The following is a 576,716-nucleotide window of genomic DNA, read 5'->3' as shown; positions in this document are numbered from 1 at the left end:
TATGGCTCATACCCACACTGGGCGATTGGCCAAGAATTGCGTGCTGAAATCATTACCTATTCTTTTGAAGAGCTATTTATTCGATAAGAAAAAAAAATAAGAGAGAGAGATAAGGAAACATAGAAAAACAAACAAATTGCAAGACAAAAATCAAAAAGTTATTTGTTTTGTTGACTGAATGTAACCGCAAACGGCAACAAATACGTCCCTGTGGCTGACCTCTATAACTGACGCACTGATAGTATGATTTCTGATGATAACATTAACCCTAATTTAGCAAGCGGAAGTTCTAGATGTCTTTTTCTTAACAATTTGTATCGTCGACATACCAAAAAATAATGATCTAGTGATTCTGTTTCTTGGCAGTATTGACACAGAGGCGATAGCGTCAGACCAGTCCTGTGTAAATATAGGTTTAATGGAGGGACACGGCAGCGTAATCTCGTGATCGCTACTTCTGATTGTCTTGATGGACACCACTGGATTTTCCACGGAAATTTGAGGTGCTGATATACTGTCCATGTTGTTATTGATTCACTGACATCTCTATGAATTGAATATTTTCTATATCTTATTGCTGTTATGTGCGCCACCAAAGGAAGAACAGGCATTATAGGTCCACTCAGGGATGCTCGCGCTAATGTGTCTGCCATTTCATATTAATGTAAGCCACAATGGCCAGGTACCCATAATACTTTTAGAGAATTCAACTGTGTAGGAACTGTTAGAAACGTCTTTAGAGGTGGCGAATTGGATGAAGCTGTAAGCAAAGTACAGACCGAAAGGGATCCTGTTATAATAACCGCACTTATTGAGTTCGACGGGAGTCTCCGAAGCGCTAAAATCACTGCTAGAAGTTCGGCTTCAAAAACGGGTGTGAAATCTGGCAGTCTCAAGAAGAATGACCAGCCAAGAGGAAGCGAGAAAATGCCTACGCCCGCATTTTCGTTGCTCACTGAAGCGTCTGTAGCTATTATGTTATTTGTTTGCACGTGGGCAAGGTAATCTTGCAACAGATTATTTTAAAAAGTGGCTGATTGAAACTTAGAGTTTGGGGGGAAAATGTCATCAAAATCTATCTTAATATTCTGATGTGATTCGGTTGACGTAATTACCTCTCGAATGTTCACATTCAGGCTGTCTGATTGTTTTTGTGGAGTGTGAAAATGCGGCCAATGAGCAAGGAAGAAGGAATTTGGATCATTAATAAAGGCGTATTCAGATCGTCTAAGCGGCAAGCTGTAAAATTTCAGAAATGTTTGAATTGTTAAGATGCGAAATCTGCAGGGTAATGTTGGTAGGCGCGCTTCTTGATAGATAACATTAATAGCCACAAACCTGGGGAGCCCCAGACACAGGCGTAGGGCCTCACGCTCCAAAAGAACCAGAGGCCTTATTTTATAAGCAGGGCCGCCTGAGAACAAGACACCCAAATTCCAATATGGGGCGCATATATATTTTATAAATCATCAACAGTGAATCTCTACGTAGTCCATATTGTCGGTTACTCATTCTGCGCAGAATACCTAAAGCCTTACCCGCTACACTTTCTATGTGTGGACTCCAGTTGAGTTTTCTATTATATGTGATTCCCAAGTATTTTATAGACTCAACCTGTGGAATGGGTTCTTGCTTATAAGTTATAGAAATTGAAACCGGATCCATGACCGAGAACACTAAAATGGCGCTTTTGCTTACATTTAATGACATACAAATTGTCTGAAGCCATACTTCTAGCATACTCATGTATCTTTGTAATTTTTGGTATAAAGCGTTAATGTAAGCGTCGGCCGCAAAAAATGCAATCTCATCTACATACACGTGCACGTGCACGTCCTGACAAGTGGGAATGGAGCTCATTAATATAGTACATAATATTGGGGATAGGACTGCTCCTTGGGGAACTCCGCGAGTTTGTCTGAATTTAGACGAAGAACATCCGTCCTTGAAGCAATAAAATTCTCTTGATCGCAAAAATTCTGCCAACCACGCGGTAATATAATTGGAGAAATTACGACGCTGCAGAATATCCAGTAAAATTGAATGTTCGACGCTGTCATAAGCTTTAGCTATATCTAATTTCATCAAAGCAGAATATTCTCTCCTTTTCCGGGCAAGTTGGATGCGGCTCTCTAAATCAGCATGGGCACACCATATCGAGCAATTAGCTCTGAAGCCTATTTGATTTGGACTTAATATGAAATTATCCGTCACCCAGATAGTAATTCGGCAATGTAATACCCTTTCTATGAGTTTGACTATACTAGAAGTAAGAGAAATGGGTCTGATGTTTTCTACGTTATAACCTAGTCCTTGTTTTTTAGGTATCGGGATTACTTTAGCTACTTTCCAATCGTAAGGTATCCAGGCTTTGTGTAAGGAATAGCTTATAACGTTCAGAAGGTCTCCATGAGATAGATCAAATAAAATTTTTATCATGTCAACGGTAATTCCATCAGGAGCAGGGGCCGACAAAGGTAAGTTTCAAATCACTTGAGCTAATTCAGACAATGTAACTTCAGTAAACAATTATGATGGGGCTAATTTTTGCAAATTATACGACATCAATGACGTGAATCTACTCTCCGAGCCTTTAGCAAGGAGTTCAAGAGATTTTCTCATTTAATCGGGAGACAGACTGACATAATCAATATTAGTTGGCGATGGCAGAATTTTCCGATATCTCGTATATCTAAACAACGATTTTTTGTTTTCTGATTTAGAAAGGAAATCATAGTGTTTCCTATCATAATCTTCTTTAGCTTTAGCAACTGTACATTTAGATGCATCAGCATGAAACCGCACAAAGTTTCATAGCCTTGGTGTCTTCATGCTATTCAGAATGAGAAGCCAAGTGTACCTTAAGATCTGATTCACTTTTCCCACCGTAACACGACCTCCGGCAGAAAAAGCACCGTCCCGGTGCTTCAGACGGGGCCGTCGGTAAGGGCATAGTAGGGCTTAAGCCGAGAGTCGTGTACGACGTCAGGTGTTGTGGAAGCCGGTGGCATGGCGGGGATCTCGGGGATTATCTCGTAAGTGACATTCGTCACTTGACGAAGAGCACGGTAAGGGCCTTTGTAGCACGGAAGAAGTTTCTCAGAGAGCCCCACTCGGTGGCAAGGGGACCAAAGTAGTACGAGAGAGCCTGGTGAAAAATACGTGTCACAATGGCGGCGATTGTAAACGTACCGTTGAGATCCCTGCGATGCCAACAGACGAGTACGGGCAAGCTGGCGGGCATGGTCAGCGTGAGCGATGGCGTCGCAGGCATACTCGGTCCTCGAATCCTGTATCAAAGGGAGTGAAGCGTCCAAGGGTAATACGGGGTCACGATCGAATAGCAAGTGAAAGGGGGAATGCCCAGCAGTATCGTGGCGTGATGAACTATGGGCGAACGTGACATAAGGGAGCGCCACATCCCAGTCCTTGTGGTCGGGTGAAACGTATTTCGATAGAATGTAAGTATAGTCCGATTAAGTCGCTCAGTAAGGCCGTTGGTCTGGCGGTGATAGGACGTAGCCAGTTTGTGCTTGGTAGAACATGAGCGTAGGATATCGGTGATGACTTGGGAGAGGAAAGTGCGGCGGCCGCGGTCAGTAAGGAGCTGTCGCGGGGCGCCATGTATTAAAATGATATCCCGGAGTAGGAAATCTGCGACATCGGTTGCGCAGCTCGTGGGAAGTGCCCGAGTGATGGCATAGCGCGTCGCGTAATCAGTAGCCACAGCGATCCACCTGTTGCCGGAGCTGAACTCGGGGAAAGGGCCAAGGAGATCCAAACCCACGCGAAAGAACGGCTGAGGTGGAATGTCGATCGGCTGTAAGTACACGGCGGGGAGCGTTGCTGGCTTTTTGCGATGTTGACAGGGCTTGCAAGCAGCTACATAGCGCCGTATACGGAAAGCGGCGGCGCACGCGGTCGTAAGTGCCAGCAAACCCAAGGTGTCCGCCAGTTAGGGTGTCATGGAGCTCCTGAAGCACGGTTAAGTGGAGGTGTTGAGGAACGACAAGGAGAAGGGGAGGACCGTCTGGATGAAAACTGCGTCGGCACAATATCCCTTCGTTGAGAACGAATCACCGTAATGATGGATCAGTAAGAGCAGATTCAATTCGGCCAATGAGGGTCCTCAAAGTAGCGTCATGGCGTTGCTCGTTTGCCATGTCCAAAAGCTGGGAAATGGAAAGAACACTTGCGGAAGCGTCCGTGTCGGCATTGGCGGGCGTGTGTACAGGGTAACGGGACAAGCAGTCGCCGTCCTTGTGTGCGCGACCAGGCCTGTACACCACCGAATGGGAATACTCTTGTAGCCGCAAAGCCCATCGTCCAAGCCTCCCTGTGGGATCTTTTAAGGACGAAAGCCAACAGAGAGCGTGGTGGTCCGTTACAATGGAAAAGAGCCTGCCGTATAAATAGGGGCGGAGTTTCGCCACTGCCCACACAACGGCCAAACATTCGCGCTCGGTAATAGAGTAGTTCCGCTCCGCAGGTGACAAAAGACGGCTAGCGTACGCGATGACACGTTCATGGTAGCGTTGAACTTGGGCCAAGACTGCACCGATTCCGTGGCCACTGGCATCGGTGCGCACCTCTGTAGGTGCTGACGTAGCGAAGTGTCCTAGAATCGCTGGGGTGGTGAGCATGGTGGTAAGGCGTGAAAAGACGGTGGGCTCAGAGGATCCCCATGAAAACGGCACACTTTTTTTCAGCAGATCTCTGAGAGGGAATGCTATATGGTGGCAAAATTTTTACAAAGCACCGGAAGTAAGAGCAGAGGCCCACAAAACTTCGGACATATTTTGCGGATCGTGGAACAGGGAGCTCTTTCACTGCGCGAATTTTCTCGGGGTCCGGTCGGATGCCAGTCGCATTGACGACATGTCCAAGAACAGTAATCTCACGATGGCTGAAGTTACATTTATTGGAGTTGAGCTGTAGACCTGCCTTGCGAAAAACAGCAAGTACAACTGAAAGGCGCTCAATGTGTGTGCTGAATGAGGGCGAGAACACAATGACATCATCTAGTTAGCAGAGACAAGTCGACCACTTGAATCCTTGGAGTAATGAGTCCATCATACGCTCAAAGGTAGCCGGAGCGTTGCATCGCTCAAAAGGCATAACTTTGAAGACTATCAGGCGTTATAAAGGCGGTCTTTTCACGATCTAGATCATCGACAGCGATTTGCCAATATCCGGACCGTAGGTCGATGGACGAAAAATACTGTGCCCCGTATAGGCAATCGAAGTCGTCATCGATACGAGGTAGTGGGTAGACGTCCTTCTTCGTGATGCGGTTGAGGTAGCGGTAATCAACGCAAAATCTTCATGAGCCGTCCTTCTTTTTGACAAGCACGACAGGAGACGCCCAGGGACTCGACGATGGTTCAATGATGTCTTTCGCTAGCATCTTGTCTACTTCCGTTTTGATGACGTGCCACTCCGAAGCTGAAACTCGGTAGAGTCGCCGATGGATGGGTGGATTATCGCCTGCATGTATACGATCTTTGACAAGTGACGTCTGGCCTAAGGGTCGGTTGTTCAGGTCGAATATATCCTTGTAGGAAAGCAATAGACTGCAGAGCTGTTCAAACTCCGCAGGAGTGAGATTCGGGGCGATCATTTTCCTAATGTCGTTGTCAGTACATTTGGCAGACCAAAAAGGCTCATAGGAAGCGTCGACGGCAAAAGCCATGGCAAAAGTCTCAACGCAACTAACTTCTAAAGCAGTGATTGTAGCCAGGGTGATATCTTTAGGCAGAATTTGCTTAACGAGCCGGAAATTCACCACAGGGAGGTACGTGCGATTGTCTGTGACCCTCAGTATTGTATGCGGGATAGTAACGCTGTGCGTAAGAACGATAGCAGTTATGGGAGCGGAGATGTAATCCCCTTCGGGAACTGGCGTAGAAGGCGACATATCGATGTATGTCAAGACCTACGATGGAACGTGAACAAAATCAGTCGATCTTAGGCGAATTTAGTGTGGTGTTGGAGGAACGTCCAGTAGAGGTAGGTCGAGGCGCACAGTACTTGAAGAACTTGGTTTCATACCCTGCACATCCTTCAAAATGTCACGGGTATAAAACTATTTACACGGTGTATTTACAAAGCGTATATACACAGCTGTTGTTGTTGTTGTCGTCCTGAGTGGCCGTGGCACATACCCACAGTGGGGGATTGGCCGTGAATCGGGTGATTCAATTAGGTGCATAAAAATAATAATAATAACAAGGGAGTCAACAATTTAAGCGTGGGAGTTTAAAAGTAAACGTTTTGTGTTTGGAGAAAAAAAAGGAAATAATCAGAAGAAAACCGAGTATAAAATAATAATAATAATAATAATAATAATAATAATAATAATAATAATAGATAATAAGGAGGAGGAGGAGGAGGAGGAGGAGGAGGAGGAGGAGGAGGAGGAGGAGGAGGAGGAGGTAAACTTTATTGCTCTAGAAAAAGTAATTCAGCGGTCGGGCCGGATGTCTTCATCCTCTATTGGTTGATGACGATCTCCGGCCTGCATGGTTGGCGCCCCTATTCCGTGGTGTGGCGCAATACCCACACTTTATCACATCACATGGGAGTGCAATACGAATAAGGCATTCCACAAAATAGAAAATCCGAGTGCGGAGCAGTGGGAGAGCATGCTCTCCAGCCGGCGACCCTAGCCTCCAACGGAGGCTGGTGGTCATGCCCGACGAGCAGCCACGCTCAGTGGTGCCCTGGAAAAGAAGGCCGAGAATCCCGAGAGGCTCTTGCCGTTTCGTCTTCTTCACCGTCGACGACCTTGTTCTCTTTTCCCACCGTAACAATATCATCCGACGTGAAATAGAAGCCGCATTTCCTGTCACGACCCCAACCCATGGCGCCGACAATTGCCAGGCGACCGTCTCATTGATCCAGTCCGTCGTGCGCCAGGAGTTGGCCAACGTTGGCTTGACCAAAGTCTGCTCAATTAATCGGCCTGACTACACTCCGTCCAGTCCCACTGACTATACTGTCATACGCAACCGCAGCCTGAATGCTCCTACGCGGTATCGCAACCCGGCCGAATGGCGCACTCCAGACGACAGGCCTATATGCGTCACTTGTGGCCGCATCGGCCGTATTTCACGTCACTGCCGCTTTTCGTGGAATTCGACCCCCTAGCCATACCACCCATCCCATTCAAATTCATATAGGGGCAAATTCCGCCCCTATTTGTACGGCCGGCAATTCACAGGCTCTGCGTCGCGGGCCATTCGAACAGCTCGTATTCGATATTAGATGCCAACTCCATACATCACATGAGAAAGGACATCACGTGACGTTTCAGTGGCTTCCAAGTCACTGTGGCGTCATAGGAAACGAAGACGCCGATAATGCCGCTTGGGCAGCTCTTGAAGACGCACAGGAAGAGGCCATACCACTTTCACGGTCCGACGCAGCCAGGAGTCTTCGAGTGCTTGCACAGGAGATCACGCTCTCTCTATGGTGCACACCAAGCAGCCAGACCAACCGGAGCAATCGTCAATACGACCTGCCCTCTTTGATGCATCTTTGTATGCCAACTGGACTCCGCCAAAGAGAGGCTACTCTACTTTATCGCTTACGGCTAGGGGTGGCCTTCACGAAATCTTACTCATTTCGCATTGGAATGGCCGACAACGCTCTCTGCAATGCCTGTCTTTGCGAGGAGACGCTAGAACACATTCTGTGCGACTGTCCTGAATATAATGTTCAGAGACAGTCCCTGGCGTCCGTTCTAGTGCACCTTGACAATAGACCATTGTCAATTGCAACTATTTTCACATATCGCCGACGGAAGACATCGCAGCTGAAGGCGACGAAGGAACTACTTCGGTTTTTGAAAGAGACGGGCTTGGACAAGCGGCTGTGACAGTGATGTCACGTACCGCGCAAGAGTGACGGACTGTAACTGACGATGTGTGTGCTGTGTTATGTGCTCTCTCTCTCTCCTCCCCATCTTTCATCCCCCATCCCGCTCCCATGTGTAGGGTAGCAAACCGGTAAAGCTAAACTGGTTAACCTCCCTGCCTTTCCTTCTCCCCTTCTTTCTTTCTTCCTTCCTTCCTTCCTTCACAGTCATCACTGATCACCACGCTCCGTGTTGACTTTCGTCCCTGAAAGATCCTTCAGGGTGCCTTGGCCGCTGGGCTCTGCGCTTTTAAGAATACAATTATTCAGTTGTATATAATACAAGCCGGTTACATCAAGATGCGGACTGCTCGTCGCGCCATCCTGTCGACCCACCTGACGTTTCTGCGACCGGCCATCCCTGTCACCGTTCTCTCTCTGGCTGCTTTTCGCGATATTGGAGCCGAACACCACGTCGGGACGCCTCCTTACAAGACCTTATTCAACGACTCACTTCAACAACGCCCGGGTTCTTCCCTTCGCATGTTCGAACTCTAAGATGCTATATTGTACCGCTCTAACATGCGTGTCACGGACTTATGACCGCGTTCGTCGGCGCTTCTTTTGGCCTGGTCTATACCGTGACGTCTGCCGTTACGTCGCTGCGTGTGACCTTTGTCAACGACGCAAAAAGCTGACGACACTCCCTACTGGCCGCCTTCAACCACTTGACGTACCATCCGAACCATTCTTCCGTGCAGGTGTTGATCTTTTAGGCCCTTTTCCTACGTCTGATTCGGGAAACAAGTGGATGGATGTAACAACAGACTACGCCACCCGATATGCAATCACACGGGCTCTTCCGACAAGCTGTGCGACCGATGTCGCTGACTTCCTACTGGAGAACGTCATCTTTCACGACGGCGCCCCTCGACAGCTCCTCACCGACCGAGGCCGCTACTTTCTTACTAAAGTTGTCAATGACATTCTACACTCGTGCGCGACTAAACACAAACTTGCTACTGCTTATCATCCACAAACGAACGGTCTAGCCGAGCGTCTTAACCGAACCCTTACTGACATGCTGTCCATGTATATCTCCGCTGACCATCGCGGCTGGGACGTTGCGTTGCTGTTCGTTACTTTCGCCTATAATTCGTCTCGCCATGACACCGCAGGCTTCTTTCTCTCCATTCTTCCTCTTGTTTGGCCGCGACCCTGCGCTACCTTTCGACACCGTTCTGCCTGCTAGTCTGAATTTCACATCTGAGTACGCCCATGAAGCCATATTCAAAGCACAAGAAGCGCGCCATGTTGCCCTACGTCGACTTGTGGAGTCGCAGGACAATCAGCGGCGCTTATACGACGTCCGCCATCGTGACGTCCACAACGGGCGCCCTGGTTCTCCTTTGGTCACCGTCGCGACGCGTTGGCCTCTCGGAGAAGTTACTTTCACGCTACTCTGGCCTTTACCGTGTCTTGCGTCGAGTAACTGACGTCACGTACGAAATCGCCCCTCTTCTGCCAACCATGGCTCAGCATCGCTCCGACGCGCTCCACGTCGCGCGTCTTAAGAGGAAGCTTTAGCTCGGGTGCTCCTATCTAAATACATGTAAAAGCATAATTCGTTTTTCTCGGCAACCACTGCACCAAATTTGACGAGGTTTGTTGCATTTAAAAGAAAAACTTAAGAACTAGTGACTGTTGGTTTTCAATTTTCAACACAGAGCGCCAATTCTTATTTAGAAAATCGAAAATTTTCAGAAAACGAAACTATCAGATTTAGAACTCTAGTTCAGCGATGAAAAATGATATTGCAATTTTGTGAATTGCATCTCATAATACATCTAAGGCGGACAAAATTGATATGTCACACATGAATCTAAAAAAAATTATTAATATGGAAATACAGCTTTTGCAGAACCCTTCACTCTATGAACAGTTTACACCCTTTGGCTTGCCCCTTCTGCCACACAAAAATAATCGTCATCTGCCTTGATGCGTTTCTTTATCGCTGCAAGCCCGGAACTTTCCAGCGACGAACGGCACGCGCGTTATCATAAGGGGCACTCCAAAGGGTGTATACTGTTCTATGCTGATAATGATGCGTGCCGTTCGTTACTGGAAAGTTCTGGGCTCGCAGCGATAAAGAAAGGAAACGCATCAAGGCAGATGACGATTATTTTGTGTGGCAGAAGGGGCAAGCCAAAGGGTGTAAACTGTTCTTAGAGTGTTGTACACAACGTAACGAATTCACGTAAGATATAAATTGACATATCAAATTTGTCCGCTTTCAATGATCTAATTGATGCCGTTTACGGAACCGCGATATCTGTTCTTGATGCAGAGTTATTAATTTGTAAACATTGTATTTCTATTTTCTTTCGAACTTTCGAATGTTTGAAATTTTTGAAAAGAAAGTCACGGCGACCATTCGGCTAATACAGAGAGTCTCCATCAACAGAAGGGGCATTAAAGAAAGAAACGTCGTACGGCTCGTTCAGGCCTTCGCGATCAGCCACGTCGCGTACGTGGCGGCGTTCGTCCACTGGAACAAGGCTGAGAAAGACAAGATCGACGCGCTCATTAGAAAAGCGTACAGAACAGCACTGGGTCTCCCCCAATACACAAGAAACGAAAAGTTACTACAACTCGGGGTACATAACACGCTGGAGGAAATCGCGGAAGCACAGAGGATAGCGCAACTCGAAAGACTCTCCGGAACCAAGGCGGGCAGAGAAATCATGGAAAAGATCGGCATAAACTACCATGGAATGAACGGCCCCAAGACGCGGATTCACCCAGACGTCCGAGCCGCAACTAACACGGAAAATATCCCGAAGAACATGCACCCCGTGCACAATGTCGAGAGAAGAAAATGCCGCACGAAAACGATTCTCAAAAACCACGGCGCGCGGGAGGGGGTGCTCTTCGTAGATGCCGCGCAGTACCCCAGAAACCGGGACGACAATGGTGGTGTCGCCGTTGACAAAGGTAACTCCCTCTTCGCATGGCGGTCGTGTGCACGAAAGGAAAGACCGTGACTGCGGGCTCCGCAAGGACCAGATCGTCGGAGGCAGCGAAAGAAACGGCAATCGCATTGGCTGTAATCAACGGTCGGCAACAATACAGAACAGTAATCAGCGACTCCTAGACGGCTATTAGGAATTTCACAAAGGGCTGGGTCTCCACCGAGGCAGCCAAAATCCTGAACCGCAGAGCAGAAGACTTTAAGAACGGCAAAATTACAACCAAATACCTCAAATGGATCCCGGCACATATGGGAGAAGTTACCACGAATGCCCCTCCCAACCTCAGCGAGAAGGCCCACCGAGTAGCGCGAAAAACTAACCCACCGCGGCACGCACAGTGACGGCCCAACACCCCGCAACCCTCTGGGAAGGACTGCGGCGGAGGCGATGGAGAAGACGGAGGAGGCGAGGACGACGAAGAAGCGATAAATGACGACGGGGACAGACTGGTCACGTACCACGATATACTGACGCACTACACGAAACAAAGAGAAGCATACCCACAACCCCACAAACAACTCGACAGGTCTCAAGAAACAGATTGGAGAATATTGCAAACCAGAACGTTCCGAAACTCAATACACTCAAATAGAATAAACTCAACACAATATCCAGACGCGAGCTGCGAGCTCTGCAAACACGAACACGCAGACATGGCACACATCTTATGGAAGTGCACACAGATCAGATCAGTGTATGTAGAGGACAAGATAGAACCGGACCTTCTCGAGGAGCGATGGCTAAGCGCTCTGACTAGCTCGGAACTACACGACCAATTATGGGCTATCCAGCGGGCCCGGGCAGCGGTGGAAAGGCTATGCCTCACCTCACATAATGCCCGGGTGGCCTGAGCCCGGGCTGGCAACCTCGCAGGTCCTTTTCCCATTACACTTTTTTCCGTCTGTCCATCCGTCCGTTTCTGCGTTTTACATGTATTTGAATAGGCCGCGTCAGAGTTGGCCCGACCTAAAGCTTCCTCTTAAGTTGTATCACTCGCCAGCCTCCAAACCAGCACCGAGCCGGTGCTTCAGCCGCTGGGGGTCATGTGACACGCTGACGAAGAAGTTTTAAGCTTGGTCGGCAGAAGACGACGCTCTGGACATGGCGCGCTGTCTGCCATCTCGTCAGCTGCTACAATTATTGTAAATATCCTGCAAAAGATGATCGGGCCCCAACGAGGAAAAATCAAAACTTTCCGCCTATGTCTGCGCGTATTTGTTTTACTTCGCACCGCAGCAAGAAGTTGTACTTCCGTTTCGTCTGCTTGTTCCTACTGTCAGGATTGGGGCTCAATCCCATCGCTCGTAACCCGTTGTCAAGATTGGAGTCCGGCATGAATTCGAAGGTAGGCCAATGCCGTCGTCCAACTTATCCACGCTGAGGACGTTGATGAAGGGAAGGACTGCTTCTCATCGAGAACGAGGAATATGGGTTTATTTACAGTATTTACATGCAGTTCATCAGTCTAGCATGAGTGCGGGAGAAAGTACGTCAGTCTAACACGACTGCTTGAGATAGTGTCTCAGTCTAACGTGACTGCTTAAGAAAGCGTGTCGAGCATCCACACAACAGCGGTTTATAAACACTCGGTCCCCCCTTGATTCCAAGGGGACGGAAACGTTCGTCCAGCCATTGTAAACACGCCGCCTCTCTCCGGGACGGCTTACGCACACACACACACACACACACACACACACACACACACACACACACACACACACAGGTTCACGGTCCGGTCCGGAACCGACGTCACACGGACTTCGTAGAACTCAGAGCTGACCCTCGCGGCGCGGCCGGGTAGCCATTGTCCTGCGTCTTGGTCGGCGCGTGGCAAGGGGTCCCCGACGACGTTCCCGCGGCAACTCCCCCGCTCGCGGCCGACCCGCTTGGCGGTGTCGTGTTGCGACATAAAGCCTGCTTCGTCGAACTCATTCAGTCACAACGGCGACGAGGCTAGAGCGTAACGGTGGCGTTCCTTGAAAGTTGACGCCGCCGTCGTCGCAACTGGCTGGCAACACTTGCACCTCAGCTGAGCCGTTCTTAACACTACGTCGTGCAGTCGCGCGCACTGACACCGAAACTATGGCATTTCCTACCGTGTTCCAGTGCGTGATCATGCTCTGTGATCCGCTTGTGCTCAGCGTTCGTGTAGCACTTACTCATACCGCTAGTCAGGTGTCCTCGTTCACAGCGCGCACGTTATGCACGAGAACGTGACTCGTGAACATGACCAACCTGACGTTGTGCACGAGTCACGTTGCTGGGTTGCCGCCTTGTCGGTCAACCTGCAACAGCTTGTGGGGGGCGGAGAACACGACTTTCATGCCGCAACGCTCAGCCACATTTTTCAGATTGTGTGATAGCGTGCGAATGTAGGGTATCACAGCTACCTTCTGCGTATACGTGGTGCGCGAGCTTAACACGTTTGCGGCTTTGTGCGCATCCTTCCGAGAAGGACCTCTAGATCTGCGACCGAAATGAGGAGGTGCTGAAGATTGCAAGTCATTGTCTGACTTGCAAGGACTGCTCGCCCGACCACGAAAACACTTCCGTTATTAAGTAGAGAGAGAGAGAGAGAGAGAGAGAGAGAAACATTTATTTGGACCATCGGGGTCATTGTTCTTGAGGTTGAGTGGGTGGTGTCCTCATTACAGGACTCCACTGGGCATGGCTGCTCAACGTACTTGCTGGACGAGAGCTTGTTGTCCCGCCAGGGTATCGCCGGTCAGCTGTACCTCCCACCGTTCAAATGACGTGCTAGGCGTCTTTAAGTGTTGAGGTTTGCCCCCGCACCCCCACGAGATGCGAAAGAGTGTAGGGCGTGTGTCGCCGCACCAGGGGCAGATGGCGCGATATGTATGTGGGTACATTTTGCTGTATCTGTATAAGCTCTCCGGTTTATTCCTTTGCGCGCGCTTTAGATTGCACTGCAATCGCTGGCTTCCCTCGCGTGCCATCACTCGCACATATAGCATAGGACGCGCGGGGACGGTGTTATCGCCCTTGGACTTTATGCGGTACATCACGGCGACAGCGACGGAAAAAAATGCGCCTGGAGTGTCCATATAATTGCTATCGAAATAAAATGAAAAAATATTGTTTCAGCCAGGTGAAATAAGTTTTCTTTACAGCTCTAGTTCTTCGCATACATCAATCACAACGCACGTGCCGATGCCGATTTACGCGATAAATAAACGAAGAAGCACCGGTTTTCTCGAAAAAAAAAAGAAAAAACCGGTAAGCCTATTGGCCGCTGACGGTCATGATTTAGTGGTATGCCCTTGAAACGGGGCAGTCACATATAGTCACTTAGCCTGCCTTACTTAATCAGGTATGCTACAAATTTTGTATCTAGTATTTTTGTATACATTTTCCCCCTTCTAAATCTACCTTGTACAGCTAGCTACGGCTGCAAGATATCCAACCATATCAATTTCTTCCCTGCTTTCTTTTCCCCCAATGCTTTAAATGTATCTTGCTTGCGTGTTACCTACGGTTCTCACTGGGTGAATCACTTCGCATTCTAATAGGATGTGCTGAGTGGTCTCCAGATTTTCGCTGCAGCATACACATGCCCGGAAGGCAAACGGTGTTTAAAGGGCCCCTCAACAGGCCCTATTGCAAATTTTGGTTATACGCTGGAAGTTGTTACGCGTCCTCTAAGGAGCGTCCTACCGCAAAATATTTTCAAATCGGCTCATTAATAGCAGCGTTGGAAATATTTCAGTGCCGCGTACCCATGATTTCAGCAGGCGGGCTCCACCCGCCAAGCAAGACGCTCTCGCCATTCGCTCCGTCTAGCCCACGGTGGAAATTCTTGCACCGTGGTCTAGCCTACGCAAGCGAAATTCCTTCCCTGCGTTCTCCCATACCGGACCTCGAGGATCGCGTAACGCATACGTCACAGGCCCCGCCTTCATTTGTTTGTTTGCTTTTTTTTCGGCGCGCGAGCTGTTTGTTGTCTCGTTCGCGCAGCGCACGATTTTGCGTGCTGTGCACAAGGAAACATGACTAGCGGTATAATTCAGTGCTACACGAATACTGCGGCAGAACAAGCGGATCGCAGAGCGTGATCACGCGCTGGAACACGGTAGAAAATGGCGTAGTTTCGGTGCCTGCACACGTGACCGCACGACCACGGGAACAAGCAGACGAAGTGTAAGTACATCTCTCTTGGTTCGGTGCGAAGTAAAACAAAAGACGCGAAGTTATTCCGTTTGTGTCTTATTTCTCTAAACTTCAAGCAACAGATCGCAGATATAACGTCTTGAATAATTCTCCAAGTAAGGTGTCACCACGAGCGACGTCACACTGCGGACACGATTACGTAGGCGCAGGAGCCCGACTACGTCACTGTCCCTCTCCGGGGGGATTCGCCATGAGTGAAGAGGGAAACGGCGTTCGGATTGAAATTTCAGGCCTTTCCGCTGCGCCTAGCGATGCAATACTTTGCAGACACGATTGTTGTCGCGCAATGTATGTTCTGCGCTTGTCAGCTCAATATGGCCAGACCTGGTGAGGGGCCCTTCAAGGGATTTACCTTTTGCGAAAAGCTTACTCATGTTTTCACAACCGCAAGTGAAATCCGTGTCTTGGAGAGTAAAGAGCGAAAACTCCACTGGGGCACAATTTATTTTTGCAATGATATTGCTGTTGCCAACTTTGCCTGCTTCAAAAACTTCTCCGTGTAGGTTTGCTCAAAGCAAGTACCACCCTGGTGCCCCTTGATTATCAGCAGACTTTCGAGTGTTTTCTCACACACAGATGAGCGAAACTCCGAGTTTTGTTCACAGTGCTGAATATCCTCTCCAATTCAGCATTGCTGTGGGGAATGGAGAGAATACCCAGCATAACCATTAAAATTATGTGGAACCTATGTGATCCGTCGACACTTCAAACGCTTCCTAATTGCGACCACTGTACATCGCACCTTGGTTCATTCAACATCTCGGCTGGAACCTTATATGCTTGCAAGTTGGCAAACTCGACTCCAAGTGCGTACATTGCTTCTTTTGATTCACCACTCTGCTGGGGCAGGATAGCAGGGAACTCCATGCCAAAATTATGTACCCTGTTGAATGAAGCAGCTTCCGGAGCTTGTACATGAGCAACTTCAGCCATCTTGAGATTGAAGTCTTCTAGCGGGAATTTGCGGTGAATGTAATCACATGCTGGCGTTAAGTACAGACGTACAGCAGAGAACTGCTCTCTCTCAATGCAGCTCCGTGTCTCAACCACAGAGTAGGTTGTGCTGCCAATGACTATGTCTTCATCACCTTTCTGGTTCTCTGCAACTCCATAGTCAACTTCCAGCAATGAATGACCTGCCTTGACAACACCTAGGCGCACAAATATAGTCAATAGATCCTCGAAAAGGCAGTTCAAGAGGCCCCTCAGTACTTGAATCTGAGGAGCCTGTGCCTGAAAAAGGCAGTTTGCTTTCTCAAAAAGAACTATAACATATTGGAGAAAAAGACAGCATGCCCTGCTTAGCTCCGATGACAAAAAATAAAACAGGTGCTCTTCACAGGTCACGTGGCTAGCTACCCCAGAATCTTTGGTATGAAGTTTGTTTTTTAGCTTGAGGTCCAGAATGAGCTCCTTTCCTCTTTAGCAAGAGTTCATCGCCGTCGGTGGTTTCCCCTACCCCCCCCCCCCCCCCGAGGCCTGCAGCAGTTTTGTGAAGATGTGTAAAAGACTGGGGTGAGTGCATGGTTCTTGGGGGTTTGTGAGGAAGTCTTCAGAATTTAGTATGACTCCAAAAACAAGATCTGCTTGTTGCACTGCTTTGTTTCAGATTAAAAAAAAAGCTGAGTAGTGGTTTCCACTGGTTGAGCAGCCTCTTCAAACACTTTCCCGACAACAGCCAACGTATCAGCGAATGCTTCAACATCTTTCCGACATCGGCGTCATGCACTTATTGGAACTCTAAGTCTATCTTTCCATTTCGAGATTTTCTCTAGGTAAAAAAATATGTCAACCCAAGCCTCATCAACCTTTACAGAAAGATATAAAGCTCCTTTTTGGGCGGCCAAGTTGATGAGATGGCACGGGCAACCAACCCCTATCAAACCTAGTTGAGCCTCTCTCAATACAGTAGAAACGCTGTTCTTCGTGCCGATCATGACATTGGCATTGTCCAAGCACATAGCCAACAGGTTTACAAGAGGCAAATTCAGAGACTTCATCTCGTCCAGAACCAGATTTGCAATCTTGCGACCCGTCACTTTCCCTTGGATTGTCCAGAGGCAAAGAAGGCGACTTTCAACTCTACTCGTTTCCTTAACGAAATATGTCGCAACGATAGGGTAAAGCTGCATATCCCTATTGTTACTGCCATCCACAGCGACTGAAAATACTCAGTTTTAGGGCATCCAGCAAAGGAGTCTCCATTCTGGCGGCCCTTTCCCGAACAATTGACGTCGTCTTTGTTCATTCACAGGCATAGCATTTCGCTTCTTCGCACTTGGGGAACATCTTCCGGAAAAGCGGTCCGGCGTGATCGCTGACACTCAGCAGAATGTTGTGTTCAATTAAAGACACCGTGAAGAGGCATTCTGCATGAATCACACCAAGGTCGGTGTCGCTGCGTACAAAACTTGCTAGGCTTGGCTGGCTGTCCGCAGCTTGCACGTATCCCCGATGCTCTTTAAGCTATGAGGACCTTGATGTCAGACTTGCCGCCATGTGAGATGTTCACATCACAGGCACACGTGGTGCAGAATCCGAACTTCCCCCCCCCTTTCTTCGACGGCACGAAGCACGAAAATTCTGCCACGATTGATTTCAAAAACACTTGGAAGTACTGTCAGGGCTTCGAGCCTGCCATTGCGTTGCGAAGCTGCTACCGGCCGGAGCTGCACTGCGTCTGACGCGGCAGCTAGTCACAGAAAAGGCAAAGCCAACACTGCAGTGACTGAAGTCCAAACCCACGTGCCCACATGAACAAAGGCAACAGCATGGCAACAGGTTTGCAGAGGTGCTATCGGCATGATCGAGCTTTGGATATGGATTCATGAACTACATAGCAGACGACAGAAGTCGTAACAACCTTGCAGGTGCTGATGATGATACCACACATACGTATTGCCCTCTCATGGCGGTGCAAGGTACCAGGGTGTAGTTTTACTACATTTTCCTTTTTTTTTCGCAAATAAAACGTTTTTCATAAAATTTCAAGCAAGATTCATAAAATTGTAAGACTGCTCGAAATTTGTACATTTTGCGGAAAATTCGTAAGAGTTGGCAGGTATGCTCACGTCACCTTTTCAGTATCCCACCCTCTCCCCCTGTATGGGAACTATTATTCACTTGTTTCATAACTGTAGGTTCTACCCATTTCCCGTCTCCTCTTTCCCCCTCCTCTCTGCAGCACTATGTCCCCTCTGAACTTGCATGTTAGCAGAAAGTGCCATGTCCTGCATCCTCTGCTCCACTATATTCTGCAAGGTCACAGAAGTCTGCTAGGAATAGATTCCAAGCATACACTGGCTCACTTTATAAAATTCTTCAACATCCCTCAAGATGCTTATGTACTTATCTGCCATTAAAGTTGCCAGGCGTAGCCACTTGCAGACAGACTATGCATAAATGTGTGTAGGCGCTTATCTGACCACAGTGGATAAATGTCTTCAAAACCCTAAATGCCACCTTCTTAGCCAGAAATCAGAACTTGTGACCGCAGCATCCCCACACAGCAATGTCTGCATTGATTGCAAGCTTGTTGGGCCGAGAACCTCTACATAGAGCGCTTTCTCCTTAACCAAAGCTCCACAGTTGGTTATACAACAGCCTCATTGATACAATCCCACTGCGTACGATTTCCCAGTGCCAATGTTAAGAACACAAATAACCGAAAACAGTCATGCTTATTTTTTACCAGTTCATACGTTTCCGGAAAACACCATCTTTTGGCACCAACGTTCAATACATCAAACTGCGATCGTATACATTTTCCAGCCACTAAATCTTATGTAAACAAGAAAAGGCACAATGAGCGCACCATTGAATACTCTCCTGCCGTCTCTCACGAAAACACTGGCATGCACGCAGTTTCCCATTCTGGTAATTATGGGGTTTTACATGCCAAAACCACGATCTGATTATAAGGCACGCCGTAGTGGGGGACTCCGGATTAATTTTGACCACCTGGATTTCTTTAACATGCACCTACACCTAAGTACACAGGTGTTTTGCATTTTGCCCCCACCGAAATGTGGCCGCCATGGCCGGGATTTCATCCCGCAACCTCATGCTTAGCAGCGCAACATTAAAGCCACTAAGCAACCACAGCAGGTCCATTCTGGTACAAGCAAATATCCTGGGTAGTCGCAAACCACATTTACAGCTATCACCACCAACACTTTTAGAATAAGCATCTTCACTTGTCTGTTTCACAGAGTGTGGGGCGTACTACGGTTGGAAGCATACAGAACACCATAATCCAAATGAGCCACTGTTCACTACTGCAGGTGGCACAAAGTGGGCATCATGTTTCACTTTGGCAGCATTGTATTCCAGTGTCGTCTAGCAACTAGATTTCCTTTTGTTTCCCTGTCACTGTTGAAACAATACCACTCATAAAAAGCTACGAAATATGAAAACGACTGTCTCGCAGATCGCTCGGGCCCATGTAGCCGACGTCGTTTTATGTCTCAATGATTCGCACAAAGTGGGCAAGTCAATACTTGACTGCCAAAATGCCCTGGTCAAAGCTGCTGCTGGCCCAGGACGAATTCAAAGAATGCAAACGTAGCTTGCTGAAGCCACAAAAATGACTGCGTGTCTTATGCTGGAAAGGTCTGCGCAAAATTTTGCATTACACAGACGTGAACTACAGTTGTCAAATTTTGTAGTGACTATGGATCATACGTTCTCCCAGTTATTACATTTGTTCTCTTATTTCTCCAATACGTATGAACGAGGTTCTGATGTATTTTGGATGAAACTAGCCTAATGTACCTTATGAAGCAGTAAACGCAAACCCTGCTGATACTACCAGCAAATTGGAGCACTGTGCTAGCGCCCACGGAACTTGCACAACAGCTTCCAGAAAATATACTGAAGTGTACACTACAATTACCAACGTAATAAACTCATCTGCAGCAACAATACACATGATCACCATGGTGCACTTCAAAATTTTTTTTAATTTTTAATATCAAACGTTATGTACAGCATAAACATCATACATTAATTAATATAGACAACACAGCAAGAGCCTCGTAATGTATACATAACTACACAATAAACTTATTCCTTCTGACAGGTCAACGGCACATCCCTGGATTACTTGCTGTTTGAACGGTTTCTTAAAAACTGCTTGCTATGCCACTGCACCTGGCGCCATGAGGGAACAAAAGCAAACAAGAGGTGTGCGGGCAAAGCACTCCCTCCAAATATACCTACATTTCTAAGTGAAAAGGAGGGCAAATGAAATACTGCAAGGCATACTGTCTGACAATGCGCAGACTAACACCTTGACTGAGGAATGAGGCTTATAAAAGCATTGTGTATATAGCCACGGGCCAGCCAAGGGCCTTACAATGCTTCAGCAGTGGCCATAAACGAAAATTCCCGTAAGATGAGTAGACAATGTCAACCACGACAAGTATGCACTTGTACAAAAAAAAAAGCCAACAGGCGAGGCTGAAACAGAGCTATCTACAAGCAACAGAGAAGCTGCCATTTTTTCCCCAAGAACAGGCAGGTCCAAATTAGACAAACACTCACTTGTCCATTACTGCACAAGTGGTTACAATGACAACCTTGGAACAAAAATGGCAGCCACATCCAGGGGATGCTCATTCAATTCACCCAGCTGATTTTACGTACAAAGCACTGGCAGCTCCACAAAAGTCAGTGGTGCAGTGGCTGAAAGTCCACGCCCATTGGTTACGGAGAGAGAAGCTAGAGCATAGCGCTCAAGAAGACGTGAATGCATCGGCTGTCTTTTCAGCAACACAGTGTGCAGCAAAGTGAGCACAGCATTAACTACTGTGAAGCCCTCTGCTAACTGCTGATCCCTTTTGAATGGCCTGCTTTGAGACAAATGTCATTGATTGAAGACAATGTTTGCTGACCTCTGCACATAACACTTGTCCCTTCCGTAGTGGCTTTCAAAGCCATACATTTCACAAACATATAATGTGCCTACAGAAGAACAGTACTTCTTAAAAGTTTTCTGCAGTGGTAATGTCAAAAACGTGACCAGGGAAAACTGCACAGCTGGTTTGACCAGGCATTTTTTTTTTTTTTGCACTTACACAATTCAGGTTCAAAGAACAATCTTTGAAGCACATTGAAAAACAAAAATTGCAGCGTATAGCTATGGCCTTCAAGTCTCCATTATGTTTGTTCCCAGGTTTAAAAAGAACTATAATGCTCCTAAAGCAAGAGGAGACTAGGGCCAGAGAACGAAGAAAAAAAAACTGCCATGTCCATGTGTGTCCTCGTGAAACGAGCTATAGAAAATAAAGTGAACAAGAAAACCCATTCCCACTGTCCTTGCCCCTATTCTCCTCATTTACAGTGAAGCATCCTCTATGTGCCCCACCCTAGTAAAGCCTGCCCCACAAAAGGCCGCCGCCTCAAGCGTCTGGACGACTATGACAAATGCACACACACACTCAACTTCACGAGCTTGGCTAACACCTGCATGCTCATGAAGGAAAAGAAAGGGCATGCCAAGAGTGACATCAAAAGATCCAGCACACACTTTCACAGTTCAACCAGGCATGCTATGCTGACAGTGGTGCTCCCCTACATCACTTCTGAACCACTCAGCGAGACATCCATACACAAGCATACATACAAATTAAAAAGAAAAAGGACCCACAACAAACCAGGGAGCATTCATCTATAAAATGTGTCACACTTTGCAGCTTGCCCCTGCCTGAAAAGAGCAGGCCATCTCTTCCCTCCACAGTGTCACAATGGAACTGATCATGGTCAAAAAAGGAAAAACAGAGCTGCACGCCTCAAGCAATAAGTTGGGTGTGTGTGCCTGCGTACATTTCATCGTCCACGCTCGCAGATGTGTGCCAGTGCAGCAACTCCCTCCAGTTAGTATATATACCTATACACCCCGTCTGTATACATATATGTATATATATATATATACTGCGTATGTACAGATAGAGAAAAAAAAAACGTAATTGGAGGGGGCTACAAAAGGGGGCGCCTCTGTTTTCCATCCTCGACGTCATCACAGTCGGCGGCAGCAGCGGCGCCTCCCTCCTCGGCCACAGAACAGTGCTCAGGGGCAGCAAGGTCTGCTCGTGGCGGTGGGTGGGGCCTGGGCAATATGGCGGGGCTCGGAAAGGGTCCTGGTCGGAGGGGCATCACTTGCAGCAGCCACCCGATTGCTGCGGGTGCTCGCTAAGGTCCACACCTCGACGACCCTGGCCACTGGCCCCACCACCAACAGCCGAAGTGCCTTGCTCCGTCTTGGGAAGCTTCTTGGCTGCAAGGAAAGGCGGCAGATATAATTCAGTGTGACTGCAAAGCACTGAAGGCACTTTTTCTCCAACTGGTTGCTATCAAGGCTGCACCAGACGTAACATAATGTCTGACAAGGTGACAGGTACCATGAATGCCAGGCTAATCACTGATGTTACACTGTAACTACGCGACACTACAGCATATTTCCATTAATCCGACTGCAGTTAATTCAATCCACATCGAAGGTCCTGGGCAGCCCTCATGTATTTCTATGGCCCTTTATTTCGATCCTAAAATTCACCTTCGCTGGATAATTCAAACTTGGCTGGTTGTCACACATGCAGCCCAACCCATATCATGACTGCAGCAGCAACATCCATCTTGGCAGCGAAAAAAAAGAGTTGACAATGCTCATTTTTGGCCTGCTAAAGGAATATTTTCAAGCAGTAAAAGCAGCTCACAATGTCCTATTGCGGTAATTACCTAATTCTAATGAGTGGCTTTTGTTTTTAAATAAGATTGGGCTGTAAATTGCCAGTGCAGTGCAACCAGACACAGAACCACAACCACCTTCACAGCATTCATACATTTTATCAAGACACATACATATTGCAGCAACGCGCACTTTAAGAGTGCAGTGAAGCTGCCAATGTGCAACAAATAGGTAAATTTTCTGTTAATAAAAACGAGTGCACATTAAATTTCTGCTTTGTTTATGACCTTCACCTTAACTTCATTAGTTTTCTACTTTAACACACAGAACATCAGCGCACGTTTGATTTGTGGGTTGTGTTAGACTCTGGCAAACACTGCCAAATGAATCAATAGTGTGTTAACATTTCCTATGCATCTTGCTTTGTTTGAACTGCCAGATGATTCAATCAATTTCATTGTTCCCAACAGTGTTGAATTAACAGAAGTCAACTAGTACAACTGGAGATAACACGTTCTGAGGAGTACACTTGAGGTTGCATATAGCATGACAGATGGAAACAAGCCTCAACCCCTTTTTCTGAAGAAAATGTCTTGCCCGGAGCTTGTATGCACTGCACACTTGTGAGAATTAAGTTCTCAGGCAGGCTTCATGTAAGAAAAACTATTACAGTGATAGCTTAATCTCACCAGATTAAAAAAAAAAAAAGATTAATGGTGCGGTTCAACATTCTGCAACTGCGCAGAGGGTTTGGGTACACTATTGTGGTGTGTTCAAATTCTGACCAGCTGGAATTCAACAAAATTTTGAACTGCTTAAAAAGCCTAGCTTATGAACAGTCCGCGGATAGTATACGTTGCTGTGAACATTTAGCCAAGTTTTGCAGTCTTGCCCAGTGCATGGAGCTTGCAAATAGAATGCTAAGTCACCTTTCTATCAAATGCTCTCTTTAACAGAAGCCTGCTCCTCGCTCTTTTCTGAACACTTTAAAATATAGCAGATTCCCATATGCAGCTGCTATTGGCCAATGGCTGACACCAATCAAGAACTATGTTTGATCAGTGCACTTTGTACTGTTACTATAATTTATTGACAAAGTTTAATAAACAAAATGAAGTAAGCGAAAATTTGCTTTCGAATTTTGATAATTATGTACTTCCGGAAGAAGCTGGCTCACACTCACGCTCGGCCACCCATATAGAAATTATACTTTGGCCACCCTGCTTATCAGTGTCATAGCTGTCAGGTCTCGCTTATTTCAACTTAGTCAGGTACAACTTTCGAAAAAAGGGGAGGCTCTGCCCAGATGAGCGAAGTAGGACAGCTGATTGCCTCTGCGACTAAAATGGTCCTGCTCAAAAAACAGTGCTTCGAAAACGCGCAATTCTTGGTATAAATAAAGACTTGTATTTCGATTACTGGTTTGGAAGAGCTCTCAAGATTGCTATGCTACAGCACATGTCAGATTGCGAGAGAAAAATAACCCTGTGCCTTCTACAATGCGGCACGTAATCTGCATTTTAGCTTCATTGCAAGGGACAGAAGTAGAGAGCAGCTCTGCATGGCTTTTGCGCTGGGTTACATGTAAACGGCAAATTTACTACTCGTTTTCTGGGATTAAAATGAATAAGCTGTTATTTAAGTACTTAAAAAAGAAAACAGATTGATCAAAGCAGGAAAGAAAATACTTCATTGTTTTAAATAGAAGATTTTTTGTTGTTGTTGTTGTCGCAAACTTATTTTCAAAATGTGATAGGTCTTATTTTTCGTTCCTTTTCACATTTTTTTTTTTTTTTCTTTTTTGCAAGCCTTCAGTCTCGCCAGTTCGCATAGCATCAGCGATGCTCGCTGCAATCTTTCTTCAGCACAAATGGTAGATCGTAAGCTTGCAATAATATTTCTGGCATGATAGACCACCACAAAGAGTTTGCGAATTCACTCTGACCACGCACAAGACTGACACGATTTTGCCCAGTGCGTGGGTGGCCATTTCCATCAGCAGGGTCACTGGCCGTCCGGCTCGTGATGCCAGTCTAGAGTGCGCACCCATTGGTGGAGGCTCATGTGCATCCACCTTGTAGGAGTAAGCACCCCCCCCTTTTTTTTTCTGAATTTGTACCCAACCATAGTTTTGAATGCTCAACCAGCCTCAAAGCACACAAACCTTAAGGTGAGACCACATGCACGCTTGCCAGCGCACACCCCCCTATTCGCAGCTCCTGGTTAGACACCTTGGTAGACTATAGATAGAACTTCAAAACACGCTAGTTGGATGTGGCTACTACCCATCACTCAAGCTGGTGAAGGACAAAGCCAGTCCGCACCACATACTATCGTCGGACTGAAGCATGTGAGCGTAAGCATGCACTCAAACACTGTCATGCATGAAGCAGACGCTGCACATACACACTGCAATTGCATGTAGCTGTGGTCTGCTATGTAGCGTAGACACCGCGGTGACCACACAGTGCCATGACAAGTCCACTGGCTGAGTGCATTGCAGCTCACCGAGGACAGCCGCATTTGGCTTAAGTTTGTGACATGTCATAGGCGCCACACAATTGGTAGTGACATCTACATTAACATTCAAAATCAAATTTGAAATACACGCCACAGCGACATTCAGTAGGCAAAGCACTGTGGGCACGCCCCACTCCGCCATAGCATTCACAGTGCAAGGCATTGAAAAAAGAGTGGAGGTACCGTGAAAGGCGTGTTTGATTGCCAATAACTGCTTCTGAACGTATAGCACTTTTTACGGCAAAGTATTCCCGAAATGTATTTCTCCACTCCGATAAGAAGTGGGTCAGGGCTCCTTTAAGGCAATAATGTAGACAGAGGAGCCTCTATGCAAAATTTTAAGTTCTGAAATTTGAGCAAGGGTCGCAATAAGCTTGCAAAAACAGTTGTTTATGAAACTCAAACCAAAAAATAATATACACCGCCATTACTGCTCACTGGAAGTGACGCATGACCTAAAGCATGGCTCCTAGGTATGAATTTTGGCCCCTTGGGGGCCACACTGCTATGTAATGTGCATATCACGGCCAATGCAGGGTGATGCGACAAGCCCTGCGTTATTTTTTTCCGAGTGGCACATTTCCTTTCGCACCCTTGTTTCTACAGTGATCACACAATTTCCAAGGGCCAAATGAAAGATTTTCATGTTCACTTGTGCGAGTACGTTGGCAGCTTGCACATCGGGTAAGCAATGGATGCTTCACTGTGTACTAGCGTTGAGAGGAATGCGTAACGAGCTTCGTATTTAGATTCAAACATGATGGTGACACACACACCTTGAAGGTGTGCTAGTCGGGAAGCAGATAACCTGTTCCTGTCAGACGGTGCTTAGACCAGCTCACCACGTGTCTGGAGCCGTGTCACTCAGAGACCACTCAGAGAAAGCTGCTGTCTTCAGCAAGCTGCAGTGCATGCTCAGCAAGTGCACTCGTCACAGCACCCTGTAGTGGCCATGGTATCTACGCTACGCAGCATACACAGCTACACACAACTGTGCGTAATGTTTGCTATGTGCACAACAGGGCTGGAGTGCACATTCGTGCTCCAGTCTATGTGGACCAGCTTTGTCCTGAACCAGCTTGATTGAAGGATAGTAACCACATCTAAATTGCTCATATTGAAGCGCTGTCAATAGCTCGATGCAATGTCTGCCAAGGCGTCTAGCCAAAAGCGATCAGGAGTGAGCAAGCATATGTGTGGTCTGACCTTAAGTTCTGCACGGTACGAGGCTAGTTGAGTGTTCAGAACTAACTTAAATTAGCGAGACCCGACAGCTACGACACTGATAAGCAGTGTGGCCAAATTTTCATTCCTACACAGGTGGGCATGGCCTAGTGTTAGCAGATGACAGTCGGCAATAGTCCTATAGTCTTACTTCCACAAGTATGCAAGTCCTATCGAAATGTGAAACTCAAATTTTCACTTCAGCCTGTGTATTAAAACTGCGTCAATAAATGTACACAATAACAGCAGGAAAAAGCGTGCTAATTCAAACACCCTTGATTCATGTTAGCTATTAGCCAATAGCCGCCGCATATGGGAATCTGCTGTATGATGAAATTTTGCAGCCCAAAAAGAGTGAGAAATAGGCTTGTGCTGAAAAGAGCGACGAAAAGGCGACTACGCATTCCACTTGCAGGCATAACACTCCACACACAACTGCAAAATTTGGCCGAGATGTTCACGGCAGCATATCTTATCTGCAGACTGTGGTGACCTTTTTCACCAAGGCCGAGGGGCGGTCCAGGGCACTTTTAAGCAGTGATGTGGCTTTCGAAATCATCTTCCTTTGATGCAAGAGTTGAACAGGTCATTGAGCGAAAAAGTCTGCATCTGTCTGTAGCAGCAAAACAGCAGGTAAATTGCCATTGGCTGCAAAGCCAAGTCATAAGCACTCCTCAACAGGGTTCCTAATGGCTACGACGCCATGGCATGAACGCGCTTGACGAAGCAAAGCGAGTGAAAGGGAGCATATGGTGCCCCGGTAGCGAGCCATGTGTTGCGCAATGAGGGCACCACCACAACAGCACGTCACCCTCATTTTTGGAAGCCTGTGTTAACCACGCATTCCCTGTCTGCACAAGCTCTTGCCTGCATTGTAACTGCACCTCGACAAGGCCACATCAAAATGCATCAAGCGTCTCAACACATTCGCTTGCACACAAGCAGTTCATAACTCTAAGGACCACTCAGCGACATTCAACAGGACATTAGTGCTTTTGCATTCACAACTCGTAAGAAGTGCTTATGTATCCTCGAATTTTTCTTTCGAGATTTTGATGAACACTTATTGGCAATGTTTCTGTGAGGTCACCATAAACATTTCAAAATTATACAGTTAAACGTCGGTATAATGAACTTCAATACTGCAACGAAATTCTTAATATAACGGTATTTAACTTTTTATAACTTCTTGTCCATAGAACACCATGTATTTAGAACCTCAATATCAGAAAGTGTGTTTCTACAAGATTTCAATGCAACGAAATTTCACTACTACTGCGAAGGAATATCAAGGCAATAAAAAGAAACTTCTCTGGTCACAGATAACTAATGGTTAAATTACAAGGGACTGTTTGCACATGCATCTCTAATCACATACTGCAAGACCAAGAGTGACCGCTGAAACTGAGCAGTGCAATGTTCCGTATCATGTCCAAGTGCAATAAGAACTGAGCTGCAAGCTTTAGGCGCAGGTGAAAAACATGTCAAGGATGGTAGCTTGATGAGCGCAGTCTTTCCATGCAAGCAAGGGAAAATGGGGGAGGGGAGCAAGCTCACAGTAATGCAACCAAGGTGGGGGGCGGGTCGGCAAGCCTATCCTTTTTCTAGCACGGCCGGGGCCTGTGTATGGCTGTCAGTGCAGCAGAGCTCGCAGCTCGCATACCCCGCTTTAGACGTAATCTGCCGTGTGTGCACAGAGTGTGGCATGCTGACATGGCATGGCATCACGTGGCTGTCTTTGCACATGTCTGGTGAAGGGCATGTTACCATGTTGCAGTCCAAATGTTGCATAATATCCCACAAAACTCGTGTACAGCGGGTCTGAGAATTGTATTTGCATACTGCTGAGTTCACAGCTGTTTTTAGTGTAGAAGGGAGGCTTACATCTCACCATCACTCGCATAATGTCTGCCACATTAAACTATTATTTTTTTCTGTAAGAATAGCCAAGTGACTGAACGAAGGCTTTCAGTGGCATTTTGCTTTTTTTTTTTTTTTTTTTTTTTGCTGCACATCAGAAAAGCACCGGTAAATGGGAAGCAATGCAGCTTAAACATGCATGTCTTTGTAAGTCAACACTTATTCAGAGGTTCCCCTGTTGTTTTGTGGTCTAGTGTTTGCACCAGCTACCATATATTCAAAATATTGTATTGCAAAACATTTTCACCTTTGAACTTCAGGAGGGCCTATGGAATGCAGCGAAAGGTTTGTTGATCGAATATTGTAAGCACAGCCGAATGTGACATTTCCCTTTTTTTTAAGCAAAAATTTGTGCCTTTTATTTTTCTTCTCCCCTTCACACCAGACTTGACACTTGGGGTGCCAGCAAATTTAAACAAAAAAAAGCAAGGATGTCCCGACCTGCACTGTAGCTTAAGACCGTGACCAAGAAAAATTTGTTCACATACATCACACACCGAAGTCAGGTTTTCCGACTTCGGTGTGCGACGTGCTTGGTGGTAGTAGTAGTAGTAGTAGAAACATTTCGAAGGGAAAGAAGTAGTTGTTGAAGACTTGGGCGGCGGATGGAGAACTCATTGCAGAGCCCCTGTGGCCTGTGCTGCTGCCCTTGCCTGCTGTACCAGGCTGCGCTGGGTTGTCAGGTCCGAGCTGGACAGAGAGGCCTCCCACTGCTCTTTCGTTTGAAGTGTTCGTAAGTGTATGGGTTTATCCCCCGTGCACCCCAATGTAACATGGAAGGTGGTGGGGTGACCGTCGCACCATGGGCAGGTAGGTCTGTAGCGTTCTGGTGCTTGGTGGTGGAGGCCAAGGTGCCAATGTGCGAAATGCTTAGCCGAGGATTCAGAGAGTCTGCACACAATGTACGTAAATGTCAAGTTCAACGTGCCGGTGTGCGAAATCCTTAGCCGTGGGCCCAGAGTACTCGCGATATGTTTTTGGTAGCAAATTCCTAAGCACCAATGCTCAAAAGGCTGTCCAAGGATTCCATGCACGACATCTGTGTCGCCAATGCTCAGAACTTAGGCGTTCATCTGAGACATCCAGAAATGGAGTGATCGGCTGCACTTCTGCTATGCTTGTGTGGTGGCCATTTCAGCACTCACCAGACCATGGAAGATGTTGAGATGATCAAGAGCTCACAAGGTGCAAAGAGCAGATGACGCCCCTATGGAGCAAGCGCCGGACCAATGGCGAAGCGGGCTGGCATTACATGGCAGGCACAGCCAAACAGAGACTTCAAAATGATCTTCAATCATTTGCTTTTTGTGCACCTATTTCAGTGAGGAGCAGAAAGCTGAAGCGGCAAAATCGAAGACAGACAAATGCGCCTTCTGACAAGACAAAGATGGCAGTGCTCAGTTGCACTGTTCCAGAGATAATGTGGCTTGAAAAACACTTTTTTCACGATTTCCACAAAATCTCTGCCACCTTGGCTGATAACACAAATTTTTTTAGCACTTCTGTGTCGTGCTTAGTACACGAAAAGTTAATTGAACTGGAAATGCTAGTTTCAAGGTTTTCTTTTGCCATTTTTCGCAATGTGACAGCCCCCCCCCCCCTTAAATCAAGTCTATATGTGTCGCAGGACCGCTTCCAAAGCAAAAGACCCCACATCATGCTACATAGACTACAAAAGCCCGAAAACAACGACCAGCAACTGCCACCGAGTGCATACAGTGCAGGCCACTAATAACGATATCAAGAACGAAAAATTCTATTGTGATTATTGCTATATCTGGAGTGTTGTAAAAACGAAAAAAAAAAAGAAAGAAAAGAAAGGGAAAAAGGACTACCAAACATACCTTTGTAGCTCTGAAACCAAAATTGCCACTTGCACTAGGCAGCTAAAAATAAAATGTTTATATGTAACTCTAAATAGCATGCCGAGCATAAGGCGCACTGAAATAGTCATAAAGCAGCATTTGCTTTCGCGGGAATTTCAGGTTCACAACAGTGGTGTGCATCACGTCCAGCTGCTGCGCAAACACTGGCAGCAATAATTTAGCACAATGCGTTGGCGGGCTAGTTGGTGCGAATCCATGAATACTTTGTTTAGCGCAAAAAGACAGACACAAGAAAGACGACAGGACAAGGCGCTTGTCCTGTCGTCTTGCTTGTGTCTGTCTTTTTGCGCTAAACAAAGTATTCACAGCAATAATTTAGTTTGCATTTTGGCAGCAGTTGTGGAAGTGGCAACATGCACTGACCAACGTTCTTTGCATCTACAGGCAAGTGTCTTCTTCCCCTCCCTGTGATCAACATCTGGTTATTGGCTTCCACGTGTGTCCCTGCCTTCCCCAGGTGCACAGATCAAGAATCCGCGGTGCTGTTGAAACCAGCGCTGCACTTGTGCTGGCACAACAGCAATGGCACCTTATTCTGGCAGTGGTAGTGGTCATAGCAACATGCACTGACCAACATTCTTTGCATCTGCAGGTTAGTAATACGCTTTTGTATAGTCATTTGCTGCAGCTGCTGCCAGATATTGTTGCCGAACTTGTGTATTAACTTGCACCGCCAAGCTTGCGTTGTATTGCTGGGTCTGACTGGTGAACAATGTCTACAAATGCGGAGCTTGCAAAAAGAAATGAGAGAATTGAATCCAAGCTTGGAAACAAACTACACTCACAAAGGAAAGCTTTAAACTCGAGCAATACTTGAGATTGAAAAATGTCAAGCTTAAGGGCATTCCTTGCACACAAGGAGAGACTGTGCAACAGTCGTACGAACTATTAGCAACAAAATTGGTTGCCCAGTAACAGCCACCGACCTTACTGTTTATCGGGTTCCTACTAAACATGAAAGCACGAGAAGCAAGACTGCCTGGATAATAGCAGCCTTGCAACAACAAAAGAGAACCCTGTCTGAACATCTAGCACTTGAAAATAAAGCTCTCTTTTCCAAAGCCTTGTGTCCTAAGAAAATGAGAAACTGGAGATTTCTGTGGATAGACAACTGTCAAATCAAGGCTCCGAAAACAACCGAAAGCCACATCTTTCACATCGTAACTGAATCCGACCTTTCATTGAGAACTAAACTACTTTTGCACCATGCCTGTCACCTAGGCAAATCTCAAAATTGCATCATATCTCACAACTACCCAATTAAGCAGTAGTCTTTCAAATCATCAGCAATCCGTCTTGCATTCGAATGCACGCAGTCTGCACAAGCACTTTGATGAATTTTCTAATCTTTCTACATTCACCTTCCAATTTCCAGTCATCGGAGTATCTGAAACTTGGTTGAGTGACCACGATAAACACCTTTCCTGTTTTTCTAATATTGTTGTTGAATAGTCCAATCGTCTGTTCAGCAACCATGGTGGCGCAGCACTACGTATTCCGATATTGCACACAACAAAGGAACAATCTTGCACTTAACGTAATTGTGAAGATGTTTGGGTTGAACTTATAAATGGCTTCCTTAACATAGATAAAAATCTAATTGGTTGCATATATTGTTCACCCTCTTCATCAGCAATGAATTTCTGTGCTGCTCTCTAATGTAATGGGAATGGTAGCAAATGAAAACAAAAATGGAGTAATTATAGGCAACATCAACATTAATCTTGCTGGCAGTAAGCCTACTAAGGCTTTACATTATTCTGATTAACAGCTTTAGTTATGGATGTTTAAGATACCAACACAATGTGCTAACCACCCCATAGGTGCATTAATTGACCATGCACGATCAAATTTGGCATATCCACCAAATGCAGATGTTCTATTGAACAAGATAACTGATCACTATCTTATAATTTTAAACTTTCATTATACTCATAGCTCCGAAAAAAATGTACATTATGTACATGTTTATACCAGACAAACAATCATTCCTTGAAGCCGTGTTGAATCTTGAATGGAACCCCATCTTTTCTACGAATGATCCAGAAGGACCATTTTCACTGGTTATGTCTATGCTTAAGTCCTGTTTCGATCATCATTCCCATCAAATTCCACACAAAAAGAAATTCGCATCAGCTCAGAATCCATGGATAACGAATGAGCTCCTAGCTTTTAATGTGCAAAAAGGATATATTTCACAAAAAAACAAGCAACAACTACGGTATTTAGACGATTGTAAGTCGACTCGAATGTAAGTCGATCCCCCCCATATCGCATGTGACAGGGAAAAAAAAAAAAAGCATACCCGCAGGCGCATTCCATAACGAAAATTTATTAGTAGCTGGCATGGTCAGTGGACTACTACTACTCACTAGTGCTGCCAGTTATTGGTGCTACGGTCCCGAAGCACGTCGCCGTCCAGCGGAATTCCGTATTTGCATACATACACAAGTCGATGCCGAAAGCACCCAACCACACAGAGCCGCCCGGGAGGCTCTTCTGACATGTCCAGTTGGCGTAAGTGCGTGGTCTTCTGCCGCCAGCCACTCGTACTCACGGCGGAGCAGCTCCTTAAAAGGCAAAGATCCAGGCTTGTCTCACGACCAAGTCGCATGTCACTGGCAGGGACCGATCAACCATTTTGGCGATGTACGCTGCAAGCTTGGCCTTCAGCTCCAGAAAGCGTCCCGACTTCGGCCTTCGGAAACCTCTTTGCTTGACGTCACAGGTGAAAATTTTGCTTCTCTGCCGTCGCCACACTCGCACCACCCATTAAGAAACATGAAACTTGCGGCCCGCTGCGCAGTTATTTGTTCAGCGTAAAGGATGGCAGCCCTTTTCAACGCCACTGTGAACGAGCGCCGAATGTTTTAGTGGACTCTGAGCACTCATGATGACTGGGGAAGCACGGAAGTAGCATGTGGCTGGCAGTCAAATCGAACGCATGAAACTGAAGAGCTACAGGGAACGAGAAACACGCGAGCCGCAAGCAGTTAAAGCCCCTTAAACTTCGTAAAGTAGCAACACTCTCCTCCTCTGCCTTCACTCCCTCGTTTCTCCTCTCTTTCACGCTCCCTCCTCGACCGTGCTCCACCTACACTGCTCAAGCATAGCAACGGCGCCAACATGCGCTCCTCGCCACTCCGTAGACACTTCTCGAGCAAAAATGTTGCTGATGCACAGTGCGAGGGCCCACGTGATGCTATTAGGCCAATAGTGTCACAGCGACGGCCTCGGCCAGAGTGGTGAGGAGGAAGCAGCATTCTTCAAAGCATGGCGCTGCTTTACGAAGTTCAAGGGGCTTTACGAGCAGTGTATGCTCTTCCATGAACTATCGACACTTCCCGCAAGTGCCGCCGTTCTGGGGGTGCTGCCGCAAATGGAACAGCGGCACTTCCATGAACTATCGACATCCCCCCCCATGAGCGCTGTGTGCTCTGTAAAACTCAAAAATGTTGAAAAAACCCTTCCGAAAAGTGAACAAACGCGCGAGACAGCAGAAAGCTACGGGTGGGGCCGTACAGCAAACATAAAATTGGAACTACATTGTAGCTCCCCTAATATCTTATCGGTCCATTTTTTTAGTGATGCCAGGTTTTGGTTTCGATTGTAAGTCGAACCCCCCCCCCAACTTCAGATTTTCAAATTTTAAAAAAGAGGTAGACTTACAATCGTGTAAACAGGGCACTTAACAAGAACACAGCCATTTGGTACGAAAAGTTTTCTAACCAGCTTTCTGCCACATTGGAAAAAAATAACATGGTACAAAAGGAAAATTTTAGAATGCCGTAAAAAAGAAATGGGGAATTGTGAACTCCTTAAATATGACAATCACAGAACTAACAGAAATTGCTCATCAGTGCAATGTTTTCACAACTGCCAAAGAAATAGCTTATGCGTTTGCCGATTTCTTCTTTAGCAGTGAACAACTGACACCTATGCATGGCAAAGCCACACCCCACCGTCTGCAACAGTCTCTTTATTTCAAACTGTATCCCAGGAAGTTCTAAACCTTACAAACAAGGTGAGAATACCAGCGTTGGGATTGATAAATTACCCCTTTCTCATATAAAATTAGTTTCACCCTTAATAGCTGATACCTTGCAGACATAATCAACATCATGTTTAAATTGAGCAGTTTCGCACAGGAACTTAAACAAGGCAGAATTACCCCAATATATTTAAGAAAGGTGACCGCTCTAATCTCCAATAATCACCCCGACTGTGTACTACCTTGTTTTAGCAAGGAAATTGAAAAACTTATCAAATAATGCTTAACTAATTACATTACAAAATTTAACATTCTCTCACAATTCCAATATGGCTTTTGCCCAGGCTACTTGACTGAACTTGCTCTTGTTGCACTAGCTGATCAACTAAAACTCACTATCGATGAGGGTAATTATGCAGCTTCTTTATTTGTGGATTTAATGAAAGCATTTGTGAAAATGCATCATTGTATCTTATTTCATAAGCTTGAATCATTAGGAATTACCAGCCCAGCACTCCTGTTACTACAAAATTGCTTAACAGATGAATGCAGGTAGCAACTATTTCAGGCATTCATTCTTAAACCATGTTCACTAATATTGGCATACCCTAGGTTCCATATAGGGTCAACTTTTATCTTTATTATACGTCAATGATCTGCCTAACTGCCTTTCTTGAAAATGTATAAAACATCTGTAAAGCTCATGGCACACAACACACTAGCCCATACAAAACTAGATTATGTAAGTGCAATATGTGAGCCTTTCCAATTAAACCTAATTAAAACACACGAAGCAGTCCAGAACCAAGCTGCTATACTCATCTTGAGTGATTGTTCTTACAGCTCTAGCATCACAGCACTAATATCACAACTTGATCTACCTGCCCTGGCTCATTGCTGCAGAAATTCTCGACTAAATCTTCATCACAAGTTCTTCCACTGTTTTTCGGTTAAAAATGAACTGATTGTTCCCGCAAAACTCATCCAACACTCATCATTCACGCAGCACCCATCCAAATGCCATCGTCCCTCCGCATGCCCGCAACGCACCAGTTCATCATTTTTTACTCGTACTGCGTGTGACTGAGATGAACCCTGCAGAATTCAAATCTGCCATCGAAGAAATCACACATGATGTTAACCCATGGGACAATGCGTGTGTACTGCTACGCATCGTTGCTGCTTTACTTATCAAGCCTTATATTCACGAACTGACTTGTATTCATCTGACCTAAATTCACCAATTTTTACTGTAATTATGTTTTATCCCCTGTACCCAACTATCATGCAATGTCGCTTACGGGGCCCTTGGAGCATAATGGTGATATAAAAGTAATTCCCCTAAAGTATGTAAGCACCGTTGTATGCGATGACTTGTCATACATTGTAAACCTTATGTTGTCGACAGGTGTTTTTCCAGACAAATTAAAATTGGCTCAAGTGGTTCCAATATACAAAAGTCGTGACATAAATAAGCTGTCTAATTACCGACCTATTTCGGTATTACCTGTTCTATCAGAAACTTTTGAAAGTTATTAATTCTAGGATAGCCAATTTTCTGCATAAATACAATGTCATTGCCGATTCACCGTATCAGTTTATAAATAATAGGTCCACGGAAAAAGCACTGTTAGTTGTTAAAGACAAAATAATAGATAATATTGAATGTAAAAAATATACGCTCGGCCTATTTTTAGATTTTCGCAAGGCCCTTTGAATGCGTACATCATGGTACTCTCCTTAGCTTTGTGACTACAGGGTTCGCGGTATTGCGCTGAACCTGTTAAAAAGTTATGAGTAATAGGTCCCAATACGTACGGTACGAACAAATAACATCTCAGATACACAGACAATAATGTATGGTGTCCTGCAGAGATCAATACGAAGGCCTTTATTATTCATTACATATATCAATGACCTAGCCGATATATATAATTCTCCAGATCTGGTAATGTATGCTGATGACAAATCTTTCTTTTTGAAACTTCATTTTGGGTTACACGCAAATAAGCTTAGTTTAAATATAAATAAAACAATATATTCTTTTTAAGCCGTTCAACATCGTGGAACATTATTCTATACAGATTTATTATGATAATACAAAAATCAGTCAGGTTTCTTCTAAAAAATTTCTCGGCGTGTGGTTTAATGAAAATCTTAGCCTGTACATATCTGAAAACTTGCTTCTGAACAAAACAAAGTTGCTGGTCTGCTTTTTAGGATTTGTAAACTTTTGCCTGTTTGGTTAAAGGTGTCAATCTATAATGAACTGTTTTTCTCAAAACTGTCATATTGCAATCTTGTATGGGGTATGACTACATCTTCAAATTACCATAAACTACTACTGCTACAAAAAAGCCTTGCGCACTATTGAGGACTCTTACGGTGCACCACAAAAATTACGTACACAACCCTTGTTTGTTGAACAGCACATACTACAAGCTGACCAAATGTATTATCTACGGCTGTTGCAATACATTCATCGAAACCATTTGTACTCTGTTACTGACAGTACTATAAATTACAACCTTCGTGAGGTAAAACTACGATTTACGCGAACGCGCACGAATTATGGTAGACAAAAGCTAAATTTTTCAAGTACCCACAGCCCTCAACAAATTTCCCTTTGCTGATTATTTCTTTTTATCAGAAAATGTGTTCAAGGAAAAGACGAAACGACGTTTGATTGAAGGTGAAATTCATATGTAAAAAAATTTAATCTACCATTTGTTTATACATATGTTTGTATCTGTTGCAGACAAGTACTAGTCGCATTTTTTCGTGTCTTAATTCACCAGCCATGTATGCATTGTGTTTGTACGTGTATGACAGTGCTTGCATATTACCTTGCATGTTTTTTTTTCTTCCCCTAATTAAGTTTCACTGTGCACATTGCTTGTTTTGACATATTTGTCGCACCTTCTATGTACATCTTTTTGGCCTTTATATTATTACTGCCAACTGTATGGGTACCGGGGCCTAGTCAGACCTTACCGCCTTTTGTCCCGGTCCCCTCTTTTCCTTGAAAAGAAGAATACACTTCACTAATAAATATATGCAGATGATACTACTATTATTAATTAGTCTTACAACTCTAATATCTAACCTTAATGGCAATTTATACAGCCTGCTAAGACTGGTGCCACACCAACCGGCTACAGATAAACAAGTCGAAAGCAAAATTTCTTGTATTCACTTCCCACCAACAAAGACTTCACTCCATTCCTCCTATATTTCTTGGTACCAGTCCTATCCCTGTAATTTTTCCTGTAGTTATCTTGGTGCAGAAGTAGACGGAAACCTTAAATTTATTGAACAAATATTTAAAGTAGAACATAAGATTGCCTACAGGAACAGGGTGCTTCTAAAAACAAAATATATTTCATAATCAAATATTACTATCCATATACTTTTCATTTATTCATTCCCACATTAACTACTGTTTTGCTTGTTGGGGAAACACTTTTGTAACCCATTTAAACTAATTGCAAATCCTATAGAATCAGGCTATTAGGATCGGACAAGAACCGGCGGTATGGCCAATAACTACATTTACCCCTTAAACCCACAACGCCGCATATCTTTTACAAACTAAGCACATTCTTTCGTCATAAAACTCAAACATAACCTCGGCCGACAAATCAATTGCACTTGCGATAGCTTGATACCACAATCTTTGCTAATAAATACTAATATCACCAGGTTTACAATAAATTCGAAGTTTATTTTACCCAAAATAATACTAATTATGGCAAGCAGAGCATCCATTTTTTCGTTGTCGCATTCTGTAACACACTACCAGTAGATATGAAAACACTTAAAAATCACAAATTCAAGAATATATTCTGTCCAATACTGATGCCTAGTTCATACTCAGCTATTCTTTCAGTGTGCCTTCATATTATTTTCATTGTCAAACCACTAGATGCAGTTTGATGTCCTTGTCATTCATATGTATTTGAGTTTGCTAATTATGCTTTGTATGTCATGTCATATTTTACACACACACACACACACTGTTAATTTATTAATTTTCAATGAGATTATCCTACAGTGCTTTCTTTGTTTGACTCTTATTTATGTACATCTGTCTAATTATGCTAGTCATACTAAGACCTGCAATTCTTCCTTCTTAACGAATTGTTGAAACTGCTGCAATCTGTGCTTTATTTTGTAAAAGAGGTCCCATTGCAGTCTGACTTCTGGTCCTCCTGTATAATAACATCTTGTAATCTTTCTAATCACAATAAAACCGATTCTGATCAAACCAGTGAGTGACTCAATCGGAGTCTGTGTCAAAGACAGGCCACTGTCAATCTCGTCGTCACTGCCACTGCTTTCATCGCCTCTGTCACAGCGCCACTGTGTCGTGACAATCACTTCGTCGGATATTCGCAGAATGAGGCAGCACTATCTGCACTCAGAAACTCCTCCAATGAAGCACCACTTCTTTCATTGTCAGTAGTGAAGTGCTCCCAGAAATAAGTAATGTCAGTGGCTTCCACCATGTTGGTTTCGCTATCATGGAGAGTTTCGCTCTGGTGCACAGAGCCTGGCTTTTCCATTGATTGTCATGGCCCCTGGATGTAGCTATCATGATCACAGCGCTTCTGTGCAAGCCATACTTCTTTGAGTCTAGCAAAACTTGCAGTGTCGTCTCAAGCAACACAGCTTTGCGCTTTGTCCGCACCATCTTATACACTTTGGCACCATCTTTGTGGCTGCTTCCACAGCGCACTTCCTCACTCAGTGAGAGAGTATTGAAGGGCGGGCTTAGGTGGACACTGCTTCGCTTTTATTATTATTATTATTATTATTATTATTATTATTATTATTATTATTCACTTCTCTGGACGCGTGGAACACGATCGCAGGCAACACAGATGCCAAGCAGCTGGCACCATCCTGTGGCACGCTGTGCCAACTCGCGATGCTCTCCATGGCTTTTGCAGTCGGTGAGCAGGTTGGACAAGCTGCGCGGTAATGGCGGCAGATACAACCTCATGCAGGTAAACTTTTCGCCCCGTCTAAGCATCTTGTTTGAAGGGAACTTAGTAATCCAAACGTAACGATTATTCTGCATGGGAAACGCCATCAAGAAGGAAACATTCTTATTGTTGCATCCTATACGCAGTGAATAAAATATTGTTATACAGTTGAACTCACTTAACAATATTCAAGTGCCACGAAAATTCCATTGTTATAACCGATAATTGTTATAACTGGGTTATATGAAACAATAAAAACAGGGGGATGGCAAAGCTGATGCGAGAAAACTAAAATGGTGGGGAGACTGGTGCCCTTCCCCACCACTTTCCTCCATCCGGCTGCCGATTGTATTTGCTTGTTTAACTGCTTTCTGCGCACCCCAACCACGTGTAACAAGTCACGGCAGTCGGCGTTAAATAATGGCAATGCTATAAAAACTGCAAAGAGGGGTCATGGGTGGCAAGTGATTTGCGAGTGATTTCACCGGCAACGTCGTGCATTGCCAATGATCAGCGGGCGGATCAGCCATCTTCCATTTCGACTGAGAGTCGAACAAAGCTGAGAAACTACACCACCAGGAACGATTTCGAAGTAACCCAAGACGAATGCGAGTAATTAAGCTGTTTGCAGAAATGCACTGAATGAGGAGCCAGCGAGCAACATGCAAGTGCGCAGCTGGCGCAGTCCATTCGTGTTTCGGAGGGTGGCATGGTGTAGAGGTATGGGCACAGCCCATTTGTGTTCAGAGGGGCGGAAGGATGACAGGCATGCAGAGAAGGCTGGAAAACGAGTGCGCAGCAGCTCTTGGAGCAGTGAGCCATCAGGCAGCAGCTCGAATTTCTCGCTTTCTTTTTTTCCTTTTCGAAGATTTCACATCAAAATATTACTACAGCATTGTACATCATTTCTGACCCTTCAAAGGTCACTATCATATGTGTACAGCAGCAATTGAACACTTAAAGAAAAACATGCCTTTTAGGAACAAAGCACCACCTAATCACTCTGGTGCTGCTGCAACCTCTCGCGAGTCCTACAAATATTACTGCGCTGCCACTCTCCAGCTGTTGCTAGAACTGACTTTCCACTTATTTCTAAAGTGGCTGCTACATATGGCATAAAAGAAATTCCACTTCACCTAGTTCACTGTCGCCTGCCCACACCCATGCTTGTGCAATTTAGATGCAGCATTGTCACGGATGTTATTTCGAGTTACAGGTATCATGAAAACATTTAACTCTGAAAGTGTTACTGCGAGATGCTCACCCACATGGTTCTCCCGGAGGCTTGCGATTACTATGGTTACAGACAGGCACAAGCAAAGCAACAATACTGCCATGAGTATTTTTGGGAGGCGCAGAGAGAACTCAATTAGCAATAGAGTTATTAATTCTCACTTTTTCTGAAAGGTGTACATGCAACCAGCAAGTTAGCTTATGGCACCTGCGTTGTATGCCTCCTGTTTGCTGTGTGTGCATATGCTGGAGTTGTATTTTCAAACGAATCACATCCTTTTACATTATCCTTGCCGTTTGCCATTGGTGTGCTGCAGCTGAAAGGACGCTGCATCCCCATTTCTTGCTCGGATTGCTCCTCAGTGTGACACATAATAGAAAACGAAATGGGACGTTAAAATTTTAACTATGGGGTTTTATCTACCAAACCATGATAGAATATAATGAGGAATGCCGCCTGTGGGGGGGGGGGGCTCTATAATTAATTTTAACCATCTGAGGTTCTTTAACGTGCACCTAAATCTAAGAACACAAGTGTTATTGGATTTCGTCCCCATGAAAAATGCGGACACTGTGGCCGGGATTGAACCCACAGCCTAAAGTTCAGCTGCGTAACACTGGGCTGCCACGACAGGTGAATGGAATGTTACAAAATATGGACCGTGGTTGCATCAAACTCACTTCAAACATGACAATAATGGCCTGAATTTTACTATGTATGTGCAAGAATATACTATATTTTTGCGTGTATAACCCACACCAAAAATTCGCATTAAGTCAATCATTCCCCTCTTTACAGGTCACCACTTTGAGTTTAATAGTTAGCAAATTATGCACACAGCACCGGCGATATCCTACATCGCCCGGTCTTATGGCACTGCCTCAGTCTGCATGAAGCACTTTGAGATATGCCGGTGGGCCAAATCACCATAGAGATTTTTAGCTCGGTTGCGTTTGCCCCCTCGCCGTTGCCCATGCGTGGCTTGCCCCTTCCACGCTGTCATCCTCTGTCGCATGAATGGGAAAAGTTATCTGACTCGCGGCACATATCACGTGGCAGATTCTTTCGCGATACCGTCCAGTGTGTGAATCAAGCTCTACCAGCAACACCGAAGAATGGGGGAACAGAGCTGCTGGCAGAGGATACGACATGAACGAGTCATGCTTCCGAAAATGGACTGTTTTCGCACAAAAAATTTCGGCATTATTTGCAGTTATTTCCGCAGATTATATGCGCAGATTTTTTTTTCTTTCTTTTCCTGGCTGTTGTAACTGGGGGTGCGGGTTATGCGTGGCAGCAGATTATAAGCGCAAAAATATGGTACACTGGTTAATCCAGATATATTAAAAATAAGCTCTGTAATACTGCATTTACTCGCATAATGATCGCACTTTTTTGTAAAAAAAATTGTTGATAATTCAGGGGTGCGATCATTATGCAGCTTAAATTTTCCGCGAAAAGAAACCTTTTCATCCCCCATTTGCTGCGGGTTGACAACAGGTCAATAAACAGGCGGCTGCTGCTGTAACAGTGCGGGACAGCAAGAAAAGAAATGGCGGCCAGCAGAGGAAGCCGAACGCGGCAAACGCAACTTTTTTTCTTCTCGCGAGTACATTGCGTGCATTGAAACAGTATCTCCCGTATCAGTAATGAACAATATCGTTATCGTTAATATCTGCAAGTTTACGGCAACAACGCAGCCATGTTCACTTTGAGGGGACAGATAGGCGCGCTTAGCTTCCAGTGACATAGCAAGCAGTGACATGGCAGGCATGCTGCGAAAACTGTAGCATTTGTCTTCACTACTATCCTAATGCAGCACATTTATCTTAGCTGTGTTACAAGCGTCTGCGTATGAATAGGCTACACTTCTAACGCATCAATGTAAACGTGGCTACTATTGTTGCTGCTCGCGATTTGTTGCGTGCCCACAAGTGCAGATGAGAGGAAACGGAAGGCACCTTTTTCATTCTTGAATACAAGCATTATAACCAAGGCAAGCTTGGTTGTAGCTTTATTTTTTTTTTTTTTTCATGGAAGCGCGGAAAGTGGTGGAAGGAAAGAAATGGGGCATCTGCTCAAGAATCTGTTTGGTGCATGCAGACCACTTGGTATGTCTCGAGTCGGTTGTGTAGCATTTGACCACATTCGGCAGATGGTAAGCGCGATCATCATTAGCTAGACTTTGCACACGACATATCACTGCGGCAAGTTCGGGGTGCGATCATTAAGCAAGAAAGAAAAAAAAAATCGAATTTTGGCGATAAAATTCAGGGGTGCGATCATTAAGCGAGTGCAATCATTATGCAAGTAAATATGGACTGCATACAAACAAAAACATTTTTGCAGCTTTAATATCACCTAAACAATTATTTACTAGCTTCTTTACAAATAAGTCCCGAAGAAATTAATAGAATTGGACCCTGCGAGGATGCATTCGTTGAAGATTTGGGATTCAAAGGGTTAAAGGGATGCAAACATGGTGAGGCAGCCTAAACTATCTTCTAAATGTGTTTACTGCTTTTAAACCGGATAATTCACTTAATCAAATTATCAATCTTATCAGAATGTGTACGACTACACGCCCTCTTGTTCAATTAAAGAGACACTAAAGGCAAATATTAAGTCAAGCTGAAGTGATAGATTAGTGCTTGAGAATCTCTAAGGCTTCAATATCGCAAACAGAGCCTTAATAATCGAGAGATTGATGTATATGCAGGAGATTATTAGACTCCCCCGGGACATTCAAGTACTTGCCCGATGACAAAAGCACTCCTCAGTTAAATTCTGTCACTAGTACTCAACCACTCGTTACACAAAACATCCATGTATTGTATTACGAGACGAAATAGAATGCTACTTGTGCAGTTCTATTTCACGTTCAGAAAAAAGTACTCATTGAAATAACCCTGACAACGACGCGGGCAGTCGAAGGGTTGCATTCTCGCTCGATTCCGCGCCACCCACGCTCTAGCGTTTCAGTAGCTATCGCGTAGTGCTGCACTGGTTTTGCTGGCTTGCAAAACTTGCGCGAATTGCTAGTAGCGAAGAATTCAACTTCCATGTGATGATGCGGGATGCCCGAAAAACCTATGCCACTTGACCAGAAAGCAGTTGCAGCGGCGGGTCCGCTGCTCTGTCTTGGCTCGGTACCGCCGTCTGTCAGTAAACAAAGTCTTTCTTGGCACAAAACAAGCATTGAGAGGTTTCTGGTATGGTATTTAAACAGTCTGCGTGGACTTCGTATTTCCCTTTAGTGTACCTTTAAGCATGAACAAAAGCCCTTAACATGAACCACACATCCTAATAAAAGAAAGCCAATACACACCAATGGCCAAGAAGATATCGTTGACGTTCATTGCTGTCTTGGCTGACGTCTCCATGAAAAGAAGCCCATTCTCTTCAGAGTAAGCCTGTGCCTCCTACACAAATTCAAAGAAAAAAAAATGTAAGGGGTGAACAACAAAACCAAGCGAGTACCAAACGATTCACAAATATTTATGAATGATTCGCTAAACACATTTTGTCCCTACAAACATTGAATAAATACTTTTATGTGAAGTCATTGTACTATTGTATTCCAACATGTTCTTAATTATAACATGCATGTTACAGGGGTGGAAGCCGGCTAATTAAAGATTCAACACTCTCCAATTATGAGGAGCACCATAGCAGGAGCTTCCGATTATTTTTGACCACCTGAGCTTTTTAATGTACACCTAAATCTAAGTACATCACCCGCTCTTCACTCTGCCGTCAAAATGCGGCGGCCACGGATGGGATCAAACCTGCAACCTCCAGCTCAGCAGTGCAACAGCAGAGGATGTAGAAGCAGGCTAAAGTGTTATGCAGCAGCTCTAGGAAGTAGTAAAATCACTATTTTGGAGCAGAGGAACTTTATTTTGCAGCAGCTTGGCAACACACTCAACATGAATCAAATACTTGAAGAATAAGACATCATATGAAGCCAGCAAACAAGGATAACGACAGCATAGGGGAAATTACATGTACTTATTAATGAATTAAACAAACAATAAATTAATAGAAAAGAAAGTGGACAAAAAAAACTAGCCACTAGCGGGGCACGAACCCACATCTTCGCATTACATGTGCAATGCTCTTAAATTGAGCTACCGCAGCGCCGTTTTCCCATTCACTTTCTTGGGTATTTTTGCTTACTAGAACTAAACCTGGGAGTATTAGCCAGAGCCACACCTCACGGCCTTGACGGCAGATGTGGAATACCCTTTTTTTGTCGCATGTGTCACATGTATGTAATCATGGGTGAAGGCAACTGGTTAATCTGGCAGCAATGAAGCCTTCAAGTAGCATGTCTAGGTGTATTAACCAGTTGCCTTCACCCATAAAGATCGCATGTGAAACATGTGACAAAAAAGGGCGTTCCACATCCACCGTCAAGACCGTGAGGTATGGCGCTGGCTAACATGGCCAGTAGTATCGTCACACAGAAGTGACGAAACTAACTTTTTATTGAGCAAACTTGTGCCCACAAAAGCAAGTTACACTCAAAGCACAGCCATAGCGGTGAACACTGTCAGCGATTGTGGAAATCTGATCTGCAGGTCCAGCACGTCGGCTTTTATACATGAGTCATTGAAGGTTCCAGAGTAATCGCAGGTGCCCACATGTCTTCCCGAGAGTACTACTACTCAATTGATGTTGCTCGTACAATCTGATTACACAAGCTTCGGTGACAAGACAATGGATAGAACCATCGATAACATTCAAGGAACTTCCGATACATGCAGGTGCATCCTGCACTGAGAGATAGCGTTTTATATTCGTTAGCTGGTGAAAAGTGGTCACTCGAAAAGATAAACAAGCACATGTATCAGTACTGTAATTATCAGTGAATTTTTTCTTTCTTCAGGTAGATTTCCTCCACTTTCGCTACAGAGCACGATAAGGTGGTCTCGGGGTGTCTACCAAGTTGACATTTCCAAACTCCCCGACTTTTTCAAGTTTTCCCTGAGTGTCTTTGCAAAATTCGCTTGTGACACAGAACGTCGAGATGGGCTTACACTCATGTTAACCCTTTGAGGGTCAATGACTTAAATATATGATGCCGCGAACAAGTCCAAAAATGGTCGATGCCGTATATTTACGGTGCTGTCCGTACGTTTAAAAACTGCGCCAATTTCCTATTTTTTTCTTTTCTATATCATGTGCTGCCACTATGTGGGAACATAGGGATTTTTTTCGCGCGCCTCCCTCTCTCGGTTTTCGTTGCATGGTTTGTTTTAGTGCTAGTGTGCTACCGCGCGTGTATATAGTACTACCGCTCGCGCATTGGCGTGCGCGCACGGGCGGCGCTTTGGGTTTTGTTGGCTATCTCGTTACTAATCGCTCAAAGGGCTACTGCTTGTTTCTCGCTCGTTTAGCGTTCACAAGGGTGCGCATAGGAAGGATGCTGCCGCGCATACGTTTCCGCTGCTATTTTTTTTTTTTTTAACACTCGTGAGAACTATTTGCATCTGGTTGGCAATAAGATGAAGATCAGCGGAAGTTTGTCACGCGAGCTTTCGCGCATCCGCAACCGTATGTGTGGTCTGGGCTATAAGAATGAGGCTAACGGTGATGACGACGTAGAGTGAGCTCAGCATGTTCATATAAAATAAACGCTGTTATTTTGTAAACATTGTCTCCACTTTTTTTGTTCAGCCTACATTCGAGGTAAGTTTTATTTTTTCTGGCTTCGGACATTCGGGGGTCTGCTTAGAATACGAGCCGGCCTAGATTCGAGTAAATACAGTAGTCTTGTTGATGGACATGGCCATGCGGACAAGCAGAGAGCAACCAGACTTGAAGATCAATCTATTGATGGCCATAATTTTTGTGGTGCTTGGTCCGAAGTAAGTGTGCCTTCAGTGTGGAACTGCGTTAGGACCACACGCTTTGTCCAAGGCAGCAGAAGTGATGCTTAACTTTGGCCCACAGTCGACTAGGATTCTTCAGGACTCGAAAGAGTTCCTACATGTGGACGACGCATTAGACAAAGTTGTAACAGAAGAGGCGATCGTCGCAAATGTGCTTGCATCGGATAGCATCGATGACAGTGACGACGGCCGCAATGACACGGTAGGGCAAGCTGCCTCAAACGTCCTTGAAGGAGGCCCTCCAAATGATTCAGTCCCTCTGGGGCTTTGTTTTCGCAAGGGGCCTTCTGCTGCACAACGTGGGGCACCTGGAAGCCTTGGAGAAGGCTGTCAGCAAGCTTCAAGTATAGTAAGCAAGGCTGACAGACATGAGGTTCTCATGAAAGCCAGAGGGGCGATTCCATGAGAGTAACCGAAAACTTTATTCCCAAAAAGCATTCACAGCAACACAAAAAATTTGAAAGTGGCAGCGCGAGCGTTGTCCTATTACCACCATATTTTCCAATTTTATGGCAAAATTAAATGCAAACTAAAACCATCGTGTCGACTTTCCTGCTCATTTTAATATGCTTCACAGCAAACTAGTTCCATGTGTTTTTTATGCTGTCCACAAACTAAAAAGAATGTTAAGTTCAAAACTTTGCCCAAATCAGAAAAATTTTGTAACTGACTCGTCTTGGCGCATTTTTCGTTGCACGCAGAAACTTGAAGTATAAAATGCACTATATTATCTTTGCAACATTTACGCAAAACATTACCTTCCCACATAAGACAAAAAAGAAAAAGAAAGTTAAATAAAAAAGTTAAAAAACTCATTCTGAAGAAATAAAATTTTGGAAGCTAGTCTGCTTAGCCTGGGCAAAATGTGGGTGCGATAATGCTTCATTTGCTTTATTCAGAAGCTATAATGGGCCAATGTGGCCCATGTTGAGTGTGCTGGCTTCAGTACCTTTGCTGCCTCTTCTCCCGAGTCAACACAATCGGCAGCCAGATTGAGGAAGGTGGTGGGAAGAGGCACCGGCCTCACCGCCATCAAAGTTTTCTCACACAAGCTCTGCCACCCCAATATTTTGCTTATAAATATTATCAGATATAATATTGGGATTTTCGTGGCACTTGAATATTTTTATAAGTGGGTTTGACTAACTGTGTAATACACAGTGCAAAATCACTGAAGACTTTAAAAAATGCATGCAGAGCAATACCTCAAGCTCCACGGCCCTTTTTGAAGCCAAGTCAGCTTTGTTTCCAGCAAGTGCGATGACAATGCTGGGGCTGGCCTGACGCTGCAGTTCCTTGACCCAAGTCTTGGCTCGGCCAAAAGTGTCCTGATTGGTGATGTCGTAGACAACTATGGCTGCCTGTGCACCCCGGTAGTACATAGGTGCCAGGCTGTGATAGCGTTCCTGGCCTGCTGTGTCCCAGATCTCAAACTTCACCGTTGTGTCATCCAGACACACTGTTTGCGTCAGGAATGCCGCTGCATGAACACAACAGTCACCACAAGCATGCCCTACACACCTAGTCAGCACTGGCTGCCTGTGCAATAAGATTACTGTAAAAAATATGGGCCTCAAACATGCACCTAGCATTCACCAGCCATGCATATATATATCAAATGCATTAGGTAGTTGAGAATGCAGCTTCAGATTACCATATAATTTACCATCCCCTTTATATCTCTCTAGGTGTTTTACTATAATCCCTACGCCATCCATCTATTAGTACATGTTTCCAGGCAGCATCCATTCTGAGATGTGTGCAGTCCAAGACATCTTAGCTGCTGGCCATAGAAACTGACTGCAACCTTTCCAATTGCATTAAAGTCCTCAGTGGTCAGCCATTCTGCCAATAGTTAAGTCAGTCCAGCAGGCACAGGACACTGTTAGCAACATTAGAAAGTGAATTATGGACCTTGCCAAGTCGCTAAAGGGGGCAGAGTCAGCTGTCAGGCCTTCCGTGCATGAGGTTATTGGGTGCTAGCCCTAGGTGATGGCTTTCTATATTCCCACATGGCCTGTATAGAACAAATGTGGCGAGCTGCAAACTTCAAATACCACCATCACACCCATAACAGCTGCCAAGTTCTGAAGATTTATATGCACTAGACTACTGCCAGCCTTTCCTGCCTCTTTCCTGTCTTCTCTTATGTTTCTTGTGTGCGTTTTTTGCTGGTTTTTTCTTAATACTGCCATGCATCGCTGAGAGGGACAGTTTGTACGCAATAGGGAAACTCACTGAGGGCTGCTATTCCGACAGAAATGTTCAATATCAACACAAGTTGATCCAAGCATGCAGTTTGTCTATGAATATGAACTCATCTAAGTGCTGAGGGTGAAGCTACTTTTACCCAGCAGCTTTTAAAATGTACGCTGAAACAATGTCTACAAAATTTGGCATAAATATCTTTTTACTGAAACATCCTTGCTTTTCTGGAAGCCACTGTGTTCTCAAACACTTTGCACACCCAGTAGTGGAACTTACCACAGGCTACTGTACTGTTTTCAAGGGCAGACCACTTGTTAAAGGGGGCCCTCCAACACTTTAAGGCTGTCATTGTTGCTCTAGATCTATTCTCAGCATGTCAAGAAAGAGCGAAATTATATATATATATATATATATATATATATATATATATATATATATATATATATATATATATATATATATATATATATATATATATATATATATATATATACACTGTATTTACTCGCATAATGATCACACTTTTCTGTAAAAAAAAAAATGTACGCAAATTCAGGGGTGCGATCATTACGCGGGTTAAATTTCCTGCGAAAATATTTTTTTCATTCTGTGTTTGCTGCGGATGACACAGGTCACAAGCACGCGGCTGCCGCTGTAACAGTGCAGGACACCAGAACAAATATGGCAGCTGGCGGAGCAAGCCGAACGAGACTTTTGTTCTCGTGAGTACATTACGCGCATTGAAACAGTTTCTTCAGTATCAGTAATGAATAATATATCGTTAATATCGGCAAGTTTGCGACAATACTGCAGCCATGTCCACTTTAAGGGGACAGAAACAGATGGGAGCGCATAGCTGCCAGTGACAAACACATGGCGGGCATGCTGCGGAAACTGCGGTATTTGTCTTCAATACGGCATGTTTCCGCTAAGGGTGGGCGAATATCATAGCTGTGTTGCACGCGTCAGCGTATGAATAGGGTACACTTCCAAAGTATTAATGTAAACATGGCCACTATAGTTGCCACTTGCGATTTGCTGCATGCTCACGAGTGCAGACAAAAAGAATCGAAAGACTCCTTTTTTGTTGTTGTTGGGCAAAACCATCATGAAGCCTACAAGTAATAAAGCCAAGGCAAATTTGGTTGTAGCTTTTTTTTTCCATGGGAGTGTGGAAAGTGATGAAAGGAATGAAATTGGGCATCTGCTTAGGAATGTTTGGTGCGTGCAGACCGCTTGGTATGTCTTCAAGTGTCGTTCGCGTAGCATTTGACAGCATTCGCCAGATGGTAAGTGCGATCATCATTAGCTAGAATTGGCACACAATATATCACTGCGACAAGTTCGGGGTGCAATCATTACACTGGAAAGAAAAAAATTGAATTTTGACGACAAAATTCAGCGGTGGGATTATTATGAGAGTAAATACGGTGTGTGTGTGTGCGCGTGTGTGTGCGTGTGTGTGCGCGCGCGTGTGTGTGTGTGCACATGTGTGCGTGTGTGTGTGTGTGTGCGTGTGAGTGTGTGCGTGTGAGTATGTGTGAAAACGCACACAAACCTAAGTTACAGATCCCGAAAAGTAAAAAATACAAACAAGAGTTACCCTCAACTCAAACTTTTGTGGCTATGGATGCCACGTTTCACCCTTATGACAAATAACTGCAGCACCCCCAATAACAGCAGCAGTGCAATGGTATTATATAGCTCAAGTCAGCAGGCCATGGTTACCAAAACTGCTCAGTTTATTGATGGTGTCATTTTTATCATTACATCACCTTCCACTAGAAAAGTTGCTGTGTCATGCTTGGTGCGTCGATGGCATGCTGTAGATAGACATTAAATCCTTTGCACGAAGTGCATAAAATTGTTGCGTTATGATGATGCTATAGGCACCATCTAGGATCTTTGGGTACATTTCAGAAACCCTTCACGGTTTAGAGGTCATAGCAATAAGCGGAAAAGGGAGGTGCTGAACACTCATGAGGTCAACATAAGCCAAAAACAACAATGTAATGTAGAGTGCCCGCTGCTAAAAGGGTGGAATAAGCAGCAGTGTGTGTGTTCACTTGTGAGCCAAGCAAGTGCTTCAAATTTGCCAGACATATCCCAGCTCTCAGCTGCTGCTGTTGTGCAGATTTCGTGAAATTGTAAACAGTACCTAGACTAATTTTCAACCTGCACAGCCCTCTTAATAAGGTGTTCTGAAGCAGCAGTTGCAAAAAAAAGATGTGAGGAAAAGACAACCTGGGCACATGGTGCTACAATGACACCCAAAATCAGGCAATAAAGGTTTCTGCGACTTGCACTAATCTGTGACTGGTCTTACTAAATAACTTCCAAAAGCAGCACCACTTTTGGGATCAATATATCAAACCTGTTGTAAACCCTTAAAGGATCTTGGCAACCTCGGCTCATCATGAGCGATTGTCATTTTCTGGCTGATGACAAAGCCACCTCAACTATATGATAGTAGGCATTCTGGCATAATTTTGCGCTCGCACTCCCACAACCTTTATTCTGAGCGTAGCGGTTCCATACTTCTGCTAAATGCACATAAGCTCACTTAAGAACCGTAATGTTACAAAGACACAAACCAATAAATGCGCAAGACATTTTACATTGAAATCATCTCAAGTCTATTTAAATGGCTGACAGATGCATAAATTTGTGCCACTGTACTTCAATGCCACAACAAAACTGTCAAAGAACCAATTGACAGTGCTGTTGCAGTTGAAGACTAACATTCCATGACCATCACATATGGCCAGAGATGCTCACCTCCAATGGTGGACTCCTGGTATTCATGGAACTGGCCTTTGACAAAACGCAGCACCAGGCTTGACTTTCCAACTGCCGACTCACCTAAAAGCACCAGTTTAAACTGGCAAATCTTGCCCTGCGGAGCCCCATTGGGCCTCTGTGCCGCTGCCCCGCGTCCTGCCATCGGAGCCTGCAAACGCGAGTACACAGATTAGCATGCACTGAAGTTGTTGCTAAACACGAATTTAAAGAATCTGTAGCTCATGTTAAAATTCCTAATGCATTCTTGAACTATGGAGAGCAAACCACAGCAGAAGTCACTATAAATCCCACATGGAGTTGCATCCTATGACAGAGCTTGAAGCAAAAGCTACCTAAAATGTGTGAATTCTCTAGAGTAAGGCTTGCTTAGTGTCGACTCTTGCTTGATGTACAAACGCCAATCGGTTGCATACATTGCCACTTAAAAATCCCAAGCCAGCACTTGCCAATAAAACTTTAGAAAATAGGTACACCTGACTGCCCCTGCTCTCAACTATCAAAGCAGAGAGAAAGATTCATTGAACATGAAGACGAAATAAAAGTAAGCTTGCCGACGACAGCATCATTCTGTAGCTCTGGAATAAATCCAGAATATCAGACAGCAAGAGTGGAATGAAAAAAGAAGAGGTGAGGATGACAAGACTGTCTAGCTGTGCAGTATAATCTGCAAAACCCACAGTTCTAATGTTCATTGCAAGATATTGAAGTTTACGTCGACATATTATGCAAAAGTTGTGGGAAACAAGATTGGCTGCTCCGAATTTTTTGGAAGCTTACTTTCAAAGCATTTTATAAGTTCTGTAACAGTTGCAACTTTCAAGTATTAATTCTGTGCATTCATCAAAACTAGCTCAGACTTCCTCTGCTGGTGTTTCTCAGTGAATATGTCCATGAAAAGCAGCAAGCGGCACTGTGCAATTTGAGTTTGGCAGAAAAAGTCCAAGTGCAAGTATGCCATTTTAGTATGGCTGGGTTTTATTACTGTTGCCTAAGAATATGCGAGTCTCAAGTAATTAGCATTCTACTCAAGTACTTTTCAAAGTGGAGTAACAACGCTTTTGGCCTGATACTCCTTAACACACATTTTTTTCTAAGTAACCTGTACATACCTGACCCTCTCATGCCAGAGCTCGTACCTAAAGGCACATGCACCCTAGCAGAAAAACACGCACAGTGTGCCGCTGCAGGCAATACAGCTGCGGCAGAGTGGCCACACAAACTGGCGGCAAGCCGCTGCAGCAGTCACACGACAGCATGAAAATCCCGCCTCCTCTTTTACTCCACATGTAGCTGCGAGATGTCGCATGCTTTTTCCTTCATCTGCTGACAGATCTGTGCTGTGTTTTCATTCTTCATCCTTTGTTCTCAACGCAAGTTATGTCTTATGAAGATGATGCCACTGCCACTAATAATAATCATGTTGATGCGCTCACTTCTGTCGCAGCATTGCCACGTTCAAAATACAAAGAGAATGAGGTAAAGGATGTTGCCTCCATGTCGTCATATTCAGGGTCCGTCTTGTCATACAGAATTGGATATGGCGCACTGTCTCCAAAAACCTTTATATCAGGACGTCTCGATTTTGACTCAAGAGTAAAAAATACCTTCAAACCATGACAATCAAAACAAGTGCAAATGAGACCAAATGAAGCAAACCAAAACAAGAGCTAGCGTGAACTGGCGCAAGCAGACAATAATACGAAACGAACACTCCAGCTGACACTACACATACGAAAATGAATCGAACGGTCGGGCGGGTCCGCATGAAACCAGTTCCCGCCTCCCCCGCACATCACTGAAGGGTCCGCTCTCATTGGTCTCCAGCGTTCACAGCTGGCATGCCACTGCGAAAAGCCGTGAGAAATCGGTCCAGGACAGATCTGTCCTGCAGCACAAAAAAGCTGCCGTGTGGCAGCCTTCACGGCACGCGTCTTGCCACCTGCAATGCACGTCTTACCGCGCACATTTTTCTGCTAGTGTGCATACACTCATTAAGTCCACTGCACGAAAGACAAGCATTCTACTGAAAAGGTGCTCCAAGCTTGTAATGTCGCCCGCAAATTGACATAGCTAGCTGCTGCGGTGCATCTTACAGGATCAATTTTGGAAAGTGACATGCACAGCTCGTAAAATCCACACAAATTGCTAGAGATAGCTGTGAAAACACTACATATCTGTTGTGGCACTAGAGCCTAGCTTATCCTTCTCGAAGGCTCCACAACAAAGATCATGGAAGTGCATACTGCTTGGATGTGATGCACCACTCACTAGATGTCAACAATGCTACATGCAAGATGGCTGAACTAGAAAATTTTATGGAACACCAGATCTGAGAAAAAGCTGAATATCCACGCAGCCTTACAACACAGGCTAGTATTCACATTTACAGCCTCTACTAGTATATGTGAGCATTGTGATGTTTTATCAACTACTGTTACAAGCTGCTTGGAAATTGAATGTTTTCTGATATCCCATACTCCATAAACTTTTGTGGTTGACTGTACTCTTATAGCCAGACCTTGTCATTTCTGTTACCACCTCTACGTTAGCTACAGCTTTTAGGTAACAAGTTTTAGAATAAGTCAAGGCACAATAGTACCAATGCAAGAAGAGGTGACTTGTTAAGACTTGCAGTTTGTTAAGAGTCTGTGCAGACCTGAGGGTCTTATTTTTAATTGCAATAGCCACTCCCAGATCACATACAGGTCTTAGCATATTGCCTCCCTCCATTTGATCAATCAGGCTGTCCCCCCCCCCCCCCATCACAAAATGGCACTAAAAAGAAACATCCTAATCTCTACGTGAAGTTCCCACCACTGTATTTTGGGTTGTGAGGCAGTTATGCTAAGATGGCAATAGCGTGACTATGTTATGCAGCCCGATGGAAGTGTGGGAATTCAATGTGCCACTTTGCCTGTGCTTCAAGGATGGCTAGGATCCGGTGTTGCAAGCTCTGGACACTAGGCGAGACAGTGAAAAAACATTTCTTTGAATGTGCAGCCGGATTCCTTGCGTGACAATTTATAAATTTGAAACTTACCAGAGAAAATGCCAGTGAATGAGCAGTCTACACATAAATATATGGTACCTGCACATTCTAAATGACAATTGCATGATGAAATGCTCGAGTAAACATTTATTTAAGGAAGTGTAGGTTCCTCTCTGCTATGGACATTAGATCTTCATTTGTTTTTGTGTTCTCTGCAACACATTTTTGTCGTCTACAAATTCCACATTTGCATTTTTATCTATACTATGCCCCCCATGTAACTTTGCCTCCCACCATTCACATTACTTTGAGCAAATGAATGAAAAAGCGGCTCAATATGTCGATTATTTGATTGTGGTGGACAAGAAAAACCATGGCAGCAGCTTGTACAATGATGTGAATGAGGTTCTCGGTGCCTTTAAAAAGCATTCTAGGGGTTTAAATTTCATGCACAAGCTGCCCACGAATAACCAAATACAGTTTCTGGATCTGAAGCTGCAATTCACTGAGAAGTGCGCTCGCTGGAAGTATAATCCAAGAAGCAAGAAAGGTTTGCTCCCGTAGGAAAGCACACATTCCAAGCTCATCAAACGGAGTGTTGTGCTGATCACTTGCTCTTCAGCCTTCGAAATATCTTGCCCACAACAGGTGAAGGAAAGCTTCAGGCCACAAACTGAACGGCTGATGGAAGCAGGATACCCTCAACAATTAGTGACAAGTGAGAGCCTGCTGCGGAAACACAAGGAACACAACACCAAAGGAAAAGACAAGGAGAAGAAGCCGGTACAGGTAATACCATACCTACAAAAAATTTCGCAGAACCTCAAAAAGAATGCAAGTAGACGTGGAGAGAATGCAAGAGTTTTTGGCCCCTCTCAAGTAGGGACAAACATGTTCTATGATGAACAAAGAAAAGAAGGTGCAGTGTACAAAAACACATGTGAATATCTTTGCAAATTGTGTGTTGGGGGTTGTGCACCGGATCCCTTTGTCCTGCGGAGATTTGCACATAGAACAAATGGGATGTTGCATAATGATAGGACACACGAGCACAGCTTCACGGTACATATCAAGACAGGTGACCATCTTGACTTCCACTGCAGGAGCTGTAGGTGCGTGCCACAGTTTGGAACGACAGCTGTCGCGACAAGAGCCTGGGATAAGACAATTCGAAATCATCGAAGCCTTCTTTAAAAGTAGAGTGGTGACAAATGCGCAAGCACAGCATCGGTCTCACTAACTGGCAGGAGATAACTTACTTTCATGGCCCCCTTTGATCTGATCACACTCAAGGTTTTGCTGTGAACACGCCTTAGTGCTTAAATTTTGTTTTCTTTTGAATCATGTTTTTTGTAGAATTTTAGTCTCTGGTATAAGAAAAATTATGCTTTTTGTAACCACACCTGGGTCATGTATCACAGGTGCCGCATTTTCCCATTTCAGCATTTTTGTTTCATGTTGCAAGCAATGTTTTATCAGTGTTGCAAACGTGTGTTGCTTGTACCAAATGACGTTTATGTGCACTTATGAAAACAAGATATGCGTCAATGAAGAAACATTTTTGGAGAAACTCTGGGCTCTCTCCAGGTGGCACAACTGTATCATGCCTTCATATTGGCTGGCTAGTTCTCCCAAAAATAAACAGTTGGTAGCCTGCAATGTTTTCTATCGTGTCTCTCCTTTCTGCACCTAACGGTGATTGTTTCAGCATGAACAACTAGCTTGCAAAAAAGTACTTCTTGCTCGACAACGTTATGTTTGCCAACTACAGTACACATCATAGCTGGTCTGGAGTGCACTATCATCTATAGCCCAGACAACAATGCTGATTATATTAAAGCCAACCTGACATACCAGCAACAGGACAGAAGAAGGAACCAATACATGTGATTAACTGCAATGCAATGCTAGGCTGCAATTTTGCACCGATGCCTTTTCCAATGCTATTCCATTTTATGCTTGGACAGTAATCAGGGCAACACTCTGCCTGCTTTATCAATGGGATCAGCCTGCAATGAATGGTGAATGAGAGAAGTGGCATATAACCTAGTGGAATGCCTTACCAAAAAATCGCAGCCCTGCTGAGCACTAGAAAAGCACGCATGCAACTGCAGTGCATGAAACTCATACAGTGCATGCCACTTTTGTTATTGGAGCTACAAAGTAATAAAAAAGCCTGCAGTATTATGCACTACCATGCAGAATTACAATGCAATATCTGCAATCAATACCCACACCACCACAAAAGTTAAATTGAGATCAATAACCTCACTGTAAAGCAACTGTCATGCTAACGCTTGTTTGGTCAAGCCCACCTACTTTCCTAAATTGTGGACCCTCAAGCTATATATGGTACTTAAAACTGATTAATGCCGAGGCATAGGCTTTTCTCTCTCTTCAGTAAAGGACCACCAAACATGGCAAAGGTTCTGTTTTGAGCTATGGAAGGGTGCTTCCTTATGAGCAATACCTTAATTCATGTTAAATTTTCTGAGCGAAGCACACTCATACACACATACGCATGTGCATGCAGACACACACACACAAGGTCAGAAAAGCATAACTCGGTAGTACGAGCATAGCCAACCTAAAACATGTGACGCACCGAGCGATAACAGAAATGTGGAATGTACTTTTGTTTCCCCAGACAGCTGCTCTAGGGCTGCGGATCAATGAGCCTCCCACAACAAGCAGCAACTGACAGCAACTCAATCTGCGCACAGGTGCAGCCAGAAGTTGCACACACAAGGCAATCGGGCATATTCATGAGCTGCTTCCAATAACCAAGAAAGTCAAACCAATATGTATTTGAGAATGTAGTGTGATTTGCTATACAGCTACAAGCAAGAGAAAAGCCGACATACTCGCACGGCCCACAAAACAATAGCTATTTCCTCGATGTGGCATGTACATCAGACATAAGCCAACACAAAGCCTAGACTGTAAAGTGCCAGAATGTGTTTGCAGAGATAGGTAATGCTTCCTTGCATTGAACTGTCGTAATTGTACCAGTGAGCAGCTTAACATTTTAAATGAAATGGCAAAAAGCAATACTCGTCTGGGATAATCAATTACTACACAGACACTGAATTTTCACATATTGCAGAGGATTAACTGCAGCAATAGTAATGCCAGGCCATGTATTCATGGCAAGCATGCATTATTAATCTGAACAATTGCCTGTTGAACAACATTCTGCATCTGCACACCTGTTTATTTAGAATATGTGAAATCTGTTACATGGTGTGAGGCTAACATTAAAAGATACTTCCTGCATAAAAAAAAACTATTAGACAATATTTCCAACTGTGTATGATATCTTGCACACAGAAGTAATTTACAGGAAGTATGAACTCATAAGTGATGTTTTCTCTACAAAGCAGATGTGAGAACATGAAAGGCGACAGAAGATTGAATGAGCACAAACCTGTCTGCTGAAGGAAAATGTGTATTAACTACAACATTTTTGTAGCAAGCCAAGAGAAGAGCAAAGCAAGAGATGAGCAGTGTCATTGCGAAAGGGTCTTAGCAAACTTGCCATGTGTTTGTCAAGAGTCAGACTGAAGGTGTGACTCACTCCCGTGACCAACATATAAACACTTGGCAGTACACAGTAAGCTCAGCCCCTGCAACTGGCAATATAGATTCCTAGTGGGATATTGCTAGCTCCAGTGGAAACCCCTTGTTCAACAAGTCAGACTGGACAGCAACTGACGAGCACTTGTAACACGTAAAGGGACAAACAGCCAAGCTGAATACTACGACAAACAATGAACATATGCATACCTGGACAAATGCTAAGCACTCTTCATTCCTTAACTTATTGTTTCTGGACTAAACCTAACATTTCCAGCAGAACTACATACCACAATGTTATTCTGCAATGATCGATGGGGTCCCAAACCAACACAGGCTGCGATAGATGCCGTAATGGAGTTTTGACTACTTACTTTTGGTTATTCTACCCCCATCAAAATGCAGCCGCCATAATCAAGAACTTAGCCCATAACCTTGCACTGCTCAGCTGCAAAATGTCGGCCACTGAAGTGGGTCTCATTTTCAATTAACATTTTTTCTACCATAACAGCAGCCTTTAAGATTGCTGCCCAAAGTAATAAACGAGAAGAAAGGGGGTTAACCAAGAGGCCCGATATATTAGTTTTATAAGGTTTTATATTAGGTTTATAAGGTTGTGGGATCGTTCCCCACCTCCAGCAAGTTGTTTTTGCATCCACTTTCATTTCCATTAATTTATCATTTCTTTATTTCATTTATTAAGCCCAAGTAATTTCCCCTATGTTGTCCTTGGTGTCAGTGTTTGTTGGCTTCTTATGCCCTAAAGTAAACGATTCATTGAAATACTTCAAATATTTTGTAAACAAGTGTTATTTGCTTTCATGCCTTTGTTCCAACCAATATATCCAAGAGGCACAAATATGCAGCAGCTACGCTGGGTTTTCAATTGGAAAGTGAGAATGTAAAAGTGGAAACAAGCGTGGAAACTTCGCAGTACCACCAACCGCATAGGCAACTTGCTTAAGAGTCACTACAATATTTTCAACATACGATTTTTCAAACATTTTGATGAAAGACTAAAAAGTGATTAAGACTTTTCCTCTCTGCACAACTGCAATATTTGCATAATGAAAACTAACCATGCACATTCCTGAAGGTGCATAAAGTTGACTGCCAAGAAAGTATGCAGCAGTAGTCAGATTTCCATGAAAATCAGTGCACTATATGAAGTTAACAGTTAACAATGTTACTATAGCCCACGAATTTTGAAAGTAAGCTCTTTATCAAAAAATAAAGCCAGGCCCAGCCACAAAAACAAAAGGAGGTTGGTAACAATAGCTTGTAGACAGTGCCAGGTAACACAGGACAGTTAAAGTGGATACATCATGGCTGTCCGCAGTCATCCGCTCCTTGTGGCGTCTGCACTCTAACCTTTTCAATCCTACATGTTTCTTCTGAGGTTTTACGTTCTGAGGTAACACAATTTGATTATGAGGCACATTGTAGTGGGGGACTCTGCATTAATTTTGACCACGAGATCTTTAACATGCCCCCAATGCACGGGATCCTGGCATTTTTGCATTCTGCCTATCAAAATATGGCCGCCATGGCCAGGATTCGATCCCATGACCTTATGCTTAGTAGCACAACACCATAGCCACTAAGCCACCGCGGCAGGTCAATCCTATGTGTACTATGTGCAAGTCACGTCACACTGAACCAAATGGTCCGATATTTTTTGTTGCTCCCAGTTGCAGCAAAAAACACATTGCCATGTATAAAGTGCTTGACAACTTCGTTGTCAACAGCTTTGTGCAAACAATGGCAGCACCATGTGTGAAACTGTTTTTCAGTCAAGGAAGAGAGGTGTGACAAGTGAAGGAAGACTAAATGCCGCAAGGCGTTGCTAGGATGCAGAATGAAAAACGACTTGGACTTTCCAGTTCAGCCAATCTGGACACCTCTGGACCTAAAGAAATGTGTGAAAATGAACATAACTGCTGTTTGAGAAAAGAGAGAAGAACATAAGGAACAACAGTGTTTTATTATGATCAAGTAAGAACCTAAAAGGTAATGAAGGCAAGGAAAACTGCAAATTCAACCTTTGTCCCATTATTTTGGCAGTATTTCTTTTATTCTCTTACTTGCGTTTTCCTTGGAGTTATCAGTTCGCTTTATTTTACATTCATAATGGCTATTAATATAGCTCAGCGTTGTACTGCATTTTCCAACCCTTTCTTTCATTCTGAAGAGCACACAAAGGTACAATATATAGATCTGTGCTGGCCCGTTCGTGCATATACGTTCAGGAAGCTCCCCTGTTTCGGAGGTTAGCAGTACAAAACAGATGCCCAACAGCGTCGAAATGCTGGGATCCTTTTAGCAAACACTGCTGTTTACTCCCTTTGCTACGAGCATTTAAAAACGCATACGTACAATGGAGCTAATAAGATGGACTGCCCAACTGCTCGGAAGGCTAGGAACGCAGAGCGAGAGGCAGGTATCAGCCAAGCACCAATCCTGTTCAGACATTCAAATTGGCACCGATATGATATCCCAAAACATATGAAACGAAACGTCGGGAACATTGCTGCGGGATACATCTGCAATATCAGGCGAAATTTACAACTTGTGCGTGAACGCCCCTTTGAGAAAGCGTGTAACTTGTCCGCAAGACGCCCCTTGAACGCAGCCCGCCGGCCGTGAATCACAACCTTGCCGAGAGACAGGGGACGTCGACACTCCTGTCTTTATTTTTATTTTTCGTTTGCAAGGTCTTGACACAGCGGACACTGCTGCATTTACACGATATCTACGCGCACCCGATAGCAACAAGCGATGTAAAAGGACTACCGCCAAGTTAGGTATCGTAAACGGTGATCAATAGCGCGAGTACTTTGATCCGAGCCTGACGAGTGCGAAGCCTGACGTGCCGACCTCGCTAAAGGCGCAAGGCTAGCTCGGAACAGACCTGTGACGCAGCTTCGCTCAACGATTCAGAGCACGCAACTCCAACGGGGTCCCCACCTGACTACTAAATCGCTGCCGGCTGGTCGCAACGAAGACTTCTTTCCTCGGAACGCTCTGATTCACGTCAACACGCGCACAACTACGCCAGGGGACGGCATCGCCATTGTGAGAAAACAACGAAAACAAAGTGAAAACCAAAAAATTGATCTCACGCTTGTGCAAAGGGAACCCTTCGGTCGAAGTTCACTGGTCCTGTTCAGGGCCGGGCGCCGACTAGTTGGTTGCTTGAGGCGAGTGGGCGTATTTTGCAGCTTGTCAGGAACGACGCGGCGCTCGCAGGGCGCTCTGGTGAGCAATGGCGAGCCCGGACACACCGAGCACCGCGACCAGCCGTCAGTCAACGCGGATCCGCGGATAGCGACGAGATAAATAAACTGTCACCGTCGACGTCGGGAAAGGCTAGGCCTATTCGCGCTTAGGCCTAGAGCAATCTCGTTTACACGTACTAGAGCCCACTTCGCCGCTGGCTCTCTCGACGATGCCGTTTTTCCTATCCTCTCCCTTCCCAGCTTTTAAGAAAAACAGCAGCACGAAAGCACGCACTCCCTCACAGCGCGCACGGGTTAAGAGCGACGGGAAAGCACACAAAACTCACCTAATTGAAAACTTGAATGTACTCCGGAGAGTCCGAAATACGGGCTAAAAACAAAAATACGAAAAAATTTCACAGGGAGTCGACGGGTCTTCCTTTACACCACCCTCGAAAAATGCAGCCGAGTCACACAACGTCCTTGTAACCTTCCGCTGGGGCTTGGATGAAAGGAGCCAGCAAGTTCGAAGGCAATACTGGCGCTCGCTCTCGATGCCGCAAAGTCAGCTAAACTTCCATTCGGTCCGAAAACATTGCGGACTTTCGCCGAATATCTTTAGCGCAGCCCTGTTGCGGGAAAGCAACGGACTATGTTTCCTGTTATCTTTCCTTCCTCTGGCGACGAACAATCTCTGACGTCACAAGTTTCTTTCTCGGTGTTGCCTACACAATTAATTTATGCCGCTAAAACGGCTCTTCAGTAATGCAATGCTCACAACAGTCCTCAAAAATTTTGTCTAAAAATTAATAAATTAGACCACATTACAAAAATATAAGGTGAATTAAGGTACGCCAGCTTGATATCTTAAGGGGTTAACGAATCAAATGCACGCGCAGCGATTGCTCATGCACACTACGGCGCCACGCAACAGCGGAGTGAGCGAGCATTTGTCCAGACAAACCCTTGCCTAAAATAAAGATTGAATTTCATTATCTATTGCCATCAAATGCCAAACTCCTGCCCATTACATATTTAAATGGCATGCTACAGGATCATTTAACGCAATTAGGAATAGATCATGTGATCGCGACTTACGCATCAATGAGTGAGGAGAAAGCGGGCGTGGGTATTTTCTTCAACTTATCATGTGCATTACACCTTTCGGATTTCACGTCCATATTTCTGGTTGAACTATAAGCCTTTATCTTAGTTTTTCGAAAACTTCCTTCAAATTTCATCTTCAACTCCATCTTCAGACACTACTATACACTCTTAAGCAATATTACACCCTTTTGCCACACAACGATAACAGTCATCTGCAGTCTTGTCCGCATTTCCTTTCTTTAACGCGGTGGGCCCGTTACTTTCCAGTAACCAACGGCATGCGCGTAATCAGCATGACATAGCATTCCCGACAGGAAAGTAGCGGGCGCGGCGTTTTCAAGAAAGAAAACGCAAGCAAGGCAGATGACGATAATTCTTGTGTGGCAGAGATACACCCCCAAGGGTGTAAACGTTTTTTACACTCTTATAAACTTTTACACCTTTTGGGGCGTATCTTGTCCCACAACAATAATCATGTCTTGCCCGCGTTTCCTTTCTTTAACGCTGCGAGCCCGGTACTTCCCAGTCACGAACGGCATGCGCGTTATCAGTGTGACGCAGCATTCTCGACAGGAAAGTAGCGAGCGCCGCTTTCAAGAAAGGAGACGCAAGCAAGGCAGATGACGATTATTGTTGTGGGGCAAATATACACCCCAAAGGGTGCAACCGTTTTAAGAGTGTAGTCAATACATTTAAATCATTAATCCCCCCAAACTTTCACCTGGTGCAGTTGATACGGGTTCAAGGCCAACGTGGTATATTCTTAAATGAAATGGCAGACACACTTGCGCGGATGTCTCTTGAAGGACCAGCTACACTCTTAAAACGCTTGCACCTTTTGGAGTGTGTATTTGTCCCACAACAATAATCGTCATCTGCCTTGCTGGCGTTTCCTTTCTTGAAAACTCGGCTCTGGCTACTTTCCTGTCGAGAATGCTGCGTCACACTGATAACGCGCATGCCGTTCGTGACTGGGAAGTACCGGGCTCGCAGCATTAAAGAAAGGAAACGCGGGCAAGCCAGATGGCGATTATTGTTGTGGGACAAGATACGCCCCAAAGGGTGTAAATTTTTCTAAGAGTGTATGTATGTTATGCCTACTTCAGCTTATGTCACTACAGCTAGGTTAAGAAAATTTTATCTTTTCCAAGATTCTACAGAACTGAAAATTCATATGTCGGAATTTAATCATTTGTCCTTTTCATGGGACAATAAATGGTGTCCCATGCATAAATTAGAAATCTCCATAACAAAATTACAATGTAGCATCCCACCATTAAATTGTTACTTATACAGCAGGTCTGGTCTGGCACCGTCCCCTCTGTGTCCTACCTGCCAGGAACCCAAAAATATTGAACACTTTCTACCAGCATGCTGTCGATTCAGAATCCAGAGGAAAAAAGCCAGAATTTTCATTCTGTAAATTGGGTATTTCTTTAACTGCTCAAAATATCCTCTTCTTTGGGGCTTCATTGGGCTTTAACCACAGGAACATCTGCGTGGCCATTTGTGACTATCTCTGTGACACAAGGAGGCTATCATATTAATTCTCGAAATCATTGAATAATTGGATAGATTATTAAACTGCTGATTCGGTCTCCGAAATTATTCTAACACCACCCAAGAAAGAATGAAAGGTTTGCTGTTTATAATTACAAATATTTGTATTTCTATCTCTGCCATGCAAACCTATTTCTTAATATGAACATTATACTTCACCCTGATTTACTTTTCCATCTTGGTTTTTCTCTCTCCCCTTCCGTTTAACCTAAACCTCCGGCTTCTTGGCCAATCCCCTACAGTGGGCAAGCGCCACAAGTGAGGAGCAAGCAAGCAAGCGATGATTCGGAGCAGACGCTTTTTGACAAATTGAAACAGCCTGTTAGGCACACTGTGATCCGGCATTTACTTTGCCCATATCTAAACTTTCCACATCTAAAGTAAGTCGTACTCTGTTGTGCGCTTTCAACATCATACAACTCGTTAAAGGTTTTGATTGCAGAAGGCAACTCATTACTTAAATTATGTGACCAAACGCGATAATGTTCAAGCCATAGTCACACGCTGCTTACATTATAGTAAGAGAAACCACCTGAGAGATGTACTTTGATGCTTTAATATTGCAAATGTAAGCACGCTATGCATCCCATCGCTTTATAGTGGATCTGAGGCAGCAATCTGAGGAGCAAGCAAGCAAGCGATGATTCAAAGCAGATGCTTTTTGACAAATTGGAACAGCCTGTTAGACACGCTGTGATCCGGCATTTACTTTGCCCATATCTAAACTTTGCGCATCTAAAGTAAGTCGTACTCTGTTGTGCGCTTTCAACATCATACAACTCGTTAAAGGTTTTGATTGCAGAAGGCAACCCATTACTTAAATTATGTGACCAAATGCGATAATGTTCAAGCCATAGTCACACGCTGCTTACATTTTAGTAAGAGAAACCACCTGAGAGATGTACTTTGATGCTTTAATATTGCAAATGTAAGCACGCTATGCATGCCATCACTTTATAGCGGACCTGAGGCAGCAAAAAACTCTGTCTGTGGCCAGTGCATATTGAATCCAGCGCACAGATTTGCAGCGCACGTATGTAGCTAGAAGGAGTAGTCAGAGAAACTGAAACAGGGATTCAAAGTAGCAAATAAAGTACTAGCAGTTTATTTATGACACAAGTATGAAGTGGTCGTCAATATTGCAAAAGACATACACAGTTATTCAATCAACAAATCTCTGCCGCTAAATAAGTCTCTGAAGCACATTTTGGGTGAGCACAGCGAGCATCAACTTGCAGAATAATGAGGTGGCGACTTTACCCAATACATTATGACCAGCTGACATAATTGCATTGCTGGCGTACAGCAATATAATGTGCAGTACCCTATTCCAGCACATATATATTAACCCCACAAAGCCCAAACACCCATTACACATGAAGGAAAATAACAATAACTTGATCGCCTTTAATTTTGCAGTACCTTTGTACAATTGTACCAAACAATAACGTGTCTGGTACACTGAGTAAGGATATTTAGTTGAATAATTAACTTATTAGTAATAGGTTTGCTAAGCTATCCATAACTGAAGCTTCACTCCAGTGCATCAGAAAAGCTACATGTGTCAAAAAATGATACGTTAGGCTTTGTGAGGTCAAGTGCAGCCTAACCACACTGTAATGAAAGATGACATACATAATGCTATCATTCAAAAACTCTTCTACTTCTGTACAATAACAATAAGCATTATTAGATTTCGGGTTCCTGTAACAAAAACATGACTAGTTAATGTATTTCGGGTACAGTACTAGCAGGACTAAATTCACAGCCCGACTTGTAAAATATTGCTTGTAAATAAACACTTAATTTTTACTAGGTTCCCGTAGAAAAATCATTTTGTAATATGGCTGGATGAGCACTGTTTATTATAAATTAAGTACGCAAAATATCAGCCCCAAATAAAATTATTCACAAGTGTACAAAAGTCAACTTCAAGCATGGTTTGTGACAACTTTGGCATAGACTTAGGCAAAGAAGAATGTTCTTATATGAAATGACAAGTACAAAACTCATTCCACTAGTTTCAAAGTAGCACCTGCTGCTACAGCAACAAATAAATGAACGACCAAGTTAAAGGGCAACAAGGTGACTGCTTTGGTGACTAGATAACTGCTATAAGTGGCAAAGTAATGTTTGCTGCTGTTATGCATTAAAGTTATTTAAATCCGTGCTGAATATGCAAGCTGCAGGAAAATTACATATGGTTATGCCACTCTCACAGATGCTGGTTGGCAATTTGCACTGCTCAGGAAACATTAGGCATGACATAAAGATAAAGAGAATGTAGTCGACGCTTGCAACAACAAAAAAAAGAAACTAGCGCATAAAATAATTGGGTAAACAAAAACAACAAATGACTAACAATTTACATTATCTCTCTTTTAAGCTTTGTGGCAAATCTGTAAATCAGTTATCTGGACGTAGAATAGCAGTGACAGGCAAACAGTAAATATGATAGTGTGCTTTAGTATTGTACATGCTGCAACAGATGCCTTTTTCCTCTGCATAAATAGAGCCCATGCTGCCACTATTTGGGTCATATTCAAGAATGGGCACTCCTTCGAATTTTTTCTCTTGCACATGAACTAGCACCCTGTGATAATCCCTCGCTGTAGCCATGCACATTCCCAGACTACACAATCATGCAAAATGAAAGTAACACAGATAATAAATGTGCTGCTGCACAGTTCTCTCTTGAATGCTTCCACATGGAATAAGCCAATTGGCACACATTGAAAGTGACTTGCCTGAAAGTGTTTCAGTAGTCAACAGCATGTCTCAAGAATAGACAATTGTCATTATGTGTTGAAAAAGTGTGAAGCGTACACAGCAAATCCAACCTTGAATGCAAATCTGGAGACCAAGCAAACACGAGCTGTACTCCGAGGCTCACAGTGTAGATGCCTCATGTATGAATTCTCACATGCACACTAACTGAAGAAGATGCACTGTGAAGTTGATCCCAGAAATGACTTACTGGACTGTTCCTTTTTCACTTTATATGTCCACGCTAAAAATTAGTCCTACATAAGGTGAAGATGTAAAGCTGTTAATAAGGACATGTAAACCATTTAAACATACACATACACAGAAGATTCACACATGATATATTTAGTTATGTGCACCGATTTCCCATGAACTTAAACTTGGTTTCGCAGAATGACACACGAATTTCAAGCCTAGTTACTCTTATGTAATATTCTATACAGCACTGCTCAAAGCATGTCCTACGTCAACCTCAGTCTTTTGGCACATGTAAAAAGAACTGGAAAACACACACCGATACTCACATTCATCACCACAGCAGAGCATAATTATGTACATAAAATCTTATTAGAATTGCAAAACAGCTCTGAAATCGCAGAATGCTTCACTAAACAAGTAATTCAGATAAAATATTTGCTGACTTAAACATTTAACAGAAACCTCCATCCAACTGTGATCATTTTCCATGATCATGACAGACCAGAACTACAGGATTATGGTATGTATGAGCTACAAACGGCAATTTCCGTAATGTCAAAAGAGCACATGCACCTGCAACACCAACCAAAATACACATTGGCATTCACTGCATGTTCCCTTCCCCAGTGCAAGGTTTAGCAACACACCACAGCACATGCCTTTACACTCTGCACCTCCAATGCAAGAAGCCCCTCTTCCTTGCACTGCCATGTGGTGGTACAATGGGCTGTATTTTTATTCTAAGAACTTTAAAATAACCTGCCACTGTCTACTGGCATTTCACAGCCAGGTTGCATTTTTGGGCTTTACCACACAATTAAGCACTTGGCATTGTTTCCCTGGTTTATCAGAATATTTAGTTCTCCAGAGGCAGCCAAACCAGAGCACACCTCAACAGCAGCTAATCTCGTAGATGCTGAGGTGGACATGTAGCAATGGTTTTCCACTTTTTCCAGATCATCCAGTCAATCAAAAGACATCTATACATTGTAGCTCCACGCTACATTCTGGTGGATGAGAAATTTTGCTTTCATCAAAGACATTTGCTGTATACTGAACAACATGTACCAAAGCATACAATCTTGTAGCAAAATTTGAGCAAATACAAAGCAGCAGGAAGTGTGACACCTTTTAAACTTGTTCACATAGAAAGGCAGGTCCTATAAGCATGCAAGAAATGCTGGACTACTACTGCTACTACAGGCCACTCGTTAATAAAAACTGCAATTAGACAGAGAGATTATATTTTGCCTGTGTTAGTTTTTTGTAAACACAATACAGCCCAATACAAAAAATGCCTGCGTCCTTGACTGCTGCTATGCAGGAATGCTCAATGTGATCTGCCAGCGACTCACAGCATAAGCTACACCAGTCCTTAAGGTGACTATATCTTTCTTTGTTTTCTTTAATGAGCACATTATAGCAAGGGTTTACTGTTTTCTTTTTTTTCTATCTAGGACAAGGGCCAGTGGAGAGAGCTAAGGTAAATAGCAGTTGCTTCTTTGCAAATGAACACTGTGAAGCGATCAAGGGACAAAGCAAGCAAACAATGCAAGTGCTGTTTGATTTGTGCAGCCTGTCTCAAGAGATATTCAATTACCAATCCACTCAAATGACCGTTTTGATTTAGTAGTTGGCACTGCAGAGAAACAAGCAGTACAGACTTGTACCAGACATACAAGACAGCTTGCTGCACTGAAGTCACCAGCTTGACCACAGAATCAATTGATAAGAACAATCTGGCAAGAATGACTCTTTTCATTTATGTAGTTTACACAAGCATGAACTAGCAATGCCAGCCCAAATGTTACTGAAGTATAGCTGGTGCCACAGTGGTTGAGTAAACACAGCGCTGCCATAGAGCACTCTTATGTGCAGAGCATGCTTTACATAGAAGACCAATATATGGGATCATCACACAATGCTGAACTCTGCCTGTGAGTCTCAAAAGACTAGGATAGGAAACTGAAAGGCACCACACTGATGACAACCACTTACAGCACAAAATATAAACAGGTGATGCAGTAAACAAAAATATACCAATAAACATTAAAGAGCTCTAATGGTAATGATAACATTCAAAAAGAAAGCTCTGTGCATGACAACAAAAAGCTTAAAATCAAGTTCTGCAGTTAGGAAACATACATTTCATCATGTACCAACATTGTTTATATACACCATTATCTCTCAATTCCTTCATGCACAAGCTCATCTCTGTAATGACAACTGCCATCCTAAGTGATAAACCTCTCTTCTTCATTGCTGGCAGCAAAATAACCATGCAGCTGTGTCCCACCAGAAGCACTCACACTGGCCTTCCCTAATATTCATCAGAGTGCTATTAGATATAAAAATTAACATACCTGTACATATTTCCACATTTTTCACCAATGTCAGCAGGTGAATTAGCCAAAATTTAGCAAGGTATTAGTCACCTGGGTTTACGCTGGAATATTTAGCAGCATGTTGCGCTCTTTATTCGCTTCCTGTTGAAATATAATCGCTAAACCCAAGGGACTTCATGATTCTCTGAACTAAAGTACTGCAAACCACAATCATGAGCTTCCTACTTCTGATACATTCAAATAGTTACATATGCTTTTGGGAAGAACCTCACAGTACTTGCGGAAAACGAGAGAACTGTAGTGCCACAGTAAGAATTCCTGGGAACGCCTGCAGAACACCAAGAGGCTTCCCTGCAATTTAAAGGAACACTAAAGAGAACCAACAAAATCAGTTTAGACAGTCAAAATATTCTTTCACAACTCTATTTTCATTAAATTTGTGGTAAAAGGTTGATTACTAGAACATAAAATGTAGGCCAAACTTCCACTTTTTAATTTTCATGATGGAACTTCAGTGTCGGTGCACCAGTGTGATGTCATGGATTTCAAAGCATTTTCTCGTATTTTGGTCACTGTGGAGAAGTAAAGGTTCTCGAAACTTGTCAATTTCAGTCCTTGGTTTCTTTACAAATAGTTGACTGGACCCAAGTAGATGCCATCGGAATTCATGATGTTACAGTGAGCTGGCGCCCGAACTTCGATGTGGCATCACCAGTAGTCTCGTTTTTGCATCTTTTCCGACTTACCATGCGTTCTCTCGTGATAATAGTGGCCTTTTTTGCTATAGTTGGAGTTATTTACTAATATAGCTGAACTTTCATTTAATGTGCAAGCATTCTAAGCCTACATCCCCTAGAAATCTGTCCGTCCATTTGTCCAAAACACGTGACATGATGCACTCCATAGGTATACATCGGGTACTATGGAATATACAGGAGAATGCGTTACGACTACTATGTGTGACTACAGAGACTTATGATTATGGCTATATATAGTGAGTAATGAAGAAGTATTAAGAGTAACTGAGGTTAATAAAAGGTTAATAAGATTGATTACTATGAAATTAAGCCTAAATAAGACTCCTTAAAACTAATGAACCATAAGAAAACATAATGAAGATTAATTATGATGAAATGATTTAAGTGCAATGAAAATTTAGGGTAATTAAGAATAGTGAGGGTAATTAAAATAATGTAGGTTACAATTAGCCTAACCAAGAGTAATTAAGGTTAATTTATGTAAACCTAAGCAAGATGAAAGAATAATATTTAATAATGATTAACCCTAATTAAGATTAATTATGATTGTATTACTTAGGACCAATCAACATTAATAAGAGTAATTCAGATTAGTACATATTACATTACTTAACCCCAATTCAGATTAATTAATATTACATGTTTATCCAATAAGATTAACTCTGACTAATTAGGTTTGCTAATTAGGTAATTGTAACCGGCAATTGGCAATCCTTGCAGCACATTGCATCATTCTCGACACAGTGAACCATGGTGTGCATAACTCGGCCACTCGCTCATTTATTCATTGCGAGAGTGCAAGATGAGGGACTGGAAATAAGGCTTACACACTATCTGACAAGTCCCAGTTGTCCACAATTGAGGTTAAATTATTTAAGCCTAATCAATATTAATTAGAAGTACCTAGGATTCAGTAAGGCATTTTGATTGAGTAACGTTAAATTTATTAAAGATAATCATGTTTAATTGGGGTAAATAAGATTACTTAAGCCTAATTATTATTAACTACAATATCATTAATTAAACCCAATCAATATTAACAAGGGCAATAATAAGAGACTTATGCATGCAAGATGAGCGACTGGAAAGAATGCTTACACACTATCTGACAAGTCCTACTAGAAAGTTTCTACAGCAACTTATCCTCTTTAGCATCCATTTAAACAATCATCTAATCTGAATGCAGCATCAGCAGACGCATGCTTTTTGCAGTTGCAGTGCCATCCATTTGACAAGCAGGGCACATGCAAGACATTCCTGGTTAGCAAGCACACCGCCAGGTGACCTTTACTGTGCTAACCTTCACTACTGCCCTAATCCCCCCCCCTCCCCCAACCCCTGCATTTGGTTCACAAACCTGCGAATCTCACAGGAAGCATGTGCAGAGCAATGCACTCCTTGCTAGCAGAGTGAAGGAAGAGTGCCCCACATTGCATGTTCCCTGATGGTGTAGACACAACATCTCAATCTGCACTGTGGTATGGTGCACAAGATGAGCCCCCCAGAAAACTTTTAGCACTTGTCAGTGCCCAAAGCAGGTTTTACCTAATCGCTTGCACAAAACAGTTAGAATGCTCAGCTTGAAATTGCATGGTTAATTATTTGAACCAGGGTCGGAAACCTTTAAACAAGAAACCAGAGCCAAAATCAAATTTCAATGAACAAACCAGACAGACACACGAATGAGAAAACATGATTGGCTCATTTCCTAGCTCATAAGTGTAGTTCACAGTAAAAGAGTTCTCAAAAGCCAGAGTTGAGAATGCAAGTAGCCAAGGGAGTAACATTAGTGCTGCTCAAGGTGCAAGGTATTTCACAGAAAAGTCATAAGAGCTGGGGACATGACACCTTCATCACGCATGCAAGAATACACTCAACAAAACAAAAATTAGTCACTGACCAAGTCAAAAGCATTAGACATTTTGGAACCCGTACGGGTTCCTTGTTCCCAATGCCACGGACAAGGCATTGTGGTAAGTTTATATGCGCATCACATGACGTAAAAAGCGAAGATAAACTTGGGGCAGGGCACTGTCAGTCCTGTTGATAGTGTTTTTTGTCACTTATATATGCACAGATTTAAGCAGTCTCCCAGCCTCATGGTCACATTCTTTTTTTTTCCTGATGATTGAAGCATTCTCCCATTTTCTCCTGTGATTACTCTTATGCAAGTGTTCCGCCAGTGCATTCGACACGTAACAATTTTTCTAGACATCGTGTTTATGTTCTTTCAATCACGTTGCGAAATTCCCAGTTTCACCAATGTAGGAGAAGGCGCAGTCATTGCAAGGTATTCTGTATACCACTCCCAGGAATTTGTCATTTGTTATGCGGTCTTTCACGCAAACGACTTCGTTCCATAGCTTGTTTCCTGGGACCTGCGCAACTCGCAAGTTATACTTTAAAAAGACACGTGCACAAGTGCAATCATACGATAATATGGGACAATACTTCAATCATCGGGAAAGAATGTGCCACGAGGCTGCTGCTCAAATCTTTGCCTATAAAGCAACAGAAAACACTATCAACAGGACCAACGCTACTTTGCCCCAAGTTTATCTTCACTCTCTACGTCACGTGATATGCATATAAACTGACCATGATAACTTGTTCATGAATTGCGCACAAGGAAACCGTACGGGCTCCAAAACATCAAATACTTTTAATTGGTCAGTGACCGTAATTTTTGTTTTGTTAAACATGTCACCTGACCAGATGAGGTTTCGTCGAATTCTTAAATAAGAATGCACTCACTTTCCAATATATCAAGTTCAAAGAGAAATCGTGACACAGTTTGACACATAAGAAATAAATGAACAAAAATGTGCTTGTTAAGTTTTTATGTGAAGCATTCATGCATGCATAATGAGGCACACACATCTTGGGGCAATATTCAAAGATCATTTCGTATTGATCACTTTCGAAGATCGTATTACTTTCAAGAAATTTTGCAAGACTTGGCACCAGAGGCATATGCGTATATGGCCAACAGCATTTCTGCCGCTATGCCAAGCTCGCTGTCTTTGCACGGTGCCAAGAATGCTACCAGCCGTATACTTCGATGCGTCCATCAATCTTGCAAAAGTTGAATTATCATCAAAAGTGCCTACCCAAGAATACCACCTCTGATGGACAGCAGCTTGCCAACTGCCAAAACCCATATTTGTATGGTACCAACTGAACCAACCCACATCAACATGCTGCTGGCTAGTGGAACTGATCTCGATACAGTATTAATTAGCACAGCATGCACACTTTCCTGTTACCTCATGAGAAGTGTGCACCAGCATGAGCACTTATTCTTATGTTGCCAACATGTTGGCATCGCCTTAACACTGACTATCAAACACAAACTGCTCAAGACACACTGGTTGCTGATCAATATGCTCCTGCGAAGTTCTGTTGTATTCAAACTCCGTGTGTATATTGCATACTTTTGCTGCCTTCATATAGCTAAGGGAAAAACCAACTGAAGGGCACACACCAATGCAGCTATGGAACCGTATTTCATAACAATCTATTACGTTTTTCTTTCTTTCATCATTTGTCACAATGAGTGGCTGATTCTAATGATGATGATGACGGCACGGAAGCATCTCCGCCAATGACAAATGGTAGCAAGAACGCAAAACAAAATAGATGTTATACAATGAAGCCCCCGACCTCATATTAACGTTACCTCCTCAAGGTGTAAAAAGTAAATTGCTCAGCTTGATGGTTGGGTGGGACCCATGAAATGAGTAACGATAAAGCCTTTAGGCCTTTAAGAACCATTTCGAGTTTTCCTGTGCAATGCGCCCTTTGCACAAGGCCACCTCTGCAGGTTTCTTCCCCTCACAAGTTGTTTATGCTTACAACATGACCCCATTTTTTATAAGTTTGAGCATACAAACTCACCACAAAAGTTGATTGGTATGCACACACACAAAGCAAGGAGTGCTCCTCTACCTACATAGAACACTTGCAATGCAATCCACACACCAGTGCTCAAGTTTCAAGGCTGCCTAGGCGCAGCCACCAGACAATCAATAAAGTGAAAAGGTTTCTGAACATCCCTCAGTGAACGAAGAGCTATGGAAACAATGTTCTACCATATTAAATACTTTAGGCAATGTCAGTTTGAAGTGGGTAAACAATGATGCCGACTATACTAGAGTTCGATAGTGATCATTTCTGCATATTCAAGTCTGATAAAGATGTGCTTGACTAAACTTACTTCATGAGTGCAATTTGTGGCACCTTGCAACGAATGCTGAATGTAGCAATGTGACTGAAAACATTAAACTATGAATTGGTGACAAGTTAGAGCCTCGTAAAAATTTCTCCAATAAATATCTCTATCGACACAGCTGCAAAACTTCAAGGCAGCATCTGGCAACACATCAGACTCAACAAAGGAAAGACACATGCTTCATTTGTTTCCCTCTTAAAATAAGAGTTCACAGTTCTTTCATGCCTACTTTTATTTTCTGGTGAAAAAACTAAGAGTTTGGCATGCCATCCAATGCCTGTTTGGCATGCCATCCAATGCCTGTTTGGCACTGTTTGGCAATGTTAGGCATGCCAGCCGTGACACAGAATAGCACCATTCAGTGGATTCTAACTGTCAGTAAGAGAGTCTTATTTCAATCAGCCCCAAACAGTACAAACCTTAAAACCAAAACTGCTTCAAGTGCACTAAATGCAAAGATTTCAATTCAACTGTTTATAGTGACCACACATATGCACAACATCTCTCAACTTTTAGCCTTCCGAGTTCTGAGAATTTTTGGCATTCTCACCCACTGTGAGCTGGAGGTTCTAAAGCGAATAGCTTTCTTTGGCTACCGTGCGGCATGGTTAGGCACCAGTGGTCAGACATCTTGCTGGAGGAAAGGGCAGCACATGGGCATGTGAGTTCGGAGGGGAAGAGAGCACTTGCTGATTGGTTCTTGCTGGGCTCACCTAATGACATGCACCAGCACCTCCATCAAAACTGATGTCAATCTCCAAAAAGTGGGTACTGGCATCACACATACAAAAAGAAAGAAAGGTGCCAGAGAATTTTTGCTTAACCAACTTCTGTATACACTTCGTCATGAACAATAAAGGGGGGTTCACGATCAAGGATCATCTCAGGAAAGAATTGTTGCACAGCTTACTCAGGCACAACAAGGGGGTGTATAAGGATGCCCAAACAGGTTGTCGCAGCTAATGCGAGGAAGACAGAGCGAGTTGTGGCCTTCGGGCTGAGCCTGAGGCAAGGGGCACTACAGGGCTTCCCTCCGCCCCTAGAGCAGAAGCCAGAGGAGCCGCCCAGTGTACGTGCCTAGATGTGACCGCCAGGAGTGATGAAGGAATCGAAGCCAGGTTGAGTGGAGGGATTGCGGGAGCAAGAGAGGCGACATAGGCCGGTTTGAACTGGTGAGCAGCCATGATGTCTACGCGACCGTTAGTGTTCAGCGTGAACGTCTTAGGCGTGCTATAGAGTACACGGAATGGTCCATCGTAGGCTGGGGTGAGGGATGCACGTGGTCGCACCGAACGAAGACATGGCTGCAGGAATCCATATCCTGGCTGACAAATAGAGACAAGTGGTGCCGGTCAACAGGAATTACAGAAGCAAGGTCACGAAACATGGTGTGCAGCTCCCGGATGTAGGTGGAAGCATCATGGGCACAAGGTGGCGACGACAGCGTGAATTCTCCAGGAAGGTGCAGGGGAACGTCATAGACAAGTTCAGCCAAAGAGCAACCTAGGTCAGCCTTCAGTGCTTCAGTGCCCAGAAGGATGAAGGGACGGTGGACGAACCAGTGTTCTCTTGGCTGATAAGTGGTGAGGGCAGCCTTCAGTTGTCGATGAAGTCGTTTCACCACGCCATTCATAGAAGGATGGTAGGCGGTCGTATGGATGTGTCGAATGCCCAGGATGTTGGCAAGTGCGGTGAATAGGGCCGACTGAAACTGGCGGCCTCGGTCGGTGGCACGGAGCAAGAAATATTTAGGAGTGGAAACTCCGCTGTTTGCGGTGACCAGTAAAGGTCACAAGCCCGCGGATATGTTTTCATGCTGGCGGCACCTGGCGGCATGGGAAGAAATTACCGCCGTTTCGGTTGCCAGGGCAACCGGTTGAGCGTGTTGCTCCCGTTCAGCCGCGCGCGCCTGACTTCTACCACGGAGTGGCCGGAGCTGCCGGAGCCGCCGAGCCGCCTGCCGGGCGCTGCTTTTTTTTTTTTTTTTCCGCTGCGGCTTCTACGACGCGCCGCATGGTACCACCACTGTATACGGTAGCGTCGGTGCATGCAACAATTGTGACTTTATCTGGTCGCCCGCGCTCGCTCGCGCTGACGGGAGTTTCACCTCCTATATGTCTTACTCCGTGGTCGGTGGTGACGACAGAAGGGCATCCGAAATGTGACACCCAGCCGCTCATGAAAGCTGTAGCAACTGTCTCTGCCATAACGTCTGTAATGGGAAATGCCTCCGGCCATCAGGTGAAGCAGTCCATACATGTGAGCAAGTAAGAGGCCCCACGTGATGGCAGGAGAGGGCCGACAATGTCAAGGTGGACGTGGGAAAACCTTGCGTCTGGAGGCTTAAATTGGGAATTAGACGGGACGGTATGGAGGTGAACTTTGACACGCTGGCATTGAAGGCAGGTTCGCGCCCTGCGACGGACGTCTGAATTGATGCTAGGCCAAAGGAAGCGAGTTGTGACTAGCTTCTGGGTCGCACGAATTCTAGGGTAGCTCATGCTGTGCAGTTGATCAAAAATTGCACAGACGAAAATCCAAAGGCCCGAAGAGTCGAGGAACACCAGTGGATGTCTCAAACGTTATCAATGAGGAAGAAAACGGAAGCAGGCACTCAGTGAAGGAGAGGGATGTGAAATAGGAATGAAGGCGATGCAGCTCAGGGTCATTGTGCTGGGTAGCTGCTAGCTACTCCATGTCTACCGGTGGTTCGTCCGCCAAGGCATCGATGCGGGAAAGTGCACCAGCAGCAGATTTCCGGCCCATGCACATGACGGAGATCCACTGTGAACTCGGAGATAAAGTACAGTTGGCAGATCTACCGTGCAGTATAATTGCTGTGATTCCGGTGGAAGGCAAACGTCAGGGGCTTATAGTCTGTGATGACGTGAAAGTTCCGGCCCTCCAAAAAGTGGCGAAAATGCTTAATGACGAGGTACACCGCAAGGAGTCCTCCACCGAATGTGCTGTATTTAGCTTCAGCTGGCTTCAGTTTTTGCAAGAAAAAACCAAGAGGCTGCCAACCAGATGTGTTGCTCGAGAACTGTACCGACTGCCACGCTCGATGCATCGGTGATGAGGCAAATTGGGGCATCAGGAACGGGGTGTATGAACATGATGGCGTCTGCCACCTCCTTCTTGGCAGTAGCGAAGGCAGATGTAGCTTCCTCAGTCCACTCAAGTGGCACAGCCGGATCTTTTTTGATAGCCAGTAGGTCAGTCAGAGGCTTCAGGAAATTGGCATACTTCAGAAGAAAGTGGTGATGAAAGTTCAGTAATCCCAGGAATTCCCCGAGTCTTTTTTGTGAAGTTGGGGGTGAAAAGTGTTCAATTGCCTTCACTTTGCTGGCGAGAGGCCGGATACCTTGTGGAATGACAAGGTGGCCTAAGAACTCAATGGTAGCGACGCCAAAGAGGCACTTGTGTGGATTACTGACGAGACTGTAATCATCAAGTCATTAGAAAAGGGTGTGCAGGTGAGATGTTGGGACTGTTGGGCCAAAATGGTTGCAGTTTGGTGTGTTGGAACGCGGCCACTGCAGCACAGCCAGGTCGGGTGACCTCCTGGGCATCGTCACCGGCAGAAAGAGCAGTGGAGCTGGAAGGATCCATGCCAGAGGTTGGAGCTGCATGTTCTTTACTGGGTCGCCAAACCTGTCGGAGATAATGCAAAGAAGACCCAGCTTCAGCAGCGTTGTGTTTTGAACTGCCCTTTTCATTTTTTTATATCGCACTGCACATGCTGCACGACCGGGACCTGACTTACTCCTCCTTGACGGGCGCTGCATGTGGAGCAAGTTGTGGCCTGCGACCCAGGCCTGAGGCAAGGGGCGCTACAAGGTAACTTGAGCATGGTATTCATTGGGTAACAGATGCAGTTGCCAAAAGCAGTGAAAAATTTTTGTGATGTGGCACAGATTCAATGTTTGCTAAGAACCATAACTGAATTTAAATCCTTGCATTTAGTGTGCTTCTAGCTTTGGATTTAAAGAACATTACAGTAAAACCTTGTTAATACGTAGTTCGCAGGGAACGTGGTTCAGGTACACACTAAGCTATCTACCAATTAACTGATAATGGCAGATAAGCGGCTATAGACTTACTGGTCAAAGAAACAGGTTAATTCTCACTTACACACACACACGCAGACAAGTTTTATTTGTGAGCAGACAGCAAAAATCTGTGATTTTCACTTGCCGCTATGGCGGCCTTGCAGCAACAGCGGCATTCTTGAACTCAGCAAAGCCACACGCCAGTTTTTCAATCAGGCCCCACTTTGCAAATGCCCTCATGATGGTCAATGCAGTGGCCATGTTGGATACAGAAGGGCCCTAATCTATGTCGTCATCTATGAAGACAACATCGAAGCACTAGAAACTATAGGAGCGGGAAATATGTCATGGCTACCATGTTTTGATGTCACTATCGGTGGCAACTGCAGTCCAGGAAAGGTCCATGTGGTACAATTTTGCTATCTATGGTCTGCGTGCACGATATTTCACCGATTCCACAATTGTATGGGCCGAAAAATTAAGTAAATACTACGCATTAACCGTATGGTATGCATTAAGTGACTACGGTGGTCAGCCAATACACTAGCTTCAATGGCAACAAGGCAGGGGATTCATCACGACTATACTTAAACTGGAATTACTTATTAAGTGGGTACATATTAACGAGGTTTTACTTCACTATTCGTGATCATCAACTGAACCCCCACTTTTTCAGCTGTCTCTTACAGAACTACAGTAAAATACTTTACAAAGCTTGCATCACTATGCATGCATGTTAGCCCCCTCCAACCAACAGATACAGCCCTCTGAATGATGCTGCATGATGTCATGCCTACTTTGGGCAGAGTACCAAAAACTCTTGTATAACTTTTGCGAGCTGAAAAGAAGTTATCAAATGACCCTGCATATGCCTACAAAATGACATCCATGTTATGTATTGCCTGCTTGACGTCAGAACATACAAGTCCATTCAAGGGCTCAACACATCTGGATCACTCCTAATCTTGAAAACGTGCACAATGGCCTGACAACTGTGAGCTAAAATGGACAATCTAAAAATCTCGCAGCTGATCTATCCCAATGAGTAAAATGCTACTTCATGAATTTTTTTCTTTCTTTTTTCACTGTGGGATGATAAAGGCCTTAGTGGAGCAAACACTCTCGGTTTCACGTAACGAGGTCACCACAGACAACCACACTCATATGGCATCACCTACCTCACTGGAATTCAACACGGTTTCACAGCAAGATGAATGCAAACAGGTTTGACATACAGAAAGATAGGGAGTTTCAGAAAAATGGCTGTTCTGAAGATTCCTCAAGTTTTAGGTGAGCGCCTGGTGAGAGAGTTCTGAAGCCGGTAAAGCAGTGTTGTCTTGGGGATGCCAAAGCGCCTTGCAGCAGCTGTCATAGGCACACCTTCCGCGAAGACAGCACTCAATGCCCGCTGCATCTGCTCCTCTGTCCAGCCAGAGTTGCGACCACCTCTCGCAGGAAATAAGGAATGGGGAGTCCCTGCAGGAGGACCAAAGCAGTATTGAAAAGTAAACTACTATGTTCAAAGTTCAAGGTATCAAAAAGATGTAAATGCTCATCATTATTAGCCTAGTTTATTCCACTAAAGATAAAGGCTTCTCCTAATAACTCCAGATGGCCCTGCCCTACATCAACTGAACCCACCTTTGCCTGCAAATTTCTTTATTTCATCGTTCTACCTTATCCTCTGCTGACCTCGACACTACTTTACATCCCTTGGCATCAACTACTACTAATAGCCCACCAGTTCTCTGCGCTACACACATGACCTTCCCAGTTGTTCTTGTTCTTCATCTAGACTAGAATGTCATCAGAAGGCATGGCTTCAAAGAATCAGCTGGGCTTATTTTAACCCAACGCAATGGTCCTGGCTCTGTGAGGTAAGCGCGCTATTCTTTGCTCATCACTAATCTCATAATCTGTCCCTTGCTATACGCGACTTCGTTAGTATTTTCGCTCTCCTAAAGGTCGCATGTTCACGCTGCGTTTATTTGCAACGTTCGTACCCGGCTTCAGTCAAGTTGTCTTCAAACGCACATGCTTTTTGTCGACTCAATAATACATTCCATGATGTTGCCTTTGTTTGGCCTGAATGTATGCGAACAGCACCTTTTGAGTATATAGCCATGAATTACGAAGCGGTGACGGTACATAGACAAAAAGGGGCACTTACCTGCGGAAAGGCAAACTTATGGAGGCGACTTTGCTCCTTCAGAAGGAAATGAACTCGACAGTCGGCTTGGCACCAACTACTAATAGACCACCAGTTCTCTGTGCTACACACAACATGACCTTTCCGGTTGTTTTTGATATTCATCTAGACTAGAATGTCATCTACCCATGCTAGTTCTCAAAAACTTTACTGCCATCTTGCTATCTCTTAATATGGCATTTATCGTTCCACTGCCTTTTTCTGTAACTCCACTGACACTACTTTAAACACATGTGTTCTTCAGAGCTTACAATGTCAGCTTGAGAGCTTGGACACCACAAATTAAAAACAGTAGTAAAAAAAAGCTTGAGAAAGTAAAAAAATAAAACAAATCTTAGAGGAATCCAAGTTGTGCCATGAAGTTACTTACATTTTTATCATGCCAAGTGAACAAAAAGAAAAAAGAAAAATGAAATGGGATTCTATCACAGCATCAAACAATGATGGGAAAGTAAGGTTTGTCACTATCCACCCGGGTTCGTGAACAAGGGAGGACTCGAGGCACCCTCCGTTAGTCGGACGCTCCGCAGCGTGGTGGTGATGAACGATGACTGACCATGAGCGGCTGTGCTCGCTGGTGTTTATTGTGATGCAGTGACCAATGTTGCCTACCAAGCCGGGCAGGCCACTGAGCGTGGCGGGCCAACGAAGATTATGCCCGAGGGGGCGTCACATGCTTGTTACACCCCCTTACCCCCAGTTTGTTTGTAGTGTAATGAAGAAGAAGAGCACAAGGACAAGGCCAGCCAGATTGTCTGTTCCATGCCTGCAGTGCAACAAGTGGGCCAGCCGGATCACCAGTGCTTAGCACGGGTGTGAGCCATTTGGGCAACCAGCTATTCCTGCTCTGCGTCACCTGCCTTCTGGGTTACGATCAGACGCTACCATCTGAAATGGTCAATGCACCCCATTACAATTGGTGGAGGTGTGGGGTATTTAAGAACATCTACACCCTGGAACTCCGGTCTCAGACGCTGCCTCCCGTCATGCCTGACTCTCCCCAGTCGCCGCCACTTTCTGTTGCCTGCTCTGGCGCTGTCCCGCAATGCCATCCAGCGGTTTTCAGCAGTATGGATGAGCAGGACGTCAATGACTAGTTGTCTACCTACGAACGGGTGAGCTTGCACAATCTGTGGGATGATACCACCAAGTTAAATGCTGTCATCTTCTACCTTGCGGGAGTGGCTCACCTGTGGTTTAAAAATCACGAAGCAGACTTTCAGTCCTGGTCCGCGTTCAAGACCAGCTTCGCGGAAGTTTTCGGTTGCCTCGGCGTCCACAAGAAGCGCGCCGAGCAGTAGTTACAAGAGCGAGCGCAACAACACGATGAAACATCCACCTGTTATATCGAAGAGGTTCCCGACCTATGCAAACGTGTGGATGCTTTTATGCCCAAAAATGACAAATTGAAGCACATCTTGAACGGCATCGCCGAGGACATTTTCCAAATGTTGATCGTCAAGAGTCCGTGCACCGTAGCAGAGCTCATAAACTTGTGCCAAAGCTACGACGAGTGGAGGAGGCAGCGCGATTTGACCAGGCGCTCCTCAGTGGCTGACGAGGCCCTCTCTTCCATGACAGTCTTCTCTGATCACTCCCCCCTGCTCACACAAATCCAAGCTTTCGTGCAGGAGGAAGTTGCACATCAGCTTTCTCTACTACCCTTTACTGAGCTACCCCAACAGCAGCTGCTGCTGCAACAGCCTCCTACACAGCTCGCCCCTACGCTCCGGCGGGTTATTGAAGACCAAGTTGCTGAGGCTCTACCAATGCAGCATCAGCAGTACGCTGTCACCGTGCCACTTACTTCACTTACTCGTCAACCACTCGTTGCGCTACATTCACGGCCGCTACCACCCGTTCATCAGCCCGTTCATCGACCTGCTCTTGCCTTTGCTAATCCTTGGTGCATGCAAGACAACAGGCCCATATGTTATGCCTGCGGTATTCCCGGCCACGTTGCACGACTCTGCCGCCACCGCATGCTGCCCTCTGACACTTATTTTAGTCGGCAGTCGAACAGGCCACCAGCCGAGCGCCCCGTCCTTACACATCGTTCACCTACCCCGCGTCGCTGCTCGTTGTCCCCCATGCGTCGGTGCCCTTCACCTATGCAAGAGGAAAACTAAGCGCCGCAGTTCAGGAGGCAGGAACTGCGTCGCTATGGATCTGTACAAGTCTTCCATTGTCGCCTTCGTACATTGCCGACCTTACTGTTGACGGCGTCCCTACCGTTGCGCTAATTGATACTGGAGCAGCCGTGTCTGTGCTAAACGAACACCTCTCTCGCACTTTACGAAAGGTTACGGCGCCACTTTCTGGGTTTTCTCTTCGCACAGCAAGTGCCCAGCCCGTTAAGCCTTCAGCAGCATGCACAGCTAGAGTTGTTACTCAGGGCGTTCTCTATATTGTGAAGTTTGTGGTTCTGCAGTCCTGCTCTCACTATGTGATACTTGGGTGGGACTTTGTTTCGCGAAATAACGCCGTCATCAATTGTGCACGTGCTGAAGCCGAATTATCGCCTCTGTGTGACGTGCCCCTCGTTGACACCACTTCTCTTCCCGCTAAGCTAGTCCTTCGGGACGACATCACCATACTGCCGTACTCGTCTGCCGCTGTTCCCGTCTTCTGTGGCTCTGTCTCTGAAGGCGCTGTCCTCTTCGCTCCTTCGGAACTCTTCATAACCCGCAACAATGTTCCCCCCCTTTCGCCACGCTTGACGTTTCAGCCGGTTTCAGCTCCATCGTTGTCTGCAATCCGCTTCCTACAGCCCTGAAGGCTCTTTGCGGCAAAGCATTTGGCCATGTTCAGCCTCTTGATGACATGTTTATAACCGACGTGCTGGATGCTTCGTATGCAGAGCTCACTGACTTCTGTACACTTTCGACTTCTGCTCTGCCATCGCCCGACTTATCACGCCTTTCATTGCCGATGACCATACTTCCAAGCAACGCTCCCAACTTCTTCACCTGCTTGCCCAGTTCCGTTCTTTTTTCGATGTCGCTCAGCCTACACTGGGTCGCACGTCAATCGTCAGCCACCACATCGACACTGGCTCCAACGTACCATTGCGGCAGCGCCCTTACTGTGTCTCCGCCAAGGAGTGTCAGGTGATCGGTGAGCACGTGGACGACATGCTTCAGTGCGGCGTCATTCGACCTTCCAATAGCCCGTGGGCATCACCGGTGGTTCTCGTCACAAAAAAATATGGTTCCATTCAGTTCTGCGTCGATTATCGCCGTCTTAATAAGATAATGAAGAAAGATGTCTACCCTCTACCGCGCATTGACGACGCTCTGGACAGCTTGCAAGGCGCTGAATTCTTCTCTTCGTTGGATTTACGCTAGGGCTACTGGCAGGTCTCGATGTCAGCAGTTGATCACCCTAAAGCTGCATTCATTACTCCAGATAGTTTATACGAATTTAATGTGATGCCATTTGGCCTATGCAATATGCCTGCTACGTTTGAATGAATAATGGACAAAATCTTGCGTGGCCTAAAATGGAGCACGTGTTTATGCTACCTCGATGACATCGTTGTGTTCGCCCCTGATTTCCGCACACATCTTCTTCACCTTAGGCAAGTATTGACGTCCTTGACCAACGCAGGCCTGCAACTGAACCTGAATATGTGCCAGTTCGCCACGCACAAGCTCATGATTCTAGGTCATGTTGTATCACAAGACGGCATTTGCCCTGACCCATCAAAACTTCGCGCTGTGGCAGAGTTTTCTAAACCTAAGACACTCAAAGAACACCGCGCCTTCGTTGGCCTCTGTTCTTATTTCAGACGCTTTGTTCGCAATTTTGCCTCGATTATATCACCTCTGACACAACTCTTAAGTGGCGCCAACGACCTATCCTCCTGGTGTCCTGCATGCGACACTGCGTTCGTGACCTTACGCCATCTCCTGACGTCTCCGCCTGTACTGCGACACTACGACCCCACCGCCCTAACTGAAGTGCATACCAATGCCAGTGGTACCAGCCTTGGTGCTGTCCTTGCGCAGCGCAAGCCTGGATACTCCGAGTACATCATTGCTTACGCCAGTCGTACGCTGACCAAAGCAGAATGCAATTACAACGTCACAAAAAAAGAATGCGTCGTCATCATTTAGGCATTCTGGAAGTTTCGCCCTTATTTATACGGCAGGCCTTTCAATGTGGTTACTGACCACCATGCCCCTTGTTGGCTATCCTCTTTAAAAGACCCGTCTGGACGCCTTGCCCGCTGGGCTCTGCGCATTCAAGAATACAACATACACGTCATCTACTGCTCAGGTCGCAAGCACACTGACGCTCACGCTCTGTCCCGCTCTCCGCTGCCAGTCGACACATCCTCCCTCTCCACCATTGAGACGGTATCCTCGGTCGACATTGACACCTTCACATCAGAACAGCGCAAGGATCCTTGGGTGGCCTCTTTTTTTGGATCTCCTTTCTGGCTCGGCTGCATTTCCCATCTCCCACTCCCTGCATCGCCAGGCTGCCCATTTTGCTGTCTGGGATAGCCTCTTGTATCGATGCAACTGCCAACCCGATGGTCACAAGTGGCTGCTGGTTATCCCTAGGACTTTGCATTCCGACATGTGCACGTCTTTCCATACTGACCCTCAATGTGCACACGCAGGCATTTTGAAGACGTAAGAGCGCCTGCGGCAACGTTACTACTGGCAAGGAATGTTTACTTTTGCCCACAAGTTTGTCCGCTCGTGCCCGCAATGCCAACGTTGCAAATCTCCACCTCATCCGGCCCACGGTTTATTACAGCCGCTTTCGTGTCCTGCTCGTGCCTTCAAACATGTGGGAATTGACCTGTACGGTCCACTGCCACTAACACCCGCTGGCAAACGATGGATTATTGTCGCAGTTGATCACTTTACAGGCTATGCTGAAACCGCTGCTCTACCTGCAGCGGCCGCCAGTGATGTTGCATACTTTCTGTTCCATCGTTTCATTCATCGTCATGGCCCACCTTGGGAGCTGCTGAGTGATAGAGGCCGTATGTTTTTGTCGCGGGTGGTTGAAGCTCTGCTTGCTCAATGCCGCATAGTTCACTGGACCACCAAGGCGGCCATCCTCAAACTAACGGGCTTACGGAGCGTTTCAATCACACCCTTGGTTATATGCTCGCCATGTATGTTTCATCGGAGCACACAAACTGGGACATTATCCTCCCATTTGTCACGTACGCATACAACAGGGCTACACAAAGTACTACAGGATTTTCTCCATACTTTCTTCTCTAAGGTCGCGATCCTTCCCATACCATCGATACGGTTTTGCCTTATACACCAGACACGTCAGAGTGTGCTCCCGTTTCAGCCGTCGCCCGATACGCCGAAGAATGCCCTCAATTAGCCCGAAAGTTCACCTACGCCGACCAACAACGACAAAAAGCCAATCGTGATGGCGACGCTACAAATCCGAATTTCGCTCCTGGTACACTTGTCTTGTCCGTGCCTTCTACCACGCCTGGAATTTCAACAAAACTTCTCTCACAGTATGATGGACCATACCGCATCGTCGAATCCACCTCTCCAGTCTACTATGTCATAGAGCCGCTTACACCGACATCCGACAAGCGCCGCCATGGATGGGATGTTATGTTCACGGCCTGAAACAATTCTATGACCCGTTCGTCTCCACGTCGTAAGTTGCCAGGGTGGCTCCGCTTTTGCACTGGGGGTAATTGTAATGAAGAAGAAGAAGAGCACAAGGACAAGGCCAGCTAGATCGTCTATTCCATGCCTGCAGTGTAACCAGTGGGCCAGCCGGATCGACTGTGCTTAGCACGGGTTTGAGCCGTTCGGGCAACCAGCTTTTCCTGCTCTGCATCACCTGCCTTCTTGGTTACGAACAGACGCTACCATCTGAACTGGTCAATACACCCCATTACACTAGACAACAAACGTCCCTGTTCAAAGTATGAGGCTCTGCCTCCGCCCTAGCCGGGTCGACGGTGCCTGCTACCTAGGCGAGTAATGGTCTGGTGGCCTCCGCCATCGAGTACTCCGCCTGAGCACCGGTGTCGAAGGGCTGGGTGTGGCAATGCCAGGTGCTGCCTGTGCCAGCCTCGCTCCGTCCAGAGGGTCCGCATTGGTCGGCCTTGTGAGTGGTGCCAGACGTGACACCAGCCCAACAGGCGCTGCACCACTTTGGCAACGCTTTCCGCCTCCAAGGTGGGCGCTGCTCCACTGGAAGCGACTGGTGTTACCGCTAGTCCTCCTTAGGGCTGGAACTCTGATGTGGCAGCCCAGGGTGCTGGCCAGGTCCTGAGGTGATGCCTGACATGGTCGGTGTGTCTGTGTCACGTGGCCCATCTGACATGCGGACGAGCAGCGATGAGGCGCTGGCAGGAGACACCACCTGTCCGGCGGACCAGGGTGGGCCAGGACGAAAGTTCCTGGCGAAAACTGGAGCTCCCAACTTCGGCAAAGACCCGAGACGGCACCCTCGGTCAGCAGCCAGCTTCTGCTTTAGCTGCTTCAGGAGCACTGTGGATCGGAGGTCCGGATGCAAGATGTGCAAGGGTGTCTTGACCATCCGATATAGCAGGAGCTCACAGGGGGCACGGCCAGTGACATCGTGGGGCGTGGTCCGGTACTGAAACAGTATCCGGGCAATCTGTGTCCGGAAATCCCCAGTCTAGCTCTTCTTGAGCTTGTCCTCGATGGTTTGCACCACCCACTTGGCTGCACCATTTGAAGCAGGGTGGTACGGCGGAACCATCATCCGACAGATTCCATTTTTCATCAGCCAAGCCAGGTACTCTGTGCTGGCGAAAGCAGGACCATTGTCGGACACGATGATGTCCGGCAACCCTTGGGCGGCAAAGACCTATTGTAGCGCTGGAACGGTTGCGCCTGCTGATGGAGTGGTGGCAGGTAGAACCTCCGCCCACTTCGAAAAGGCATCCACTACTACCAGGAAGTAGTGACCCTTGAAGGGCTCCCCAAATTCCACATGCAGGCAGGACCAGAGTCTCTGTGGGAACAGGCATGGGGTGATTTCCACATGTCGTGAGGGCCGCTGATGCTCCTGGCAGATTTGGCAGCTCTGCACCATGTGAGCAATGTCCTGGTCCAGACCAGGCCACCAAACATGGGACCAGGCCACCAATATTGGTCTTTTCCTCGCCAGGATGACCCGCATGCAGCAGCTGGATGACCCGCATGCAGCAGCTGGATGACCTGCGTGCAGCAACTGGGTGACCCGCGTGCAGCAACTGCAGAACCCTGGACCGGAGACTTTGTGGGATCACCACCCTGGAACCCCACAGTAGGCAGCCCTGCTGCAAGCTCAGCTCAGCAGCCTTGTGGCTATAGGCCTGCTGAACCAATTTCTCCCCACGGGACGCCGCCTTGACCACCTGAGACAGGACTGGGTACCAGCTGACCGATTGAGATACCGCAGATCTGGAGAGCACCTCCGGGTACGCGTGCTCCAGCATGAACACTTCAGCAGGTTCCGGAACAGTATCAGGCACTTCTGGCAGGGGCAGGCGGTTCAGGGCATCAGCACGTCCCAGGTCCCCTTTCCCAGATGGTAAACCAGCTGGTAACTGTAACCCGCCAGCCTCAAGGCCCAGCGTACCACTCGAGGTGATGCCTGCACGGGAACTGCCTTGTCAGGCCCCAGCAGCCCCAACAGCGGCTTGTGGTCTGTGACTGCCTTGAACTTCCGGCCCCACAAATACTGGTGGAAGCGTTCAATACCAAACATGAGGGTCAAGCCTTCCTTGTCCCGGTGGTTGTCCAGCATGAAGCCGACGAGAAGCAAATGACACAGGGCGTTCCTGGCCATCCTTATCCCTGTGTGCTAGGATGGCTCCCACGCCGTACGGCGACGCATCTACGGTCACGACGAAACGCTTGGCAGGATTGAAGTGTACCAGCACTGGAGCTTTGATGATTAGCTCCTTGCTGCGCTGGAAGGCCCGATCATGCTCCTTCTTCCAGATCCATTGCTGACCACCTCGAAGCAGAAGATGGAGCTGCTGTAGATGCTCCGACAGGTTTGGCAGGAAACTCCTGTAGAAGTTGATGAGGTCGAGGTAGCTCTGAAACTCCTTCTTGTTCTGGGGCTTAGGCGCCTCAGGCGCTGCCAGTAACCAGGATGTCATTCAAGTACACCGCCATGTGCCTCATGCCCCTGAAGAGGTTATCTATCTCCCTCTGAAATATGGCTGGGGCTGAGGCCACGCCAAAGGGTAAGTGCGTGTTCTGAAAGAGCCCCAAAGTTGTCGATATTGTGACATACTTCCGGGAGGCATCCAGGAGCCCCAGCTGTTGGTAAGTATCTCTGAGGTCGAGCTTGGTAAACTTCTGTCCACCGGACAATGCTGACCAGAGATCTTCAATCCAGGGCAATGGGTACTTCTCGACGGTAGCGACGGGGTTGATGGTAACCTTGAAATCCCCACAGATCCTGACACTGCCGTCTCACTTGAGGACTGGTACAATAGGAGCGGCCCATTCAGATGTCTTGACGGGCACCAGGATGCCTTCTCGCTGTAACCGCTGCAGCTCCTGGGTGACCCCGTCCTTCAGGGCGAACGGCAGTGAGCGAGGCTTCAAAAAACCTGGCTGGGCTCCCTCAGGTACATAAATGCCAACCGTCGTGCCGGTGAATGTGCCCACCCCTGGCTGGAACAGGGACTTGAACTCAGTCAGGAGGCTGGGGTTTCACCGCATGCAGGCTGGCTTCCTGGTACTCTCGCAGACAAATGCCCAGTGCATGAATCCAGTTTCGGCCCAGCAGCGTCGGTGACAACCCCTTGGTTAAGTAAAGGGGATTGCATCCCTGTCGCCGGAGCGAACGCTGACCTGTGCCTGACCCTGGACCTGGGAGAGCTGCCCGGAGTAGCTGCGCAGCATCACGTCCGAAGCCTCGACGGACATGCCGGGGAACGTACGCTTGAATCATTTCCCGGCCATGACAGACACGCTGGTCCCTGTGTCCAGCTCTATGGAAATGGGGTGGACACGACATTACGACGGTCAGCATGTACGGTGGCACAGACGATGGTACAGGGCCTGTGTGCCACATGTCGAAAATCGGCGGGTCCTCGGCAATGACGTGGGGCCTGGCCGTGGAAGAACTTGAGCCTGCTGCCGTACAACCCCGCCGCATACCCTTGCAACGGCTACCCTGGCCGTGGGCTTGTGTGGTACCTGGGCTTGAACCAGGCTGCTGTTTGCTGTTCGTCCTCCCCCTTCGGCATAAACGTGCCAGGTGCCCAGTTTTACCACACGTGAAGCATTGTGCTTGAGAGAACTGGCACTTTGAGGGGAAATGGGCATCACCACAGCGACCGCAGGTACTGTTCTTTGTCGCCAACTTCTTGACCGCTGCTTCCGCCGACAGTGAGCTAGTCGCACGGGAAATCTCGCCGGCGTCCTTGGCGGCAGCTTCCATAGCCAGTGCTGCCTCCATGGCGTCGTCCAGCGAAGGGTCGGGAAGCTCCAGGAGTCGCGTCTGCATGGCGGGGTTGTTGATGCCACAGACGAAAAGGTCCCGGAGCAGCGAGTCTAGTTGGTTCCTGAAAATGCAGGCACTCGCTAAGCCTCATAGCGCAGCAACGAACTGCACGAGAGTCTCTCCTTCCCGGTGGCTCCGGTTGTTGAAGCGGAAACGCTACATTAATGTGGACAGTGCTGGGTTGAAATGGTAGCGCAGTATGGAAAGCAGCTCACCCAGCATCTTAACATGCGGCGTGGCTGGCTTGAGAAGGTCGAGCAGGAGACTGAAGATGCGGGTCCCATAGCTGGCCAGGAAAATGTCCCGCTGTTTGGCTTTGGGTGGGTCGCTTCCCCGGAAGAACACATGGACTTGTTCCTCATAAATTGGCCAGGCGGACCCATCTCCCTCGAACGTCTCGAGCCTTTTGTACAGCGGCATGGCGGCAGCAACAGGAGCTGGTGTTCCGCCGCTCGCGGTGGCGTGGGACGGTCCGTGGGTACTCGTCGCCAGTGTCACGATCCGCCCGGGTTCATGAACAAGGGAGAGCTCGAGACACCCTCCGTTAGACGGACGCTCAACGGCGTGGTGGTGACGAATGATGACTGACCGCGAGTGGCTGTGCTCGTTGGTGTTTATTGCAGGCGAACGAACGGTGTTTATTGCGGGCCATACTGCGGTGACCAATGTTGCCTACCAAGCCTGGCAGGCCAACGAGCCAACGAAGATTATGCCCAAGGGGGCATCACATGCTTGTTACAAGGTTTAAAGTTAACTACAGCAGTTTAGTTAACATATTCAGGAAATCCAGCATGCAAATGTGAGCCACTGACAGTACCATATTTGCAACATCATGTAACATTTTTCCTGATTGAAACTTTCGGCCTCGCCCTACAAAGCTGTTCACTAAATTGAGCAAGAAAACAGCAGGCTACAATAACCAACAAGTATGGGTGCTTCACCTGTAAAAGCATTTACTCTGAGGCTAATCATAGTTTTATATCAAAGAACCCTGTCAATATCTCCTTCACATAATCAATGAAAAAAAAAAAGAATTTATGAGCCTGCAGCCAAACAAGTAAAATTTATCAAGTTAGCATAGCTTTGTAGTGGCAGCAGCATCGGCATCACATGAGAATTACATAGACGTTCGCGTCTACACGAGGCATGAGCGGCTGGCACACTCCAGCAGAGGCTAGTGTTCTGAAAGAGATTAAAAAGAACGCTACACTAAGAGATCGAGTGTCAGCTTTTCCTCTCCCGCGAGAGCCCGAGACTTCACTAGTCTATGTGGTCGCTTGTCGCCACAGTTTGGTGACCGCAGACGTGATACTGCCATACGCTTCTGTGGTAGAGACGACCATGGACCAGACCAACGCAATGAGAGCTCAAGGCCAGAGCCCTTCCGAGACTCGGTGAGCCCTCCTGTTTGGCCATCGCTGTCTGCTCCCACAGTACTGGGACCAGCATCCCTTGGAGTGGTTTCTTGAGGCTGAATCGCAATTTCAAGTCGCTGGTATCCGTTCTCAAGCCTCAAAGTTTCATTATGCCGTTGCAGCGCTCTCGCCCGCCACCATTGACGAGGTAGCAGATTTGTTGAACTCCCCATTGTCTTCTGCCGCCTATGACGATCTCAAGGCAGCCCTGCTACGACAGCAGCTTCTGTCCGCTGAGGAACTCGGCGACTGACACACTAGTGTTTCATTCAAGTTCAGTAACGTACTAACCAGCCCAATTCAACATGCTACTACAAGCAAGTGAACATATCTGTGGAGCAGACACATGGCATTCTGCAGTTACATCACTCACTCATAACAGTTACATAGCTTCTGGTTCGGCACCAAGTACACAACCGTAAATGCCTGTTGAGAATCCATGTGGCTAACCACCACAATTTTATAAGCACATTGTGTTCACAGCTTTCTAGGTCAAGTTAAAAACTGAGGTGGGAACTCACAGTGTAGTAGCTGAGGGGGGGGGGGTCACCGAGCACATGCCCTCCCCCATCGCCCTCCAGAAAAAGATTCCTGGCTATGCCACTGGGCACTCACATAAACGCACAATCAATCCACTTGCCAGGGTCGCACCGAAAACTGCCACAGCTCTTTGTAGCCTTAAAAGGGCTCATAAATAATTATTTTTTAATTTCAAAACTTTCGCACCTTGCCCAGAACTGTTGCCAGAATTGGAGCTCTCGCCTGATGCTGCCAGTGTCGCTAGCAGTGCAGAAGCATCTTCTTCCGCTTCTGGTTTCCCAGAACCAGACTCCAGCATTTTTGCTGTAGCCAGCAAGCTCAACTGAGAAGATGCTGGGAACATCTTCTGGTGGCAATTGCTGTCGACAGCACTTGAACTAGACTGCAAGACAAGGATGGTATGTGTCACACTTCCCAGTTCTGCAAAGAAGCAATGGCTACAGTGCATTTAGTAAAGTGTACTGCACTACAAATATGCTCTCAGCCAGTGAAAACAGCATCCTATAGTTGCATTAAACAAGGACTAGGCAATGAGGAGAACACAGTACAACTTTATTAAAATAACTCCAGATGTAGTAAATCACTCACGATAGTAGACATTGGCACCAGTCTCAATTGGATTTTTATGGTTCTTAAAGCAAAAAAGCCCAATATAGTAAACTGCAATACCAGAAGTTCACTACAGCAAACATGGGCAGTCTGAGTGACCCTCTGTGTTACAAAACATCCCCTCTCACAGCAGTCACCAGGCTAAAATCTCAGTCATGCACGTAACCTACCAATGCACTATTATGTTTGCAACAAACTCTTGGCTAATCTTTGCATGAGAGAGACACACTGTCACCATCTATACTTCATAGTCACACTATTGCAGAATCATGAATGGACTGCAGAAAAGATGTAACAAGGATTAGAGAGCCTGTCTGTTGCGCTGTTCTTTGCTGATTTGGCAAAGCATTAACTGGTCCAATACAGGACTCTTCTGCACCACTGAAGTTTCCATTGAAGCACTGGTGTGGCATGACAGACCTGCATGAGCAGCTTCCTTACTACAATGTAATTGGTGCTTCTAGATTTTTGCCTTATTTTGAAGAGCTAGGAAGGGAAACAGCTGCGGATGTTAAAAGCACCTGTTTGGAGAACCAAATGTTTGGAGTAACTCCACTTACAGTAAAAATTTGGAGGATGCTTAAGCTTCGCATTTAAGAGTGGAACACGATAGCATTCAAAGATCTCCGAGTGCTCCTCTCGCTTCCCAGCAACTGCAGCTTATGTAACAGTAATGTTTCCCGGGAAATGCTGGCAGCGAAGAGGAGCTTTCCGGTAGAAACGCGGCCTCTTACGTGGGCCGCGTTGCAGGGGAGGCGAGCACCATCTGGAGGTATTGCAAGGAACCAGGCAAGCTGCTTTATAGCCTTTGAGATTTGCGCGCACTGGCATGTGCAAATCTGGGGCCCATAGCCGCTCTATGAATGGTAAAAATGCTGAAAAAGGTTTTTTTTTTCATGTAACAGAATTATGTTTTCTCGTATATTCAAATTACAGACCGATGCTATCATGTCTGTAGGTTGCGTTTTCGATTTTTCTACATATTTCACGTTGAGAAATTCAATTAGTTCAGCAACTTCCTTGCACCACATGGAAAGCCTGCCTGGTTGGGTATGCATGGTTCGAAATTCTTTTTGCCAAAGTGTCATCTGATGCAGAATGCTGGACGCTGGATGCTGACACCGGATTTTCTGTGACACAGGGCCCTCAGCGCTGTCGCTTCAAAACTGCCACCCTAGTAAAAATTTTGATCAGTCCAGGCTGGTTCACTATAATGACATTCCATTGTAGCTCTATTCATCCGAGCTCCTCAGCCTTTTCCAATGTGCCCTTCTCCAATAAATAAAACATAAATACCAAGGTATTTTGTTTTAAAATTTATAAGTTATATACAATAAACTGAAAAAGTAATTTATTCTTTAACATCATGCTAAAAGGAAATGTTCTTAGGTAAGCAGATGTCACCTACTGAGTGCGTGACTTTCAAGCGAAATCCCACAATAGACAACCATTTTGTGTAATTAACATCAAATTTGTGTACTCAAGCATGCAATCGACCTACAAGCCTATACTCTATCTCACAAGTAACTTGAAGCATTACCAAAAGTACAGGGTGTGCACCGGCAATACCCTTACACAGCACAATATAGTTCTGGATGTAGCTGTCTAACTATTGGCGGGATTAGAGCTGTAGCTTTGCTTGGTACATGATATGGTACAGCAATACATGACACATTAGGCCCTCTGCACATGTGTGTTGTATATTATGTATTACTGTGGCGGTTACCACTGGTAACTGTAATTACACAGCAACATGGCAGCACTTCAATCCAAATTTGTGCTTCAATCCTCCCACTTCAATCCAAATTAATACTTGTTACTAGCTCTCCGTACTGACAGCAAAAAATAAATGGTGAAATCAGTCATCATTAGTCTCATCTCACGCTGAGCCCCGAGCATTAGGTATGTTTTGTCATCATTATTTCAGATCAGTCTTCTTTCTTTCTTTTTTTTAAAATCTTGCCAGGCCAACAGAGGCGGCACTGAGCCGTAAAATTAATTTGATTTCAAGTTAGCAGATGGTGCCTCAGCTTATGCGCTGGTAATGCACTGACGATGCGGAATGTTCTAAAAGTCAAATTGTTCACTGTATTATCGATTTACTACTCTGCTCTAGTATAGTGCATGATGGCAGTGGGAGCAAATGCCAACTAGATGCCAAGCAGATGACACATTGCGGGTGAACAATTACAGAGGTAGTTGCCCCTTCAAGGGGCTGCAAGAAACTGCTCAGAAAGTGTATAGATGAAGTAAAGCCCCCTCTGTTGTGTTCAAATAAATGGGGCTTATGGCTACAGCACCAGAACATTTGTAGCACCAACCAATTTCTCGCATTAACGCACCACAGGAGCATGTATCGACAGGACAGCAATCGGATGCTCAGCAGACAGCACAACATGCATGAACACTCCTTGTAAGGCTTTCACCCTTCATATAGACATGTGTACTTGTTTATCTTTTTCGGGGGACTGCTTTTCACTGGATAACAAATATTAAACATTATCACTCAGCGCAGGACGCATCTGTATGTATCGGAAGTTTCTCGAATGTCATCGATGGTTCTGTCCCTTAACTGTTGTCACCAAAGCTTGTGTAATCTGATTGTATGAGCGACGCGAATTGTGTAGTGCTTTCTAGAAGACATGCGGGCACCAGCGATTACCTTGGAACCTTCGATGACTCATGTATAAATTCCAACCTGCTTGACCCGAAGACCAGACTTCGCTTATCACCGATCGCGTTCGCCACTATCGCTGTGCTCCGAGTGTAAGTTGCTTTCGTGGGCACAAGTTTGCCCAATAAAAAGTTAGTTTCATCATACACAGTTTTGTTGCTGTATTATTCACCCTCACTACTATGTGACAATATTGGCTAAGGAGTCCCACAGCTTCCACAGTGCTGCAAGGAACTACTGAGAGTATAGCTATTAAGTTCTACTCACTGCAAATTGCAATTCATTTATAGGCAATCTTAAGTCCTTTCAACTGCAAGTCAAAAAATGAATTCCTGCCTGTGCTTGTGTGACTTTCATAAAGGTGCGTACCAGGCACGCAGCCAAGATATATATTTTTTTCAGAGGGGGCCAAAGCCTCTAGTGGTCTGAACAAAACATTTTCCACAACACATTCATTCATTCATTACAAAAACATATTTGAGCACCCCACACATAGAACAAGACTCCTCTGATTGAAATTCAAGTTCATTCGTTTGCCCATATAACACCAAATTCAAGCTATGTAGGGTAGAGACTTGGGGATGTTGGTAGTTCATGTTTAAAACAATAACAGCGCAAGAGACAAACAAACAAAGAAGGACACTCATACAGCGCTGACTTCCAACAACTCTCTTGTTGTTGGAAGTCAGCACTGTGTGCGTCTCTCTTTGTTTGTCCCTGTCTCTCACGTTGTTCTAATTTTAATCAAGCTATTTGTTCGGAGTGGCACAATGTCCTGTACGCCTCATACTGAAACTATACATTTGCTATAGTCATTAACGAACGCTTCCTGCTTGCTTCCTCTTGTATGTTTGATGTGCTTGTACATATTATGACATAAATGGTGTCTAACTGATTATATATAAGCAAGTAAATTTGTGAAGGAGCATCAAACATGGATTTTGGTTAAAAATTATTTGCAGCTGTGGTTCATCTTTCTGTCAGTAGATATGCCTCTAACACACCAGACAAGTGCAAAATGTCCAATAGGTTGGCAAAATGTATATGCTAGGAGATTTAGGAGGCATAAAATTATTCAATGAGAAGACGGCGTGATGATTCTACAACGCGAAGCTGTCTCCTACCTATGTGTTATCAACATTATGACAGTAATAATAGCACTGCCTTAAATACAGTCTTTTTTTTTTAATATGTTGTTTCATCCCGGTTTCAAATATTTGCTTCACGCTGCGATTTTCATGCACCAGGGCTTCTCCATAAAAATGGAGATAACTTCGTCGATGCTAGCTCGCACACAGTGAATGGACATAAGATCCAGCCAATTAAGGCATTCTTTAGCCATCATGTTCTGCAAATATATTTTTACTCTCTTCATTGCTTTCTATTGTTGGCACTTCTTTATGGAACAATCTTCCAGTGCATGTAAAGCAACACAGAGCTTTTCTTGTTACTTAAACGTTATTGTAAAGAATTTCTTATACTCTGTATGCTAATCTGATATGCTGTTAAACTGATGTATAAATGGATTATTTCCGTTAATTCCTTGTTTTGAATGCTAACCTCATGCAATAAAACCTCGTTAAACCGTACCTGCTTAAACAGTAGCTTCATTCTAAAAGTAGCAAAGTCAAATCCCCGACTCAGCGGCCATTCAATATATTGCATTTTGCATCCGCATAAACTGTACCAGCTTACTGCATATGTATCAACTAACACATAGTGTTCCCACTTTTTGTCATGCAATCACAGTGGCACGTTGTCCCCATCGGGCAGCCCAACAGAACAAGCCTCAGAGATCAGAAGAAAGGCCTCCAAGCGCAAACACGGAGGGTGCTTGTTTCTTTGTTCTTTCGGCACCATTCCCAGGGTTGCCAGGGTTGCCAGGTGTGGCGACTTTTCTCCAAATTGGATACTTTTAGAGGCTCCTGGCAACCGAAAATTGTGGTTGGTTACTTGGCTACTTTCTGGCCATGGTAATTGCCATGGATAGTGTGCAAATTACGCTTCCCCTGACAACTCCCTCGAAGCAACAGCCCCAAATGCCAGATCTTGAAGGTTATACTTTTGTGCCTTGCAAGTTCCGGAAGCAAATCCAGGAGCTGAAAACATATCATAGCCGACATATGGCCAGTGGGCCTCTTTGAATTGTTGTCCTGGGCTGTTCAGGAATGCCTACAGTGATTAATATGCAACGCTCATTGGCTGAAATCAATGCCTCGGGCAGTCCGGGACTGTCCGGGACGGATAATTGAAGGGCCCCATAGGAGTTTCTCTACAGGCAGCATACAGTAGCACTCTCTGAGTAACAGGAATTAATCAATCTTAAAGGCTATGCTTTTTGTGCCACTCGTTAGACGAAAGCAATAGGTGGTGCCCTAATCCCACCCCCAGCAACGGTTACTACTATAGCGAATTTCAAAGACCATGCTTCTTTGCACCAGAAGTGACTGCAACAACCAAAAATGGGTCACAGTAGCCATGACATTAAGGCGGCAGTGCTATGTACGTTTCTTAAAGGCACTTGCGATTGCATACCAGGAAGAGTAGAATGCTAACTTCAACATGGATGAGTTTGCGCTGTGCTTTAAGCTTCCACCAGACAGAATGCTTGCGTTCAAAGGTGAGACACCAGTGGCAAGCATGCCAAGGACAGGATTTCAGTTGCGTTCGGAGTGAACATGTCAGGAATCGAAAAACTTCCACTTCTCGTGATTGGGAAGTCGGCCAAGTCAAGATGTTTCAAAGGCGCCCAACTCCTGTCTGGAGACGTCTACTGCAGCAATACAAAGCGTGGATGACTGCAAAACGTTTTGAGGAGCACACGCGCCTCATGGACCGCCGTTTTGCGGCAAAGAACAGAAGAGTTGCGGTTATCCTAGATAATGCGTCGGCGCACGTCGTGCTGGGTAACCTTGCAGCTGTGAAGTTTGGCATTTCTGCCTCCTAATGCCTCAACAACTTCCCTGCCCTCGGATTAAGGCGTCATTCGGGCAGCGAAACACTGTACAAAAAGAACCTGCTGCACAGAATTCTTCTCAACCTGGAGTGTGGCATAGGTGTTGCAAAGTTTTTTTTAATTAACGTTCTGGGCACAATTCACCTGCTGTAATAATGGCGGCAAGTTGAATTGACAGTGCAGAACTGTTTCAAGCATGCTGGCTTTACGGTGTGTGCGGGTGACGCGGAGGATGCTAGCGACACCATCGACCAGACTTCTGACACCATCGACCAGTCTTCCGACACCGTCGACCAGTCTTCTGACTACATCGACCAAGCTTGTGAAAGCCTGCTCGCTTAAGTGCTGGAGCAGCAAGGTGTTACAGAAGGCATTTCCTTTACCGACTTCAGAGACAAAGACAGGTTCAGACTTCTCAGGACATGTCTCAAGCCATTGTTGCCTCTGTTGTTGCCAAAGTGTCCCCAAATGACAGTGATGACACGGAAAGCGACAGCACGGGTGATTCAAGCCCAACAGTGGCAAAAGCTGCGCGTTATGTCAGCCTCATGAGATGAGGGTGTTTGCCGAGAAGAGGGGGCTGAAGGAAAAGCTGGCTCGCACCTTAAGTGAGTTTGAGGCTGCTATCATCACCGGTAGACCGCTGTGGCATCAAACGAAAATAAGACTTTTTTTGCATAAAGTGAATAAATACTGCATGTTTTTTTACCTTTCATCGCACTCTCTCCAAGTTCCTCTTTTGACAGGTAAGTGGGCAATCTCACGCTATTTCGGTTAAGCAGTACTACCGTTTAGTACATACTTTTTCCAAGCTCTGGCCAACTATGGTTTAATGAGGTTTCAATGTATGCTGTTAAACCGATACATGTGTGTGTTTCCTGCCTACAAGTTTATGCATATAATTGTTGCATGGATCCATACTAGCACAATGCTACAGATTCAGATGTTTATAAACATGTTTTTCTGTACGACTATACTTTGTCTAATAAAGTTCAGTTCAATTGAACCTTTGCCAACTATTTGAGGTGTGTGAACTTTCGGGACAAGTCTCTGTCACATTAGTAGAGTGTCCATCATGTGGCATGGAAGCTCTTCTTCTTGCATGGCCTGCTTATTTAAAATAAACAATCAGCTACTACTATACAACAGTAATACCCCATTAATTCGGGTTTCAGAAGACTGAATAATAACATTCGAATTACGAAATGTCAAATAATCGAAGGTATCAAGAAAAATATAAAGAAATGCTCACTACGTCAACAAACTTTTGCTTACTGAATGAATGAGCAAATCCTTTTACTGTGTTGCATGAGAGCAGTGCAGAAGCTGCAATTCTCGTCATATCATGACTGATTGGCTCTCGCAGCAAAGGCTTCACGACTTAATTTGCAGTGCAGCTGAGACACGTGCCTTTATCAGACAGTCTTTTCACTACCATGCACAAATCCCTATTATTCTTTCGCCAATGAGCTAGTTGCCAACAGATGGTTCATCCATCATGGTGTTGCTGTTGCTCTTCATCCTCGACTGCTTTTCACCTAGTCAAAATGAAACAAATGTTTGCTGCAACCGCTGCGGACAAAACTGCGGTCGCTATCGACATGATTGTGGAAGGTAACCTTGTGGTTCTGAACCCGCACAGCCGAAGCATACACCGAGTCAAAATAAAATTACTGTTTGCTGCAACAACTGCTGACAAAATCGTGGTCACTGTTGATGGCGACAATGCATTTTTCAAGGCACGTGGCCAACGCAGTGTTATGTGCATTGATAAATGCAAGAATAAAGGCTCTAAAGGCACTGAGCACGTGCTGGTGGGCGAGTTGGTTATACATGATTACAACGAAGGTGCCAAATAACGGCACGAATAGGCACGTGTTCCGGCGTTGCTTTCATTAATATATGATTTTCATTGACAACCATGGCGATGTGAAATCTGCCGCTTCTTTGCATGCATGCAAGTGCATATATCTTGCAGGAAAGAAATGGGTGCATCACTGCTTGTACAGTGGAACCAACTTATAACAATATTCAAGAGCCACGAAAATTACATTGTTATAACCGATAATTGTTATAACCGGGTTGCATGAAAAGAAGCAAAACAGGGGGATGGCACAGCTGTTGTGAGAAAACTATAACGGCGGGGAGGCCAGTGCCCCTCCCCACCACTTTCTTCCATCTGGCTCGACTCGTTTAATTATTTAACTCTGCTTCCTGCATGCCCCCATCCTATGTAACAAGCTGCATCTCTAGGCGTTCCAAGAATGGCACTGTTATAACTGCAAAGAGAGGTCATGTTTGGCAAGCGCTTCCGATGCAAGCGCATTCGCGACAATCGCCTCATAGATTAGATGTACTGATGTTTCTAATGTGTCGTCCGCATGCAAAAACTCTGAGTCCTGAAGAATTCTTGTCGACTGCAGACCAAAGTTCAGGCATCACCTCGTCGATGGGAGCTTCGCAGGCTTTGGATTATTCACTGCTGCCTAGGACAAAGTACGCTTTCCTAAAGCAGTTCCACACCGCAGAAGCGCACCAACGATAAACTACATGGCCATAAATAGATTGATCTTCAAGTTTTGTTGCTCCCTGCTTGTCTACGTGGCCGTGTCCATCAAAAAGATTAACTTGTTCAGAACACAGTGACGATACACCACCTTAAAAATGGCGATCACACCGGCATCCATGGTCTGCAAGCCTGCCATTGTTGTGTTTGGCAGCAGGAAATAAACTTCCACGCTTGAGAGTTTAGGCATGGAGTGGTGAGCGCTACAATTATCTAGGATGAGCGCCACCTTCCTCTTACACCGATCAATCCATTGACCCAACTCCAAGAGACACTCACAAAAACGTTATCGCATCATCCATGCCTTGCGGTTGTGACGATAACATACCAGTATCCTGGCAGCACCGGAGTAACTGACAGGATTTTTTTATTTCCCAAAGACAAATGCGGGGCTCTTGTCACTCCCGTCCATGTTGGTGCACAAAAACACAGTGAGGTACAGTTTGCTGTTTTTTCCGCCCTTACACGTGTCTCCTCTGAGTGCATGCGTCTTGGACGGCAACATCTGGAGGAAGTCCTGTTTCGTCCCCATTATATATATTCGTGTCAACATAGTTGTCGGGGATGCGGGTCAGTGTTTCCTCCATTCACTTCTGCTTCGCATCCACAACAAGCGAAGCTCTGTCGCCGGTGACATCTTTATAAACAATGCCGTGCCTCTCTTTGAAGCGCTGTGTCCAGCTGCAACATGACTGAAGGTCCACATTGTTGATGAGTAGGGCAAACTGCTCCACCTTTGTGGCCAGAATTGGCCCGATGATGGGCAAGTTCATGGCATGGGCATAGAAAACACTCATAGAGGGCCTCTTCCACCTTCTTATATGCACCTAGTCAAACGCATGTGCGCCCGTTGTCTACCAAGCAGTTTTCTTTGTCGAACTGCTCTGCCAAGCGGATGATTGTCGACACTGTCGGTTGCGATAGCCCGTACTTCTTCGTCAAGTCACGCGCTTTTTTACTGTCTTTGTAGTCCTTCACGATACTGCTCTTCATTTCCAAATCTATAGCAATGTGCTTTATTTTCACCGGCAAGGTAACGCATTGCCGGTGAATCAGGGGTGCACCAGCCATCTTCCGTCTCAGCAGCGAGTCAAACGAGGCAGAGAAACCACGTGGCCAGGAACAACTTCGACACAACCAACAAAGACAAGCATGAGTGACTTACCATATTTACTCGATTCTAACGTGCCCTCGATTGTAATGCGCACCCATTTTCCGTGACCCAAAAAAAATGAAGAGAGTGCAATACCGTGCACCTCGTGCTTTCATATAGAAATACTATTTTCTCTCATTTGGAAAAAAATGATTTATTCCCAATACACTAAAGTTGCGATGAATAAAAACACAAATGGAAGCAGCGTACCTTGGCGCCAAGATTTTCACTGCGCCGGTATGAGTCATGTGGGGCAATAAACATCCCTCGTCATCACTGTCAGACAACTCCTTATCGCTATCAACAGACCAAAGCTAGTAAAGCTAGTAACACCAAGCAATAAAGCATTCTTTGGTCTGCCACTACTCGCCGGCTATGTTCCGTCGTTTCAGTGGTGACGAGGGTGGGATGGGACCAGCTGCACGATGATAGCCAGGCCACCTGAGTTCAACGACAAAACCAGTAGCTGGAACACTCACCAGGTGCGTTTGGAGGCCTCCTTTGAGGGCCACAGCATCACAGATCCAAGGAAACAGCATGCACTTCTTGTGTCAGCACTAAGTGACAACGTGGTTCGCCTACTTCAAGGCCAGTGCCAGTCAGAATCAGTGAACCATCTGAGCTATGAGGCCGTTGTACAGCCCCTGGACAACCACTTTGATCCCCAAGTATATGAGATAACAGTGAGCTACGCTTGTTCATGTGGAACCAAGCAGAAGGCGAAAAGGTACGGAACTATATAACCAACCTGAGACGTCTTGCAAAAGATTGCAGTTTCGATAAGTTTTTGGATCGCATGTTGCGGGATCGGATTGTCTGCGGAGTCCGTGATGAACAAGCTCGACGACACATGTCGCAAAAGAAGTTGAGCTTGGCGGAGGCAGAAGCTTTTGCTCTAGCAGCGGAAACTGCAGAAACGAACGTCTGGGCAATGCAAGTGAGGAGCTTCAATGACAACGGTGCTGCCAATTTTATACAAAAGCGCAGGATCAATCCACAGAAGTCTGGACACAGGCATGGATCCATGACCGAGGCTACTCACTGCCGGAGATGTGGCTCGTACCATGATTCGGAAGTGCGCAGACACGAGAAAGTGACATGCTACAAGTGCGACAGGAAGGGACACCTGTCAAGGATGTGTTCCAGTGGTCGCGCTAACCCCTCAGGAACCTACGCTGTGAAGGAGCTAGACGGCAGTGACGAAAGTGGAGAATAAATGCTCTACGCTTTGGTGGATCACAGCTACAGTAGTAACAAGTCCGCACGGCCATTCGAAAAGGATTTCATCTGGGAAGGCTGGAAACAGCACATGCTGGTGGATACAGGGTCCACTATCAGCATAATTCCAAAGATGGTATCTGAAAACCATCGCAAATGGTCGCCGACACTGGAGAAGACTTCACTGCGCCTGACATGCTTCCTGGGGCCTCGGCCAGTCCTTGGCCAAGTGGCCATGAAAGTCGAATGCGATAACATTCAAGTGGACAGCTCGCTGGTGATAGTGGATTGCGACGGGCCTCTGTTGTGTGGCCAAAACACCATCCAAGCCTTTCGGAATGCTGGCATGGCGCTACTGGAAGAATGTGCGCCGCAGAGCGTAAATGTGGTTCACTGCAACGCAGCGATAGCGAAACAATTGGCTAAATTTCCAGAAATTTTCAAGGAGAAGTTGGGGTGTTACATGGGGCCACCCGTGAAACTAAAGGAGGCCGCTATACCACGCTTTCTCAAGGCTCGACCAGTGTCGTACGCGCTTCGGGAAAAGGTGTCTGCAGAAATCGACTGCCAAGTATAGGAGGGAGTGCTTTCACCAGTGAGAGTTTCCGAGTGAAGCGAAACAGTGATATTAGACTCTGCGGCGACTTCAACCTAACCATGAATCAGGAGACACATCTGGAACAGTACCTGTTGCCGAAAATTGAAGATATCTTCGCATCTTTGTATGGGGGGGAGTTGTTCACCACTTTGGATTTGTGGCATGCGTATAATCAACTTCCACTGGACGACGAGGCATGAGAGATGGCCATGTTAAACACACGCAAAGGGTTGTTTGCATACAACCACCTCGCGTTCAGCATTGAATCGGCTAAGGCTTTGTTCCAGCGCCGCCTCGAATCCATTCTGCAAGGAGTCCCTCACGTCAAGGTGTACTTGGATGATGACATTATAGCCAAAAAGCAGAATGATAACTCAACTCTCCGGCAAGTCCTCGAGCGGCTGCGTGACAATGGACTCAAGTTGAACCGTGACAAATGCAGGTTCTGCAAGAAGCAAGTTTCATTCTTGGGCGACAAGATCGACGCAACTGGCCTATACCCACCTGAGAATATGGAAGCCATCACCGACACACCAAGAACAAAGACGGTGAGCCAGCTAAAATCCTTTTTGGGATTGCTCACTTATTACGCCAAGTTTTTGCCTAACCTTGAAACCACGTTAGTGCCACTCTATAGGCTGCTGGCTAAAGGAGTACAATGGCAATGGAAAGCCGAACACGAGAAAGCCTTCCAGGCAGCCAAGCACGCTATGGTGGCAGCGGAACTACTCGTGCACTACGACCCTGAAAAGCCATTGTGGCTTGAATGCGATGCCTCGCCAGTTGGAGTTGGTGTAGTGCTGTCACACCAAATTGGAAACACAGACTATCCCATATCGTTCTGTTCGAGAGCACTGACACCTGCTGAGCGGAATTATTCGCAATCGGAGAAAAAAGCGTTGGCCTTGGTGTTCGGCGCTACTAAGTTTAGAGATTACTTGTTGGCAAAGCATTTTACTCTGGTGACGGATCACAAGCCACTGACAGGACTGTTCCACCCGAAGAGACCGATTCCGCACATGGCCGCAGCAAGAATTCAACGGTGGGCATCGCTACTTTCGGCTTACCATTATGACCTCGAGTGCCGCCAAGGACAGCTAAATGCTAACACAGACGCTCTCAGTCGCCTACCAACCACTGCCGTGCTTAGGTGACCGAGGAGGGTAAGAACCCATGGAATACGCGCTTTATATGCGGGGCCTAAATTCCATGACCCTTTCCGCTCAGCAATTAGCGGACCTGAGCCGATCGGACGATACGTTGCATCAGATCAGGGGGTGGATCATACACGGCTGGCGGCAGCAGTTATCGGCAGCACAGCAACACCTGATGCCATACTTTTCTCGCCGTAACGAGCGAGAAAAGTAGTGTATCGAGTAGTGCTGCCAGAGGCGGCACGACGATGCATGCTAAAGGAACTGCACGAACGTCGCCCCAGTATCAGTGCCATGAAGCGCAGAGCGCGAGTGTTTTTTTGGTATCCTGGACTAGATAGGAACATCGAAGTGTTGGTTAAAAGTTGCCCTCACTGTATACAATGTTGGCCCATGCCGGCTGCTGAAGTTCCGTCTCCATGGCCGGCGAGCAACAAACCATGGTACAGGTTGCATATGGACTTCGCGGGCCCCATCAGTGGCTGCCAAGTTTTCGTGTTGGTGGATGCCGAGACAAAGTGGGTTGAGGCCATACCTTTGAAGACTGCCACAGCGGAGACGATCATTCAAGTACTTCAAGGTATTTTCGCTCGCTTTGGCCTGCCCTACTGCTTAATATCTGATAACGGACCACAGTTTGCAAGTGCCACGATGTCCAGTTTCTTGCAGGAAAGCCAAGTGAAACACATCAGAACAGCCCCATACCATCCTCAGTCAAATGGGGTGGCGGCACGGGCTGTATGGACAGTAAAGAAAGGGCTTCGAAAAAATCCAGCAGGCACACTGCAGGAGCGACTAATCAAGTTTTTATTTTGTTACAGAACGACACCACCAGAAGGAGGAAAATTGCCCGCAGAACTGCTGTTGGGCTTCCGTCCCCGAACCAGGCTGACAGCTTCACTTACAGACAAAAAGGTGACAGAAAATGATGGTTCCGGCGAACCTGTTCTAGGAGCAGCAAAAGCACCAACACGGTAAGGCAAGTATGGTCACGCCAGTTCCAGTCTGCTCGGAAGTGGATGCCGGTGACAGTAATGTCCACGATGGGAGCACGCACGGTTACACTGGAAACACCGGAGGGACTACAGCAGTGCCATGTAGACCAACTCCAGCCACGGCTCGGTACAGGGTCGTCACCTAACAACCCGAGCGAAGTTGAGACCGGCGACGAAGCTCAGTGTAGCACCGAGCAGGCAGCAGCTCATCAAGGTACGGACGCACAGCAAGTCGGCTTTCAAGCCGAAGACCAACAGCCACCACAGTTTGACTCGCCAACAGACCACAGTTCAACTCGCCTACAGAAGCCACCAGATCATCTCACTCACTACAGCTTACAGGGAAGGGATGTAGTGTTATCAACCATGCGTGATGTAACGTTATCAAGGCCGCATGCTGATGTATAGCATAAGCAAGAAGGATTACACGTGTCACACTCTTGCTTATCATGTCCAGTCATGTGACAGTTTTCTGTTTTGTTATAAAGCTAGTAACACCAAGTAACAAAGCATTCTTTGGTCTGCCACTATTCTATTTAGTCACTATTCCACTATACTATTCACTATTCACTATACTATTCACTATTTAGTCACTATTCCACTATGCCACTATTCTATTCTATTCTATTTAGCCTCGCACGAATTGAAATTACTCGTTCGACTCAAGGAAGCGAGCTTCGTTCACATGAACTTAGCATCTGAGTAGCTGCCCGATCTTTTGCTAGTCGAGTTGAACATCGTACCACGTGGGCGATGCGCATGCATAATTCCTCTCCCTTGCACTACTTTAGTGTTTGCCGAGTGTGTTGAATGTACGCAGCGTGATTGGAGTCACCCCTGGCTTGCTGTCACCTGCACATCGTCTGCGCTGCTGCCTCGGACTACGATCGAGCCACCCCGGGCGATGGTGATGCTGTGGCCAGTTCGGCGCAGCGACTTCGGCGGCCTCCTGTATCCAGCTCACAACCCTCGGCGGCGGTCACCGACAGCTACGGCGGCTCTTGCCAGCAGGGCGCGTCGGCGCGAGCGACGCTTGCTCGTACCGACTACTGCATCGTTGTCTCCGGAGTCCTGGCCTGGGATCGTGCCGTCGAGTCTGCAAAGCTGCTGCTGTGACCGGCGGACGCCAGCCGGTGTACCCAGGAACAATGTCGGCTCACATGCTATGGACAGCATGTGGACATTTCTTCGGCGCCGCCTCTGTTGCATGTGCTACCTTGTTCGCGAAGCACGCATCGATGTTAGATCGAGTGACATGTTTCGCCGGAATATGTAGTGATTTAAGGTTGGGGGGATGTGGGGATGCGCGACTCTCGCGCGTCCCCAGATATCTTGTTTTCCCCCATCTCCTGCAATCCCGCTTCGCCGCGTGGCCTGCGTGACGCCCGCAGCGGTCGATGTGGTTGAAGCGCAGCGCGAGAGATGGCGCGAGTGTTGCGCTGCTAACGCCGCCGACAGGTGGGGTTACTCGGGCGCCGAGAGAGAAGGCGCTTCCTCTCTGGGATTCGGGATAGCAAGCGGCACGGACGTGCCGTGCAGCGCGTGCGCAGACCCATGCTTCTGCGAGACCGTCTCGCGTGGCTGCCTTGGAATGCGCCACCGTTCGCGTGACAGTACGCGCGAATGACCAGGCGCTGGGATCCAGCATGGGGCGAACATATTCGCTCGCTATCCGGTCACTGTGAGTCGGACTTCTAGGTTTGTCGAGCGCCCATCGGCATGTTTTGTGGATGGCAACTCGGCTAGCAGGCATTGATCTATGAAAGGTGCAATAAATGCCCTTGTGACTGTTTGCACTACTGTGTTGTCGTTCCTTTGTCCCAAGAGCACGGAGGAGAACCCCACAAATTAAAACCTCAATCATAATGCGCACCCGTTTACCATGACCAAAAATAAAGAAAGAGTACAATACCGCACACCTCGTGCTTTCATACAGAAATACTATTTTCTCTTGTTTAGAAAAAAACAGATTTATTCCCAATACACTAAAGTTGCAATGAATAAAAACACAAATAGAAGCGGCGTACCTTGCCGCCAAGATTTTCACTGCGCCGGTACGAGTCGTGTGGGGCAATAGACATCACTCGTCGTCGCTATCAGACAATTTCTTATCACTATCAACAGACAAAAGCATTTTATCCTCGGTGCTATCCGTGGCATTCGAAATCTTCTTAAAGGCCTTGTTGACCATGGCCGACGGGATCGTGCACCATGCATCTTTCACTCATCCAGCAGAGTCCTGCAGTGAGGCACGCTTCATTTTATTGGCAGGCGTGAATTCGTGGCAGCCACTGACAAGCCATTCGGCGTAGAGCGCCCGAATTCTATCTTTCACTGGCTTGTTCAAACAAACATCGAGCGGCTGGAGCTGCGATGTCATGCCGCCGGGTATCACGGTAAGGTAGGTGTTGCATGCAGCCAGCTCGTCCTTGATGCGCTGGTCAAGGTAGCACCTGAACGCGTTGAGCACAAGCATCCCACGCAGACCCAAACTGCCACCAGTTCTCTTCCGCCAAATGTTATCAATCCAGTCACCGACCAAGTCCATGATCATTCAACCTTTTTCATTTGCGCGCACAATCACGCTACTCGGAAACACGATTCCTTTCGGGAGCATCTTCCGTTTGAAGATAAGATACGGGGGCAGCTTGTGCCCATCCGCAGTGCAACAAAGCATTGCAGTGACTCTAGCTTTTCCGTGGCCGGAAGACAAAACGCGAACTTGCTTCGCCCCGTGGTGGCAGGCATGTCAAAGTAGAGCAGCACCTGATCGGCATTTCCTATCTATTCGAAGTGGTAGTTGTTTCTATAGCGCAACTTAAAACGTACTGCTGAAAACTGTACAATTTCTCTTCATATTCTCCGGACAATTTTTGGCATATCCCTGTCCTCCTTCAAAGAGAAAAGCCTTTTCTTTTCATAAAATTTGATAGGCAGCTCCTGCTCGCTTTGAAGTCACTCCACATTGGCCCTTTCTGTAGGGCTAACTGCATCGCCCGTACTTTGAGCAGATCGGTCGTCACAGGCCGCTGTGCCACGTATTCCGCGAGCAGTTCTTGTATTTCGGCGAAGCGGCTCTGCTTCGGTCCACAGAGGCCCTTCCTTATTGCTTTGCTGGCGAAAATATTTTCCTTCTGTTCGCACCAGTCCTGCACACAAGTTTCGGGAACTCTGAACACCCGTAATGTGGCTCGATTTCTATCCGTCTCAACGCACAGGATAACTTTCCTTTGAAATGCGGCATCATGGTGGACTCGGCGTGTCTTCGCAGTCGGCGCTTCCATGCTGATTGAACAAACGCAGAAAACGGAAAGACATGCGGTACACTAGGTTACACCAGCGCCTGGTTACGTGTACAACATGGAAGATTGCACATGGAGGAAGCTACGGCAGCTAGGCTAGAAGTGCGTACGAGGCAGCCACTTTTTGAATGCCGATGGCGATATGGTAACGCGGATTTGGAGTTGTAGTCGGTTCTAATGCACATGCAATTTTCGGACCCGTTTTATCGGAAAAAAGGTACACATTAGATTCGAGTAAATACAGTAATCTGTTGACAAAATTGTGCAGAATGAGAGGCCAGTGGGCAATCAGGGAGCCACGTTCTCAGCACAGTTGGCGTAATGCATTCGTGTTTCGGAAGGTGGCGCAGGACAGAGCAATGGGCGCAGTCCATTCGTATTTGGAGGGCTGTGAGGGCATGACAGGGTGAGAGGCACGCGAGGCTGGCATTTTGGAGGAGGCTGGAAAACAGGTTCTACTGTATGCACGGTTATTATGTACGGTGGCAGACAAAAAATATATTTTGCACTTTTGTTATTCTGAGCTAAACTGCTTACAAAGACAGTGCTGCATGATTCCAGACAACCAGCCTCAGACTGTAGCCTCTTCAACATCCACTGTCATGCTATTCACACTACACAGCCTGCCCATCGTCTACAAAACTTGCACATTCCAAGAATGTATTACAAGCAAACTACTATATGTACGCCGGCCAGTACGTCACAAAACGTGTGTGTGCAAGAGAAAGTTTAATGATAACTGAAAACGTTAACCTAGAGAAAGATTTCTTATGCTACTCCAGGTGTAATAAATGATGAGGGATGCGAGAGCAAGTGAAAACACAAGCACATGCAAAGACACACACAAAACACATTACTATGCAAATTTGAGAATATAGGCAACATTGAGCTTCATGGAATGTACGAAGCGGAAAGCGAAGCTGTGGCAGTGGCAACAATCAAAATCTTGTCCATCATTGTACAACTGATGGCAGATGTCCACATACTGTAGGACATTAGAAAAACAGCTATGGATACAAGCCTCCCTAACGCTTCCACCATCCTTCACTGCTGCAGTGCTATTTTCCTAATAGATTTGGAATACTTCACATCATCAACTGCACACAATCAGAAATAAAATTTCAGCAAAATGCAATATCTTCCATCGCATCCACGGCGCACCATAATGTACTACAGCATGCTGTGTCCTTGAGAGGAAGCTTTAGCTCGGATTCTCTTATCTAAATACATGTAAAAGGAGAATTCGTTTTTCTCGGCAACCACTGCACCAAATTTGACGGAGTTTGTTGCATATAAAAGAAAAACTTAAAATCTAGTGACTGCTAGTTTTGAATTCTTGATTTTGATTGTCAATTTTTTATTACAAATTGGCAAAAATCGAAAATTTTCAGAAAATGAAACTATCCAGTTAATAACTCTGTAACTCAGCAACGAAAAATGTTACTACAATTCTGTGGATTGCATCTAATAGTGCATCTAAAGCAGACAAAATTGATATGTTACACATGAATTTAAAAAATTTAGTAATATGGAAATACAGCTTTTACAGAACCCTTCTAAACAACGTAACAAATTCACATAAGATGTAATATGACATATCGAATTCGTCCGCCTTCAATGATCTAATGTATGCCGTTTACAGAATCGCAATATCTGTTCTTGATGGAGAGCTATGAATTTGTAAACTTCGTGTTTCTATTTCTCTCAAACTTTCAAATTTTTGAAAACTCTTGTAACGAAATTCAGGGCCTAAATCGAAATTCCGCTTCCAACAACCACTAGAATTTAACTTTCTGTCTCAAATACAACCAATTTCATTAAAATTGGTCGAAGGGTTACCTCAGAAAAATGTTTTAGCCTTTTACATGTATTTGAATAGGCCGCGTCGGAGTTAGGCCCGAGCTAAACCTTCCTCTTAAGACATCCAGCCTTTTTCATGTAAACACGATCCCTCAAAAAGAAATTTTTGTTATGCATAGCATTTGGCACTGGGTATTGTTTGGCACTATATCTATAGATCAAGCAACGTTGTCCTCTCATTAGATTAAATTTGAATATAATTTATTGCTACATACCTGATACAACAGTGCCACCATCTGCCGCGACCATTCAAACTAGGCCAAAAAGCTTTCCTTTCTCTCTCTTTCTTTCCCCCGTGCTGCCATTGCAGCAGACAACACTTATCTCTGGTTTAGTCGCGAAAGTATACACAGATCTTAGTTGGCTCACAAGATCACATTAATAAACTTTGTAATGCATGCGTACATGTGCTCCAAAGAGTCCAGAGTTTGCAAACAAACCGTCAAGTTGTTCCTAATGCTCCCTTTGTGCTTTTAATAAAGAATGCTTTACAATGCGCAGTGTAATGGGAGAAACTTTCTGATGTTGTGAATATGAGGATGTGAAAATTGCTTGATATTGTAACGGACAGTTATGGGAATCCAGATACAACTATTTATTGTGGGCGAACTTGTGCCCTGGGGGTAAATAAAAAGCACTGCCGCGTTCTAAACGGGAGATCAGGAAGGCCTTCTTCTTCTCTCTCGAGCGTCGCTTCACCTCGTCTTCTTCTTGCAGACGCCGACAACGGCCACCTGCGATGCGAGTGCGTGCGGCGAAAACACGCACCATTATTTCGTCGTCTTTTCCTTCAATACGCCGTTGTCGTCTTGAGGGGACGCACGAACCTGCGCGCATTGTTTAAATGTTTCTGCCTTGTATCATTATCCCTCCTCCAAAACGCATCATCCCGATGCGTAAAGCGACGAAATAGTTCACAAGCAGTTGTCCATACTGAAGTGGTATATGGCACAGAAAAGATGTTTGGTCGAATAAGCACTGCCTGTCATAATATGGCTTCAGTCTGACCACATGTACAGTTTCTGTGCGACGCAGGCATCGTGATGAGCTCACTTGTCCTTCTGGCATAACTTCGTAGTTCAGGGGACTGATGCGGCGAAGTACTCGGTAAGGGCCGAAATAACGGCGCAAAAGCTTTTCGGACAGGCCGCGCGTCCGCACGGGGGTCCACACCCATACTCTGTCGCCTGGTGCATACTCGACTTTCCTTCGCCGCAGGTTGTAACGGTCCGCGTCGATGCGCTGCCTTTGTTCAATGCAATGTCGCACCAGCTGACGTGCTTCTTTGGCCCTCTGTGTAAAGTCACTGATATCAGGGTTCTGTTCTGTACTGTCGCTGACAGGCAGCATTGCATCCAAGGGTGTGGTAACTGTTCGACCAAAAACAAGTTGGAATGGCGTTACTTGAGTGGTTTCTTGCAATGCGGTATTGTAGGCGAATGTCGCATAGGGTAGGATCTTGTCCCATGGACGGTGCTCTAAGTCTATGTAAACTGACAACATATCAGTCAGCGTCCTGTTCAATCGCTCGGTTAACTCATTTGTTTGAGGATGATAGGCAGCTGTTTTCCTGTGGCTGGTATGAGTCAATTTCATGATGGATTGCGTCAAATCGGCTGTGAACGAAGTTCCTCGGTCCATGATAATAATTGCAGGGGCACCGTGTCGTAATACTATCTTGGTGACAAAGAATTCAGCCGCTTCAACGGCCGTTGCACTGATTAGAGAGGACGTCTCGGCATATCGGGTTAGGTAATCGGTAGCTACTACAATCCATCGTTTCCCTGATGACGATGTCGGAAAGGGACCAAGCAAGTCCATTCCTACTTGTTCGAATGGGGCTCCTGGGGGTTCTATTGGTTGAAGGAGGCCTGCGAGTTTTAATGGAGGCGTTTTGTGTCTTTGGCAATCCCGACATGTTCGTACATAATGCTGTACTGAATGCAATAGCTTTGGCCAGTGGTACTTAGCATGAATTCAGGCGAACGTTCTGCTCACTCCGAGGTGTCCTGCTCATGGGTCATCGTGACAGGCTTCTAAGATTTCCGATCACAAAGCTGAAGGAACGACGAGTAGAAATTTCTCTGTGCTGTGCTCAAAATTTGATTTGTACAGGACACCATTTCTTATCACATACGATGACAATCCCCGGCAGAAAACTCGCGGAACATGGACGGGGTGTCCCTCGAGGTGCCCGATGAGTAGAAGCAACTCGGTGTCAGACTGCTGGTGTTTGGCCATCTCAGATGTGGTCACGGCTCCAAGAAACAGAAATTCGTCTCCATCTTTCACAGGAGCAGGTTCGACCGGAGCGCGTGATAAACAATCAGCGTCACTGTGCTTGCGACCTGACTTGTACACGACCGTTATGTCGTATTCCTGCAGCCTCAGACTCCATCTAGCAAGTCGTCCAGAAGGATCTTTCAGGTTCGCAAGCCAGCACAATGAGTGATGGTCACTGATTGCTCGGAACGGTCTACCGTATAAGTATGGTCGGAATTTTTCTATGGCCCATATTACTGCAAGGCATTCTTTTTCTGTGGCTTAATAGTTGGTTTCAGCGCTCGAAAGAGTGCGGCTAGCGTACGCAATCACTCTTTCCTCTCCGTTTTGCCATTGAACGAGGACGGCACCAAGTCCTAAATTGCTGGCGTCTGTGTGGATGTCTGTTTCCGCTTCCTCATCAAAGTGCGCAAGGACCGGGTGGTTTTGAAGTCGCCGTCGCAGCTCATTGAATGCATCTTCTTGTTCACTGTGCCATACGAAAGGCACACCTTTCGTTAATCACGTTAACAGCTCGGCAATCTTCGAAAAATTTTTGACGAAACGCCTGTAATAGGCACAAAGTCCTAGGAATCGCCTAATGGCCTTTTTGTCGGTTGGTCTAGGAAACTGTTCTACTGCTGCAGTCTTCTCAGGGTCAGGACGGATGCCTTCGGAGCTAATCCCATGGCCGAGGAAAAGGAGCTCATGGAAGCCGAAGTGACATTTTTGTGGCTTTATCGTCAGCCCTGCTGGACTAATAGCTTTGAGCACAGTCCTTAGTCGTTCCACATGCTCAGCAAAGGTGGTAGAAAAAATCCCAACATCGTCAAGATAAACCAGACAGGACTGCCACTTCAACCCGGAGAGCACAGTGTCCATCATCCACTGAAAGGTGGCAGGTGCGGAACAGAGGCCGAACGGAAGTACCTTGAATTCGTATAGTCCGTCAGGTGTCACGAATGCTGTCTTCTCACGATCCCGTTCATCCACTTCTATTTGCCAGTATCTGCTTTTGAGGTCGAGAGAGGAAAAGAATTTCACATCCAGTAGTCTATCGAGGGTGTCATCGATCCTCAGAAGTGGATAGACATCCTGCTTTGTGACGACGTTTAGCTTCCGACAATCAACGCAGAAGCGCAAGGTCTGATCTTTTTTCTTTACCAGCACCACAGGCGAAGCCCACGGGCTGGTCAATGGTTGAATTACGTCGTCTCTAAGCATTTCTTCGACTTGTTTGCTGATGATCTCTCTCTCCTTCGGTGACACTCGGTAGGGATGCTGGCAAATAGGCCTCACAGCTTCGTCGACAATGATACGGTGTCTGGCGATGGATGTTCTCTGGACTTTCGATGTCGTTGAGAAACACGAGGCGAATTCTTGTACAAGGTTCTCTATTTGCTGCTTCTGGCTCGGTGATAGTGCTGCTTCGATGTTGACGGATGCGAGTATGGAGTCTACATTGTCAGACTCCAGTAGTGCACCATCGGAAGAACTCAAATCCGTAATCTGTTCATAATCGTTAAGGCGGGCAATGACGGTTCCCTTCGCAACATGCTGAACATTTCCAAAATTAGTCAGGAAGACATTTGAACACCCGTCACGCAGCCGAACAAGGCCCCTTGCTATAAAGATCCCTTTTTCGAGTAAGAGCCCAGTATTACTGTCTGCTATTCCTTCATAGTCTCTGAATACGGTGCTTCTTACGGCGACAGCTATGCTGGATCTTGGGGGTATCGTGACGTCGTCGTCTATAATCTGAAGCGCATCAAATTGTTCTTCACACTCGAACGTAGCGATGGCGTGCTTCGTTGAGAACGACACACAGGATTCCTGCAAGTTGATAACTGCACTGTTCGCCTGCAAAAAGTCTATTCCAATAATTAAATCCCTTGAGCATTCTGATAGGACAATGAAACTGGTGACGTATGTAAAGCCGCGTATTCCGATTCTAGAAGTGCACCTGCCCACCGGGTTGATAAGGTGTCCACCGGCGGTTCGAATTGGCAGTCCTCTCCAAGGAGTCAGCACTTTTTTCAGTCTTCTGGCAAGTACTTTGCTCATAACAGAATGGTCTGTGCCTGTGTCTACTAAAGCAGTAATTTCGCAGCCGTCTATAAACACACATAAATCGGAAGCTACGTCACTCTTTTCGCAACTGCTCTCGCGTATGTCGCTATATTTCAGAATCAGCGCTGGAGGCTCCGTTCTTGCGTCGACCACGGCCTCACCTCCGCAGGTAGCCGGTATTAGTTTTCCCAACGTGGGCTTTGGGGACGTCGCCTTGGGGAACTTGAGGATGGACGCGGGCTCGGTGATCGATACCTCAGCGGCACTGTTGACCGAGGTTGGTGTTGCTGTGAAGTCTGCGGGCTTTGGCGCGTTGACAAATACTCCTGGATCTCGAAAGGGCGTTCACCGTTTCTTGGGCAAGAAGCGTTTACGGAAAACCCCCGAAGTCCCGCTCTGCGGTATTCGCACATCCTGTAGAGATGACCAGCTTCGCCGCAGTGGTAGCACAGCGGGATTCTATCAGGAGTGCGCCATATGTCAGCCTTCCGGAATCTCGCCTCCGGCGGAGACGGCAAGAACTGAGGTTCAGGTACAAGCGCAGTTGCCGCGACGAAAGTACGTCCTGGAGATCCTCCGAGTACCTCGGCGTACGATACCGTCGTCTGTACCAGTGACGACGCTTGCGGCTGTGCTGGTGGGTGCTGTTCACAGACGGCTTGTCTCACTTCTTCGCGAACCACTTCTGCTAACGAAGAGACCTCTGTGGGGCCGTTGTTATGCTGTTGCCTCTGGAGCTCTTCTCCAACCACAGACCTTATGAGTTCTCGTAAGACCTCGACGCTGTTCCCGAACATTGCTGGCATCGCATCCATAGAGGCGACGTTCATATCGCGGTTGTAGAGTCTCGCACGCTGTTGAACAGTCCTTTCCATAGTTGTCGCCTCAGAGTGGAATTCGGCGACGGCGCGTGGAGGGCTGCGAACCAAACCAGCAAAAAGCTCCTGCTTCACACCGCGCATCAGGTGCCGAAGCTTCTTGTCCTCGCTCATGCTCGGGTTGGCCCGGCGAAATAAGCGGGACATATCTTCGAAATACATTGCCACGCTTTCGTTGTTTCGCTGGCTTCTTGCTTGCAAAGCGGCTTCAGCTCTTTCCTGGCAGTCTGTGCTCGGATACGTGGCCAACAGCTCCCGTCGGAAGTCATCCCACGACCGGAGGACAGCTTCGTGGTTTTCAAACCACGTTCGCGCACAGTCTTGCAACACGAAGTAAACGTTGCGGAGCTTCCGGTTTTCTTCCCATCCATTGTAGTCAGCGACGCGCTCGAAGCCTTCCAACCAGTCCTCGGCGTCTTCGAAGGTGTTGCCGTGAAAAGGCTCGGGCGTTCGCGGCTGATCAACCACGATGCGGGTTGAGGCTGTCTGGGATGTCATTTCTGTATTGTCTGCTGCTGCTATTATAGTCTGCTCCGGCAAAAGAGGAAACTCGGGCGGCTCACCACATAGGCGACGGCTCGTGCGCTGGTGGACAGGCGTAAGCTCGTTGGGTCTGAGATGGCGTGGTTCCGGGCTGCTTTCTCCAACTCGAATTGGGTTGGAAATCATTACCCAGCACCTCGACCAGAATTGTAACAGACAGTTAAGGGAATCCAGATACAACTATTTATTGTGGGCGAACTTGTGCCCTGGGGGTAAATAAAAAGCACTGCCGCGTTCTAAACGGGAGATCAGGAAGGCCTTCTTCTTCTCTCTCGAGCGTCGCTTCACCTCGTCTTCTTCTTGCAGACGCCGACAACGGCCACCTACGATGCGAGTGCGTGCGGCGAAAACATGTGCCATTATTTCGTCGTCTTTTCCTTCAATACGCCGTTGTCGTCTTGAGGGGGCACACGAACCTGCACGCGTTGTTTAAATGTTTCTGCCTTGTATCAATATTAATGGTAAGACAGCTCTACATTATTGCAAACTATTTGAAAAGTATTCAATATTTTATTTGGTTTTCTTTTGGCACTATTCGAATCGTAGTTGAGCTAGGCTCAACAACTAGTATTCGCACATGCCTAGTGCTGTGCATGACTTGCCTGTTGTCACCTTTGTGCCAGCCGTGATGTATTCTGTTCATCACCAGTCTCTGGCTACACCCCTGTCTGACTAGTAGAAGTTACTCTCACACCATTTCAAACTATTCAGTATTATGGGCAAGAAAAAGATGAGAGTGACTTTTGGTTAGCTATCATCTTGAAATTTTCTGGTTAAAGCTCACACCAGTTGTCACTATTTTCATACTCACCTACACAAATATGCTGAAAACAGATGCAGAGTAACATAGGTAGCTTTAAAAAATAACTGCAGATTTCCTTAAATGGAAATGTGATGAACATAAGGGGAACAAAACAAAGGTGCCTAAACTGTTCAGCTTCTGAGAGTTTGTTTTAGAAGGCGTCTTCTTTACTGTTAACTGCCACCTACCTCATCACCCTTTGCCAGTGCTTGTTCTAGAAGTCGTGATGTCTCAAAGTCTTTTTCTTCTTCTGTAGTTTCGTGACATGCATGCAGCCTATGCCTCTGCTCACAGCTACCACTTAGTTCTTTGGTGGACAACAGGGTTTCCAACACGGAGCAGGAGCTGCCACCCTTGCTTGACCTGGTAGTTCTCTGCAGTGCGACTGCCTCGGAGTTGCGCTTAGGCGAAAGCTCTCCGTCACTTGAGTTTTCTTCTGCCTCATCATTGCTTGAAACCTGACTTTCTGGAAAGACAATTAAACCAAATCAAGTTTGCTGCCAGCAGGCCAACGTTTAAAGTAATATGGCTCCAGCAATTACAGCAACTCAAAACAGCACAGAAGATTACAGGCCTGTGACATAAGTGCCATCAAACTCAGCTGTTCTTTTCAAAACCTGTTTTTTAATACTTGTGCAATCAAGCTGTATACCAGAAATTATCAATGCGTTCAAAGTTCAGGTCAATTTTGCAGGTGATTCACATGAACGTACCTACAAAACTTTTGAAGTTAAACTATCCGAAACTTTAATGAAAAGCCTATGCTAGCTGTGCAAATGCTGCTTGCACATGTGGTTCATGCACTTTGGTGGACAGAAGTTCCACAAACAAGTGAAGTCAATGAACATATAATCACGTAACTAAAAAGAAATTTAAATAAATGAAATTCTGGAGTTTTATGCACCAGAAGCAAGATCTGATTACAAGGCATGCCGTAGTAGGGGCCTTTGAAAATGCTGACCCCTGGGGATGTTCAACAGGCACCCAATGCATGGTACTCAAGCGTTTTTTCATTTCACCTCAACCTAAATGCAGCCACCATGGCCGGGATTTGATCCCGCGACCTTGTGCTCAGCAGTGCAATCCCATAATTGCTAAGCCACCACAGCGGGTATGTTATGTAACGCAAAATCTTATGTAAATTAATTATTGCAATATGTTGATATAATGAATACAATGTTGATCTTTAAAGCTTGAAGCCATTGCATTTGAAGACAAGTTCATTTTGTTTGATACTTTAAGAGCTCTTCTGTATACAGATACTTGCCATGAAATTGGACACTGAGTATGCCAATTTCACATTCAGAGGCAGGATCCTGACACTAAAACAAACACTGCAATGTGATACAGCTGACTGCGCAGGAATGCAGGAGCCAGCCTTGATATTGCCGGCCAAAAGCAGTAGCACAGTTTTTATCAGCTCTGTCTGGCTTGTAGATGGGTGTGCTATGCAGGACGATAAGCATGCACTTTGGCAGTGCCTTTTCAGTTGCCACATGGTCTGTGATTTTTCAAAGTCAGTTGAAAACCAGTACTCCTTGTTCCCTTCTTTCTTAAAACTGCTCAATGTATTCAATAATGCTCGAAAAGCTTTGCCATTCTATTAGCCATGTATTCAATGCCCTGATTGCCCCTTGGTAACTGAAGAGAACACATTGGGTGTTGTTTGCTGTCATGCCCAATGCAACAAAGTTTCATATTCTGTTTCGACTAGGGGCAACAGGCAGGTGTGAGGGGCAATTGAATATACACAAGGGGGCAACAATTTACCAACAGATTCTAGCAAGAAGGAGCAATGCCATAGTTGCACAAAACAAGAAAAAGTTTACAGCCCCTGCCCCCCCCCCCCATTGCAGCCCTAATTATAAAAAAAATAGGCACAAGAACGCAGACTACTGAGCTAGTCGACTCAGTCATTTAAGATTACAGAGTACAACACAGTTAACAAGGGAAACTATTTTTTTTTTTTTCCTACTTTACCGATGTGTTTTTCTTGCATGTGTAACTTCAATGTCTAAAAGTAAGAATGTTGTTTTGTGTCTGCTGTGGTCATTGCACTCTAAAGAACGCCTCACTTTGTGTGTGCTTTGAACATTGATAGCCATACAACCATGGCACAAGAGCAACATTGCCAACAGTACAAGTCTGCTGAAATTCCTATGTATAAAAGCAACAATTCCTTGTCTTGAGACGTGTCAGAGCAAAAATTTATAGCAATCTACATGTTTACCTACCTCATAGCCTTTTCAAATAGTAAGACAACTTTATATTCAATAATTTATTTGCAGCTTCTTTTCTGAGAGATGCAAATGTGTGCAAGATGCAAGCCAGCTACTGTGTCTTACTGCAGAAACGAACAGCTTGAGCAAACTTTGCTCTTGCTATAACAAGCATAGTAATGACCTGTTACCTTGCTCTCGAGGTGCGACATGTCGAGGTCTGACTCTTTTTCTCTTGCTGCTTGGTGGCGATTTTAGTGGTCTTTTCGATGGTGATGCAACGCTTGCAGAGTCTACATTACTTGCTCGCACCTCTGAGGACGTCAAACTAAGAAACAGAAAGACACAATAAAATTTTTCCTCACAAGAATTATCGACACTCGTGGCATCAGTTCAAGGCACTGCTTTTTGTTCTTATGTCAATTCTACAGCAGCTCAAACTCATGTATGTCCAAGATTATGCACTGTCTTCATAGCACCAGCCTGATATGCTCTCTATTACCCCTGCTAAATCTCTCACTACTATTTTTGCCCCAGATATTTCTGCAGATATGTGGTGATTAAACATTCAGTGCACATCACTTTCAAACAGTCCAGGCAGATTAGAAGGCATTTATGCAAGTCACAACAAGGCTATGAAACAAAAATGCAGGTGTGTACTTCTTAAAGGAGTAGGGCTACAGACAAAAAATTTGTCTCATTTTTATTTTATTTTTTTATTGCATACCTGTGAAGATAGTAAAGCTTCAATTACTAATTAAAATGTTTGCCAAGTGTAGTGCAGTTTTTGGCGCGAAAAGAGATTATTCATATCATCGAAACTTGGATTTGGTAGTCTCACGGCACCAGACATCACTGATGCAAACAGACACACTACAACAGTGTTTATTCTTTTTTTTTTTTTTAAGCAGCTGACGGGACAAGATGAAAGAGTGGGTTCCCTTGCATCTCTAAAAGAAGCATGCAATATGGCAGCTTATGGAGAGATGGTCTCTCTTGAGTTGTTGCGATACCATGTGACTACCACCTCCGCTTATAATGACGTGAATAGTCTCCTTTTTCATGTCTGTCACCGTGCTGCAGTTGGCCCGCATTTTGAATGGGTCACATAAAAGGCGTTGTAATCAATTACTCATGGCTCTCGGGGAATTGAGGTTAATTATGAACGGCTACCTAAGAAAGCAAAAAGTGGGACACAGAATTTTCGTGTCAGTACTTTTTTAAAGAGGCCATGACACCAAATTATTGAGCTTAAATTATGCATTGCATGTTATACGGTATGTGTCCCACTGTGGGCTGACAATATTTGAGCGCTTTTGATGTGCAAGAAAATTTGTATTTGAATTTTTCCAGTTTTTAATATCCCAGTTAAACTGTACAGCAGCCTGGCAACACAAATGTGTGACAAAATGAAATCATAGCCCAGTGACAGCTCCATCAAAGTAATGGAACCAACTCTTAAAGGCCATGCTTTCGTGTACCGCAAGATCTAGAAATGACTGCAGGAGCTAGAAATATGTCATGGGCTATAATTTTGTAACGATGGCTTCTGCTCAACTCTAAGCCACTCATCATTCACCATTCCTGGCAGGCTGATCCCACTGATAATGTAGGCGGAGTATCCCTATGACCACTGACGAAAGGCAAAAATGTACAGCATCCGAAAAGGTATGGCTAACAAAAACAGTCATGGTTGCCATGCATGGATTAGTTTTCACATGTGCATCTGGGCGACCTGAGATAGCATCTGCAGGCAATCTCTCATTTGGGTTGCTTTTATCTTACAAGGGAAAGAATTGCGAGCACGATGTGCCGTCTAAAAAATCTAAGAGCTGTTGCTCACTTATCTGTTTCTCCTTATCTTCGTCAAGCTTCATAAATGCCACAGTGGGCCAACAAACCTGGGCAACTGTTCAGCCAGTTCAGGAGTGTCACTGGTCAGGTCAGTAAGGCCTTTCACTTGAAGTGCCTCCGCAGCTCTCAGCAGTGAGGAAAGCTGCTCACGTGAGACATTTACTTCGCCATGGTACATGAAATCTACAATGGCTCTCAGTTCAGAGAACTTGAAATCTTTGAGGATGACAATTGGGTGCTGGCAGTTGTTCTCTGCAAATAAGGTCTGCAAGATATAAAACATTAGAAGATATGCTACCAATTGATGGCTCAAGGCTATTGGCTTTCAAGACAAAAAAAAGGGATGGAGGATAGGAGGAGGTATGGTGTTTAGTGACAGTAACAGTTCTATCAGGAACACAAATTACAGAAAAAGAAAAGGCCCAAAAAAGAGATAAATTGAGCTTCGCTCTAGTCTAGGTGTAAAGACGGTAATTAGAAACCCTGTCGCAGTTGCTCAATAGATATGGCATTGCGCTGCTGAGCACAAGGTCACGGTTCAATCCTGGTCGCCAAGGCAGCATTTCAAAGGGAGTGGAACACAACACACCTATACCATGCATTGGGTGCACGTTAAGAACCCCAGGTGGTCACAATTAATCCAGAGTTGTACGGCATGCCTCATAATCAGATTGTGGGTTTGACAATGACAGGGTGTTTATTTGGCAATACATGAACACATGATTGTCATCGTGCTGAGGCAAAACATGACAACATGAGTCAACTGACTCGGCAGACCATTTCAGCAGGCAAAAACCCCGGAATTTTAATTTTAACGCATAAGCATTTACAATATCAGGTTGCAGTGGCCTATCCACCTAAACATACGGAACTTCATATGAATACTTCCAGTATGACGACACACTTGGTAGTTCATATTCAGTGCAACTTGCCTGATCTACATGCTCACAAAAAGAATGTGATAAGTTACTGCACAAATAACACCAACCCAATCAGGGAAATGAAAAAAATAAAACATTCTTCCTGGTTCACTTGCTCAAGGCCTATCTTTTACATTAAAAGATGTCAAACCTCAGTGACTGAAATTCTGTATCAGTGCTAAGCCTTGCAAAATATCAATGGCTGCACTATGTCACTGCAAAAACAAGAAATAACATAATCTTTACAATCTCTACAAATTCTAGCATACTACAAAATATAGATGTGTTACCAAGGGTAAAATTCAGCAATGACAGGTTACCAAGGTAAAATGTTAGCCTTGAGAGAAAAAGGGAAGGTCATCAGAGAAAAATAGAACACGGCAAACAGAAAGCAGGTAGGCTAAAGCAGAGGAACTCAGATTGCTCATCTTCTGATTTAGGTCTACTGCAGGATAAAGGCTACAATGTCAAAGGCCCAGATATCTCGATAACCTGCATTTGCGACATCTTAACTCATCGTAGTACACTTAAGTAACCCCCTGATTACTTCAGCTGCATTTCACTTATCTGTACATCCGCTATGTTACTCTAATAGACAACCAACTACCCTTAGTATACAAGAGATGACTTGCCAACTCCATTTCTCCCTCTTTATGTACACTAGAATATTGTCTACCCACACTTAATCTCTAATCCATACTACCGTTTTCTTGTTTTTTAACATTATACCTATCTGCTTCTGTTCAACTACTCATTGTGCAGTCCGTAGCTTTCTTTATAAAGTTTCTAGGTAATGCTCCAAGTTATGGCCTTTTATATTTACTGACAAATTAACATGATCATATACTTTTGTTTTCAAGGACTTCAGTAAGCTGCTGTTCACTTAGGAATGCCTGCTACATAAGCTCCAAACCTTTCTTGTTCTTCTGCAGAATTCTTTTGCATGACCCTGGTCCCCTATGACTATTTTATCTAGATAAGTAGATGCCTTCACTGCTTCAATAACCTGTTCCTCAATAGGCTATTGAACATTAGTTTTTTTACATATTAATCTTTAGACCTCCCCTTAGACCTTGAGAGTTTGGATCCTCAATGATTTGTTGTACGTCACCTCCCCTTTTGATAAAAACGGCATCATGCAAACTGCTGTTTGCCAAGATGTTCCCTGTTAATTTTTATCTCAAACCTTTTGATACGGGTGTCACATGGTGCACTCTTGATCACGATCAAGCCCGATCCTGATAGAATTTCTCAGTCGTGATTGGCTACTTAGCGCAAGCTGCACGAGGGAGCCAATCACAGTCGATAATTTCGATCCGGATCAGGCTCAATCTCGATCAAAAGTGGTCGTCTGACACTAGTATTAAATCTAGCATCTGGAATAGTTCTTGCAAGCTTGCAGCGAATAACATAGAAAACATTGTACATCCTTGCCTGAAGCACTTAAAAAAATATATTTCCCCTTTTCTTGAGAATTACAATAGCTGTGGAATGCCTGTAGAGTGCAGATATTTCAAAGATATTCACATATGCTTTTTCTACAACTTGAAGACACAATGCTTCCTCTAGCTGTTAATGTGTCTATAAAACTCAAATGCCTTTCAGTATCTGACAAAGGCAGCAGAGAGGTTGGCTATAATCCAGATTTTTAAGTAACTTGATTAATGACACGAATATGGTCTATTGTTGAATATCCTCTTCCCCAGCACAGGGTAGCCAGCAAGTACTTCCACTGGCTAACATCCCTGTCCTTCCTTCCCTTTTTTCTCTCTCTTTTGTGGCTGGCTGGTTCCCTGGCTTGATTTAAACATTCTAACAAAATTTTTTTTAAAACAAAACTAAGCGCAGCAATAGGACCAATGAAAGATAACACAACAGAGTCAATTCAATGTTGCCTTTATTCTATTGAAGGTTACCTTAGTGACAATAGGACAACAACTTAATAAGTCTGTTGATTTTCAATTCATTGTTTCGTTTCTTTTTTTTTAATAGATGTTGAGTGCTGTGTTAGCATTCTTACAAGTCTCTGGTGCCTTCTACGTAATGAGGCATTGCATATAAAGAACAAGGAGCTTTTTAAGTGTAGCATCATGGCTATCCTTCCCTCTCAAAATTTTAAACTGCATCCTTATAGAGCTGACTTTAGATGTAGATGTCACAAACGTGGTATTTTTGGTAATTCACTGGAAACTCTGTTGTGCAGTTGTCAGTGAAGTGTATGAAGGTGCATTCCTTGCTCCTATACTGATATTAGTGCTCATGTATAAATAAATCTGAAAAGCAGGACAAGTAAATTGAAACCTAAACAAAATCCTTTAGGGCATTTCAACAAAGCAGGGAATAATGCAGATGTTTTTCGAACAATTAGCAATTCCGCAAGCACCTGAAAGAAGGGGCTGCAGGCTGAAAGCACAGCCTTGTGAGCCTTGAGGCTAAATCCTTCACAGGCAAGTGTGACATCTGTGAGCGACTCGCTGAATAGTAGCTGGTCGAGGGCACTCAGAAGGTTGCTGTAGTGGCTTTTCCACTTGAGACAAAATTGTTGGGAGCCCATACTGGCACCTGACCATGGAACACAGAAGAAAAACACCGTGATCAGTTTACTTCGGGGCACCATTAGGTTTTGGTTTCAAGACCCTTAGATGCGCTGACCCCGTTTTCACGCGCGCCAATGTTTAGAATGTTCATTGAGGTAATGACACCGTGAAATATTCAAAATCATCAAAAATCATCAGGCACTGGCCGTCAGTAAATCAGAACTAGCACCCGGAGGGAGAAAAAAACCAAGAATCGCTTCCCTATGATGCGGCCGCAAGCTCTGTGTGAGGTTCTGCGTATTTGTGACAATGGTGTCAGATCTCACGGGCTTACTGTTCATACACACTTACGTTAAGACAAGAACAGCCGCTTACTTAATTATTTTCAGCACTAAAGGGGGCAACACGACGAACACATCTCTCCGTATTTTAAAACTCGCAAAATGCACAACTCGACAAGAACCACAACTGGCGGCAGCGTTAAACCCTACCAGAAATTAATTGTTGCACTGTTAATGTCAGCTTTCACACATCATGCACAATATGAGGAAAACTTCAGCGAAATGAACGGAGTAGGTCACTCACCTCGCGCGAAATAAAACTCTGTTTACAAACCAACCGGACGCTCGCTCGCTCGCTCGATTCTACCCTTCACTGTTGCTAGTACGCCGTGTTTGATGTACGACGCGAGTGCCAAGTTTAGGGAAAAGAGACGAAAAAGAAAAAGTAAGACTCAAATAAATGGACATCCGAAATATTCCCAAAATCTACGCCGTCAGAGTACATGTTGATGCAAGCCGAGTAAATAAAGTACGAATGCTCTTTGCGCAATTATTTCTTCAGCTACGGCGCATCTTGAGACATCGCACGGCGGCACGGCGCTGACAGCGTCACTAGGTTGTCTGCTTGCTATAGTAACGAAGTGCACCCGTTTCGTTTGTCATCCCTTGCAATTCGTGTTGTAGGCCCTATTAAACATACGCGTAGCGAACATGAATAGCCGGAAATTAAGCATTACAAGCGATCTGCCTGATTATGTGATCACTCACTGTTATCCTTATTCCTGGAAACTCGCGGGGTAGTGAGCGTCACCGTGAACTTCGAAACCAGCAGTGCTCTCGTAGTTGAGCATTACCTCCTAGCTGTGCTTTTAGGCTCCTTATGCGTCTGCATCTTATAAAACTGTGTGTCTTCGTGCATGTTGTGAATCTTGGAACTATCTTGTTATTGTTTTGTCTTTTACTTCCTTCGTTACAGCACTGCTATGTTCAAATCTATCTGACGTTTGTATTGATTTGCTTAATTTGCGGTGGGAGTATCATTGTGAGGCTAAAATTTACTGTTCTCATGCAGACTTGACTACACTGGGAGGCGCAGTTGACCGCTACTGGTGGAGACATGGCAAGAGTGGAAATCAGGGTGCAAGCCAATGAGGATAACCGGGCTGTGCACTTGATCCCAGTGACCTGCTGTTTAGCACGCAAAAAAGAAAGAAAAGATTTTTTTTTTTTTTTCGGAACATCCATTTGGCTCTTAGAGGTGTATATTATTTTTTTAGTGTGTGTGTCAACGTGTTTTATTGTTGGCTAATTGAGTGCATTTACCTTCGTTCAGTGCTTGTTTCTGTCTTGTTTGCAATATGTTTAAGTGGTAGGGAAAGACCCTTTTTGGTGCCTAAGAGCCCACAAGAAAGGTGTGTGTGTAGTGCATATGGAAAGGTTTCACACACAAACAAACAATGTCCAGCATTACCTTGTTAACGAAATGTGACGCCATCAAAGCTATATATAGTATACACTTCATGTCTTAATTCAGACTGTGACCTTATGTCTGTATTTTGCCATTATTTCTGCATTTGAGGCATTATATTTGCTGCAGTCTTAATGTGGTAACCTTATTAGACTGACTAGTCATTACATTTTCTCTTTACATTCTTACACAGCATACACTTTAGCAGAGCATATGTCATATGTGTGCTCTGTCAATGTCGTAGTACTCATTCAGTAGTTCACAGTTAAAAAGAAATTGTGCTACATAAATGTCATATCTGGCAACATTCTTGCACCATAGAGGCAAACAGTATGGCTGTTTATAGTGCACAGTTATCCTTTATTATTTTAGATGCAAAATTTTTGTTGTATATATATATATATATATATATATATATATATATATATATATATATATATATATATATATAGTCAACAGTGTGGCAAAAATTTGTCTGGTCAGATGACATAGTGAAGATGAAGTTGAGGTCACTTCTCGGAGCCCAATGGAAGTTCTTGAGCAAGCTAGCCGTACGTACAGGTCGTAAAACATATATACTTTTTTCATCATTGATCTATACATTGACTGCAGAATTGTTTTCATCATGTTGCATATTTACAACAGCAGGCACTAATATGTACTAAATTACATATAAAAAGAATGCTTTTTGCTTGCATATTTCAATTCTGAACTAGAGTATTATGATATAAATGAGAAGTACAAAGAAGCAGCTAATTTTCATTTGTGGATGAAATGATTGCAGGGCTGTAAATGTTTTGCTGCATAAGTACAGCCAGCAGGCATGCAACATGTCAAAAAAAGGACAGATTGTGTGAGGGCAAGGCTGGACTGTCAAAGCCTATTAAATTCTATTAAGAAAATATAAGCACATGTAAAGAAATGGCTAGGGTACCTTTTTGCACTGTTTTTTACTAATGGTTGACTATAGAACCTTGTCATATTCGTTTATTAATTCTTAAACTACAAAATTCTACACAAGTATTGCTCAAATTCATGCAGAGCTCGTTTTTATTTATAAATAAAAAGAAATCAGAAAACAGTTTTCATGGGGAATGTTGGAGGTAATACTTCTAATACTTATTTAGTGTTCAGCTCTAACCAAGCAAAGGGGTGAAAATTGCCCTTTCAACCTTAAGTTAAGATGAGCATCAGTCCAAACCAGCTACTCCACATACCTTATTCTATAGCATAAGCTCAAAGTTTCATGTTCACTTAGCCCTTCTCCTTAATCTACACCTTCAACCAAGTAATTTTGCCCATGCGGGAGATTCCACCTCCAACATTAGCTTGTTTCACAAGCTCTGACCATTGCATTATAAGAGTTTGTTGTGTTTTTACCACAGTGTGTGTGATTTTTTTACTTCTAATGTGCAATGTGATATGCCTTCAACATCAAGGTCTTATTTGGCTGGAATTACACCTGTATGCCTAATGTCTGTGTATGTCAATAGGTTCCATATAGTAAGCACTTACAGATTGAGTTGCAATTTTGCTTCCTTTAAATGATCAACTTTGGTCATCTTTCCAACACACTGACACCACCGAAAGGCCACGCTGGACACCAGTTTGAGGATCTCACTAAATCATTCAATTAGTAGTAGTGATGGACGGTGTGTACGAATGCCAGGGACGTAAACTGTGTGAGCTTATGATTCGCGCTTACTGGGAATTCCTCATTCAAGGAGAACAGTTACAAGCTGAAAGAAGTTTCATGGGTTACCCAGTCTTTTCAGACAAGGATGAAGACGCGCTGCTTCCTACAAGGTAGCACATGTGCAGCCTTGGGCATCTGAGGGCATCGCAGACGTCTTATTGCTCTGTTTCGTGCGGCTAGAATCTATTTGTCCCTCTAAGAAGGTTGTAAGGTGCTGGGAACTTCGCACCTATTTAACAGGCTAGAGTCTCATTTGTTATTGAAATTGACCAGACAAATCGCTCCGGTAACTAAGAACGGCCAGGTACCACCATCCACCGAATCAAGAAAGAACTCTCAATCTGTCAGTCTTCTGGTATAGTAAGATTCGGTCGCGTATGCTGTCAAGAGTATTGTTTGTCACTCAACAGCTTGATCGTACCATGTGTGAAGAATGGTTCAAACTAACAGCGCAGCAAAGATAAAGGTAATGGCAAGCGACACAACAGAAGTGCTTACTGCACTTGTGTTCTGTTGCTTGCCTTTGTTTTTGTTTTTGCTGCGCTGTTCGTTTTAACAATGAACCAGTACCAAGTTGCCAGTTTTTATGTCCGGTCAATGCTTGTGTTGTGTCGCTTACCTTTATCTTGGTCTTTGCTACACTGTTAGTTTTAACCGTGAACTAGTACCAACTCACCCAGTTTTTTGTCCAGTTGGCACTTGTGTCACTCGTCTTGTCTTCCTCTTCACTGCACTCATAAGTTTATCCATGAACCAGTACCAACTTGTCCAGTTTTCTCTCTTCTTCAGATAATAATTTGTGAAAACTGATATTAAGCTCTCATTGGCTCCACAGGTGGCAACAGGAAACCATCAAACTTTACTCATGGCTAAGTGAAATCTGCATGTTGCCATGTGCATAGTCTTTTAATGCATTTCATATTTGTATCGCTGCCTTGAAAGTCAGAAATAGCTCTGAATGGGTGCCTGTTATTGTATACTGTCTTTTGCTTTTGACCACCTTTACAGTGAAGTACTTTTTCTTTATTTTAATTGTATTCAACATATAAGTTGCTGTTTATAATGTTCGAACTGTTCAAAACTGTCTTGTTGGAAACCCTTTAGTAGTGCTTTAATTGGTGGCACTTAGTAACTCAGGAAGCACATTAAGACTTTGCATCTAACTCAAACCATTAGGGTAGCCCACCTACCTCATGACAAAAAAACAACCACAATCTGCCAGAGGCTTTCTGAATTATTAGCTGACATGTTTATCTACTGATAAAAAAATGCACATGTTTCATGTACGCAATGCCTACAACAATCCAATGCACAAGATTGCAGATGTGCAGCACTTCACAAATAAAATAATCCGAAAGTGTGTTGCTCAGACTTTGCAAAATGTCTGATTCAAAATTTCTCAAAATTTTACAGAGGCATGTACAGTTAACTACAAAGCACGATTGATGTGTACAAACACTACAGGTAGCTTATGTTGCTTTTTTGTGCAATCTTCAGACACCATGTGTGCCACTGTATTCCACTAATTGTTTATGACAGCAAATTGCACCCAAATCCATAAATTAGTTGTGCCCATATTTTAGCTCTCATAAACAAGTACAATGTGGACCACTTGCTTTCAGGGATTGGTTTTAATAGCCTGTAAAGCAATTCTCTGTTTTATATATGCACCATCGGAACAATAATTGGTTATGTTGCATGATGGAAAAACTGCTCATTGCTTGCTTGCTTGCTTTTATTCTTTTTTAAAGGCGAATGGAGGAAAAGGTGGGCAGCTTTTCATAATGCTGTTATCAACAACTTTTTTTTATATATATGCTGGTGATAGGGACAGTTTCCACATTATTTTGTTAACTGTAGCACTTATGCTAACTTGCTTTCACTTATGTCAAATTGCTTTCAAATTCAAGTACTTAAGTGCATTGTATATTCAAGAAGGAATGACATTTTAGATCGCTGCTAGTGTTTCAGAGAGGTATCGCAGTGCCTGTTGTGTATTTGTATTTAGCAGCTCGCTGGCTCAAGTGGAAATCTATTACTGGTACTGCTCATTGTCAAATTGCACATTCATTGGTAAACTGTAGTGGTAGTATTTAATGAGGTTCAAGTAAGAACTGCAACCTACTTATCTAGTAATGTTCCCTAACATTAAAGCAGTGAATTTTTTTTATCGCTTTGCCTGAGGCACAACCTCCTTAGACATTTTGCACAGTTTCTATTTAAAGACTCTAAGATACCTTATTTAGGTACTCTAAGGGACCTGTAGGGCATCACAGAGGGGGAGGGGGTAGGCAAACAATAATCAGTTGATCAGTAATAAGTCGTACAATGCATAACACGCTCAAGTTTACTGGAATAAATGGGGGGGGAAAGGACAAAAACTTAGTTAAGTGAAAGAACATCTTTGTAACAACTGAACAAAAGAAACTTAGCTGCATCAAAGGCAATGAATGGTCAGTCATTTAACAACAAAAATTGTTCACATATTCTATATAGCTTAGGTTTATTTTTTGCATTGTATTTTTTCCTTTTTATGCTTGACTGTCAACATTAGTGCTTCACACTCACCTCATTCAACTTAATGGCCATACTGTAGCTGGAACATGCATTTTCCACGTCAGCTCTTTACCATCTAGTGCTTTTATTTGCCTACTTTACTGAGGGATTTTGTTTCTTTCTAACCATATTCTTTTCTTTCTCTCCTTTGTGAAGTGCTGACACAATCCAACACCTCAGCGCTACAAAAGAAGCACCATGTTGGCAGAGCTGGACGACCTGTGACTGCACCATGCCCCTACTGTTTCGCCCATCTGAGTGTCAAATCCCTGTCGAGGCACAAGAAGGACATGCATGGAAGCCAGAAGAAAGTGCACAAGTGCTCAATGTGCGACGCAAAGTTGACACGGCTTGACAATCTTCGGCGGCACATGATGCTTCGCCACCGATACCAGAAAACACACTGACACCACTCAGAATATGGCTGGCAGTGACCATTCTTACCCAGTCAAGGAAACCTTAATTTCAAAATCCCTGCTTAATGGTCATTTATGCCATGCTCCTGTGCCAGTTTGAATGGAATGATAACAGTGATGCAGACATGCTGCAGTGAGAAAACAAACACTGCAGCAAGGCGACACTTTAAATGTTCCGAGCTTTACATCAAAGTACTATAATGCTTGAATTGCTTTTGTTCTGCGTTCAAGCAAAAACCTGCAGGTGCAGCTTGATATTAAACTGCCATTTTACAGCTATCCTTACCTCCCTTTATAAAAAGGGAGGGAGATAGAGTGCAAATCAGAATTTCTCCTTTTTCTTATACTGTGTCCATGAAATCATGACATTTACATGCTTAGTAGCACCACCTTTCATCAAAATGATTCTTAGGTGGTGTCATGAATACAAGAACTATGTGAAACAAATATTTCTTTTTATGCTTTCTTTATTTTCTTGTATGTTGTTGGAAGCTTGTCTAGTTTGCTTGTTTTTGATGTCAGGCAGCACCTCTTTATTACATTATGCACCATATTGTGGTCCCCGTGGTGTAGCTAGCCTGGTTTTTATGTAGTGTTAGTTTTGTCGATAACAAAAACCATTGCAAGTGCAGTGGAGTACATTTGTATATTATGATGATAATGTGCAGCCACCTTGACCAGTGGTAAGAGAGCCTATACACTTGGGGTACCATTTTGGACATTGTCAAATTTGGTAGTGGTGGCATTTTGAGCCAACCTGAGTGGTCGTAGCAGCCCTATGGGCCAGTCAGAGCTGACAAGATGGCAAATTTGACAAGGATAGCACTCTTGGTCTCATCTTGTCATTAGGGATGACAAATCTCTCTAAGCTCTGTTGTACTATTTTGCATATAGAAAAATCAGCTGAGTATTTATCTTTAGCTTGACTAAGTGGTGCTTGCAAATGGGTTTTACTGAAACCCATGGAAGCTCTTGAATTTTAAGATTTTCAACTCCGTGAAGGCCATAGATATTTTACTTGCAACATCCTATGCTTCTCAAAACAAAGTCCTTTGAATTAAAGAAAAAAAGCAAGAGCGGGACACAAGGTAGCAGTGCAGTGACTGCTTCAAGGATTTTCACTTGATCCAAATGACTCAATGACTTGCATCTGCTGAACATGCTAGCAACAACCAATGGGTGCAGCTAATATGTGGTATAATCATAACCCATTTCAGTGCTCGTAGCTCGGTGACTTCTTTACTACAGAAAGCTCATCCTTTTGAACGGAGGTTGAAAAAAATCTGAATATTTTTTTACACCACTAGATGACAGATCCATATTTCCCAAGTTTTGGAAGGTAGTGAAAGTACTTCTCATCCTCAGCCATGGCCAAGCATGCACAGAGAGAAAAAGATAATTGTGGACCATTGCATATTTAGTAAATCTCACAAGGACACTTTGTATATATTGATGTGCATTGAATTTACCAAGGTAAAGAATATGTTCAGTATGCACATAACAGAGGAGCCAAGGATTGCCCTGTCATCTACCAGGTGCTAGTGCAACATATACATGCAAGTAAAGATGAAGGGACAGCATGCAGATTAGAGACAGTCAGAAAAATGCTGCATTAGCTGGAGATCAAAAACATGAAGTAGCGTGTTGGATTGGGCAGGTTGGTATATTTCAGAACTTGACGGTAACACCGCCAAACATGGAAAACATGAAACTGGAATTAAATGGTTGCAGATGCAATGCTTAAGTTGAAGCATCTTGATGATAATGCACAATGTCGGATGGCAAAAAGTAAGAGTAAATAATTTCTGAGTGTCAGCCAGGAACTGATAGCAATAAGCATAAGAAATTTAGTTTTCACTATTTATAAAAACTGCTACCTGCAGAACCGTCTCGGGTCCTTAAAAATATCTTGCCTCAAATTTACCACATTTTTCGGCCTGTTATCTGCACAAAAATTAGAGATGTTTGAATATAATATTTGGGTTTGGGCTCAACGTGAACACTGACTTGTGATAGAGTTTCACAGCATTGCCGTCACTGCTGCAAAGCTCATGGTGCTGCACCATGATTCGGCAGAGACCATCAGTGAGAGACCTTTGACTGGACGTACAAAATTGTTTCTGGAGTTTTACTCTTTGCCGATAAATGTGTGAGGTTGTTTGTATATATTTTCGAGCATCGTTGTATGCAGTTTTTGCAAAGTTGATACGCATTTTCTTTTTTTAAAGATTGCAATGGGGGTGGTGCGTCAGGTTATACATGTGAAAATGAGGAACTTTATTTATTTCTTAGAAAACTGTGTAGGTCCTATGCATTGTATAAAGAACAGGGTAGGTACAGCACTCAGCACTGGCTGTAACAAGTTCATCGTCAATTGCCATAATGCACTGCATGTACGAAATACTTTTGACTTCTTAGCACCATATACTTCATCATACTTATATTGAAGCACCTTGTCCACTTGCCATCGAACATCACTGTTGAGTGGCTCCTTGTAAATATAAAATTAAATACCATAGCCATCATAACATTATTTTCTCTCTATAAAAAGTGAACTGTTGGAGCACAGCCATTTAACTTTAGGATTAATCTGGTCCAACAAATTAACAAATATTAAAATGCAATAACCCCTAGCGATCATGAGCATTTACCCACTTAGCAGTCATTCCGGCCATAAACTATTTTGTGCATTTGTGGAAGCCATAGAGAAAGAGTACTCGTCTGAAGAAGCACATAGTAATGATTTATTTCAGAAAAAACTTCCTTGATTCCTAAGCTTTTCAACAGCATAGTTTCCAGCCAGTATCACGTTGTGGATTATCACCACAGGAAACATCTTCTCTAGGGTCCTCATCATCACTTTATTTTTCAGTGGTCTCATTCAGGGATGTTGGCCGGTCATCTGAAGATCGAATATATTCCTCCTCCTTGGCATTAAAATAATCTTCAGATTCAATAAACTCATGCGAGTTTTCATGAAACATACGTAGAGAAAGCTGCCCATCCTCTCAGTGCTTCGCGAAAAACAATATTGTATGAATTCCTTCAAGTATGCTGCTAAACAAGTCCTGCCTCCATACATGGACAATGAAAACTGCACTTATCAATAGTTGAACGAGTTCCCCAAAAGGTGCCACAACAAATACAAAAATAAAGCGCCTGTGCATGCAAGCAATTCCACATCCAGCACTTCCCAACATCTGACTGGAAGTTATATTTTGGCATATTGGGAGGTGCCTGACGCATGACCACAAAGGGTTAAATGTTCCCACTGTAGTCAGAAGCAGACAATATAGATAAATCCACAAGTTTTACCCCATATTTCCCACAATCCATTGTTTAATGGAGCCTATATTTCTTTTAATAGACGCTTGGCGTTTTGATTTCATGTTGCAGCCATGCTGCAATGAGGTGCTTACAGGCACTGAGAGGCAGTGCTCGCTGTAGTTTTTTTCAGTCATGCCAGTGGTGAGTTTGAGAATTGAAACATACTAATAATCAGAACCGCCAAAATCACGGCGGTTCTGATGATTGTCACCCCACCTATGGGCAAAAAAGGAAAGTGCAAACCACCAAGTCCATACAACTTCCCTATACTTAACCAGGCACTGATACTCAAAAAAAGACCAGTTAGAAATGAACAGTAATCAAATAAACGCTTCTAATTATGACTTCTTCGGTTAAAACTGCTATTTCAAGCAATTTATACTTAGGTGACATGTAGCCACAATGCAGTTTGCTTTGTTACTAACAGTTCATAGTGTTCTGCAAATGACATTATTGAAGAACCTTGTCGCATACAGCTGACATTGTCTCAGCATTTGGCATTCTGTCCGAGCCCTTGGTGCAGACATTTTATTATTTATTTAAAAATACGTAACAGAGCCCAAGCGAGACAGAATAAAAGAAGCAATTCACTGCCAGGATAATTTCCTTGCCAGAAAATTGAAATACTTGTTCTGTGGTACCAGTCAATGTTGGTTAATTACTACATATTCGGTGAAGACCAGTTCTGAGCAGTACCCACAGCTATCCCTATTGAAAAAAAACTTCTCAGCTTATAAAGCAGGCATCAAGCAAAATAGGCACATGTAAAACAAGGAGCTGTATAATTGTTCAGCTTATTGTGTTCAGAGTGCCTTTTCTATGGAAGCTGAAAATTAATTTCCACACACATTAGCTTGTGCTAGAGAGAGCTCAGAGCAAAGGAGCTTAATTGTAGGGCCAGAGCCAGATAGGCGGTCAGAGTAATGCTCCTACCCGTACAGAGTGCTGAAAGTGACCCTCAAAAATGCGAAAAGCGTGAAAAGGCATCAGCATTGAAAAAAAGCGTTGCTACAAAATAGTGACCCAAGTTTCTTAACTGGCCCAGTTGCCAGTGTAGCCAGTGTTGTGTCTCCAGTGTCAATCGGTATCCTAGCAATTGTTTCCTCCTTCCAGCTCAACCTTCTGCCTCAGCTTTAAAATCTTTCCACCACACCACATAGTGTTGATAAATGTATAGCAGTACAAGGCAGCATATCAAGTTCATCTTTGCTTTGATAAGCAAGGCTTTTTGGCACGCTATTTGTCAAGATTAGAGTCATATCACTGTCCTCAGATCAGCAATAGCACTATGTGACTGCTCTACATAAGCAAAAGATAGGTGACATACAAAGTATAAAAGGACTGCTTAGCTGAAATTGGGAGTAATAATTTAATCGCGTCCTCGCGACAACACCTGATGGGCTTGCCATTGCAAAGACTGGTTATTCGAAAAACATTTTCTAATACAGCCAACGTAGTGGACACCAAACAAAAATTGACATGACTTAGAAATTTACATATGGTGAACATATCCAACATGCTCTGTGTATCTGGTGAAAGCCTGCCATTGTACAAACCACCATAACTGTGCAGTTTTGTACAATAACATTGTTTATTAAAGGGACACTAAAGGGAAAAATGATTTCTTCTGCATCAGTAAACTACCTTTCTACGACACCGAAAACACCACTCTTGCTACGATAAGAGTTTTGGTAAGCCAGAAAAATCGCAAAAATGAAAGACGGGTGGCGACGCCTCCTTGAAGTTCCCACACCTGGTCACTGTGATGTCATGGATGTTGATGGCGTCTTCTAGGGCCTACTTAGTTATATAGTGCTACAGATTGATTACATTGTGTTCTAAATGAACCAAATATTAAACATGGCAAGTTTTGGGAACCTTTACTCAGCCAATGCAGCCCAAATGCGAAAACATACTTCGGAATCCCTGACATCGCACTGACGTACCGGCACCTGAATTTCAGCACGAAATTCGAATACTGATACTTCGACCTCCATTTTCTCATCTAATAATCGAACTATTATATTGAAATTTTGACTGCCTGCAAGGTTCTCAAACAATGCTTTATTAGTCTAACCTGATTTATTATTTCGCTTTAGTGTCCCTTTAAATGGCTTATATCAGATATTTATATTCTTTGCCTACCATCAGCAGCAGCATGTTTATCAGAATAAATTACAATTATTTCTTCATTGTCTCCTCACTCCTCTGCAGCTGGGCATTGTATAGCACAGTTCAACACCAAAATGATGGCACCTGCGCTGAACACACTATAGTGCCTTTACCTTGGTCATCTTTTCCTATCTCTGTTGAGTCCACTTCCTTCCGTGTTTTCACTACATCAACGGGCTGCCCTGTGATGCACACATTTGCTACCACACAAACTATTTAACACATTTCTCGTCATGCTATCCACCTTTACTACTATTTCCTCTAAGCAACTTAGCCATTACAGTGTTGGTCATTAAGTCCAGTGCTGGTCCAGGGACTCGGCCACTGGTGATTTAATTCCTGACGCAATAGCGCAATGTTTGTTTCCCCTTTGTACTTTTCTCCATGCATCATAGATGGAAATGTTGCTTTACACATTGTTAGGCACTCTACTAGCTCAGTATTTAGGGGTTGTAAAGCTGAAACCCCTATAAAGTCAGCTGCGAACATGCCATATCTAAAATAGCCCCCAAAGTGTGCATGTCTTGAATGAACAAACAGAGCACACAAAGCAGAAGACTGAATATCATGGCTTCAATTGTCCCACTGAGCCTTTAAATTCACTTTAATTCACTTTAAATTCAAGCAAAAGCCTGCACTGTTTCTCTGCTGCCCCAGCTGCACTAAACCTTTTGGTCTTTGCTGGAGTCCAAGTAGTGATGGTCAGTGGAACACCCAACAGATTCATCCAGGACAGTTTAAAATTCTGGAGTGGAGAAAGCATCTAAGTCAGAAATGCCATCTTACTCAAGGTTTAAAGGAATACCTAGTTGGAAGAAAAAATAGAAAACACTTTCTCCTCGCTTCCTGCAGGTTTATGTTAGCAAATTCTACTGTGTGGACCTGTCTATGTGTCATAGGGTTTTGGATGACACCAAGGCATCTGAGCAAATATTATAAACAGTACCAATATTCAGTCAAAGGTAATAAACAGCAAGCTCTCATTTTTAAAGTTATACTAGAATACACACTAGAAGAGGGAAAAAATATGCCTTGTACACAGACTCCAGCCAGCACAGCCTTATACAGTGCAAGCACTGGCTTTTGCCTCTACTGTTAGGGAGCTGCACAAACTGCCACCTTTTTCAAACACCTTTTAGCTACAATTCTTTCTGATCTACAGTTGCTTTTTGGTCACATCACAGGCATGTGACATCACCAGCACTCCGCTACTAGTCACAGGAAACCACAGTATCAGCAGGGACTTGGTGCAAAGAATGTATTATGGTTGGAGTTGTAGAATCTCCGTAACACAATAAGAGAGTGCTCCTGTGAAGTGTTCTTTGGACGATGGGCTCACATCTCCCTAACGACAAATGTCTGGAAAAGTAAAGCATGTGGTGGCAAATGAACAGGTACTTAAAATTAATTTTCTGGCAAAATACTTCTTCAGAATTTTGCACCTTTGGGTTCTGTTATTATTCCTGTTCACATTAGCAAAATATCTGCATCTGTGTTCTAGAAAACCTGCAATTCTCTTTCTGGCTGGCATCACTTCAGTGGCACTTGGGGCAATTAAAATTTCTGACCTGTACTGCACGTGAGGCACAACCCTCCACATGTATGCCATCATTAGAAAGCTTGTTTCACAGCCTTTTGAACTCCCCAAAACACCTATAAACACCTGTAAGAATGTAGTGGCTAGTGTTAGTGCATAGTTGCATTGGCATTGTCAGTGCGTTGTCATTCTATCAGTGTAACACTTGCAAAAGCTATCAATTATACCTAGCCAAGGCAAAAACAAAATTCTGCAGTTTTACATTACAAACCACAACCTGATTATGAGGCACATCACAGTGGGGAGCTCTGGATAATTGTGACCACCTGCAGTGCCTTAACATGCACCCAATGTATGGTACACAAGTGCTTTTGAAATCCCACTCCCATCGGAAACCGGCCACCTGCAACCAGAACTGAACCAGTGACATCGTGCTCAGCTGCGCAACACCACAGCCGCTGAGCTACCCCGTGGGTACCTGTCTACATCTGAGTAATCAGAAATCATTGCTGGAAGTGACAAACATTTGCAAGGGTATAAGTGATCACATAGTTTTTGTTGGATGTGGTGCCAACTGCAATCTCAAATCTGCAACTTTCTCATGCGTCATTGGACCGACTTGGCAAATACATGCTTCTGTGCTATATCATCGCAAGTTAAAGATATGCCATGAAATTCACACAGCTCAAAGGTACTAGTTGGCACAAGTGCATAATCGAAGACAGTGGACTGAAATATGCTAAGTAAGCGCATGTATACTTGAAATAAAGTGGGATATTTTTGAAACTTTACTTTTTTTTTCACCAATGTCCAAAACCTAAATAAGATGGAGTTTTCACACTTTGCAAGTGTTAAACCTCGATATAACGAATTTCAATATAACAAAGTTCTCGGTATATGGAAGTATTTAACTTTTCAGCACCTCTTGTCCATAGAACGTGCATTTAGAACTTCAATATAATGAAGTGTTTGTATGCCATTTCAATATAACGAAATTTCACTGCTGCCGCACAGGAATGCCGAGACAATAAATGAAAACTACCGCGGACGCAGATAGTAAAAAGATTGAATTACAAGCTGCTGTTTGCAAACGCACCTCTCAAATTGCGCCCCGCGTGACAAGAGCGACCGCAGAAGTGGAGCCGCATGACGTTCCATATAAAGCCGAAATACGACAAGATGCTATCGCGCCCCGTGTTTAGGTGCGAATGAAAGTGTGCGAGGGTAAGAAAAGAAAGATGGTGGCTTAGCGAGTGCCACCTTCCTGCGCTAGCAAAGAGGGAGGGGATCGAGTGAACTCGCTGTAACGCGATCAAGCGCGCGCGAAGAGGCAGGCGGCTGTGGTTGCACATAGCTGTAAGCGCGGCTGAGCACATACACAGCCGCGCACCCTACTTTAGAGGTAATCTGCCGCGTACGCAAAGAGTGAGCGTACCGAGACGGCATGACGCCATGTAAGCTGTCTTATCGCACTTTTAGTATTGGATTAGTAAGATCTTGATGAGGGCTAGTTGGTTCATACTTAGAACTGAGGTGAAACAGCGCGAAAAAGACGAGGACACAAGGAAACAAATACCACAGACAAGCGCTTGTCTGTGGTATTTGTTTCCTTGTGTCCTCGTCTTTTTCGCGCTGTTTCACCTCAGTTCTTAGTATTGGAGGTTGCATAATCTCCAGTTTCGGTAAGCCACTGGAGCGAGAGGCAGACCAAGCATATGCGCTCCCCGCTGCTGGTGCTTTTCCTGATAGCGTCGTCCCAGTACGGGCGACGTACGTGCGCTATCAACCGCGGGGGTGGAGTGCACGTGAAAGCGTGGCTGGCTTTGCTTAGTTCGTACCGCCGAGACGATATCGTCCACTTACGTGGCATGAAACCATATTATTCGTCGCCAACTCCTAAATTTATCAACCTGTTTTCTCATTCAAATTGGCTTTTTTCGATTGACCGATAACGCGGAAAATTCTGCGGCCCCTTATATTACCGTGTGAGAAAAATCGATCGGCGACTGTACTTATCTACATAAAATGTCGAATTTCAATACAATGAAATTTCGGTATAACAATTAGCAAATTGCCAATTTTACCACTTCTTTATATCGAGGTTTAACTGCGTTCGCTTAATTTTAGGCTGTCTTAAGGGATCAGGACTTATTCAGGAACTGTGAACTCAGATTTCATCGCCAGCCACCACAGTGGAACACAGAAAACTTTATGCAATTTGAAGGATTGCTTTTTAAAATAATATATGGCACAGTAGTACATTTGGCCCTCGAGCCTGAGGCATAAATCTCACATGTCATATTTCTTTTTATTTTAATATAGCAGAGTTAAAATAGCATAGTGAGCAAGCATAGTTTCTAAATGCTTTTAACTTCATAAATTGGCCCTTGTGCCTATATGATCAATTTAAAAAAAAAATTGACCCAACACAAAACAAATTAACTGACAGCTAGGCTTATGTAGTGGTATAAACATACACTTAAAATTTCATTGAAATGTAACTTTTATCTCGCACCGTGTCATTTATAGAGGAGGGTTCAGTGTGGCATAACTTCCGACAAACCCCTTCACCTACCTGCAAATTTTCGGCACTAGCATGGGTACGCCATTCGCTCCCACGTATGCGAACATTTTCATGGGACAGCTTGAAGCAGACCTGCAGAAATCCTACCCTTTAAAACCCCACACCTATCTTCGTTACATTGACGACATATTTATAATATGGGAACACGGCACAAGCGCCTTAACCGACTTAATTAGCCATTTCAATCGCTTCTACCCGAGTATTAAATTTACTGCTCACCACTCTCCTAGTCAGATCAACTTCCTGGACACGACGGTCTACATAGAAAACGAAAAACTGAGAACGGCACTTTACCGGAGCCTACAGATAGCCAGCAATACTTCGACTACAACAGTCATCACCCGCGACATTGCAAGCAAGGAATTTTTGTCGGACAAGCGAAACGTATAGAAGAATCCACCACCTAAATGATCTTAAATCAACGCTAGCAGAAAGGAACTATCCCCAAGTTGCTCTCGATAGAGCTTATGATGCCACGTCAAGATTGGAGAGACAGTTAAAATTGGCGAAGAGACAGCCCACATTAGATTATGACAGACTGCCGGCCTTTATAACAAAATATTCTAATGCACTCCCAACCATAAACAACATCCTAAGCAAATACCACCCAATATTATCAAGTAACGAGCGTCTGCAAAAAGCATTCCCGGATGTACCCAGGGTTACCTATCACTGAAACAAGAACTTTAAAGACATGTTAGTGCACGCAAAAGTCAGCCAGCAGCATTCCCCCGTAATAAAAGCATGTTGTCGCCCTAGGTGCAAAACCTGCAGGCACCTTCAAAGTGAAATTAATATTAAAAGCACCGCAAATAGTTATACACATGAAGTCAAATCTAGCTTCACTTGCACAAGTTCGGATGTGATTTATATGCTTGAATGCGCCTTCTGTAAGAAACAATATATCGGTGAAACAGGACAATCAATGAACGTCAGATTAAACGGACATCGCGCGGACACAACTAAAAAGCTTCCCAAAGCCGTCGCCGAGCATTTCAACCAACCAGGTCATAACTTTGATGAACTTAAACTCTACATCTTACAGTCAAATTTCCGTTCTGAACGAGAAAGAAAATACCGAGAATCACACCTTATCCATAAGTTCAAGACATTGCAACCAATAGGCATAAAAGTTTCAAAGGGAGCTTTAGAACCTATTCGCTATGCTAAACTTCAAGCTGTAGGCAACAACACTTAGTTTAATTTCTTGGTGTATCCCCCCCCCCTTTTTTTTTCTCCCCTTTCCTTTCTTTTTTTTTTTTTTTTGTCAGCCGGCGTGTCAGACGCTCTTGACACGCCGGCTAACGCGCGTGTGTTGACAGACCGGGGTGGGGGGGGGCCCTGGCTTTGACCTTGTATACAGCGTTTCTTTACTCTCAATTCGACACGCTAACACATTTCCCCTCGTTTCTGCGTCCTCCCGCTTCACACCCTCTCCCCTTTAGAAGAACCCTACCTATATATACTGTGGCGAGGAAAGCATATGTCGCCTTGAAGAAGACAAGTCCACTTGTCGAAACATTGGCTCCTGCATTCACCTTGTTCACGTTTTGCTCATCATGCTGCTGACAAGACGCATATGTGCTATTGAAGGCACAGGAGCTTATTTTTTCCATTTCCCTGTATTAGGTCGAAGATCCATCCCTAGATAATCAATAAATTAATCTTCAATCATTAAAAAGTTATAAGCTAAGTGCTTCATTATGCAAAAAAGAGGTGAGGCGTGCAGACAGGACACAAGAGTAGAGAAGTGGACAACACGAACGCCGACTATCAGCTGAAGGGAGCACTGAGGCGAAAAAAAGAAAGAAGACACAAAACTCATCTGCACAAGCTCTGGAATGGTATCACCACATGTCAGTCGGGTACATGTGCTGGTCCACTTGAGAGATACCTGTTAAGGCACTTATATCTCTTCCTTATATAAAGTAATCAAAGGCTGACTCACGCACGCACTTACACTATTATAGACATGCCATGCCTCTACTATAAGACGTGTATCTTCATTCTTATGCCTGTACAATATCGCGCATTCAACTAACTATGGTGTGCAGTTACAATCTTGGCAATGTAGGGAAAGGCTATACAAGGCGATCCACCGATCAACAACCTTTTATGTTCCATTAGCCTCTGATTAATACACCGCCCCGTTTGCCCTACGTAGAACTGGCCACAGCTAAGGGGAATTTTATAAACCACACCCATACGACAGTCAGTAAAATTGTTGTGCTTATTGTGCTTCACTGGACAAATATCTGTTCTTTTTTTGCCTTTTACCTGCTCCTTTTTCCTCTGCACGGCAGTGCATATCTTACCTAGCTTATTGGGAGCAGTGAAAGCAACATTAACATCATATCTACTTGCAACTTTTTTAAGCCTGTGCGACACTGAATGAATATACAGAATAGCCACTACTCTTTTTTTGCTATTACTGCTTTCTGTAATCACGTCCGTCCCCCTCGAAACCGACTTCTTTAGGCGTTCAGCCACAGTGGCCACTGCTACACTAGGATAACCTGCTTCTAATAGGTGCCGTACCTGCACATTAAAACTGGAGCTCATTTTGTGCATGCAAGATGTGGTGAGAGCAGACTTAACACACGACATGGCAATTCTGTTTTTTACTACGTTGGAATGCTTGGATTGAAAGTTTAAAAACGGCTTCGAAGATCTTGGGGAGTACTGCCAACAAACGTGATTTTCTTCGAAGACCAAGGAAATGTCTAGAAACTGAATTACGTGTTGCTGAGGAAATTCCTTGGTAAACTTTAATCCTCCACCATAAAGTTTAAATTGCTCACTTACTGAGGTAGCAGCAGAATCGAATTCTTCCCTATTGCAGAAAGCAGTAATAGCAAAAAAAGAGTAGCGGCTATTCCTAACATTCATTCAGTGTCGCACAGGCTTAGAAAAGTTGCAAGTAGATATGATGTTAATGTTGCTTTCACTGCTCCCAATAAGCTAGGTAAGATATGCACTGCCGTGCAGAGGAAAAAGGAGCAGGTAAAAGGCAAAAAAAGAACAGATATTTGTCCAGTGAAGCACACGAAGAACAACAGTTTTACTGACTGCCGTATGGGTGTGGTTTATAATATTCCCCTTAGCTGTGGCCAGTTCTACGTAGGGCAAACGGGGCGGTGTATTAATCAGAGGCTAATGGAACATAAAAGGTCGTTAAACGGTGGATCGCCTTCTAATCTTTCCCTACATTGCCAAGATTGTAACTGCACGCCAAAGTTAGATGAATGCGCGATATTGTACAGGCATAAGAATGAAGATACACGTCTTATAATAGGGGCATGGCATGTCTATAATAGTGGAAGTGCGTGCGTGAGTCAGCTTTCAATTACTTTACATAAGGAAGAAATTAAGTGCCTTAGCAGTTATCTCTCAAGTGGACCAGCACATGTACCCAACTGACACGTGGTGATACCATTCCAGAGCATGTGCAGATGAGTTTTGTGTCTTCATTCTTTTTTTCGCCTCAGTGCTCCCTTCAGCTGATAGTCGGCGTTCGTGTTGTCCACTTCTCTACTCTTGTGTCCTGTCTGCACGCCTCACCTCTTTTTTGCATAATGAATCTTTACCAACTAGCTCAGCTGTCTGTCGTTCTAATGTTTCCTCACTGCCAAGACGTATAAGAGCTCGCTGTATCTAAAGAAGACCTCAGCTGTGAGTATTGCAAACTTTATCTAGTTGGTAAATTAAAAAAATTCAATTACTAGGCAAAGCATGAGAAAGAGATAGGGATGGGACGGCAGACACAAGATGAGCACTAACTTCCAATATTAAGTAAAGATAGCTGGATTATAAACATTGCAGTTTCGCCCAAAAGGCGGAGCGATTGCGATAGCTAATTAGTAGACAGGTATACTAAGTAAGGATAGTAGTTTTATTGGTCGTATAGACTTGTAAACATTCGCTTACTTACTAAATTAACAAGCATGGTGTCACGCACACACAAGCAAACATGAACACATCTCAGTCAATCATCGCATACACTCACTGTCAAAACGCTGGAGTGAGTAAGTGCGGCAGCAGCAACGAGCGAACTGACCTTCAAGCTGCCTCTTGCTGCAACGTGAACTAAGCTGCGAGAACACAGTGCACACGAAGCTATCGGCACACAGTGCGCTTTGCTCCCATTGCAGATCACCTTCAAGATAGGGCCCGTGCGGCTGCGCCATATGCAGCTTGCGGCAAAGTAGAACCCCCCTCGCCCCCACCAGGAGCCTTGCACGCAATGGAGGAAGATGGTGCACCACCTCCCTCTTTCCTCCCTTGTGCGTGCAAGGTTGAGCCACCATCGTTGGCTCACTTTTGCACGCTTTCACTCGCACATACAGCAATGGTGTGCAGCGACAATGTTATCGCATTTGGACTTTGCACGGAACATCACGGCAACAGTGCAAATGCACCTGGAGTGTCCATTTAGTTGCTGTCGCAATAATATACAGAAAAGAGAACAAGAAACAAGACAGCAGCCACCACAGTGCACATAATTGAGCTACATGTGTAACATTCAGTCCTAGAAGTCAGCGCTCATATGTCTTTCCTCCTTTCCATCTTGCTCTAGTGCTTCAAGTTATGGAATTATGTATTATGGAATGCCAAACAGCCCACTCCCAAGCCCCCTTAAAAAGTGCATGCCCGTTTTATTTACTTTAAAACGTAACTTTGTGCAATTTATTGTTGTACTAATGCTTATAACTTAACTCTTAAATGAATATCTTCAAAGTAAACTATGTCCTCATTATTTGCAAGCACAGTTGTGCAAACAAATGAGAATGACATGGCCTCATTTCAAGAACGACCATTTGAGACCCTTCCTACCCCCCCTGACTTCCCCTCCTCTTTTCACACTCACTGTAAATACGTTTTTCAAAGATAACTTGCCTGGCATTCATGACATGTCAAATGTACTGGTTCGTTGCAGTCTCTATAGTGTTACATCAGTGCTATACCACCTGCCATTATAGTGCTCCAATGGTGATTTATCGCTGCTTGCAACAGGTGATTTACTGGTACGCAACAATTGTTTGCTGTACTTCTAGTATATATGGGTATTATTCATTGTTAAAAAGGTAGTCTGAATTTTTTTTTATTGTTTCTGTTAAACACTTGAAGGACCTTAAAACTCTACAGTGCCTTTTAGAAGACTGACATAAAACATTCATTTTCAGACCAATATGCGATAACATTGTGGATGACAACTTTTCACTTTACAATTATGGATCAATGACCACTTCATGGATTTCCACAGAACTCACTTGATCAAAGAATTTGTAAATTTATGTAATTCTTATTGCACATGTGCTATTCCAGCCTCGAGTTATGGAGTCTGCAAAAAGCAAAGTGGAAATGACAGGCAACCATGTACATTGCAAAAAAAACAAAAAGCAGCAAATGGTCAGTGTGTACCTTCAACAACACATGGAGTCTGCCAGCTAATAGCACAGTAAGGAAAGGGAAGGCATTAATGGCATGTTTGGAGAAAGAAAGCATTTGACTGTATATCAGCTGGCCACTTGACAGGCTACATGTACAGCAGATTCAATGTTACGGAGCACCCAAGCATCTTCATATTCCATGCTTTGTTCTGTGTTGCCTTATCAATGGCTGGTTCACAGCTCTCAAAAAAGAATAGCAGCCAAGCATCAAATGGTTTGCTCTACATTTCTGTGGTGGCTATCAGCGACGAATGTGTTGGTGACCTTGTCAAGCGGTGACAGAGATTGGCTGTTGAGGATATAATGATGTAGAAAAGATGGACTCCACAAATGAGTGGTAAAAATTGGCATTATTAAAAGACACAAAAAAAGACATCCACAATGGCTTAAAAATCACTTTATTGCAGCAGCACATTAATGCACACTGTAGTCATTGTGCATTACTAGGATTTTAAATAATAGTGCTTGAAATTTGCAAGTAAGAAAACTGTACAGTCAGTTCAAGCATACACTGGACATAAACGCACAAGTGCAAGTTCATCTGACCTTGTAAAAGTTAGGAAAGGGGCGGGGGGGAAGTGGACTATAAAGCAATGGCTTTCACCAAGAAAAGAGGTCATTGTAGAGCCTAAAAATCTATTTTCATGCCAGATGTATACAGTCACAGACTTGAGACAGCACTGGGGTAGAGTCAATGATGATTCATTGCAGTTGCAAGTTAATAAACCAGCGCTTTCTAGAAAGTAGATGCAAATTCAAAGAAAGGAAGTTCAAGATATGGAATCTGCTGCCTTGAATGTAATCGTAAACACTTTCTTAAAATCATAAGAGATAGACAGCCCTCAAGAAACAAAAATTATGCTGAGAGAAATGAAGAGAAGTACACGCATTATAGCCAGGAACCAGTTGAAAGATGGCTTCACTGGTGTGTGTATAAACACAATGTCAAGCACGTCACCTTGATACAGTGCAAAAGCAGTGCTACTTTTCTTTGCAACACTGACAAAAATAATGAGCATTATTTCCGGAAAAAGCGTTATAAGTCACAGGCGATAAGTGTATTTCGGAGTGACATTACACAGCTTTTATGCAGCGGAATCATGCAAAAATACATGAAGTATGAAGCTGTAAGCATTATCAGTGTAACAAGCTTCTTTTTGTATAAGCAGTTTGGTTCACCGAGATCCTAACATCAGTTTCATCAAACTTAAGAAATTAATGGTGAATTAAAGACTGTTGGTCCAAATTGAAGCATACAGTGACTGTCAATGGATTTTAAAATTGAAAGACATATTGAACTGAGAATTAAAATAAAGCAGTGCTATAACAAAATTGTAAACTGCTCAGCTGAGTTACTGACAAGGAAATATGACACATAGGAAAAAGCCACAGAAAAAGAACCTGTCATACCTTTTCAGTAGGCCATACCACAGTATTTTCTGTTGATGATGATGATTTATTGGCATCCCCTTTGAAACAGGGCGGTGATAAATAGTCACCTAACCTGTTTGAGTTCCTCAGGTATGCTATACATGCTTTTCATCCTAGCATATTTAATTGTATACATCTCTTTAATGTTTTTCTCTTTTTCAAAACTTGTACCGCTACCTATGCTTCTAACAGATCCGGTCATATCAATCTCTTCCATGCTTTTTTTCCCACCAATACTCTAAATGTCTCTTGCTTATCTCAACTGCTAGTCGGCTGATGCTTCCATCCGCTTTATATACAAGCGCTTCTGGAAGGGGTATGTTACCTACGAATCTTTCTGGGTGAATTCCTTCACATTTCATTAGGATTCATTGAGTGGTCTCTGGATTTTTGCTGCAGCATACATGTGCCTCATCTAGTTGCGAATATTTGCTCCGGTATGTTTTTTCCTTAGGCAACCAGCTTGAGCCTCAACTAGCAAGGCACTTCTTTCCGTGTTATCGTACAGATTTTCCCTTCTAATTTCTTTCTTCTCATTCTTGTACTTGTAAATTCTTTGCATACAATTCACTGGTTCTGTCACTCTCACTTTCTTTCTGACAATGCCTGGTTGTTTACTTACACTTTCAATTACCCTGTACTTGGTTGCCACTTTTCTTGACCTCCTCCTTCATTCTGTGCCCATGCAGTTCAGGGGCAGATACTTGTGCACTTTAGCTGCCAACTTATTTTGATCTATGTTCCTAAGCCTTTCTTCAAAACTAATTTTGCTCCGTGCTTCTCTGACTTAAAACGAACCCAACCCATGTCAACCTGCAATGCCTCATTTGTGGTTTTGCTATGGGCTCCTAAAGCCAACAGGCCTACCGATCCAGCCCCAACAAGATATACGATTTTAAACCTTAGCGCTGGCACCATTACTCCTTTCCAGATACCACGCACCACCTCATATTTATTGTGACCGCAAACAAAGTGCTCTATGTTTCATTATTGCTGCATTTCGCTTCCCCTTTACTTTCAGATTTTCTTGATGGGCGTTTGAGTAAGTCTTTCCTTTGTATATGTTTACACTGAGATATTTATATTGCTTGACTGTTATGGGTATGACTTGCTGTTGAACTGACACCATGTAGTTACTCATCTCTTCCTTAAAGATCATAATTCCTGATTTCTCTGCGCTAAGGCCCAGATTTGTCGCTGCATTACATATTCCCAAATGTCTGTAAATCTCTTGCATTGTCCACTAGTAGCCCTATGTCGTCCGCATACATCAGTCCAGAAACCTTCTGTTGCACCATTTGTGGTGTATAATAAACGAAACCCGGATTCACTGCATTCTATGCCCTTAACATAAAGTATGAACAATCAAGACAGTTAGGATGGATAGTTGGGCGTGCTGGTTAAGCATGATCTGAAGTGAAGGCACTAAAACAACGGTGGACAAAGAAAGAACACACACACACACGAAGGCGCCCTGTGTGTGTGTTCTTTCTTCATCCACCGTCGTTTTAGCACCTTCACTTCAGATCAATGAAGACAGAGTACATCCCTGCTTCAGTCCTTGGTGAATTTCCACCACTTCATTACATTTTCGGCCTTCCCATACAATTTGTACTCGCTTGTCTCTAATCTTCCTCAACAGCTCCACAAAAGCATCATCTATGCTTGCATGCTTGAGAATATCCCATAACAATTCCCTGTCTACGTTGTCGCAGGCTCCCCTAATATCTAGAAATGCCATCCATAAAGGTCCATTCTGAGCTACTGAAATCTCTATGCACCGAGTTAATACAAACATATCCTCTAAGCGTCTGCCTAGTCTGAACCCATTCTGTAGTTCTCCCAGTACACAATTTTTTTCCTAGCCACTTCAACAGTTCTAATTTTATGGCTTGCGTTGCCATTCTATATATCACCAACATTACTGTAACTGTCCTGTACAAGCTTGTCCTATCCTTATCACCTTTGTCTTTTTGAATGAGGTTCATCTTGCTTTCGTGCCATACAACCGAATTTTTTTGGTTTTAATTGCTTGCTCAATGTCATTAGTCAGCAGTGCCTTGCTCTATGGACCAAGCTTTTTAATTAGCTGTATTGGGATCAGGTCCTGCAGTGGTGTTATTAGGGAGATTTTCTTCTGCTTTTATCCTAAATTCTGATCTCTCAGGCTTCTCTGTTGTTGCTGGATCTGTTTGGGTCTGAAACATGCTTCCTTTTGTGCCCAAGTTATCCCTAATAACGTGTCGGATGTACCGCAGTACATTGTCTTCTTCGAAGATGTTACCATTAATAAATTAAAGTATGGGGTTTTACATGCCAAAACCACTTTTCGATTATGAGGCACGCCGTAGTGGAGGGACTCCAGAAATTTCTACCAACGGGGGTTCTTTAATGTGCACCTAAATCTAAGTACACGGGTGTTTTCGCATTCCCCCCCCACCGAAATGCAGCCGCCGTGGCCGGGATTCGATCCCGCGACCTTGTGATCAGCAGCCCAACACCATAGCCACTGAGCAAACACAGCGGGTGAAGATGTTACCGTCTTCATCCCTTATAGCTGTTTGCGAATATTGAGTTAGATGTTCTTAATCTGCCCCCTTGCAGCACTTTTTGGCCTGCAGATGTTCTGTGTAAGATGCAGTAAACAATCACTGGCACTGCCATTATAGAATGGCCAACACTAAGTTGGCATGCCATGAACATTCATGCGATGCTCACGAACATAGTCCTTTCTTGTAAACTCTTTGGAGCAGACACCACATGGAAATCGCTGGCGGTTATTCGCCAAGTGGCGCTGCATATGCCGTCTCAGGCTGCTGCTGTTGTAGAACGTTCGCTGACACAGCCGGCAGCATGGAGTCTTCCTTTCAAGGTCAAATGTCGTACCACTTTCATCCAGGTTGTCTGAAAAGAATTTGCAAAGTTGTTGGCACAAAAGATGAGTGACATACCTGTGTATCTGTCTGCCAAGGATCAGCATTTCCTTTCACAGAATTCGCCTCCCAAAATAGAAAGACCTAATGCATCTCAAGGAAAGCGAACACAATCTCTCACTTATATATCTTGGTAACACTGCTTTTTAAACTGTCCAACTCTAGCACTTGCTTTGTATGATATGTGGCCACCAGTGCCCTAGAGCAGCCAACATATTGATAACCTAACATCCTAGAAATAAGGTACACCAAGTAGTGACAGCATGACTGAGTAAAGCAAAAGGACTCCTGCAGGTCTGTCACACTAGACAGCTGTATATGGATGGTCCACAAGCTTTTGTAGAACAAATTTATTGCAAACACAAACTTTCTAATGTTCCATTCCTGGCCCAACAGTAACAAATAGTTCCTAGGATTTAGGTAGCACTTCTCAATTTCTAGTATGTGAACGAACATTGTTGAGAGTGCCCAGAGGTCCACTTGGGCCATTTAAAAAGGAGCATCACTAACAAGTAGTGTTTGGCAAGAAAGCAAGCTATAGACATCTGGTGAGGTATCTGTGAGAGTTTATCCAAGTGCACATTTTCCACAATTCAGTCTAAACAAAAAACAGAAAAGAACACAGATAATAAGTTGGACTTCGCACTTTGGTCAAGTTCGAAGTTTGACTGCAAGTCCTGAGCAGCTAAAACTGAATGAAAGCAGATTCGAAGGTTACATCTTATTATCATAATGTATTACTAGTTATTACTGTTATAAAACACATTTGGGCTATTCAGCAAGCTTTTCCCTAAAATACAAGAAACAATTAAGGTGCCTGTAAACAAACGAAGGGTATATGATGACTAATGATAGCTAAAACCTTTAAAACCAAAGCTTTAGAACAACACACAGCATGATATTAGGCCAGAAACTTTATTATATAAAGTGACGACATGCTACATTAGCAATGTATAATGCCACCCACAGGTTACGCCCTATGGGGCACATAGTTTCGAACACCACCCCGAGAGAGAGATAGAAAGACAGGAGTTGCAGCTGTAATATGATTACGGAAAAAATGCTGTACAGCAAATAGCTCAGTTACAATAATAAACTCAGCTAGAAAGAAAAGCTCAAACAGTGTTTAATTTCAAATGATAGGGCAGATGTGCCTACCATCTTCTGATGGTAGGAAAATTTGACTTTCATGTTTGAGAATAATTGCTCAAGCACGAAGAAACAAGGACTTGCAGTCTTCTATTCCGCCCCTAAAGAGAAGGAGATGCGTTCACCCATGGCACTGCAACAGTTTCAGTTCCAGTTGCACCTCATAATACAATGAATACTGGAAGTAAGAGAAACTGGCTGGCTGTGTATTTAAACAAAACGCTGCACATATGGCAAATGTAGCATATTGTAACAAAAGGCAACATAACTGTGCCAAACTTACAACAGCAATAAGGTTATGCATTCAGCAGCATCAAAAATAGCTCACAAGAATTCTTACCAAGCGAAAAAAAGCAAGACTAAAGCCAAGTAAATGTTGACAAGTTAAATAAGACTGAATGTTGGACAGCATCTTTGAAAAGCACTCGTCTAAAGTCTGCAGCTTGAAAAAATGATCTGTACCTGATCTGTAATGTATGCTGCTTAAATATGACATTACGCCAATGCAGAGCAGCAGATAAAAGGAAGATCAAAGATGTTCATTCACACCGTGCTTGGTCAGCATTGCACAGAGATTTCACTTTCACACTCCATACTAACACGGTTCTTCTTTTTTGTCTATCATTAGGCAGGAATCAAAACTACTGGATGTGCTTTTGTCAAGCTTGAGAACTAGCAACAGGTTGTCATTACACTTATCCCAAAAATAAATCTTGCCTCTTCAATGGCATGGAAGTGTTTTCAAATATGTTGCAAAGTCTAATCAAAGACATGAACGAAAAGTGTATTCAAATTATGAGTTTATAGCTAGACCCTTGCAATTTTTGTCATTACCATATACCATCACATGAATAGCAGCCCTCAAGTTCACAGAGCCTTCCTTGTTCAAGTTTGCCAGTACTATCCATGACAGTGGTCTATGACCAAATGCAAGGTTTTGCCGCAACCTTGAGTTACATAACTGCTGATTCAAAAGCATGTAAGCATGAGTCCAAACTAGAGCTACACAGTGCTGTCCTGATAGGAAGATATCACATTACTAAGTACTGAGCAGGCCATGTACATTGAGGCGGTGGATTTTGGCATAGTGCTTTCTGGAGAAACTCTTCTGGCAGATGTCGCAATGATACTTTGGTGCATCATGAGGAAAATGCAGGGTCATGTGCCTCTTCATGGTAGTTGGCCTGGCGAAAACCATTAAACAAACAGGACAACGGCGCTGCGCTTCCAACAACTGTTCACCGTCTGCAATGAAATGGGACAGAGAGAAGGCTTGGTGCAGTACATAGTTATGCCGATGATAGCACTCCCTAATATGATGAAATGTTTAATTTTTAGCCAAAGCGAACAAAGTGGATCTCTTCCAGTCCCATGTGCTACAATGCCCACTTTATGACGATGACATAATCTGAGAACACATGAGAAAAAAAAGAACACTACCAAAAACATAACACAAAGGCTGCAGCCAACAAGGAACTTTCAAATGTGCAGTACTTGTTAAAAAATATGTTCAATGCTTGTAAAATATGCACAGTGTGGAAGCTAAAGATGCAGAGACCACCACAAATCAAATACTGTCCTGTGATAAAAAGGTTCCCATAATTGGCATGCCTGCATAAGTGCCTAGAGCAGTTCATTCAAGTCACCACTTCAAAGTCTCTTTCGCTGCTAGTAAATCACAGAGCAAGAAGTACATGGTCATTTTGATTCACAAACCCTGAATTCTCATACTGTATCTAGGTCACAAAGTAAGCACAACTGTTTAATATATTAAATAAATTTAACTGCATATTCAAGCACTATATGTAAGCATAATAAAACTGCCTAAAGTCAACAGAAAGAATATATATTTCCTGGCTATGCCTGTAGATCACTATTTTGCTGATGCAGAGAAAGGCTCAATTTTTTTAAGCTGTTACTACTGCTTTGATATGAGGAATCACATAAGCATTCGATAATAGTTTCCTGATTATGGAACTGCGCATAATTTTACAATAAAATATACAATATAAAAAACCTACGAATAGCACAAAACAGTCTTTTGTGACAGCAAATGGCCAATGCACATAGATGTCATTAGGTGAAGTGCACCTACTACTCTAGTAATATCCTGATGAGGGCTACTTTGTTCACTGTTAGAACTATGCCCAAACAGCATGACTGAAGCAACAACAAACAGAGAAACAAATACCACAGAACAAGTGCTGACTGCCACATGAATTTTTACTTGAAGAATGCCAGCCTTTATATATCAGTCCCAGAATAGGCGTGCATACAGAGATACATGTGCATGATACAATTAGAGTCCATTAGGCAAAAGGCTATTTATTTTTCTGATAATGCAATAGACGACACACTTACACAGCTATCTCCAACCTTTCTAATATAAAATGCCTCTATTATTTCTCTTTCCTTCTCAGCGTTTACTTTTCCTAGGAACTTCATCTTCTCAAACATAATTTGGAATGGTGTTCTTCAAATAAAAATTCAGTTAGCAGTCGGTGTTTGTTGTGCGATATTTGTTTCCCTGTATGACTTTGTTTCAGTCATGCTGTTTGAGCATAGTTCTACTGTTCTGCTCCAGGTAGGACAACAGAGTACGCAATTCTGAACAGGTGCATTGCATGACAGCACATTGAGAATCCTAAGCAACACATGGCATATCATACCATGTGAATGGGTCAGGTTCTACTGCTAGTATCACCAGACTGCTTCTGTAGCCCTTTACTAAAGAAGCAAATTAGTACAGCTGAACCAAGCTTATGTTTTGATGCACTATAACCACAGCGCACTGTTTCTTTGTCAATTACGCTTTTGTGCTCACATTCAAGATCCAGTGTAAATCATTGCTCTTTTCTTTTTGTCCATCATGCTTTTGTTTACACTTTGCTGCTGCCCAGCATATCATGTTAGTTCTTTTTCCTAGTATTCAGCACCATAAATCATTTTTCTTCCTTTGCTTCTTTCCTACAAGCTTTTCTGAAATGTATCGATAATTATATATTTTGCTTAATGAAACTGTCTAGAAAACACTGTCAGAAAATGTTATCCACACAAAATCCATTGTCTTTAAAAAATTTATTTACATTGATTTGTGTGTTGAAGAAGGAACAACTCTCTAGTGACATGCAATACTTTCTGCCAGTGCCAAATAATATCCAAATCAGCAGCACATTCACTTAACCAATGTCCTTTGTGTGTTCCTCTAGGTCAAGGTTACACAATGTCAATCTCCACATTATAAACATATCGAGAGCCGGTAGTTTGGAAGCACACACAATGAACCAGGTCGTCGACACAAATGGCAAAGGCCAGAGGTCACTTCAACAAGGTCAATTTTCCAACATACATTTTATACCAGAGTCCAATTTTCACTTTAAGGGGCTTTAAAGTGGCACAGAACATAATTTTTCCAAGCCTTTTAGGATATAAAATCTCTCAGTATGCTCACGCACATGCACTTCCCTTGACAGGTTTTTTTCACCCTCTTTTTCTGCACTTACTCCCACCCACAAATGGGCCTAGCAGAATAAACCTTGAGTAGAAAGACAGCAATAGTGTCATCCCTGCTTTTTTCCTTGTCTCTTTCTTTCTTTTGCTGTAAATCAGGATTCTTACAACCACTGGCACAATCTATGACGTTATGAGCCTATGACACAGGAGAAGACCGGGTGGACAGGACTGAAAACAAAAGGTTGTTCTGAAAGCACAAGCAGAAATTTAAAACTATCCAGCCAGTTTGGAATTCTTTCAGGTCCAGAACAATATGTTTTCTGACATATGACTTGCTTTAAATTCAGGTTTAACATCACAGTAGTCTTGTTAGTTACACAGCAAAACACGACACGCAAACAGTAAGGGCACATCATGGCAATTAACTTGTTACTTGAACAACAAAGTCCTTTTTCCCCCTCAGTTCTACCATGGTATTAGAAATGCTAAAGACGTGAAAAGTCCATCACACTGACAATGTTCTTATTTCAAAATTAGAAAAGGAAAAAAGTGTCTTAAGAGAATTATTTTTATCTCATCCTACTTGTGTTGTCTACTTAATGGATCCAGTTTATTTGTCTAAACAGATAAGTTTTGCCAAAGTCATTTAAAAAATGCTTAGTGTCAGCATTATCAGAACACCATGAGCACAGCACCAAAAGGGAGTCACTGCCTACACAAGTCAATAAAAACCAATGATGAATGCTCTGTCTTGATAAATTCTATAAAGGGGCCCTAAAACACCTTTTCCCAAGACCTTACAAACACATGCAGACAAGTGTGATGTCTTTCAAGAAATATACACCTGAACAAATTTTTGAAAACCTAATATAAATGGTAAAACTAGGAGTGCAATGTTTGCTTGGTGGTGGTGCCAGTGGACGATGCAATGCCTAGTGCATTTTTTTCTTCTCTTTCTTTACTTTCTGTAGCATGCTCTGTTGCCAACATCAGTGTGTAAAAAATATATGCCTTTAACAAAAATATTGAATGTGATGGAAGCGTCTTTATGTCTGATGCAACTTCAATATAATGAGGTTTGACTGTAATAAAATAAAATGGACAAGCCACATTTTTAGTGAGACTGTATGCCGCCCACTCTAAGCAGAGGTGCTGTTTTTCATTCGGGTGCTGATGTGAGATGGTAATAAAAAGGTTGGTGTACTATACTTAAAGAAAGGAAGAAAGAAAGAAAGAAAGAAAGAAAGAAAGAAAGAACAATCAAAAAGCAAAGCAGAACCTGAATAAACTGCATACACCTGCAAAGAAATTTATATATGTTGTAATGGAACTGTCATGGAACGCTCACTGCTTACTTGCTAACAGCACTGCCCACATGCACATACTTCATCTCAGTATTGAGTCATCAAAAGAAAAGGAGGGGGGGTGCTAACAAGGCTACACTTAATTGTCACTGGTGAAATGTGTAAGCACGACTGAACGAGGACGTCGAAAAAAACAGATACACAGAGACAGCGCTATGTCTGTGTATCTGTTTTTTTATGTGTAATCGGTCAGTCGTTGCTTACACATTCTATCATGGATTCAAACCAACTAGCCTGCCAACGTGGCTTAACTACACTGGAGCATGACAGTCTGAACAAAGCGCTTATCTTGTCATGTTAATGGTTATAACAAATATACAAGAACATTAGTGATAGGTAAAATGTTTGGGGGGGGGGGGGGATTACATCCTAAATAAATGGCGTTCTCTAAATTTGTACTTGGAGTTTCTCTATGGTGATTAACACTAAACCATGTGTACCAGCTAGCTCAAGTCAACACTTTACCATTGAAAGCACAGCTTTTTTTCTCTTTATTTTTTTTTCACTGGAGTGGTGCCAGATTAGCAAGAAGCAGTTCAGACCTTAAAATGGGCCTCAGTATGGTTTTGAGGCCAGTATAATGTAAGGATTCTTCTTGCTCAATTATATTTCGTTATCATTTACCATTCATGGCAGGCTGATAAGTGTCATTTATACAACTGACTGTAAAAACAAATAGCACTGGTATAGAATTGTCACATTAGCCCGGCTCTCGTGGGTGCAATGTGTTTCTGTCTTAACTCCTAACCACAAACCCACCATTCTAGAAGTAAGGAATGACCATGAAGTTGGCACAATAAAGAACTATGGAAGAACTGCTCTCCTCAATATGCCACTGTCATCATTCACCCCACGGTTGCACACACTAGAAATGGTTGCTGCAACAGGTCTTTAGTTTGCCTCATCTTGACTCAACGTTAATCCCACAAAGCCAGGTATATCATTTTTTGGAGTTTGACAATTACAAATGCTGATCTAAGCATAGAAAACTTCAAACAAAACCCTAAGTAGCCTTTTTGATATGTTAGAGCGGAGTTTGAGTTAATTGTGAATAGTTTAGCAAACAAATTACTAATTAATATATTAATTATATTTTAGGTCAAATAACATTTAATTGTTTCTAGTATGAATGTCTCTACATGGCCAGAAATAAATGCTATCAAGTTGTTTTAATTTTCTTCAATGTGGAACGGTGTTTGGGTTCAGTGGGGTCAAGATTAAGTGACAAAATGTAGCTGATTTTGAGACTACAACTGGACTTCAACTGTTCCTAGGCTTAGTAGGAATATGGCACAATCAAAAGAAGTGTGGAGTAATATGTGAAATTCCATTATTAAAATCCACCATAAAAGAATCAGCTTATTGTGATAAGTTGCCTATCATTAATTATAGTACTTGCTTGCACTTAACGAATTGCTGTCAGTGGCAATGCAATCTTTCTTTCTACAAGTGCAGATGGGCACTACAAGAAGACACCAAACAGGAGAAAGTAGAGGATGAGACATAAATCAATGCTGTGCAGTGCCTATTTGCATTACGTTTTCAATGCCAACAGCTGTAGCTTACACAATGTAAAAAGGAACTACCAAGATGGTGCATAAATGCTCTAAGTCAGTCAGTAGAGGCACAGAGCAGCATTTGCATTGAAGTGCTGCATTATGTTACCACATCCTCTCATCAGTTTCACTCGTAAGTAATTAAAAAAAATGACGCAGGCACCATTGAAGCTGATTATCAAAGTAAGCTAACATATTTTCGACCCTGCTAAATCATCCATGCAAGGTTGTGGATTACTGAAATGCATCAGACGAGCCAGCAAGGCTATGAAGATGGCATGCTAAGGAATTAATGGTGGCTTAATGATTAATGCATGATGTAGTGGTGTGCAATGCTTTTAGACGAGTAAAAGCAAATATTTATGGTGTTCTAGTGGATCAATCAGAGCTCTTATTTTTATCGAGAAACTTTTCTTTGACTGTGCTTTATAATGTTACAACATGCACAAACTTCTATTGCATTGCTTGTGTTTGTTTCTTCCACTACTTTGGAAACCACACACTGCCCCTCTCTGTAACCAATGTAAGGCAAACATTCATAACATTGTGGACAGGACGCAAGAAGGAGCACTACCATTCATGTTAGCTAGCAATAAACCATCCGATAGGCATGCACCAATAGGAGAGGCCCCCATAAGCAAACAACGCCTACCCACAGCCCATCGTTCAGCTACGCCACCAGCCCACCACACACAAATGGTAATTACCATGCACTCACACATTTAGCCACGTACAGAGAAAGATGGCTGGCTTCTAAAGAAAGCTGTCCACTTTAAAATTTCCTCCTGCGGTACAGCACAGTGGCACAGAGCAATTAAGTTAGTACACCCTTTTCAAGTAAGACAGCTAGGCAGTGCCTTATTTTATAGAACCTTCAGAAGCCAGAATATACGAAACCGGAAAAAAATGCCATATAAACTTTTGCTTTATTACAAGGACAAATTTGTTTTGATCACTGCCTGGCAATTACAATTACACCTTGCAGTTTCCTTACCACTTGCCTACTCCATAAATCCACATTATTTTGAGGAACTGGGTGCTCTCCTGTGAAAGCAGCTGGTCAATTAAATTTAAAATCTGTCATTGCTAGGCTGAGTTCCTTGCTATTTGTATCAGGCACAGCTGGCAGTTTTTGGTTATTACAACATGAACTCTTTATAAAAACAAATGAAATGCTAGAACTCACAGTGCTGAACTCACTCACTTGCAAGATTATGAATGGAATGAGACAGGAAACTTAAAACACAAGTATTTACTATTTTATAATGGCATTCTACATAAATGTGTTTTTAAACATAACACTCCTGTGCGACGTAAAACAAGGTATTCGTAAAAAAAAGATGCCAGTATTCTTGAATATGTAAACAACTAATTGCCTCCTAGCAATAATAATTTGCCAAATCTGCAACTTATGAAACTTATGATTGTGCATGTGCATGCTCATACACATATGATGAAAACAATAGGTGCATGCAGGACTGCCAAGCATTAAAAGACTTTAAGTTTGCAGTATTCATAACTACAAAGGTGATGGCTAAACAGTGAATTAAACTTTGCTTTCTTTTTTTTCTGAATAAGAACAACAGTACAATACATGTGCCAGTTCAACTGACATTAAAGGTTACTATGAGGCTTCAAAGAAGAAAAACACACACAAATGGAGGAATTACTCACAAACTCACAGCACCCCAATATATAGCACTGTTTTTAGCACCTTCACAACACCAAGCAGCAAAATGGACACTGTTTCGCACCAGAATCAGGTTACTGTGGATTATGTAGCACTTTTTAACATCTGTCGCAGACAGGATAACTGTTTGCTAGTGTCAACAAACTGTGCCCCTTAATCCAAGCACATAACTACGGTTCTTGAAAAACTGGGGAGGTCATCACAAGATGAAATAAGAACACACGAGGTCACATGACGTCACCAACGTGTCAACACTCCATGAGCCTGCTTCATGTGGCCCTTGAGGGTGTCCTTGCGGCCATACTTGCGTTGGCACAGAGTGCATGGAAAGTACTCCTGCACTGGGTCATGCAGCTTGACATGTCGCTTGAGATTGCTGTAGTTCTGGAAGGCCTTGTTGCACAGCTTGCACGTGTAGACACTCTTTCCCTGGCTGCTCATCACAGAGTCGTAAGCAGCATCGAGAGCCACCACTTCCAACATCCCGGATTCTGACAAAGAAACAAATAATGCAGCCAGGTCTGAGTAAGCACGACCAAACTGCAATCACAAAGAACTTTTGTACAGTAGAATCTCCCAAAACCTTTCTTGTAGAAATATACAAACCTTCATCACTGATTAAAGAGAATGCCAACTGTGATTTGCACATAAAGTTGTGGTAAAGATTGGCATGACCAGCAAGGGTCAGGGCTGATCTGCAGTGAACCTATGAACACAAGACAAATTTTGTAAAGCTACAATTGCAAACCACACGAATTTATTCCACCGACTCTTAAAGGGGCCTTGAAAGACTTTTCTAACTAACCATAGGATGAAATCATTATTGGATTACGTAACCTCACAAATCTCCGAGCAAAAAAAGTTTTTAGAATTCTTCAAGCACAAATGAAGTTAGACTTAGTTACTGGATCAATCAGCAGCTTTTTGTCTCCTCTAATTTTCACTAGTGCACTGGAAGCTACATAGGGAAGATGGCAGGGGGGCACAAGGGAACGACGCCCTGCTGACACTGGCGAAAGGTTGAATGTGAAATGGTAGCCCATGGTGTCCGCGGTATATACACTACACTTTTTATATCAGAGGCCACACACAGCAGATGTAGTAAAGCTCACCTGTTGTGTTTAGACCAGAATTGCAAAGATTAAATGGTTTTCTGTCTTTCTGAGATGGCAGGCATATATATTTTTCATTTATTGTATCCATTGCGCAATAATTGTGTTACTGAAACGTTCTTGCGATCACGAAATCAGCCAATAGCTGTTGCGGGTCAGCTACTTGTCATGACACTGCATCATGAAATTACAAAAGCAAGAGCAAGCAATTTTTTTCTGCTTTTGGCACGAGAGTGTATATTCCCAGCTGTATGCAATGCAATAATAATTGGCTCACATGTTCACTAGAGCCTCGTTAACAGATTGGCAACATTTTCTTACTATATTCAAAAAAAATTTCAGGGCCCCTTTAAGAACACTGATGCTGAAAATTCCACCCACATTTTTAAACGTTGAGATAGGAAGCACCAAGCTTTATTAGTTGCCAGAAGCCTTAGCTACTAACAACCTTCAAATTATTGTGAAAGTGATTACTGCCTTTCCATACATTGTATTGTTTTAAGTGTTCTTCATGGACATGTGATGCAGTAAGATATTAAAAGATGATTATTAAATGTTTTCATACCACTACACTAACAGCTGTAGAACACATCACTGATTTCATACACAAAATTTCAAGTCTGTAAGTCCAATTAGGTACACCATAGCAAAAGGCTCCACAAGGCTGTGCCATGAGCATCAAGTCAAAGCTAGCACAGTGAAGCCCTTTCAAGTTTACAGTAATGTGTAAGCATTTATTCATGTCACACAATGTGGTTGTATACATACAGCACAACAGTTGAAATATTGCTGAAGAAGTTGCACACTTGGCGCTCACTACACACAAGCTTAGGCAAAGAAATCACCAAGAATCCTCGACACTAAGAACATAGTGAAGTAACTGACAGTGAAGTGCTCCTTACTAGACAATAATAAAATGATGCACAGAAAAGGCATGACATATCAATATGAGTGCACTATGGTTAAAAAAGACGAGAATGAGAAAACAAACAACAGGTAAATTGACAATTTCCGACCAACATATTGATAAAAAACAGCTTTCGTTCTTTTTTTTATAAAAATGGTGAAGAACGCGATGTCGCAAACATGCAGTGACACTGTTATCATATTCCATGCGGGTAATACAATTTTTACAAACTCTATAGGCATGAATTTTCTCTGAGAGCAAGATTAACATATGTAGCCAAGCTTTCAGTAGTTAGCCGGCAATAATTTTTGTTTGAAGAGGAATGCAGATGAAGACCAAGAAAAGTAAGTTTAGTCATTTGCATCTTGCCTGGATGCCTGATTTGTTTATAAAATGCAGCTTACCTATAGTTGCAGCCACAATTAGAACATAATAATTATATGAAAATAATTGGGCATAGTGTGAGACCGCTGAGCAGTCTATCATGTGCCAACAAAAAATCTAGCAGAAAAATTACTTTGTCACACACTAAGAGCAAGGGCATGCTGACACAAGACTGATCTATTAATTTGTTAGCATATGTTAGCCTTCCCTCACTCTTACTGTGTAATAAAGAAATCTCTTCTTTATGTCATTTCTGTTTCTGCTTCATGGCTCAAGCAGCTACCTAATGCTACATATTACTCACACTTTTCTTGCTTTTACTGTAACTATAGAAAGTAATTTAAGGCTGCATGTTGTAAAGATCCATTATAGTTTTAATGATGGCAATAATAGAGGCACAGCAGCACCGACGCCAATGACAAGAGCAATAATGAATTGTTACAAAATACAATCCGTTTTCCACAATAAGCTTCGTGATAGTTGATGCATGCCTCAGCACGTTTTTTTTTTCATTTTTCCTGATCTTTTTGCACTGCAGCTCAATCACATCAATTTGCAGAATCAATTAGCTAGAGCTATTCTAGCACCACAAACTTTAAAAAATAAAGACATTGCTTTGATTACTACAATACATTGAATCTTCAAGTCTTCAGTTTATGTAATCATAAAAAAAAAGAAACGGTTGGTTGGGAATTTGTGTTACGATAGCTTACACCTCCTATTTTAAATTTCAGAGAACTGAATAGTACAGAGCCACAGTAACATGAAAGCTCATAAGCAAAAGAGACACTACCAGTGCACATTGATGTGTAATATAATGTAAATTATGGAAATAAAAGATAAATATCTACATGCAGCTAGCCCTTTAACAAAATATTAGCTTTGGACGCTGCCATACCTGTGCAAAACACTGCTGTTTAGCCCTATTTGGTTTATATAGCATACAATAGTTGCCCTCTCTTAAAAATTGAGAATCTTTCACACGAACTAGTACAGTTGAACTTTGATACAAAGGACATAGATATAACGAAGCAAATAAAAATTTTTAATGCAATCAGCATTCTTTGGGCACTTCACCTAGTTTGCAGTTTGTCTCGTCTGTTGGTTTGTCTGCATCGAACCTCTTTCACTGCAACTTGTGTCACTGGTTAGCCCATGGTTTAACTCTAATGAGTACAGTGTTGGGCTGCTGTGCTGAGGGGAACCAGGTTTGAAACCAACTGTTGGACCAACATGGATGGCTGGGTGTGTGACACTAAGTAGGTGCCGCTCTTGAATTAACCTCTTTCACACCAACATGGGTCACGGGGCATGTGTGGCTCTTCAATGAACCTCAATGACGCCAACTTGGGTCACTGGTTCTATGCCACTACTCAATTAAAAAAAACATCCTTTAAAATTTATTCTGTGCTGGGTGGAATCGAACCTGGTTCATACATATCAGCTGAATAAAAATATTCAAACACATGCCATACGCAGACTTTGTGGTGGTAATGCTAGGTAGCACAGCATATCCAGAGAGAAGCATGGTAGAGGAGCCTGGCTGCAGTACATGCCTCAAACATGATGCATTTCAGTGGTGGCAATAAGGTGTGTGGCTGCGTTGCTTAGATGCTAATCGCACTAATGCTGACAGTCATTCTGAGATGGTTTCAGGTGGAATTTTTTCTCTACATTAGCATGTAAACACTATGTGCTTGTAACAAGCATTGTATATAATGAAGATATTCTTGTGTCCGATGCAACTCGATTATGATGAGATTAAAATGTATAGACAGAACATTGGCTTTGAGCTGCATGTTGTTCACAAACCACAACAGACATTTGCAAAATGTGCCAGCACAAACATTTCCTTCTTAGAGGAGAAGATGAACAAATTTGACCAACAAACAAATGTGAAGTGGTTACAATAGCCATGACTGCAGAGCACACAGCTAAGTAATCAAGATTGCAAGAAGGGATAGATTTGATTTATAATAGCAGAGATAGGACAGTGCAAAGCATATGGAACACAGTTAGAGAAGGAAAAATGCAAGTGCTTCTGCGTTCTGCCATTCTGCCACCATGAACACAGCCAGAGACATGCATACCACGTATAGATCAGACATGCACACATTTAAAAAGCCAGTAAGTTTTAGTGAAGTACCTATAGTCTAAATCTAGCTCATTACTCTACATAGCTGGAAAAAAATAAAAGAAAAAGAAAAAAACCCCTCATATTATGGTAAATGTACTGATATGGTGAGCAGTCACTATATTTCCTTGAAATTTTTGCCACTGGCAAGAGAAAGAAGCACGGAGCACATTTGTGCAAATGGTGAGAAGTGGACAGTTTACATACAAAGTAACAACTACCTCTTCTGCTTGGTGGGAAAAGTCTTGTGTAAAAAACACTCGCATCACAATCACCATTGGGTAATTCAGAAAATAGATTATTACAAACTGGAGCTGCATACACAGCAGCTCTGGCACAAAGAGTGGTGCATTTTGCATTTTTGCCGTTGCATCATTCAAAGCATGCAGCCGAGTGGACACAATGCTTCCATCCAAGGTCTGTAGCCTGTGAACCTGACAAGGCAGAAAAATGATGATCAGACAACAAAGAAAGCAAATGTATTCTTGTGAAAGATAAGCAACCTGAGTGTGCAGAGCTATACTGCTAAGATTTCTCACAAGCATGGTTAGCTTCAAGTCAACAGCATATTTCTAGTAGCTATTAAGTACAAAGTGTGTTTTGCAACTTTACATCAAGCAAACACTAAAAGTACAGGCAGTGTGGTATTCTGTATCTCTTGGCATACATAATTTTATGTTTCCTAACTGAAAGCAGCACTGTAGAGGAATATCAGATTAAGCTGTTTAAATAAATTACCCTTCTGCAACAGTAAAATGGCCACTCTCCCTGTCAGGGGAGGCTTGGTAAGCCAGAAAAGACCTAACACAAAGGCCAGTTGTGGGCACTGCCATAAATTTTCACCAACTCATCATTTTGTCATTGATTTTGACAGTGCCTACTCAGGTCTAAAGTGTTTATCAGTAAAGAAGGAACACATCGCATTATGCAGAAACCAAATGTTCAATCTCACAGCTTTCACTTTTCCTGTACCAAAACAGCTTGTTTGCAAGAATATATGTTGAAATCCCATCAAGGTACCAGCATACATTTGTTTTTTGGTTGTGCCACCAGATGAATGAAAATATAGGTTAAAAAACATAATTCCCCAACCTAATTTAATTCAATCTTGCTAACTGGTGTTCCTTTGACAGACTTCCAACATTCACTTTTGTTTTCCACAAGGCCAGGCATGCAATTATCTGCAATGTTGTGCGCTGAAATAGTTGAATCTTGATATTAAAAAGTATATCTAAAATGTTTCTCGCCAATATTAGTAGGCAATGAATAAATGCGCATAATGAATATCGTATATCACGAACGTATGTTTGTGTCGGATGTGAATTCGTTATAACAAGGCTCGGCTGTAAAAGTCAATATGACAGCTACTGCAAAGCTCCAAATTTGTTGGCCATGTGTTATTTGAATATGTATTCTACTGCTACAACGAAACTGAAAGTACTGGTCCTCACAATCTCAGTTGTAGCAAAATATATTTTCGTGTGTATTTTCATGTTTGCATCGCTGAAACTATATCTCAAGTGAAGACCAAGAAGTCCAAACAATTGCAAAACTTATACTGCATTTTCCCACAAACTTGAGACATCTGATATAGAAAAATGTGTATTGGGAGCTTGTGCTTTCAATGAACAAATTGAGCTCACTTATTTTAAAATGGTCCAATAGGACAAGGAAGCAATTGACAAATTCAGGCACCAACTAGCCCACACTTTATCAAACAGAACTAATCTTGAGCTTGCTAAACATTGTTTTTAGAATGTTTTCAGCAGTGTGTTTTTAATTTCAAGTCAGAGGAAGATATATGGATACACACTTCTATGCTAAGGCACAACTTTTGCAACTGCACATCTATGCACTTTAGCTTTGTTTGTGCTTATTTCATGCGGGCCCAGCTATGTTTGTCTATAGTAATTTTACAGGTCCTTTTATAACAAATATCAAAGGAATAACACTTTGTTCCAAATGTGACTTCATTATATCAAGATTCAATTGCCTTCTCACACAAAGTAGACACCTGCATCTTTCTTCACAAAAGAAGTGTGACAACCATTGTCAAACATTACAAGACCACGGTAATTAATAAGACTGCCTTCTGACACTAACCTGAAAAATTACTTTTAAAAAAGTAATTTGATGTCAGTCGCAAAAACATTGGTAGCACATGTCCACAACTGATGCACAGTAATAGATTGTCCAATAGCATGTGACCAATTGCAAGCCTTTAAAAAAATTAAGCCTTTCGAAATTGTTCAATTAGGCTTGCCAATTGATTTCTTATGAGGTAAAATGAGTGCCATGCATTGTAATAGACCCCCCTGCTTATTTGTTCATTAGCACTGCTCTGTACTAGAAATCAGGTGTCCTGCAGAAAAACCAGCGAGGGAAAAAACCACAATCGTAAGTATGTGGACAGTACTACAAATCCAATTCAAGAAAGATACAAACAACAATGACTTCCATCTTATTATTTATTGCAACCTCAAATCATTTTATATGTGCACTTCACCTTATGCCCACAAACTATGACAGATGTTCATGCAAAGGCTCAGCTTCCCTGTCCAGCAGTACCACTGGTGCAGTATTCACACGTACTTCTGCTAGACGTGTGTGCATGTACCATGACTAGCCATGTGCAATCATTAGTAAAGGCATATATCCAGCCCTGTATATGTGCAAGCGGCTATGCAGGCTATAGAAGGCTTCTACGAAGTCTTATGGCAAAATCAACTTTTCCAAAGGAGGGCTCGGTAAGTAAAGATGGCCAAATTGGTGCCACCAGTGTCACTTTTTACTGGCGCTGCACTGCAAAAAAAGTGTTTAAAATACTCTTGAAAAATTGACCAAGGTTCAGCTACAAACCAGATGTGACAGACTGTGTCAAGTGCTGTGGTACTACCTGTGTCAAAATATTAACAACCATCGTGGGATGCACACAGTGACTGCTGTTTCAGGTCAGTCTATTTGCATACTGCTGCTAGCCCTATTACAGCATAGAAATGAAGAGGGAAAAATGTTTTAAATTTTTGGAGCCCCGCTGGTGTTAAAATGAACACTTAAAGAGAAATGCCAGGTCAGTTTAAATGAATAAAGTATTGTTTCAAAACTTTATTTTAATTAATTTTGTGGTAAGAGTTTCATTACTAGAAGAAAATATGATCACCACTCTATGTGACTCTGCTAAATACAAAGGCATGAATTAAGCGGAGCGTATCTGCCTCTGCAAAGCCTTTGTGATGGTAGGTTAGTTGCTTTCTTTTGACACTAACACCCCTGTGCAGGTAAGTCAGTGCGATGTCATAAATGTTGGTCTTTTTTCGTATCTATGCTATTCAGGCAAATAAAAGTTGCAAAATATCGTGAAGTTCAGCCTTTGGCACCTTTAGAATAAACAAAACTGTAGTTCATTTTTATTAATAAAAAAATTAACTTGGCCCAAGCAGATGCTGTCAAAATCTATGATGTCATGGCAAGCTGGTAGAGGGACCTGAAGACAGCATCGTCACCTATGCATTTTTGCATCTTTTCTGTCTTATCAAATGTCACATTGTTTCATATTCTAGAAGAGAAATTTACGGATACAGCTCAAGTTATGTTTTTCTTTAAACATCCGCTAGATGGTTCACAAGTTAGACCATTTCCGTGTAGAGTGGCCTTCAAACTTTTGACATGGACAGTGCATCACAATTCAGGAAATACTAATGAATGAAAATGAGAGGGAGTAGCAGGGTGTGTTCATTGTGCTACAGGACGAGTAACACAGGAGTGGTTAGTCTTTTTGCTGGCCATCCATGCGGATAAAACTGCATGCTTTGTGGTCCTCACGAAAACATGATGGGGAAGAATGCCTTAAGAGCTTTAGAATGAAATTTAAGCATGTCACAGTAACATCAGAGCACTAGATGCTTGCCGCTCCTGACATATTCAGGAATTTAAACGACAGAAAGTGATAAACAAGATGTAAGCAAACCCTACAGAGGACTTTTGGAAGTGCTTCTGACACGAAAGACACATAATAAGCATGCGTCTGTTTCATATGATCAGGTTTGGGCAAGTTCCTGGCATGTTGAACATTCAGCAGCAGTTCAACTAGACACCAAGTAGCCAGTTCTTTGTAAAGAGGTCTGATAACACGGTTAGGGCATAGAAGAAAGGGCTTGGGGATGACCATGTCTACCTCAGTAGATCTCTACTACTTGGCACTGCATCAGGGGCATGGGGTCCAAGGTGAGGTGCAAATAGAAAATGATGGTGGTTGCAATTAATGACCAGTCCACAGTAAAAGCCAATGTGTGTGTATTTTTTCTGCATCGCTACCTTTGTAGCAGTGCTCAGATGTTGGCTGGTTACAATCATCAAGATTTTCCCCATTACTGCCTGCTATAGAATGACAAGAACAGCAAAGAAAAGAACAGAGTGAAAGGTGCTTACACAACAACACTGCAGCATGAACATATTTCCTTCACTACCATCTTTAAGCTATTTCGCTGCTCCATATGTATAAATCAGACTCTAAACTAAACATCTATGCAGTAAGACTTGATTGCTCCTCTGGCTCAAGTACAAACACATGCTTTGTATAATAAAATGGACCCACACAGCAGTAAAATAACATTGCATAGAAAACGTAAGGTGCATGTATCCAAGGCACCTTCGACTGCTATCACAAATTAAAAAAAAAAAAAGTTTCTCATGTACACTTTGCTTGCACCATTGTAAACTAAGAAACTAAGAAAAAAAAATAAAACAAGACAATGCTGGTTATGTCAGGATGTGCTGAACACCTTGACATATTAGCAAGGATGATAATATCACAGAAAGATTTCTCACAATCCACACATCTTGGCAAACGGCCTCTCCTCAAATTTTTTACACAGTGCTCTTGAATTGTTTCTAACCCCCAAGTTCTAAAAGCCATCACTAAACATGCAGCCATAATGGTAACATGTTCTCACACACCACTGCATAGAACCTATTGACTCTTGGGAGTACGAGTACAGAGAGTAATACATGACACTAATAAGCCTGTTAATACCAGTTCTACAAAGTTCATTACCTGGCCTGCTCATGTTTTTAATTACATCAAAGACCTGCTTAACTCACTAACTTTTTTCCAAGGAGTGCTTATTATAGCAGATGACAACACTGTAATTGCTTATGGACATCAATGTGCTGACAAATGGGCTTTGTGAAAAAGGCTAAACTTAGTTCATAGTGTAAAAAAAAAAAGCGGGCAAAGATAATGTCACTGAAGCAAAGTACATGTTTTCTTCAAGCAACAATAATAGAATTTTCCTCCAAAACATACCAAAGAGACAAAAGATAAAATTGAGCTGTATTATTAGATTACCCTTTTGCCATACAAAAATGATATTCTTACCATGACAAGGGGATTGGCAAATCAGAAAAGATGGCAAAATGAAAGACAAGTGGCAAAACCACCAAGAAGTTTCTGTACCAGCTTGCCATGTCATCAATTTTTGATGAAGCCTGCTTGAGCACAGTTAACTTTCTACTGGTAAAGATTAATTTAATTGTATTTTAAGGGAGTCAAAGACTGGAGTTAGCAAGCTTCCAGAACTTTTACTGTACCATGAAGGCCCAAATACGAGAATGTACTCTGGAATGCCCAATGTCATACTGATATACCGGTGCTTGGATTTCAGAGCAACATAAATAAGAAGGCAAATTGGACCTTTATTTTCTATTTAATAGTTAACCTCCTAAGCGAAATTTAACGAAAATCGTTTAGTCAAAATACCTTAATAGCCTAACTTAATTTGGTGTTTCTCTTTAGTGTCCATTTAACTAATTTGCTATTATGCTTAATGACCACTGTATGCTTTCTTGGAGCCATATTAGACAGCAATTTCAAAGCTATATTCATGTCAAAGGGGACCACTTATGTTGTCAGTATTCTAACAAAAGCACTTTGTTACTTCAATCCACTCACCATTACGCTTTTCTAGGCTATTTCACATAGCTACATAAGTTACTACATGGACTCCATTCGCTGTTGCGTCATTGGGTCTTGCTTATTATTGTCATTTAGCTCCACTAGAACGTATAGAAAATCACTTCGTATGATTACATTTTCGTGTTATAATGTACACTAGTCCCAATTTTTCAGCTTAATACACCCATGATGGATTGCATTGCATATAATCTTGCCAATATAGTTAGTCGTATACACCAATATATCTTTTGGAGATTTGGTGACAGCTATTTTGAATGAAGCACTAGTCAGGATTTCTGCCAAGCACACCCGACTTCACTGCTGCTCAGCTTGTACTTGGGAATAGCAACATGTGCCTCAAAGGCAAATAAGAAAGTTAATTAGTGAATATTTTGGATTAGATATCTGGACATTGAAAGTAATATGCAACTCTTCAGGCAATTCACCTGAACAGGCTGAATTGTGCTATGTGCTCTATAATTTTAGTAACAAATCCATTCTGACTAAACGGATATATTTAAAATAAACAACTTTTGCACTCTATGCAAAATACACTTGTGCAATCTATATGGTTCATTCTGCATGTGGCTAAAACTGCTCCTGAATGTACTGAACGTCCAAAGGCAGTGCAGTGAGCCGATCTCGAAGCTAGAAATGTGGAGCAACAAGGAACAGACAGCTTTAGCAGGGCTAGAGGTGTTCACATGTATTCAACATAAAAGGAACATGAAGGACACATGATGACTAACTCAATGTTTGTTTATTGTAAGAACATTGACTATGCAGCACAAGAAACAGCCCTGTTGCCGATAATAAAACAGAAGGCTCCATGTTCCATGTTTGTTTCTTGAACAGAGTACTTATTACCTTTTGCATGAACACATGCACTGTTTCTGGTGCCACATCTGTCAATGTTTCTATAATAAAACCAGCTGCTGTTAAGTCACCATTGTCCTGTGTTGTATGTGAATTTACCTTACACAGTATCAACACATTTATAACTGAATGCAGAGGTCAATGTGAAAAAGAAGTTGCAAATGCTATATCGCACACTTGGCCTTTCTGCAAACAGCATGGGATGCCAGCTCAGGTTGCACCACTAAATGCATGATAAGGTCCTCTTTAACTCAGCCAATTACACAGACTAGTCGGCAGATGATACCTAACTGGTGTTACCATGCTGGCTAGGTAGCATAAGTCAGCCAATTACATAGACTAGCTCGCGTTTGATACATAGCTGCTGTTACTCCACTAACTTGGCAATATGACACAATGGGCTCGATAGCTGCAGCAAGAGTGCTAGAGTTTTCCTTTTTTACTGAGTGCACTAAGTGCTTTTCGGGCAGCTGCCCAACTCTTTCTTCTCAATAAACCCAAGTGGCAACGCATGTTCAGGTGTTTGCCTATGTTACACAGTTATAAAGTGGGACCAGCAGGCTTTACACTTACTTTCAACTGATTTCTCTCCTTCACAAATCAACAAATATAATTTAATATGTGAATGCAAGCTAGGCCAGTTTCTTTCAAATGTCATAAGAATGAGCTAATATAACATACATATGTTTAGCAGATGGCTCAATATTGAACGGGCCAAAGCGCAAACCTGCCTTCATTAAGTGATCATGAAGTGATGTATTCAACCTATTACCTAATTATGTTCACTAATAAACTAGCTCTTCCTGATATTTTTTTGTATTGTTTGTTTTCCTTTTGCCACTCAAATGTATTTTTCAATTGATTGACATATGTATGCACTCACTCCTGCAATATCTTGCTATGCAAGATGGCAGTATATGTAAATAAAAATATAATAAACAAGAAATGTTTAGCAAAATACAGAAAGCATTTAAAAGCCCACTTCATTAAGGATTAAACAAGCGTAAAGTCTCAAAAAGTTAGTCGGCCACCCAAGTCCATATAAGTATGCTGCTTTAAAATTTTTTTACGATTCACTGTTTTGAGACGTTTGTCTACTTGAAAAGGAGTCGGGCTTCAGTGCGGCGCTAACTTTTCGCCGCTCAGAAAACGATACGAAAGCGCATACTTAACTGTAGGGTTTGCCAGTCAGTTTTCTCGAAAGCACGAAAGAAAAAAGAAGAAAGCAAGAAGCATCTGTAACCTGCAATTAATATTGAACCAGTCGAACACCGACAAACACTACTACGGAAATCATTCGCGCAACGCCACTACACTGCGACACACGCCCGATACTGCAAGTTCATTCACAACATTCGCTGCTCAAAAGCGTAGTGCCAGCAGGATCCATAATTGCAGGTGATAGCAATCGTTCATGGCAACGCCAAAGGGTAAAAGGCCACAGTGATTTCCTACGTATACATACACGCACACACAGACGGCGGTTTCGCGAACACCTGCGGATGTCGAACACACGAAAGGAACCGAGTCCGTGAAGCCGCACTGTCGCAAGGCAGTACGCATGTACTGGAGACCACGTGAAGGCAGAAAAAAGTAGCGTTTCAACAAGAGGTATGGATGAAGTTAGCGCGAGTAACGGAACAGCAGTCTTGAAGAAACCAAAAGCCGTCACACATAGCCAGAAGGAACATAGCGCAACGGCCGCAGCCGCCATGCTATACTGAAGAACTCTTGAGTAGTTTCGTAGATCACGAACATGGAATCCGTTAGATTATAGCATAAATTTCGTTTGTAAAGCAAGAAGACCAATTTTATAAAACTAACAGTAAGCTTTAGGTGCAGTAACTCTAGCTTTTATTTAATGCCATCGCATCCGAGAATGTCAACAGTTGTCATGGTACCCGTGCAGAAGATGATTATTTGAGGAATCGCCCGACGTTTGTGCGCAGGCGCGAGTGGAAGCGAGCGCGAGAGAGAAAATTTGGGCACTAGCGCCTGCTAGCGCTCCGCAAGACTGAAGAGACCACAAGACAAAACAAGACACACGCCAGACAACTAGACAACGCGCGGCGCGAAGTTTGCAAGATGGCGGACGCCGGCTTCGTTCAGCGCGTTCAAGATGTCAAAAAGGCGAACGTTTTAGTTGTTGGTGCTGGCGGTATTGGTTGCGAGTTACTTAAAGACTTAGTACTTTCTGGCTTTGCCAACATTGAGATCATTGACCTGGATACGATAGACGTGAGTAACCTGAACCGGCAATTTCTGTTCCGGAAGGAGCACGTCGGAAAGCCAAAAGCGTTCATTGCCAAGGAAAGCGCCGAGAGGCTTGACCCGCATGTGAAGATCGTAGCTCACCATGACAGTATTGTGAAGCCAGAGTATGGACTCGACTTTTTCAAACGTTTCGACATTGTCATGAACGCTCTCGACAACAGGAGTGCGCGGAGCCATGTGAATCGGATGTGTTTGGCCGCCAAAGTGCCGCTGATCGAGAGCGGCAGCGCCGGATACTTGGGACAAGTGACACCGATATTCAAAGGGCTCACTGAATGCTACGAGTGCCAGCCGCAGCCTGCTGAAAAGACTTATCCGGGATGCACCATACGCAACACGCCTTCGGAGCCGATACATTGTATCGTATGGGCGAAGCATCTTTTCAACCAGCTTTTTGGCGAGGCAGATCCTGACGAAGACGTATCGCCGGACTCTACGGACCCCGAGCTCAGAGGCGAAGTGAGCTTAGACCAAATGCTCAAACAACGCACAGACGCCACGGGCAACGTTTGCCGCGTCTCGACGCGGCTTTGGGCCACGCAGTGCGGTTACGACCCGGAGAAGCTCTTCAACAAGCTTTTCGGCGACGACATACGATACCTGCTCCATATGGAGAAGCTATGGTCGCGCAGAAAGCCCCCTATGCCTTTGCAGTGGGACAACTTGCCGGACACAACGGCTTGCAGCAGTGCTGACGCGACTGACTCTGGCACGCTCGATCACCGGCGCTGGAGTTTGGACCAGTGCCGCCGAGCTTTTTGCGACTCCGTGGGAAAGCTGAAGGCGCGAGCAGTGGAGCTCAGTGAAAGCGACCATTTAGTGTGGGACAAGGACAACGATGAGTGCATGGATTTTGTGACTGCTTGCGCAAACCTCCGTGCTCACTGCTTTGGAATTCCTCAGACTAGCAGATTTAATGTAAAAGCAATGGCAGGCAACATTATCCCTGCCATAGCAACAACCAACGCCATCATTGCAGGTATTATAGTGCTTCAGGCTTTCAAGCTTCTGCAAGGGAAGTTGGAAGAGTGTAGAACAAGCTGCAAACAGGTCTTCTTAAATAAGCAGCCTTCGTCAACGAAAAAGCTTATTATTCCGGCTCAGCTTGTCGAGCCAAATCCAAAGTGTTACACATGCTCATCAAAGGCAGAGCTCTATGTTAGTCTTAACACAAAACAGATGACTGTTGGCACTTTTGAGGATAAGGTGCTCAAGGAGCAAATAAGAATGGCTGCACCTGATGTAGAGCTTGATGATGGCAAAGGCACTATCCTCATTTCAAGCGAGGAAGGTGAGACCGATTCCAATCGGGCCATGCATCTGGCAAGCTTAGGCGTTATTCATGGCTCACGGCTTCGCTGTGATGATTTTCTGCAAAATTTTCAGGTTACGGTTGACATTGTTCATGATGAAAATACAGATGGCACAGGGTTTGAAATTGCAGGCGATGTCTCCCAGCTGAAGCCTGATAGTGACATAGCAGACAGTAATAACCATAATGAAGAGGATGAAAGCAAAGGGCAACATGGCTGCGATGATGCTAGCGATGACGATCTATGTGTCATTGAAGATGATGTTGAGGAAGTTGGAAATGAGAGAAAAAGTCTGAAACGCAAGATGACAGACATTGAAAACGTGGAGGTCAAAAGGTCCTGTGTTGTGATTGACTGATGAAGTCTGTTGTCAAATTATTTTGAACTGAAAGGGGTTCAATGTGGCCAATATTTTTTGAAAACATGATGCAAGTTGCACATAATTGTGTTGCACAGCAAGTTCTAAATTATAAATCTATTTACCATGCATCATATTCTCTTGTACAGCAAAAAATCAGCAGTTTGAGCCATACTGAAGTGTAACATTTCTTGAATAAATGTGACTTGTTTTAAAATCGAGTACATGTTGCAATACATTTTGGAGAGAGACGGCTTGCAGTGTGTGTACTGCTTATGTAAAGAAAACATTTCCACATTACTGCAGGCAGCCTTCCTTGCATGTCTAAAATCCCATATATGTTTTCTTTGGGCAAAATTTTTCCATTGTTGAAGCTCTTGAAGGCTAATAATATGAAGTCTGCTGCACTGCATCTGGTATAAGAGCTGTTAAGCATGGTGCTGGGATGCCTGCTGTTTGCTGCTTCACCTTAACAGACAACCCCATCAGCTTAACATTTTCTCCTGCTAGTAGAAAATACATTGAACACTGTTAACAGACACTGGCAGCTTCTGTTTTTATATGATGACCATTATTTAGCATTGTATCACTTTCAGTGCACGATATAGAGGGTTTTAGCTTGTTAATAAACTTCTTACCATTTCTGGATTATCGGGGCTTTGGTGGCCTGGTAATTCGTAAATGGTAACAAGTTTACAGACAGGCTAATACCAGAGGAAGATAGCCACTTTCGGTCACAACTGAGCCCAATCCAGATCAATATCGCAAGTGCAATTGACTCCCTTTGGCAGCTTGTGCAAAGAAGCTAACCAAGAAATTTGATCCTGAGAGAGCTCGATCACGATCAAATGTTTGTTGTGCGACACCCGTTCAAAACTCTTCTGTCGTGCATTGAAGACTTACAGTTTACCAGGCCACCAAAGGCATGGACAGCACCGCAAAGCTGGTAGCAATGTCTTGACATGCTTGTTCAACTGCAATATGTTTGGCATGTGTTGTGTATTGGTGTTCTCATTGATGGAAAATCATAACATGACTGTATCTCAAATTTTTATAATGTTACTACCAACAGTTTGATAGGTCACTGCCATATTAGCTTTGTGTGCCCACAGGTTAAAATCTGGATCACAAGATATCACTATCAGTGTTGCAGCTGCTGTAAATGGCAATATGTTTACTGACAAGCTAAAACTCTGATATTTTATCTTCAGACATTAAGAATATTTTTCTCTACAAGCAGTAACTGTTAACATACTGCATACTTTACTCATATACACATAATATTTTTCTCTACAATCAGTAACTGCTAACATACTGCATACTTTACATATATACACATAATATTTGGGAGCTTGAGTGCGATTGTAGCAAAGGTTGAATGCAGATATGTTTCTATGGCATGCAGAGTTGATGCTCATTAGCGCTTTCATGAAACCCCTTGAATGGTTCAATGTTTCAAGCAAAATGGCTTCTTTGCCTTCAGCTGTTCCCTTCGAGTGCAATTCCAAAAGATTCAAGTAGCTAGAAGAAAAAGACACGGAACCTTGACGATCAGCAAAACAGGCTGCTTTGGTTGTACATATGTATGGCTTCTAAATCATGTCTGTCGAGGCTGCTGAAGGAAGCAAAAACGAAATGTATATTGAGAATAAAGCTTTATTTTAAAAAAGATGACAAGAGTAAAGTGATGAGAGAGGAAAGCGAGGAGCAGCTTGCCTGTCACTAAATGCAGCACTCCTCATGCTCTTTGGCTCACTGGTTATTTGTAGACATACAACAACTGCACTTTGATGACATAACTAACTTCATTCCTTTATTTTTATGTTCTAAAACTGGCCAGGGAACAATAAGGCACCTAGGTAAAAAAAAAAGTGCAAAGTATACACAGGGCAGTTTTTCATTTTTTCCAGACTAACCATACAAGCAAGAATGCCAACAATGTGGACCAAAACATGATCCAAAAAATCAAAAAGAAAAAGCAGTAGTAAGTGCAATTTCTTATGAAAACGTTTGAAAATCAAACATGAATCACTATTCAATACTCACCCACACACTGCTTTGCGAGCTTAGCACACCAAGGAGCAGGAAAATAAAGAGAAGGCAGGGACGTCAACCAGAAATGCGTCTTGGTTGGCTACCCTACTCTGGGGATGGGAAAGCGGGAATAGAAAGAGAGGGAGAGGAGCACACCAATAGGCCTCAAAGCAAGTTAGGCTTATGTCACACAAAGCCTGATGCAGGTTTTGTGGCAGGTAAAGAAAGGCACACCAAACTTATGCTGTTTTACAGTGTTTTTCATCAAATGTTCACCATTTCATACGCTTGCTACAAATCAAAAGAAATGCAGAAGAGGTAAAAAGTGAAGCGCTTTTTTTATATCCAATATTTATTAAAAGCTATAGTCATTACATGCTGGTATCAGCAAAAAAAAAAAAAAAATTATATTTACTTGGTAAAGTGGCTGACTAGGCTCGTTGGTAATCCATAATGAGTGCATAAAGTGCAAGAACCAGATGGTTTTCTAATGTAACAATTTTCATCTATTCTTTTTGTATACATGTATAAATACTGCATACCTACATTTTCAGTTGGATATCAGCGCTTAACCAATCTTATTTTGTCCTCGAGTTGTCTCTTGCACTGTACGCACTCGTTTATATATACATTGTAGTATCTGTGTTCATCATATGCTATGAGCCAATATGGAGGTGTGGCTGTGGTGCACGGCTTATCAAAGTTTGTTCCTTCGTGAACCACTCAACATCAGAAATGTACAGGATCCTTTTTAACTCCAAGCATATAAATGTTTCACTGCAGTAAAAACAAACGGATCATTCTGTGACTTATGCCCTAACTAGCATCACATCTTTTATTCCTGGATAAATTTTGGCTACAGATGAAGGATAATATGAAATGGCATGATGCAACTGTGCACCTGATAACCAAGAAAACTAATATATTAATGCTGTACAAAAAAGAATGAAGAACTGAATTTTTTTTGGGTTTGTTTTGGGTTAGAGCTTTGCAGATTCATTCAGGTTTGGCTCCAGAGTAAAATAATATGCTAAAGACTTTCAGACCAACTTAAACAGGAATCAAATAACAAAAATCATGTGCCACCAGCTTCCATCAGCATTTGCAATGACATTAACGGGAACGCACAAGTGTTCGGTGCAGTTTAACCTCACGAGAGCTTCGTGTTGATTTATTTGTTTATTTGGCTTCCTTTTTTCTCGTTCCTTTTTTCCCTTTCTTTCCTTCTTTTTTTGTACACACACCTGCACATTCATCGCAAATAAATTTGATGTAACATTCTGCTGTAATTAAGTGCATCTTTATCTGTCTTCTTAGCCCTTATATTATTGCAGTAAAGTCCCTATGTTTTATGGCACACAGCGAAACAATTCAACCTATCCTTACCATCTCGCACAACCCCCAGCATCAAGTATCATGCCTTTTGCTCACAGTGACCAAAATGTCCTACTCGATGCCTATTTAATACATGTACAAGGTATTTACTTTTTGTAAACTGTAAAGAAGGAACCTGCACAAATATCATTTTTTGTTATTACTGTATGGCTGCAGACTCCATGACGATGGCATGAGGCTTCTATTCCTTAAACGCACAACAAATAATGAATTATTCCATCTTTTCATGCAATAAATTTAGCATGCACACTGCAATGGAGCGGGGTTGCAGGTGTGTTGAACAGGACTTCTCACATGTCACGAAAGTCAGGGATGATAGTGTCATGTGATATCAGTAATACGGATCATGACAGTTGTCAAGGTCACACTATGATCATCTTGCTGAAAGCTTTACAGAACAACATAATAAGGGAGAGAAAGTGAGAAGGACACCGCATATTCGGAGGAAAGCCACAGCAGAGGTCCAAGCTTATTTCATATCAAATGTGGAGAGAAGTGCTGAGTGAAAGAGACGGAATGGTGGATGTTGCATGCCCAGCATTTCACAATACATTCTGTGGCTTGCAACCCCTGCACCAGGTTGACTGAGTTGTTCTTGAGTAGTTTGTGTTAGTGATACTATGCGACTATCACCTTCAATTTGTGTGACATATTGGGACACCCTTGCCAACACACCCTTGCATTGAGTGCCAATGGGTCCTAAAAGCAGTCGTGCTGTTTTTGGCACACATATTGAACAGGTCACATTAAAAGAGGTGATAGTTAATTATTTGTTGTGAATTCAAGGAGTTCAGTCAGCATACTGTTGTTAAGGAGTTGACCGCTACCTAATTAAAGAAAAGAAAGGAAAAGCTAGATAGAAAATTTTTGTGTTGGTACCCATTTAAGAAATTTTTTACAGGAGAAATACTCACTGTGCAGCACTGACTGGCAGAAAATAGATAAGTATTCAATATGAGCACTCTAGACGGGTATTTGGAACATCTCCCATAAATTTTCTTATATTCAGAAGGCAGAAAGATCCTCGATAGAATTTATTTTCTTACTTTTAGATAACACGCACACCCGGCTAGCTTTATTTGACATACAAACATAAAAAGAAGCGAAAAAGCAAAAAAAAAAATGTTTTCAACCCGTGCGATTCCTGCAGAGAATTTCTGTGAAACTCCTACTGTTCTACTAAAGCAACAGCAGTCATTCACAGAAACAGCCACATGCACACAGCTTGACTAGTGCACTACTGTGCCTTCTGCTGCTCCTCCTATAGTACTAGACATATTAAACATGTAAACGTCACAGTGTTACATCTTGACTGATGTATGTATTGTCCAGGCTAGAATAAGGGGCATAGTGGTTCTTACAGCGGAACAAGAGGCATAGTGGGGAGGGAGGATAGCACACTCCATTGGCAAGACAGATGATTGAAAATATTGCACCAATCTCGCATTTTCAGCATTACAGGCATCATATAGGCTTGCGCTAGTGGTGAGGCCTAAAGAAAGCTTGAAAAAAAAAAGGACCCTTCACAAACATGCTACTGTATGTCAAATTTAAATTATAGGGTTTTATGAGCCAAAAACCACAATTTGATTGATTATGAAGCATGCCCCATTGGAGGGCTCCGGAATAATTTGGGCACCCAGGGGTTCTTTAACATGCACCTAAATCTAAGCATGTGCTGTCCTTCAAGCTCATGAGCTTCTGTGGGCAGCAGATGCTGGAAGAACACGGGAATGATGAAGTGTGTGATGTGCATGTCTGGGGGCTAGATTATGAGGGTTGCAATGTGGGCTTGTTGGTAACGCACCTTGAATAGGTTTACGGTAGTGTGATTAAAAGACAAGACAAAAGAAGACACACAGGGACACACAGCACTGTGTCTATCCCTGTGTGTCTTCTGTTGTCCTGTCTATTATTCGCACTACTGTAAACCTGTTCCAAGATGGGGGATAGAGGCATAACATGCATAGAGCAGTGATGACCTGACAGTGCCATAGCAATGTCAGGCAATCAGGTCGCCACCATTTCAGCCTTTATGAAAATGTCATCAGATGGTGACTGTGGCTGTTATTGTCCTACTGTCGCAGCACAACACCCTGAATGGTTCACTTCCCACCAAAGTGCACCAGAGGCTACACTAAACTACTCAGGGTTGAATAAATCTGTCATGTTTATATGTCTTTGATGTGCTCATCTGACAGCTCACAAAAGCAACAAATGTTGGTCTGAACCGTCCTCAACCATTGGTAATGTGGTTTTGAACGATTCCTTCGAATAGTTTTGGCCTGAATTTGACCTTGGCATGGAAAAACAAAGAAAAGAAGCAAGAACTCATCACCCTATTTCTCTTTTGGATCAGTTCTCATTTAGTTTGATAACTTGATACAAAACCTTTGACATTTGCATAATGCAAATGAAATGTCCTGCAAGGGAACTTACAGGCCCCTGTGAGGTTCTCTAGGTTTTACCCCAAGGTATTGTGTGTTACCAACATTACAATGCTTTACAAAACAACTGAGCACTCATCTCTATCCTTATAAGCTCATGTTCACCTGTCACAAAACTTGTGTGGCAGCTGCATTTTTAGCCCTAGTCACTTCCCTAGTATAACAACATTCTGAAACTTCCCAAGGGATTTGCAGGAAAAAAGGTCAATATGCATTTTTGGCACTTAAATGCAAGATAAAAGGGCACACCAAGATACTATGCTGCAACTATGGTGCCTTTTGCTCTGCAGGAACAAGTTGATGCTACATACACTTATCATTCATGCTGCACATTTCTCACATAATGTATTGTGTGTATAATGCCCAATTCCCAGAACTGCAGCCAGAACTGCGGACCGAGATGAATCATGCAATCCCGATGTACCTGTTATAGTTCACCTCAATTTCTTGCTGAGGCTGAACTGTGACTAGTTTCATGATGCTAGCTATAATAATATGGTGCCACTTTCATGCTGCACTTTGCCAACATTATATATGCGTGGGTAAGGTTGAAAAATGAATAAACAGTTGGCACAGATTATTCTGCTTATTGTCAATTTACAAATATCCACAACTTTATAAAATCTCAACAAATATTGATGCACTTCTGGGCCCAGCTCGCTGGCTGAACTTTATAATCTCGAGCTTTTTAATGGTTTAATAATTGGCTGTATAATTTGTACCAGGTGCTTAGAGCAACACCATCCAGGTCTGACCTGAGCTGTGTGAACATCGATGAGCATAGTGATGCTGCATACCATTAAGTAAAATGGAAAACAAAACCAGCAACGATGCCACCACATGACACAAGCCTTTTGAATCTGGAATAATGGCATCAAAAGACATTTTGTTATTTCTATGATTTTTTAAAAGTTGCACATAGCAACACTACTAAACATGCAAAATTAAAGCTATTGCTCAAGACAACCATGCTGGTAGAAGTCATTGTTGACACAACTTGAAATGTGACTGGCACAAAATAAGGCATCGTCTATGCAATATCAGTGACATCTGCATCACACTATATTTCTAGTATACTCTAAAATATTAACATGAACCTATGATTTGTCCACCGCTACAAAGAGGGAACAAAGAAAAAATGATCAAGGTGCAAAGGAATACGCTTTGGCTTCTATCATCTCATGTCCTCAATTCAAGTAGCTAAATACATCGAAAATTAGTCTATATAGAATATTTCACAATTAGAAAAAACTTGTGTCAAGCTTGGCCATGTGGCATTGTCTTCAAGGAACAATACCACTTCATGAAGAGAGTCACCAGCAAATTTCATGAAGGCTAACAATTTCGCCTTGGAAGCCTCTTGCACTTTTAGAATTCAGCACAAAAAGCAAATCTAGCATACTGAAGTTAATTTTCTTCATCGACACACTAGCAGAGGCAGAGAAACATATTTTGACAAGCAAGTGAAGTCTCACAGACATGAACCAACTACTCCGTGAAAGAAGTTCTGCTATTTTAGCACATATAACAATCAGAAGGGCAGCACGAGGCTTCAGGCATACATAAACATGCAAAACATTAGCAAAATAGTAAAATGACTAATGTTGGCCCAACATACATTACTCATAACAGCATGGTAGTCTCCGTTTGACATAAATTTGTGATACTAATCTAAGAAAATTCAGCTTGAATTAGGCAAAACTTCAAGAGAAGGTAACTGTTTTCCGCCATACATGATAGCAATATAAAAATAAGGAACTTTGCTTCACAGGCAAAACATAATAACTGTGCTCACAGTTATACTGTGTTGCACGCAGACTTGAAAACCTTGAACAGTTATAAAATTCAGCATTCATGCGTGTTTAGCACACTGCACGCACAGTCAGCTTTTCCCTTGACAGAATTACAACTATGAGCAGGCTGTAGCAAAAAATGAAGATATCTCAATACAACTAGAATTTATTAGATATGTTGTCTGATGTGATATATCAGAATGTACATTTAAAAACAGCACAGCTTTTACAGATGACTTAATCAAAATCAGAATTAAAATAATGATTAAAATATCTTAATTCATCACAAATGCTAAACCTTGATTATTTAATGTCTTCAAGGCTCATTAGTGGTCATAGGCACCCTGCACCAGCCAAACAGTGCTGCAATTATTTTATTCATCATCAAAGTATTGCCAATGCCAGGTTAAGCATTCTGAATGACAAGAGAAGCTTTCTTTAGTTCTTGCCAAAGCATGATGTGCCAAGCCTTTTGCAGCTTATTGCAGGGTTAGGATATGGGAATGATTGTTGCTCTGTACTTAAGTGTGGCGATGCCCCATCATGAAGAGTGGGTGCTGTACTTCAACAGGCCATGGCCAGTCTTAACTTGAGACAAGTCATGGCAAGTGGTGTCACAAGTGCTTCTTGTCTCTTTGCATTGCATGTCTCTTTACCATTTTGCATCGTAAGAATGAACGTACCGCAGCAACTCATGAGCTATAAGAAATGCTGCAGTGGAGGAGCGTGGATTAATTTCAGCCGCCCGGAGTTCTTTAACGTGCACCCAATGCATCGCACACAAGAATTTTTGCATTATGCACCCCCGCCAGCATGCATAGTCGACCAATTCTTTAACAGTACTGCGTGAACATCGACTGACCGACCAGTGAATGCCTTCTAACGGCACAAAGCGACTAATTTAGCAAGGGCAAGGGAGACCAGCAAGAGATCAACAAGTGCTTGCTGATATTCATTGTTTCGCGCCATTAGGAGGCATTCACCGGCCGGCCGGCCAGTCGACACTCGTGCGGTCCTGTTAAAGAATCGGTTGGCTGCACCCGTTATGACAGGGAATAAAACGTACGATGTAGCGCTCTGCAGCAAAACACTATAACCACCAAACCGCTGCACTGATTGTTTTGATTTATATGATCACTAGGCTGTGTGTTCTGGCACAGCAGTCACGATAAAGGGCTTTGATGCAAGGTGCCTTCACTAATGTTCACTCTTTCCCCAACCCCTTGTTTTTTGTTCCTCTGTCCTGCCAATCCTAGTGCCTTAGCTTTTCAGGTAATTGTGCTTAGTATACTAATTTGTAGCCATCAGAGTGCTTCCATGTGCAATGCAGTCCCCTAAACCTTTTGTGTCTGCAAAATATATGCAAATGAGGAGCGACCCCCTATCTCCACATGCTTGCCCAGTGTCACGATGTGGGGAAGGCCACTGGTGGAAGACATTTGTAATGGCAATATTGATTCGTCCATCACTTTTGTGTCCTGAAGACGTACTTGGAGTGGTATTCAGTGAAGCAGTCACGCTCTTTGTTTAAGCACAGAACTGCCTTGCACTGGTGACACTGATGCATGGACCGCCGCTGGAGCTTCATCATGCTGCACATAACACAGCGCCGCTTGGTGCAAGGCTCGGGGAAGTGGTCTGAATCCCAAGGCCACCACTCTCTGCCACTAATTCGCTGGTCCCGAATCCCTGAAATAGAATGGTCACAATTTCGTCTAAACCATCAACCTCATAATGTTAAAAAAGTATGCTGTAAGAAGTAGATTAAGATATGAATGCTCTTATGGCAATAACAAGAAAACGAGAAGTTAGTTGTGCTGAGCAGCACATCTGCACACCATCAGTACCCAACATGCCGCTGAACCAGACAGGCATGAATAAAGAAGCTGGTTATCTTTGTTGGTTCTTGTTTTGCGTGTGCTTTAGTATATTATTAACATGTAGATACATGAATAAACATAACTGGAAGCCAGCACTTCGTGTGCGTTGCGACGACTAATTATGTTTTACGAACACAGGTGTCAGAAGATGCATACAATAGTACAGAAGTCAACTAATTGCTTTCTGTGAGTGCAGTTTATGTAAAAATTGCAATTAAAGATTGCAGAAAGCATCAAGACACTACAGCCAAGGGCATGCCATGAGTCAACTGACTCTTGAGAAGATACGCAGTGGTCACGGGCTTATATCATGTCAGCAGTATGCAATCCTTTTGTAACTTAGCTTTCTTGTTTACATTTTAAATGTATTTACCCAAGCTGAAGAACGCCAAAAATTTCTCTCAAACTACTATCAACAGTGTGAAACCCAGCACTACAACGAAAGAGAGAGGGAGAGGTTATAAAAAGGCCTGAAACAAAAAGGAATCCCAGTGGTTAGGAGCTGCCATTGCAAATATACATCTACAACAGACAGGCTAAGGGCTATTACAATGTTGAGCAATGTGATAACAAAATATCAAAGAAAAGAAATTGCAGCCTATTGGAGCATAAATGGGGAAAAAAAAGAAATAGAAAAACAATAGAAGAAAGAGATTCTCGAATTAATATTCTACATGGCGTGCTTGTTGAAAGCATTCAGTCAGATGTACCAGACATACAACTAAATCTTTTGTCAACATGCATCTAATGATGGTTAACAGATTGGATGGAAGAAGCTTTGAAAAAATAAGGTTTAAAAGGATGCTTTAGCTAGGGTGCTCCTATCCAAATACATGTAAAAGGAGAATTCATTTTTCTAGGCAACCACTGCACCAAACTTGACGAGGTATGTTGCATTAGAAAAAAAAAGAAGACTTAAAATCTAGTGACTGTTGGTTTCAAATTTTTTATATAGGTCGTCAATTTTTTAAAAAATGGGCAAAAATTGAAAATTTTCAGAAAAAGAAACTATCAAGTTAACAACTCTGTAAGTCATCAATGAAAATTATATCACATTTCTGTGAATTGCATCTCATAGTACATCTAAAACGGACAAAATTGATATGGTACACATGAATCTCAAAAAATCTAGTAATATGGAAATACAGCCTTTGCATAACCCTTGTACACGATGTAACAAATTCAAGTAAGATATAAATTGACCTAATAAATTTGTACGCTTTGAATCATCTAATGGATGCCGTTTACAGTACTGTGATATCTGTTCTTGATGGAGAGCTATTAAATTGTAAACTTCGTGCTCCTATATTTCTCAAACTTTCGAATTCTTGAAAATCTTTTTAACAATATGTAGGCCTTAGATCGAAATCTCGCTTCAAACAGTCACTAAAATTTAACTTTCTCTCTCAAATGCAACAAATTTCATTAAAATCGGTCCAGGGGTTATCTCACAAAAGTGTTCTTGCATTTTACATGTTTTTGAATAGACCTAAGAGCTAAAGCTTGATCTTAAGGTCAGATTAAAAAAAGAAAGGTGAATGTATTACACTTGACAGCAGGAGGTCAGGGCATTTCAAAGCAAATTTGAAGTCAGTAAGTTCATCCTATTCACTCACCAACAGCATAAAACCCCTGTGTAATGCCTTTTCATAATTTAATAAAAATAGCCTAAAACTTGGCGCATCTCTTCAGAAAACAATGAATCTATCAATGCCTGGAAGTGCTCCGCTAAATATGTTAGTTTTATTAGAACAATCTTGTGTGAATTATATTCGTAATTATCAGACAGAGAAAGGCAACAAACGGCTAAATATTAAATGCTTACCATGGCATATTTACACTGACTGAATTTCGGTGAAAAATTACTAAGATTACGTAATGTAATGAACTGGTGTTTTCGCATAGTACATTGTGACTGCTGAAGTAAAGTATATTAATGTGCTTAACTGCTGGCACAACAGAGCAACATTACAGTGCACATCATAAATAAATTTAACAGATTTCTCCTTAAATTTGTTCATGGTAGTACTGCCAATACTTGCAGCTTAAGGAAGGCTCAGAAGTTGAGAATATGAAACAATACATTTTCATCAACAATGTTTTAGATATTCTTGACCACAATCAAAACTTATTTCACCGCAGTCTATGTTGATGCAGACAACAAATATGTATAAAGAATGCATGGAACAAAACTGATGCTTAAATGAAATTCATATAAGCGTCAGAAACAAACAGTGAGAAATGTGGATTACTTTCATTTATTTCTTATGTAAATATATTAAAAATCCATTTCACTCCACACTTACACAGATACACATAGCACTGCATGCAAGACGTAAACAAACCCTAAAAAGGTGATTTCATTGCAAACATGTTGCAAAAAGTACGGAAGACAATTGTTAGACACATCCTTGAAGTGTTATGTTATATGGCAGAGCACTTTCAAATTCACAAGTATAAAGAGAAAGCGCTACTTTATCTCATATTATTTGAACACCTGACAAGAACTATCTCAATCATGAGAACGGACAGCCATAAGAATAGCAGTTTCATAACATAATAGCTGTACATGAGGAGCAAGCTGTCCAAGCTGTCTGGCTTGTACAGAAAGGAAAGTAAGATAGAAACCCACGCTGAGTAATTCGCATTAAGGACCTTCCAATCAATAATGTGAACTTCAAACTACAAATATATTAAGCTAGTCAAAATACAGACACGGAAAAAAGAATGACTATGTAACAAAGAATTTGGTTCAAATTTCTGTAAGACAAGCACAGCCAATGGTAAGCACACAATATGTTTATATGCTGAAATTAAGTACAGAATGGGCAGGTCACACTTCAGCACATGAAAAAATTTCGCAGATCACTTGCAACATGTAAGGTTTGTACAGGTGGGATGAGGTTACAAAGCAAATCCACATGATAAGTTCTTTTATATTACTTTCAGGACCTTTGTGAAAGCCATGAAAGAAAGCAACTGTGCAACACTTTAGCTCATGTAGCAGCAAAATTGTGCAAACATCAGGTGCAGCTCCACCATCTCATTGTGTGTTCTATCCCTGACACATGGCAATCCAAAGCCTACTGAAGTGAAGGTTCACAAAAGCTCATGGGAAAGCACATACTCCCACTTGTACTGCTGTGCACCCACTTCATGGGTAAAGCTTTAAGCCAAAGACGTCACACTTGGTCCTTTTAATTTAATGAAGAACCTGTGTTTCCAGTGAATGCCAAGTTCAAAATGAAATCTTTCTGATATTTTAAGGCATTCAGCTTTTATACATTCTTCTTCCATGCCATGATAACCAGCTATTTCATCACTGCAGTAAGACATGTTGGTCACAGTCACGGAGAAAGAAACATTTAGGAGTGGAAACTCCGCTGTTTGCGGCGACCAGAAAAAGTCACATGCCCGTGGAGCCGTTATCGTGCTGGCGGCCTGGAAAGAAATTACTGCCGTTGAGAGCGCGCTGAAGCCGCCTGCCCAGGCGCTGCATTTTTTTTTTTTTTTCGCTGCGGCTTCTATGACGCGCCTCATGGCGCCGCCACTGTATACGGTCCCGTCGGTGCATACAACAATTGTGACCTTATCTGGTTGCCCGCGCTCGCTCGCGCTGACAGGAGTTTCACCTCCTGAATGTCTTACTCCGTGGTCACAGTTAATTTGCAAGAAAGAGGAACCTACCGAATCATTTTGTTTACAAATGTTATTACAGGCTAAATTGTGCCATGGAAGAAATGAATGAATGAATGAATGTAGAATGCTACAAGCCATGTGTGGAAGTTTTGAAATATTGTGGTTGATCATAACAACAGCTTCTGTTCTAATTTGCAATAAATATGCCTGTGTATGGCACAGGTTACGAAATGACAGGGTTCTAAGTAGTGACTGATGATTCTGAAGATGGACTTCCTTGCAAAGAATCTATCAGTGTTAATAAAGTCACTAAACAATACATTATATTTGCCGGCCTAAAGCCCACTTCTCAGATAGTACTCAAACTAAGGATTGGGCTTTCCTTAAATTAAGCCACATTATAGCTCCAGCATTTTAACACCACTGGACCCTTTGTGCTTACTATAATGTATTTTGCACATGAACATTGATTTTTAATAGTAACAATAGGACAAAAAACAAAATATGACTAGAAATAACAGACTAGCTTTACTTGACTATAAAAATAGCACTAACATATCAAACAGACTAGTATTTCTGGACTGCACCACTAAGAAACCAAAGACCAGGCATGTTGTCTTTTGGTCCTCCTTTCTTGCTTAATAGTAATTCCTCATTTGCTCAATACTCAGCACTAATAGTTCAGTAACCAGAATGAGGTTTCCCATTCAAAGACACTTCATAAACTCAACACTATATGTTATGTGGAAGAAAATAAAAAAAACACTTGAAAATGGTGGAAGGCTTCATATAACCATGCACATGAAGAAACTGAGAGTAACACAAAAGACAAAAATCCAGGTAAAAGTGCAAAACATAAACATGTGACTGTGCACTGAGCCACTGTCATAAAGTTTTCAAGACGGCACTAAATGATTCCTGCATACAACTGCACAGCAGGGCCACGGGCATGAATCAAGCAAAATGTAACAGCTAAGTATACAGGCTAAAATTGATCAAATTTCTAATTAAAGTGCAATTATTAAATAAAAGAAACCCATGTCTGATAAAATAACCTGTTTGTCACTACAGATGAGCCACTAGTCAGGCCCAAAACAGCAATTTTCATAGCAAACATGTTTGCTTCATGTCAAATGTACATTTATACAATGACAAGCATTTGCCAATCACTTTGAGACTGAAATGAAGGCTCACTTTAGCACTGTGCACCAATGAACATGAATGAAACAGAAGAAATTCACGTGAACCAGGGCACCCGTTTCCACCAAATTCTAAATCGAGTCGTGTAAGCCAACTGGCCCAATTCCTGTTTCAACCGCAGAGACTGCACTTAATGCATGCTCAACAGCTAGCAATATGTTAAGTGCTTTACCATGGACTCTCATTACTGACACACCATGTGCGACCATTTCAATGTGACACAACAGCACACTATGCATGCTGACCTATGCAAGATGAAGGAAGCAGTTGGATGCAGGAAAAAAAATGAAATAATAATTCCTGAGCATGAAATTAAGCCAGTATTATTGGCAGCTGTTTCACATAATTGCTCTCATATTGTCTGTGCTTAATAGAGAGCATGAATTAAGATTAATACAACAACCCCATCTTAATTACAAAAAGTGAAACTACAAAGGCATACAAGACTACCTGAAATATTTGGCGATGCCATTCTTCTAAAAGATAATATCAATAAATAATTAATCATTATGTATGAATTAAACAGATACTTAAATGCACGAGACAGCCTCCAATGACACTGCACCTGTTTTAAATTTTGAAGAATGCACTATTATTTTAAGCATTGTGCACTTCTTGATCCAAATGCATATTCTTTACAAAACACGGATACCACTTTGTTGAAGATTTTGAACCTGCAGAAAGACTTGCAATAAAATTTACCTATTGTTGTACATAGAAATACATAAATATAACAGTGACATAAACATAGTAACAATGGCTCCCTGTAAGATGTGCTTTGGAGTACTACAATATACTTCACTATTTCAAAATCAGGTAGGTTGACTGGGTTCAATAGTCCAAAAGGTTGCCCATTATTCTTGAACAGTACATTTAACTCAAACTTATGATGGTCCAAATTAACTTCGCACCAACTGCTGGCAGTGAATTAGCCATGCTCACAACAGTTTAATGAATAATGATGCACAAGGACTGAAGAATGAAAGAATGTACACAGACAACATACAATGTGGCTGGTTATGATGGATCACCAACTCGCTTCAGTATTCACTTTATTTAGCAGAGTTCAATAGTATTTATATTCTGCAAGCACTTGTCTCCACAAGACATTGTTCTGAGAAGTACACATTGATGACCTGATCACCAGAACCTACGATAACGTACTCATATATGACAAGTCAAAACATGCTGGAAATATTAGCCTAACCTGTATTTTTGCATTACTAGGGATTTGCCCTAAGTTATAAGACAGGCGACATGAAGTCACGGTGCTGTCCATTGTACAGCTGTTGATGTCGAAATAGCCACAGCTCTCAGCAATTCAGCTTAATTATACTGTTTCTGGGAGATCATTTTTCCTAATAAGGACATCAGCATATTGCTCAAGTCATCTACGATAAAGGGCCCCCTGCTTACATTTCTTCGATCAACACTGTTCCCATCAGCAAGAGTAGCAGTGGTGGTGCTGGTCAGAATTACAAACCTGATTGTTTAAATGGCCCTTCACCAGGTCTGGACATTTTGAGCTTACAAGCGCTGTGTACACAATGTGCACTAACAACTGTGTCTGCTAAGTATTATATCCCTATGCACTGCAGAAAGCACTTAAATTTCAAACCAAATGCCATTTGCCCTTCTTCTCATGGGCGCTGCGCTCCCAGCCGGAGAGTCAACGTATATCGCACAAGTGCACCTACATACATGGCAGTGCTGTGACGTCGCTCATAGTTGCACATGACTGAGAGTTATTCAAGGCAAAAGCAATAATCTTATGGATCTGTTGCTTCAATAGATGAATTAAAGTTTTAAGACATAATAAAACCTCCAAACCAAGTGTCTGCTTGTCTTTTTTTTTACTTCGTACCATGGCAAGGAAGATGTATTTCTGTTTCATCTGCTTGTTTCTATGTCGTGCAGGAGAGAGCGAAACTATGCCATTTTCTCACATGTTCCAGCGCGCGATCTTGCTCTGTGATCCATTGTGTCTGCTTGTCTTTTTTTTACTTCTTACCATAGCAAGGAAGATGTATTTCTGTTTCATCTGCTCGTTTCTATGTCGTGCAGTAGAGAGCGAAACTATGCCATTTTCTCACATGTTCCAGCGCGCGATCTTGCTCTGCGATCCGTTTGCATCTGCCTCAGTGTTCACATGGCATTGACATATACCGCTAGTCAGGTGTTTCTCATGCGCAGCTCAAAATGAGACAAACGCAACAGTTCACGTGAGAGACCGTCAATGGAAGTGCACCTCGCAGCAAAAAAGCGTGAGGAAAAAAAAAGGAATCCCTGCCCCTTCCAGTCCGTGAAGATGGTTGAACATCAAAGCTGTGTTAGTTACACCGAGTGTTACGCCATGCAAGCCAGACTTCGCAAGCAGTCTATATGGTAAATCTTTTGTTTCACCATTCTTTCACCTCATTCTTGCTTTTGTGTGCTTTGCGTGGGGAGAATGCTTTCAGAGTGCCTCTTTCTGCAGTTCTCCCATTGTGTGTGCGGTTTTTTTTTTTTTTTTGCACGTGAGGTTGGATTGGTTTGACGACTGATGTCTTTGTGTTTCTTAATGAGCTTATACACACGTTCAGCTGCAATGGAGAGAACAACATCAATGACAGTATGCCCGCAGTCCACTGTTGTCGCTTGCATTTGATGTCTCGAGTTTGCTCAGTGGCGTGGCTAGCAGCATCCGCCCGGCATTGCCACTTGCCATTCTTCAAAATTAGATTGCTTCAAAATTAAATCTGTCCGTCAAGTTAAGACAATGAATGGCTCATAGCCCCTTAATCAATGGCTCATACTTCTGTAAATGCGGCCTCCCCGTTACGACGACACTACACTGGAATGACGAGCGGCAACGGAGCCAGCTGTGGAAGAAGACAACGATGATGAACGTGGGAGCAGTGGCACGAGCGCGTTCGCGGGGTAGCGCCAAGGGGTACCAACGAACCAGCTGTGGAAGATGACAATGACGCTCAAGCCATTGCTGATGATGATAGTTTTAGCCAAGTCCAACAAGGATGGCACAGAGTCCGCATAAATAGCTTCGCTGTATAAAGGGCAGGGCCCATGACATATGCGTCAAGTGATCCTCCAGCTGTGGTATGGGTGAAATCAGGGAAGGAATTTCGCTTGTGGAGGGTAGATGGGGGCAAGTGGAGAGAGAGTTATGTTGACGGTGACGCTCGCCTCCTGAAATCATGGGTTCACGGCACTGAAACATTTCTGTCTCGGCTATTATTGAACCAATATGGAAAATTCTTGTGGTAGAATGCTCCCTAGAGGGCACTTGACAACTTCCAGTGCATAACCAAAATTTGCTATGTGGCCTGGTGAGGGGCTCTTTAAAGACGAACAATGAATGTTCAGCAGTTTCACCATATCTTCATACCACCATTGGTCATCATCTACTAGCAGTGATTTGTGTACATGGATGCCAATTCACATGCAGTGGAAAGTGTGCGTTGCAACCATTCAGAAAGTAGAAATTCGTGCCCTATTTACCAAGCTTCAATGCACAAGAATTCGTCTGGCAATGAGCAGTCATTCACACAGCAGGGCTGGTAATTGAATTCACAAAACAAGTCACTGTCAGATGTTTCAGACTCGTGCATCGTTCGATGGCCACAGAGCCTATTCTGCTCAGTCATTCCCATTGGCATAAGGGTGGCATGAGTCAACATGCTGTTCCAAGTCAGCCATGTTGGGCATGGTCTTCAGGCAGAAGGGGCAGGTGAGTGCGAGTTGCAATGGGCTTGGCTGGCTCACACCATGCACACGTCGCATGTGACGCCATAGATGGTCCTTGCGACTGATGATCATGTTGCAGATCTGCAGTGCACCATGTGCAAGAAAGATATTGTGCATCACGTATCACACCACACTTGCTACTTGTAAAGAATGTCTCAACTTCATGACATTGAAACCAATAATCTAAGCCATTGCTTACAATGAACACATTTCCAACAGCCTGCCTGCATGTTATACGTATAGCCTAAAGGTAATTAATTTGTAATTAAAGAATTTATAATTTTTAGCCACTTGCATCAACTTTCCACGCTTCTTTTTTTCATGCAATTTACAAAGGCACACCAAAATATATTTGAATGAAAGCTCAAGAAACTGGGCACAATAGCACTGTTTACTAGAATCTGCATTTAGCTAAAGAGTGCCCCAAAAGTTCACAAGATCAATATAAGAAGGTATGACAAAAAGTAAAACACCATTTTTATATACTAACAATCTTTCCAGCTTTAAAATGAAATAGTACTTATGCAGCTGCTATAAGACGATTCTTTCTCTGCTTTGCCTCTGGCAGTTAGATGGTTGACTACATTTTTTTAGTGTTATTTTAGTGCAGCAGCCACTCTAAAAAATGCCAATGGCCTCACAGTTATTGTGTCACTGATGGCTGTGCAGTGCCACAATAAAATAAGTTAATAAGCATAGCTAGACTACACTCAACTAAAACAAAGCTTGCTTACATCAGCCTGAAGTCAAAATATATGAAAGAAAAGAAAAAAACTGAAAAGAGAAATAGGAAATGGGAATGATAAGTGCAAACATCTGCATGAATTACAATGGTACTAAGATTCCTCCTGTCTCTTTTCGCACACCATGTAGTAGTTTATTCATTGTTTAGAAATTTAGTTCTAATTAGTCAACATTTTTAAGCTCGAATGATACAAAAACCAACTACCTCCAAGCATGTTGCTTCATTTGACCAGCAATTACATTTAAGCAATTTCTATCTCGTGAGAGTCAACTGTGTGTGTTAATAAGCTACTAACAAGACACAAACTGCCAATTTAATGACAGATAAAATCAGCACTTTTATTTCTATGTGGTCAATACTAAATGATAACCTAGAATCCTCTACAACTGTGCTTCACACTTCCCAAGTGTAGCTTCGAAAAACAACACCCCAAAAAATACCATTACTATTACTATCAATATGAATTCAACGTTAATTTAATCAATCATTAGACACATGAGAGAACTTGATGCTGCACCCACAGAGATTTCTAGTCTACACTAACAGATGCCATAAGGCTAACATCTGCATAGTTGGCTTTCTACACAATACACTTGTTTTCATCAGATCAATTAGGCATAACTATGATTTGTATATGCTAATAATTAACCACTCTTATGCAGTGCTCTGGCTTGCCTTTCTACTTAACTCAGCCGTATGTATATTCTAGCTATTATTTTTGGCATCCAAGGTTTAGGATGAAAACTGATAAGTCTGTAATCCAATAATGACATTTAGGTAAGCAATATGTATAATCTGTACGGGCTATCAGAAGTTTGCACAGTATTTCTCTACAGGTGGATCTTTGACCTTCTGTAGACTATGAACAGGTTGCTCGTTACAACCGGGCTAGTACCAACACAAGTGATAAGCTGAGCCCATCATTCATTCAACTGCTGTTGAAAGATTGCTACTGGAAAGAATAACTGATCAGCTTGTGTCTAGTTACATGGACACATAACAGATAACACCAGGCGCTTTAATGGAAGTGCTCTGCATGTTCGCTAATATGATAGTAGCATGCACGGAAGCTGCCACAAATCACAGCTAACCGCAGGAAGACAGAACATAAGTGTTTAACTTCATCAGAAAAGGCATAATGTAGTTTCATCATGAAAAATAGAGCAGTGTGTACTTAAAATTCCAGACTACTGCAATACTACCAATCAACAAGAACACATATGTAAAGGCTCACCTGAAGGTAATATTACTTTGTGATTTCTAGTTTTTCAAAAAAAAAAAACACCGCTTTACAATGTGCAAAGGGAATAATTTATTGAGGGAAAACATTTCTTACCATATCATAAAAAGAAACAGCTGTTTTTATAAATTTGGCACCATTTTGAACATTTCTTTCAATGGACAAAAGGCCTGTATGAGTTCAGAATTCCAAGTGGGGAATGGGTTATCTTTAATAAGAATAAGGTGCTGCTGCTGCTGCTGCAGCCATGCAGATATTCTGTCTACTAGTTTGAAACTCTACAAAACTCATCGTCCTGACAACTTGTTAGTCAAGAAAGACTGAAGCTCACTTGACAGGTGAAGCGCTCTCTAAAGGGCACGTGGATCAGCTCGTGGCGCCTTAGTGCGCTCCGTGACCGCAGCTCTAGCTTGCATAAAAGGCAAGACCAGTGATTGCCTTTCCTCAGTCCATACATCTTCCTCCGTGAGCGAACATCTTGAAACCAGAGGCAAGAAAGAAATGGAGGAGAATGATATGGCTCTTTGTGTAACATGAAACCAATGCAATGCACTCAAACTCAACACTCCACTGATCCCATAGCAGGCTTTAGCTCACTCAGTGAAAAGCTTGCTGTTGAAATCGAAACTGCTCTTAAATGTTGAAAAAGAATCCTGCACACAGGTTGCATTCACTAGCCAGCAAGAAATCAATTTTCCTTGGAAGTAGGACTAAGTTTTGTAGCCCTGTTAAGCTTCCAGCAGATTACAGCACACTACATTTGCTAATGTTTCCCTGGCATACCTTGCAAATAATTTTAGTCAACTTATCAGTTAACTAGTGAAAATTGCGCAATCAACAAAGGAGCAATGAAGACTTTAATTGCCTCACATGATAAGTGCCAAAACAAATACCTTGTTATAAAGAAAGACCCTCGTACCCAAATGGTAGCATAAAGTAAGCATGCATGACACCTACATGAATAACATGCAAATCAGGTGTGTGCAGCTGCACATACTATGGCAACAATCAGCAACACTGTACTTAAAAACATGCAATTTTCAAATGAAATGCTCACGACATGCACAGTTTGAAGATCACAACACATTTTCTATGGATCCAGAAACCTTTCCAGGATGTCTAAAGCCTTGCAAATTGTGTTAGTATTTTGTTCTACTTCCACTTCATGAAGCATCTCAAATTGAAATTTCCCATGCGTTACAACAAGCCAGCACACTGTTTTCTCACTTCTTTGACCAACAATGCTGCTTTCACCAACAGACAAGTAGAAAGAAACAAGTAAAACTACCACAATTATATCAATAATAACTCGTAGCAACCTTTACAATTCCTAACAAAAAGTGTGAAAAAGAAAAGTTAACAAATAGCTCAACGAAGTACTCTGGAAAAAGCTTTCCAAACAATGCAATGAAGAAATGGATACATAAAATCACACTAAAGGAAAGCCTACTTCTGCTCTGATGATGCAGATGTTGCATCATGCCTTTCATTACATTATATAAGCAAAATTAACACTATGACAACAACATATTCAGGATGAGTGAAAATATGCCTTGACTAAAGCATTTCTTGAGTTTTATAGATCTATACCTTCAATAGAGTTACCTTATCGACTGACATAAATGGTAAAGACATAAATAAAGCATGTTCATTCCTCTTTTTTTGCTCACAGTAAACAATCTTCGAAATATGATGTTTTAGTGCTACATACCAAAAGGCACAAAGTAAGGGCATGAAAACAGTAAAAAAATCTTGAGGGCTGCAGCAAAATGTCAGCAAAGTGGGAGGGTAGTGTAAAAAAAACATTGCATGGTTTGTAGAGATACTAGTTGCCAGCAATATCTACTAGTCTATGAATACTGAACCTTGAAGCATATAAGAAAAATTAAAGAGGCAACAGGCCACCTTCACTTGCTCCAAGGTTCGCTGCAGTCATGAGACAGCATTAAATATTGGAATAAGAGTTGGAACTTTTGCCAAGTGATTATTTATTAAGCAGTTCATTACATACAGCTTTTCTTTTTGATTTTACTGATCATGTCAACCTTTTACAGAAATGTAAACGTAACCTTATTAACACTGGTCATAATTATAGTTTCATATAAATAAAGTGAATTCAAGAACATGTGCGCATAGCCAATGGCAAAACCACCCCATAAACAATCTAGCTTGGTGTGAAGTTACCAAATTATTAGAGGCACTTGAACTTCCATGATAACAAAGCCTTTGAGTAAGTACACCAGTCTGGGAAAAATAAAACCTTGCAAAAGCACAACACTTTCATGAAGGCTCCCAACAAGGCATGTCATATACAGAATGAATCTTTCTAAATTCGTCTGAGAAGGTGGACAGTGTATGGAAAAGAAAACTCAGCATGGGTTTCAGAAGCACTTGAAGAAGGCACTCCTATATACAAGTGAATATATGCCTGTTGAGTAAAATATTCGGGAACACATATACTCCAGAACAGTCATTCTTAACAAGACCTGATGTATTCACACAGATTTCATACATACTGGTGTATCTAAGTTCAGGTGTGAAAAGAAGAGAAGATGCACCCTTCACATGCAAACAGTATTACACAAAATTGCGCCTGCATTTGCAAGTATTAATTATGGTGTAGCATCTGTGAATATGAAGTAACAACTGCAATTACACTCAAAAATAGACACTGACCACTTTTCACTTTATATTGATTCCTGAGGTGATCATTCAAAGATAACAGTGTACAAGATACCACAGGGCCTTCACTATGAACCAAGACTCACTGGAGAACTAGGAACCTCTCGAAGCTTGATCAATCAAGCCAACAAAAAATTTGATCAATCACCGTCACATAGTAATTTACCTGGCATATTAAACAGTGAAATGTGTCGGACCATGTTTAACTTGAATTGATGGTTGCCGGATAGAAAGTACCAGGACCCCAGCTTAAGGAGGTCTGTAACATTAAGAAGGTGGTTACTTGCATGCTTTTTTCCAGCTGCACAGTATTTTTGCCATGAATCAAAATGTACAAGGAGCTAACATCATCAACAAACAATAGCATGAACCCTCCCAGGCTATTGTCTCTACATCTAAATGGTGGAACTGGGTCAATAAGGATAGCCACAGCCATATAACTAGATGTCAGCATTTAACCTAGTGGAAAATGGTCCCAAAGATAGGTGCACAAGTCTGTGAAATGTAAACTGAAGGCAGAAACTTCTTCCTGTCCTCGGCTTGCCTGCAGTAAGAGGGCAATTCACACCTGCTGCCTTGACCATCAATGCTGCTGCCTAACACTCACAGGCTGATCTCTTAAAGATACACAAACACCAAATTAAGTGGGCGGAATGATGGTGCCCCAGTAGCTAAATTGGTAAAGCCCCACACACATGATGCAGAAGACATGGGTTCAATCCCCACCTGTCGCAAGTTATCTTTTCGTCCACTTTTATTTTACTGTATGCTGTTATTTCTACATTTTAATTAAACATTGCAATTAATTTCCTCGATGCTTTCTCCAGCTTCACTGTCTGTTACTTCGTGTGGTTATGGCTGACAAAAATTTGAGCCCCTCAATCCCATTCTTGCTCACATTCTGAATTTTGTAACAGAGGATGAACGCCACTAGAACCATATTCTGAAAATTTGTTTTGTACACCTCACACAAACATACAATATAATTTTTTTATTCACAACAGCAATCATTGCTGACAGTGCACATTCCTGGACCAAGAAATATGACTATTTAAAAGGACACTAAAGAGAAAAACACACTCCAACTAAATTGTGCTACTACAATACCAAAGAAAGCCACTTTTCCAGAAAACATGCAGAAATAAAACACAGGTGGCACCACTCCTTTTAAGTTCCCACACCAGCTCGTTATGCACTTTGGCAGTGCCTAATTCGGCCTGGCTAATTTTTATTTATCAGTAAAGGCAAACTACATTGTATCCTAGCTAAAGGAGCCAGACACTGAACATAGCAAGTTTCAATAACATTTGCTGTGCCACAATGGCCTAAATACGAGAACATATATTGAAATCCATCATGTCATGTCAGTGTACCAGTGCTGGAATTTTGCCATGAAATTCAACCAGTAAAAAGTTTGGCATGCAATTTTCTCTTCTAGTAATCAACTTCTTACCATGAAGTTTATGCAAATAAAGCTTTTAAAAACTATTTTTCGATATGAACTGACAGTCTATTTTTGCGTGTGTCCATTTACAAACTTGATGCATGTAGTAACCTTTAACCACAAATGCAAGAACAAACGCATTTGCACAACTACTAGAAGCCCAACCCCTTGAATAGTGGCAAGTGTCAATACGACATAGCTTCAGACCACTATTCGAGCACCAGAAATTTTACACAAAGTGACCCCCCTTCTTCCCCACCTCTTTATAATATAATCCTTAAAATTTTATTGCATATAAGATTTCATGTCACAACCCACCTACTCAACCTCTTAACATACACATAGAATTTGAAATACATGTTAACCAGAAGTGAGTGTAGATTTGTCTAATTAGCAAACCTTCAGCAAAGGCTAAACAATTTACACAATGAAAGGAACACATGCATTTGTAAATTCATAAGAAAGAGCCATAAGAACTTATTTCTCAACGAAATAGCATTAACCTTGCAGCATGAACAATGCGGCTCAGTTTTTACTCTTTGCATTTACTTTCAGCATGTGGCCCAATTAGAAAGCAAGACAATACAATAATAAATTACCATTACAACCTTAAATTGAACATCTGGGAGCCACAATCAGGTTTAAAAGCATGTTATTCCAAAAACATGCAGAGAAGCAGGGCACACTTCTGTCAATGAGTGCTTCAGTATTTCTCACATAAATGAGGCTAATCTAAAGGCTAGCCAATTGGTGCCAAGGGTGTTAACAACATAAACACTGTATTAATTTACAAACCCCAAGCTTTTTTTATATATTTGTGATGGCTAGGTTGTGGGAGAAGGTGCAATTCTGTGGCTATTTTTATGCCATGAAGTGCACCAATATATCTTTGCCTAGACTAATTTCTGGCTTCCTATGCACCAATTGAGGGCAATAGACAAGGCAGCTAGACGCAATAGCAGCAGCCACCAGAATCGGTGACCATTAGAAAAACGAACCAACACATCCATGATGTGAGGTAAGAGAAGCAAACACGACAATTTTATACCCCAGGTCTATTCTTGCTTACTTTCCTTTTTCCCACCCTTCCAACAACAAATTTTTTTTAAATATTACCAATTTCCAATTAAAATTATATAACTTTTTCAGAAGCCAGTTTGTGTCTTGAGAAAATTCAATTAGTGGTCGTGTTCTGTCTTGCTACCACTTAGTTTTGTGCACTTTATCACCTTAGCAAGCCTGTGGCTGACAAGGGCAGTAGGATTTGTCGTGTGTACATGCTTGGACACTCATGCCTGCTGTTGGAGCAAAAGAGCTAGTCCAAGCAGAATACCTACAAGCTTCACACCATAGGCTAAACTTGTCAAACCAGTTGAACTGTAATATACTTTAGCAGAGAGCCTTCTGTATGTCAGAATTTACCAAAAGTGCATAAATTGGTATTACACAACTGTAATCTGACATAACCATAAGGCAATTTTTTGCCATAATTATATATTAGGCCATACAATTGTTCTGCAACATGGATAAGTATGCATGGCACAAAGAACTGTATACAAAAGTTTCAATATATGATGCATAAAAAGCTTTGAACAAAAAAAAAAAGTGTTCACTCTGTGAAAATAACACTTTCCTGCTGCATACAATTGTGCACTTTATGGCAGCCTAACAAAGGAATAAGGATGCTATAAATTCATCTTTCTTGACAGTGAAAATATATTTTAAAATGAAAGATGGGATGGTAAGGGTTGACCAGGGCATTCAAGGCCCATTCACACCTGTGACTCGCAGAGGTCAAGCGACCAAGTTGGTCACAAGGTGGCTGCATATGTCGAAAAGTGACTGTTTTAGGTCAGTTGCTTGCTGCTTCATTTTTCATTTATGCGACTGCAGACACAAGGCTGCTGAACCAATTAGTGATGCAGGATGTCTGTATGTTCTGACGCTTATTTTACGCAGCAATGGCAATGTGAGCCGACATCAATGGCACCAATCACGAGACAGTTCAATCTGGTGACTGGCAGGTCGCATTGGCCTCACTGTGAACATGTCACCATGAGGTGCTCCCTGGTCGACAGTCATGGTCAATCATGTGACCTCTGTCAATCGCCGGTGAGGATGCACCCTTTGGATTAAGTAGGTATCAAGCCGCTACAATATTGCCCTTGAAGCATAGCATCTGACATGTACTAATAAAAAGATGTTTAACAGCTAAAGCACCGTTCATGCAAATAATGCAGATCACAAATATTTATTAATCAATTTTCTGACTCCACGGCCTGCACACCTCATTAACAAATAAGTTTTTTCTTATTCTAGTCCCCAAACCTGCCAAAGGAAAGTTCAGCTATTTATATTTTTACTGATCGCCTTCACATCTCATTTACTCAGAATCCACAAGGATTACTGACTTGCACTCTCAGAAGCGTGCATAGTGTAGAATCTAGTAGCTCAGCACTACTCAATAATGGACTAAACACCAAACATCAGAGCCACAATTATATCTATCATCCAGACATTTTCAAAGTCCACTGATACCAGAGACCACTGAAATCTACAAGTCTCCCTGGGTCTTCTGCATGATCATTAAAATCCGCAAGTGCCATTGATTCTCTTCAACAAGCTTGTGCAAAGGATCCATTCAGGCTCACAAATTTCAATACTCTTTGGTTTCTATGGTCTTCAGGTGTAGGGATGTCACAGTGCTGCAGCTTATTCTCAATAAAACACATAAAGAAAGCATGGAGATCAACAGTTTTAAACATTTCAGTACTGTAATAACACTTTATTAGTTGCGAAAAAATCATCCACTATCAAACCTTGCACACCATTCCTCCTTGTCATGAATAATGAGTCCGGCAATGTACAAGCATATTGTCTCGACGGTTGTACCTACGACCACACACATCGCAAGCAAAAGACTTGGGCTGGGTCAAGTGCTGGCGTCGATGTCGCTGCATGCTGTAAGCATGTGTCATAGACTGGCCACAGAGTTCACAAGTGAACAGTGGGCATCCTCCTGCTTTGGTAGTGGTGCTGCTGCTGCTGTTGCTGCTGCCACTGCTAGGAAGAGGTTCCTTGCCAGAGAGTTGTTGAAGCAGTACAGGGTGAGAGGAACCTAGAGGGGTGAATAAAAAGACATTATTTTGTTTGTGCTCTTGAAAACACACTTGTGCCCTGCTTGGTTTTCCAATCTCTCAAATGCTGCAATATAGAAAGCATCAAGCAGAAATCTACGCTGAATTGTTGCTGTACACAAACACCGACAGCTCTTTCTCAATTCTTGAAACACAATATAACAAATAAGACAGAAGCCCACAGGAAGATGGAGGCTTTTGGTGACTAACAATTGTCGAACAAGGAATGTCACTGCAGCCAATGTTTCGATAAGGGGACTCGTCGAAACATGGGCTTCAGTGACATTTCCTGTTCTACCATTGTTATTTATTCATAACAAACAATATCATAATCTTTTTCTAATGCAAAGAGGGTAAGTTGCTTAATGAAATGGCTCCACTGCATCTCGAGTCAATTTTGTTGTTACTGCAAAAAAAAAAACAAAAGGCACTAAATTTTACACAAAATATATGACATGCAACATATTAGGCAGAACTTTATAGGAGCTTATACCATTTTAATATCTTCAACATGAAGACTACAAGGAACGGAAAATGACCTATTCTGATTACATAAATGGCCGTTAAAAGGTTCCAATTTATGAATAAAACATTATATATGTGAAAATTAAGCAGCAGCACAGCCACAACTGCTATGCATGTGATAATACACTTTAATTTGCTTAAACACCGAGTTTTTCTCAGGTTAAAAAAATTTGCATTCACCTCAGTGCAAATAAAAATAAAATAAAGAAGAAAAATAAAAATATACATCAACAGGCATTTATCAGCTTCTCGTGCAATCGCAAACAAATCCACATCATGACGCGCACTTTATGGTCATGCGGAGACCTTAAGATGTCGATTTCTCAAAATTCATGCAATACAGAATTGCAAAAATACACACCTTTGTACAAGATACTTTGCATGCTGGAAAAGCTTTATTACAAAAGAAGAGCTTGTCTAAAACCTGCCCATGCACTGCCATTGAATGTTTTTGTGTCATGTGCATATTGTAGAACCACTGCAACACTCAGTAATTAATATAACCTACTACTGATAATCAAGATACATGCACGCAATGTAACTATAATGTAACAATCAGTGTGGTAAGCATACAGAGGCAAATATACTAAAGAAGGTCAATCAAAATGACTTATTCATAATAAGACCGGGAAGCAAACATTGTTACGATCATGCAACTCAATAGTAACAGTGCCTGTATCGTTAATTAGCAAACTAGTAAATCAGTCAATCCAACAAATTGTTTTAACATGCATGAAGGACAGGAATGATAATATAGACATAACTTTAAGTGCCACCACATGGCAGTACCTTAAAATAAAAAAGAAAGTGCAAAGTAGAACGAAAGCCCACCATAACAATAAATCAAATAAAAGCATCAGTGGTAGGCTGAAGTATAAGGAAAGCAGATTAAAAAGTGCACAGACCTGAAGATGGTGAAATAAGCACAAAATACAGAGTGCACCAAAAGACTATAAAAAGTTTGTTAACTGAAGATAACATGTACAGGAAACTAGAATGTGTAAAAACAAAGTTTTTGGCTGACAAGCGCACGAAACAAAAGGTGCATTTGCATGACAAATATTTTATTGACAAGCTATGGCAAAGTATTCTGAAAGGCTTGCATAATAGTAATGTCGCCCGTATGTCCAGTGCCTCAGCAGAAACAGTAAACTGCAGAGGTAGGAACTTGGGGCTTTGAAGTCATACAGAGCATGCTATGTAAGGGAGACAGAAGCACTGGAAAGTTCTTGTTCTCACCATAGTAGTGTAAAAAGTCGTACAAGCATGCATTGCAGCCATCCTACTGTAGAAAGAAACATCCGGCTTGTTTATAAAGCAAGCACACCACTTAACAAGATACAATAATTTGGAAAAAGCAAGCAAAAGCTTTCCCATGACCACTGTTCTAAAAAAAAATCATAAATTTGGTTTTCATTTATGCTCATAAAGGCACACTAAAGAAAGTCATGCAAAGACTTTCCACGCATATGTCCACAATAACCATGTCACTACAGCCATGAACTGTGTGCTAGCCATGAACCAAGGTTAGCACACACAATTATTTCTGTGCGTCGTGTGATGTGATGTTGGCAATGCTGTACTGATTCCGCGCAAACCCTCACAAGTGCGACTGTCAACTGTGTAATGTGCCTTCCTGAAGATCAAATGGTCATGCAAAAAGAAACATGGTCCTCACAGCCGCAAAATAAATCCTCCTTAGTAAAAGGAGTTGAATGTATGCCATCTGACTTGGTTCAGGAGGCCTCAAAACAATTTGGCCAAGGTATATGACATTAAATCTTTGCCCAATAAGTGACTCACAAGGACAAATGAGTACTACTACTTCTGCAATATTTATTGTTTTGTTTTTATTAAGACAGCATACAAAAGTTACAGCATGTGACAACATGAGACTCAGTTCTGATGTAATAAATCTAAGGCATTATGCATAAAGGTTCACAGAGCAAACTAGAAAAAAAGAAAATTATTACATATTATAATATTGTACACAAAGAAAAATGCAGGAATGGAGCCTTGTTCTCTTATCACAGACAGTCTACGCCTTCACAAGATGGCAATGAAAACATACTGACAATCAACGAATTCATGATGAAAGAAGTGCTACTGTGCATTGATGTGCTATGGACAAGCAAAAATGTTTAATCACTAACAAACTTCACTTTCCACAGGGCTTTCGAATCTCTCAATTATAAAATAAAGAAGGCACAAGATCATGTTGCTAAGATAAACAACTGCTTTATCTATCTTTGCTTAACATAAAAATTTCACTTCTTTTAGGTGTCTGTTGAGAAAACTACTGCTGAATCTTGAGCTACCCACTTGTGACAAAGTTGCAAATAATTTAATAAATTCAATACTATTTACGTTCAGGTGCACAAAAAATGCATGTTAACCCTTTTCATAGAGCAGAAAATGACCAAAATATGTGCCCAATTTCTCAGACATTTGAAGAAACGTGGCCTCATGACTGACAACTATGCTCCCCATCGCTGGCTATATCGGTACAAATTCCAGCAATGGCTATGCATGTCAGTGGTAGAGAAAGGGTTAAGTTTCAAGAGAAATCGGAGGTGATGTGACTGCTATACCACAGTTGAGAATCCAGAGCATCATAACAGAGAATAAAATTCCATCGGCTCACAAAAAGCAGTATGCCAGGACAAATTATGAATATTCAAAGTATTCAAGACCATGAGTTGTGCCAACATATGGGGAAAAAAATACGAGGACATCTAAGCACTTCTTGTGAGTTGTGAATGCGAAAGCATTAATTAATATCCAATTAAATGCCACTGGGTGGTCCTTCGAGTTATGAACTCCTCGCGGGCAAGCGAGAGTGTTGAGACGCTTGGTGTGTTTTGATTTGGCCATACGGAGGCGAAGTTAGAACACAGGATTTTGAGTGACAGCGAGGATGACGCAACACCTAGCACGCTACTACAGCAGCAGGTCTTCCCTTTTGCCTGCTCTGCTCAGTCGAGGTACACTGGTGCCATGGCGTTGCAGCCAATGGGAACTTCGTCAAGGCACGCTCGTGACGTGGCGTCGCAGCCAGTGGGAATTTAGGTGCCATTTCACTGCTACAGACGCCGGCTTTTTTGCTCAATGAGCCATTTGACAACTTCACATCAATATAAATGAAGCAATACCTGCCTTGCGATATTACTAATTCACATTATAATGAGATGCTAACAGTATTACTTAACTCTTAATATGGTTGTCAATGTGAATATTTCCAAGATGTATGTCGTAAAAACATAACACATTAATCACCAATGTTGCTACACAAGTTGAAGACATCGTTTGATGCCCCTGTTGGGGTACAATATTTATGCACTCTCTACTAATCATTAATTATACATGTCTGCCATGAACTTAAGTTTTGACATAAACTATAATGAACATAAGATGATTAAAAAGGGCAGCACCCTTTCCACACTGTAACAACTGCAGAAAGATGCATCAGAACTAATGGAATATTATTCAAGCTCAATGTGTAGTTATCTTTTGTGCCTATGGAATCTTCCATGTAAAGCAATCAATGCAACTTATTTGAATGCACTGAAATGTTTTCTAAAATTGTAATCATGGATAATAGTGAAAAATCTTTCCAAAAGATAAATGGCCGTGTTTCACAAACTTAAAGTTAATTAAATGTACTCACATTATAGCGATAACTGAATGCAGATCCATGTTCTTAAAAGTTGCATGCTGTCTCTCAGAACTTTGTAAGCTTATTGACGAAATAAATGCAATTAGAAAAAATTATTTCATCTATGCATGCCTTTCCACAGTGAGTACATTCTCACTTCTCTTACTTGCAGGCATCTCTGTGGCCTGTGTAACTGAAGAGGAATGTGGCAAACAGAAAAGAAAAAAATGAAAGCAAGTAACAAAGATCTGTGTTCAAAAATATAAATTATATGCAGACTAACTCTGTATTAATTATTAAATTCTTTATGAAACAAGCAATGAAACTTATTAAAGGCTCTGAACACACACGAAAAATAAAATTGGTACAAACTGACCACAATGGGCAAGTCCTGTACATCGTATGAAGACAGACATGGTGACCAGAAATACACTAGAATATGTCTCACAGCACAGATAAAATGAAAAGCAATGATGCTAATCTTGTAGCAGGAACTCTTTTGCCACAACATGATGCCAAAAGGAGGAGCTGATGGTTCCCCAAGCTCTAACATTTCGCAGAAAGGATAAACAAAAGTGCTTTGCATACTGAGAGGAGCATTGGTCAGTGCTTCAAGTGCAACGTAATGGCCAAAAATCCAACATTCAAATATATATTGCCTGCATGGAAACTCAACAAGTTATGGAGCTTAATGCAGAAACCACACCTTGAAGAGCGCAGTAACAAAAGAGCACAAGAAAATTTATATGAGGGAACCATAAATAAACATGGCCAGTGGTAAGGTGCATAGAGTTTCATACAATTACTAGAGAGAACTCTGGCGCTAGTGTCTATGGGGATTGCAATGGGAGTGGTTGTACAAGCATGGGAATTATGGGTAGCATATAGATTTGCCTAAGCTTCGTCATTCTGGCTTCAAACGGCTTTGTGACTTTGTAAACTTGTCATTTTCAACAATGTGCTGCATAATAAATAATTAAGTAAATATTATTAAAATTGTTCGACGGCAGGATTCTAGCACAGGATCTGTAGCCCAGAGGCCCGATATTGAAACCATTATGCCGCGAATGCATGCATCGACAAACGACATAAAGCGCCCTTATGAATTTATCGCGGGTAAGCCAGTGCCTTGAGATGCTTGGCGCATTTCGATTTGGCCACCTCGACAAGCTGAATCGCTTGCAATTAGTAGTGATTGTGCGTGTTCGCAGTAGCTTCCGCACTTCGAAAAACATAGATTGCTCTGAAATTTACGACAATGAAGGCATATAAAGCGTAATAAACAAAGCCACAAGAACGTCTGAATCCACAAGCACGAAGATCAGACAAATCTATGTACTTCCCATCATTCCCTCGGTGGGTAAACGACTGCAGTGCCGGAGTTCCCTCCAGTATATTGTAGGAAACTCTATGGTCAGGTGGACATGAATAAAGAATAAGTACCATCCTGATCGGAAGAAATGAAGTTTCTACTTGCACAATAACGGCACAATAACAGCCAACTCCATCCAGCATGTCTTATCAGTGTTCTACTGCACCCACGGTGCTCCAAAACTTTAAAGAAAGAAGTGAATTTTCATCCTTACTTTCCAGAGATCTCAAGCATTAAGAGTTTCATGGCTGTGACATAATGCAATCTGAAATCAGCTCTTAGTGGCTTCATTTCTTTATAGCACAAAGAATGAAACAACTGCTGCAAACCTCAATACGCCATTCAGAAAGGACTATACAGCCCTGGGACAAAGCCAAAGTCATTCTCTGGCTGGTTTTACAGAGGAGGTTGAAGAGATAAACTTCTGTAGCTCTGCTCTTATAGTGAACTAGCAGAAAACACTTTCTGCAATACGTTCCCTGTTCCATATCCAGTACACCAATGAAAAACTGCTCCAAGGCCTCATGACTGTGTTCTCAAGGGAGGCAAAGCCTTAGGATGTGTGTACATGCTTGCACAACAAAGTAGCGTGGACAATGAGACTTTTTGCAGATTTATCATACAGTGATAATTACACTCATACTAACTTTATATAACTCAATTCTTAGTGCACATCTACATTACAACTTTTACGGCTAAAGAATAGGTAACCTGTCTCGGTATCGCTGGCAAAAGTAAGTACAGCACAGGCTGCACAAGTTTTCAGTAGCTGCAGATCTGTGTTACTATGGGCACTATGGCAAAGTGTATGTTCCAAACATGCAACATATTAGCAGACAAATTTACTAAATCGTTCAAGCAATTAATCTGCAACATTACCAGAAGTTCATGTGATTAAACAACTGAAATAAGGAGAGCTGCAGGAACTAAATATCCTATACTTCAGGAAAGGAACTGAAAAATAAAATGTTTTCAAAAAGAAGCAAGAATGGTGCCTGTAATATACTATTTGTCCTTCACAGGTCAGCACTTTGGCATCAATAGACATGTGCTAATCTCATAAACAAACTGACAAGCAGAAAAAAGCTCATGTGTATCCAGGACTTAAAGCTACACTGGTATACGTCAACAAAGTTGACTGAAACATGAGGTGCAGGCTATAAACAATTATGAAGTACTTCATAAAACGTTGGTCACTTCATTCTCAGCAGCCATGTGTTGAGATCTCTTCCTCCACCTGCATTATTCTGCATGTGACTAAGGGCAGCAAATGTCCAATTCTCAACATCAGGCATTACACAAATTCAGAACATTATGTGCATCCTTAATGTGGACAAATGAAAATGTTTGTGCTACAAACACAACTGTAACGATGCCTCGCTCTCGCTCATGGCTTCTAACCCCAACGAAGTAAAAAAACAAAAATAAAAGGTACACATTTAGAACTTACTACTACATTGCTCATATAGCACCCGCACTGGAGACAAGCATAAAAAATCCAAGCAAAGCCTTCCATTCAACTCGATGTGTGATGATCAGGGCTGCCACGGTTACGACATCTCGGCCGGCCCCTCTGGCCTTGCTGCAAGACAACACCATGCACACCTTGCATGTGAGAGCGCAGGTTGTCGATCCAGTTGAACCTTCGAGGACAGAAGTCACACTGGTGCTTTAGAAAATTTGGGTTGTGAATGACACGGTGCCGTCGCATAGTGTAAGCTGTCGAAAAGTCTTTGTGGCAGATGTCACAGGGAAACCGTACTTCTTCTTTCTCTCGTGATGGAACCGGCTGCCATAGCAATGACTTTGCAAGAAGCTGCACTGCACTGGTTCTTTCATGGGCATTGGTGTCGACTGACGTGACTGTAATACCTGGAACAAAAGAAAGTGGATGTGCTGTGGTCACATGCAAAACTCATACCTCGAAACATCAGTATGGGCATTACGTACACGATAAAAGGGATATAGTTTTGCCCAGTGATTGCCTCACGTTTAACATTATAGTGTCTTTTGGATACACATGTTTAGAAGCAGAGCTTAAAAGAAATCAATAAGAGAGAATATTGCAAGGTTGAAGTTAGCATTTTGGTGTCTACACAAACAGCCATAACATAACTATAAAAACTTATGAGAAGAGCACACTACTCAAGTATTTACACCATTGCAGCACAAAAAAGAAAAGAAATAAAAACAGAAAAAGAACATCTGTAAAGTGGTACTCCTAAATTTAAGGTGCTCAAAAAGCTAAAGCAGGAATGAAATCACTGTAATAAAATAAAAAATAAGAAGTCACACACAAACGCAACAGCACAGTTTATCAACTGAAGCAAGTTTTTAGACATTTGATATTGACACTTCAAAAGCACCATCTGAAAATGCAAGTGCCAAAGGAAGCTAAAGACTCATGTTCACAAACAACATGAATGCTCACTGCGCCCACAATTAAAAAAAAAGATTTCTCAAATATTTTCAGTTTTCCAGATTTACAAATATTTGTATCTCAATGGTATGTTAATATGAAGGCTTTTAAACAAAGTGGAGAGCTGCATTTCACAATGTAAGGAAGGACATTTGTTACAGTTAAGATTTACTTCACACTGAAAATACTCTGATCTGATTTTCTAGTCAGTTACACAAATGTAATCCTGTTTCAGCAGCAAACATTCAAGCCATTTAATTTGGTGTTAGAAAAGATGAAAAGCACAGACTCACTTTATGTTTTCAAACTTTAAATAAACCTTTATTCCTTCGCAACAAAATATACTCCAGCTTTCAATTGCCAACTCAGCTAGACTATGCGTAAAGCGCATCTACAAATGTAAACAAATCAACTATGAAGAATAACAATTATGATAAAATGAAAATTCCAAATAGCAAATGTATTATCAGTACATGCAAACAGAAGTCAGAGGAAGAGAAGTGAGCATCACAGCAAGAAAGCAAGAAGCGAAGTGCTGCAAACTGTCAACCACACACACAAAAAAAAAAGGGATGGCAGTTACTGCTGTTATGCACGACAGCAATGCGACAGTTACAGTGCACAAATGGGAAAATGAAAAAACATTTCTCGTAAGCAACAAAAAATGGGGATATTTTGGAGTGGAGATACTGCTGTCATAAAAACCAAGAAGAGTGTATGTAGTTAAATATCGTCATCCCAAAAATAGCATACCATAATTTTCTGCCAATTAAAGTAGAGTTTTTAATCACTATGGAATGTGACAGATAAATTTTCCTCATTTGATGTTAAAATTTGCCTCTCTCCCCCAGAGAAGCCAGCATCATATATTTGTGCCAGAACTAGTGGGGAGAGGAAGAGGAAACAAATTGACACATAGCTTGGCAAACACAAATGAACTTTACCGCCACCATAAATGACTTCTGCTCAAAATGAACATTACTAACAAAGAGCAATTTAAAAGGGTAGCAAACCCAGCCAAAGATGCTGTCACAACGAATGGGTTGAATGCTAAAGTTCCAAATAATATGATGTTAGATGACAAAATGATCATATGATACTGGAATGCCCCTAAAACTGAAAACCTAAATGTTCTGGCTCTACATTGTGCATGCCTGAACTAGACAATCTTTAAAAATACAAACTTCTGCCTTAATTATTGAAACTTGCAGAAAATTCCAGCAATGTACTAGTTCACTTGAAGGCAACTTGAGGATTACTGCTTTATAGATGCAACATATTAGGAGTAAAACAATTAAACTTGGCAGATGTAAATGGCACTTTTACCTGGCAGCATCAACATTTGAGACTTCCTGTTCCAACAACACATAATGCAACCAGGCAGCATTTTAAAATGAAATAATGAAAAAATGAGATAACATTTAAAAATACAACAAAATAAAGCACTAAAATAGAACCTTAATACAAGCTCAAGCTTTTATAGCTCAAGATCAGGCAGTTTTAGGCCTTCATTACTTAATGGTGCATTTTATGAGTGCTGAAGACTCTGGTTGTTCTCCAAGTAACAGACGTCCCCATGCCATGTAGCCTAATGCATTTAAATGGATACTTGAATGCCCCAAAACTACAAATAGACAATGAATGCCACCACAGTGGGTGCAGAAATGTTTTGACCACTTAGCCTTCATTTAATGTGAACGAAACTTGTAGACCTGAACTGACCAGTGCACTAAGTTTACATTTTCTCTCCTTCACTTCTAGCTATAAACTTCGTTTATAAATGATCCATGACCCTATAACCATCCCTAGTGCAATAAAATAAACCAAGATATGGGAGTCATAGAGCAGACATTACAAACTTTCATTAGCAAAAGGGAATACTGCAGAAGCCTGTGAGGTGTAGGTACTGCCACATTCAGTGTAACTTAAGAAGTGCAAGCTGCAGTCAGAGTACTCTCCAAGTAGAGCTGTGCCACTAACATGTGGCACACTGAAATAAAAAAGTGGAGAGCATTTTGCCATTCCAGAAACGTGCATCCTCTTTATACTTTTCAATCTCTTTTCTCTGAACGCAGCGTGTATAAGTATATTATGAAGCAATGATACACTGGCCACGGGAGGATAGAAACTTGCAGTGTTTCGTCATGGCGTCCCCGTTTTTTCGCCGGCCAGCACATTATTGATTTGTGGCAGAGGCGCCCTGCATTGAAGATTATGAACACTATAAAGCACAGTGTATGATGTGCATTGCAGGAATGGCAAAACGCTCTCTGCATTTTTCTTGAATGTGAATCATGTTAGTATCACTAGCCTCACCAGGAGAGTACTACGACCACAACTTGCACATTGCAAATTCTACTGAATATGTAGCACCTTCATGCTTCATTCAAAAGGGTTGCCCATTTTGAGCCACGTGCTTGTGAAGCAGTGTGCTTTTGTGCTGGCTTTAAAACACTGGTCAATGTTACAAAAGAACATAAACGTAAATTTTCCTGCACTTCACCAAGGTTGTGAAATTTCTTATTAGGCTTTTAACCACAGAAAAAAAGTTCCTGCTCAAGCATGGCAGCCCTGAGATCGTTTTCAAAAAATGGGTCTAGATTTACACAATAACACATGGATGATGCTGGCTACCATAAAAGAAGGCTCAAGAGATTCTACACCTTCCAGATCAGGTGCAGTAAATAATTGCTACAGCATGAGTGTCTAGGGCTTTAAAAAAATTATTACAGAAAAAATGCAACAGGCAGCGCAAATAACATTGACTGACTATCACAAAAATGGCCTTGTCCAATTTCATAAAAAGATTGAGTCCCAATATTAAGCTATGCTAAATATAATTCAATCTGTCTTGGGAAAGATAATGCACAGGACAAGGGGCAGAAGTATCCAAAATAGAACCAAGCTACAACCCATTACACATGTCAAAAAGCGAAAAAAATTACGCAAAGAAATAACAATTTTGAAAAGAACAGACTGGTGGGCTATATGGTACTGCTTAACATGAGGCAAAGTGGAAGAGAGCACATAGGACAACAGAATTCTACTGTATTCTTAGTCTTCGTCCTGTTCTGTTGTCCTACATGCTCTCTTGTGCTTAACCTCACGTTGCACAAATTTTGACTTCCAGAACTCAAAAGCATCAAGCATAGATTGCTAAGCCAGCATATAGCCCAAAGGAAGAGAAAATAAGTACTTAAAAGTGTCCACAGCTCACACTGATACCATAAAATACAACAAAGTGCAACAAAGCGGATATACTCCAAGTAGTAGAGTCATCAGTCAACTTCAAATGGTGTTAGGTATGAGCACAAGACTAAAGTCTGCATCAATGAAAAAATTTAACCTAGAACACCTGAAGCACTTCTTTTTGGTATCATCCACATCACCAAAGATTAAAAAAACATAAAATTTAAAAGACAATGAAATGATAAATAGAAACATTATCACACTGTTTCATGCACTGTTGCCACATGTGTAGATTTTATTCTTAGTTTATGCAGTATATTTCACTATGCTAAGTAAAGTGACCCCTTTAGAACATATTTTCTTCGAATTAAGACAACTGCCTGACATTTATTCTCAGTAGCTAGTATAAACACTATTTTTATTTTCAACAATTTTCTGTTTGAAGGCATATGATGATTGCACATATAGCACAAAGTGCAACTTACTTAAAGCAGCAACAGTGCTACCTCTGCACACTGGCCAATAAAATATCTGCATATAGAACAAGTTATTTTGAATGCTGCTCAAATGTAAATGTACGTGTTAATGTTTAGTCATGCTCTCCACAAGTGGTGCATCACAGTATGCATGAATATTGGTAAGCGCCTCTTGTACACCAGATGCCTCAGCGGCAACTACTACTGCAAGAAAAACAAACATGTGTACTGTTCGTTGACTGTAAACAGGAGAACTTAAACATATACATGTAGCTCAGGTGCATAAGAGCAGTTACATAGTCTTGGGTAATAACATGGCAATGCCACACTTGTGTAGTAAGCACCAGAAGAGGTACACACCAAGGTACAAAAAACTGCACACACTCTGCCATCACACTCGGATCCAGCTGAAAGCAGCAAAATAAATGTTCACACGCCGAAGTATACCTCAAGCATGGATGCCAGCACAGCTATTTCATAACACTGTGTTGTCAATGCAATAAGCTCACACTGTGGTCTATCACTAACAGAAACAGCCTCACAGGAATACATGTGGACCGCAGCCCAGACACACAACCCTCATAGCTTGCAGCAGGTGAAGCAGTACACATATGCACACACGCCATTAGTGGCACGTCGCACTGGACGGCACAAGTGTTGCTCAGCTTTTCATTCAAATGTGGTGTCACAATGCCATGCTCGGCGGTGGCTGTTTGCGTCCCTTTGGGTCCACATTGAGTTGATGCACACTGCGAATATGCCGCTTGACATCGTCAGGCCAGTTGAACTGCTTGGGGCAGAGGAAGCAGGGGAACTTCCGTCTTACCGGCCAGTGCAGAAGCTGGTGGCGCTTGAAGTTCGCTTTGTTGGCAAAGGTATGCAAGCAAATAGGACAAACAATACGCTTGAGTGGTGAGCGCATGGATGATTCCAGATCGTAGCCAAACTCATGGGAAGGGTCAGCCGTTTCAAACGAAGCCTCTGGAGAAGGCCCCACATGTGGCTGCCGCTGTTGGTGGACAGGCACAGACAATGCAGACAGTGTCTGACTGGGAGACAGATGGGAAAGGTACGGAGAGTCACCCCCAGTAGCTGTAGCAAAGCCAAATTCTTCAAGAGGTTCTTCAAGAGGCTCTTCTTCATCACTATTGTCCGTGTCGATTTCCTCTTCCTCCTCCTCTTCATACAGTCCAAGCTCTGAAATTTTTTTTCCCTTCTGTCAGTGTTTTATTGTACTTCATGACACAATAAAAACATACAATTTAAAAAAAAATAATACAACAGATTTAGATCAATTGCTCGACACACATGAAGGCCAATCTCCCTACTAACAACCTTAATCAAAACAGTGATTAAGGCTGACCTGATGCTTCAATTGAGGACTTTGTATAGGTAGAACACCTTAAAGGTACCTTACTTAAATCACAGCTCTTGTTACCCTATCTTTAATTCAATAATGCACTTGTGAAGCATACCTCAAGAACAATGGCAGAAAAATAGAAAGGTACCAATAATGAACCATTTCCTTCAATGTACTAGTTTTAAATAAGACTTGAGGCATAGGCTGATACTTCAGACAATTTCGTGCAAGAAATGTAAGCAGAGCCTGTTTTTCTCTCTCCTGAATCAAAATGCAGACAAAGAAGGTACTTTCCATTATCCTTAATATAATGATGCAAAATATATAATCAACTTTAAGTCAAAGTTTTATTTTTAACAGAATTTTAAAGGGCAAGAACACAAGACCAGCCACTGACACATCTTTATCATTTGCACTTACCACATTTTAGTACTATGTTTCACAGTCCATTATTTAAACTAATATAACTGCTCAAAGGCAAGCATATACCCAATGCGAATAAATGCAAGCCTTCAGTGCAGTTGAATGCCAAGTCAGATATTTCAGTGAACCTACTAGTTAGAACACTGCACCGAGAGAAGTTGACAATATATTTTGAAATGTTGCATGAAACCTTCGGCTTTATGTGGAAACAGATACATTTGGTGGTATTTCTACTATACAAGTTTTCTGCCACGGATGAATTTGAAGGCTATTTGATCTGTATGGTATTGCTGTTCACACGTTGACAAACAAAGTGCTTAGTGAGGAGTGTTTTGTCAAAAATATTAACACCCACCAAAAAGTGCAGCACAAGCACAGAAAATGGATTCACTGGGCACTCAATAAAATTCCATGATTAGAAGAATAATTACCTTTTGAAATATTTAGGTACACAGACACTTACATGAGACTACAATGATGTTATAAGCATGCTATATTATTCTCTTTCTGCAGAATATGATGTATTATTTATTGAAAGAAATTCCACGCCAAAGAGGTTATGACCAAACCAGACATTAAACCAGTGCTATGGTTGCCAGCTCTTTGCTGACCTTAGCAGTATAGAGGTATCTAACTACATTTCTACATCTATAGTGTAGTGCCAGCAGCCATCATGCATTCTCATTGTGAAACATTCAATTTTTCTGTAGTACTTTGGCCTGGGATATTTTGCAGCAGATAGTACAGAGTAAACCAAGTCTTCATTGGAAAAATGCAATACATTAGAAAGAGCTGCATTAACTCTCAGCCATCGTAAAAACTCAGCTCCACACACTGAAACTTTGGAGGACATCAAAAGGTACATGACTGTAGCAGAGCAACTGTATGCAGAAGAGACAGCACTCTGCAACAACATTACTAACCACAATGAATACACAAATGTGTTTCTAATTGAAGACACACTTTATCAGCTTAAACTTCAAAGGCGTATTCACTGGGTGCTGCTGCCAATTGTGCTATCATTTGGGCAAAGTGCAATTCCTTTGAAGATGGCTTCTCACAGAGGCATATCTGAAATGGAATGCAGATAAAATGTCATTATGCACAAAATGTCAACTCATGCAGACATTTCTTTCTCACCTTTTAATTGATGTTTCAAACTTCAGGCACTCTCAGTGGGATTTAAAATGGAAAACAAGTAGTCAAGAATAACTGCTACACACCAAGCTAGAATTATGGCAAGCTCCAAGGACATCTGGTTGGGGTTTGTGTGTCTATCCACAAAAATATTAGGATCTCACACACAGAAAGAAAGAGTACAAACAACTTTATTTGTCAAAAAGTGACAGAAAAAATATATAATTAAGATGAGCATGTTTTCCCTCACACAGCTGTTATAAACTTTGAGCTTGTAAGCTCATCAACTTCATAAACAGAAGACACTGTTAGAGGAGTACCGACATCAAAATTTTGACTGTACTTTCTTCCTTGTAATCACCAATTATGCACCACAGTCCATAATTTGGCAATGGCAATCTGTAACCAACCAAAAGCATTTTTTCGCAACATGCTTTTGAGCTTCTCAAGCTCATGACATTGCAAACCGGGTGTAGAAATGCCAAAAGGAGCACAAGGATGGACACTGTGGCATGCAAAGGATGTAAGCATGCATACACTGCACTATAAAATATAGCAAGAAGTATGCAGTGAAATGTTCACTAGAACTGCATAAACAACTCCAGATCTCTCATAACTTTCACATGCATGCTAATCACAGCTGGTGATGTGTTTCAGGCATGGCTTCAAGAAGCCAGAACCACTTTGTTAAAAAGAAGCTTAATAATAAGAAACTGTGACATCTGTCAATGAACAACAAGTCTTTCTTTGCAATACGTGTTAACTGTGGCATCTTTTCAAGCAGAAAAAAGAAAAGCAATAATTTTGATGTCAGTGCTCCTTTAGATGCCCAAAAGATGCAGTGTGAAAAATTTTTTTCATAGCAACAATGATAAAGAACCATGACATAAAAATAAATGTAAGAACTAATAAGAAGGAATAGTAAAGAGACCTGAGACAATTAAATGCCACAATAAACAAATCTGAGAGTGCCATTAAAGCCATATACTTTCAAAAAGAAACTCATTCATTTCCTAGTTTACTAAACAAAACTGTCAGTTGCTTCAATTATCAGATGTATTTTAGAGCAAACAACCATGCTTTTGTATCTTGACTGCACTTTGGCATGAAAAAGGACACTACAGCACTTTACAAGCAACCCATCATTTGCTAAGAAAAAAAAAAAAGAAACAAAGAAAAAGAATTTAAATATGGCTACAGAACAGTGTCTGCAAGGCAAACAATGAAACATTAAATAATTTAATTGACATCCTTCAAGGATGATTAAATTCTCATGTCTAACTTTAGTCACCAGATCAACGTAAGTTCAGATCCTACCAGTTAAATGCGTCAAGATTTTAAAATAAATGTTTAATAAACAGAAATCTGAGCTGTTCAAACAAATGAGCTTCAAAAATGCTAAGATAGCTGTAACTGCTCATACAACTGGCTAAAAGGTTGCTTGTGTTGATCTGTGTATGCAAAGCATCATGGGGATGGCAAAATAACCCTCCAAGCAAGTGTGAAGCCAAGGACATGTCACTAGTACTTGAGCTCCCACCCCCATTTCCTACCTTACACTGAAGTGAGGCCGGTAATTCTTTGAATTACAAAGTTCACCATGTCATAAACACATTCCGAGGCCCATTCCTGCCAAAATGCCTAGATATGTCACTGTTTACATAGGTCAAAATGCACGTGTTTCACATTTCAGTTGTTACTTAAGAGATTATTTTCGCAGTCATGTTACAAACAATGAGTTTCTAGTATTAGCGAGTGAGGCTTTAGAAATCTGTGTGCTGCTTTCTCTTAAAGGTTTTGCTGAAGCAGCAGCAGTTTTACAATCACAGGAAGGCAGTTTTCATAATAACACCACTGAACCATTTCTAAAGGAACAGTTCCTAAAATGCACAACATGAAGAATATGCACACCAATTGTTCACCAGCATTAAAATGTACTATATTGTGTTCCTTAGCCAGGGTGACAAGATGTGGTTCAAAAATTTGTGCAACACCGATTACTGAATAAACACGCCTATGTCAGTTATAAATGTCATAAGCATATCCATAAAGAAAAATAAAAGACAAGGAAACAAATTGGTGCTGCCCACATCATTAAACACAGTGCAAACCAAGCAGTGAAAAAAAGGTGCAAAGTCCCTCTATAACCTAGTCAAGAGCATGTTTACAGAAAGCATGTGCCTCTCTAGACAGACCTCCCCTGAAAAGTTAGCATCAAATGTGACTGCAGTTCGCTATTTGAACTGCCCATTCAGGTCCATGACAACAAAATTAGCCGGTACCATGAAAATACCAGTCCCCAATCTAGCATTTTATTGCATGCACAACATTATAGTAAGCCAGAAACATCCATTAGCTGAGGATGGAAAACAAATAAATTATGTAGCACCTTTTCTTGTGCATACACTTTACAACACAGCTTGGCCTACGTAGCAGAAAGGCCAACATCCTGTTAACAGGCTGCCGTGCAAATATAGCCCGTCTTGTCTTATAATTCCTAGCCCAATAGCACTGACGATGGGCAATACATCGACAACATCTATAGAAGATATTAGCACCATGCCAAATCAGCTTGCTCCATCACAAGGAAAGCTAGTTCTTCAGACATTTGTTTAAACATTCAAAACTGTGCTAAAATGCTCAATGTAATTTTATGTTTTACCCTTTAAAGCAGTACTGACAGAAATTGTTTGCCATTTTTATTACTTTATTGAATAGCCCTCGACCCAGTAATTACGTTATGGGGTCTCAATTCCCTGAGAGTGCAACAAATAATTAATTACTTTAAAGTTTATTACGACCATTTCAAAATGCCCGCCAAAAGCAGCGTGGCTTCGGATATGAAAAAGGTTACCTACTTCGTCACCGAAACCTACTGTGGTGGTCTTGAGGCACCAAATACTACTGATCGATGCAGCCACGCACTGTGGCCACGACTGGACACTAGGGGAGAGAACGTGTCCTCCTGCATTTTAAAGAGATGTGACCAATCAGAGGGGCCAGTTTGACAGCTCTGGCAGTTTGGAAGCCACCAAGTTACTGTATGCCCTTCAACCACCCCACCCCACCACCTACACTTTCGGTGACAGGAGAAGCAACCTTTTTTATGCCTGACGCAAATGCTGCGCTTGACGAGTGTCTTGGGCAGGCCGTACAAAAAGTGCTGTAATGATTCATTTGTGGTGCCCTCGAGGAATTGAGGCTTCGTACTGGAACTATGGAGTCGCCAGCTACCTAAAAAAGGCAGAAAAGGAGGACACCAAACTTTTGTGTCAGTACCCCTTTAAAAATTGACATTAAAGGAACATTAACTTAAGCTGCGTTAGTAAATTATGCTTCTGCAATAATATGACAGCTAAGCTTATCATGAGAAGATGCTCGCTATGTCATATTTGGCAAAAGTAAGTGCTCCTGCAACAGATCACCATGATGTCACATATTTGGCAACTTCGGCTTGAGTCTAGTTGATATTTTATAGATTATGGAAGATCATATTGGCTTTCCAAAGGAGCCTAAACCACAACGTAGGAAGTTTTAATAATTATTCCTGCACTAAAACAATCTAAATTAAAGAAAATACATTGCAGTCCATAACGCCATAGTGACGCGCCAGCATTGAGGTCCCCACACAAAACTCAAGAAAGGAAAGCTTGATCTTCATTTTCTCCATTAGCAATCAACCACTTCTCCACCAAATTAATGAAAATATATTTTTTAAAGAATACTTTAAATCTGAACTGTTTAGTGTTTGCTCTTTTGTGTCCCTTTAAAATGTCTAAGGCAAAATGAGAAACGCCCGTAGAACTTTCTAAGTGTGCTAAATAGATTGACTTAATCATAAGATTGTGTAATGAACAAGTAAACCAAATATTACACCTCAACACACAATAAAATATTAGCACCTTTGTTCAAATGAATGTGCTTTTTTTTTCTTGCAACTATATAACATCTTGCCAGCTGCCATGTTTTATAAACAATGCCATAAACCCACTCATGCACAGCTGTTAAAAGGATGTTTCTGAAAAATTAGGGCTTTTTAAAAAATAAATAACTTCACAAAAATGCTTATTTTCTTGCATTCACAGGAAATAAATCAGCAATAGCCCTCGTTCTCACTTATGGCGCATGTAGCACAGATAAAGAAATTTATCCTATTTTAGTGATGATCTACAGCCCCTCGTAATTATGTATTCTCACTGTGCTTTGACTCAATCATACCTAATTGCAGTGTATATATATTTAAAGCTCGATCTAATGAAACCCGATTTTAAGAAGTTCCCGATGTAACGAAGAAAGTTCCATTCTCCAGCAGGTAACCATATGGTTCAATTTCAATTTTAATTCAATTTATTTCCAGAATTACAAGTGCTCTGGTGGATACCAAAGGCTAAAAGCTGTTGGAAAACAGCTTGACTAGGCCGATGGTCCATTACAAGGCATACATGGTGGTTATCATCAACCGATTTAACAACGTTTTTCCTGAAATAAATGAGTAAGAAAAGCGGTGATTTCTTTATAATTTTGACACAGACGGGTTCTTCTTTGAGCTTGCACTCTAAAGCTACCATGTTAGGCCCCATGGTCAGATCCCGAGCTTTATTTTGACGAGGCTGCACACCGCGCCCATGCACAGAACAGCCGACTGAACAACCCCTCGGTAGGGGCGGCGGTAGTTGCTTTCGTTATTTCAAGGTTAATGCGACAGATGGCTGGATTAGCAGCAAATAGAATGCCATGGTAGCTTTTGTGTGCCGCTACGTTACAATTTTAGATTTTGAAGGACCGAAAAATTCCTTCCTCAATTATACAGACTTCCCGATTTAACGAAATAATTAGTGTAATCATCACTTCATTAAATCGAGTTTCAACTGCACTACCTTATATGCACATACCTAAAACCACTTCTCAATGTTTCTTCTTGGCGTTAGTTTCTGCATTGTTGCCCCTCATGGTCCAAAATTCACTACCAATGTTAGCAGTGGGGTGTATGTTTGGCCTGTGGAACCCGATGGCAAACAAGTTGTTGCTAAACCCTATCCATTGTACACACAGCGCCTTTATGAAAGGGAATGCACGGGAGTGTAGCCTGGGATCTGTGGCGGCCACTTATTGTGCCACCACTAAGCAATTGCTAGCACCAACTACAGGTGGTGCTGTGAGCTTTCTTAACTTGACTGTAGCCATGGCTTGGCATTCGTAGTACTTTGGAGTCGCCTGCTGGCTGTGCCATAAGCAGCCACCATGAAGCATAGGCCACGTGCTAATGCATTCCTTTTCATGAAGGTAAATTGTAGAGATATAGAGCGGCATCCACATCTCCATTTCCCGCTGTGTTGGCTTATCTGCATCACTGAGTATGCATGCATTGCTTCAGCACCTGCCAATTTCTTCTGCATGTTGCACGTCATGAAATGCTCGTCCCTTTCAATAATCACTCGATGAGGCACAGCATCATGAGAGCTAGGCGCAGTGTGTGTTGGTTATTGTAGATTTCATAGGCAATTAGCTCATGCTTCTGTGGCATTTTCGAAGCTAATATAAACTACTTGATTAAATGAGGGCCACTATCCCCTTTGCGCAATGCAAAGCTACCAGATGCGATGGTGTAATCATTGCACAATCAAGTATATGCTGAGAGCAATACACCGGTTGGTCTAAATGCTGCCATGTATGCCCTCTCGAGGTTGAATTGATTTAATACCTTTCTGAAAGCCTTCAGTTACAAGGTTTGATACACTAAGGAACTCAAGTGTGTGTGTTCAAAAGACGAAACAGTGGGGAAAACAGACAAAGCGAGTACAGCAAGTTGCACACTTGAATATGGCTACAGCCAGCTCAGAATTTACAACCAGGAAAGTGATTAAAGTCGGCAAACAGACCTCTAGTACTTCTGAAAGGGGTGAGAATATGCTTATACAGCTTCGCTGTCTTTGATGTATCAATTGTCAGATTGGCATACACCAGCGAAGGATTTTTTTACTGCGCCTTGATGCCGTACAAGAAGTTTCTCTAGTGATTAGTTTGGCAGTCAGGAAGCATTTAGTTTAGCTTGATGACATCATGTGCCTCTGCATGAAATAATGTACCACTTCTAAAATGAGAAACAAAACAAAACAAAAAAGAACTAGCTTGAAAAGCTGTCTTTGTCAAAATGTGTATATTCTTTAGAACAAGACTTCGCACACAGCTGTCCAAAAACAGAACAGCAGTACATGAAGTATGGTCCTCAGCAAGTTCCAGAGTGTATGTTCCAGAGTGCCATTCCTATGAAGACATCTGTGTACACAACAGGCAATAAAGCCAGTTTTGAGGATGCTCCAGTCGATAAGAAAAAATCGTCAAATAATAACAACAACAACAATAATAATAATGATGATGATGATGATGATGATGATACACTCTACCCTCATTACAATGAACCCGCATACAACAGACTTTTAGATATAATGGACCATATTTCAGCCTTAGTTTGTTTTATCTGTTTTATTAATGCAACAAAGTTCGCTTCTAACAGACTGTGCTACAGTGGACTATCGGCCACAGCAGACAAAATTAGTGGCAGTTTTTTCCGAAATTGGGCGTATAAACATACTTTTGCCATGTCAACACGAACTGACAACTGACTTGTGAAGGTCAGCCGACGATAGCGGCTCGATATCACACACGCGAGGGAGGAAGGCAGGGCAGTAGCTTGCCCTCTTTTTTAGCATGCAAGGCATGTGTGTGTGGGGGGGGGGGGGGGTAAGAAGGGGGGCGTTCTACTTCGGCGGTGGCTGCTGCTTACGGCGTGGTCACCGTATCTTGAAAGCGATCTGCGATGTGGACAAAGTGCACCCAGAGCCGGTAGCTTCGTATGTGCTGTGCTTTCGAAGTTTAGTTCGTGTTGAAGAGAGAGACAGCATGAAAGTCAATTAGCTCACTGATGCTGTCGCACTTATCTTGCTTAATTTGCTATCACGATCGATGCTTCGCCTTTCGGGCGAAACTGCGGCTCTCTCTCTCTTTTTATATATATATATACACTTTGGAAGTTCGTCACTCACTCTTTGCAAAAAAGTTGTTAGGCATCACAACGAAAGTTTTGGAAGTGAGGCGTTTTGAATATTACTGACTTTGGATACAACGAATGTTTTATTGTTGGATTATCAAAGTCCGTAGTAACGAGAGTCTACTTAATAATAATAATAATAAATAATAATAATAATTGACTGGAAGTTGTTTCTCACTGATCCAGTTCTAATATGTTGCACTAACAAAGCCCTTGATTGCAGTTGATGTTTAACAGAACACTGAGGGGAAACACAAAGTGAAGCTGAACCTGAGACACCTCGTGTCTGAGGCTTGGCAACACAGATTGATGTCATTCTGTGTTGTCACAAACATTCCAGCATTTTCACATATTGGGGTCATTATGTATTAAAAAAGTCCACAGTTATTGCCAAGTTATCCTTTGTATATTAATGCAATATTCCTTTCTTGATTAATTAATGTTTAGGTAGTGTTGGCCATATTCTGCCACAATTTATGACATCATGGGAAACTGGTGGAGAACATCAGAGTTTGCGTCACCACCCACATTTTGCTTTCATGCCAATTTTTAGAATAACAAGCCATTGTTGAAGCATACTCATTTGGGCTGGTTTGTTCATGACTTAAGCAGAAAGAGCACAAAGGAACAGGATGGAAATGCGGGACAGACAGTGGTACTGTGTTTGTGCCTTTCTTCCATCCTGTTACTTTGCACTGTTTCTGCTCAAGAATCCGTCCTAAGGAAATGTCCCTTAGCTGCTATTTCCAAAGTATAACCTACCAATTTAGTTCAACATAACATTATTTCTTTCTTGATGCTCCTTTAATGGTATTCCATGACACAAAGAAATTTTCATAGTTGCATGCGGTGTCAACTGCATCACATGCAAGGTTCTGTAGCACTTCAAAGCATTCCCAAGCCTCTTTTCATAACAAATGTAGCCTCACAGCACAGACTTGTGCATGAAATAACAGAGAGCACTTCTCATTGCATGTCACTTGCACACTAAAAGATAACAACAATTAGAAGTAGCCGTGGGCAGGGTATGGAAATGAATAGAAAACGATAAAGCAAATAAATTATCAACCACACCACAATCGTCAGCCACATGCAGTTATTTCAGTGTGCAATTGAGTACAAGCAGTTAATGTGCAACAGTGTATTGCTGAAAAGCCCTCACCTCAAGAAGTACACTGCATCTATACTCAAAACCTACTCAGCAAGTTGCTGTGTATGCAAAAGTACCGAACCTAAATCGAAACTTAAACAAGTGCCAGAATGAGGTAATTAGCGCCTTTGTAATTGCTTGGTTGTCTACCTGAGAACTTAAAAACCACTCTCTTTCTCCAGCCTGCAAAAGCAGGCTAAAATAAATGCATAACACAAAACTAGGACATCCACATCAGATTCTTCAATAATCCCTGCACCGGGGTCATCACATGTAAGCAGACCCTTTACATGAGAACAAATTCGGGACAAAAGCTACTTGGGCAAGTGCTCACCTGATATAAAACATAACCATTTGCCAGAGCAGAACAACCAATGCCCACTGTTATTAAACTGGCTGCAAGCATACCGTATGAAAGTTATTTTTCTAAACACAGATTCACATATTCTTGAAATCTCGTCTGACAAAAGTTGGTGGATTGTGGTGTACAAATAGCAAGAATATTGCACATGAACCTAGCATGTATTGCTACTTGAACCATATTCAAATGTTTAGTATCACATTGAGTATTTCTGAATAGTTGTTTTTTAGTGAACATACAGAATAATGGTACTGAATACACTGTTCCAAGCTGCATGTTGGATTGGTGCAACAGATGGCAGTCTGTCTGGTTGCTTCAAGTAGCCATTAACACTGACAGGAAAACTAAGCCAAACTAAGGTAACCCAAGTTAAAACAAGCAAAGCAAATTTACTCAACCTAACATGACCCAACCTATCCAGGCTTCCCAAATATTTTATGCCTGCAAAAAATTAATTTCTATGCATCATTTTTGTCCAGTGATCTTTTAATCTGGGTTAAATTTGTTGGAACTTAGTCTGATGAATTTCTGTCTAATGTGCTTTTTGGTGGTGAGCTTTAGTATAGTGACCTACAAACGCACCCTGACCTCACCACAGAAAGAAAAAGACGATCACAGCAAAGAAATACAATTGCTCCACTTGAACGATGTTCTCACTCTACAGGAGCTCATCGCATAATTGAGAACCACCCATCTAGAACAATCACTCTCATGGGCACCGCTTTCCGATCACATGGAGCGCACACCCCCATAACACGGCACTGTGTGTTCAGCACTGAGGAAATTATCCACAGCAATGACTGTTCATGATTACAGCTCCTGCACATTTCAAATGTCTCAAGAGATGTGTGTTCTGCTAACACTAATTCTATGATGATACATGTACATTGGACAAGCATGCTATAAATAGTGAAAAGGCTACGAAGAAGAAACAATAAAAAGACAGGTGCCGGTTCTGTTGTCAAGAGCATTCAGTGACTGTGACAGAAAAGGTCACATATTTTATTTATTTCTTATTTGTGGCACTCATGTCATCCCCTCTCCTTTAAAGAATTTCTTTGAAGCTAGTGAAGCTAGACCAACATTTACGTGCTGTAATGATTTTAGACAACAGAGCTCTATCTCTTCTGCATGACTGACATTTCCATACAATTAACATAAAACACATCTAAGGACAGCTTCTGATTGGAGTAACAGTCTTTTAAAAAATTATGCAGTGTGAAATTTGCCCAGCTAGCGCAACATAGGTTTTTTTTTTTTTCTAAATAATACATTGTGATCCCACAGAGTCCTACCAATATCTTGCCATCATGTGATGTTACATGTTACATTGCAATTCACAGACAAAAATTACAAAAAAAGAAACCTTGCAGAGCTGTGCAGTGCACTACACTAGCACGTACTCTTTCTCATTTGTGTGGATAGACATCAGGATATAAAAAGACATCGTACCACACTACTACACATTATCACTGGCGTAGCTGCCAATGTCCTGATCTTGAAATAATGCAATGTCCAAGCATTGGAACATGAAACACTCTCATGTGGCTGTCTTCCTTCTGGAATGATATTCTACTCGACCTGGTACACAGATGTGCACACCAGCAGAAGTCTTTCATGAATCCCCAGGCTACCATAACATGCCAATAAACAAATATTTTTGGGCTCACACCATTATGCACTGATTACACATTTTGGTGTAATCAGTGGTGCAATGCAGAACTTTGCAAATTTATGACAGTGGAACCAGAACCTGGAAACAGCTACATGCTCATGCTAATCACTGGTCAGCACATTAAAAATTAAGCATTCACGCTAAATTTTTGCCAAATAGGTGGTGTCCTGCCACTAGTGGCAAGAACAACAGGGCGGGGAGGCAGCATGGTTTTAGGTCCCAGTCCTTTCCTCAATACTAAAATAAAATCCTGGCTAAGCCACTGCTTTGTACGCTAAATCTGGCGGGCGGCCACTGATAGAGAAAGCAAGTTTAATCCCAGGCGTATTTACAAGAAGCACTCGGGCAGTCCCACTGACACTCTCTTGGTAACAGATGATGTATTTTCCCTAATGAGGCTTTTGGGCTTTTGACTGCATTGACCCTTTATCTATGTGAATCCTTGGGGACTGCATGAAAAAAATATAACAAGGTTAGACAACATGAAAGCAGGCTAAAAACAGATTGGCAATAACCCAGAAAGTTGTTTGCACTAGTGCTGCCTAATCTTGCCTCATTTTTTCATGCTGGCCTTAGGCATTCATGCTGGCCTTAAGCATTGGCGCAGACATGCACCAACAAGCTCAGTCAACAACAGAACAGAGTACTAATAATGCTATTTCAAGCACTGAAAACAACCTAATAAGAAATTCAAGCTCTAGCCAACATTAAATATCTAAATGTACCTGAAGGGTTTGTTTTCTTAGCTAACACTTATTTTTTCCTGCAATATGGTAAAAATATGAATAGTGAGGTTATACTGTTACAAGCATTATTAACTAATGGCATAAATAGCTTTTCCTCCTTTTAACCTAACATGGCAGCTTTGATTATTAGCTTTTGCTGCAATGAAGCGTTTCATCGCTATGCCACTTGGGGACTTGTGTCTGGTTCCAAAATTAGTCGACCTTCAACACCCCCAATCAAAAAAGCAGTGCTGCACAATATTTCTGAAAAGCATGAGGCTCTCTCCCATTACCATAATGATACCACATATGGTGCGTGGCAGCACAATACATGTTGGCATCAACTAGCTAGATCTTTCTCCCACTATTTAATGCTGCCCAAAAACAACCTTTCTAAAAATAGAGCTTCTTTACACAAGCCATCCACATCAAATACAATGTTTGCACTAGCAAGTGACACTGCTAAACAAAAAACTTCCTGCGCATGCTTTGCCTGCGCTATTTTTGCATTGGGAGCATGTTACCTGAAACAACTCCCACTGTTGACTGACCCTGTAATAGCAGTGCATGTTAGGAAAGGCTCCCTTTTTTAACATTGTTTATTTCGCATTCAGTCCTTGCAGAGAACAAAGACAAAATGCCAGAACAAGAACAAAAAGCCACTTTACCACCTGCTTGACTGACAACACCCGAATTCACCGACTGACTAAATTTAGAGGTACAGCATTGTTCTAGCATCTAAAACAACATATTTAGTCCTGAACATTTGACTTCTGTGATGTAATGTCATCATCTTGCATTGGGTGCAAAGCGTGAGAGGGCTCCAATAAGCTACCATTACTAAGACTTTAGGAAATGTAAAATTAAACCTCAAGAACAAGTATTTGGTCATAATAATATAAAGTTGTGATTTCTGGGAGTTGAACCCAGAACGTCCTGCACTTGACAAACAGGGCTTGCCTTCAGACAAGAAACCAATAGAAGGTCAAAAGAGGTAGGGAACTGCCAAGTAAATCTCGAAGTCACTGAGCACAAAAGGCAGGCAAGCAATACCATCAAATGCACGCAGAGCAAACAAACTGGGGCCTCAGCTGGGAGGCAGCTTTGCTTTGGTGTAGCTGAGGCGTCCAACACGACGCGTGTGAGGTGACCCATGGGAGATGCGCAGATGTGTGGTCAGATCACTAGGCCAAGCAAATTCCTTGAAGCAAAGGTGGCAGGCATGCTTGACACGAAATGGCTGGTGCATCTCCATGTGACGGTTGAGGCTGCCACGTGTTGAAAAAGCCCTGTTACAGGTTCGGCAAAAGGGGCCCGCCTTCCTGCAAAGCAGCACTGAAACTTCAGCAACCGACATAGCTCTAGGCTGTACTGGTTTTACAGTCTGATGAAGCACAATATGTAAAGTAAAGCATGGCAATGCAGATTTGCCTATTCATAGAAGGCAAATTTTAGGGTGTACTATGACAACATTAACCATCTGCATAACGGAGCAATTGACAAAACTTGTATCGAATTTCCCAGAAATTTTTCGGAAATGCGGCGTGCAGATGGCCATGTTCATAGTTCAAGTGCTCAAGCAGCCATTACTAAAGACAAAAACTGCACACGACACTAATGTTCACAAGTGCCGCCACCTAGTGTCAAAAACTGCAGTTTGAAGCAAGCCGACACATATACAGTGCGAGATATCCTTCCTCATGGTGACTATACTCATCAGCAGTACAGAAAGGGTTAAACAGTAACCCTACCAGCTCAAGTGCATAAAAGAAAAATTTCCCAGCTCCTTGCAATAGCTGCCCTATGAAAAGTGAGCTTTTAACTCTTAGAAATATGTCTGTATTACAAGGCCTGCCTGAATAGTATATGACCTTATTTATTTCAGAGAGAATTGCAGGGTGCAGGTTACCCATACTGTGTGACGTGGGAGAAGGGTTAGTGGTGTCTTTAGCAGAGGTGAGACAGCTGAAACAGCTCTTGGAGCAATTTTTGGAGCAGAAAAATCTTGATTTTGGAGCAAAATATTCTGAATTTGGAGCAGGCTAACAGCGGAAGAAAATTTTTGGAGCCACAGATTTTAAATTTAGAGAAGCTTATTATGACTAGAACACTCCAAACCTAGAACTGCTGAATGAAGTAAGTAGTCTCCTCTTTGCATTAATTCTTTCTGTCACAGAGTCGACTCAAGAGGGCACAAAATGCTTCTCTGTTCCATGTTCTAGTGTTTTACCTGACATACAGTGAAGTCTTGAAGACCCGTTAATCCTAGCTCCTATAGTTTGAATAGCATTTTGGGTCTCGCTTTGGTGCGAGACATTTAAACTGAGAGAAAAGCTTGGTATTTTCATAATTTTATAATTTATTTATTGGTAAAAATAAAGAAAATTACATGTGTGTAGTATACATAAGGAGGTCCCATAGTCAAAGACGGTATCAGGACCTCCTGTTAAAGACACTTATGATGGTGTACAATGTTTAAAGCAACAGTAGTATAGATGAGAGCTAAGAGTAATATCAAAACATGCTTATAGCATATGAGTAATACGAACACTTGTTAACAGCATGACAGTAGAAAAAACAGAATAAAATTAGAAGAAGAAACAGACAATATCAGTAAGTATTTATTATGAATGATTTTAGTTGTCTTTTAAATTGGCATAAATTTTTTGCATTTTTGATTATAAGGTGGTAGAGTATTCCAAAGCGATATCGAGGAAAATTCCAGTCTGTTTACCATAGTTAGTACGCACTGTAGGTAGATGGAAATTATTATTGAGTGCAAATCTAGTGTGACTATGAGCTATCAGGTCACAAGGTAAAGAAGCAGGTCGATGGTAATTCCTTAGTCACATATTTGTAGAATAAAATCCCGATTATATTTGGCGAGTTCTGAAATGTTTAGGATGTTGTTTTCATGTAGTAGTGATTTTCCATTTGCAAAGCATGAACTACTTGTAATAATTCTTATGGATTGGTTCTGGATTACCTGGAGGGATGCCAAGTGAGTGTTATAAGTGTTACCCCAGCATATTATGCTGTAGTTAATACAAGAGTGAATGAATGAGTGGTATAGCAAGATTATTGTACTATGTGTAAAGTAGGGACGAGTTTTAATTACAATGTGAATACCGTACGCTATTTTCTTTTTTATGTGAGAAATGTGATTTTTACATTTCAAGTTGCAGTCAAGAGAAATCCCAAGGAAAGACTGGCATGGACTGGGAAAGAGAGAGTGTGAGCCAAAAGTTAAAGAATGGATAAGGATGCCGAATGTTGTTGATGTGAGGAAAATACAACAAATTTAGTCTTGGTGGCATTAATAAATAGGTAAGCATTACACCAACTTATAGATCAGTATTTAGCTTATTAATAAGAAGTGCCATGTTTTTATCAGAGGCAAATATGGTAGTATCATCAGCGTACAGAATGCACTTAGTAGACTACAAACAGTTAGGTAGATCATTAATATAAATCAAAAACAGTAGTGGTCCTAAGATGGATCCTTGAGGGACGCCAATGTTAGTGGTTTGTTGCCTCGAATAGCCATTAGACAGACACAACTTGAACTCTGTTTGATAAGTAACTTTTTAACAGTGAGAGCGCAGGATTGCAAACACCGATAGCCTCAAGCTTAGCAAAAGGATACTATGGTTTAAGCAGTCGAATGCCTTTGTTAGATCGATGAAAACTGAACCTGCAAATAGACCTTCATCAATTATTTTTTTTAATTGGTCAGTTATATGTATGTGCGCCAAATCTGTGGAGTGTCCATTACGGAAGCCAAATTGGCATGAAGAGAGAATATTAAGTTTAGTGAGGTATTTGGTTAGACACAATTAGATTAATTTCATCAGAACTTTGCCGAAAAAAGGTAAAATACAAATGGGGCGGTAGTTATGTATTAGTGTGCTGTCACCTTTTTTTAAAAGCTGGAATGACTTTACCACGCTTAAGCTCATTAGGAAACACACCAGTCTTGAATATCAAATTAGTAATATAAGACAAGATATCAGAAATTAGGTGCACAATCATTTTAATGGTAGCAGGTAGAACTTCATCAATTCCCGCACTGGTGGGTTTTAGGTGACATATAACCTTATATATTTCTTGATGATGATTGATGTTTAATGGCGCAAGGGCATCTAAGGCCAAAGAGCACCAGGACATGTGTTTTTGTTTAGTAAAATTGTGGGTTTGGTGCTATGACTTAAAATAGAGGCTGTATAGAGGCCTACACGTAAGACAAATGTATAAATACTAGTGAATGAATTCTAAAATTATGAAGAGAAATATAAAGTCTTAAATGCATTGGTTATAGGCACACATGGTAAATTGCTGCAGATTGACCGAGTCCCTTGCTGTACAATTCTTGCTCACGCAAGAAGTGCGAGAGCTCAGACATACTTATGTGCATCAGATTGTACTTCATCTGTGAGGCACAATCTGATGGTTAGCATGGAATGAGATGATATCTAGAAAGTTAGCTTGAGCAAGATAATTAAGCACTCTTTTAAAGTTAAAAAGAGCCTCCTCTGATAAGAACATCGAGGGATGGGGTGGCATATGGTGTGTGTAGAGTTCCTTAAAATGAGCTACTCGCTCTCGGTGAAGTTCGGGACATTGAATGAGGACATGTAGGACGGTTAAGTTCTCACCGCAGCGTGTGCACGTCGGTGGGTCAGTTGCAGTCAATAGGTATTTGTGTGTGCCATAAGTGTGGGCTATTCTGAGTCGTGCTAGGGTGACTTCGGTGTGTCTATCAAGCTTCAGTGGGAAAGGTTTGGTTAATCGCGGTTTAAGCAGGTGCAGCTTATTTTCCACTTGCTTGTCCCACTCATCTTGCCAATGGTTATGAAGCACCTTTCGTACCGCAGGTTTCATATCTACACCAGGTACCCAGCTTACATCAATAATATCCCGATGAGCCGCTTGTCCAGCATTTTTGTCTGCCATTTCATTGCCTGCGATCCCAGAGTGTCCTGGCACCCAGCATACAAGAGCAAGGTTTTGTTTATATGCTACATGAATGTGTTTAAGGAGCATGTTTAATACAAGGTTTCGGCTTGCTTTGCCACAGGACAGGGCTGTGGCAATGCTTAAGGAATCTGTGTATATTATGGACTTTTGTATCTTGTGCTGCACTATGTATTCAACAGTGATCAGGATACTGTACGCTTCGGCTGTAAAAATGCTGCTATGGTTATGTAAGGTTTTAGCATTGGAGAAGTTTGGGCCATGCGCTGCGCATGATGCCGAAGTTGCCGACTTCGAAGCATCAGTGAAGAATGCCATCGATCTATACTTGTCTTCAATGGCCAAGAAATATTGCTGGATGAGGGCACTTGGACAACTCTTTTTGTTCAGTTCTCTAAAGGACAAGTGACAGGTAACTGTACATTACTCCCAAGGTGGGATGGGTTCAGCATTGTCGCTTTTCTATAGATCTGTGAAATCTACTCCGAGTTTTTCCGCAACAGATTTTACTGCCAACGGGAACGGCTGGGCGTGTGAAGGCCTGTTTAAGTACAAGTGATTTGTGGACTGATCACTTATGAGTGCTTTGTATGGATGTTGTTTTAGTGACATGATTCTTATTGCATAGGTGACTCCCAGATATGTACATTGATAATCCAGCGGCCACTGATCTGATTCTGCATATATACTTTGGACGGGTCTCGTCCGAAAGGCACCAAGCGCTAGGCGGATACCTAAGTGATATACAGGATCGAGTACTTTAAGTGTTGTCTTTGAAGCCGACTGGTATACAATACATCCATAGTCTATGCGGGACAACACAAGGCTTTTAAAAAGAGATAGGAGGCAATACCTATCTGTTCCCCACGACTGATGAGATAAAATCTTTAAAAGGTTCATGGTTTTAAGACATTTCAGTTTCAACTGTTTTATATGCTGCATGAAGGTTAGCTTACTATCGAAGATTACATCTAGAAATTTTTGTTCTTTTCTATTTATTAGGTTTTTCCCATGCATCGTAATACAAGGGTCAGGACATACCCCTCTACGTCTGGAAAACAGCACACAGGTAGTCTTCTCTGCACTGAATCTAAACCCGTTTCCGTCTGCCCATTTCGCGAGCCGGTTAACACTTAACCGTATCTGGCATTCACATATGGACAGGTTGCAAGATTTAAAGCTGATTTGGATGTTGTCCACATAGACAGAATAAGACACCATTGGTGGTATAACAGAGCGGAGAGAGTTCATTTTGATTATAAAAAGTGTGCAACTTAGCACACCTCCCTGTGGTACACCGTTTTCTTGAATAAAAGTGCGCGATAATACATTGCCAATTCTTATGCGGAACTTCCTTTCAGATAAGTAATCTTGCAAAATGTTCAGCATACTACCACAAATTCCATAGGACGACAGGTCTTGCAGAATACCATATCGCCAGGCAGTATCATATGCCTTTTCAAGATCAAAGAATACAGATAGACAGTATTGGCTGTGTACAAATGCATCACGTATATATGACTCAAGCAGAACAAGATTATCGGTTGTCGACCTCGCTTTTCGGAAGCCAGATTGGTGAGGGTCGAATATACCGTTATATTTGAAAAAGAACAGAAGGCGACGGTTAATAATTTTTTCAAATACCTTAAGTAGACAGCTGGTCAGTGCAATTGATCTATAGCTATTAACTAAGGAAGGGTCTTTGCCTTGTTTGGGTATTGGTAGGACTATTGCTTCTTTCCAAGATGAAGGTATATGACCAGTTACAAAAATCTTATTGTAAAGACCTAAGATGCAGTTTAGGGTCTCATAAGGCAGATTCTTGATTATTTCATATGTTATTGTGTCAGAACCTGGAGCCGAGCTACCACAAGAGCCTAGGGCAAGCTTGAGTTCATGGAACGTTAATGGTCTATTGTACCTTTCTGATGACTTTTTTGGATGTAGAGGAATATTTTCAGCTATTCTTTTATGCTTTAAAAAAATTTCGGAATAATTTTCCTAACTTGATACTCTCTCAGAGTGCTCGCCAAGAGTGTTTGCTTGGTCTTCTATTGACTCACCAGAACCATTGATGAGAGGAAAAGGATTTGGACGTTGTCCTTTTAGTTTATGTGCCCTGTTATATACCTTGCTAACATCCGTGTATGAGTTTATGGAGGATACGTAGCGTGTCCAGCTTTCTCTTTTCGATACTCGGCGAATACGGCGGCCGTTTGCCTTGCACCGCTTAAATTCTATTAGATTTTCTGTGGTTGGGTAGCGTGAAAATCTACTCCACGCTTTGTTCTGGAGTTTCTTTGCAGTTTCACAGTCTTTGTTCCACTGCGGTTTTGGATTTACTTTATCTATGCAGGATTGAGGTATGCAGTTTCGAGCAGAACAGAGGATGTGTTCAGTGATGTAGCTAGCCAGTTCCTCTACACCTAGATGGTCCACTTCTTCTAGGTACAGTTTACTTATGTTTCTAAATTTTGACCAGTCTGCTGCATGAAGTCTCCATTTTTGGGGGTAAGCTGGTCCATCGTGCCACTTTGTTGTTTTTAGGAGTGTTGGGAAATGATCGCTCCCATATGGATTAGTGATAACTCTCCATTCCAGGTGTGGGAGAAGTGATGCTGACCCTATGGCTAAATCTATACATGAATACGTGTTGTGTGTAGGACTGTAGAAAGTTGGCTCTGTCTTGTTAAAGAGACAGGCTCCTGATGAAAGAAGGAACTTTTCTGTTGCCCGTCCTCTCGCATCACATCTTGAATCACCCCAAAATGGGCTGTGAGCATTAAAATCTCTAATTACTATATAGGGTTCAGGAAGCTGGTCAATCAGCTTTTCAAATTCTGCAATGTCTAACCGCTCATCAGGCAATATATATATGGAGCAAATCGTTATAAGATGATTGAACAACATAGCCCGAACAGCCACTGCTTCAAATGAACTCTGGAGTGATACATGCTGGCATGCTACTGACTTTTGGACTATGATTGCCACACCACCTGAAGAATAATTACCATTATTTCTATCTTTACAGAAAACTATGTATTGTTTTAAGAAGTTCTGGTGTGTAGACTTTAAATGTGTTTCTTGAACACAGAACAGTCGTGGCTGATATTCTGCTAGTAGATCTTTGATATCATCTAGATTGCGAAATAGGCCCCTGGCATCCCACTGAATTATTTGTGTAGCCATATCGAGGAAGATTTTTGTTGTCTGTGTTCAAGAGCATGTGGTAAAGATAGATAAATATGTATACAAGGACGGTAACCGTTTAGGTTACCGGCCCCTTTCTTTGAGCAGTTACAGGTATTTTATCTCTTCTAGCGCGCTCTTGAGAGTGCTGATTTTTCAGCGTCGATGACGCCGGGGATTTCTGATCGACCTCCATAACCTTCTCGGAGGCGTTGGAGGATCGTGAACTAGGCGCTGAAACTCGCGTCCCAGGCCGTGGAGTTCGGATTAGCTTTGGGACCTGCGGAACGGAAGTCTGCAGGCCCACCTTCGATTTTGATGGAGCAGCACTTGCTGCTGCAATCAGGGGGGCAGGCGGAGTGTTTACCGGACCACTATCAGTGACCGCGGTAGACTCCCGAGGGATTTGTGACGCTGCCCCCCGTCGCGCCACCTCGGAAAAGCTTGTGTGATCTAAGTACGAAAGACGTTTCCTTGCTTCGTGAAATGTAATATTTTCTTTGACTTTTAGTGCAATGATTTCTTTTTCTTTCTTCCATTTAGGGCATGTTCTGGAGTAGGCTGGATGGCTTCCTGCACAATTCACACAATGTGGAGATGAGTCGCAAGTGTCTGATTGATGTTCATTGGAGCTGCATTTCGCGCAAGTCTGCCTTCCTCGGCATGTCTGGGATCTATGCCCATACCTCTGGCATTTAAAGCACCGTCGAGGGTTTGGAATGTACGGCCTAACACGTACTTTGATATAGCCTGCATCCACTGTACTAAGCAACACACTGGTACCAAAGGTTAGTACAATGTGCTTTGTTCGAAGTTGTTTTTTATTCCTGCGGATTAGAATTCGTTCTACCTTGATGACATTTTGGTCCTGAAAACCTTCAAGCAACTCTTCATTACTAAGGTCCATGAAGTCGTCTTCAGAGATTACTCCACGGCTCGTGTTCATGGTTCGATGTGCGGACACAGTGACTGTTACATCGCCTATGCATTTCAAGTAATTCATTTTCTCATATTGGGTTTTGTCTTTCAATTCAAGGAGCAGATCTCTATTGGACATCTTTGTGGCTTTGTAGCCAGGTCCTATCGTGTTGCCAAGGCATTTCGCCACCACGAACGGGGAGAATTTACGTACGCTCGTGTTGCTTTCACTATGGATTACATGGTACTTAGGGAAATTTTCTTCATTGTTTTTGAAAAAAGAATTGAAAGGTTGCATCGGTGCGCCCTCTTTTTAGAGGGCGATCAAGGGAAAGTGGTTTGCTGGAAGCCATATAGAGGTCATGAGTTCGGCAGCAGCGCCAACCGCCCACCACCGAGCCCAACATGGGGACGGAGCAGGTCTTACGAGTAACACAAGCCCTCGCCAGTTGTACGGTGCCACTATAACCCAATCTGGAGTACCCAAGGTTGGCCACCCACACAAGGTTAACCCTCGCTGCCAGGAAATTCGGAAGTAAATAGAAGAGACGAGAAGACAGGAAAGATTGAAAGGAAGAGAGAAAGACGCAGAACGGAGAGGGGGACAGGAAAAGGCAACTACTGATTTCCCCCGGGTGGGTCAGTCCGGGGGTGCCGTCTACGTGAAGCCGAGGCCAAAGGGGTGTGTTGCCGCCACAGAGGGGCCATAAAGGTCCAAACACACGACATTGGCTCAACCCCCAGGATCCTCCTTTCCCCGGACACGGCTAAGCCATGCACGGTTAGACGCGGGAGGGTCCAACCCTCGTGTGCTCGGGTACGTGGTGTCGCAACAGCTTATATATTTCTTCTGGCGTTGTGGGGAAGAGAAAAAATGAGTGAGGGAGACGATTAAGTTGAGTGACTTGTGAAGGAGAGGGTGTGTCATTATGAAAAAAATAGGAGCTGAAGGCATTGGCTGCTAGGATAGGGGAGTTATACTCTGAGTTATTGTAAATAATTTTTGACACCTGTTCTGGTCGAGAATTGCTGTTAGGAAGGAGTTAACAATGTTTTATTTCAATTTGGTATTATTGCCTGCTTGTAAGATTTTTTGTTTAAGATATAACCTTTTTGCTGCTTTTAACTGGCTGTTTATAGAATTACATAAATTTTATATTGGGCAACTAACTTGGTATTAAAAGGCTGGTTTTTAGTTTTTTTGTACACATTATCGCGTTTGCGCAAAGCTAATAACTTTTTAGGCATCCATGGATTGTGAGAGAATGCAATGGTTTTTTTTACACTTCCTTTTACAAGTGAATTTATGAATACGTGATATTACAGTAAGAAATTTAGAAAATGCTTTCTGAGGATCATTAAAAGTTTTGATTTCAGACCAGTCTTATATTAGCAATGGCAGTGATGAAGCTCTTTGTCAAGAACATATTTAGAGTGTGGAAGAGGGCAAGGACTCGAGTTATATTTAAAATGATCAGTAATGTCAACATCAAGAACTTTCACCTCTGGTGAAGTTAGTAAGTTAGAGAGGGCGTGATCAATAATTGTCCCTGTGCCATTAGGAACCTGTCGTGTAGGAATATCGATTAAGCATTCATATCTATAGCTTTGTAGTAAACTGGTGTAAGAAATAACTGTTGGCGATGTGTCATTGAGTGATGTGTCATGCATCATTCAAACATATATAAGCACAAGATGGTTACTTCAAGCAAAATTCATGTTTTCACCTGCCGGATATCACAGAATTATAATGACTGAAGACACTGTTCTGGTCAAAAGCTACGGTGCATTCCTAGTTTTCTTACTATGCTGTTTTGGAACATATAACTGGGTAGGCAAGAGTGCAATGTCCTGCTCCGTGTTTTGCATTCCAAATCAGCGCAGTAAGCACTTTTAGTTGCGGAGAACACAGTTGCCTTTTTATTTCCCCCTATGCCAGCAGGCTTTTTAGCGCAGCTCCATTGTATTAAAGAGGAATTTCTGTGTACCGCATATCAGCAGCAACTACATGACGCTGGCCACGTCGGTATGACAGCATACCTGCAGCTCCGTTCACATATTTGCTAGATGGTGACTTTGCATGCTGCAGGCATTCTTCCAATAATTCAAACCATGATTCTTTGAAAATTCTTGGTAAACCAACGTGACTTTGACCATTAGTAGTGATTTTGGCTAACGCAGAGTGCTTCGGCATTTACACCATGAATCACTGGCTGCTCTGAATCTTTTTATCCGCATCGCCAATACATGCATTATTAACTGCAGCCAATATAGTAGATTGTGGTACATTATCGAATCAAAAAAGTTTCTATTAAGAGTCCCTTCATGCACTATCACTCTCGATTCACCACAAATATGTTCATGCATTTCGCTCCTTTTCATTCACAGCTTGGGAGCACCTATCTAAATACATGGGAACAGAGAAATAATTTTTTTCAGCAACCACTGCAGCCAATTTGATGCTGTCCATAAAATAAAAAAAAAAAAAAGTTAACATCTAGCGACTGTTGAAAAGAGACTTCTTATTTAGGCTGCCAATGTTCTTTTAAAATATTGTTGAAAATAGCAAAATTTGAAATACTGAAACCATAAAGTTTATATTGTAATCAGCAATGCAAAATATCACATTTCTGTAAATTGTACCTAATAATAGATCTAAAATCAAGAAAATTGATATATCATATACTGCTCTGAAATGTACTATTACTTGTGGGTAGACCTGCAAAACACTCATAAATGTTGAAACAATTTTATGTGAGCTACAAAATTTACTTAGCAAGCTTGTTTGCTTTAGATGCACTTAACAGATGCAGTTTACAGAGCTGCGATATGTTTCTGGTGCAGCGTTATGATTTGTAAACATCGTGCTTGTATTTTATTAAACATGTCAATTTTTGTCAATTTTTGTAAAAAATGCCATGCTTCAAATCAAAATTTTGTTTAATACAATCACTAAAATTAAACTTTCTCTCTCAAGTTCAACAAATTTAATCTAAATTGGGGGAGGGGTCATCTCATAAAGGCATTTCAGCGTGTTACATGTATATTTCAATTGGCAGCGTCAGAGCTCACCTCGAGCTAAAGCTTCCTCATGGTGCTGCGGCTTAATGACACAGACGTTGCAGCCGCTGGCATGGCCAATAACTTCGCTATGAGGCCTCTACTACCATGCTTTAAAAGGAAGCTGAAGAGGTTTTTAAATTGGAATATTTGTGGTGCTTTGGGAAGCAATATTCAACATTCGAAATTATTCTCTCGAAAGTGTGTCACTGCATGGCGAATGCCAATCAAATTTTCATCTCAGTTCCACCCCTCTTGCACGGCAAGGGCAGCAGAGAAGGACAGGGGGAAAGGAGAAACAAGAACCACTGGAAGTGGTGTAATCATGCAGGTGACGCAAGCCTTCTGCCCAGCTCACAGGCTTGAGAGCAGCTGGTTGCGCATATTTTCAGGCTTTTCAGGTGCACTGATCGATGTGGCAGGGATCGTGATATTTCGCTGCAAACTTGCGGGAGAGACCAGGAGTCTGGCATGGAACTGAAAGCCACACGAACGAGCCAACAAGGAAGGTAGGGGCAGGCTTAGCCAAGTCAAGGCATTTTTTTTTGCCTTGTGTCACGGATGTAAATGAGCGTGCTAGTAGGCGGCACTCTTCGGCACATTGAGCGAGTTCTGAGGCTGGGCGGTATTTGGATGCATCTGGGCAGTATGGAAGTATATTATCCAGTGCGGAAGAGGGCTCACATCCATATTGGGGGCGAGCTCCACCCCTGGAAAAGCTGGCGCCACCGTCGGCGTGACATGGCATGAGGGATCACGTGGACACAGCGGCCGTGTCGGCTGCTTCGGAAGCACTGAAGCGAGCTGAAAACGAAAGTTTAAAGTCCCATCTGCGCTGCGGTTCTGATTAAACGGTGACGCTTGCCCGCCTTGGGTGTCTGCTTGACAACATTTCAAAGCACTATAATAGGCAGTGGCTGCCTTTGGAGGCACGCAGCATGGTAGGCTACTGCTCGGCGCCGCAGTACCGGACGCACGCATGGGAACCCGGCGTCAGCCTTATTCACACGTAGCTGCAGGACAAGAAGCTGCGTGAAGCTTGGCTCGCGAAACTTAGAACCGGCAGACAGCCATTGGCTACAACTCGAGTGTGCAGCAAGCACAGACGCGAGAAAGATTTCTAATACGGTGTCGCCGGGCTGTGATGTTCAGTGAGTAGCACAAAGATCGCACTGAGATGCTCGCCCGCGCGCTGACTGGCTAATGTCATGAAGTTTTGGTCTATGAACTTGTTGATGATAGATACTGGCAAGTTCACAGCAATGGAAAGGGAACCATGAAAAGCTCATAAAAAGAGGCATGACATATGCTCACGCTTCTGTAGCATCAAACAATGAAATGTACTGGATTAAATAAATAAAGCAGCGGGTAATTGGTCGCTGAGAAACCAATAAACATGCAGTGCGAGGCAACTTGAGGAATAATGGTATCAAAACGTCCAAGACCTTGGAAAAAAAAAATTCAAATCATCATGAAGGGACATCCCAAGTCACCCTGGTAGGTGTCGGAAGTTCGTAGTTATAACGAAATTATTTTTGAACAGCTCCGATAGTTTCCACGTGACGCCGGTTGTTTGTGTGCTGTCAAATGCTCATATGCTGCAGCCTAAAGCTCATGGCACGGTGTGAAAACGCGCTCACAGCGAAAGCAAAACATTGTGCGCGGACATGGATGCAGGCGCGCAGTCAGTCACCGCGAACTCGTGCGATCGCTGCATTGAGGCCTTATTCTGTTATACTCCATTTAGTTATACAGACAGCCCACTATAAGAACATATTTCACATGGTTTGCTCACAGCGTTTGCCGATCTTTCACGCAAGATGCCGGTTCGGGAGACTCCATCGTGGCGACCACGTGCAGTGGCGTTCACTGTACGTATTCAGCAAAGAGATAGCGCCTATAAACGATTCGATGCTTTCAGTTTGCCCAAGATTATTATTTCTACAGTAAAAAACTTCCCTTGTTTTGTGAGTACTTACAGAAATGTCCAGAAGGGCTGCCGCGTGGTGTTCTTATTGAGCGCCATAAGCGAAACCTGTGAGGAGCACGCCGCGTGATCCCTCATACTACGCAAGGGAGGCGCTTCCGATAGATGGTGACTCTGTAAGTCCTCGCCCCCAATAGTAGAAAGAGGAAGATCCAGAGGCGGCCTGTGTGGCTGCGTTATAGGCATATGTCATAAAAGGAAGCACCAAGTCCCAATTAGAATGGTCGGAGGCTACGCATACGGAGAGCATATCACCGAGTGTTCAGTTAAAGCACTCTGTCAAGTCATTAGTCTGCGGATGATAGCTTGTAATTGCACGATGAATAGCACTGCACTCACTGAGAAGCTCTTGGACGACTTGCAAAAGAAACACATGGCCTTGGTTGCTAAGCAGCTCACTTGGCACACTGTAGCAAGGAACGAAGCTGCGCAAGATGAGCAACATCAAGAGCCGCAGCTGCTGAAAGAGCGGTGGTTTCGGCATATCGAGTGAGATGGACAACAGCTACAATAATCCACCGATTGCCCGCAGGGGTGGAAGGAAGGGGCTCATATAGGTCTACGCCGATTCTATCAAACTGGCGAGCTGGACACAGCAAAGCTGTAATGGGCCAGGCGTGTGGCAAGTTATTTTCACAATAATCCACCGATTGCCCGCAGGGGTGGAAGGAAGGGGCTCATATAGGTCTACGCCGATTCTATCAAACTGGCGAGCTGGACACAGCAAAGCTGTAATGGGCCAGGCGTGTGGCAAGTTATTTTCTGGCATTGACACTTGATGCAGGAACGAATATACTTGCAGATGTATGTATACATCCCACGCCAGTAGAATCGCTGGTAATGTCTATCATAAGTTTTCAAAACACCAGTGTGCACATTTTGTGGGTCTGTATGGAAGCGCCTGCACAGGTCGGAACGCATATGGCAAGGTATAACAAGAAGCCATTTGTGACCATCTGGATGATAGTTGCGGCAGTACAACATGGCATCCGAGAGCACATAATGAGGTACATGACGATGAAGGGCACAAGAGAGCGATGGAGATGGTGTCGTCGAAGGCATAGAGAGAATGTTGATCAACGAGGTTATCTAAGGATCCTTGTGCTATTCGAAGGCATGTCAGTGATATTGATGTTAGCGAAGGAAGTTGCAGAAAGGGAAACAGGTGCAACGTCAGAAGGTGCGGGCGAGTTGGAAAGTACATCGGCATTGGCATGCTTGCGTCCTGAGCGGTAAATGAAGCGAATATTGAATTCTTGCAAACATAGCAACCAGTGTCCAAGTACACCCGACAGATCCTTTAATGAAGCCAGCCAACAGAGTGAATGGTGATCGGTGATGACATGAAACGAATGGCTGTAGAAGTAAATGCGGAATTTTTGCAATGCCCAAACAATCGCCAAACATTCCTTTTTGGTAATCGAGTGCTTGCACTCTGCCTTAGTGAGGGCATGACTCGTATATGCAACTACATACTCAGAGAAGCCTGGTTTTCATTGGGCAAGTCCGATCCCACTGGCATCCGTGTTTACCTCGGTTGGAGCGGAAGGGTCATGGGCGATGAAGTCAGGAGACGATCTAATGTTGCGAAAGCCTTATCACACACCGGAGACCAACCAGACAGATAGCCATTGCCGGAGAGCAGTTTCGTCAGCGGTGCTATTATGGAAGCGAAGTTCTTCACAAAGCGGAGAAAGTATGAGCACAGACCAAGAAAGATGCAAAGCGCTTTCATGGTGGTGGGTTTCGGGAATTCAGCAACAGCACAAAGTCTCTGCAGATCGGGAAAGATGTCATCCTTCGAGACTACATGGTCCAGTATGGAGAGGTGGCGAGTTCTAAACTGGCACTTCTTGATGTTAAGTCCTGCGTGCATAAAACAGCTCAATACTTCATAACGATGACGGAGGTGACTGTTGAAATTAGGGAAGAAAACAACAATGTCATCCAGGTAGCACAGGCATGTTTTCCATTTGAACCCAAGCAAGACCCTGTCCATGATCCTTTCAAATGTTTTTGGGGCATTACATAGGCCGAAGGGCATAACATTGAATTCATACAGCCAATCAGGAGTTATGAAGGCAGTTTTCGGGCAATCGGATGGTGCCATAGGGACCTCCGAAATGAAGTGGCATAACCCCCTTCCCGCCCACCCCACCACTCCTCACACAAATTCCTAAAGCGCCAACAAATCAATCTATTCAGCAATCAACATTTTGCTGCCTTTTTACAGCGAAAGCTGTGTATGACTAACCTTCTGTGGTTTTTTTGGCATCCGTCAACAGAAAAAACCATCATGTGGGATGATCCTGGTGATAGTGCAGAAAGGGTCCAAGCTCAATGCCACATACACCTGTGGGCTTGAGAACCTGTAACGCGTCCTTCGGGATCTTCAGGATGGGCCCACATATGGGGAGTGCTTAACGCTTGCTTCACCTCCGCCATGGGTAGGCCCAGTATTGCACTACCTTCGGGCTGGACCCACGTATGGAGAGCGTTTAACGCCTGCTTTACCTCCACCGCGGGTGTGCCCGGTATTGCACTATCTTTGGGATCGGCCCATGTATGGGGAGTGCTTAATGCCTGCTTCACCTCTGCCGCCGATAGACCCTGCATTGCACCATCATCTGGATCAGCCCAGGTATGGGGAGTGCGTAACGCTTACTTCACCTCCACCGGGGGTCGGCCTGGTGTTGCACTATGTTTGGGCTGACCAGCGGTGAGGGTGAAGCAGGCATTAAGCACTCCCCATACATGGGCCGATACCGAAGATAGTGCAATACCGGGCACACACCCGCACACTTTGCAATACCGGGCACTTCGCTTTTCGCTTGAGAGCTTTGACTGTCGTCAGTTTTCGATGTCATTCCATCTTCACAGAGTGGAATGGTTGTCATTTTTTTTCACTCCTTTTGGATGGTTGCACTTATCGGCATCTCCTGGTGTGTGAGGGCCAGTTTTCTCATCGATTTGGTGCCCGCGCGATTAACTCGAGGTGAGTTCAGTTGTCACTATCTATTTAACCCTTTCAGGGTCGATTTTTTTCGCCATATGCGATCGCACAGGGTCGATATTTTTATTGCAGATTCCAATTCTTCTTCGGGACTTATTTCGAAAAAAAATTTCCATAATTTTTCTAGGGTGACCGTAAAGTGAGATAAAAATATTTTGCGTTGGTATACATGTACTCTTCATTCATGAATAAGAACAATAAAAAAGGAAATAAACTTGTAAGAATTAAAATTTAGTGCATTGTTATACACATAGTTCAAGGCTTTGAAATACACACACAAGAATATTTCGCAAGTCTCAGATGTTCCTGCTCTTACATTAATATGTACGTCCATAGCGTAATCAAACTGTGTAGGTACGCGCACTCAAGAAAACTGTGTTTTTGTGTGCCCGTCAAAAAAGCAAAACGTGACAAACTTCCGCTAATCTTCATCTTATCGCCAACCAGAGGCAATTAGTTTTCGTGAGTCTCAAAAAAGAAAAAGAAAAAGAAAACTGAAACACATGCACGGCAGCATCCTTCCTATGTGCACCCCTGTGAGCACTTGACCTTGCGGGAAACAAGCGGTCGCTTTTTGAGCGATTAGTAATGAGACAGCAATCAGTTTTGCAAGCGCAAGAAGCCGAAACCGCCCGCTGAACAAAACCCAAACAGCTGCCCGCCCACGTGCGTGCCAATGTGCGTGCAGTAGTATATATACGTACTGGAGCAAACTAGCTCTAAAACGAACCATGCAATGAAAACCAAGAGAAGGAGGTGCGCGAAAGAAATTTCCTGTATTCCCACAACACCTCGGGCGTCACCTTCGTGGATGCAGCTGAGTACCAAGATGGACGGCGCTTTGCAGAGGTTACCACGGCAGGCGGCTTGCTCCGACATGCTGCCAGCATCGTTACCAAAAATGCCGAGACGGCCGAGGAAGTGGCCATCGCCCTGGCCACTCTTGACCCAGCCTGTCACATCATACTGAGCGACGCTCGCGCAGCAATCAACAACTACATCAACGGTCATATTTCTCAGCAATCACTCCGTATCTTACGACAAGCCCCGCATTTGCCTGAAAATCAAATCACCCTCGTCTGGATCCCAGCACACGCCGGCGTTGTCCACCCGCACCTCACCAACCTCAACGAGGTTATACACTCCGTAGCACGAGGACTAGTCAACCGTGCCGGAGACGGTGCAGGTGCATCCGCAGGACGCGACCGCCTTGCAAGATACAACGACCTTGTGAAGTCATTTCACCTCGCAAGGAGAACCTTCCCCACCCCTCACCGTAAGTTAAACAGGGCACAGGCAGCCACCCTTCACCTGTTACAGACGAATACATACCCCTCCCTCACACGCTATCACACTATATACCCCGACATCTACCCGAGCCAGACGTGCAAGGTCTGTAAAACTGAATCAGCAACACTCCCCCACATGCTATGGCAGTGCAAACATCAATACCCAGACCTTAATCCCGTGACCCTTTCGTTGAGATGGCACGCCGCCCTGCACAGCTCCCATCTCGACAACCAACTCTGTGCGACCCAGCAGGCCTACGAAGCGGCGAAGAGGCAGGACCTCGACTTCCCATTGTGGGATGCCTAGGCCCAGCCGACTTAACCGCTGGTGCTCATTAAAGTTCACACACTCTCTCTCTCTCTCCCACACAATGGCAGCACGACAGAAAAGAAAAAGTTAGAAAATTGGCGCGCTTCACGCTTTTTAAATGTACCGACGGCACCATAAATATACGGCATCGACTACTTTGGACTTGTTCGCGGCGCTGTATATTTACGCCATTGACCCTGAAAGGGTTAATGATTACACGCATCGCTGATGCTTCGTTAGTTCAATTTTCACCGTTTAGACTGATCCAGGGACCAGGAAAGGGATTCGGTTAGTAGTCAGCTGGTATGTATGCTCGTGGAACGAGTTGCGGTTAGAGAAAACACCAGTTGTGTTGAGCTTTTCCTTTTGCTTCATTATTTCCTCGAGTGGCAGCTAGCCGCGATGCTGGCAGCTCCTCAGAACCATATACCTGCGATACGGGTTAGATAAGGTGGAAAATAAAATAATGCGAAACACCGTCCATCATCAGACCCTGCAATAACCATTAACCCATTGAGGGTCGATGCCGTAAATATACGGCGCCGCGAACAGGTCCGAAAATGGTCGAAGCCGTATATTTACGGCGCCGTCTGTACGTTTAAAACGCGCGCTAATTTCTTAACTTTTTCTTGCCTGGCATGTGGTGCCACTATGTGGGAATACAAGGAATTTTTTTCTCGCGTCTCTCTCTTTCAGTTTTCGTTGTATAGTTCTTTTTTTTTTTTTTCTGCTCCGGCGCGTCTGCTACCGCTCGCGCATTGGCGCGCTCGCAGGCGTGCGGCGGTTAGTTTCGGTTTTGTTCCGCATGCGGTTTCGGCTTCTTTCGCTCGCAAAACTGATGGCTATCTCGTTCTTGTCACTCAAAGGGTGACCGCCTGTTACTCGCTCGGTTGTTGCTCACAGGGGTCCGCATACGAAGGATGCCGCCGTGCATGCGTTTCCTTTTTTGGCACTTTATTCCGAAGTTGCCTCCCACGGCTGCTCAGGGAAGCAGTACCCAGAGGAGGTGCCACGTATGCGCCAACACCACTCGGCAGCAAAAACATCGCAAGGACAGTAGGTACATGTGCGCTGAGTGCAACAAACCGCTCTGCGTGGAGCTATGCTTCAAGAACTACCACACGCTGAAGAAGTATTGGTGCAAAAGGAACATTTGAGACTTGCAAAAAATTTTCGTGTGCACATTCTTCTTGTGTATTTTTCTCGTGTGCACATTGTGTATAACAATGCGCCAATTTTTTAAAATTCTTATAACTTTATTTGCTATTTTTTATTGTTTTTCATGAATAAACAGTCCATATATGCCAACGCCAAACATTTTTTTCTCACTTTACGGTCACCCTATAAATATTACAGTAATTTTTTTCTAAATAGCTCCCTCTGAAAAATTTAAATGTGCAATAAAAAAAATCGACCCTGGGTGGTCGCATGTGGCGAAAAAAATCGACCTTCAAAGGGTTAAACCCATAAGCTATATGACTGTCACCCCCGTTACCTCATCTGGCTTTTCCTTAATTGTACGGCACTTATCGCGCAAAATTGACAACTGGAAACAAGAGTCGCAAGGAGTTGAGAAATTCAGCAATCTACTAAGGGAGAGAGCCAAGGCAACAGCCAAACAGGAAAGAAAAGCGAAAGTTAAACTTAACCATTGTTTGTGAAAATATTTATCGATTAACATCTTTTTATTTAAAAAGGAAGTAGAGAAAATGGAGTAGAGAAAGCCGGAAGTGGAGAATAATTCCGTATGTTTTGAATGATGCTTCTACAGTTATCAGGCGAGCTGTCTGATGTAGCCACTTGTCTGCTGTGCTAATGCGAGTGTTTTTCTAACCTCCCGCAGTGGGTGCAGTATGTCTAGAACTGCAACGTCCTGCGTTCTACGCGGTTGTACACGACTGCTGACCAAGCATCATTACGCAACTTGCCAAATAATAATGCGAGTTGGTTTTGCCACTTGATAGAACAGTAAATGAGGGATCCAAAAGAACTACGATTGTTTCACAAATATTTATTTCTCTATAATTCTTTCAGAGTTAATTAAGGAAGCGCTACTAGAAATCCTTATTTTACACTTACGCTTGTTTACTTGTTCTTGGCAGTGTTCTTCCTGTGCTTCTTTCATGTGGCAGTCAATTTCATAGGGTTCCTTGTATGCCAAGTAAAAAAGATGTGTATCTCACAGGCGTACCTGTGACATACACCTCATTTCAATTCTTTTTTGCAGGTTTATGCATCTTTATGGTGAGTGGTGGGCATTATTCACATTTGTGCTAGTAAATGTACCTCCTCCCCACCTCATTTGCATAGAAAAGTTACCTTAGGTTGCCCCCCCCCTCTTCGCCCCCCCCAAAAAAATCCTGCGTCCGTGCCTGAACTGGACCTTAAGTCGAGTGACAGTGACAAGTACTTTATTAGAGTGTCCTGAGGAACTTGGGGATGTGGCTCTGCCCACGATGGGACAGGGAGGTGGTGACTCTCCGCGACGTCATGAGCCCTCTGGACGGCCTGTAGTTGGTTCGTGAAATCCGAGCCCTTGAGCAAGGTGTCCCACTTGGACTTGCATTGAAGGTCGGAGCCCGCATTGTAGAAGCATAGCCAGACCATGTGGTCGAAGGAGCAGCATGCGTGACCGCATTTGGAACACGACTGTGGGAAGTTGGGGTCTATCCAATTAAGCGCTCTGGGGGTGAGGTAGGATCTGGTCTGTAAAAGCCTGAAAGTAACGGCCTGAGCCCTGTGCAGTTTCAGGCTGGGGTAGGGAATTTCCTCCTGCTGTGTCTGTAATGCAACATAATTTCATGAAAGGTGGTAAGCGGATCTTTGAAGGGGCAATCCTGTGGGAGAGCCGAACCGTTAGCTCGGGCGAGTGATGAAAAAAATTTGGCTCCTTGCAAGCAGTCCAGGGCATCATCGATGTGTGGCAGATGATATAAATCTTTGTGCGTAACTTTGTTTAATCGGTGGTAATTGACGCAGAAACAGGTCGAGCCCTTTTTTTTTTGACAAGAACAGGTGACCACCATGGACTGCAGGACGGCTGAATGATGCCACATTGAAGCATGTCGTTGACTTGTTGAGAGATCACACGATGCTCAGCAGGGGATGTGCGGTAAGGGCGCCATCGCAGAGGCGCTTGGGAGCCAGTGTCAATCGGATGGAGAAAAGTGCGCAGCCGGCCTAATGACGTCTTCTGGCAATCAAACAAGCCATGAAACTGGCGTAGAAGTGCAGTTTCTCGCAGTGCAGCCCTGCAGGTTCTTCGTTGATGGCGGAGCCAAACATACTTAAAGGTGGGCGATCAGGTGTACCAGTAGAAGGTGTCAGGGCACTAAGTTGCAAGTTGTCCACGTCGTCAAGGCAGAAGATCGACGATATGTTGAATGCCTGAATTCTGCCTATACACTCTACATGGAGTAAGGTTGAGGGAACTGGCAGCAAATTCGTAACAAACAAGCATGTAGCACCGTTGGGCATGCCGAAAACGGCAAATGGCAACAAGAGATTCCTGCAGTGTTGAACGGTCTCAGAGGGTGTAATAGAACTATGGAATCACCAACACCGGCACTAGACATGCGGACAAAGGGCTGTACAACTGGGTGGTACGTTCGTATCGTCAACGACACACAACTATGCCAATGAAAGTTCGGACGATGTGGAACACAATGCTGAGAATGCCACCTCGGCACAAATCCAGTCAATAACAGCATGATGGCGAGAGAGAAAATCCCAACCGAGGATGACATCATGCAAACAGCCTGTAGCACAAGAAACTCAATGGGTTACACAACTTTTTGGATGACGGCACGGGTTGTGCAGGTAGCTGACAGCTGAATACAGGGTGGGCTGGCGGAAAGGACAATCCCTTTGATGTTGTGGTAACCTTCCTAAGTAAGCGGCAGAATTTTGTATCTATTACTGAAATGGCAGCACCAATGTCCATAAGCGCAAGGGTACAAAAGCCATCCACATAAACTTCAATGAGGTTTGCTGGAGAAATTTGAGGACTTTAATTTTTCAATGACAACACAGTTCATGCCTTGCAAACTGCGGCGTCTAGTTTTCCGCGTCAGAAGGGCGGAGTTGACGGCGCTTAGGTGAGAGAGAGCAACGTCAGGGTGATGAGGATCGGCAGCTAGTTGAGGGCAGGCATTCAGGCGAAGAGGATTGTTGTAGCAGCGCTGTGCCACTAAAGTGTGTAGGATAGTATGCAGGTGGGCGCATGGCATCAGTTTAAAAAGGAGGGCAACAGCGAAAGAAGCGTGCCACATGTCCCGCATAACCGCAAGAATAACATATAGGGCGACTGCCCACAATGCGCCATGGATTCGAAAACATGGTGACTGGTCTGCTTAACAGAACAGGTGGTGGCCGAACGGGTGCTGATGCAGAAGAATAGGAACGACAAGGGTGCAGACTCCACAGGTGGTGGACAAGCGTAAGGCAAAGTGTCAGTAACCTCTTGCTGTATCACTTGTATGATTGGGGCCAGATGTTGCACCTGTGCTGGGTTGGGCGAGTTCAATAAAATGGAGAGCTGTCAGGCTACCTCCTCATGCAAAAACTGCTTAATCTAAATCAACAGTGCATTCTGGTCGCCCAGAGCCAAGGCGGGGATTGAGTCGGTCTGTTCCAGAGGGCGTAGAGTTTGGGTGCGTTGCTCGCACAATTTGTCGAAACTCTGGCATAAGCTGACAACATCTATGACGGTTTGTGGGTCTTTGGCCAATAACATTTGAAATGCGTCATCGGCTATTCCTCTAACGATGTGTTTCATCTTGTCCAACTTGTGCATCGATGGGTTTAGACGCCTACACAAGTCGATGATGTCTTCCATATAACTAGTGAAGTTCTCACCGGGTTGTTGAGCGTGTTCACGAAGGCGCTGTTTTGTGCGGAGCTTGCGTATCGCGGGGCAACTGAATATTTTTGGAAAAGTTGTCTTGAACGACGCCTAATTATTACTCTTTGCTTTGTGATTTCGGAACCAGAGACTGGCGACGGCGGTCAAGTAAAATATTACATTGTTCAGCCTAGTCGCATTGTCCCATTTGTTGACTGCGCTTACCCTATGGTAAGTTGCCAACCAGTACTCGACACTTTAGTCACCAGTCCCACTGAATATCGGTGGGTATTGCTGAGGCAGCATGCCGGGACAGACAGTGGCTTGAGTCTGGGAGCCTTGTATGGTGGTTTCTTCCAGGATCGCTGAGGCTGGAGGTAATGTATGGCTTCGTAGCTTCAGGTTGGGAGACTGGGAGATTACCCCGCACCTTTCATCAAACTGTAAGGACGTTTATGTACAAGCCGGGCTATGCAACAACAGCCTTGGCCCAACAGAGTCAGTCGCTATCTCGTGCTCTTCGGGCTGCCAGACTTTGTCGTATTCTCTCAGTAGTTCCAGACTCTCTTCCCCACAACACAGTAGAAAATATAGACCTTGTGTGTGGTATACTTGAAGTGACCGAAAGCAGTGAAAATGATGCTGTTTCATTTGCAGATGTGGAAAGATTTGAGTCCTTATTGAGAATTTAAAATTGTTCCATTGGCACAACTTTTGCAGGACAGTTGGCATGCCGCAACCCTCAGCATGAACGGCAACAACCAAGAAATACAGATGCAGAAGTTTCACTGCGACAAGCTTCCTGATGCAAAGCTGCAATCATAACCTGCTTAATTTGAAAGAAAATACGATTCACTGAACTCCACTGTCATGTTTGCTTAATGTATAGTTTCTCAAAATAAAAACCATTATAACAGTACTTGACAAGAAAAGCAATTATGATTGTACTTGAACACAAGTGCACTCGAGGAGTCCCATTGCAGGTTCAAAAACACAGTGAATTGTCATGAAGTGCACAAAGAACCCAGCCATGTCTCTGTGTAGACAATTGCTGCCTGCTTTTGTCCCGCACAACGCACACAGGGCTGACTTGGGGCTAAATAAAACAGCAGCAATTGGCACTTCTGAACGGTGGAATTAGCCTAGTGCATTGTGCTTTCATGCACCATGTTCACTGCATTGCAGCTACCGAACTACAATCATGATGATAATTTAGTAATTCTGGACACAGCAACGACAAGCTCCAGGCAGCACTAAATAATTCCGCTTTAATGACAAAATGCCTAGGACCCTTTATTGCGTAGGAGCATAGCACAGTTGGTTCAGCACCACTTTCGAATTAGGAGTCTCGGCAGTACACACTATGATGTCATGATGGTCTTCAGAAATTACAGCCCATCATCCACTCAATTAAAGCGACTTCCATATTAATGCAACAGCGTTAAGGGCTTTGTGTCGCAGAAAATCTGACGTTGGCGTTCAGTGTAAGATATCACTTTGGCAAAAAGAATTTCGAACCAAATTCCAAACTACGCATACCCAACAATTCTTTACCACCAATGTTGCTCATACCTTGTCTTTCATTCTTTACAAAGTTATTCCTCGGAATTTTGAGAACTGCAGCCCACAAACAAATGTAATGAAAAAAAAAAAAAACACCAACAGTGCATATATTTTAGATTATCTCTTCTCAGACTGAATTATTAAATGTGCGAAACAATATTGACCCACGCAAGAGGTCGCGTTTCTACCAGAAAGCTCACCTTTGTGCATAGCATTCGCCACCAGCATTTCTCGTTAAACATTACGTTTACATAAGCTGCAGGTGCCGGGAAGCATGAAAAGCAGTCAGGGGCCTTTTAATGCTATCGCATTCCACTCTTAAAGGCGAGGCTTAAGCGTCCTACAATTTCTTACCGGCCTGTGAAAAAGCAACTTTTGTATTCAGGTATAGGATAATTATAATAACTCGCTGCATGCTCACTTTTCTTTAAAAGTGTTTGAGCTCCCCTTTAAACATGTTTAACGCAGTTGTGGTAACTCATGTAGTGCAGCGCAGCTTTGTATTAAAGGGAGTCCTGCTATTTGAGCCATCTTACGGTTGCCTTGGTGCTAGTACCCAGAGCGGCAGACAAGAAAACATGGTTATTTGACAAAAACGGTAACATTCGTAAAACATGTTCGCATTAAGTGACTTTATACAGAATATTTTTAGACCTCTTGCGTGCTACTATGGTGTTTCTCGCAAGCGATATGTGCACCCTATTTGAAGGTTTCACATTGACCTTTTACATGCACTCATGCAACCGTAAATGAAACAACCACACACACAAATAAAATAAGCAAATAGAATGGGTAGAAACAGTAGCCCGTGAAAAGTCATCTGAAAGAACTACACGTCCCCTGACGCTGGGTGACCAAGTCAGCTGAGCGTGTTTGGTCTACCGGCTCTGCTAGCAGGCATGATCATGAACGCACGCTGACATCTTGCGGTATAAGTATGAAGATATGCAACGAGTTATATGACGTTAAAGTGTACCATTGCAAGTCCCTGACAAAAAATTAACACGGGTAAGTGGATGTGATAATACAGTCACACATTTATGGTATGTGAATGCAGCAGAATGCAGGCTGAAATGGTATGATACTCAACTGCACCAAATTTCACTATCCGGAGGATGACATCAACAAAACTTGAGGTATTTACTGTTATATCAACGGTTTTGATTTCGAAACCATTACTGACTCACCCTCAGGGGGCGTTGACGTAGTGATGCAGAGCCTATTTAAGGCGCCGTACTTGCCCAATAAAAACACTCTCTGCCTCGGTCGCCGTCTACGTCTCCGTGCCTCTTTCTTCAGGCTGCCGTCCCGGCGTGGCCAACGTGCCCGGCGTGGCATTCATGGCGGTCATGCCGATGTAACGTTTTGGCGGCGAGGGTGGGATAAACCCTTCCCGCACATACTACAATGCCTTCAAGATTCCTTAGAAACCGTTTTGCTGTCGTGGACGCCAGATTCTACCAGGACGCTACTAGCATTGACACCTGCACCATGTCCTGCTGAGCAGCGCATTCCGTCGCCATTCTGAGAATATTTTGGCAATGAGGATGATCCAAGTACATCTCGCCTATCTGTAAGTTGCACTTACCAACTACATTCCTTACGACATCTTTCACTTCACCTGCCCTTATTTCAAGCAGTATTTCTGCCCTTTCTGCAACTGCCCGATCCCTGCTTGCTGCTTCTGCAACCCCAGTGTCCACTTCTGCCGCCCTCCTTGCCAGCAGCATTTTTGCACTGTCTGCACTTTAACGCACCTTAGATGTCCCCTGTCTCATCCCCGATGCTACTGCGTCGTCGTCTTTGCATCTGTCCTCACCCTTTGGCCCTGCCTGTTACTGCTCGGCATGAATGCGGCAATTCCCCCTCCTTCTTGTCATGCCCCGTCATACTGGCCATCCCTAGGCTAAAATGGCGAGCTGTGATGCAGGCGCACGTCACCAATACCGCCAGGACCGTTATGCCGGATCATAAAAAAAGCTCCTCCTCAACGCGCTGGGGTCTTCTCAGCGTCTACTACAACATCGAGACGAAGACAGAGGCCGACGAAGACAGAGGGAAGGCGGGGCCAGTTGATGTTTATGAGGTGGCACTTCAAGTGCTTGACAAGCACTTTTCTAAAGAAGATGAATTCTGTAGCCGCGTCCAGTTCAAGTGCAGATTTTGTACAAAGTCCGGCGGAGCCGACTACAGAGTTCATCCAGGACATGCAACGGCTTGCCAAATCCTGCGAATTTCGCACCACTACCAATCTCATGGTCCAAGATCAGATCTTTTGCAGCTTGCAGTCGCAACAATTTTGCCACCGGTTAATTCAACTAAGCGAGCACTTTACTGTCAAAAAAGCATTGGAAATTGTGCAGGAAGAAGAATGCACTGATAAAATAATGGAGAAGCTTGGCGTTCTACAAGTAGACACCATTTTATAGCATCGACAGCCACAAGATGGTGGCTGCAACCAGTCTCATTTTCCTCGGGACCTTCAAGATGGAGGTTACCCTCCCTGCCCGGGTTCACTTCAACATGGCAGCCAATGGACCGACGCTTCCCCCGACCACGCCGAGATAGCGGACACCGAGAGCGAGGAGGTGGGCCTCCCCGTAAGGAATGGAGGCAAGCGGGCGCCTCCTCTGCCTCCGCGATGTCGGCACAGCCCAGTGGCTGTTTCCGCTGCAGCTCGGCGCAGCACTGGGCGAATTTTCCGGATTGTCCTGCCCGCCACAAATTCTGTCAGACATGTGGAAAGAAAGGACATCTCTTCCAAATGTGCCGTTCATAGGAAAGTACATTGGGACCGGTCAACGAGCTGGAAACACAAGAGAATACTGTCATAAAGACAGCGACCATTCTACGCATAGAAGATGCTGTCGGAGCCCTATTGCTTATGCCATTCACGTAAAAGTTAACAACGTAACTCTTCCCTTGATGATTGACACAGGGGCAGTCGTCTCACTCATGAACGTTATGGACTATTGGGGCACTGTTCACATATCCGCCTCATTCAATTGCATTTAATAATCCAGAACTACTCAGAGCAAGTGGTGAAGAATTTGGGATCTTTTTCCCCAACCGTCAAGTTCCAAGATAAGTCTGCTGTGGCGAACTTCTATGTCACTGAACGCAGTTCATCACTTCTGGGACTTTCGACGCTATTGAGGCACTCAAGCTAGTGATTGGTGGAGCGACTTTGTCTTAGTCTCCAAGCCTCATCTTCACCCCCGGACTTCAACATTGGTTCCCGCTGGACGGAATATCACCAGACTACACTGAACTTGTATGGTACAGCATTGTATGGACAATGCATCACAGGCCAGCGCCTGTTCGACTTCACCCCCATCGAGAGTGAACTAGTGTAGAGTGTTGGAACAGTCAACTACAGTTAAAGTGTCACGACGGCAAGCACCACAGAAAACCCAGGTGGACAGTACATTACTAGGCAGTTTGCGTGTTGAGCGCATACCTACAAGATTCTTCTGTAGTCGCACGCATGCTAAGGCATATAACCCTCTTACCTATTCTGTTGTAAAACATTCAGATGCAATTACATCTGATATGCCTTCAGTGCATTCCACATTTCAGTGCAGTTCTTCTCATTGGGGAGTGCATTATTACAGCTCGTAAAGTAGCTCGAATGAGTGTTTCATGTTCAGCCGTAAGGCGAGAGAGTCAGGCACAATTACTTAAGCTGACTGACGTGTCCAGTCATACTGTAACGCTCACAGCGTCGACTGCTGAGTGTTTCAGCTGTGGTGCCCAGCCAACATGTTCTTTCGCCTGATAGGCGTGTAACTGAACCTAGTGGTTCAATGCAGGCACCTTCTCAGCGAATGACTGATGTACCCAGTCTCCATGCTTAGTCTGAAACACCTAACGCTTATGTCTCAGAGCCTTCGTGCTCACATGCAGTCCCTTCATAAGTATTTGCTCCCAGCTGTGTCTGTCTGTCTGCCTGTGGATCGCGTCAGTGAATCTTCGGATTCTCTTGAATCTTGTTCTTCACCTTCAGAGTCTGACGGGAACTTCAGAGAGCTAAGGAGCTCAAATGTCAAGTCTTCATCTCTGCGCCCAGTTTCGCCTGGTGGGTGCTTAGCTGAGCAGCAACGCTCAAAACCAACTTTGGAGCAATTACTGGCACCTATGGAAAACACGCAGCTTCTTGTACCACAATACCCGTGGCGGTCAAAAACTGATTTTGTTCCATGATGTTTATTTCCATGATTTCCTTAGTTCCTTGATGTTCGTATGTCATGTCATTACTTGTATTATTATGTAACAAACTTGGACAAGGGTCCAGGTACTTGGCTGCTGTGCAGCCCATTGAGTTACATGTCCATCTTTTGACATGTGTTTAAATGTTGTTGTAATTTATATTTTCATTGGAAAAAAAACCAAGTGCTTTATTTTCCTGATTTTTGTTCGTCAGGGAGGAGAGAGTCGAGAGCCAGAGTAATGTATATCATTCACAAATGTATAATGATGCTTCCGTACCTTTTGTGTAATACTCCATTTGGAAATTGCTATTGTATAATGGCACGTCTTCTTCTCAGAATAATTTCAAAAAGAGGGGGATGGTGTTATATCGGCGGTTTCGGTTTCCAAACTATAACCAACTCATCCTCAGGGGGTGCTGACGTAGTGACATGGAGGCTATTGAAGGCGCCACACTTGCCCAATAAAAACACTCTCTGCCTCGGTTCCCATCTGCGTCTCCACACCTCTTTCTTCAGGCCGCCGTCCTGACGTGCCCGATGTGGTGTTCGTGGCGGCCACGCCAACGTAACATTTACCTAACTGCCACTTCCCTCTATAACTGGCCTGAGAGCAAACCCTTCATGGTTGTGCGCTTGGTGTTTTGGAGCTGCTTGGCACGGCAAGACACAAACGTAGCGCTATTGGCGCTGCTGTACGAGTCCTGCTTTAGCATGCAGGTGGTATGTCCTTTAGTTGCATGCGCCGCTGTGCAGAAGCAGTTAGTTTGAGAGCTGTCATCTTGTCCTGGCGTGATTATGAGTGAGTGAAAATTACTGAGCAAATATAACAAAGGTACTGTACAAATTTATGTGCAATGCTTGGCGGTCTGAACAGCATTCGTAGATGACAATACGGTTGTGAATAGGATTAAAATGGGGTACAACCACCTCAAGAAAGGCCAAACATCTTTGGAGAGTGAGCAGCGCTTTAGGAGGCCCTCAAGAAGCCATAATGATGCATTTCTCTATGAAAAGCGATAAGGAGAGATCATTGGCTTACTGTCAGAGAAGTGGGCAAGCAGGGGGTAGCAACAAATCCATTCTTGGGCAGAGTACATGAAAACGAAACACGACAAAGAATACAGGACAAGTGCTGGTCTAACAACTGAAAGATTTTATTGGAAGAAAAAGGCTATATAGACAGTGATTACAAAAGTCATGTGGATGACATAAAATCTCATCACATATTCCAGAGCAATCAATGAATGCAATCTTTTGATTTGCTAGGGAAACTGAAGGCGCATTTATACGCATGTTCTTGTTCTTGACTATACTGTTACCAAGCACTGCCAGAGATGAAGCTGAGGACAGTACAGAAAACGACGATGCTTGTTGATGGCACATGGACTGTCTTCCATCTTGTATGCCTTGTATACCAGTGAAAGTATTGTGAAAGTATTGTGAAAGTATTGTGAATACTTTGTAAATATATTTCAAACCTCTACTCTCCCCGTAACATTTTCGTGGAGGTTGAGGCAAGGTAAATATACATGGTAATGAAGCTTCCATAGAAGCCCATACGTTCAAAACATGGCGGTTCTTCGATGGTTCATGGGGCTTAGCGTCATCTGTATGAGGAGGAAACACTTCCGGCGGAAGAAAAAGCAATGTGACGCCATATCCGTTAAAAACAGAAGTGACGTAATTTCGTTTTCAAAGACGCGAAATTTGTTTTGGTGGCCTGCTATTAGAGGGGTATATTGAAATACCCCGCCATTTGGCTTGATGGGCGTTTCGAGCTTTCAGCGCAAAGAGCGATGCAGGAAAAGGTCAGCCATATAGGTGTTGAAATCGCACCCCTGAACATACTTTCTTTGGAGGCCAACAAAAGTTTTAGTTTTAGGGTTGAAGCAATGAACGACAATCTTGTGGGCACCATTAAGGAGTGTGCAATAGAAGTCGGTGGTAACTCCGTTAGACAGGGTACCAGCAAGCTATCGCAGGAGACGAAAGATCTGATCAAGAAACGGCAATGTATGAAAGCCTCTAACCCTACAGCTAGAATAGAACTGGTAGAACTTTTGAAGGTAATCAGCAAGCGTAAGACAGGTGACATAAGAAAGTATAATATGGATAGAATTGAACATGCTCTCAGGAATGGAGGAAGCCTAAAAACAGTGAAGAAGAAACTAGGAATTGGAAAGAATCAGATGCATGGGTTAAGAGACAAAGCCGGCAATATCATTACTAATATGGACGAGATAGTTCAAGTGGTTGAGGAGTTCTATAGAGATTTATACAGTACCAGTGGCACCCACGACGATAATGGCAGAGAGAATAGTCTAGAGGAATTCGAAATCCCACAGGTAACGCCGGAAGAAGTAAAGAAAGCCTTGGGAGCTATGCAAAGGAGGAAGGCAGCTGGGGAGGATCAGGTAACTGCAGATTTGTTGAAGGATGGTGGGCAGATTGTTCAAGAGAAACTGGCCACCCTGTATACGCAATGCCTCATGACTTCGAGCGTACCGGAATCTTGGAAAAACGCTAACATAATCCTAATCCATAAGAAAGGGGACGCCAAAGACTTGAAAAATTATAGACCGATCAGCTTACTGTCCATTGCCTACAAAGTATTAACTAAGATAATTGCAAATAGAATCAGGAACACCTTAGCCTTTCGTCAACCAAAGGACTAGGCAGGATTCTGTAAAGGCTACTCAACAATAGACCATATCCACACTATCAATCAGGTGATAGAAAAATGTGCAGAATATAATCAACCTTTATATGTAGCTTTCATTGATTACGAGAAAGCGTTTGATTCAGTCGAAACCTCAGCAGTCATGGAGGCATTGTGGAATCAGGGTGTAGACGAGCCGTATGTAAAAATACTGAAAGATATCTACAGCGGCTCCATAGCCACCGTAGTCCTCCATAAAGAACGCAACAAAATCCCAATAAAGAAAGGCGTCAGGCAGGGAGATACGATCTCTCCAATACTATTCACAGCGTGTTTACAGGAGGTATTCAGAGACCTGGATTGGGAAGAATTGGGGATAAGAGTTAATGGAGAATACCTTAGTAACTTGCGATTCGCTGATGATATTGCCTTGCTTAGTAACTCAGAGGACCAACTGCAATGCATGCTCACTGACCTGGAGAGGCAAATCAGAAGAGTGGGTCTAAAAATTAATCTGCAGAAAACTAAAGTAATGTTTAACAGTCTCGGAAGAGAACAGCAGTTTACGATAGGTAGTGAGGCACTGGAAGTGGCAAGGGAATACATCTACTTAGGACAGGTAGTGACTGTGGATCCGGATCATGAGACTGAAATAATCAGAAGAATAAGAATGGGCTGGGGTGCGTTTGGCAGGCATTCTCAGATCATGAACAGCAGGTTGCCATTATCCCTCAAGAGAAAAGTTTATAACAGCTGTGTCTTGCCAGTACTCATGTACGGGGCAGAAACCTGGAGGCTTACGAAAAGGGTTCTACTTAAATTGAGGACGACGCAACGAGCTATGGAAAGAAGAATGGTAGGTGTAACGTTAAGGGATAAGAAAAGAGCAGAATGGGGAGCAAATGCGAGTTAATGACGCGAGAGGGAACAAACGCGAGTTAATGATATCTTAGTTGAAATCAAGAAAAAGAAATGGGCATGGGCAGGACACGTAATGAGGAGGGAAGATAACCAATGGTCATTAAGAGGTACAGAACGGATTCCAAGGGAAGGGAAGCGTAGCAGAGGGCGGCAGAAAGTTAGGTGGGCGGATGAGATTAGGAAGTTTGCAGGGACTACATGGCCACAATTAGTACATGACCGGGGTAGTTGGAGAAGTATGGGAGAGGCCTTTGCCCTGCAGTGGGCGTAACCGGGCACGTTGCCACCTGCGCTCACCATCATCCTAGCACCACTGCCCTGGCACCTTTTCCCATGCCAGGGTCCTCACCCACCGACACATATTGAAGACACCACTCCAACATCTCTGCCCGCACGCCAAACCGTTCCCCTTCGCTACGTCCATGTCTTTCCCACTCGTCTCTGCCTCATCGCTCTCCATCTCCTTCCTACTCCCGCTGCTCCTCGGAAAACTAATGGACGCAGCTCCGAGAGGCTTTGCTGACAAAACCTGAAATCCCTCTGCTGGCACTGCCTGGCCATCACAACCTCATCAACATGGATGGTATAGCTGTAACAGCCCTGACTGACACTGGAGCCCACATATCAGTTATAAACTTGAACATCCATATGTGCTTAAAGAAGGGCCTAACTCCTGCCCCGCTCGCTGTCGTCCACGTTGCAAACGGTGAAACTCCAGTTGTCACTGGGATGTGTGGCCCCTGTGTCACTATAGCAGGACACCATACTTCTGTTTTGTGTTACGTCTTGGAGCAGTGCCCACATGAAATCATCTTAGGCCCTGATTTTCTGTCGGCATATTCAGCCATTATTGATTGCTGTGAAGGTATTGTCGAACTTGCCCTATCGAACTTACCCATATGTCGTTGACCCTCCTGATTCCACACAGAGTCGATTATGTTCCACTGATTACGTACGCCTACCTCACCGAGCCATGACCTATATTGTCACCGACGATTACATTGTGTCGCTCAAAGCCACCGTCCTCCTGTCACAACTTTGCATTTCCCCACATGGTCGTCTGTGTAAAAGACAATGCCACCTGTCTTCCTGTGGTGAATTTCGACCTCTGCCCTCAAGTGCTACGTCAGGGCATATCTCTTGCAACCATGGCCCCGGCTTCCGACTACCATTTTTCTGCCTTGACTGGTGATAAGCGTCGATTTCATGATAATGATCACTCCTGACCTTCTGGCCCACCATGCAGATGTACTTCATTGCCTTCTCAATTCCTACCGAGACATTTTTCTATCTCGATGAATGGCTACTGGGTCAACTGTCCGTTGTGAAACATCGGATACACACCGGCGACACCAGCCTGATTCACCAATGGCCCTACCGCGTCTCCCCTACTGAGCGCCAAGCCATACAGATGGAAGTCGACAAGACACTTGTCCAAGATATCATTGAGCCTTCTTGTAACCCTTGGGCTTCCCCGATTGTGCTAGTGAGAAAGAAGGATGACAGCTGGTGCTTCTGTGTCGACTATCACCATCTTAACAAAGTAACAAAAAAGACGTGTATCCACTGCCATGGATAGAGGACGCCCTCAATTGTTTACATGGTGCAAAATATTTTTCTTCGATAGACCTTCGCTCCGGCTATTGGCAGATCGCAGTTCACGACAAGGACTGTGAAAAGACCTCTTTTATTACACTTGAGCCCTATATCAGTTTAAAACGATGCCATTTGTGTTATGCAATGCCCCGACTACATTTGAATGTATGGTGAGCACCCATTTTCACGGCTTTAAGTGGTCAATTTGCCTGTGCTACCATGATGACGTTATTGTATTTTCACCAACCGTTGCTGTGCACCTTGGGTGCCTTTCAACGGTTCTTTCTGTTTTCTGCAAGGCTGGACTTAAGCTCAATTCATCAAAATGTCACTTTGGCTGCTGACAACTTACTGTGCTTGGACACCTGGTCGATTGTTCTGGTGTCCACCCCGATTGCGAGAAAGTTCGCGCTGTCAAGAATTTTCCCACGTTGACTTCTGCCAATGATGTTTGAAGCTTTGTGAGCCTCTGCTCATACTTCCGTCGGTTTTTATGCAATTTCATTAACACTGCACATCCTTTCACAGAACTTCTCAAGAAAGATGCGGTTTTTGTCTGAGGTCTGGAACAAGCTACTATATTCACTGAGCTTACCGTGCAGCTCACTTCGCCACCAGTTCTCATCCATTTTGATGTGACCACTCCAATGAAAGCGCGAACCGATGCCAGGGGTCATGGGATCGGCACTGTTTTGGCTCAGCGCCAGCAACATTGCAACCGTGTTATTGTGTATGCAAGCCATCTTCTGTCCCAAGCGGAACGAAATTATTCCATTACTGAATGCGAGTGCCTTGTCCTTGTTTGGGCAGTGGGTAAATTTCATCCTTACTTGCACCGCCAGCAATTCACAGTTATTACCGACCATCAAGCCTTGTGCTGGCTTTTCTCCCTAAAGGATCTCACTGGATGTCTTGGCAGATGGGCTCTACGACTTCAAGAGTACTCATACTGAGTTGTGCATAAGAACGGCCGATTGCATGAATATGCTGATTGCTTGTCGCACCATCCAGCAGATCCACTTCCTGACAGCTGCGAGTCCACCTGCGCGTGTTGTCGCTTACTGCATTTCAGAACGTCAGAGATGAGCAACACCGTGACCCCTACTTGCGAGACCTCATTTTCTGGCTGACTTCTGAGACACCTTCACCTTCTCGGTGTATGTTTGTGATGCAGGATGGCATCTTGTACTGATACAACATGCACCCTGACGGTCCTGATTTGCTCTTGGTTATCCCTACACATATGCGTCAAACTGTCTTCGCACAGCTACACGATGTTCCTACATCGGGTCACCTTGGAGTTCAAATCGGGTCACCTGTACTCCCAGCTGGCAGCCTTCAGCCCCTTGATGTACCACCAAAGCCATTCTTTAGAGCTGGTCTTGACCTTTCTGGCCCTTTCCAGCTATGTGCGTGCGAAAATAAGTGGACAGCAGTCGCTACCAACTACGCGATTCGGTACGCAATCACTAAGGCTTTCTCAACCAGCTGCGCAACCGACATTGCCGACTTCCCCCTCGAAGACATTATACTTCACCGCAGCACTCCTCGACAGCTACTCATAGACCGGGTTCATTATTTCATATCAAAGGTTGTGTAAGACCTCTTGCACTCCTGCGCTACAAAACACAAGTTGACAATGGCGTACCACCCTCAGACCAACGACCTGACAGAGCATCTTAATAGAACTATCAAAGACATGCTTGCTATGCATGTTTCTGCCGACCATCATGACTGGGACGCTGCTCTGCCCTACGTAACATTTGCCTATAATTCCTCCCAACATGACTCTGCGTGTTTTTCTCCGTTTTATCTCTTGTACAGAAGAAATCCCAGGCTGCCATTTGACACACTCCTTCCCACTGTTCTTGACACGTCGTCAGAATACACCCATGACGCCATCTTCAGGGCTGTAGAGGCACGCCAGATTGCAAGCCTGCACCTTACTGCTTCACAGGAAAAGCAACGATGCTTCTATGATGCCCGCTACCGTGATGCTCACTTTAACCCTGGGGATACAGTCCTTCTTTGGCCACTGTCATGGTGAGTTGGCCTTTGCGAAAAGTTGATTTTGCCTTACTCTGGCTTGTACTGTGTCTTGCGCCAAGTGACCGACATCACCATACAAAACCACGCCTCTCGATTCCACCATGTCTCGACCTTCCATCGATGTCCACATCACCCACCTCAAGCGATACGACTCAGACAATCTAGAAAGCACCGGGCAACACCTTCGCAACCGGGGGTCATGTTACCAAGCACTGCCAGAGAAACAGCTGAGGATAGTACAGAAGACAATGACACTCGATGATGGCACATGGACTGTCTACCATCTTGTATGCCTTGTATGCCAGTCGACGCATTGTAAATGTTTTGTAAGTATATTTTAAACGTCTCTTCTCCCCGTAACAATATTATATGCCTCAGCAATTTAATGTGAGTGCTTTATCATGGTGTTTCATGATGATTGAGGTATCCTGAAAAGAAGGCATGCAGCCACAATCACAACAATGGCTGGCAAGATGCGACGACACCATGTTTGCATAGCCTGATATTTACACACCGGTTAGTCTATCCGATCTGGATGCTACCACACATGCAAAGAATCCTATACACCACTCCAGAGGAACAGTTGGTGTACTTATTAACATGCTTAATAGAGCAAGAGTTATCACTTACTCCTTGCACACCTAGTAACCCTTTGAGGGTCAATGGCGTAAATATACGGTGCCGCGAACAAGTCCAAAATGGTCGATGCTGTATATTTATGGCGCCATGTGTACATTTAAAAAGTGTGCCAATTTCCTAACTTTTTCTTTTCTGTCATGTGCTGCCACTATGTGGGAATACAGGGAATCTTTTTGCGTGCCTCCCTTTCTCGGTTTTCGTTGCATGGTTTGTTTTAGCGCTAGTTTGCTCCTGCACGTCTATATACTACCGCTCGCGCATTGGCGTGCATGCGGGCGGGCGGCGATTTGGATTTTGTTCCGCGGGCGGTTTCAGCTTCTTGCGCTTGCAAAACTGATGCCGACCTCGTTACTAACCGCTCAAAGGGCGACTGCTTGTTTTTCGCTCATTTAGTGCTCACAAGGGTGCACATAGGGAGGATGCCGCCATGCATGCGTTACCGTTTCTTTTCTCTCTTTTGTTTTTTTTTTTGAGAGTCGTGAAAACTAATTGCCTTAGCTGGTTGGCAATAAGATGAAGATTAGCGGAAGTTTGTCACACGTTTTGCTTTTTTGACAGGCACACAACAAAACAGTTTTCTTGGGTGCACGCACCTATGCAGTTCGATTATGCTATGGACGTACATATTAGTGTAAGAGTAGGAACATTTGAGACTTTCGAAATATTCTCGTGTATTCTTCTGATAAAGCTATTTTCTTTTTTATTGTTGTTATTCTTGAATGAAGAGTACATATATACCAATGCTAAATATTTCTTTCTCACTTTACGGTCACCTTAGAAAAATTACGGTAAATTTTTTTCGAAATAAGTCCGTACGAAGAATTCCAATCTGCAGTAAAAAAATCGGCCCTGGGCGGTCACATATAGCGAAAAAAAAAAAAAAAAAAAAGACCCTCAAAGGGTTAATTGAGTGCATAGACCAGCCACTAACTTTCTTGCCACTGGAAAAAAAAAATAACATCAATACCATAATGCCTGACAACATTCTTTAACCTGTGTGAAATTGAATGTACATAAGGAATTACAGCAACTCTTCTGCACTCACTATGTGGCACAACAGGCTGATTAGCTGAGGACGCGTTACTCTTCAGCTTCTCAAATCAGACGAAGAGATTAAACAATAGATTGCAATCACTGATTGCTCATGAATATGTGGCGATTTTTTACATTTCGTCCGCACGACTTTCGAAATCATCGCCTATCAGTGGCGCAGCCAGAAATTTCGTTCGGGGGGTAGGGCTCACTCTGCAGCTCGGCCTCCTCCTTAAAGAAATTGCCACGTGATCAAATACATTAAACATTAATAATAACTGTGTTGCCATTGCCAAAGATGCTGCAAACGAATTCTTGAACGCTATGCACTGTCAAGACAAAGAAAATATCTCATTTTCATAAAACAATATGCTCGTATGTCTCAAAAATTGTGCCCGAAATAACTGATATCAATGTTTCCATGTTTTCTGTATATTTAATGAGTAAAGCAAATATCACACAAACTTTAGAACTATATCAGTTTGAAACCAGCAAAGCAGTGCATGCCACTGATATGAAAAATGTAAAGGCCATGAAATGAACAAGTTGAGGAGAAATATTTTAATAAAACTTTGTTAGCCTCCCTGCCTTTCTCTCATTTGCATCTCTCTGTCATTCAAGAGCATTGTTTACATTTTTGTACATATGCAATAACCTGGGAAAAATCTCAATGATGCTGTCTTTTGTTAAAATGTATTGTGTAGGAGCAGCCATTAATGGTCGTGTATTTTGAGTAATTGCTCCGAAATTCCAAAAAGTCGCAACAAAGAGCAACATATAAAATGAAGGAGTTCTGCAATATATATGAGGGCAAGTCAAATGAAATTCAGCCAATGCGAATATATGACAAACGGGGTACTTTATTTAAAAGTAGTCTCCATGAGCATTCAGACATTTGTCCCACTCACTAACGAGTCACGTGATTACCGTCTCATAAAACTCCTCGGTTTGCTGCTTCAAAAAGTCTGTAACTGAACCTCTCACATCATTGTCCGACAAGAATCTGGTTCGCTTGAGCTGTTTTTTCAAATGCTCCAAAAAGTGTAAGCCGCAAGGCGACAGGTCTGGGCTGTATGGCGGATGTTGCAGTGTTTCCCACTAGAACTTTGCCAGTTTTTTATTAACCATATCAGTGACGTGGGGACGGGCATTATGGTGGAGCAAGATGACCCCGTTCCTCAATTTTCCACGTTGTTTGTTCTTGATTGCGACATGCAGCCGACCTGACGTTTCACAATATCGGAAACGATTGATAGTTTCACCAGGCTTAGCAAATTCTGTCAATAATGGCCCCTGACGATCGAAAAAGAAAGTCAACAGCACCTTTCCGGCAGAAATGACGGCCTTTGCTTTTCTTGGGCGTGCTGAATTTAAATGTTTCCACTGTAAGCTTTGCCATCGTGTTTCAGGCTCGTAGTAGTGGCACCATGAATCGTCCCTGGTCACAATTGCAGAAGACAAAAAGTCGTCACGCTCATCATAATACCGGACTAGATGAGTCAAGGCAGCGCCGAACCTCTCCGTCTTCTGGCGGTGGTTCAAAATCTTGGGCATCCATTATGCAGACAAGAGCCGATAACCGAGATGTTCATGAATTATGGTGTGAGCGGAACCGTGACTGATGTTCACACGCCCTGCCAATTCATCGACGCTGATCCTCCATTCTTTTCTAATCAGCCTTTGCAATTGTGTTGGGGTTGATTGCACGGTGGCTTTGGTCCGGTCTTGGATCGGCTATGCAACTTTCACGTCCTTCTTTGAACCGTTTGCTCCAATGCTTCACAGTGGCCAATGAAATGCAATGTTAAACGTACACGGCAGCCATACAGCGACTAATTTTTTTGGGGGGGAAACACCTTCCGGTGTCAAAAACCTCCCCACACCAAGCTGTTCAAATTTTGGAGTGTTCATTATGTCACGCGCAACCATGTTTAAGCCAGTGTATGAAAGCATTAAAAAACCTTGATTCTCACACCTGTGTGTCCCTTTTGTAAATGTGAGATACCTCTGTGCCACGCGCATGCCTCGCAGATAATGAACCGAACCATTATTGCGCAGGGTGGGTTGGCTCACTTTCATTTTACTCGCCTTCTAACATTAGATATGCGAAGATACAGTGGAATATACAAATGCGAAGATACAGCTTGATAAAGGGCAAAAAAAGTGTCACTGGAAACAAAGTACCCTGCACATATACGCAAAACCTCGCAACAAGATATTCAAATATACGTGTAAGTCTCCGATAAATCTATGTATCTAAGAAAAAGTCACTATATATGATGCGTCAAACAAGGCAAATAAACATGTTGCGCAGCCACAGATTAACAGATCACCGCCCCCCCTCACTCCACTCCATCCGATGTATCGAGTGCTACGGAAGGCGGCGTGCTTGCTCCTCGCTTTTCTTCCTTGCGCACACAAGACTGAGCCACCATTGCCAGCTCACTAAACGGCTCACCCATGCCACCCCCCACACCCCCTTTCACTCACACATACAGCATGCTGCATACGGTCACGATGTTACCGCCCTGGGACTTTATACGGAACATGAAGGCGACAGCGATGGCAGGAATGCACCTGGAGTGTCCGTATAATTGCTATCGCAATAATGTAATAAGAATATCCAGCAACTGAAGCGTCCCGTGGCCCATTACTTTCCGCAAAAGACGAAGTGACAAAATCGAACTTTCACTATGCGACAATTCACTGCACCACAACAGTGTTTTTCTTTTTCTTTTGTGCTGCGGGGGGCACCGAAATGAATTAACTGAAAGGAAAGCATGTTGGCTGCAATCGAATGCCTACTTTGGGTACCTAGTGGGGCTACCGAAGGAATATCAAAGAAAACGTGAGACGCTTGGTCCACAGATACTGCTCGGTATCCTACACCGGTGAGACAAGGCTTTCTGGAGAGGTTGCGCTCAAGCGAACGCGTTGCAACACGTCGAGTCCCCACAGTGATGGCGTCGAGCAGCCATTGTTTCTTTTTCTTGTCTGCTAGCCAGAAGGAGTCCAAAACTCTGGCAGGCCAAAATCCACTTGGCCAGAGAAAAACGAACGCGTGCCGAAGTGCGCTGCGCATTGGTCGGGGGCAACACGAGAAGAATGCATGTGCTCTGGCTGGCTTTGGCAGCCCACGGGTAGAACAATAAAACTGAAAAAGCTCAATGTGTGCTCACCATTAAAAGCCAAAGTAAAAAAAATAAAGAAGAACGTAGTGCGCCTTTGCTGACTGTCGAAGCATCATCACACAAATCTAAAGCAAACACGAGCATTAGTGGGGAACGAATGAGCCTAGCAGTGCAGGCAGACGACTCGATAGATCCGAAGCGGGCTGCTCTCACTTCGACTGGCGCCGCCATCTTGCCGTACGTAAGGCTCCCCTTGCGTGTGTTAGCGTTCAACGCTAAATCCTGAAAATAGCGTACGTACGTAAGAGCTCCAGCAGCGTTTAAGTACAGTTGAATCCCGCCACAACGAATACCGCCACAACGAAATTTCCGCGACAACGAATAATTTTTTATTCCCCGCGAGTATCCTATAAGAATTAATGGCCTAAATTTCTCTGCACAACGAACCATTTTTGCAGAGCGTTTCCGCTTCAACGAAATTTTCGCGTTCAAAATCGAAACCGAAACTAGTTTTATTGGCGAGAAGTCCAAGTCAAATCTAAAGCCACATTAAGCATGAAATCACGTGATTGCAGTTCCGCCATTTTGGCTTTGTGTCGTGGTCGCGTTGTTCACTCGCTGCCTTTCTCTTCGACAACGACGAGTTTTCATCCGCAGGACACGATGGCAACGCAAGTGAAAAAACGCAAAACTCTTTCCCTTGAGCAAAAAGCTCAAATAATCGCCCAAGCAGAAAGCGGAAGGAAGAAAGCAGCAATTGCTGAAGACTTCGGAATTCCTGCAAGTTCGCTGTCAACGATTCTAGGCAATAAGGACAGCGTGAGAATGGCACTTGCTTCAGGCACATCCTCGAAGCACAAAAAGGTGACGCGGCCCCTCCATGAAGAGTTGGACAAAGCAGTGCATGCGTGGTTTGTGGAAGCACGAGCCAGCAACGTCCCCCTGTCTGGAAGCATCGTCCAGCAGAAAGCCTTGAACTATGCATGCCTACTTGGCATTGATGATTTTAAAGCCAGCATTGGCTGGCTAAACCGTTTCAAGGCCCGCCATAACATCGTTGGAAAAGTGTTGTGCGGCGAGTCAATGTCAGCAGACGTGGACGGAGCAGCTGCTTGGAAGGCGAGTAACATGGCCGGAATTTTAAGCAACTTCGCGCCTGCAGACATTTACAACGCCGACGAGACCGGGCTATTCTACGAGATGTTGCCGGCTAGGACGCTCGACTTCAAGGGGCAGCGCTGTCACGGCGGCAAACACAGCAAAAAACGCATCACAGTGCTGCTTTGCACAAACATGGATGGCTCGGACAAGCGTCCGCCGTTAGTCATAGGCAAAAGTGCCAAGCCGCGCTGTTTTAAGGGAACTCGTAGCCTACCTGTGCAGTACAAGGCGAACAACAAGTCATGGATGACCCGCGCTATTTTCACCGAGTGGATGATGGCATTCGACCGCGACATGAAGCGGCGGGGCCGTAAAGTTTGCTTGCTTTTGGACAATTGTTCAGCGCATCACTCCGACGAAGTCAAGCTCACTAACACGGAGCTGAGGTTTTTCCCTCCCAATTGCACGTCTGTCTTACAGCCTCTCGATCAGGGCGTGATTCTTAGCCTGAAGCGCGCTTACCGCGGGAGGTTAATTCAGCGGCTGCTTTTTAACACTGAAACCGGCCGAGACACGAAGGTGGACTTGTACGTGGCACTGCAGATTATGTCTGCTGCCTGGAGCACACTGGGGCGCTCAGTAATTGTGAACTGTTTCAGGCACGCCGGATTTGCCGAAGGTCGACCCGTACACTCTGCTGGCCTAACACCAGGCGTTACAGACGACGACGAAGAGGCGTCACCGGCTCCGGGGATCGCGGCCGCCTGGAAAACGCTGGGAGAAATAGGAACCGTGCCGCCTAATCTCGAGCTCGACGAATACATCGGCGCTGACGCTTGTGTTGTTGTTCACGAAGATGTGAGTGATGAGCAGATCATAAAAGCTGCCCGGAATGATAAGGACTCTTCCGATGAAGAAGACGACGACGTACAGGAAGCGCCGGCTGCGGCAACCGCCGTACAGGTGATGGACGCTTTTGATGTCATCAGGAATTTCGTTGCTGTCCGAGACGACGATGTTGCAATGGGTTTGCTGACCGAGTGCGAAAATCGCGTGACGGCGTTGCTCGCCGTGAAGCGTAAGCAAACCAAGCTTACAGATTTTTGGCATTAAACGCCTTTGCTGCTGCTTGGGCAATTCTTTCTGCGTTTCACGTCAAATTTTTGCGATAACGAAGTTCCGCGAGAACGAATTTTTTTTCGTGCACCGTGAATTTCGTTATAGCGGGATTCAACTGTATAGCGCATGCGCAGTGTGGTGCACGCAACGCTAACGCTAACTCTTTGCATTTGCTGCTTTACGCTATACTAAAACTCTCTAGTGCCTTGACATGGTTTTTTTTTTTTGGCGCAGGTTAAAAAAATATGACGGCACAAATGAACCACCACAATGCTTCGTCTCATTGGACCTGGCTGTGCGCTTTGTCAACTTGTCTGATAGTGTGTTGATTTGGCTTGTCTCGTTGTATGGTCCGATGTACAACTTTAGAAAAGTCAATACACCTTTGGCATCAAATGTTTATAACAGCATTAAACCCACAAAATTCCGGAATTGAAAATCTAAAGCACAACTTTGGAAATGTCAATGCACTTTCCACATCAAAAGTTTGAGAGAACTTTATGCCCATGAAGTTTCAGAATTGAAATCCAAGCGCTCCCTAGATACGACGGCCTCCGCGAGATGCCGCGACCAGCCCGCTCACCATCAAAACGCCTTTGAGACTTTGTGCTCGGGTGGGGCTCCTTGCGTTGCGATATGCGACTCCCGGTGCGCGGGCTAAAATGTCCGTGATAAAATGTCTTTTCGAGCGTGAAAATGCCATTCTAGATAAAATCAAGCATGATTTCCGGTGCCGGGGGTTGTTTTAGTTGGCGGCGCATGACAGCATGGAAAACTTTCAGGGGGGGGGGGGGGGGGCTGAAGCCCCATAAGCCCCACCCCTAGCTAGCCCCTGCCGTCTATATAGCAATATTTTTCTTCCAATAAAAAAATTTTAGACCAGCGCTTGTTTCATGTTTATGCGCGCTGCCCAAGAATTGATAGGTTCCAACTCGCGCGCTTTTCAATCCTTCTGTAGCAATAAGATGACATAAATGCCTTTTTAAAGATAATTTGTTTACACAGCGGGTGCCGGCAAAATTTTGCCAAGCATTCTGAAAGAAATTCGAAGACCTGGCAACTGCACCAGGATAGTACCCATTTGTGTGGCTCAAACGATTCCATCTCTTTTGGCACAGCACAGTATTTCAGTGGTTTGTCGAGCCCCCTAGTCGTGTGACTTTTGCCTGTCCATGAATATCGAAAGGTACCTGAAGAGAACGCACTTCCGAACCCAAGAGGACAGCGAGCGAAACACAACAGATGCCCTAGTAGGACTTCCTGAGCAGAGGTTCTAGGACTGTTTCGAGAAGTGGAAAGAGCATGGGAGTCAGCGTGTGGAAGCAGGAGGAAACTACTTTGAAGGGGATTAGGACGACGAAAACACCAGGTGACGCTTATATTTTTCTAGGAGCATGGTTGGATATTTTTCAAAGAGGCCTTGTATAGGAATATATTCTTGCAATATTCCTTGCAACATGCCGGATAGCAGTGATACAAGCAACTTTGACGAGCTACATCCAATTTTGTTGGGCCAAATTGAACAGCTTAAAGATGGCAACATAATAAACTGTGGCAGTCCAAATTTCATGTTGGCAACCTAAAGTCTATTTTGAATTAAAAGTATGTGAGGGGTATAATATCACAGTGTTAGTTGTTCAATCACAACAGCCAAGTAAACAAAAAATGGTGCAATTTAGTATCATAGCAGCACATCAACCCTTTCATCTTGTCATGGTTTCTTCTTAACATGTATGTGTTATATGCCTGACTCCAGTGAAAATTCGATCATGTATGCATGTCATGAATTAAATTTTATGGTAACATGAGAAATTACACCACTGCAAGCTGGGGTTGTACCATGAATACCTTGTGAGGTGCTCACATGTGAGGAATTATAGCCACTGCTCTGCGGCCAAGCCTTGAAAATGCCTATATGCCTTGAAAACAAGAGTAAGAACACTGTACAGTTGCATGTCAATATTAAAAAGCAATAAATGCAGCTAAAACTTCATAAAAATTGCAAATTCAGCTTAGTCAAGAGTTTTATGTCGAGGTTTCTTGGAGGCTTCAAGAACAGTCTTGTTGTATATGGTATATTCTCAGTAATTATTTATGTAGAAAATAGCAAGAAACTCAAGCAATGCAGTAAACAACTTCATTTTACTGCCTGAAGAAGACCATAAAAGTGTGAAATTTAAGAATAAACAACAAACTTGGGAAATATACTATACATATATATTCTTTCTGACTTTATGGTATCAGCAGCTGGAAAGCTCTATGTACTATTTCTCAATATTTGCTTTAATTTTATTTTAATCTTGTGTTACCTAACTTGCTAAATATACTTAAGATCTTGATACCACAGATGGTTGAAAGTTACCATGTTAAGTGCCGATTAAATCTAAATTACTTTGCGATTAGTCCTTGCACTTACACAGCACACAGAAAGCTGACATTCACCCTACCATGAAAAATGCAACTACGTAGTTCTGCTGCTTACAAAAGCAATATTTACAATGCTGTATATGTAGAGCTTGTCAGAAAAATAAGAAAGACCATTGCGTAGTACCTGAATTTTAGCTGCTGTTATACAACGGACATCTGGGGCCTGCAGTGGTGTCAGGACTAAGCCCAAATTATCAGTCAGCCAGTGTAACTAGTGTAACTATAAGGTCCAAAGCACTGGAATGTGCAGTAGAGGTCACAATGAAAGCAAAACTTCAGCACTGACTGTCCCTACTGCTAGCAGACACCGTCAAATTTTGCCATGTGTTGACACATGTATCATTGTTATCACAGCTGTTTTTTACAATTGTACAGTATTTTGCACGTCCAAGGTTACTGGCAACATTGTTCATAGTAACAACAACAACACAGTGCGACAACACCAAAGCAATGCACATTTCTTTCCCAAATGAGCATTTCTGAGGCATTCGGGAGCACATCCATTAGAATAGAGCACACTCAGTGCGCTTTCTCTATATGACATACAGTGCAGCGACGCATCCTGTCCTCACACTGACAATCAATGTGTTTCAACACATGCCAGCAGGGTTTGCATGCAAAAGGTTCTGCATTAGCCGATGTTCTTGTTTTCTTCATTTGCTTGTCACAATTGCTCCAAGCACATGCAATGTGTATCAATTTTGCTAAATAATAATTAAAGAACAAAATTACTTAGCTAAATCATGGAAAGAATACTTTCAATAAAGCTAAGATGCAGAAACAAGTAAAGTTATTTACACTGTGAACTTCTTTACACTGGGCCTTCTCATATCGACGTTAAGTTTTGTTTGACCCGCCGCAGTAGCTTCATGGCTATGGAGTTGCGCTGCTAAGCACGAAGTCATTGGTTCAATTCTGGCTGTGGCAGCCGCTTGATGGGGGGCAAAATGCAAGAAATGCCTTTGTACTTAGATTTATGTGCACGTTAAAGAACCCCAGGTGGCCAAATTAATCTGTAATCTTCCACTACGGCATGCCTCATAATTAGATTGTGGTTTTGGCACATAAAAGCTCATAATTTAATTTTAATATATTTATTTAAATTAGTACTTAATTAGGCTGTAGTAACATGGCTGCTACACTTTCAGCACTTTCAGGAGAGGTTAAATCTTAAGATGTGAGCAGGGGCTGATGTATATTCTATTGCCTATTTTCAGAGTAAACTGTTGAAAAGCCTAACATAAGATACCCTTAAAAGAGTAGTGACACACATCTTTAGGGGCTCTGCTTTTTGCGCTTAATCAGTAGATATTGATCCAGTAATACATAATGGCAAAAAGCTTGTTGGCTCTAACGTGCGACGATTGCTTAGTTATATGCTTGTATGTAATGTCCAGTCGCAGTTTTGATTTCGAAGAGCAATTCGTGCCCCGTGATGTAAGAGGCATGCTTGTAAGCACCAATGATTACATGAGCACACAGACCTGTGCTCCTGTTTTGTCTACTAGTTTGGTAAGAAGCCTGTGCATGGATACATCAATGTAATGATTCATTGGGCAGAAGTCGACTATGCCATACATGATTCCGCCATTAAAGAGCTTTAGCGTGCTTGTAAACTTCTTACCATTTGCGATTTACTGGATAAGCAGAGGGCTGCACCGCAGGAACAACACTGGTAGAAACATCTACCAAGACTGTGTCTCACCACAGAGCATGCAAAACTAATACTGCAACTTATGTATTCTACCTAACTGCTGGCATAAAGTGTCGGTAGTGACACACTCTTTAACATGATAATTATGATAATTCCCTTCGACAATAACCCTGACACGACTAAAAAGAATTTTGAATACACTGTAGTCAAACAAATCGTCCCAGGATGTTGCCACCTGTTTTGCTACTGCAGGTTATGGCACTGGTAACCGTAACAGTAAGAAGTTTGCACATACACTTTGTATGCGCATGTACGTTTCGTGTGTAGTCAGTGCAAGAAAACCAATGCAAACAGTGCTGAACATCTTCTGAATGGTGAGACAAGCCAATGACATCGCGCATCACTGAAATCACTTGCTGCAACTTATAACGTAACATTGCTTGCATTGCTGATGGCTACACGGATAAGTACTGCACTTTTCGATTCGTTGCTTGCATGAACTTGAAAATTAAATTAAAATGCGTTCTAAGTTGTATTTGCTATTGATACTGTACAGATGATGCCTATGAGCTCGCAGAAGTGAAATCTACCAGTTATTTCAAGTTGTAATTTTTGTTTGAGTACTCCTTAAGAGTAAATGAATGGATAAAAGGAAAAAGACAAAAGTGTGATAAGGAATATCTCAATGTCTTACCATCACTGCCTTACTTTCACAAAGATACTTTCAAATATAGGCATACAATGTCATAAGTTACTTCCTCTATTTTGACAGCAAGTTTAAGAGAGGCCTAATATCAAAACATTTCTGCATTAAAATGACTAAACTATAAGAGGAAAAAGTGAACAGTTGTGCAGACTGCAAGAAGAATAACTCCAAGATTAAAATTATTGGCAGAATATATTTCAAAGCCTTTTGCTTCAATACCTGCATACTATAATTAGGAGTGTACAAACAGTTAATTTTGAGACTGAACAGAATACAAATAGAATAGCGCCAGAAGTGAAATGAATCGAATAACAAATATTTTTCTAACAATTTTCAAACAATGAATAGTCATTATCAAACGCCATTAATATAGAACAATGTTCCCATCCTAGTATATTCACAGTGTTTTCAAAGTTCTATCACTGCATTGCAAATAGTGAAGCGTTGTTCATTAAAAGCACAAACAACACATTATGAACAAATAAGCAGTTCGTTCGCACCCTCCAGACTCTTCAGTGAGTGAGAATGATAGTGGGTTAAGCAGAAAAGTGTGGCACCCTGAGCAACTTACAGCGTGCTCCACAACGTAATGTCTCATGTTTTATGTTTACTATACCTGCCAGGACAAAACTTATCACACTTCTGCTACAATCTTTTGTTCGACTGCCCTCAGTTGGCGATTTAAAATGTTCGAAAACTATTACAAATATGTTCATATTTACAAATAGTCCCTTGTTGATTCAAAGACCAAGTTGAATTTGTCAAACTCGATTCACTGATCAAAAGCTTCGAATGTTCACGCACCACAATATAAACCCGTTTTAAAGAAATCAACCAAAAAAGAATATGAAACATCCACGCTATGGTGCAAATACTAATTATTTGTTCATTCAGGAATACAAGTGATGTGGAGGTGTCTTAAACTTTGCCAGGCACCCACTTGCTAATGGTTTAACGTCACCAACCCTGTTGTAGGCAATGGAACCACCCAAGAAGGCCAACATGTAAAGCACTGCTGAAAAGTAATGATGGATTAATCTAAATGAATCTAAATTGGATTAATCTAAATGGATTAGCTGCATCCTGCCAATAAAAGAGATGTCTATATCAAGCCAAATTCATTGCCATACAGGCTTCCGCTGTAAATACTACTCCTACTCTTTCAGGGTACTACTCTGTAAATCCCACTCTTTCAGTTTCTAGCTTGCACAAAAGTATTGGTGTAATTCCTGCAGTGGTATTGCTGACAGGTAAAAGTACATTTTCTTTCTGGTTAGAGCCACCTTGCCTACAAAATCTACAGCACGAAAGAGAAAAAATGTGTTGCCATGTGAAAAATCACACCTTGCAGGAGGACCTGGGGCAGTCCAGTCTGCAGAATTCCTGTACGAGGAGGATGATGCAGCTGCCATTGCCCGACTCTGGGGCAGTACAGATCCCCAGACAAGACCCGTGGGGTATGAAGTATTAGCAGCACTCGAATTCTTAGGGTTACCTGCAGGCAACAAAACAAAATGATTACCAAGTACATTCATCGCCACAGAGCCGTGGCCTCCAAACAACTTTGTTTAGAAAAAAATATCACTTCCCAAGTTCAGCCAGCTGTGGTCTTCTATGCAGGCTGCCTGCAAGCTAGCATAAGTTGAAGCTATGAAGAAATATATCATTCTGTAATGGGAACCTTCCAGTGAGTTGAACCCTTCCAGCTTCATCAAAGTTTGCAATAAAAAAAATGAACAAAACTCACATAAACCATTTTGCTCACAAAGTTACTGAACAATTCAGCTTTGTAAAGATGTCGTTCAATATGGCTGTGCCCTTAAAAAATAAAAATGCTCGTAGGCCTTCTAATTGTGCATTATTTTAAACTGTTCCTTGTAATATGTTACACACGATTAGGCCACGTGTAAAACTAAATATTTTAACATTATGCCTCACCATCAAGGAGCCATGATCCATACTCATAAAATGTTTTTAGAAACAGGGTATACCTGTTCCTTCTATACAAGCCTACAAAACAACATTAAGTGCTGTGGCTTGACAATGCTAAAGGTCATACAACCAAGAAAAATAAAAGGTAAGATTTGTAGATAAAATGTGCAAGCACAGCTGCAAGACACAAAGTAAACAAAAGAACTACACAAAAGGGATACGAGCTTATTCATAATTACATGTATGATCACAAGCAAGCATAAACCTCCAGGCACATTACGAAGAGGAAGGTCAAATGTAAACGTAAAGAACAGAAATGACATGAATTCTTCAGGACCTTGCTGCTTCTCACAGATCACACTTTGCACACAACCTAAGTCTCAAAAGAGTTACATTTATTCACTATAAAAGCATTACATACCATTGGATTACTGAAAAGTACACAGGCTCAACTGAGCACAGGGCGTACCATAAACTAATTGGAAAATGAAGTACTAAGTGACATCAAGATGTAGAAGCTCTAAATGCCTTATCGAGTATTAATGCATCAAAAATGACAAATAGGTATACTCAACATACATGTACACTGGTACACATACATACACTGTGCACGGCTACAAGAGACTAACACACTAATATAAAAACTAAAGAGCAAGCCCTACAGGCAACAGATATGCGCAAAGTGAAGCATTAGGGAACAAGGAAATGCACCCGCCTTAATATTAATAACACGTATCATCACACATTGTAAAACACACCTCACAGACAATGCCACATGATACACAAATGCCATTAAAAACAGTGATCACCATAGGGTAAACACAAATAAGGAATATAAGTATGGTCTAAAAAGAGGTACTTTGGCCAAAGGTAAGCTTATCAGTTCCCTAAATGTATGCAACAGTAGAAGTCTAACTGAAGCCTGAAATTTTTTAAGGTTTCGTTATGCCTGTCATACAATATAGGGATACTTCAAAGATTGCCACGCAGTAAGAACATGCGGTACACCATGAGCATTGTTTTCAAAGTTTTTTAAACACCAGTCTACAAACCCGCATTAGTACGAGTTCAAAATTGTGTTACGAATAAGAGTAAATTTTTCAGATCATTAGTACAGCACTAGTTAGCTGACACAACATACAAACTAGTCTGACAGCTGCTCTGACAGCTGCTCATTCTGTATGTAATTCACACAAAAGAGAGAAGAAAAATGAGAAAGGTAAAACAAATTCTGTCTTAGATGAACTTGGCAAGTGAGATTAGTACTACGTTCATAATTATTTGACACTCGAGAGTGGTGAGAAATCATTGGTGAGAAATCAAGAAATTTTAAGACTACAGGTGACTTATATCTAGACAATGATGTTTAGAGGACCGTAAATACATGAGCGGTTGCTAATACCATGACCTAACATGAACAAATGTCCTGCAAATAGCCTTGTTAACAAAAGTAAAAAAAAAAGGCACAAGGCAGCTGACTTTCTGGCTTAGCTGAGAAGTTCAGATGCAGTGCTAGTTACAGCGAAAATATTGTAATGAACGGCATTACGCTGAAAGTAGCGACAACTTGTACCCAGAAACATCAATTCTAAGGCAAGGCAGTGCAATGGCACTAGTCTGACGCCTAACTGCCAAGTTTCTTATGCTACTTTGTTCAAACAAAATAATAAGACAGCAGGCACTTTAATTAAAATCAGGTGCAGCTTTACAATATTGGAGAGCTTTTACACTAACTTATTTACCTGCCTAGAGCAGAAAAAGTGAAAGGTCTTGCACTCTAATTTTTCCATCTAGGCAATGTTACGCTATACTGCTTGCCTATAGTTCCTTTTGCATGGGCTATGTAGGCTGTAAAGCAATTATAAAATGTACCTACAGCAGCACTGCTCATCAGCATTGCCTCTGACATGTCTCATAGTGCATTATTTCTTTCAGCAGACCCTGAAGAACAAGCTGATGTAAGTAAATGGTAACAAAACCATCATATTAACGAATCAATCTCACATAGCAATATGAGAAATAATCTATTAATGAAGTAGGACCAATGTTTAGCAACTCTGCATGATGTGAGCCTGAGGTTGTAGTAAATGTAAACATCGGCTGCCAAACAAACTTCTATGCTCTCACAGACAAAATACGAAAAAAGAAACAAAAGCTTTTGAATGCCAAACAATTAAGAGCAGTTGTCGACAACATCTACAGTGTCATGGCGACCCAGAAATGACCCCTGGGAGTAAACAATGGGTTGTTACCCAAGCTGTTCACATTTGCTGCAGATAGAATAGAATGCATAATGCCATTTTTCTGGCTATCATCAGATCAACTGTCAGCATAAAGTTTCTGATTACATGCTTTTCCAGCTACTGAATGTGCAATTGCAATTAACAAAGTTACAAGTTGTCAACTGACTTAATTAGAGATGAAAGTTGGGGTAGTTGGTACATATTCTAGACTTGAGACATTGTTATTTATCGCTAAATCTAAAAAGAGGCGAGACCAAGAAGCATAGAGGACACAACACTGGAACTGGCGTCGTGTCCTGTGTGCTTCTCGTTCTTGTCCCACGTCTCTTTAGCAGTAGTTAACAATGCCTCAAATGTCAGCTGACATAGCAACAAACCACCTACCCATCTATTGGCAAGTTAATGTCTTATAGATGAAAAGTAAAAATTGTCATCCACCTGACAGTAGCAAGAAGCTGCAAAGCAAACCAGTGCAGCTTTTTCTTGCATGAAGCGCTCTTTCTGGGAAACCCATATGGGCTTCCTTTGTTGCTTCATACTACTGTTCGGTGGTTGGCAATTTTTCTCTTTATTGAAATGCACTCCACTTTGCGGATTTACACAGAATGGATTTGCCATATACGATGTCTTGATGAGTACTCAAGAAGTCTTGCTGGGTGAATAAACATTTGATACAGAAAGTGTATAGTTATTCTTAAGTTGTTCACTATAATGTAACACAAGTGCCCGCAACTGCTAAAGACACCTGACGTGGCAATGAGTAAATGCACAACTTTGGGCTGCAATTTCACGTTGCACAATTTTTCACATGCACAATTACATAGGTGCCTCAATTGGCTACGTAGATGTCTACATGGCTGCTGTCATAAGCTATGTTAGCTTAAAAACATCACAGCTCTTAGGAACATATTTTTTTTTTTTTTGTACAAAGGAACCTTTCCATTTCTTGCAACCTCAACAATGAGGTACAAGTAGGAGGATAGCCTGTTAAAGAGGTTCTACGCTTGTTTAAAAGCAAAACTGGTACTACCTATTAACTCATTAAAGCTAGCCCCAAATGTGTACTGCTTCCTGATAAATTAGCTAATTAAAATCTATACAAAACAAGTGAAAAAAAAAATGCATGTGGAAGTCCCTGCCTCATTAACTCAGATGTCAAAGGCAATAAAAATGACTATCAACATAATGTGTCAGTGCAAACAAGATGAAGCGTACTGTACTTCTCAGCACAAATAAGGGAATATTGATATGAAAAATGGATGTAACAGAAATGCATGGAAGAGTATTCATCTGACGAAACTTGCCAAGGTTGAAGACTGGGCGTGTTGGTATAGCATATTAGAGGCTCGATTGCACAACATTTGGATGACACACACAGAGGAGAAACACACACCACCAGAGCGCTACTTGCAACTATTGTTTTATTCCCTTGCCAATGGAATAAATACTGGAAGATCCTAGGGAGGGGGGGGGGGTAACGACAAAAACAAAAAGATTTTTACAAACGTGGCCATCCACCAAAGCCAAGCCAGCTTTGTCATGTGATCGTTTCTGACATCGCAAAAAAGGAACCACGATACAAAATTCCAGATTAGCACATGGGGAAATCTATTTCCTTTGCACTAAGGGAGACTGATGGCATGCTCACGCACATACTTCCCAAATGTGCAATTTCAGAGGCTTCGATTATGCGGATGTTGGCCATTCTTTAAGAAATGCAAGACTGTGAGCAAAGATGGCAGCCAAATGATGCGAGAAATAATCGAAGCCTCTGAAATTGCACGTTTGGGAAGTATGTGCATAAGCATGCCATCAGTCTCCCTTAGTGCAAAGGAAATAGATTTCCTCACGCGCTAATCTGGAATTTTGTATTTTGGTTCTTTTTTTGCGATGTCAAAAATGATCACATGACAAAGCTGGCTTGGATTTGGTGGATGGCCATGTTTGTAAAAATCTTTTTGGTTTTTTTTTGTCGTTACCCCCCCCCCCCTTCCCCGAGGATCTTCCAGTATTTATTCCATTGGCAAGGGAATAAAACGATAGTTGCAAGTAGCGCTCTGGTGGTGCGTGTTTCTCTTCTGTGTGTGCTGTCCAAATGTTGTGCAATCGAGCCTCTAATTCATCTGACACAATTGGTCGCATCCCAGAGTCATACAATCATTTCTGAAAAATGCAATATAAATAATTTAATTTAAATAAGATCAACACTTGAAGCATATGTTTGTAAAAAAACAGTAATAAGAAATATTCTTTGTCCATGCTGACGGAACGTCAATTCTTCTTCAATGCATTTTATATCCTGCAAAAAGGATTTTTTATGCAAAAGCAATATGTTCAAATGTCTGTTCTTCATTAGGTGACAGGAAAATTATGAACAGATATGTGTAGTTGGAAGCACATAGATATGGGGTTAATTGGCAATTTTATTTCCAAGATTCAATCAGTGCCACAAAAAAAGAAAGACATATAATACCGGTGTAACAGGTACACTTCTGATTGCAATCAGGGCTGATACGGATGAGATTTCTTGATCACGATCAACAATGGTCTCTGCTACACAGTCCAACGATTGGGATTGAGCTATTATTGTCTGCTGACGGTCGGCAACTCTCAGAACTGCACAATGCCTTGACTACACATTCAGATTGGCAAAATATGGTTAAACTGGGACAATATTTCTATTCTTCAGCTTACTATTGCTGATCAAAAGCTTTTTTTTAAATATTTTTCATTGAGTTAGCTTCACTTTATGCTTTTAGCATTTTCAGAATACTGCACTAGAGGGCGCAGACGTGAGCCTGCGATTGTGGTCAAGAGGCCTGATCACGATTCACGAATGGCAACTGTCTGGATCCAGATCTCACAAGATCGCAATTGCAAATGGCTGTGTAGCAACACGGTCCTTGTAGCCCCGATCGCAATCAGCACGTGTGACACCGGTATAACATAATTGAGAATTCGTGTTGCTTTAGTATGTCTGTCCTTTTTTTTTTTCGGTATGTTTTGTTTTATAAGTACTTGACAGCTCTGCATCCCTATAAAGGCTGCCATCTTGTTACTAACACTTCCACAGCAAAGCATAAATAGGGCAAAGTTCTTGAGTTAGGAACAAACGCCTTGACAAAACCTTATACACCATAATGTCAACTGCTACAAAATAGGACAGCCAAAATTAGGATAGTACACTGCTGATAATAACAGACTTAATACCCAGCCTTTATAATTATTTTTAATTCATTACCTTAGGACACCTATTGCGATTGTGAAGCAAGAAGCATGTCAGTGCTTAAGGCCCATATACACTTAGAAAAAATCCCAGACGCATCGGTTTCTTGTTATCCCTTCCCAAATTTTCAGACAAGTGCACCAGTTAACACTTTCCCAAAAAGCCTCCATCACATAATGCAGGACGAATTTTAAGTTAAACACCAGTGCATTTTTGTTATAGTATTTGGAGAAGAGTACCTTTGGTGAAACTGGTACAACTAGTCTCAAAATTCCCACTAAGTTGAGGTGCCTCAAGCACTGAACATCTTCAACTCTGCAATTTCACCTTGTGTATTTAAGGAAACAGTTAGGAAGCACTAAATTAAAGTTCATAAGTTAAAATGTGATTACTGCACATTTCATGAGGCCTGCCACCACTAGTAATGTGTTGAAAAAAAGTCATTATATACGCTGGTATTGTCTTTGAAACAAAAAATTGGCTCATCCCCTATGAAACAGGGAGGAAATGTATGCAGTTATATAAGAGTTGATACTGACCAATTGTTGTTACGTGCCAGAGAAAAAAATTGATTTAAGGCTTCACAAATTTTTGGAGAAAAGTAACATCGTGCCAAGCTTTTTAAAGCATGCTTGCAAGAGAGAGAGAGAGAGAGAGAGAGAGATTGAAAACAGTAGCATGAACATGGATAAATACTTTACAGCAGCACATAGCATTGCTATTCATTCACTCTCTGGTGTGGCTCTACTTCTTACAAAGAAACACAGGCCTAAATCCGTGACATGCTGACAGCCAGGTTCACATTCATAAAAAGTTTATAGGTCAGTAAAAGCCATTACAATAATGTGCACACTAGGTCAGAATAGAAAATTTCCTCCTGATTATAGCATAAAGCAATGGTGCTGCTCAACCTTTCATCATGAGAGCAACCTAAAAGCAGAAAGACAGGAGCTGAAGAATAAGGTAGCTAAAATGCACAGCATCACGACCATGAATTACATAGGAACAGCATACATGCAGAAGCACTGTTTGGCTTACTTCCATCGCACACACAGGCAACTGAACTAGGTCTGAAACTACAAGGACAAAAACAAGCTTACAGCTCCAGCTAAGCTATAGAAAACAAGGCAAGTGGCCAATCTCCAGAAAACACATCCAGGTCATCATGCAGTATCTTGGGGAGCTGGCAACATTTTCTTTTAATCTTTCTAGTTACCCTATCAAGGAACCATGATTGATTAGTGTGAAATGGTGGAACTACAGCAGCTTAAAAGCTTGTTCACATTACAGACATAATTTTGTGTGTCACTAACGCGGAATTCGTGAGCATACAAAAGTTGCCGATATTCTCACTGCTCCTAGGATAGAACAAATGAGTTATTTACATGAAGTTGCCTTTGTGTATGGAAAAGTTCTTTATTATTCTCGCAGACTGTAGTGGTTTTATTCAGCAATGAAACAAAGAACCATAATATGCTATACAATAAATTAAACTCCAAATTTTTATACTAAGCATCCCAATTAACATATTATTCAAAGATAAAAATATTGCTGCCTAAATTCAATGAATTAAAACACTATAGAAGATGTTCACACAAGTGCAGGCATCTGTGATACCAAGTTTTAAAAAAAGTTAATTATGAGGCATGGGGAGCATGTTACAGGCCTCATACACAAATCCATCATTTGCCTCTCACATAACTGTCATGGGGACAAAGCATACTAGACACAAAAAGAGCTGCATCCAAATGACTGACGGCAACAGCAGTGCCAGTTAAATATGTCTTCAACCTCTGACTGACAACACGATAGCTATGCTTCTTGCCAAAAACAAAAACAAAAATTTTCTCCTGACTTTAGAAGCCACTTATAGATATCACAAATGGACGATGGTGCAATAGCACTCAGGTGAAAATTTAATTTTCAAGTCGAGAAATTCATACACATTTCTTTAGTAATAACAGGCAACTTGCACATGCAGGAGCTTTGGAGCACACAGGGGTACTCAATTCAACATTCGGCAGTTGTAGTGTTTAAAGCTTGGCCAATTATCGATAAGGTAGAATCAACTCAATCAAAATGTAGAGTACTGGTTTACACTATGTGCAACCCATTTTCAACAAGAGGCCAGTCCTCTCCTCTCATGCGAACTAGTGTTGTGACAGCGGTGGGATGGTGCAGATGTGGGAATGAGGTCCTGAATGTTTCCTGGAGAAGGGGCAAGAGAGACAGGAACATTGATGCTTGCATGAAGAGTTGACTGCATTTAACATGAGGAAGACATGAGGTGCAGTTGTTTTTTAACCCCCTCACCCCCCTGTAATCATACCTCTACTTAATTGTGCAAACTGTGTGCAACAAATCTGAGGTATGCCCCTTTATGCAATTATTATAGTTGCTACCTTTAACACTTCTGCTGCTTATTCAATACCTGAGGAAATGCTTACTAAATCATTAACGTTCTACTGTTCATTTTCTAATGGTCACATTTGTCTAAGCATAGTATGCAAACCTTCTATAAGGGTTAACATATTCAAGTGCATAGCATGAGCAGCTGCAGTGAGCTCTGGCAGACAGCATTGAGAAGTGCAGACTGCAGGTCACTCGCAAGCTGCAGCAAGATCATCATGTGTAGCCTGCCCGCATTTGTGCCCGGGAGTCTGTCCATTTTGTGCTTGCAATCGAGGCCCTCACTGTCCTTTGTTCTCAGACCGGTGGACATTCTGGATGTGCTGGCCCTGGTACCATTTGGTCGTAAACGACTTGCCGCAGTACTCGCAAGGGAACCGCCTGTGCGACCGGTGCTGGTAGTATTGGTGTTGACGCCAGGAGCTGACATTCTTGAAGAACTTGGCACAAGGATCGCATCGGTAGTTGCCCTCAGCGCTCCCACGAAAGTGGTTGTACAGCCGAACCGACGAGAAGTGCCAGCGTCCCAGACCACCGCTGCCGTCCCCTTGCGCCCCTGCATCAGCACACAGCCAGGAAAAGAAACAAAATCGGGGAAGGGGAAGAGAAAAGAAAGGAGATGCTTTTCCATGACATTTAATATCACGGTGCCCCATTTGCAAACAATCAAGCAATTTATATAGCAGTCATGTAAAGAAAGAAAGAAAGCACTCCGATTTCAAGCTCTACAAGCATAGCTGCAGAGTAAGCATATAAGCTGAGTAGCAATGTCAATTCTGTTACAAGAGCACTCTAACCGTCCATAAAGGGTGTGCGCCACATTGACTATAAAAGCAGTTATATGAACATTGCGGTCAAAGCAGGAATGAACTTTCCACACAGGTGCAGATTAACCACGGCTCACAAAGAGAGAGGCTTGCTGCTCCAGTCATAAAATGAACCGTTAAGCTGAAGATACTTTGTTTAAAAATGTCAGTTAAATCCTGACAGTCTGTCTGAAAACATTTGCAGAAGTAACTTAGCTCATAAGGTAAAAAAGTATAAAAATAACGAAAGCTGCTCGTAATTATAAAAGGGCAAGGACTTACTACGTGGTACAACAAAAAATATGGCTCAAGTTAGAAGTAACCATGAGAAGCTTTGCAAAGTTAAAGCAGTGTTCTTCTAAAGCAGACATTACATGTCATGTTTAGTGCTATACAATAAAGAGATGCCATAAGGTCAGCAAGAACATTACAAAAAGACAGTTATGGCATTACCAAGAAACAAAAAGCGGGCATTCTCAGCTATGTTGCCAAGCACATGCAATTTCATGACAGCACTGTCCTATGCTGTGTTAGCACATACAACCTGGCAATACACAATGGAAACACTATTCCGCTCATTGTCTATTGCTAATATTATATTTGTTATATAGCCTCAATAGTTTCGCATTGCTTTTGATATGCTAAAAGCTGAAGTTATGGCAATCATGGCTTTACACAAAACAACACAGAAAGATGGCCCAGGCACTGAAGCATTTATGTCCTTTACCAAAGCTACAAAGAAAGAAAAATGTTTAATGAGCAAACCATAAGTAACACAAGGCAAATGAGTACACTTCACTTTTCACATGCTTATACAGACTCTCCAGACAAGTCCAGCACGAAGTTTACAAATTAACACCTCTACATAACCAAGAGAAAGAATTTAGGTATAATTGTGCGTGACCCTCTCTTCATAAAAAATGAGGTATTTGCATATATAAAGATATATGTAATCAAGTATGTTGTTTCAACATCTGTGATGAAAAATAATACATGTTATATTATTTGGCTTCATAAATTCGCTGACCAAGTTAACAAGTCACAAAGCATAATACAGGCAAGTAACTGAGAAAGTACAGAACTCCAATAGAATCAATGGCAGCCATGTTCACAGACACTTATGTAGAATGGCAACTGTACAGTCACAAATGGATTTATATCATATGCACCCCACCGGCATGATGGTGACAAGACACAGTTGCCGTGTAAACCATGGCTTTTACGTTTGAAACTACAAGTGCCGCCAGATATTCAGTGATTAGGGAAAGCACTCATTTATCCTCTAAACAATTTTCTAAAACTATTCGTAATGATGTGTATCGTCCTGATTCTTCACATGAAGAAAGCAGTTTTTTCAGACTAGAAATGTGTAAGGAACAGTATTTATTATGATGAAATAAGTTAACGTGATCTACAGGATGATTAGAGTAAAACACACACTACTGCTAATTTCTACAAGTTTCAATAAGCAAATGCATCAATAACACAAAATGAGTGACCTTTAAATTCCCTTGTGCATGCAGAAGAAGCTATCATATAAAGCTGTACAAATTATTTACAGCTAAATCAGCAAGATCACAACAGAGGCTAACTGCCAGTTAGCCTGCTTAATAAATATCCTCAATGATACCAACTCACTTGAGTAACACAAGTACCAGTGGTCAACATTTCACATAACTTGAGTACACAATGCTATATGTGCCTTTCCAGACAATCTGATAGAAAGACAGCCAGTATGAAAAAGCCTACAGAATAGAAGCATCCAAGTGCACAAACATTTCCTTTGCAAAAAATATTTCCTTCGTGAATAGTGCACAAACTTAACACTAAACACCTGCGTTCACTTGCGCCATAATGCCTGTACACTGCGAGGGCAGTCCAACATGACAATTGCAAGCTATAGCAATCCTACAGAGATGTTTTCTGGGTCTCCATACATATAAAATACTCGTTTGTGCACAAACATGCAATATGCTTTAAAAAAGAACTTTCCTGGGCGCACATTCCACAATATCTTCGTGGTGATGTTCCGCTTCAAGACACAGTGCATCAAGGTAGCCAACTAGTGATCTGTTCTCTTTTATTGCTTGGTCCCATTAAAATAAAGATACTAGTACAACACTACCAGCAATCAAGTCACGTCACACTGCATACCTCATATGTGCAAAACACACATCACACATAATTGAACATTCGGTTACAAACACTTTGGAAGCAGCATGTATTTATGATGATGTGATCTCCTCAGTAATAAAATCTTCTGATTACATTTAGGAGAATCTTTACAGATGTAATCAACGGTAAATGTGGGAACCAAGCACACAAATTGTGACAGTGTTAGGCACAGACGTAAGCAGCTGTACATGATTTGCTGTTAAATTAAATGTAGCAACAAAGACGCACGTTCACTATGGCCAAGCATTAAACTTGTCATTAATATATTTCCAAGATCACAATAGCCACCTGCACTCAAAGAACCCAGTTATGTTTGCCTAAGAAATGCAAGGTGCCTGCTCAACATACCAATCACAAAATAATCATATGTTACGTAGTACATCTCACCTGTAATGAAAAAGTTACAGATGTGGAACACGAAAGTACCTTGTACACTGTCTGCACATATGTGTGTGAATGTGTAAGAAATGCATTAACTTCACAGAAAGAGGAAAGAAATATACGTACCCAAACACACGTTGGATTCTATGTAAAGCAATGGTTTAATGAATCAGTTAAATGCAATGCATATAATTGCATTTCTTTTCATTCTATGCAACACGTAATCTCAAAGAAATGAAACTTGCAACATTGGGCTTAGGTGTAGTGTGCCTGCTGGTGGTTGTGCTTGGCCGCAGAGTAGCCAGTAAGTGACATTTGAAAGATATACTTTGGTTTTCTATATTAGTAAGCAATATACTTCAATATACACACACTAGGTGTCTCAGGGAAGACTTTAGCAATATAAGCAAAACATTTCAACTGTAACAGCAGTGCATTTCAACACACATTACGAGGATGTATTTCACAGGGTAAAGCAAATTCTAAGGATTTCTAGTAAATGAATACACTCTGTGTACTGGTTGGCAACAATTTTGCAGGTTAAAAATTTACTTAATATACTTTAGCTTATTTATTCACTTAGTGATTATTATACAGATCCTGACATTGGCCACCATGAATTAGGTGCTGAAAAAATTTTCTTTATCCCTGCTGTGCTGCGCTTATTAATCACTTGAGAACTTTTCCAAAACGCATGGTATGTTATCTATCAAGTTCAACGCCTTTTCTAGCGATGCTAAATGAAGCAGAAAGCAGTGGAGGAAAGCTGCAATTTAAGTTCAATGTTTTTTAGCATGATAAAGCCTATATAGGGCAGAAACGTGGAGGCTTACAAAGAAGGTCAAAAACAATTTAAGGACTGCACAAAGAGCAATGGAATAAAGAATGTTAGCTGTAACGTTAAGAGACAGGAAGATAGTGGTGTGGATCAGAGAGCAAACGGGGATAACCAATATTCTAATTGACATTAAGAGAAAAAGATGGTCCTGGGCAGGTCATATGTAATGCATAGGTTATTAACCGGTGGACCATTAGGGTTACAGAACGGGTGCCAAGAGAAGGGAAGCGCAGTTGAGGACAGCAGAAGACTAGGTGGGGTGATGAAACTAACAAATTTGCAGGCACTAGTTGGAATCAATTGGCACAGGACAGGGGTAATTGGAGATCGCAGGGAGAGGCCTTCGTCCTGCAGTGGACATAAAATAGGCTGATGATGATGAAAGCCTATGCAAGGCAAGACCAGAAGTAAAACACATTTCAAGGTATCCAAAATATCTACATATAACATGCATTTCTGCAACAACTGTCCGACATTATTGACAATAGAGAGTATGAGGGTAAATGGTAATATTGGCTGAGTAAGCTTTATAGCAGCAGCATATCGGAATTTGCATGATAATCATCATGCTTAAAGTTCTGCTGATTAACTTCTTAATTAATGGCCTAAGAGGGCATGTTCTAATTGCATAATCGAGGCATGCTACTGCCGAAGGCATAACCTTTTGATAGAAACTGTACTCTGCACTAGTTTCCAAGAAATCAATATCTGCAGCACTATATGTCTGCACTATGAAAGAAAAACAGTACAGAAGCAATATGTACTGGAATAAAAATGTATTTTTTATAAGTTTCTAGCAAAAGATTATGCTTTGAGTACTGGTCAACCTTTAATTATGTGATTACATGCCCCGTTAATTAATGAGGCATTATTAAATGCACATTAATAATGGTAATTGGCCATCATTATGCAAATTCCGATGTCTGGTTCTGCTATGAGAAGAGAAGAGGAAGAGCCGGAAAGATGGAGTTTAGCCAGTATGTAAACCGGCTGGCTACCCTGTCTGCTGCTATGAAACCCTTTGGACACTGGGTGTTTTTCAGAAGTATAATAAATTCTGTCTTCTGACTTCTGTTTAGGTGGCACATTAGTAGGGTCCAAATTCAAATGCGATTTATTGGCGATATGTTGCAGGACATTTCAAAAATTATCTGAAAATTCACACACAAAAAAATAAAGACATGCTAATTCATCGTTTTTGATTAGGGTAATTAGTTTCCTTGGGTAAATGCCCTTCATTGCTGTTGCTGTCCCTTGAAGACAGCTCGTAATCAACACTGAACTCCTCTGAATCGTAGTTCATAAGAAGTCCTCGAATTTCTGCATCGTTCAAGAAATTTTACCTTCCTGTGTTGGTTTGCCATGTTGGAAAACAAGAGACACGATAAAAAAGAATGTATAAAAAGGGAACCCAACGTAAAACTTTAGGTTAATCAACTTTGGAGTAGATGAAACAAACAGTCTATGGCTGTTTGACATTTATGTTTATCTTGGGCGTGGTCAGAGGTGTTCACTGGCGACCAGACGAGTATGCTTGGTAAAAAGGTGAAAATTATCATTCTGTCGCTAATGTATTAATTTTCATTATCTGAAACAGTTTCCACTGAAATGTGTCAGAGGCAGTCAGAATACACACTTAAAAGCACTGCCTCCTACAAACCTTATGGTTATTATGTCATATAACACCAGCATCCTAAACAACCTCTGTTCCAAAGCCAAAAGAACAGAGCAATGTCGAATTGAATGTCACCTCCTGCAAAAAGCATGAACTGGAAAACTGTTCCAGGACCATTTCTGTGTCAAATTGTTGGAATTGAAATATCTCACGAAAACAGTGCTCAAGCAATCTAAATCTTGCAACATAATACTTGCAATTCTGCATGAAAGAAGTAAGGCTTCCTGCCACTTATAATATTATAACTAAAGCACTATGCAAGAAAAGCACTAATAGACAAACAAAGGGGGAGCTGCCAACAAACTAAAAAGCATGATGCCATTTGCCTGCGAGTGTTGTTTCTGCAATGCAATCTAACAAATTACAAAAGATACAATATGCCATAACCTACTTCCTTTAAATGCATCCACTCTACTTTGTTACTGTTTCAGCTGCAATGTTTAATTAGCAGAAGTACAAAAAAGCCAGAAATAGTTACTTTTCTTTTGTTCAAAGGGTTTTGGCAACATGATGTTATTAATTCAGCCAACATTACTGCACTGTCTGTACATTTCTTTCAAAGAAATTATTGCTGATGGGACTTTTCAGCTGTATTCACAGCTACACCAGTTACTGCAGTTATGCCACCAAAAATTATTTGCCATTTCTTAGTCAGCTTCAACATGCTGTCTTGCACAACCAGTGTTGTTTGCTCAAGCTGCCATGGTATCTTCAGTCCAAATATTTCTTGAGCAAATGCAAGATTGAGCATTTGCAGCAGTGACAAAATATTTCCTCTTCCCCGTATACTTTTTAACCTACTGTTGTTTTCGAAGAAAACAGAAAAACGCACATTAAACTACATGCCAGACATTTCTGTGTTGCATTGTGCAGTTTTACTTGAATCGTTTCATCGCTGTAAGTTTCCACAATGCTGACATAATTGCCAGCATGGACAAAATTGTCCCAAAAAATATCCACAGAAGTCAGCTGCTCATTGACCCCACATTAGTTAGTGTAGCACCGAGACATCTGCTAACTGTCCTGGGAAACTGAGCTATGCTTGCACTTCTGTTGTAAGAATATTGAGTCGACATAATTTTTTTCTTATCTTTTCTGGGCCTACATTCCAATTCTTATAGTCAGTGTCTTTATTCATAATGATTGAGCATTCATAATGACTGGGGTGGTTACAAATGTGCTCAATTGTACATGAGAAAAACTATGGAAGTCATAGCTAGCGCTATACTATTACGTGGTAATGCTCCCAATATTGCCTACAGCACAAGTTTAAGTAAACACTCGCAGTGACAAATAAACAACATGTGCATTACTCTTCGTCTGAGGCTGGGCATTGCACATAACCTGCCTGTCAGCCTCATCTAGTAATTCTTGTTCTTTCCTTTTCATTGCCATGCGTAAGCAAAAGTAGATAAGACACATGCAGATGACAAAATCCTGTGTCACTGCCACAATTCCTTTGTTCCTTCTTGCATATGCTGAAGAAATATTTGGACAATGACAGTACACACTTCATCAACATGCTGCTCTTGCAAGACAGAATACAGAAAGCAAGCACGACTTTGCATCCATAGTTGACACATACAAAGCCCAATGTTAAATGAACAGTCAAGTGAAAATTATTCGGTGTGCCACAAGTGTTTAGTGTAAATGATACCATGCAAAACACTCGGGTCTTACTGCTAAACATCAGGATAGCTATTGTGTCACTGCTTTGTATCTAAGGCAGAACTATGATAACCTTTGATCTGCCCTTCCTCACAAGCAGTCTCTGTTATCCACAAGTAAACCAGCTGCATTAAAGCACTATTGAAGCAACAATAAATAATAATAAAGTAAAAAAGTAAAAAAAAAAGCAGAACATTCTGTGTGCTTTTCAACATTTTCTCACGGCTACCGACAAAACGTCACCTCATGCCTCAAACTAATCTATATTGGGGCAAAACTGACAGCACACGGGAGATTCACCAGAAAACCAAATCATCCCAGGCTTGATGCAACAGCCATATTAAGTTCATCACAAAGGGGGCTCCGTTCCCAGTGCTTTCTCAAGTCATAGCGCTTCTTGTAGCAGCGTCCACAGCGCTGACATACGTGCATCTTGATGGCACGGTGCATGTAATAAAGGTGCACTCGCAGGGACTCTGTTGAGCAAAAACGCTTTGAGCAGGTGCTGCACTTGAACGGTTTGTTGGCTGTGGCCACACGCCAGGGACCTAGGCAGAAATAGAAAAGAAAGAAGACAAGAAGAAAAGGTAAAGGCAGCATTCGCATCTTGGGCATATAACTTTTCATTCAAGTCTTACGCATGACTTCCAACTTAAGTCACTCTTACAGACTGCAGCAAGCAATCAGCTCTATGGTGAGCAGTTTCACCTACAAATGAATTCAGGCTTATTGCTTTTGCCAAGCCACTTGCATATTCAGTCAGTTATAAATTACTATAATTTGTTTGCTGGATGTTTTTAGTTTGAAAAAGAAAAGGAAATTCAATTTCTCACATTTATGAGTCCTTGTGCATGTTCGAGAAATTTAGAATAAAAAGAGGAACAGCGCAACACAGGACGAGCGAGTAAAGCGAGCGCTCTGTCCTGTTTACTCGCTCGTCCTGTGTTGCGCTGTTCCTGTTTTTATTCTAAAGATGAATCAGCCAGCCCCATTGAACACACTGCTATCGAGAAATTTCTCGGTTGCCTAAACCATATCATTTTTATGTCTGCAACTCTTATGAGAAATGAGTATTAACTGCAGTTGAGAAGGCATTACAATTTCTTAGCACAATGTACAAGAGGCAAACAATTCTGTACACCTCTTGTTTTGGACTACACTGAATCAAGAAGAGTCAGTTACATAGATCTGTTCTGAGACAGCTATTTTCTCGCTGGCCTGAATTAATCTGATCACTGTGGTCAGTCCACAAGTTGTACAACTAAATAAATCACTAAGCAACTTTGCCTTTCAACATTTAGATACGCTCCATTTATGCACCAAGTTTTGCACTATTGGTCACAAAGAAATGGATGTTTTTGTAGTTAGAGCCAGAACATAAAGAGCCACAGGGTCATGTGCACCACCTACACACATCTTCTGTGTGTTGCATTGTCATAAGCTGGAACGACAGCCAAAAAACGGTAAAATAGAGAAACATAATAGCCGGCACAAATAACAAACCATAACAAAGCATCAAGCTACAGCATAATAACCTACCATGAAACACTCATCATGCTGCTGCATTACCTGCCAACAACTAGACAAAATTAAGTCATAGCTGCTGTCTATGACTGCCCAGTGTAGAATACTCAATATAGGTAACATTATACGATCAGCAGGGCTTTTATCAACAGTTTGATTGCAACAAGTTTGCACTGTCAAAAGCGCTAAAGTGTACAAACAAAAGACATTGACAAAATAAACACGTCAGTCATTTAGCATCCTGCTAAAAAAAACTAGAAAGAGCAACACGTTTCCAATATGTGCATACATAATGTCTTCGACAGCAGAAGCACAACACAGACCTCAAGCTTGTTTCTTACAACTTGGAAAAACCGGGTAGCACTTTACCAGAACCCATAAAGCGATTTCAAAAAAATGTCTACAAAATCACAAGGCTGTGGTGCCACGATCTTTAAAAAGATTGTCATAGGAAAATTTTCTGTCATCTTTTTTAAAATGTTTATTGTATAAGAATCTATAAGAATATTTTACTGGACCTATATATTTAACACTGCCTGGAATAGGCAGAATAACTGACCGTGTCTGCCCACGAGCAACAGTTAGTTTTGACGCGTGATTCCATCAGCAACCACTACAGCACTGCATCTCACTTACACATTAAGAAAGCAGTAAACACTGGAGACTCATACTTATCACTTTATTCTGAAAATCACATAATGAATTAATGTAACAGCACAACATCGTAGCAGCATATGACATTTCATGCATCCATCTTCGCAGGGCCAAAATGGGGTAGGTTCTATGCAAGACTATAAACCGCATAAAAGCTTAGGCTAATGCAATTTGTTTAGCCCAGTACACAACATTGACCTGGCTCTAAGGGATTACTTTTATGATCAAAGCTCTTAAACGGTCCCCATGCCAGCTTTCTCTGCTGGTTACACTAACCCTGAACATCACCCCAAGACACGACTTTCCTACACCAGTGAGAGACATCGGCCATCCTTGGACATTGCAACATCACTGCCACAAGACTTCCTAGGCACCCCAAAGTGCAGCACCTGACAAAAGAGAAGAAAAGAGAACACTCCTATACAGCACCAAACAGAATGCACCATTAATTAAGAGCAAAACTCAACGATGGGATGTCTAACCAGAATCAGTAGCAATCATTACTATCACAAAACATTGCCCAGTTCCACTTCCAGCTCTTCAAGTCACAAGTGAAATCCTTCTCAAAAGTTTGGCCTATGCTACACAACACATATTCCAAAGCCAAAGAGGTGCAACCAAATCAAACATGAGAATCACACTCGGAAGCCCGATTCAAACCAAACATTATTGCACTGAAATTCCCAGTTCCAAGGAACTAGGGCCGACACAGTTTGAAATTCTGAGTGATGATTCTCACTGACTCATTATCTATACTCCACCTCACCAATGTCATGCTGAACAGCAAAAAACTGGATTTCATCAGTTAACCAGAAACAAGAAATGGCTGCATGTTCTGAGGTATGAAGGATAGCTTGCCCATTGTGTGCCCTTAATTTTTCTATGATCTTACCGTATACCTAGCATTTCACACAAATGAATTAGCATTGTGCAATGGGCAAGTTTTTTTCCTTGTTCCTAGATGGCTGACAGGTACTACAACATTTGCTGCATGATGCAGAGTTTATGAAACAGCATAGATTAAGCTACTGAGTTGCTTTCCCTACAAAATTTGCTTTTCATTTCTGTTAGTCCCTACAAATGCTATAAGAAAAAAAAAAAACAAGATGCAATAGCAAGGTACAGCTACATATTAGGCATGATACAAAGATGGGCACTAATTTTCCCCATCGTGGCTTGTACAATGGTCTGTTTCATTTTGCATGATTACTGCAAAGATATTTCAGTTTTCAGGCAGTCCAATGACAGGTTTGTTCCTGCATAAAATTTGAATTTCAAGATACTTACTACAAAGAGTTTGAACAAGGTGTATAAATAGCTTGGGACAAGCTTTAACCCTTTAAAAGATGCAGCAAATGCATAGCATCAAAACACCAAAAGTGAGTTTCTGATCTGTTATTATGCACGAAAAATCACTTCCTAAAACCAAGAAATATTTTATGCGGAATAAGTGGGACACGCCTGTCCTGCTAACCACCCAGATCAGTCTCAGCAAGTGTGACATGTTCCCTCATTTTTCACTTCTGCCTCATCATGGCTCCGCGACTTTGTGCACTGGTACGACGTATAAGCCACATACATATATACATACATACACACATAGTGTACTCCCATTGCGCTTCCTGGTCATTTCGAACGCTACCACACCCTTTCTGTCATGAAAACAGATCTTGCTGTATTCTCAATGAATGTAATAACCTTTTCAAGAAATTTATATGAAGTAGAACTGAGTTCAGCTTTCGTTACACCATTACTCTAGTGCAAGAAAGAAAATTTTTAATTAAAAGTGGCAGTAACATTCTGGCCATTTACAAATACGCCAGTCAAATAACAAGACTCAACCAGAAAGGAAGAAAAATATACAGTCCATGTAAGTGCTTCATATTGCAAAAGGACATGAAATGAAGGCTCAAATGAAGTGCAGTAGAAACCAAGTTGCATCAGAATGTTCAAATGGAGTTTCGTGTCCCGTATACAGCAATTTGAAGTTGATCTGAAAAGTGGAATTGTCTTGGAAGCCATAAAATGGTTTTAAATATGACACACTGTCAATTTTAACACCAGTAGATGCCTGGCAGTCATCTTGAAAAAGTCTGATGTTGTAACACTAGGCCTATAACACTAGGCCTAATAAGTTAATTAGTTTAAACAGCACTAAGTGTCTTCTGGGTGATGTCTTTCAGTACACAAATGTTGTCCGAGAAGTTGCAGACAGCATTTGGAAACATCCAATAAAGTTGTTTTCAATATGCTGTATTTCATGTTTCATCATCTCCAAGCTCTGAACAAAGCTTAATAATTATCTAAAAAACGACAGCCCTATATGCTTCACAACTGCACTAAAGCAGTCTCGAGAATGCAAACAATGAAAAAGACCCAAAATTTGTGCAAAGAAACAATAAGTTAAAGCACTTACCATCAGCCAGGTGCATCCGCAACTTCATTTCTAAGGTCAAAAGCATCCAAAAGATAATTTATAGACTGGCAACGTAAGTCAGCCACTGCAATTCATTTCTTGCAGCCAACATGTTGGCTCCATTAGCTGAAAACACGATTTATTGCTGGCGTGCAAGTATGTAGTGTCATGTGGTGGTGACATTGAAGAACACAGTAGCAATACTGTGAACAACAAAACTAACTTTTATTGGGCGAACCTGTGCCCACAAAACAGGCTACACATATAGCACAACGATAGCGGTGGACATGGTCGGCGATCGTCAAAAATCTGATCAGTGGGTCAGCAGCAACATTGTCTTTTAGGAAGCTTGACATAGGCACAGTTCTTTTCCGTTCAAATGCCTTAACCCTGCTGCATTTTATATTTATGTGCTAGACTGCATTCAAGCTATTAGTAATCAGTGAACCAACCAGGCAGGAACTACCATGCCAATATAGCTGTTAATTAAGCCTTTGCCGCAGTGCTAAACACGTGTACTGAACTTTCATTGACATGCATCACTCATTAATAGGAGGTTCTTGAGGACTAGTTGTTTTATACTTGAAGGAAGGTTAAAACTGCGTGAAAAAATGCGGACAAGTGGAAGGAACACACCACACCATTGAGCGCAGACTGCCAACTGTTTATTTTTGAAAATCAAAGCATAGACTATTTCAAGTAAGATCCCAGGCACATGACCGCATCGTCACTCACATTTGTGCAGATAACACAAGAGAATTCTGCAGAGTAACTGTAACGCAGTTACTCTGCAGAATGTGAGTGACAATGTGGTCACGTGCCTGGGATCTTGCTTGAAATAGCCTATGCTTTGATTTTTCAAGAATAAACAGTTGGCAGTCTGGGCTCAATGGTGTGTTGTGTGTTCCTTCTGCTTGTCTGCATTTTTTCGCGCAGTTTTAACCTTCCTTAGACCACTCATTAAATGAGTAAGATAAATCTCCCAAGCAACTCAACTTAGCAGTTACTCGTGGCACAAAAATTAACACAATCTAACGACTGCGGTATATTGTAATACGCCTCCCCCCCCCCAAACACACACACACACACACACACACAAACACACACACACACACACTGCCAAACAGGCCAATTGTCATGCCTCGTTCAAGAGGGCTTACACCAGCCCAGTAATGAAAACAGTCCCAGTGCTCCTGGAGTGGGCAAATAAATTGTAAGGCTTAACATCCCAAAGCTGCACAGTGGGTTATGAGGGATGCTGTAGTGGACAGCTCTGAATTTTAACCACCTGGAGTAACTTGACATGTACCCAAAGCACCACACACAAGCGCTTTTGCATTCCCCCTCCATTGGAACGTGACCGCCATGGCCAGGAATTAAGCTTTGTGACCTCGTGTTCAGCAGCGCAACATTAAACCCCGTGAGCCACCACAGTAGGTTCTTGCAGTCATTAGTATGTATAAACGGACTATGACTTTGTTATAAAGTTGATCAGCTAAGAAAATATGATGAGCCTTTTTTTATAAAACAATTGATCGTGCCAATTAATTTACATTTCAGGTAATCAAAAGCAAGGTTTTATATCTACCAAGCACTCTGGAAATAATATATTTCAGTTTTCACTAAACTAAAAGGAAAAAAAAATGTCCCATTAAGTGTAGAAATTTAACAATATTTTTCCAAAATATACCTCAAGTTGTTTAGAATGCAAACATAAAAAATTATTCCATGTGTAACTTCATAAACGCATGAGAGTGCATTCAGTTTTAAACATTGTCAAGACTATCAACCGGAAACATAGAGAAGAGGTGAAATGATGAATGGCCATTTGGAAGCTTCACCTTAAAGGCAGATGCAGCCTTCCAAAGGGAATTGAATGGAATGCAAGCATTTTAATGCAGCACTTTCAACTGACATAATGGCATTCTATGCTAGCAGTGACAAGACAGCGCTTGGCCTCATAGCCCTCAGCAGCAATTGATAATAGCATGCATAATGCATACTTGGCAGTGGGATAAAGATGTGGCACTTTTAAGTGTTGTGTGTGTCCTTCAACTGAGAAAGCTCCATCACAAAGATCCTGTTTCGTTGTGCAAGTCTGGATGCTGATAATTGCACTTCAGGGAATGTTCCATTTCAAAGGAAAAAAAAGGGATTCAGATTACCTTAACCTGCTTTGTATCAGACAAAACTGGAGTATGAAAATTGAAAAAAAAAAAAGAGAGAAAAATGTTTTGCCAAAATACTAGGTTCCCCAATAGTAAATAGTGACAGCTACTTGCTTTTCACGCAGTGAATCGTGCTAAAGTAATGCGGTCTTCTTTTTTTTTTTTTTGCTCATGGTAAAAAAAAAAGCGAGCAGCATCAGTGAAATGTCAGAACATACTAAAGGATCAGCTTCACCTTCCACCCCACTAAAAAAAAATTAGTGTATGGAGGCTATTTGCTCGATTGAGTACACAGTGAACTAGACTACAATGCTTTTGTTCATCAGCTCATTGAAGCAACTATCAGTTGACACAAATAACGTAAAAATTGATGTGCCGATTGCTTCCTACGTACAAAAACGCACACTAAAATCATAAAGCACATGTATATAACCTGGACATGACATGAGAAAATGGACAAGTGTTTTTGTTGCAAATATGATACTAAATAACAAATAGTCTCTTAGCCTCAACTGCCTCCATGCACACCAAACTCAGAAGCAAATCTTCATGCAGCAGAGCATGAAAGTGCATCATCACTGTCTAGTTGCAAGAAGCAGTAAGCCAAGGCGTGAGCTGGCATATCTGATGCCATGGTGGCATGTAGAATAGCAAGTTTCAAGTACTAACAATAAACACTGTCCAAAATATGAAAAAACATTGTTTGCTAATGTAAATATAGGTAGAAAATTATGCCTAGAGCATAAATATCTGTAGATGCTACAACTGAAATGATACAACACTTTGATGTTACCGAAGTTCCTATAAAATAGTAGGCCTTTTCTGAACATGTGCAGAATAATGAGTAGCTTAAAATTTTGCGTTTACACCTGTCGCATACCCAAAAGTTAAGAAATAATGTAGAGTCTGTAAAAAGTTCCTAAGCCGTTGCACGTGTGACCAGACCTGTCTTGTCGTTGCACTACACACTAAGGCCCCCACAGAACTTTCTGATTGTAAAACTTTGAAGACAAAATGAACAGGGCTCCTTGCATTACAGAGCTTCAGAGCAACCAGTCTGCTGTAGGAGCACTGCTAGAAGGCCTGAAGGCAGATTGTATCTCTTGAAAAGTGGCCTTAGAGCTTTTTACAGGCTGTGCAAATGCGATGTTTTTCATGTGTTACAAAACATTGCTATTGTCAGCAAAGCCAGTATTACTTCTTATGACTATCCCATCCCATTTTCCCTGCGCCTTAGGCTTGCACTAAGTGAGCAGTGCAGCAGGCTTTTTCTTCGTACGTCTCACCTTCTAAGCCACAATATAATTGCATATAATAATTATGAGCAAGCCTTTGCCTAGATGCAGGTGTCAGCAGAAGTGTGCTGCCAAGTCAATGCGAGCTCTAAAAGAAGTGACAATGAATGTGTTAAATTCTTCGACACAATACATTTGGAGTAAAAGAAAGTGGAATGAAACCGCATCTTGCTATTTATTGCTCTCTCTAGTTTTTGCAAGCATAAGAACACAATTAATATTTTGCTAATGAAACTGTTATTCAACTATTGTGGCACTGCAGGCCCTTAATGCAAAGCCGGACATTAGTGCATTCCCTAAAACTTCCATCATGCCAGCAGAGACTATGCACGCTGACCCAGACTGCTTACTATATGCTGTTTTAAGCTCCCATTCAAGACTGTCTATTTGTGATTACCATGAATGATTTTGCAACCAAGATTAATAGTAATCAGTTGCCAGTCCCAAGAAATTTCAAGCACTAAGTTAGCAAAATTAAAGTGAGCCATTTCACTAAGAGACAAGAGAACACGAAAGTGCTTATCTAAAGCTCTTTTATTTTCCTTTTGTTCATTTTTTTTTTGCATTTGATTCACTTGTAAAACAGCTTTCACAAAACACTTATGCTGACAAAAATCTACCAATGCAGAAGTAAAAAGAAAGCAGTACACCAGCACAACCCATAACCCAAGAGACCTATCAGAAATGCACATTCGTTTGTTCTGGTATGGACTTCCCCAACGAGACACACAATGTTCAACACCAAGACATTTCTACACAACGCACTTCACAAGTCTGTAAAACTGCATATGACAAAGATGAATGCATTTCAGAACACTTCAGGCTTGTTTTTAACAGTCATACTTGACGACCCTTAATGCCTGACAAAGTCAGCTTGGCTTCTATGACTCCATTACAATGTCAAGCCATTTGATCATTTTTTTCTTTTTTTCCACCAACTGAAATAGGCTACAAAAACAAAGACAACAAAGGATAATCAAGGAAAGGTACACTGTGCTTTCACTACAGGACACGATCACAATATCTCAGCAGAATGAAAAGAAATGCCATGATGTACTTAATAATAAAAAAACAGCCAATAGCACACATGTTTGAAAAGAAATGATGGCATCCACATCAATATGGCATGAAGTTAAAAAGATAACTCACACGAGTTGTTCAAAACAGAAGCCTTACTCATTTTCTGAGGAACAAGCATGGCCTTCCTTTATAGCTCTGTGTTATTTTCAAACGGATGCCAAATTCTTATCGCTTTCTCAGGAATGCACTTGGGTTTCCTCTGTAACTTTCTGGAATTTACCAGTACATGTCAACTTTCCCTTTCTTGAATCCTGCTCACAAAGTTCCAAGAAAATAATTTGATAAATAAATGCTTTATGACTTTACCACACAAGCAATGTTACACTGATGAATGTCAACCTTGCAACATCGTGCATAATATTGTCCTTACTTTAGGATAAGCTTTCAACCAAGGGCCAGAATATCCATAACGAGAAATTCACTTGCACTAGACGCAGTAGAGGTGACAATGATAACAAATGCCAGTGCATAGTTAATAGTACTGCAGTTCTCCTGAAAGTGTTGCAAAGTAGGCCATATGAGAGCCCTGTGAGAACGGCACGGTACCAGCATGGATCTTGCTAAATATACAAGGAAGACATCACAGACCAACAAGTGGCTGTTTTCAAAGTTTGCAAACTTGTTGTCCCACACAGCTAGAATATTGTCACATTGACAAGCCCAAGCTTGAAGCAAAAGCCAAAGTGTAAACACTGCAGATGTGTAAATGTATGTTTGCTCCAAGAACAAAAGCACTACTCATTCCACTCAGCTGTAACATACATTCCTTCCAAATTTGCACTGGCTATCTCATTGTATTTGCTGGGTAAACAGTTTGTATGCAACCTTACACAGGTGCCATTGCTTGTGCAATTACAATGCATGAAACTGTCAGAGCCGTACTAACCAATTTCAACAGGTGCCATCAAGCTAATCTTTCCAGATAGCAGTACTGCCCTGGCAAACTAGGCTCTCAAAAAAAGACTGGTCTATACACCAAAGAACTGTAAAGCTTGCCTTGCCAGTCAAGCAAATAACAAGGCAAAAGAAACTTCAGCTTAGAGCACACTAGAGAATGTTGGAAATATGGGCCGAGCTTACTGGTTTTCATTTCTTCATGAAGAGTTGCAATGCTACCATTAGGCACATGCGGCTCGTCTGGAATATGACTTGTTACCTTTGGTGCAAACTTATTTTAGATGTGCATGTGTGCTGACCCTGCTGAAGTATGATGCAAGTAGTCCTCCCCACTTTCCTACAATACTTTAGTTCAAGGCAACCTTGAAGGAAATGCAGAGGAAGATGCCACTGTGCATTCTTGAAGGGAATTATTTGGGTAGATCAAATAATAATATTTGGGGTTTTACGTGCCAAAACCACTTTCTGATTATTAGGCACGCCGTAGTGGAGGACTCCGGATCAAAGGGTGCGTCTCTTCAAGTTCTTGCTATAGAAGAATTTTTTTAGTCTCCCTTGGTCAGACTTTTTCATCTTAAGGGCTAAGCCAATTTGTATGACTAAAAAAAGAAAAAAGGAAGAGAGAGAACTGCTTCTTGTAACAGATGCACTTCAGTCTACTAGGGATACTATATCCAATACCCTTTGTAACAGTGATAGTGTTATGAACCTTGTGGTAGAATTAGTTTATTGGTTGCATTTTATTCAACATCAACAAATTCATCTTTACTGATCGCTTAAATCACAGGAGTCATCGTTCTGAAATTATTAGATAAAAACAAAAATGAAACAGAACTTTTCACCTTTAACTCCTGATATATCAAACCAGTTTGAAAGGGACAAATGCATGTAACAGCTATGTAACAATTTGCATGAAGATACATAAATGCAATAAAGAGAGCAATGAGAAACATACATATAGTTCTCATCTACATAGACATTTTGAATGTCCCCTTAGACAAGAGAAAGTATGAGTAATGACAATTACGCAAGTAACTTCAAGAATACTTGAACACACCAAAGGTAAACAATCTTAAAAATAATGTGACACTCTTATTGTGCCTGACTGGACAGTTTTGTGTGGCAGACACATGCTTCCCTTTAAGTGGGGGACAGAATGTTGCAAAGTCATAGAGACCATTTGGTTGCAGTCGGACCTTTGTCTTGAGAATTTCCACTGGTAGCAGTCAGTAGAAACTACAAATCACAAGCACCAACCAGGCACTGCAGGCCTTACTTGGTTGGTTTCAATACTATACATGAACAGGGAACTAATTTCAAATTAGGCAACAGATCTTTGCTATTTGGCCAAAAGGAGCCAGTAAATGCACACTTTAGCTCGTTAATAAAAAATAAACTGTGATACTCCACACAAGACAGTACTGCTTAAATCGTTAAAGCAGTGAGCATCACACAGGGTTAATTTCCTTCCTCCACTTCATTTTCCTACTTAGAGGGTGGAAAATACAGGCAATAAAGTTAGTCAACTGTTTTGCTTCAAGAAGGGAATAGAAGGCAATCCATTAGCATGAAATAGAGTATTTTTCACTAAAAGCTACTATGCCAACTTTTTACAGTGACAAGACGCAGACACTTACTGGAAGGCTACACAAAGAGTGACATAGCAGGTCTAAATAGCTGCTGCTTGCAGATGAAAATGCACACTATTTGTTGAAGTGTTGTAGTCATTCTCAATTCTCATTGATTTGTAAAATGGGAACCACAATTCTAGCTTGTGATGCTGGTGGTCAATCAGCCCGATGAAATTCTGCAGAATCTCAATGATGGGCATTGAACCAGAATTCACTGCATCAGTAGTGCTTGCACACCATAAAATATACTGGCCCTTGACTAAGCAAAGTTCTAAGGCAGTGCATTATCCTAATGCACATGCCATCTGCATTGAACCAGTTCTAAGTGTAGCAAGTGTGGTACATACAAAATAATTGTGTCCAGTTGCATAGAACAGGTGCATTATTGTCTGAAAAACATGACAAAACACTACATTTGTGTGAACCCGCCAGTGAAAGCCATTACAGGAAGCACAAAAGTGTCTCACAGGCACCTATTTGGGAGCTTTTGGCCCAAAATGTGCTTTACCAGCATTAGAGGAAACTATACTACATGCAAACTATGGCAAAGTCTCCATTGTAATGCACTTAATTGGCTTTCTAAAGATTTGTTCTGATAACAGAATTTATTTTGGCATGTTGCTTCTCTGCTGATACTTTGTTAGGCTGACCTCTCAGAGGGAGAAAAGAGTATTTTTCTTTCTAGCATAACATGGCCAGCAAGATCATATGACATTCTGGACAATCGCATCTATCGAGCTCAACTTGTACGCACCACATTATCATAAAAATTACAGAACGACAAGTGTAAGAAAAATAATACATGAAGAGCATTAGATACCAGTATGATTAAGATCTGGAGCTCTAAAGAGATACAAAACGAGGCCGTTCAACAAAAAAGAGATACCTTTCCAATGCAACCTGTGCCCAGGATGTATTCATCGGAAAGGCAGTATTTAGTCCAATGTGAGATAACATTGAAGGGAGAATACCTAAAGCACCCAACTTAATGAAGCACTACACGACAATTAAATACAGAAAACAGCACTTTGTTAGGAGCTCTGACACATTGAGCCTTGCCATTTTTGTAGATGCAGTAAAATCTGCCGAAGTGTTCAGGCATAGAGGCAGTGCCTCTGTGCCATGTCTTCAAGAGGAAGTTCCCTGTGAAATGAACTAACTCACGTGTAGTGACCTTTAAAGCAAAGCAACAGAAACATGCAGGAGGCTCCCTCCGATCAAGTGATTAAATAGTGGACTAAGGAAAGACAAAGTCACAGCTGACAAGCACATGAACAAGGACCACATGGAAGCACCAACTCCAAAAGAACAGAAGCTAAAACATCCCCTTCAGCTGCCAGTTGTCTGCTGGAAATTTAGTTCTAATGCATTTCTTGTGTTTCCAACACCATGAAGAGAATGCATCATCACAATAAGTTACTTAAAAGGTTTCATCGTGCCCTCAAATGTGGACTCCACGCCTGAATTCTGAAAATATTTTCATGCATGGCAGCAATATAGCCTAGCTCATGGTCAGCTTTCTTGGAAAACACTCATTAATTTAAGAAATTTGCCTTATATAATCTGTTACTTTAAGATATGACAGACAAGAACCCAAGACATGACCAGACACAGAAACTTGAGGTGAAGCTAACGGCAACTTGGCTTGACACAGCTTCACCATGAGCATATTAAGTGCATGTTAACTGATTTTGTGGCATAGGTTGGGTAAGAAGTGCCCCAAGATGTATGCAGCTTGTCTTAAATTCTGTTATTTTCATTAGTGCTTGTGATTCCCAGGCATTATATTGGTGTCTACAGTTGTAGACTTAGCAACTGAAGGGGATACATAGTGACACAACTAGAATAATAATATTAATAATAATGATAATATAATAATAATTAATAAAACACCCTGTGTCCCTGAAATAAGTTAAAGCTACAACTTCAATGTAAAATATGAAAAAATAATTATATTGTTTTCCTACACTAGACCTCTCCTACCTTGCCCAGAAGCAAAGGTGAACACATACATAGGAACGCAGGCATGTGAACATTACATCAGCACTGAACAAAAAAAGTTCAAGAGAACATAAATTTCATAAAGTATACAAATGTACCCTGATACCGCATAACAGAAAGTGCACCACACTACATGTAAGTGCAGGCAGAAAATCATGGAAACCTTGAAGAGAGATACCACAGTGTGCAATAAAAATTAAAGATAGGCATAATTAAACAAATGTAGCCATAAAAAATGCAACTATTCATAAAACTTGCTAAACTTGCAGGGTACTGTGAAGTACACTACATTTGTTTGAATGCTTAATATGCAACAAAACACAGCTAAGCCAAGGCAAAAAAGCCACGTAAGGATCAACAGAGAAAAAGCTAGGAAGACACCCTGTATCCATTGTCCATGCAAAGGAATAAAAAAAAAACACTTGTGTGCACATTATACTATTTGAACAACACAAACAAAAAATACAGCCCAATGCAGCATGCACAACTCAAGAAAAAGCATTTTTTGTCAACCTTTCCAAGCACATAACTAGCTCTGTCTGTACTAATTCATTAGAACACAGTGATATGAGCTCTCTCCAGAACATGACTCGGGGCTAAATGAAAATTACAACCAAGCATTCTGTTATGCTCCTTCAGGACATCACAGACTCAAGTCTATTTCAATGAGTGAGCTGTCTTCTTCCTTATTTTAGACTATGTCTAAGACACAGCTGTGGAAACACATGTCTAGAACCTCCTCTTCTATGCCGTCCTCCAGGCCTCATCAAGCAAGCTGCCAATCAATCAAAAGCAAGTAACATGGTGTACCATAGAATGAATGCACATAGCTGCTCACAATTTGTCAATGCCACACCTCCTATGACAAGTTTACTTTCACCTTATACCAATTTTTTCAATTAACATGCCTTTTCTTTTGTATAAATTAAAATTAAAGTTAATGTCACATGAAGCAATTCTTTATAAGCTTTTCATCTTCAGTTGCTGTAAGGGGTAGAACCTCTCATGTAGAACTGAAAATGCAAGTCTTCAAAGGATAATAAGAGAGCAATACAGCTGTAGAAATGTAGATTTCCATTTTGTTTTAACTAAACAGTTACTTGAGCACACTTGCAGTGCCTGTGGTTGTATACCTGAATGGTTTGATGCTTCATCTGAGTCACTGTATACCACACATTGTGAAGTCCTGCATAGTTTTCACTAGGACATAAATTTAAACTTTCCTAAATGGTCTACATTCTGCAGTGCCAGTGGGACTAAACTGGCTGCAGCTGGGAGGCCATGTCTAGTGAAGCTTTCTTTGTGGTTTGCAGAGGTATAGAGGCTGTGGTCTGAGGTGGCCAAGGAAACAAAATTGTCTGTGGTTGGGGAATAGTCCTTACACTTAAGCCATGCCACCTAAGAGGGCCTTATGTGGCTACAGAGCTAGAAGAATGGGCCCCTCATATGTGAAATTTTTGTGCTGGACTGTTTGCATTCCTCGTGTAAAGAAATAAGTGCCAATCTCAACACCAAGTAATTTTAAATATCACCTGTGACACTTTAAAACTATAAAACTGCTCTCTGTATACCACAATGTAGAGAAAAAAAAAAGAATTTGACAGAGCGCTCAACACCTGCGTGCAGATCACTTAAAAGTAAAAAACCGAGAGAAAGTGTACCTGACAATAAGGAGCAAACAGACAGTTTCTCTAATGACCACAAGCCAAGCTTGGCACACAAATGACATTTCCACGCTTCCTCCATTCACCTAAAGCCGAAGTCATACCTATGGAGAGGGACCAACTCATCAACGTGTAGCACTGTTGCACTGTCAATACCGCATGCACTTTTCCAACTTCGAATTTTACACTTAGTCTACAAGGCTACGATCTTTTTCTACAGCCCACGCCCTCTTCATAACGCTGCAAACAATACATGCCACATGCGTGAACTCCCGACATGCCCGCAGCACTGTCGTGTGTTCAGCCACTTTACGACTTGCTGTTCATGTCAGAAGGAAGAGGGAAGCGATACTTGCGGTACTTGAAGTCCACCACGCGCATGTTGTGAATGGTCTGCAAGTGTGTTTTCAAGTTGCCGGGCCAGTTGAAAAGCTTGCCACAAACATCACACTGAAATCGGCGATTGAAGGGCTTGTGCATCAGCATGTGGCGCCGCATGCTGTGTTTGGTTGAGTACGTCTTGAGGCAGATTGGGCACGTGTTGTCAGCCCGAGCTGCCGCCAGTAGTGCTGAGCCCTCAGCCGAAGATGGTGACTGCAGCTGCTGAAGGTACGAGTTGTACTTGCTGAGAAAGTCATCCACACTTGACATCTGATCATTGGCCCCGACTGTGCCGCCACCTGGGGTTTGTTGATGGGGAGCAGGAAAAGAAGGAAGAAAGAAAACATGGAGGAAGCAATTTATTTGCACCATTTTCAAAAGAGAAGAGAAAAACATTTTCACAGGGCCCAGTGTGTGTGCGTAGCATTAGTGCAGTGTACTTGCGGAGACTTCTAGAACTAACAAACGCAAGACTCTTTGAAGAACTTTTCACAAACATTGAGCTGAGTACAGAAAACTGTCTACCTGCTGTCAATATCCATCCTATGCGCTTATAAGCAATAAAAAGTGTTAAGAATCTTTAGAGAATAGCTGAAGTGAGTTCATAAAATTTTGGCACGTTCTTTTTTTCAGCTGTTTCACAGTACAGCATCCCTGTGGCCATCCTGTGCTTACCGAAATATGCAGAGATATAAGTGACAAACTCTTCCCCCTCTTTGAGACCATTACAAGAGCTACCTTGGTCCCTGTTATAGGCACCACTCACATGCAGAATACAGCTCTTTCTACTTAACGTGCACAGCAAATATGTGGTTAAATTACTCGAATAAAGCTGACCTTGCACCAAAACCTTTATGCCAACAGACAACAACAACAACAACAAAGCAATGCTGAAGCTACTAAGTTTCAAAACTATTTCAGCTTTCTTTTAAGAGGCCCCTTCTAAGTGGGCACACAAAAGGAATTAACCCTGGTTCATCTTGCAAGGCATGATGAGAGGGTACCCTACCGAGCAAAACTGAGGGAGAAATAGCAAGACTGGCTCAAAATCAACATTAATTCAGACCATTCAGCAATGAATGCACCTAAAAGCGCAAGAAAAATTGAAATCGTGTTGCTAACTTCCACAATGTTACAGGGCACATTACACACACACTCCGCTACCATACTGGGCAAGCTCTTCCAGGAAAAATAAAGTGACATGGCTGTAGAAAAATGTCCAGAGGTGTTTAATCTGCTTTAAGTTTACCAATCAGGAGTGAAAAAGAAATAAACATAAAAGTAGTGAGAGGTTGAATGAAAAATTCTTATGAAAGCGCTGTGTGCAAATCAACAAAAGGCTGCCATGTGTGATGCAGTAAGTGATCAATAAAAAGGGTTTAGCAAAAAACTGCACACTTTCTGCCTGCATCAAAAATTTCACTTTGGAGACCCCAAAAATAGGACTTTTGTCAATAAAAAACATCACAAAGCTAAAGCATCATAAATTGAAACCTCAATTGTCACTAAACATTGTGGCTTTTCTAAACACAGATGCAATAATATACAGATAACACAGTACCTCATGAAAACATTATCAGATATATCCACAATGCATGGAATGACACAACCATGACCACATTGATCTACTGCAGCTAACAAAAGAGAATTCGGGCAAATAAAAGCTAGAAAATCATTTAAAAGTGTGTAAAGAAATGATGTTTACACCATATCTGCACATATTACAGCACATACTGTCAAGACAAAAGGGTCATCAGAGACAGGGAAGTCAAGATGGAAATAGCAGCCACACAGTATAATGGCACATATCTTCTGTCCTTGACTTTCATGGCATGCTAACTGAGCAGATGGTGGAGCTGGAGCTTATGTGCTGCAAAAGAATGATACAATGCTATCAGTTCCAGAAGAGAGCAGATTTGCAGTGAGTACATGCTAAATATGCAAAAATTGGCTTACCTCAGCATTAAAAGAAGCAAGGCATAAAATACAGAACTTAAACAAAAAAAGAAACAAAGTAGTTTCATATGTCAAGACCAGAAGACAAACACTTCTTGATTCATTATGTCCATTTATTCTACTTAAAGCTATTCTAAATTTAAAGTAAATATAAAGATAAATAAATTAATAAGAACATCTCCCATACTGCCCACATAAACAAAAGCAGCAATATGTCCAGCAGAAAAGGTTAAATTAGGACATTACTATATAACATAATCACGTATGACATTTCCACAAAAATTCTGTACAAACTTGTAGTCATCGATGGACACGTTATAAGACTAAAACCTAGAGGTATGAAACTTGTGATGGTGCCAAGGCCACATTTGTAGTGCAATCTACATCAGTTTATTCAACTTCGATGGCAGAAACAAAATTGGCTCAAATTACTGAATATTCAAATAAAAATATATATCCAAAACTTGCATCATAATTGACACTGATCCCGCTCATGAGTAAGCACTGTACAAGTCCTTTCTGGCACATTACATGATGAAAAATTACATTTTCATTTCAGCCATGATTTGTTCTAGCTTGTGGAGCTTATCATCATTACAATTTCTGTCATGCAGTAACATAATAAGTGGCTTTTGGAACAATGCATCAAATGTCGCTTGGCATGGCAACACTTTCACAGCCTTAGTCATTGGCTAGCATGACCCTACTGATAGACAGGTGCCAGTATTTGCACGTACTTTCATATCAGCACCTATAGTGCTAGCCATGTTTCAATAAGTGACAATGAACTTTTTTCCACGTGCCAACATATTCACTTAGTGCTGTGCAACGAAACTTACCACTGTTTGTGGTGGTTCGTGGCTTGAAGGTGTTTCTAGGGCTATTTCACTGAAGTCGGCACTTTCAACATCAGCATAAGCACATTTGATGTAAAAGCTAGTCACTTATTGCAGTTTGCATTTAACCAATGCATTTAAATAATTCACATTCAAGATAAAAGGCTTCCTTTTTAGTAAGGAAACATGGGCATGTTTTCAACACCAATTAAATTACCCACATTAAATTAACACAATTCTTCAGTGTATTATGGTATAGCATCAAAGCTAATGCGCAAGTGTCAACCAATCTGGTAACTGCATTGTTGCACAATGCTTTCAGCATGATGAATAAGACATTGTTAATGCTGCTTTCCCCTTTGTATACTGTTTCACAGCAGAACTGATGGTTGCAGCAAGTTACTGAAAAGGAAGGAGAGAGGGAATAATCTTTATCACAGACACGCTGAAAGTAGCTCCCAATGCCACAGTTATTAAATCAGTCGACACTGACGCCTCTTCATACCATGCCAGACTGTACAAAGATTGCAATAGGTTTCAGTGTGTCTTTGTTCAGGTAAATTGCCCAGGTAATTAAAGCTTGGGAAAGTGCCATGTGCTTGTGTGAGCAATGCAGAATGCAAACAAGAGGTCAGCAAGCTGCATGTAGTCCATGGTCTGCAAGTTTCAGAACCATTGTAAGAAACAATGTTTGACAACCCATAGTGATGAGCTTTGTTTGAATACACAGTAGTGATTCCTTTTTCACATATCCATTGCATTGAAGAAAAATGAACACAGAAAGCTAAAAAAGGGCACATTATGCCAGCACAAAGTGACATAAAAAATGTCCATATAAGAGCTACCATAAATTATGAGTCAAAACATCAGTACAGGCACTCATTGTTTATTGCGTAAAGCAGAAGTGTGAACTACATTGTGCAAATAAGCACAGGAGTAAATGCATTAGCAAAAGATGTTGATGCATGCAGTTCTGCTGCAAGGATGATGTCATGGGGCTACAAAGAAACACAGCAAAGGATTATTAAAAACTTGACAGAGAGAGAGAAAAACATCACTGATCACTGATATTTTTTTTTTTTTTACAAATGGCTACTAGCAGCAAAGACATGTAAAAGCATGAATAAAAGATAAATAGTTCTCATGAACACTGCATTAAACAGTATGGCAAACCACAGCCACAGTATGCAATTATTCAAAGTGCAGCCTCGTTTTGCTCAATTTTCATATGCAGGGCCCAGGCGAGTGGAAGGTCATGTTTGTCTATACAGCCCAAACCTTGCACAAGTTGTAAAGCTAACAGCAGGCACAGTAGTAAAATCAGATGAATAGGATAAGAATGTTACCTGTGCACACAACGTGCACAGAATTTTTTTTCAATATATCAGACCTGACGTTGGACTCATAACTTAAGTAATGCCACTGCACAGCACATATATTTCTTTTTCATCACCTCTCATCACTTTTTCCTTTCCTGCCATGTCCTTTACTAGTATGGAATAGCAGGCAGTCCTATCTGCCCTACTCCTTCTGTAAGTAGATTCTCTTCATCTATATCATTGTGTTTTGCCAAATTGAACTACACAATAAAACTACATTTATTGTAATTAACATGCACTGTATGACTTATGCACTTAGCAGAACACACATGTCCCATGTAACTCTTTAAGGTAAAAACAGTCCATGAGTTGCTAATTTACTGTGTTTATTACAGTGCGCCAATAGCAAAAGATATTCTGCATCAGGAATAACACATTTAACATTAACATAGCAGTATTACCTGCACTATGATCAAGACAGCGGTATAGCTTCCACAATCAATTACGATGGTGTTTAGCAGGCTCGCAAGCTGGCACTTGGTAATGCAGCCATGGCAGGTGTATGCCAGCGTTGAGTGACACACTGTTTTGTTACACATGCATAATGTTGGGATCCCAACAGCTTCAAAAAGAAGAAAGCTGATCTAGCACCTATAAGAAGAAAAAACAATACATCAGGCAGCTGAAATGTCCATTATAATCAGCCAATAGCTCTAACGAAAGTTGACTGTTGCTTAAAAAAAGTGATGCTTATGAAGCAGGGTTATACTCCACTGCAACTGACATTTATAGATTTGGTGGGCTGTAGCATTGTGCACACAGCAAACCTTTCAAGAATATATTTTAACTTTCCAGTGTGCTTGAATCACTGCCCAAGTGTGCGTAAAGCTATAGGACTGCACTTTGAAGGAGATAATTACTACGTACAAACAGGCTCAACATAATGACGTGAGCAAAGCATATCCACCTGAACAAGCGAGACTGCACTATGAAGATGTACAATGTGCATCAGATGCTCAGTGTCAAACTGCACATGCTTGTATGACCTTTACTTAGCAGATTCACTGCTACCTTCACACATCACGGTACACAAGGCAACAAAAACAGCATGTGCTTAAAACAATATTACAGTCCCCATGTCAATCAAGCTTGCATAGAAATGCAGTTACGAAATAGAGCAAGCATTGTGCAAGCCAAGCTGCTTGAAGTTCTCTCTGGCTATGTTGGATGACTTCTGAGAGTTCTGAACTTTGACAGCAGGTCAAAAAGGCATATGGCTTTATTAAAAATAGTGTGGCTCTAAAGCAACTGTGTAAAGTGTGCATATTTTTTCCTTTAACATGCTTCAGAAACGTATCCACTGGCCTACTGCTTTCTGCTTAAATTCCTAAATCTATTCTTTTTTCTCCAGTTGCCACACTATACTTTTCCAGCTCAATATTTTTTTCCTTTTTCACGTGTCCTGTGCGAGCTACCTCTAGGCAGAGAAAACTTCTGCTTTTAGCTCATTTCTCCATCAAAGGGTTGGTGCCTGTGATATTACCGCTTTGAGAATATAACTTGAAACCTAAGAAAGCAAAACATACAAAACAGCTAAATATTCAATAACCATAATAACAGAACAGTTACTGGGCAACATAAATAATAAATAAACCTTGCAAGCTAACTGTTTACACAATATTTTAACGGAACTGTGCTCACACAGTAAGTTTCACTGCAGTATCACTTATACCAATGTCATTCTAATGTATTGCAAACTCGCAAATTTCAAAGTCACAACTATAGGGTAAGGTGCATCAAACGTTCGAAGACATACAAGTTACAGAAATGTCAAAGAAAACAACTGTACATAGAGAATTTGAATTCATGAATTTTCTTCACTAACTGCAATACAAGCCTTTAGAAGCATGACATTGGTGAAGTCGAAGATGTAGAATTCTGGATTTTAGTCAATGTTTCAAAGCATGATCAGGCGTGACACTAATGTTTTGTTTCATAAGTAAGTACTTCCAAGTCTCGCTGCACAAGTACCTGTAAACAGCAGGGTCTGAAATTATGATGCTGTATAGACATGGTGGCAAAATTTTGGCACTCCAATGACCAAAAGCACATTCCACGAGTCTTTCATGCACGACAGCAGTGAAGACATATATATTCACAATTTTAAAGCATTGACTTTCTTTATAGTAAGGTTATTTGAATCCAGGGATGTCATTTTCTGTTTTGTTTTAAGCAGTTCTTGCATAAATTTATGTACAGATTCTAGCATATTCATGAAAACTACTTCTCACCATCTAGGTCTTCACAATATAAACCTTCACATCGCAAGATGAGTAAGCTATTCTTTGTCCCTGGTTTATACTTGAGGATATTGATGCAAATGTTTTACGTTTTAAGTGTTGCAGCTTGTCTCATATGTGTCAAATGGCCGATCAGATAAAACTTTGAAATGTGAATTGCTGCGCTGGATCACAGACTAGACATGAAAGATTTTTAAGCTTGTTATCTCTACCAATACTCTTCTCAAGTTAATAAAGGGTTCACATTGTGCAACATTCAGCCAGGAAACACCTCACAAACTTGTCTAATGATTTTTTGTACATCATAAATAATTTTTCCTTATGTGCTAAAGCCTGCCCTGCTTATTTGTGTGTGTGCCTTCAAATGTTTAATGCCATTCACATTACCATGCACGCACATCATGGATGTGCAGTTCTTATCATGTGTATAATGTGCGTATCATGTGTATATGTGTATCGTGTATAAGGCTATGGAAAGTAACTGATAGGCCTCAGTACAACTGTTTTCATAAGAGGGTTTATAAAGCTACTTCTACCATAATAACATGCCTAGACAAACCAGTAATGGTGAAAGGACACAGTTTACTCAGTTTTTAGTGAACAAACAGTTTTCGACTGATCACACAAGAAACAGCAATACCTGGAAAATAAAACTGTCATTTTTACCACAGCTATATGCGAACATTTGATGCACCGAGTCTAATTATTTGTTTTATGTAAACAAAATGAGCCTTGACAATAGGCATGGACCTTAAATGAACATACCCGTAAAGCAAATGAGAATAAAAAGGTGTAAAAAGTTTCTAACATATGTTGACAAAGTACACCAGCATCCATAACGGTCTTAACCCAATCATAACACCCATGCTTGTGCCCATACACAGTTCAGAACACATTTCTTGCTACAGAATGCCCTTGAAACACTCAACTCTAGGTCTATACAATGCACTAACACACCAATACATGACTATCATGGCGGCCTGCAAGCTATAGCTCACCCATCAGGACAAGAAACACGGAATAGCCACTCCAAGCACGTAAATCACATCAAGGTGTCACTAGGTGACAAAAACTTTTTAGGAGGCTAAGCCTCGGCACAGCATACATCAAACGACGAACAGCAAAAGCCTTGTTCTCCAAGAGGAGTAAAGGAGGCGGACCTTCTAGGAAGGTTCCACACTTGTACATGCAACTTCTACATGCACTCAATGCAGACACAGATGCAAAACTATAGACTGTTTATCTACTGTGCTGAACAACCTCTTTCTGATATTTGGCTAACACTTCTGAATGGCAATGTGAATGATCACAATAGCAGCACGTGCGCACTGTTTGAAAATGTTGCACTGAGCCTCCTTATTTCAGAAGGACAAGGTACACAGAGTCTCCATTTATTATTATGCAAAGATTTAGAACACAAAGGTAAAAACGGCAGATGCTTTTGCAGCTGTCTCTGCATTAAGAGCCTTACAGACAAATTACAAGCTCCAAGCAGGAGATGGAGCTTGGAGTTGGACAGCTGGATCATAGACATAGATAATGCATGTCCTTCAAACCTGCCTCCCTTAACACAGTGTTGCAGAATGCGACTTGTGCATGGTAAAGGATGTTGCTGTGATGACAAACACTGCAGTTAATGAAGCCAGACAGGCCAATCAATAGATATTGATTAGGTAATGCCCCTTTATAAGTATACTTGGGAGATCTTGGTCAATGTCTACAAATCTGGTCAGACAAAAGCTACAAGCATTAATATGCTTTTTGTTAAAATTATGTGCTCTCTCTGGTGCATATACACCTCTGCAAACAAATATGTGACCTAAGCAGCAGAAGTCAACACCAGTTAACAAGAGCACTACTCTTCCAAGCAACGCATGTGATAACTGCAAATGTAGGCAGTTTTCTTTATGAGCAATAAACACAGGTTACAAGTTAAGACATTGAAAGCACATGGACAATAGTGTTCTTTAAGCAACCTCACAACTGTCATCATAGAAAATTGCCAGATCAAGAACAAGGTTAAGCAATCCGCACTTTATGCATCATCATTCTGGACTGTAATAGTGTCAAGAACAGCAACACATCTACAGACCTGTGCAACAAGCTACAGCTGAATTAATTCTGGCTGTAGGAGAATGCTACCTGCACAGTTAACCATGAAATTTTGCATTATCTTTCACTAGAGGTTCTGTATGGTCTAAGTGAATGAGCTGGCAGTATGGAAAGCAGCACACAAAACTGGGACCTCGTTTTGACCTTAAGAAAATTCAGCGCACAAGCAAGCTTCAAAATGTTTTGTCAAATTATTTTAGTCAAATTATTTTAGCCTACCATGAAAGCACCGTAGGATGCCTTTCAAGGCATCTTAGAAAGGTAGCTTTCAATAGATTTCAACAAAGAAAGTAAACCAGTACTGCCAAAAGACAATGCTGTCAAGAACACCCGAGCCAGATGTAATTTCCTTCAATATACCATGTACACCTGTATTGAAGTTCTTGAAATCCCCACCACTTTTTGTTTTTCATGTTTATTGTGATGATCTGAGAAATACAATGGCCACTGGATCATACCATACCAGATGCCCCAGGCATGGGGCTCGACTATCTCCCATTTATATTTAATCAAGGACCATCATTCAGCCACACTTAGTTATTTTTCAAGAAAAATATTTACTTTGCTTGAATTCTATTCAGATATTGCACAGGTGACATATAGATAGGTTGAGAAAAATAAATCAGCCAAAATGTCCTATTTTGCTATGTTTTCTTAAGATTTCCTGGTTGATAAAAACACATTGTGCTTTCTTATGCCTGCAGTCATTCTTCGTTCGAACTGCCCAAGACTAGAATGGCCTTCCCAGACAAACTGCACTCATCCTCGATACACCGCGCTTTAGATCTTCCCATTGTGTGTTCCGATTCATCTTTCTAATTTTGTCATCATCAATCCTGCCTTTTACATGCTCACCCCTCATGTAATGTCCTATTTGGACCCTTGAGGTATTAATAAATAAATAAACGATGTAAGAGGCCACTGGCTATTAGAGGAAAGCAATACAGTGAATTTGGTGCATCTCTGAAATTTTAACACATCTATAGCATTGACAGAACCACTAGTGTGCTTGAAAAGTAAGTGAACTAAAAGAACAAGAAATTCTAAGCTGAGAAAGTGAGCTTTAACACCAGAAAATTGCAAAGTTAATCATATTCAGGCACAAATCTCTTGGGGAGGTGAATCAAGTAAAAATGCAGAAGAAAAGTGAATTTGATATGGCATATATTTCTGAATGCTGAGCCTGAGGTGTATTTTGTTTTAAGTGAGAAAATATTATTGGGCTTCTATTGGTTCTCCGGCATAAGTGCAGTTCACTACTGTGTGTCTTTCTCTTATGTAACAGAAAGGGCTATGTGCTACCACAAGAAGCTAGCATGCTGCATTCAGGCTCTTATGATCTTTGCAGCCTCAAACAGTATGGCAGACTACTGATCTTTGGAACTGCATCTAACAGACGTCAAGATGTATTCTGTAATGCTTAATATTCTTCAACACTGACCTTGCAGAAGAAAAATCATAATTGCCAATTATTTAAAACCAAAATACAGTTAAGCTTTACATTTCCTATGCTGAAGCAAACAACACCATAACCGCTATCACTTCATAATGCTTTCCTCTTGGTCTACTCCATGTGTACGCATGCTCCAATGTCTCTTCTATTCGTAGCTACTGTCCAATCACTGTGAAGCAGTGTGCATATAGGCTGAGTTGCTTTCATCCCCAATGCTGGTGATCTTACATTTGTAGGAAGTTCTACGTACCATTCATCGACCAATGTTGTTGTGAATGGCTGAGTGAAACACAGATAAATGTTTGGAATGCAGTGCGCCAACTACCACAATTTTTAGTGATTTTGTGCATCGCCTGAATACATACACGAAACTATGTTAGCAGTTTCAGATGGGCCTGACACAAAACAGAGGTTTCATCACTGACAAGACAGTGGCATCATCTGGTGGAAGGGTGCCTGTTGGACACCCCTTCAGCAGTATCGAAACAATGCGGTGGCTTACATATTTGGGCAAAACATTGCGGGCTTCCTGTATTGGCACACTGAAGTAGAACAGAAAGGACGGAAATGCTGCAAAGAGGTGGCAATGTTTCGTTAACTCCACTCCCACGTGATGAACTAAAAATATTTTTGTTGAAATACACTCATGAAATAGTTATATGGAAAATGCTGCAGGGCCGTTCTAATACAGCCCTTTGAGAGGAACAAGAAATGTCCCTGTGCAAACACAAATGGGTAACATGAATCTGTGGCCTTGTACATTTGAAAATTTTGTGTTGCAATTCATTAAAACCAAATAAAATGAAAAGTACTAAAAGGCAAAATATTCCTACCTGGCAATTGCATAGTCTTTGTGATGCTTTTAACCTTTCAACTACCAAATACGTTCATAAATAAGTCCACAAACTTAGCTTTTTTATTATTCCACCAAATTACTGCACATATGTCCATGCACCAAAATATTCTACATGTGTGGTATATCTCTCATGTTAACCTGAAGTATTATTAATTTTGTGTACTCTAAAAGAGGGACTTTGCCTCTGTACACTGTACACATGTAAAGTCGAAGCATAATATCTGAACAGATGGTAATGAAAGAAATTGAGCGCATCAAAAGATGAGTTCAGATGCCGAAACTATGACACATAACATGAACTGAGCTGCCGATCGAAACTAGTCTCCAGCAAGTAAAGCAGAAAAGCTGTGGCCTGGACAAGTATGGCTCATCTTTTGCAATACTGGTACAAATAGCCAAGATGCGTACAGCTGAGACTATCTTAATAGTTAAAGGGCTAAGTAACTAAATTACCATTGTACGACATCAAACAACAAACCACCTGACCATAAAGTACTGCACTGAGCTGGCCCATTAAGATGAAATTCCGAATAATGCTTATGCATCACAAAATGCATACTTTTATTATGACAGCCAATTCACAATTTTTTATGGACTGAACATTCATAAAAATGATAGCATTATAGTGTAAGAGCAGTAAAAGTGTACCACATTCAGTATGCTGTAAAATGTACTGCCTAAACATTTTTAGATAATACAATAAAGCATTTAAGCATTAAAATGCTAAGAGTCATAAAATATAATTTGCATAATGAGCTAACCAAGAATTACTTCATGAGCATAATAACAAATGTACTAAGGGTGATGTGCTTGTCATGACCACCAAAGTACTATCTAAAACTCCATGCTAAATTCATTTAAACTGCAAAACATAAAACAAGGTACATGTAAAGATATTTTTTTCATTTATGTCCACATTGTACAGTGAAAAAAGTGTTATGCTACAGTTATCTGTATAGTGTTTTTAGTATTAAATAACCTATAAAAGTTGCCACCTTAAAATTGCATCCATAACAAAATTATGGGTGACTTAAAACATGAACTAATAGGCTGTTATTCCAGTTGTTCCATTCCTACTGCTAACTGGCAGATGGGCTAGAACAAAACACTTTGGACATGCAAGGGTAATTTGCATTATAGTGTTACTGCTAATTTATAAGATTTTCTTCATTCCTGATAATTATATTTGCTAGAAATTATAATGCCACAGTTGGTGCAATGAGCATTATTTACGAGACTGATGTTACCTTAAAAGCAATGAGAGTGGACATTAACAACAGATGCATAACTACATACACATTATATATCAAGCACAAAAATAAGATAGAACAGCAAATTTTTATCACATTTTCATTAACATGGAGCATGGCTCCATGAAGACTACTGAAACTGTTCAAAAATCTGTGCTGCAATTCACCAATGTGTTCAGAAAGGCTGCAATTGTAAGATAAAAAAAGAGCAACAAAAATAGAAGCATGGTGCAAGCATGTCAGAGGTAACCGGACCTCTTAAGGAAATGATGTCAATTACTAGGTTGTCTTAAGAGGCACACATGATTGAAGAAATGCAAGTCCCAAAATGCCATTTTGAGGGTTAACTGAGCTGTGTTCCTTGCATCTTTTAATTTTTTGTTAAGCTTATCCAGATTTACTATCCTATGGCTGGGTACTGTAACAAGCTCAGATTGACCTTCATATGTATGGTGAGTTAGTGCAGAATTAACTTCCATTTTTCGGCAGAACTATCAGTGAATGTTTGTACAAGTGGGAGTTTTCTTTTTTTTTGTTTTTGTGGCACATGTGTAGGTGCAGCCAGCAGACAACCCTTGTATCTGCAGAGGTGTGCCGTCGCAACCTCCTGTTAAAAACGAGCCATTCCACTCCCCCTTTCATGACTGCTGGCAATAGTCTTGCATCACTGCAATTTTGACCACTTGGGCCAGACACTTGGCCCAAACATCTTATCAGATAAAAGAATGCAGAAAGAGTTTGATCACTTTCAGCATGACAACTATATTGGAAATAACCATTGTTGTAGATGCCCGACTGAATAGTGATGTTTTACTGCAAATGGTCAATTAAACCTGCCTTTGATCACATCGACTACGCTTCTCACATGTTCCACTTCCCAATTTATGAACCATCCTGGGGCAGGTGTGGGCCTTTGAGCAGGTTTCACTTTGGTGGGCGGGAATTGTAATAGCACACACAGCTGACACCGAAACCGCGTGGCTGGGCTGTTACGCATCATAGCACACACGTCGACCGTAGGCAAAAATTAAAGCGTGCAAATGCGACAAGGTTCTGGAACGGCTATTTTCACTCTGAAAGAATCAGAAGAGCTAAATTGTGTCAGACGCACGGCAATTAATCGTCGGAGCACGATGAATGCGAGAAACTATGTTCACACGACTACGGCAGCCAAACGCGTAAACGACGCGAGAGCAACACAGCTACCATCGAGCAGAATATGGCGCCCAGTCAGATCTGTCACTTTGGCGTCTTTTCCATAAGCTTCCATCAAGCTTTCATCACGCGCCGCTCGCTCCGCCAGATACACCACGCGCAACTTGCGATTAAAATGTACCTTGGGCAGTTGAATGCCCAAAATTATAACGGTACAGTGCTTCCGCTTTGGAAGAATAGAAAATAGCGCTTTATGCAGTCGCTGCCTGCGTTTGTGGACACAGATTTCTTTATTTCCTTTTTTTTTTTTTCGGTCTTGGACCACACGAAGATAAATAAGGCACGGACGACGCTTGCCGGCAGACGATGCCACTTTCTATGAACGCAACGCTGCAGCGTCGGACGCCCGAAACCCTCGTATGTACAGCATAGTACGGCTGTCGGAAGTCCTACGGTGAAGGAGGGCATTGCACCCACGTCAGCTCTTCGACACACAACAAACGAAAAATCATCAAGACCATAAAGACCTGATTATTGCTCGCTCTCTGTTCGTTCAATTTCCGACAGAGATGAAAATAATTTCCACCACAAACGGCGCGAGCTTTTGGCAAAAATCGCACACAAACGAGGTCAAGCGAGCGTCCATGCGAACAAGACAGGGTGCCTTATCCCCTCCCCAAGACTCGACAAGTACGTCATGCATACGACTAACACGTACGACGGTGACAGGGGATGCAGTATTCGGACGTATGATCACGGATGCGAGCTTTAATACGCCGTCATTTCCAGCTAGCCTAGGCCTACTGGGCCTTACGGGTGCTACAGGTGTGACGTGCAGGCGCTCATCAAGGCTTTCCATAACTGTACGGACCTGCCACACAAGCTGCTGCCACAGCCGTAAGCTGCAGCTGTTCGAGACCTATCCAGAGGTTTCGGTTACACCGTCTTAGTAATGCGTGCACGCGCAGTTTTCACGCCACCGCGTTGCGACCGCGAGCATTTGCCCCAAAGAGAACACTAGCAAGCACCAAAATGAACGTTCTCACATAGCCGACGCTGCAGTTTTCAGCCGGTCTGGCCTCGCTGAACGACGAAAAATTCAGCACAGTACTCCGGATGCAAAGAGTACGTGCGGCGCGATTGGCCGAAGCTGCTTTGCGTTTCTTATTATGTTCAGGCCACCGCACACTGAAATGACTCCTTCAGACACGTTCAAATCGGAGATGGCCTCATTGTCATTAATTCTTGTTTTCTTAACAAAAATACATAAAGCCGGATCGCCCCTCGCCTCTACGTATTTTCTGTTCTCTCCCCTCTCCATTTCGTTTTGCCAGTTTATTTTTCTTGTAAAGAATAAGAGAAACCCGGAGAGAAAAAACCAAAATAACAGCAAAATTTAAAAAAAAATATACTACTTCTCTTGAGCTTCTCTAGAGTCGTTCCAGGCGGCGCTGGCTGCCTGAAGGAGCAATAGCGATGGTGATGCAGAAAACCCGGCTGGAGGCAGCATCGACGGTCGCATCATAGTGCTCCAATTCTGTGCGTCAGAAGTTGGAGGGAGCAATGCCGGTTTGAAGCCGGCGTTTTTAGCTCCGCGGCTTGATGGGACGTTGTGTATCTTTCTCTTGTGAGCGTAAACGTTGTTGCGCCACAGGAACGATTTGTTGCATATGTCGCAGCGGTAGCGCTTTCGCTGCGGGGTGTGCATGGTCAGGTGGCCGTCGTAGTTACTTTTGTTGGAAAAAGTCTTGTGACAAATAGGACATTCCAGGTCAACGGGTTGTCCACGTTTTCCCAATAGCGGCGGCCGGCCGCGCCTTCTTGGCACGGCGACATCTACAAGAAAAAAGAGAAAGGAGGGATGAAATCTCTTGCAGCTTCCTCCACATATTCTACACACTACCGTTCTGTACTTTGAGACGCCGCCCACCACGCGGCATAACAAATACACGCGACGTCAGACGAAGCATACAACACGTGCTTCCTGGTTGCTCCCACATACTAAACAAACACTGGACTGCAGTGCGACCTTAGAACGTTCAGGTCCATTTGATTCGCCTGGGCTTTTCTCGCCTAGTTCTAAAGGTGTTGCACTTGGTGTTTTACCCCTGCCAATATGGCACCATCCACAGTAACCATTTATTTCACTTGGTGCAGACTTTGTGCATGGATTAAATATTTCATGCATTACAAATGAGGTAGTACAGACATGGGAGTCTTGCAGACCAGGCTAAGACAAGCATGGAACAGGCGAGCAAGGCGAACATGGTGCAAGGGTGAAATCTACAGCTTGTGCTGGTAAAAAAATCTTGACACAAGAAATCTTTTATGTGAGAGAATTTCCTCATTGGCTGGCACTAGTCAGCTGCCCATCAATTATAATGGCCAAATAATAAGACCACCACAGGGGTGTTACAATTTCAAGTTGCAGTTAATAAGCGTTAAAGTATTCTTACAATACAGAACCCTCATGCTGCAAGACACCAAGAGCAAGATAACTTGACTAGCAAAATAACCAAAAGCAACACTTCAGATGTAAACCAGTACAGGTGGCAGACTGAAATGTGGTGAAAACAGCACATAAGGAAACAATAGATAGTTGTCTCCCAGTGAGCCAACATTAGCGCACAGCATTTGATCCAATACTTTTATTGTTCTAATACAGTTCAAGAGTTGCCTGTAACATATGATATATAAGGTTCAGTCAAGGCTAACATATGCTTTTACAACAATGAGGTCACAATTTTTGCAATTTTGCTCCATGAATGGTTTAGCATCATCACTGCCATTGCTCTGACAGCTTTCCAATTCATGTGGCGCCGAAGGAAATGGGCTGCTATTGCAGTCAGCACAAGTCTGGTTCTTGCAGTCAGGTGACTGTATCTATGATGTTCATTCACCACTGACTTCCACCTTTCACCAACTACAGAGACCATGCACGCACACCTGTCTGTGATGCTGTTTGTTCAGGACATGCCTAGAGTGTCGGCTGAATTTATGTTAGCTTTCTTTATTTGATTGTTTAGCACCATTCTACAAACATTAACATGTGGATAATTGTCATAACAGCTGTAACCATTGTGCATCTGTCTACCGCTCTATGTCACAACCGGAATAGTGAACAATGATACTGTTCCATTGTTTTAAAATTCTGTTATGTTTCTCCAATTTATACCTCTTTCACAGGAAGAAATCCCAGTATACCTTGAATGACCCTTGCATATTTTTAAATTTATAAGCACTGCACATTAACTTTTTAAAAGCTCTACCAAAGTTTGCTATATGCAAACAATCGTAAGGTAAATGCGTGGAAACTTTTAGAAGCACCATCACAGATGGACTCTACATGCACGTCACATATGCATGCACGTCACAAACCAAAACAGTAATAACTGCAGGGACTTTGGCAAGACTTGCTAAGTCACTTGTTTGATAAGTTCAAACTGTCTTGCTTTATTCATATTTAAAAGAGTGCCATTTACAAACAGTTGACAATACTAGTTGTGGCAGCTTATTTAGTTACCAAGCCATTTATGATGACACATTTATCATCAAGTAAACACAACCTAGCACACTAGTAGGATGGTGCTGCTACTTTGGAAAATAACACACATAAACATGACAAATGCAATTATTGAACAGAGAGAAAATGAAAGACCCAACTTGAATGTGCCAACATTGTAACATGCAGTACACAGATTGATATGGATAGTCACTGCTGTAACTAAGCAAATCCTTGCAGCCACATTAGCTTATCTAAATCACCTACACCCCTTATACAAATCATGAATGTAGTTTGCTGCATTCATAGGAGTTCCCGAGTTGGATTTTCACATGAATGTTCTGTGGGCGATTAATGACAACAATTTCCTTACTCTGACATGTCTACCACACATGTCATCGCTTACATTTTCAGATTAGCTGTGTAACGTGCCCCACTGACCCCAAAAGCATGCACTTTTTGCCTGTCTTTCTTGTGGTACAGTGCAAGATGATGCAAAGGTCCACTCCTGAATATGATGAAATCTCATTACAAGAAGTAAGTGAATTAGCATTAAAATTTTTTTATGGGGTACTTGTGCTGTCTCACAGGGGTGAATTTCTGCATCAATGTAGGTCATAAGGCGTCACTTAAGTGCTTGTCAGTGAATGGGCGTAAATATGATGAGCAGTTTATGTCCCAGATGCCTAAAAAATGCTGTAATAATTTTTAAAAATTTATAGTGATACTGAAAGTAGTCAGTTCCAAGGGTATTTACAGATACGAAGAAGTTACAAATTAGCTTAACATATTTAAGGAAATGTCTCGACTGCTGAATACAGGGTATACTTTTAAATATATATACATTGTACAACCAAGCCTATTTGTAATGGCAGAGCTTGGCATTTTCAAGCTGCATTGCACAATCCTACAGTGATATGCTGCACAGCTTTTATGCAATCCTTGATATTGATGATATTAAATTACAAGCACAAGACAAGAGTTAAACTGACAGTGAGGTAACTAACAATGTCGACATCAACACCTAAACAAAGAACTTTCACCAAAAGACATTACTTTAACCAAGAAGTAAAAACAATGGCAAATTAAATACTAACTACATCTGTATTGAGAAACGTCTACACGTCATACACTAGAAAGTATCACAATTTTGTCACATTTCTAATGCAGGGTGCCTTTACTTTCAAGTCATGGACACTATGAAAGCACAGCCTTTATAGTAGTGGGCACACAGTACAAAAAAAAAAAAGGAAATCATATCATACAAGTCAAGGACAGTATGAAAGCACAGCCTCATACTAGTGGGTACAAAGTATAAACAAAAGGAAATCAACACACAAGAATGGTGGCATCTATCTTTGCCCGAAATAACTGCACCTCAAAGCTATGAAATATTTTGGAATGTAATTGTATCAATCTTTCGTGCTGACAAGCACTTGCTGGGAAACATATGAATACTACAGTCACAGTGGACTGCTGTAATACCATATGAAATTAAAAGTTGGACAAAACCCATCCTTTGGGAATGTATATTGTTGATAATGCGAATAGCAATTAAAGTGGTGGTGCACGTGTAGTTTAAGTGGTGGTGGAAGATTCGTTATTGAGAGGATTGGTAAAGATCTGGTTTAAAGGTCAATAGAAAGAACTGATAGAGCCACTGCCAAAATTCATCATGTACGAGTCTTGCACTGCAGCCGGGCTCCTCTCTTGTGCTTCCCTCTGGACATGCGCCATTTAGTGGTGCACGCAGGAAGTTCCTCTCCTTTTTCATGACATTCGAGATTGAAGCAGTAACATGCCGGTGCATGCTAACAAGAACTTATCCCTCACTGCCCAGCCCTTATCGTAGTCAAGCGGATACCGCATCAGGCTGCTGTGCTTGGGGACCCAGGTTCAAATACCGATCAGTATAGGAGTTTTCCAAGTCTTTATTTTTATTGGAAAGGCCACCAGTGTAGGAAGAATAAAATACACAGTGCAAACCACTAAGCGGGGGAAGTAGGTTAAGAACGCTAATGATATTAAAAAGAACCATATGAATACATGGACCCCATGCAGAATGCACTGATGCACAACTGAAAAGGTGACATTTTTTTTTTTTTACCATCCATACAAAGCCGCATAGCCCCTGCCCCCGTAATGAAGAAATTCTAGTAATACGGTATGAAGTAGCTTTTGTGTGAATGACTCCACCATATTCAGCAGCATCAAAAATAAAGTTGCAATTAGTGAGATTATGTCCCAGAAATTATATGGCAGAAGTACGTCAGAAGCCTGGTTTTCTTCCTGTAAAAACAGGAAACTGTTGCATATGACGGGTATGTTAACTGAAAATAAGCTGCGTTACTTTAATATTTGTCTATAGCTGCAGATATATGTGTTGTGTGCAAAGAAATTAATGCATTTCAATAAAGTGATTACAATTTTCTATTCCTTCAGTGCAAATGGTCACTTGTGCTATATTCAGTTTCAGTTTATTATTCAGTTTCAGCTTCAGTTTATATTACAAAACTTATCATCCAGAGATATATCTATACCTATGGTGATTTGTTTGAAAAGCACGTGAAAAATCTTGAAACAGAATTTGGTTACCTATGAAATTTCACAATATCACATGTAGATTCTGGCAACAATGATGATTGAAAGCAATAGTGTGAATGTGATAGCAGCAGCTGCCACTATAAATTCGAGGCAGAGAAGCCATAGTGCCTGGCATTCCTCCTTCCTGCGGAACCTTGTCACAGTTTATGCACACTGCTCACTACCTCCATGTGCCTGCTGCAGCAAGTCACAAATATTGCGCCAGAACTGGCAGAATAGAATTCACAGCTGATTACAATCAACACTTTCAAATTATCATTTCTGAACAAGGATGGTGAATAGGGCAAGCTGGAACTTATCCATGACAGCAGCATGCAGCAAACAAACAGATGTCCAATCTTCCACTGTCTGTGTTGTTTACTATGCACTGCTTCGAACTTCGAAATTTTATAACTTCAAAAGATTCCTTCAATAATTGATTCCAAGCAGATGGTCTCCTGTGTATGTACACAAAGTTTGAAGTAGCAATAATAAGCCTTTTGCCTACAATAATTCTCTAAAGTTTTACTCTCTGCCCAAAGAAGCGTTTTAGAGGCTCTAGAGTGCCCGGGATATGCCTACAATTTGGAAAATTCATCTTTCCTCAAATGCATGCTTTATTCCTACGAAGTTTGACCATGCTCTGCTTAGTAGTTCACTTTTTCGTCTACCATCTCCATCCTGACAAGTATAGGGAAGAATCCGAATTAGCACGAATTCAATAATTTTCTACGGTGTTTCCACAGCACCTACAACATTAAAATTTTTCCAGCATGCTCTTTTCAAGACACCTTTTATTCATACTAAGTTTTGTCCCAAATACAACCTACAGTTCTGAAACAACACGCTGTTGGATGCTTTACAGAGCCCCAAGAATTTATGGTTTGTGTCTCTTCTGTTGTATTGTGTTATAGCACAACATTTTCACCAAGCCCTAAGGCCCAATAACAGAACTTTCTTAATTTCCCACAATGCTTCTAATTAGCCTAATCAACAACCTTGAGATGCCCAACAAACCCTTCAAATTTCATTATGCTGACTCCATGAAAAGAGACAATAAACAGCAGGAAAACACAATGCTCAAAAAAGCCATCTAAGAAAAAAAAAAGCAATGGAAGCATGCAAGGAACATGCAAGCTAAATTACCAAGTGGACAACATGAAAAGTAAGTGGTACATATATATTAAAATGAATGGGCTGGAGGCAAGATTATTTTTAGTTCATGTGGTTACACGTGGTCCCACTGGCGTTATACTGCAAAGCAAAATGTATTACTTGATGCCCTGCAGAAAAGAGGACTTCCACATGACTCTATGTGTGGTCTAACACCACCACATCTATGGAAAAATTATGTTGTGCTATATAATATGTCACTGCCAGTGTTGTGGATTTTCCTGCTTTAAACCCTCCTGTATGAGCATGCAAATAAAGCAGCAGTCAAAAAAGCCTTTCTCAACCGTTCTTTCACATCTGTTAACAGCATACAGCACAGCTCATTCTTAAGTGAAAAAGCAATAATAATAAAGAAATAATCAAAGAAAAGAGAGGGGTGGGGGCCTCTGCAACTAAGAATGCCAAAGAACTCTATGCAACACTACGTGCGGATATAAAAATAATTAATATAATTGATGAGGTTTCATATGCCAAAGCCAGTTTGGTTATGAGGCAGGCTAAGGCAAGGGGCTACAGATGCAATGAGTCTTGACGGAGTTCTTCAACATGCACCGAAACCTCAGTACAGAAGTATTTTACAGCAAAGCTGTTAGTGCGACGAGAAGCACTTGGAAACGTTATATGCACGTTTTCAAGGTATGCTGGGGGAAGTAGACCACACAAGTTTATATTTTGAAGGAATGGGGGCAAGTTAAGCATAAAGCACAGGCAAATTTGAAGTGTTTGGCTTAATTATGGGCTAAATAAGAATTGCTAATCATTAGTTTTTTGCTTGTTTAGAGGCGTCTTATGAAATGCTTAGGCAGTTTCCCCACTTCCCAGTGAGAATCAAAGGTGGCAGCAATGTTATATTTGGAAAGAATGGGGACCAATCAATGTATGGGTGAATTCACTGATAGTCTGAAGTATGTAGCTTAATTGTGAGCCTTGAAAATGATTACCAAATGCTATTTTCTCTGTATTTCCATGCATGATACGAGGCACAAAAATATGTTTCCCTGGTCTTTTCGATGAACTAAACAAGTTAATTTGTCTGTAATGGCGCTCTTTGGTCATCATTGGCCCTTGTGCCTTAAAAGCTTACATATTATCATCATCATGTCTTGTTTATATTCAACTGAAGCAGGGCGATGGTGTGGGTGATGTATGATAAATGTTCAAAACGTGTTGGTTAATTACACCTTTGAAGAAAACTACTTATGAAAACGTCCCAAAATGTTAGAAGCACATCTTATGAACCACATAGAAAGTTTAACCAATGTCCCGAAAGAAATAAACCTTTCACAACGCTCATGTTTTTAGGAAATTGGGGACATATAAGTGATGTGCAGGCAAAATTTCAAGAGCGTCACTTGATCACAGACTTAGAGAAAATTCTTTAAACAAGTGCCCAAATGTATGAAACGGCCATTATCCGCATTGTTTGCAAGTGTCCTAACTGAACAGTATGTGACACGGAGTTTGTATTCAATGGAAATGGAGGTCCTGCTAAGGAAAAAGGGGGGGAAAATTTTAACGTTTCTGGCTCGACTATAAGCTTTGAAAATAATACATTACTAGGGACGTGCAAATATTTGAAATATTGAATAGATACCGAATAGTCCTTGCAACTTGATTCAAGAATTCAGAATTTGAAAATGCCGCCTATTTGTTTCTTTTTAATGTATAAGGGATAACAACACTCATTTGAATCTCAAAGGGGAGAGAACGATAGAAGTGAGGACTGTTCCAAATAATTCTGTTTCAGGTGACCTGCAGCTACTATTTACAGACACAAGGTTCCTCAGTGAACACATCGGACAGATAACTCCAGCTGAATAATATTGTTACGTGTGGAAAAACAAAGATGAAAGAGGCTTTATACAGGGTATTTACACTGGAGCCAGACCAGCAGGTCGATACTCGCCCGCGCCAAGGGCACAGACCCACTTCGTCGTCGTTCTCGGGGCAGCTCGTCCCTTGAGCATCGCTCAATGATATCGTAATACTACCCCCCGGTGGCAAAAGCGCCGTCACGGTGCTGTTAAATATTCAAGGCGCGTGGAGAGTTGTAGGGTTTGACTCGGGCGACGTGGAAAATTTCACTGGTTGTCACAGCGGAGGATGTAGTGGGTGTGGCTAGAGCGATTTCGTAGGTGACATCGGTTACTTGGTGAAGCACGCGATATGGGCCTGTGTAGCAGGAAAGCAGTTTTTCACAAAGGCCAACGTTACGCGATGGTGACCAAAGCAACACGAGGGTGCAGGGCACACAATAGACATCACGGTAACGGAGGTCGTAGCGTTGCTTTTGTTTGCCTTGAGAGACTTGTAGACGAGTGCGCGCAAGTTGGCGAGCATGGTCAGCATGGGCGATAGCATCACGGGCATAAGCACTAGTTGAAGCTGTGGTGGACGGAAGCACAGTGTCCAGTGGTAACGTCGGTTCACGGCCATACAAGAGGTAAAAAGGCGAAAAGCCAACAGTTTTGAGACGGGAAGAGTTATACGCAAATGTGATGTAAGGTAGAGTGGTCCCAGTCACGGTGGTCGTCTGAAACATATTTAGATAGCATGTCTGTAAGGGTGCAGTTCAAACGCTCAGTGAGGCCGTTCGTTTGAGGGTGGTAGGAGGTGGTAAATTTATGCTGCATTGAGCAGGCACGCATGATGTCGTCAATGACTTTCGCTAAGAACGTACGGCCACGGTCTGTTAGCAATTGACGCGGAGCACTATGAATCAAAATAATATCATGCAGGAGGAAGTCCGCAACATCAGTTGCGCAACTGGTCAGAAGAGCGCGGGTTACGGCGTAGCGGGTCGCGTAGTCCACCGCGACTGCAACCCACTTGTTTCCTGATGTAGATTCCGGAAATTGGCCGAGAAGGTCTAAGCCGACACGATGGAAGGGCTCGGCAGGGATGTCGAGCGGCTGCAGGTAACCAGCGGGGGGCTGGGAAGGCTTCTTGCGTTGTTGGCAAAGTTCACAAGCGGTGACGTAATGTCGTACGGAACGGGCAAGGCCCGGCCAGAAAAAACGGCGACGTACACGGTCATAGGTTCGATATACGCCGAGTTGTCCTGCCGTTGGTGCGTCGTGGAGCTCTTCTAGAACGGTTGAGCGGAGGTGTTTAGGTATGACAAGTAGGAACTCAGAGCCGTCTCGATGAAGGTTACGACGGTACAGAGTACCGTCGCGGAGGACGCAGAGGCGTAGAGTGGCGTCGGCCGGAGAGTGTTCAAAACAGTCGATGAGTGCTCCGGTGTAGGCGTCACGACGTTGCTCGTCGGCGAAATGAAGCAGCTGCGACACAGAGAGTACACAAGCAGCACTGGTAATATTGAAGGAGTCAGGGTCGTCAACAGCGTAACGCGACAAGCTGTCAGCATCTTGGTGCAGGCGGCCAGACTTGTAGACCACGAAATACGAAAATTCTTGTAGTCTCAAAGCCCATCGACAAAGCCTGCCTGTAGGATCTTTTAGGGATGAGAGCCAGCAGAGAGCATGATGGTCAGTGACTACGGAAAAATGGCGACCGTAGAGATAAGGACGGAACTTCACAACCGCCCAGACTATACAGCAAGGCATTCTTGTTCTGTAATGGAATAGTTGCGCTCCGATGGTGTGAGGAGGCGGCTCGCATAAGCAATAACGCGATCCTGGCCATGCTGACGCTGGGCTAAGACGGCACCTACGCCATGACTGTGGGCATCTGTACGCAATTCTGTAGGGGCCTCAGGGTCGAAGTGGGCGAGAATGGGTGGTGAGGAGAGAAGAGTGACGAGACGAGAGAAGGCGGTGGCTGCTGCAGTTCCCCACGATAATTGTACGCTTTTCTTCAAAAGATTAGTGAGGGGTCTAGCAATTGCCACAAAATCTTGAACAAAACGACGAAAGTACGAGCATAGCCCGACAAAACTTCGAACGTCTGCGGCTTTCTTCGGAACCGGAAAGTCTTGGACAGCGAGAGTCTCGGACAGCGAGAGGATCAAGCTGTACTCTGGAAGCGTCAACAAGGTGGCCCAGAACAGTAATTTGGCGGCGGCCGAAACGACATTTGGACGAGTTAAGTTGCAGCTTCGCCTTTCGAAATACATCAAGTATAGCTGTTAGACGCTCAAGGTGAGTGTCGAAAGTGGGCGAGAAGACGATGACGGTCGTCGAGGTAGCAGAGACATGTGGACCATTTGAAACCACGGAGCAAGGAGTCCACCATACGCTCAAAGGTGGCAGGGGCGTTGCATAATCCAAACAGCATTACTGTAAATTGGTATAGGCCATCAGGTGTGATGAATGAAGTTTTTTCTCTGTCCATATCGTCAACAGCAATCTGCCAGTATCCAGAACGAAGATCAATAGAAGAGAAATAGCTGGAACCGTGGAGGCAGTCAAGGGCGTCGTCTATACGTGGGAGAGACGTCCTTCTTAGTAACGTTGTTCAGATGGCGGTAGTCTACACAGAAGCGCCACGTGCCATCTTTCTTCTTAACCAACACTACAGGTGATGCCCAGGGACTCGAAGAAGGCTCAATGATGTTTTTGTCTAGCATTTTGTTGACTTCACTTTGAATTACTCGGTGTTCCGACGCAGAAACTCGATACGGTCGTCGGTGAATAGGAGTAGCATCGCCAGTAAGAATCCGATGCTTGACCGCGAGCATCTGGCCTAAAGGGCGATCATCGAAGTCGAAAATATCTCTGTAGGACGATAATACTTGGTAAAGGTCTTCAGCCTGTGCAGAAGACAGGTCCGTCGCAACCATTTTCTGTATCTTGGGATCGGCGGCCGAGGCTGGCACGATGGGCCTGCTAAGCTCGCAAGAAGCATCGGTCGATAAAGTTGCCACGTGATGGTCGCCGAGACAATCAACGTTGACAAGGCAAATACCTTGCGGCAGAATTTGGTTTGCCAATCCAAAGTTAAAGATAGGCATGAAAGTGCGGTTCGCAGTAATAGTAAGTATACTGTGAGGCACAGTAATGTCATACTGTAGTGGAATGTCGGGCAGAGGAGTGACGAGGTACTCACCATCAGGGACTGGTGGGGAAGACAAGAGTTCAATATAGGCTATTGATTTTGGCGGCAGGCGAATAAAGCCGGTGGGGCGTAGGCAGCACTGGGGTGTGTCAGAAGGTTCTGCGAGAATCGGCAACTCAAGGCGAAGGGTACTGGCAGAGCAGTCAATAAGGGCAGAATGCGCGGAGAGAAAGTCGAGGTCGAGAATGAGGTCGTGGGGGCAATGAGCAATCACGATGAAGAGGACAGGAGTGTGGCGGCCGGCGATGCTGACACGTGCCGTACACATGCCGGTGATAGGCATAGTACCGCCATCGGCAACGCGGACGATGCGTGCCGACGCTGGGGTGAGGAGCTTGTTCAGTCGTCGTCGGAAGGCAGCACTCATAATAGAAAGATGCGCACCTGTATCGATGAGTGCCATTACAGGGTAGCCATCAACATCAACGTCAAGAAGGTTTTGGTTCATGCGTAACGTGAGCAGAGGATTTGAGGGCAGGGTGGACAACGCAGCTTCACCTCCAGAAGCTGCAGTGCCTAGTTTTCCGGCTGGATCCGGGAAGCGTTAGGCGACGGAGAGAAGCGACGGGGTTGGGGCGAGCGAGACTGATGGCGTGGAGGTGAGGGAGAGCGGCTGTAGCGAAGGTTCGGGGCAGGAGCATCAGCGGCAATGGGTTCATGGCGGGTGGCATAGGGAACAGAAGGTCCAAAGGGGCGGGAATGAGCGGCGGTGTATATCCAAGGCGGTGGTGGCCATCGGTTGCGGCAGTGACGAGCGATGTGGCCGATGCGACAGCAGTGGAAGCAGATCGGCCTATCATCAGGGGTACGCCATTCGGACGGGTTGCGGTGAGATGTGGTAGAAAAGGACTGTCGGGGACGAGGAGGGCCGGTAGAGAACTGGGGAACGCTGGGTGTAGATGTTGAACACACGGAGTTCAGACCCATGTTCTCAATTTCCTGCCTGACTATGGCCTGAATCATGGCAATCGTGGTTGCTGGCGGATCGGGAGGCGTCGTGGAGAAAGTTGGCAAACAGGCGGCCTCGAGCTCGCGGCGAACAATAAGGGTGACGTCGTCACAGGTGGTGGCCTGACGCGATCAACCCTCACATGTCGACGTAGCAGCGGTGTTGGGTAGCCGCGTGATGTGGTGCGTGATACGGCGGCTCTTGGCTTGTTCAAGGCGACGGCATTCTTTAATGATGGCGTCGATTGTCGAGATGTTGCCAAAAACAAGCAAATTGAAAGCGTCGTCAGCGATGTCTTTTAGCACATGCGACACTTTATCTGCTTCAGACATTGTATCGTCAGCTTTGCGGCAGAGAGCCAAGACTTCGAGGATGTATGAAACGTACGGCTCTGTAGATGCCTGAACACGAGACGCAAGAGCCTTTCTCGCGGCAGCCTTGCGCCCAATGTGGTCGCCGAACAGTTCCCTGAGCTTTTCTTTGAAACTGTCCCAACTGTTTATCTCGTCGTCATGCGTTTGGTGCCACATGCGTGGGGTGCCGCCGAGATAAAAGATGGCATTGGTGAGCATGATCGTTGGATCCCACCTGTTATTAGCACTGGCCTGTTCATAGAGCTTGATTCATTCGTCAACGTCCTCTCCCTCCAGGCCAGAGAACACACCAGGGTTGCGATGTTGGGCAACCGTGATGATTGGAGAAGTCGGACAAGCCGAAGACATTGCAGGGGCTGTCTCATCACCGGGAGGCATGGTGACAAGCTCAATGTGCCGACCATTCCGGAGTTCCGTGGTGAGGACGGGGATCGCTGACCGCCACCAGAATGTCACGTGTGGACAAACACAGATGAAAGAGGCTATATACAGGGTATTTACACTGGAGCCAGACCACCAGGCCGACACTCGTCCGCGCCAAGGGCACAGACCCACTTCGTCGTCGTTCTCACGGCGGCTCGTCCTTTGAGCATCACTCGATGATATTGTAATAATATCACAGCGGACCTGTTTACTTGGCGGACCTGCATGGATGAGCCCCGTATGTGTGGTCTCGTATGGGGGTTATCTGGGCTGGCTAACATCCGTAACATGAACAAAAAAGATGGCGGCACTGCGTGGTGTTGCAGGAGGGGTATATTGGCTGGCTAATATCAATAAAGTGAAGAAAAGGGATAACAAACAATACTACGGCGCAGAAGAAAGAAAGGACACGTGATTTTACCTCAAGCCGCTCCTGTGCAGTGGAGAGTGCACACGCAATGGCCTCCATTGCTGTCGGCTGCATCTGCTGTCTGCCCTCAACACAACGGCATGGCAGTTGTCGCATGAGAACACAGGGATGTGCACCGCGGTAGCCGCCACAGTTTATAAGAACCAGATTGCGTGTTGCAGAGGTAGACCATAGCAACAGTTGCAACTCCAAAAAAAATGGGAAGACTACACATTGCCAAAGAACAAGCCAAGTACGAGGAGAGGTGTCGACAGCACAGAGACGCGACTATAGCCAACAATGTGCTCGTGCAAAATCGGAGAATGTGGCCAGTGACTTTGCCTCCAAAGAATGTCAGCGAGAGCAGATGCGAGAGTCTAATCATCGGTGTCGAGCGCAAGCTACCGATAAAGATCGCACACTGGAGGCTGCTCGTAAGTGTCAAGCTAAGTCGTTCGAGTCTGCATCCAAGCGGCAGAAGCAGCTTCGCTGGCTAATCCGCCACCATATGAATGGTTTGGCCTAAATTTTTAGTAATTCGTTATGTATGTCCCCCTTTTAGGCAACCTATAATTGAATTCATTGTCTCAATTTTGACAAAACAATTTATTACTTGGCCATTCGCACCATGTTCACATCCCCTTCCATTCAACAAATTGCGGTGCTGTAGTATCACACTTCTCTCCTTGAATGAACTCAAGATTCCACATGCTTCTGGTCACATGCTGTTCCACTTGATTTTTTTACATTACTGTCATTGTTATGATGCACCAGATAACTGAAAGCAGTCATTTCTCATTTACAAGCTCCTCAGTTGACTCAACATTTATTTGTAAATGGCATTATAAGAGTTTAAACATGCCTGCACATAATGTCCATAAACCTTTTTTTTATAGCAAGAGGACTCCATCCACGTTATATTTCACTGTTTATAAATAAAATATTCTACATTTGATTTATATTCAGAGGTTGTCTTTCTCAAATATCAGTATTTGGTTCAATTTAAAAATTCGAGTATTCGAACAACCCAACCTAATACTCGTTACCCCTCTATTTTCACCCATTCTATAAAGTTAGTGGTAGGTTTCTCGTGTCCTCAGCGAACTAAACAAGGCACATTCTTTATATATACTGTATAAACTGGAATTGGGTCGATATCTTTTATGAAAAAAAGAAATACAGCTAAGTCGCCCCTCATCTCGCACAGTGGACTTCAGCACATTGCGAGTTGTCTGGCCAAGTCAAGGTTAGGGGTCAACCTATATCATAATTTATATTACGGTATGTGTTTGATGGAAACAGAGGCCAGGTTATGGGTGATGTCGAGACAAAGTTCAGTGTGTTGGTTAATTTTAGCCTTTGCAGTAGACTTATATGCTAGTGCTGCAGAGTGCTATAGGTGTGTTTCAAGAACATTGCAGAATTCAGTCCACTGTCCTGGGAGGACTACAACACTGAGGTGAAATTTGGTGAAAATGCGGGGAACGTCATGGCTAAGGGGCATGTGAAGGTAAATGTGGGTGGATAAATCACAATCTTTGCAAAAATATAAAAGAAAAACCTTAGGCAAGAGCTCAAAAGCATTATACAGCCGTTACTTGTAGTGTTTTGAGTGTCCTGAGAGGACTGTACACCACATTGAGCTCACATTTGGTGAAGATGGGGAGCTCGTTAATTGCAAATGCTTCCCAATTCTGGCTTAATTATGAGCTTTGCAAACAACTACTGAACACTCTTTTCTCTCTATTTTTGTCATTGTACGAAGTATAGAAGTGTGTTCGCCTGCTGAGAGAACTGAGAGTGGCAGCAACTTTATATATAGTGGAAATGTAGGGGGCACGCTATGTCTCATGTTGATGCAAAATTTAATGTGTACAAATGCATTAATTACATTACACAGGCATTATATGCCTGTTTTCCCAATACCATGAGAGAATGAAATGTGACACCCAAGTCTAAATTTGCACTAAGTGGAATCCATGTCATGAGTCACGAGGGCAGACTTAAGGTGTGCAATTTATTCACAGGCTATTGAAGTTCTTTATACAACTGCTTGAAAAAAAAAAAAAAAGAAAGCAGTCTCAGTGGAAATTAGGCTGCAATTCTGCCAGGTTGCATGAGCTTACTGTGCTTTTTCCATTCTGTTCCCATTAGAATTTGCCCATTGTGACAAAGTTTCAAACCTGTGACATTGTGCTCAGCAGCAGAACAACACAAACACTGAGGCAAGTACTTTGCTCAGATCTGAAGCTCAATGAAATAAATGCTAAACTATTTTACCATCACCGTTTTTGGCTTTGGTTGCTTTATTACAGAGCTGCTTTCTGACTTAGGCAAGTTTCTAGACAACAGCCCTAGAGATGTTTCACATTTCTGACGCACCTGCCTGGGCAAAGTTCAAAGGAAGCTTAAGTTACCGTTCATGGCATTATTTTCTTCGATTTTTACATACCACCCAGAGAAACTTTTGAATGTCACATGTAAACATACTATCACATAAGAGGCAAATAGCAAAGCTGAGAAAATATACTGAATGGGTAAGAGGCTGAAAACTGCCAACATCTACTCTGGTGATATTTGCTCACAGTCACTTTACATGCATCGTGCATAAGATGTTAAGTGTCTGGAATGATGGTTTATTAAAAGAAAAGGAGGCTTATGGTGTAGGAGGGGAAAAATAGGACAAGTGACAGTTAACCATGCCCTAACACATAAAAAATCAAGACACCAGCAGCTGACATACAATACAATATAGATAAATGGACCAGTTCAGACAACACAGCACAACATTCACATTTCAGCCTTCTGAGATCTGCTAAAGAACACTGTTATAATCAACCCATATCACATTCAGCAATTTTCACAATGCAAGGCAATAAAGTTGTGTCACTGCCTATATCCAAAAATGCTGTTTTTCAACACTGAAGCTTAGTGTACAGAGCAGTCAGAATATGAAGGAATGTGTCAAACAATAAACTGTCATAGTCTCTCAAGCTTACAGTCTTCAAATGCCAGTACCACCTCCTATTAAAGCTTTCACTTATTTATTGCACTTTTTTCTTTACCACCAAGTACTAAGATTTGCACATACTCCACCGGTAGAAGCACTCTGGAGCAGGTGGTCCCAATAAACATCAGACATATACTCCATAGACACATACATTGAGAACTGTCCACACACACAAAAAAATCACTGGTTTCAAGGTTACAGCTGACCAGCTCTGCCAACTCTCTGAAGTAAGGACTCATTATTCTGAGCTTGATAAGTGTACAGATTTTTTTTCACCTTCTGCCATAGTACTGCACCCAACTGAAGCCAAGACATAGTTTGTCTTATGTGAACCAAAGCACACTTTATATTCTTTTGTGCCACTGCAACAATATCACTAAAATGTGAATTTGTTGGCAAGTGAATTCTTCTAATTAAGACAGGTAAAATTCTTCAATTAGATATTTTTAAAGCATACGTTCAACAATTAAATATAAAAAGAGGCTTTGCAAAATAATCACATGCTCCCACTTTAAAAAGTATGTAGGTGAAAGAAAACATATGATCAGTTTGAGAAGTTTGTATCTAAGCAGCCTTAGCAATGTTTTAAATTTAACAGCAAGCTGTGAACTAAACAACTGATAGACCAAGACAAATTTTTAAAGATTGACTTGGTTCCTGTATACATGCTATATTCGCAATAAAGGCAAAATAGTGAACTCTGTGCCTCAAGTATGAAGGGAAAACAAAGAAAAGAAAAAGCATGACAACCTAGTCTTTGTCATCTTTTCAGTTCTTTTTTTAAACTTCAGTTCAATGAAGTTTAACTTGATTGTGAACATTAAATTAAGATTAAATTGTGGCATTTTGATTACCTGGGGTTTTTCATGTGCAACCTATGCGCGGTACACGGACATATTTGCATTGCGCTCCCATCATAATGCCGCTGTCATGGCCAGGATCGAACCCGTAAACTCAAGCTTAGCAGCGCCATGCCATAGCCAGTGGGCTACCTTATTCTTTAATGTTCATTGTGAACATTAAACACATACAAGTCCTCAAATAACAATTTACAAGGCTGCTCGTTTTGCTCTGGCATGTGCTTGATTTCAAATCCGACAATGTTAGCTCTGTGCCAGGCAGTTTTAAATTGCACTCAACAGACATATAGTTGGCAGCCTGTGAATCTGTGAAGCCTGTGAAGGGCATGCAGCTAGCACTAGTACTAAGAAAATTAAAATTGTAGGGGGGTGAACATCCCAATATTGTACAGTGTGCAATAAGCAATGCCATAGTGGGGAGCGAGGTTCTTTACCATATGCACAACACAGAGTACATGAGTGTGTTCTTTGCATTCTACTGATATAAATGTGGCAGCTGCAACCGCGAACCTAACCTGCGACCTCATTATCAGCAGCCCTGCACCATGGCCACTGAGTCACCACAGCAGGTGCTAACACCAAAGCTAAGACAGACTCGATTAGAGGCTTCAGTGATGCTTCACACATTCATCACAGGATGTGGGATGAAATGCCACCGTTACAGGATTATTCTGGAGGTTGCATTATTAACCACCTTTCACATACTAGCTCCCAGCCAAGTATTCTCACATTTATTGAGCTCATTACACATGACTTATCTTTGTTATTTCTCTAGTTATGAAAGGCACAGAATAATGTCCGTAATTAGTCATTACAGATGAGCAGTACCCGGTTAAAAATGTCATACAATTAATTGTTCTTGGCAATAAATAGTTGCTAGGTTCGAATTATGCAAGGTATGCTTCATTTTCATTACAAAGAATGGCAGCAAATGTCACTCTTGTGACAATCATAGAGCGAGCTCGATTTTGCATTCCTTGGGGGCTGCCAGGACACTGATCTGAGAAAAGGCACAATATTTAGGAACACCAAATTCATTCACATTACAGGTTATTCATAATAGAATGAAATGGATTAAATATTACAATGTTAAAGCCTGATTATCAAAATGTTGGCACCGATCAGAAGTTTAGCACAGATAGTTAGCACAAATCAACATCTGCTGTGTGTGCAGTCCGGCAATGTCGAATGAGCCCATGCTTCCATTTGAAAGCCTTGTTGCACAAAGTACACTCATAGGCCAGTCGGTTCCGGTCATGCAGCACCATGTGTCGTTTCATGATGAAATAGTTGCAGAGAACTTTGTGGCAGATTGGACATTCGGCAGGACCAAGCTTTTCTTCTGTTTGCGCCATTTCTACAGTTTCATCATTTGATGTGTCACCAGCAACGAGCGATGCCAGTGAGGATGTGAACATGTCCCAGTCTGCAAGAAATGAGAAACAGTGCTGAGCTGGGCCACAAGCTATGTTCAGCTATGTTCACGTGAGAGAACAATTGCACTTTGTGGCTCATGCATTCAGCTACTGAGCACAAAACTGCAAGTTCAGTCTATGGATGCATTAGCTATGTTTTGAGCCTGTGACAATGAAATATTCAAATGCTGGGCGCTAGCATTTAGCATACATTTAGCCCTCTAAGTGCCGAATGAGCATAAGCAAGTTATGGCTTTTGGTATGCAGCACCAAGGTAACAGTAGTACATCATTTACTGTACATGGTTCTAGTATTCTGCTATTTTTGCAGAAATATTAGTAATTTACTGCAAACTTCAAATGTGTTTGGAATCTGTAACCAATATTCTACTGGGAAATCCAAAAAAATATTTTCTGATTTTTTTTTTTATTTCTCTCCAATGCTTAAAGGGTATTTTTCTAACAGATTGACATGATTTACTGCTTTGCAGTTCACATACTAACAGCATTAACATACTAAGCTTTCATGCTGCAATACTTTATATAAAAACACTCATACATGACAATCTGCCTGAATATAGAATAGCTGTTTCAGTAGACATAGTTGTCCTAACTCAAAATGTGATCTGATGGCTAATATAGTTCCCCTTTCCCATCTCTTTTATCACTTTCACTAGAGACATACATGAACAGATATGCTTGAAGAACAAGTACACATTCCATTTGGATTCTTCTTATGTACGTCTATTCATGCTTGTAAATGTCAATGCTAATTATGAGAAAAAAAAAGTTCAAACATTCATTCTATTGGTTTTATCATTTCTAAATTCAGACCGATCAGTTATAACTTGAAAAGAACAAGTCTAGTATAAAAAGCAGACGCCTGCAATTGTGACACATGTAGGCACAACCGTCATCAACTGTTTCACACAGAAGCTTATATTTGCATTCACATGAGCCCATAACAAACACTTATTTCATATGAAACACACATTAGCAATATGCTGCCAGCTGCCTTCATTAAAAGAAAGCATCTGCAGCATTTCTTATGCAACCCTATGACAATAGTGACACAAAGAAGTCATCCACTGCATTCATATTGCATCAAGTTAAGTGAACAGAGCATATGCATTACATATTTACTATTTTGTTCCTTTATAATGAATAAATTCCATGTAAGTTGAGGTCAATGGTGCAATGCAGTTTACAATTCAATACCTATCACATCAACAGCGGTGAAGCATTGCATAAGCTATCATTCTGGCAGTTTGATATGAGTACTCAATTAACTTGCTAGAAACATATAAATTAAATAGCATTTATGATTTCATATAAAAATTATATTAATCCTATTATGATGCAATTAACACAGTCATTTGCACTTACATCTCCATATGACATGAGGATCATATAAACTATTAAAGCAAGTGCTTTCGTGCAACAGTGAATAAATAAATAAATAAATAAATAAATAAATAAATAAATAAATAAATAAATAAATAAATATGCGGCCATCTATCGGATCTTTCCTTACTGCCAAAAGCGCCTATGCTTTCTTACTTTGATTTAACATTAATCGCTAAGCGTGGCATCTGTTTCTTACTAAAATATTAGCCAACAAAGGGCGACTGAAAGCCTGCAAACATTTAGCATTTCCTAGCATGTTTAAACCATTATTGAGCTCTACTAAAAGGATTGACATGAAAAATGATGGCTCCTGCAGCGTCTCATAACAATCTTAAATGGCTATTCGGAGTTTGAAAAACACTATTAAAACATTTCAAGCTTTTAAGCAGGCACACAATGTAAACATCTATATGGCAAAGCATTAGACCCATTATTCCAGCAATGCTGAGCAGTGTTATCAGAGTATGCAAGTACATGCTCAATGTTAAAAATAAAGTTTCAGGAACTATGTTTGCAAACAACATTGCTTACAAAACATTCAGAAGAAACAGCAGCTGCTTAAGTGCAATTTATAACACTGCAATCACACAATCGTGACTGTCTCTTTAAAGGGAACCAACACCAAAACTGGGTGTCAACACTCGGACCACAGCACATGGCCAAGAAAGTGGAAGAAGCCACTGCCATGGCACCTGGTGGACTTAACACATTTCCTACTGTCATTTACACTCAGGCATGAATGAGTGACCAGCTTTTGCCCGAGCTAAACATACATGCACTGAAAAAGTTGGCACAGATGTGCTTAGATGTGGAAACACATTGCTAATGATGTTCAAGTGCTACGACGGGCTCTGCAACAAGTAAGGATATGGGCCAATGTGCCACAGCAATTAGAATGCCATCTCCTTTAGAGCTTAAGCAAATGTCATCAGCAACATTTAGCAGTAGACTGATACAATCACTGTCCTCTGACCAGTAGATACCAAACTAGGCTGAAATGCTAGCACTGCCTGTATCTGCAATGATGATGTAAAAGCTGTGTGCAACAGCCAGAGAAGTTCATCAGCTAAAAGTAAAGCATAAAATCTGCATAAGGGTGAAGAGTGAGCATGTAGTATCTGTGAATGTTAGCAATAAGAAAGCGGCCATATTTGTTTGCCATTTTTACATCTTATCAAGTACAAAGCATAACATAAACTTCTGATATGCAGCAACCCGGAGGTATGTGTGCCAGTAACAGCCCACCTACAAAATAATAAGAAAGCTGGCATTTATTAAAAATATTAATACAACTATGCTGTACAGTGACAGAACCATATAGTCATATTTATGACAATCTTTTTTATGTAATACCCTCAACTGAAGACCTTTAAGGGTACTGTGAGTAAACAAATAATACTAATATGAACATTAAATTAAACATCAATAAGGAAACTGAACTACTTAGTTCCAGAATATCACTTTTTTGTCTCCATTAAACAAAACGGCAGTAGCTGCTAGAAGCTACAGTGATAATGTGCGCAAATAAAAACAGAATTTAGCTTCCAAGTTTGCATGTTAAAATAAAATAAATGCAAGTATTAAATATTGCAGCATATTTAGTCACCCAGACAATAACCACAGATAAGCGTTCTGTTAAAATCCCAAGTAGTGTTTGTAACAATGTGCATGCTGGATCGAGGTTACCGCATAAAAAAATTAACAAGGCCATTTCATGCCATAAGGCAAAATGAAACTTTATTTGTAGTAGAAACGAGAAGTGTGAAACAAAAAAGAACACTACCCATCATTAATTTCAAGTACCTGTCTTCTGCTATGCAATAATGTAAGAACGAAAAAATGTAAAGAAAGATTAGCATGCAAGAGGACTACAGCAGGGAGTCCATATCGCACTGTTCACAAAACATCACAACATTAAAGGCAGCACCATCCTAAGAAAAAGGAAACTGAAGAATGTCTGTGTACTAAAAAAACCGAAAGATACTGCTTCCAAAGAAAAAAAAAAAGTAATACTTGGTGAGACAAGTGTAGTGACACAACCTGTTATGTCTGTTTCCTTTGCTCAGTATATCCAGAACTTAAATGGAAACCACATTTTACCTCTATGAGCCTGTTAAATAACTCTTGTTACTTCACAGACAACATGCATTTATGCTTGACAGTGGCACAAGCAATAAGTGTCTGACAGTGGCACAAGCAATAGAATAGTGACTAGAGCCAGAACAAGCTAAAGTTTGCTGAAAAAATTCAGGATTGTGCCAAAAGAAAGCAATGCCTCGCACACAGGTAGAACAGACAACTTGTCAGTCGCAGTCATCCAGGCTGAAATGGCATGCATTCTACACTCAAAAAATTGTTAAATTTTGCAGCCGATAGGCTTAGTAGCAAGCGCATAGAAGCACTGCTCTCTAGATACCCAATGCATAAACAAAAACAAGGTTTTTCCGCACCTATATGCACAAAGTGTACTGTAGTGGTCGTCTTTCACTAGTTTCTCAGATGTGGCACAGAAATATTTCGAATACAAGCATGTAAGGGGCTGCTATGAAAATAATTACAAGGGCAGATGACCAGTTCACTTGCAGTGTCAATTCTTTTCACACCTTTCTTGATGATGCAATGTATAACTGATAAATAGCTAAGCCTGCAATGCGAGGTTCAAGCACACAATTCCAAAAGACAGATGCTTTAGGTTTTACAGTCGAGGCCGAAAGACCGTAACAAAGCAGCATTCTGGTATGCAGCAACCACATGCCCTAGAGGCAACTCTGCACCAAAACCTAGTTCTCGTACACATTTCAGGCAGCTCGGTGGTGTGGCTGAGATTAAAGCTACCTGGAACTTTTAGAAATGTGTGTTGCTCATTTTAGGCAACATCACATAGAGATTACCTGGACCTCTAAAATTATTACTAAAAATATTGCGAAGCTACCACATGAGCATGCAGTTATATTTCTATGTAAGTAATATTCCTGGTACACTGGCTGGCAGGTGAAAGGTTGCGGCTATATTTTGTGCCATGCAATTTGTGCCACCATTTATTACATTCCACCTACCATTTAATGAAATTACCACAATACACTGGTAGTTAAGCTAGACAAGAAGACAGGTTGATGTAGGCTGATATCACCACACTCTGAGAAATGCAGCTGCTCAGCACTTTTTGAAGAAGCCATGGTGGCAAGCTAAGCAAAAGGCAAACTGGAAGAATAGATTCTGGAGGCTGGCCATATCAGCACACATGGATATGTGTGCACCAATAAGCCACCAGTGCATCTGATAATTCATCATTCAGTTGCTACTGTTTTCGCACATGCCAACCATGTTAGCACTTGTCGGGGAGCACGGAAATATAGACCAATGTTTTAGCATTTACGTTATCACCTTTCTTCCACCTTTTCTGAAGTAGCCTTGATTCTCATTTTGTTTCTTACTGTCAGTGTCTGTACTTCAATGCTCATAATAGAATTATTGTCCAATAAACCTCAGTTGCAAGTGTGTTTTTCCTGTCAACTTCTCCAGCTGCCTTTTCATAGGATTTTAGTGTGCCTTTTGCCCCAAAATATGGGCTTAGAATGGTGTCAGCAAGGAGACACACTCTATATGTTATCATTCAATGCATGCTTGCAAGAGGTATTCTAGACACAAGCTTAAAAAATCAGGTGTAAGGATTAACAGGGAATATTCCCACAATCTGCAGTTTGCAGATGACACTGTTCTATTTAGCAGTAGAGATGAAATGCAATGAATGATTGCAAACCTGAGTTTCCACAGTTTCAGGGCAGGTTTGGATATTATTATGCAGGAAACTGCATAACAGCCTGGCAAGGGCACAAAAGAGTTTATGATTGGTTGCCAGCCCCTTCAAGCAGTGTGGGAGCACTTTATGTGCACCTATTATCTATAGGGGACCAGGCTAACAAGGAGGAAATATTCTGATGAATAAAAACCACTTGGAGTGCTTGTGGGGGCACTCCAAAGTCATTAATAGCTCACCAATAGCTCACCAATAGCTCACCAATAGCTTACCAATAGCTTACCAATATTCTTCAATAGAAAGTATGTAATAAACGTACATTCTACCAATAAGGATAACAAAGAGAAGAAGCTAAGAGCCACAGAACGAGCAATAAAACAGAAAATCATAGGCTTAATGGTAAGATATATGAATGGACAGCCAACACGTGTGTAGCTGATATTCCAGTTGACAGAAGAAAGAAGTGGAATTCAATGGGTCATATAATGCATACAGCCGATAACCACTGGTCTATTAGAGAAGCACAATGGACGCAAAGGAAACAAAAAACACAGCTGAGGACAGCAGAGAATTTTGTCGTGCAATGAGAAAATTTGCAGGCCTAGAATGGAGTTGGCAGACATAAGACAGGTGCAACTGGAAACTGCTATGAAAGGCCTTCATCCTGCAGTCAACATGGATAGGAGGAGAAGGAAAGCACAAATAATTTCTGATACAATAATATTAAAAGAAGATAATCAAACAGGAGATAATGGCAAGCTTGACACAGGACTAACAATATCAATTTAAGGGTAGTTAAGGGCATTCAAAGTCATCACTTTCATACTTGTAGGAGGGCATTACCTAAGCATTTGTTGCTGCTGTTTATTTTTCTAAACTTGCGGCAAGTAACAAACCTCAACCACTGAACTTTTAATCTTTCCTGCTATGGAAATGCAACTCTCCTTACACTGGTGATGAATTAATGCAAGCAACAGAGAAGGCAAGCAGTCATAAGCTTACTAAAGACAACTCTAAGCAGAGTCTAAATTGCTTGTCATCATTAAGAACATCAGAACTTGCTCCTTTTACTATGTTCTAATTTAAGAAACATGGAAATGATACACTGAAAAAAAAAATCGAGAAACTCCTTTGAAAAATAAATTAAAATAAAGGCATAAATATGGTTTGACATGATTGAAAAATAAATGCTTCTTCTCTCATTCGACAGCAATTAGGAAAATGTTTACATATGTACTGTACAAGAAAAGGTCCCTCTGCATGACTTCCTGGCATTGCTGCAAGACGTGAAAAAAGGCATTAGCAGCATGCAAAACTAAATATCGCAGCAGATTACATGAAGTACCCAAAAGAAAAGGCAACTTGAGACCACTAGTAATAGACTACCAGTCAGACTCTCATTTTTGGATAGCAGAGCTACCTACATAACTCAAGAGAGTATTATAAAGCTAAAAAGGCATAAAAGTGTGTAAATGAGGCTTCCTTAATGAATTAGAGAAAAATAGACATGTTCCAGCATTAAGAGATCAACCAAGAAATAGGTGTTCCATGCAGTCTCCAAGAATAGGTGTAGACATGAAATGCCCATAGCCATAGCACCAGACACACACACATACATACATGCTTTACTTGTATGACATAGATAATGTAAAGCAATCATCTGCATTTACCTGACTGCTACATTTCAATATTTTTTTTATAAAAGCATTTATATACTCATTTTGCATAAAATTTACTAAATGTCTTTAGGAGGCTCTTAACTTATGCAGTGTTCATTACCAAGGCTTGGTTCACATGCAACGTGCAAGCCATTATGGCCACAGCGATGCACAGCATGCCACCAGCTGCAGTATGCTATGTGTCACATCCATTGGCTCTTACACATTTTCCAATCATACTGCAACTTATAAGTGCAACAAAGAAATTGTAAGCTTCAAAGGAATAAATACACTGTGTGGGTTATTTATGCTAGGTATTAAGTTTGTAGTTTACAGCATAAGTTTTGTTTAAAAGGTAGCTCACACAGAAAATAAAACTGAAAGGATCTGTCTCATATATGCATAACTCTAGATGCTTTAATTGTTAGGAGGCCCAATATATATTTCAAACTTTATACAATCATTTGTTCAGTAGCAGCTGTAATAACAAACACCCAAACAAAATTTTCCAGACAAGAGAGACCCTACAGATCACCTATGATGTTGAATGCCCTATTCCTGCACTCCCTAAACTGCTTGCCTCTCACTGCCACTAGGAGCATCACAGCATGAAAGGCATCACAGCTGGGATAACTTAAAACTATTACAATCAGTTTTTATTCCAAATCCACCATTAGCCCTCCATGATAGATCAAAATGGCTCAGGCCCCGCCTATACGAGCGTGCAGCACAAGGCTAATGGCAGAATTGAAATAAAAACTGATTGTAATAGTTTTACATTATTACGCCTCTTGATAGCAAAGTTAGTGCTTTAGACTACTATTAGTGTTTGTAGTGCCACAAAAAATTTAAAACTATTGTCAACTCTTGTCTTTTGTGGCACTAAAAACATTAATTTCATTCCAAGCATAATATAGTTGCTATTCACCACATCAGCACAGATTGGCAGACACTACACTGACAAAGCAGCAGAGAGCGCAAACTAAAGTGTAGGAACAAATGTAGAAAAAGCCAACTAAATAAGCATGACGAATCATGCACTAAAATATGGGTATAGCTAGCTTAGGTGAGCTAGAAGAAAGAAAAACCACAGCATGAAACATCACTGGGTGGAGCACTACTCACATAAGTGAGTCTCACAGCATCCAGAGTACCATTAAGGACAAAGATGAAATCCTCAATTTTGACAAGGGGCAACTTTGAGTTGCTGACAACTCTAATCATACAAAACGCTTCTGTAAACTTCTTGCATCAGTGCTTCTTCAGGAGCAAGACAGTGCTGTGAGGCCTATTTAACTAACTGTGAACTTCAGCTAAAGTTAGTGTGGATGAGGTGTACTCAGGCTTAATTTCTAGGGAGGGGGTGGAATACAATATCTTTATAAGCATGGTTTATAACTTTGTAGAGCTTACGAGCATCAGAATGGCTGTTAAAGCAAGGCTGGCAGCAGAGTCTCTCTGCAAAGCAACATGTCAATGTGAACTGGAAATTTCTCATTGGTTCTCACAGATAACATTCTGTATAGACCACCAAAAAAGATACCTATAAGCATTTAATGTGCAAAAGAAGAAGAATAAAAGCAGGTTACCAGCCGAGACCCACAAATGTTTCCACAAGCTGAAAAATTTCTATATAATTATGTCACTGGTGTATGCATGTGCTGTGATTTGTTACAAGTTCAATAACATAAAATTTTATATTTAGTCTGGCATGTGGCACGAGCGAGCAAATAGCTGCTTACAGGTGAGATGCACATTTCTGGAAGTTCACTCAAAGCTTCCAGAAATTCTGATGTAGTGCTGCCCTAGTATTGAAAAAGTTCCAAGGATGTCGTCATGGCAACATGCAAACAAGAACAGGAGCATGACAAAAGGCATCATATTTCCCTTAATGGCAGCAAAGCTTGCCCTTTAGAGTCACCTGACAGTGGTCTTGCGGTATTGAATGCAAATTAAAAGCAGGGTTATCTACTGCAAACCACATATCACATAATGGCACCTTGTTCAGCCCAGCTCTGCTTCACGATGGCTGGCTGCAGAGCTAACAGTACTGGCACACAGGCAGCAGTTCTATTCTTCCTCATCATTTATGCTTAGAGAGCTGCTCAGAGGTGCTGTGACACTGTGACACTTTTTTCCTTTTGTCTTTGTCTAATATATTCTTCCTCTCCCCTATCGTTTCAACTTTCTCTCTCATGGCTGTGGAACAGTTCAGATGTCTATCCAGAGAGACTTTTCTACTTCTTAACCTCTTCAATATTGGCAATATTGATCTAGACTAAAGCAAAAATAAAAACATGAAAGTGGGGATGAACTTCTCCAAATATATTTTTTTAAGTGAGAAAACATGAACAAAAAAAATATAAAATGTACACTGTTTGGCATTAACACGGATTGCCCCACGCTGCAGTACTTTCTTCATGACATGTGGCCTTCCGACTCAAATAAAGCTTGTGAACATAGCCCTTTCTGCACAAAATACCAATATGTATTTTACAGGACCACCCAGTGCACGGCTCCTAGCATGTGCTTCCCCATCTTATGTGTGCTGGTTTTCATAATCAGATTGCCAGCATCACAGTTTTCATGGAATTCAAGATAAACATCTATTTTAAATGGGAATGTTTTAAAAGGGCATAAGAACAAAAATCCTAATTAAGGGTGTTCAAGGTGTCTATATCCTGAATACAAAATATTTATATTTAAAGGTGCTGATGTTATAGCAAAAAATAGCATGAACAGACATTAAAAAATAATGACACAAGTGACACAAGCTCTCATTTAAGTGCTCATGCCAGTGTCCTTTCTTTATGTTCCCCATCCTGTACATGCTCTTTTTCACTCTGACACCTTACCAACTTGCCAAGCTGAACATCCCTACTGTGCTGATGTCATAAGACTGACCAGCATAACTGTCATTGTTATTGTGTTCCACAATACAACAGAATACTAATAAGCAAATTTTTTAGGTAAGCATGCCACAAAATAGCTCTTATCGCAGCTGTTTCAGACAATGCACCCACAACAATCATTTACCAAAGCTCAACATGTAATGGAATGCTTTCGTACAGGCTGGAAAGCTGTATGGTGCAAATTCACGATACACTGACATTCTGCACACAAAAAAATATGGAGCCACTTGCAGCTGCACTCCTTGCCCAAGATTGAGCATATAAAGATTACTGTCCTGCTTCCAAGTGCCTCAAATAGGATGTCAATTTCTCTGTAACATCACTTAGTCTTGTTTCACTAAGTTTATCTAAATCATGCTCAGTGCTTGCAAAAGACACAAGTCTGCTTTGCACAAGTGTTTTAAAAGATCACAGTAGAGGCAAATAAATGTTATCTTTGGCTCCACAAACATTGTCAAGCAGGTACCATATGACAGCTAGTGTAACAATCAGGTAAGTTTTGGTCCATCCTAGAAGCTGACATTTGAAAAAGAGCTTGCTCATTGTACATGTGTTTTAGCAGCAATTGCCTACAATTGTCACATTCTATAGGCTTCTAATGTAACTTCTAACCGAGATCTGTGGAATGACAAGCTCAATAGTTCTGTCATAATGCAAAATATTATCACTGAAGTGTCCTGAGCAAGACACCACTTTCATTAGTGCTTCTTTTGATCAGAAGCATGAACATTTGATAAACACTTCTCAACAACAGCTTCATATATCTGCCTAATCATCACATGTGGTAGTTCACACACTGAAGAGCACCAGAAGACACCAAGCAGGTTCTCCCATGTGGACAGTTCTGCAGCTGAAGTGTGCTTCACTTTGACGCCACCACACTGCCTCCACCATGAACATTCTTGATGTGCATGTGCATGTTGTCACTGCGATTAAATGTCCTTGTGCAGATGTGGCAGACAAACACACTTGGCACTGCTGCATGCATTGTGCGGCGATGGCGTGACAGGTTGGCGTTTTCTGTGAACTCTGCTCGACACTGGTTGCACTTAAAGAGGCCCTTGAGGACATTTCGTGCACGAGAGGCGTTGCGAAGTGCCGGACGTGTGGCGATGAGTGGAACTGAAAGAAGAGCAGCATGTGGTTTAGTTTTACACTGACCAACATGTCAGTTCTAGCCTGGCTGGTACTGGACCATTATAGCACTTAATGTCACAGGACAGATTATGGGCACAAAAGAGGAATGACAAAATGCGTTCAGAATGCACCTCTTGTGCTTGTGTGATCCTCTCCCATGGCCATTGTTTGCCTACTGGTATTAAACACAACAATGCTTTGTGCTCAGCTGTGCGAAGGGTTCAGAAGGACAGCCAGTTCACTAAGTGCTCAGCCATAACACACAAAATTAGCCACATACATATTGTTCTGGCCATAAAGTCCTGGCAATACAGTTGCAACGTTAAAGAGGAAAAAAGGAAAGTCCAACAAAACACGACTGTTACAATGAGGCAAATGAAAACACAAGGCTACCTTAAGTATTCTTGCCAAATGTAAATTTAAGGCTGTAACTAGAACCACTGTCAAACAAATAGCTTACCTCAAATGCATCTTTGAATTTGAATGAACTAGTAAAATTCACCCTGCATGCAATATTATCAAGGCTAAGTGTGTGTTTGGATACTCATTATTTAATTTTTTCGGATGCCCCAATATTTGCTAGAAATTATCCAACAGAACACTGCTACCTTCACAAAAAGGAATCTACAAGGTCTCGCACAATTTTTCACTGGCTCAACATCTATTTTTTCTTTATGCATCTTATTTGTCCGATATGTTAAGAGGTTAGAATTGCATCACGTAGACAAATGCTTTTGTTATGTCCATACATGCCAAACCAGTGTAGTCAGCTCTTCCCTAAATTACCTGCACAGCCATTATTCAAAATAACCAACACTTCAAGGAAACCTCATACAAATTTATGTAGTAGCAGCTATTCTTGAGTAATGCCCATGAGCACATCTTTGCACATTAACTTAGAATGCCTTCTATGCCTCTGACGTTTGAGACAGGTATAAATCTAAACAACAAGAAGTGGCATAAGCCAATAAAAAAATGAGCTGCACAGCGAAGTTATGGGGTGAGAATTTCTACAATACAAGCTTTTGTACTTCAATATGAATATCTCGAAACATTTTAAAATTCAAACAAAAAAACTTTAACTTTATTACAATATTTTGTCAAGTTGCTGTGAATCACCAAGTTCAACTGAAGGTGTACAAGTGACATAATACCAACAGATGACACTACAAAATGCAGTCATAAAAATATTTAAAACTTTTTTGGTGTAGGTTTTTCACATCGTAGATAGTGTATACATAAAATGGTAAAATGCACTTCTTGAATCAATTTCACTATTTATACAACAGAGTTTCGATGGGCAGATTACTTAGGATGCACATCATGCACCTGCCAACACACACAGCACTTCAGAATAACATACTGCAATGCTAAACATTTCTGCTTTTGCACCGAATAAAACAGACCGCAGTATATTCAATCAATTGTTCCCGGAATAAGCACGAGATATATCAACCACACACTACTCAGGAATGCTTTACCAAACCAGGGGAAAAAGAAAAGCATGAAATGTAGCTTGCACCAAAACACCGTGCAGCAATTGAACTATTTGGTGTTCAAGGAAGCATTCTAACATTTAAGTTTGATTTAAGATTTTAAGCTAGTCAACTGAAAACTTAGCACAAGTAAATTCTTTCACAATAATTTCCATCAGCAAATGGGATGACAAACAGACTGCCATTCCTGCTATCTTGCATCATATGAAAATCTTTTTGTGAAAGAAATTTTATTTTACTTTTTTGAAATACAACAGTTATTAGATTTGTTTCTGAATATCTATGGAAGTTGGCACTGCATGGGAGTTTTAAAATGTGCAAAGCTGTGACATTAGGCACCACAAAAAAAAAAAAGAATGCAACAAGACATTCTCGCAACAGAAAACCCACACACACATAAAATGAAAAACAACCTTGTGGCACTCTTACCAGCCTGTCCCAGACATGACAAGCTGGACTTTATTGCATGCAAAATAGACTGCAAGAAAGCACTCAACATCAATCAAATTCTAGCAAAAAAACTATCATAACTTCATTACAACAAGCCACTTCAGTTTATTCATACACAAAGAACAGCAGAGTTCCTATAAAATCTTGAGTTTACTATAAAAAATCACAGTACTATTTGGCACAAGCTTTAAGAAGAACTCTCTCAGTAACCACCATAAGACAAGACAATGACCATACACTGCAAGTAATACTCCACATTGATAAAGGACAGTTCTTATAGTGCAAACTCAAATAATAGATAAGTGTAAAGTGATTAAAGGAACATGTGCACTACTCACATGCCAACAAATAACAGAATGGCACTCCCAAATTCACACCATTATGTAGTAAAACCTCAATAATGTGATACACATTTATTCAAAATCAGCGATAATTAATTAAACTGCATTTTTTTGCTCCAAATTTTACCAGACAATTTGGGCAACCAGCATGCTCCTACATAGATATTTTGTTGGCTCAAGCTCTGGTTTACGAGAACATTAGCGCTGCTCATGTCTTTTTTAGCAGTTATGAAGGCACGAGACATACTATGGTTGCCTTGATAAACAAGCAAAAAATTTCATATAGTTTCATTCGCACTTGCAATTGGTATTATTTCTTATGCAGGCAGTATGTTGCATAGATATACTGCAAGAATTGTGCTGCTTGCAAGGAAAAGATGTAGCACCCAGTTTTCTTGGGTGCAACAGTGCCAATTCTGAAATTCCAATCGCACTCACAGGTGTCTTCAGTATAGCACTGCATTAACATGAGCAGCATGACTGAAGATCGAAATATTTCTTATAAAATATTTCACATCCTTTTCTATGTAACTGCTGTGAGACTGGGCACTGTGGACATTAAGTTTTCTGTTGCATTAGAAAAACGCTGCTATTCTAATAGTCAGCTAGTGGTCCATTTAAGTTGCATGATGTCCACACCAAAATGATTGCCAAAGCACAAATATACTGCAAGAACTGTGCTGTTTGCATGGAAAAGATGTAGCACCCAGTTTCCTCGAGTGCAACAGTGCCAATTCTGAAATTCTGTGTAAAGTTTTACAGCTGAGCATCAGAACCTGGGTGCCACAAACCATCAGACCAAACACTCCTGCAGAGATGAATGAGTGCTTAAAATAGCCATCTAACAGGTAGATAAAGGTAACATGTGTCTCTGCATCAAAGTTTCAAGTTTCAGTTCCCAAGCTTTTTTTTCATTTATTGTGTAACTATTATTCCGCAGAACTATTACACCATTGTGCTACATAATTTACATTTTTCCATGGTTCTATATACTTCAAGTTAATGAGGTCAATTATCTGTGCTGTATCACAAGACACATGCTAAAAATTATGCCACATTTTCCACTATATGGTTTATGGACTACAAAAGCAAAAGCAGACTTTTCATGTAATGCGGAATATCCAAAGGTGCGGAGTACACATCATTTAACTTTTAACATTTGTTTTTACAGTCAGAAGGACCTTCCCCATAAAAGATGCTATTTTACATAAACAAAGCCTGAATGCCCCTGTGGCTTTTCATGGCAGCAAAAGAAAAACAGCAATGATCTTTTTAATGTTGGCACCTGTAAGTGCTGTAAAGCTTCAGCATACTCCACACACTCGGTGCAAACTATTAAAAAAAAAAAACTATACTTCTAATTTCACCTTTACGTGCCGGTCAACCTGTGAACTTCAGAATTCATAAAAATACCACTGATACAACATCTAGAGGGGAGGGGGTTATAATGCACACTTCTTTTTTAAAACTTGGCTTCAACATATACCTTTTGTGGGATACATCAGCCCATTATTAACGGTAATTTGCCTTCAAACGCACCATACAAGCAGCAGCAAACTTGGAACAGCAAAGACTTACAAGCAATACATTGTTTTTTAGATCCCAGTGACCATTTCAGCAACATTGCTGTTGCCAATTTCGCCTGCTTAAGGGGAGACACTCCTCAAAAAAACATTCCTCAAATATTTGTACTAGAGATTTGAAAATCCACGCACTTATAGAGCATTACAAGCAGATCTCAAATATGTCATTAGTTTCTGTCTAGCCGCTATAGCTCTTGAGTTATGTGCTACACAATGGCAAAATAGAGTGATTTTGTGGGCACTTTACTGTGTAATAAATTTTCGTAAAAAGCTTTGCGCTGTAGCTTAAATTATGGGGTTTTACGTGTCAAAACCACTTTCTGATTATGAGGCACGCCGTAGTGGGGGACCCCGGAAATTTAGACCACCTGGGGTTCTTTAACGTGCACCTAAATCTAGGTACCTGGGTGTTTTCGCATTTCTCCCCCATCGAAATACGGCCACCATGGCCGGGATTCGATCACGTGACCTCGTGCTTAGTAGCCCAACACCATAGCCACTAAGCAACCCTGGCGGGTGCGCTGTAGCTTATTTAGCTCTTTGTAGACCGCTAAGTGCCGATATTTTTCCAAACAGCACCTACAATTACTGGAACTATGAGAAATATCTTAGGGCACTTCAACTAACTTTTTTCCACAATCACATGAAAATAACCTTGTACATTAAAAATTGTTTTATACAAACGAAATTTGGCATACTCTTGAAGATTTGTACAGTGCTGATGCCTACTTGAAACTGCAATATCTCTAAGCAATAGTTGCAAAAGTACAAGGTTATATTTCAGGGAATCAAGAAAAAGATTAGTTGAAATTCTCTAATCTTTTTGCATAGTTTCAGTATCTGTACATGGTGTTTGGCTAGATATTTGCACTTTGTGATCTACAAAGAGCTAAACAAGCTACAGCATGATGCTTTTTGTGAAAATTAAGTACATAAAGAAGTGTCCACAATGATTACTATATTTTGTCATTATACATCAATAACTCAGAAACTTTAACAGCTACACAAAAAGTAGAGACATATTTAAAATGTGCATCGAAATCTCTATAATTGGCTGAATTTTGAAACCTCTAGTACAAGTAATAAAGAAAAAGTTGTTTCGGGGAGCATCTCCCTTCAAGAAATTTTTTCTGCTTAAACTTGCTCAAATAAAGTACCCATCATGGCTTCCTTCCCCATCAGAATACTTCCAACAGAAGGTTCGGAAACCGACAGGCGAAGCTTTTTCGCAAAAAGAAATTAATTTTCATAAAACTTGATGCAACATTCGTAAAATCACAAAATGAGCCCTAATTTGTAAACTTGATGGAAAATTCGAAAGCGCAGGCAGGTGTGCCTCTATGAACTAAATACTAGGCACAGGCTATAGACCAGAAAATGCAAAACTTCTAAATAGAAAAAGCGAGAGAACAGCATCTTGCGACTGCCCGAGAAGCTAGCATGGTTCATGACAGCATAAAGAAGTCAAACACTTCCAGATTGGTTATGGTCTTATAAACAGTTGTCTTCTATTTTGTTTTATATCACTGCCAGATACATTTCTGGTATTGCGCAGTACGTTATGACAACTACTGCTGGGCGGAGTGCAGTTTGTCTGCAGTAAAGCTCGATTTTTACTGATATGCACATTATCTTTTTTTTTTCCTAGAGAAAATTATTAACACCAAAGTAGTTCTCGTGACACGTTGCTGCAGATTGAAATGGATAAAAGATATGTTTACAGCATGCAAATGACTCACAACCTGCTTAGCTGTAATCACATGTTTGCCCAATTCTAAAACTCGTGTATCCGGAGTCCACATTTCGTAACAATCTATTTTGTTTTCCATCATTTTTCACCCTTTGTCATTGGCTGAAATGTCCCAGAGTTTGAATTATTATCAGGATTGGCCACTCAGCATGATGAATTACAATACAAAGAATAGAAAATAAAGGAGTGGTTAAAGATATGGCCCAAGGGCTCGAAGTTGTACAGCACTTGTAAAAAAAAAAAAGAAACCAAGCCTTAACAAATGTGAAAAAAAAGCTTTAAAAACGTGTTCTGCACTAATCAGCATGACGATAAATGGGAGATCATACCATAAAAGTAAAGCAAAGCACTTAATGCAACACAGTAGGAGATTGATGACTTCATCAGCTGAACACATGAATTTAGGCAAGTTAAACAACAAATGTAGTCAGACAACTTTTAGTAAAATCATAAATTGTCTTAACAATTTTAAATCTAGCAAATATTAATTTGAGTTTTTGAGGACTGCCTACAACAATTCAGTGTGCCATACTTATGTAAAGGCATAGGCAGATGTATTTTCATATAAGCACTGAGCACAATATAACTCACTAACAGTTGTGCTGTGTACAACAAAGAAATCAGGACTTTGCAAGACAAGAGCTCTATAGTACCCATACAAAAATATTTGACAACAACGAAACAAATGTAAAAAGTTTTGCAGATCCTAACATAATCTGATTGAATCATGCGCAAAAATTGTCTGGCCTGAAACCTAATCTACATGTAGAGCATGCTACACATTGAGCAAATCACGGTCCATAGCCATGTATCTTGTACATATTTCTCAACTTTGACAAGTACATGATGAAAACCTCACAAAAATCTTGCATAGCCACACAGATTACCAGTTTCTAATGTTTAACACAGTTCCTGTTTGCATAGGCTACTTAACTTTAAGGCAGCTTCACTTTTTCAGAAACAGAACAGGCAATGTAATTTCTATGTAATATACAAAATTGTGCTTGAGTGCAAGTAAATTCAAGCACTGCATTATTCCTATAAACCAAACTGAGGAGTTTAGTCAAGACATCTGAAAACATAAACAAAAACATATAACAAAAGCCTTATTTTCTGCTAACCAGCTAACCGCTAGTATAACAGCCATATCAAGTAAAAATATATTGTAGAGTCAAAGAGAGAAACAAGGATGGGCATTGCTGTGAACTTGGCCATGATGTACACATAAGGGCTGCAAGTTAAAAACTAAGTTTGAACTATGTAGGAAAATAAGAATTACTGCTTCAGATACTCAAGGTACATGTATACTGAAGTTACTGAAGGAAAAGCAAAGGCCCATACACACAGATGAGCTGGAGTAAAAGTATGATTCTATCTTTTTTTTCATGCCATTTCCTCCGAAAACCAACCATGCAGTTTTAATGAATGTGTAGACAATCACAATGAATTCCTATGCATTGCCTGAGAGCTGTTTCCAACATGAGAATTGATGCTTTGAAAGCTCTGGGAAAATGCAAAAAAAAAAGTGTGCCTTCGGAAAACTGAATGACACGAGACACAACATGTAGCAAAGGCCATTCACAAATATGCTATGTCATAATGTCTTTAAATAGCACATACTTAATGATGAGATAACCTATGAAGATTGGCACTATTAAAAGAAGTTGCAACAGTTCATTGTATCACAATTTTATTGCCTAATCGATAAAAGATGCCACCATTGCAGGTATTTCTAGTATTTTACTAGAATGTATACTGTGCAGTATAATACTATAAAAATTGTAGTAACGTCTTTCCACAATCAAAGCAATGCATATTAAATTCTAATGCGACTACTAAACAGTGTTTTGAGTATGCAATTTCCTTGAATAACTAAAAGGGGGAGAACTTAGAGAAATTTGAATATAGAAAACTTATTTACAATTACTATCATAACCTGCAACAATCACATTCACAGTTTAATAAACAAAAAGATGTGCACAAATACAGGTAATCGTGCAGCTGAAAGCTGTCTCATCTATTCAGCATCCTTAGCTTGTACCAGCAACTTTTGGCTGGTGGAATTTCATCGTTTTATTTTATGCGACGCCCAACATGCTCCAGAAACAGCTGTTTCAAATGCAATTTAATCATTATATCCAACATGCGGCATAAATTTGATTGTTATATGTAATTTATGTCTGCATAGCTATTTAGTATTGAAAATGTGGCTGGCTATTACAATCTAATTATATGTGATATCATTATATAAGGACTTCACAGCATGTTTTCACAGCACTGCTTGGCCACATGGACCCAAGACAGCTACACAAAAGAAATTAATTTGGAAGTCTGTTACTCACCTCGGTTGCTTTGCTGCCTGTCACTTCTAAAGAAGCTAGGATATCAAATAATAACAACTAAATGCTGCTTTTGTCAACGTTACAGAGGAAATAGAAAACGAACCATCTTAGCGAACACAAAAAATCAGGTTAAATATTTTGGAGGAATAAATCCAGAGACACAAAAGGTGTGTCTGCATTCATTCTTCCAAAATATTTAACTTGATTTGCTTGCGTATATATTGCCATAATAGCCATATGTAAAAAATGAGCTGGAATCTAAATAAAACATTCAAATGGGCATTTGTGATGTGACAGCAAAATTTTCTTTTATAACAACGCTGTTTTTTTTTCTTACAACCAAATCTAAAAATATTAATATCAGACACCCATTATGTACCAATAAAGAGTGGTGAGCATTACTTGGCACTATGAAGCTCATACACCTTGTTTGAACCTGGAGCTTGGCCAGTAGGTACACCAAAGTGTACCAAAGTTTCAAGATATAGGCCTCTTAAATATGGCAAACTTGCCTCTGGTTTTTCTTTACATTGCCCAGATTGCTTGATGCCTCAAAAGAATGCAGGAAAGAATGATCTCTGGACTGAAAAGCAGTACTACTGCCAGAGTGATCTTGCATGCGCACTCCTACAGATTACTTGCGATATCTAGGCAATTTACAATACTCATTATGCACCTAGTTAATTAACCCTTTAACGCCTGTTGTCAGGAATTTGCAACATACCGAGTAAGCACAGATTATGCCCTGGGAGTATGTTTTCTTGGTCAACTGCCTGCTGTCACACGTTCACAACAATGTTTTTCAGCACTGACATGCGATGCCATTTAGGAGCAATTGCAGGAGGCAGGCAACCACTGTTTGGAGTCATGAGCAATGATGTGCTCATACGTGCAACATCAAATGTATTGAACAGGTTTCGTGAACATAAAGAAAGTCTATTCTTGCTTACAAAATTTTCTTCATTCATGTACTGTTTACATCCTAGAGATTCGATGGGTATGTAATGAGCTTGAGAATGTAGTTCATTTATGCATTACCACTTTGCCTAAGGTATGTCACGAATTCACAACATTCAGCATTCGCAGCACTCAATGGCTGTAGCAACATGTGGTCCAAAGACCAAGAAAGTGCCTTGTTTTTCGGCAGGTAATGGACATTAGGCCCTTTTAAAGTAGGAAGGGGTTTTGCTCACGCCTTCTGCCAGAGGATATAAGCAACGACAGCTGCCAGAAAGGAGGAGAAGTCGTGCGAAGTCGGTCCTGCAGCCAGCGGCGAAGCTAGAAATAATTTTTCAGGACATGCACCTGACAAGGGTAGGGGGTGCAGGGCAGGCAGGTGGTGACGCATTGTTGGATGTCGTTTTGTGCAAAATATCTCTGGAACAACAAAATTTCAAGGAGGGGGGATGTTTAGTCTTAACCCCTCCCCCCCCCCCCGCCTCCATCCTTTACCTTTAGCCAGCTTTAGCACTGACAGCATCAGACACAAGTTAGCCATAAACAGCACATGCCAGCCATGCAAGCACCTAGGATGGAAGGAACAGACAGTTCTTGATGTGCACAAAGTGCTATGTACACCTCTGTCTGCACAGAAGTGTTAACTGTTTTCAGTATTTTCAACTGTCATAGGTTACCATCCATCCATAGGTTACCAGAAAATGTTATGTCACTGATTCATCAAATATGTGGTCACGCTTAGTGAAAAATAAAATATTTTGTGCAATTGAAGCTAAGAACTGCCTCAGACTCTTTTTTTTTTCTTACGATGTGTGCAACATTTCTTGGCCTAAGAGCCAGATGTCGTGAAATTGCGACATACCCCAAACTTCATGAAAATTCAGTCCTCACACAAAATATATGTGGCATTCAGTTATGAGGGCTAAATGAAGTTAAAATCTCCTTCAACAGTGTTTTCTTCCATGCTTATAATACTTCCTGTGACAAAGGGTTAATTGCAGGCAAGGAGAGTGAAAATCCGAATTGCCTTTTTATGCTTCCCATTTAACTGGACAAAAGCAGGTGAGTTATACTTGTCCACAGCACTCTTGACTGTGAGTAGCAAGACATATGAACACTAAAGTTCACTTTAACACAATTTTTCCACTTCGAAAGTGGTATGGAATAACAGATTATACGTTAATTAAAACATAAGGGCAGAAAGGCTAGACTAACACATTCCTTGTGAGAGCTGTTTCACAATGTCTCAATTTCTGTGCATTGTGGCCAGACAATGGGCTACATGCCATGTAACACTGATGCATGTGATGCACGTTATTAACACTAACGGGCCACATACATTCACTCCGTTTTCAGGCTATAAATACAAAATTCCACCACCCCACAATTGGTGTCTTGCAGATGTTATCGAAGCACTGAGCTATTTAACGCTACCCTTATAAGGTGACCTGCCAATGACCCACAGTGCAATGGGTCACTACCATATAGAGACAATAACTGATTTTGCAGTAAATACCTCAGATATGATGCCTGAAAGTTTCTCTGCTATGCCCACTAAGATTGTCGAACAATAGTCATCACTTAATTGCTTTCACTCACACCTTTCTTTGCTTTAGCCTTACGTCCTTTTAATAACTACTGGAATTGATTTATTTTTAGCACCCAGTGTGCTTTGCTCAAATTTTGTATGCAGATTTATATGCTTTTTCCAGCATTTGGACTTGCTTATTGTTATGTGTCTCATTCCCATGTGTAGAGAAACTCAATAGAGAACTAAAGGGGTAGCCCCATCTTGCACTTCTTCTTATTATTTTTTTTAATCATTTGAGTCTGGTGTGTCACCTCACACACCACCAGAGCATATGTGAGTAACAAGAGAGCCATAGCAGTTCTGGTCAGCTACAGGCTCTTCATGCTTTCTGCAGCTGGACTTGACAATTTTTTACCTGCACTGACTTTTGCACTGACTTTTCCAAAAACGTACTGCTTTCTCACCACAGGAATGAATTAGATGTTTGCTGCCACAAAGTACAACACACCCAAAATATGACCCACCAGTAATATGCAACGCAAAGAGAACATTAAAATTCCCCATTCACTCTAGAACTGTTATAAAATTGATACCTAACTTACAGCAGAGAAATTCCACAACATTCCATAAAGCAACTTCATGATCAAACTTGCTTCTGTATAACCTTGAGCCTTCTGGCCAGACTGTATTATTAATGTTTGCATGTGAAAGTATGAACAGTATTGTTTAGAAGTAATAGATATAAACATTGCATAGTTGTTTCTTTATTATATGTAAATTGCAGCTGTCCTGTTCGCTTGGCTTTTGTGATAATAGAAAGCATTCGCAAAACACTTGAACAATCGCCTGCTGAAGCAAATGAAGCACAAGATTAGCTAAAAAACAAAAACAGAAACGCTCTAACACACTAAACAATGATGGTGCTGTCACTGCCTAAGGTTACTATCACAATGCAGTCGGCTTTTAGCTATAATCAATAAATAATATAAACTTAAGTCTTCTTATCAGTATGCCACTAGAAAGAACAAGCTTCATTGATTACAAAACTGTGCTGATTAGGCGAAAAGTAGGCATCAAAATACTGCTGTCTTCAGAGCTATTTCTTTCACTTTAACAATCTAGAAAAAAGGCAGTGCTTTATTATAACACCAATATCAGTTTTAAAATGTGCATGTTGACTAAGTCATGACTAGAAATGCAAGAAATGACTTTTGTATGTTTGCGGGTTGCCAGGGTAGAATCCCAAGCCAGCAGAAAAGAATATGACTAGTTTGTGCTGTCACATAACAGGAACAACTAGATTAGATTTACTTTTGGAGATTTGTGACTTGCAGCTGGAGATGTGACACAAAAAGGATCAACATGTAGCAACAAATAAACAGACAAGAAAGTATGTAAAGATAATTGAGTGTTTCTGTGTGATAAAACCCAAAATTCATTCCAATAATATCAGACTAGATCACATCTCATAAAGAGAGAGTGCACATGATGACTTACTCCCAAAACTCAGCTAAGATGTATATATAAACAGCCAACCATGATCCATAAAAACACAAGCACAGTTCACACTTCAACTAAAGCTGTCAATTTAGTGCATGTTAGTTCAACACTAGATCATTCTTGCTCAAACATGAGGACACACCAAGATTTGAATATGCATTACCAATGTGAGCAATCTAGTATTAAGAAACAGTGACAGACATTCTGAGGCTACCCAACGGTGCTTCACCACAGCAACAGAGCAGCAGTGAGAACTCAAAATATTCAACAGTCACAGAAAATGGTTAAACTCTCAGAATGCTTCAGTAACAGCACAGCAATGCTTAAATATATCTTTTAAATAAACAACAAGAAAGTATTCATGCTCTGACGTGGGCTCTCACGGTGATGAAAACATCTCGGGCTCATGAAACTTTCTGATATGGTTGCGACGTGTGGATCGCCAGCGAAATTTTGCTCCACAGTGAGGACAGGATAGTGAATTCTCCATGTGGACACTGAGATGCTGTTTCAATAAAGGACGTGCCTTGAATACTTTTGAGCAGAAAGAGCAGGAGAAAGAGTCAGCTGAATCGTCACTTGGTGGTGGTGGTGAAAATGATGACCGAGGTGGCCGTGAGGTTAACCTCTGCCTTGATCCGGGTATAATGCTCCATACCGCACGATGATAAGATGGAGACTGTGGCCTTACATCATCTGAAAAGGAAAGAAGGACAGAGTGAGCAATCTGGTTATGAACTTGGTGTAATTATCATATTTAATTATTACTTAGCATAGCAAAAAACTTTTCAGTGCACAACCAGACGAGGATGGTGAAAGAAGACAGGAGACGCAAGAGCGCTAACTCGCAAATTTTTTTTACCGAGGCCCGCAAAGTGGTAAATAAAGGCTTTTTTGGCCAGACATCATGCAAGCGCATCTAGCGAAAATATCAGTGACGATGCAAGTACTGTAATTCCTTTGAAGATAGAGCAATGGACGGCTTAGACATGCAGTTATCTCCTAATCTATCGATCATCTCTGCCTAGACAATTTCATGCGTCAGTTTTATGTTTCTCGTGACGAGGGCGCATTAGTGATAGAATGGCACGCAACTTGATTTTTCACCGGAGTCTGTGCTTTGGCCAGAACTGGAAACAGCTCTGAGATCATCACTATACTCACACATCCTACAGTGCACATCAAGAAACCTTCCGCACTTTTCCCTCAGACTTCTACGGTGTTCACGAAGGCAGTCATTTTAACACTGCCCGCTATGACCTATAAAGTCTTACCACAGGCAATTGGTATACTACATACAATCCACACATTTCACAAACTTGTCCTTGTGCTTCTTATTGCACCCAAGCCTGTGAAAGGCACAAGGACTGGTCATTCTGCACATTTTTTAAAACTTGTCAGGAGCAGAAAAAAACAACTTGAACACTTGCGTTTTCCACACCCTTTTTTAGTCAATGCGACAAGCCGTGAATGTGCAGAATCACAAGTTTCTGCTTCTCAGCGGAAGCCTGCATGGCATCCGGCAGCTTTGGCTTCCATTTTAGGATGCCTTCAGCGACACTGACTAGAACATGAGCAGGGTACTTAGAAGCAGTCAATGGAGGGTTTGTTCATTGATGCTCGCAGCTTCAATGACAAGACTTATGCAATGTATTAGAAAGGCGCGATATTGTGATGCTCCTCTTAACCAGTATTGAATGGGCAGAGTCGTCAGTGTCACTGAAGTCAGTGTCGCGGGCTTCTGCTGGGAAGCAGAAGTTTGTGGTGATTCTGTATCTTCACGGTTTGTCGCATCGACTAAAAAAGGTTGGGCAAAAGGTGAATGTTTGAGCTGTTTTTTCTACTCCTGACAAGCTATAAGAAATGTGTGGAATGACCAGCCCCTGCGCCTCTCACAAACTTGGCTGCAATAAGAAGCACAAGGACAAGTTCATGAACTGCGTAGAATACTATATATATATATATATATATATATATATATATATATATATATATATATATATATATATATATATATATATAGTATACTGATTGCCTTTGGTAAGACTCATATACGAAGGTTGATCCAGAAATACGGTTCCCAAAGAGCTCCAGCCCCACAGGAAGGTGCGAGACGAAATCCAGCAACACTGCTGCACACGGCTGTTCCCCCACTCTCAATTACTCCTGACCATGCTTCGCTGCACCGCTCATTTTTGGCTCGGCAGCCGTCCGATATGGAGGTTCCCATTGTTGATCTCGCCAAGTGCAAGACTCGTTCTGTAATTCGCTTTTTTGCATGCCAAAGGGACTCCACCCATGGATATTCATCGTCAGTTGACAGAGGTCTATGGCGGCAAGTGTATGTCCATTCAACACGTCTGAAAGTAATGCAGAGAGTTTACTGCTGGTCGAAAGGAAGTCCACGGTGAAGAATGGAGTGGAAGATTGTCAGTTTCGGAGGCAGTTATCGAGACGGTCCAATGCGAAGTGCTTCAAAACAGGAGGATCACCATCCGTCCGTGAACTTGTTGCTCAGATCCCTGGGAGTTCTTACGGCACAGTGGAAAGAGCTTTGACTGAAAAATTGGGTTATCACACGTGTTGTGCTCAATGGGTACCGCAGCTGTCGACATCAGACCACAAGGAGAAATGCCTTGACTGTGCTCGCCAGTTTCTTCAAAAGTGTCAAGAAGATAAGGAAGGATTGTTGGAATCCATTGTTACAGGATACAAAATGTGGTTGTTTCATTTCACTCTCAAAACAAACAAAAATCCAAACAGTGGCATCACTCAGAGTCACCAGTCGCAAAGAAGTTCAAACTCCTTCTGCTGGCAAAGTTATGGCCAGTGTTTTTTGGGATCGTAGGGGATACTGCTGATCATTTCATGGAACTTAAGACACCAATCAACTCAGACAGTTATTGTGCAACACCAAGAAAACTCAGGCGAGCTATCCAGAAACGCTGGTGAGGATGACTGGCAGCCGGTGTAATGCTGCTTTCATGACAATGCCCGACCTCAGGTCTCACGTCAAACCCAGAAACTTTTGACAAACTTTGGGTGGACTGCCATGCCCCACCCACTATACAGGCCAGACGTCGCGCCTAGTGATTATCACTTGTTCCCCAAGTTAAAGGAACAATTGAGTGGCCAACGCTTCCGGAGCAACGATGAAGTCAAAGAAGAGGTGAAACAAGATTTCTCAATGGGTTGGTGGCATAGTTCTACAACATTGGGATATTGGGATACAGAAATTGGAGCACCATCTACAAAAATGCATAGAAAAAGATGGCGATTATGTAGAAAAACAGAGCAAAGTTTTATCTTTCCAATGATGCAAATTTCTGTTAGAATAAACAATGTTTTCTACTTCTAAAATTGATGGGAACCTTATTTCTGGATCAACCCTTGTAGGTCAGAGTAGGAGGTGTGAAAATGACTGCCTCCATGAACCCGGTACAAATGCGAGGGAAAAGTGCAGAGGGTTTCTTGATGTGCACTGTAGAAAGTGGGAATATAGTGATAATCTTAGTGCTGTTTCCAATTCCGGCCAAAGCGCAGGCCCCGGTGAAAAATCGAGATGTGTGCCAATCTATCGCGATTGCATGCGCCATCATCACAATAAGCAGCTGCCAGCTGATGTGTGAAATTGTCGAGGCAGAGATGATCAATAGTTTCGGAGAGAACTGTGTGTCTAAGCCACCCGTTGCTTTTATCTTCAAAGGAATTACAATACTTGCGTCATCCCTGATAGTTTTGCAAGCTGCGCTTGTGTGATGTTCGGCCAAAAAAGCCTTTATTTACCGCTTCGTGTGTCTCTATAAAAAACTGTTGCAAGTTAGCGCTCGTGTGTCCCCTGTCTTCTTTCCCCGTCCTCATTTCGTTGTGTGCTTAAAAGTTTTTTTTTTTTTTTTTCATGTCTTACCAACACGTCCAAAAAGCCACATTATTGACTTGGCAGTACACCAGGCCGTTCATGGCATTTTACCTGTCCTCAAAAATGCATTTATGAAATACAACTGTGAAATCAGCTGCCTGAAGGCTTTATCCCACTAGAGTATGTGTAACAAGAGGCTGCTACTAAGACAGCATCATCACTTGTCGTTTTAATGATGAAGGAGCTGACACTGACGTAGTGTCTTGTTCAAGAAACAGCAAGAATGCTACTGCACCAAAGCAAAATGAAAGCAGTTGCAAAAGTGGCTTTAGCTGTTCACAGATTAGGTCCAATGAGTCATTTTAAGCTGCACTCATCCAAAAGATGCGGCAAACACCTTGGAGAAATGCACTGTACATGGGCCTGCCGCACCTACATAACCAGCTGGTAGATACAGGGGCAAATATAAATACGTCAATCATGTCAAAATTGCCAGATACATAAAGTTTTACAAATACGATGTCTTTTGCCTGGAGTGCAAACATAGAATACAGACATCTCACACGCTGCAAGCTTCAGCTCACCAAATGTATTTGTTATTTGTATACAACCATTTGTAACTATAGTTAAAGATGAAATAATACATTCCATTCTAATTCTGACTTCATATAAAAAATATGTACAGGAAAACGTTTGTATCAAAATGTAATGGGAACTTTCAACAGGAATATGCAGATGTGGGTACATCATTTAAAGGCCTTAATAAAGAAGTAAGAACTGCTGTCCGGTAGGGAAGACAAGGCTTAAAAAGATTGGCTAAGGTAGTCAAACACAATTTTAGTTTCGTGCGAAAAGACTCACCTCTGTAATCTTTATTTTTTAAAATTAAGGTAAGGTTCAGCATAGGCTGGACGGATGAGAATAGTGTTTACATTTCTTGTAAACTGAATAGTGTTTACAAGTGCAATTATTTTTATAGCATACTAATTGAATCAGCTGTACTCATGATGGACTTGAGTGACGCAGGACAAAGGCAAGCAGAAATTTCTTCGGAAGGCATTCAGCTAACTGGTAGAAGGATTAAAGCACACGAAAAAACTAGGACGAAGAACACACTTGGACAGAACAGATGCCACTTTCCACCCATCCCAGTCCTGTGTAGCCCTTGTTTTTTTTCATGCCTTAATCTGTCTACCAGTATGTCTGACCAACAAGCTCAACCAAAACTTCTGGTTCATCTTACAGTAGACTTAAAAAGGCTGTTACCGATAATGGTTCCCATCTTGCGCATAGTGTGGACATGTACAAACGTAAGCTACACAATTTACTGAAGCTATGCAGATGCTATCATTGTAATCATTATTTCTTTTGTTACATTTTTTCTTCCTTTCAAATGAGGCACAAAAACTACTATATTTCTGACACTGTACCTACGGAAAACCACGTATGGCAGACAAAATTTGTCAATAATGCAATGATAGCAGAAAATGAACAAGAGCTGAACTTTTTACACCTTCACTGAATTAAAGCTGCACAGAGCCATGTTTGTCAGAGACTTTTCAAAAGAAACGAAAAAACAAAGCCCATCAGTGTAGTGCGCTACAGTAAAAACTGAAAAAGACAAAGCTTAATTCAGCTCCACAGATTAAGTATATGAAATTAAGAAGGCATGCAGTGGTCTTATAGGCGAAAGTGCATACATCCTGAATCACATGAATGCCATGAGCATAACTTTAAGCATGAACAGGAGACAACAGACCAGAATATTTCGTAACATTGTGTAGTTAAAGAACTTTGTGCCAGAGATTGAATTCAGCCGACATCACGAACCCTAGTAAATGTGTAAATGGAGAAATATTCTAGCTCCTTTTAACTTCACGCTAAAATGTATGCTGATGGTACAGTGGCTTTATCAAGAGCCTCAGTGTTTGTTATAACAGTACTAGCTTCAGCAAAACCTATCAAAATAAGAATTTATGTGAGTCAGTATTGGTGTGTATGCACGTAAATTTTCTTTTTCTTTTTTTCTTTTTGCTTTCTTGTGTAATGTTGATGAAAACCTGGCTTCAAAAGCTGTTATGCCTGGGCAGGTCATAGTGGCCACAATCAGAAAGACATTACAGAAAGTGTGCGAATTAAGTGAAAAGAAAAAGAAAGAAAAAGAAAAATAAGAACATTAAGAAGATGTAAACAGGCGTTCACAGCCGCAATTGAGAGAAATAACAAACAATGCATTGCACATAGGATGTACTATGTGAAAGCTTGCCACATAGGAACACACACACACATACACACACACAAAAAAAAAAATAACAGCTGCATTCAGAAGGACACAATAACTCCACATAATTAAGAGTGGGTAAAACAATATATTCCACATGCAATAATTCAATGAAAGAAGTGTCACAATAACAAGTAGAGTGGTCTTAAAGGTACAGACAACTTATACATGCTTTAAGCTATATTAGAGTAAGCAAACATTGGTGACAATCAACTAAGAAAATTCTTGCCAAAGTATACAGAAAAACAAGACTTAATACAGTCGAAATAAATTTTTACTCGGCACAACCTCTTGGTTTTCATCGATTTCAATAGCTGTTGTCACCATTTTTAAAACCCCATTCTGTTAAGAGATTAATAAAGGTGTTTAGCATCTCTACGGGTAATCCATGCAGTATCTCTTAATTATGAACAGTGCAAACTGCTGCACCAACAATTACTATTTTCGCCAGTCCCACTTTACATGCCTTACGATGATTGAAACAGAGGCAAAGTATGGTCACTATAGGCAGGCTCTAACAAGGCCGGTACCCCAGATGTATACCTTGCAAATGAAAAAAAAAAAGGGGGGGGGGGAGTACACAGGCCATAAATCATCCATTCCTCTGTGATGGCCTTGTTGCTAGGCTTGAAAGCTTTTCTAAGCTCAACTTTCATGTAAGTTAGAGCAAGAAACCAATGCACTTGGAATAATTCAGACTGAGGCATACCTGCTGTGGTGATACGTGTACTAACCTAACAATTAAGCACGAATTCTCTATATATAAATTTCCTCTATAATGGACTAGCATGCAGCTATATTCTTTGGGCATGTTAAAGCTTTTCCATCATGCACAATAAGAAATTACCATAACCACCAAGGAACAGTAGTTTGCTGCATTATTCCAATTTCACATGAAGTGAAATATTAGCAAAAAAGGAAAAAGTAGATTGTAACCTCTTAAAGGGACACTAAAGAGAAAAATTATCTTAGTTTAAAAAATTACCCTTCTTCAATATTGAAAAAAAAAAAGAAAGAAAATACTCTTGCCGCAAGAAGATGCTTGGTAAGCCAGAAAACACAAAAATGAAAAACAGGTGGTGGTGCTGCATTGAAGTTCTTGCACAAGGTCGCCATGATGTCATGGATTTGACTGCACCTGCCATAGAGCAAGTAGACAGGAGCGCCAACTCTCATATCTTCCAATGCATTTGCCATGGCCAAATAATGTGTCAGCGACAAAAGGCACCCAGCATTCCCACTGTGCTTCTCTGCCTCAGCTCGCCTACTCTCTTCTGTATTGCTTTCAAAGCCATTTTCCTCCCTTTCTTCCTTTGCCAGCTGCTGGCACCTAATGTGCGCACCGCACGACAATCAAGTTCAGAAATGAACGTGTCATGAACCCTTAAACTACTATATAGAATCATGTAAGGATCGTGTAAGGGCCACACCTCCAACTAACTTGGTAGCCCAAAATTTGGGGGGTAAAATTTCCAGCAGAGAAGTAATCGCCTTCAGTGCTTAGATGCCGCACGTGCTGTGCACTTCCGTGTCCCACTGCTAGATGGCAAGGGCCATCCAGTAGCGGCCCTTAAACGGAACCAAATGGTTCGGTCCCATGTAAGGGCCGCACATCGTCAAAATTGTGAGAAAAAAAAAAGCGCGGCCCTTAGACAAGTCTATACAGTATCAAAATATTAAATCACTGTAGGCCTTGCTTTTGCTGTTGTTGCCGCTTGAAATGGAATATTGTTGCGATATGTTATTCGAACGTGACTGCAACTGGTAAATATGTGATCAGCCCATTCTAAGAGTTCTGTGTCACCAAAGTTACCCATCGCAGTTCTACTAGTGGAGATAAAGGCAATAACAGCATGTCGTCTAAGCGCGGAGCTTTAGAGATATGTTCACTTGTGGTGTTGCTAATGGGAAGTAAGGTGGTCTAGCAGGAAACAAAATGAAATGCTTTGTGCGTGGGCGCCAGCCTGGCCACTACACTTATGACTATCACTTGAGGGAAACATCAGCTGCCTTAGGGAGAGTTCCAGCATAAAACAAATGTGCTGATGTTCCTGAGGGCTTGCGCTGTGCCTTTATTGATTTTAGGGCTCTGATGCTAGCGGTTGCCGAATACAGCACTGTAGTGCATGGTAAACACACTTGAAAAGTTTCAATTGTAGCTGGAGATGTTAGCCTGGTTGCAGATATGACATGATGCAGCATGCTGGCTGAAGCATGCTGCAACACAGGTTGAAGTACACCATAACTCTCAGTTCGTGAACACAGACATGAAAACATGCACCCATAAAAAAGCTTTGCACAAAATTTTCTCTGCCACACGCTGAATGCCCACCAATGTAAGGCAACTGTCTTCAGCTTTTCATTTCAGTTTATTATTAAAGATGTACCTCGAGTAAAAAACATGCCTACATACAAAATCAGCTTGTTTGACAGCCACTCTACACCCTTGATACTGGAACTTATTGTAGTAAACTTTCATGCATTTAAAAGCAACAAAATATCCCATGAACTTCAGCAGGTGACAAGCGGAACTTGGTGGCACTCGCTAGTGTCCCTGCCATATACAGGGATACTAGTATACACACGCCTTGAGCACTATGAGGGCAACAGCAGAAACAGATGTACAGTTTCACAATAAGCGAACTGGTCAATGAAGGAAGAGCCCACTTTGCCCCACTGCATGCCTCGCCGCGCATAGGCTACTGCTGGCAAAACCACCCTGGGTGCTAGTAGCAAGTTTAAATGCCATCTTTGTTTTACCCCACCAAGCATCTGGCCTGTCAAGACACAATTGGTATGCCTTAACATGTGTCAGCGCTTATGTCTATCTTACTTCTGAGCGCATGGTCGAGCCTAGTTAAGGTTTTATCAGTAAAAATGGACTACATTATATTTAAAAGAGCCAATCACAGATCCTAGAAAGTTTTAAGAACTTTTACCGAACCACAATAGCCAAAATGTGGAAAAAAAAAGACAAATTTGTGACGTCACACTGATGGGCTTTCAATGTGAAATTTCAGAAATGTAACTTTGGCTTTCAATCTCTCTTCTAATAATCAACCTACTACCACGAGATCAATAAAAACAGAGTTTTTTAAGAATACCTTATTAATCTAAATTGATTTAGCATTTCTCTTTAGTGCCCCTTTAAGTGACACCCAAACGGTTTACATAGTCTGAAGCAGCCAAATAATCATACAAATAGGATGAGTGTACAAACAAGTCAATTGTTGCACACATAAAAATGGTGTAAAATTCAGCCCTGTATGCTTCACTACCGGAGTAAGCATTACAGTGTTTGTATTTTCTTCAGAGGAGCATCGGAAATAAATACATAGGAATGCTCCTGAAAATCTGATGGAGAGCAAGAAATCTAGAAAGTTTGAGAATTAAATCTTGTGTTCAGTATATTCTACTATTACTTTGCTAGTGTGTGATTGCCTCCATGCTATTCATAGCAGTATATAGAATTACATCAAAGCACATAACCATATGTGAACATTTCTTACACACATTCAGAAAACAGACCATGTGCTAAAATTGCAAAAACTCATGCCACACATAAGATAATGCCTTTTATAAAAGCTCAGGCCAGCTAAAAAAAAAAAAATAAACTAGCATTTACCAGCCACTATATCCAAAAATTCCAAAGTTTGTCATGCATGAAAACATGCACTAGATTATAAAAAAAAATTGACTACAAAGTGCAGATTTGCACAATCAATCAAATGAGAAAGGTAACTGAACACATTAGCATTGGTAGAGGTAATAGGTGTGTCTGTCAGTAGTGAAAACAACAGAGTCTTCTGTCATTTCAAATGTCATCAATTCTGGTCGTTTGGTAATTTACAAGGATAAACAATCTATAACATAGCCTACTCCAACTGAGCAGAAAGCTTGTAGTCATTACTAACACCAAGACGATGTCTGAGAACTGGGTCCTTGTTTCGTTACGAATTATACAACAACCACTTCAACTTCCACTGCCATGTATTATACTAAAGACATAAACAAACTTGACAACAGCATACAAAACACTGTCAAGACATAAACAAAATATACACCTTTTGACAGTCCTAAAGCAGTAGTACTGTTCATAGCATAAGATGGAAGCACACATTTGGTATAAAGAATAATCGTAATTTCAATTATACAAATTATGTTGGTTTGTGGACTACCAGAAACAATTTTTTTTTCTTTTGTAACTTACAACAATATAAATAAATGCCCCTTAGGATACTATGTTCAGTACCCATGTTGTGCTGTACGAGTGATGTACCAGTAGAATAAAAACCTCCAAGAAAACAGTGATCGCTAAAAAGTGAAAAAATACATTTGGGCTGGATTGCATGCAAGATATGTTCATCTCCTCAATTTCATTGCAAAAAAGGGACCCTCAGTAAATGTCAGTGTTTTTCATGATACAAAACATGATTTCGCTACATAATTTTTTTTTTTTAAAGGGCCCTGAACCACCTTTGAGCCCTATTTGTTAAACAGTCTTCAGAGCACAAAGCTGTGAATATCTTGCCCAAATTTTCTAGTTAAAGACAGTGGATATAGCTAATGAGCAGCATGTAAAGACCCCTCTTTTCAAAAAGAACACTGCTACTCAGCATTTTTGAAATGCTAGCTAGACACCAGCTGACATCAGCACCCTACAGGTGCCATCCATTAAGTGATCTTTGACTGTGAATTAATCGCAGCAAAAGCTAGCGCACACATGCACATTGAGTAATGCAAATGCTGGAAAAAAAAATATGGATAGGCAGCTGTCAACACATCCCACCCACTCTGTCAACACTACCTTGACTCCCCATGGAAAAAAATAAGGGGGAGTGATAGACAAATCACTTGCTACAGGCACCATGCTAGCTGAAGGGAACCAATGTGTTGTTATAGAAAGTTAAAAAAAAACAGCTTTCTTTCTATCTCTATTCATATTCTGTACTATTCAAAAATGCCGCTCAAAGCATATTACTTAAAAGGCCCTGCACTAATTCTGCAGTGTTCCTCAGATCTGAAGAAAAGGAGTTTCAGGGCCCCTTTAAATGTGCAACGCATTAAATTACATAATGAGGAACTACAAATAAAGAAAGCAGAACATACAATACACTACAAATCCAACCACCGACACATGCAAGATAACAAACATGTCTATGCCTTAAAGGAGTCCTGCAACACCGTTTGAATGTGATAAATAAACTGGCCCGATAATTAGATCATACTGTCGTAACATCAGAGCAAATATTATTACACCTTCCCACAACATTTCATCTTTCCTTTCCTGTAGCCATTCCAAATACCTGCCATCCTTAATGTGTTGACAGATGATAAGGTTCAACATGCTAAAGCCGCACCTTAGCTAAGAGGAATGCGACAGTTTGCAAGTTAACCTTGACCACTTGAACCTATTTAGCATGCAGTAAGTATTGCTCCACAAGTACTTTTGTCATCCACTTCCAATAAAGTGTGGCTACGGCAGCCATGAACAAGCCGACAATATTGTGCTCAGTAGCAGAACACCATGGCTGAAAGTGCATTGTTCACACCATCTACTAATAAAAATTCCATACAAACAGCCCTGGCCAATTTCTTCAAACATAATGAACAAGCAATGCCATAAGAAAAGTGAATGACCACATAAAAGTTGGACATAGCAAGCAGAAAAAATTAACTGGTTCTAACTGTTTCAGGCATAGGACATGTAAAGGAAGCAACAGTTCAGTTATTGAGCAGAGCATTACTCTTACTGGCAGAGAACTGCAGCTGCCAGTTTGGTAGGAATGACTGAACAAAGAAAAAGCCTCAAATGTGTCAAAGCCCATAACTGTGACTCCGCTTATCTGCCCTAATAAAATCACCTCATAAAAACATTTTACGGGAACAGATTTGTGATCAAGTTAACCAGCTTTTAACATGTTGTCCTTCTTGTCCTGTTATTTACGCTGTACTATATGTCAACCATAAACCTGTGCGTTAAATTTAGACACTCAGGCAAGCTACATATGAGGCACTGCTTTCTTGTACCAAAGAAGTTCTGAACATTTACTTTGAAGTCTTGTAGGGTCCATTTAAAGCATTATTGCGAAGCAATAAATACGGTACATTGATGTAAGAAGCCTTCCAGACAGCACAACAAAGCGGTGCTGATAAGAATTACACATTATTTACAGCCATTTAATGAAGCAATAAAACAAAAATAAGCGTCATGGGGCTTGCTGTCAATTCAGCTGCACATACTAAGCAGTCATTGTGGTACTCTCAAAGTACGGTTTTATTATCAGAAATAAGCCCATAAATATGCCCAGCTGCAACATTTGTAGGCCAGTAAAATAACATAGTAAAATAAAAAACGTGACTGTTGCACCCAAAAAGGAATGCAAAGTCAGGGTGTCCAGGTCAGCTACTCTATATAAATAAAGTAATACAGTAGAGCTCAGCAGTCAACAGTCACAAGCCATTAGTGCTCCACAAGCATGATGCAAACAGGGTTTAGCAACTGTATAGCAGATGTCATGACCACAAAGAAAAAGGTGTGTGCTATTCAAAGCTGCATTTGTAATCACTAAGAAGAGTTTCCAGTTACAATTCAAGACAAAGCATGAAACAATCTACATGCATTCATCCCACAAAAGTACAATCACAGAAGGCTAAATGTAATATTCTAGAAGAGATTAGATCCACTGGAGAGCATAAAATTCAAGCTGCAGCTCCACAAAGCTCTAAAGATACACCAAGGTAAGTAAAATTTTCTCTATTCACAACTTCATTTGCACAATATTACTGCAAGTTTCAAAGAAGTGCTGCTCTTTAAGTACAGAGCAATATGTGAGCTAGTTCTAGATCTATTAAATTGGCAGTGTTGGTAAACATTCAATGTACAGACTCTGCTTGCAAGACTAACAAAGTTGTAGCAACAGTAATTCCCAAATGTCAGGGAATTAATTGTGCATAGTGATCAGTTTTATGTGTATGTGGGTTTGAATCCACAGAGCTCTAAAGATGCACCCCAGTAAGATGTTCCGTTAAGAACTTCATTTGCACTATATTACTGCAAGCTTCAAAAAGGTGCTGCCCTCTAAATACACAGCAATATATGTGCTAACTCTAAATAATGATGTAAGGGTTTTAGCCACTATATTAAATTGGCAGTGTCATAAGCATTCTATGTAGAGACTCTGCTTGCAAGCCAAACAAATCTGTAGTAACAGTACACTGCTCCCAAATGCTGAGGCATTACTCAATTGTGCATAGCAATCAGTTTTGTGTGTATATGGGCTTCACACAGAAAGAATGTGCCATGTGTAGTAAAAGTTCCTACACCAATGCTCTTGTGGCAAGAGCAGGTAGATCTGTATCCATTAAAGATAGATGCTCCACATGTGGATACTTCCAGATAGCTAGAGCTCTTCATATTTGCAGCAAGCTTGCTCCAGCAAATACAGCAATGCAGAACTGCCATATATCCACTCTAGGCACGAGTGAATTTGCCTGGGAAGCTTTAAAGCAGACGGTATATGCCATAAGATGCATAAAAGCCTAACAAAAAATAAATAGACAGAACTGTGGGTCTAGTACAAAGTCCAGAACACTTTATATTAAAAGTATGCAAACACGATTTTCAAATTTAATCTGAACACAATTTAGCCTGATAATGCTATTTAACTATTAAATACCAAATTTTTGAGTTATGAAAAATTGAGACATCCAAATAGTTAAACCTGCAAGTACTACCTCCCAAACGTCCACATCTGGCCATGTCACAAACCTTGAAAATTGCGGCACTACAGCAAAGTTTGCATTAATCCTGCCAAAATTATCATTTTTTTGCTCATCATGAAAATTCGTGGAGTGCATTGCACAATCAGCACCACTGCTGCGAACAGCACACAGAATCACTAGTGAAAAAAGTGTTTTGAAGAAAATAAGGCCCCATGGGCATGGCAGTGACATGATTAACCCAACCAGTTGCGATTCGGGACTTGAAACAAAAATCGAGTTCACCAACTGGCAGAACTGCTTTCCCTAAAATGCGCATAGGTGGCTTTAGCACCCATTATGTTTGCGTGATCAAAAAGTACTGAATGAGTATGCAGCACAGCAGACTTGTTGGCCTCTCAATCTTGACTAGGACTTGTGTTGGGGCTAGTTGGAATAGCATTATTGGGATACAGTGCTGCAGAGGTATACTAGATGCACAACTAGATCCACTTCCTCATTCATGTTCATGTTCCAGTTGTGTCTAGGATGCCTCTGCAGCACTGTATCCCAGCAAAGCTCTCAATCTTGATGGTGTAGACACACCATTTCTACACTGTGTTCCCATGCAGATATCAGTTGCGATATGAAAATGTGTCGGCTTGGGTGAAGTAAAAATGAGTAAAAGATTGCTGCAGAAAGCAATACTTTGTATTTTGTTTCAGTATTTTCATTTCTGCATGTTTTACTTTCAATTTGATATGTATGCAGCTTCATGGGAATAAAATCGTAGAGAAACATCCATTTTCATGTGACCCCCACCCCATTTGCAGCTTTCTATACTGTAGCTTTCAAGTTGCTGCTTTACGAAAATTGCTGCTTTTTTTTAAATGGTACATAATTGCATATTATTTAGTCCTGTATGGTTCTCTTCTTTTTTGTGCACTGTCATTTTCATGCTACCAGTATAACAATAAGCACCATCCGTTCTTGAATTTAGTGTTCTCTAAGCAATACGTTACTGCACCTTTCTTCTTTATTTTGTTTTTAATCAATTTTATTTTTATTTATTCCTGCGAATGAATACTAGATCTGCAAGATGCAGTTCAGGGTTTCTTGCCCTCTTCTTATGTACACGTTTCAACTATCCTAGCTTTAAATGTACAATAAATGAATATATACGACCTTTATGCTTACACATTTTTTTTTTACATTGTTCACAACACTATTAAATTTGACAAATCAGTTCTGGAGAAATCTGCAAGGTGAAGGAAAGTTAATGAAAAAGAAAACTGTCATCCGCCCAACTGTTGCACGAAGCTACAAACAAAACCTATATGAGAGTCCCAAAAAGCGTTGCAGTCGAAGAAAAAATTTGTCCAGCTCAGGGATTTGAACCCAGAACTAACGCCTGTTTGAAGCAGTTGTTCTACCATTCAAACTAAGCGAAAGGCTAGGAGATTGCAGGACAGGGCTGAATTAATTGATAACTCTAAGCACAGGGACACTGAATATATAATCTTGGAAAGGTAGGAGGCAGTCCACAACACAACACAAAGAAGAAAATGAATGACACTAATGCTCTCTTCTTTGTGTTGTGCTTTTGTGTGCTGCCCCCTTACTTTTCAAGACGATGGGAAACCAACTAGCCCAATTATTGGCATTAAGTAACAAATCAGTTGTGCAAAAATAAGCGAAGTGGTGAAAGTACAGTGCATGATGAAGTAGCATAAGGCTCCTTTGTAGCTTCGTGCCATTCTTGAATAGATGACAATTTCTCCCTTTCACTACTAAATTCTATTCTTAGCTGAGCCAAGATTTCATTATTAGCACGACCAAACCTTACACTCGTTCCTTATTGCAAAGAAATGTGATAATTTTCAGTGCTTCTAAATTTTGTTTTTCGAGGAGTGTTAGCCCATAGCATATACACTACGGTAAGCTGCAGCTGAGCCGTTGCCTATAATATGGAGATGACACAAAAGTAAATGGTAAGAGTTTTCCAATGTTTACCTTAAACATTTTGAAGGCTTGAATAAGCACAAACTGAAGCAACCACTTTTGATTTTACTGAAGTGTAATATGAATAAAGAACATCCAAAAATATGCCCTGTGCTCATGGTTTCAATATCTCCAGGGCAGCCACTAATAGAACTGTGCTATGTGCTGGAACTGTTGCCCTATAGAAATGAAACGGATGTTTGATGATACAGTAGAATCTCGTTAATTTCAACTCCAAAGGGACCAGAAATTTATTAGACTAGAACAAACTTAGAATTAAAGACCCCTTTAAATATAGCACCCAATCAATTTTGCGATACAGCATGAAAAACCAAAACCACCATTGGTTTTGATCTTTCCTCCATAAGCATGTGACATGTACTGGAAGAAGCCTAGATTTTTGTGTAAAGTCTAAGCACCATAAGATTGCACCTCACGCTGTTTGCTGCAGGTGCTAACAAAAACTTGCAAAGGTAAGCCCAGAAGGATGGCAGCTTGACACATGACTGTGGCGTTCTCAATGTTGCAGATGATGTGATCGAGGGCATGCTAGGAGGGGCACCTAGATGAGCATGTGGTAATGTGACCAAGCAAACCTTAGGAAGGAGGAGGAGAGGGACAGCTGAGCGCATCAGGCGTGCTGGGGGCTCATTCCTGTTACTTTAACCCAGATGCGAAAGGAGGGTGCACGCGACCGGTTTGGTCATAGCTTTCCATGAGACTTTTCTCGTCATTTTTACATCACACGACATTAGAGTTCTAGTATAATTAAGGGTTCGACGAAAGTTCGTCTGGTCAGGCATGGAAATGAAATAATTACGGTCACTGACCATGTCTGATGAATAATCTGACGTTTCGGAACCGCGTACGGGTTCCTTGTTCACTGAGTTAGACACTCGTTCTAGTGACGCATAGTTCTAGTTCTAGTGACACATAAGAGCCTTCACCTTTGGCTCAGGTTTGTTCAAAAAGTTGTGCATGCGAGTGAGACGTACTGTTCGAAATAATCACTGCACACTTGTTGGAGCTAAAATTTGTGGGAGTTTTTCTCTATTGAAATATGTCAGCAAAGTAGTTCGAATTATTTCTCAATTCAAATTGGGGAATTCACTGAACCACAGTTCTGTCAAGGAACACGTATCAAATAATTCATAAAATTATCTAGGCTTTTCACACTAAAGAAATAGAGGATGCACACATTAACCAGGCATGCACTGCACAGTTGGGCAAGGATTCTATAATTTGCTTAGCACATGCACTCCATCTACACAAAATATGTTTTTCTTTCCACTTTCTGCATTAACCTTTAGCATAAGCATTTTAGACAACATTTTCTTTTGAGTCTTGCACTGTTATTTGTTGCTGTTGCTTTAAATTTCTTCAGTTGGAAGCCAGTGCTCGTGTTGTAAAAAGAGAGAAAATCAGGCAAGCTGGTGCTGCTTCATGATTAAAATTAACAGCACAGTGAAGGCAAAGGCAAACTTTAACCATTAACTCATGCCATATGATTGCCTTTCTCTTCAGTTCACTTTGTTCACAGCGCCATAATTGAACCCCTTCACCTCCGCCCGTGCGGCGCTCCCCCGCCCCTGGTGTTCCAAGGCGCATTTTCCTGCTCCGTTCAGCATGTGCCACGCTGCAAGAAAATCCTCTATATTCTGCTACAAACATCACTTTTACAAAACGTCTGGTTTATTTTGCTTACAAGAGACTTCCACATCAGATGCAGTAAAAACAAATATAAAGCCAGTAGAAAAAGTTTAATAACATGCAGGAATGGTGGAGTAAAGCTTTACATTTTTTACGCTAAGAAAGTCTCTTGGACTTTTTGACCTGGCAATTGAAAACTAAGCACAGCCTCAAAGATTCCGCTACAAAGTGTTTGATAGCATGTGCTACAAAAGATGAGCCCACACTCGGAAGCCTGTATACTTTTTTTGAGCCTGTTTCTCTGGTTGCAATGGCTACAGCAACAAATAGAAGTATGGCGAGTGGGAAGGTTTGTTCTTTTACTATCAACTTCTGCTTAAAGTGAGGACGAGTGTGCCCGTCTAGTGCGCGAAAGCCAAAAAATCTAGAAAATAGGCTGCAGTTTGCTGCTACCTATGAAAAACTTGTCAAAATGCCTGCCTTAAAGGCGGCCAGTGCAGCGCTGGCCAGCTGCACTTTGGCCTCTTCTGGCCTGGCCGGCCGCAGAAGCAAATGGGTTAATAGATAATAATTACTAGCCTTGCGGAAAAAATTTGTTAACAACTTTACTGTCGTCTTGCACAAGTGCAGCCTCAATGTCCCCTTGTTCCACATTTATCTCAGCTTTTGAAGAAGCGACTGTCGAGGTGGTAAATGCCCAAACAGTTCTTGTGACAAGGTCAACTGGATCAGCTTCTATCTTAAAGCAAGCCGTTCAATTGCAAACTTTGATCTAACTACAGGTCTACCAAATTATGTGTTTGGCTGGCCCAGTAAAGAATAAAACTGTTCACAGCCTAAGTTAGTGCATTTGAAGATTAAACTAACGAGCAAGTCACAGTAAAGGGTCAAGAGTGAAAAGTTTGCCAGACTATCGGAATTATAACTTCTGCGCATGTTTCTTTTAGTGAACAAACAGAACAAACAAAAGAACAAACAGAAGCAACCAAAGAACACAAAAGCTGTGCACACTCGACACCAAAGAAACATTAAGTTCGAACAATGCTTAGCCTTGAGCACATTATAAAGCCCAAGGTGGCCTGTGCCAGAAAAAACTTAATTGTATTGGTGTTCTAAGGAACCAAAAATGTGTGCTTATTCGAATTTTTTGTGCCACTTTCAAATAGTAACCATCATTAAAAGGGTTGTCGTCTTTACGGACATGCCACTATACTATCAAGCAGAGTTAATAACAAGCTTATGGAAATTGACAGAACATGTTTTTAGAGACAAAACCAGGCTTTAATATAAGGCAAGATTGCTTAATAAAGGCACCAATGAACAATCATTTGTACACTAGGCCCCCCTTTATTCATCTGGTTCAAGCCTGCCATGAGTGATAAACATATCTCCTGATCTTCTAACACAGACTTGCAAGCTACAGTGCCTCGAACAAACTACATGTGAATGGAAGGCCGCCTGCTGGAGCTGTGAAGAAGCACTAAAAAGAGCGAAGGCGAAAAAGCAATCATAGTGTAACTGAATCAAGTCAGCAAGTGAAGTATTCTGCGACAATCACTTTCGGCGTTACTATCACTTTCACGTGACATAGTGCTCCACCAGCCAATCGGCTCATCTGGTTCTGCTCAACCAGCCAATCAGCACGCACCTGACAACCAAGGCGATAGTATCACCAAAAGTGATTGTCGCGGGATATATTCACAAGCATGACTGTGAGCTTTGTTCTTGCGAACACGAACACTGGCATATATTTCACAAATTACAAAGCTACTTCTCAAAAAGAAGTGCAGCATTTAAAAGTGTCAACACATCTGGTGTCTGTCAGTAAGCATACACCAAAAATTAAATTGGGTAGCGGAAACTGCATTTATTTTTCCAGCAAAGAGAAAAACTATTTGTTTCTATATTGTGTAACATGTAGTGGATTTTCCAGAGTGAAATTTAGTGAGAAATGCAGCTGTGAAAGCATAACTTTTATTAGTCCACAATTGCAAATCTTAGGCCCTCTTTAGACAATGTGACAAATGGGACAGCCATAATTTAAATTTAGTAAGGCCATTATGCTAAGCTAGTACACTTTCTTGCATCTTGCAAGAGGCATGAATCCTCTAAATATTATTTTATGTGCATCATTATTGTCATGGAGGCTTATGTTATCAATGCAACACCAATCCTTCAATTCTGCAATGGTTAAAGAGCTGATTGTATTTCCATCTAAAGGAGACATTTATGGAACTGCAAGGAAAACCACAGAAGGTTCTGTACCAGGGCTTGCAACAAAAGGAGACAGCAGTCATTTCTTGCACAATGATGTTATCATGAATAGCAACCCCATGCTTTTGGTATAAGTCTACAATGGCTGTATGATTGCTAAAGAAGCACGCACCTGTGTACAACTTTCAGTTCCTGTAAGGTTGCTAAATCACAGCCGCAAGCAGGTTCCAGTCCAGCAGCAATGAGAAGTTGAAAAATATCTACTGAGTGGCTGCACTGGACACAGTTGCATGCAACTGACTGACATGCTTATACAGGGAACGGCTGTACATAAAATGCTCGCCACAAAAGTTGCACTTGAAGCGTGCAATGGAGCCATGCGTCTTGCGGTGGTGGTATAGTCCCGTCACAAAGGCATATGTCTTATGGCATACTTCGCACTCATAAGACTGGCGTACCGGTCGATGCCTATCCATGTGACGCTCCAGAGTTTGTTTGTTGAAGAAACTGCGACCACAGATGTCACAGGTCGGCCTGGCTTCGACTGTGCTTGCAGCAGGAGCAGCAGCATCTTGCTCCATGGATGTGGCCAGTGGTTCAAGGCCGGTGTGACCTGAAAGTTGATATGCCACATTATGTAGCCCCTGTGCCAATATGCCGCCAGAGATGGAAGCAAGCTACGCAGTCTGTGTGGCTCAATTTGTACCACTTGGAATGTAATACTTTCATCTTGCATAAAGGTCACCCCTTATAGGCATTTTAAGAAGAAAGCAAATTTTTTAACTTCACATTTTTACTATCCAACACCTACAAAATAAACTGTACTACATTGTATGGAAGTAATTTTTTATAGCTAGCAATATCAGCTGTGATTTTTTTTCATATGTTCTCATTTCTATGCTTAAAGCTTCTGACAGCCAAAACATCTGACCTTTGACTTTGCCAACACTGATGCTTTTGCCTTGGCAAAGCAAGTTCCACACTGAACATAGCGCTGTATAGCTCTACACAACAATAAACCATGTCGGTTTCACAGTGGCTCTCACAATGTGCTGTGCCAGCAAATTCTAAACTTTTGTCTATTGCCTATCACATTAAGATAACCTGACTTGTGCTTCTGGCATAAAATGGCCAATCTGTAGAAGCTCCAATCACAGATGAATAATGGTGCCAAAGGCCCATTATTCCATGCAGGTCCTCTTTCTCCTAGTTAGCGACTCATAAAATAGTTTTTTTTATCCATTTAATAACTGAAACGTGGGTGTGACACACCAGAATGCTTAACACCAGACTACCAACCAAAGACTTACATTAGTGGAAAAAATTTTTGAGAATATTCCTAGTGGCACTTACTGAACAAGTCCTGTAATTATCCTGAAAGCAGTCAAACCTAGACTCTAACCATAAATATTCATTATTTTTTTATGTTATATACTACATCTGCCAATTAAAGTTCTCACAATGTGAAAAATGCAAAAATGAGTCTTCAGCTGGCCGTGCCATAGAGCATGAATTTGAGGGGTCTTTTGCTAATGCTGCACATATAAATGTGAAGTTGAGCCTCTGATTATTGGCATTAAGCTTAAGCTTTGATAATACATGGCCTTTCTATGGCTTTCCTAGTCTGACTACTCAGGAGGGCAGATGTGCATAATCATGGTAACCAATAGACCGACGTAAAATGAAGCACTGTTTTAGTCCATATGAATGCTAAGACATAGGTCCAGCAGTGAGTCTGCAAGATCCTTCATGAAGGGATTTGCATTAAGCGTGATATTCAACACTGAAAGTGTTCCTAGCATAAAATTTTCTCTTTCTTAAAGTGTGATTACCAAAACCAAAGACACTTGGGAACCTCATGCACTTTCAAGAAAAACAGTAATGCCAGTACGTGGCGCTAAAATAATACCAACGAGTGGTTTCCTTGAAAAGTTATAGCTGGACAGCCACACTCTTGGATGAAAGTTCTGAGACCAATATTGACAAAGGACAAATAAGAAAAAAAAAAAGCTGTAATGAAAAGGGTACTGATATTTAGCATCAGGCAGCTTACCACCGAGATATAACAGTAATGAGAGCAGCATTTAGTAACACACCTTGGAATTTTTCAGATTTAGTTTTTGAATGCTATAAAACACTTCATCATCATCATGAGCAGCAGCAAAAGCAGCCTATTTTATGTTCACTGCAGGACGAAGGCCTCTCCCTGTGATCTCCAATTACCCCGACCTCCAAAACACTTAGTCGCTGTTAACAATTGCTGTTAACACTTTAGCAGGTTATGAATAACATGAACACAAGCTGTCAGAATAAAGGGTGGCACAAGTCCTTATTTAATATAGTAGGCCCCAACAGAAGATTTGTACATGTAGCCTATCACACGTAAGGTGAAAAATAAAAGTTAACATTAGTACAAGCACAGGCCACTGCATGTAAATTGTGTTTTTTTAAGTTTTTCTTTATCCACCACCTTGGAAAGCATGTTTTAAGCTGCCAGAGTATATCCAGCAAGACAATTGCTGATATCAGCTACCAGTAAAGCATTTGCAACAATGTGCACTTCAACTGTTCAAATGTACTGTTACCTTCCACACACAATAACCTAATATAAATTGAAATGACTAGAACAGAGAACACAGCATGTGGTTAGCTTCCACACACAGACAAGAAACCAGCAGATAATTTTTGCAGCTCTCAAGATTATGAATGCAAGGCACATGCTGGGATCACAAAGCAACTAATGCTAAAGACCCAAATCCCATTCCCTCATAGTAGCAATTAAAGCATACAATGTGGTGATGCTCTGATCCACACACTGCTATCATATTTCTTTCATTAATGGAAAGCACGAGTAGTGAAGCTCTGACTGAACAAATTAGTTTAAAATGCAACATAAAAAGAAGAATCCCTATAAAAATTCTTACAGGAGTCTTTCTTCTTTTTATTTTTTTGCAAGAATTAGGTGACCTTAAGATGCATTGCAGAAAATCAACAGAGGCAACTATTATTCGACATCGAACACTTTGTCCTTTTCACTTCCAAGCCAAGCCAGAACATGTGCTCTTTGGACAGTTGCAAGCTGGTGCAGAACACACACACGTAGCTGCTCTAACATTGCTTCACTAGTGTGCATATTACATATGATGGCATTCTGCATCCTTTGTTGGAAACCTTAACTCCTTGCCATAGTGCTTTTTACTGTAGCAAGTACCACTTGAGTAGCTGCATTCTGTGCTATACATCAGGAATAAAGAAATGTTCACTGTACATTCTGATCAGAAGCCAAATAGTTGTGCATCAATGTAAGTAATGGTAAGATGTAAAAGCGCAATACAAACGACACCTAAGCCCTTCAAGAAGAAAAACATGTCAGTAACACATCATGCATTTTGTGTGGATCCACAATGTGTACACCACTGTATAGACATGGTGCTTTTAAAAATGTCTGCTTATGCTGCAACCTTGAGAAAGCCTTTCAAGCCCTCAGGGTATATCCAGCAAGACAATTTATGTTATCAGTGCAGTCAAAACATTGTCTGATAAAAGTAGTTATAGATACAAGGGCTACTACTTTCATAAATCAAAAAGAGTGCTTTATTCAGTTTCTTCATATCCACAGATGTATGACCACACACTTCCCATACTAGTAGCCAAACAATGCTTGCGTGCATATGCAGTAAAGCCACAATGTTATCACTACAGTTAGACAACAACAAAAGGACTGTTCTACTTATTGTCAAAGCCCCATGGTCAGTATGATGAAAGTTGTAGCAATGTGATGACAGGGCACAATGCATCATATACAACTTCAGCCACAGAATGAACCAGAGTTGTTAAGCTACGCACCAATGCTTAGACATCAATCAATTCTGTTGTAGTCTTAACGCAAACTTTTATGAACAAAACGTCCAGTCAGGCACAACATACAAGACAAGCTAACAAGCAGAAAACAGGCAAGAAATGGCGTCTCATGTTAGATGGGAAATAATCAAAAGAGATGCATGCAAGATGCATTCCTCATTCGCAGCACAGGGCAGAAAAAAAGATAAAGTGCAACTTGAAGCATGACCACACAATCCAAAAACAGCCTCACCCTTACTTTCAGGCCTAAAAATAGTCTGTTAATTTACACAGGCCACTAAATGTATACATACTACATAAAGTAAATAAGAGTATTTGCTTGTATCCTCTAATAGAAAACATAAGAAAACCGGTTTCAAGTAAAATTATGAAGCCAGGAACAGAAAAACTGAAGTGTGGCATCGACACTATTCCACAAATGTGCAGACATCATTTAGCTAATGAAAATTACTTAGCCCAACTATCACAGCCTTTCAGAGGCAATCATGTATGAAAGTTTCTACAAGTGCCCCATAACACAAGAAAGCTAGAGAATTCCAAAATGAAAATGAGAACAAGCCACATAATGTAATAATAAAATAAATATAGTAGGTTCAATAAATGACAATTTAAATTACAGAGGAATGTTTTTTTTATGTCAAGCAAAAAACAATATGCATTTCTACAACATTGCAGACCTCACGAGTATTTTACCTCTTACAGATCAGCACTGACTGCTCGAAACTTGTGGATAGGACTTCATTATAGCCTAAATTTTACAGATTAGTTAAACGACTTTTATAATGAGATCCATTCTACAATTTTAAATAAAAAGAAACCCAAACTTCCCTAATGAAACATCTTGTATAGCTGTTCTATGGCATCAATAGTCCCTATAACTGGGGCAAGCTCTTCAGAACTTTGCCATTTAAGACATAAATGCAGACCTGTGGCTACGACATGGAAACAATGCAGCACACTACGGGCTTAACAACATGGCAACTGCACACTAAATTATTTCTCATTCAAAGAACTTGAGATAACAAAAACATGTGATTTACACTGGTGAACTACACTTATACAAAGCACCTAACATAATTAAAACAAACAAACAAAAAATGTTTTTCTGTTTCTTCTTTTTAAGGTTCTCTACACACCATGCAGAGCCACATTTCTCTGCCCTGTCTCCTTTTATGCTTTCCACATCCACACTGAATATGCCACAGAAACCAAAGCTCCTTAATAAGCACAATGACCCTGAACAATGCAAACTATTGGAGACAGAAGTTCACATTTCTGCATGGCCTACATGCCCAATTTAAGTGAGTCCATGGCAGATCCTACACCTTAGAAGTGCAGGCACCACCTACCAATTTCAAAGCTTGATGCCTCGACTGTGAAGAAGCTGTGATTTCTTGTGACATGTGGTCCGAAAACTGTTGTTCCAATATGTAGTACATCTCATATTGCACATTCATTTGCACACATCCAAGCACACACCATCCAAAGACTTGAGAACTTGGGCATTGAAAACACTAAGAGTCTCAGCCATGGTGCTTTACTAAAGATGCGATGGTTAAATTCATTTGCCCAATTTACAAGGTGTACTTGCCCGAAAAGCTTTCTGCTGTTCTCAACGGTCAACTATCAGAACACAGAAGTGTCCAGCTTCGACTTCATGCCTTTGCCAAATGCCAACAGTGCAGAGCAAAGGCAAGGACAGACTCGCATGTTCCTTCTAACAATGGACCCTGGTATGTGTCCACTGCAATAAACACAGGAGCACTGCAGAACATTATTCTTTTGATGCTGCAGTTTATGCTAAACAAAGTCAAATAGAGGCGAAAAAACTATTTTAAACAGTTTTATGTTGTAGAAATTTTAAGAAATTAGGAGGGTTTAGGAGGAGGAATTAGGATGTTGTACTCCTTGTGGATGTAAATGGCCAATGGACTTTACAGCTGATACTGTTTGTACATTTAAAGCTATTGCCTCACTTAAAATTGCAATACGCAGCACTGGATAAACATGTTGTTCAAGGCTGCTTATTTGAGAAAAATCAATGGTCATCATGTATGGCCATTCTAGTAATATAGGCCACAGACCACTTCAGTTTAATAGGAGAAATTTTGGAATGCATCCGTAAACTTGTTCAGAGAGCACTTAAGTGCTCTACCACAATCAAATGCATCAAGTACTTTGCGAACAAACTTCACTGTCAGCTGTTGAAGACTAGCAGGAACAGGAAAAAAACCACAGCCAAACTTTGGATAAACACTCTGTTTTTGCTCCGAAGTGCAAACTCAATGGCATTTCCATCGATTGAAGCATTCTTATACATTATAACATTAACTACTAACAATAAATGCAATCTCTCAAACAGAAAGGCCTTCTGGTAATACAGTTCCAGGAGACAGTTCGGTTAGCAGTGCTACTTCATATATATCTGCCAAATGGTAGCATTTATACAACCAACTTATACTGAAAACTACACATTATAAATAAACTCTTATACTGTTAAAGCTGCCTAGGAGCACTGCTAGAACATACAACACAGGCTTAGGAAAGTCAAAGGATAGTGAACAAAGCAAAACATCAGAGCATTCTGCATAATAACTATGAAATATATCTTGTCTTGTATAAAGGTTAGAAAACCTTCAGCAGTCCTCTCTCAGTACGATATATCATTTACAAGGAGACGCTGTTGCACTGCACTGCTGCATTGAACAACAAGTTATACAAGTGTTGTAGGTTAAAATTTTACAAAATATAAGTAAACCTTCTCTTGAGAGTCTGCTGATTAAAGTGGACAACTCAGAGTATGCCGATGTTTGCAGAAGCACATAAAATTTAGCATGAAGGAAAAGATAAAACAATGACACGAAAAAACTGGGGAACTAGCAAACAGTTCTCAGTTTGCACTTGTCCTACCTTCTAAACTGCATGTAATGCAGCAATACACAAACTACCTGAGCTGCTATTGTCCACATCTTGGTAAGAATCTCCTATGTTGCACCCTTCCAATAAATGGAAGCATGGGCACACTTGGGGGATCTTGTACAAATATACAAGTGAGGTACACATGTTGCATCATCATTAAAGCATCACCACACTTGACCCATTTCTGTTGTAAGCCGTGCATCAATTTGCATATTGGAGTGCTCTACTGGAAAGCACAGCTTGTTGTGAAAACGGCATAGGAACTTACAAGCAGGAAGGCACAGTGATTCAACATGCACAGCCTTAGGAAGTTAATAAAGACCAACGCTTAAAGTTTCATAACACCGGAGTAGCATACAGCAAAGCTTGGAACCAAGTACATATTTTTTACAAAGTAAAGAAATTAAGAAATCATAACAGCTAGAAAACACTGCTATAAACAAATTCGTCCACTACACTGTTTTAAATGATAATTCATACTCTCACACTGCCACTATGCAAGCAAGGATGCTTCATGGTTTCACCGCAAGCACCCAGCCTTTTTTAAATATTTGCGATGTACTGTTATACATGGACATAAAAACATGCACAGGAGCTTAAAAGTCAAATAAAATCAGGGAAATGATTCAACTGTTACAGCTCTCCAGTACACTGCTTGTGGCAGCCTCACAGGTAATTTAAAGAGGAAGGCCCGCAAGAATATACATGGCAACGAATGGCATTTTCTGAAACCGATTTTGACAGCTTACACACACATAGACACTATTGAAAACTAATATGAACATTTTGCGGCTGCATTCTTAGTTACCTCAACTATCAGCTTCCTTTAGTTTTGCCCGTACACATTCAAACCATAAATATGAGGAATGCACAAGCCAGCCCAAGTACAGCTCTACCACGCATACCAATGTGAATTATAATACAAGTGATTCTAGGCATTTCCCAATATGCGACTATGCGATTAAATGTCCTTTATTTTTAATGCCATGAACAAACAACACCTCTTGCAAAGCTAACAATAGGTTATGCATGTCCTATTTGTTTTCCCTTCATCTCTTAAGAACAGCTGTGGTAGGAAAGTGCAACAAAACAGCATGGAATTTAGAACTAATTAACTTTAGAACAGTTAATTTACTCTGTAAGCCCATCACAATCCACTTCTCTTATGGTTACTTAAAAGGCAGAAAAATATAATATAAAAATGATTCAGAAGAACTTGTTCTTGGCCTAGTTGATGTTTAATAAAGGACATGATTATAGCTAAACATACTAGAGGAATAAATATGATAGGAGGTAACAAGGACATATAACGAAAACGACTACACCACCCACTTCATCATTTCAGTTTCTCTCCCTATTTTGTCTTCTCAACAGTAAACATGTCCTTCAAATGAGTTTTTTTTTTTCTCTTAATTAATGGGAGGCAAGTTTCACGTCCATAAAACAAATAAGTCCAAATGCAGCCTTACAGCCCTTTTATCTACATTGGCTGATGATGTTACAGTTTGTTACTCATATACTCGTACCATTAAATGATTTGCGAGAATGAAGCATGCAGATTATATCCACAACATCCTTGTTTACGAATTAATGGTTACATGAGTAAAAAAATTAAGCAAGGAAAAGGTTTGCAAAGAGCAGTCCAAATCATGCCAGTGATAAGTCTCAATCTCCAGTAGACAAAGCTAAAAAAGATAGTGGAACATTTACATCTGCACCTACGTTCAAAGAGCCTGCAACAGACAGTGGAGCAAGAGTCAATTAATCAGGTTATGAGCAAGTAATGAAAGAAAATCAATGCTGGCAGTGTATAAGGTTGCCAACTATCTCTGAGGCATTAAAATAAATTTTATAATAAATGCTTGTGTTTTACTTAAGCTGCAAGGAACATGCAGGGGCATAACATAAAGCGCACTTGCTCCTGCTTGCATAACTTCTTCATTTTACCTGGCTGTATTCTTGGTAAATAGCCCATTAAATAAAAAAAATTGCCTTTTGCAAGTCAAAATGAAAAAGAACCTCTATGAATAGCCACCCATGTTCATAATATAAGCTCTTTCAGTTACATGCCAGCATTTCTACATTTGCTTCCATTGGTAACAAAGATAAAGTGGGAACAATTAATAGTGTCCTATCTCAATACTGCAAAAAATGCTATCACTGGAATTGAAAAGATGTAAAAATACTACAAATGCATTTCTGTAGTCAATGCTTGCTTGCTGTTCCATATTAAAACAGTAAATATAGTAAAGCAGATCAGTGAGCTTTCACAGCTCTCATATCAACAATGCAAAGATTGATCGCAGTTTGTTGTCTTGTTTGCTGTTCCACAGCAAGGTTGAACAGTTTGCAGTTTGGCTTGCACTTCAGTTTACTACTTCATTATTTTTATTTTTGATGTCAACCGACATCCATGCTACAATCAGCAAGATATTACTTTATCTCATTCCTCATGCACAGGGCTTCCCATATTATACAATATGGCTAACTTGCACTTCGGCATGTATGTAAATATGGATCCTCTGCCCACCATAAAGGTTACAGGAATCATCAAATGTTTTTAACTCTCAAAATGTGAAACTGAAGCATTTGGACTGAGCAATCTTACCTCCGTATTCAGAAATGCAACTTAACTTGAAGCTCATGCATGACTTGATATAAATGACGCCTGGTGCGAACGCACCGAAGACACTCATTGCATTTCTTTTGGTGTGTTGACGACAGGCATCGTTTAAATCAAGACAAGCATGGGCTTCAAATTAAGATGCATTTCTGAATACGGGGGTTAGCCCTAGGATACAAGTTGCCAGTACGCATGGACTTGGAAGCAATTCTATGCTACCCATAGGGTGGCAAAGACGTGCCTAGCAGCCCACTCATCACATTGCGCGTGTTTAGTAAAATGGCTACAAAAGTAACATGTGTACAATATTACAGCAGTTAAGTTTATATTAAGCAAGAAAAAATAAACTGCAAGAAACACAAAACACAAGCAAAAAAACCAGTATTGAGAGGAAGTGATATGTTCAAATTATGCAAGAGGTCTCGGGAGAGTAGGGTTAAAGTGAGAGACAACCCACAATCATGCTACGACAAATGGGTTAAAAAGCACCTGGGATGCTTTATGCTTCAGATACCACAGGATACACTGAAAGCTATGTAGACTGTGAAGAGGAGTCGAGAGGACCAGTGAGCACTACCAGTTGCACATATTATTCTTCACAGAAAATGTTATAAGCACGGACGCCATATATAAATAGAAAATTTGGCTGAGCTTCAGAAATTAGCAGGTTTCCCTACCAGTGCACCTAGTATTGACTTGCAATTATCACAATGCTGTTTGCTGCTTCTCAAATAACTTCTAAACTGTTGTGCTATCCAAGAGAACCAATCGCGAAAAGTGTGATCCTGAATTTTCTATAACAGGCTGAAGAACTTCATACCTAAGCCAATCATTAACAATCTAATACTAAGCTTTTTTTAACAGGATCAAGTGCCTCAATTTTAATTATTACATTCTAGCTTTTCATTGAACAAGCATTTGTCAACACTGAATCTTGACATTTAATTAGGACCTCCCAGATGTGCATGACTGATAGAAAGTGAGAAATCCAAAGAGCTATTCAACTCTAGGTGTGCTTTATCATTTTTCATGACAGCAGGAATGACAGCAGGGCAAGAGCTAATGCGTCAACTTAACAATTAAGGCATGACACCTACCAGGAGTACTTGTAAGTCTGAAATAGCTTTCGACTAACCACAGCTCTGTATCAGAGAACCAAATAGGTACCTGATCATTTTCAACACAATATACACCTGTGACAAACAGATGTAAAAATTTCTCCAAATCTGTAACACAAGTACAGAGTGAATAAAGACAAAAAATCAGTGGAGGCAGGAATGTTAGCTGCGATGAATAACCTACAAAATATTCACCAAAATTGTCAATATTTACACTGATCGACTTTATGCTTGCTTTATAATTGAAAACTTCCTTCATGGTTTCAACTATATTATGTCTACTCAGAGTAAACTTAAAACTGATGGTACACTAAAGTAGAAACCCTTATGACGGCACGATACAATGTGAAGCTTGTTTTTACCAAGTGGAAAAAATAATGACAATAATAAAAGCAAGTTGTATGAGCATAAAAAACAGCTAGTGTCAGATGAAAGTGAGAGCCAAAAAAACTTGCACAATGGCTTGAATTGTCAAATTGCTAACATTTACATGCAACTAATCTTTCCATGGCCTCGAGATGTGCACCACATACTTGCTAGAATGGCAAAAATATTAATGCCAAGCATCATTACAACTGCATAAATTAATGTATTCATGCGATACGACCCCCAATATAGTTTAAGCGTCTCAAGAGTTTTTTGCTGTCTTTAGATGGATGATGCAGAAGCAAGTGTGCATTACATCTACCAATCTGCTGTGCTCTTAGATACACGAAATTTGTTGGTTAAAGAGAATATAAATGCCTCTCATTTAAGTGCTTTCACAGTGTTACTGCTCATCCATTGCTGTTACCATGCCTGTTTTTTGCACACGTGCAACATGACTAGCCAGTACACACACCAAAATGGAACCTGGCAGAGGTGGTAACAAAAAGCAGTAATGTTTTGCTGAAACATCGTATCCAAAAAAGAAAAGCATGGGGTGAATGTAGGAATGAATGTAGGTATGAACAAATTGAGAATGGACGTATCAACTCAGTTCAACACAGACCCATTCGATAGGTCAGGTGCTACAGTGTATGCCATTTAGAGAACAATAGCAAATAAATTTTGCCGTCATGGTACTGCTGCTATCAGAACTCACAATTAGGTGTAGGTGCAAGAAAAAGATTAAACCTGGCACAGTACCAAATGCTTATTAGCATGCATTTTTCCCCTATAGCAATGTTTTTAACTGCATTGGTAAATCAGGCTAGCAGAACCTTTCACATGAGCTACTGATATATAGTTGCTATGTTATTCCAGTGGTTTACTAAAGCTATCCAGCCACTCACAGAGTGTTTGTGTGTTATGCAAGCTCAGAGGAAGTAAACTCATTTCCAAAAGACAACACAACTGAACAATCCTACTAACACTTAGGACATACCACACAGTTCCATTGACAACAAAGGTATCCAGTGTTTTCCTACTTGTAATGTGCTATTATCTTGCTGACACCTGTGTGTAGCACACAAAAGCTGCATAAATGGCATTCTAGATGCCGCACCTATAATTGTGGAAACAGTGAATGGAATCTTCCAGAAGAATTGGCAGTAATGGCTATGTGCAGCAACATTTCAGGTTTTACTTTCTTAATTTAAACAAATTTTCAATGCCTAGGTTGAAATAAAAGATGTCTGCGCACATGTACTCACTAATATATGACAAATAATAAAATGTTACTCTGACTGGCACCGCCAAGGTATTGCCATAGTCAGAGTGCTAAATGCCAAGCACATGGATTCTCGAGTTTTCCTCTCTGGCAACAGTATATTTGTTGCTAAAAACTTTGCTGGCAAAGAACACATTAGCAATAAGCTGCATAGCATAAATGCATTCATAACTTTTACGAACACCTACAATGCATGCATGCTATGTGGTGAATGTCAGGCAAGTGCTCACGTTTTCATAATTATTGTGATGCAAGCTACATGGTAGCAGTCAACAAGTGAAAGCAGCAGGAAGTAAAATCTCTCAATACCTAGCCTGTCTTGCTGAATTACTGTCCATGCGACTTTATAATAGACAGCTATACGTCCAATTGGGTACGGATGCCTCATTAGCCTTTTTTGAAGAATAAGGAGCTTTCTTTCTTTCCAGTGAAAAAGAGAATACATAAGGCCTCCAAGGTCAAGAGAGTTCAACAAACCAAAATAACCTTGCAACTGTTGGCGTGCGAGAACCTCAAATTACAAAAACAAAAGCGAACCACGCTTAGCTTGTTAGGAAGGAGACTTTCTTTGTTGCTGATGGCAAATGAGTGCTTTCTTTTTTCCTCTGCACTACTCAACACAATATACTGCTTGATAGAGGCCATACCACATTTTTCTGATGGCAAATAGTTTCTCTTTTTTGTGTGTGGAAGCGCTTCCAGCATTGTCTCTGTATGTACAAACACTGAAAATCAAGGTGCCTGAGAGCAGCTGCACCAGCATCACTCAGCAGCGCACAAGAGACTCACAAAACCGGTTAGTGCCACCAAGATGTCACCTCACATTGGGGAAAGTGCCATGCACACGAGATGATTCATTGCGCTGTGCTCCAGAGCCACTGGCCAGTGCAGCATGCATGTCACGCTTGTGTCTCTCGAGGCTACTCTTCCAAGAAAAGGGCCGCGAGCAGACGTCACAAAAGTAGACATCCCGCACTGTTGCATGGAGCACCTTGTGGCGCTGCATATTAGCCTTGTTGCTGAAGGGCTTGCCACACACGTCACAACGAAATGTGCCTGTCTTCTTCCGTGGCCGCCAGTAGAACTGTGACACTGCTGCACAAACAGAACAAAAGGAAAGGAACAGATGGGCAAGCAGTGGTGCAGCTAAGGTCATCACTACGCAACGTTTAAATCACAGCAAGGCCAAGTTGAGGTTCTGCAACAATGCAGAAAAAGGTGAACATCCCTGTTCACCATCTTAATGCACCTTTAACTTCTTGATGAAATCATGCACACCACAGCACACACTGAAGCACAGCTGAAGGTGAAAGCCACTAATGTAGTGCCCAATACACAAACAATTTCGTTACCAATGCTTTCACTACTGCCTACAGTCTAATATTGCTGCCTTGGTAAGCAGACACCTACAGTTGGTTTGAAGTAGTTCTATGACTATCCATGTCTCGACACTCTGAATTCAATTCAGTAGAATAAACACTGCGTTTTCTCACATTTAGACTCATAACAGTATGTTTCACCAGGCGAAGGATGAGCAGCAGCATTACAGTAGATCAAAAACCCAGCATTCAAGATTATGGCAAAACACATTGTTCTAACAGCAAAACACAGAGATCTTGGGGGCTGCACAAAACCTGTTGCACACAATTTTGTTGCAGTGTTATTAGTTGGACCGAGATTAATAAAAATGCAATGCTTACATATTTGTTAATGTCCTGTTTAATTATACAAGAAAGCCCTGGCACCAAGGCACAGTTGCTGCTACCTTCACTTTTCCTTCCTTTTGGTGCTACATCCAATTCGTTTCCATCACAGTTTCCTACGATAATTACTCAAGGGAACTCTGACACTGCAATCGCTCAGCCACCTTGGGAATGATGGGTAGTACATGGATTTGTCTGATCTTCATGCCCGTGGATTCGTACATTCTTGTGGCTTTGTTTACTATGCTTTATCTGCCTTCACTGTCCTAAATTTAAGTGCAGTCTATACTTTCTAAGTGCAGAAGACTCTGCAAACATACACAATCGTTAATGAATGCAGTGGTTGTGCCTGTTGAGGCGGCCAAATTGAAATGCAGCAAGGATTTCAATGCGTTGGCTTGTTTGCAAGAAATTCACAAGGCCATTCTATGCCACTTGTCGATGCACGAGTCCCTGGCATAACGGTTTCAATATCGGGCTTTCGTGCTAAAGGACCTGTTTTCCGAGTCCTGCCATCAAACAATTTTAATAATGCTTATTTAGTTAATTACTACACAAGTGCATTGTTTAAAATGACGAGTTCACAAAGCCATTTGAAGCCAAAAGGACAAAGTTCTGGCAAATCCATGTATTACCCATCATTCCCATGCTGGCTGAACCATCCTGCTTGCAGCTCCCACAGACAATTGTGCCATAGTTCCCTCTAGTAATTATTGTATGAAACGCTATGGTTTCTATTACTCTTATGGAACCATCACTGGAGGGGGTGTAATGTGGACACCACGTACTGGCAGTTTTGCTCAAGTTGGCAAATAATGCCCATTCGTAGCTGTACGAAGAAAAAAGAAAAGAAAAAACGGGAGTGAGGGAGTAGATGGAATGTCGGACTGCTTAAATTTTTTTACTGCACTATCTTCAGGATCGGCCTACATTTTTAGGCTGCCCATACCAACGGGAATGGCTTTAGACCGTACTACCTTTGGAATTGGCCCACTTTTTCTGGCAACGGCCCATGAAAGAGGCTAGAAGCACACACCCGATACGGAAAAGTGGGGTAACTCACAAAGGAAGATATTGTTTTCAAAAAAAAAAAGACGAAGAAGAAGTAGAGGACAGGCTGAATACATTAGATGCTACACACTTTTCACTTTGTATACTTAAACTTGGCTTACATCCCTACTTCTAAAATGTCAAAATTGCAAGCAATGAGTACAGCATGCCAAATATGCAGGTGACATCATATCTGACTAAATCTGTCTAGGTTGCATGGCATGCCATGACGAGGCTTGATTGTGTTTTTCCAGTTATTAAATGCTATTCTCCAGTTGACAGAGTGCAGCCACTAGCAAATGCAGCAGAGCAACCGCTGTAAGCTATTTCAATAACAACATCAACACTTGTAGGCTATAAAGTTGTAAAATAGTTGCGATGCCACATGAGTCATTAGACCCTTTTTCTATGAAACAGTTATTACTGTTCTGAGGCATTTATCTAGAAATCTGATCTTAAAAAGAATGAACACAAGAGGCATGTTCTTGGATCTTTAAAGAAACTATTACCGTCAAAGCGACCAGGAGGAACATGAACGATGAATCACACTACTTAAAGTAACCATCATGTAAAATATATTTTTAAGCAAGAGTGCCAAACATGCAGCTCACACGACTGTCATGTAGGGGCTTGCATGGTCTTTTTGAGTACTTACACCCCCCTTTGCCCAACACAACTGAGGTTGTCCAAGGAAACTTCCCCACCACACACTGCAGCTTACAAGACATTTATGCATTCTATGGCCTTATCCTAAAATGAGCACCTAAGTAGCATCAAGGGAACAACCTAAGCAGCTAAGTCCATCGCTTTAACAATTCATCTAGCTAAATGGAAAGCAGTAGTTCATGTAAAACATAATGTAGACATCTAGTGACAAAAAAAAATGTCTTCAAGACTATGTTCAAAATCTTAGCTGTAATGACTGGTAGAATATGAATTTCGTGTTCCTTGCAACAGTAGACCATAATGTAGTGTACTTTATAAGTGACCTGATCCTTAAGTTTGAGAGCCCCGGTCCAAAAGGTTTTAGGAGAGACTAACTACATAGCAAAGATTTAATGACAGAAAGGGGCCAGTCATTTAGATGAGCACATTTCTATCTGATCAGCCATTTTACAGCATGTGAAAGATGTTATCTGCTCACATCAAATGCTAATGGCAACTCAAGAAGGTATTGCATAGCACTCTCTCTTGCAATGCCCAGTTATTCTATACTCTCTACAGCACTCTACACTACTATACGATAAACCAACAATTATAACTAAATAATGTGGGACTGCACACTGATGATGCACAGGACCTGCAGTACCAAATGCCATGGTACAAAGCATGCAAGCAAGTCACAATCTTTGTTCTTTCAGAAATACAGAAAGTGGTAAATTCTACACCTGTTGAGCAAGGGCCAATGACGGCCAAAGAGTTCCATGACATCTACACCTGTGCAATTAATTTCTGGGGAGTAAGGCCAAATTTCATTATGACCTCACAAAGCAATGGGCCTAAGAGAGTCAAAAGTGCTACATAATTAAGAAAATCTGCAATAGACATGTCATTTTCTGCAAAAACATCATTGCTTAGAAGCTGTGATATTCAAATAAAAGACATTTTAATGCCATCAAATGCAATTAACACAAGGTTCACAAATCTTCAAAGAGCACATGCAGGCATTAAAGAGCAATGCAGTATCTCATCAATGAATAATTTCTCAGAAAAAAATTGTTGAAAGTAATAAAGCTCCATACCTATTTTTTTCATAACAGACAAAGAACCAACCATATGAAGTAGCAAATTTGTTTTAAAAGAAACAAAGCCACTTGCAAAATCCCATGTTCTGATGTGTGGTCCGTTCACAAGCTGTTTCACAAACCAAAAATAGCAGAAAGAACAAAAATTAAGACCAATAGCCCAATGTTAAACATGAAGCTTCAACTGAATGCGACAGATAAAACACAATACATAAATTTACACAAAAAAATTTCTCAATATGTTGCCAGACATGCCACAGCACAAGCAGAAAATATGCGCAAAAACTAATGCTTACATTTCTCTGCACTTCAGGATGACTTGCGCAAGATTATAACAAGCAAACTAAACTAAAATGCTGCTTTACTGTTGCATATAGCATTATTTTGTTTAAATGGCATCTATGAGAAGGAAAAAAAACGTCAACACAACGGCATACTCCAATGAAATTTCATTTTGGCTAAACTGATTATAAATGAGCAGAAAACACAATCAAAGTAATTTTGACAAAGCCATGGTGCTGTCACTGCCCATTCCTTCCATTAACAGTGCCCGAACAGCATTTTAGCAGAATACTTGGGCACCTCATAGTAAGCAGACATTTTGCAGATCCCGGAATGACAAAAGTGTGCTAACCTTTCTGTCAAATCTCGACATGTGTTTCTGAACACGCACTCATCCTCAAAGTTCGAGGTTCTGGGTCTTTTCTGGTGAGAAGTACCAACATTTCTTTGAGTGTTGATAAAAAAAATACTATTTTCTTCCTACATTTTCTTGCAATACATTTCCTGATGTTTTGAACATTACATTTTGCAACACGACTACTTTGTATCTGGAACTATCAGAAACGGTGCTTTTTACGCGTCTCAAAATTTCGTTGCAGCTGCCCTTCAAGAATTCTGTAATAAGCCACACAGCTTGTGAAGCTTCATTCAGTTCCTGCTGATTCAATTATTTGGAAAACATAATTTTAGGGCACTAAAGACACACACAAAGGAGAAACAGACATACAGAGCATCAACTACCAACTGATTTATTGAAATAGAAGATGTGGCATGGTGCAATTCCTGCGCACGCGCAACACATCTATTTCACATCTGCGCTCGCGTCCACATTCCATTTAAATAAATCATTTGGCAGTTGGCGCTCTGTGTGTCAGTGTGTGCAAGCATGCACACGCTTCCAGATCAGGAAAGGGGTTAGCGGCAGTAAACACTTTCCACCTGTCCTTTCACTACTTCTTTGTTGGTCTTGGTCAGCTTTGATACAGGCCCACCTCAAATGTTTGCCATTAGAGCACCATGTAAAAAAAAAGAAAGGGAACAATAGACAGGACTGCTGCATAGACACTGCCCCCATCTAGGGCAAACAAGTTAAAGGGGAATGGGGAAGTTGAACATTATGCTATCTCCATTCATATCGTTTCTAAAAATTGTTTCGGGGCATAATCCTTCAAAGGCAGTGCATTCATTGTGTCGCTCAGGTGTTCAGAGCACCTCTAAACGAAGTTAATCATATTTAGGCACGAGACCATGAACATGAACTTTGTATGCAAACGCTTCCATTACATCCGTGCAATATGATGAAAGAAAGTTAGCAGCATGGGTCAAATCTTCATATCCAAGCACACACTTTGTGCCTTTTAGGTTTGCTAGCACATAAGAGCTTAAAATACTTTAAAAAAAAGAAAGGAAAACTTGTACTCCTGCGCACCACTTGTGCTTCTCAAGTGGACTGGCACAGCGCAAGTGATGAGCACCACGTCAACATTTAAGTCCCTTAACAGTGAAAAAGCATTTCAAGGAATAAAGAGGGATGGAATGTGCACAGTTTCTGTTCATTGTCACCCACAGTATTAACCTACACATCACAAACTTTGAATTCGAACACATATGAACAAAACAATATAAAAGTTTTACTGCAGCTTGAAAAAGTGCCACCGAGTAATGTTTAATTTTGTGTCAAATTACCGTTTTTAACTATTCATTTTTTTTTTTCAATATAATATGGTCGAAGCTATTAGTTTTGGCAGAGTAACAGCCTTTGCTTTAGTGCTTGCACCTTTCAGTGGCATAAAAGGTCATCGTTAAAAGATGGGAACCGTCACTGGTTCTTTGTGTCTGTCAGCACTGATTAGGGCCAGGATAACGTAAAAATCATATTTTCTTTTTCCTTTTTGGACTTTGTCAATGGTATAAACGGCGCTCTGCCTACTTTATCACCAGGTTCAGCTGATCATGAGTGGTGGATGATAAGGAATAGAATAAAGCAAAAAATGGTGCTACATTATACTGACCCAAAGCTCACAGTGAGTAGGTTTGCCCCCCCCCCCCCCTTCATGACATGCCACCAAACTTCCTCTATGTTCCTACGATGAGCTCTTTTCAATCAGCAAAATTCAATAATGAAAATCACCAAAATCTGAGCTGGAAGTCGCTTTTCATTTACTTTTATTCTAAAATTTCTTCATATAGTAAGCACTTTTGCATGCACGCCCTTTAGTCGGTCTTTTTTGCACTGATCTCTCCAACATGTAGAGAATACACTTCAGAGAAGTGTCATATCGAGAAGATACTGCATGGCACCAATGAAAGCTAATGCCAGTACAACATAACAGTTACTACAATTATACAGCCCGACTACCATTTTGTGGGCAATAATACTCTTGGGGTAATATAATAACTGATTGCTGCTTCATGAAACAACACCTCTAGCACATAAGTGTGCACTTCATTGTGCTGACCACAGCAAAGTACCACAAAGCTGTTGCATATCAACTAGTCAACATAAAAAAGTCAGTCTCTGAAGAAAGTGAAGTCATGGTGCACAATTCTGAACAAATGTACACAAAAATAGATTGCCCACAACAGGCAGCATAGTACAAGGGCTCTCGTAAAGTTTAATGCACCATCGAAGAAACTGCTCCAACAAATCTAAAGCCAAATATTTTGCAGATAATGGACAATCACAACGTTCGTGAGAAAGGGGCAACTGAAAATTGTTGGGAGAGGCTTTCATCCTGCAGCAAGGTTGCAAACTCTTTAAGTGGACAAAGCCAGATTGGGGGGGGGGGGAGGAGGCTGGCACTGCCTAATTTCCAGGAGCCGCCAGTCTGTATGTGCAACAAAGTTTCACGATTTTTTTAATCCTACCATGCGGCAATTACAGCAAGAAAAGCGCAGTAGTTGCCTGGCTACCCTGACTACCAATACAGATAAAGGTAATGTGAGCAGTCAGGGCCTACAACAGAACTGAAACCATGACAAAAATGGAAGGTGGCATGTTCAGCGCCACCAGAGGCACTCATGGCCAAGGTGTTGGCCCCTCTTAATTAAGGAGCACAGGTTGGGGCCAAAGCTCCACAGTAAGTGTTTTCCCATGTTCCTGCATCTAAATAAAATATATATATATATATATATATATATATATATATATATATGTGTGTGTGTGCAACTGAGCAACAGGCATTATAAAAAAGAAATTTCGTTTACCAGTTGTTATTCAGCAGAAATAAACAAAAGTTGGGACATTTGGCCATTCCAACTGGCTCACGTCGGGACTCGGGACATTTGCTCAAAAAACGGGACTATCCCACTAAATTCAGAGACAGTTGGCAGCCCTACCCTGCAGTGGACATCACTAGTCGGATGACAAATTCACGTCATATTATTATTACACCTAAACAAAGGCACATTAAAGTACCCAACAGATTTAACAGGAAAATAGAGAAGCTGGCATACAAACCACTGTAGGACAGGTTCATATGCTAAACATCAGCCAAGCTCTGAAAGCTGTGTAATTTCTATTGCAATCACTGTTATTTTCGAACCTAAAATACAGAGGAAAGATACGTTTCAGAATCTAAATGCATCACCCATTTATGTGGTGTACACTACAACTTATCTTTAGCTAAAAGGGTATGAACGCGAGCTAGTTGGTACGAATCCATCGGTGAAAAAACAATGTGAAATAAACATGGACGAGGGAGAAAGACAGGACAAGTCCTGTCCTGTGTTCTGGATAAGCAATGACCTGTGTTTCTCCCTTGTCTTGGTTTACTTTGCACTGCTTTTAGCACTTCTCTGCAGCACCATTCGTACACCAGCTTCAGAGGGTCAAGCAGTACAAGTTCCTAATTAATGTTGTTCACACTTTTAATGCCCAAAAAGAGGGGAGGACATCCTTGCTTTTCTTACCAAGGATGCAACCCTTACTTCTCCAATGTTCTCAACAATAACTATCAACTACTTTAGGAGGACGTCAGCTTAAATGGTACTTGGGATCATGCTTAAACACCCCCAAAGTTCACTGGTGAACAGGAACCACAACTAGAAACCTTGCAAATGGCTCTCATTTTCTTTCAAATTTCACCCAAGTATTAATCATCATTCTCCGTGTTCTTGAGAGCCTTGTGTAGTCATAGCTTCTTTTTAGTTGCCATTATACACTTTCAGATAAATACAGTCATGCCTGTCTAAGAAAGGTAAGACAGTAGATTCTAGTAGAGATTAAGACGAAGAAACTGAGTTGGGCGAGTGGTGTAATGTGCATAACAAATAACTGATGTGTTATAACATTATTAGAATTGGTGCCAAGGGAAGAGAAATGCAGTCAAGGAGGGCAAAGGTTTAATTAGTCTGATGACACTCTGAAATGCAGATATATAACTTGGAATCGGCTAACATAAGACAGGGGTAATTGGAGACCACACAGAGATGCCTCGGTCCTGCACTACACATAAAATAGCCCAATTATAATGGCATTTCAGAAATTTTGAGTATCTATGTTTCTTTTTTTTTTCTTTGTGTATGTGTGTGGGGGGGGGGGGAGGTAATTATTTGAGGCACCTACCCAAAGGTTTTTAAGTATCTTTTTTCATTGACGTAAAATGCCATATGCTCGTCTGCCCATCTTCTGATTGTACTCCTTGGTATTAACCCTGCTCTAAATGCAGATCTGACCAGCTGCTGGGCTGATGCACAGCATTTCCTTGTGTTTGCCAAGCAAGTCACCCGATCCTCTACTGAACCTTCAAGGCTATGTCACTGATCATTATCACACATTCTCTCATCTCTGTCAGGACTTTGCAACATGAACACAATTTAGTCCCCACCTCTCCTTCCTCCTGTCTAGAACTGATCCTTTCGTGTGCTCAAGCATACATGAAAACATTTGTGGGGCATCAATAGTTGGCACAATGTAGTAGCAGCTAACAGAGTCAAACCGGCATATGTCGCTGCTGTACAGGCCATTGTACAGCTGTATACTTAATCATCAATTCTATAGTGCCCTGTGAGAAATGACAGTGCTGGCCTTAGCAGCACCGTCATTACCATTACCCAAGCACATCCCATGGACTTCCACAAGCTACCCATGGGCAAGAGCCCCAATGCAACCAGTGTTTCGAAAACCACCACCTCGGCCCCCTTATCGAGGAGAGTGAGGAGTCTCATGCACTCTTTAAAATATATAGTTCAAATTCAGAGCTGTCAGGACTCAAAGCCTCTGTTCAGGTCTCGATAATACGTTGCAGACACTTCTAACACATATTTTTGGGCACCGGCATAAAATAGGCAAATCCCACATGTCCAGCTCGACATCATTCAAAGAACCCCATTTTACACATGAAAATCAGTATTTACACTGATATTGATGTATATAGATTCAGATATTTTGGAGTTTATTGGTTGCTGTTAAGTTGAAAGTTTCACATCAGATATTTCAAGCAATGGTTGTAGACGATTATGGAACTCAAAATTTACTCGTACAGCTATAGCCACAGAGATGCTAAATGAAAATATTAAGCCATGATTAAAGGTTACACTTACAAAACAGCAGCTAGGTTACCTTCACTAAGAGTTATGCTAAAACAGTGACACAGTTACAAAATTTGGCAATGGGTGACTGAGGCTTCTTGTAGTTGATCACAAAAATAGAAGTATATACACAGCACTCAAAAACAAGAGGCTTCAACCTGCAGCTCACCTTTTCAAGCAGGAAAAGGCAAAAGAATGTTCACAAGACACCTACCATGAAAATGAGAGGAGATATCACTGATAGCATCTAGCCTAGAGCAATCCCTTATTTTTTTAACTTTCTCTCCGACATTGAACGACGACATAGCCAGTGCCATGGTTTGAAGAACATAAACCGAGAATGAATCTTTGAGCTTTCAAACGTGAATTATTTTACACTAAACCAAAAAAATTCTTTTTGCGCGCTTAAACTTTGGAACAGTCTTCCATATTCCATTAAGTTGTCAACTACCTTGTACTCTTTCAAATATGAACTGAAAAATTATTTGATGTCTGATTAATTTTCTACAATGTTATTTTGCTATTTAGAAGCTGTGGAATTACCATTGATTGTGCATCTTTCCTTTTCCTTTTATGTGTGTCGTCACTCAGTTTCTTGGTTATATTTTGCTTATTTCATTATTTGTTTCTCTGCTCTGTATTCCGCTTATTTTTATTTTATTTTTTTTTTTCGTATAACTTCTGATCCAAGGGTCCCGGTGCAGTCTCTGACTTTGGGACCCTTGTCTGTATACCATAATTGTAACAAATTGTTATGAACGAATAATAAACTGAAACTGAAACTGAAATCCTGATAAGGTTCGAAACAGATTTGCTCTTACAGGTTTGCTCCTGACTTGACGCTATCAGTGAACCTCTCCGGCACCTTGTTTTCATGGTGGTTGCCTTTGCAAATGTACTCAACAAGAATGATTTTGTGTTTTGCCTTTACTGCCTTCTTGACAACCATAAACTATTACGATGATTCTTAAGAACAATGGCCTCAAGAAAAGCACGCATTACTGCTGCCAGGCTGACATGTTCTGACCGTGGATGCGTTTCATGTGAACATGCAGCGTCTCCATCCAAGAGTAGCGTCGTGGACAGTACGAGCATTTGTAAAACTTTCGCTGCAGGTAGTGCATTGTCTGGTGCCGCCTCAGCTTTGCAGCGCTGCTGTAGCACTTATTGCACACACTGCACCAGTGTGGACGACAAACCAAGCTAGCTGAAGCTGATGGGGGGCCTCGGTACTGTCGTGCAGCTACTCCGAGAGTTTGCCAGCCATGGGTTGCTGAAAGACAACAAGAAAGGGTGCACCAGTGTGTGCCAACCATTCTGCCCCAAATATATTGCTCTGGTTTCAACAGCTCAGCATGTGAGGATGTTAAGAGGACATCCTGCTTAATCTTCAAAAGAGAACTAGCTTGTGCTTGTTGGTACAAGAAGCTAAATTCACTAACAGCACATGAAACAGGAGATACAGAAGGAAGCAGATGACATGCTGACTGTCAACGAATTTCACCATGCAGTAAGCAGTGCCACAAGGAGAAAACGAGGGGGAGCAAAAAAGAGTATTTGAAGCCTAATGCATGAACAGAATAGGTGACATGTGCAAGTGTGCAAACGGTATTACTGCAATCCAAAGAAATTGCATTTTTTTTACACAGACTATTGGTATTCCACTTTTACCTTTGATTTTACACAATTTGTCTCCATCACTTATTTTCTTTTGGTGCCTTTCTATAGTGGTCCTGTGAGAAATACAATTTAGTCAATCGTCAGCAGCTCGTCAGTTTCCTTTTGCTTTTCCTATGCGATGCACTGTTACTCATTTTAGTTACAGCCCATAATCCTCTTGAACCATCAGCTTATGTGAATGATGCCACATGCGTCCAACGAAAAGTAGGCTTACATGTTCTGTTAAGCCACATAGAAAAAAAATTTAATTGCTTTACAAATGTTACACAACTAAGCATAAGGTAATCAAACCTTACAAAATCTACAGAAATGATTAAGTGCTGAAGGAAACTTGATCACATACGTACACTGCAAGGGTTCTCACCAGCAGCAATCTTTCTTTTTTTTTTTCTAAGTGGTCAAGTAGCACAGTCAGGTTAAAGACGTCATTAAAACTTCAGTTCAGCCGGTTGTCAAATCATACAAGGAAAAATAAATAAACAGTTCTGACAATAGTGCACATACATTCAGCGAGAGATATGCTAGCAATGAGGAATCGTACAAATGGTCAAAGAGCTGACAGTGCTTCCTGCATTAAACATAGCAATTCAGTAGATGGAATAATCAGAGCTACATTTTTTTTAAATATTACAGAAGTTATAGCAGCTATGCAAACTGCATTTGTGAAGCTGTGCTATTTGGTCAAGCAGACATAATGTGCAGGTGTAAACATTACAAAGGTGCAATTCATTAAAAAATGTTCATGAACAGTTTACTTGCATACTGGTCGCTCTATAGTATAGGTATTTTAAAGTTCAAGGGGTACAGGTCAATCGTTAACCGAGGCATAGCTATTTTTCTTGTGTTGCCACTCGTCGCAGTGTGTTTTGCACCTTTATGTTGAAATCATTGCAAGCAGGTGAAGACAATGAAGAATAGCTCGACTTCAAGTGTGCCATCGTGCTGCTCTGGCTTTTGGCCAACCAAGTCTGTGTCTTGTTGTGCTAAATGAACCCACATTTATTCTGCACCGTAATGAATTTGCTTTACTTCTTCGAGGAGGCTTATGGCCACCATCGTGGAGGCATGATATTGCCGATTACAGAGCAAGCGATGCCATTACTGCAAGGCACCAGAACTATTATTCACTTATTAGAAGCCAGTAGAGATACAATCACACACACAATGTAAAGTAGCAAACTATGAGCCAAAGTGCATATTCACACACACATGCTCAATAGAGCTTTATAAATTTTTTTTGCCTTGGAAAGCATGTAAAGCAACTGCCTTCAGCTTGATGACGGTGTGAACCTATTTAGGGTTGAAATATTGGCTCTGGGCCAGCATTGGTCTCCATCAACTTGGTGAATCAAAAACCTCACAGTTCATCATCTAAAACCTGGAACACTCTTATCATATTTATATTTGTGAAATTAATATGCTGCCTTCAGCTGACCAAATAACAGCTGCTTAAGTGCACCGGACTTAGCCAGCATAGCACATCATGTAAAACTTCTGAAGAATTAACTTCGGGAGTCTTTCATAAATGCTTCCTCACATCCGGATGTAATCCTTCACATCCTAATGTCCTCTGCAGAATTGCGGCTAAGCTGTGGCGCACCGAAAACGCAAACCATCGATTTAGCTCTCCATAGTTTACATTCGCTCAGCATTAACTTGAAAGATCACAAAAAATAATATAATAATAAAGTTCAGAAATGTTGCTCTTTCAATCACCCCAACTCAATTTTCACACTGGTGTCACGCTTTATATGTAGTGCACATGTGGAAAATATTGGTTTATCATAATTTCTTCTTATTATTATTATTCATGCATTAGCTTATTTTGCTTACGTACCATAGATTGCAAATAAATATCCTCGACTTCTGCACAATTTCTACAGTATTCAAAAGGTTTAAATGCAGCCAACATTCGTTTTTGAAACGCCACCTATGGAAATGGAAATTTTTGCAGCCTACAAACTCCAATACATAACTGAAGTAACCACACACTTCAGAGCAGAGATGCCAACATTCATAATTGTGAGGCAATTTCCAGTAGACAATAACCTAAGCACTAAACTCATATTAAAAAGGAGAAACACATTTGAGTGTTGTGCAGAGACAAGGACATTAGAAAAATACTATGTTGTACAGTTTTCCGTCAGAAAGCAAAACTGACAAAAAAACATTGTATAGACGTGTGTAACGAGTTCACTATGGTCATGTGCAGAGACAAGGTGCATGCCTGTTACTTGGCAAAAATAAAGTACAGTTTTCTTAAGTTGAAGTCCTTTTTGTAAAAGCTAGTCTTTGCTTTACAAATATCACTATGAATAGAATACACAACTAACTCTACTCGCAAAAGTAAAGTTCAGATCTCTCAGTTTTTAAAAATATTTAACTCAAGATGATATCTTCCTAATTCAAAGATTTTTTTTACTTGCTGACAAATTTATGCCAGCTTCTTTAAACAAATTCTATGGTATCGAATTATAAAGGCCGGTATTGTGCTGGCAGCCACTGCCATCGTATTGATATACCGTGGCTTTATTTTACGTTTGTCAGTTCGAAATTGCTGCAGAGGTAAACAAGGCAAAGATATTGCAGTTCAGGTGACACCATCATGAATCACATGCAAATGTCCTAGTTACCCAAGCGCACCTTGCTGAATATTCTTAAACTGCGACAAGTGTTTTTAGCAATGCGATCACTAAGTAAGAACAATGCCAAAATGTTAGATTAGATATTTAACTCAATACAAATTTAAGCTAGACATTTTAAGTTTCATTAAGTCCCACTGAAATACAACTCCAAGAAGCAAAATCTATCGCTTTATACACAATAAATTCATATTTTTAAGAGACAAGTTTTTATGTACTAGTCCCAAGAATGAATATGAATTCTGTGATTTGTTGATGCCACACCCATGCAGTAAAATTTTCCGTATTCAAGCATCACCCTTTCTTCCCCTCATTTCTCTCTGCAAAATTAGCCTGGTCTTCTTCTTGGTCAAAAGTAAATTTAATAAATTTGATGCACTTCCTTCAGAATTATTCAGTTTAAACCAAAAATAGTTGGCTGATTTGGCTGCACTTTCCGCACTAGCTTAAAGAGTGCAACACTTTTGTGTGTCTTTCCGATGCAGCGCATACTCTTTCTTTTGTGAGAGTGGACACGTGTTCTCGGGCACTTCACAGCCAGCTACATTCACAAAGAAGCAAGAAACTAAAATTATTTAGGCGTCACAATATGCATTTGACCGGCTCCTACTAAAGCTCTTCTGACCTGCCGCATGGTGTTTGCCCATGCTCTCAGGGCTCATTACCCAAAAAGATTGTCTTGTCCCAAAACTTAATGCTACTTTTTCTCTCTGGCACCACTGCAGATGATTAGCATTTCATGTTTCTGCTCAAGGAGCTGCAACTAGCCACAGGCATGGCAGCGTTGAAGTAGATGGTAGCTGGCGCACGGCTCAACCTTGTATGTGTGTGCACAGCACACTCAAAATGACACAATTCTTGGGTCACAATAAGCAGCATCAAGGCATAAAATTCCCGTAGAACACTGTGGTGACAAAAAAAGCTGCTATGACCATAATGATGCCAACTGTGCACGAAAGCACACAACAAAGCTTGCACATCTCTCTTCATTTTGGAAATAAGCATGCAGCACTACTGCGTCGGCACTACTTTCCGAAGTTTCCGAACTAGCACTGTTCTCTTGCAGCACTGCAGCTGAACTAGTTCAGCAAATGCAGCAAACCAATGAGTACTACTGAATGGCACAGAGTTGCATAGCATCAAGTATAACATGAACCAGTAACAAGTACAACATGAATTAGCATAACTATGGCTCAACATGGCTATTCCAGTTTGTTGCCTCCTTTGTTTCTCTTCACCTCATGTTAGGGATGCCGCTTTTACGGCATGCACAAAAGCAAAATTTTTATCTTTTCATTAAAATCTCATTCGAAGTTAAGGGTGTTTCCTTCACATTAGTCTATGCGGTACATGTAATGTAGGCAGGCTTCTCTGCTTTACAGTGGCAGCTGGTGCCTGGGTGTCAAATGACAGTACTGTAGCATAGTGAAATTTCCAACTGGTAGAACCACTCCGAGTGCATTACACGCACTTCATTTCAAACAATGCTCATTGCTTTTTCACACAAGTAGAAGGCGTGACAATAGCATTCATGTTGAAATGTAAACCACGCAACACAGGACAAAAGGACACACACAGCACTGTGCATCATGTGCGTCTTCTTCTTCTGTAATTGTCCTGTGCTGCGCTTTTCAAAATTCAGGATTATGAATCCTGACAAGCCCAAATTATGATGTTATGAAGGTAATATACAAACAAAGATTTTGGACAACATTTTTCATGAAAACCATGACTTCCCAACCAGCACTTCCCCTGTAGTTCAAAAAAGACCAAGGGATCATATGAATTAGGCAAGAGTTAGAATATATGGTAAGCCACAATCTTTAACCTAACCTAGCACAACCACAAGGCTAAAGTAAAAGGATCTGCAAGCACAATATCAGTCAACCTTTCAGACAATAAAAAATTTGAGCACACCAGAAAATTAATACAATTGTCACAAATAGGCTTTTCAAGAGTTGCGCAGCAAAAAGCAGGTCTTAACAAAGTTGTGCACAAGGGACTAAAATGACACGCATGGCACTGATAGTCTCTTCTCGACTATAAATCACAAAGCATGTCCTCCCTTCTGAACCACCATAACAGGTTCAAACTGAGTGAGCTGAACCTCTAAAATACTTGGCATACAGAAATATAAAAATAAAAAGGCTGTCATAAAGAAACCTTATTGTTCTAAAAGTGCGACATGTATAAAAAAACATAGAACATTCACTTTTCTAGGCTATCAGTCGGTAATCTTCTGAAAGTTAGGATGTTTCCTTTTAGGAATTCCCAAAACCATTGCAGATGCATGTACTGATGCAGCAAGCAAGATTGCACCGATATCTACAGGCGAGGGCAGCGATATTTAGAGCATAGCTTTTAGGCAGTCATTCCTGCGGCAAGCGTCAGCATCACTTGTAAAGGTTCATTCACACTAGGCCAACACGACACCGATTTCAGTCTGCAGACTGTCAGCGACAGCGTCTTTTCCTTCGTGTGGCACCTCTGTCGCACTCTACCGACGCCGACAACCTGCCAATGGTCTGTGGAGAGCTCGGTGTTGATACAGTGTGACAGAGGCGCTAACACGAAGGAAAAAACACTGTCGCCGACAGTCGGCAGACCGAAATCGGTGTCATGTGGGCCTAGTGTAAATGAGCCTTAGCAAAGCAAACAAGCACAGCCAAAGATGAGGGCACACGCAGTAATCAGCAGGAGACGAAAAAAGCAGCAAGCGCGAAAAGGCGTGAGGATAAAGGCAGAGAGGAGGGTGCAGTGGGAACCACGAGGTGGAAAGCGGAGTGTCAGCAGCAACCAGCATGGAAACAAAGCAGTGGCGTAGGCTTCAGAACTAATGTGCATGAGCTACTTCGCCTAGGGCGCCACCACCGCCAGAGAATTCACTCCACGCGACATGAGCCATGCATTGTCGTGTTCACACCTTTCTTTCTGAACAATGAGCGATGTAACCGGTGGAATTGCTTCATCTGCTGCTGCTCCTAAATGAGCTGCCCAAGCAGAGGCTCAGCACCACCGAGAGCACCCAGACGTTCAGAATCAAATATTTGCCACAATATATTGCGAATTCAAAATACCTAAACAGCTGCACTCAAAATTCACATTTGAGAGTACTTCAACCATCAATGAAAATTTTCTTCTTTATGCTTGAAGGGATTTCCATACAATTTGTGGTGCATAGTACTAACACGATGACGACATTTCGTGTGCATGTGTTTTATGGATGAAATTCACATGAGTTCAGTGAATCGGATGACAATTTTAGTGCTGTGGATGAATATACTTCACTTTCAGATGGCAAGCAAACGTTTTCGGATGAGCGCACATTGAAAGACGGCAACTGTGGAAACGCTAAACTTGCAGTGCAAATCCTGACCTCCATGTATGAGAATGCTTCAAGCGCTTCTAAAATAAAACACCCAACACGTATTCGTTTACCAGAGTCCTTTTTCTGCAAGGCATATAAACGCTCAAAATGGCTCCCGACTGGAACAATCACGTACGACTGCAAAAAGGGTAATTTTCTCTTTCTTTTTTTTCCTTTCAAGAGAAAAAAGCTTTTGTATCTGTCATGTTTACCAGAGCAAACATTGAATGATAGAATGCAGTACTAATACCCAAGTCACACAGGCACTTTTAAAGTCCTTTACACCGAATACCGCCTGGGGTTCTTGAACGTGAACCTGACGCACGGTACACAGGCGTTTTTGCATTTCCCCTCCATCGATATGCAGCACAGGATTCAATCCCGCACCCTCAAGGCAATGCCTTAGCCACTACACCACCACACAGGCTCCTTTCAACCAATGATCCCTTACTTCGAGAGAAGTTGCACATGGTTACGCGGGCACATCAAAGGAGGCCTGGTCAAAGAGAGCTTTGAGTCAATTGAGTCCACGTTTGTCCTTTGAAATGTCAAGAGAATACTCTTGAGCCTAGAGAGCCTAGAGTTCTGTATAAATACAGAAGTTAAATTTTTACCTAAAAACAAGTTTCACTGTACTATAGAAGTTTCTAAGCACTAAATACTGTCAACAACAGAGATCTCACTCGCAAATGTGCCAGTACAGCAGCACCGGCACGGCCTGTCACCATCACCAACATTGATGCAGTATGAGTGCCGTGTGCTATTTGGTTATCAGCTGCTAAGCATCTAAGTGTCCTCGGCTGTTTTCTGCATGTCACCTTTCCTTTAGTTCCTCATCACCTTTGTGTTTTAGGACAGGTTGCAGTTTCTGTTAAAAGCTTCAGGCGGAGACCATGTCAAGACCGCGTAGCACTGACACACATTCCTTGAACTAATGTTTTTTGGGGAGCTCTATGCTCCTTAACTTCAAAGGAGCTTTGGTATGCCTGTGTGACTGGGGTAGAAGTTTAAATTAAGGAAGTGGACCAACGTCTCTCATAAGACACTCAGCACAGACAAAGAAAATATGTATGTATGTATGTATGGTCAAACCCTACATGATGACAAGTGGCAAAACGCTACAAGGTCTTGGAAACAGAGAAGTTGGTGCTTTCTTCCAGGGTTGCCACAGATATACATTGAGTCTCGTGAACTTCTGCCAGAAATATCAGCTGATGATCTTGTAGAGCACCTTAAGGCCCATATTGGAGGGTGAACCTGCAGTCGACATACACAAATGCTGTGAAAAGTTACCACTTTGATTTCTTTTACTATGCATGACAGTCCCGAAAGGCTCACAGGCAGCAAAATGTAAATGTTTAGACATTATCTGCTGTGCAATTTTATAAAACTTTTTGAAGGCCTCGCACTTTTATGCCAAATCTGTGCAGCTCTGCCAGGACCACTGATGCTCGGCTACAATTTCTACCACTTTACTGAGTACACACTATAGACCCCCTCCTCTCTATCCCAGCCATTAACTGGGGATGCAGAGTACTTGAGCAGCCTAATGGCATGGAATCATTAGTGCTTGTTGCAGAAGCTAAGCTCCCAGGCCCAGTGCCTTCTGCATATATTTGTATGCCTAAGAGCCGTGTTGTTGACGAATATCTCCAGAGACCCTCCGTTTCCTGCACTCTTGTACCATAGTGGTAACAATGAGTGAGCAGAGTGTCATACATGCATTGTATACATGTCCATTACAGCCATTGAAGTGATAACTTCTACGCACTGCTCGGTACTCAGCATGTATGTTCCATATACAAGAGCAAGCTGCAGTTTGAATCTCACTTACAAATTTATGAGAATGCTTACTCACAATAGAGCAAGAGCAGATGCGCTCATAGCCCTTTTGCAAACTCTTGGAGCCCTTCACATAACCAGCATTCCAATATGAGAATAAAGCAAATATATATATATATAAATATATATATATATATATGGCTTTCAAGGACCTGCAAAAGCCCCAAGGGTGAAACAAGAAATGAAATTGATTTCATGTTAGTGCGGGCTAGGATTCAGCTCAATTTTAACAGAGAAAGAGTAAAATTGGTAAAAAAAAAAAAAAAGAACAGGTCAACTTAGAGGCAGTAAGGGTAACAGCAGACAAATTTAGGCTGGTACTTGCAAACAAATATGCAGCCTTAGAATAGAGAGATGATGATGATGACATAGAGGTAATGAATGAAACCATAACGAGGCTGGCTTCAGAGGCTGCGATTGAAGTAGGACGCAAGGCACCAAGGCAACCAGTAGGCAAGCTCTCCCAAGTAACAAAGGACCTAATAAATTACAAAGAATGAAAGTGTCGAACTCAAGAGATAAGATGGAATTCGCAGAACTGATCAACAATGCGAAAATAAGTGATATTCGAAATTATAACATCAGGAAGACTGAAGAAGCCGTAAAAAATGGACGCAGCCTAAAATCAGTGCGAAAGAAACTTGGCATAAAACAAACCAAGATGTATGCACTGAGATCAGCAGGGTAATATCATCAGCAATCTCGAAGGTATAAGAGCAGCAGAATAATTCTATACTGACCTGTACAGTACTCAGAGGACTCAGGAGAACTCTATTCAGAATAATGAACAGTATACAGAAACTCCTCCTATAACTAGATATGAGGACAGAAGGGCCTTGCAAGGCATGAAACGGTCAGGAGAGGATGGAATAACAGACGATTTAATTAAAGATGGAGGAGACATAATACTAGGAAAACTGGCAGCTCTCTATACAAAGTGTCTATTGACTGCAAGGGTCCCAGAAAACTGGAAAAATGCAAACATTACACTAATCCACAAAAAGGGAGACGTTAAAGAACTGAAAAATTATAGGCCCATTAGCTTACTCCCAGTATTATATAAAATATTTACCAAAATAATCTCCAATAGAATAAGGGCAACAACACTGAACTTTAGTCAACCAAAGGCTTTAGGAAGGGATACTCTGCAATGGATCGCATCCATGTCATTAATCAGGTTATCGAGAAATCCGCAGAGTACAATAAGCCTCTCTATATGGCTTATATAGATTATAAAAAAGCATTTGATTCAGTAGAGATACCAGCAGTCAGAGGCACTGTGTAATCAAGGAGTACAGACTGCTTACGTAAATACCCTGGAAAATATCTACAGAGATTCCACAGCCACCTTAATTCTACAGAAGTAGAAAGATACCTATAAAGAAAGGGGTCAGACAAGGAGACACGATATCTCCAATGCTATTAACTGTGTGCTTGGAAGAAGTATTCAAGCTATTAAACTGGGAAGGTTTAGGAGTAATAATCGACGGCAAATATCTCAGCAACCTCTGATTTGCCCATGACATTGTTCTATTCAGTAATGCTTCGGACGAGTTGCAACAAGTGATTGAGGACCTTAACAAGGGGAGTGTAAGAGTGGGGTTGAAGATTAATATGCAGGACAAAGATAATGATAAATAACCGGGCAAAAGAACAAGAGTTCAAGATCGCAACTCAACCTCTAGAGTCTGTCAACGAGTATGTTTACCTTGGTCAACTAATCACAGGGAACCCTGACCATGAGAAGGAAATTCAAAGAAGAATAAAAATGGGTTGGATTGCATATGGCAGAGGTCGTGAGCTCCTGACTGGGAGCTTACTGTTATCATTGAAAAGAAAGGTATACAATCAGTGCATTTTACCAGTGCTAACATATGGGGCAGACTTGAAGAGTGACAAAGAAGCTTGAGAACAAGTTAAGGACCATGTAAAGAGCGATGGAACGAAGAATGCTAGGCATAGCTTTAAGAGACAGAAAGAGAGCGGCTTCGATCAGAGAGCAAATGTGTATAGACAATATTCTAGTAGACATTAAGAGAAAGAAATGGTGCTGGGCAGGTCATGTAATGCACAGATTAGATACCCGTTGGACCATTAGGGTGGTGACAGAATGGGTACCAAGAGAAGGGAAGCACAGTAGAGGATGGCAGAAGACTAGGTGGTGCGACGAAATTAGGAAATTTGTGGGTGATATTTGGAATCGGTTGGCGCAGGACAGGGGTAATTGGAGATCGCAGGGAGAGGCCTTCGTCGTGCAGTGGGCATAAAATAGGATGATGATGGTGATACATACATATATTGGCGTGCTTCCATATTTTGTTCATGTAGCAAATGCGTGTTCAGATCTAAGCCTTTCAGTAAAGATCCTTACCAACCCAAACTGAGGTGTTAACAATGCAATCACACATATTAATGCTTGGTATATTATACATTAAGATTTGATACAGTAGCTTAAGCACCAGCAATGGCAAAACTAATTTAATTCAAGCTGTCACGCACAGGTCTTCCTCACGTACAAAAATACCTAGTTAACAACGAAAGTCCAACAAATATTTCACATCACCCAAATTATATTTTTACTAAAGTCAATGCTAATAATTTCTATCTTCACAACCCTAGCATCATCATCCTTACCTGTCTAACACAGTCTGTAATTTTTTTTGTTACACTTAGCCAAGGTCCATACCCAAGTGAAAATTACCCACAAGTAAAAAATTATCCATGTGTAACAAGACTGCTGAAAAGGGTCAGTTACTTTTATGGCAACAGTAATAAAAGAAAATCTAATGTAACTTTCCCCTATCTTTTCACCTGCATCTTTTGCAGTGCTGCAGGGCAGTTCAGGTGTCCACTGAGAACTGTGACAGAATGCCCACAGCGCTTCATCTTCTCCTTTTCTACATTACACAAAGCTACTACTACTAATCTGAATCCGAACAATCATGAAATGCCAAAGACAGAATTTTACAATGATCAAGCAAAGGAGCACCACATTGGTCTAGTTGATTCATCTTGCATAAGGAACAAACAGCACAAAAAGCAGACATGACAAAGGCCCCTTTGTCTTGTCCTGTCTTCATCTTGCATCAGATGTGTTGCATCCTTCTTTTTGTCAGTGCTCATGTTATGTCCTTCTTTGCTGCAAGTATGTTGTCTCCTCCCTTGTCCTACACTTTTTTGCACTGTTTGTCCCCTCTATGAGGCCTTTGTACCTAAATTGAGAAGAAAGCAGAGCATTCATGTCTTCAAATACCAAAAGAATGTATGCTCATGCCCTGAACTAATGTAAACACAAGAATTTTCTAAAAAAAGAAAAATTTTACTCGTACAGTGTTTTAGGTTTTACCAGTTTTATTATTTGGACAACAGTTTTTCTGGACACAGCATAGTGCACAATACTTAAGTAAAAGGTACTTTGGAATGCTTGTTGAACAAAGTAAACAAACATTGCCAATCCGTCATAGAGGCTGTGGTGAACATGTGAGTGAAATATTACTGCGATGCATGCATCAGGGAATTTACGATCTACCATCAAACACAACGAAAGATTGCTTGCTCTTGCCTCCTCAATACCATCATGCAGTGTGACCCAAAGCAGCTGGCCCACCAACGCTACTGACCGATTTTCACTGTGAGAGTATTCTCAGCAATACAAAACTGCTACTTTTCAGTTGACTGAGAAATGTATATGTCTGCGATCTTAAAAATACAGAAAAATCATTTTGCCTTTGCACTGTTTGTAGCTGCACATGGCCTTCGAGGTGGCAGAGGTGTTACTGTGTGGCATAGTTTACCACAACCGCCACGAGGTGCCACAAGCCCTTTCGCTGCCGCAACGCTGAACTTTTGGCCGAGGGTTTGCCCTCTTGGCTTCTCCACTGTGCAGCTTCCAGCACACTAGCAGAGACGAAAAGAGAGACAAAGCTAAGTATCGGTGTGATAACTCTATGTGTAGTTGAAGGATATGAAAAATTATTTTGCAGCATGAAATTCGTAAGATGACGTCCTTTAATAGTGAGACAATGCTATGAACTCTTTCAGGCCCCCTTTCATGAAGGTTGCAACATTTTGCACTATCTGCTCATGTCTTTTTTAGCATTCAATGACTGCCCTCACAGAGTAAACATGTATAAAGAATATACACGGCGTTCAGAAGATATGCTCAAAATTCCTTATTAGGGGAAATGCAATACCTAAGCAATTTCCTTGGGACTGCTTTTACCACGAAGGCATACATATTAGTATGACAAGGTACTATACAATTATACAATACAATCACAATTAGACAATTATAAAAATCAGACAAATTTGAACCCTTTGAGGCACCAATTCTGTTGGTTTAAAACTTAGTTTCACTGTATTCCTCGCATCTTCAGAATTATAAAAAATCATACAGCTGCATAACAAAATAAAAATTTGCTACTCTTTAGTGAGGTTTGTCAAGTTTACAGAATGTGGACTCCAAACAAAAATTCGCCACAGGAAGATCATATATGGGAACATGAACTATTTCGTGTCTAGTAGGCGTGAAAAGCATCTATCCAGCCACTTGAAAATTACACCTGGTGCAACACACTGCAAAAAGCAATGGAAGAAGTGAACCCACTGCATATGACATTCTCACACACACGGGTAAAAATAGCTAACCGTCTACATCCCCACTGAATTTAATAAAACATTTTACACATTTTATTCAAGCTTGCAGCACGACTCCAGTCAGAAGCGTTTCAAGGTGTATGCGACACATTTCAATGCCTTTGCTTTCATTAGTGATCTTGCTGTTGATGCACAATAGTGTATACAGCACTTTAAAGGATTCATTGACAAATTCAAATGATTAATCCTAATGAAAGGCTCGAAACCCAACATCCAAGAAATTCGTAACTGGTTTCAGAATGCAAAAAGCTGGTGCTACTTATTTCTGCAGTGTAATAAAAACCAAAACTAAACTGCCAAAGAGCACTACTGTTGTGCCTAAACAGACATCCTTGAGCAACACGTTTCTGCCTCATTGTTTGGCAAACATGCAGTGAGGCTCCCTATCAGATGCTTCATGTTCGCTCAACAATGAGGCACTGCTGAAATTAGCAGTCAGCTTTTTGCATGTCTCGAACAGGTTATGGACTCTTTGGATGATGGTCTTTATGTCTTTCATTAGAATTAATAACTTGAATGCTTGAAATAAAAAGTGAGTATAATATTCACTTACTTTTTAATTACTAGCCTGTAATTTTATCATGTATGCCCTGTGGTAAAAGCAACCCAGAGGAAGCCATCTAATTATTACATCTTCCCTATCTGAAAGACTGCCTAGCAATTTTTCTTAAAAATCCTGCATATAGATCCATGCTGTGTTTTCAAGGCAGCAATATTTAGTGGCCAAATAGGAAATGATGATGGGACCACGGTAATGTGAAACATCCGCCTGCAGCACAATTGTTTTACAGCAGAATCAGTTGCTGTGTGCAATGTTTTCAAGGAAGTATAATATGTGTGCGAAAGTAGATATCAACTCAAATAGCAAAAAAAAAAAAAAAAAGGCTGTGAAGTGTGGGCTCAGGAACCAGCAAAGGTTTGCTGTGGCAAAAGCACAGAGGAAAACAACACCAGCTTTTTATAGTTCTTAAGAAGCAGGAACTTTCTCCTAATGGCATCTGCACAGCTAGTCTGCTGCTGCCAAATGACTCAGACACTCAGAAAGCAGACACCTGTCCTTAACATGTGCAGGCAGGTACTTGTACTTTTCTATAAATAGTGAGCTGTGGTGCATATACTCTACATACAAGTTCAAACAACAGAGCATTCAAAGTTGAACAGCAAATGATGTGAAATAGCTAGCAGACAGACAAGCTTCTAAAGGCAAGATAAAAGTAATTGTACTCAAGTCTAAAGATGCTGCATTCTATTCACTTTGCCAATAAACAAAGTCCCTTCTATAAATGAAGCAGAAACTGTGGAATGTGAATTGTGCGCCATGTTCAGGCCGCATGCCACAAAGCTACATAGGTAACTGGACTTATTTCTGCCACAGTGCTATATTGTGTCACAGTGTTATGGTGTACAAATTACACCATAATTTTGTAAGAATGTCTGCACTGGATGTGCCATAACATTGCAGGCATTATGTCGACAAAATTGTTTGTATTACTATACTATATATCCTGACTAGGGCAGTACACTTTCAAATGTCATAATCAGCTCTCGTTATTGCATGATCATGGATAGGGACATGAAAATGAAACAGGCCAATTTATGCGCTTAAAACGCATGGAACTACCCTGCTTCATGAACTAACCACAACTGAAATTTCAGCTTCAAGCTATTTTAGCAGCGTGTGAAACTAGGAAGTTATGGCTTCCAAGTGATCCTTATTTATAACACTTATGTTACAAAAGTATAACAATTGTAAATCAGCGTGGTGCGCTATTTTAAACCTGCGCTGGCTAGTTAATGAGGTGCATATATGAAGTTCTTGCAAAAACATTTAACGCATACGAAACCTGAAGCCTCAATGTTGAAATTATACGCAATATACCTGCGAAAAGGAAAAACTGACGTCCACCCGAATGGTAGCACGAAGCTACAAAGGGATATACCTGCACCTCACACAATAGTCCGGCAGTTTTAATCAGGAAAGGTGTGCATGGTCAAAGGTGGGACGAACATCGAATACAAAGCTCCTTATTTACAATTACTCCACACTCCAGTAGACAGTCGAAACTACGTCTGTTGACGAAAGCGCAACATACAAATGCACACAGGGCAGTCTCCATGCAGTGTTCTCTTCGAGCAAAGCCCAAATCGCAGGGGCAAACGTGTTTGCTTTGTCAAGTCTGCGGCGAGAACTCAAATTTAACATTTCAGTATTTAGATGATCTCGAGGACAGCACAACAGTTCAATGGTGCTAGGTAAAAGTAAAGCAAAATGTATGCCCAACCTGCTGCATGCTAGCCACACCACACTTAAACCAACATTCTAAACCATTCGACATGGCCGCGGTTTAAGAAATGCAGTACAGCAGTTCGGTCTAGTAAAAAATTTGATACACATACCCAATTCACCAGTTCAGCACCTGGGCATAATCCAATGAAGATGTTTGGCGAAAACTTGCACCAACCAAATTTCGCATGGGTCGCTGCGATTATGACACTATAACGAGTTCAAGGCGATTGGTAGAGGTGGACCTCTCAAGCCATTTCCGAATCTAGTTCATTCGACGAGACTCGTCACACGCAAGGCTCCAGTGCGGACGTTGTCTACCAACGCTACGCCATTCGGAAATAGCAGCTCCCCCACGGTCTTCAAACCTCGGCGTATAGCTTTAGCGTACCAAACCTTTGTTGCCTGCATCACATTCGACGAAGCCGTACGCAACGATGAAAAACTGAAGGAAGCAAACTAGTTTTTTGAAAAGCAATATGGCTGCAACGGACTTTCACACAAGGCTTAGCGCGCTTGAACGAAGTATCACCTAGCCAGCCTTGTTCGGTATTGCAGTCTTGAGCCGCGGCTGCAGCGTAGACGAGGAGAATCTCACCAATCTGCAGTTTCGCGGACTTTCCTACGACCCGCTAAACCTCGCGTTCATTTTTTAGAGAGCTTATTCCATGCGGCATATGACTGCTAGATTTATTTTGTGTACTCCAGTATTCCTCTGAATTCTTTGCCGTACGTACCTGCCTGCTCTATTGCGTGTATACTCTCGCACATGCAATCACGAAAGCTTTGGCTTCTGACGAGGCCGATGGCTGACATGCGTTACCGAAAGGAACACAAAGGCACAAAAATTTGATCAAGTGCTTTTATTGTCGAATGTCACTACCACGCTTACTGCAGCTGAATCGGTGGACACCAAAAACCAAAGCTTTACATTAGTCTTCGGTTCGAAGCACCACGGCAGGACTGCGTTCCACCTGCAGAAAAACGAACGATGAACACACTTCCAATACGTCCCAATTGCTTACCTATTACCGACAGCCGGCCAGGTTCTTCCGGTAGCACAGCACCTAAAAAAACCATTCCCACCCAGGGCACCCACCCGCAGCAAATTGTGTTGCATGCAAGCTCAAGTACCCATTAACCGAGGCGCACTCGGTCAAGTTACATGAGCTGACATGGCTCCAGTAATCGCGGCAAAACAATGAACACAGCAGCGACCACAGGAGCCCTCGAGAGGCGTGTCCCAGAGAGTAGTGTTGGGTATCGGAACGAGCAACAAGTGTTGGTGTGGGGAGTTTTTACACAACCAGCAATGCAGACAGCACACGCACACATCCATTCGCAACATTCGCTTTTGCTCGCCCGTGTGGTAAACTAAAAAATGAGACATAACAACCCTCCCCGTCAATTTAATGAGCGACTTGTTACAATGCAATACAAATACTCGCACATTAAATATCTAACTAAGGCCCTGAACGAGGAATGATTTACAGTATTAATGCCAAAGGTGTGGGGTACGAGGAGTTGGGAAGGGGGATCTAAAATGCAACTTACCAAGTCTCGCTGCCAGCCTTCAGTTGCAGAGAATGGCGATGGCATAAAACGAAACGCACGCGACGCGAAAACGTTGCAGTCAGCAGGCTCGAAGTCCGTGACGTGGCCAGCAGGGTTCCGAGATCAGCGCGAACTGTCCACCCAAACGGCCAGGTCCGAAGGTCCAACATAGTAACGAGAGTCGCAAATGCGCGGACGACAAATTGACTCAGGACACAAAACAAAGGACCAGGCGTCTTCGGAGAAGCCTCCATGGATGTTGCAGAAGAAAACTTTTACTCCCGTTTTGTTACAGAATTTCGGTACAGCAAGTATTGAAACACGAATGAATACAAAACCCTAACCAATAAGCAAGAAACGTCGCTATCGTAAAGAGTTCGAATTAAGTTACAACCAAACAGGTCAATAAATTGGAGAACGAGAGCGACGTTTCAGGACGCCCGATACAATCGTAGCCACCGCACAACGTCCGACGTTGCAGGTGAACCCCAAACGCGACGGGGCTAGGATCGTCGTGGGACGATGTTTTGAGTGTGAAAGGAGAAGGGGAGGAGGGATATGGGGTCAGAGGGTAACGTACCATGAGATGGAGTTGACTGCTGCTTGTCCGGATGATAATTGGACGGGCCGGCGATTGCAGGGACGCCCGAAGAGTCCATGAACATCATAGCCATGGATGCGCCCTCCGCCGAGGAGGCCGCCGCGGCAGGAGGAGCTGCGACTACAGGCGATATCGCCTGGTCGTCGTAGGGTATTAAACTAGAAGGCGACGGTTTGATGTCCACTGCACGTACGGGAGGCGAACATTAGCAACGCAAAATAGAACGAACAAGAGCAGCGTACCTTGACTGGAAATGGAGATGTCTGAAGGCAATGAGGCTTGAACAGGAACAAGAGCTGTACTGTCTGATGTGGACCCTGTGTGATGAGACTGCTGTGACTCGTTCCCTAGTGCTTGTGATGATGAGGCAACGTCCGTGAACACAGGAACCTACAAAAGGTAGGGAAGCAAAAAACCAACGGCTAAGCACGTATGTCACAGAACGTAGAAAAAAGAAACGAGTCCACCGCACAGACTCTTAAGTAACGTAACCTACGTTCTCTGTCGTCATGGACTGTTCCATTAGGTTAGAAGGCTCGACCTCAAAGTCCGCATCGTCGCCCTCCCCCACGTCGTCACCAATGGAGTCCTGAGTATGCTGCGAGGTGGCCAAAGAGTTGGTGGCCTTGGCGGTGGAACCAAGGTGCGCGCTAGGAGGCACAGCCGTAGAAGACACCGCCACAGTGGAAGAAGTCCGACTCGAAGGAGAAGCGGCCGGAAGGGCCGTAACACGGTCGCTCGACAAACTGCCATCCTCGATGATTTCGGGGCTTTCGGGTCCCTTGATGCGCGTCGCCGGAGGACCACCCTGGTCTTCGGAATCGCTCTTGTTGGAGTCGCTGGGCGAGCGTCTCCGAGGCCGCCCTCTTTTCCGTTTACTAAGTGGCGGAGATTCGGCACGGGGAGTGCCCACTGGCTTAGGATCCGCACCGTCCACACTCACGAGAGCACCATGCTTGTTCTCGCCGGTGACTTCCGCCAGTCCCTTGACTTTGAGCGTCTCCGCAGTCTTGAGAAGAGCGGAGAGTTGGTCTTGAGATACATTAACCTCGCCGCGGTACATGAACTCGACGATGGCTTTTAAGTCCATATATCTCATATCTTTCATGATCACAATGGGGTGCTTGCAGGGATTTTCGACAAAAAGAGCTTGAAAGAAGGGACTGCAAGCGGACAGAACCATCTTGTGGGCCTTCAGCGATAGACCTTCGCACGCAAGCGTCACGTCCACCAGCGCTTCGTTGGAGAGAAGCTGCTCGAACACGGCCAGCATGTTCGACTGGTGGTTGTTCCACTTGAGGCAGAATTGCTGGGACCCCATGTTGCTTGAGGTCGTTGCCGCGCTGAAAAAGGAAAACAATGCGTTAGGGCACAGACTGATATGCCAATATGGCGGACGCGAACAAAGGCCGCTTCACCAACATGGCGGCCTGCTGAATAAGAGTGGATGCCCGCCCAGGAGAGGTAGTTGGTGCGAGCCGAAATGCAATTAACGCTAAGCAAAACTCCCGATTCCGCTCATGTAACACACCAAATGAAGTCCGCACGAAGTCTGGCAGCGCAGACTAAATTTTCGGCCAGCAAAAATCATTTTCAGATGTAGCTTTATATAAGAAAAAAATACAAGATAGGCGTTTATACGCGTTCCTGCTGCAGACGTTTCAGCGGCGACATAGCCGTACAGCTTGTGACCAACGCATTCACAGTGAACTACAGCCCCGAAATATAGAACTTTATATTACCCGGATACTAGCACCAAACTTTACAAAATCAGATGACACGGTAAATAAAGCAAACAAATTCGAATAAACGAGAAACGTACCTATACTGGACTAGGAGATTTAGCGTTCATTCGTGTGGTAGCGCGGCTCACCGCGTTTGCGGCCGTCCACTCTCGCGTCCTCGTCTCTACTGGCGCAGTACCATCACACCTAGCCAAGTTTCAACGGCACTGACGAATCTGCGGTACGGGGCTTGAATATGTACTCGCACGGTCCAATAGAAATCCACGATTTATATCCCGCGCTTTTTTCCACCTATCGTAGCCCACGACGTCAACGTTGGTGCCGGGTGCAGAAAGGAGAACGAAGGAGACGAGGAAGCCAGGCCGGCCGGGCATCGAAAATTTCAAACATGGCGAATGCGAAGACAGAAAAAAAAAAAAGTGCAATGGCGATAGATTGCGTTTGGATGGCGCTATGTGTGGGTGTAGTGACGAACTTTCAGAATTAAGCGAATAAATTTTAAGGCCATTGTAATGCGCTAAAACATATGTGCGCCTTGCATCAGCTTTACGAACGATAAGCTATGCCCGCTCGTCTCTCTCCGTAGCAGGGAGACAGTCTGCCGCCATGTTGAAAATTCTGGGCGGCGACCCGTACCAGTATGAACATTTCTCCGCCATATTACGATAATCGGCGGTTTTCGCATGAAATAAAGAAGCTACGTTGCAGCCACGACAAACTGGCGATGTATTTGCAGTATTTGAAATACACTAGGCACAGCTAACCATTTCATAAGGTACTCTAATAATGTGACAGCTATGCGTATGTCTGTTCAACGGTGGAGTTCAAGCTAAAAAGACTGCTGTGTGTCACTGCAGTGACATACTATTTCTGCTATGCGAAAACTACGCAAGCATTTATTCTTCTCGCGCAAAAAAAAGAAATGCTCTAGTGCAAGGCAGCAATACGCACCCGAACGCACGCTGCGTTTTCTATGGTTACATTTCGACAACTTCGCCGTTGTTTTTTCGTATGTCTGTTCAATGGTGGTGTTCAAACTAAAAAGACTGCTGTGTGTCACTGCAGCGACATACTATTTCTGCTATGCAAAAACTACTACGCAAGCATTTATTCTTCCCGCACGCTGCGTTTTCCATGGTTACATTTCGACAACTTCGCCGTTGTTTTTTCGTATGTCTGTTCAACGGTGGAGTTCAAGCTAAAAAGACTGCTGTGTGTCACTGCAGCGACATACTATTTCTGCTATGCGAAAACTACTACGCAAGCATTTATTCTTCTCGCGAGAAAAAAGAAATGCTGTAGTGCAAGGCAGCAATAGGCACCCGAACGCGCGGTGCGTTTTCCATGGTTACATTCTGACAAACTTCGCCGTTGTTTTTCTCTCGTATTTATCATAGCAGGCACGAAACCGATACAGCTATATAGTTTTTGCTGTGCCCTCATTAACATGCTGACGTAATCGGTATGGCAATATACATACATATATATTTTATCTTGAATATATGTCCTTAATACGAATGCTACACATTACGGCTTAGTGAACAACGCTTCTCCAAACCGTTCGTTTCCGAGAGCTGTACACATATAACACAACGGGGGGCAACAACGGAATATTTTGCACGAGACGGACGACTTGTCTGGCGCTCGCTTCACACGATGTCGACCATCGATTTTATACCTTTTTGGTGGCAGCTGCTGTGTCTGTGAACATGCCGAGGGCTTTTATTTTTCTCGCGAACTCTACTCCCAAGTTTAATTTTACCTGTCTGTGCTTGCAAGACCATGCTGCATCTGCATTCAAATTACTGATTTCATTCGATTACCACTGGGTCTAATGACTGCAGTAGCCGGTATGCAACATGTCAAAGCGTTTGTTTTGCAGAGCTACGTATAACACGATGGGGGTCAACCATGCAGAAATATTTTGGACGATGTCGACCATCTAATGTTAGATTTTAGAGCTTTCTGATGACAGCGGTAGCTTGCACAGCGGAAACACGGTTCAATTACCTATGTTCAAATTTTTAGGTATATATGCTTGCAAAATTGCGTCTGCGTTCAAATTACTGATTTCGTTTTATAACCACTGCGTCCGATGAATTCGGTAGCCGGTGTGCAAGGCTAATTTTGTCTCTGACTTGCGTATTTTGTCTGCTCAAGAGGCTGCCGACATTCTTAGACGGCGTAACCAGCTAGCGTCTGTAACGCCGTGCTCGAGGCATATGCGTCGGAAAGTCTCGTTCTCGCACATATTTATGGACTAATTTGTTACGCAAACAAGGGCTACCTTGAGTAATGGCGATACAAAGAAAAACGTTGCAGCGCATAGAACAAGAGCACAAAAATCGACAGACACCCTTTGGAGTGTCAGCGGTTTCCTTGATTTTTTTCTTTCTCTTTATGTATTCACTGCCACCTTTGCCTGACCACACAATTACATGATTAGTAGAAATGCACGAGTTCAGTAATTTAATATTCCGAAATGCAAAATACAAATGCAGGCTAAAATTTGTATAAGTAAGAAAGTTCATGAGCTATCTGTTAATATAATACCAAACACTGCTGTGCGCATGTGCATAAAAAACATGAATGTACATTTATTTCATATACCCTGATTAGCTATGTAACATTTTGTTAAATGTTGGGCTTCTTTTGCATTATCATTGGACTATCTCTTCTTTAAGCTTATTGGATTTGCCATGAAGCTTCCTGAACAGTGTCCAACTTATAATTATTGAATACACCTCAACAGGGTTGTGCTACAGAACTGCAGGTGGTATAAATTATCATTTCTTATAGTAACAGTGTGCACATGAGATTATAATCGTATCTTTTCATTAATAGCTAATACCGGTGTCACATATGGATACCTTAGATCATGATTGAGCCCGATCCAAATTGAAATTCTCAACCATGATTGGCTCCCTCCTGCATCTTGCACAATGTAGCCAATTGTGACCAAGAAATTTGATCTTAATCAATCGATATCGAAAGGCTAACTACTATATGCAGCAAGCACTGCATACAGCAGGGCTGATATCGATCAGCTTCCATTAGACTTTTTTTTTTCTATCTAGAGATCCGGACACAATTAAAGTTGTCTGTCTCTCTCTCTCTCTATATATATATAGCAGGTAAAGAGAAATTCTTCAGGCTACTTTTCAAACGTAAAGAACTTGAGCGGTGCTACAAGGTAAACAGAACAAGTATATAATTTCAATAGTTTCGACCGGTCGACCGATCTTCATCAGGGTTTACAAATATATATATATATATAATGCATGAGCACTCAATGGCAATTCAACTTCAAATTGGTATGCTGCCATTTCACTAAATGTAATCTCACATCACATGCCAGCAAAATTTAAACCATCAAGCGGTACCAGACTTCCAAAAAAAGGATTATTTATGACATATCTTGTAGAAGAAGTAAAATCTCAAAGAAGATCTCAGAGAAGATCTCAAAATAAGTAAGCTATGCTCAACTGGTTGTACAAAACTATGCTTCTAGATCTGTTGCTTGAGGGTTGACATTCATTTACATTTTTGTTTTATGGTATATCCATGTGACTTCCAGTTGAGGCCAATTGCCATATATTGCACCACTTGGTCAAATTAAGAACAGTTCTTGTTTATTGATTCCAAATGACATGCTTCTGGAAAACCCTGAATAAGCGTGACCAACATGGATTTAAGTATAGTGATGAACAGTTATACATGGTGTCCCAGCTATCTTTAGGCAGAGCTTAAAAATATGTGAATGCGACATAGCTGGACAGAACCAAGGCAATGGTGATACTCAGACGATTTTTTTCATTCTACATAATGAATAGTTAGTCCTAATTCATTAATCAAGATTTAACATATTATAATTGGATAAGAAGTGTCAATGAGACAATTGCAGAGTAAGATAAAAACTCCTGATACAGGTTTCTGTTGCTCAATATGTGCTACATGAATGTGTTTTTCAGAGTGTGAAAGAAGCCTGCAAATACACACAAAGTGCCTCGAGTGGCCAGTCATGCAGCAATTTTGCTTGCATCTGCAGGCTTCTTTCACGCTGGGAAAAACACTTGTAGCACATATTGAGCAACAGAAAGCTATATCAGAAGTTTTTCATGTCGCACTACAACTTTCTCATTGACACTTTTCATCCAATTATAATATTTGAGAAGTTGATTAATTAACTAAGACTAATTATCGAATTAGGCAGAATTAAAAAAATAATTTCAGTATCTCCAAGCAACGTCAAACATTACCTTGCTTCTGTCCAGCTATGTGGCATTTGCATATTTTTAAACTCTGGTCAAAGTTAGCTGGGACACCCTGTATAGGGCACCCAGTGAAGCCCAATTGGAACTTTCTTAATTAGCAGCAAATACCCACAATGATGTCTAATTGGACACAACACCATTTTGCGATCACATTGAAGTACAATTCAGTCCTATTAAAAACAGAATTTGGCTAAATGTCTTTTTTTTGTCTGCTGCTGTATAGGCTGGGGAGTTCCACAATACCTTTCGTGTAGTGGTGCAGTCAGTACCGAGGAGGCACAGACACATTGTAGATATTGCAGCTGGTGCGCAGCAGAGCCAGTGCACCATGCATACAGGAACATGCATCAGATATCGCAGAGGGAATAGAAGTACTAAGATCAGATATAGTGGAGCGTTTACAAATTCTTGGGTCAATTTCAGGCTGTGGGAAACCAGACCCTTAGGACTTGCAAAGATTGTGAAAATTCCCTTATGCAGCTTTTGCTGTCTTTGATAAATGAGTACCTCAGATGTGCATACACTTGTGAAGGTTCTTCTCCTTTCTTTTTTTGACTGGGAAAGTCTTTTTGTGCAGGGAAAACAGAGGTGGTATGCCCCTGCAACAGGCAAGCTTCAGAACTCAGATGTATGTTGAATATGCTGTTGATAATTGTAGCGCTTATATTGATCTGTACACACAGATGAAGGCTGCCCGAACTCCACATATGCTGCTGTTTTCTCAATTCTTCTTTCCATTCCCTAATCAACATGCTCACAGCATTTATAGCAAAATTAATAGCGCCATGCTGCATAGGAGCACAAGAACGAGCGCAACTGGACTGTATCTCCAACCAAATCAAAACCCAGTTAGTCAACATTTTACATCTCATCTGCATGCAGGAGGAATGTGCATTTATCTCACTAATCACTAAGAATCATCAGCCATATGCAAATTCCTGAACAGGGCTTTTAAGATTTTTTTATCTACTCTGGCACTACACTTTATAGATCACAATATGCAAGTGCAAATAAAAACAGTTATTAAAGTGAAACTTTCTTTGTCTCTTCCTTCGACTTTCCCACTGCTGCTGCTGCTGTGACTGCTGTGGTTGCTGCTTGGTTGGTTCAGAGCATGTGTATACATTAGAGTTAGAGAGGAAAGGCAACGCTAGAAACTCATTTCACCCCAAAGCATCAAATGTGCACAATGCCCTATGTAGCTCCCTGGCCGTCGCCACATTAGCCTCTTGACAGCTGTAATTATCCGTGAGTCCCCTCAGAAGCATTGCAGAAACTGCAGCGCTTCCCTTTCTAGTAACATGTGAGTCCAGAGGGGACGTAGATAGAACTGTAGAGAGGAGGGAGGAGAAGAGGCAGTTCCCATACAAGGCACAAGGGGTGGGTGACATGAGAAGGCAAGCAAACCCTACTACTATACAACGGGGGTTGCGGGGAAACTGGATAAGCTAAGTTCAAGGTATGGCATAGTATGTATCTGCTATTTCTAAAAAATAAACACCATGCAAATATGTCAAGTAGACAAACTACGCAGGGCGTGCAGAAGCACAGCCGCATTAATTAAAGCACACAACTCGTTAAATATAATCTAGGTACCTTTTTGTTCCGCCAAATCAATTACACACGATGTGATAGCTTGTTACCACAGTCTTCTCTATTAAATACTAATAGCACTAGGTTTGCAATAAATAGGAACTTCATTTTACCTAAAATCCATACTAATTATGGCAAACAGAGCGTTCATTTTTCATCCATCGCATTTTGGAACACACTACCAGTTTACATAAAAACACTTAAAATTCACGAATTTAAGAAACAACTAAAAGATTACATTATGTCGAATACTGATGCCTAGTCCATACTCATAACCATTCTTTCAGGGTCCCTTCATTTCATTTTCATTGCCATACCGTTAGGCTTCTGTTTTTGCATCACATATACATTCGAGTTAACAAATTCTACTGTGTTCGTCACGTCATCTACGCAGTTACTTCATCAGTTGTCAACGAGATTGTGTTACTGAGCTTTTTTTCATGACATTTATGCATATGTAATTCTTCAATCATGGTATTTATACTAAAACCTGTAATTTTCTAACCATTTGTTGAAAACTGCTGTACTTTTGTTTTATTACGTTTACTTTGTAAAGGAGGTCCCATTGCAGTCTTTGACTCCGGGACCTCCTCCTGAATATTAACAACTTGTAATCATTCTAATGATCTCAATAAAAACCGATTCTGATTCTGATTCTGATTCTGACAGCAGGGTTCAGGCAACACTCCGGAAGCGGTCTACCATCAAATCAGCACTTCTGTGCCCACCGCACTCAATAAATAAATAAATAAATAAATAAATAGATAAACTTTATTTCTTTTGGATAGGAGGAGTACGAGACTAAAAGCTTGAGCAGCTTGACGAGGTCCCGACCCTGTCACAGTTGGCAAAACAGCAGGATGATGGTCAGTCATGCATATTTGAATCATGCACAAGTCATGCATGATTCAAATAAATTGACGTATATTACATAACATAGAGTAACACATGATTTTGTAACAAAGTGCAAAACAATAGAAGCCATTTGCATAGGCTTGAATTGGCATGAACATGAAAAGCAGCAACCAACAATTAAGAAGAGGGACAAAAAAAATTCAGAAGGATGTACTCTCCCTGAAAGTAAATGGACTGGGCAAAGCGTTTAATTAAGACAATTTTGATTACACAAAGGATCAAACTCTTCATGGTTTAATAAGTTTAGAAGGGAAGGTAGCTTGTAGGACATAGATTGTTCATCATAAGTAGTTCTAGGGGCAGGTACAGTCCACATTTCTTTGTGCCTGGTTGAACGAACACTTGTGTTTGCTTTTAACTTAGCAAGATTAATTATGGTATCGGTACCATACTTAACAAAAGCTTTATAACACAACATCAGCCTATAATTATATAAACAGAACACTGGAAGAATTTCGTACTCTGCAAAAAGAAGTTTTGTAGAACAAGCATAATGTACAGCAGGAATATGTCATATGGTTCTTTTCTGCAGCAAATGCAGCTTGCGCAAATTTGTTACACCAGTAGCACACCACACTATGCTGCAGTACTGCAATGGAGAAAACAATAGTCGCAATAGCTTTGCGACTATGGCATTGCCAGAAGCCATGGATTTGTCCCAACCGCGGCAGCCGCATTTAGACAGGGGTAAAATAGAAAACACACCTGCACTTAGAATTTAGGACACATTAAAGAACACCAAGGTATCAAAATTAATCTGGAATCTGCCACTATGGCGAGCCTCAGATACCGATTGTAGTTTTGGCATGTACAGCCCGATAATACAATTCAAGTTTAATACTTCTGCCACAATGCGATGTGCCATGTTAGGCAATGACCATGCTCAAACCTCTCCGAGGTTATGAGGCATGAGGCACAACAACGCCTCAAGCAAACACTTTTCCCTGCGTGTTCTGTGTACTACGCAGACAAACAGCACTGGTGCCCGTAAGGTAACATTTGACATCAACTCCCCACTCTCGTGTTAGACTAAACGTTGAAGAAATTTAGCTTAACCATGAACATCACCACTAATTATCGTCAATCAAAGCATCCAACATGGAAAGCCTAGCTTACATTCCCACAGTGTGTGGGAACTGCACAATTTTTGTTCTTATTTTCATCAAAGATATAAAAATGCTGTAATATCCAAAACTACACCTCAAACGAAGTCAGCAATTGCATTTTCTGAAAAGGGCACACATTTTTAGGAGACAGATATTAGTTACTAAACCTGTACAATTACTATGCAACTATGGTTCTTACAACCCCACACCCCTATCTGACAAGAGATGAAGTGTTGTCCGTGAAATATTATGTAAAAGAAATGCGTGTTGTTCCTATTTTTATTTTTGCTTACACATATAATACTGCACTAAACAAGTGCTTGTAGATTAGTGGATAGCACAGTCACATATGTGACACCCACTATAGTTAAAGCCCATGTGACTACTTGAATGAAATTGAGATGAATTAAGAAGAAATAAACAGATAATCTAATTTATGTAAAGACATAAATGATGCCTAGTGCATATTAGGCAGAAAATGACTCATGTGCACAATTTTATTTAATGCTGAAACATAATTGTAAAAATAAACAAGAACAATTTCGTATTTCCAAATATCAGATTGATTTTTTAAAATATAAATTATTTGGGACCGTTTGGTACCATCACTGTCAAGCCCATCCAAATAGAAAAAAGAAAAGCAACTGATCATTGGCTTGCAATATTGGCTTGGCTGTAGGACATGAACACTTAGCACTCAGTGGCTATTCACTTCAGAATGTATATATGCCACCACTTCACTAGATGCATGTAACTTCACTCACACATGCTACATATGCATGCCAGCAAAATTTTTTTTCATCCTGTAATATGCTAGTGTTTCAAACAAATGAGTTCTATGGCAGATTTTGTAACCGAGAAAGAAATGACACTCTACATATATTCATACCAAAATTAATATATTGTTTGAGGACTTGAATTTAAATTATGCTGTTATATTTATTATTTTTCATGCATTCACATATATACCAATGTGACTTCCAAGTGAGACCAATTGGCACACCTTTTCCTGCTAAACAACAACTATAATTTAAGGCATATGTCTGATTGTGACCTGCTGATGAATATAGATTCCATTTTTTTTGTTGATGGAAACCTGTGAGCAGTCAATTAACCAACATGGATCTAAGTTGTGCACATTTTTGCTCGAAGCTTCTAAGTATGAAGCCCAATTGGAACTGCTCAGCATCAGTTGGGCATGCAGTGAGGCTCTAATTTTATGACTGACTGCACCCCAAATGATATTCAATAGACAAACAGTCTTGATAACACAATATATAGTTCACTTATGTCTCATTGAATAATATAATTGGAATCAATGAAACTTGCAAGTCACAAGACTTGAGGAAAAGGGCCAGCTCAATTGTCTTAATTAGGCATACAGCATAACGCTGAGAGGATGGACTTTGTGTTGGTGATACTCGAAACTGCAGATTGCACCCTACATCTAGCTATGAAAAAGCATGTACTAGTGCAACAAGGCTATACTATAATAATACTTTTATTGTGTCTATGCAATATCTTAATCATATCCCAACAATTATGATTCACAGTGAATGCATGAAAGGATGTGCCTGGGATCTCAACCAAGATATCTTTCACAAAACTGCAAATATCTGGTCTTTTATCACTAGCAATTCTATAGGTACTTCTAATCGTCTATATTTGGCATGGATATAAACAAGGTTCGCACATATGTACCAATGTGCTAGAGGTCTAAATTCTTAAACAAGTTTGTTTGGATAGCAACTGCTCTTGCCTTGGTTGTTATCTTATATTTGGCATGGACATAAACAAGTTTCACACATGCATATATATCAATGTCCTTGAGGCTTGAATTCTTGAAAAATTTTGTTTGCATATCAACTGTTCTTAAAATCTTGGCATTTATGTACTTAAGACTTAGAAGCTTAGTGTGCCATCACTAGTACAGACGCTATTGCTGCTGCTTGCTAAAGTTAAAGTTACAAATTAAATACCCATGATACAGTTTGCCTGTGGGATAGCTGAATCATCTCGCAACATTGATGCTTCATTTTGCAGGTGAAGAACATACATAGCTAGAAAAAGGTTTTTTTTTTGCAGTAAATATTTGTTAGACCTTTAAAGGGTTGTAATGTTAATATTTGAGTCTTTCAGTGGACATAGAACTTGGGAAGTAAATTATGAAAATGTCATCTGAATATTTTACATTGGTCTGTACTTTTGGTTTGAAAGCCATCTTTACAGATATGTGATGCTGACTACTATGCATGGCATATATTTCCATTTTGTGAAAGGTACAGGCATGGATGTATGGCACAGTTGAGAAACAGAATGGCAACCAGCCAAAGCAATGCAACCAAGTCATCAGGTTTTTATTTTTGTGGTCTGATAAAGGTGCTCCCTGGTATATTCATATTATAGCCAAATGCATTATCGCTAGCTCATGCATACACCAAATAATGCACATTTTACTACACAAGTTATTTTAACTTTGATTAGTTGTATCTTGGCTGCTATTGGTAAAGGGTCAAGAATAGGAAGACAACACATTTATCCATTATCAAGTAGCTTGTCATGGTTTCCTTTATAACTGCATCATTATGGGGCTGAACTTTCAAATATATGTATGCCATGCATATGTATTTATGTTTAATTACATACTTCATGACAATGTGAACAATTGTATCACTTAAACCTTTTCTGTCCTCATTGGATGAATTCATACGTGATACAGTTTTCAGGCAGTAATGATGGGTTATTTATTTATGCAAAAAACTCTGAATATCAACATGTTTACTGACTGATGTGTAACACGCATGAACAACTATATGATAGATGCGATGCAAGAAATTTCCAAGGCTCATTTCTTCATTTGAAGAATGCCATTTAAAATTCCTGAGAGCTAATTCTCTTTCTTCTCCTCCATCTTCAGGCGTCACCTTGAGCCGCTACTGTTGCTCTTGAAGCAGCAAAGTCCACTTCCTCATTCGTGTGCATATGCACCCAGATAACCATTCATCTTCTATAGATGTCCATAAATGATGTTTAACTATTATACACATCCTATAGATATCTAGATTCATCCAAACAACATTATGAATACACATCATGGATAATCTAAGTCACATCCAGATCACATTGCTGTAACATTGTAAGGATATCGTAGCTGGACATGTATGCGAACTCTAATAGATCTACACTTTAAGCATGTAGAGGTCTATAGAACATATAGTGGATATATTTTTCAGGACACACTAGCAAGCCATCCTTGCCACAGCATATGCACTATTAATGACAAATTCAGTCACAGCGTGTGGCACAATGCACACACAGCAAGATCAGATGCATCATGTACACACCCGCGATGAGGAGACGCAGCGTACTCATTCTCCTGAGCCTCCTGCATGTCACACTGAGCATTTTAAATTAACTAAGATATTAAAATTATATAGTGTCAGAAAATAAGCAGAATAGATAATATATATGAGATGCACACATGACAGTTTCTAACTACAATTTGAACAAATTAGAAAACATGATTTTGTCCTAAGGGAAATGGGAAGGCCTATGGGGTGGAGCAACTATTCATGTGTTGTGCGAAAAGAGTATTTGCTTGTCATGTTGCTACAACATACATTAGACGTCATGTGATCAGCAGTGCAACACGCCATAGCCACAGCCAGGCTACCATATTTCAGAAAAAAAATTACCTAAAAATTTTCCATGAGCCTTTACTGTCTAACTTATGCTTATGGTCCCACCTTTTACTTCTGCTTTAATTAGGCACCATATTCATGCACAATAAAGCTTGGGGAATTTAGCTTTTCCGAAGATCATGTTGCATCAAACTTTAATTACAAAACTTTAATTACATCCCCAACAGATATGGCATCATAAATAAATCTTCAAGAAAACCTAAGATGTAGTCACCCAATATGATATAGTGCATAAATCTCTACAACATCAGCATGTAATGTACATGAAGAGTCTAATTCTAAAGTAGAATGACTGTCAACAATACATTGGCTACTTGATATTTGCAATGTACATATTAGTAGGACGTGCTTTAGATGTTATGTCGAGATGTGAACAAATGAACCATACCTGGATGTTCATAGGATGATGGTGGTCCACTGGGCACTAGCACGTCCTAAAGCTGGTGCTTATTTCTCATTCACCGACATATACACATGAACAAGAAGGCTTTCATATGAACAAAAAACATACCTACCTATATATTTCTATGTTAGCCCATTTCCTTCATTCAGAATCAGAATTGGTTTTTATTGAGATGATTAGAAAGATTACAAGGTGTTATAGAGAAGGAGGTCCTGGAGTCAAAGACTGCAATGGAATCTCCTTTACAACGTAAACGTAATCAAACATAAATTACAGCAGTTTCAACAAATCGCTAACATGGAAGAATTACAAGTTTTAGCATGAATAGCATGACTGAAGAATTACATGTGCATAAATGTCATGTAAAAAAGCAATGTAATATAATCTCGTTGACTAAGAAATCTGTTACTAAGAAATCTGTTACTAAGAAATCTGTTACATAATCTGTTACTAAGAAAGTAACAGCGTAAGTGACGTGATGAACACAGTATTATTTGCTAACTTGAATATATATGTATGGCAAGGACATTAAATCGAACCCTAATGGTATGACAATAAAAATGAAATGAAGGCACCCTGAAAGAATGGTTGTGAGTATCAACTAGGCATGAGTATACGACAGTATGTAATCTTTCAGTTGTTGTTTGAATTCGTGAATTTTAAGTGTTTTTATATCTAATAGTAGCATGTTCCAGAATGTGATAGATAAAAAATGGACACTCTGCTTGTCATAATTAGCATGTATTTTGGGTAAAATGAAGTTCCTGTTTATTGCAAACCTGGTAATATAGTATTTATTAGAGAAGATTGTGGTATCAAGCTATCATATCGTGTGTATATAATTGATTGGATGGAACAAAAAGGTACTTAGTTTATATTTAACGAGTTGCGTGACTGAAAGCATGTGATTAGTTCGTAAAAGATATGAGCCGTTGTGGTTATATAGGCTAAACGTATTTATCCTAATAGCCTGATTCTGTAGGATTTGTAACGAGTTTAAATAGGTTACATAAGTGTTTCCCCCACAGGTAACGCAGTAGTTAATGTAGGAATGAATAAATGAAAAGTATAATGATAGTAATATTTGATGGTTAAACATGTTTCGTGCCATTAGGAGTACCCTGATCCTATAGGTAATCTTCTGTTTTGCTTTGGTTATTCGTTCAATAAATTTAAGATTTCTGTCTACTTCTATACCTACGTAAATACATGAAAAACTTTCAGGGATACGACTGGCGCCAAGACAAATAGGAGGAATGGAGTGACGTTTTCATTGGTGGGAAGTGAATTAATACAACAAATTTTGTTTTCATTAGGTTTATCTGTAGCTGGTTAGTATGGCACCACTCCAGCAGGCTGTGTAAATTGCCATTAAGGTTAGATATTGAAGTTGTAAGACATTTATCGGAGTTAATGATAGTAGTATCATCTGTATAAAGTATACATTTCGAAGAAGAGAGACAGTTAGGCAGATCATTGATATATAATAAAATTAAAAGCAGACCTAATATGGAACCCTGGGGCACGCCAGTATTAGTGAACATGGTTTTAGAATGAACGTCTGAAATAGTTACTACCTGCATTGTCTGTTAAGTAATTTTGTAGTAACAAAAGTGCTGGGCCGGTAATTCCTAGATTCAACCTTACGAAATAAGATGTGATGATTTATTTTCTCAAATGTTTTGCTTAAATCTACAAATACTGAAGCTGCATAACTGGCTTCATCGATAGCGAGTTTTATTTGATTGGTTAGTGCAACAAGAGCAAGTTCGGTTGAGTAACATGAGCAAAAGTCGTATTGGAACTGAGAGAATGTTAAATTTTGTAAGGTAATTAGTTGAGCATTTTTCTGTAAGTTTTTCAATTATCTTGCTGATAAAAGGTAGTACACAGATGGGGCAATAACTGGAAATTATAGAGCGGTCACCTTTCTTAAAAATTGGGATGATCTTGCCTTGTTTAAGTTCTTGTGGGAAACTGCCTGATTTAAACATGATGTTGATTACGCCTGCAAGGATATCAGTTATTAAAGGTGCAATTAATTTTATATGAGAAGGGTGTAATTTATCGATGCCGGCGCCAGTTATTTTCATATTGTTTATAATGTTTAGAACTTCCTGGGATGTAGTTGGAAATAAAAAGAAAGACTGTGGTAGGTGCTGGGGCACGGGATTGTCATGCACAGGTATCTGTAGTCCGCTGCTAAAGAAGAAATCAGCAAGCGCATCAGCTATTTCTTTGGTGGTCTTGTACATCTTACCCTGATAAGCAATTTCTGTTATAGTTTTGCGATTATTTGCCCTATTTAAGAAGTGTTAAGAATTTCCCATTTATTCTTTATGTTTTTACTGCATCTCAAAAAATTTTGTTTGTACCATGTTTTCTTAACCTTTTTTCAATGTGGCAGAAAGCTGGTCAGAAAACTTGCACCGAATGGCAAAGTTCTTGTTTAACGGTTGTCGCTTGGTTTTCTTGTAAAGACTATCCTTTTTGTGCATTATAGCAAGCTTATCTGTTATTCGTGGATTCTGAGGCAACGCGAATTTCGTTTTACATTTAACTTGATGGGAATGAAAATCAAAACAGGACCTAAGCATAGAGATAAACAGTGGAAATGCTTTTTGTAGGTAATTGTGGGTAAAAGATGGGGGACCAGTCAAGATTCGACACGGCTTCAATGAATGATTGTTTGTCTAGTATAAACTTCGTGTACATAATTTTTTCGGAGCCATGAGTATAATGAAAGTTTAAAAATATAGCATAGTGATCAGTTATATCAGTCAATTAGAACACCTGCATCAAGTGGATATGCCAAATTTGATAATGCATGGTCAATTAATGTACCTATGGGCTGGTTAGCACATTGTGTCGGTATCTTAATTAAACATTCACAAGCAAAGCTTGTTAAAGCAATCAGAATAATGTAGAGCATTAGTAGACATACTGTCAGCGAGGTTGATACTGATGTCACCTATAATTATTACATTTTTGTTTTCATTTGCTAGCAGTCCCATAACATATTACAGAGAGCAACACAAGAATCTATTGCTGATGAAGAGGGTGAACGATATATGCAACCAATTATTAGGTCTTTGTTGTCTATGTTGAAGTCATTTTTAAGCTCAATCCAAACATCTTTACAATTAATTACGTTAAGCACAAGATCATTCCTTCGGTTGTATGCAATATCAGAATAAATATACAGTGCTGTGCTGCGATGGCTATTGAATGGACAATTGGAGTATATTCAGGAACAAAACTAGAAAAACAGAAAAGGTGTTTATCGTGGTCACTCAACCAAATTTTAGATACTCCGATGACTGAAAACGGGAAGGTGAATGAAGAAAGGAGATTAGAGAACTCGTCAAAGTGCTTGTGCAGACTGTGTACATTCAAATGCAAGACAGATCACTGATGACTTGAAAGAAGATTGTTTAACTGGTTAGCTGTGAGATAGGATGACATTGTGAGATTTGCCTAGGTGACAGGCGCGGCGCAAAGTGGATTAAGGTTAACTTATCACTGAAAGGTTGGATTCAGTTGTGATGCGAAAGACACGGCTTTTAGTTGTTTTCCTAGCCTTGATTTGACAGCTTTCTGTCCACAGAAATCTCCAGTTTTTCATTTTCTTCAGACTGAAAGCTTTGGAAAAGAGAGCTTTATTTTCAAGTGTTAGATGTTCATTGCATGAATACTGTTGCTTCACTACTGGATGTACCCTACTTTGTAGATCTTTATTCATTCATTCGTTTGTTCATTTATTTATTCATTTGTTTATTTAAATACCTCAATATACCCCTACAAAGGAACCTACCTCATTTTCCCTTCATTAATACAAACCTACAATAAGTACAATGCATATAGAAATAAAATAAATAAATGTGGAAATGTGTAATATTTAGCGTATTAAAAAGAAATGTTAGTTCACTTGATGTAAACATATAAAGATTTCAGTGCAGTGCGTTACAACATGGAAAGAGCGAGCAAGGCATAACACTATTTAATAATGTTCACCAGAGCCGCTTTACATTTATGAGGGTCAGTGTTGCTTACAGCATCTGTGGGTTAACCTGTTCCAATTTTCTGCCGTATGGACAATAAATGAAGTCATATGTGCAGAAGTGTGGGCATGTGAGGGATGAATGGCTTTTTGGTGAATAATGCAAAACAATAGTTGGTGAGCAGGAGCAATGATGGTAGGGCTAATTGACGAGTGATAAAATTTGTGAAACGTGGAAAGCCTCGAAATTTTGGGCCGGCATTCAGGACTGAGAAGGTTGGCCTGGGATTTTAGTGCTGTGGCGCTTGTTAGATAAGAGTATTCCAAATAAATTAACCTTGCAGCATGGTTTTGGACTCATTCCAACATGTCTGAAAGGTTAATCTGGTGGGGGTCCCAAATAGTGCTGGCGTACTCGAGTTTTGGCCATACCAGTGTTTGGTAAGCAAACATTTTTACAGAGGACGGGGTGTGATGCAAGTTACAATGTAAATAAGCGAGGGTGTGGTTACCATTATTTACAATGTCTTGCTGTAGGCGGTATGTAGCAATCCAAAACAACTGCACCCTTCTTTTTACGCCTTTAGGAACTCTATGCTTATTCCTTTGAGCCCTCTTGTCTGAAATGTATGCCCTCCAGCATATGTCCCTCTAAGATGGAAAGAAGCTGTTTTAACTTGGCCACACACATCAAGACCAGCTCGTATACATCTGGAAAACAGTTCTGAAATGAGACTTAAGGACATAAGAACAAAAAGAATCTTCAGGCAATATACGGACAAGTGTAGTGAAAGGAAATAATCAATGCAAAGGATATAGAACACAAGAACTTGACATGTGCAAACTTCCACATTTAATAATTGCAAGTCAACAGCAAACAGCATAAAGAAACAGAAGAACACATAAAATACTGATCTGAGGGCGATCAACTGTTTATTTCAATTCCTGACTCTTCCTTTTCTTCGTCTCTTCTCCTTTCATTTCTTCTTATTTTACTTGGGACACTAAATACTACAGGTCCCTGATTGCCATCCTGCCATTGATGGTATGACACCAGATTACCCCCAATACAAACTTGTCTTTCAGTTTCAGTTTATTATTCTTTAAATACAATGAATGGGTAAGAGACAATACAGACGAGGGTCCCAAAGTCAAAGACTGCAACGGTGCCCTCGGTTAATAATAACAATGTAGAGGTGCATTAAAAAAGAGCAAGCTAACTAAAAGAAAGAAACACAATCGCAAAAATACAACATAGAAAAATAAAATAAAAAAAAGCAAATTGTATGTATACAAGCCTATAGTGCATAAAAAAAGCTGTCAATACATACAAATGGCAAATGTAGTGTAATGAATGACGTGAACTTAGTTACAGATACAAAACAGCTTAAGGGCATGACTATAAATGTATGAAAGGATGAAGATTTAATGCTGATGGGTAAACCATTCCACAGTTTTATAGCAGCGAATGATGATGTCATTTTTCCATAGTTAGAATGAACCATAGGTAGTAGAAAATTGGAGTTACGTGCAAACCTGGTATTATTGTTATTGATAAGGTGCCTGGAATCAATGAATTGGTATGAGAGCTGTTTGGTAAGTAATTTATAAAACATAATTATTAGATGATAGTTTAACAAGTTTGTCACAACAAGGATGTTATTTTCACGAAGTAGTGGAGTAGCACTCGTGAAAAACCCACTGATAGTGATAATGTGTATTGCTTGGTTTTGTAAGTGCTGAATAGACGAGATATGACAGTTATATGTGTTTCCCCAGGAAACAATGCTATAATTAATGTGACTGTGAATGAAGGCAAAGTATAATGCTAATAATGTATCTTTAGATAAATATGTTCTTGATTTGATAAATGCTATAATATTGAAGGTACACTTTTGCTTAATGAAGGCAAAGTGTTGAGAAAACTTAAGGTTAGAATCTAATTTGTTGCCTAAAAATGATACACAGTCGGAGACAGGAATGTGATGACCATCTAGAGTTATCTCAGGCAAGCCAGGTAGTATTCTTTGGCTAGAACGGAAAATCATGAATTGAGTTTTTGAAGGATTAATAATTAAATGATTGGATGAACACCAAGCAGCAATATGGTCAAGCTCATTGTTTAGTTTAAGGATTAAGGTTGTTAAAGAATTGTCATGCAACGAGATAGTAGTATTGTCTCCGTATAGTACACAATGTGCAGACTTAAGATACCGTAAGCGGTTAAATAATTAACATAATTAGAGGATAGTAAGGGACCTAGTATGGGAGCCTTGTGGTACACCCTGGTCAATAACTTTAGTATCAGAATAAGCACCTAAAAAAAAACTGCTCTCTATCATGTATGTAACCTTTTAGGAGTTTTAGTACTGGACTGGTAATTCCCAGGGCTTCTAGCTTAGTAAAAAGTATGTTATGATTAATTGTATCAAGAGCTTTAGTGAAGTCCAAGAATATCGAACCAATGAAGTTACCAGTATCAATCGAGTGACGAATGTAGTCGGTTAGGGTTAATAAAGCTAAGTTAGTCGAACTGCCAGTGCGAAAACAAAATTGAGAAGATTGCAACATATTAAATTTTTAAAAATAATTATTTTGGCGCTTACAAAATAACTTCTCAAGAACTTTACTAATTAACGATAGAATATAAATAGGACGATAGTTAAACACCTCCATTTTATCACCTTTCTTATATATGTACAGGAATAATCTTAGCCCTTTTAAGCGAAGTGGGAAAAATACCATATTTAAAAATATTATTAATTATAATACAAAGTGTATCAGAAATAAGCGGAGCAACAAGTTTTATATGAAATACAGAGATATTATCTAAGCCAGGGCTAGTATTCTTTAGCGCTAATACCATGGAACATACCTCCTCTGCAGTTACGGGAAAGAGAAAAAAGAATGATTGCAGCAATAAATGGGATAAGTAGTAGTCATATGACGACTGCTATATATAATATAAGCAGTCACTATTTGCTATGCTAGAAGAATCAGAATGAGTTTTATTGTCATAGTTTATTTTATCCCCAGTATTATCGGACTTAGGTAAGTTCATGAACGCATTCAGAAGTTGCCATTGTTTTTTGGTATTGTTCTTGTGTTTTGCAAATTCATTTTTGTAATACTCTCATTTAGACTTCTCTAGCAAGTTATTCAGAATGTTGCAATAATTTTTATAGCGTGCCGCTAAGCATACATTAAAAGGTTTCTTTTAAGTCTTATTGTATAGGTTTTCTTTTTTTCTCATACTAGTCAGTAAACCTCTCGTTACCCAAGGGTTACCGGGAAACTTAAAATGTTTCTTGCATCTGACGGTAGTGGTGTTAGCACGAATTGCCTGAAGAAAGATGGAACAAAAGTTTTGAAGAGCTTGATGATGATCGTACAGGGAGTTAATTACAGACCAATCAGTATTTGTTATAGTGTTAACAAAACTATCTCGGTCAAAATGGGAGGAAAAGTAGCAAGGCTCGAACTGAGGTATTTCAGCATGAAAGGAGACGAACATTGGGAAATGGTCTGTGATCTGAGTATCTATAACACCACAGTTTGGAGCTGGCACGATTTTAGTTAGAGCATGATCAAGAAGCATGTTGGTACCATGAGTAGAACACCGAGTAGGAGAGATAATTAATGATTCCAGTCTGAAACCAGCAAGACAGTCTGTATAAGCTGTTACATTTCTGTTGTCGATGTCAAGTAAGTTGATGTTAATTTCACCGACAATTAGGACTTGCTTATTTTCAAGAGAATTTTTTTTCACAACTATGGAGAGTTCACCCAGAAAATCAGGAATAGATGAAGAAGGTGAGTGGTATACACAACCAAGAATAAAACTGGTATGATTATGAGAATTCAGCTGTAAGTCAGTTTCAATCCATAATGATTCACAGTGATTTACATTAAGAAAAACATCAAGCCTACGCTTATATTTAATATGAGGTGAAACAAATATAGCAGAACCACCATATCGATCCGAAATACGATGGCAGTATTCTGCTTGGTATGGACAAAAACCACATAAACTGCTATCCGCATATCAAGCCATGTTTCCGAAACACAGATAAATGAAAACGAATGATTAAGTGAGTCAGTAAATGCAGAAATGGTATCATGGTTCTTGCACAAACTTCGCGCATTGATATGAAGAATAGAGATATTAGAAGATGTAAGCAATGGTTTGACTTCGGCTGGTTATAGCAAAGACATGACGAAAAGTATTTGGGGATGAGTATGCAATCAGACTGCAGGACAGGAAATGTAGCAATAAGCTACGCCTTTGCAAAGATGCAAAAATCTGCCTCCGAGTTTATTCGGAAGACCCTGCTATCGGTTGATTTACAGGCTTTAATCTGGAAATTTTCAGTCCATAAAAACAGCCAGCTGTTCTCTTTTTTCAGTGCAAGGGCCATGCTGAATAAATGTTTGTTGTCGACTGTGAGGTGTTCGTTAATGCAAATGGGACTATCTGTACTACCAGAAAAGCCAATCTGGGAGTATCACAGATGAGCTTTGTGACCCTTGCGAAGAAATTCGTTCTTATGTTACATGAACAAAAACGAACAGTGATGTTCCTGCCCGACATCTTGCTGGCCACACGATGAACTATGTCAGTGTCTCCAGAACGAATTGGGCACTCAGTTGCCTCGGCAACCTTCTTCAATATTGCAGAGCATTCCTCTCCTTGTGATGATGGAATGCCATTAATTTAGATGTCATTCATTCTGCTGTACTGTTCCATGTCTGCAATTCTCTTTGTTAACGGTTGATTCTGAGAAGTTAATGCTTTGTTAGTAGTTACCAGTTGATTAAATGTCGCTTTGAATGTGTCATACTGTTCGCTCATGAAACGCACGCTTTCAGCTAGAGAAGCAAGGTTGCCAATTCCTTGATCATCAAACCTCTTCCCAATCTTGGCAGCCAGACTGTTGATAAGTGCATCAAGCTTATCGTTAAGCAGCGATTCGAGATGTTCAATTTTTTTAGCGAGTTCAGCGTTGGTGGGCATCGAAAAAAACAGACCAAAAACAAGAGACACACTTGTGAGAAGCAGCCACAACAGTAGCATAAGACGCAGTGAAAAGTATAAAAACTAACCTGTAGTAAAAATATCAGATCATTAGACAGAGGCCACAACACATCTGTTCTTACAGCGCATACATAGACAAAAGGACCCAAAGAAGGACAAAGAGAAGCGCTGTCTTCCAACTGAATTTTTATTTTAAATAACAAGCATGTATAACCAAGACACCAAGACAAAAACACCCCGTGCAAAACATGAAGCAAGCATGAGTATGCATTCAAAATTCAAACGAACCATAATTACCTCCTTAAGACGAACGAGAGCACATGTTCAATCTCAAGAAACAAAGTTCTTTACCTGTTAATGTAACTGGCGGGTTACTGAGTCACCCTCCGTGACTGCTGCTGCTTCAGTGATAAGTCTAGTGTTTTCATTAGGATGCCTGGCCAAAATACTGGTCTTTTCAAAGAATGGAATACAGCCACATTCTGCTCAATGGACACCTAGAAACACCTCTTGCCTATTGCGCACTTTATTGCTGTGTTCTTGCAGTTTAACGTTTAGACCTCTACCTGTCTGCCCTATATAAGACAGACCGCATTTCAGGGGTATCTTGTAAACTATGCCTTTCAAACAATCCGTATATATATATATATATATTGTTGTTGCTGTTGTGATTGAGACTCCATCCTCAACAGGATTAGTTCTAACATAAAGCTGGGCAAGTTTTCTAGGTGCAGATAAAACTACATTGACACCTGCTCTTTGTCCCATTTTTTTAAGTTTGTGTCAGATCCCATGGATGTATGGGAGAATGGATGGATGAATACTTTATTGAATGTCCAGCAAGGTTTAATGTTGCCCGGGCTTAGGTCTCCCATGGGGGAACCTCAACGTCCTGCGTCAACGCTGCCTCATGGGCTTGCTGGCGCCACTTTATTTCTTCGATCATGTACGTGAGGCTCAATGCTCTGAGGATAAATGCTTAACCTACTTCTCTGAGACTAAGACAAGAAGGTTGCAAGGGTACCCAGCTGCCTTCAAGTGAGCGATCTGCGAATTGAAGCTAGGTTCTGTTAAGAGGAAGCTTTAGCTCGGGCCCATCTCCGACGCGGCCTATTCAAATACATGTAAAACGCAAAAACGTTTTTCTGAAATAACTCCTGGAATGACTTTAATGAAATTTGTTGCATTTGAGAGAGGAAGTTAAATTCTAGTGACTGTTGGATGATGATGATGAAAAACTTTATTTGTCCCTCTTTAAAGGGAAGGGGGCAATGGAATAGAGGGTGGGAGGAGGAACTACTTGAAGTAGGCCTCCTTTATCCTCTCAGCCCACTCTAGGATGGCCTCCTGAAGATCGGGCCTGGAGCTGCGCAAGGCAGCCTCCCACTGCTCCTCACTAGATATTAATTGCCTGAGGAAAGGGGGAAGGGGGTGCTTAGGGCACCCCCACATGATGTGGTTTAAGCCTGCTTTGGGAGAGACACAGAATTTACAAGAGGGAGAAAGGTAAATGGCGGGATGAATGCGGTGGAGGAGGTAAGGGGATGGAAAGGTGTGAGTCTGCAGCTGTCGCCACAGAACTTCACACCTACGCGGGGATTTGCCCATGAGTGGCGGGAAGGTTAAGCGGTCTAATCGGTAGTGTATGCAGATGTCGTGGTTAGTAATAAGTCGATCCCGCGCAGTAAACGGCGCCTCCTCCGTGGCGAGGTCCGTCACATCTGATGCCTGAGCCCGGACTGTAAATCCTCGGGCACTGGCATGAGCCGCCTCGTTTCCGGCAAGGCCCGCATGCGCGGGAGTCCAGATTAAGGCCACAGTTTGATGGAAAGGATGGGCCAAGAGGAGAGAAAGGGCTAGCTTAGAGACCCTACCCGCTCCGAAGTTATGTATGGCTGCTTTGGAGTCGCTAACGATAACTGATGAATTTGGAATTGTTGGAAGTAGAATTTCGATTTCGAACCTGAGTTTTGTTAAAACGATTTTTAAATATTCGACAGTTTGAAAAAAATAGAAGCAAGAAGTTTACAATTTCATAGCTGTGCATCAAGAACAGAAATCTCGGTTCTGTAAATGGCATCCATTAGATCAATCAAAGCGGACAAATTCGATGTCATTTTACATCTTATGTGAATTTGTTGCGTTGGTTACAAGGGTTCTGCAAAAGCTGTATTTCCATGTTACTAAATATTTTTATATTCATGTGTAACATATCAATTTTGTCCACTTTGTATGCACTATTACATCCAATTCACAGAATCATATTATCACTTTTTTTTGTTGAGTTACAGAGTTGTAAACTTGATAGTTTCATTTTTGAAAATATTCGATTTTTGCCAATTTTTAATAAAGAAATTGACGACCTCACTTAAAAATCCGAAACCAACAATCACCAGATTTTAAGTTTTTCTTTTAAATGCAACAAACCTCGTCCAATTTGGTGCAGTGGTTGCCGAGAAAAACGAATTCTTCTTTTACATGTATTCAGATAGGAGCACCCGATCAAGCTAAAGCTTCCTCTTAAATGATAGCAGGATTTATTTAGTGCACTATGCAAGCAAGCATGAACGATACCTCTCTTAATCGGTTTTAAATGGGCAGATGCGTAGCATAATAGAGGCTTATTGGCACGCGGCTCATACATCCAGCATACATGATGCTTGGTAAAGGATATTTTCCATATATTTTCAGATCTAGAAACCTAAGGGATCCATTCTCCGGAAGTTCATGCATGAGTGATAGCGGGACTAGGCATTCTTCAAACAGAAGCAACGTCTGCCGAACAGAGGCCGCAACACATCTGTCCTCACAGTTAAACAGAATCAGAAAATCATCAACGAAATGAAAGGCTTTCCCAATTTTCGTATTGACCAACCATGACTCGAAGTTTCTGTCTAGGTAAGCCAAAAATAAATTGCTCAACAAGGAAGCGATCGATACAAGATCCCACCTTTTTGAAGGAAGAAGTTCCGATTTCATTCCGCGAAGGGGAAAGGTAATAAAGCTGAAGCAATATTATAAAAAAAGTAAACCCAGCTCCACGCAGTGAAAGCTGTCAAAACAGTGAAGCTGGTGATCATTTTCTCGACTTTGAACTCATGTTTAGTGCAATTTTCATGAAAGTCTTTTGTCTTGGCATCGTTTTGCTAGATTCGAGCTTCTCTTCAGGATTGCGCACACTCTTCAGTTGCATGAGGTTGTGATCAAACCAGTCTATCACACACCTTGCAGCTGTGGCCGCGGGCACTCACGGTTGAGGAATTCTCTCTTGAACCATCCATCAGCATCCCCTATGGAAGGAATCTCTCTGCGTTGACGTCTCAGCTCGGCCTCCTACTCTCGAAGTTGGGGGTTAGCTTGCCTCTGCTGGCACTTGGCTTGCGTTGCCTTCTCTTGAAAGTGGGGATTGGCTTGCCTCCACCGGCGATTGGCTTGCGCTTCCCTTCTTGATCCTCGACAGTAGCGGCTTCCCTCTGCTGGCACTTTGCTTGCACTTCTAGCTCTCGAAACTCGGGATTTGAGCGATGTCGACGCTGCAGCTCTCATGCGAGCTCCTGCTGCCCCTAGAACCGAGCGAAATCCATGAGGCGAAAGGGCATGAGCCGGTGAAACACCTGCTCCTATACCTCTCTCCTCCTCCTCCTTCCTCGGCGCTCGCTCTGATTGGTCTGCTCCCTCCCTCGGCACGCCTTGTGGTTGGTCCGCTCACATCCCGGTGGAGCCCGGCTCACATTCCGGTGGAGCATAGAGTTTCTCGAGAAACTCTATGCGGTGGAGCCCTGGATGGATGGATGGATGTTATGAGCGTCCCCTTTGAGACGGGGTGGTGGGATGCACCACCAAGCTCTTGCTATTATAATGCCTAATGTCCTACCTAGGTTAAACAATAGAAAAAAGAAAAAAAATCACGAACTCCCAAAACCAAATTTTCTGATCCCCTATTGCGAACTGTGCCTTTGTACGTCTCCATTTTTTGTCGTTTCCCTACTTTTCCACCAATCCTCCGATCGCCTCTTACTAATCCCTATTGCGGACATATTTACTTTTCTACTGCTCTCGCTGATTAACCCAAGGGCTTCAAGGAGGCCAATGGTGCCTAAATCGACAGCTGGGTAGACGTCTTCACATTCTAATAAAACATGCTCCATAGTTTCCCTAGCTATACCGCAGCAAGCACATGCTTCTTCTTCCTTCTCATGTCTCGTTTTATAGATACGTGTTCTAAGGCATCCCGATCTCGCTTCGAAAAGTAATGAGCTTCCCTTTGAGTTATAAATTGTTTCATTCCTAATTTCGTTTTTTCTTCTTAAGTAGTTACTCATGGCAGGTTTCTTTTCCATTGCCACCACCCCTGAGATTATTTCAGCCTCTCTGACTTTCCGCTTGACGTTCTTTGCTGCTGTGTTGCCCACCCTACAGGCTACATACTTGCTGGTAAGCTTCCTAGTTCTCTTCCTCCACTGTGAATCAATGTTTTTCCTGCACAGATACCTCAACACTCTCCCAGCCCATTTATTTTCTTCCATATTCCTCAGTCGTTCTTCATACTCAAATTTACTGCGAGCTTCCCTCACTTCAAAACTTGTCCAGCCCATATCACCCTGCACCGCTTCATTTGTAGTCTTCCCGTGAGTGCCCAACGCGAGGTGACCCACTGACCTTTGGTTCCCATCGAGTCCTGATTGTACCCCTGATTTAAAGCAAAAAGCCGCATTTGCAAAAGTAAGTCCTGGAACCATTACACCTTTCCACATACCTCGGAGCACCTTGTACCTATTGTATCCCCATAGCGCTCGGTGCTTCCATTATGGCTGCATTTCTCTTCCCCTTCATTGTTATTGTTTTTTCCTGTGTTTCCATATCTATTGCCCTCGTTTATCCATATACCAAGGTATTTATATCCGGTTACCCGAGGTATTTCCTGGCCCTGTATCACCACTGTCTGTTCACTGTTTTCATTGAATGCCATAACACCTGATTTTCTAACACTGAATTTCAAACCTAAATTGTTGCTTTCCTGTCCACAGATATTAGCCAGACATTGCAAATCACTTTGCTTGTTAGCTAGCAACACTATGTCGTCCGCATAAAATAAACCTGGAAGCTGCTGCTCTACTACTGCACCCGCCTGTTTGTATGAGAGATTAAAGCTGATATTACTTCCTTCTAGCGCCCTCTCCATCCTCGCCATGTACATCATAAACAGCAGTGGGAATAAAGAGCACCCCTGCCTCAGTCCCTTGTTGATATGAACTCTCTCCTCGCTCCTCATCCCTTCCCATTCAACGCAAATGGTATTTTCTAGGTAAATCGCTCTCAAAAGCTGTAGACAATTGTCACCTAAGCCTTACCCTTCCAGAATATCCCACAAAATGTTGCGGTCTACGTTGTCATAGGCTCCTGTAATGTCTAAAAAGGCCACATACAATGGTCTGTTTTCTACTTTTGATATTTCAATACACTGAGTAAGAACAAACAAGTTATCATCCAAACGCCTGCCTATTCTGAAGCCATTCTGAACCTCTCCCAAAATACCATTATTCTCTGCCCATGCTTGAAGCTTTAATTTGATTGCCTGCACTGCTAGCCTGTATATTACTGATGTAATGGTCAACGGTCTACACGAGTGAATTCATTCTACTTTGTCGCCAACTGTCTGGTATTCATTTATATTTTAAAGTTTCTTCCACTGCTTTCACCAGAGCTTCCTTACTTTTTGGTCCTAGTTCATTAATCAGCCTAACGGGAACCTTGTCTAGCCCTGTGATTGTGCACTTAGGAATTTTCTCTTCGGCTTTCTTCCAGTTGAAATTTATCAGCAACAGCTCAGGCCTTTTCCATCTGGTTCTCTTTCATGTTTCTTTTACCTCAAATACAACCTCGTCATTGCCTTGGAAAGATTCAGCTGTTATTTTTCAGATGTAATTTATTGCCGCTTCTCCTTCCAGTCTGTTTTCATCTTCGTCTAGGATATGTTGTTGTATTGTTGTTGACTTCCTGCTAATAATTTTATGTGGTTCCAAACTATTCTAGGTGCAGCCTTCTTTTTCTCATGTATTTCTGACAACCAACGTTCACTTTCACCTTTTAATTTTGCTTGCACCAGTATTGAACCATAGACTTTTTATCCCGGTATATTTTCCATTTACTGGTTACTTCATCCTGCGGCAACTGCGCCTTCTTTGCCTGCCTGTGCTCTCGAGATACTTTCTGTCGTTCGGCGATCGCTTCTCGTATCTCCTTGTTCCACCAGCTTTTCGGTTTCCTTTTTCCTTTCCAACGAACATGTTGTTTATCTTTCCATATTTCTGTCGTTATTACACTTAGAAGCTCACTATATTTCCAGTCTTTACTTGGTCATTCGCCAAGTTCTTCCTCAACTCTAGTGAATATATTTGCTATTTGTTCAGCGTTCAAATTTGGACTGGCCATTTTGCTCTCCTTGCTCTCTTTCCCAACAACATATCCCATTTTCAAAATGATGCGTTTATGATCACTCCCTATGCTGCTATACCCTTCCTCATCAATGACCATTTATCTCAACTTATCATGAATTCCTTCTGTCATCAGACAGTAATCAATGGTTGATTGCTGGTTTCCCACTTCCCACGTGATCTGCCCTTCACACTTAAGCCCTGTATTCATGATAACGAGGTTATGTTGCTCACAAAGTTCTAGCATTGACTTCCCGTTATTGTCGGTATAGCCATATAAATCCTGTATGTGGGCATTCATGTCACCTAATAAGATAATTTCAGCACCATTTCCGAAACTCTTAATATCAGTACTTATGCATTCCACTAACTTTTTATTCTTCTCTGTACAATTATTTCCGGTCCATAAATACGTAACGCCCAGCCAAGCTTTTTTCCCACTCATTGTACCTGATAACCAAAGATGCTTTTCACATTGTTGTGAATTTACTTTTTTCCATTTGGCTCCCTGATGGATGAACATTCCGACTCCACCTTCCTTTCTTTCCGACTTAGTTCTGTTGCACCCTTCCCAAACATAATTCTCAATCACTGGTGGCTCTTCCGAGTCTCTAAGGTGCATTTCTGTAACTGCATAAACCCCTATTTGTTCTCTATTTAACTGCTCCTCAATCTCTGCCCACTGTTCCTTTCTTCTGCTGCCCTGCATGTTTATGTAGCCTATTGCATGGCGAGCTCTCTTTCTTGCTTTCCTCCTTTTTCTGTCATTGACGGCGATGCTCTTCTGAGGTTCCCCTGGAGGACCTTCTTCATTGCTACCTACTTTGGCCTCCTGAGCGCCCATGGGCCCCCTAAATAAGCAACAGCACGACCACCAAGTCACCAGCCCACTTCTCGTGCCAGCTTGTAATTGAAGTGGATCACGTCTCGTTTAAAGCCACCACACCTTCTCACTTCTCTGTTTACTTCAACAACCTCAAAGCCTTTCTCTTGGCTCACTTTCCATATTGCCTCATTAGCAGCCACTATGGCTCTTTGTACGTGACTTACATACAGGCACCTCAAGCACCGTGCATACCACGATCTGCACCAGAGGGGATATATCTCGTGCAAGTCGTCCACCCCCTTCGCCAAGCACTGGGCTAGTCCTGTCCCTTTCCTGTTTAGGACGTCCAGCTGCTACTATGACGAGGTTATGCACGTGGGCATTTTCTGCTAGCTTTTCTTTTGCTTGCTCCATGACAGAACCCAGTGTCCGCCCTGGAAATGTCCCTACCGCCACTCTTTTATCGCCTTTCGCCCTCTCCACAATTGCTTCTGAGCACCTAGACAGGTTTGAGTCGCCAGCGATAATCACCCTTTCACTCTCTCCTACCTCTCACTGCTTCCCTTTGTCTGTTTCAACGTGATTCGGACTCGACAATGGGCATTGTCCCCTGTGATCCTGCTTTTTGCGCATGGTGGCCTCAAGGTAGGTGCCGCTCTTTCCGGCTAACCCTTCACCACGTTGCACGCATTCCACGTACTTTGCTAGCACTCACTCTCTTGTCACGTCGGGGGACTGCGTTCCATTGTCACGCACATTCTCGTTTACAATGGCGACCCTGTTTAGCTTTTCCTCAGCTGCTTCACGTCTTTTTACAGCTACCTTGTGTGCATCACGCTCCCTCTTTAGCTCATTTTTGAGCTCTTCCACCTGTTTGACAAGCTCTTTCTGGAAAGCCTCCATTTTCTTGAGCCTAGCATCGACATCACAGTGTGTGCCGATTGACTTGGTTCCCTCTCCATTCTCAACCGTCCCCTCCTCTGCTTTGAGGGACCCCCGCACACTGCCTGCTTTCCTGGCTTTCTTGCCATGTATTGCACGGCTTTTTCTGATGCAAATACTGTAATACTATAATAATGCAGAGCATGTGCCTTTTAGCAAAAACCGATACACACAGGATCCAAATCCTCGAAATGTCGCAAAGCAACTCTCACCACTGTTTCAAAAGCAATCAATGCTGCGGAGACCCAAGGTATGACATGCATGCTCTCGCACGCGCTCAACCATGCGGCCACGCTCTGACTTTCCTACCGCTCCTACTCTTGGCACACCCTCTGGTGGTGAGCTCCGGAATCTGCCCACCTGCGTGACACTGGACCACGAAAGCTTGACTTAGGCTGCTGTTAAAATCTGAAACAGAAACACCACACTCATTTTGGAATGCTACAGCACCAAACTGAAAATAGCTTTTTCAATAACACCCAAGAGTGCCTGAGGCGGAACAAAATAATGTCTTTAATATCTATGGACATAGCCTTAAATGAAACATCAGAATGTTGAGAAAGGTAGTGTATAATGTCGGAAGATCCCCTAACCAGAAACTAGAAATTAACTTCTAGCTTCTTAGGGTGACACTTGAGCCAGTAAGAAAGGGAGTTTTGCCACATGCCTTTTTCCAAAATAATGACATGGAAAGGCATCTCAGGCTTGTAGGATTTTGTTGAGAAAAACAACCGAAGAGCCAACCCTTCCTTCCTGTCTACAGATTGTGCAAGAGTACTACGAGTTAATTCTGTTAACATGCATTTCACCTTTGATTTTACCCTCCTCAGATCAACATCAATTCACCTAATAAACACAGAATCAATGAAAGCTCATGCTTTTTTTTAAATAAATTACTTCTAGATGTGATGGAAAACCCACCTTCTTTGTCAGCTGCTGCAAGACAAAGCCCTTTGTCGGTGAGGTATGAAAACACCCTTTCAATGGAAACAGCATTTTGACGAGGAGGATCACTCATTTAGTAAGCTGTCAATTACATTAACAGATCAAGAACATGCTTTCTTGAGATTGCACATGCGCTCTCGTCCATCTTAAGGAGGTGGTCATAGTTCGTTTGAATTTTGAATGTATACTCATGCTGGCTTCATGTTTTGGAGGGGGCATTTTGCCTTGGGGTCATGGTTATATAGGTTTGTTATTCGAAATAAAAATTCAGCAACTCATTCGAGTTACACAGAGTTTAGTACATCTGGCTGCTTCACCATTTGAAGGACAACATATGTGCCCATGAAGGCATTTTTGGACTGATATGCCTTTTCATGCTAGTAGTCTATCTCCAGGTTGTATATCTGGCATGCTAGCTCTATGGCACATATCATAGTATTAGTACTTCGTCATTGCATTTCTATACTTGTTGTTTTCATCGGTCTTTCTGCGTTCTTGAATGTGCATTTTCCCTACTACATGCCAAGTTTGCAGTCTGCTGGTAACCATGTATGTGGTCTTCTGAAAGGCAGCATATTCAATGCTGCAGCAGAGTCTAGCTGTATCAGATTGATTGTGATGTCTAACCACTGCCTCAAGGGCGCCCTTCTATCTGCCATGAGAGTTTGCACATATGTAAATAAAGGTCAAAGTAAAAGCTGAGGCATTCTTCTAGAGCATTTCTTTCAGGATGCTAGGGTGCTAAAAATTCTAAAGCGATAACCTTTTTTTCTGCCCATCGCAGGAGCCTCACACTGCGCCACCTTCTAAAATATATTATCAGAGACAATCGCCTTTGTGCATCTGAATGTCTCTCTTTCCATCAGCACAATGACACAGTTTGTGTCTTCTTTTCTGGGTTCTGCCTCAGTCATACACATGCTCTGGTCAACAACTACAATAAAAGACAGCTTCCTGCAGACATCCTTCCGTTCTTTTTCATTTCAGCAAAATCTCAATGCACGACTTCAAATGTGACATCTGAGTATGAGGGAATGACCATTTGGTTTATTTACAGGCAGAACTTGGCTTTAGCAGTCTGGCATATGACATGTCCTCACGTAATTCTCTATATCAGCTTTCATGTTCTTCCAGTAAAATGTTTCTGAACCTTCCAGCCAAGTTTTCCAAAAATCGTCATGTCCCCTTGAATGGGGGCTGTTAAGCTAGAGCTAAAATATCTTTGATACAGAGCTTTGGGGCATGACAAACTTTCCATTGACGAATTTCAAATGTTCATTGTCTTCTCAGATGTTCACCACATGTGCATCTTGATATATTTGTTCACTTGTGCTATGTGTAATCTTGACATTGCATTCACATCAGCTAGGCAGGTTCTCATTGAGCCTGTGGCTAACATCAAATGCAAACAGTTGAATTTTACTAATCCATCATACTAATCCATGGTTGTGTAAGGCTCAGGGGGTATGTTAAAGCCTGAGTGTCTGTCAAGAGCCTGAAACACTGGTCCTCTAAATAACTTCTGAAGTACCACAATGCACCACTGAAGCACCACTGCTAGCACCGCCTTTTCGTTGTTGTGCAATTTACTTAAAGGGGCCCTGAAACACTCTTTGAACATAGTTAGAAAACATTGGTGATATTTTTAAATGGTGCTGTGAACATGTTAGCCAAATATTACTGCACTGCATGTGTCAGAAAATTCACAATCTTATCTCAAAAACAGCACAAAATTGCTTGCTCTCGCTTCCGCAGTGTCACCGCGCAGCGTCATTGCAAGCAGCTGGACCCACCAATGCTGTTGGTTAATTCTGCGATTGCTAGAACATTCTTGTTGATACATAAATGCTAATTTTGAGCTAAACAAATTAAACATATATGTCTGCAACCTCAAAACAGACAGCAAATTCATTTCATCTTTGCACTGTTGGTCTACACATGACAATTGCGCATAGATGCATCTGATGTGCATGACCTTCGAGATAGCAGTGGTGTGCTGCATAGCGTAGTCTACTGCGGCTGCCACGGGGTGCCACTACAAGTCCTTTCGCCATCGCTACACTCAACTTTTGGGCAGAGCTTTGCCCTCTTGGCTTCTCCACTGTGTAGCTTCTAGCGCACTAGTGGACAAGAGAGAGAAAGCTGGCTATCAGTGTGATAGCGTATTCAACTTATAATTGAAGGATTCAAAAAAATTTTGCAATGTAATATTTGTGAGGTGACCTCCTTGAATAGTGAGGCCATTCTATGGTTAGTTCAAAAAGTATTTTAGGGCCCCTGTAAGCTGAGAAAGCATGTGGGAATAATAGAACTTACATTCAACTGGTGGATATATGGTCTTTGTTAAATCTCGTTGGTACAATACTGCTCCCATATGTCGTAGTGGGATGCATTAGTGCAGAGTTAAAGAGATTTGGTGAAATCTGGCAATTTCAGGACTGGGCCCAATGATGTGGCGCACATCATTTCTAGAGATACGCTTGGTCACACTCATCAATCCACACGAAGGGGATTTCCTTTCGAGTCAACCTTGTGAGAAATCTGGACATGGCTACAAAGTTCTTAGTGAACGCCCTAATATGTCCTGCCAGTCATGGGAATACGCACAATGATTAAACATCATGAGGCTTTTGCAGCTTCCTGACTCATTGGATGGACTGTTCCTCATGGTTTTCATGTAGCCGCAAAGGGCTGTGCCAAGAAGCAAAACACTTCTCTGAAATAATTAACTTTTCTTCTTGTTTATCTTCAGGCATAACTTTACATCACATGAGACAAGGGGAAACAATGTTAATTTTTACTCCATATGACAGTAAAAGATAATGTCCATCGATGTACATGGTGGAAAAATTGTCATGTCATGTTTGTCATGCACTAAAACCAAGTTATTCCAACCAAACAGCAGGCGGTTATATATTCATGCATGTGAAACGGCACTATAATTTCCGTGTAGTTCTTGGACTCTTCCCTGAGAGTGAACTAGTAACCATTGCACAAGCCAATTCGTAAGCAGTATCATTAACAATGTGATCAATCAAGCTTGGGCATAGGGAATGAATATTGCTCTGTTTGTGTGTTCAATTGCTGATAATTGGTGCAGAGTCTCAATATGTCATACTCATTAGGGACTATGGTTAGAGGTGGCACAAAAGACAATGTCAAAGGCCTCACAACCTCAGCATTTAAAATTTGTTACAACTCCTGTTTTAGCCATATTTTCTTTTAGATTGATATGCTGCAGCTTCTCTTTCACACAACAGTCGTGTCACTAAATTCGAAAGGCACATTTAGGGACTGAATCAGCCAGTGTATATGCATCTAGGCATACAAGCTCTGGAAGAGTAATCTCTTCTTCATTAGCGATATTGGGTGATGTCTGGGCGCTTGAAGCAATGGGATCGATTATGGTCACCTCATACCTCCAAGAAGTGTTGATCCTCAGCTTCTTCATGTCGAGCCTGGGACAGTATAAACAAAAATTCGATAACGCACATGAGCAGCACTTCTATGGTAAGGCGCTGAGAGGCCAAATGTAACATATTGACTGTTGTCCAGGTGGGCAGTGTTAGGGATGATTTGTCATACCTGAAAATTGTTACTATTCTGCCTTGTTGCAACTTGTACATCTTCCCCATAATCTCATACTAATTAGGCATATTGAAACCCTTGTGTATAAGTAAAGCTTTTACTTTGCTTCTCTCAACAAATGAAGCAGTTTGTAGACCATTCTTCTGGATTGAGTAAACAGCCACATTTTGGTTACTACATGGGTGAGGCTGTGGATCCTGTTTATTTGTTTTTGTTTTTGGCTACATGAGGTCTTGGTTGCGTCACCAGTAGTTTGGAGCTATGTGTGCTCCTGTCATGATTGTCGTTGTACACTTTAAAGGAACTCTTGTTGAAGGAGCCCTATTTTGCTGTGGTTTGTGCAAAAAGCCCTTGCAGCAAACATCCTTTAGGCATCCCAATAGGTACGTCTTCTACCATATTGGGCAATCTTATTTGTATTTGCCTTTGGCATTCCTTCTTCATACCATTTATAAATAAAGACACAAAGACAATTCAGGAAGTACAGGCTCTTCTAACTGCAGCAGCTATCTCTTATCATAGAAGTAATCAACAAGTGAGTCAGAGTGTTGCTTAAAAAATACCGCCCCATCCAATCAGTCAACTGTGTTTTGGCCAAGGGCCAAGATGAAACTTGCCCTCCACTGACCCCAGGCATCACTGTTTCAGTATTTGGAGCTTATACCATTTTTTGACATCTTGCATTAACAGCCTCAAATTCTGCACTCTGTCATGTGATGTTGTCCAGCAGTTTCTGATACTAAAAAAATTTCAGCCAAGCTATTGCTGATGAGGATGCCCCACTGAATGTGTCCAGTTTCACTACATCTGTTTTAGGACCTGGGTTAGCATGCAGTATCTGTTAACATTACAATCAATTGCCCATGTTGCTAGATTTGTGATGACTGCACTTGCAACATCCTCTTCATAAGCGTGGTGATGCCTTGACTTGCACCATTTGGAATGTGCTTACTAATTCTGATCTGTCTGAAATACTTTTCGAGGATGGACATTTCCATATTGACCATCCACATATTTCACTCAACAAGATCCACCTCAGTGACTTTTGCCTCGCTTGCAATGAACTGGAGCAAGCTCGGTGATGTTGCTGACTGCGAGAGTTCAACTTCATTTTCTGCTTGGTATAATGTGACGTACAGTTGGCCTGCTGCAGTATAGTATCAGCTTGTATTTCTATCCACACCCTGTCGAGCTGCACCGAGTATAAATATTGATCTGAGACTGATCAACTGCTTTATTTTGATTCCTGACTCTTCCTTTTATTTGTCTATTCTCCTTTCCCTTCTTTAGTGTGAGGCAAGCAGTTGCAATAATATAAATCACATGGAGCCAAAATGAACAACAGTGGGTGATTGGAAAAATGGTCTCCGCATAGGTGCTCATGACAGACTAGGTAATATTAACAAAGAAACTTGTGAGTTTTATCTGTAATAGTTCTTATACATTGAGGGAAAACCTAATGTATTATTATACTGGCATCCACTATCACACTGTACATGCACAATTAAATGAAAATAGCTAAAGCTGTTTGGCAGTTAATATAAATTGCTTACAGAATGGCATGTATCCAATGCAAATTCATAATGAACTAACAAGAAACTAATAAATACTTGTATTAGACTAATTAAGTACACTTAATACATTTCACTAAAGAAATTTCAGTGGCCCCAATCAAAGTTAGAGGTAAGACACCAAGGCAACGGACAGGCAAGCTCTTCCAACTAACAAAGGAACTAATAAAGAATAGGAGGGGGGCAGTGCTCAAAAACATGAAGAAGAGAGCAGACACAAATGCTGCATTTGCAACTTTTATTTTGAGAAGAAGTAGTCTTAAGTAGGCATACAAACACCACCATGTAAAAGAAAAATGTGTTTCATATCACAGAAAAAAAAAGGGAAAACCATCCAGCAGAACTTATCTTGCAATGAATGGCGGCATTACTGCGATTAGCATGAAAGCGACGTATTTACACACCATACTGCAACCGCTGAAACATGTCATGTGTGAGGCATGTATTGTGTCCCACTTCTTTCTGGACACTCTGTGCCATATCTAGCGCTGCTGCAGAGATGTCCCCGCGTGGTGCGTGTGTGAATATATTTTCAGACAATAATGTCTAAATATTTATGATGTGGGATCGCCTCTGCCCAACACTGGAAAAATTTTAATGATATTTTTTTTGGTCACTGAAGAGCAGCACATACACAGTGGTACATTCCCAGGGACCCAAGCTGGTGTCAAAGCGGTCCACAGAAGAGTGGAACATAACCCAGTGACTCAGGTTGGTGCAAAACAAGTTTATTGAAGAGGGACACATACTGTGTAGCACATACCCAAATTCACATCAAAAAGATTCCTTTAAGTGCGGCAAGTACCTAGTCTTACTATGATGCAAGTGGAGGTAAACAGAGCTTGTGCAAAAGCAGAGGCACATGAACAGTAACACAAGTCTGTGTGAAACAGGTTAACTGATGCAATGTCACATACCTGTGACCCAACTTGTGCCAACAATTGGCTTATAACCCATTTTCCTCATTACAGCAGCCCAATAATCTAATCACTGGACCACGGAATATCCAGTAACCCAAGTTGGTGAAAAAACCGTTAGAGATAGACACAGACAGGCAGAAAGAAAGATAGATAGATAGCCCCCAGAAAGTGTGTGAAGTAACCTAATAATGCTAATCACATTAATATTGCAAACATACTCGTCTTTTTATTTCGAGTTATGTGTCAATGTTTATGCCAGCCAACCTTTCCAAAAAATGATACTTTGTGCTCATGCAGCATGACCGATAGCTAGCTGATATATGTGTAATTATGTTTTTTTGGTGATGTAAAATATGAATGCAGTGTTCATGCTGTCTTCATTGTGTTGTGTTTTTGTGGACTGCTCCCCTCCTATTCAATATGAATGGATATCAACTAGGCCAATTATTGACTTCACTCAACCTAATAAAGAAATGACAGAATATGAAAGTTTCTATACTTCAGAGATCAGATCGAATGGCCAAACTGGCACAGTTGATCAACAAGAAGAAAATAAGTGGTATTTGAACTTATATCATCGAGAAAATTGAGGAAGCAGTAAAAAGTGGGGCAGCATGAAATCAGTACAAAAGGAGCTTGGCATGGAAAGCAACAAGGTGTACACGGTCAAAAATAGGGCCATGTTATCAGCAATCTTGACTATATAATAAAAGCAGAACAGGAATCCTATACTAAAATGCACAGTACTTAGAACAGTCAGGTAACTTTACTGGACAGAGTGACAAACAAAAAACAAAGTTCCTTCTGAAACTAACGATGAGGTTAGAAGGGCTTTACAAGATACATCCAGGGGTAAAACGACAGGAGAAGATGGGATAACAGTCTATCTGAAAAATACAGAGGAGATATACATTTTGCTGTGCTGCACTACATGGCATCCCATGATGATCAACCAACAAGCTCTCATTACCACCCTTGTAGAGAATAGAAAATATGTTGTACTCAAGAAGTTTGCAACCCTCAATTTCCAATGCCTCATAACTTCAAGTATACCAGGGATGTGAAAAATTGTCAGCACCATTCCTAGCAAAAAGAAAAAAAAAAAAAAAAACCACCCTTATTTTATGAAACTATTATGAATTCAAAAACCCGTCAGCCCAAGCCATGAAGTCTTGTCGGGCTGGCTGTACCATACACATACACATATTCATTTGTCCCACTAATAAATTCTTGTACTTGTTGCATTAGATACTTATTAGTGTCATAGGAGTTCATACAGTTGACTCATTACTTTCCCGGAAAAAAGCCATGCATGCAAGGAAATGTTGTTTAATTTGAGCCTCACTTACCCCCACAAATGATGCAGCCAGCGGTTCCCAAAAGCTTGAAAACACAAATTCAGCAGACAGTGCTACTCTTTCCTTAGGTATGAAATTGTCTTTTTATTAGCGAGAAATACTACATGTAGAGAAGCATGCATGCAACAGTCATAGCGAACGAGAGAAAATTCTTGAAGCCTACAGCCAGGACCAGGTTGACAGCAAAAGAAAACATATGTAGACATCAGCATACCCTTTGATTGAAGAGGCATTGCACTACAGAAGAATGCTTCTCCGACGAATGATAATGTGCCTCAAAAGTGACAAGACCTACTACATAAACATGCTCACTGCAATACACAAGCTAGTAAGCACATAGGAGTTGGTGCAGCTCACTACGATTGCCGAGTTTCAAGAAATGGGGCCTTGTTGTCTAAACCGATGACATCCTCCCACCAGACGTCATCTAGGATGATGGCGACACTATGCAGACTGCTGCACTAACAATATAAATCTTTTTTTTTTCACTCTCGCTCTACTCCAAGCAATAAGATAGATTTTGATTCATTCATTTTCCTGCTATTTGTTGATTCAACCTTTTGAATAATTTGATTAAATCTTGCAGTCCTGCAAGGGTCGAACTAACGTAAGTAAACATCCATTAGTCTAGTACAATTCCTTATTGATATCCTGTCAGTTCAATAGGAATTTGCAATGAGTAAATATTAATCTATAGGCAGCTTGTACTAGTGCCTATACAGCATGATTTTGCTTGCTGATAAACTAATAGAGATATGTCTAAAACCCACCATCAATTAGGAGTGTTACAGACAAAGCTTTCTGGCCTTGTAAGTTGTAGTAGCAGACAATATCAGGTCATGCAGATTTTTCTTGGAATTTGAATTTAAATTGGAACTAAATATGCCAGTTGATTCCAATATATGCTAATTGGAAGCTACTCCATGTTTGAGCAATGCCTGTGAAACAACAAAATAGTTTTAAAAATAATAATAATAACACTTTATTATCATCAGTTGCAATGTGGTACATTGGTAAGTGAAAGAAAATGGCAACGAATGTCACTGGATTCAAATACAAAAGTCACAAAGTATATAAGGAATTAAGAGACTTAGATGGGCTAGTTGGCTGGCTTGATGAAACATGGTCAAATCAGCGTAAGGATGGGACCCAGCAAGAATGCATGGCGCTTGTCCTCCATGCACTCTTTCTTGGTTCCATCCTTACTCGTGCTGATTTAATGATGTTTCATATAAGGAATGATAGGAATCCAACTGACACTAAAATCAACAAGTAAATGAAAAGAGATAGAGAAAAGAATCACAGCAAAGATGTGAGGCTTCACAAGAGCTTAATCATAAACCTTAAGCTACACTTTGCACTTGCGGTGAAAACATCATTAGGAATATTATTGAAGATTTTGGGAACAGATACACCTTCTAGCTTTGCCATATCTTAAGTTGTACCATATATTGTGGTACCACATAGTATGGGACTTTCTGTAATGCTCTAGGAGCAACATAACCATGTTTGAACTCAAAGTTCCAGAAGTGTGTAAAAGAGCTATTTAAATAAACAAACAGGGATTTAAGCAAGGGGAGACCAAGAGACAAAAACAAATTTGCATTGTCAGCAAAGGTAGTATACTCTTCAAGTTGCCATCAATCTGCATGGCACTGCGAAAGAGAAGAACAAAATGAAAACACTGTAACTCCATAAATATAAGCATCTGCATGCAAGGGAATGCATAATCATTATTTTCACAGCTGTTGGTGGAATATATCTAATGTTAAACAGAAAGCATGTGACGCTCCCGAGTCTAGTACAAATGTTTACCAAGTGACTGTGCTATGTGAAATTGTTGTTCAAAAACACTCTCAGATATTTTATTACGCTCACACACTTTGCTGTACTGCATTGGCATGAAGGACAGTTATGATGCCGTAAAATCAGAGGTAAATCAGTAACCACTGTCTTAAGTGAATTTCTAAAACATACCAATTTTTGTTCTTGTGCTTTTACAGACAGTGGTATTAGTGAAACAAGTCATATCGCATCGCACACAGTTTGTTGTAGTAAATTAATTGCTTTTGAGTAACATATATGCTTTATTAGTAACAGTGTCACCGGCATATTGAAAATAATGCGGAAATTGGGAACAGCTATAATGCGAAATCATTTATGAATATGTTAAAAAAGAGCGGTGATAAAATGGAACCTTGCAGTATGCTCTCTCTGATTTCTATAGCCTACTGCTGAAGGATGATTATATTTCTAATCGGACTATACTTGTGAGTGATTACTGAGATAATCCCTTAAGAAATCAAAGAACGGTCCCCTGAAACTTAGCAAGTACAATTTTTCGAGTAGGATCTTCTGGCTTATCGTGTTGAAGGCCTTAGCCAAGCCTAAAAACTTGGCTCATGCAAACATGTTTTGCTTAAAAGCTGAATGTAACTCACCAGAGAATTCCTCAACAAGGGAAACGATGCTTTGACCCAAAATGAAACCAAACTGGCAATTAAAAATAACTGAATACTTATCTAAGGAGCAAGTCATGACTGTAATAGAAAGTTTTCTAGTATCTGACACAAGATTGCAATATGGAAATAGGTCTATAACATTTCACACTGCCTTTCTTTCCTGCTTTAAATATCAGCCTTAAAATAATACGCAATTTTCAATTCACTCACTAACCAAGCACCGATTAGAAATCTATTTCCCATGAAATGTAAGATACCAAAGAGAGCTGCCATTTCTGTGCTCTTTTTAGACAAACCATTGTACTAAAATATTTTTGGTCTATATAAATAATTCTGTATCCCTTATAAGCTTGTCGTCAGCTTCTTTGAAGTGTGTTTTATTCTAGATATCCTGTGTTAGAACAAAATATGACAAACGCCTAACGCCTTCCTATGTACCTGCGACGTTTAGCAACTTGCTTACAATGGTACTCACTTGACACACATAAAAAAAATTCGACCAGCCATTTTAGACAACTATGTCACACGAGTCAGGTATTGTGTTAAAATAGGGCCGCTTTGTCAACACCTTGTAAATAGCTGTGGATTGCTAAGTGTCATGTACAACTGTGCATATGACATGCAGGCATTGGACCATGTCCACTAGCTGCTGGGCACTGGCAGTCAAGCCAAACCCATGGCTATGGCAGGCCCATATTTCTGTATGATGAATTTTCCAGAATAAAGCATTATTATTATTAATTCTCCTGGTTTATTTCAAAAGGAAGTATACTGAAACAAAATGACGTCAATACCCTCCGGAAAGTCTAGAAATGGCACCATTGTCATGTTTATGACATGTTTCAGACTAGCAGTTTGGTTTACACGTCACATACTCACAATGCAAGACAATTTTATTGTTACAGATATTCTCTTGAAATCCTGTATGTCCCACACACATTAATTTGAATGATTCTGTATTCTATTTCTTGTAATGTCCTGCCTGCTTGGGAATTGTTTTTGCATTTGTGTAAAAAAGCTCAAAGGCCCTGATGATGAGGGACTTAAGTGACTGTAATGTGACAAGTTCCTTATCATTCAATGACTATATCCACCAACATCCATATGAACTGCAGTCCCATGGTCACCTATTAAAACCTCAAAACTAGGTTTGCTGTGTCTGAACGTCCCATTTGTTATGTTGCAGTTATCATTGACACGCTGCCTCATCCTAAGAGCAAAAAATAAAAAATCACCTTCCAAATTACACACCTATATTCATAGCTGAACTACTGGCAATAGTTCTAGAACTACACAACCTGCCTTTGAAGGAACGGTAAGCTGCCTGCAGCAGTTACAGATTCTCTTTGTGCGTGTTATTTGCTTTCCATAGAAATGAACTCAACTCTCTTATGCATGCTCCATTATTTTGTTCCTGAAAACTTGTGAGTACAACCAATTACGTAATTTAGCATAGGTACCTGGACACCACAGTTTATGCTTAAAAGAACTGGGGGATGTCTATTAGCCCAAGGATTGCTAAGTGAACCTGTTATCCATATTTTTACCTCATATAGTTTATGGCACCGCAGCAAGATATAAAAAATTGTTTATAAAATTATTTAAACAATTTATCTCTGGCAAGTTAATCGGTTTTTCAACAGCTCTGTTTCAGCTGGAATAAATAGTGGCGTGCTTCCCGGAGTGGCCGAGAGATAACACTTCCAACTGGTAATCTGCCATTCAAAAATTCCAGAAACTGGAAATTTCATTGCCTAGATTACGTTGTCGAATCCCAAAATTAAATGTTTACCTACAGATCGAGAGCTGGGCTGATGGTGTCTAACTTATATCACACATGCAATGAAACTGTATTGATAGTCATTACTTTTTGTCATGCCGTAAATATACAACTCGGAAAGAACGGCTACTTGAAGCTTTTTTTTTGCCAGATAGGGCTAAGGTTAAGTACCCATAGTCATACTATCAGTTGGGACCTTTACACTAGTATTTAGCCACAAAAATGTTTTTTATGCAGTGTTTTTTTTTTTAATTGAAGTAGAACGATTGCCATATTAATTTCTGTATTATTTAGCTTTTGTCTTCTCTGTTCTTTTCTATATGTTCACTGATATAATTTCACTGAAGTTATGTTATGCTCAATATTCTTTATTAATGTAGCATTTTATATTTCGCTCCTGAACACTGCATCTATAATTTCAATTCAGTTAATCTGACTTGGGGCATGAGATATTAGTCTTTGGGGCACAACATTCTGGTGACTGACAACACTCTGGTGCAACATTCCTATTTTATGAATGCCATCCGGTGTGCAGTGGATGTGCTACTAGCCTGGCAATGGGTGATTCAACAGCGTAGCCATGTTACATGAGACCCAGAGCCCCCTTCGTGTTAATTGTGGTAGGGTGCATGCATATTACAGCATATGAAGGAGGGGTAGGGTTGGTGTAGCAATGGCAGCGGAACATGTAACAGCGGAGGGTAACAGAGCGAAGAGGATATGTGTAAAGTGCAGGTGAAAGAGGATTGTGCAGTATCGACTCTGGATAACAGCAGCAAACTGGGGGCTCCTGTATCTCTCCTCCGCTTTTAGTTCTATACGAGCTCCCTCTCCCCTAGCAGTTTCGCATCGGTACAACATCAAAGACTGTCAGGTGTCCTAACAAACTCAGTTGCACGAATAAATGAACATGTAAATAAATAGCATTCATTTCTTTACTGTACCATACTCAAGGTGCCATATATCTGTAATTGAAACGTTAAGAGCTATGGTAATCAACACTACTAAACATATCTCAGCAGCAATTGACATACTATATTGGAATGAGAAAAAACATTGAAGGATCCCAAGCATATGCGGGAATCAACGATAAGCAAAGCTTTCTTTCATGTTTACCGAAATGACTTCACTTCTCCATTTCTATGCAATTCAATGTTCCTCACTCAGTGCACTCTTTGGTCCAATTTCGTTCGCTTAATTTGGTTCAAACATTTGGCTGCTTCTGTTGCTGACTTCAATTTTTTGTTGCCGAATCTTTCTTCGCTTCTCTTAGCTCAATGGTCCTTCTTTAGTGCATGCTCTGGCCCCATTTTGTTCCTTTTATGCCTTTCTGCATACTTAGCTGCTCTTCTTGCCAAATTCTTCCCTTCTTGCATCTTGTTCTAATTATCTATTCAGGCACCCAGTGGCACATACTTATACTGAGGGATTGGCCAAGAATGTTTACATACCTAATGATACATGCCCGGTTGCACATATGCCACTGACCTAAGTTGTTGTATAATTGGCAAGACAGCAGCAGTCTGCGCCAACAAATTGGAGGGCAGAGGCAAAGACAGCTTCACTCTAATAAAAGAAAGACCCAATTTTCTTGAAATCTGTACATATCTGTATTACTTGGACATGCTGTCTAGTATGTTATGTGCTTCCACAGCACCTCTTTTTGTTATTTATGGCAAGTGTTCATTGCGATAGCAATTTTGGCCCTCTCCAGGCGCATTTACACCATCGACGCTCCTGTGATGGTCTGTATAACATCCAAGTTCGATAATATCGCGGCTGTGCCCTGTGCTGTAGGTGAACTTGCGAGGGTGATCATGAACAATCACCAAATGGCTGGCGTCTAAGGTCTGTTGGACTGGCTGCAACGTCATCGCCGATATCGCATAAGGAAAAAAAGGAGCGAGGGCCTCAGAAGACACAAGAGAGGGCAAGCACTCCATTACGCGTTCTTCTATAGACTCGTTACTGCACACAGCAGAATAGTTAGCTTGAATGTTTACAGCAGCAGTGTCTTAGGGATTAAGCACATCTTTGTTCAAAAAGTGTTAAACCTCGTTATAATTAAGTTGAATGGGCATTGCAATTACGTAGTTAGAACTATATATATAGAGACTGGAATATGGACAATGTTACCATGCACCCTTTTGGTGTATGAGCCCATTAATAAGTGGTTTAGCACCGACTTTATAATGCCTATACATGCCTATTTCTGTACTTCATGCTTATATGTACCGGTGTGCCTATTTTTGCTTTTAGCACTTGCAGGGGTAGGAGTGCCCAGTCAATATGGAGCAACTTTTTAAGCAAGTAAAGTTGCGTTTTGGAGCAGTTTAGAGCATACAAGAATGCATTTTGGAGCAGCTTGGAATGGATGAAATTTCATTTTGGATCAATTTGGAGCAGATAAAATTTCATTTTCAAGCAATTTAGAGCAGGCCAATCTGAATTTTGGTGGAATAATGAAATATGGCAGCACACTGCAATACTGTGATGAAACACAGAATAAACAAACACAAAGCATGTAATAGAAGCGCGCTTTGTAGCTACAGTGTACTAGGATATGGAAGAGTAGGTAGAGCGGTGGCACGGCGTATGCTTTCCTGTAAAGCCAAAAACAGTGGTGGCATTACGATCGAACTATATGCGTATATTCCCACGTTGACGCTAATGATGATAGCCGAAAATGTTCACAAATTACGCGGTCTAATTCACACGGTAACATAATTTCTGGGTCTGTAAGTGAATGTCACCGCAGACCCAGAGAGCCAAGATCGACCCTGGGTTGGTATATTGTAAAGCTATTCCAATCTGTTTTTATTACTCCAAGTGGATTTCTGCCGTCACCGTCACCATGATATTCCATATAAACTCCAGGGGTGATAACACTGTCTCTGCACGCCATATACTGTATGTGCACGAGACGTTCATTTGAGCGATCGCTAGTCGTTTGTGCACAGGTGCGAGTAAGAGCGGGCATGAGAGAGAAAATCTGGGGGCTTTTGCTCCTGGAATATATGACTCTGCCTAGGCACTACAGAGGAGGTTTCTTAGCGCGTGTTGCATGCGTTTGTCCCCTAGCATTGCCAGCATTGCAGAGTGCGGTCGAGTTTGTTTACACTCTGCCGCTGGGTACCCGTGTGGCGAGGCAGTGGGCATGGACGCCCCATTTGGTGATCGCTGTCTGAAGCGGCAAGGTTCTGACTGGTGTTGTATAAGTCGCAGGTCGCTTTTTTCGTCGTGATGATAGATTGGATTTTTTACAAGCACTGCTCCAGGGCGGCACATGTAACCGGCAAACGGAGGCCTCAAGAGAGCACCTGAGGTTATAGTAAAGCAGGTGGCGCAGGATCTCCGGGACACCCAAGGGGTAGCGGGGGGATCAAAGCTGGAAGCAGGGCAGCCCATGGGTTGGGGCTGCGGAGGCCGAAGCATGCCAGGGAGTGTTTGCATAAAAAATTGGCTGTCCGCGATAGATCTTATACACCCCTGGCACGCGCAGGCCTCGGCGAGCCCCAACCCATGGCGGACCAGTCTGGGTTCTAGCTCTGGTGTCCCTGTTGCCGCTTTGGTGTCCTGGAGGCACCGCCAATAATGCGAAATAATGACACATTGTTACAATTAGTAAAATACACAACTGAATAATATATTTGCATCCAGCCACCAACTTGTGACACTAAGTTCAGCACTACCGTGCCCCGCGACTCCTGCAACACCGGTCAGAACTTCATCTGAAGGTACACCGGACAGACTTTCTCGCGCCTGCAGCGCTGGTGCTGGGTCAGTCATCTTCACCGGCGCCCTTTCAGCCACTTGCGTTCAACCGCGGTTGCTAAGGCACTCTGCCTTCCAGATTTTCAATACATGCGGCCTGGGCTCTACTACGGTCGCTACTGCTCCCATAGAAACAGCTGTGATGTTAATTACAAGGTACATCGCCATAAGGCGCGAGAAAGCTATGATCCGCCACGGCTGACTTGGCCCGCAACTTCCCCTACTTTACCGCGCTGGCAGCCAGCGTCCGAGCGTATACAAGCTCGACCCCACTCACCACTGCCAGCACGCCTAGGGACAAATGCCTACAACATGCGCACATAAAAGAGAGAGGCACGAGTTGTACTAGTGATACGTCTGTTCTTCTGTTTGAAAACAAGTTGCAACTGTTAAAAACGTCACTGTAATTGCTTTAGGAAACACTGATGTACGTATGCACATTTGTTCATTCTCCCTGCCCCGCTGCAAGAATAAAATAAGTTGAAGTTCAGCACTCACTCTGTCATTTCATACTCTCCCTCCCAAGTCTTTATTTTCCTTTTTTGGTGCAACAATGTATTCATTATTCTTACCTCATATAGCTGTCCACTAATTTGCTATTGCAATAGATGCTTCGCCTAAACTGTGACTTTCTATTCCAAATCCGCCATTAGGTCAAAATGGGGATGTATTCTGCGATGATAACTTTCAATGATACTACACTACACTAGCGATACTGTTGCCTTGGCCATGCCTTTTACATCGGCACATGCCAATTGGCTGTTTTAGCAAAACCGTGAAAAAAATAGCGCCACCTAGTACCTCTTGTCTACGTCAATTCTAAGTCATGGTGTTGTTGGGTGCTCTCGACATATATTGAATAAACCATTGCAATGAATAAACAAACACAATGCGAACATGTCTTATTGCATTTGGTTGGTGATGAAATTTAGCAGAGACAAGAGAGATGGTAGTTTTAGCATTTTTTTTGAGGATGGCTTAAATGTGGTGTTTTGCGGCAATATTTGTTAAGTGTTGATGGCCTAGTGCATTGGGTAAGCGACAAGTTTCGGTGACAGTGTCTTGGAGCAGCTGACAGTGGAACCATGAATAATGCGTTGCTTGCATGGTTCCTCGTATGCTGGCGGGAATGACATGACCGCCTCAGCAGTGACCACCGTGACCCCTTCGCCATGACAGGAGAAAACTTTCGGTGGCACTTCCGGTGTCGCTTTATATTATTATCAAAAATGTGTTTTGCAAGTATGTGAGTTGTAGCACAATTTAATAATAAAATAAAAATGTCATACTTTTTTTCAATTTATTTTACCTAAAGCGGCTGTAGTCAACCCTACTGCGCTATAGTGTGGCCGATTCACTCAAAAACAACAAACCCTAGCTGCTGTGCACTTGCACGGTGCGTTCTCTCATCTGTTGTGAAGCGTTTGGGAGCGCGTGCTGGTAGCCTAGGAAGCATTCAGCTAGCTAGTAGATGTCTACCTTCCAGCATGATCTAGCCAAGGCCACAGCTAGTATATTTGTATTTTTTGTAGTGCATTTGTATATTTTGTAAGCTGTACTCTAGACCTAGACCGCTACAAGCCAGCTGGAAGCTCAGCTAATGCTCCCTCCACTTACGGCTTGTAGCCACCTTCAGAAGCCCTGCTGCAGATGCGGTGTAGACATTAAATATCCAGGCTTGTTTCAGCTTTGCAGGTGCTACAGTTAGCTCTACTTACCATGTTTACGATCTTGAAAGGTTGAATTCTTATTTTACATGACAATACAAAAGAGCAAGAAAGGCAACGGCTACAGTAAAATGTTTCACTTTGACTGTGGTTATGTCTTTCTTGTGCCAAGTTAATTCCCAAGCAGATGAGCTGTTGTCCAGCCCTTGATTTCATGCCACTGTAATATTACACAAATATCAAATTGATAATACATTTAAAGAAGTAATAAATACTGTGTAACAAAATACTTTTTGTCAATACATAGCACCAGTACCGAAATAGTTATTCCAACATTCACTAAGAGATGTATTTGTGCTCTATGTATCGTTCTCCCCCTCATTGTGAACTGCAAGACAACTGTTTCTGCCTAAGCTCGTGCAAGTATATGCATTTCTAGTGATCAAATGGTGTCAGCACTAAACACCTTTAATGTGTACCAAAGCTGCTAATCAAACATTATTTGAGGTTTTCATACAAAGCATGACATCTGCTGCTATGAATGTACAGCAGTGCAAGCAACTTTACATGATGCCCCTTTATTTTAAGAACTTAAGATACAGCTTAAACAGGAGTAGCAGTTCAGCCTAAGCTTATACTGCATGCATGCAATGCTTTGCAGGCCACTCATTTTGTTCAGCTATTTTTAACATTCGAGCACCAGGCCTGTAAATAGTTCTGCATGTTCAGTCAGAAAGGACCATTGTTTTGTGATACTAGTGCATCAGTATTACTATGTATGCCGGCTATGGCAGTGCACTTAATAAGCGCGTCTGTCTGACATCGTGTCTGACATAGTCTGACAAACGTGTGATTCTATTTCCCTTATTCCACAGGCCATGAGTAGGTTCCACTGCATGCGCATCCTATGTGCCAGTAGACTTGCATTGGTATGAAAAAGCATGGATCTATATGCAAAAACCTCATATACCATTTCCACGACTGAATACAGCCAATAAATACGACTATCACCTCAGGGAAACTGCCCTCTAAACGGCTGCATATAGTACTAATGGCAGCAGAACTAAGTGCAAGTGTGTGCAGAGTGCACTTTAAGCAAGATAACACAGCACGCAGAAAGGCTGTTTCCAGTCCCTACACAGACACAACCTCCCATAATGGCTCATATATGCTTAAGGTAGCAGTAAAAAATGCAGTTTATTTCATAAATGCAAATGTGATTCAGTATGGTTGCCATGGTCCTTAGTAAATGCAATTTCTTTACAGAGAACTTAAAATATTTATAAGAAGCCTACAGGGTCCAAGTAGCTTTTCTTGTGAGCATCAGTAAATGCAGTACACTTGATTTTCAAATAAAGCAAACAGTGCAGAAAAATAACAGGCTGTGATTCTGACAGAACTGTTAACCTAAAAGGCAGAAAAGTGCATTTACAATGCTCTCTTGAGCATATCTTTACAGTAACCAATGTTCTAAAAGACTTAGTTTGCCTAAATCATGGCTGTAAAAGATATATCACTGTCACAACACACACTTTTACGATCAGCCAAAGGGGGTAGTGACCTTCTAGCCTTTCCTAGCCCGCTGCGACAGATCGTTTTGTGAAGCCAACAATGCGTCTCCCTCGGACAGACTGTCTGCGCCGCAAAGCGCGATACATTTGGTGGATTGTTAGCTGGTTCACTGTCACCTTCACTGACCAATTGGAGCAAAGCAAACTCCTGGAAGAGGGTGTTCTTCAGCATTCCCCCATGGACTCTGGTAATCATTATGGTCGTTTGACGGATGCAGTGGCTAACTGAGGAGTCAGCTCAGGAACCAAGACATGCCAGCTTGAGTAAAGCGTGACAACCCGTCTACGAGGCACCACTCTGTTCGGTGTATTCAGTGAAACAAAAGTGTGGAAGTGAGTGTCTGAACCCTCGCCATCCAAGGCGGGTTCTTTGACGACTTCGAACATTCCGACTGGACGAAGGTTGGACGGCAGGCATGACAGAGGGGGTTTTCAGCAGCTGTTTTCAGCTGCTGTATGTGCTTCGTTTTGAGTCATGCTAGACTGATGAACTGTAACGTTCTCCACCCTCCATGTAGATATTGTAAATAAATACCGTATTCCTGTTCTCGATGAGAACAAGTCCCTCCCTTCAACAGCCTCCTTTGCGTGGATGAGTCAGACGACGGCTTGGGCCAGCTCCCCTCACCTCTTTTGACATGCTTGACCCAAACTCTTACAAGTGGCTGGCAGCGGTGAGACAGACTTTGCCACGTGTTGCTGTGTCTGTGGTGAGTGCTTGGTTTTTGCTTTGACTCCAGGTTTAATTTTGTGGTTGTTCAGTTTAGAACAGTAGGGAAGCTGGATTGTTAACTAGGTTGTGTTTACCTAGTTATGTTTAGCGAGCAGGACCATCAGTAAAGCAGCAACCTTGGATTTGAGGACACTGCTGAGACAAATTGTTGGTTGTTGGTGAGGGACTGGGCCTAGAGGTAAACAAGGAAATGATGAAATCAGAAATATTAAAGCTGATTTCTGAACAGGCCAAAAATGCTGCTTGTCTAGTTCTATTCGATGTTTATAAAAAAAAGAAGTCATTGCTGTTACCCTTGACAACGATGCGGGCGGTCGAAAGGTTTAGTTTTCACTCGACTCTGCATCGCCCGCGCCTTCGACTTTCAGTAGTTTTGTTATCGCGTAGAGCTGCGCTGGTTTGGCTCCCACAATATGAAAGGAGATTTCCACCTCTATGTGAAGTCGCAGGATGGCCAGTGAGGAGGACATTGGAATTGGTTTAGACCTCTTTAGGAAAAGAGAGAAATGGGACACAGAGAGAGAAGAACAGGGCAGACAGGAATGTGAGAAAGATTGCGAGTTAAGAAATATGCAACTCGACCTTGAAAGTAAATGTTTGGAGTTGTCTTAAGTGAGTGAAGGGGCTCTAGACCGATCAAATGAAGCAGAATGATACCGCATGGACAGGCTGTTAAAGCCATTTTAGGTCGGGAATGACATAGGGTTGCTCCTAGGTAATTTTGAAAGGACTTGCGAAAATATGAACTTCGCTCCGAGTACATGGCCACAGCGGTTGCTGTCTATGTTGCTGTGTGAGGTTGCTGAAGTAATCGCCAGACTCGGTGCACAAGATGCATATGATTATGTGAAGGTTAAGGCTAGCCTTTTGAAAAAGTACTGCCTTTCAGCTGAAGCTTTTTGGCAAAGGTTTTGAAGCGCAGGCAAGAAGGACAGCAAGGGATATCCTGAGTTTGCATATGGCTTAAAGGCAAACCTAGTCAAGTGGTTGAAAAGTGCGGAAGCATATGAGAGCAGATACATGATTATTGAATGCATGTGTCTAGAGCAGTTTTACAAAAGCATCCCACAATCTATGAAGCTGTGGGTGCAAGACAGAGGAAACATAAACACTGCGGAAAGGGCAGCCGAACTAGCCAAAGAGTACACAATGCGTAGAAAGCTGAATGCCAAGGATGGAAATTGGGATGCCTGAAATGGACTGCAGAAACAATTTCCGTTCAAAAAGGGATTGCAGATGAAACGACTGGAGCATGTAGACGCGGAGAAAAGGACGTGAGAAAAGAGCGAGAAATCAAATGGCGAAACTATATAAAAAGAGCAGAAAAGGGAATTCGAACCTTAGACCGATCCACTGCTATAAGTGCCACAAACTCGGGCATATCGATGTGAACTGCGGGAAACCTAGCATAGTTTTCTCCTACATGGACAAAAGAGATGAGAACATGGAACTTGAATTTTAAGCCTATATCTTCACGACCTGCATATTAACAGAAAACCACGCCGGGTGCTACGAGACAGCGCCGCCACCATGGACATTGTCTATCCGTCTTACGTGATGCTAGAGGACTTCACCGGAGAAGTAGCATGGATTAAACAGGTTGTGGAAGAACACAGCGCGTGTCTGCCGATGGCGAAAGTCAAAATCAGTGAGCCATTCTGGGAATTCGTGAGCGAGAATGCAGTTTCCAAATTCTTGTCGCTGCAGTACCCTTACATTCTTTCGAATCGGTCGGATCAGTTACTGCATGAAAAGGAGCTGAAACTTGGAGATGGTGTAGTACAGGCGTTGACGCAATCCCAAGCTCGTCAGATTGTGTCACTTTTAGCTGAAAATGCGAAATCTGCTCCAGCAGAAGTAGCAAAAGAGGTAGCCTTGGTAACAGAAACCGCACTAGGCTGGAGGGATGAGAAAATGGTGCCAGCTCACCAGCTCAATGAGAGCATATCACAAGGCATGTGTCAAAGTTCACGCCTGCAGAGAGAGCCAGCTGATGCACTCGGAAATGAGACAGGGTCGTTAATATCACCGGCCTCAAAGAACTTTGATCGGCTCTTCCGTGGGGACAGAGAGTCACTGGCAGCCGAGCAAAAGAAGACATTGCTAGGCGCAAAGTCACAATGCACGAGAAAAGAGGCTTGTTATAACGGCACTACAGAGACTGAAAGGGCATGATTCTAGATCAATTAGCTGTTAAAGGTCCTTGTTGTACCTACCAAGTACAACGAGGACCTTTTGGGTCTCTGTCATGGAAATGGGTGGTCGGGCCACCTAGGCATAAACGAATCGAAGGAAAGATTGCTTATGGAATACTAATGGCCTGGCTGTTTCAAAGATGCAGAAAACTTTGTGAGATCATACAAAACATGCCAGGGCTTGGGTAAACAAAAAGTAACATGGACAGTGCCTCTAAAGGTAGTGTCTTTAATATCAGAACCCTTCAGGTGACTTGTGATAGACACAGCAGGGCCTCCACCAAATACAAAGTAGGGTTACAGGTACCTGTTTACCATGCTGTGTCCAGCTACAAAGTTTCCAGAGAGAATCCCTCTGAACAAACTCAGCACCACCAAAGTAGTAGATGCACTTTTGACAGTATTCACCCGAGTCGGGTTTCCAGCCGAAATTCAGGTGGATCAAGGGTCAGTATTCACCAGCTCACAGACTTACACATTCTTACAAAAGTGCGAGGTAAGGTTAATACACAGTTTCGTCTATCCCCTTCAGTCAAATAGTGAAGCGAGATGGTATTCAATGCTTAAGTGAGTTTTACGGGCACTCTGTTATGAGCACAAAGAGGACTGGCATAATTGTCTTCAGGCTACTTTGCGTTGCAAATGGTTCCTCACGAGGCTACAGGGTTCTCGCCAGCAGAACTAATGTATGGGAGGACACTCCGTTCCCCACTGAGAGAGAGAGAGAAACAAATTCACTGGACCATTATGAAATGAAACGCGTTAAGCGTCTGATGGGGTGGCTCCCTCTTCGCAGGCTCCATATACTTCCAGGGCCGCCTGGCCCCTGTGGATCAGTCGGAGCTGGTCTTCCAGGGCGGGGCTGGACAGCATGATCTCACATCGCTCGTAAAGTGTGGGGATAGCAGTGGGGTTAGTTATGGGTATAGGTGGGGGGTGGTCTATGGAAAAATTGCACTCTCCTATGACGTGCCGAAGGGTGCCTAATGCATTGCAGTGAGGACATGTGTTCTTGTATCTCTCTGGGTATATTTTGTTCTGGAGGCAGGGGAGGGGAAAGGATCCTGCCTGGATTTGCCTGTATATTGTTTGTTCGGCTCTGGTCAAGGAGTGGTGGGGATGCGGGAATGTCTTCCTGCCGTCCCTGTCATATTTGACTATATCTCTGTAATTTGTGATGGGTTGCCATCCCCTTGCCTCCTCCTCATTGGCCCGGGAGTTTAGCGCTCAGGCCTGTTGATGAGCATATTCATTGCCCCCAACTGAGGAGTGAGCCGGGACCCAAACTAATTCGATTGCTTGTTTAGGAGGCGTAGCTTTACCAAGGATTTTTAATGCCACAAGGGACACCCAGCCAGATCTGTAGTTCTTGTACGCAGCTTGTGAGTCCGTGACGATCTTGGTGACGTTAGGTTGCAGGAGTGTGAGAGCTATCGCTGCTGCTTCTGCTTCCTCTGGAGACGGAGTGTAGATTGATGCGCAGGTGACCAGCTTTTCTAGCCCGGTGACCACGACTGTTGCCCTTGTGGAGTGTTTGGATAGAGAGGCGTCTGTATATAAAACAGTGTCGTCTTCCTCCAGGGTCCTGGAGATGGCTCTTGCCCGGGCGTCACGTCGTCCGGCATGCCTTGTGGGGTTCATGTTGCGTGGTAGAGGTTTGCATTCTAGTTTCTCACTCAACTTTTTGGGTAATTGGTTGTGGCGGGTGTAGTGTGATTCTTGCCATCCTAGCTTGCAGAGGACGCTTCTGCCCGCCTTGGTCTGGCTAAGGCGTACCCTTTGATTGAATAGGTGGGCTTCTACGAGCTCGGCTACTGTGTTGTGGACTCCCATTTGAAGTAATTTTGTCGTGGATGAATTTATGGGAATACCCAGGGCCTGCTTCGTGGCTTTCCTGATTATTGCGTCAAGTTGTAAGACGTCCTTCTTGAGGAGCTGCAGGTACGGCGCTGCGTAGACGATTCGTGAGATAACAAAGGCCTCAACGAGGCGCAAGGTGTCCGATTCCTTCAGACACCTCTGCCTGTTGGCCACTCGTCTGATCATGTTCAAGATTTGGTCTGAAATGAGCTTGATTTTTCTAATCATGGCTGTTGCCTTGCCGTCTGCCTGGATCAGGAGGCCCAGGATCCTGAGTTGAGGTACCGGGAGGATCCGGTTCCCTTCCAAAGTGATTTCTATCTTTTCTGCTTGTTTCCTTGATGCACGTGGTCTGACAATGGTCAGCTCCGATTTTTGAGGCGAACAACGAAGGCCACATGTCTTCACATAGCTGTTGATCCTGTCAGCCGCTTTTTGGAGCGTGTTTTCCATCCAGCCATCCGACCCTGCCCTCGCAGTCCAGAGGGTGATGTCGTTGGCATATAATGCGTGGCCCAGACCATCTATTGATTCGAGGAGCTTGGGCAACAGCAGGAGAGCCATGTTAAATAGGAGGGGGGAAAGGACCGAACCTTGCGGCGTTCCTCTATCCCCCAGGGAGATCGGTTGGGATGTCCCCTCTCCTATTCTGATCCTTGCCGTTCGGTTACGAAGAAAGTCTCGGATGTAGTTGTAAGTTTTCACTCCACAACCCGTGTTGCGCAGGTTGCGGAGGACACTTTCATGTGTGACGTTATCAAAGGCACCTATGAGGTCTAGCGCTAGTATCGCTCGCGGCGCCAGCTTCGTTGCTCGCTTAATTACCAGTTCGTTGAGTTGTACGAGAACATCCTTGGTGCCCAGGTGTTGCCCAGGTGTTGCCATTGTCTCTGGAATCTGATCGGTGGCATCAAGATGTCGCTGCAACCTCTTAAGTACCATACATTCCATGACCCTCCCCACGCAGGACGTGAGGGATATCGGTCGCATGTTGTCGATGTGAGGTGTCTTCGCAGGCTTGGGTATGAAGCGGACTTCTGCCTCTTTCCATTCGTGCGGAAGTTTGCCAGACTCCCAGACCCGGTTCATATACTCGAGCAGCTGTCCGCGGGCCTTGTGCTCGAGGTTGTTAAGTAACTTGTAGGTAATGGCATCGGGTCCCGGCGCGCTGCCCCTGTTGCTCTCGGAGATTGCCGAGATCAACTCGGTGTCAGTGAATGGCTTGTCTAACGCTTCATTGGTAGGTCCTGCGTAGTCGGGAGGTGCGATATCACCCTTCTCCGTTTTCAGGTACTTGGCCTTCAGGTCGTTGACGAGTTTGTCGGCACACCCAGTATAGTTGTTGAGGGTGCGCGTGAGGCTTCGATTTGTGGCGCTCTTGCTGCCGAGAGGATCGATCAGGTGACGAAGGAGGCACCAAGTCTTCCTGGTAGAAAGGGTGCCCTGCAGTCCATCACACACGCTCAGCCAGTTCTCTCTGCACAGCTTGGACGCGTATTCAGCGGCTTACTTGTTGAGATCATGGATGCGTTTGCGAAGTTTCTTGTTGTGTCGTTGTCTCTTCCAGCGTCTGGTGAGGCTGTGTCGTGCTTCCCAAAGGTGGGCAAGCTTTGCGTCCACACAGGGTGTCTGCAGTGTGGTCGCAATTTTCTGGGTGTATTTTTCTACCAGCTTGAGTTGTTCCTTAGCCCATTCCCCATACGGTTTAGTGCTGTTCGTGTCTTCGTCTTCATCGGCTGCTTGCCTTTTTTGAAGTTGGTCCCAGTCAGTTATCTTTGTTGTTCCCATTCGGGCCTTGAACGCGGGCCCCTTGATCGTAATATTGAGGATATCGTGGTCCGACCCTAGGCTCGCACCTGTGTTCTGCCACGACACGTCCAAGGTTCCACTCAGCAGGGTAACGTCTGGAGTGGTGTCCAGGGTCGTACTTGTGCCCATGCGGGTGGGAGTGTCCGGTTCGTTGAGTAGGGCTAATGTGTGCTGATCCATGAGGTTCGCCAGCACACTGCCTCTCTTGGAGCAAAATTTGTAGCCCATTTTGTGTGAGGCGCATTGAAATCTCCTAATATCAATAGGGGTCGGCTGCCCGCCTCTCTCTTGCTGTCGAGTAATGTGCCCTCTATGTCGAGGTTCTTCTTGGAGGGCCGACAGTATGCGTTGAGTATAAAGATGTTGTCTTTGCTTCCTATGCCTCTGCTGTGAATTTCCAAGAGAATGTGTTCACATCCTCTCTGGCTGGTAATGTGCTGTGTTGCAGCTATGTTGCTTCGGACTAGGATCGCTGAGCTTTTCTCACTGAGATCGGTGTATGTGACGTACCCAGCGAGTTTTGGTCGCGAGTTCGTTTCTTGTATTGCAAGGATACCCGGTTTGTGTTCCGCATTATCTATGTATTGCTGTAATTTGCCTATTTTGTCCTTAATTCCTCGACAGTTCCATTGGGCTAAGATCGTTGTATCTTCCTTTCTATTTTTACGCCTGGCCGCCATCTTGGCTCAGGTTGGTAGCGAGAATGTTAAGAGAGATGTGGGAGTAAAGAGGAGAAAGTCAAACATTGGTAGACTAAGCGCTAAATCTGCTGGAACAGGTAAGTGCAACACAAAAACTAGTAAAAAAGAACATGGGCGTGGCACAAAAGAATGCCAAGCTCTATTATGACAGGAATGCGAGGCTTTGAATGTTTAACGCTGGAGACCTCAAACCTTCAAGAAAGAACAAGCTTGAAGTTTGCTGGGACGGACTTTTTAAAGTGTTGCACAAACTTTCAGATACTAAGTGCTCTGAAAGTGCCCTGTCGCAGGAAGGAGGCGAGAATATACCACTGCAATTTCACAAAGCCGTACGTGGAGCGGAGTCGTTAACTTTACCACAAAAGAGCTGGGTGTTGTATCGTCATGGCACCGCACGTGCCTATGAAGCTGGGTGCACCTGCTGTAATCACTTTCTTCCCTTACTCTCCATTTGTCCCTTCCCCTCTTTCTTGCTGTGTGCTATATATTGCATGCGATACCCGTAATAAACGTTCTTTGCTTGGTTGATCTTCTTAGGAGTACGTGGTTACTTCAGTGGCGACGAGGGTGGGACGAGCCTGCCGCCCACCAGTAACACCCCGGTAGCCATGGCCGGATACGCAAGCCCACCGCAGTTCGAGGAAGCTACGGACCACTGGCCGGCATATCTAGTGCGGCTAGAAGCTTTCTTCGAAGGCAACGGCATCACGAAAGAAAAGAAGCGAGCATTGCTCGTAGCAGGGCTGAGCACTCACACCGTGGCCGTCGTTAGTGGACGCTGCACGCCAACAAAGATGAACGAGCTGTCGTACAATGAAGCACTCGACATACTGCAGAAGCATTTTTCGCCCAGCCCGAATGAAAAGCCCAATCCTACAAATTTTTCTCACGCAACCAGATGCCAGGAGAGCCAGTCAGAGATTTTCTTGTAGCCATTCGGCAATTGGCGGATACCTGCAACTTCGGCATTTCACTTGACAGGATGCTCCGGGACCGTATAGTTTGTGGCTTGCAAGACAACTCGGTACTTCGTCAACTGCTTTCGAAGGCATCCTTCACAAGAAGCGAAGCAGAGGAAATCGCCTTAGCAGTGTAAATGGCAGAAGAAAACATGAAGACGTTGCAGACTGCGTCTGAAGACGAAGGCGTACACATGTTAAGAAACATGTACGCACGACGTGACAGTCGGCCACCATGCTTCAGGTGTGGAAAAACAGGGCACGACCTCAGAATCTGTCGGTTCCGCTCGGCGAAGTGCTACCGGTGCCAGCAAGGGCGCACCTGCTGTAATCACTTTCTTCCCTTACTCTCTATTTGTCCCTTCCCCTCTTTCTTGCTGCGTGCTATATATTGCACGTGATACCTGTAATAAACGTTCTTTGCTCGGTTGATCTTCTTGGGAGTACATGGTTACTTCACTGGGTGATATTAATGTCGAGTTTAATGAGTGATAGGCAACCTCCAACTTTGAAATCAGCCTGGAAGAAGTTGTAGAACACTTGGTAAGCACGGACACTCTTAACCTGAGACACTAAATGAGCTAAAGGGGCTGCGAGGGTAATATCTAGATTGATTCAGCAATCGGCCAGGCAGAACTGAACTAATAGCGCATGAAATAGGGCCGACATCAGCCGAACCCGTAAGATCAGAGCCTTACAGGTGCCTCTATGACAGAGAGAAATTATGGAGACAGACATACAGTGCAAACTAGAATTGGGAGTTATTGAGCCTGCTGAGAGTGACTACATGTCACAGCTAATCCTTGCGGAAACCCATAATAAGGACCCTCGTCCGTGTGTTGACTACAGTAAGTTAAATGCCATCACCAGGGATCAGTTGTACCCCATACCCAATGTTGAGGAATGAATTGAAAGAGTCAGCGATGCTAAATACATTTCGACTCTAGATCTCGTGCGGAGATATTGGCAAGTCCCCCTTACAGAAGGTGCCAGCCGCTATGACGCATTTATCTCACCTGTAGGCACTTTTCGCCTTCTCGTTCTCAGCTTCAGGCTGAAGAACATGCCGTTTAGCTTCTCTAAGTTGATAGATATTCTCCTAAAAGACTTGCAGGAGTTCACAGTGCCATATTTTGATGATGTCGCAATTTTTTATGGCAGCTGGACACAGTACGTGTCGTACCTCAAGCAAATGGCCACTTGATTCGATGGAGCCTCACCCTCCAACAGTATAACTTCTCCGTTAGATATAAGAAGCGAAAGTTGCATAGCAATGCGGGTGGCTTGAGCAGGATAACTTAAAACTTGTCTTGCGTTTAGGGATCCCGACTATTTTTTGTTGTTATTGTATTATTTTTTTCAGTTTGTTATGCCAAGACAATCCATTCTCATTTAGCAGGACTCCATCCATGATTGCTAACTTGGATGGCATGACATTTTTTCGAAATTTGCACAGCGAAATGCAATATTTGTTGTTCTTGCAATCATGTTTTCTTTGAAGCCTGGCGGGTCTAAACCGAAATATAAGATATTTCATCTCTGCGCAGAGCCGTGTTGTGGGGGTCCACTTTGCTGCTGCTTGTCATTGTGAGATGTTTTGGAGCGTATGTCAGTATTTTGTAGCTGGTTGCTGCAAGCCAGGTTATCGCCTTTGCCACCAGACATTCTCTCCCTGCCCACCAGTTATCAACACTGGCAAGTTGAGATTTTCCGAGCCATGGAGGAGCTGTTATGATTGGCCAGCGGGGTAGTGACCTTCTAGCCTCTCCTGCCCCACTGCGTCAAATCGCTTGGTGAAGCTAACGAGTTCCCCTCGGACAGATCTGCAGTGCCAGTGCGGCGAGACATGTTTGGTGGATCGAGTGTTCTTTGTTGGTTTACTGTCGCCATCATGGACTATGAGAGCACGAAGCTCCTGGAAAAAGGTGTTCTACCGCACTTTCTAACGGACTCCAGAAACCGCCACGGTCATTTGACAGACGTGGCGGCTAATTGTGGAGACAGCTCAGGAACCAAGACATGCCAGCTTGAGTCAAGCGTGACAACCCCTGTCTACGAGGCACCATTCCGTTCAGTGTGTTCAGCGAAACAAAAGTGCAGGAGTGAGTGTGTGAACCCTCACCTTCAAAGGTAGGTCCTTCAACGACTTTGAATGTTCTGAGTGGACGAAGGTTGGACGGCAGGGAGGACAGAGGGGGTTTTAGGCAGCTATTTTCAGCTGCTGCGTGTGCTTTGTTTTCAGTCATGCTAGACTGATGAAATATAACTTTCTCCACCCTTCATATAGACATTATAAATAAATAATCCTGTATTCCTCGCTCTCGATGAGAACAAGTCCCTCCTTTCAACGTCTTTAGCATGGACAAGTCAGATGATGGCATGGGCCAGCTACCCCTTTTGATATGCCTGAACCAAACCTCTACAACACACACAAAACTGATTTGTGGTGCTTTCAAAATATACTATATGGAATTACAACTGAACTGTGGCTGGCCTACCACAAAGAGCATGTTGTGGGCCCTGGAGCCTTGTTTGATTACGAGGACCACCATTCCTGGTAACCAGAAAGGCTTTATTTTCACCCTGAAATGCTTTGTTGTAATCTTCTTTGGACAACTGCGGCTCCCATGCAGAAAGTTAGTTGATGAGGTCACAGCTACAGAACTTCCTTCTTCGTGCTACCTCAGGGGAAAATGCAGCCGCTTGCACAGGGATTGGTGGGCTCAATGGTTTCTAGTATTCTGCACAAGGTAGAACAAGACAACAATGTAAAAAAAATTGTGCATCAAAATTATTCCTCTCTCTTAAAAAAATCAGTTAATGCACCTAGGAGAAATTCATCAAGGGAGTACTGACACAAAAACTTTGTGTCCCACTTTTGTGCTTTTTAGGTAGTTGCCGACCCCACGATTATGACACGGAGCGTCGATTGCTTGAAGACCACAAATAATTATCACATCACATTTTATGCAGCAAGTTTAAAATGTACTCAAAATGCAGCACCATTTTGTATGTGAAACAAGAGACTATCACCGAAACCATAGTTGGAATTCATGCAGTGTTGTAAACAACTGAAGCATGAGTAGCTGACTCAATGCAGTAGTTGACGGTGATATAGTGACCGTGTCACTAAAAGCCATCAAACTCACCCTTTAAATTGCGCACTTCTTTCTGAAATGCAGGAGCACTCTCTCCCCTATTCTGTAGAGTGTTGAATGATCGCTGTTTTCACAGCACGGTCATTGTGTATGTGTATACATCAGTTGCATCTAGCATCACGAGACCACCACATCGAGTATTGGTGACATGAATAAGGCTTCTGTTTCACATTCAAAGCCATACTACACTTCCCATATGTTTTGAGCTGTAACACTAAAATGTAGTGGATTACATAGTAATATTTCTGTATTATTAAACAATTGTGACTCCGTGGCATAATTGCCGAGTTGGCAGTTATCCATTTTTGGTAAAAAACGGGACAAAAATTTTGTGGTATACTAAAAAAAACAACAAAAAACTAAGCACTCTCTCGTCAGCACAAACAATTATAAACAACCTGACCATCATTGTTTTGATGTTAAATTCACATTAGATATTGTAAATTTAAAAAGGGAAAGGCCATTTTCCTTACTGACAAATAGCACAACAGAAAACTCCCTTTCACGATGCTTACAGCACTCAAACATTGCACTTTGGCAAGCTAGAGTTCAGAGTTATATTTATAACTAATTTAAGAGGTAGAGGTTCCCTACCAATGAATGCAAGCATAGCTCTTTCATATATGCCAGAAAATGCAATAAGAATTCTATGTAATAAAGGTTATAAAATGCATCACATTTTTCTTTGAGGCACAGATGATGCCCAAAAAGCAGTTTTGTCAGCCGGTCTGCCACTGTTTTGATAGAATGTGACAGCATATTAGCTTACGTTGGGTAGTTCCTAGCCACCTCTGAAATTCAGAAAATATTGATCAGCTGATGCAGGTAACACAAACGACTACTTAAATTAGAGTAGCAAAATAAGAGCACATTTGATATTAACAGCCTTAAGCTGCACTAGCTTGTGTAAAGGAAATGGTTTAAATGTGATAGCTCACTATTTAACAAACAAAATTGACCTTGTTTTAGCCTCGTTTCTTGTCGTTGCTTTCTTTCTGCAGCCAAATTAACTGTACATTACTTCAAGCTCACATTCCATGACAGCCACGAATCACTTCATCCAAGGTTTTCCTCTTGCAGTGAGAAAGCTAGAATGTCATATGAACAGTGATAGCTTACACAGGATTTTAAATGCGACTTCCGAGTGAAGAAAGGTGCTCCAAAAGAAAAAAAGATTCATATACTCAGAACAAAAATTGAAAAAGATGCAGACCATGCTGACTACACACTACTCTATGACAACACTGCAAGGGACACAGCTGTATTGAGAGTCACATGGGATAGCACAGCACAGAAACCATTCAGTAAAAATAGAATAAAGGCCAACTGACAGTTAAGGTATCTCACGTAAAAAAATTTTCAAAAATATGTTATACTCATTCATCTAAAACAATACATGCAAAAGTAATTTAAAGTTCACCAGATTTGTGGATACACTTTTTACATTTCACATAGGGACATTGAAACGAGTCACTCAGTACTAAATTTCTTAACCTTGATATTTCAAATTTCAATTAGCTAATGTGTGGAGGTGATATATTTTTTGTGCTCAGAATAGCATGCAGTGCTTGTCAGATTTTTGAACCACATTAAAAGTTCAATTTTCATGAAATTTTGCGCATGTATGCTTACGAGCTGCTGCTGATTTTTACTCCCTTTTGGCTTCCCTTGAGACAGCATCATAACTTTTTGCTCTTTACTGTCATCGCTGTACAAAAGAGGCCTCAGGTGCAGGCGGCCGTTACCTTCAGTGACCGCACTTGTTTGCATTGCCTTCATGCCTAATAGTGGAGTGCACACACTTCCACGAGCTAAATGTGGGGCCATTAGCAGTTTTTTTCCTGATTTGGGAGGTCAATGAATGGTATTGAGGTGACTTTCATGCAATATTTTTGTGGTTTCCCTTATTTTTCATATGTAATCGAACCTGTGAGTGTTATTTACATGATCACGTTTTAACACAGTGCATGCATAGTGATGAATATAGTGTCTCGTAGTAGTAGTGACGGTGAAAAAACACAGCAGCAAAACTGTCAATTACTTAAGTAACATTGTATTGGGTGAACCTGGGCCCATAAAAGCAAGTTACACTCAAAGCACAACGATAGTGGCAAACAACGTCAGCTATTGTCGAAATCTGATCAGCAGATGAAGCACCTTGGCTTTTACACATTATTCGAAGAAAGTTCCAGTGTAATCACTGGTGCCCACGTAGCTTCCAGAAGCTACTACCCAATTCGTGTCACGCGTGCAATCTGATAATACAAGATTCTGCGAGCACACACAACAGATAGAATGAATTATAACATTCGCGTAAGTTCCAAATCATGCAGGCACGTCTTGCGCTGCATAATAACGCTTAAAATTTGTTAGCCAGTGAACAGCGGTCACTGGAGAAAGATGAACAAGCACACGTGTCAATAGTATCGTAAGCACATATAGAGTTGGTAACCTAATTACACAGCTCTTGTCACTGCTTCAAAGCCAGTAACATATTCGTGTTGCAAAGAGGAAAGATTAAAAAAATAAAAATGCTGCTAACAAGCCTAACAAAACTTGCAATCTAGCTCCCAGGTAGCATAAACTCATCTAGAAGTCTATATTTGGGTTTGCTCAAGCCAAAGGTTGTCTACAATCCGGCTTGTACAAGCTAAGCGATAGCCCTAGAACTCCACAAGCACTCCTGAAGCCAAGCTAACGCTCCCTCCGTATTCGTCTTGGGGAGGTCTTGGCAAGCTGTTTGTTAAACTATGTGTAGAACTCGCGTATGGAGGCTTATTTTGCTTGTCCGAGAAAATACAGGGTGTTTCAGTGAACACTTTCAAACTTTTTTAAAAATTTCCTGTGGCAGACAGCACAAATCTAGTCCACGAGATAGGCTACTAGAATAGGTGGACATTACTTGCAGAAAAAATCGAAATGCACAATTGACTAATTAACAAAAACTCATTAATTAAGCTTTAAGCTAATTACATTATGGCATATATTGTAGTTTACAAATTCCAGCCAGTGAGACTGCAAGGCATATCCACTTGAAGAGAATTGCGTGGATGACATGATTTACAAGATATGCACCATCAAACTTGCAGTAAAAATGCCCTCTTCCACTTAATTTCCTAAGAAAACAGCTTTATGCATTGAAGTACAAAAGCAACTGGAACACCAATGCATTTCTATGCAAAGTTCGGGAATTAATATCCCAAAACTCGTGTCATACTAAGAATTTGTTCCAAGTGGATCCACCTTGTGAACTCCCCGGATAGAATTTGTAAATTGCAACATATGCCACAAAGTAATTAGCTAAATGCTTAACCCTCTGAGGGTCAATGACGTAAATATACGGCACCGCAAACAATTCCAAAAATGGTTGTTGCCATATATTTACGGCGCTGTCTGTACGTTTAAAAAGCGTACCAATTTCTTAACTTTTTTTTTTCTGTCATGTGCTGCCACTATGTGGGAATACACGGAATTTTTTTCGCACACCTCCCTCTCTTGGTTTTCGTTGCATGGTTTGTTTCAGAGCTAGTTTGCTCCCGCGCGTCTATATACTACCGCTTGTGCATTGGCACGCGTGTAGGCGGGCGGCGGTTCGGGTTTTGTTCTGTGGGCGGTTTCGGCTTATTGCACTTGCAAAACTGATGGCTGTATCGTTACTAATCGCTCAAAGGGTGACCGCATCTTTCTCGCTCGTTTAGTGCTCACAGGGGTGCGCATTGGAAAGGTGCTGCCGTGCATGCATTTCCATTGCTTTATTTATTTATTTTTGTTGACACTCGTGAAAACTAATTGCCTCTGGTTGGTGATAAGATGAAGATTAGTGGAAGTTTGTCACATGTTGTGCCTTTTTGATGGGCACGCAACTACACAGTTTTCTTGAGTGCATGCACCTACGCAGTTCGATTATGCTATGGATGTACATATTAGTGTAAGAGCAGGAGCATTTGAGTTTTACGAAATATTCTTGCATGTGCATTTTCAAGGTGTTGAACTATGTGTATAAAAATGCATCAAATTCTTAATTCTTATAAGGTTATTTCCTTTTTTATTGTTGTTATTCATGAATGAAGAGTACATATATACACCAACGCAAAATATTTTTTTTCTCACTTTACGGTCAGCCTAGAAAAATTGTGGTAAATTTTTTTTTGAAATAGGTCCCTAAAAAGAATTGGAATCTGCAATAAAAATATCGAACCTGGGTGGTCGCATATGGCGAAAAAAAAAAAAAAGACTCTCAAGGGGTTAATTAGCGAATTTTTGTTAATTAGTCTATTATTATTTTCAATTCTTTTTTCAAGTAATGTTTGCCTCTTTGAGTAGAACAGCGCACGGACTAGAATTGTGCTATCTGCCACAGGCAATGAAAAAAATTTTTTGAAAGTGTTCACTGAAACAACCAGTATGCAATCTGCACTGTAAAAAAGAAAAAAAAAGTTAACTAATGCATATGTTAATCATGTGCTAATGCAGATCACTGGTACTGGTATACTTTTATTGACCAGTGAGATGATTCAGGACTTTTAGTAAATGTACATATATTCAACATGACTGGTTTTAACTTTAAAATTAAAACATGCCAAAATTTATTAATCTCAAAAACATTCGTTATTAAGGGCTAAATGTATGCTTTTGCAAAGGACTAGATAACTGAAAGCATCTGCATAGAGTCCACAGTATGGAATAAAGCCTGTGAAGGTATAGCATTAAGGGCTCGTGTATGACATGCAAACATGTGCACATATGGCAGCCATATGTCACTTCAGCATCAAAATGAAATTCTTCACAAATGAATAGTCTCGCAACAGCATAAAACTTTGCAAGTGAACAGCACTTTAGAAATTTGGGTATACTGCTAACACAATAAAAATACAGGCTGCACACAAAGGTGTTGAACGAGGCACATTGAAAAGGCCTCTTGTAAAAATACTGTAAAATGCCTTTTCTGTAGCCACCATTTTATAACAATGTGTAAGAGGCAAGAAAATCAGCAAAACACAAATTTTTATTCGTGCAAATTATGAGCATCTGCTTGCCTTGCATTGATTGTGACTAAATTTATATATAGGTAATGACTGACATGTCTAGAAAAACTGACCCAACATTTGCATCCCAGCAAGACTAAGGTACAGAACTAAGGAGGTTGAAGACAAGCATGTCAGCTGGTGGCAGGCCCAGTGGCTTTTGAAGAATCTGTGCCAGTCAAAGAAAGGGGAAAAAAGAAGCACTCACTTAGAGTGAAACCAGCAAATAATAGTTAGTGAAGACACTACCCAAAAAGATATTGTTCCCCTTTGACAGCTGTCAAGTGTATATTTATAACTTTATAGTTTCTGTAATGCACACACCATTTTCAAGCAATACAGGACTGATTTCATGCTACTTATGAAATTACAATATTCTAGGACCTCAATTAACACTCACAATGCATAGTTGCTTGTCTTAAGCCTCACTTTTCAGTGGCTGTCCTCGCAAGACTGAACAATGGCATAAAAGCAAATACAACAATAACAAGCACCGTAATTAAGGGACCAAAAATATCAAAGTGCAAGCATAAGCGTAATGCCAGGGGACTAGTATAATTCACTCTATAATTTAAAATGCCTATTCAGGTACACCCAAAACATCTCCCATTTTTTTTTTTTTTGTTGCTCGTAACTTAACAGTTATTATTGCTTTCTTTTACTTTGCATCTTGTTGGCAAGTGGCCGTGAACACCAATTACAACTGCAATAACTACGTGTCTTACATCAGTGCTCCCAAAATTTATTGTTCAAAGTAAAATATATCATAATGTACACAAGTTTCCATATGACCACAGTAAAGCATGATGCCACAACAGCATGCTTAAGATGGTCCTTGGACAGTATCTGGCCATTGTCAAAACGTATTTGAAGATCACATGTGACAGTTGATGTAAGTAGAGTTTAGAACCCTAAGAAGAAATATTAATCATATACCATGCACATAATTCTTAAAGGGGCTGAAAACTGGCCAGAATGTGTTGTGAGACATTGATGGAAATGAAGTAACCATGATCTATAGTGATAGAATCCAGCACGCTGTTCAGAATTCAAATAAGAAATATAATTTTAAATTGGCAAAGAAAAGAAAAACCAGTAAGTGGCGAGGGCTGGCGGTGAAATCTTGATGTACTTTGAAATGAAGTCAAGATGTAATTACGTAAGTCAACTGTCATTAAGTACAGTGTAATTACTGCTTAAAATTGCAGTTTGCATATTACTAGACACTTGCGCTTTATTCTATGTGTATTACAAGCGGCGCTTTGGTCGTCCCACATGCATGGCAGCGCACATGCTGCTGTACGTGCACAAGTATAGCACGAGTTTGCACATACCCAGAGTTTCATCATCTACCTGTGATACAGGAGATGATGAAATGATGTAACGGAGTTACCACCGACTTCTATTGTGCACTCCTTAATGATGCCCACAAGAATGTCGTTCATTGCTTCGACACTAAGGTCCTCTTCCTGAGTTAAAGCCGTATACCTGTTCTGTAGCTTGATCTGGAATTCCTCTATTTTCCCTCTTACCACTAACTCATTGATTGGCTTCTTATGTACCAGTTTCTTCGTTCCCTCCTCAGGTCTAGGCTAATTCGAGTTCTCACCATCCTATGGTCACTGCAGCGCACCTTGCTGAGCACGTCCACATATTGTATGATGCCAGGGTTAGCGCAGAGTATGAAGTCTATTTCATTTCTAGTCTCGCCGTTCGGGCTCCTTCACGTCCACTTTCGGCTAACCCGCTTGCGGAAGAAGGTATTCATTATCCGCGTATTATTTTGTTCCGCAAACTCTACTAATAACTCTCCCCTGCTATTCCTAGTGCCTACGCCATATTCCCCCACTGCCTTGTTTCCAGCCTGCTTCTTGCCTACCTTGGCATTGAAGTTGCCCATCAGTATAGTGTGTTTTGTTTTCACTCTACCCATCGCCGATTCCACGTCTTCGTAGAAGCTTTCGACTTCCTGGTCATCATGACTGGATGTAGGGGCGTAGACCTGTACAACCTTCATTTTGTACCTCTTATTAAGTTTCCCAACAAGACCTGCCACCCTCTCGTTAATGCTATAGAATTCCTGTATGTTACCAGCTATATTCTTATTCATCAGGAATCCTACTCCTAGTTCTCGTCTCTCCGCTAAGCCCCGGTAGCACAGGACGTGCCCGTTTTTTAGCACTGTATATGCTTCTTTTGGCCTCCTAACTTCACTGAGCCCTATTATATCCCATCTACTGCCCTCTAATTCCTCCAATAGCACTGCTAGACTCGCCTCACTAGATAACGTTCTAGCGTTAAACATTGCCATGTTCATATTCCAATGGCGGCCTGTCCGGAGCCAGAGATTCTTAGCACCCTCTGATGTGTCGCAGGTCTGACCGCCGCCGTGGTCAGTTGCTTCGCCGCTGTTGGGGACTTAGGGCCTGGGTTTCATTGTTGTGTTCATATAGGAGGCTGTGGCCAAGTACTGCACCACGGTGGCCAATCCTGCTTTGGTGAGGGAGTGCGTTACCCGTTCTGGTCACCGGGATCAGGACACACTCCAGACCTGTTTATGCAATTTTATCAGCACGCGGACTTTTTTTAATCCGGTGGAAAATTGCGCGGCACCGGGATTCGAACCACGGACCTCTTGCATGCGAAGCGGGTGTTCTACCTCTACGCCACCGCTGCGCATGATGGTCAGTGACTACGGAAAAAGGGCGACCATAGAAGTAAGGACGGAACTTCGCAACTGCCCAGACTACAGCAAGGCATTCTCGTTCCGTAATGGAATAGTTGCGTTCCGATGGTGTGAGGAGGCGACTTGCATAGGCAATAACGCGCTCCTAGTCACGCTGACGCTGGGCTAAGACGGCACCTACGCCATGACCGCTGGCATCTGTATGCAATTCTGTAGGGGCATCAGGGTCCAAGTGGGCGAGAATGGGTGGTGAGGAGAGAAGAGTGAGGAGATGAGAGAAGGCCGCGGCTTCTGCAGTGCCCCATGAGAATTGTACGCCTTTCTTCAAAAAATTAGTGAGGGGCTAGCAATTGCCGCAAAATCTTGAACAAAACGACGAAAGTATGAGCATAGCCCGACAATACTTTGAACGTCTACGGCTGTCTTCGTCGAAACTTCGACGTGGCAGCAGTGTTGGGTAGCCGCGTGATGTGGTGCGTGATACGGCGGCTCTTAACCTGTTCAAGGCGACGGCATTCTTTAATGACGGCGTCGATTGTCGAGATGTTGCCGAAAACAAGCAAATTGAAAGCGTCGTCGGCGATGCCTTTTAGAACATGGGACACTTTATCTGATTTACACATAGCATCGTCAGCTTTGCGACATAGAGCCAAGACGTCGAGGATATATGAAACATACGGCTCTGTAGATGTCTGAACATGAGACGCAAGAGCCTTTCTCGCGGCAACCTTGCGGCCAATGGGGTCGCCGAACAGTTCCCGCTGATTTTCTTTGAAATTGTCCCAACTGGTTATCTCGTCGTCATGCGTCTGGTGCCACACGCGTGGGGTGCCGCCGAGATAAAAGATGACATTGGTGAGCATGATCGTTGGGTCCCACCTGTTATTAGCGCTGGCATGTTCATATAGCTTGATCCATTCGTCAACGTCCTGTCCTTCCAGGCTAGCGAACACACCAGGGTCGCGATGTTGAGCAACCGTGACGACGGGAGCAGTCGAACAAGCCGAAGCTGTTGCAGAGGTGATCTCGTCACCGGGAGGCATGGTGACAAGCTCGATGTACCGACCACTCCGGAGTTCCGTGGCGAGGACGAGGATCGCTTAACTCCACCAGAATGTTACGTGTAGAAAGATACAGGCGGAAGAGGCTATTTACAAGCTATTTACACTGTTGGAGCCAGAGCGCCAGGCCGACATTTTCTCGCGCCAAGGGCACAGACCCACTTCGTCATTGTTCTCGCGGCGGCTCGTCTCTCGGGTATCTACCGATAATATCGTAATAATATCAATGCTTCCATGTTTTTGTCTATTTAATAAGTAAAGAAAATATCACACGATCTTTAGAAGTAAATCAGTTCGAAACCAGCAAAGCAGTGCACGCCATTGATATGAAAAATGCAAAGGCCATGAAATGAACAAGTTGAGGACAAATATTTTAATGAAACTTTGTCATTCAAGAACCTTGTTTACATTTTTGTACATATTCAACGGCCAGTGAAAAATCTCAATGACACTGTCAGTTATTCCAATGTATTATGCAGGAGCAGCTCTCACCGGTCGTGTATTGTGCATAATTGCACCGAAATTATTGTTCCAAGAGAGAACACGTATATAAAGCCGTTCTGCAAAATATACGAGGACGAGTCAAATGAAAGGGAGCCAATGCGAATATATGATAGACGGGGTACTTCATTTAAAAGTAGTCTCCATGAGCATTTAGACATATGTCCCATTGACTAAAGAGTTGAGTGACTCCCGTCTCATAAAACTCCTTAGGTTGCTGCTTCAAAAAATCTGCAACTGACTCTTTCACGTCATCGTCCGACACGACTCTGTTTCCCTTGAGCTGTTTTTTCATTTGTCCCAAAATGTGGAAGTCGCAAGGCGACAGCTCTCAGCTGTATGGGGGATGTTGTAGCGTTTCCCACGTTCACTTTGCCAGTTTTGTATTAACCATGGACATCAACGATGTGGGGACTGGCATTGTCGTGGCATATTAAAAAATTAAATTATGGGATTTTAGTTGCCAAAACCACTTTCTGATTATGAGGCATGTCGTAGTGGAGGACTCCGGAAATTTTGACCACCTGGGGTTCTTTAACGTGCACCTAAATCAAAGTACATGGGTGTTTTCGCATTTCACCCCCATCGAAATGCAGCCGCCGTGGCCGGGATTCGATTCCACGACCTCGTGCTCAGCAGCCCAACACCATAGCCAGGTCGTGGAACAAGTGACCCCATTCGTCAATTTTCCACGTCGTTTGTTCTTGATTTCTACACGCAGCCGATATGGGATTGCACAATATTGGATACGATTGATAGTCTCTCCAGCTTTAGCAAATTCTATCAGTAATGGCCCCTGATGATCGAAAAAAAGTCAACACCTTTCGAGCGGAAATGACGGCCTTTGCTTTCTTTGGGGGTGGTGAATTTGAATGTTTGCATTGTAAGCTTTGCCGTCGTGTTTCAGGTTCGTAGTAGTGGCACCATTGTTATTCCCCGATCACAATTGCAGGCAAGAAGTCATCACCCTCATTGTGATACAGGATCAGATGAGTCAAGGCAGCGCCGAACCTCTCCGTTTTCTGGCGGTGGTTCAAAATTTTGGGCATCCATTGCGCAGACAAGAGCCGATAACTGAGATGTTAATGAATTATGGTGTGAACCGAACCGTGACTGATGTTCACAAGCTCTGCCAGTTCATCGATGCTTATCCTCCGTTCTTGTCTCATCAGCGCATCAACCTTTGCAATTTTGTTGGGGGTGATTGCACAATGGCTTTGGCCCGGTCTTGGATCGTCTTTGCAACCTTCACGTCCTTCTTTCAACCATTTGCTCCAACGCTTCACAGTGGCCAATGAGATGCAATGTTCAACACGCACGTCAGCCATATGGCGACTAATTTCTTTTTAGGAAACATTTTCAGCTGTCAAAAACCTCCCGGCACCACGCTGCTCAACTTCTGAAGCATTCATTACGTCACGCAACCATGTTAAACCCAGTGTATGAGAGCGTTAAAGAACATTTACCCTCACACCTGCGTGTCACTTTTGTAAATGAAAGATGCTTGTGTGCCACGCGCGTGCCTCGCAGATAATGAACCGAACCATTATTGCGCGCGATGGGTAGGCTCACTTTCATTTCACTCGCCCTCATTCATTAGAAATGCGAAGATACAACGGAATATGCAAATGCTTGATAAAGGGCAAGAAAGTGTCACAGAAAAGAAAGTTCACTGCACGTATGCACGAAACCTCGCAAGAAGAGATTTAAATATACATATAAGTCCCCAATAAATCTATGTATCTAAGAAAAAGTCACTATATAATGCGTCAAACAAGGTAAATAAACATGTTGCCCAATCACAGATTCACAGAATCCTAGATCGCGCCCCCATTCCATCCACTCCCCCCGATGTATCGCACGCGACGGAAGGCGGCGCGCTTGCTCTCCACTTTTCACCTTTGCACACACAAGACTGAGCCACCATCATCGGCTCACCCATTCCACCTCCCTCCCTACTCTTTCACACTCGCACAACAGCATGCAGCGCGTGGTCACCACATTATCGCCCTTAGACTTCATACGAAACATGAGGGTGACAGCGACAGCAGGAATGCATCTGGAGCGTTCATATAATTTCTATCGCAATAATATAATAATAGTATCCGGCAACTGAAGTGTGTCGTGGTCAATTATTTTCCGCAAGAGAAGAAGTAACAAACTGTCACCATGCGTCAATTCGCTGCGCCGCAGCAATGTATTCTTTTTTTCCTTTTGTGGGGCGGGGGCACCGAAATGAAAAAGCATGCAAAGGAGAGTATGTTTGCCACAATCCAATGCCTACTTTGGGCACCTAATGTGGCCACCGAATGAATGTCGAAGAAAACGTAAGACGCTTGGTCCACCGAGAACCATACGCATAGTGCTCGGTATCTTAAACCAGCAAGACAAGACTTTCCGGAGAGGGTGCACTCAAGTGAACACGGTGCAATCAGTCGAGTCTTCACAGTGATGGCAGTGAGTGACTATTGTTTCTATTTCTCGTCTGCTAGCCAGAAGGCGTCCAAAGCTCTGCCAGGCGAAAATCCACTCGGCCAGAGAAAACCAAATACACACTGGAGTGTGCCGCACAGTGGTTGGGGCAACACGAGAAAAACCGCATGCGCTCTGGCTCGCTCTGGCAGCCTCCGGGTAGGGTAGCGATAATAAAAGAAATTAAGAGGATCAACGTGTCTTCACGAATAAAAGTCAAAGTAGAAAAAATAAATAAGAACGTAGTTACCCTGGCTGGCTTTAGTGTCTTGACATGGATGCTTTGGCGTTGGTGAAAAAAAAAAAAAAAAAAAAAAACAGTTGATATTTTTTATGCGACATGACGGCACAAATGAACCACCGCAATGCTTCATCTCATCAGATCTTGCTGCGTGTTTTGTCAACGTGTCTGATACTGTGTTGATTTAGCTTGTCTCGTTGTATGTCCCGATCTAAGACTTTAGAAAAGTCAATGCACCTTTGGCGCCAAATGTTTAAAACAACATTAAACCCACAAACTTCCGCAATTGAATATCTGAAGCACAACTTTGGAAATGTCAATGCACATTTCACAAAAAAAGTTTATGAGGACTTTATGCCCATAAAGTTTCGGAATTGAAATCCATGTGTTCCGTAGATACCGCAGCCTCCGCGCAATTCCGTGGCGAGCCTGTTCGCTATTAAAACGCCTTTGAAACTTTGTGCTCGGATGGGGCAACTTGCGTTATGCGACTCCCGGTGCATGGGCGTTGCCGCGAAATCCAGCCCAAGTTTGCAATGTTCGCGGTGAAATGTCATTTCGAGTGTGAAAGACCATTCTAGACAAAATCCAGAATGATTTCCAGCACTTGGGGTTGCTTTGGTCGACAGTGCATGGACCACAAGAAAAAATTTCACGGGGGGGGGGGGGGGGGCAAGGGCTGAAGCCCAATAAGCCCCAACCCACCCTTAGCTTCGACCCTGCTGCTTTTCTTCTGCCAATAATGTCGCACGTCCTGTTCACTCACTTGTGGCTTATTAATATGGGCATCATTAGAGGCTCTTTTGTCTCCTGGCAATTAAAATGCGGCAACTAAGGCATGACACAAAGCCAGCAAGGCAATCACGGCGTATACCCAGTGTACACCACCAGTAGAAAGCGTTCACATTGAACATTGCAAAAAAAAAAAAAAGTGCATTTCCGCTGGATGGATGGGTGTTACGAGCGTCCCCTTTGGAATGGGGAGGTGGGTTGTGCCACCAAGCTCTTGCTATTATACTACCTAAAGTCCTACCTAGGTTAAACAATTAAAAAAAAAACACTATGAACTCCCACAACCAAATTTTCTGCTCCCCTATTGCGAACTGTGCTTTTGTATGTCTCCCGTTTTTTTGTCGTTTCCCTACTTTTTTTCCACCAATCCTCTGATCGCCTCGAAGCTAAACATTTTGACAGAATTGCCTGTCTGGTTGGGAAATTGATTGGGACTTTCAGACTGACTCCAACCAAATAACTGCATTTTATTAGCCCGACGTTTCGGAGCCCATTCGGCTCCTTCTTCAGGGGGTTGTTCTTCGGGGGGGTGGCAGTGTGTAGCTTTTAAAGGGTTTTTTGTAAAGACCCTTTAACGTCGGGCTAATAAGTTCAGTTATTTGGTTGTAGTCAGTCTGAAAGTCCTATCCAATCACCTCTTACTAGCAGCATGGCTCTGCAGGATCTAGATGGGTGAATGGATGTTATGAGCATCCCCTTTGGAATGGGGTGGTGGGTTGGGTCACCAAGCTCTTGCTATTATACTGCCTAATGTCCAACCTAGGTTAAACAATAAATAAAAAAGAAAGCGATGAACTCCCACAACCAAATTTTCTGATCCCCTATTGCGAACTGTGCTTTTGTATGTCTCCGTTTTTTGTCGTTTCCCTACTTTTCTTCCACCAATCCTCCAATCGCCTCTTACTAATCCCTATTGCAGACATGCTTACTTTTCCACTGCTCTCGCTGAACTCAAGGGCTTCAAGGAGGCCAGTGGTGCCTAAATCAACTGCTGGGTAGACGTCTTCACATTCTAATAAAACATGCTCCATAGTTGTTGTTGTTGTAGCCTGTGGCATATGTGGCTCCTGTTTCCCTAGCTTTACCGCAGCAAGCACATGCTTCTTCTTCCTTCTTAAATCTCGCTTTATAGGTGCATGTTCTAAGGCATCCCGATCTCAATTCGAAAAGTAATGAGTTTCCCTTTGAGTTATCATAAATTGTTTCTTGCCTGATTTCGTTTTTTCCTTTTAAGTACTTACTCATGGCTTGCTTACTTGCTCAAGTACTTACTCCGCTTCCTGGGGCGCGATAACGTAACTCTATTCCAAACAAAAAGTATTCCAAACTCCGGACATCAAAATGACGCGACAGTTTCTGCGTACGGGGGCGGGAACCAGCGACGTTTTTCAATCTGCCCAATCAGCAGCCTCCATCGTTGCCGGAAGCATGTTGTGCTTGTTTTTTATTTGCAAAGGGACCGTATAGCAAGTGACATTTAGATATGAATGTCTGATAAAAGAACAATTGTGTGTCGCTGAGAGTAAAAGTGTTTTGTAATCTTTTAACGCAAGAGAAGTTGAAGCGCGCTTGAAAGTAAACACAAATATTTTAATTTTTCGAGTCATAGCCACACATGTACCAATTCCGCATCCAATCCATTTTGCTACGCACACTTAAGATGGCGGCTACGTGAAAACAGCTGATCAGTTCTGTGGGCCGCTCTTGGTGTATTTTTGTCCGTAACGCTGCCTGATTAGATGAAATCTCGGCGTACGAGGTACTTTCGCCCGAGAAGAATTCTGGAAGCTGTGAACATCATGAAGACTGTGAAAGCGTAGTGCTCGGTGAGTAAACACATCATTCTTTCTTGTGCTTAGTGACTGAGCAGTAGCATCTGAACATCTGCGGTGATCGCATGGTGTTCACTTTTGCTTTTATTCGCATAGGATACGGAAGAATCGATGAAGGTTGGAAGGCATCTCAACAGATAGCTGGTAAGTAAACATTTTCTATAAACGATCGCAACTATCTCCGAATGTAGGTCATGTTTTAAATCGAAGGTGGTCTGTAACAGAGGCTCATTTTTTTTTTTTCTGCGACACACTGCTGCACAGTGGTACATTCCCCCGTGCGGGCGGTACAGATACTCCGCCAACAGCCGCTGGAGGATGCGGCCTGCAGGGCAGCCGCCGAGTATGCGCGGCAGGGGCAGGGGCAGCTGGCTGAGGCAGCGAACGCGGAGGCCGCCAGTTTCCACCAGCTGCTGCTGCAGCAAAATAGGCAGGTACGTACAACTTGGCCAGGTTATTTTTTAAAGAGGTGATTAGTGCGCATGGTAATGTACATTGCAACCATATTACACATCAGAGGCATCTGTAGTTATTTGGCTCATTGGTTCATGCACTTTAATGTACATTACGACCATCATATTACACATCAGAGGCATCTGTAGTCATTTGGCTCATTGGTTCATGCATGTTTATACATCTCCTTTGAGGTGTTCTTTAACACATAGCAACTTACAAAACATTTCCATGGTTGCATGTATCACCACAGCATGATCATCATTTGTTTAACAATTTAACTAGTCACGAATACTGTCTTCTGACAGGCAGAGGCAGCTTGGTAGGATTTGCTACGTTTCACATGTTTTAAACATAACAGACCATATACGTTTGCACGGCCATTTCTCATGTCATATGTAAATGATCTCGCTGCCCTCAAGAGCAACCTTGCTGAACCTGTAGCACTTACAAACAGTGCGAATAAACGTTTACATTACATAACCTGCAGCTGAAGTGAGTGAATTTGTTTCGCAGCATCATCAGCAGCTGGTGGAGGAGCTGAGGGCGACCCGGGTGGTGCAGCAGCAGCTGGCAGCAGAGATGCGTGGTTTGAGAGAGGCCACCGGCCTCAACGCGACAACACTTCGCCAGCTCCTGGCTGCCCTGGCTCGCCTCCGCGAGCATCCTCAGCCATGAGGGACAGTCCCCCCCCCCATATCATCCTTTAGTACTAATAGGTACAAGTGTTGCCCATCTTTCCGTTCAAATCACCGCTGCAGCATTTGGTGGTGGTGCCCATACGTCCTCAAAAGCTGTTGTGCCGAGTTGTAGCCAGTCTTGTGAAATTATGTGCAGGTCATGTGTGACCATGGCAGCGAAAGCTGATGGTGCTGTGATGTCACTTGAAACACAAATGCGTGTTTTTTTTTGTATGTAGCACTAAAGGATGATATGACTGTTTTCCCTACATTTCTGTACCTAATCATTTTTTTTCAAGGTAATTTCTTTTCATGTGTATTTTCACTTGCAGTGCAATTAAGTTTGCCCAAGTGACACGTTATAAATTATATGTAGAATTTTTGCCATATTTCCGTTAGGTGTTGTTCACTTGTGTTTTGCTGTTACTGATATGTTTCAATGCGCACCGTTTTTCCAAGGAAGATATACGCTATGCAATCACGTTTACAGCAACTTCGACATTGTCTCGCACCCATACAGGTGCACTTAACTACAATGCTGTGATAACTGGAAATGAATTTTCATGCCATATGTATGTCATGTTTGCAATGTCAAACATTTCATGCCTACGCAATGCAAAGTAGCCGAATTGGAATTTTTTTAACACCAAGCGCCTGTTACTTGTATAGTTATTGTGATATTTCAGGTGTCCTTACCTATGATAGCAGTACAATCTAGTCCCCATTGTAGTTGAGCACAGTTTGTGACATACATAATGGAGCCATCAATGTGGCCACTATTTTGACATTCGCTGCCAGGCTGCTCTTGCAGCCGTTATATGAAATACCGTTGAAGTGCCAAACGTTTTCTCACTTGTCCTTCCTTAAAAGCATGTGATGGCTGTTTTATATTGTGATCTTATTACGGCACTAGTCATTGAACTATTTCGTGCTAGAAACACGCTGACTACATAATAGACAAGACATCTTTCTTGCTGTTAAGTTGCTGAATGAAGATAAATGGTTGTGTGCGAGTTCAAAAAAACATCATTATGCTCGTGTCATATTTATGCAGTTTAACATCTGCCAACGGCCTATTGGTAGTGTACTGGGTCCCATGTAGTGAACATCACACGGCTATTTTGGCGCCATGAAGTCATGCTCTGTGTGCTTGTCTGTCATTTGCTTTGATGAAAGATGGCATTGAAGATGGGTCACATGGTTTTATTTACAATGCAGATATAAATAAACAATTTTAAACAATGCAAGTGGCACTTGAAATGAATATTTACAATGTGTGTTCCTTCAATTTCAGAACTATTTACATATGTACACTCTCCCAAGGGAGAATAACGCGCTTGACATGCCAGGCGATTGTTTTCGGCATAACTTGGCCTTCTGTCAAGGAACTGTGCGGTGGCTGTGTGGCAAAATAGCGCAGGACCTACAAGGTGCGTGAGAACAGTACACATGGTGGAGCGAGAAGTGTTGTGCTTGGAAGCAGCCCAAATAGGAAGCGAGGAGACGAAGACCAGCCTCCCATGCACAGTGCAGATGGCGGTGACAGCGTCGGTGATGACAGAAGCAACAGCAGCAAATCATTTGGCAAACCCCAGCTGCCCAGAGAAGTGGCTACAACATTCTGCTGATGAACACAAAGTGTTCTATCCACAGGTACTAAATGAAAGGCTCTCATGTAGTGTCACAGTGGAATGATGCAATCATCTCCGGTAGTAACAGCTCACTGGCAGAGGACACGTGAAAACGCTGGTTATGATTGAGCAGATTTGTTAAAAAAACAGCACGCTATCCACTAATTGCACACATTTCTTCACATTGGTTCCTGCTCTCTATTAGGTGTGTAGACAGCAGTAATAAACACCTGCCTGCAGTGTCAGGCACGTGTTTATTGCTGCTGTCGGTGCTGCTGTCGATGCAGCCGCCTTCGCACCCTTTTCAGGTAGTGCTGGTGCTGCTGCCGTGTCGTGCCAAATGAGCTAATAACACTATCCCGGGCAGCACAGCCTCTCAGGTACATCATGCGTGATGCCCTCACTCGGGGAACTCTCTGTGGGGAGGGGTTGCCACTTTCATCGTCACTGCTGCTGTTGCTGCTTTCATCACTAACATCATCCAACAACACGTCACCTTCATCAAGACACAAGTTGTGCAACACTGCACATGCTGCAACGATGTTGGCAGCGCGGTCTGGCTCGTAGTGGAGGGCGCGGTACCGCTGAAGGCAGCGGAAGCGGCTCTTCACAAGCCCAATGCACCGCTCCACTACGGACCGCATGGCAGCATGTGCAGTGTTGTACCTGCCTTCTGCAGTGTGTATGGGAGGGTGGCCTGTGACTGGGGTCAGGAGCCATGGTTCCAGGAGGTAGCCGCTGTCACCTGCAGGATCATAAAACATGGTGTGAAATCTGCACAAAGTTTAGTAGGCGAAGCATGGGTCATGTAAAATGCACCTACTACAGAAAGACTGTAATAAAGGAATATACAGGCTGAGCACCTGACGCATCTGTGATCACAGATAACAATAGCTGGGACATAGTAGCATCCCTATTTGCAGCAAGGCAGCTCTTTGTGTAGTCTTTATTCACAAATGACTGTCAGTGTAAAAAAGAATGTGACAACGCGTGCACTGTACACTCACATTAAAAATTAGTTTAAAGTACAACGCAGGTGTGTTGTCACTTTGTTTCGTGCAGATACCATTGGAAAATTTCTACATCTCGCCTATACTTAATAACCTGACTATGACATAAGGGGTTCGGGCTTCAATATTCTCCTACGGTGCGAGCACGCTTTGCTGCATGCTGCCAGAATTGCAACTGTACAAAATTTTCCCGCTGCTCACTGAGGAGGTGTTCGCCGGCCTTGGCAATATGCCCCTCCAGGAACCGACGACGCAACCACGTAGTTCTCCAGACGTGGGCGTCGTGGTCTGACCCCGGTCGCAGAGGGTCGACGGCGAGGATCCGCATGCCTGCGTCGCAGATCTGACGAGAGCGCGCACAGCAGATAAGCCACGCGTTGCTATGACGGGCAAATTAGACAAAAATTAAGGTACTTACGAACATTGTGTTGAGGGCGTAGTAGCCTTTGCGGCACATGAATGCCGCCTTCTGCTCGCCCTTCGGTGCGATGATGGCTATAAGGCTGCCGTCCACGCATCCGATGACGCCGGAAATGGAGCCGCGTAGAAGGAACCCTTCCTTCACGGCCGCCTTCTTCTCCGACGTCCTCGGGAAATGGACCCACTTGTTGTGGGGCCCCGGCGTGGATGATTGCCTCCGCCACGCGTCGCACACACTTGCTGACCGCAGGCTGGGTCACGCCGATCGTCTCCTCGCTCCCTACCGAGGCTTGAAAGCTGCCCGTTGCGAAGAATCGCAACGCGCACAACACTTGTCGCTCCACCGACAGCGCTGAAGTTCTCACGCCTCCGAGTTCCTCCGCCACTTCGTCGCACAGCCACCGCACAGTTTCTTTCTTCAGGCGAAAGTGCTGCCGAAACAGATTGTCTGGCATGTCAAACGCATCCTCAGGCTCCCTCCTCCCGCGCCCGGACTGACGAGCCGCCGCCGCCGCCGCCAATGCAATCACGAAGGCCGCCATTTTTTTCTATTCCAAACGGAACGGGGCACTCACCGGTTATTCCACGAATTCGGCGGGTTTGTTCGGCATAATTTAGCATAATGCGTGCGTAAACGTAACTTTGACGTGGCAGTTTTTGAGCATTCCTGACGTCGCTTGACAGGCAGGAAAAATGGGCGCGGCCTCAAAAAATTCGACCAATGAGCGAGCGCTGTCGGCCATTTTGGAATAGAAACAGAACGGAATAGTTTTACGTTATACCGGATGGATGGATGGATGGATGTTATGAGCGTCCCCTTTGGAACGGGGCGGTGGCTTGCGCCACCAAGCTCTTGCTACTATGCTGCCTAATATCCTACCTAGGTTAACCAATGAAAAAAAAAAAAAAAAAGAAAAACACTATGAACTACCACGTCCAAATTTTCTGATACCCTATTGCGAACTGTGCTTTTGTACGTCTCCGTCTTTTGTCGTTTCCCTACTTTTCTTCCACCAATCCTCCAATCGCCTCTTACTGATGTCTATTGCGGACCTGTTTGCTTTACCACTGCTTCCGCTGAACCCAAGGGCTTCAAGGAGGCCAGTGGTGCCTAAATCGACCGCTTGATAGACGTCTTCACATTCTAATAAAATATGCTCCGTCGTTTCCCTAGCTTTACCGCAGCAAGCACATGCTTCTTCTTCCTTCTTATATCTCGCTTTATAGGTGCGTGTTCTAAGGCATCCCGATCTCGCTTCGAAAAGTAATGAGCTTCCCTTTGAGTTATCATAAATGGTTTCTTTCCTAATTTCGTTTTTTCCCCTTAAGTAGTTACTCATGGCAGGTTTCTTTTCCATTGCCGCCACCCATGAGATTAATTCAGCCTCTCTGACTTTCCGCTTGACCTTCTTTGTTGCTGTGTTGCCCACCCCACAGGCTGCATACTTGCTGGTAAGCTTCCTATTTCTTTTCCTCCACTGTGAATCAATGTTTTGCCTGTACAGATACCTGAACACTCTCCCAGCCCATTTACTTTCCTCCATATTCCTCAGCCGTTCTTCATACTCTTCATACCGACCCTGTTTAAGTAGCGCCATCTGTCGGGCCCCCGCTAAGTTCCATGCGCTGCCACTTCTTATTATTGGCGGCGAGCTCGACCACTGGAAAAGCTAGCGCCACCGTCGGCGTGACGTGGCATGAAGGATCACGTGGACACAGCGGCCGCGTCGGCTGCTTCGGAAGCGCCGAAGCGAGCTGAAAACGAAAGATTAAAGTCCCACCTGCGCCGCGGTTCTGATTAAGTGGTGAGGCTTTACCGCCTTGGGTGTCTGTTTGACAACATTTGAAAGTGCTATAATAGGTAGTGGCTGCCTTTGGAGGCGTGCGGCATGGTAGGCTACTGCTCGGTGCCGCAGTGCCGGACGCACGCAACGGAGCCCGGTCAGCCTTATACACACGTAGCCACATGGCAAGGAGCTGCGTGAAGCTTGGCTGGCGAAACTTAGAACCGGCAGACAGCCATAGGCTACGACTCGGGTATGCAGCAAGCACAGACGCGAGGAACATTTCTGCTACGGCGCCGGGACTGCGCGATGTTCGGTAGTAGCAGAAAACGCGCACCGAGACGCTCGCCCGCGCCCGCTGCCCGATTAATGTCATGACGGTTTGGTCTATGAACTTGTTGATGCTAGATACTGACAAGTTCACTGGAACCGAAAGGGAGCGGTAAGACGCACATCATAAAAAGGCACGGCATATGGTCATGCTTGTGTTATAAATTAATGCACTGGATTACGAAAATCAAGCAGAGGGAAATCGCACGCCGAGAAGACCGATAAACATACAGTGCGACGCAACTTGAGAAATAATATTGAAATGTCCAAGAATTTAGAAGACAGAAAAAGATTGAATCGTCGCGATGGCACCTCACAGTCGCCGTAGCTAGGCGCGTCGAAGTCTCTATAACGGAATTATTTTTGAACAATTCTGATAGCGTCCACGCGCAACAATGGTTACTAGTGTACTGTCAAATTCTCATATGTTGCGGCCTAAAGCTCCAAGCACGGTGCGAAAACGCGCTCACAGCGAAAGCAAAACATTGTGCGCGGACATGCATGCAGACGCGCAGTCGGTCGCTGCGAACCCGTGCGATCGCTGGATTGAGGCTCCATTCTGTTATGCCCCATTTGGTTATACAGACAGCCCACTATCAGAACATATTTCACATTGTTTACTCTCAGTGTTTGCCTACCTTTCACGCAAGAAGCCGGTTCGGGAGACTCCATCGCGGCGACCGAGCGCAGTGGCGTTCGCGTACTGTACGTATTCGGTAGAGATAACGTCTGTAAACGATTCTGTGCTTTCAGTTTGCCCAAAATTATTATATCGGCAGTCAAAAACTTCCTTAATTTTGAGAGTAGCTGCGTAAATGTCCAGGAGGGTTGCCGCGTGGTGTTTTTATTGAGCGCCGTAAGCGAAACCTATATACGAGGAGCGCGCTGCGTGATCCCTCATGCTACGCAAGGGAGGCGCTTCCGACAGAGCCATCCTCAGGGACAAGAACACCCGACCCCTAGGTGGCATCGTAGGAAGACTGCTGGGTCACACCGCACGCAGATGCCACCAGAAGAATTAACGCGTTGCAGTCCTTTGCGAAGGAGCTAGGCAAGCATCCTTCCTTTCACCTGAACCCTTACCCCTATTGCAGGCCACGGGCCATCCCTTCCAATAAAAGTTTCAATCAATCAATCTTATTTTCGTACCAGTGTGGAAGGGATACTTTCCCGTCTCTAAAGTTGGTTCTTTATTCGATGGTTTCGCCACGCGCTCGCGCGCCCCGTAATATTTTGTGGGCGAGTTTAACCTAACCTCCCTAACGTGCGTCTGATGCAATTAGTCGGAGGGACGCAGATATATTATTCGCATCGTGATACAGCTTCCAGACTGCCAACGAAGTAATCTATGTCAATAAACGGTATAGCTCGCGTTTATATAATTACAGCACCAGCTTAAAAAAGTAGGCTATCTTCGACCATGAGGTAACTGGGCGGGAACTACTGAGGAAACTACTCGGCAAGAATCGGTTCCCGATGTAACAATTTGAACACTAAGAATCGATACTAACGGCATGAGTGATCTTACACCAATGAAAATGCAATCTCAACTAGACGAGTTTATTAATTGTGTCCGCGACATTGAACATGCCCGCAAAGAAATTCGAAACAATAACCGACACGCACTAATTCAGGTGAAACAATTAACCAAAGTTGGTCATAATGCTGAAATCGTGCAACACAGCTTTTAAACGAGGTAAGCAGTTTGATCACTTACCCAAATGAAGCTGCGCCTTCAAAGCAGAAAGACACAAGAGCAGTCGATGCGCGCACGGAACAAACCTGTTGAACACGTTAAAAAGCGCGCTACTCTGTTTTCTTCGCCACCCTTTTCATCCCTCTCCCCTCACCCGTACAGCGCCGTGGACACGGAGGAAGGAAACTAAGGAGAGGCCCTGACGTCACTCTTTGTGAAGCAAAAGTGAAGCCGGAAGTTGGCGTTGCTCATGGCGATGCTCCGCCTTTTGTGCCACCCTCCTCTCTTGTTTACATCTTTCGCGAAACCACGCCGCGCTGCGCGTGGTTCCGCGCGCGGAGCGCGTGCGCTCGCGCAACATCCGGCAGAGCACGGTGCAGGTAACACAGTGCAACAAGACACGGTGACTAACGCAAACCCGCCCACACAGCGTCTTTGCCACGGCACGAAACCTACCAGAGCAACACGTGTGAGCGCTCAAAAAATCAGAACAACGCCGCCATTGTGGCCCAAAAGGCGTGGCCATGCAGCAAAAAAAATAAAAAAGCAGCAAAAAAAAAGAGAACCTATACGTCATTTCCGCCACACTTTTCTCCTAGCGCGCGGAGGGCGTAGGGCCTCTCCTTAGTTTCCTTCCTCCGTGGCCGTGGAGGTGCCCTCGCACGAGAGGCAGTAACAGCGCTGTACTTATCTCTTCCTTTTCCCCTTTAAAACCACTCACACATAAAAAGCGCGCTGGTCATGCGGACACAGTGCACGGGTAGTGAGCCAGCCTTAGCACGGTAGCATGACGGGAGCACAGGTAAGGTGACGGAAGTGCCAGCGTTGGAAGCGGCCAGGCCAGCCAAGCCCTGCAGCGTAGCACACCTACTGTTGTGCCGCCATGCATATGTCAAACTTTATTCAAATATTTTATTAAAACCTTTACCAATTCAGTAATAACTTCACACATCTTTATTAAAAGTTCTTGTTGTATTGTGATTAAGGCCACACGAATCATTGGCATGGCTTTAGTTTCGGATGGCGCGGTAAATTTAAATTGGCAGATAGTGATACGCGCGCTGCCACCGACAGTGGACTTCGCGAAATCGTCTCGTGCACAAGCTTTGCAGTACACCGGTTGGTTATTGCATTCCGCGGAGCGCTGTTATATGAGTACCTTTATTTATTTATTTAACTGTTTATTTATTAATTAAATACTGCGGTTATCTTAGGCATGAAGGCTTTACGAAAAGGGCTTTGCAATACACTGCTTAAATACATTGGAAATGCTTTCTAGTGACAACACTAGAAAATATAACGCGGACAAATGCCTAACATCTGCACATGCCGCGATTCTCTCTTTCTAAGCCTACATATACATATAGAAGCTTGCTTATACAGATCTTGCAAACGTATTCGGGGAACCTAATAGTACGTGAATATATGTGAGCACTGCGCACTCCATAACATTACAAATGTTCAATAATTTATACGCAGCAATTTACGAGGTGCGTTGCCACAAGGGTTTTTATTTTGATGATGGCGAGTTTAAATTTCACCTTCTCCAGTGCACTACATCTGCAGGCTTGGAGTGACTCTTGACACCGGCAAAAGATGGTGAGAGCAGGTACAACCAAATTAGGAAGGCCCACTAAGCTTCAACAAAGACACTCCCTCACCAGAACAGGACTTGGCCTCCCTGGTGCAGTATTCGCCCACTCCCTCCCTCATGATAACCCATGGCCCTCAGCCCCCAGCATCTGCGGAGCGCCTGACCAAGGCGGCGGTCAGACCTGTAACGCAGCAGAGGGTGCTAAGGATATCTGGCTCCGGACAGGTCGCCAATGGAAACACCCTCGCAACCTTTAACACCCCAACTTTGTCGAGTGGGGCTAGCTTAGCAGCACTCTTTGAGGAACTGTCAGGTATTGTTTGGGTATCATTGGCCTTAATGAGGTTAGAAGAACTGGTGAGGCTTATATAGTGCTGACAAATGGCCACGTCCTCTGCTATAGAGGACTACCAGATAAGAAGCAGTTCGGAGTAGGATTCTTAATCCATTAGGACATATCGGGCAACATTGACGAATCCTACAGCGTTAATGAGGGGGCAGCAGTAGTCGTAACCAAACTTAATAAGAGCTATAGATTAAAGGTAGTACAAGCCTACGCTCCAACATCCGGTCACGATGATGCTGAAGTAGATCAGTTTTATGAAGATGTTGAATTAGCTTTGAAGAACCAAGTTGCGCATTAAAATGAAGACAACCACAAGAATAGGTGACGGAGATGGAAAGAGCGCAAACTATCAACTTTTTTTTTTGTTTACTCTCCCCTTCCCGTTCTCCTCATCCTTTCATTGGTTTGGCAACGTTGGTTGCGCTTTTTAGACAATCACAAGGAAAGGAGACAGGACAGGCGCAAACTAACAACTAATGTTTATTCAAGAAAAACACTTAAATATCAGACCAAGCCAGCGCAGGCGCTTCAGGGTATAAACCTCAGTTGTTAGTTTGCGCCTGTCCTGTCTCCCTTCCTTGTGATTGTCTAAAAAGCGCAACCAACGTTTCCAATTACAATGAACTAACTTGCCCAACAACGCATTCTGCTAAACTTTCATTGGCTGTGGTTTTGCATGTATAAGGCACCTTCACACAAATAAAGCCAGTTGATAGTTTGTGCCCTTTCCGTCTCCGTTGCCTTTTCTTGTGGTTGTCTTTTTTTGAATGCGCAACTTGGTTCTTCAACGCAATGCACCAACTAGTCCAGCAAGAAGTTCCTCTAAATGTTGGATTAGCGATGAGAAAAGTGCAAACTCAGTACACTGTAGTAATGGGCGACTTCAATGCAAAAGTGGGGAAAAAGCAATTGGGAACTACGGCGTCGATTCTAGGAACGTTGGAGGATAGATGCTGGTAGAATTCGCGTAAAGGAATAAGCTGCGAATAATGAACACCTTTTTCAGGAAGCGTAGCAACAGAAAATCGACATGCAAAAGCCCTAATGGTGAAACAAGAAATGAAATTGATTTCATACTTTCTGCCGATCCCAGCATAGTGCAGGAGGTAGAAGTGATAGGTATGGTAAAGTGCAGTGATCATAGTTTAGTGAGGGTTGGATTCACCTCAATTTGAAGTGAGAAAGAGCAAAAATGGTCAAGAAGAAACAGGTCAACCTAGAGACGGTAAGGGTAAAAGCAGACAAATTCAGGCTGGTACCTGCGAACAGATACGAAGCCTTAGAACGGAGAGATGAAGATGACAGAGGTAATGAATGAAGCCGTAACTCGGCTGGCTTCAGAGGCAGCAATTGTCTGCATCGCCAGTCAGCCTCTAGAGTCTGTGAAGGAGTACGCTTACCTAGGTCAATTAATCACAGGGAACACTGATCATGGGCAGGAAATTCACAGAATAAAAATGGGTTGGATCGCATACGGCAGACATTTCCAGCTCCTGAATGGAAGCTTACCATTATCATTGAAAAAGAAGGTGTACAATCAGTGCATTTTACCGGTGCTGACATATGAGGCAGAGACTTGGAGACTGACTAAGAAGCTTGAGAACAAGTTAAGGACCACACAAAGAGCGATGGAACGAAGAATGCGAGGCATAACGTTAAGAGACAGAAAGAGAGATGTTTGGATCAGACAGCAAACGGGTATAGCCGATATTCTAATTGACACTAAGAGAAAAAATGGAGCTGGGCAGGTCATGTAATGCGCAGGTTAGATAACCGTTGGACCATTAGGGTCACAGAACGGGTATCAAGAGAAGGGAAGCGCAGTGGAAGACGGCAGAACACTAGGTGGGGCGATGAAATTAGGAAATTCACGGGCGCTAGTTGGAATCGGTTGGCACAGAACAGGGGGAATTGGAGATCGCAGGGAGAGGCCTTCGTCCTGCAGTGGACATAGAATGGGCTGCTACTGCTGATGATGATGACGATGAAATACTGGGGACACGTGAGCCAAGCAGGGAGGGCGAAATATGGTACATACAATGAAAATAAGATTGACAAAACAAACAAAAACCATAAGATTACAAGATTAGGATGTTGATTCAATTATACAATTCCATTCGGTTACAGTTCGAGGAAAAAAGAAAACTTATATATGTTCGTTCGTGCAAAATAAGGAGTTAATGCACCATGTCTGTGGTGGCGTGTAGTTATATTTGATAACTGCGATAAACATTCAGATGGGTCAAGGGATAGATTGTTAGTGTGAAGTAGTTAAGGAATTCAAGTTTGTTTCTTTGTTCTAAGCTCACGTGGTTGAATCTTGTTAATTTTCATAAGTTCGGTGGGGTAACCAGATCTTGAAAATTTGTTGAATATAAATCTGACCGCTTTTCTCTGAATTCTCTCAAGACTATTGATATTAGTTTTTGTGTACGGATCCCAACCTATGCATGCATATTCCAGCTTAGCTCTAATAAGGGAGAGGCAGCATAAAAATTTAACGTTAGAAGGGGGCTTTCTTATGTTTGTGTTTTAAAAAGCATAGCTTTCTGAAGGCTGAAGCGCAAGTATTAGTTATGTGATCGTTCCATGATAGTGTATTGTTAAGGGTCACTCCTAGGTATTTATTACTAGCGACTTCATGAAGAGCTGACGAATCTAACTGATAAGCATAAAGCAGGGCTGATTTCTTATGTGTCATTCGCACTAGTACGCTTTTATCTTCATTTAGTGTCATTCCCCAGGAACTTGCACCATGCAAGAATATTATTTAAGCTACAACATAAACTAGTTTGATCATGCATAGAAACAATATCATTAAAAGTACACAATCTTCGGGAAATAGTGGAATTTGTACATCACCTTCAACCATATTAACAATATCATTAATATATAGAACAAAAATAAGCGGACCGAGGACGCTGCCCTTGAGAACACCCGATGCAACCGGAAGGCTGCCCGATTTTCCGCCATTTATCTCAACGAATTGTTTCCGGTTAGATAAATAAGCAAAGACCCAAGAGATAAACATCTGAGGGATTCCTGCATTTTCAAGTTTTAGAATTAATTTATCATGCGGGACCGTATCGAACGCCTTACGGAAATCAAGGAAAATTATGTCTAATCTGTCCGTTCTTGTCAAAGGTTGATGCAAAGGAACCAGCTGTGTGACGGTCGAATACCCTCTTCTGAACCCGTGCTGAAAGTTAGTTAAAATGGAATGCTTTTCTAGATATTTCGTTATGCTTTTTGCTATGATATGTTCGATGAATTTGCAGGATGATGACGTTAAATAAATAGGACGGTAATCTTCAACAAGTAGACGGTTTCCCTTTTTATGAAATGGTGCAATTCGGGCTGTCCTATTCCAATCACTCGGTAATTCAGACGACAATAATGAAGCTTGGAATATTATAACAAGAACCTTTGATAAGGTTACAGCATATATACGGAGAAACAAGTTAGGAATATTGTCAGGCCCACTTGAACATTTGGGTTTTAGGTTCAACACCATAGAGAGTACGCCAGCACATGATATAAAGTTTACATCAAACGGTTGCTACACTGTGCAGTTACATGAATAATCACTAAGATTCCAGACGACACTGTGAAAAAGCATTAAAGTGATGAGCAAGTTCTACCTTCTCCGTAACCACCTGTACATTTATTGTCATTTGGGATATTGGTTTTTTCTCCTCGGCGATGAAATTCCAAAATTTACTTGGATCGTTAGTAATAAAATTAGGTAGTGATGAGCTAAAATAATACTCCTTTGAACTACGCACGGCAAGTGCTAGCTTGCCTTGCACTTCAGATGTCAAGTTTGGCTGCGCACGAGCCTTCTTTAATGTCTTAATTTTGCGTTCCATATGAATGACATTGCGATTGATCATGGTGTTTGCTTGCGAACTTGTTTTTTCTTATTTGGTATGAAATAATCAAGACAAAAATGACACATGTCCTTAAAGCGGGTCCAAAGTTAGTCAACATTATTTTCGTAAAAATCAGTTAGACAATTTTCCAAGTAATCAATCACGCATGCGTCGTTAGCGCGAGAATAATCATTAACAAATTGACAGATGATTTTTTAGTTTTAGCACAGGAATCAAGTAGTATGGAAACACAAACAAGATTGTGGTCATATAGCCCCTGCTCGATCAGCACCCTGAATTCAGTGAATTCGCGAGCAAAGAAAACAAGGTCCAAAACTGAAGATGAAGAACCTTGTACACGTGTCGGCTCAAGAAGAACTTGTCCGAGATCATGTGCTAACATGATATCAAATAGTACATTAATATCCTCACTATGAAGTGGCCCAGGCTGCAGGCACAACCAATCTACTCCGCGCAAATTATTATCACCTACGAGAATAATCTTAGTGTTTAAATACTTATTCATACAAAACCGTAATTCGTGCAAAAACTTCAGGAGGGGCGTCAGGAGGTCTGTAAGTTGCGAATAGAACGAGGGCATAACCCCAAAGAGATACCTTAATACATACACATTCTAACGTGGGCACTAGTCCTAAAACTAATGGCAGGCAGGCATGCAGGCCGGCAGGCGGGCGGACAGGCAGGCAGGCTGCGGGCGGGCTGGCAGGCATGCAGGGGGGCAGGCAGACAGACAGGCAGGCAGGCAGGCAGGCTGGCAGGCAGGCTGGCAGGCATGCAGGGGGGCAGGCGGGCTGGCAGGCATGCAGGGGGGCAGGCAGGTGGGCGGGCGGGCGGGAGGGCAGCAGGCAGGCAGGCGGGCGGGCTGGACGGCAGGCAGGCAGGCGGGTATCCAAAGCGGGTATCAGGTGAAATACATTTGCAGTTGCTGTTATTCTCAAACTGGTAAAGCGCAACAAGGAAAGCAAGAAACAGCCGAGCCTGTCAAAAGAAAGAGCAGGGAGCTGCGTTGTGCTGTTATTCAAAACCTCGCAGATTCCAATCGGCTAGAAAATTAACGATTTTACAGTGGAGCTGCTATAGAACCTCGCTGGGTTTCTCTCGACGTGCGCAGCTTCGCCGAGCTGGGAAAAAAAGTGCAAAGAGAGAATGAAACCAGAGTTTAAAAAAAATGGCTGTGGCTTAGCTAAGGTTAAGCCCAGGATGCGAAGCATACTAGCCTTTATTTTAGTTGTTGAACCACTGTTTAGCCTGGTGAACTGCTGTTGCTTGGCTATATTTGGTTCGGCTACACGAAGAAACAACTCATGCGTTACTCTGCTTCGTCTTCAAGAGTGGAACGCGACAGCGTTCCCGTCCACCCGCCAAGGGGTGTAAGACAATGAGCTACGGCGCAGCGACTACGCGCCCCGCATTGGACGCGGTGAGCGTCGAGCAACGCAGTGTTCGGCGCGGCAACGAAATGTGCGCCTGAGCAAGCGACGCACGCCTGAGCCTTAGAAACAGCTCGTTTCTAAGGCAACACCGCATTCACTAGAGGCGCTTTTGTACCGCTTTGAAGCATCGTACTCGTGGCTCAGTGGTAGCGTCTCCGTCTCACACTCCGGAGACCCTGGTTCGATTCCCACCCAGCCCATCTTGCACGAGTTGAGCCAAAGCCACCTAGAAACAAGCGCAGCTGCTTATATACCGCCGCGACGCCGCGAGCGACGGCGCGAGTTGGAGCCCCGTTTCTCCTCTGTGTGACGTCACGGTGTCACGTGGTCAGCCTTGAAGGCGACACCGCCGCGCCTGAGGAGCTGGGTTGAGCTCTAGTAATATGCTTCGCATAAAATAGCATCGCGACGCATAGCGACGCGGCGAGCGTGGGTGGAGCCTAGCGGGGAAGAAGGGCGCGCGGCAGAAGGGTCAGGCGAGGGAGGAGGGGGCGTTCTTCGGCGCCTGCTCAACACCCTCTAGAGAACTTAAGGCCTTCTAGCTGTTCCTTCCCCCCCCCCCCCTGATATACGTCACGCAGAAGAGGCCCACATAGAAGTTCCGTGCAGCGCGCTGCGAAGCTACTAGCGGCGCACATGTGTTGACAATGAAGCGCGGCAGATATACAATGGTTAACCCCGGCTATTCGGAGAAGACCGAGGAGACGATGGCGGTGACAACAATTCGATTAGTTCCAGGAGCCCTACCGCTCCTTGAATACCTTCGGGGTTAAACAAGTCGAGACATGCTCCATGCTTCCGAACGCACATTTTTTCTAGATGTGACCAGTGCATGTAGTCTCAACATTCGTGCTGTGCTTGCGATTGTGTGTACCGCGAGTCTTCATTGCCTCGGAGTGTGGAGTGCCATGCCGAGATATGCCTAATAAGTGCTGCGTGCCCTATTGCCGGAACAATTACAAATCGGGGCAGAAAAATCACGTCTTCAAGTTTCCGCAAGATGAAGAAGCCCACAGTGCCTGGATTATAGGGCGATACAACGTGCTGTCTTCATTGTATCACCGTATTCCAGGGTAAGATGTTCAGAACTTCTTTAAATAGTTACTTTTGAAAAATACGGGAAGGTTAGTTGCTCAATTACAGAAAGTGCCTTTAAATCAGGAATGTTAGAATAAAATTTAGAACAAATTTTAACTTCCCTCTAGGTTTGTGAATTTCACTTCATTGTGGCTGACATCGTGCGGGAGGTCTCTCACCTCGACGGCCTTACAGGGCACACCATCACTGCACCACTCTCATACCTGCGTCTTCGCCCAGGCGCAGTCCCATCAGTTTCCTCAATGAGACCTTATCTTTCGAAGCCAAGTACCTTGAGGGACGTTATAATAATAATAATAATAATAATAATAATAATAATAATAATAATAATAATAATAATAATAATAATAATGCACAAAAACGTACATTTCAGGGACGTCAAAGCGCGATGCTATAAAAAGCTGCTGGCATCAATACCTGCACAAGCTTTAGAAAGCTGTTTTGTATCCATTCCTCTAAATAACTGCTTTGTAAGGTGTCTGCTGCTCATTCCGCAGTTTCGACTGAAGAAAAAGTGTGGAGTAGTCAATGGAAGCATACTGCTGCTAGGTGAACCTAGCCGCGATCCCTTCATTCAACCCGTATCCCGGAGCGCGCCGCCGGCCTCTTCTCCGTGACGTCACTCGCCGAGCACTCAGGCCTTCTTGTCTAGGAGGTGTTGGCCTGCTAGGGTGCCTCAATGCCCTCCTCGCCCGCAGCTCCGTACAGAGTGGAGACAACCTCGGCGTCTACTACGGCGTTGGCCACGCGAATCGCAGACCCCGTAGTAGACGCCTTTGGCGGACGTCGTAGGGACGCATTGCCGGCGCACGTGTGTCTTGTGTGCGGTTTGACACTACTTTACTGGCCTTCCCCCAGCTCCACGGGTCTCTCGTGTTTGCGATAGCAGAGACACGCATATTTTTTCTAGCGAGTATCGTGCCAAAAATTTTATTAGTATTTTTTATTAAACTTAATATTGCCACGTGGCACTGAAAGGTGCTGGGAGGCAGACAGGCAGCCAAACGACGAAATTATTAGAAGGAAACCAATTATTCGGCCGAAGTTGTGCCCGCAGAACTACAACTCGACAGGAACAGTATTGGGGATACTGAGAGCGCACTCGGCGATCGTTGGGTCCCTGCACAAGTATTTTCGCTATACATACATGTGTACTTTCAGTTACAGAGCCATTGATGGTCTTGTTTCCAAACACTGGTGCATGCCCACTATGGGAGAATGGCCAAGATACAGGTGGTTTACACTATGTTTAGAATTAAAACAAAACTAAACTTAAATAGTAGAGAGTGGGAGTAAAGAAATTTGGTTAAGTAATTAAATAAAAATATTGTTAAAAATTTTGAGATAAAATAATTTAACGTAAAGAAGCGAAATAACAGAAATAATTGATAACTTTAGAAATTCAGCAAGTTACTCCTTTTGCCTTTCTAATAAAATTGTAAACTGCAAGAAAAGCATACCTGTGGCTCGATACCAGTGAACTCGCCCCAAAAGGATGAATTGTTAGCGAGGTTACAGCAATAGGCCAAGTTGTCGAAATGAGTTTACTAAGAGTTTTCTTTGTCTAAAAAATCGGCGGCGCGAGAGAAAGTAATGCTCAATAGGTTCAGGTGCATTGCAAAAAGAACACAGAGGGGACACAGCGAGACCAGGCCTGTGCAAGTAAAAATTTAGAGGCGGTATACGACATCTCAATTTTGTAAAGGAAACTTCCAATTGCCTTGAAGGACACCGATTATTATTTCATGGGAAACAAAGATGCTGGAATCCAGAAGACGATGTTAGCATGAATATTGCAGAATTTTGCGATGTAGAGAAATTTCTGTACCCAGCCGCCGTGACATAACCTGTTGTCGGCAAAACATATATAGTAGGGCCATTTATTTAATTAATCAGCCATTTCATTTAAGTGCAACCCACAATGTCCCGGTACTCAAAGCAAGTATACTTGCCGTAAGTACGGAGGTACCATCGAACAAAATGTTATTCTTGAATTTGAAGATGCAGTAAGTGCTGTGCATACAGACAGCGAGTCGGTCACAATAACAGTTAATGGGTCACCTTGCGGAAGCTTTCATAGTACTAATACAATGGCTAATAATTCTGCCTGAAATATGGGTGTGAAGTCGGGAAAAGGCGAAGAGAGTAAGGCCATTGAAGAGATTCAGAGAAGATCACCACTCCTGCCTTCTCATTGCACACAGAAGCGTCAGTAGCTATAGTATTGTGAGCGGCTAGCTGGTGTAGGTGGTCCTGTAAGGCATTCATTAAATGTCCGCGTCGATTTGAGAACGACTTCTTTTTCTTTTCTCGGTGACTTGGCGCACGTGTAGTAAAAATTACAAAAAATGGCATTGAATAAATGCATGCAGCCTCGTGCGGATCCATGTACTGGCAAAAAAAAAAAAAACCCAGATAAATAGTAACATTATCTGCTCCAAATTTAAATAAGTTTCCCGTATCCCCTTGGCAAATTTCCCGCTGTGGTCATGTGCGAGGAGAAGAAGAAGACGCCCTGCAGAGGGAAACGTTGCAAACGTGAGTGGATCTTCTACTGGTCAGCATTTTCGCATCTATTCGTGAGAGTAGCACGCCTGTAATGCTCGTGAAGTGCTTGGCACAGTCGGGTACAACGAGGTAGAAGACACGGCTTGGTTTGCAGTATATACAGGCAGGTCGTCGGTGCAGTATGATTACTTGGATCGAATCGAACTTCGTTTCGATGTCGGTTACTGCAGTTATATGAACTTAACAGGGAACTCTGAATTTTGCCTGGGGGCATTTACAATGTCCTGCGCATATCTGTGGAAGCGACTATAGATGGTTATTACAGCAGAATCTCTCTTGAACATTTTCCCCCTATTGCCCTTTATTTTCCTTTCTCTCTTTTCTTTCTTTCTCTCTTTCTTTCTTTCTTACTTACTTACCAATTAAGCTGCGGAGTCTTTATGAAATTGCATGAGGCAAGCAGTGTGGGAACCAGTAGAACCTTATATTTAAAGCGAAGCATTCTTTGGCACTTTCTTCGACTTTTCCAAAGCTGCTGCTGCTGCTGCTGCTGCTGTCTTGCATGCCACTTCGAGAGGTAGCTCAGAGCGTCCATATACATGGCAGGAGTGCGGCAGAAAGGAAAGGCGACGCGAGAAACTGGTTTGGACCTTTGCACCGCGTTGCATGTGCACAATATCTCCTGGAGCTCCTTGGGCGTCGCCGCAATACCCCCTGGTGGTGCAACAATGGTGCAAAACAACGCCTCAAGCAAACACATCTCGCTGTGTGTTCTGAGTACTACGCAGACAAATAGCATTGGTGCACGCAACGCAACATTTATCGACTCGCCACTCTCGTATTGCAATAAACGCTGAAGAAATGAAACATTCGCCGTCAAATCACCGCTAACAATTGTCAGTTAAAGAAAACAGCACAGAAATCATCGCTTACGTCGATTCCCACAGTGCCTGGGATCCGCATAATATTTAGGGCCATTCTGGACACGCTCTTGGGTTTCGCCAAGGACGCGCTGCTCCTAGGACGGCTCTGAATACGCCTCACCCCTCCCTTTCCTATTCCACGTAATATGCCTTCGAGCCATCCCTCAATAACTACATTTTATAATCATCATCATTTCCTCCTTATTGTGTAAATGGTCACTAAGAAAATTAAGGAGGCATTTCCTAGTGGTATTGAATGAAAAGGCCCTGTAATGTAGCTCGGTCGGGCTGGAGCAGAAGACATGAGACGCCTAAAAACATTGGTGAACTGTGTTTGCAGGCAAATTATTTACGGACAATGTTTAAACTTCAGCAGGTCATCGCTGTTTTGTTGGGGATTAGTGCCAACGACAATACTAGTATAGAACCTCAGCGTTCCGTAGCGTACTCACAAGGCCAATTAAAAATATATACCACGTCATTGGTTGTCATCGTTTCCAACTGGCGTTTATTGCATAAAGGCAAGAACATATAACCTGCCGCACTTGATCACAACCAGATAAAAGTTAACATGAGCACCACAAATCAACAAGAGCGCGCCAAGGCCTAATGCAGCCCCCCGCGTACAAACCCCAAGTAAGCAAAATTATCAGTCAACACTATGGACTTTTGCTTACTTGAGGTTTGTACGCAGGGGCCTCCTTAGGCCTTTACGCGCTCTTGTTGATTTGTGGTGCTCATGTTAACTTGCACAATTATATCTGGTTATGATCAAATGCGTGAAGTTATATATTCATGCCTTTATACAATAAACGTCAGTTGGAAATTAGCGCTCGTCCTGGTCGCTTGTCTCGTGTTCAGTGAACCCCCTTGCGGTGGTTACATCATCATGGACTACCAAAGATCCCGGTCTCACACCTTGCTTGAGTTAATTTTAAGGTTCCCGATGTTTCGAAGCCATTTTTCTTCCGTTCCCGCTCCAGCTGGGTATGTGACGCTGGTCCTTTGGGCGCGGAAGAAAGTGTCCGAGCGTGGCAAAAATTTGGAGAACGGTTAAACTACGCCTTTAAGAGCGGAACGCGATAGCATTCAAAGATACCTGACTGCTTCTCACACTTACCGACAACTGGAGCGTATGAAACCGTAATGTTTACCGGCAAACGCTGGTCGCGAACGCTATGCACGAAGGCAGGCTTTATGGTAGAAATGCGGCCTCTTGCGTGGTCCACGATGCGACGGAGGCGAGCGCCAGCTGGAGGTATTTCAAGAAACCGGGCGTGCCGCTCCGTGGCCCCCAAGACGCCCGCGCGCCGGCGCGCGCAAATGGCGGACGCCGCGGCTGGTCCGTGAATGGTAAAAACGCTGGAAAAGGGGGTTTCTTTGAGTTTTCGCGCAACAGAATTATGTTTTCTCGCACAGTAAAATTACAATCCGAGAGCTATAATGTATGTAGGTCTTGTGTAAGTATAGTTTTCTATTTTTCCACGTATTTTAGCTGGGGAAATTCAATTATTTCAGTAAATTCCTTGCGTCACATGGAGGGCCTGGGTATGGGTGGTTCGAAAATCTTTTTGCGTAACGACGTCCGACGTCGTACGCCGACGCTGGATCTTCTGCGACACGGGGTCCTTAACGCTGTCGCCTTAAAACGTTTCTGGGAGACACAACGCGTGTCAGCGTTTCGCCCACATGAGACACGACTGTGCAGCTGCAGGGAGGGAAGGAGCCCGCCGCCGCGCGCGTTTTTTCTTGTTCAGACGACGGATAAGCACGGCGCATTTTACAGGGCTTACCCTTCTTGACAAGTTGGTTGACCACGGTTTCTTCTTTTTTTCGTTGTGCCGGCGATGATGGGGTAGCCTCCGTCATTTACTTGGGCTCTTTCTAATGGACCACAATTGGTTACGGTTGTCACATCATAGCTGAGCGCAAGACGGGACAACCTTACATGCATTGTACCACTGAAAGCTTTGGAGCATTGCTAATCGAGTTAGGGCTCTTAGAGGTGACATAGTGAGGCAGAAAAAGCGATTCTAAGAAAGGGTACCAGGCAAAGCATATTTCTTAGTAATAGTCCGATTAATAGCAATGTTGTGTATGAAGCCAGAATTCCGGAAAGGTCGAATTATCCATGATTCCTCGAAGCGGAAGGGCGAGAAAGAAGACAAAAAGAAGATAGAAAGCAACCTTTAGGGAACTACAGAGAAGATTAGTGATTTCACTCGTCCCAAAGGCTTTTGGTGTTACGCTCGCATGGCTATGTGCTCGAAAAGGCGGAAATTCATGGAAATTCGGAAGATCAAAATGGAAAGAGAAAGCGAAGGAGTGACACTCGTAAGGCATTAGCTTTATGAAACATGGTTACAACGCTAAGGATGGAGACGAAGACAAAATGCATCCGCATTTCCCGTTTGTCTCCGATTCTAGTTTAGCCTGTGATTTGTTGGTCGCAGTCATAATGCCAGTGACCAACTATAGTCCTGCTTTCAACAATAGTAACTTAAGGTACCAACTTCTCCGTAGGCGAATGAGCTATATGTAGCAGAGTAAAGAATAATAGACGAAAAAATGTTTTTGGGAGTAAAGGATGAGTTAGAGAGAGAGTCAACCCACTAACCCATGAACGTCTTCCACCGTGAAACCAAGCAATACCACAGCGTATCTTAAGCAGTTTAATTAACAACGAAGAAGTCTCCATCCACCTCCATGGCATTGAGTGGCGCTGGCTAACACTCCTAGGGTTATATATATTGTACACATAAATGCCTAAGAATCATAGACCTGGGAACAGCCGCCGCCGCAGCACAATAGAGAGTTATAGCTGAGCGAGCCAGCGTAGTGGCGTCGACAATGGCCCGCTGGGTCGCTGAGCTATAATTCTCTAATATGGACAGCGCAATGCACACGTAATGCAGGGGTTGTGGGTTCGGCTCCCAGCGGCGCAAATAGTTTTTCTTTTTCTTCTTTCATTTCCCCATAGCTTATCATTTCTACATGTGAATTAAAAACTGCAAATAATTTTCCCAATGCTTTCCTGGACTTCATTCTCTGTTGACTTCATATGAATATAGCTAACAGAAATCGGCCACCTCAGTTCCCCTTCTTCCCCAACAAAGAAGTCTTGAAGCAAGGAGTCAAGCTGAGAATTGAGTTGAATGACAACGAACAAAAAAAGAAGGGAGGAGGCAGAGAAGAAATGCTGAGCTAGACATGGATAGTGCAGGTTATATAAATATGTAAAAGTAATTTAAGAATATGTAGAACACACTATAAGACAGAGCATCAGAACGGCTTACAAATCGCTTTGTAACAATGAACACAAGCAATATAGACAACAATATACAAACGAGTTGAAATAATTTAAGATAATAATAAGGTTTTGGTCCCGCTTATTTCGCTCTCTTGATAATATTAAAAATCCGGCTCAAATGTCGTAGTTTTGACAGGATTGCTGAAATGAAGGCCAAATTGCAGGTGGTGTTTAACTCGTAAAAGAATGAATACTTCCAGTAAATATTTGGGAATCGGCAGGAACACTAGAAGCGCTGCATTACTGCGCGAGGGAAATATTTCGAAGGCGCTAGCGTCTGAGTCCACATAGTAAATAAATTACTTTGCTCGACACGGAGAGCATCTGCAGCCGTCTGGCGACAACTGCAGACACAAGCCTTCCGCAGTCCAGTGCGATTGCGGCACATTTTCCCCGCGCAATATCCGAGTGCTCTTTGAAAGTTATGTCAGGAAACTAGAGCGACGCTCTCACATATGTTGTGGGAGTGTCGTGTTATATCAGCTACAATGGCAGTAGCTCCGGAGGCTCTTGCGGCGAAGTGGGCCGCCGCTCTGCGCAGCTCCAACCTCAATGCACAAGAGTGGGCAGTCCAGCAGGCCCGACAGGCGGCGACGAGGCAAAGCCTCGAAGTCCCCTCATAGAAGACCTGAACCCGGGCCGTTAAACTTTGCCAGATTTATAAAGAAGTTGTTTCCATTCATCCACCGCACATGTAATATTATTGAGGCGGTTACAAGCAGTGGCGTAGGTCGTCTGGCACCCGGGGCCCATAGGTCTTCTGTCACCCCCGGTGATGACCCCCGGCGGCTGAAACACCGGCTCGGTGCTGGTTAGGAGGCGGGCGAATGATACAACTTCAGACGCGCGACGTGGATCACGTCGGAGCGATGCTGAGCCACGGTTGGCTCAAGAGGGGCGATTTCGTACGTGACGTCAGTTACGTGACGCAAGACACGGAAAGGGCCAGAGTAGCGTGAAAGTAACTTCTCCGAGAGGCCGACGCGTCGCGACGGCGATCAAAGGAGAACCAGGGCGCCCGGTGTGTAATGGACGTCACTTTGGCGGGCGTCATATAAATGCCGCTGATTGTCCTGCGACTCCACAAGTCGCCGTCGGGCAATATGGCGTGCTTCTTGTGTTTGGAGTATGGCTTCACGGGCGTACTCGGATGTAGAATTCAGACTAGCAGGCAAAACGGTGTCGAAAGGTAGCGTAGGGTCGCGGCTAAACAAGAGGAAGAATGGAGAGAAGCCTGCGGTATCATGGCGAGACAAATTATAGGCGAAAGTAATGAACGGCAGCGCGACGTTCCAGTACCGATGGTCAGCGGAGACATATATGGACAGCAAGTCAGTAAGGGTGCGGTTAAGGCGCTCGGTTAGACCGTTCGTTTGTGGATCGTAAGCAAGTTTGTGTTTAGTCGCGCACGAGTGTAGAATGTCATTGACAACTTTAGAAAGAAAGTAATGGCCTCGGACCGTGAGGAGCTGTCGAGGGGCGCCGTGGTGAAGGATGACGTTCTCTAGGAGGAAGTCGGCGACATCGGCTGCACAGCTTGTCGGAAGAGCCCATGTGATTGCATATCGGGTGGTGTAGTCTGTTGCTGCAGCAAACCACCTGTTTCCCGAAGCAGACGTAGGAAAAGGGCCTAAAAGATCAACACCTACACGGAAGAATGGTTCTGATGGTACCTCAAGTGGTCGAAGGCGACCAGCAGGGAGTGTGATCGGCTTTCTGCGTCGTTGACAAAGGTCACACGCAGTGACATAACGGCAGACGTCACGGTATAGACCAGGCCAAAAGAAGCTCCGACGAACGGGGTCATAAGCCCGTGACACGCCAAGGTGACCTGCAGTCGGTACATCATGAAGCTGGGTGAGAACAGTCTGACGCAGATGCTCTAGCACAACGAAGAGTCGGTCAGGGCCGTCCGGGCGCATGTTAGAGCGGTACAACATACCATCTTGAAGTTCAAACATGCGAGGGGAAGGATTGGGCATCGTTGAAGTGAGCCGTTGAATAAGGTGTTGCAAGGGGGCTTCCCGACGTTGTTCTGCTCCAATATCGCGAAAAGCAGCCAGAGAGAGAACGGTGACAGATATGCCGGCCGCAGAAACATCAGGATGACGACAGGATGGCGCGACAAGCAGTCCGCATCTTGATGTAACCGGCCGGTCTTGCATACAACTGAATAGTTGTATTCCTGAAGGCGCAGAGCCCAGCGGCCAAGGCGCCCTGAAGGATCTTTGAGGGACGAAAGCCAACACATAGCGTGGTGATCAGTGATGACTGCGAATTGGCGGTCTTACAAATAGAAGCGGAATTTACCCACTGCCCAAACGAGAGCCAGACACTCACGTTCGGTGATAGAATAATTGCTCTCCGCAGAGGAAAGAAGGCGGCTGGCGTGGGCAATAACACGTTCTCACCCTTGTTGTTTCTGTGCCAAGATAGCTCCAATAACGTTGCCACTGGCATCGAAAGCACCAGCTTGCTCAGGGCCCCAAGTGAATGCAGCGTCCTTCTTGAGGAGCTGATTGAGAGGGCGTGCAACGTTCTTAAAATTTCGGACAAACCGACGGAAGTAGGAGCAAAGGACCAAGAAGCTGCGAACATCCTTGGCACATGTTGGCACGGGAAAGCCTTTCGATGCCCGTATTTTATCGTGATCAGCGCGTACACAAGAAAAATCGACGAGATGCCCGAGCACAGAAATTTCACGACGACTGAAGTGGCACTTGGACGAATTTAGTTGTAGTCCGCCTGACGGAAAACAGATAGGATCGTCGATAGGCGTTCGAGGTGTGTCGCAAAAGTCGGAGAAAAAACGATCACGTCGTCAAGGTAACAGAGGCAAATGGACCACTTGACACCGTGTAGGAGGGCGTCAATCATTCGTTCAAACGTGGCCGGGGCATTACATAAACCGAAAGGCATCACCTTGAACTGATACAGGCCATTGGGAGTGATAAAAGCTGTCTTCTCGCGATCCATGTCATCGACGGCAATTTGCCAGTAGCCGGAGCGAAGGTCGATGGACGAAAAATATTGTGCTCCATGCAGGCAATCCAGGTCATCGTCAATGCGGGGTAGCGGATAGAATTCTTTCTTTGTTACCTTGTTGAGGTGTCGATAATCGACGCAAAATCGCCAACTGTTGTCCTTCTTTTTATCTAGTACAACATGGGCTGCAAGAAGGTTCGATGATGTCTCGAGAAAGCATCTTGTCAACTTCATGTTGGATGTTATGTCGCTCAGCAGGCGAGACGCGGTAGTGTTGCCGATGGATCGGGCTCGCATCACCGGTGTTTATTCGATGTTTTACGAGAGATGTTTGTCCTAGAGGGCGCTCTCCAAGGTCGAATATGTCCCAGTATGAGGTAAGGAGGCAACCTAGTTCTTGAGCACGCTGGGGCGGAAGATTGGGAGCAATCATTTTTGTTATGGCATTCAAGTATGAAGGGACAGGGGGCGAAGCAAGAGATGAACACGAGGAGCTGTCGCAAGTTAAAGCCGAAATGTGGTAGTCTCTGACTGGCGTTATTTGCACCAGGGATATTCCGCATGGGAGTACTTGTGTACAATAGAGGTAGCATATCTTCAAGATTATTCAAAATGAGACGACTACACCTAGGTAACGCAGGACTACAATGTTTTACAATCACTTGTTTAGCTGTGTCACTTGCGTACACCACCTTCTCAATTTCTTCCTTCATGTCGTCCGTGTCTTATCAGAGCATCCCGTTCCTCAGGAGTTAAACTATCCATTCCAAGCTCATTTTTGCCTTAAGATGAAGTCCAGTTAAAATGCAAATCCATGAAATAGGAACACAATACAGAAATAACTGAAATCGCTTCGAGAGGAACAGGTGTCTGCTCTGCCAGTCACCGTCAGAAACTTTAGACGAGCTGGCCAGAAATAGACTAAGTGCAGGATGTCCGCGCAAGATGATGATGATGATGATGATGATGAAAAACTTTATTTATCCCTCTTTAAAGGGAAGGGGACAACGGAATAGAGGGTGGGGGAGGAACTACTTGAAGTAGGCCTCCTTTATCCTCTCAGCCCGCTCCAGGATGGCATCATGAAGATCGGGCCTGGAGCTGCGCAAGGTAGCCTCCCACTGCTCCTCACTAGATATTAATTGCTTGAGGAAAGGGGGAAGGGGGTGCTTAGGGCACCCCCACATGATGTGGTTTAAGCCTGCTTTGGGAGAGACACAGAATTTACAAGAGGGAGAAAGGTAAATGGCGGGATGAATGCGGTGGAGGAGGTAAGGGGACGGAAAGGTGCGAGTCTGCAGCTGTCGCCACAGAACTTCACACCTACGCGGGGATTTGCCCATGAGTGGCGGAAAGGTTAAGCGGTCTAATCGGTAGTGTGTGCAGATGTCGTGGTAAGTAATAAGTCGATCCCGCGCTGTAAACGGCGCCTCCTCCGTGGCGAGGTCCGACACATCTGATGCCTGAGCCCGGACTGTAAATCCTCGGGCACTGGCATGAGCCGACTCGTTTCCGGCAAGGCCCGCATGCGCGGGAGTCCAGATTAATGCCACAGTTTGACGGAAAGAATGGGTCAAGAGGAAAGAAAGGGCTGGCTTAGAGACCCTACCCGCTCCGAAGTTATGTATGGCTGCTTTGGAGTCGCTAAAGATAACTGATGAATTTGGGATTGTGAGGGCCAGGGCTATGGCCGCTTCCTCCGCCTCCTCCGAGGAAGAGCCGCGCAAGAATGGTTAATTGTGCTCAGACCATACAGAGTGGCGAACATAACTTCTTTTTTCGTTCCGGTTTCTTTGTTCCGGTACAACTACGGAGCGAAGAAATGGCAGATTATGCCGGTTCGAACTGGTTCAAGTTCATTTCCTTAACCTAAGGATAATTACAGGAATACAGCAGAAATTTATTTTGTACGAAATATCGTCGCTATGCTGAACTGCACTGAAAGATTACGCCTGTCGTTGTTCAGGCCGCACGCAGCTACAAAAGAATTATGTAGCTTATACGCCAATGCTAGTATCTGTGATGTGAAGCGAAGCTATATTGAGAGAGAGAAGAGAGAGAAAAGAGAGAAGGAATATATATATTGAAAAAACGCAGAGGGTCCTCTACCCTGCTGCTCTACTTCGGGGGAAATGGGAGAGGCGAAAAATAAGGGACCGAGGAGTAATGGTGAGGACAGGCAGTAGGATGCGTTTATTTATTTACACGTTAGTCTTCAAAAGGCCCGTTAACAGCATTGAATCTAGGCCTGTGTCAATTTAATGTTCGAAGAGAGCCATGATGGCTCGCTTCATTGATATGTTTGGTCAATGGCCCAGTAGCACTTTTCCAATGAACGGTCTGTCGTTAAGTGGCGCTAACGAAGGGTTCAATGCTTGTCGTTCACAGTGAAACTGGGGACAAGCAACCAGTACATGTTCTCTACTGTCTCAGGTACATTGCGCGCGTCGCAGTCTGGCGAGTCCGCGCCTTGGATGCGATGCAAATATTGTCGCGTTAACACAAAACCTAGTCTGCCCGCTGATGCAATATGCGTAAAACCGTACTAACGGTGCCGTTACATTTAAAATCACGAGGACATGCTGCGCATTTACAAATTACGTAGCATAGTTGAGCCACAAGTGCAGGCAATGCGTTGATGAAAAGCTCCAGAAGGGCGGCCAAACTGAACCGACAATTGTTTCTTTTTTCCCGGTTTTGCTACGGAGTGACAAAAATGTTAACGTTCCAGTTCCAGTTCCAGTTCAATTCCGGTTCGAGAAAATTTTTTTTTCCGGTTTTCAGTTTTCGGTTCGGTTGCGTTTCGATACCCTGGCGCAGACAATCATGCGAATGACGCTGAAGAAGGCATAGCCCTCAGGAACGAGGGAACCTTCACACTGAAAGTTATCGTGAGGCCTCATTAACATATGGTCAATAGCGGGCTATATTTAATGCATGCATTTGAAGTTGGACCCAGAGTATACAGAAAACAAGGTAAACAAAGAAGAAGAAGACAGGAAGCGTGTGTGGCCTGCCTTTCGCAATACCTCTTCAGTGCTTTTTCTGCGTTGGTTGCAATATGCATCACAGCAGGACGCGCTCTTTGCTATTTGTCTCTCGGACCTTTCTTTTTTTCCTTTCTGTGCCAACCAAAGCGGCCTCCCTATATCTGCGCATTGTAACTCACATATACTGCCGATGCCCTTCTACTCGCACCCCACGGTCCGGTCGCGGAATGGTTCGTTTGTCACGAGGCATTTGAGCAGCAGTCATTCCATGGCGCAACGACTCCTCTCCAAGAGCTGCTGTTTTCTTTTCGAATTGCTCTCCAACTAATCAGTTATATTTCATGAGTCAAGTATGAGCAAAAATGTCGGACTGAGGATGCATAGTCGACAGTGCCTGCCATTACAAAAAAAAAAAAAAAGATATGAAGGACCAACCGCGGTTACTATGAAATAATGTGTTTAGCATGCTCTGGAAGGGGGCTATTTACGGCACTATGTTGCACTACGTGTTTCGGGTGGCACTCCCCTAATCGCCGTGCCTCACCCGTACGCGAGAGCTAACCGGTACTTCGAGCGCCTCTTCCTCGAGGACCAGTTAGTAATCCCGTGCAGTGTCTGCGACCGCACTTGTCGCAGCGTCTTAATGACAGCGTCTCAAAACGCTTGCTGTCACGAGGGAAGAATGCGAGAACGCTCCCCTTAGCACCGTGTGTTACGGTGGTACCGGTGGTACCGCACGACCGTGTGGCTCTTACAGCTGAGTTGGACTGCATTATTTTCGGGATAGGAGCGCGACAACGGTTAGACAGTCACAAAAAATAGCGGGTGTTCTCAAGGAAAGCTACACGCCTTAAAAGATTGCGTTGAGTTCGAAAACAACGAAGTCTAATTCAGCCTGAGAATTTTCGTAGAGTTACGCACTAGCTGAAAGGAGCTACATATGCTATAACTTATATTGCGCTGTCTATGACTTAATGCACAAACGTAATCGCTGCTGTAACTATAGAGTTCGAAGATATAGCGAACAGTAATTTTGTCATTTCCTCCTGCGATAAGCCAACTTATTTTCTATTGAACAACCGCATATAGCCGACCGTAGTTGCCTTCAGCGTCCTTTCAAGAGGCGCTTATTCAGACCCGACATTCCGCGCACGTGCTGTCTCCAGCGGCGGTAGTTGGGCGCTCCGCGCGAGCTGGCGCGCGGTATCAACAAAAATCTAACTTATATTATATCGCAAAATGGGCAATTTGATGACGATCCATCTTCAACAGGACGGTATACATGTCCTTGCATGTTGTAAGCGGTGCAGTTGAAGATGAAACAAAAATCTAGGTAGCGTTAGCCTCTGGCGCCTCGGTTTGATACGTTGAGTCTCTGCGCAGCAAATGCAAAGGGACGAGTGTGTCACTGTCATTTATATGGGGTTCCGACGCAGTGTCACATCGTTCGTGAAGCCCCCCTGCGGAGTTTGAGCCACAAGGGCTGAATGGAGAAACGGGCTGAGAAACGGATAACTTTTGCTCCTAGAAAAACAGCGCATAACAGAACCAATGAAGGACAAAACACCACAGGCACTGTTCATTGGTCCTGTTGGTGTCTGTCTGTCCCTGAATGTTGCTCAACCAACCATAGCTCAACTTCGTACTGCCAACTTTTGCAATGACCCGCCATGGTTGCTTCATGACTATGGTCTTGGGCTGCTAAGCACGAGATCGCGGGATCAAATCCTGACCACGGCGGCCGCATTTCGATTGGGGAGAAATGCGAAAACACCCGTGTACTTAGATTTAGGTGCACTTTAAGTAACCCCAGGTGGTCCAAATTATTCAGGAGTCCCTCACTACGGCATGCCTCATAATCAGATTGTTCTTTTGGCACGTAAAACACCATAATTTCTTTTTTTTATCTTTGCGCAATGGGCATGCGGATGCTCGCTTGCCGACAACACGAGGTCCACGCCTGCTTCGCTGAATTTAACGTCCGTTTGAATGACTGACCCTAACGTTAAAAATGCGTCGCCTGCAGAACTATTGGTGAGCCATGGGTGACGAGGAGGCCGGTGATGGCGGGAGTGACAAGAAAGAGGAAGAGGATGATGAGGAGGAGGACGCCGGAGCTGATGACGGTGCGCCTGGCAAGGGGAAGAGGCCACCTGACTCCATCATGGTGCAGCGGAAGTCTGCCAGAGGGTGCGCTGCTCCGCTTCTGCGTAAAGCCTCTTTACTACCGCGTTAAGCTTTACTTCCGCGAGAGCTGACGCTCGTCACAGCCTTAGACGCGTCCAATTATTTGCTTGCGGCAGTTTACAAGCGCACCGAAAGGAGAATGCCATGAGCTTTGTGTTAGACTATAGCGTTTAAGCTACGTCATGTACAGGAAACTGAGCAAAAGGTGGCTGTTACAAATCAGCTACATTTCTCTTAGTTTGCTCTCACACGAAGCTTGCTCGTTTCATCATTGCGTTAACTAAGCGGATGCTGTCAAAAAAAAAAAAAAGAAAAAGGCGGTAAGTTACTTTACTGCGATATAAGACGCGGAACTCAGAATCAGAAACTATATTTAGAGAACAATACGACATTATTTTAAGCAGATATGGTGGCAGCGTTAACAAATTCCTGAAAGGTTAACCGGACAATCGCCGAGTTCCGTCGTCTCAGCGGATATTACCAAACTCCACAATGACTTTCGTTTTTCAACGCCAGTCATCTTCTGCACTTATCTCCCCGATAAATGTTTTTTATGCGGCGGAGTAAGTTAACCTTTTCTTGAAACTCTATAGTTTCGCGTTTAAATAATATCGCTCGGTAAAATTCACCAATTAGACAAATAAAGGAGCATGTCAAACGTGCCTACTACTCTGGTTAGACGTCGTTTTTTTTTCTTCTTCGCTGTTCCGCAAAGCGGCACTTATGGAGAACTGCATGGCGCAGGGGCGCCAGCAACGCGGGGGGCGCGAATAAGTCGGACAGCGACGCCAAGTCTGCCGCCTCAATGATCATGACCATTGGTGGCCTGGTCCTCTTCGCCGTCGTCGTTCTGGGCGTCGTCGGTTTCATCATCATCAAGATTACACAGTGTAGGTGCACGGCTTCGCTGTTTGCTCAAAGTGCGTGCGGCGGCGACAAGGTGCGCATTGTTCCTTCTCACATGGTCTCCGAGATGACCTCTCACATGACCGCTAGCGAAATAGAGGCGGAAACTCACTGCATGTGCACGAGGCAGAGCGCAGAGCTTCCCACCGAACATGAGAACAGGCTAATGGAGAGTGAATTGGCTGAAATATTTCTATATCCCTTGCGCTAACATAAATAAATAAATAAATAAATAAATAAATAAATAAATAAATAAATAAATAAATAAATAAATAAATAAATAAATTTTATTTACCAAAACAAAGAACCAGTATGATAAACAGCATGCACAAATGAACATGACGGACAGCGAAATGCAAATGAAAATGCAACTGACTTTTTAGGACAATCTATTGAAATGTACTGTAGTCATGGGCGACTTAATGCAAAGGTTGGGAAAAGGCAGGCAGATGAACAAGCAATTGGTAGCTACGGCATCGATTCAAGGAACACTAGAGGAAAGATGTAGGTAGAATTCGCGGAAAGGAATAAACTGCGAATAAAGAACACCTTCTTCGGGAAGCGTAGCCACAGGAAAGGGACCTGTAAAAGCCCTCATGGTGAAACAAGAAATGAAGTTGATTTCATACTTTCTGCAGACCCCAGCATAGTGCAGGATGTAGAAGTGTTTGGTAGGGTGAAGTGCAATGACCATAGGTTAGCGAGGTCTAGGCTTCACCTCAATATGAAGAGAAAGTAAAATTGGTCAAGAAGAAATAGGCCAACCTAGACGCAGTAAGAGTAAAAGCAGACCAATTTAGGCTGGTGCTTGCAAACAAATATTCGGTCTTAGAACAGAGGAATGAAGATGACATAGAGGTAACGAACGAAAACGTAACTGGACTGGCTTCAGAAGCAGCAATTAAAGTAGGAGGTAAGGCACCAATGCAACCAATAGGTTAGCTCTCCCAATTAACGAAAGACCTCATAAAGAAGCGACAAAGAATGAAAGTGTCTAACTCAAGAGAGAAAGGATAAGGAATAATCGTAATTATAACGTGAGAAAGACTGAGGAAGCGGTAAAGAATGGACGCAGCATGAAATCAGTGCGAAGAAAACCTGGCGTAGGACAAGCCAAGAAGTATGCACTGAAAGACAGGCAGGGTAATATAATCAGCAATTTCGAAGATACAGCAAAAGCAGTGGAAGACTTCTATACTGACCTGTACAGTGCCCAAACCAGCCACAACACCTGTATTCGTAGTAATGATTAGGTTACAGAGGCTCCTCTTATAATTAGCGATGGAGCTCGAAGGGCCTTACAACACATGAAACGGGGAAAAGCGGCAGGAGATGGAATAACAGTATATTTACTCAAAGTTGGAGGAGACATCATGCTTGAAAAGCTTGTGACGCTTTGCACAAAATATCTCACGACTTCAAGGGTTCCAAAGAACTGGAAGAATGCCAACATTAAACTAACCCACAAAAAGAGAGACGTTGAAGAATTGAAAAATTATAGACCCGGTTGCCTACTTCAGGTATTGTATAAAATATTCACCAAGATAATTTCCAATAGATTAAGGGCAACACCATATTTCAGTCAACCAAGAGGACAGGCTGCCTTTAGTAAGGGACACTCTACAAAGGATCACATCCATGTCATCAATAGGGTAATCAAAAAATCTGCAGAGTACAATCAGCCTCTCTATATGGCTTTTATAGATTACGAAAATGCAGTTGATTCAGTAGAAGTGCCAGCATTCATAGGACTTTCACAGAAATTCAGCATTCATAGGTATTCATCGAGGACCTTAACAGAGAGTGGGTAACAGTAGGGTTGAAGATTAATATTGTTACGTAGGAAGACGCAGACGAAAAGCTATATACAAGTATATTTACAAGAAAATACGCCGTACTCGGAAAAGAGGCAACAGCCCGCGCTAGCCTCTAATCATTGTCGTCGTCTTCACACTGCTCGCCTCTTCGTGATGACAAATACTGTTCCGTAGCACTACCCCCGGCGGCAAAAGCGCCGTCCCGAAGCGACTAAAGGCCGGACTCGGAAGCAGTGTAGTAGGCCTTGAGCCTACTGACGTGCACGACATCACTAGATGCCAGAGGAGAGGACGAGGTTGAACTCACAGGAGCAATTTTGTACGTCACAGGCGTCACCTGGCGCAGCACGCGGTAGGGCCCTGTGTATCGTGAAAGGAGCGTCTCTGAAAGTCCGACGTGATGAGAGGGCGACCACAGGAGCACGAGCGGACCAGACGAAAACTGTACGTCACGATGGCGGGCGTTGTACTGACACTGCTGAGTGGTTTGCGAGGCCGTCAGTCGAGCACGGACAAGCTGGCGTGCATGGTCGGCAAGGGCGATGGCGTCGGGCGCATACTCGCTTGTTGAGGTCGCAGCAGGAGGAAGTGCCGTGTCTAGGGAAATGGAGAAAATCCGGCGGTGTCGTGCCGGGAAGAATTGTACGCAAATGTGACGTAAGGAAGGGCAATGTCCCAGTCGTGGTGGTCCTTGGAAACGTACTTGGACAGCACGTCGGTAAGATTACGGTTTAACCGCTCTGTCAGGCCATTGGTTTGAGGATGGTATGAGGTAGTCAGCTTGTGTTGAGTGGAGCAGGAACGCACAATGTAGGCGATAACTTTCGAGAGGAAGTTACGACCACGGTCAGTAAGCAGCTGTCGCGGGGCGCCATGAAGCAAGATAATGTCACGCAAGAGAAAGTCCGCGACGTCAGTGGCACAATTGGTAGGGAGAGCCCGCGTGATACCGTATCGGGTGGCGTAATCAGTTGCGACGGCTATCTATTTGTTCCCAGAGGACGACGTGGTAAAGGGACCAAGGAGGTCTAATCCAACACGAAAGAACGGTTCCACAGGGACGGTGATCGGCTGGAGATGACCGGCAGGTGGCACCTGAGGTATTTGCCGACACTGGCAGGGATCACAGGCAGCAACATAGCGTCTGATGGAGTGAGCGAGACCAGGCCAATAGAAGCGGCGGCGGACGCGGTCGTACGTGCGAGCTACCCCAAGATGTCCTGCCGTGGGTACGTCATGCATCTCAAAGAGCACAGTCTGTCGTAGATGCTTTGGCACGACAAGAAGAAGATCAGAGCCGTCAGGGAGGAAGTTCCTTCGGTACAGAATGCCGCCCTGGAGGACATATTGGCGAACGGATGCGTCGGTAGGTGTAGAGCGCAGACGCTCGATGAGTGCTCGCAGCGATAGGTCTCGGTACTGATTATCGGTGATGTTAGCGAAGGCAGACACAGAGAAAACGCCGTTGGCGGTACTACTGTCGGCGTCGGCAGGCTCGTTGACCGGGCAGCGAAACAGGCAGTCAGCGTCCTTGTGTAGTCGGCCAGAATTGTAGATGACAGAATACGAATATTCCTGGAGGCGTAAGGCCCATCGACCAAGTCTTCCTGTAGGATCTTTCAGTGAGCATAACCAGCAAAGCGCGTGATGGTCTGTGACAACGGAAAAGGGTCGGCCATATAAGTATGGGCGAAATTTCGCAACCGCCCAATCTGGGGCCAGACACTCACGCTCAGTGATGGAATAGTTGCGCACCGCGGGTGAGAGGAGCCTGCTGGCGTAAGCGATAACACGATCGTGGCCACGCTGGCGTTGTGACAGTACTGCGCCAATTCCGTGACCGCTGGCATCAGTACGGACTTCGGTAGGCACAGAAGGAGCGAAATGGGCCAGAACAGGAGGCGTTGTGAGAATTGTCGATTAGATGCGAGAATGCAGAGGCCTCGATATCGCCCCACTGGAAAGGGGCGTCTTTTTTCAAAAGCTCGGTTAGTGGTCGTGCTATGGCGGCGAAATTTTTCACGAAACGGCGGAAGTACGAACAAAGGCCGATGAAGCTCCGCACGTCATTGACACACTTCGGAACAGGGAAGTCCGTAACAGCATGGATCTTGCCTGGGTCCGGTTGCACTCCGTTCGCGTCAACGAGATGTCCAAGGACGGTAATCTGGCGATGGCCGAAATGGCACTTCGATGCGTTGAGTTGCAGACCGGATCGACGAAAAACGCGCAGGACTGCAGAGAGGCGCTCGAGGTGCGTAGCGAACGTTCGGGAGAATACTATAATGTCGTCCAAGTAGCACAGGCACGTGGACCATTTGAAACCGTGAAGAAGGGAGTCCATCATGCGTTCAAAAGTGGCAGGAGCGTTACATAGACCAAATGGCATCCCTTTGGATTGATAAAGACCGTAGGGTGTTACAAAAGCAGTCTTCTCGCGGTCGAGATAGTCCACGGCAATCTGCCAGTAGCCGGAGCGAAGGTCAATAGAGGAGAAATAGTGAGCACCGTGGAGGCAGTCAAGGGCGCCATCAATCCGAGGTAGGGGATACACGCCCTTTTTGGTAACTCTAAGGTGCCGATAATCCACACAAAAGCGCCATGAGCCGTCCTTCTTTTTTACCAGTACAACAGGTGACGCCCATGGACTACTTGACGGTTCAATAATGTCTTTGGCAAGCATTCTGCGAACTTCGGCGTGGATAACTTGACGCTCAGCCGGTGACACTCGATACGGGCGGCGACGAATAGGAGGGGCATCGCCGGTATTAATGCGATGTTTAACAGCTGTAGTTTGGGCCAAAGGACGATCGTTAAAGTAAAAAATACCGTGGTAGGAAAAGAGAACGCGGTAGAGCTCACGAGCTTGCTCGGACGGCATGTCGGGCGCAATCATTTTCTGTAAGTCGGCGATGGTACAAGTTGCCGATTGCGATGGTAGAGGACGATCGGCTGAATTGCGTCTACTGCAATAGATGCTACTGAGTGATCCTCGAATGAGCAAAGCTAGACCAGAGACATCCCGCGTGGCAGCACTTGTGTCGTCAAGCCAAAATTGACCACTGGCAAGCAGACGCAATTCGCCGTAATAGATAAAACTGTATGAGGTACTGTGATCCCGTGTGTAAGGAGGACGTCTTGCATTGGAGCCGCGATGTAGTGACCGTCGGGGACTGGTGGGGATGACACTAAGTCAATGTAAGTCAGTGCCGAAGGTGGCAAGCAAACGAAGTCGACGGAACTGAGGCGACTGGGGTGTGGTTCAGCGGGGTCCAGAACAGGCAGGTCAAGGCGGAGAGTACTGGCGGAACAACAGATGAGAGCAGAATGTGCGGAGAGGAAGTCTAAGCCGAGGATGATGTCGTGGGGACAGTGGGCGATGTCTATGAATAGCACGATAGTGGAGCGATCGGCGAAGGAGACGCGGGCGGCACACATACCAATTACGGGGGCTGTTCCGCCATCGGCGACACGGACAACAGGCGTCGTGGCGGGCGTGATTATTTTCTTGAGCCGGTTACGAAGGTCAGCGCTCATTACCGAAAAATGTGCCCCAATGTCTATAAGAGCAGACACAGAAACACCGTCAACTTGTACGTCAAGAAGGTTCAGATGAGTGGGCAACGTCAGTAGAGAATTTGGCGGCGTAGGGAGCAATGCAGCGTCACCTCGAGGCGCTGCATCGTCTAGTTTTCCGGCTGGGAGCGGCGTCCGAACGGAGTCGGCGAATAGGAGCGACGGGGCTGGGGATAGCGAGATTGTCGTCGTTGGCGCGAAGGCGCACGATAATGGTTCGGCGCAGGAGAATCAGTGGCGGCATTATCGGAGCGTTCGGCATAGGGACGAGAAGGGCCACCTGGGGGGCGAGAGTAGGCAGTATAAGAGGACCGGGTCGGGGAACTCCAGCCGCTGCGACAGTGCCGAGAAATGTACCCGATTCGATGGCAGTGAAAACAAATGGGCTTGTCGTCAACAGTGCGCCATTCAGATGGGTTGCAGAAACGTGGTGGGTAATAAGATGCGGGAAGGGCCGGAATCGAAGAAGCCGGGCGGGTATCAGAGCGATGGGCCGAGCAGATGGTGTGGAGACCCATGTTTTCGAACTCTTGGCGGACAACAGCCTGGATCAGGGAAACCGTGACTGCAGTTGCGTTGGTGGGGCTGGAGTCGAAGGCAGCCCAATAGGCGGCCTCGATCTCACGCCGGACGATCCTGGTAACATCGCCGGTGTTGTTGGGACGAGGAGCGTCGGCACAGGAAGATGTCGCTGGGGTGTTGGGCAGACGGGCAAACTGCTGGTCGATACGTCGGCTTTTAGCGAGTTCCAGGCGGCGGCACTCTTATAACTGCATCCACCGTCGCCACGTTGTTGAAAACGAGCAAGTTGAAGGCGTCATCGGCAATGCCTTTGAGGATGTGGGAAACCTTGTCGGACTCAGTCATATGTACGTCAACTTTGCGGCACAGAGCCAAGACGTCCTGAATGTACTTGACGTGGGGCTACGTTGGCGTCTGCACACGGCTGGATAACGCCTTCTGCGCGACAAGTTGGTTGCCCCACAAATCTCGGAGCTTTTGCTTAAGCGAATCTCAACTGGTGAGCTCATTTTCGTGCGTCCGAAACCAAACTCGAGGTGTGCCACCGAGGTATAAGACTACGTTGGCGAGCATGATAGTAGGGTCCCACCGGCTATTGCGACTGGCGTGTTCGTACAGGCTGATCCAGTCATCGACGTCTTCCGCATCTTTACCCGAGAATACGCCAGGATCACGGGGAGCGGGGAGAGTGATGTAGGTCGTCGAAGTGGCAGCAGATGTCGGAGCCGGTGGAGTCGAGTTGTCGTCGCCGGGAGCCATGAAGGAAGGCTCGACGTACCGTCCATTGCGAAGCTCCGTGACGAGGTACAGGGAACGTCCACCTCCACCAGATATGTTACGTAGGAAGACGCAGGTGAAAAGCTATGTACAAGTATATTTAAAAGGAAATACGCCGCACTCAGCCAAGAGGCAAAAGCCCGCGCTAGCCTCTAATCGTCGTCGTCGTCTTCACACTGCTCGCCTCTTCGTGATGGCAAATGCTGTTCCGTAGCAATATGCAGAAGACAAAAATAATGATCAACAGCCTGGCAAGGAAACAAGAGTTCAGGATCGCCAGTCAACCTCTAGAGTCGGTAAAGGAGTACGCTTACCTAGGTCCGTTACTCACAAGGGACCCTGATCATGAGAAGGAAGTTTACAGAAGAATAAAAATGGGTTGGAGTGCATACGGCAGGCACTGTCAGATCCTGACTGGAAGCTTGCCACTATCATTGAAACGAAAGGTGTACAATCAATGCATTCTACCGGTGCTAACATAAGGGGCACAAACTTGGAGGTTGACAAAGAAGCTCGAGAACAAGCTAAGGACCGCGCAAAGAGCTATTGAACGAGTAATGTTAGGCGTAACGTTAGGAGACAGGCAGAGAGCGGTGTGGATCAAAGAGCAAATGGAGATAGCCGATATTCTAATTGGCACTAAGAGAAGAAAAAAGAAAATGGAGCTTGGCAGGCCATGTAATGCGTAGGTTAGATAACTGGTGAACAGTTAGGGTTACAGAATGGGTGCCAAGAGAAGGGAGGTACAGTCGAGGAGGGCAAAAGACTAGGTGCAGTGATGAAATTACGAAATTCGCAGGCGCAAGTTGGAATCGGATGGCGCAAGACAGAGGTAATTGGAGATCGCAGAGAGAGATGACCTTCGTCCTACGGTGAACATGAAATACGCTGATGGTGATGACACTGATAATGATGATCGTTGATCAGCGCAATGACGGATGCTCCTGAATTGAAATTAATTAAATTTTATCTCCTTCAACCTAAGCATCCCAAGTGGTGGCAGAAAAAGATTGTGGGGTCTTACGTGCCAAAACCGCGACACGATTATGAGGCACGCCGTAGCGGGGCCCCCGGATTAATGTTCACCACCTGGTGTTCTTCAAAGTTCCCCCAATGAACGGTACACGAGCGTTTTTGCATTCCGCACCTATCGAAATGGTTTCTTCGCGCCGGGATCGGACCTCCGTGAGCTCAGGAGCGCAACGCCATTGCCACTCGGCTACCGCGGTGGCTAGTCGGAGGCAGAGAATAAAGGCACGAGGTGCCTCACAGAGGTCTCTGCCCCCGTATATAATTGGGGAAGCACAGCGCAACAGACCATGGTTATACATAAAGTATAACTTGTACATGGACATTCTCTATGTACGAAACTCTTTCTTTTTAACAAGAGCCACAGGAGAAGCCCAAGAGCTGCAGGACGGCTCGATTATATCTTTGGCGAGCATATTGTCGACCTCCTTTTGCACGATGTGGCGCTCAGCTGGAGATACCCGGCATGGCCGTCGGTGGATCGGACAGGCACCGCTAGTGTTTATGCGGTACTTGGCAGCGCAGGTTTGACCCAGAGGACGGTCACAAAGGTAACATACATCCCAATAAGAGGAGATGAAGCGAAGGAGATCGTCAGCTTGATGGGGCGAAAGGTCTGGAGCGATCGTTTTGTTCGGGTCGGTAGGAGACAGATTTGGCAACGAAGATGGGATATCGGCGGTGTGCTAGCGAACAACATCGCGTGCAAGGCCGAGATAACGTAGTCGTAGGAGGGCGTCATCATAGCGAGGGAAATGCCCTGTGGTAGCACTTGCGAACACGGCCCTAAATTCACCACAGGAACACAAGTGAGATTGCCCCATAGAGTTATAACAATGTGTGGAAAACCAATTTTGTGCGTCAACAGAACGGCAGTGATGGAAGCGAGCACATAGTCAGCGTCGGGTGCTGGTGCAGATGGCGCAATAATAACAAAATTCACGGCTCGAGGCTGCAAACGGACGTGCTCAGCAGAACAGAGCCGACTCTTGACTGGTCCGGGTTGATAAATTACACTTGGCAGATATACAGTATCAGCGGAACAATCGATGAGGGCAGAGTGGGCGGATAAAAAGTCGTGGACGAGGAGGACGTCAATGGAACAGCGGGCGAGAATGGTAAACAAAACAGACGTTTGGCGGCCGGCAATACTGCCACGTGCGGTACAGCGGCCAGGGTTGTGCATGCCGCTGGCAGGTGATCCCTCGGAGCAATGGATGCTTCACCGACAGACGTGCAGCTGTCTCGGGTGCTGATCACGCCTAACCGTTCACTCAACGCAACTCAATCAACGTCACCAGAGTCTCATGGACAAGCAGTCGCGTTCCCAGATCTTCGGCTTTTCGAACGCCCAGAAATGGCAGCTCACTTCAAGACAACAATGTCACCCTCCGATTACCTGGAAGGCCAGTCTCCAGATCCTGAAAGATTGACAGTCACGAAGAGGATGCTAATTGACGACAGGGTCATTGTCAAGGACTTTCGGGGAAAGAACGTCATCGGGGTGTTCACAGTTTGCCACGTAGTTGCCTCGTATTGCGCAACGTTGTAGACAAGAGAGCCGGCAAAACAGTGGGACGTTAAAGACCAGAGAGCCGGCAAAACGGTAGGACGCTGGAGGCAAGCGGGATCGCCAAAATGTGGGAATACTGAAAGAAGGTGGGACGTTGATGCCGGGATAGAATGTGAATGGTTCGGCGTTTGTGATTGGCCAGTGAATTCTTTCGACGATTGAAAGAGGAGAAAAATGGCATAAAATGCGGATCTGGACTGCTGTGAAAGGGGAGGCTCGGCCATACAGACTCCAGCATGTAGTGTGTTTCGAGAGTTGGAGCCAAATTTGTAAAACTTGATCATGTACTTTTGTTTACAAACCATTTTTCTCATCTCTTGAACATCGCTCAAACCCTTTCTTTCTACCGGAACCTGGCACGACACCATCCTTGGAACCTTCGTGGCCGAGCGGACCTCCGACTTCCCAACACCAGCTACGGGAGACGTACCACCGTCAGCCTTACGTGCAACACCTAATGGGCATGGGTCATAACTTTCTTCAAGTGCTGATGGAAGTGAGAGCTCATACAAGAAATATGGACGCGAGTGTCCATCAAAGCTGTAACAGGCAGGCCATCGACTTCAGCGTCGATCAGGTTCTGGTTGGCAAAGATCGAGCGTCAACAGAGGCACTTGAGGGCAGGTCGAAATGGAGCTGCAGCCGTCAGTTTCCCGAAGGAAAACGCCGGGAGTAGGACGGGGACGAGGAACGGCGTGGGGGAGGTGAACGAGAAGGTCGGGGTGAGTGCGAGCGGCTGTACTGGACGGCGGTCGTAGTGCTCTCAGCAGAAGTTTCTGGTGCAGCTTGGGTTGGTACCTGGTGCTCACTTCGGGTAAATAGCGGAAGCTGGAGAAGCTTGTTCGAGAAGGCGAGGGCCAGGGACTCACCAATACCATGAAATGTGTCTGAGACGTCCACATCCGAAGCAAATTGGCTTGTCGTCAGGCGTCCTCCACGCATTTGGATCGTGATAACTGGGATTGGGACAATGGCGTTGGAGAGGGTTGAAGGTGGCGGAAGGATAAATGTCAGGAAGCTTCACAGAACAGATGGTTTGAATGCCCACGTTTGCCAGTTCCTGACGAACAACGGATTGTATAAGCGATATTGGAGTCAGCCACTTTGGAGTTAGCCAGCGAAGCAGTCATCCCCCTGCCTTGCAATAATTCCGTTCCCTCAACTGAGGCCGTAGGGCGATACTTCCTTGCAGTAAACTCGAAACACAAGATCCTGCCACAGCATGAATTCGCGTTTCCTGGGGCATTCTGATCTCTTTGAAAATACAAACCACTTAATTGTGATTTTCTCAGCGAATGAATCATCTCTCGGTACGGCACATACAGTGATCGATATGAAGGACTGTAATTTTAAAACTGCATTCGCAAAGCCTGTAAGGGTTTAGTAACGACGAAAGTTCTTCGGCATTTCTCGTCTTTGTTGCAGCCGAGGACAGCGAGCCGACGGAGGGCACCAGCGCTGGGTCAAGCAAGTATACATCGGCGTGCTCTCGCGATGCCAAGGCGCTCCTCTGTGACAGGCAGTACAAGGAAAACAAACACACACACACACAGACATACTGTAAAAGCGCTAGATTTACAAGAGAACTTATAAGCATACCCCTTTCTCAATATGGCGATTTATAGGGCGGCAGTGTCCTCGCGTATACGCGCAAGAAAAAGCAAAAGATCGTCAGATTTACCCCCACAGAGGAAACAACGAATGATTGACCTACTCTTCAAGTAACCCTCCTTGCATGCAATTACACACTGAAGTTGTGCTGACACACGCGCGCACAGCTTTGCATGGTGACGCGGAAAATTCCCAAAATACGTATGTTCAGAATGTATGGTATGCTTCTGTATATGCGTGCGTGCGTGCGTGGTTATGTGTGTGTTTGCGTGTCGTATACGTAATTAAAACGAAACATAAAGTTGGAGCCTCTCCTCTTTTTTTCTCTTCTGTGACTGTCTTGCAGCTACAGAAGCACTGGGAGGCAATGCGAGTTTGGAAGAGGGCGGTGTCTCCGTGGTGTCCTTCTTCAACAAGATCGCCGCCCAGAAAGGTTAGCTAGCTGACCTCAATTAACCGCGATCTAATTATGAGTCACGCAGTAGCGGGGTACTCCGGAATAATTTGGCCACCTGCAGGGGTTCTTTAATGTGCACGCAATGTACGGTACACGAGTATTCTTGCATTCCGCTCCTATCGGTGCGGCCGCCGAGGGTATCGAACTAGCGACTTCGTTCTCCACAGCGCGACGCCATAGGCAGTGAGCTACAGCGGCAGCTGGTTAGCTGATGTCGGGATATTGATATGCGTTGTGGAGCTTCGAGCTTGTTCACCATAAGTCAAATTCACCAAACTGAATTTATACGATTCTACATCCCAAAGCTGCACTTGCATTGTAAAGCACGCTGTAGTGGAGGGCTGAGGGATTACTTTCGTTCTTTGATATGCACCGAAGTCTCGTTAGGCGAGTGTCTTTTGAAATCTGGCAACTATGGCCATGAATAAAGTTCTCAAGCTCTTGCTCTGCTTTATGAACTGCAGAACACCAGAAAGATGGGGGCTCTGGAGCCGGGCGCTGTAATTTTGTTATAATTTTTGTTTCATTTCGTTATGTCGTCTTCGCTTCGATATATATGTCCTTTGTAGCTCTCAAAGCTGCAAATGCCGTGTTCCCGGCCGTAACAGTGAGTACATTTTTCATACGCTCTTTCTCTCCACTGCCTCTGCGCCCCATTTGTGGCAGCACTATCCCTGCGACGCCGGAATCGCCGCGCACGTTCAACACGGTGGCGCGTGCACCGCGCTGCGCGCGCTCGATTCCTGCTGGATGACGTTTTCCGCTGAACGCCGGCCTCGGACATACAGGAGGTGCAGCTTTTGCATGGAACCCAAATCGGAATATTCCGTTCGATCGGGACTGTAAAACGCAGGAGCTCGCTTATTAAGCGGGGGGCTTTACCATTCTGCGCTTCCGTTTGCGGAGAAGTCAACTTTGGCAGGAACACTCAATTATGCAAGTGCGCAACACATCTGACTCGACACTCGACCGTCAAGTGAAATTGCGTTTCTGGGTACAGATTCCGTTCTTCACTGAATGTATATGCTTGCTGGCAGTTCGCAGGGTTGCCCGCAGCGGAGCCCAGCAGTTCCTGGTCTTCGCGGAGGCTCCGGAGATCCTGAACGAAGGTGAAATACGCTTCGCCGCATTACTTGGGAGGCTTTTAGGAAAGCGCGGCGAATTTCGAACATCCCCGCACTCGCTCAGCGCGGTGTTAAAACCCACCTGGACGATTCCGACATCCGCATTCACCACAAATACTTTTAAACACGGAGAAGATATCATCGTCTTACATTATATATTCAGGTCAGCAGTTGGCAGTGAATAATATAGCCAGAAAAGTTCTGTTTCGCCCTTTTACAGACGCCGTCGTTGAACATGTCAATCAATTGCGTCAAGCAGGCAAAGACAAACTGTGTTACGCAGCCTGTCGTGCCTACTCCGTAACTACTGCGTGCTCAAATTTGTTGCGTATTGCTGCGACGACACATTGCCTGTTTTCGTAATGCGCCTTGTAGTTGCTTTGCCCACCCATTCACGTTCTACATACAGCAACCCCTTATCCTCAGGTAATAAAAAAATTCTGAAGAGCAAAAAAAAAAAAGAAAAGAACCCACTATAGTCTCTTCCACTCTGTGAAGAAGGACGATCAGCGAAGCTGTTGTGTTCTTCTAAAATGACGAACTTATATAGTATATGTATGACTACTAGGGTGTCTCACGTAGCGGCCGGTCACACGCAATATCGCCGTGTGACCGGCCGCTCGAGGCACTTAGCGTGTATTCGCGGGCTTCTTTCACGCTCGGAAAAACACTTTTATGCAGAACGTAATGAGCAACAGAAAGCTGTATAGGCAGTTTTTCATGTTGCTTTACAAATTTCTCATTGAGACTTTCCATCTAAATGTAACATAGGAGAAGTTGATTGATAAATTAAGACTAATTATGCAATTAAGCGGAATGAAAAAAAAATAATCTGAGTATCTCCAAGCGACGGCAAACAAAGCTACCTTGGCTGTGTCCATCGACGTGGCATTTGCATATTTTTAATGTTTGGCACAAGTTACGTCAAACCCCGGCCCTCAGTTCCCAGCAGCTGCGAAGCAACTGACCACGGCGGCGGTCAGACCTGCGACGCAGCAGAGGGTGCTAAGAATCCCTGGCTCCGGACAGGCCGCCATTGGAATATGAACCTGGCAACGTTTAACGCTAGAACGTTATCTAGTGAGGCGAGTCTAGCAGTGCTATTGGAAGAATTAGAGGGCAGTAAATGGGATATAATAGGGCTCAGTGAACTTAGGAGGCCAAAAGAAGCATATACAGTGCTAAAAAAACGGGCACGTCCTGTGCTACCGGGGCTTAGCGGAGAGACGAGAACTAGGAGTAGAATTCCTGATTAATAAGAATATAGCTGGTAACATACAGGAATTCTATAGCATTAACGAGAGGGTGGCAGGTCTTGTTGTGAAACTTAATAAAACGTACAAATTGAAGGTAGTACAGGTCTACGCCCCTACATGCAGTCATGATGACCAGGAAGTCGAAAGCTTTTATGAAGACGTGGAATCGGCGATGGGTAGAGTGAAAACAAAACACACTATACTGATGGACGACTTCAATGCCAAGGTAGGCAAGAAGCAGGCTGGAGACAAGGCAGTGGGGGAATATGGCATAGGCACTAGGAATAGCAGGGGAGAGTTATTAGTAGAGTTTGCGGAACAGAATAATATGCGGATAATGAATACCTTCTTCCGCAAGCGGGATAGCCGAAATTGGGCGTGGAGGAGCCCGAACGGCGAGACTAGAAATGAAATAGACTTCATACTCTGTGCTAACCCTGGCATCATACAGGATGTGGACGTGCTCAGCAAGGTGCGCTGCAGTGACCATAGGATGGTAAGAACTCGAATTAGCCTAGACCTGAGGAGGGAACGGAAGAAACTGGTACATAAGAAGCCGATCAATGACTTAGTGGTAAGAGGGAAAATAGAGAAATTCCAGATCAAACTACAGAACAGGTAGTCGGCTTTAACTCAGGAAGAGGACCTTAGTGTTGAAGCAATGAACGACAATCTTGTGGGCATCATTAAGGAGTGTGCAATAGAAGTCAGTAATAACTCCGTTAGACAGCATACCAGTGTTTAGATCGGACTGCTGGTACGATCTGTTGGGAACTCGGCGCTGACGCCCGTGGTTGTACCTGGGTCGCAAGCCCCAAGGGTAGCGTTGGCCTGGCGGCCTGGGGTACAACTGGAAGCATCCGAAGGTCCCGGCAAAGCATGAGTCGACTGGTAACAACAAAACAACTGGTTTATTTTAACATCGCAAAGAGTTGGCGGTCAGGTTGACCGAAGTAGAGAGACGGGAGAGCACTTCACTCAACAGAAGAAATCGGAGCCCTCCCTTTTGGCGTCCGGGGGCAGCTGTTTTTATACTCTCGCAGTTGAGGGCAAGAAGGAACCCCTCAAAAGACGAGCACGTGAATGTACAATGGGCTAATGGTGACGCACACTGTCGTAGCGATGCCGTAGCACCATGTCGAGCACGATCTCGTAGCACCCTGTCGTGGCGCTGCCGGTCGGACACAATGACTGTAATGAGAGGATGGTCCCTGCTTTGGCATCGCCTGTTTCGGGCACAATGACTGGAACGAGATCCCTGCTTTGGCATCGCCTGTTTCGGGCACAATGACTGGAATGAGATCCCTGCTTTGGCATCGCCTGTTTCGGGCACAATGACTGGAATGCGAGGATGATCCCTAGGCGGTCGCATTGCCGCAGTCGCGCCTGGAAACACCTGGCGATGAGTGTTGCGGCGACGACGATCGGGCCAAAATGTCTGCCGCCCCGCCGCAGTCGCGCCGGCAAAACCACGTGTCGCAGGCGAAACGCAACAGACCGCCCCGCCGGGGAAAGGAGATCCCGATGGACAGGGGACTGCATCCGCTGTCCGGAGGGATGTCGCTCGATGATGCTCATAACCGAAGTCGGGCGTCCCTCGACGTTTCTTGAGCGCAGCGCACAGAGAAGGCCTCGTTCTCTTGTTCAGGTTCGCACGGGACACTGCAAAGTGACTTCGGGAGAGTTCACATTTTTGTTCTCGTTCCCGGCAAGCGTTAGAACTACGCTGAAACTCAACCGCTCAGTCAGCAAGCACGGCACAACCCTCACTAAGCCCTGCCAGGCTCTTTCCCCTTTTTATACCACTGCCTAGTTCCTTACAGTAGTCTAGCATCACTCAGAACGCGTCCACAAATTGAAAAATTGCACTAGAAAGCATATCATCACTTTGAAACACTAAACAAAAGCAATATGTAAAAAAAATCCTGCCTCAGGAAGAAAAACATCAGTAACAAACAATTTTGAGGCTGATTCCTACGTTAGGGGCTTCGACTTAAGCCATCGGCGTTACCGTTGAGACTCCCCTTTTTGTAACGCACCTCAAAGGAATATTGTTGTAAAGCGAGGCTCCAGCGCAGGAGGCGGCCATTTTTGGGAGAGATGGTCTGCAGCCATTGGAGAGGGCAGTGATCCGTCTCAATGATAAACCTCGAGCCGGCTAGATAGCATGACAATTTCTGAACGGCCCACACGAGACATGCACACTCTTTCTCGGTGGCGCTATACGCCTGCTCACGACTGGTCAGCTTACGACTAGCATACAGGACGGGGTGTTCTACTTCTCCATTTTCCCGTTGGCACAGTACAACGCCCATGCCTCGCTCACTAGCATCGCACTGAACAATGAACCCTTTTGTATAGTCTGGCGATCGTAGCACAGGCTGGCTTGTTAGGGCACTCTTTAGGGCGCTAAAAGCTCTTTCCTTTGTCTCGTCCCAGACGACTGTTTGAGGCTCTGTCTTTCTTAGAGCATCCGTCAGGGGAGCCGCGATATCAGAGTACCTAGGGATGTACCTCTGATAGTAGCCGGCGACACCTAAGAACGACCGAATATCGGTCTTTGTGCGCGGTTGCGGAAAGTCTCGCACAGCGGCCACTTTTATTTCAGAGGGGCGGCGACGACCCTGACCAATCACGTGACCGAGGTAGACAACCTCGGCCTGTGCTAACTGGCACTTAGGAGCCTTGACTGTCAAGCCCGCTTCGCGCAGGCGGGTTAGCACTGCCCGCAAGTGTGCCATATGCTCAGACCAGGATGCGGAGAATATCGCTACGTCGTCTAGATACGGTAAAGCGAATTCTTGCTGTCCCCGCAACACTTTATCCATGAGGCTTGAAAAACAGTATGGCGCGTTCTTCAAACCAAAACTCAACACTTTAGGACGGAATGTTCCCATTGGTGAAATGAACGCCGCATACCTACTAGCCTCTTCTGTAAGTGGAACCTGCCAATAACCCCTGACAAGATCTAGGGTGGAAATAAACTGAGCGCTACTAACTTTCTCAAGGCGCTCCTCGATGTTAGGGATCGGATAAATTTGATCCTTAGTGATGGAATTAAGCCTGCGGTAGTCGACGCAAGGACGAGGTTCCTTGCCCGGTACCTCAACTAAAATCAAAGGGGAGGTATAATCACTCTCACCTGCCTCAATAACACCGAGCTGTAGCATTTTCTTTACCTCAGCCTCCATAATATCGCTCTGGCGGGGTGACACCCGATACGCCTTGGATCGTACTGGCTCTGGGGAGGTAAGTTCTATATCATGAGTAAGTACAGAAGTCCTACCAGGCCTCTCAGAGAACAGACCTTGAAACTCTTGTAAAAGCTGGTGTAGTTCGGTTTTCTGCTCGGGCGACAGCGGTGCTTTACTGATAAGGTCACTAATGACTTGACCGGTGTCTTCCCTGTTCGTCACTGAGCCTAGTCCCGGAAGCTCGACTGGAAGCTCTTCAGGAACGTTTACCATCATGCACACCACTGCTTCCCTTTGTCTATAAGGTTTGAGCAGATTACAGTGGTAAACTTGCTGTGCTTTCCGCTTTCCTGGCAGACTTACCACGTAGTTAACGTCCGACAGTTTCTGAACAATTCGTGCTGGGCCCTCCCACTGCACGTCTAGTTTGTTGTTTAGCGATGTGCGCAATATCATGACCTCATCGCCAACCTCAAAACGACGGGCCCTGGCTGTCCGATCATAATAAACCTTGGCCCTCTGCTGGGCCTTTGTCATTGCTTCACCTGACAACTCCTGTGCCCTTCTTAAGCGTTCGAGGAGCTTAAGCACGTACTCCACCACGACCGGGTCGTCGCCCCTACCTTCCCACGATTCTCGAAGCATGCGAAGCGGAGATCGAAGCGAGCGACCGTACACCAGTTCAGCTGGCGAAAACCCCGTAGCCGCATGCGGCGCGGTTCTTAACGCAAACATCACCCCAGGCAAACACAGCTCCCAGTCAGTTCGATGTTCAAAACACAACGCTCTCAACACGCGCTTCATGACGGAGTGGAGCTTCTCAACGGAATTCGACTGTGGGTGGTACACTGAGCTGTGTAGCAGCTTTACCCCACACCTTTCGAGAAAAGTTGTCGTCAAAGCGCTAGTAAACACTGTGCCCTGATCTGATTGAATTTCTGCAGGAAAACCAACTCGCGCAAATATGGACAGTAGTGCATTAACTATCTCAACTGAGCTGAGTTCTTTAAGCGGCACTGCTTCAGGGAACTTTGTCGCTGGGCAGATCACAGTCAAAATGTGTCTGTACCCCGTGGCTGTTACCGGCAGAGGTCCCACAGTATCAATAACGAGCCGTCTAAAAGGCTCCGTAATGATAGGTACCAATTTCAACGGCGCCCTTGATTTGTCCCCTGGTTTGCCCACCCGCTGACAAGTGTCACATGTCCTCACGAAATGGTCTGCGTCCCGAAAACACCCTGGCCAATAGTACTCTTGCAAGAGACGGTCCTTAGTTTTCTTAACTCCTAGGTGTCCGGACCACGAACCCCCATGTGGCAAGCGTAACAGATCCTGACGATAGCATTGAGGCACGACCAGCTGATCGAACTCCACTCCTCGGCGGTCTAGATACTTCCGGTACAGGACTCCACCTCTTTCCACAAAACGCGCAGTTTTCCTGGCGATACCTTCTTTGACATTGCAGCGCACGTTTTCCAGGCTGTATTTGGATCCGACTGCTGGTACGATCTGTTGGGAACTCGGCGCTGACGCCCGTGGTTGTACCTGGGTCGCAAGCCCCAAGGGTAGCGTTGGCCTGGCGGCCTGGGGTACAACTGCAAGCATCCGAAGGTCCCGGCAAAGCATGAGTCGACAGGTAACAACGAAACAACTTGTTTATTTTAACATCGCAAAGAGTTGGCGGTCAGGTTTGACCGAAGTAGAGAGACGGGAGAGCACTTCACTCAACGGAAGAAATCGGAGCCCTCCTCTGGCGTCCGGGGGCAGCTGTTTTTATACTCTCACAGTTGAGGGCAAGAAGGAACCCCTCAAAAGACGAGCACGTGAATGTACAATGGGCTAATGGTGACGCACACTGTCGTAGCGATGCCGTAGCACCATGTCGTGGCGCTGCGCACGATCTCGTAGCACCTGGTCGTGGCGCTGCGCAGCACACTGTCGTGGCGCTGCCGGTCGGACACAATGACTGTAACGAGAAGATGGTCCCTGCTTTGGCATCGCCTGTTTCGGGCACAATGACTGGAACGAGATCCCTGCTTTGGCATCGCCTGTTTCGGGCCCAATAACTGGAAGGAGATCCCTGCTTTGGCCTCGCCTGTTTCGGGCACAATGACTGGAACGAAATCCCTAGGCGGTCGCATCGCCGCAGACGCGCCTGGAAACACCTGGCGATGAGTGTTGCGGTGACGACGATCGGGCCAAAATGTCCGCCGCCCCGCCGCCGTCGCGCCGGCAAAACCACGTGTCGCAGGCGAAACGCAACAGACCGCCCCGCCGGGGAAAGGAGATCCCGATGGACAGGGGACTGCATCCGCTGTCCGGAGGGATGTCGCTCGATGATGCTCATAACCGAAGTCGGGCGTCCCTTGACGTTTCTTGAGCGCAGCGCACAGAGAAGGCCTCGTTCTCTCGTTCAGGTTCGCACGGGACACTGCAAAGTGACTTCGGGAGAGTTCACATTTTTGTTCTCGTTCCCGGCAAGCGTTAGAACTACGCTGAAAACTCAACCGCTCAGTCAGCAAGCACGGCACAACCCTCACTAAGCCCTGCCAGGCTCTTTCCCCTTTTTATACCACTGCCTAGTTCCTTACAGTAGTCTAGCATCACTCAGAACGCGTCCACAAATTGAAAAATTGCACTAGAAAGCATATCATCACTTTGAAACACTAAACAAAAGCAATATGTTAAAAAAAAATCCTGCCTCAGGAAGAAAAACATCAGTAACAAACAATTTTGAGGCTGATTCCTACGTTAGGGGCTTCGACTTAAGCCATCGGCGTTACCGTTGAGACTCCCCTTTTTGTAACGCACCTCAAAGGAATATTGTTGTAAAGCGAGGCTCCAGCGCAGGAGGCGGCCATTTTTGGGAGAGATGGTCTGCAGCCATTGGAGAGGGCAGTGATCTGTCTCAATGATAAACCTCGAGCCGGCTAGATAGCATGACAATTTCTGAACGGCCCACACGAGACATGCACACTCTTTCTCGGTGGCGCTATACGCCTGCTCACGACTGGTCAGCTTACGACTAGCATACAGGACGGGGTGTTCTACTTCTCCATTTTCCCGTTGGCACAGTACAACGCCCATGCCTCGCTCACTAGCATCGCACTGAACAATGAACCCTTTTGTATAGTCTGGCGATCGTAGCACAGGCTGGCTTGTTAGGGCACTCTTTAGGGCGCTAAAAGCTCTTTCCTTTGTCTCGTCCCAGACGACTGTTTGAGGCTCTGTCTTTCTTAGAGCATCCGTCAGGGGAGCCGCGATATCAGAGTACCTAGGGATGTACCTCTGATAGTAGCCGGCGACACCTAAGAACGACCGAATATCGGTCTTTGTGCGCGGTTGCGGAAAGTCTCGCACAGCGGCCACTTTTATTTCAGAGGGGCGGCGACGACCCTGACCAATCACGTGACCGAGGTAGACAACCTCGGCCTGTGCTAACTGGCACTTAGGAGCCTTTACTGTCAAGCCTGCTTCGCGCAGGCGGGTTAGCACTGCCCGCAAGTGTGTCATATGCTCAGACCAGGATGCGGAGAATATCGCTACGTCGTCTAGATACGGTAAAGCGAATTCTTGCTGTCCCCGCAACACTTTATCCATGAGACTTGAAAAACAGTATGGCGCGTTCTTCAAACCAAAACTCAACACTTTAGGACGGAATGTTCCCATTGGTGAAATGAACGCCGCATACCTACTAGCCTCTTCAGTAAGTGGAACCTGCCAATAACCCCTGACAAGATCTAGGGTGGAAATAAACTGAGCGCTACTAACTTTCTCAAGGCGCTCCTCGATGTTAGGGATCGGATAAATTTGATCCTTAGTGATGGAATTAAGCCTGCGGTAGTCGACGCAAGGACGAGGTTCCTTGCCCGGTACCTCAACTAAAATCAAAGGGGAGGTATAATCACTCTCACCTGCCTCAATAACACCGAGCTGTAGCATTTTCTTTACCTCAGCCTCCATAATATCGCTCTGGCGGGGTGACACCCGATACGCCTTGGATCGTACTGGCTCTGTGGAGGTAAGTTCTATATCATGAGTAAGTACAGAAGTCCTACCAGGCCTCTCAGAGAACAGACCTTGAAACTCTTGTAATAGCTGGTGTAGTTCGGTTTTCTGCTCAGGCGACAGCGGTGCTTTACTGATAAGGTCACTAATGACTTGACCGGTGTCTTCCCTGTTCGTCACTGAGCCTAGTCCCGGAAGCTCGACCGGAAGCTCTTCAGGAACGTTTACCATCATGCACACCACTGCTTCCCTTTGTCTATAAGGTTTGAGCAGATTACAGTGGTAAACTTGCTGTGCTTTCCGCTTTCCTGGCAGACTTACCACGTAGTTAACGTCCGACAGTTTCTGAACAATTCGCGCTGGGCCCTCCCACTGCACGTCTAGTTTGTTGTTTAGCGATGTGCGCAATATCATGACCTCATCGCCAACCTCAAAACGACGGGCCCTGGCTGTCCGATCATAATAAACCTTGGCCCTCTGCTGGGCCTTTGTCATTGCTTCACCTGACAACTCCTGTGCCCTTCTTAAGCGTTCGAGGAGCTTAAGCACGTACTCCACCACGACTGGGTCGTCGCCCCTACCTTCCCATGATTCTCGAAGCATGCGAAGCGGAGATCGAAGCGAGCGACCGTACACCAGTTCAGCTGGCGAAAACCCCGTAGCCGCATGCGGCGCGGTCCTTAAAGCAAACATCACCCCAGGCAGACACAGCTCCCAGTCAGTTCGATGTTCAAAACACAACGCTCTCAACACGCGCTTCATGACGGAGTGGAGCTTCTCAACGGAATTCGACTGTGGGTGGTACACTGAGCTGTGTAACAGCTTTACCCCACACCTTTCGAGAAAAGTTGTCGTCAAAGCGCTAGTAAACACTGTGCCCTGATCTGATTGAATTTCTGCAGGAAAACCAACTCGCGCAAATATGGACAGTAGTGCATTAACTATCTCAACTGAGCTGAGTTCTTTAAGCGGCACTGCTTCAGGGAATTTTGTCGCTGGGCAGATCACAGTCAAAATGTGTCTGTACCCCGTGGCTGTTACCGGCAGAGGTCCCACTGTATCAATAACGAGCCGTCTAAAAGGCTCCGTAATGATAGGTACCAATTTCAACGGCGCCCTCGATTTGTCCCCTGGTTTGCCCACCCGCTGACAAGTGTCACATGTCCTCACGAAATGGTCTGCGTCCCGAAAACACCCTGGCCAATAGTACTCTTGCAAGAGACGGTCCTTAGTTTTCTTAACTCCTAGGTGTCCGGACCACGAACCCCCATGTGACAAGCGCAACAGATCCTGACGATAGCATTGAGGCACGACCAGCTGATCGAACTCCACTCCTCGGCGGTCTAGATACTTCCGGTACAGGACTCCACCTCTTTCCACAAAACGCGCAGTTTTCCTGGCGATACCTTCTTTGACATTGCAGCGCACGTTTTCCAGGCTGCCATCCTTTTTTTGCTCGGCTATCAAAGCCGTCCGGCTGACTTTTAGCAACCTATCAAGTCCGTCTGACGTAGGCGCGATGAGCAAATCAGTAGATAGCTCTTCTAACTTTCCCGCGTCGGGATTTTCCTCTCCAGTATCTGGCGCCTTCAACGCTACAGACTCAATTTTATTCTGTTCGGGCGTGCTCTGAATATCAGCTTGCTGCGCCTCTGACCCTTTTTCGTTGTTTGATAACGTCGGCCCCGCAACTACCGCCTTTGCAGCGAGCTCCCGAACCTTCGATCTGGTTAAGGCCTGAACACTAGCTTCACCAAACAAAAGCCCCTTCTCGCGCAGGAGGTGATCGGACCTGTTTGAAAATAGGTACGGGTACTGGGGTGGCAGCATAGATGACACTGCCGCCTCCGTCTCAAGCGCTCCGAAAGGTCCTTCAATAAGCACTTTTGCTACCGGCAGACACACGCTATGAGCTTCCACGGCTTGCTTGATCCACGCGCACTCGCCCGTGAACATATGGGGTTCTACGTAAGACGGGTGAACTACATCCATCGTAGCTGCGGAATCGCGAAGCACTCGGCACTCTTTCCCGTTTACGAGGAGGTCTCGCATGTAAGGCTCAAGAAGCTTCATGTTCTCGTCAGTGCTGCCTATTGAAAAAAACACAACTTTTGGTGTTGTTTCCGGACACTGCGCCGAAAAGTGACCCGGCTTCTGGCACGTATAACAAACGCCCGCTCGCCTCATCTCGAACCGCTTTCTGCGTTTGGCTGCCGCCGTCTCTTTACGTTTGGTCGGACTGCTTTCGCTCGCATCCGCACTACGCGTGTCCCTCTTTAATCTCTTGGGTGTGAACTTTGGCCTCTCAAACTTCGAGCCAAATTCACCCTTTTGACCGTCCTTAGCTCCGCGAGCTCGACGCGTCACAAACTCCTCGGCTAGCTCAGCGGCTCTAGCCACCGTACTCACGTCTGGCCTATCCAAGACCCAGTATCGCACGTTCTCCGGTAACCGACTATAAAACTGTTCTAGCCCGAAACACTGCAGAACTTTATCGTGGTCACCAAACGCTTTCTCTTCTTTGAGCCACTCCTGCATGTTCGACATAAGCCTATACGCAAACTCTGTATATGACTCACTTTTGCCTTTCTCATTTTCCCGAAACTTCCGACGGAACGCTTCCGCAGACAGCCGGTACTTTTTTAGCAGACTCGATTTTACTTTGTCGAAATCCTCTGCTTCCTCTCTATCCAAGCGAGCGACTACGTCGGCCGCCTCGCCGGGTAACAAAGTGAGCAAGCGCTGTGGCCACGTTTCCCGAGAGAACCCCTGCTTCTCGCACGTTCGCTCAAAGTTAACCAGGAACAAACCAATGTCCTCTCCAAGCTTAAACGGCCGCATCAGGTCAGTCATTTTGAACAATACGCGTTCTCCTGCACCGTGTGCCTGACTTCCATTACGAGCGCGTTCCATCTCTACCTCGAGACGCTTCATTTCCAAAGCGTGTTCGCGCTCTTCTTTTTCTTTCTGCTCTTTAAGTTCGCGCTCCTGTCTTTTTGACCTCTCCTCAATAGTCTCAAGGCATTCCGACAGCTCGTCATCCTCAGCCTCTAACTCAAGAATAGCCGTTATCAGTTCCGGTTTTCTTAGTTTGTCTGAGACATCCAGACCCAACTCTCTTGCAAGCTCCAACAATTTCGGTTTGCGCAACGACTTCAAATCCATGGCTGCTCTGAATGCTGCTTTCTCTACTGCTTACTATTGTCTTGCCGCAAACTAACCCGGCAGCAACGACAACCACAATTACCAGCTCTGTTTCTAACACTAACAAAAGCCTGGCAAAGCTCAGAAGAAGAAAGTCCCGCACTCACCAAACCTCGCAGGCAGGAATTCCGCGCAGTCGTTCCGCTGCAGGCAACCAGTCGTCACACAGGGCTCGTTGCACTGCTCCCGGATCGTCGTTGAGCTGCTCAGCATACTGTCAACTGCATTGCTTTGCTGCTGGCCTCCGTTGTCGCTGTCTCACCGCTGGCAGACAGATGTTTGAAGTCGTAGGCGATCTCACCGCTGGCAACCAGATATTTGGATCCGACTGCTGGTACGATCTGTTGGGAACTCGGCGCTGACGCCCGTGGTTGTACCTGGGTCGCAAGCCCCAAGGGTAGCGTTGGCCTGGCGGCCTGGGGTACAACTGCAAGCATCCGAAGGTCCCGGCAAAGCATGAGTCGACAGGTAACAACGAAACAACTTGTTTATTTTAACATCGCAAAGAGTTGGCGGTCAGGTTTGACCGAAGTAGAGAGACGGGAGAGCACTTCACTCAACGGAAGAAATCGGAGCCCTCCTCTGGCGTCCGGGGGCAGCTGTTTTTATACTCTCACAGTTGAGGGCAAGAAGGAACCCCTCAAAAGACGAGCACGTGAATGTACAATGGGCTAATGGTGACGCACACTGTCGTAGCGATGCCGTAGCACCATGTCGTGGCGCTGCGCACGATCTCGTAGCACCTGGTCGTGGCGCTGCGCAGCACACTGTCGTGGCGCTGCCGGTCGGACACAATGACTGTAACGAGAAGATGGTCCCTGCTTTGGCATCGCCTGTTTCGGGCACAATGACTGGAACGAGATCCCTGCTTTGGCATCGCCTGTTTCGGGCCCAATAACTGGAAGGAGATCCCTGCTTTGGCCTCGCCTGTTTCGGGCACAATGACTGGAACGAAATCCCTAGGCGGTCGCATCGCCGCAGACGCGCCTGGAAACACCTGGCGATGAGTGTTGCGGTGACGACGATCGGGCCAAAATGTCCGCCGCCCCGCCGCCGTCGCGCCGGCAAAACCACGTGTCGCAGGCGAAACGCAACAGCTGCCATCCTTTTTTTGCTCGGCTATCAAAGCCGACCGGCTGACTCTTAGCAACCTATCAAGTCCGTCTGACGTAGGCGCGATGAGCAAATCAGTAGATAGCTCTTCTAACTTTCCCGCGTCGGGCGTTTCCTCTCCAGTATCTGGCGCCTTTAACGTTACAGACTCAAGTTTATTCAGTTCGGGCGTGCTCTGAATATCAGCTTGCTGCGCCTCTGACCCTTTTTCGTTGTTTGATAACGTCGGCCCCGCAACTACCGCCTTTGCAGCGAGCTCCCGAACCTTCGACCTGGTTAAGGCCTGAACACTAGCTTCACCAAACAAAAGCCCCTTCTCGCGCAGGAGGTGATCGGACCTGTTTGAAAATAGGTACGGGTACTGGGGTGGCAGCATAGATGACACTGCCGCCTCTGTCTCAAGCGCTCCGAAAGGTCCTTCAATAAGCACCTTTGCTACTGGCAGACACACGCTATGAGCTTCCACGGCTTGCTTGATCCACGCGCACTCGCCCGTGAACATATGGGGTTCTACGTAAGATGGGTGAACTACATCCGTCGTAGCTGCGGAATCGCGAAGCACTCGGCACTCTTTCCCGTTCACGAGGAGGTCTCGCATGTAAGGCTCGAGAAGCTTCATGTTCTCGTCAGTGCTGCCTATTGAAAAAAACACAACTTTTGGTGTTGTTTCCGGACACTGCGCCGAAAAGTGACCCGGCTTCTGGCACGTATAACAAACGCCCGCTCGCCTCATCTCGAACCGCTTTCTGCGTTTGGCTGCCGCCGTCTCTTTACGTTTGGTCGGACTGCTTTCACTCGCATCCTCACTACGCGTGTCCCCCTTAAATCTCATGGGCGTGAACTTTGGCCTCTCAAACTTCGAGCCAAATTCACCCTTTTGACCGTCCTTAGCTCCGCGAGCCCGACGCGTCACAAACTCCTCGGCTAGCTCAGCGGCTTTAGCCACCGTACAAACGTCTGGCCTATCCAAGACCCAGTATCGCACGTTCTCCGGTAACCGACTATAAAACTGTTCTAGCCCGAAACACTGCAGAACTTTATCGTGGTCACCAAACGCTTTCTCTTCTTTGAGCCACTCCTGCATGTTCGACATAAGCCTATACGCAAACTCTGTATATGACTCACTTCTGCCTTTCTCATTTTCCCGAAACTTCCGACGGAACGCCTCCGCAGACAGCCGGTACTTTTTTAGAAGACTCGATTTCACTTTGTCGAAATCCTCTGCTTCCTCTCTATCCAAGCGAGCGACTACGTCGGCCGCCTCGCCGGGTAACAAAGTGAGCAAGCGCTGTGGCCACGTTTCCCGAGAGAACCCCTGCTTCTCGCACGTTCGCTCAAAGTTAACCAGGAACAAACCAATGTCCTCTCCAAGCTTAAACGGCCGCATCAGGTCAGTCATTTTGAACAATACTCGTTCTCCTGCACCGTGTGCCTGACTTCCATTACGAGCGCGTTCCATTTCTACCTCAAGACGCTTCATTTCCAAAGCGTGTTGACGGTCACGCTCTTGTTGCTCTCGCTCTTTCTGTTCTTTAAGTTCGCGCTCCTGTTTCTCTTTTTGCTCTTTAAGTTCGCGCTCCTGTCTTTTTGACCTCTCCTCAATAGTCTCAAGGCATTCCGACAGCTCGTCATCCTCAGCCTCTAACTCAAGAATAGCCTTTAGCAGTTCAGGTTTTCTTAGTTTGTCTGAGACATCCAGACCCAACTCTCTTGCAAGCTCCAACAATTTCGGTTTGCGCAACGACTTCAAATCCATGGCTGCTCTGAATGCTGCTTTCTCTACTGCTTACTATTGTCTTGCCGCAAACTAACCCGGCAGCAACGACAACCACAATTACCAGCTCTGTTTCTGACACTAACAAAAAGCCTGGCAAAGCTCAGAAGAAGAAAGTCCCGCACTCACCAAACCTCGCAGGCAGGAATTCCGCGCAGTCGTTCCGCTGCAGGCAACCAGTCGTCACACAGGGCTCGTTGCACTGCTCCCGGATCGTCGTTGAGCTGCTCAGCATACAGTCAACTGCATCTCTTCGCTGCTGGCCTCCGTTGTCGCGATCTCACCGCTGGCAGACAGTTGTTTGAAGTCGTAGGCGATCTCACCGCTGCCAACCAGATGTTTGGGATCGGACTGCTGGTACGATCTGTTGGGAACTCGGCGCTGACGCCCGTGGTTGTACCTGGGTCGCAAGCCCCAAGGGTAGCGTTGGCCTGGCGGCCTGGGGTACAACTGGAAGCATCCGAAGGTCCCGGCAAAGCATGAGTCGACTGGTAACAACAAAACAACTGGTTTATTTTAACATCGCAAAGAGTTGGCGGTCAGGTTGACCGAAGTAGAGAGACGGGAGAGCACTTCACTCAACAGAAGAAATCGGAGCCCTCCCTTTTGGCGTCCGGGGGCAGCTGTTTTTATACTCTCGCAGTTGAGGGCAAGAAGGAACCCCTCAAAAGACGAGCACGTGAATGTACAATGGGCTAATGGTGACGCACACTGTCGTAGCGATGCCGTAGCACCATGTCGAGCACGATCTCGTAGCACCCTGTCGTGGCGCTGCCGGTCGGACACAATGACTGTAATGAGAGGATGGTCCCTGCTTTGGCATCGCCTGTTTCGGGCACAATGACTGGAACGAGATCCCTGCTTTGGCATCGCCTGTTTCGGGCACAATGACTGGAATGAGATCCCTGCTTTGGCATCGCCTGTTTCGGGCACAATGACTGGAATGCGAGGATGATCCCTAGGCGGTCGCATCGCCGCAGTCGCGCCTGGAAACACCTGGCGATGAGTGTTGCGGCGACGACGATCGGGCCAAAATGTCTGCCGCCCCGCCGCAGTCGCGCCGGCAAAACCACGTGTCGCAGGCGAAACGCAACACCAGTAAGCTATGGCAGGAGACGAAAGATCTGATCAAGAAACGCCAATGTATGAAAGCCTCTAACCCTACAGATAGAATAGAACAGGTAGAACTTTCGAAGTCAATCAATAAGCGTAAGACAGCTGACATAAGGAAGTATAATATGGATAGAATTGAACATGCTCTCAGGAACGGAGGAAGCCTAAAAGCAGTGAAGAAAGAAATAGGAATTGGCAAGAATCAGATGTATGCGTTAAGAGACAAAGCCGGCAATATCATTACTAATATGGATGAGATAGTTCAAGTGGCTCAGGAGTTCTATAGAGATTTATACAGTACCAGTGCCATCCACGACGATAATGGAAGAGAGAATAGTGTAGAGGAATTTGAAATCCCACACGTAACGCCGGAAGAAGTAAAGAAAGCCTTGGGAGCTATGCAAAGAGGGAAGGCAGCTGGGGAGGATCAGGTAACAGCAGATTTGTTGAAGTATGGTGGGCAGATTGTTCTAGAAAAACTGGCCACTCTGTATACGCAATGCCTCATGACCTCGAGCGTGCCGGAATCTTGGAAGAACGCTAACATAATCTTAATCCATAAGAAAGGGGATGCCAAAGACTTGAAAAATTATAGACCGATCAGCTTACTGTCAGTCGCCTACAAACTATCTACTAAGGTAATCGCAAATAGAATCAGGAACACCTTAGACTTCTGTCAAGCAAAGGATCAGGCAGGATTCCGTAAAAGCTACTCAAGAATAGACCATATTCACACTATCAATCAGGTGATAGAGAAATGTGCGGAATATAACCGACCCTTATATATAGCTTTCATTAATTACGAGAAACCGTTTGATACTGTCGAAACCTCAGCAGTCATGGATGCATTACGGAATCAGGGTGTAGACGAGCCGTATGTAAAAATACTGAAAGATATCTATAGCGGCTCTACAGCCACCGTAGTCCTCCATAAAGAAAGCAACAAAATCCCAATAAAGAAAGGTGTCAGGCAGGGAGATACGATCTCTCCAATGCTATTCACAGCGTGTTTACAGGAGGTATTCAGAGACCTGGATTGGGAAGAAGTGGGGATAAAAGTTAATGGAGAATACCTTAGTAGCTTGCGATTCGCTGATGACATTGCCTTGCTTAGTAACTCAGGGGACCAATTGCAATGCATGCTCACTGACCTGGGGAGGCAAAGCAGAAGAGTGGGTCTAAAAATTAATCTGCAGAAAACTAAAGTAATGTTTAACAGTCTCGGAAGAGAACAGCAGTTTACAATAGGTAGCAAGGCACTGGAAGTGGTAAGGGAATACATCTACTTAGGACAGGTAGTGACTGCGGATCCGGATCATGAGACTGAAATAATCAGAAGAATAAGAATGGGCTGGGGTGCGTTTGGCAGGCATTCTCAGATCATGAGCAGCAGGTTGCCATTATCCCTCAAGAGAAAAGTATATAACAGCTGTGTCTTACCAGTACTCACGTACGGGGCAGAAACCTGGAGGCTTACGAAAAGGGTTCTACTTAAATTGAGGACGACGCAACGAGCTATGGAAAGAAGAATGATAGGTGTAACGTTAAGGGATAAGAAAATAGCAGATTGGGTGAGGGAACAAACGCCAGTTAATGACATCTTAGTTGAAATCAAGAAAAAGAAATGGGCATGGGCAGGACACGTAATGAGGAGGGAAGATAACCGATGGTCATTAAGAGTTACGCAATGGATTCCAAGGGAGGGAAGCGTAGCAGTGGGCGGCAGAAAGTAGGTGGGCGGATGAGATTAAGAAGTTTGCAGGGACAACATGGCCACAATTAGTACATGCCCGGGGTTGTTGGAGAAGTATGGGAGAGGCCTTTGCCCTGCAGTGGGCATAACCAGGCTGATGATGATGATGATGACGAAGACGTGGGACACCCTGTATATATGCAATATAAGCCCGCGCCTCGCCGGTGCTGCTTTGCCGCCGCCGGCGCTCACGTTCCCGGTTCTGTTCGCGTGCCCGCACGTCACGGGCGCGCTGCGAATCGTCGCTGCCGGATAGGTGATTGCCATGACGGGCTTTTAGCGGCGTCCCGCGCCGGCGCTGACATTCCCTGTTCTGCTCACGCCGCTGTTCTAGACGGGCGCGCTGCGGGTCTTCGTCGGTCGGCACACACGACGGGCCAGGCTCATCGACGGACGCACGATCGACCTTAGCGGCTTCCCGCCGCGGTCGGCGCGCCCGTTCTCGCTGTCGCTCCCATCGTCGTTCTAGAAGGACACGTTGCTCCTATTCCGTGCGCACGATGGGTGTCCGCCCATGGAATCACTCAAGAACAACTGCCGATAAGGTCGCTAGCCGACACTGACGTCGCTCTATAGACGAACACACATTGGACGATACATACGTGTACGTTCGTTAGGCTTTTACACTGTGTAGGAGTTGGGGTCGGGCATGAAATAGGTGGTAGCTGGCCCATGCCGTCGTCCGACTCATTCACGCTAAGGACGTTGTTGAAGGGAGGGACTTGTTCTCATCGAGAACGAGGAATACGGGCTTTATGTACAACATTGACATTAAGACAGGAGATACATTTCATCAGTCTAGCAAGACTGAAAAGTGAAGCACACAGAGCAGCCGAAAACGGCTGCTTAAAAACCCTCTGTCCTCCCTAGATTCCCAGGTGAGGGAAAACTGACGTTCAACCTTCGTCCAATGGAAGCGTACAAAGTCGGCGTGGCCGTAGTTGACCCGCCTTTGAGGGGTAGAGTTCACACACTCACTTCCGCGCTTTGGTTTCACTGAACACACCGAGTGGAGCGGGTCCTCGTAGACATGGCTTGTCACGCTTGACCCCAGTCGGCGCCTCTTCATTCCAGTTAGCCGCCGCGTCTGTCAATTGACTGCGACGATTTCTGGGGCCCGTGAGAAAGCACCGCAAAACCCCCTTTTCCAGGAGTTCTCTTGCTCCAAGTAGCCTTGAAGGCGACAGCGAATTAACTAGCAATGCTCGGTCAGCCGAACGTGGCTAGACTTGCTGGCGCCATTGGCTGTCCGCAGGAGGCGCATTGTTGGCTCTCCAAAACGACTCGTCGCAGCGGGCCGAAAGTCGTCGGTTCTCCGAACGTCGCTACCCCCGCAGTTCGATCGAAACAGCTGTACCGGGTCGGGAAAGGTTTGCAAGTCAGTCCCCCTGCAGGCCGATCGTAACAACAGACACGAATGGATGGATGGATGCAATGAGCATTCCCCTTGGAACGGGGTGGTGTGTTGCGCCACCAAGCTCTTGTTATTATATTGCCTAATGTCCTACCTATGTTAAAAAAGAAAAGGAAAAAGGTTGCTACAGAGCCCCCCCCCCCCCCCCCCCCCACCTACCGGCGGCGAACGAGCGCCGCGCCGAGAACAATGGGTCATCAACCACTCGACCTGATACACGCGACGAGCGCGCTAGGATGAACAATAAACCATCCATCCTAGGTTTTGACACTTATGCTAAGGAACCTAAAAGACTAGACTCCCTTTTACACTAGCTCTGAAAAACGAACATTTTTTTTCGACGCGACGGTGTACACACACGGACGCCGCGCGACTGGCCGCTCGAGGCATTTGCGTGTATTCGCGGACTTTCACGCTCGGAAAAACACTTTCATATAGCACGTATCGAGCAGTAGAAAGCTGTATGGGGAGTTTTTCATGTTGCTCAACAATTTTCTCATTGATACTTTCCACCTAAATGTGACATTTGAGAAGTTGATTAATTAGTTAAGACTAATTATGTAATTAGGTGGAATGTAAAAAGCAATCTGAGTATCTCCAAGCGATGGCAATTTACCATTACCTTGGTTCTGTCGAGCTATGTGGCATTTGCATATTTTTAAATCTTGGTGCATGATAGTTGGGACACCCTGTACAGGCGGTAACAGATGTTCACCAGCCCATGGACGCGCCTCATGTCCGGTGTAACGATGCGCCCTGTCGTTCCGTCCATGCAGTGCCGGCCTCCATGAATAACTATACCGGAGGCAGCAATAGCCGCCTGGATGTACTGGACAACCTGTGAAGAGGCGCACCATGTTCCTTTGTCCCGCTGTTCGTCAGGAAGTACGCGCTTTCATTGCATTGCACTACCAGACACCTTTGATGTGCTCTTTCTAGGTTTGTGCGACTATCAATTCATTGGTTCAAAGTGAAGTCAAAGCGAATTGCAATCGGTGTCTAATAATTTCGAAGCGAATAATTCGAGTAGTGGTGGGATTTGGATAAAACACAGGGCATAAGAGCCAGATGTTGACAAACCTAAGCAAAATTGGTCCTCTATTTGCGCAAAAAAGAAAACAGGTTGATCTCTCGAGTCACCTTATCTTCAATGTGCCATGATTCAGATAGTTTCATGCAAAAATGCAAGTTCAGCATTTCTTACAACTGTCAGCAGCACATAAGGTTTGTTTACATGTCTTTGCTCACTGCTGTGTGTCAGACTAAATAACGTTTTTGTGATGGTTGGAGGCCGCGGAAACGTGTCGCGTTCACCCCTCGTGTGTCCTTGCGATGCTGTAAAGTGGAACATTGACTGCGCGACGTCGGTTTATGTTATGCTGCGCAAATTCAGCTTGGTGCTTTCCGTCTACACGTTAACTTAACCCGTTCCGTTCCACAAGCGCACAGACGAACTTGGTAGGCACGCTTGCGGTTCTTGCAGTTCTCAGTCTAGCCCGCGCGCATGACCTAGGGGGGGGGGGGGGGGGGGGGGTAGGGAGAATGTCTGATCACCGATGACCGGCAAACTTCCTGCCACGGTTGGGCGTCCGCCACCGCCCCGCGCCTGCCTCGCTGTTAGGCCTAAGTAGTGGTGTTCTGCCGAGTGTCGACCACCAAAGTTACAGTTTAGTGCCACGTCGACGCAAAGCTATTCACAGCGGCTGTACGGCTCTCGGAAAGCTGCATGGCGGCTACGAATAATATGCCTGAATAATCGAACAGGTGCAGAAATCAGTAGGCGACTGTAAACGAATTGTTTTTGCCTTGTCTTTGCTATGAGCTATAGCAATGCGACTTGCACACCGAAACCAAATCTCTCGATTATACATGCTTTAGAATTTACTATATTTTTGCTCGTAAACACGCACCAAATAAAACAAATAGCAGTGAAATCGGGATTCGGGTTCAAGGCAAACTTCAAAAAGATGGAAAATGGGGCGAGCTGGTGAAGCTTCATGGTAGCTACAGCGCGACAGACGCGGACAAAAGGAATAGAAGGGGACACAACACAGCGCCGCATTCCTTCGATCCCTTTTGTCCTTGTTTGTCTTACTGTAGCAACCATGACGGAAATTTCGACTTAAGGTGTGAATTCCCGGCAGCGCGCATTTCACCTGGAGGTGTGGTTTCACGTCAGTAAATAGCGTAGTGCCGTGAAACCATCTCTAGGGCAAAGTTATCCGTCATCAGCGCAACCGAAGAGGTGGGGGACAGAGCCGCTGGCCGGAGATGCAGCGAGGGCGATTCGTGAATCCACGAATGCATCTGTTTTACAATGTACAAGTTTTGTACGTAGGCATTTCGGTGGGTTAAGTCAAGCGGATATGTCTCTCTCTCGTCTTTCCGGGTTATGGTAATTGGAATTGCGGCTTATCCGCAGACAAATACGTATATTCGTTCGTTTCGAACACTTCGGAAACTTCGAAGACTTAAATTGGAGCCAAAGAGAATATCGAATAGCATGATATTTGATCGAACATTCGAAAATATTGGATATTCGCACAGGCCTTGTGGTTTCGTCTTGTGATGGATGATGAAGCGTGCGGGCTCCCTATCCCTGCATTTTCTATTTCGTGTTTTCTGCCTTTTCATTTGTTTCTGGCCAAATAATTAGCCTATGAAGTGTTAGTTCCAACGCGACGGAAACGTAAAGCACATCGTGGAACACGCGACAAAGATGTTCATATCGGGAGGTAGTGGTGTTCGAAATCTGCCACTGTCACGCTCTTCAAAATTTTACACTTTCATGAAAATATGTTCTCGGTAATGTAACCGTAAATATTTAATTGGATATGTTTGTAAACACCGGGCGTTAATTCGAACAACACAACCTTTTCAATATTGAAAATTTTTTTGCCTGCTCTTCAAATAGTAGTACTCTTCCCGTTTTCTATGTGAGCCTTATGCGAATCTGAAGTATACCAGCTAGCTGAATTTCTTGTTTTTGATGCTTCAGTAACGAACGGTACTATTGCGCCAGAAGTTCAGAATGGATCTCATCCGTGGCTACGTGCAATCGTGTGTTACTTATATTCTAGATCTACCATGAAAATAGCACTATGTTGCTGTCTCTTGTACTAGGACAAGACCTTAAGTTAGCGTTAGATTTTCCTTTTTTTTCTTTCTTTAGATTTACAGAACGGTTCGTACACGTTTTATGCATACTTGACTGTAATTGATTGTTTGCCGTTCCAGTGAAAGCGCACCTGGAAGAAGTCCCCGACATCTGGAAAAGGCTACCCAACAATTGCGTCAGGCCACGAATGACGCTATTCCGTCATATAGATACAAATAATTTTGCACAGTGAACATTATGCTAGAAGCTTCATGTGCGAAGTTGCGATAATCTCATGTCGGCTTTTTTTTTGCGAGAAAATAAAACTTTAGGTATGTGATTTCTTTATTCGAATGACGCAACTTCCTAAAGAACTCTACACTGAAGGAGGGTGTTTGTTACGTTTAGTCTTCTTGTTTTTCTCTAGGTTGGGGCTGCTGTGAGTAAAGTCGAGAACATAAAGGTAAGGGTGGAGAATCGGCTGAGTCCAGCGGCAAGTTGGCCGCGAGGACTAACGCGTTGAACAGTGGCTCCGGTATGCCTGCACGCATACCAGAGCCTGTAGGCGTACCACGCCACTGACACCTTCGGGCTACTCCGAAGGTAACTCCTCACGCAGTGCCATCAGCCAGTCGGTGGCCCTGGAAGAAGATTACGGGCTCCTGGGCGTCCTCTTCTGGAGGGTGGTTGGTCGCCAGCTCGTTGGAAGCAAAGGCGCGCGATGGCCATCCAACCTACATCTATATATATATATATATATATATATATATATATATATATATATATATATATATATATATATATATATATATATATATATATATATATATATATATATATATATATATATATATATATATATATATGTAGGTTGGATGATTAAGTTGGATTGAATGTGGCTTGACCTTCTAAAGCAATTCGGAACTATGAAACATGTCGCAATGAAAGGCTTCTGGTTAATTATAGCCATCTGAGGCAGTGGTGCCTATACACTATTATGACGGGCTCCCTCACCGTACGATTGCTGAAGTGAGAGGACTCCTTTTATTTCATCGCATGTTATGTGCACAGTTTCGCTAGTCAGTGGTTGGGCCTGTCTCACCGGGGGCACACAGTAAATACATAACGCGTCATTATTCATTGGTCGGCGACTACTCAAGCGGCATCTACCTAAGGCCACCACTCCCCTCCGCCTGGGCTACGCATCGGGTTTCGCTCCTCTTGGCAGAAGCTCTCCGTGCCAGGCGTGGTGTTGAAGCATAGGAGAAAGGAGCAAGTACAGCAGAAGTCAAACGAGAAGAAAGATAACGCAGCAACGCCAAGAAAAAAAAAAGAAAATGCCATGACGCGATTCGAACCCAGGGCCCAATAATCATGAGCCCAACGATTTTGCATGGCGCCATGAAGCCATTTTTTTTTAATTCTATGGAAAACAAAACTGAAGGTGTATTACAAAATAGACACAACTACACACTTAAAAGTCAGGCAGACGCACACATGCATCCAACAAGTGCATCCAGCCTGGCGGAGGTTTCCGCGCAGCGTACACACTTCTTACATAAGCAGCACTTTCGCGAAAGAAGGATGTTGTAGATCGCGGGCTTTAGGCATGGGGATCACACAGTCTACTTCACCATAGGCTATATAGACCAAGTACTATGAACATGTCATAGGGAGGACCACCCGTAATCTCAAATGGTAGAAACCTAATAGAATATGGAGTCATGTCAATGTGCTTTTTAAGCGTACGTTGGAGAATGTCCAATAATAAAAAGAAGAATACAGCGCCTCTACAGTCTATGAAACAGTGATCTATGGTTTAGGCACGTGGACACAGCCGACAGTTTGTTGACCACGGCACAAAGCAACCCCTCGAATTTAACCAAGTTTTAACAGGGAGTGTTTCCGAATGTAATTTAAAGAAAAATGTTTTTAGTCCAGGAGGTACACACATTTTTCGGACGCGCTTAAGTACATCCTGATAAGATCGGCTTAAATAAGGTGCACGATACAAAGGATCTGGGAAAATAGAGTCCACCAGTGCAGCAGAAATTGGTTTTCGACTCGCAGTGAACACGTGCTCCAGGCTGAATCTAACTTTCAAGAAAAGAAATGTGTCAACAACCTCCTTAAGAAAGCCCCAAGGAGCCTGTGGGACATCTTTGATATCTGATGACACTGCTACATTAGAAACATAATGAACTAAACGGAGTTGCAACAATTTACGCAAAAACGGATGGTCACTGTCTCGAAAGAGAAACAGGCGAGAAACAATTTGCCTAACGAAGAGGTGGACTAATCCTAGACCACCACGTTCAAGGGGGAGGAACAGATTGTCACGCTGCATCGATTCACAACTCGAAATCGAAATAAATGTTGCAAATACGCGATGGAGTGCCTGAAGGCAGTGTAGTACTTGCAGTACAGTACTTGAGCAGTGTAGTACTTGCAGCACATACATGAACATGAATGAACATGGACCAATTCCGCCCAAGCCATGAATTCACTTTACGTTGAATTTTGCCAACTTCTCCCGACCAATGAGCGTTGCTATTTCTATACTGTGAGAGAGGCACGCCTAAATAACGCAGATCTCTCCATACGGAAAGGTCCGCTATTACACACGCTCTGGATCGGCTGCTTTACCGCGTCACCAGTGTTATGGCTATAGTGAAGGGCCCCCTGACTTATAGTCAGCTCCAATACCTAATACCTCCACTGGGTGTGAGCAATATGTGGAGGCAAGGCAACCAGCCAACGAGATCATTTTATGCCTCATGAAGCGGAAAATCCGGTGCCGTGGCCATAGATGTACAAAACGTCACGTGGTCAGAGACTCGCTCGTGCCACTGCTCGCGCGTTCGGCATCTTCTTTTTTCCACAGCTGACTCCGGTGCCGCCAGCGTTGCCATACTGCCCCTCCCTCTGCGAAGGCGCTGACGGCACTGGCCTACTGCCAGTCGGTGTAGTGATTTCGGTGAGTTGTGACGTGCGCTTTGATGGACCAACCTTCGACGGATATGGTAAAAAAAGTCACGTGGTCACAGAGACAGACAGCGCCGGTGACGGTTCTATATATAGCGCCGCGCGTCGCGGCGTTGTCAGTCGTTGAGGTGATTTCGATGATTTCTGTCGCGCGCTCCGATGGATGAACCTTGGACTTATAAGAACGCGCGCTGCATCGCGTCGAGTCAACACCGGCTCGCATTGGGCTCCGCAGTTTCCTGAGTTTTCTATGGCATTTTCAATGAAAAACGCCTCTAAACGCTTTCACCAGCTTCCTAGCGTTCTAAGAATTGTATCGACACTACCCGCGTGGTAATCCGACCACCGAGGACCCCGGGAGGATTCTTGGAAGTTTCGTCACCACGGGTGAGACGCCAACCTTAACCGGCGGCGGCAGCCGCCCGCCTCGTCGACGGGGATTCCCGCGACGGCACTTGGCCTAACCATGGGGAACGAAGCGACTACGATCGTCGACCCCCTCCATACAACCTCCGGAGGATTCGAAGAACGCATGGACCAGACTACCGAACCAGTGAGCCAAAAACTCTGTACCATAACACCGTGAGAGAAGATATTAACTGGCACGAGTACACACCCGGATCGGCGTCATCTGACTCACCTTCTTCCAGGCCAAGAAAGATTTGCCCTAGGAAATTGATGGCACCTTTCGATGAGCAGAGGGGTGACCTGGATGCGTATTTGGATCGGTATGAAAGGATAGCAGTCGGGCAAGGCTGGGAGAGGAGCGAGTGGGCTCACGCTTTAAGCCTGTGTTTAGTGGGCGAGACTCTGAGTGCCTTTGGGCGTATGCCAGCTGAGGAGTCATTAGACTATGACAAGGTGAAGAAAACTTTATTGCAAAGATTTAGGTTGACCGCAGAATGGTTCCGGGAGAAGCTTAAGTCATGTAAGCCTGAAGATTCACAAACAGGCAAGCAGTTTGCATGTCGTTTAACAAGTTATTTCGAGAGGTGGATAGAGCTGTCTGAGACGGACAGAACCTATGAAGGGGTTCGCGACAAAGTCGTGGGTGAACAATTTCTTGCCAGGTGTAGCAGCAGTTTGGCGATATTCCTTAAAGAGAGAAAACTACAAACTGTGGAGTAGATGGCAGAACAAATAGACCAGTTCGTAGAGGCACAAGGATTGAGAAATTTGGGAAAGGCAGACAAAGATGCGCACACAACAACAGTAGGAGAGATAAAGAACCATGGGCAAATTAGTAGACAAAGGCGACCCCAAAGATTTTTTTCTATGTAACCGGTTAGATCACTTGGCGGTGAATTGCCGAGTGAGAGGTAATCGTCACGAAACAATGGTGGCTTGCCAGTCGTGCCAAAAGAAAGGTCACAAGGCAGACGAATGCAGGACTGGATCCGTGGATGAGACGGTATGCATCATGAGGTGTAGAGAGGAGGGACAGAGAGAGCGAGACATGCTTGTAGTGGAAGGCGAGGTACAAGGACACAAAGCTACAGTCTTGAGAGACACGGGAGCCAATACCATGTTAGTAAGGAGGAGTCTAGTACTACCAGAAAGCATAACCGGGTACTTTAAACCAGTAATCTTGGTAGATAAGTTCACTAAATATCTGCCAGAGGCACGGATTCAAATATCGACACTCTTTTATACAGGGCTGGTCACAGCTAGATGTGTGGATGACCTCTTTTACGATTTGATTGTGGGAAACGTACCTGCATGGGGTGAGGAAGGCAAACGACCTAGACCCAAGTTGGAAGAGGATAGGGAAGGACGCGGAAGAGAAAAAAACACACAGAAGCGCAAAAAGAGGGGATGCAAGAGACATACGTAGCAGCTGCAGCACGAACACGAGCAAGCAGTAGTGGTAGAACAAGCAGTAGAGCAAGCGTCGGGAAAACGGCGCCGCGGTAGCTCAATTGGTAGAGCATCGCACGCGAAATGCGAAGATTGTGGGATTGTTTCCCACCTGCGGCAAGTTGTTTTTTGATCCACTTTAATTTCTATTAATTTATCGTTTCTTTACTTCATTTATTAGGCACAAGTACTTTCCCCATACGTTGTCCTTGGTGTCAGTGTTTGTTGGCTTCTTATGATATGATAAAATGAACAATGCATTTCATAATAGTGAGAGCTTGAACGACTTCATCGGTTTATCAAGACAAGGGAGACGTTCATTCACGGTTTTACACGTTAACATCCGCAGTATTCGTAGGCACTGGAATGAATTCCTTGGCATCACACAAAATACCGATGCTATCGTTGATGCGTTTGTACTAACTGAAATTAACATTCATGAAGAGCTCATTTCTTCTTTCAAACTACCCAATTATTCTAGTTTCGCGCTAACACGTCGCGTCAGTAGGGGTGGTGGTGTCATGGCTTTTGTACATGAACGATATGTGACGTTATTTGTCCTATCAAGGTCTACCTCAGCCGAATGCCTGGCATTGCATATTTCCTTGCGAGATACAGATATGACCCTACTTGGAATTTATGGAGCACTCTCCAAAAATGTAAACGTTTTTGTAAATGAACTGAATGCGTTTTTTCTGTCTTTGCCTCCAACATCACTCTTTTGTCTGGCAGGCGATGTTAACATAAATACTTTATCACTGTCGCGCCCGATTGTTTGCGATTACTTAAATGTGTTAGCTACATCGGGGATTCTTCTGACTATCTGTTCTTGAACAAGAGAAGAATACCTTGGAAACAAGCATGTGACGTCCTGCGTCGGTCACATCAATGTTAGAGCCCCGTTTCATCATGTTGATTCGGCTGTAATCAAGCACAAACTGGCTGACCACTATTTTGTGGGCTGCCATATTTATGTGCCCATGCTTAAAAAAGTATCATCCGACCACTTCCAGGTATCAAACCTCGACACAGCCAAATTCGATAGTCTGGTTAATGCTTTTGACTGGAATACACTTATGGAAGGGGCAACCGTACAAAATGCTCACACTAAATTTGTTAATGTTCTTGGCACGTTTAAATACAGGGCACAGAAAGCCATAAAAAAACGCAATACTAACTTGTCTTGGCTTACATAAGGATTCTTAAGGCGATAAACGAGAAATATAAATAGTGGGAAAAATATAAGAACTCGCCTAACAACAACGCTCTGAGGAATTTATAGAAGGTTCATTGAGATAAGGTAACTGAGTTACTTCGGCCTGAGAAGCGCTCATATTACAGTAAATCATTTTACGAAAATAGGCAGAACCCTCGAAAGATGTGGTCGACGATTAATCAAATATTCGGTCGCCATACAAGCCAATCAGGCGACGTTTTTGGCAAACATTTCGATAATTTGGAATCTGCTGTTACTTATTTCAAAGTTCACTTCGCCAAAGCATCGTCGATTACTCAGCCAGCTCACACTCATGGTTCGGATAATATTATTAGTTCAGAGTCCTCTGCATTACTTCCTTTCATCACTGCTTGCGATCTGCGCAGCATGTTATTCAGCTTTAAACAAAAGAAGGCACGTGGTTTAGATGGCATATCAATGTACGAGCTGCAACGTAACTTTCCCGTTCTAGAAAATATACTTTTATTTATGCTGAACGGTGATATTGAACGCGGTTTTCTTCAAGATAAGCTAAAAATTGCAGTTGTTAAACCATAACGCAAAAAACGGCTCTTCTAAACAGGTTGACAACTACAGGCCGATTTCAATTTTACCCGCAATTAGTTAAATTCTGGAAAAACACTTATCTAGAGTGATGACTGGCTTTCTGCAAAAATAAAGCAAGAAAGCAAATTTATTGTCAACTTCTCGATTTGTCTTCGTTCCTGGGAAGTGGACTGTGGTACTTTCGGAACAATTAGCTGGTTTAATCTTCTCTGCTTTCGATAACAACGAGGTAGTAACGGCTCTTTTCCTGGATGCAAGCAAAGCTTTTGACTCCATAGTGCACACATTACTTTTGCACAAACTACATCTCTTGGGATTTCGGGGGCCTTTTAACAAATTATTAATTAACTATTTTTTTAATCGCTCACAGCTAGGTACTCAAGATAGGGGATCACGTCAGTTCGAAAGTTTTCTTAAAATCTGGTGTCCCGCGGGGATCCGTGTTATATCCATTACTATTTAACGTTTATGTAAATGATCTGTCTAAAGCTACATCCCAATGA

The 576,716-nt window shown here is 42.9% G+C and overlaps 8 protein-coding genes, 2 long non-coding RNA genes and 1 pseudogene across 28 annotated transcripts; 4 read left to right on the top strand and 7 right to left on the bottom strand.

Annotated features, from left to right (window-relative positions):
- Positions 1 to 20,018: 20,018 nt before the first annotated feature.
- Rab5 (RAS oncogene family member Rab5) lies at positions 20,019 to 61,913 on the bottom strand. Of its 2 annotated transcripts, none has more exons than XM_075679922.1 (5): positions 61,565 to 61,913; positions 51,411 to 51,582; positions 47,630 to 47,904; positions 43,856 to 43,949; positions 20,019 to 22,353 (listed from the first exon to the last, which is right to left on the bottom strand). In XM_075679922.1, the coding sequence occupies exons 2-5, from the start codon at positions 51,574 to 51,576 to the stop codon at positions 22,232 to 22,234; spliced, it is 657 nt and encodes a 218-aa protein (XP_075536037.1). In that variant the 5' UTR covers positions 51,577 to 51,582; positions 61,565 to 61,913; the 3' UTR covers positions 20,019 to 22,231. The 2 variants fall into 2 exon arrangements, with proteins under 2 accessions (XP_075536037.1, XP_075536038.1); XM_075679923.1 differs by lacking the exon at positions 61,565 to 61,913 and adding an exon at positions 61,122 to 61,550.
- A 3,046-nt stretch (positions 61,914 to 64,959) lies between these two features.
- LOC142571507 (uncharacterized) lies at positions 64,960 to 125,958 on the bottom strand. The gene is made up of 7 exons (XM_075679921.1): positions 125,637 to 125,958; positions 124,898 to 125,076; positions 121,642 to 121,859; positions 119,932 to 120,068; positions 117,710 to 117,987; positions 92,068 to 92,263; positions 64,960 to 79,710 (listed from the first exon to the last, which is right to left on the bottom strand). The coding sequence occupies exons 2-7, from the start codon at positions 125,066 to 125,068 to the stop codon at positions 79,514 to 79,516; spliced, it is 1,197 nt and encodes a 398-aa protein (XP_075536036.1). The 5' UTR covers positions 125,069 to 125,076; positions 125,637 to 125,958; the 3' UTR covers positions 64,960 to 79,513.
- Position 125,959: 1 nt separating this feature from the next.
- LOC142571509 (uncharacterized) lies at positions 125,960 to 136,985 on the top strand. The gene is made up of 2 exons (XR_012825891.1): positions 125,960 to 126,590; positions 131,209 to 136,985. It is a non-coding gene; the product is annotated as an uncharacterized LOC142571509 (long non-coding RNA).
- An 18,125-nt stretch (positions 136,986 to 155,110) lies between these two features.
- Positions 155,111 to 173,401, bottom strand: LOC142571503 (uncharacterized). 2 transcript variants are annotated; one of them, XM_075679917.1, is made up of 4 exons: positions 172,946 to 173,401; positions 164,873 to 165,085; positions 160,721 to 160,820; positions 155,111 to 160,605 (listed from the first exon to the last, which is right to left on the bottom strand). In XM_075679917.1, the coding sequence occupies exons 1-4, from the start codon at positions 173,192 to 173,194 to the stop codon at positions 160,352 to 160,354; spliced, it is 816 nt and encodes a 271-aa protein (XP_075536032.1). In that variant the 5' UTR covers positions 173,195 to 173,401; the 3' UTR covers positions 155,111 to 160,351. The 2 variants fall into 2 exon arrangements, with proteins under 2 accessions (XP_075536032.1, XP_075536033.1); XM_075679918.1 differs by lacking the exon at positions 164,873 to 165,085.
- Positions 173,402 to 173,490: 89 nt separating this feature from the next.
- Positions 173,491 to 175,646, top strand: Uba2 (Ubiquitin-like activating enzyme 2). The gene has a single exon (XM_075679916.1). The coding sequence runs from the start codon at positions 173,566 to 173,568 to the stop codon at positions 175,423 to 175,425; it is 1,860 nt and encodes a 619-aa protein (XP_075536031.1). The 5' UTR covers positions 173,491 to 173,565; the 3' UTR covers positions 175,426 to 175,646.
- Positions 175,647 to 191,653: 16,007 nt separating this feature from the next.
- On the bottom strand, positions 191,654 to 428,336 carry LOC142571500 (uncharacterized). Of its 17 annotated transcripts, XM_075679901.1 has the most exons (8): positions 428,188 to 428,336; positions 426,862 to 427,708; positions 426,608 to 426,755; positions 426,345 to 426,548; positions 408,767 to 409,012; positions 398,251 to 398,522; positions 385,714 to 385,868; positions 366,227 to 366,245 (listed from the first exon to the last, which is right to left on the bottom strand). In XM_075679901.1, the coding sequence occupies exons 2-8, from the start codon at positions 427,684 to 427,686 to the stop codon at positions 366,242 to 366,244; spliced, it is 1,854 nt and encodes a 617-aa protein (XP_075536016.1). In that variant the 5' UTR covers positions 427,687 to 427,708; positions 428,188 to 428,336; the 3' UTR covers positions 366,227 to 366,241. The 17 variants fall into 17 exon arrangements, 15 of the variants coding, with proteins under 15 accessions (XP_075536027.1, XP_075536025.1, XP_075536020.1 ...); XM_075679908.1 differs by lacking the exon at positions 398,251 to 398,522 and having other exon boundaries at positions 366,222 to 366,245; XM_075679900.1 differs by lacking the exon at positions 366,227 to 366,245 and having other exon boundaries at positions 385,647 to 385,868.
- On the bottom strand, positions 287,084 to 299,370 carry LOC142571505 (PR domain zinc finger protein 14-like). The gene is made up of 2 exons (XM_075679920.1): positions 296,519 to 299,370; positions 287,084 to 294,612 (listed from the first exon to the last, which is right to left on the bottom strand). Exons 1-2 carry the CDS (start codon positions 296,589 to 296,591, stop codon positions 294,377 to 294,379), a joined length of 309 nt encoding a protein of 102 aa, XP_075536035.1. The 5' UTR covers positions 296,592 to 299,370; the 3' UTR covers positions 287,084 to 294,376.
- Positions 302,638 to 310,074, bottom strand: LOC142571504 (PR domain zinc finger protein 15-like). The gene has a single exon (XM_075679919.1). The coding sequence runs from the start codon at positions 310,043 to 310,045 to the stop codon at positions 309,704 to 309,706; it is 342 nt and encodes a 113-aa protein (XP_075536034.1). The 5' UTR covers positions 310,046 to 310,074; the 3' UTR covers positions 302,638 to 309,703.
- Positions 323,800 to 415,478, top strand: LOC142571506 (uncharacterized). The gene is made up of 3 exons (XR_012825890.1): positions 323,800 to 323,909; positions 326,998 to 327,051; positions 415,356 to 415,478. It is a non-coding gene; the product is annotated as an uncharacterized LOC142571506 (long non-coding RNA).
- Positions 428,337 to 502,839: 74,503 nt separating the features above from the next.
- LOC142571498 (uncharacterized) lies at positions 502,840 to 505,162 on the top strand. Its single transcript, XM_075679898.1, has 3 exons — positions 502,840 to 503,143; positions 503,264 to 503,433; positions 503,969 to 505,162. The coding sequence occupies exons 1-3, from the start codon at positions 503,065 to 503,067 to the stop codon at positions 504,128 to 504,130; spliced, it is 411 nt and encodes a 136-aa protein (XP_075536013.1). The 5' UTR covers positions 502,840 to 503,064; the 3' UTR covers positions 504,131 to 505,162.
- A 65,900-nt stretch (positions 505,163 to 571,062) lies between these two features.
- LOC142570273 (uncharacterized) lies at positions 571,063 to 572,049 on the bottom strand (annotated as a pseudogene).
- Between the last annotated feature and the right edge of the window lie 4,667 nt (positions 572,050 to 576,716).

The sequence above is a fragment of the Dermacentor variabilis genome, chromosome 2, assembly GCF_050947875.1.
Source record: "Dermacentor variabilis isolate Ectoservices chromosome 2, ASM5094787v1, whole genome shotgun sequence".
NCBI lineage: Eukaryota > Metazoa > Arthropoda > Arachnida > Ixodida > Ixodidae > Dermacentor > Dermacentor variabilis.
The sequence above is the reverse complement of the archived record's forward strand: the minus strand, read 5'-3'. Positions and strand labels throughout refer to the sequence as shown.

Coding starts and splice junctions, on each gene's coding strand:
- LOC142571507 (XM_075679921.1), bottom strand. CDS start 125,068: ATGGGCTCCCAACAATTTTGTCTCAAGTGGAAAAGCCACTACAGCAAC. Junction 121,860..124,897: donor CCTGCAGCCCCTTCTTTCAG/GTGCTTGCGGAA, acceptor TATATCTTGCAG/ACCTTATTTGCAGAGAACAA. Junction 120,069..121,641: donor CTGGCTGAACAGTTGCCCAG/GTTTGTTGGCCC, acceptor TCTGTTTCTTAG/TTTGACGTCCTCAGAGGTGC.
- Uba2 (XM_075679916.1), top strand. CDS start 173,566: ATGGCGGACGCCGGCTTCGTTCAGCGCGTTCAAGATGTCAAAAAGGCG.
- Rab5 (XM_075679922.1), bottom strand. CDS start 51,576: ATGGCAGGACGCGGGGCAGCGGCACAGAGGCCCAATGGGGCTCCGCAG. Junction 43,950..47,629: donor AAAGGGCCGTGGAGCTTGAG/GTATTGCTCTGC, acceptor GAATTTGTGTAG/GAGGCACAGGCTTACTCTGA. Junction 22,354..43,855: donor CGATATCTTCTTGGCCATTG/GTGTGTATTGGC, acceptor CTTTCCTTGCAG/CCAAGAAGCTTCCCAAGACG.
- LOC142571504 (XM_075679919.1), bottom strand. CDS start 310,045: ATGTCAAGTGTGGATGACTTTCTCAGCAAGTACAACTCGTACCTTCAG.
- LOC142571498 (XM_075679898.1), top strand. CDS start 503,065: ATGGTGTTCACTTTTGCTTTTATTCGCATAGGATACGGAAGAATCGAT. Junction 503,144..503,263: donor GGCATCTCAACAGATAGCTG/GTAAGTAAACAT, acceptor ACTGCTGCACAG/TGGTACATTCCCCCGTGCGG. Junction 503,434..503,968: donor TGCTGCAGCAAAATAGGCAG/GTACGTACAACT, acceptor TTTGTTTCGCAG/CATCATCAGCAGCTGGTGGA.
- LOC142571505 (XM_075679920.1), bottom strand. CDS start 296,591: ATGTTGCAATGTCCAAGGATGGCCGATGTCTCTCACTGGTGTAGGAAA. Junction 294,613..296,518: donor GTCTTGGGGTGATGTTCAGG/GTTAGTGTAACC, acceptor ATTTCTGCCTAG/GTCCCTGGCGTGTGGCCACA.
- LOC142571503 (XM_075679917.1), bottom strand. CDS start 173,194: ATGGCGGCTGCGGCCGTTGCGCTATGTTCCTTCTGGCTATGTGTGACG. Junction 165,086..172,945: donor ACCGCCGTCTGTGTGTGCGT/GTATGTATACGT, acceptor CTGCCTTGTCAG/GTTCACAGGCTACAGACCTT. Junction 160,821..164,872: donor TTTCCCACCAAGCAGAAGAG/GTAGTTGTTACT, acceptor TTGTGTTCATAG/GTTCACTGCAGATCAGCCCT.
- LOC142571500 (XM_075679900.1), bottom strand. CDS start 427,686: ATGGGGTCCCAGCAATTCTGCCTCAAGTGGAACAACCACCAGTCGAAC. Junction 426,756..426,861: donor AGTCCATGACGACAGAGAAC/GTAGGTTACGTT, acceptor TACCTTTTGTAG/GTTCCTGTGTTCACGGACGT. Junction 409,013..426,344: donor GCAGTCAACTCCATCTCATG/GTACGTTACCCT, acceptor GTTGTCTTTCAG/CAACCCATGGCTGGCAAACT.